Raw genomic sequence first — 576,716 nt, 5'->3', positions numbered from 1 at the left:
CCAGCTATAGGTGACAGGGATGGAGGCAGCAAACCACATTGCCATGTAATGACCTATGCAACAATCCTGCATGTTCTGCACATGTACCCCAGAACCTAAAGTGCAATAAAATATATTTTAAAAAATGCTTCACATCACCAATCATCAAGAAATGCAAATCAAAGCCACAGTGAAATACTATCTCACAACACTCAAAATGGCCATTATTAGAAAGTCAAAAAATGCCACAGGCTGGCAAGGTTGATTAGAAAACAGACTGCTTATACACTGTTGGTGGGAATGTAAATTAGTTCAGCCAGTGTGTAATGCAGTTTGGAGATTACTCAAAACTTAAAACAGAGCTACCATTCAACCCAGCAATTCCTTTATTGGATATATATCCAGAAGAAAACAAATTGTTCTAACCAAAAAGACACATGCACTTACATGTTCATTGCAACCCTATTCGCAATGGCAAAGATATGGAATCAACCTACGTATCCATCAACAACAGATTAGATAAAGAAAATGTGGTACATATACACTATGGAATACCACACAGCCATAAAAAAGAACGAAGTCATCTCCTTTGCAGCAACATGGATGCAGCTAGAGACCGTTATCCTATGTGAATTAATGTAAGAACAGAAAACCAAATACCGCATGTTCTCACTTATAGGTAGGAGCCAAACGGTGGACACTCAGGGACATGAAGATGGCAACAAAGAAACTGGGAACTACCAGAAGAGGGAGGGGGACAACAGTTGAAAAACTAACTAGTGGGGACTATGTTTGGTACCTGGGTGACCCGATCGTTTACCCCCAAACCTCAGCATCACACCATATATTCAGGTAAATCATATATTAAGAGGTACCTGCACATGTACCCCTTAAATCTACTCTAAAATAAAAGTTGAAAAAAAAACTACAATATCAATATAACAAAGTGTGTATGTGTATAGATACATATACACTGTGTGTTTGTCTGTGTATGAGTTTACCCCGGATTGTATTTAAAAACAAAACAAAAAATGTTCCATAATTAAATGTTATATGACTGGAGCTGGGTGCTTGTGTTGGGATTACTTGCTTAAAAGGGTTAGCATTTAAATGGTCAGCATTGAGGTTAACAAACAGCCATTAAGATGCATCAGAGGAGTTCTCAGTTTTTTTGCAGCCACTGTTTTAGTCTGGCTGGCTACAGACTCAACAAAACGGCAGAGATGGGATTTACATAGTGAGGGCTATTTTTGTTAGTGGGAGGGATGAAACCTTTTCTTCAATATAAATAAATAAAATGGATGGTCCTGAGAGACTAGCATGTGGGAAAAACTAAATCTTCTACCCCTTCCCCGCCAACCTTGAGATTTCCATTGTCATCCTCCCCTTTCCCTGGAAGGCTTCAATGCAAATTTTTTAGTTCCCAAGCATTTGCCTTGTGTGTTGCTCACAGCATCTCAGCCCCCTCTCAAAGGACTCCTTGGATACTGAGCCAACTGTCTACAAGATTCATTATTCTGGGCTTTCTGGGGTTAACACCCAAATCCTCTCCCGTGGCAGTACATGTCAGAGGAGGAATGGAGGGGAAAAATTACATGAAAATTCCTACTGGCATTGTCTATAGAAAAAGAGGGCAATAATTAAGAGATAATGTGAAAGGAGAGAGAACATTCTCAGAGGATAATGGTCTCCTGCTGTTAAAAGGATGCCAAGGCAGAGCCAGCACCATTAATGGAAAATAAATGTCATGGCGAGGGAGGTTAAGACATTTACTTTCACATCAGAATAGCCAGTCCCTTGGTAAAGTCCTGTTATTCCAGATCATCAAAGCTGATTAAATCATTTTATCGAATAGATGTTCATCCAGAAAAGGGACACTCCTCTGTCAGTAGCAGCCTGCAGAGTTAGACGACCTGGCATAAATAAATAAATAAATAAAATGTAAAAGAATGGTCCCGTCTTTAGCTGGCTAAGAGAGGAGCAAGTGAAGCATGGTGTTTTGCCAGGTCCACACTAGGCTGTGCTCTGAGAGATTCCAATTGCTTAGTGCCAGTTGTACATTCTGTAGAAGCTTCCTAAGAGCAACACGCTTTCTTTTGTTAAGAAAAGAATTGCTCCAGAGGCAGAAACTGAAGGTTAAGGGGTCTGAGGAGGGGCGAGGGGAGGCAATCTTTACGGTAGAAATTTTTTCAGGCAAGTGAGGCATTTCAATACCCTCAAATTACACTCATCGGACTAATTCCAGTGCTATAGTTCACAGAATGAACTCCAAAGAAATTGCAGGGTTGTTTCAAATGCCTGTAAATAAAATCCTCACAGTGACATGGTTGATAGAGTGTTTCTGGCCATCCACCGAATGGCACATCAATTTATTGCTTCAAAAAATCAAATGTAAATACAGACATAATTTTTCAAATAAATGATTCAGAAGTTTTATTCAGTCATGTCAAAGATCATAGTCAATACCACTACTTCTGCACTTGTGTGACATTTCATAATTGGATTCACCATAAACAAGCTGAAAAGTCACATAAAGACACATATTTGGCAATTACCTACTATGTACAAAGATTACATATGATGTCACCAGACACATAAATATGAACAAGATAACCTCGAGATATTTATGTCTAATACCAAGGGAAAAAGATGGAAAACTATACCTAATGTTATCAAAAAACAAAGCAAGTGTGGTAATCCAATAGAAAGAAATAATATGAGAGCCCAGGAGGGACCAATAAATTACAGCTAATAAAATTTTGGACAGCTTCATCACAAGGTTTGTGGCTTCCCAGAGCACAACCAAATCAGACCCTTAACTCTCCTCTATTCAAAACCCCTAGTGGCTTCCATGTCACTCAGAGTAAAAGCCAAAATCCTTCCGTTGACATACAAGGTCCTCCACTAACCTCTCTGAGCAGATTTCCATGCTTTTTATTCATTCTAGACTGGCCTCCTTGCTGTTCTTAGACTGTGGCAGGCACACAGCTGCCTCAGGACCTTGACAAGTGCTGTTCCCTCGCCCTGAAATGCTCTTCCCCCGCTTGCTTCATCACTTTTTTTTTTAGGTCTTAACTCAAATGTCTCCCTTCTCAGCAAGGCCTTGCTCGGCCACCATTCTTGAAACCAGAATTTCTCACCTCCTCACCCTTACATTTTGCCATACTCTAAATTGCTCTATGTTTCTGCTAATGTTCTGCTCCCCCATTTAGAATGTAAGCCATATGGGGGCAGAAACTTTTATATACTTTGTTTAGCCGAAACAGTGCCTGGTCCATAGTAGATATTCTTAATTGCGTGAATGAATGGATGGATGAATGGATGAATGAGTGAGTGAGTGAATGAATAGGTATATTATTAATCCTCTCATTGTTTAGTCTCATTGTTTTTATGTTTCAAAAGAAGGGTTTTATTTTGGAAACTCTAACTCTCTGGCTGGCAATATATTGCCATGTGTCTCTAACATTTCTCTTTGGAACACTGTAGAATATCTTTAAACAATATGGTTTTTCTATACTATTCATTCAGATTGGAATAAAAATTGCCTTATATAAAAAATCATTGGATTTTTTTCCACCTGAAAAACAAAGGTATTCAATTATTGATAATTAGAATAATAACATCAACCATTTAATGAGTGCATACTCTCTGTAAGGTACATTTGTCAATCAACACTTAAATATTTATAGAATCCATAATACATGCTAGGTACTGAACATATATGGTGGACAAGAAATACAAATTATTTCATTTGCCTCTGAAGTCCCTCTGTAATCTGGCCCACCTATGTATTCAATCACCAAATATATATTGAATACCTGCTATGTCTCAGGTGTGGCGAAATGCATTCTTACTGTTCAACAATATTTTCTTATACTCCTCAAGATCAGTAAGCTTAGTTTTCTTATTTTCTTTAATTCCCACAGCTTCTTATGCTGTCCTCTCTAGCAAATTCCCTCTCCTCACTTGTTCAGACATTCTCCCCTTTCTGGAGGGGAGGCGGGTGTCTCTGCTTCATTCAGCCTGGTCTCCTTGCTGAATGAAAGTGGCTAACACCCCAGTGCTGATTTCATGGCACCCCAGAAAGCACTGTTTCACACGTAATCTTGCCACTCTTCCCCTAAACTTGACTTCACATCACAATCACCCAAAGTACTTTTTTAAAAAAAATGGTAGCTAAATTTAAATTCCAGGAAGCAACACACAAATCAATGATTTACACCCAAAGTTGCAAACAAATTCTCCAATTTGAATTAACAATGGAGTAGTCAACCTACATTTAATATGGATGTTGGTATCATGTGCTTTATATTATGATGTTATTGGGCATAACAGGATTCAACAGAGTGGCACTTTCCATCTTGAATGTTTCTTGCCCATGAATTTAGACAAAATCCTGGAACTATTAGCTAAACAATATCAAGTGTCTGTTAAAAGGTCTTCATTCCCTAATTGTAAATACAAAATCATGAATTTCATGAAACATGAATATCAATCATTGTAATTATGCCAGGCTCAATTGCCTGGTGTGCAGCCAGCTAATACACCAAGACACCATGAATTGCATCAGAGAAAGAAGTTTAAGACAGGAGGAGACCTTAAATTGGCTTCCCCAAGGAGGTTAGGGCTTTTAAGGGATTTGAGATGAGTAGTGGGCTGGGGATCACTGATTGGTCAAGAGTGAAAGGTGAAGTGATGGGATGGGAGATGAGGAAACTACAGTCTTGCGTTGTTGATTTGGTTCCTTGGTGAGAGTCTTCAGAGTGGCTGGCATCAGCCATTCTGCGGGAATTCAGGATCTGAAAACATTTTAGGTGATTCTAAAGCACAAAGGCCCAATAATTTCTATCTATCTATAGAAAAAACAGGGAAGCAAATGGTCAGTATCTAGTGCTATTTGACTTTCAGTTAATAGGTAGCTGTAGTAAAGTAGTCAAGAAGGCAACCTGGTTAATGTGTAACTGTTCTCTAAAACCTAGCATGAAATTCTCGTTAACAGTGTGGGGACAGTTTCACTGTCACTACCTATTTACCTCACGATCCCATTAATTTAGGGACTGTAAAATTCTTTCTAATTAAGGACAAGTTATATAATAAGTAGATGCTTTTAGATATAACTTTCCACATTTCCTCCAGTGAGGCAAGTTTTGGTGAAAATGATGATGGTTTGAGGAACTTATTAGAAAGTTATGTCTCTCATAAGAGTTTCTGGGTGAATGGGTTTTCTTTTTGTTAATGATGTTCTCAGACCAAGTAGGAGATAGATTATTTTTAAAGCAATCATCACATTTTTTTAAAATAAGTATTTTTCTTGGAACAGAAGAAGTTCTAAGTTCCCCGGAGTCTCATTTCATTCCCATAAACCTTTGTGTAATGGACTGATCGAGAAGGAGGGAAGAGGAAGAGTCAGAGAGGGTGGCAACCTAGGGAAGACAGAGCTTCCTGAATGCTGGGTAGGAAATCTTGGGAGTTCCAACCCGACCTACTGTACATAGTAACACTGTGAAGATTCCGAGTGTGTGAGAATGTACCTAACAGCTAAACGTTACTCAAAATGCTTTATTCTTTCATATTCTCTCTATTCTGTCTTTACCTTACTCACTGTATTAGTCTGTTCTTACACTCTTATAAAGAACTACTTGAGACTGGTAATTTATCAAGAAGAGAGGTTTAATTGACTCACAATTTCACAGGCTGTGCAGGAGGCATGGCTGAGGAAGCCCCAGGAAACTAACAATCATGGCAGAAGGGCAAAAGGGAAGTAAGCACATCTTCACATAGAGGCAGGAGAGAGAGAGAATGAAGCGAAAGTGCTACACACTTTCAAACAACCAAGTCTCGTGATAACTCTATATCACCAAAACCATAAGAGAGAAATCTGACCCCATGATCCGATTGCCTCCCACCCAGGTGCCTCCACCAACACTGGATTACACTTCAGTGTAAGATTTGGGTGGGATCACAGAGCCAACTTGTATCACTCACAATCTTTTCCTTACATTTTCCGTTTATGAACCATAATTGTCACCTAGAAAATTTTGACATATGTGATACTGTTTGTATTTAGAATAAGGCATTCTGAAACATTTTAAGTTATCTATTAATAAAAACAGACTTTGATAGAAAAATTTACTGATCGTCTCTCAGGTAACATTAAATAAAATGTATTTTCTCTTCTTTCCTCTACCGCACAGAGTCGGGGTAGAGGGCACAACCAAAATGTTCTATTACATAATTTTTGTGCCTCAGTTCCTTCATGTTCCAGGGGCAGATTGTAGACCTATGTAAATTTTTCTAAATGATGATATTCACTCCACCATCTCCAAATAACAGAATCTATTGGAAAATTAGATCTAAAATGACATTCCCAGTTGACAGTCTATCTAAGAGTGTCATCTATGCATTGATTCTTTCAGCAACAGAAAAATATCACAAAACATTTATCTTAGGGAGTCTGACACATGCTCAATTTATTCCTGATATGTAGGAAAATGGGGAGATCTGACATTAAAAGCTGAAATTTCTCATATTAAGAAAGAATATATGAAAATAATAGTGGGTTAAAGTGCGTACAAGGATGCCTGGCTGTCCTCCGCAAGTCTCTTATTGGAAATGATAGGACAATATACCCTCCTTTCATAAAAAGGGTATATTGTCCTGTCATTTCCAATGAAATGTATATACATTCCTTTAGCCCCTGCGATTGAATTTTAAATTCTTAATCCCAAAAATCTAATCACTCTTAAATATCTACATCAAAGTCTTGCCATACTACCTGACATGTCTAACATCAGCATCATTTCTTGGGGAAGGGATGGGGAGTCTTTAAAACCTGATTATTTTAACTTGTTTGAGGCATTGTTGTTCTTGGGCACTATGGTCTATCAAGCAAGAAATTTGCTGGAACTCTTGTCTAAGTAAGCCAGTATCACCGACCCTCAAAGAGAAAGCATGATTTTTCATGAATGTGTCCAAAAGTCATATAATTGTATTTGGGAGGGAGGAGAGAAAAGAGAGCAGTTAGGTTGTATGCAAAAGGCTCTTTCACAATGAGTAGGACACAGAATAGTCTGATGGAGATCAGGAGAGCAGACTCAAGTTCCTGGAAGCAGCTCTGCACAGTTCTAGCAGAAGATAGATTTTGCCTAATTCTTAACTGTGTCCAGGCGTCAATGACTCTACTTACCCAGCAAGGATCTGTTGAGCACCAACTATATGCTGGGAGCTTCTATCAGTTTTGCATTTTGTTCATGATACTTCAGTTTCTGTGAAGTCAAATGTTGACCTAACGCAGCACTGAGAAATTGTTCCATGCTGGAAATACCTATATAGATAGCAGCTGCAATTCAAGAGCTTTGAGGTTTTTGTAGGTGGTGGTTTCTTTAAGCAATAGTTTTTCTACAGCAAATCTCTCACTAAGAAGGCCACTTATGATATCAAATTACTTTCGGCAGTAAAATGGCTGGTAGTCTTCATGCCTGTTATTTTGTACTTCTGCTCTCCTATTACTGGCCACTACGTAGGACCCTACAAACGTCTCAAGCTCTCATTCCTAGAGCTCATGCTTGGTCTCTCTGGTCTCTCATAGACCACATCTAAGCTAGTGTCAAGTTCAAGTTCTTTTTTTTCTTTTATTTACTCACTTAACAAATAATTATGGAGTGCCTCGTGCCTCCATAATAATAATCACCACATGCCTGTCACTGTCTCAGGCATTGGGATATGGAAATGAGCAAAACAGACAAAACTAATTTACACTCCAATTGGAGAAAAAGACAAACCAATAAGTACAATGCATAATATATTATCTTATGGTGAAGGGCATAGGTCCTGAGGAGGTTGGGGCAAAGAGAATTAGAATTAGGGGAATGAAGGCTGACTTGGTGTTCTCAGCTTCTTGTGGTAACTGATGTGAACAAGGATATGAGACACAACAAATTAATCACAGTCTTGAGGCCAACACTGGCATAAATCTGTGCATCTCTGGGAAAGGGAAGTATTAATCCAAGCAGAGTAGCTCACAGGTTTGGATCCCCTTCTTTGTTCTTGCAAACGGTGACACAGACAAAGAAGGGGACTGAGAGAGTGGCTTTCTTATCTAGAGCTGGAGAGCTCTAGAGCTCATTCCTGCCTTCTTTGTTCATTGACAGAATCTTCACTAAATTCCCCAGTGGATTCTTATCCAGATCACTGTCACTGAGATACATTAAAATAGAAAATGTCTTCCCTAAAATCCCTGGAGAAATTACCAAAAATATATGTGCAACATTTTCACACAAAGTAAGAAAGCACAAATGTTAAAAAAATTTTTTTCAACATTTGATGGCTTGTGTCCTCCCAAGGAAATTAAATAATATCCATAACTTTTTATCCTTAATTTTTCTCTTTCACTACCAAGTGGGAAATAAAAGAAAAAATATGTCAATTATTTTTGCTTCTAGCATACTTTGATTAAACTGTGTGTTTCTAATTATAAGTTACCTCCTTGAATAAAAAAAATGTTGCTTTCAACACTACACCACAAAATTGTCCCTATGGCCTGGTAAGCAGTGGCAGCATTAGAGCTGATTGGGAACATCAACAAAGAAAAAGTGTCCTTAATAACGTGATTATTGGCCACCACATACTTCAGCTGGGTACTTTTCTACCCAGATATTTCTGTGGACCCTGGGGAGGGAGTATTTGGAAAGAGCTCAACATTGGACATTGACTAACTGATTTTCTGGCTATAAATAAGAACAAAGAATGAGCATGTGCCCTGGGGAAAGTAATGAATGTCGCTGAGCATAGAGAAGAAATTAAGTTAAATGTACATGGATAGTTATTTTTCCTAAGTGTGAATATAGTAGGTTGTATTTATACAGTTTTTTTTGTGTGTATCATGGTATAGATTCCAAGTTACATGTGGGAGCTGATGGGAGCACTGATTTTTCTGTTCACCAAGCCATTCATTCACTCTACTGAGGATCTCCATTCATCTACGGGAGAGCCACATTTTTGTAGCTTGCACAAAAACATTGTGTGGCTTATTAGAGAATAAATAAACACAAACACACACGTATCTCACAACAATTTCTACTCTGCTCTGTGGATTCAAATTTTTCCTTTCTGTTGGATGTTTCCACTTAGCCAGAAAACATTTTGTAAAGTATACAAGCACTTAAGACTTAACATACATTTATTATTAATCCCCCAAGCCATCATTTCTGCCTCTAATTTTTTTCATTCAGTCATTACCTCACTACCTATCCCCGCTTTATTTTCTATAATCTACAGTCAACCACTGCTGAAACCCTTGTAATAGACATCTGTCCTCTAGCTACCAAATCCACGCACCTTCTCAATTGTGTTTCGTTTCTATAGCCTCACACTGTGGATCACCACCTATTTCCCTAAATCACTCCTTCCTTGCACTTCTCATTTTCAGGGTCGTTGTTTTTGTTTGTTTGTTTCTTCTCTAGAATTGCTTCTTCTGTGACTTTATCTCTGGTCTATCTTCCTGCCTCTAGGCCCTCATCGTAGGTGTCCCGGAATTTTCTATTTTGCCCTCTTCTCCACCCTCTGTTTCTAGAAAAATGTATTTACTCTCACTATTTCAATTATCATCTCTAAGCAGAGAGCATCTAAGTAGCTATCCAGAGGCCTGACCCCTCTCTTGAGCTCCAGTCCCAAATATTTGTGTTCCAGACCAACAGCAAAACTAAACTGCGGCTTGTAGCTGTGTCTGTTGTGAACAACCCCCAGGCATACACATGGGCAGCTGGGTCTGTTATGAATGAACCGCAGCCATGTACATGGATAGCTGGGTGTGTTGTGAATGACCCCCAGGCATACACATGGGTTTTAGCTCAAACTGAAATATGAGCCAGAGCAGTCAGTCCTCTCCCGCTTTTTGAGGGCTCTTCAGAAAAGACAATTGTCAAGGAAAGAGGTATAAAAGGAAAGCAGAGAGAAGAAAGGGGAGAAATAGCATAGATGGCTTCAACCTCTGCTCAGCCCTCAAAGTTTAATTTCCTATGAGTACCTCAAAGTTCATCTAGAGAATTTGAACTTGGCATCCTCTAGCCTGTCCTTAAATTCATCTTCCTTCCTACCTTGTTTAAGTTAATGTCACTTCATCTTTACGTTTATCTGGGTTCAGAACATCAGCACAACTTGAATTCCTCTCTCTGGCTGCTGATTCTTTTTCATTGTATCTTGTGCAGTATATTTTTCTATTTTATATCCTTTCTCCTTTCCCGCTGCCTTTGCCTTGATTCCAGTTTTCACTGCTTCCCACCTGGACTGTTCCAAAAATGCCACTGACCACTGTCCACTCAAGCAACTAACTCCCGTATGCCATTCTCAGAGGTCTAACCTTACTTCCAACATTCCCTGGTGATATGGATTTTTTTTTTTTTTTGAGATGGGGTCTCACTCTGTCACCCAGGCTGGAGTGCAGTGGCTCAATCATAACTCACTGTAGCCTTAAACTCCTGCACTCAAGCACTCCCAAAGTAGCTGGGATGATAGTCACAAACACACTTGGCTAATTATTTTAATTTTTGTAGTGACAGAGTCTTGCTATGTTGCCAAGGCTGGGGGATATGTTTTCAGAAAACATACACACAAACCAAAAAATCTCAGGAAATATTATAAATGTTCTTCCTTCCATTGAATAGTGTACTTCTCTTGGCTAACCACAGGGGCAATTTATTAATAGTGTATGTAATTTATGGTTTAAAAATGCGGTTATAAATATTCATTTGTGAGAGAAAGACTGGGAAAATAGCAATCAGTGGGAAGAAGGCTTTGTATGTTAAGGGAGTGAAAAGTGGACCAGCTAAAGAAAGAGTCTTAATAAACCAAGACAGCATGTTATTCTGTGGCGTTAGATAGGCAAGGTTCCATGTGAGAAAAGAAAACACAAAGGGGCATGTGTGTGTGCACATGTTTGTATGTGTCTCCAACTACACAAAGGAGTTCTGTTACTTCAAAATGACCAACTTTGAGTTGGAAGAGACCAAACTCACAGCACTAAACAGGAATTCCAGAATATCCTTTCTAGTTGATAATTTTGGACTCCATAAATATACTCCACCATTTAACTTGGTTCAGTTATGATAGCTAATGACTAACTATTGAAGAATGTCCTTAAAGAAAGAGTAGAATGTGAGTTGGTTTGGAATTTCAGGGACTTCTTCCACGTTCTCTGAGAGTAGTAGTGCATGAGGTCCATGATCCCACTGGCATAGAATATAGTATCAGTGATGGTCCTCAAGTTGTGTAAAGTGACCCATTGATAGGGAGTTGCTTTCATGGGCCACTTCTCCATTCTCACAACCTCCAACTCCCCAAAAGAACTAGGAGATGCTCCCAAAGTAAACATTTTTTAAAACATACGCTTCCTGCTGGTGAGAGAGGGTCAGGACAAGGATCTTCAATTTTGTTTGTATTTGCCATGAGAAGTTTTGATTATATCAGTGAGCTAGTCCCTTATGTTCCTCTCTCAACGTCCCACCTCCTTAGTCTAACTGGTTCATAGTCCATCCCTTGTCTCCTACTCCCTGCCTACTAACAATATCACCTCCTTGAAGGCAGAGAGTGCCTTTTGTATCTGGCATGTGTGTAAAATAGGTAAGTGAATCAACAAATCAGTGAGCAAATGTACCCCTTAGCAATGGCTCCCAAAATATTAGATTAAAATATCAAAACACAGTCATGAATTGAACACAGATAATAATATTTACATAAAAATATTGCTATAAGTACTTTCATTTTGGTAAATTTCAAGAATATGTATTTCAGAATGAACTAGGAAAACAGCTGCACTGTATTCATTTTTGGTATTGAATTCAACTGTATTCATTTTCTCTACACCTGACCCTACACTTTAGCTCCCCTCTCCCCAATTTCCTTTTTGCTTGTTAGGCTCAACTTTTGGACATCTTCCAATTCTTCTGCCATGCCATCATCTCTCTGGTCTTTGTGACTTCACATATGAGGTTTACTGAGCCCCCAGACTTATCTTCCTACACAGTTCTCAACTCAAAGGAGATATTCTCGGATAGACCACTTTAACACCTTTCTTGGCTAGCTCCGTCTGCATACACTGAGTGTGTGTAACCATCACAACATTAATGATGTCATATTTTTATGCATGTCTTCCTGACTAGACCATCAGCTCCTTGGAGGTTTCATCAGCTCCTTGGAGGTTCAAGTCTGTCTTGTTCACTTGGTTAGTATTCATTGCTTTCAGTACAGTGCCAAGCAAACTGCAGGTGTTCCATAAATATTGTCAAATGAATGAAAGTCTAGTCACATCTCAAAGTTAAACAAGCATCATTATCATTTTAGTATGGGGAGATTTCTCTTTGGGGAGATTTCATTCATTCATTCAGTGAAAAATATATATTGAGCCCTTACTTTCTCAAGCTCTACTAGAAATATTCAAGCTCTTAATTCTATAAACGGATCTATTATTTTCTCCCTCAAGTATTTCCAGCCCAGAATTCATTTTATCACCCAAGAGATGTACTTAATAAATCAAGACTGAAATACCACCTCCAAGACTCCTGATGTCCTTCCTGTATAAATATGCTATTTTCATATTCTACATTGTCTAAAGCTATTTAACTTCCTAATCACACACAGTATCTTATGTAGTAGCTACATTCCCAAAAATGTTACTTAAAAATCAAATTATATATTTCAAGTGAATAGCACTGTCATTTTGAGTATTATGTACCCTTAGTTTTTATTAAACCTCAACTAACAGTAGTTTTTCACATTTTACATAGCTCCAGAATTTTTATTTTGATTAATTAATAATACATAAATTAGGCTTAAAAGTATTGGAGGAGTATCTATTTAAATAAACATGTAAATGATTCCTTTTATTTTGGTGAATGACACATTATTTAACCTTTGTGTAGTAATTCTTTGCCCAATGGCCCACATATGTCTGAGATATAATGTGCCCTTTCTTTAAAGGGGTTCAATTAATGTTTCATTTTTGCAATGATGAAATTTAAATTCAGTTTTCCCTTTTTAAAGTTTTTTTTTTCACTCTTACATTGCCAATATTGGAATTGCCACTAACAGATTTTTTCAGGAGTGAGGATGAAATGATGTGTGCGAGAAAAAAAAAATGTGATAGGGAAGTTTGACAAAGTGTTTTAACTAGGCAGAGGCTGAAATTAGAAGCCGGCTATTTGAGACATAGCTAAGAAGACATAACATTAAATATGCAGTGATAAGCTGAAACCCTGTTCAAGTAATAGAGCAGCACATGTAAAGGTATAGGTGGTATGGTTAACTATTTTTACCATAAAAAATAAATATTGAAGCACTGGAAGCTTTCCTAATTCAAACATGACTGAAGTAATATGTTTATGACCAGAAAAGGCAGGTGAATGGAGATTTGCCTAGGCCAGCCCAAATTCTACCTATGTAATGGCAGTAGAGAGACTCATAAAAAAGCAAGATGGACCATTAGAGAAACACTTGCATTTTTATAGCTATTTTTATATTTAATGATCAAAGGCATTTTATTACCCATGTTAGGAGGAATTCATTCATTCACCTTAAAACTCTACCATCTCCTTGGAGAAATAAACAAACAAAAAGTCACGACACGTCTTTGTAGCCATAACCAAGTAAAGAATTTAACCAAGTAATCTCTTTCAATGATAAATGATGAAAAAAAAAGGTGAATTTTATCTGAGGGAGAAATAATCAGTTCATCTCAAAGTTTGGATAAAAGCAGAAGTCATTTTATAGACCATTAGGAAGAAGCTCAGGTAAAGAGACAGAGCCCATTAAAAGGCAATCTCTTGTCTCCTACTGGATACTGATTTATTATAGGCACAAAGCGGGAAGTGCTGCTTGGGTTCCATCCGTTACTTACTGCATCTCCCCAGGAGATTCAGCATCTGCCATCCAGGTGCTGATTTGGTCTCCACTCATTTTATTTATAAGATCCAATGAGATTGTCTCCAAACTGATATGACTGCAGGGTCCCTAAACCCCTTGGCACACAACACTTGGATGCACCTTTTTCAGCAAATATGATCGGCTTAACATCTGGTGGTTTCTCTCATTCTATATTCATGCTCTGGAGGCCAGAATGAGCCAAGGTGATATGATTCTCTTAATGCTTATGTAATTTTGCTTGAATTTAGAGGAGGGCTACAAACCAGAGCCCATTACTTTGCTTATAGGATGATATAATTAAGTGCAAATTGGAAAAGTTCATTGGCTTACATATTGGTTGGCCCTCAAACAACCAGTATGACTGATAACTGTGACTAAGAAAAATAATTTTGGTAATACTTCATCTCACCACCTGGCTGAATCATAACATTTAGAAAGCCTGAAACTAGCGGCCTGGTTGATGATTTGTACCAATGTGCTGTGGTGCTGTGCGTCTACCACTGAGATGCTTGGAGACCTCTAGTTTCAGATCAGAGCTAATGGCCTCAAGCCTAAGAGTAAGCTGATTAAGCAGAAGAAAAACTCTAGTTACTCTCAGGAAGGTGGCGATATGAAGAGCAAGTAACTACATATGAATGGTGTGAGCATTTCTGTTGTTTTTTTTTTTAGGACAGTTCAAAGTAACAAATGACAGTTAAGCATCATTTCTGTTTGGGCTGTATCACTCTGTTGGTCACAGCATGCCCTCAAAAAGGTAGAGATCTCGGTTCACTATCTGAGCAAGACATGAATCCGTTTCATGGCCAGGGCAAGATGTTAAATAGTAATTGTGAGCCCAACTCTCTAACACACACTGGATGCTTTTTGAATGATCTTGTAGATGGAATGACTTTCCCCTTAGGCTTCATATACAAGGAAACAGTCCTGTGTTATGGACTGAATGTTTGTGTCCCTCCCAAAATTCTTATGTTGAAATTCAATCCACAGAATGATAGTATTTGGAGGTGAGGCCTTTGGGAGCTAATTAGGTCATGAGTTTGAGGTCCTCATGAATGAGATTAGTGGTCTTATAAGAGGTCAAAGAGCTCACTCTCTCTCTCCACCATGGCAGGATGTGACACAAATCAGCAGTCTGAATCTCAAAAGAGAGCCCTCACCGGAACTTAACCATGCTCGCACCTTGATGTCAGACTTCCAGCCTTCAGAGCTGTAAGAAATAAATTTCTGTTTGTTTTAATAAGCCACCTAGTCTGTAGCACCTTGTTGCAGCAGCCTGAGCTAAGACATCCAGCATGTAGTTTCCCATTTGCTTTTTGAGTCACATAGGCCTATAAATAGGAGAAATAAGGGCTGTTGCTAGCTCCTGTGGATGTGCATGCAGACTGGTTTATTGTGCTTTACTTTATTGTGTCCCACAGATGTATTTTTTTAGAAACTGGGGATTTGTAGCAACACAGCATTGGGCATGTCTATCAAAGCATTTTTCCAATAGCATGTACTTGCTTCATGTGTCAGTGGCTTTGTCGTTAGTAATTATTTCTGTGATGGTGATCCATAGTCAGTGATCTTTGATGCTACTCTTGTAATTGTTTTGGGATATCATGAACCACACCCACATAAGATGGGAAACTTAATGGATAATTGTTGTGTATATTCTGACAATTCCACCAATTGGCTAATCTCCCATCTCTCTCCCTCTCTTTGGGCCACCATATTCTCTGAGATACACCAATATTGAAATTAGGCCAATTAATAACCTTACAATGGCCTCTACATGTTCAAATGACAGGTAAAGTCATACATATCTCACTTTAAATTAAAAACTAGAAATGATTAAGTTTAGTGAGGAAGGTATGTTGGAAGCCAAGACAGGCTGAAAATTAGGCTTCTTGTGTCGAACAGAAAGCCATGTTGTAAATGCAAAGAAAAAGTTTTTGCAAAGAATTAACTGTGCTACCCTAATGAATACATGACTATAAGAAAGCAAAACAGCTTGTTGCTAGCATGGGGAAATTTTTTGTGGTCTGGATAGAAGATCACACCAGCCTCAACATTCCCTTAAGGCAAAGCCTAATCCAGAGCAAAGCCCTAATTATCTTCAATTTTATAAAGTCTGACAGAGGTGAGAAAGCTGCAGAGGAAAAGTTTGAAGCTAGCAGAAGTTGCTGCCTGAGGTTTAAGGAAAGAAGCTGTCTTCATAACAAAAGTTCAAGGTGAAACAGCAAATGTTGATGTTGATGTAGAAGCTGCACTAAGTTATCCAAGAAGATCTAGCTAGGATAATTGATGAAGGTGGCTATACTAAACAACAGATTTTCAGTGGAGACAAAACAGCCTTGTCCAAGAAGAACATGCCATCTAGGATTTTCACAGCTATAGAAGACAGGTCAATTCCTGGCTTGAAACTTCAAAGGACAGGCTGCTCTCCTGTTAGTGGATAATGTAGCTGGTGACTTAGTTGAAGTCAATGCTCATTTACCATTCCAAAAACCCTAGAGCACTTAAGAATTATACTGAATCTCTCTGCCTACACTTTGGAAATGGAACAACAAAGCCTGTTTACAGCACATCTGTTTACAGCATGGTTTACTGAATGTGTTAAACCCACTGCTGAGACCTACTGCTCAGAAAAAGAAATTCTTTTAAAATATCATTGTCATTGACAATGTACCTGGTTATCCCAGATCTCTGATAGAGATGCACAGGGAGACTGATGTTGTTTCCATGCCTGGTAACACATCCATTCTAAAGCCCATGAATCAAGGACTAATTTTGAATTTTAAGTCTTATTATTTAAGAAATGTAAGGCCAGGAGCAATGGCTGATGCCTGTAATTTTAGTACTTTGGGAGGCTGAAGTTGATGGATTGCTTGAGCCCAGGAGTTCAAGACCAGCCTGGGCAAAAAGGTGAAACCCCATCTCTACAAAAAAATATATATGAAAAATTAGCTAGGCATGGTTGTGTGTACCTATAGTCCCAGCTACCCGGGAAGCCGAGGTGGGAGGATCACCTGAACCCAGGAGTTGGATGCTACAATGAGCCATGATCTTGCCATGACACTCCAGGCTGGGCCACAGAGCAAGACCTTATCTCACACAAAAAAAGGAAAAAGAAAAGAAATTCATTTTTTAAAGCTACAGCTGCTGTGATTTCTATCAGAGGACTCATTAACTATGGCATATATAGAAAATCTTCTAGAAAGGCTTTGCTATTCTAGATGTCATTAAAAACACTCATGATTCATAGAAGGAGGTCAAAATATCAATATTAATAGTAGTTTGGCAAAAGTTGATTTTAATCCCCATGGATGACTTTGAGGGGTTCAAGACTTCAGTGGAGGAAGGAACTGTAGATGTGGTGGAACGAACAAGAGAACTAGAATTATAAGTGATGCCTGAAGATGTGACTGGCTTGCCACAATCTCATAATGAAACTTCAACATATAAGGAGTTGCTTTTTATGGATGAGCAAAGAAATTGGTTTCTTGGGATGGAATCTACTCCTTTTGAAGATGCTGTGAACATTGTAGCAATGACATCAAAGGATTTTGAATATTCCACAAACTGAGTTAATAAAGCAGCGACAGGGTTTGAAAGGATTGACTGCACTTTTGAAAGAAGTTCTACTGTGGGTAAAATGCTATTAAACAGCATCGCATGCTACAGAGAAATCTTTTCTGTCAGGAAGAGTCAATTGATGTGTCAAAATTCACTGTTGTCTTAAGAAATTGCCACAGTCACCCTAACTTTCATCAACCACCACCCAGATCAGTCAGCAGCCATTAACATTGAGGCAAGACCCTCCACCAGCAAAACAATTATGACTTTTGAAGGTTCAGATGATCATTAGCAATTTTTAGCTATAAGGCTTTTTTTAAATTAAAGTACATGCATTTTTTTTACACCTAATGTTATTACATACTTAATACATCACAGTATAGTGTAAATATAACTTTTATATGCACTGGGAAACCAAAAGATTTGTGTGATTTGCTTTATTGTCATATAAACTTTATTGTGGTGGTCTGGATCTGAACCCACAATATCTCCGAGGTATGCTTGGATTAACAACCTGTGTCTCGGCTCTGGAATAAAGCAGTATAAAAACCTGCTAGAATCAGAAACCTTCGTAAGATGCAAAATATGTAAAGAGATTCTTTGTTCAAACTCAATACAAATCAGATTTCAGGGATCTAGATGTAGTATACAACGTTATATAATCACATTCAGATCCCTAGTATATATGGTTATTGTCAGAATGCCTCCTGTTTTTTAACAATAAACCTGTGGGAGTAACTCACCAGGTAAACGAACAGGCTCAGAAAACCTCATCTCCCTCAATGAGAAGGGTGAAAGATACAGAGCTGAGATGCCCACCCGAAACTGTCTGCCTCCAAAAATTTATCATTTTGTTAAAAGCTGAAGTATTTTTTCTCTTTTAAAGACAAGTTGTAAAAGAAGACTGACTTAATAGTAAAACATTAATGGTAACATTAATTACCATTCCCATCACAGTGCTCCCACTTAGTTTCCATCTCACCTCTGCAATAAAGGTGCTTACATTTTTAAAGAATCAACATCCCCCCAAAAAATTGAGACCCAAAAAAAAGGAAATGATCTGACTGAGTCCATGAACAAGCCACAAACAATTCTGTCAATCTGATTTCATCACTAAATCTCTCCTTATCTTGATATTCTAATTAGTAAAAGTGAGATAAATTATCTCCTATCCTCTTATTTCAATGTCGGAGAATAAGCCAAGAAAGAAACTCAGCATCCTCCACTCTCTGTCTAAATGTTTTATTGACAAAGCCACATTATATCCACATGCCCAAATACAAGCAAGATGGTAATAACAACAACCCTCAAGAATGGCAGGAAGGGCGCGGAAAAAAGCAGCTCATTCTCTCCTTTCTTAAGAAAAGGGAACAATGACATCAATTCATTTGGAGGTAGAACTTTGAAAGTCCAAGAACTGTGGCATGGACTGTTTAACTCTGCTTCCCACTTGGACTTTTCTGTCACTGGCAATTTTTCCAGAAATTGCACCATAAAACATAAAACAGGGATGGAAGGGTGGGGTGCGAGAACCGTGGGAGACCCACACAACCCCCCAAATTCAATTCCACTCTTTATTTCTGGTTCATGGAAAGAAATTGGCTCGGCTTGCTGGCTGCTTTGGGATTTGCTGAGCCTCTGCTGGGACTGAGGAATCTATTCCTAATTGACCCTCCCGGACAAATTTGAAAACTTCTACTTTGTTCTCCCTGTCTTAGAAGAACTGAGTACATATTGTGCCCGTTGAAAAGTAATTCTAGCAAGCTTTCATCAGTGGGTATAACTAAACTGTGGGAGTAACAATCTGGAATTTAAGAAATGCAGTGCCAACACTCACAATGAGTGGACACTATGTGATTTTTTTAAACTCCCAATTTATTCTTCTGTAAAACGAGAATATTAATATTGGTATCTTAAAATTATGAGAGTTTACTGAAACTACATATGTACGTGTATGTATAAAATCTCCAACATGAAGTGAGTGCCCCTCCGCTTCCTGGCATAGTCCAATCTAGTGGCATATCCAGAGCCTCTATACTCTAGGATGCTGATATTCAAGGTGTCCTCACTTGAATAGATCCCATGACAGGTGGATCCAGAGATGACCACAGACTCTTATTTTGTAAAGCTTTCTTCTCTGTGTCTTACATTCCTGGTCAAGGAACTCATCATTTTTTTTCTTCCCTTCTAATCCCTGCTATCGAATCCATTCTTACACATTTTCTTAACCAATGCTTCAATCATGGAATCAGGAAATTTCAAAACAGAAATAAATTTAGCAATGTAATTGAGGTTATCCCTCCTCTGGGCACATTTGATTCCCAATGTGAATCTGAAGAATGGCATCCTTGCAAGCATAATTTTGGTACTAGTCACTGGAATCGTGAAAAGCTTGTTGTTTTATGTTTGAGGGGCATGGCAGTAAGAAAAGTAGGGGGCTTCTGAGGGGCCTTGAAATCTCTCTTATCACTCACATCATTTCCTTCAAGTTACTATTCATTGGTTTTAGGTTATAACTAAGAAACTCTTTCAACTAAAATCTATCAACCCTCTTAACAATCACAGATGTAGACAGGTCCTGATGCATCCTGTCTCCCCTCACTCTCCACAACTCTACTCAAACAGCTCTCACTAGGGCCACCAGAGACATGGAGGTGTTACTAAGAACTCACTTTCTATTTTCATCTCACCTGACTTCTCAGTATTTCCACTACTTTGAACATTCCCCTTTTCCTGGAACTCTCTCTTCTCTGAGTTTCCCTGATCCACACTCCAGCTTCCTCATGCCTCTCTGGAGACTCTTTCTTCACCCAGCCATTAAATATTGTAATTCTTCAAAACTTTGTCATAGGTCTTCCTTCTTTTTTTATTCTTTTGTGAGTAATATCAGCCACATGGGCTTCTGTGACCACTTATATATAAATTATGCCTAGAGCTCAGATCTCTCCTCTGATCTCCAATTGCACATTTTCAACAGACTGCCTCCTGTCCCTGCTTGGATGTCTTAAAGACCACAACCCCAAAATGTTTATTTGAACTCTCCACCTTCTTCAAGAAGTCTTGAGGTTTAACTGTCACAGCAGCTCCCAGCCTCCACCAAAACAGCATTTTTGATCCTTTGATCCCATCACCTTTACCCTCCATATCTTTACTGTAGCCAAGCCCTATAGATTTTTCTTCCAAATATCACTTGGATCTGTCCAGTGTTTCTACCTTTGATGCCACTTTGGACTGTAGCAGTCGGTAGTCTTTCAACCAGTCTCATTGTATCCATTCTTGTCTAGCTCCAATTCATTCTCCATAATACAGCCAAAGCAATGTGCTAAAAGGCTGAAAGAATTTTTCCATTCCCCACTTAAAATACTTCAGTGGTACCTGGTGCTCCGGGATTAAAGACCACAGTCCTTAGCAAGACCTTCAGGGACAAGAGTTCTCTGCTCCTGTCGATCACTCTGGTTTCATCTTCACCTGCTCCAGCAGATACCTTTCTGTTCCTAACAACACCAAGCTCAATCCCACCATAGAAATTATGCTTATGTTCTCCCCGTCTGCCTAGAAAACACTTATCATCTCCCCAAACCCCCTCAAACCCCTGGCTTCTTCCCAAATCCCCAAAGCCCTTTTAGGGCTACCATAACAAATGGCCATAAACATGGTGGTTTCATAACAGACACTTTTAATCTCAAGTTCTGGAGGCCGGAAATCTGAATTCAGGGTGATGGCTGGGCCATGTCCTCTCTGATGGCTCCAGGGGAGAATGTGTCCTTTGCCTCGTCCAGCTCTGGATGGCTTCTTGGCATTTCTTGACTTGTAGCTGTATAACTCATCTCTGCCTTCATCTCTACACGGTTTCTCTCCTCTTGTGTCTGTGTTCATCTTTTCTGTGACATTTCCTATTCTTATAAGGTCAATCACTGGACTTAAGGCTCACCCTGTTAATCTAGAGTGATCTCCACAAAATCTCTAGCTTGGGTATATCTGCGAAGACTCTTTTCTGCATAAAGTTAGAACTTAGACTTATCTTCTTGGGGGCCACATTTGAACCCCTTTACATGTACCCAAACCCTATTTATTCTTCAGATTTCAACCCAATAGGTGTTTACTCAGAGTAGCCATTCCTTCCCTGAATAAGCTCATGCTTCTGAGGAAGTACATACTTCTTTGTCGTCTGCTGGCCACACCCTACAGCAGCAAAGCAGAGCTTCTTCCTCCATAATTTCACATTGGTACTCAGTGTCATGTACACACACAGAAAAAAAAAACACACACCAATTCAGTGAAACACGTGTACAGGCAGTTAAGCCCAATCCCAACAGAATTTTGGGAAATTTGATTCCCATCCACCCCCTAACCCATACAACTCTAAGTCTGGCATGATAGCCTCACTGGGAGTCTGGGGTGCACGTAGGTAAACATCGCTGGTGCCATGGAGTGAGTAGGTATGATTGTATTGCAGCAAAGGCTGATGACCATCTGGACTGTTAAAAACTTAACTTGAATCCAAGGAAGTCTAAAAAGTGGTTCTTTTTTATAATAATAGTCTAACTTAAAATGTGTTTTTACTTGAGTAAGTTGTACCCTTTTCTAATATACACAAAGAAACAGTGACTTAGTTCATTTCTGCTGCTATAATAAAATACAACAGAGTGGGCAATTTATAAAGAAGAGGAATTTATTCTCACAGTTCTGGAGGTTGGGAAGTCCAAAATCAAGGTCCCACTATCTGCTGTGGTCTTTCCTATTGTGTTCTCACATAGTGGAAGGAGGAAAGACAAGAGAGAGCAAACTTACTCCTATAGGCCCTTTTCAAAGTGGTATTAATTCATTAACGAGGGCAGAACCCTCATGACCTAAACACTTCCCAAAATGTCCCACCTCTCAGCACTGTTACATTGGGTATTCAGTTTTCAACACACAAACTTTAGGGTCACATTCAGACCACGGCAGATAGTGGGAGCTATCTGCTATCAGTGGCACCACCCAAATATGGCCACTTCTGTCCATCACCATTGCTACAACACAGATGCAAGATGCACTGAGCCCTTGCCTAAAATATTGCATCAGCCACCTAACTGTCTCTCTGCATGTCCTCTATGCTTGCCTCCTTACAATCAGTTTTTCTATATATGACTTTCAGAATTATCTTTTCTATAACAAATCAGGTCACTTAAAACCCCTGTCATTCCCTTGCTTGAAACACTTCAATGCCTTTCCACCAGACTTAGTATTATCCAAGCTCCTCACTATGACCTACTAGCTTTTATATTATCAGGGACCCCCATCTCTTATCAGTTCCCCCATCACTCACCCTGATCCCCACCATTGCAGTGATACTTCTATCTGTTCCTTGAAGATATCAAGCTAGCTCTCAGCTTAGGGTCTTTCCACGGACTGTTGCCTTTGTCTGGAATTTGCTTCCCTGGGACCTTGTATGCCTGGCTTCTTTATTATGTAGGTCTTAGCTAAAGATTCTTCCTATCTTATCTAAAATAAACCTCCTCAAATCTCTATCACATCAGTTTATTTTATTCCCTTTGTATCTATGATTATTCTCTGAATTAATCTTGTCTAATTATTGTTTATTTTCTATACCGTTTCAGGAAAACATAATCTTCATGAGACAGAGTTGGCTCACAATAAATATTTAATGAATAAATGAATGTTTGGCTCCACCAACTCTGCTGTATACACAACTTGCAGACTTAGACAAACAGTGTGTCAGTGTTCATGACTGAGCTGTGAGGATGTTCATCTCCCTCTTCTTTGAAAGATTTTTTCTTTCTGTTTCTCCCTCTTTACTCAGCAGTAACAGGCTCCTCCTGACAATTCAAGTTGTTTGGCATCTTGGGCTCTTGTCTTTACTCCATTCTCCAACTTGGAGTCATTTAATTTTCATTGCTCTACACTACATTTGCAAGGTGCAGAACAATAAGATAAGCTCTCCCTTCTCCTGTGGCAAAGGCATAAAGGAATTTATAGTATCAGAACCTCTCTACCGGAAAAAGTCTTTTCATAGTCTACTTTGAGCCAGAGTTACTCACCTCCAAGTACTTTAATTTGCAAGCAATGTACTAATTTAATGTCATGCCTATTTTCCAGTGCAGAAAAACTGTCTACTGATCTCTGTATACCCCAACGTACCACAGAAATTAGCACATAGTAGGTGTTCTGCGGTATTTACTGAGAAAACAAAATAAATTTATGTCTCAAAAAGTTATTAAACTAGGCAGAGACTAAAAAGAAAATCAAATGCCTTCCCATAGGGGGAATAATAACTCTTTTAGATGGAATGAGATTTACTGTGTCAAAATATATAAAAACCAGTTAGACAGAAAAAGCCCTCCACAAGATCAAAATCATCTCCCAAAAGATGTAATGAATGTTTCCATATTTGAGTCACTTCAAACTATACTGAGCACTCTAAAATATGTGATTATAAAGCCCTGTAAAAATAAAAATCTATGTTCCAAGGCAAAGACACTGAGCTCCTGATTTGAATCCAAGATGGACCAACATTCACAGCATGTTAATCTCCTTAAGCTGCAGTTGCCACATGTGAGAGCACTTACCTGTATCCAGAGGCTGTCAGGAAGCTAATGGGCTCCTGTCTGCCATGCACGTGAAACCTTTACATGAAAGGTGTTAGAAAAGGCCAGGAAGTTCATCTTGGCATTGGTTTTGACTGGAAAATTCCTTCAATTATTATAAGAAGACATCCCATAAATGACTCATCAGGTTTTGACCCTTTATAAATTTTAAAATCAAATTATCTTTTAGCCTTAAAATTATAGATAAAGGTTACAGAAAATTCTGCAGTACTATATAAGGCCAACAGCTCTGGCCAGTCTTAGACACATACATGTGTTGCCTCTAATGGCTGTGCAATGGGTATTACCTGTTTGTTTTCTGCAATAGTTTGCAGGGACAGGGACCAAGGTTTACCTTATGGCATAGTAGTCACCAGCCAGCAGTCAGTCTAATATTCCAAAGCAGATGAACTTGATTAGCTCTGTCATTTATATTCTCCAATTGAGACTGTTTGTGTAAAAGTTTCATTAATTATAAAAAGAGGTAAGGTAAAGGAAAAAGCCAGAATCACATCAAAAGGACTTGGGTGTTGTGACTCTTTCCCTGCCACACCCCTGTCATATAATTTTGGCCGAGTTATAACATCCTCCAGTTTTCTCATCTCTTAAAAGAAAGAATGTATTTGAGCTACCCATTTAACAGAATTATCAAGAAGGTTAAATAATGTAATGCATTTGAAAGCATTAGAAAAATATAAAGTAAAATATTTAAATAGAACATTATAGGTATCATTAATACTGCTAACATTTAGATCGCATTACTGAAAAATTTTTAGTCTTAGTATATTAGCCAGAACATGTCTATCTGTTTTCTTTTGTTTTTTTTTTTTCCTTATATTTTCGAATAGAGACAGGGTCTCACTATGTTGCCCAGGCCGGTCCCAAACTGCTGAGCTTAAGCAATTCTTCCGCCTTGGCCTCACAAAGTGCTGGGATTACAGGCATGAGCCCCTGCACCTGGCCATATTTTATCCAATTTCTCTCCTCCTTAAAGAAGGGGACATTTTAACTGCAATCACACTCATTATATTTTACTTTTTGTGTTTTTCAATAATTTAGCTCTTATTTTTATTCCTAAATTTGATATTATTGTTTTACTCAGTCAATGTTGGGTTTAGGTTAAACTAAAGTTTACTAAATCATTTAGTCAGGATTCCATTTTACATCTCAGATCATCCCTCTGAAACCATATGTCTTCTGCCCCATATATTTTATGTAGAGGCATGGTTCTCCAACAGGACCAGCACTGGACGCCCTGGAGAGCTTGACATAGCATAGCTTGCTGGGCCTCCCACAGCGTCTGGTGCAGGGTGGGCCTGAAGATGTGCATTTCCTTCATCTTCCTGACAGGTGCTGCTGCTGCTGGGGCCCATACTTTGAGAATTGCTAGAAGACTCTTGCCTTGGTTGTCCATTTATTCTTTTGCTGTACACCCCCTCTTTAGTTTAATTAGATCCCATTTGTCAATTTTTGCTTTCCTTGCAATTGCTTTTGGCATATTTATCGTGAAATTTTTGCCCATTCCTATGTCCAGAATGGTATTGCCTAGGTTGTCTTCCTGGGTTTTTATAGTTTTCAGTTTTACATTCAGGTCTTTAATCCATCTTTGTGTTGGTGACAAACTGTCAGTCTTTGCTTGTCTGAAAAATTACTTCATTTGCCTTTCTTCCTGAAGGATAGTTTAGATAGACACACAAATCTAGGTTGATTGTTTCTTAAGCTTCTCAACAGTACAAATGCATGTGGAATAATATTTTCTTCTAAGACAGACAAAGAAGGAAAGAAAACAAACCCAAATTTTATTATATTATTGTATTAATAGTATTCCACATTTATTTGTACTGTTGAGAAGTATAGTATCAATTAATTGTTCTTTTTTCTGGCTTAACTTTTTTCTCCTCTTTGGTCAATTTTATTCTTTTTCTTGAAAATGCAATTGTCTGAGATGAAAATCTCTCTCTCTTTGTCGCCCCTGCCCCCAACTTCTTTTCTTTCATTTTTCCTTCTTTGAGTGTTTCATTTTTCCCTCCTTCTCCCAGCATTATTGGGAGAGGAAAGAGAAGAGGAAGAAGAGAGAGACAGGGGAAAGAAGAAGAAGGAGGGAAGAAGATAAGAAAAATGAGTGGGGAAAAGGTGGAAAAGAGAGAAAGAAGAAGGGAAGGAGAAGAGGATATTCATTCAGCATCAATTTTTTTACCTTCTAATTTTACTTCTAATTTCCTTAATTGCAGCTTCATGTCTTTCATAAGGTCTAAAAAATTCTTTGCCATTACCTTTTCAAATATAGCCTCAACCCTATTCTTTCTGTTCTTACTCTCTCTCGTTCAAAGACATATTTTCTATCTTTCTTTCTGTGGGCACAATTTTGAAATCTACCTTCTAGTTGCTTTCTCCTCAAAGTGTGAGTCTCGCCTGACAGCTTATTAGAAATGACAACTTTTGGGCCTCACCCCAACCCTACAGAATCAGAATCTGCATTTTAACCCACTCACTAGGTGATTGCTATCAGCTGTATAGATTGCAAAAATTTTCTCTCATTCTATTGATTGTCTGTTTACCTGTTGATAGTTTCTTTTGCTGTGCAGAAGCTTTATAGTTTAATGAGATCCCATTTGTCAATTTTTGCTTTTGATGTGATGGCTTTTGATGTCTTCATCATGACATTTTTTGCTCATTTCTATGTCCGGAATTAACAGTATTGCCTAAGTTGTCTTCCATGGTTTTTATAGTTTTGGGTTTCACATTTAGGTCTTAAATCCATCTCAAGTTGATTTTTGTATATGGTGTAAGGAAGGGATCCAGTTTCAATCTTCGGCATATGGCTAGCCAGTTGTCCCAGCACCATTTATTGAATGAAGAGTCCTTTTACCATTATTTGCTTTTGTCACCTTTTTGAAGATCAGATAGTTGTAGATGTGTGACCTTATTTCTTGGCTCTCTAGTTGGTTCCATTGGTCTATGTGCCTGTTTTTATACAAGTACCATGCTGTTCCGGTTACATGTTACTATATCCGGTAGCCCTGGATATAGTTTGAGATTGGGTAGCAAGATGCCTCCAGCTTTGCTCTTTTTGCTTAGGATTCCCTCGGCCATTCAGGCTCATTTCTTGGTTTCACATGAATTTTAAAATAGTTTTTTCTAAGTTTTTGTGAAGAATGTCATTGGCAGTTTGATAGGAATTGCATTGAATCTATAAATTACTTTGGGCAGTATGGTCATTTTAATGATGTTGATTCTTCCTATCTATGAACATGAAATGTTTTTCCATTTGTTTGTGTCATCTCTGATTTCTTTGAGCATTGTTTTGTAGTTCTTATTGCAGAGACCTTTCACTCCCATGGTTAGCTGTATTCCCAAGTATTTTATTCTTTTTGTGGCAATTATGAATGGGATTGCATTGTAGATTTGGCTCTCAGCTTGACTATTGTTAGTGTATAGGAATGCTACTGCTTTTTTTTTTACATTGATTTTGTATCCTGAGACTTTGCTGAAGTTGTTTATCAGCTTAAGTAACTTTTGGGCCGAGACTATAGTGTTTTCTAGATATAGAATTATGTTGTCTGCAAAGAGACAGTTTGACTCCCTCATTTCCTATTTAGATGTCCTTTATTTGTTTCTCTCACCTAATTGCTCTGGCCAGGACTTCCGATAATATGTTGAATAGGAGTGGTAAGAGAGAGCATTCTTGTCTGGTTTTCAAGGGGAATACTTCTAGCTTTTTCCCATTCGGTATGCATCAATTATTTTGAAGCAGGCAGGATTTTCCAAATTTTACATCTAGCCAAATACTCTCCAGGCCCCCTGCAAGGTATAGATTTTACATCTATTGTTAGACCACATACTCTTTGACCTGTTGGCATTTGTTCATGTCTGCTTGGAACTGTCTCCCTCTATTTAATTACCTCCGCTTCTTTTACCTGGTTTATAAATGCTTTCAAGCACAAATAAGAAAGGACCAAAACAATAGTGGTTTTATGAACAAATATATTTTGTAAGTTCACCTGACAGGCTCCTTTAATCTGGAGCTAAAGCATCAAGCAGGCCAGTGATGTCAGGAAATGTGGCCCTCTCTGGCCACTGGCCACTGGGAGAGTGCCTGTCGCAAGACCTCATAGCAGTGTCCCAAGAAAGAAGGACCAACAGAGGCAAACACTTCTCCTCTTTTATATTGGTCCCCCCTCCAACCCCAGCAGATTTCTCTTTCTATTTATCAATCTGAGCCATTTTACTGTCATATCCCTGGCCTTGGGGAAATGATGAAGTGACCTGGGGAGTGTGGGTCCGTCACTGTGACTGATTTACACTAAATATGCAAAGCTTTACATCAAGGTACCTCCAGCTACAACTTAAGCAAAAAGAATCATGTAGATAGGTGTGTTGTCAAGCACAGAATGGTGTCTTTCTCACCCAGGCAGCTCATCTAGGTCTTAGCTAAAATACTGTTATTCTCAAATACGCCAGGCCTCCTGTAACACTCTCTATTCATAGCACTAATTAGGCTCCCTTGTGACTTGCTTCTGGGACCTTATTCTCAACCTATTATAATATTTTCCATGCTTCACATTATTTGTGTGATATCTACCTTTCTTGCTATAATGTTAAGTCTATGAGGGCAAAGATCATGACTGTTTTTGTTCAGTACTTCATCCATATAATAAATGCTAACATATATTTACAGAAAAAAAGGAGTAACAGCAATAAAACCAAACTATAATATGTCTTGACCTATACTTTTCTTCCCAAGCTCTCCTCTGAGAATCAGATCTGCATGTACAATAGTCTACTAGTTATCTCCATTTAGATATTTTAATATAGTCCTAAAATAAACCTCTTACAGTGGATTACCACTCTGTGATGAGGTTAGCATCTAACGTAAGCACAAAAGCCACAATCAAGTATAGTCACAAGTACCCTTAGGAATACCTAAAGCACAGTGATATTCAGAGACACGTTGCTTGAGCAGGAACAGCATGGCACCTAGATCCTACTGTGATACTTTGCATGTAGCAAGTATCATCAATAATCATTGTTTATTGAATATATGAAGTTATTGGTTTGGATGTGGTCAGGTCAACAGAGCAAACCAAGAAAAATTATTGTATTGTCCAGAGGAAGCACTCTAAATTCCTCATGCCTTCTAATTATGCCGGTCTAGGAAAAGCTGTCATCAGATCTAAAATATCAGTTTAAATCCTAATTATGTCTTTACTAAACCCAACAACACAACATGGCCATCTCTTGTTTTTTATTTGGACATAAGCAATACATTCCCCATTAAACAATTAGAAATGCAAACCACTATAGTGAAACTGCTTCCAGGCAAACAAATACCCAGAGACAACCCATCAATTTTGGAGACTTGTATTTAACTGTGAATGTTGCCTTCTATTGCTGGAAACCATGTAAGGATTATCCAAAGTGGTCACTTAAGAAGAGGGTACTTCCTCTTAGGGACACTCTGTGATTCCTAACTTTTCAAGGTTGTCTTGAAAGGATTTGACCCAGATATCTGGTATTTTACTGGTTATGTTATTAGAGGGGTAAGGGATACTGGCAATACATTTTTGACCTGGCCTCGGAAGTAGAAACATCAGGAAGAATACATGATATTTATTCAAAAGAACTAATGTAACCTCGTTTTCTTTCTACCATAGATGTATGGGTATTTTATTTAATCAATTTTTGTACCAGCACTCTCCCAGGCATTAGGCCTATGGAGATAAAAAAGAAGACATGAATACAAGGGGCTATTATTTTCTAGTGGGGAAGAAAGAAAATAACCTTATTTTATAACAGAGTACAAGAGTTATGCGCAGAGTAAACACACATTAGAATGCGGTAGCAAAAAAGGAGAGGCAAATATGGCATAACATTTGTCTTAAGACGTTTCTTCAACAACAACAAAAATCTATTTTGGATCATAGCTAAGAGATAAATGGGGACCATTTTCAGGCCTGCTATGTAACAATGCTGAGGTTGCATATTGCACTAGGGAGGCCATTATCCTCATGGACATGTCCTAACAGAGGAAGTATGGAGGCTGAGTTGCACCTATATTCAGATGTGCCCTGAGTCACTTATTTCCTGTGCCTTTGCTTGAGAAGCCTAATCCTTCCCATCAGTCAGACTCAAAACCTAATATGGTTTTTCATATAGAGTAAGCCTGCCCCACTTCCTCAGCCCCTCCCTGCAGTGTCTTCCTCCTGCTCTTGACCTTATAGAGCATTTGGATGTGTGTAAGCAGGCAAGCCTATAGGCGTGTGTGTGCCAGCTAATGTCATTGTCTGCTAAGGCAAAGGAAAATTCCCCCAGGGCACAGGTATTCAGGTTATGCTAACTTTTTTATCTTTGAGACAGAGTCTCACTCTGTCACCCAGGCTGGAGTGCAGTGATGCCATCTCAGCTCACTTGCAGCCTCCACCTCCCAGGCTCAAGTGAGTCTCCTGCCTCAGATTCCCAAGTAGCTGGAATTATAGGCACATGCCACCATGCCCAACTAATTTTTTTTTTTTTTTTTTTTGTATTTTTAGTAGAGATGGGGTTTTGCCATGTTGGATAGGCTGGTCTCGAACTCCTGACCTCAAGTGACCCGCCCACCTTGGCCGCCCAGAGTGCTAGGATTACAGGCCTGAGCCACTGCACCTAGCCTTTTTTTTTTTTTTTTCCAATCTTGTGGCTCAGACAATTTATTATTCTCAGAAAGGTGTTAGCATCATACACTTTCACTTTCACACACAAAACTAAAACCAAAGACACACAAATATTTGTTCTTGTTCTTTGCATATGCTCATTGAAAGCAGACAATGACATGATGGCAACGAATTCCAACACCTAAGCAGCAATGCTTTTTTGCTGTACACATGTAAAACTCTTTTGATCTGCAGCTGCAGCTGCAGCTGCTATTTGCAGAGCCTGGCACTGTACTAAGAAATTCCTGGTCAGCCCAGAACGTTCACTCTTGGGAAGCCATGTCCTTGCTGACTGCAGCCGACCAGGCTGTCTCAGCAGCTTCTGTGGCTTCCTGGCTGCCCACAATTGTGTTTGAAGCTGGGCTGCCCTCGGCCTTGCCAGGATTCATCTTTCCTTCCTGCTTGCTGCTGCTTTGCTGCAATTCACCATAAAGCTCTTTCTTGCTTTTTATCCCACTAAGGGTGAGTTAAACTAGCACAGGTAAAAATGTGAGTTTTGTTTTACAAGCACCTTTCTGGAATACACAATCTTTCTGTCTCTCAAGTGACCTCCTGGACTCTGAAAATCTAAGAACAACAACAACAACAAAAATAAAAATAAAAAAAGGAAACAACAGAGTTCAATTTTATTAACCCCCTAAAAATCACGTAATAAAAAGATCTGAAACAGATGACCTTTGTCACCTGAAGCAAGAATAATTTTAATGGCTCAGGGGAACTCACTCATCCTGGATCCTGGCTGGATCCACAGAGTGAGAAATCCCAAAGCCATATGTATTACACAGCATTGGGAAATGAAAAAGGAATCAATTATATACAACCTGGATTTGGAAGACCTTAAACCACCTTGCTTCTCTGATTTCAGGATAGCTATGGCTGCATGATCCCTCCTGCAAGAACAAAACCATTTGAAAAAATATCCTTTTAAGGTTCAATTGATTTGCCCATAAATAAATCCTGGAGGAAACAGCCTGCTCTTTGCCAGGAGGGCCAGCGTGCACGATGTGCATGTTCTTTCACACAGCGATATTTGATAGGACCCAGCGTTGGCTGGAAAATGTAATTTGCTCAGTGAAGCATGCCCATCCCTGGCCCCTGATTACTCACTGCTCTCTTTACAAATGCCCCAGCCCCTTGCCACTCGGCACTCATCAAGGTTTCTCTTACACCGATAGCAAATATTTATCAGATCAGTGATTATTCTTATTATAAAGAAAATGCACAAGCCAAACAGCCAGGTTGGTTCAATTATCAAAATTATGTCTTCCCCCTAGGTAATTTCTAATTGAGTAATTATAAGGATTACAAGGCTCATTGAGACTTTACTGGATACCAGTGATGCGTTAGTCTTTTCTTCAGTGAACCTTTTCTCTTGATATTTCTGCTATGAGAAAAGGTTAATCTATATCAGCAAGGTTTCAACTGAAAGGACATTTGTGCTCATCAGCGTTATCACTTCTGGTGAGCCTGGTTTTCATCAAGAGCTTTAAAATGAATAGCCTCTGGGTTTTCTGTAAACATCCAAAAGGCAACAGCATGAAAAGTCTTGTGGCGTAGCCTCTGAGTGGGCCGGAGATAGAAGCAGGTTTCCATTTCTGCCATCTACCACTGTTCTTTCAATTACTGTTCCTACCTCAGGTTCAAGTTCTCAGGTCTGTGCTCTGTAGGCAAAGGGAATGGCTATTCTTTTCTCCATGGGAGTGCAGTGCAGTTTGGCTCCTTCAAATAGATAACAAGAGCAAATGATTATAATTTCTCTAGATTCAGATTTAATCTTGGCTATGCATTTAAGTGCATGATGAACACAATTCTTTATTGCTCAACCAAGGAAAAACAGTATCTCGATAAAGCCCTTAAAAAATGCAAATAATAAATGATCTATGAGGGCATCTGTTTGTGAAAAGAAGAGAGATAAAAAAGATACACACTGGGACATAAATTGCCTCCTTATAATCCTCAGAAAATTAAGTGCATCAGAGTAGCCAATCTTCATTACTGTCTTCTTCTAGGGAATATAGTTGTCCTTCAATATCCCCTGGGGATTTGTTCCAGGAACCCCTGGGGTACCAAATCCACGGACGCTCAAGTCTCTGACACAAATTGACATCATATTTTCATATAACTCACACACATCCTCCTGTATACTTAACATCATCTCTAGATTATTCATAATACCTAATTAAAACATAAATACTATGTTAAAAGTTGCTATACTATATATTGTTTAGGGAATAATGATAAGAATAAAGTCTGTACGTGCTCTACACAAATGCAACCATCCATTTTTCCCCCAAATGTTTTCCATCTATGTTTTGTTGAATCCATGGAACCTGTGAATGAGGAGGGCCAACTGCACTAATAAAAACAAGTTTGGATGGTGCCTGAGTAGCAAATGAAGGGATTATTTGGGAGGCAGTGTGATGTGGAAAGGACCTGATCTAAATTCCTGGATATAAACTCAACGACCTCAGGGTCTCCTTAGCCATTCTCTCTACTTCCATAGTCGTTTCTTCAACTATTTTTTAAGAAAGATGGTGCCTTCATTTGCTTGGGTCACTATAACAAAAAACCATAAATTGGGCGACTTAAACAGCCCAAATGTATTTTCTTACTTTCTGAAAGGTAGAAGTTAAGTCAAGGTGTTAGCGGGCTGGTTCCTCTTGAGGGCTGTGAGGAAAGGATCTGTTCCAGGCCTCTCTCCTTGGCTAGCAAAAGGCCATCTTTTTCCTGAGTCTCTTCATATCATCTTCCCTCTATGGATGTCTGTCTCTCTGTCCAAATATCCCCTTTTTATAAGACATTGGTCCTTTCGGATTAAGGCCTGCCTTAGAGACCTCAGTTTAATAATTACATCTGCAATGACCCTATTTTCAAATAAGGTATTTAGGTTGGTGCAAAAGTAGTTGTGGTTTTTGCCATTTCTTTCAGTGACAAAAACCACAAATTACTTTTGCACCAACCTAAAACTCGGGGGTGGGACTTCAACAGATGAATGTGACACAGTTCAATGCATAACATGTGGATTGGTTAAGTTCCCAGTCAGCTCCAAAACTGTATGAGTTTTTCTCTTAATAATTCAGAAAACCCAACTCACAACTTTTTTTTCAAGCCAAAAATAAGGGGTGGGTTTGTCTAAATTCTGTTAATGACTTGCAATCATGAAATTATCCAGCTAATGCCTCACTCTTTGCTGTTCTCTTTAAGACAGATAAAGTACTGGCAGATTCCTTCTCTAGCCTGAGTTGGCACTGCCCCATTTGGCTGTTGCAAGAGCAGTTGTTACATGTGACCACAGCCCTGACCTTTCTCTGTCACCCAAGGTCAGACCCTGCCACTGCAGCTCTGAAAGACCAGAGACTTCATTTTATTTTATTTATTTTTTATTAGCCCTAAATCACTTTCCTAGGTGTTTTTACTGTGCGTGCACTTTTTTTCTTGAAATGCAGGAACTGAGGCAGGCTTGGAAAGCACACAGTGGATGGTCTAACACCATATGGTGCTGACATTAAGCTTTATATTGTGCGACTAATGGCTTAACTCGGGGGCTCGAGTGCTGTTTAACCTTTTTAATATTCATGCGTTGCACTAGTGTGTGCGAAGTGTTATATATCTAATATATAGATGTAAGCACTAAATGTTCTCAGTTGTTGATATGGTCAGACAGGGTGGGGTGGGAAGTGCTTTGCTCTCTAGGCAGAGGCCCCGGTGAGGGAGAGCTGTTACAATTATCTTAGAACTGACCTTTGCTTCATCCCACTTCAAACCAAAAGTGTGTCTGCCCTAAAGCAGTGAAGTGTCTTTTTTTTAAGAGAGATTTTTGGTATTATTAAAAGGATTTATTTTTAAATGAAATTTGGTAGTGTCTGTAAGTCCCTCAACAAGAAAAATAAGGCTTCCTTATGTAGGCTGAGCCAAAGACTCAACATCTTCAACATATGTTTATTTTGTTCGGAGTCTATGGCAAGAAAGATTTAAGCAAGGAAATGAGGTACATAACCAGTGTTTGAAATCTTCACTTTTCTTTAACTTTGGGAAATAGTTTTTACTTGGTCAGATAGCAAAGTTACAATGACCCAGCAAGAATTGGATATTCATTTTATTTTTGGATGAAAAATGAAGTACCGAGACATTTCATTATGGCCATGGGTCCTACACTCATCTTAACCTGAACTCTCTGACTGGTTTCTCTGCATGCACAAAGCCCAGATGCCCTCCTCAGCACACACCTGATGGTTGGACTCTGCTCCTTACCAGAGAAAATTCAGGTTGTCCTCCGTGACTCCTGGTCTGGGGATGGCTATTACCGAGTCATACCCTTAAAGTGTCTGAGAAAGAAACAATTTGTGGTCATGAAAAATTAGGGGCCTACTTTTAAATCTGTAGGTGTTGCTATTTTGGAGTAGAGCTAACAGACTGGTAAGTAAATCCTGCAGTGGTGAGGACAGTCAAAGTCTAGAAGAGGGGATAATGGGCTTGCATTCCCTTCCTAAACAAGGAAGTATAATCATGAGAACATTGCATGTCAGACCTTCTTTGAAAGAGGATATGTAGAGTTACATTTAATATGCTTAGCATAAATGCATATGAATGCTGAAGACAGGTAGGTTAAATGTGAAAATAAAATAAATGACATATTAATATATAACGCAGTAAATTCTGAATGTGGGTAAATTTATTTTTTAATTGGCCTACCTAAAGTGCCAGGAAAATAATTTAAACTAAACTAAAAATAGAAAGATAATGGCAGGAAAAAAAATCCTACCTGATTGTCACATTTGTTTATGAAATAATTAAAAAATAATGTTTTTCATAATTTAATACATATGTATAGAAGCATTGAATTTTTATTTCAAAAGGCCTTAGTGATCCTACTCTGTTATTTTCTAGGTAACTAAGAGTTCATTAATTTACATTTTTGACTTAAGTATTATGTGAATATGCAAAAGCATTTAGCAAAATGAATTGTGAACTTTTTTGAACATGTAATAAATCTTTAAATGAGAATGAATTTAAATAAGTGAATCTTAGTTTTACCTTCAAGTCAAGCACCTTGTTATTTAAATAAGTTTCTTGTTTAAAAGAAATTAAAGAGTAAACAGGCAACCTACAAAATGAGAGAAAATATTTGCAAACTATGACTCCATCAAAAGGCTAATATCCAGAATCTACAAGAAACTTAACAAGAAAAAAAAAATCCCATTAAGAAGTGAGCATAGTACATGAAGAGACACTTCTCAGAAGATATACAAAGCAGTCAAACAATATGAAAAAGTGCTCAACATCACTAATCATCAGAGAGATGTTAATTGAAACCACAATGAGACACCAACTCATACCAATCAGAGTGGCTATTATTAAAAAGTCAAAAAATTACAGATGTTGGTGAGAATGTAAAGGGAATGTTTATTTACCATTGGTGGGAAGGTAAATTTATTCAACCCCTATGGAAAGCAGTAGGAAGATTTCTCAAAAAACTAAAAATAGAACTACCATTTGACTCAATAATGTCACTGCTGGGTATCTAACCAAAGGAAAAGAAATTGTGTATCAAAAAGACACACACGGTTGTATGATTATCATATCACTATTCATTATTCCATAGCAAAGCCATGAAATCCACCTGTGTCCATTAATGGTAGGTTGAATTTTTTTAAATGTGGTACATAAATACCATGGAATATACACCATCATAAAAAAGAATGAAATCATGACCTTTACAGTAACATGGATGAAGCTGGAGGCCATTATCCTAGATGAATTAATGCAGGAACATAAAATTCAATACCATATATTCTCACTTATAAGAGGGAGCTAAACAATGGGTACATATGGACGTAAAGATGGAAGCAATAGACATTGGGGGCTTCAAAAGTGGGAGGATGGGTGAAGGGAAGGGTTGAAAAACTACCCGTTGGGTACTATGTTCACTATTCGAGTGATGGGTTCACTAGAAGCTGAAACCCCAGCGTTACCCAATATACCCATGTAACAAACCTGCATATGTGCCCCCTGCGTCTATAATTTTTTAAAAAACAAAGAAATAGAAAACTGTAGAATGATTACCTTGGCACAGAAGGCAGAGATAGTGATTTTTAAATAATATTAGAGATTAACTTGGTATGATTTTGAATTTTGTATAAATAGATATTATATATCCTTTTTGTCGAAATTTTTCATTCAGTATTATATTTATATAATTCATTTACATTGTTGTATATAGCATTACATTAATTGTGACTTTATGTAGTTTTTTGTTTTTGTTTTTTTTTTTTTTTTTTTTTTTTTTTGAGACGGAGTTTCGCTCGTTACCCAGGCTGGAGTGCAATGGCGCGATCTCGGCTCACCGCAACCTCCGCCTCCTGGGTTCAGGCAATTCTCCTGCCTCAGCCTCCTGAGTAGCTGGGATTACAGGCACGCGCCACCATGCCCAGCTAATTTTTTGTATTAGTAGAGACGGGGTTTCACCATGTTGACCAGGATGGTCTCGATCTCTTGACCTCGTGATCCACCCGCCTCGGCCTCCCAAAGTGCTGGGATTACAGGCTTGAGCCACCGCGCCCGGCTGTAGTTTTTTAATTGTACGTTAAGTTCTAGGCTACATGTGCAGATCATGCAGGATTGTTGCATAGGTACACACATGGCAATGTGGTTTCCTGCCTCCATCCCCACATCAACTACATCTGGCATTTCTCCCCATGTTATCCTTCCCCGACCTCTCCATATCCCCTCGTCCCTCCCTTGGCCCCCCTCAACAGACCCCAGTGTGTGACGCTCCCCTCCCTGTGTCCCTGTGTTCTCATTGTTCAACACCCGCCTATGAATGAGAACATATGGTGGTTGATTTTCTGCTCTTGTGTCTGTTTGCTGAGAATGATGGTTTCCAGATTCATCCATGTCCCTACAAAGGACTCGAACTCATCATTTTTATGGCTGCATAGTATTCCACTGTGTATATGTGCCACATTTTCCTTGTCCAGTCTATCATTGATGGGCATTTGGGTTGGTTCCAGGTCTTTGCTATTGTAAATAGTGCTGCAATGAACATACATGTGCATTGTGTCTTTATAATAGAATGATTTATAATCCTTTGGGTATATACCCAGGAATGGGATTACTGGAGTCAAATGGAATTTCTATTTCTAGGTCCTTGAGGAATCGCCACACTGTCTTCCACAATGGTTGAACTAATTTACATTCCCACCGACAGTGTAAAAGTGTTCCTATTTCTCCACATCCTCTCCAGCATCTGTTGTCTCCAGATTTTTTAATGATCGCCATTCTAACTGGTGTGAGGTGGTATCTCAATGTGGTTTTGATTTGCATTTCTCTAATAATCAGTGATGATGAGCATTTCTTATGTTTGTTGGCCTCATATATGTCTTCTTTAGAAAGGTGTCCGTTCATATCCTTTGCCCACTTTTGGATGGGTTTGTTTGTTTGTTTCTTGTAAATCTGTTTTAGTTATTTGTAGATTCTGGTTATCAGCCCTTTGTCAGATGGGTAGATTGTAAAAATTGTTTCCCATTCTGTTGGTTGCTGGTTCACTCTAATGATTGTTTCTTTTGCTGTACAGAAGCTCTGGAGTTTAATTAGGTCCCATTTATCTATTTTGGCTTTTGTTGCCAATGCTTTTGGTGTTTTAGTCATGAAGTCCTTTCCTATGCCTATGTCCTGAATGGTTTTGCCTAGGTTTTCTTCTAGGGTTTTTATAGTGTTAGGTCTTATGTTTAAGTCTTTAATCCATCTGGAGTTAATTTTAGTGTAAGGTACCAGGAATGGGGTCCAGTTTCTTCTCTCTGCACATTGCTAGCCAGTTTTCCCAACACCATTTATTGAACAGGGGATCCTTTACCCATTGCTTGTTTTTGTCAGGTTTGTCAAAGAGCAGCTGATTGTAGATGTGTGGTCTTGCCTCCAAGGCCTCTGTTCTGTTCTCTTGGTCTATATCTCTGTTTTGGTACCAGCACCATGCTGTTTTGATTACCATAGCCTTGTAGTATAGTTTGGAATCAGGTAGTGTGATGCCTCCAGCTTTGTTCTTTTTGCTTAGGATAGTCTTGGCTATGCAGGCTCTCTTTTGGTTCCATATGAAGTTTAAGGTGGTTTTTCCAGTTCTGTGAGGAAGGTCATTGGTAGCTTGATGGAGATAGTGTTGAATCTATAAATTACTTTGGGCACTATGGCCATTTTCACAATATTGAGTCTTCCTAACCATGAACATGGAATGTTTCTCCATCTGGTTGTGTCCTCTCTTATTTCCTTGAGCAGTGGTTTGTAGTTCTCCTTGAAGAGGTCCTTTACTTCCTTTGTTAGTTGTATTCCTAGGTATTTTATTCTCTTTGTAGCAATTGTGAATGGGAATTTGCTCATGAATTGGCTCTCTGTTAGTCTGTTATTGGTGTATAGAAATGCTTGTGATTTCTGCACATTGATTTTGTATCCTGAGACTTTGTTGAAGTTGGTTATCAGTTTAAGGAGATTTTGGGCTGAGATGATAGGGTCTTCTAAATAAACAATCATGTCATATGCAAATAGAGACAATTTGACCTCCTCCTTTCCTAATTGAATGCTCTTTTATTTTTTCTTGCCTAATTGCACTGGCTAGAACTTCCAATACTATATTGAATAGGAGTAGTGACAGAGGGCATCCTTGTCTAGTGCTGGATTTCAAAGGGAATGCATCCAGTTTTTGCCCATTCAGTATGATATTGGCTGTGGGTTTGTTGTAAATAGCTTTTATTATTTTGAGATATGTTCCTTTGATACCTAGTTTACTGAAGTTTTTTAGCATAAAGTGCTGTTGGATTTTGTCAAAGGCCCTCTCTGCATCAATTGAGCTAATCATGTGGTTTTTGTCTTTGGTTCTGTTTATATGGTGGATTGCGTTCATAGACTTGCATATGTTGAACCAGCCTTGCATCCCCAGGATGAAGCCTACTTGATCGTGATGGATAAGCTTTTTGATGTGCTATTGCAATCAGTTTGCCAGTATTTTATTGAAGATTTTTGTATCTATGTTCATCATGGATATTGGCCTGAGGTTTTCTTTCTTCGTTGAGTCTCTGCTGGGTTTTGTTATCAGGATGATGTTGGTCTCATAAAATGATTTGGGAAGGATTCCTCTTTTTGTATTGTTTGGACTAGTTTCAGGAGAAATGTTTCCAGCTCTTCTTTGTACATCTGGTAGAATTCAGCTGTGAACCCATCTGGACTTGGACTTTTTTTGAGTGGTAGGCTATTAATTGGTGCCTCAACTTCAGCCCTTGTTATTGGTCTTTTCAACGTTTCAGCTTCTTCCTGGTTTAGGCTTGGGAGGGTGCAAGTGTCCAGGAATTTATCTATTTCTTTCAGGTTTACAGGTTTACATGCATAGAGTTGTTTGTAGTAATCTCTGATGGTAGTATGTATTTCTGTGGAATCGGTGATGATATCCCCTTTTTCACTTTTTATTGAATCTATTTGATTCTTCTCCCTTTTCTTTTTTATTAATCTGCCTAGAGGTCTATTTTGTTGACCTTTTCAAAAAACCAGCTCCTGGATTTATTGATTTTTTTCAAGGTTTTTTTGTGTCTCTGTCTCCTTCAGTTCTGCTCTGATCTTAGTTATTTCTTGTCTTCTGCTAGCTTTTGAATTTTTTTTTTGATCTTACTCCTCTAGCTCTTTCAATTTTGATGATAGGGTGTCAATTTTAGATCTTTCCTCACTTCTCTGATGGGCATTTATTGCTATAAATTTCCCTCTAGACACTGCTTTAAATGTGTTCCAGAGATTCTGGTACGTTGTGTCTTTGTTCTCATTGGTTTCAAAGAACATCTTTATTTCTGCCTTCATTTCATTGTTTATCCAGTCAACATTCAGGAGCAAGTTGTTCAGTTTCCATGAAATTGTGTTGGTCTGTGTGCGTTTCTTAATTCTGAGTTCTAATTTTATTGCCCTGTGGTCTGAGAGACTATTTGTTATGATATCCATTCTTTTGCATTTGCTGAGGAGTGATTTACTTCCAATTATGTGGTCAGTTTTATAGTAGGTGCAATGCAGTGCTGAGAAGAATGTATATTCTGTGTATTTGGGGTGGAGATTTCTGTAGATGTCTATTAGGTCCGCTTGGTCCAGATCTGAGTTCAAGTCCTGGATATCCTTGTTAATTTTCTGTCTCATCGATCTGTCTAATATTGACAGTGGAGTGTTAAAGTCTCCCACTATTATTACATGGGAGTCTAAGTCTCTTTGTAGGTCGTTAAGAACTTGCTGTATGTATCTGAGTAGTCCTGCATTGGGCGCATAAGTATTTAGGATGGTTAGCTCCTCTGGATGCATTGATCCTTTTACCATTATGTAATGCCCTTCTTTGTCTCTTTTGATCTTTGTTGGTTTAAAGTCCATTTTATCAGAGACTAGGATTGCAACTCCTGCTTTTTTTTTGCTCTCCATTTGCTTGATAAATCTTCCTCCATCCCTGTATTTTTAGCCTATGTGTGTCCTTGTACATGAGATGGGTTTCCTGAATACAACACACCAATGAGTCTTGACTTTTTATCCAATTTGCCAGTCTATGTCTTTTGATTGGGGCATTTAGCCTATTTACATTTAAGGTTAATATTGTTATATGTGAATTTGATCCTGCCATTTTGATGCTAGCTGGATGTTTTGCCTGTTAGTTGATGCATTTTCTTCATTGTGTGAGTGGTCTTTAACATTTGGTACGTTTTTGGAGTGGTTGGTACTGGTTGTTCCTTTCCTTGTTTAGTGCTTCTTTCAGGAGCTCTTGTAAGGCAGGCCTGATGGTGATGAAATCTCTCAGCAATTGCTTGTCTGTAAAGAATTTTATTTCTCCTTCGCTTATGAAGCTTAGCTGGCTGGATATGAAATTCTAGGTTGAAAGTTCTTTTCTTTAAGGATGTTGAATATTGGCCCTCACTCTCTTCTGGCTTGTAGGGTTTCTGCAGAGAGATCCACTGTGAGTCTGATGGGTTTCCCTTTGTGGGTAACCCAATCTTTCTCTCTGGCTGACCTTAGCATTTTTTCCTTCATTTCAACCCTGGTGAATCTGATGATTATGTGCCTTGGGGTTGCTCTTCTTGAGGAAAATCTTTGTGATGTTCTCTGTATTTCCTGGAGTTGAATGTTGGCCTGCCTTGCTAGGTTGGGAAAGTTCTCCTGGACAATATCTTGAAGAGTGTTTTCCAGCTAGGATTCATTCTCTCTGTCACATTCAGGTATACCTATCAAATGCAGATTAGGTCTTTTCACATAATCCCATATTTCTTGGAGGTTATGTTCATTTCTTTGTACTCCTTTTTCTCTAATCTTGCCTTCTCATTTTATTTCATTGAGTTGATCTTCAATCTCTGATATCATTTCTTCTGCTTGGTCAATTCAGCTATTGAAATTTGTGTATGCTTTGTGAAGTTCTTCTGTTGTGTTTTTCAGCTCCATCAAGTTGTTTATATTCTTCTTTAAGCTAGTTGGCATCTCATCTAACCTTTTTTCTAGGTTCTTAGTTTCTTTGCATTGAGTTAGCCCATGTTCTTTTAGCTCTGAGAAGTTTGTTATTACCCATCTTCTGAAGCCTGCTTCTGTGAATTCATCAAACTCATTCTCCATCCATCTTTGATCCCTAGCTGATGATGAGTTGTGATCCCTTGGAGGAGAAGAGGTGTTCTGGTTTTTGGTATTTTCATCCTTTTTGCACTGGTTTCTTCCCATCTTAATGGCTTTATCTACCTGTGGATTTTGTAGTTGGTGACTTTCAGATGGTGTCTCTGAGTGGACGTCCTTTTTGTTGACATTGAAGCTATTTCTTCCTGTTTCTTAGTTTTCCTTCTAACAGTCAGGCCCCTCTGCTGCAGGGCTGCTGGAGGTCCACTCCAGACCCTGCTTGCCTGGGGATCACCTGCAGGGGCTGCAGAACAGTAAGGGTTGCTGCCAATTTCTTTTTCTGTTATCTTCGTCCTAGAAGAGTACCCACCAGATGTCAGCCTAAGCTCTCCTTTATGAGATGTCTCTTTGGGTATATGGGGGTCAGGGAGCTGCTTGAGGAGACAATCTGTCCCTTATAGAAGCTCAAGTGCTGTGCTGGGAGCTCCCTTGTTCCATGCAGAGCTACTAGGCAGGTACCTTTAAGTCTGCTGCAGTGGAACTCATAACTGCCTCTTTTCCCAGGTGCTCTGACCTAGGAAGGTCGGCTTTATTATAAGTTCCTGACATGATACTGCCTTTTTTCAGAGATGCCCTGCCCCACATGGAGTAGTCTAGTCACAGTCTACCTATAAGGCGTTGTTAAGCTGCCACAGGCTCTGCCCAGCTGCTGTGTGAACTGCCTCGGTATTGGTGGACTGCCTCAGTAATGGCAGACACCCTTCCCCCCACTGAGCTGGACCTCCTGAGTCCAGCTGCACTTGCTGTGAAACTCTCAATCCAGAGCATTTCAGATTGCTTGTTTTGTGTTGGTGGTACCCGCCGAGCCAGATTGCCTGGCTCCTTGTCTCAGTCCCCTCCCTTTCAGTTGAATGGGCGGCTCTGTGTCCCCGGCATTCCAGGCGCCAGTTGAAATGGCCACCCAGATTTGTGTGAGTTTCTTTGCGCCAACCCACGGCACCAGCTGTGCTGAAAACTCATGGTGCTTTTTGGCCCAGGAATCTCCTGGTCTATAGGCAGTGAAAACTTGTTTAGAAATGTGGTGAGCACTCACCCTCTGCATTGTTCTTGCTGAGAACTGCACTCCAGAGATGTTCCTATTTGGCCATCTTCTATAAATCTAATTTTTGTATTTTTCAGTAGAGATGGGGTTTCACCATGTTGGCCAGGATGGTCTTGATTTCTTGACCTCATGATCCGCCCGTCTCAGCCTCCCAAAGTGCTGGGATTACAGGTATCTTTATGTAGTATTCTATAGCAGAATTTATCATTTATCTTTCTATTCTTCAATTGACAGATTGTTTTCTATTTATGACTATTAAAAACAATTCCAAAAAATAAAACATGTATTATTGTGCATGTATTTTTCACCTATGTATATATTTCTATTGTGTATATACCTGGGATTGGAAGTGCTGATTTGTGAAGAATACATGCATTCAATTTTGGTGAGAAATGCTAGTTTTCCATCATTAATGTATAAGAGTTCCACTGGCTCTAGGTCTTCACCAGACTTAAAGAATGCAGCTAAAGTCATATTTAAAGGCAAATTTGTAGTCTCTCATGTAATAGTTAGAAAAAAATGGCTGAATATTAAGTAAGCATCCATTTTATGGAGTAATAAAATTAAATGCTTATGCTTAAAAATTAAACTCTCCATGTTAAAAATGGAATGAAAGAAATAATAAGAGGGGAAAGTTGCAAAAGAGAAAAACAAAATGCAGCATAGAGAATCAGAATAGCAAAAAAATTGCAAAATCAATCAAGAAAAAAGAGAAGCCTCCAACATCAGAAATGAAAAGGGAGTCCTCACTACAGAACCTATTTTACATTCATTAAAAACATAATAGGAGTGGGAGCTAAGCTATGAGGATGCAAAGGCATAAGAATGATAAAATGGACTTTGGGGATTCAGGGAAAGGGTGGGAGGGAGGGAGGGATAAAAGAGTATGCATTGGGGACAGTGTACACTGCTCAGGTGATGAGTGCACAAAAATCTCAGAAATCATCACTAAAGAACTATTCATGTAACCAAATACAACCTCTTCCCCAAAACCCTATTGAAATAAGTAAATAAAACTAAAAAGACCTAAGAGACATGACAACCACATTTTATACATGATTAGCGATTAAGCCCAGGATCATGGAAAATTATTATAAAGAACATTGTTGAAACAGTTGATAAAATTTGAATTTGAACTGCATTTTGAATAATAGCATGTAAGTATATCAATGCTTAGTTTCCCAAATTTGATCATCAAACAGTGGTTGTGTAATTGAGTGTCTTTGTTCTTAGGAAATACATCTTGAAGCACCTCAGAGTAAATGATTATGATAGATGCAACTTTCACCCAAATGAATTTATATATATATATACACACACACACACACACACACACACACACACATGCTTATGTGTATGTTTTTTTCTGAATCATTTACATGTATATATAAATATATATGCATGCATATATATAAAATAAACATGTGTATATATGTATGCATAAAATAAATATTTTAAATGAAATAAGTAAAAATAATAGATATGTATACATATAAAGTATATACAGGTAGCATATTGAATATATACATATGAATCTGAGTAAGGGGCCTATGGGATTCTCTGTATTATTCTTAGAGCCTTCCTATATGAAATTATTTTATAGTAAAACATTTCTGGAAAGTTAAGAAAAGATAATAAGGATATTGTGAATAACTATGCCAATACATTACAAATTATCAAAATATTAGCAATTATTTTTGTTGTTATTTAAGAATAAGGAAAAACACATGACCTATCTCTTCCCCTGGGTCAGTTTTAAATGAAGTCATGCCTTCTGTAGCCCCACAGTGTCGTTCCTTTTTGGCTATGTGACATGTCAAGAAGGGTGAGAAGGTTCTGTTAGGACAATAGACTTCATACAACATGGTCTGCTGCAGTTTTGTTCTTGAATTCAGTTCGGTCTGTGACTATTGTAATTGCAGTTTCATTAAATGAATGGTTTTCTGTGGCTCTATAGTAAAATGGTGAGACAGTATATTGTAGTGAAAAAGACAGGGTTGCTCATGGTAGTCAAATCTATATTCAAATGCAAGTCCTCCGTATCCCAGTCGTATGATGTCTTGGATGAGTTATTAACAATCTGAACCTCAGATGTCTCATGAGTGAAATGAGTATAATACAACCAACTTCACATAATTGTGCAGAGGTATAAAAACAGTTCTGATATTTATATGTACTCTGTTTCACTAACATCTATTTTTCTATTAAAACTAACCTAGAAAAGACTTGAAACAAAAAAGGAAAATTTATAAAACTGTCATTTGGAAACGTTTTTTTTCTTGAAGGTTATACAGAGTGGGACTTTTCTTATTTCTTTTACAGACAGCAAACTGCCATTCTTTCAATATATGTAGATGATAAGAAAGGTCTTCCTTACCTACTTTTATTTTTTTATTTTTTTAGCAACACTAAGGTGATGTCTTTACTCTTTTCTAGAGTAGGTTTTGTAAGAGAATATAATGTGTCTCTGTGTTTGATGGGCTTTTGTTTTGTTTTGTTTTGCTTTGTCTTCAGTTACTAGCACAGTGCCTGGGTGAAAGGCCCTCAAACCCTCTGGGGAGAAAACAGAATTAAATGAAACATGTTCAAGGATGTTAGATGTTATGGAAATTATTCATAAGAATTTGTATCACTCTAGAAATTATGTATTATACTTTAGAACTGCAGAGCCTTCAAAAACTAACTTTATTAGCAAATATTATATTTTCTAAAAATATATTGTAATAAAGACAAGTCCCTAAAATAGAGATTCCCATGCATTATTCATATAGAAGATAGGAGGCCGTAATTCTATGGTTTTTAAGATTTCTTCTTGATCTAAAAATCCTTACCTTGACCAATTAATTTTAGATTTATAAGCTGATGTCTTAAAATATAGGTCTTTTTTAAAATTATATTTCATTGTGATTTGCTTAGGTATCTCTAAAGGCATTGGGCAAATACCGGATCACATGTCTCTGTATCCAGAATTTCCCATTAATTGGGGTGTGGGCACTCTGGCAATCAAGTAGCGGCATTAAAAATTTTGTCAATGTTCTACTCTCCTTTTGTTTGGTGTTTGAAGGGACTTATTTCTATAAGTAAATATGCTACATTTGTTTTAGTCAAGGAGCATAGAGGGATGGTCAATTGAGAATGAAAAAAATTGTAAATATTAGCCCAGACCATATAAATTCATAGGTCAGATATTTTGTGCTATTCTTTTAACCCTTGAAAACTACTACATCTATCTATGAAGTTGTTTTTTACCACATTCATGATGTATATTTAGTTCCTGAAGTCTGTGATCTTCAGTAGGAACTGTTAGAATGCTCAAAGGAGGATTCTAATGGGGGATGGGGGAGCCTTGAACTAAAATATGCAAATACAATCTGTGATCTTGCAATAATCAGCAAATCATTTTTAATGCAGTAAAGACCTCTAAATTTCATAGAGGCTTTTAAATTAACATATAATTACAATGAAAAACTACATATGTTAACTTGTTCATTATTGATGGGATATATGAAAATCATAGTCACAAAATAATGTATATGTGTACCGTCACTAGAAAAATTAGCAGTTTGGTATTTCTAAAGAAATACAGTGACTTCCAATCTCTATAGCATGAAAGAAAAATTTAGTATTAGTTTTCAGATGATCACTTCATTATTTTTCTCTTTCAAGAAAAATCTCTAAGAATTACAGTATTATTTTTAATATACATGGTGAATAGCCACAACTTTTCTTTTAGATAGTCATACTTCTGTTTCATGATGCTCTTAACATAATGTTGGCAGCAGAAAAGTCTTCCAGGTGCACCTGCAGAGACCAGATGGCTTTCTGCTCCTCTGCTTGGGAGTGGGTCTCAGTTCCCAGTATGTTATCACCCTTTCCTAGGAGCAAAGCACCAGGTGTTTCCCAGGCTTCGTTTGCATTCCTTACACACTTCATGCTCTTTTGCTTCCAAACTTGCACAAAACTATTCCTTTCTCCTTTTGTGTTGCTAATGTTCACTTATTCTTTGGATTAATTTTGTGATCCTGAAAAAAGTTAGTGGGCAAGGGTGAATTTAAGGGTGTGATATTGCTGACAGGACAGCACTAGCTGGAAGAGGAGTGGAGAAATTTCCACCAGTTCACACCATAGCTGATAGAGTTATGGGAGAAGTTTTAAAGTGAAAACGTATCAAAGAAAAAAAATGTTTACTATTCCTGTTATTATTCTTCTCAGTGCTCTTTCTATAAGTTCATACAAACTTTCAAAGATATAATATAACCTTAAACAAATTCAGTCAACATCCTCCTGACCATCACTGAAATTAAATAGTATGGGAATGGGTAATGACCAACTCTTAACCAAAACAACCAACATAATGAGGAGTGCTATTCTTTGGAGGAAACTTTCCCTCTCGTAGTACCACCGTTTCAGTAATAATTTCATGTAAGGATGCTATCCTTGGTAGGTAAGCTGAAATAAAATAGGCAATATGCATGACTTAAAACCCAACTTGGCTTAGCTTCTTGGGAAGCTTCACTATGGCCTTTTTTATTGACTCTGGCAACTCCTCAGATTTCAAAGTATCATTAAAAACTCTAAGAAAAAAACTATGCATGTCAGACATAACTGTCAAAATGAAGCTGAAAGCCCATCTGGTTCCAGTGTCTTATTGAATTTGTCACATTTTATAGGTAGTTGAGTTTCTTTCCTAATAATCAATCTCTCCAAGGGATGACAAGAATTTTCATTGTATAAGCAACCTGCTACAGTTGGTTACCTCGACATGACATTCTCTCTCCCAGAATTTCATTGCTTACATAAATTTCTAAGTTTTTATTTGGAAGATCCAAGTTTTAACTCTCCAGTGGCCCTCAAATGGATCCATCCTATGTTTACCATCACCCAATTCCAAGCAGCATCACGTTTCACCCTGAGCCTTAACTTCATCCTCCTAACTCATCGCCTCACATAAACTGCTGCCCAGTTCAATCTGTTCTCACACTGGAGCCACAGTGATACTTTCAGAACACAATTTGGATCACGCTTTTATCACCATAACTTCTACTTTCTACCATTCCCCACTTTTTTCCTCTTAAAACACCTCTAAGTCCTCCTGCTAATGTGGCCTCCGAGTTATTGCCTAGTCTCACTTCCACCTCTCTCTCCACCTTCATCTCATCCTGTCCTCACTGTTCTTTGCTCATACTGACCTTTCATTTTCTCTAGTGATCATTAGGTATCCTCCCTACCTGGCAACCCACCCAATATCATGGATTTTGCTGCTGCTGCTACTCATCCTTTGCCAGAATGTTCGCCCTCTTACAACCCCTCATTGAGGTAACTCTACTTATCCTTCCAATCTCAGCTCAAGGAATCCTTTCCTATCCCTCCAGAATATGTCAGATCTACTATTCCACTTTTGATCAATATCCTCTACCTTTCCTTGTGCTTATCACCAGTTTATATATTTGTGTACTTATTTGATTAATGTCTTCTTCCCCTCTGGCTTCTAAGCCCCAATAGCAAGAGACCACATTCTATCTTCTCATCATTATATCCTCAGCACTCAGCAGAGTTCTGCTCATAAACTGGGCACTCAAGACATACATGAATGAATTAATTAATTAATGCCAAGAAAAGATTATATTTTTTCTATTCCTTTACCTTTCTGGTTTTTAATCCCTAAAAGTAAAATATTCTTATTCACCTGACAGATTTTAAACTTTGCCACACTTGTAATTAAAATGATGAATATTGGCATTGTTTGCAAAAATAAAATGCTTGACCACATGGTAGGCATGAAAAACAACTTTTATGAGTAACAGAAATTTCTCTATGTATCTGGCTAGCAAGCCATTTGCCCACATTTGTGGGAAGGGGTAAAATATAAACATATTAATTCCCTTTATCTCATGAGAGACAAGGTCTAAAAAACCAGAAAATGCCCCTTTTCTTTTTACTTTACAAGCATTCTTTGAAGCCAATTTTGTCCCAGACACTGCATGGCTAAGACACACAGATGAAATAAGCACCATCCCTGCTCTCAAGAAGTTCCCTCTGTTACACAGCTCTACAACACCTCTACAAAACTGAAGCAACCTTCCAAAATTTGAAGTTTCATACCAAAGTTTCAAACATGAGGCTCTTTATCTGCCAGTATATTCTATCATAAATATATTCAGGTTTTATATATAGACAGAAAATCTTTGTTTCCATGATGGGAAGTTTTATTGTTTTATTTTTATTTTTTCATTAACTTTTTTTTTTTTTTTGGACTTTAGGTTCAGGGGTACTTCAGATCATGCAGGATTGTTGCATAGGCACATGCATGGTAATGTAATTTGCTGCCTCCATCCCCCTGTCACCTACATCTGGCCTTTCTCCCCATGTTATCCTTCCCTGACCTTCCCACCCAACCCCCTCTGTCCCTCCCTTCGCCCACCTGCAACAGACCCCCATGTGTGATGCTCCCATGATGGGAAGTTTTAAATGTATCTTTAATAGTTGCTCAATCAACATGAGTTGAATGGACTGATTGATTAGGACTTATGGTGACTTTAATGTAAAATTTTACCATCAATTCCCTTTATCTTCCTCAGCTCATACAAAGATTCTTTTAAAAGTAATAGCATGCAACTGTAGTGGATATCATTTAACTACATGTGAGTTCACTTATGGTTATGAGAAACATATAGCACAGATCAGAATATCTTAGTTGAGCATTCCCCCTCCCCTCATGGCATACATAACCTTCAGCAAATTCAAGGTTTTTTTATATTCCTTTTAAATATTGCAAGATTTATTTTTCAGGAAAGAGATTGGCACCTTCAGATTGAAAGTGATCATATCAGGAGTCCAAGCCTATAAATCAGGCATAGAATAGATCAAGGAACTCAGAAGTCCAAGAATGAGTAACTCTACTAAGAGATAGATGTTTTTTCAGCTATAAAATACAATAGTAATTATTGCACTTTCTTCAAGTGTCTTTGTTAATATTTGAAAAATGTTTTAAGCTGATATTAAAAAGGTGTTTTAGGGCCTGGCATGTGGCTCATGCCTGTAATCCCAGCACTTTGGAGACCAAGTCGGGTGGATCACTTGAGGTCAGGAGTTTGAGACCAGCCTGGCCAACATGGTGAAACCCTGTCTCTACTAAAAATATAAAAATTAGCCAGTTGTGGTGGTGCACACCTGTAGTCCCAGCTACCTGGGAGGCAGAGGCAGAGGCTTGACCTGGGAGGCAGAGGTTTCAGTGAGCTGAGATCGTGCCACTGCACTCCAGCTTGGGCGACAGAGTGAGACTCCATCTCAAAAAAAAAAAAAACCTGTTTTGGAATAAAAAAACGTGATGGATGTTGTCAGTGTGGGAGTGGGAGAATGTGGTTTATTCTCAACAAACATTCAATCACAGCTTTTCAAGAAAGTAGAAATTCAAAGGGATTTTATTTTCAAAGCTTGTTTAAAAAGTGAAAAGAGGCTTGCATGATTATGTCTTTAATATAGCATTCCTGAGCTATTTATCAAGGCACATAATTGAAGAAATATGATAACAGCTGGTACTGGCTAGGAATTACTGTAGTTAATTAAAAAGTAGATGTAGATACTGGCAGCTTTGGTTTCACAAGATACCTGTTCTACCCACTGAGGGGAATTTAAATTTCACTTAGTACGATCAGTACATCAATACACCAAAGCATGTTGTAAGCAGATACTCCCCAAGAAGGCAGAAGACCATCTACAGCTGATAGGAAAATGGACAAAAAACAGTCATTATTTTTATTCAAATTAGCTTTTAAAATTATTTAAGTTGTATTAGTTTTATCAAAAATATGTGTTTATTTTTACACTTAGAGAATTAGGAAAAGCCTAGGAAATAAATTATATTTACCTACAGAGCTACAACAGTACAAGAAACCACTGTTAAAACACTATTGCATTTCCTCTTATTTTTATTTTTATATATGCATATATACATTTTAATTCTTGAAAAATTGTGATTATGTTATATATTCAGTTTTTGGGTAATGGTTAAGGTTAGGTTTGGGTTTATATACCAATTCAAAGTCAAGGTCATAGCTACAAAATCTTTATCTTATTTCCTGAGCTATTTTTACAAAACGTACTTTTAAAAGCTATATAACATTTAATTATATAGTTATGTTTTGTTAACCCACTTTTTCATTGTAAATACTTAGGTGGTTTTTAAGATTTTTTTTTTCCTTTCATACATTGTTAAGTCTCTCTGATTATTAAAAGAAATCTCCAGAAGTAATCTTTATGGGTTAAAACACTTATATATCATTAAAGCATTTTTACATTATTTCAAAGTTGTTTTCTGGACCATTAGCACTCCCATCAATAGTACATAAAAGTGTCTATTTCATTAAAAATTAACATAATTTAATGTTAAAATTTTTATCTTTCTATCCAATTCTTGAAAAAATATAAAATTTTATTATTTTAATGTGTATTTCTAATACTAATGAGATTGCACAGTTTTGTACATGTACCTTCATTTGGCAAATCATTTTTATATACGATTGGCTTATTTTTCAATAGGGGGATGTTAGTTTTTTTTATATTAATCTATAAACACAAGATTTGAAACATACTAAGTGATAATTTTTGAAACACCTCAATTTTTATTCCTAGTTTAATTTTATTCAGAGTGCTTTTTGACATTACTTCATGGAATAAGGGCATATTCTGCAATTGCTTCATTAGATTACCTTGTCTTTGTGTGAACATCACAGACTGTGCTTATCTACATGTAAATGGTCTAGCCTACTACACACCTAGGCTATAGGGTATAGCCTATTACTCCTATGCTGCAAACATGTCATAGTATGTGACTGTACTGAATGGTGTAGGCAATTTTAGAAAAATAGTATGTGTTTTTGTAACTAAACATATCTAAACATAGAAAAGGCAGAGTAAATATATGGTATTATAACCTTCGAGAGCCACCAATTGTGTATGTGGTTTATTGTTGACTAAAATGTTGTTATTCAGCAAATGACTGTAGCAACTGAAAGCTTGCTATGGACTGCACATGCTTCTGAGCCCTGGTAATCTAGAAATGAACAAAAAGTCAAAACTCTGGACTTTGTAAAAATTGAACAAAAGAGTAAAAAATCCTAACCTTCAAAAAGCTTTTATTTTAGTTCAGAGGAAAGACAACAATTTTTAAAAATTGGTATTATATTAAGTGATAAATGTTATAGATAAAAGTGATAACATGGAAGAAAAATAAAAGATGCTAGGGATGGGGGTTGTGATTTTCAGCAGGATTATCAGGGAGGATGACATTCGAGCAAACACTTGAAGGGGTCGGAGGCAAGCCAGGCAGAAGAAATAGTGAGTGCAAAAGGCTGCAGGTTAGATGCCACCCAGGCTTAAGGAATAGGAAAAATGCTAGCATGGCTGAAATCAATTGAGGTTGGGATTCCATTAAAGAGTTATGGGCCCCAGAACACAAAGGGCCTGGTGTACATTGTTTGGCATGCACTTTGAGTGAGAATGAACCATTGGAGAATTTTACATAGATAAATGCTATGATCTGACTTAAAAGCTCATTCTGGGTGCTGGACTGGGGACAGGTGGAAGCTATTGCAATAATCTAAACAAATGCTTAAACAGAGTGATTTTAATATAGAATAATCACCACCCCTACATACATTGAGAAACAACTGACAGGAGTTACTCAAAGCAAGGTTTGGAAGGCGAAAATGAAGCAATGACAACTCTGGATTTTTTTATGTTAATTTTAAGTTCAAGGATAATGTGCTGGTTTGTAATATGGGCACACTCGTGTGGTCGGGGGTTGCTGTACAGGTTATTTCATCACCCTGGTGTTAAGTCTAGTACCCATTAGTTATTTTTCCTGACCTCTTCCTCCTTCCACCCTCCATCCTCCAATAGACCCCAGTGTGTGTTGTTCACCTCTCTGTGTCCATGTGTTCTCATCATTTGGCTCCCACTTATAAATGAGAACATGTAGTATTTGATTTTCTGTTCCTGCATTAGTTTGATAAGGATAAAGGTCTCCAGATCCATCCATGTTTCTGCAGAGGACATGATCTTATTCTGGGTTTTTTTTTTTTTTTTTTTTTTTGACTGCATAGTATTCTATGGTATATATGTGCCACATTTTCTTTTTCCAGTCTATCATTGGTGGGCATTTAGGTTGATTCTATGTCTTTGCTATTGTGAATAGTGCTGCAATGAACATAAAACTCTAGAGCTTTTACCTGCCACTAGAAGGATGGAGTTGTCGTTAACATAGATGGGAATGACTTTAGGAGGAACAGATTCAGGGTGAGAACTATGAGGAGCTCAGTTTCAGATGTGTCGAATTTGTGTCTTATTAGACATCCATGAAGATGACCGGTAGTCATTTGGGGAAAAGTGACTTTAGGAGAGAAGTAAGAGCTAGAGATTCTCATGTGGGAATCATCAGCAAATACGTAACATATAAAGCCATGAAATTCGATGATATTACTAATGGAGTGGTCATAGATATAAAAAGAAAAGATAAACAAAGGCTGAGCTCTGGGGAACTTCAAGCAGCAGAAGAATGAGAAGTAGCCATTTGGGAGGAGGAAAGAGAAGACTCCTGAAATACAAGGAAAGAAATATTTCAAGAGATGAGAGAATAATCACTAGGGTCAAATACTGGTAAGAGATTGGATAAGAGGGAGACTGACATTTAGGTGTGACATGATTATAACAACATGGATGTCTTCAGTGACTCTGACAAGAGGAGTTTGGAATGAGAGCCTCTTAGAACAAATCTGAAGGAAAATAAGGGAAAACAATTTGGAGGCAACAGCTAAAAACACTTGGGAAGAGTTTTGTTGAAAAGGAAAATAATGGTTATTAGAGGAGAAGTGAGTTAAGAGAAGGATTTATTTTAGATAGGAGTAATATAGCTTATTTTTCTGTTGATGAGGAAGATCTAGAGAGATTGAAAATAGAAAAATATTTAATGGAGCAATGTGCTGAGTTGGAGAGAGACCCTAGAGTCTATTGTAAAAAAGGGATTTGGCTTTAGAAAGGGGCATGAAGAGTTTACGTACAGTATCATAAATGGAGACAGAAGATGTGAAAATAAATGCTGACAGATAAGGAGAACATGGTAGATACTTGAAAGTCTTCTGATTGCTTCTGTTTTCTCAGCAAAATAAAAGGCAATTTCATCAGCTGAGAGTGACACATGCTTTACTTTTAAAAGGGGCAAATCTGTTGGGCTGGTTTTTTGTCATTTCTTCCATAGCTTTTCAGCTTAGGACTCCTCTTCCATGTTCAGGTCAGTTTTTAAAATCCCTCTATTTTCCCTAAGGTTTTGAATGTTTTATTATGTTTTTAATTTTTAGGGAATAATAATCAAATAATCAAGTCTAAGCAAGACACTAAGCCCAGAATCTATAAATGAGCAATTGATAAATGTTACTATTTAATAATTATTATGCATGGCAAGAATAAACCATAAACAAGGTAAAAGAACAACCTAAAACTGGGTCAGCTGGACTGTACTTGTGACTCGCTCTGGCTAACAGAATGTGACAGCATGCCAGTTGTCATCCTAGGTCTCAAGAGTCTTTGTTTCCATGCTGTCTCTTGGTACACTATAACTACCATGTGAACAAGCCCAGGTTAGGTTCCTGGAGAATGAAAGACCACATGGAGGAGAGATCAGTTGCCTTAGCTGTGTTTCCAGACATGTGAGAGCACATATCCTCTACACAGCCACATTTGAATAAAACCATAGCGTCAGCCCAGCAAAGGCCAGAAAACTCACACAGCTGAGTCCAGTCTAAGTCATCAGCTTGCAGGCTTGTGAGCTAAATAGTGGTTGTTACTATTTTAAGCCAACTAAAGTTTAGTCGGGTTGTTCTGCAAACATAGCTAACTCATACATTTGTTATGAGTATTTCTAAATATTGGAGAGAGAATAGAACAAGCCGACACAGGATCCTCAACAGTCTCCAGAAAGAGTTAATTCTATAATGAAAAATAGTCAACTTAAAGCTGATGTTAATTATAAGGCTAAGTGTGAGCTTAAGACACCACTCCCCAAATTGTCCTCCATCAATAACAGTCCTACCAGATTCTCATGACAAGGGGGGAGATTTGCTATGATAAAATAATTTTTAAAAAGGGTGCATACTGCATTATACTATTGGAGTTTTTATAATATATATTAATATGCAAAGCCTCTAACAAGTGGTTAGTTCATGGCCTGAAACCTAGTAATCATTCAATAAATGCTCAAGTACTTATCATCTTTACCATCATCATCATCATCATTCCTTATTCACTGGCGACAAATTAAATCTCAATTCAGAAACTTGAAACTTTATAGTGAATTGATTATTCTCTCAGATTCTTGCAGTCAGTTAACTTTAATTTTTAGTATAGATTTAAAATTGTATAAAGTTATAAAACATTTCATTTCATAATTTTGGAAATTTAAAGAATAAAATGAACTTGTACTGCTATGGTGGTAGTAATTATACAGCACAAATTTCTCAAAAGTAGGCTGTAAGTAGATGCAATTTCTATTAATAGCCTATGGAACTAGAGTTTTGTGAAACTCTGGAATTCTCTACTCGGAGGTGATGATGGCTAAATGGAAAATGTCACAGGTGAAATACTCTGCTCTTTTAAAGACTGCACAAGGAAAAGGCAGATAAAAGTTAATTATCTCACTTCCCACCAAAGACATGAAGAACCATGAAACAAAGTTTTAAAGTAACTCTGAAAGTCCCCTTAAAAATCCAGCTGTGACAGATATTAGTGGCCATGCATTGTAGCAAAGAATTTTTGTTGAAGAAGAAAGGAAGAGCGCTTTCTCAGAGTTTAATTTAATCTATGAAAGCACTCACCTTTTTTGAAACACATGATTATAAACACAGGTTTCATCTCATGTCTTGTCATTTAAGCATTTCCCATTCTTTAAATTCTTCCTTTTTGGCAATTGATTCTAATTGATTATTCTGTATTTATGTGTTTTTTTTCCTGCCTTTACTTAGTAATCAACTGTTATAAATTCATTAATGTTTTACCTTATAGCCACTCATAAATTTAATCTAAGCACTAACACACTTGGTAGTCCTTATCGGTCAACAGAAACAAGAAATGCCCTAGATTTGAAGTTTACAGTAGTCTTCCTTTCTCCATACTTTCTCTCCTCTTGGTTTCAGTAACCCATGGGCAACCATAGTTTTAAAATATTAAATGCAAAATTCCAGAGATAAACAATTCATAAGTTTTAAATTGTAGGTCGTTCTAAGGAACAGGATAGAATCTTAAGTCATCCATCCTGTCCTTCCCGGGACATGAATCATTCCTTCACCCAGCATCTACATGCTGAGTGTCCACCTGTTACTCACATAGCAGCCGTCATGGTTAGCAGATTCACTGTTGTGGTGTGGCAGTGCTTGTGTTCAAGTCGCTTCAACCATGGACACTGTTTTCTCCTAACATCCAACCATGGAAAACGTCATGGCTACATGATCCAACATCACCTGAAGCAGATGCTCTTCCTGAGATATCATCAGAAGGTCCATAGTAGCATAACGCTGTGTCGCGATGCCTGTGTCATGTTATGCTGTGTCATTCACCTCTGTACACAGGTATTTTATCATCTTACAAGAAGAAGAGTGCATGTTGTAAAATATTTTGAGAGAGTCCACATTCAATTCACATACTTATATTACAGTATATTGTTATAATTATTTCATGTTATTTTTGGTTTTTGTGGTTAATCTCTTACTGTGCCTAGTTTATAAACTTTAGCATAGGTATGTATGTATAGGAAAAAGCATAGTATACATAGGGTTTGGTACTATCCATGGTTTTAGGCATCCACTGGGGGTCTTAAGAACTTGAAACACAGGAGGTGTAACATATCCAGGGATAATAACAATTCAGCCTATGGTGTTTAGATATACGATCCAATTAACACTAGTCATAGGGATTATGGAATAAATTTATTCCACAGGTTACCCTAAACCCTTATTCTTGCAAACTTTTTTTATCAGCTTCTGTATTTATTTTCTAAGGCTACTATAACAAAATTCCACAAACTGGGTGGCTTACACAACAGAAATGTATTTTCTCACAAATATGGAGGCTGTAAGTCAGCAATGAAGCTGGGTGGTTTCTTCTGAGGCCTCTCTCCTTGGTTGGCTTATAGATGTTTTGACATGGTCTTCTCCATGTTTTGACGTGGTCTTCCCTCTGTCTATTTCTCCATGTTTTGACATGGTCTTCCCTCTGTCTATTTCTGTGTTCAAATTTCCTCCTCTTTTAAGAGCATCAGTCAGATTGGATTAGGGCCCACTCTAATGACCCCATTTTAACTTTACCTCCTCAAAGACCTTATCTTTGTTTGTTTATCTATTTATTTTAGAGACAAGATCTTGCTCTGTCACCCAGGCTAGAGTGCGGTGGTGTGATCACTTACTGCGGCCTCAAACTCCTGGGCTAAGAGACCCTCCTGCCTCAGACTCCTGAGTAGCTGGGACTACCATGCCTCACTAATTTAAAACAAAAAATGTGTAGAGAGAGGATCTGTCCGTGTTGCCTGGTCTCATACTCCTGACCTCAAGTGATCCTCTCACCTTGGCTTCCCAAAGTGCTGGAATTACAGGCATGAGCCACTGTACCTGGCCTGCCTAATCTTCAAATGCAATCACATTCCGAGGTATTGGGGGTTAGGACTTCAACATATAAATTTTGAGGGAACACAATTTAGCCCATAACAGCTTCCTTTCTATTTTTCTCCTTAGCCATATTATATCACCTCTTTGTTCTCTATTAAATAAGCATAATGAAACCCTTTGAAACAATGCTAGCAGCACAGTAAACTTAATGAATATTAGCTGACACTATCTTAGAGCATGTATTATAGTCTGGGTCTGTGGAATGAAAAGGATTATCAAGGGTGGATAATAAACTGGAAAAAATGAAGCAAAGGCTGCTAAACACACGACTAGTCTATCAGCAGTTAAGAGAACAGGTTCTAGAATCCGATTCAAATGCAGTCCTTTTGTTGCAGGGCAGGCAAACCCCCAAATTGGGACATAGTCTAGCTGGTTCTTGGCTTCACTCAGTAAAGAATTCAAGGGTGAGCCATTGGTGTTCAGCAGCAACTTTGATAGAAGCGGCAGCGTACAGCAGCGGCGGTACCGCTCCTTGTGAAGCGGGGACACCCCACAGGCAGTGTGCCCAGAGCTGCGGCTCAGAGGCAGGTCTGCAGTCGTATTTATTTCTATTTTTAAGTGCATGCAAATGATGAGGCAGGTTATTCAGGATTTCCTAGAAAAGAGGTGTACTTCTGGGCCACTGTCATAGAAAAGGGCAGGAACCTCTGGGTGTTGCCATGGCAATAGAAAACTGACCTGGCCCTGGTGAGCATGTCTTATGGGAAAGGTGCTTTGGCCTCCTCCTGGTTCAGCTAGTCTTCAATCTGGTCCAGAGTCAAGTCCCTGCCTCCTACCTCACTGTCACTTATAAACCACATAAGTTCAGTAACTGCTTTATCATCTCACATTTTAAGTTTCATATCCCTCATAAGACCATACTCCTCATAAAGTAGCTGTAAGGATCAAGAGAGGGAATGCAGAGACAGCACCATGGAGGCACTTGGCACGCTGTGGTACTGGACAACCAGCAGCCACTCTCAGTAGTAATCGTTTTCAAGATCATAAATAATCCATTGCATTTGCACGTAATTCCCTAATGCTTTGTTTTTCATCCACAGAAGTGAATATTTATTAAACCAAACATGGTTTTAGTTAATTAAAAATGATTAGCCAAAGAAATGCATCCTTTTGGTTAGAAAAAGAAAATAATGACTCTCTAAATGTACCGTGAACCCTAAGAGTGAGCCCTGACTCAGACTATGGAGTTTGGGTGAGAATGATGTGTCAAGGTAGGATCAGAGACTGCAACAAATGCACTACTCTAGTGTGGGATGTTGATAGTCAGGGAAGTCTGTGGATATATAGGGGGAGGAGATATATGAGATAACTCTGTACCTTCTATTCAATTTTGCTGTGAAACTAAAATGGCTCTAAAAAATAAAGCTTACCACCAAAAGTATTTTGGAATCACTTTTATACATTTTATAATGTAAAGGGACAAAGGAAAAAATATTTCTGAAGTGCCATAAAGAAATCTACTACTAAGTTTATCTTCATCAAAATGGAGAGAATAACTTCTAAGTATATATTTTGGATGTTTTATTTGCCTCTAGATTTCTAAACACGACAATGTCATTTGCTTTTACGTAACTTTCGTTGAATTGAAATGATATTTATGATGAAATAAAACTCACTCTAGAGGCAATACAATAGTTCTCAGAAAAGTGAAATTATTCCTTTTCTTTGTGTTATAGATGCCTTTAACAAGCTTCGATCTGCAGTTTACTCATCTTTTTGATAGCAGAGACTTTGGGGAATGAATGAAAATAATTGTATATCCAGTGGAAGAAAAATTGGGTAGGAGGCACTGGACAAGCATGCTTTATTTATTCAGTTAAATCGATGGTTCCCTTTACCAAAAATTCTCCAGAAAAAAAAAAAAAGAAGGAATTAGGATGGCGGTTCATCAAATTTTTTATGAACTTCTCTTGACAATACTTGCCATTAAGTAGAGATTTGTTAGAAATATATATATGTATATATAGTCTGAGCATCATGGGTCACACCTGTGATCCCAGCACTTTGGGAGGTTGAAGTGGCTGTCACATGAGCTCAGGGGTTCAAGACCAGCCTGGGCAACATGGTGAAACTCTGTCTCTACAAAAAAATTAAAAAAAATTAGCCAGGCATCGTGGCATACACATGTAGTCTCAGCTATTTGCTTGAGCCCGGGAGAGGTGGAAGTGGCAGTGAGCTAGGCCACCGCACTCCAACCTGGGTGACAGAGCCAGATCCTGGCTCATAAAAAAAAGAAAGAAGGAAATATATTTTGTGACATATTCAGTGTTCTACAAACAAAGTAAGAAGCATGAAATGAACTTAATACCTCCAAAGTTTTGTGTTTAACTTTATATCTCTATCAGAATCTTTGTTATTTCCATTATCAGAAATATCAGTCTTTGTAAGGGGGAAAGAAAGAATTCCATGCATCTTTTCTGAAGGTAAAAAGACATAATAACAGTCCCTTAAATTCATGCTCTAATTGTACCTGTTTTAATGAGCCTTCCTGGATACAGCAGTGTCAGCATGCCATTTTATAAAGGATAAAATTATACTTTCTACTTGCTGAATTATTAATGATATTTAATCTCTCCAGCATTCACCTTTGATTTAAGCGTCATAATCAGAAATACATTTGCTAATTCACAGTAACAGGAATGGAAGAATTATCCAACCACATTCTTCAATATGTATACCCAACCATTGCACCACTCTAAGGACCTGCTTCAAACCAAGCATGTTATTCAGATGAGTGTGGAGAGGAGTAGCCTTGAAGTTTAACTTCAGAGTGGTAAAGAAGAAATGTTGTTTTCAGATACCACAGAAGTGGGGCAAAACCCTTTCAAGTGCAAACAAACCCATTTTAAGCATATATTTATCACCCTAGAGTTCACCAGAAAGGATAATCAGGATTTTACACCAGGTATCAATGTATATACAGTTAAAATGAATATCAGAATGTTTTCTCAAGACGGCCAAAGGTAGTCCTTCCATTTCTGGTACTGGAGTTAGTTTAACTAAAGGAGTAAAAGGATAGAGTGAGCACATTTTTAGGAAGATAACCTGAGACATCTCTGAGCAATAGAATTGTATCTTTAAAGGTAATTTCTATAAAAATCTTAGTGGTTGTGTGACTTTATATAACCTCTCTAATCCTGCAAGATTACATATGCAAAATCGTTCTTCTCTTTAAAAGAAAAGGATCAGACTAATTTAAGCCAGAAAAGGGGGATTTATTGTAATCTACAGGGACTCAGAAGGTCAAAAGAAAAGAGAGCAATCAGACCTTGAGAAAGCCAAGTGTGAGGGTAGCTTTGGAGGGCTCAACAAGCAGGAAGCACAGACCACCCTTTAGCTTCCTGGTTGAGACTGTTTCGCTTTAGTTCCTCATTCCCTTGGGGACCACTGCTCAAAATTCATATTATTGGAAGATAATTCATCAGCGCTAGCTTGGGACAGGACTATATCCCTGTGGTAAGCTTGGAGAGTTGGGGTTGAGGGGTGGGGACAAGAATGGAAAGGGGTAGAGGGAAGGCGGATCCTTGTATTCAGGTGAGAATACAAGTGAGAGTCACACCAGATCCCAGGGATGGAGGTGGGGTGGGGCATCAAATGAGAGACGAATGCTTGCATCAGCAGAAGGAAGGGGATACCTGTGTGTATATCTGGGGACCCTGCCATCCCCTAACATACTCACAAAAAAGGAAAAATTTCAAATAAGCTACTTTGCAGAGTGACAAGAACATAGTTAATCCTCAATAAACATTCATCATAATGATGGAATTGGGTAGGCCTAGAATAAATAAACTCAAGAACACTGCCATTTACTTACTATAAAGCCAGTTACCCCACTGCGTCTGGTAGGGGCAGTATTACCATAGGGCAAATCTCCAAGAACTTAGGAGTGCAGAGGGCTCTGAGAGAACACAATAAACACTCTAGAGCTTACAATGAGTATACGCATTCATTGAACAGGAACATATTCCCTCTTCATTTACACACAGTGATTTTCACAGATTATAGACCATATTAATTTCAGCCTTTTTTTTTAGAAAAAGAAACTGTTTTGATTTTTTTTTTGTATAATCTGTCATGTATTTACTTAGAATTATTTAGAACAAATAAAGGTTCTTTTGTATACACACACCACACACAAAAAGAACACATTTGATTTGGAAACTATATCTTATGTGTGCCCTCAAACAATTGTTTCAAATATTTTCACCTAAATTATTTTTCAGTTTTCCTATACTTTTTGGAAAAGAATCATCTTCTTCTACCTTAGGAAATACAAGGTGAGAACTTCTCTCAGAGCAGGTTCAAAGTTAAGCAGAAATGTCCTACATGTCACATTCACCTTCAGCGTACAAGCTCCACCAAGTGCTCTTAGAGTTTTTCCACCTTCAGAGGGAAGCTGCCTTAACGATTCCACCCCCACAGCCAGGAGCCACTGATCTCCTCATTCAGCTTCTATCAAAACTTCTCTCCGGTGCTGTCTCTGTACTTTTTGCGTTTTAACAGAAATAAGAGTATAATGGAGAAAACGCAGCTCTGACTTCGGAATTCCAACAGTTCCGAAGGGATAGGATTTGACAGGTGAAGAGTCTTACTGGTGGTCTAGTAGGTTGTCACCACTTGAAAGAATTTCTAGGGAACAAGCACATTGCCACAAATAAGAGCCTGCTCTAATTACAAGTCATTCTTCTTGCCGGCAAAATCAGTGTGAAATTAAGATTTTCCCAAGTAATTCTGTTTTGAGTTGCTCATCTACCAGCTCCTCCAGTCTGCTTTCAGAGCCCAATCACTGCATGACAGCACTGAATTACCTCGTGCAACCGGCATTCTGCTACCAGGCTCCTCTGGGTCATGCCCTCTGTGTTTGTTCCCTTGTATTTTGGTGATTGTGTTTGTTTCTTTCTCTCCATTCCTCCGTCCCTCCCTCCTTCCCTTCCTTCCTTCTTTCCTTGCCTCCTTCCCTCCCTCCCTCCCTCCCTTCCTTCATTCCTTTCTTTCTTCCCTTCCTACTCCTCCCTTCCATCTTTTTTTGTTTTTCTACCCTCCTTTATTCTTGCTTTCTTTGTCATTTTAACTAGGCACAGAAAAATTCTATACAAAATCTGGATTTAAGGAAGATGTCGTAGAGTGTAATAAAATTATTTAAAGAGGGAAGATTTACAGTGTCTGGGGCTCAGTCAGTCACTATCTGTGGGATGAGAAAAAAAAAATCTCTTAAGATTTCTGAGCCTCAGTTTTCTCATAACTAAATGAAGAGGGTCGTTTAAAACAATAATTCACCAATGTCCTCCCACCCCAGCCAGTTCTGTGCCAGGCAGTAATATCAGAATTTCCTGTTTAGCGTTGGTGGTAGCTGGTCTTTTAAAATTACAAGCCCCCTATTTTCCTGCCAAGATGCTATAACGTGTCTCCCTGCACTCTACTCTAAAGAGTCCCTTCACTAGTCTCACTGGATGTTACCGATGGAGTGAAGTGTTCCTTTCTTCAGGGGGTCTGGGCAAAATCAAGGTTTGGAACCACTGGTCTAGATGATCTCCAAAGTCCTTTCCAGCTCTGACATGGGTTCCCAGTAGGTTTGAGTTGGTCACATTCCTTAAGAATTAGTCAAAGACTCCTCTCATTCTAAGAGAAGATTATATGTCAAGAACATACACTTGGACTATTGCAGCTTTTAGAGGAGGAAATAAATTACAAATAGCACAGGACTAGGATAACTCATACAAAATTGCTTTCTTTATATGGCCCTCTTCTCTTCTCTTTCTTGTCTCCCATATGTAACTACTATAGTAGGACCTCTCTGCTTTTAGATAGCAGAGTAGGACCAGTGAATACTTCAGAGAAATGAAGGCATGGGCTAGTCTATTCACAGACCCTTGTACGGAATAGCACAGCTCAGTAGCATAGGAAGACAACCAGGGATTCAGTGGTGAAGCTCAGGTAGTATAAAGATCATGCATCTAAGACCAGGCATGGTGGCTCTCGCTTGTAACCACAGCACTTTGGGAGGCTGAGGTGGGTGGATCACCTGAGGTCAGGAGTTCAAGACCAGCTTAGCCAACATGATGAAACCCTGTCTCTACTAAAAATACAAAAATTAGCTAGGCTATTTTATCCCAGCTACTCAGGATAGCATAGCCAGACTATATTATCTCATCTACTCTGGAAACTGAGGCGGGAGAATCCTTGAACCAGGGGGCAGAGGTTGCAGAGGGCTAAAAGCACGCTACTTCAGCCTGGGTGAAAGAGCGAAACTCCATCTCTAAATGAATGAATGAATGAATGAATGTAAAGATCATGCATCTATGTCATGTGCATTTTCTGTATTCCCTGATGATCTAAGAAGAGGGTCAACAGCCAAACTAGTGCCTGGGTCAAGATTTGAGCATCCCAGATTACTCAAGGGATTCAACTTAAAAATAGATTAGCTGGTCCTGATTTTTAACTGCTTGAATCATGACTAGTTCAAAGTAAGAGTTTTCAAATCATGAAAGAGGCAGCTTAATCATTTAAAGTTTCTGAAAATATTTAGGTATTAGAATTCTTTATTAAAAAGCCTGTAGTGGATAAAAGAATTTAGGGTGGTTTTATCCCTGGATGATGTATAAACATACCACCAAACATTCCATTAAAGAGGAAACTATTAATAATAGCAAACTATTCATTTTTATTACTTATGCTAATTGTTATTCACAAGTAGTTCTAGGATTATAGGGAATGCTTATTCTTGCAATTAAGGTTGTATCTGCAGCAACAATTGGTTTTGAGAAAAAAACATGTCTGAGTATGGCAAATACCTACTTATTTTGAAAACAACTGCTTAGGAAGTATTTGGTCACATTAAATATATTTTTTCCTCCAAAATAATTAGCATTAATAAACACTTAAGTTGAAGATCCATTTACTGAACACCCACAATAAACAAAGAAGGGTAAGATAGTGTTCTTGATTTCTTTTTTGGACAAATTATTATTAGTATACAGAAATGTAACTGATTTTTTTCATGTGATTTTGTATCCTATAAATGATTGAATTCATTTATTAGTTCTAAGAGGTTTTTGATAGAGTCTTTGGGGTTTTCTACAATAGGATTATATTGTCTGCAAATAGGAGGAATTTTACTTCTTCATTTCTTGTATGAGTGCTGTTTATTTCTTTTCCTTGTCTTACTGCTTTTGATAGTACTTCCAGTACTATGTTGAATAGAAGCAGTGACAGTAGGCAGCGTTTCCTTGTAGCAGATTTTAGAGGAAAAGCTTTTGGTTTTCCCCCATTGATATTATCTGTAGACTTTTCATAAATGACCTTTATTATGTAGACAAAATTTCATTCTCCACTTAAATTGGTGAGTTTTTTTCATCAAGAAAGAATGTTGAACTTTGTCAAATGCTTTTTCTGCATCAATTGAGATGACCATGTGGTTTTTATTTTACATTTTGTTAATGTAATGTATCACACTGGTTTGCATATGTTAAATCAACTTTGCATCCCAGAGATAAATTCAACTTGGTCATGATTTATAATCTTTTTGATGTGTTATTGAATTCAGTTTGCAAGTATTCCACTGAATAATTTTGCATCTATGTTCATCAGAAACATTGGCCTATAACAGGTTTCTTTTCTTGTGGTATCTTTGTCTGGCTTTGGGACCAGGGTGATACTGACCTCATAAACTGGGTTTGAAAGTATTTCTTCTGATTCTGTTCTTTGGAAGGGTTTAAGAGGGATTGCTTTGATTCTTGTTTGAATGTTTGGTAGAATTTAGCCATGAAACTCTCTGGTACTGGGCTTTTTTGTTGTTGTTGTTGTTTTTGGAGATTTTTAATTGCTACTTCCCAGAAAACTACAGAATATTGGTGAAAGAAATTGAAGAGGATACCGATAAAAAGTATATCCCATATTCATGGAGTGGGAGAATTAATATTGTTAGAATTTTTATACTACCTAAAGTGATATTCAGATTCAACATTATCTCTACAAAAATTCTAATGGCATGCTTCACAAAAATAGAAAAAAAATTCTAAAATTTGTATTGAACCACAAAAGACCCCAAATAGAGAAATATTTAGAAAGAAAAACACAATTGGAGGCACAACGGTTTTTGATTTCAAAATATACTACACACTTGTAGTAACCAAAATATTATGGTATTGATATAATAACAGACACATAGACTCATGGAACAGAATAGAGAACCCAAAAATAAACTCAAGCATATACAATCAAATAATTTTCAACAAGTCCATCAAGAAGACACAGCTGGGAAAGAATAGTCTGTTCAATAATGATGTATGGAAAACCAGATAACCACATGCAAAGCATAACATTGGAATCTTATCTTACACCATACACAAAAACCACCTCAAAATGGATTAAAGACCTAAATGCAAGACCTGAAACCATTAAAATCCTAGAAAAAAACATGGGAGCTCTATAACATTGTTCTGGGCAATAATTTTTTGGCTATCACACCAAAAACTCAAGCAACAAAAGCAAAAAATAAACAAGTAGGACTACAAACTGACAAAGTTTCTGTGTAGCAAAGGAAACAATCAAAAAAATGAAAAGTCAGCCGAGACACAGTTGCAAATCCTACATCTGATAAGGGGTTGGTATACAAAATGTATAAGGAATGTATACAGCTCAATAGCAAAAAATAAAAATAAAAAATAATTTAAAAAATATTCTAAAAATTAAAGATGGGCAAAAGATATGAATAGACATTTCTCCACCGAAGACATAAAAATGGCCAATATGTATCTGAAAAGGTACTCAACATCACTAATCATCATGGAAATGCAAATCAAAACCATTATAAGATACCACCTAACACTTATCAATGTGACTATTATAAAAAATGGGGAGATAACAAGTGTTGGTGACAGTCTGGAGAAAAGAGAGCCTTTATGTTTTGTTGATGGGAATGTAAATTGGTTTAACTGTTATGGAAATCAGTATAGAGGTTCTTCTAAAAATTGAAAATAGAACTACCTTAAGATCTAGCCAGTTCTCTACTGGATATATAGCTAAAGAAGATGAAATTAGCATCTTGTAGAGATATCTGCATTGTCATGTTCACCATAGCTTTATTGACAATAGCCAAGACAGAGAAACATCCTAGGTGTACATCAACAGATGAATAGATTAAAAAACATGAGGGATGTGTGTGTCTGTATATGTATGTACATGTATGAATGTTACTCAGCCTGAAAATGAGATTCTGACATTTGTGACAATATGGACAAATCTGTATTGCATTATGCTAAGTAAAATAGGCCAGGCACAGAAAGAAAAATATTGCATGATCTCACTTCTATGTGAAATCTAAAAACCAAAACTGTCAAATATAGAGAAACAGAGAATAGACAGTGGTTACCAGGAGTGGAGGGATGCAGAGAAAATAAGGAGATGTAAGTCGAAAGAGACAATGTTAGAATTATATAGGGTGAATAAGTCTAGAGATGTAATGCACATGAAGACTATAGTTATAATATTGTATTGTATACTGAAAATTTGCTCAGAGTAGATTTTAGGACTTCTAAGTACACACATACACACACACACATATACACACACAGTAAGGTACTATGGTAACCATTACACTGTGTAAGTACAGCATTATGTTACACATCTTATTCATGTACAGTTACAAAAAAACACTGGTAAAGAGAACTACCTGCTAAATAGAAAATCTAGAATTATTACATTTTTGACTTATTCCTTTTTTCCTGTATGATTTAAAAGACAAGTGCTTAAAATAATAATTATAAATCACAATTTGCACAAAAAGTAAAAACTAAAATACACACAGGCGATGTAATTATCTGGCTCTCTTCAATAGTCTTCTTGAAAGGTGGTTTTTAACTACCACTTAATAGACATGAAATATTTGAAACTTTGCTTATTGGTCAAAACTTCACAATATTTCCTTCCAAATTCTAACCTTGGTATTTTACTGCAGTGATTATCAGTGTTTTAAGGGAACCTCAGAATTACAAAGAATCTCTAGGTCTTCCTTTTTGAAACAGAATTGATAATTGATAACAGCAAGCCAAGGGTCTATCTCATGTTGTCATTGTTTGTTTGTTTGTGTTGTCTTTGTGTGTGAGGTTTTATCTAGTATCTGACAGTATGACAGGTACTTGGGCACAGAGACTTGCATCTTGCCTCTGAGTAGCTCACAAGCTATTCAACCCTAAAGTCCAAGTTGTGATTCTGTGACAAAAATATATTTTTTAAGTCTGCCTTCTTTCCCATTTGGAAAAATTCCAAGCAGAACTACTGGACTTTACAATGATTATACTGTGCTCTTGAGTAAATTACTTGTGGCCTCTGTATTGAAGACATCATGATTAAATTAAACCCAGAACATTCACTATTCATCTACTTTTCAGTACAGGGAAAGATTCATTAGATCATATCTATATCATGCTTTAAACAATTCAGTAGCCAAGAAACATATTATTACAATTTCATTAATCATTCATCACTGTTCACATTGCAATGTCCACATAAACTTGACATTCAAATATAACTTGATGTCAACACCATTTTGGCTTCATTCTGGTACAGACATCAAGTCACATACATTGTCATGTACATTTATTCTGAAGCAAATTCTGTTGGATACTCTGAAGCAAAGTAACCTCTGCTGATCACAGCAGTATAACTTAAAATATACAGAATGTTACTACAGTTTTTCTCTCTCGAGTTCATTTCTGAGCCAAAACAAAGCAAGATAAATTATATAAACAAATGTATTTTCCTGAAGAAATTATTAGGGAATGAAAAATAGAGTTTAGTTCACTGTGGCCTCAGCAACCTTAACAGGATCATCACTATTGCTGTCCCGTAAATTAGATTTTCCCTGAGATCTGCTACTGCTATTCAGGGCTTAGCCTTGGTCTATTCCACGTCCCAGAACTGCAGACAAAAGAACAAGTAATTGGGTCAGCTCAGGTCGACACATGATTCGGCTCTAAATTTGTTAAGGGTTCGCCCTACAGATAATATTAAATAGTGGATCATAGATTGATCCTAAATTTGGCTTCTTTAAGGTGCTCTTTTCCTTTGATTGGGAGGGAATATCACATCTAAGGAGAGGTTTCTGGGAGATGGGGAATTGGGTCAAATAAAAGTCACCTAGGGAGTTTTTAAAGTACATCAATACTCAGTTTTTGGAGTCAGTCCCCCAGTCCAATTCTTTAACTTTCTCTACGATAGGTGTGTATAATTGGAAAAATGATCTGATATTGTTGGTATATAGTACCTTCTAATATCACAGATTACAGAGATGGTGCTGGGTTTTATATTGCCAAACTTGGAGCTAAAATAATAGGAGCTTTCTCACTCGGCCAAAACAAACAAATAAGAAAGAAAAAAGGTTTTGCTCCCAACTATAAAAGAGAAAATCAGAGGGATGTGGGATACCAAGAGTCCAGGCTTGTGTATGTCCTAGCAATCAGGGTTGCTGTCCATAGCAGAATTCATACTCCAGAGGTTAGTCTGGAAATAAACATAATTTCAAGGGTGGACGGTATCATTCACTTCTCCTATATGTAGTTGTTTTTTAGTATCTGTGGGAGATTGTTTCCAGGAACACCCAAGGATGCCAAAATCCATGGGTACTCAAGTTCTTGATATGAAATGGTGTGAAATATTTGCATCTAACCTACACACATCCTCCCATATACTTTAAATCATCTCTAGATTACTTACAATACCTAATACAATGTAAATGCTATGTAAATAGTTGTTATACTGTATTGTTTAGGGAATAATGCCAAAAAAAAAGTCTGTACATGTTCAGTCCAGACACAACATTTTTCTGGATATTTTCAATTCAAGTTAATTCAATCCATTGATGTGGAATCCGCAGATGCCAAGGGCCGACTGTGTCAGTCATCACTATTCTCTCAAACTACATGCAGGAAAAACTAGCATAGTAAATGTCACCCACAAACTTTTTTCTCTATGGTATTGTGTCACTGGAGTCTTTTCTGTTGGAAAACAGGAACGTGTGAGCGAGTATGGATATACTCTAGTATTCTTAAAAGATTGTTTACTAAAATAGAGAAAGACCTAGGAAATGATTAGACCTGAAATGCTTATCTAAAACTGAAATGCAGCCGTCCAGTTACCAGAATCTGGCGTTTGGTTTTATTTATTTAACTTTATGAATACATGATGATGGTTCTTTCATTGATTTTTTTTAAATTACAATTGCATATTTAGGACACAGTTTAGTGATGGAAAGTAGAAAAAACACAAGGAGAACATTGAACACTGAAGACAAGAAAGACAAGAGAAAGAAGGTGCTGTTGGAAGGTTCTGTCAATGCCCTCCAGCCAAAGGACATTGACGCTTCTGTAATTAAACACGTTAAGTTTATGGCTTGTTACAATAAAGGATCATAGGGTATCATGGACACTATGGGAGTGAGGAGCAGTGGGATATGGTCAAGGACGGCTCAGAAAAATGGTATTAGAAGGGATTAGGGTTCAGATCGCGTGGCAGCTCATGCCTGTAATCCCAGCACTTTGGGAAGCCAAGGTGAGCAGATCACCAGATCAAGAGATTGAGACCATACTGGCCAACATGGTGAAATCTTGTCTCTTCTAAAAATACAAAAATGAACTGAGCATGGTGGTGAGTGCCTATAGTCTCAGCTACTTGGGAGGCTGAGGCAGGAGAATCGCTTGAACCTGGGAGACTGAGGTTGCAGTGAGCAGAGATAATGCCACTGTACTCCAGCCTGGCAACAAAGCGAGACTCCATCTCAAAAAAAAAAGAAAGAGAAGTAGAGGGAGAGAGAGAGAGAGAGAGAGAGAGAGAAAGGAAAGGGTAAGGAAAGATAAGATTCATGTATGGGGCAGATATAACAAGGACTCAGATCTTTGCTCCAGATTGGAAACTATTAGAAAGTGGGATTAATATGCTTGGGCAACTTAATGTCTTCCCCAGAAAGAGGGAAGACTAGAGTGAGGTTAAGTTATAATTTGTAAGGAAGGAATGAATACTCATGCATATGAACCAGGATAGAATGGTGTTAGCTCATTTCTGATGGTTGGTTAATATTCATGCTTTTGTCTGCTGTCAGATATGGTTATGGGGCAGTCTTATTTTTGTCTTGATTCATCATGGTCACAGAGTGGCTCTGTCTGATCATGGTGCTCTGTGAAATTGTTGATACTCACCAGGGGAAGGTCTAGCTGTGTGTGAGTGCCAAGCTAGCTTCTAGATGCCAGGAACTGCTCTTCTTTTAAGACAAAGCCACAGATGATTATTGCACCTCAACAGCAATAGTTGATAAGAGTAAATCTATAATACAGAGAGCACCTGTTATATAGTAAGCACTGTTAATCACTTTATGGGTATTAGTTAATCTTCCAAACAACTTTATATAGTATTACTCTACTTGTCCCCATTTGTCACATAAGAAACTGAGTCATGGAGAACTTGAGATCCTTGTCCAGAATCATAGTGCCCCTAAGTTGTAGAGCTGACCTGTCTGACTTCAAAACCCAGGTTCTCAAAAGTGTCACTCTCCCCGAAACAAACAAGTGAATACATACTTCTGTTCTCATATTTTGAACAGATAATTTGTCGTGGTTAATGTGGTTAATTATTATTATTCAAGGGCACCTTAGTCTCCTTCCTGATGCTTTTCTGAGTTCTTATCTATTTATCTCCATATCTAAAGCGTTTTACAACTTGTCCCATCTTCATTGTGTGATGCAAAATGGGAAACCAATTTGAACAATTCTGCTATGTAAAAAGTGGCCTAAAAAGTAGGGTGGCCAAATTTAGTGAGCACACATACACACAAATACAGGATGCCTAGCTCAATTTGAATTTCAGATAGATAATTAATACCATATTTGGGATAGATATGCTCCAAATACTGCAAGGAATATACTTATATTTAAAAATTATTTATTACCTGAAATTTTAATAAGTATCCTGTATTTTACCTGGCAAACCTACTCTAAAAGTTTCACAGTGAAACTTTGCAAGTTTTCAACTATGAAATTAATTTCTTTTTGCTACCTTCCTAGCCATTAGAAGGAAGAGATCAGTTACCTACTTTTTGAAAACTGAATATTCTACCATATTTATTTCTGTATCTCACACAGTTAGCATAGGTAGTCCGTAGATATTCTGGAACTAAAGGAATGGCTACATTTAGTCTTCATACACATATACATCAGCATACCTATTTGATAGCTAAAGAGGGACACATGAGTATAATAAATAACAAAAAAAATACCCAACTAGCGTTATGTATTTTTTTTTTTACCATTAAGGATATGCTGTCCGTCATTCACTCAATGGTCTTTTATGGAGGCTCTACTATGTCCTATGCTTATTAAATACAGGAGATACAGGGAGAATCTCACAATTTAATGAAAGCTAAAGTAAAGAGAAAAATGATGAGATATTCGGGTGAATATTTTCCAATCCTCTTATCTTTATTTATCTTAAATATTCTTAGAATGTTTATTCTTTGGTTTTGTGAAATAAATATACTTTAGCAATTTGTTGTAGAAAACCTGTGATTAATTTTCTCCTTGGCCTCTGCTAAACTCATCAGATGTCTGGACTATTGATTGATGCCTGTCTTGAGAGTTTAGTACGAATTTAGCAAGCCAGCTTTTCCTAATTATTACTGCACCTCACACAGACTTGAGTCACAGTTTTGGTTTATAAAGCTTTTGACTTCTCTCTATCACCAGAGACCATTTACTATAACAAATAATACTTTAAGGTTTGGTCATCACAAAATAGACTAACAACCTGAACACTGAGAAAGTAGATGACTTGAAATCATTGATCAACACAGAGAATAGATGTGTTCTGTAAGGAATGGTTTCATTAGCAACTTTATGCATAAAACAAAAGCTAGAATCTACTGTTAAAAAGCAACAAAAGAGAAAAATAATCCTACATATAACACACTAATTATTTTCCCAGAAAGCACTAACTGCATGTAGTAAAGTTTGTAACTAAGATTTATTTTCCTAGTTTATGGCACATATGTGCAATATCATTCTATGAATACTGAATACTGTTTGATTGTCTGGAACATCTTTGATTAATTAAAAAAGAAAAACTTCTAGCAATTGCTTTTTATGGAATTTAAGGAATACCTAAAAGATTATCCTGAGCAACAAAAGCACATGAGGTAATGATCTGAAATTTGAGGGAATTTGCAGCCCATGGTGAGAAACTGATGGAACTCTCTAGCACCATATACTCTTTCTAGTATGTGGCAAAAGAACAACAGATACTGACTTAATAATATAATTATAGAACCCACAGATATTCTGCAGTGTCTGACAAAAAGGAATGCAACAGAATGAAAAAGTTAAGAGTCGATATGCTCAAAATATCTGCAGGCTGGTTTCAAGATCTGCTATACCATTTGGTGATTGGGCAGTCTGCTCATAGTGACTTCACTGGGAAAGGAAAGACCTATCCAAGGACACACAACAGTTTTGCTGTCCTCCAAACTTGCACAGTCAGTTTTATATCTTCATTTTGTAATCTCGTTTGCTCATCTTACTAGCCTGGAATTGTCGTATGGGCACTCCCAGTGACGTTTACAAATATAGTTACCCGCTAGGGGGGTACTGCTATCTCTCTTGAAAGGCTCATAATGACTGTATGTCTTTGAGTTTGTGCCCTTTGGTACATAAACTAAACCAGGATTTTAAAATATGGTCAGCTTAAAAAGTCAACGCTTGTCCATATGGTCAAATCACATAGGGGAACTAGAAATACTAGTGTCGCCATTTGTTATGGCTGTTTTACCAACAGGTTTGTGAAATAACTTGGCCAAATATTTTCTTGTCTACTCATCATCTTCATATGGCAGAACTTTTGAGCTTTCCCCGGGCTCAAACACTACTAGAATTCAAAGTATATGAGCAATCTATTAATACTCAATGTGTCCTGTAATAATTTTGTCAACATTTTTCCATTATTTATCACGCCTTCCCCTCACAATAATTTTAAAGCAAGTTGTATAAACAATTCCAGTTTGCAATATCATAAATTAAGGTACAGAAAATAGAAGTGAAGACTATAATTTACATGCCAGGCACCATGCTTTGCATTTAAATATATTCAATAATTTAATATTCCTAACAGTCAAGAAAGTCAAGAATTATTATTGTGCCCACTTTAAAGGTGAAGAAACTCAGTCCCAGAAAGACTATGCAACTTGCCCCACTAAGCACAGTTAGAAGTTCTACTTTGAAATTATTAAAAATTAAGCCCCAAATAAAATTGCTCTATGCAATTCTCTTTGAAATTGTGATATTTTATTTTGTGTTTTGTTGTTCATTTTGTTTGGTATCTACTTCATGTACATTATTTACCTAGCTTACATTTTTTAAGTACATTTCACCAAAATTGTCTGCCCTCAAACACCCCATGGAAGCAAATCTAAGGATTATATCATGAATCAATTTGTTTTAAAAATGCAAGAGAAGTATACTTTCTGGAGAAACTACAAGATTTTGGCTTCACATCTGTAGGTCCAGGGGCATGTCTAGGATGTTTAATCTTAGGTTTTAAGGTCTGCACTATTGGTAAGATTCACACATTAGCTCTAAAGGGGGAGATAAAATGAATGAATCAAGTTGCTCACAGCCTGAGGACAGTCTTTTTATCCACACATCAATGCTACCGAATCCCTTAAGGAAGTTTAGAGTTCTTCCTTTTCTTCTTGTCGGAACTTCTCTTAAGTGTAACTCCCTGATTGAACCCCATACTCTGTCCATGCCGTTTCTTTTTTCTACTCTGTTAAAAAAAAGAAGAAGAAAATCTTCCATTCACAATCTTCTGTGAATATAACGGTAAATTGGGTTTATCAGAGCAGGCCATTAGAAGTGTGGCAAGCGGGCCATGTATCGGCCATTTGGAGAATGGCTCACTGCCCCTTAAGGAAGAATTTACCAATATCATAAGAATCTCTTTGCCCTTTGGCTCTTTTGTCTGAATGGAATGAATCTATTTCAATGCAATCATTTCAGTTCATCTTTCCTGCATAACTTGCTTTGTTGCATGGATGGAAACCATACCAGGTCAACCCCAAATGTTTCATGTAATGCCAAACTGCCAGAAATGATTTGTTCAGCCAGGGTTACACGGAGGAGGACAGTAAACCTGGAATGAATTTCCTCATTCCTAAACCAGTGTTCTCTTCTCTCTCACTGCTCTGTTTTTCCCCCTTAATAAAATTGTTCTAGCTAATTACTGGATTAGAACATAAATCCACATGAAAACTTTTCCAGTGGCAACAAGGTTAAAGCAATGATGCATTTGTGTGCTGATTACCAGTGGAGGACAAAAGTCTTTTTGAAAATCATGTCCTTTTCAAGCAATAAGCCCTTAACAATAGATACCCACCCTTGGAGAGTAAAAGGCTTCAGGGCTGTACAAATGACAATAATCAGATGAGAAACTGTTGAAAGCATAAGACAAACCCAATGAGAAACCTTCAGAGGGGAGTAGATAAGCATTGCATCAAAGGGAAAATGTCAGTGAAGCTATTTCACTCTGGAAGCTATGTTTTTTTCTCCTGAGAGGAAAAAGCACTGATTAGAAGCAAAAATGTGTGTGCATTTTGAACAGAGAGCTGCATCCCATCGAAGGCCTAGCTTCCTGGTAGCTTCTTGCCTTCTTTACGTCCAACCCTGTGCTGTGATGGTTTGCCAGTATCTTTTATTAAAAGTTGAGCCAAAAAATATTTGTCAGTCTGGTAGAAAAGTAAACTTTAAATGCACATGCAAATTGAAAATGAGAGAAAATGCATGCTTGAAACATACTCAGATTCAAAGTTGGGCTATTGAACGCAACAGATACAATGCTGATTTATTCACACTGCCTCATCCAGATGAAAGAAGTTACCAAATAGAAAATGCATAGTGATGTCAAGGATTTCTACTCAGTAACCCACCTATCTCAGAACCTCACAAGGACTTGGCCTGTTTTAAATTTACTTCTTGAGAGTCTTGATTGCTTGGGAAAAATGTGAATGATTCCTTGATGTAGATAAATGCTTTCTACCTGACACCAGCACTTACTTTTAATGCGTCTCAGAGTCACTGACTCATTTTTTAAAAAGCTTTATCGAGGTAGAATTTATATAACATAAATGCACTCGTTTTAATTAGACGATTCACTGATATCTAGTAAATTAATACAGTTGTACAACCGTCACCACCATATTTTCTCTTTTTCTTTGGCTTTCTGCAGTTTGAATGTCATATGTCCAAGTGTATTATTATTTCTATATATTTCTGTTATTAAATTTACAAGTGTTTTTGAGAATTTTTGCATCTATGTTCATGAAGAATATTTTCTTTCTTTGTATGATCTTTGTCTGGTTTGGTACCAGCGTGATGTTAACCTTGTAAAATGCACTGAGAAGTGTTTCCTCCCCTAGCATTTTCTGGAAGAGATTTCTTTACCTTTTTTTTTTTTTTTTTTTTGTATAATTTGCCTGTGAAATCATCTAGGGCATAAGCCTTCTTTTTCAGAAAGTTTTCAACTGTGGCTTCAATTATCTTAAGAGTCAAAGGACTACTCAATTTATTTAGGTTGTCTTTCATCTTCAGGGAGTTTTGGTAGCTTATGGTTTTCAAGAAATGAATCTATTTCATCTAAATTGTTAAATTTATGTACGTAGATTTGTTTATAGTACATTTTTATTGTCCTTTTAATGTTGTGGGATATACGGTGATATGCCTTCTTTAATACTGATATTGGTAATTTATATTCTCTCTCTCTCTTTTAATTTATTACAAGTTTGTCACTTTTTCCCATAAAGAAAAGATTGTATACAGATTTTTAATTCATTTTGTTCCATGTTACTTGTAAGCATTATGTTTCATTTTTGTACCACTAATACATGTAACTTATACCACCCATAAGTTAGTTTCACGACAGTAAAGGATGCAGTTAATGTTATAAAAGAAAGCATTGCACCTAAGGTTAAGAACCACTGATGGAAATAATGGTGCACTGTGTAACGCAGCCACCTAGAGAATCACATCGACTACCACAACTACTGGCCTTTCCTGAGAGCAAGCAGCTGACATAGGCTTGGGCCAAGGTCCATAACAAAGGCCCACAAGGGTGATGGGTAACTCAGCATGCTCTGCCATTTATTGATCTTTTCAAAGAACCAACTTTTGGTTTCATCGATGTGCCCTATTGTTTTTCTGTGTTCAATTTCATTGACATCTATTCATTATTTATTCTGATAGATAACTATTTCTTCCTTTTTCTGCTTGACATGGATTTATTTTGCTCTTCCTTTTCTACTTTCTTAAGTTATAAACCTAAATTATATATTTTAGTTCTTTTTTTCTCTAATCTAAACATGTAATGCTATACATTTCTTTCTAAACACAGCTTTAGCTGTATTCCACAAATTTGCATATGTTGTATTTGTATTTTCATTCAGTTCAAGATAGTTTCAAATTCTCTTTGAGACTTTCACTTGACCTGTGGATTATTTAGCTGTTTATTATTTATTTTATACATTTTAGAGCTTTTCCTCTTATTCTTCTGTTATTTATTATTTATTTTATTTTATTATGATCAGAGAACATGCTTTGCATGATTTGAATTCTTCTAAAAATGTAAAGATTTAATTTATGACCCAGCCTATGTTTTACCTTGGTGAATATTCTAGATAAAATTGAAAAGTTTATTTTTCTGTTATTAAGTGGAGTGTTCTATTATTTTTTTTACCTGCTTTCAATATATTTTTTTGTGTGTTTAGCTTTCAGAAATTTGATTATGGTGCATCTGGGAATAATTATTTGAGTTTTATTCTTTTGGGGGCTAATTCAGCTTCTTCAATTTGTAGGCATAAGCCTTTCACCAGATTTAAGAACTTTTTGGCAAATGGTTCTTCAAATATTTTCCATTAGCACCTTGTTCATCCTCCTCTTTTTCTACAACTCTGACACACGTGTTAGACTTTTTGTTGGTCCCTGAAACTCTTATTTTTTTCTGTTTTCCAATTAGATAATTTCTGTTCATTTACCTTTAAGTTCACCATCTTTCTGCTGTCACCTCCATTTAAGTCCATTCAGTGAGTTTTTCTTTTTAGTTATTGTGTTTTTAATTCCTAAAATGTTTATTTGGTTCTTCCTTATATCTTCTATTTCATTGCTAAGACTTTCTCTTTTTTGTTTCAAAGATTTGTCAGATAATTCCAAAATCTGTGTCATCTCATCATGGGAACCACTTGTCTTTTCCCATACAAGTTGCAATTTCAAAATTCTTGGTATGCCAAGTACTTTCAGATTGTAGTCCTGGACAGTCTGAATATTATGTTCTGAGACTATCGGTCTCATTTAAATCCTATGGAGATGTTGACATTTTGTTCTAAGAGGCAGTACCTGATTTGGTTCAACAGGCAAGTTTCTACCTGCCTTCTGTGGGCTGTGGTTCCAGTATCAGTTCGGTTTTCAAAATCTTTGCAGTGCTATCTAGATTCATGCCACCCAAGAGTCGCTCTGTGTTCTGGTTGGACTTTTATCTCAGAATCATTCTCAAAGTCATTGGATGCCAATTAATATCAAAAACATGCATTTGTATATTGGAGTAAGTTCAAAACTTTATAAATGGAGTTGTTTTCTCTAACTTCTTCACTTCTACTATATATCTAGTACTCTCTGATTTCCTGAAGCTTTTCTGTTTAGTTCTCTGACCAGAAATCTGACATTTTCACTATTTCACTATAGCAATGGAAGACAGAAAGAAAAAAGCAATAGAGTTTGGCCTCATCATCTTAAAACTGCAGCTTTACTGTCAGAGAGAAGTTTCTCCTCTTTCAGAGTTTGGGCTTTTGTAGTCTCCTCTTGCTGGTTTATTTTTGCTTGGGCTACTACTGTAGAATGGTTGGAATCTGAACTGTGAAAGACTGTAGGAAAAGGAAAGGAAAAACTAGTGGGATTTCTGCCACTTTCTCTGCTTTAGGAACTCCATTGTCTGTTCTTCAAATTAGAACTAGAAAGTTTGCCAGGCTCTCCCTCTGTAGCACAGTGCTCACCTTCAAGTTTTCACTCTAAAAGCAAAGATTTTCATTAATAGCAATAAAGAAGGTTGCCTCAAAGGGTATAATGTTCAATGCTAAATAACTATAAACTTGTATGTGTCAAATAACATAACCTTGAAATATATATATATATATATATATGGTAAAATTCACAAAACTATAAGGAGAAATAGACAAATCAATAATCACAGAATATAGTCAGCATACTTCCCCTCCAGCAATAAATTTAAAAGGCTAAATATTAATAAGGACATAGAAGATTCAAAAACCACAATTTAAAAACTTGATCTGGCCAGGTGCAGTGGCTCCCGCCTATAATCCCAGCACTTTGGGAGGCCAAGGCGGGTGGATCACTTGAGGTCTGGAGTTCGAGACCAGCCTGGCAAAACCCCTTCTCTACAAAAAACAAAAACTAACCGGGCATGGTGGCAGGTGCCTGTAATCCCACCTACTAGGGAGGCTGAGGCAGGAGAATTTATTGAACCTGGGAAGTGGAGGTTGCAGTGAGCCGAGATTGCACCACAGCACTCCAGCCTGGGAACAGAGCAAGACTCTGTCTCAAAAAAATAAAAAATAAATAAAAACTTAACCTAATGTTCTTGCATACAATGCTGAACCCAAAAAAAAGAGCAGGTGTCCCTTTTAAAGAATATATAAAATATTTAGCAACATACGCTAATATCCATTAATCCCAAATCTCTACCAAAGAATTGGTAGGCTGACCACAGTTTAGCAAATAATTATAGTGTCTACTGCATAACTACAGGCTCTGGCATCAATGAACAAAATAATACATGATAAAATTACTTTAGAAACTATAATAAAAATAATAGCAACAAAAATCTATGTGGTTAAACATGTTGGCAATATTAACTGAACTCACTCCTTTGGAAGAGAAATTGGTATTATCTAGTAAAGCTGAAGATATTTATATCCTATAGTCCCACAATTCTTCTTGTAAGTATATTCTCTAGAGAAAATCCTGCATTTGTGCAATTAAAGGCATACTCCAAATTGCTCAAAATATTAAAGGTTATGATAATAAAAAAACTTGAAAGATTCTAAATGCCAATCAACAATAGAACAGGTAAATTATGATATATTCTATAATGAAATAGTACACAAAAGAGGTATATAAGTGAATTATACCTGCATAAAGCAAAACAAAAAATCAACAGTAAAAATCAATATGATATTAAAGTTCATACGGAAAAACAAATATGCAAGTGTTGGAAAAACACTAAGAAAGAAAAACTAAGAGGAAGATTAGCTCTACGGGACATTGTAACATAGTATAAAGACTCTAATTAAATCAAGGAGGTGCTGGAGTATGACTAGACAAATAGGCCAGTGGAATAAAATGTAAAGCCCTGATGCAGGCTCACATACATATAAAATATATATACTCAATGTATGATAAAGGAGGCATCTCAAATCGCTGAGACAAAGATTGACTTTATAATAAATGATGCTGAGACAACCATTTAGCCACTTGGAATAAGGTGAAGGTAGATCTATATTTCACACCATCCACAAAAATAAACTCAATGGTTTAGGGATATACATATAAAATAAATCATTTAAATACTAGTAGGAAACATGGGTAATCTCTAATTTCAGTGTAGATAAAAGCTTTTTAATTATGATTCCAAATCTAGAGGCAATTAAAAATGATACATTTGGCCACAAAAAATTATAATTTTGTATGATACAAAATACCAGAAATAAGTCAACAAACAAAGGGTGATTGGGAGAAAATATTTGCAACATATACTACAAAGAGAAGGCTAAATCCTGAATACAGCGATGTGCCACATAATGACACGTCAGTCAACAATGGTGGTCTCATAAGATTATAGAAGCTAAAAATTTCCTGTTTCCCAGTGACACAATAGCCATCATAATCTTGTAACACAAAGCATTACTTTTTGTTTATGGTGATTCTAGTGTAAACAGTATGTGTGCATTGCTTTTTTGTTTATGGTGATGCTGATGTTTGTGCATTACTGTTTTGTTTGTGGCGGTGCTACTGAAAGCAAACATACTCCACTGTTAGCTGTATAAAAGTATAGCACATACGATTATGTGCAGTATATACTAGAAAATTATAAATAATTATGTTACTGGTTTATGTATTTACTATAGTTTACTATCATTATATGAGAAGGCATTGTTCTCATAGGAGACTACAGCTCCATGTGTGTTCTTGCCCCTGAAGACCTTCCAGTGGGACAGGATGTGGATATGAAAAACATTGATATTAATGATCCTGACCCTGGGTAGGCCTAGACTAATATGTGTTTGTGTCTTAGTTTTTAACCAAAAGGTTTAAAAAGTTTTTAAAAAGGCAATAGGGAAAAACTTATAGAAAAAAGATATAAAAGAAATATTTTTGTACAGCTGTATGAGGAGCTTGTGTTTTAAGCTAAATGTTATTGAAAAACAGTCAAAAATTAAGTTTATAAATTTTTAAAGTTACAGTAAACTAAGGTTAATTTATTATTTAAAAAAGGAAAGTATTTTATATAAATTTAGTGTAGCCTAAATGTACAGTGTTCATAAATATACAGTAGTCTACAGTAATGTCCTAGGCCTTCACATTCACTCACCACTAACTCACTGACTCAACCAGAGCAACTTCCAGTCCTGCAAACTTTATTCATAAGTGCACTATACAGGTGTACCTTTTTAAAAATCTTTTACACCATATTTTTAAGGTACCTTTTCTATGTTTAGGTTTGTTTAAATAAACTCATATTTACCATTGAGTTACAATTGCCTACAGTATTCATAACAGTAACATGCTATACAGGTTTGCAGCCTAGGAACAATAGGCTATACCAATTACCCTCGGTTTGTAGTAGGCTATACGTATCATCTGGGTTTGTTAAGTATACTCTATGATATTCACATAATGACAAAATCTCCTAAGGATGCATTACTTAGAATGTATTTCTGTTGTTAAATGATGTGTGAGTGTAATTTAAGAACTCTTACAAATTGAGGGACAAAGGATCAAAATCCTGGTAGAAAATTCTGAAAAAGACATAAATATAACAATTCACATACAAAATGATATTAAAAAGCCCTGAAACATATGGAAAAATGTTCAAATTTGGTCATAATGATATGCAAATTAGGCAACACTGAGCTACCATATTTCACTTAACAATTTGGCAAAAATTAAAAGTATGGCAACACATTCTGTTGACTAGCTGTGGGTAAACAAGCACTCTCATATATTGCTGATGGAAATGCAAACTGCTACAGTCCTTCTGGTGGGGAATTTGGCAACCTACATATACACTTACCTTTCAACCAGCAATCACTTTCTAGGAATCTACCTTGAAGATACACCTCTAACACTAAAAAAATTTGTACGCACAAGGTTATTTATTACAGTGTTGTTTATAATTTCAACATACTAGAAACAATCTAAATGTACATGATTAAGTGTATGGTTGAATAAACTACAGCACATCCACTCAATGGAGTAATGTGCAATGGTAAAAGATGAAAATGATCGCTGAGTATTGCTATGAAGTGATTTCTAGATTATATTGCTAAGTGAAAACAGCAAAGTACAAAACAAACATGTCTATGCTATTTTTCAAGTGTAAAAATAGAAAATGTAAGAAAAGATATACAAATTCACTCATGTGTGTAAAAGAAAAGTACCTACAGGGAATGAATGAGAAAGATGTTGAAAGAAGTGGAAATGAAACTAAACTAACATGAGAAGGATCTAACACTTCTCTAAGTCCCCTTTTTGTGTAGCTCTGACTCTAAGATCCAAAGTCATGTTTCAAATGCCCCAATAACAAATAGATAATTAAAATCATACAGCCTTTGGGAACTCCAACGGGAATACAAACAGTAACCAATGCACCAAACTGTACTATAAATGAATAACTTTACCTTACTGAAGAGAGTAGAGAAGAAGACAATTAAGTAATTTATAATAAACTGTATTTTGCCTGAATACTTTCAGGCTAATGAAAAATGGAACTGTACTCAAATACTCTGTTTTTGTTGATAGATTTGCTTCTCACACAGGTATGGACTGGCACTTCATAAATACTTTATACTAGGATTAAACAAACAGGTAAACATAAATAGCAAGAGTCAGGTTTTTTATTTTTAGAGGAATTAGCTACTAATAAGGAGATTGGGGAAGACTAGAATGAACCCTGTAGTGTTGGACTGGAATCAGAAGTATCAGTATGAGCTCATGGGTGTGTGTGTGTGTGTGTGTGTGTGTGTGTGTGTGTGTGTGTGTGTTTATTGGGTCTATCTCCTAGAAGTAATAGCAATCCAAATCAATGAGCACACCTAGTATCTGAATTTTAGTTTCCAAAATCCAAATACTGTTCTTCAGTAAAAGGAACCAAAGCTTTGTGAATAAATGGTTGATTCCAGGACAGAGCAAGAAACACACAAGAAAACAACCTGGACCATCCTGCTGTGCCAGAAGGTGGGAAGTTGCTGAAAGGGATTTGGGAGCTTATTAAAAGAACACAGAAGCCATCCTTAAGAAACTCTTAATAACCCAAACTGAAACAATTTGAGGAAAATAACAAACACTGCATTGGAATATATAGAAAAAAATAAATATTTGGAGTGCATACTGATATAAATAATTAAATATATATGTAGAAGGAGAAGGAAGGATTTACAGAAGAATTCTAATTAGTAAATGTTGAAGAACAAAGGGAATAGAAAAAGTATCATTTGTCAAACACCACATAGAATAGTTGTTATTGCATACAAGATTAACCAATGGATGCAAAAATTAGTGGGTAAAAGTTTGAGGAGAACAAGATATTCTCATAGTCTCAAAATGCCTTCACAGAGAGATTTACTAATTACAAAGGAAAAACAGTAGCTTTATATTAATCCTGGAGAACCTGACAGATACCACCTTAACCAAGTAAGTAGACATATTGGCATCATATACCCTGTGATATAGTGAACAGAATTACTTCTGTGGCATTCTTACCAAAGTAATCCCAATCCAATGATAAGTAAATACTTAAAAATCAAAATGAAGAGATATCCTACAAAACAACTGACAAGTACTCTTCAAAGGGGTCATCAAAGTCATGCAACGCAAGGAAAGACTAAGAAGCCGTCACAGGCTATATGGTACTATAGAGCATATGAAGCTAAATTCAGTGTAAACATTTATAATAAATTCATGCCTCTGAATTGGAATCAGGAACAGAAATAAAAAGCGTACCACTTAAAAAAATGATGAAATTCAGAAAGTTCTGTTGTTCAGTTTAGTAGAATTTCTCCAATGCTAGTTTCCTGGTTTGGTAACTGAACTATACAAGTTGGTAACTTTAGGGGAAACTAGGTAAAGATCCTATTATACACAGGGGATCTTTGTATTATTTTTGTAACACCACTGTATGTATAAAATTATTTCTAAATAAAAAGCTTTAAAAAATAATATATGTAGTGTCACAACGTTTTCAGTAACACTATTAGATATCATTAAGGAAAAATAAGCATAAAATATTGGTTAGTGGTGACATTTGAGAGGGACAGCATGGGAACTGGATTGGGGAGGGGCACTCAGGAGGCTTCAAAGGTAATTTTAATATCGCTGTTTATAGAATGGCTGTGAATACATGAATGTTTATTATATCAACATGATTATTTTATATCTTCCACATATTTGATAATTTTTGAATCAATGCAATAGATTTAATAAATACAAATATGTGAGATTCTGACATAAATAGTTTACATTAGAAATAGGCTCATTTGAAGCCATTTGAAATTGCATTGCATTACATCAGAATACTCCTAAAAAGACCTTTTAATGTTACAATTTAAAATGTTAGGTTTACTTACTCCTCCCTTTGAGTATTCCTAATGTGAGCTGGCTTGCATTTGAGCATAGTAAAACTTTGGCAATAATACAGTTTAATTCTGAGTGTGGTATCAGTGGAGAAAGGGGAGCAGTTGGTTTTTTTTTTTTTTTTTTTTTTTTTGCCTGTGGATACAATCCTAAGAAGAACAAATGGAAAACAGTGCTTATTGGCACATACTGAGGAAAAAAAAAAAAAAAAAAAAACCTGCAGTGAGTCTCAAGATACCCAATTAAGATAAAATTAAATCATGCAAATATTGATCCAGTTAAATTTGCCATGGGTAAGTCTTATTATCAGTCAAAATTTTTATATAAAATAGCAAAGAACTATAGAAAAGCCAAAATTTTATATATATATATATATAAAAAATGGGAACAGTAATAATAAGAAAAACATTTATTTCACTTTTATTATTTATATTGGTAATTGACTCATAGTTTTGCTTCTGACTATGCTTAAAATTTCAGACTCCTTCCCAGATGATTAGCACTCATAGATAATGCTGTACTCTCAAAAAGCTAAAATATTGTTTAAATAAGATGCGCATAATTGTAGTCAATGTGCATATAACTAAATGCACAAACTGGACCACAGTATATCCATGAGCAACACAATGGCTCACGGCTCTGGATGTCCCTGGAAAATGACTACACATGAGTTCATGGATCAAAGTAATTGATGATAGTTTTATCACTGTTTGAAGTTATTCCTTGAGGAATTTCATACCAATTGATGTAGGCGAACATGTTTAATTCCACAAGTATGTTTGAATGAATGCAAGTCTGAGTTTTCTTTGTAAGTTTTTTTTCTTCAGTAATATAGTTTCCCAAAGCAAAGTCACCATTAAAAAGTTTGCATTAAAGCAAACTCACGAAAAACTCTTCCACAAGAAAAGTACAATTAGCCATGAATTTGTTTTATGTTGTTTTCATTATTTAGGACATTATTCCAAGAGAGTTGATTTCTTTTAAGTCTACCAAATCATACAAGCTTGTGTGAGTTGTGTGAGTACAGACTGCATCAAAGCAGTCCTCTTTGGAGGTCACACTTCCCATTGATGCTGACCTTTGATCAAATGCTTTTGGAGTTCCTCTTTTGGAATTGTACTCAGAGATTACAACACATTCATGAAAATCCTCGGAGAAGAACCTTAGTTCTTTGACAGTGGGTTTCATTTTCAAAAAGAAAGTTACACAGCACATAGTGATTAAAATGGGTCCTGAATCTGGTTAATGGAATTCTGAGCTAAACATGAATGATTATGAATGATTGCTACTGCTCCACAGGACATTTAAAAAGGACTTCCCACCAATGGGACCTTTGTTAAAATGGGCATGTAAACATCCAAAGAACCCATCTCGAAGGACAACATTCACTTGTCTGCATAAGTTTTGGCATTGATATTTTAACAAACAACATTTTATAATTCCTGGCAGTGCAACATTGAAGGCTGCTCAAGGTTTGCTGTCTCGAATGTGTCTCTGAAAGTCATTCTGTTTCTGCTAGGCAAGGCTCTTTTCTGAGTCTTCCTAGCCACAGGGCGAGGCCGAGCCTCATGGTAGGCCTGTGTCTTTGAGCAACCACCTTTCTTCTAGCCTGCATGGAATACCTCCTATGAAAGCTTCCCCTTTCTTCACACAGCCAGCAGCCTCGAGGCAGCTGGAAATCAAGACTGCTTCCAGCAGGTGAAGAAGCCTTGTGGCCGGGAAAGCCACAAGGTCATCCCCCTGAAGGTACTCATTTGTTGAAATTTCACTAAAATGAAATGGCAGACAAGTTCACTAAAGGAAGACGTACAGCTGAGAGTCAACAGGAGCAGGACCAATGCTACTTTCACCCAAAGAAACAATGATATGCACACACTCCTCAGTTTCAGTAAAGAATCGGTTGGCAGAAACTTTTCCTCTCCTGCCCTGAAGGCGAGTTTTCTCCGTAACTTGCTGCTGGGGTCCCCCTCCAGGTGTCCTCTCCCATCCAGCCCTGGCTGGCCATTCCTGGGACTAGACCGTGCTTAGGGCAATCGAGAGATCTGATCCCAGGTGACTTTTCTGATTGTCAGTTTCCTTTCTTTTTCACTCTCTGATTCTAAAGATAAAGACAGAGCCAGTTTCTCCCCTTTAGTTTTTCAAATTCTTTCCTCATTACTCTTCAGGCAGCACAGTGAGGAGATTAAGTGCAGGACGTGGAATTCCAGCCTGTCTCCTTAATAGCCTTAGGATCTACCTCACAGAAGTATTATGAGGGAGAAATGAGTTAGTGCATGTAAAGCCTGTAGCGTGGTGCTTGGCCCAGAATAGGCCCTCAGCTAATGTTAGTTGTTATTATGATGCTTAATACTTCAGTTTCTCTGTGCTCAGCAAACACCACCTCCCTGTGCTGGCACTGCGTAATCCCCTTGCCACACATATTCAAGGTCCTACCCCTGTCTGCTTATGCAGAGGCCTGTCAGGAGGAGGAAAGGGGGATGGCTGTCATCTTCCAAGACTTTTATCTGGAACAGGCTTTATCTCTTTCTCTGTGGGGATTTTTCCCCGAGGCTCTTTTGTCCCCCTTTTCAGAGCTTATTTTGCCTCCCTTTTGTGTTACATTTGCTTCTATAGGGGGGTAGAGTTGCCCTATTTACAAGAGTAGCTATCACCATGGTAACTTGGTATTTTGATACAGGCATGAAACAATTCTGAGGGAAAAATAGGTCCCTTATTTTTCAGCTTTGGCATGTAGATGTATGGGAATCAAAATACTTGCCCAACATTATATAGCAGGTTCAAATGTCAAAGCAAAGAAGCAAGTTATTGTTGATATTTTAAGTAAGTATTGAGCAACCACAGCGTGGTATCAATTGGGCAGAACATTCTCACAATTAATTCCTGCCGCTTAGGCACTAATGCCTGAAGGCAACATGGCATATACTTTGGTGAACTCATTCTCTGAATGAAAAAATAAATGGTACACGTGGTTGGACAATGAAATATTGTGTTCACTCACATCGCAAAACGTGTTGTCAAAGATGACAGGTTGGGGTTTCTGGAATATTTTGATTGTTTTTTGAGAAGAAACAGGAAAAAACATTTTAAAATCAGCCTGTTGTTCAATGATCAGGGGAATGTGGTTACTGTATATGTCACTTACTTGCACACTGAGCATAGAGTAAGGGAAGGCTGGTCTTGGGTGTTGAATGTCTACTGTGGGTCAGGCTCCCTGCTGTGAGCTGCTAACATAGATGCAGATGAATGAAATGTAGCTCCTACCTTTGGGACTTTGCATTTGGTGAGGAAACAAATAATTATAATACAATGGGATGTATCTTGATAAAGATGGCTACAGAAATGATATGAGGGACAAGGAGGAAAAAAGGCCTCTTAGAGATGAACTTTGAACTGTTTTAAGGGTGACCAGATGGTGAAATTAGAGAGTGTGGACTCTACCCCAGACTAACATAGAGTATCTTTCCAGAGCATGAACTTCTTTTATTCCCTCTGCCAAACAAGGGCAAGAGTAGTCTCTACTTTGGCATGTTTTGACAACCTAGGGATTCCTGAGACTGGACTTGGAACTATTTTCAGTTCACTAAATGTGCCGTATTTTTTCTCACCTCTGCTCATCTTGTTCCACCTACCTGAAATCTTCCTGTCATACCGTGCCTCCTCCCCATCCATCCTGATGGTACATATCCTCTTACCCACTTTTGTGTCTTTGGCTGTGATGTTTCTTCCTAGGGTAACCTTTGCAGATCCTCAGAGAGGGCTTCATTACTCCTGTTTCGTTCTACAGTATCCTCTATTTACCTCTATACCAGTGCTTGTAAACATGTTTTTCATTGCCCGTTTTCTGGTTTGGACTCATTCAATTCATTGACTCCCTTCGCTAGGAAACAATGCATATCATTCCCTTTCGTACTCCCAGAGCCTAACTTCGTGCTTATTAAATAGATGTGTAAATGGAGACACTTACTATTGTACTGCCCAGCAAGGGGAATAACTACCTTGTCCCGTAATGTCGTTCTCTTGGATTTGTTACAGCCAGTCTTCTGCAAGGTATGGATGGCTAAACAAGATAGATGAAAATCCGTGTTTATTTCGAGGGTAACATTTTATAATTTCAAACTTGTAGAAAATTTGTAAGTTTATTACAAGCAAAACCATAAATGTTTACATAAATTTTAAAAATGGTTTTTATTTTACTCCATTTGCTTTACTGTTCTGTTTTCCCATTTCTCTGTACATATGTAAACTTTTTGTAATCATTTGAGAGTAAGTTAGCGACATCATGCATTTTTACTTCTACATATTTCAGTGTGAATTTCCCAACAAAAAGATATTCTTTTACTTTAGATCACAGTAAAATGATCAAAATCTGGAAATTTAATATTGATACAATATGAATAGCTAATAGTTTATACTTAGATTTCATCAATTGTGCCAATAATGTTCTTTATAACTATTTTAACCAGTCCGGAATCCAATCTAGGATCACACGTTGCACAGAGTTATCGTGTCTTTCTTAGTGTCCTTTAATGTGGTGCTATTTCTTAGCCTTTTTTTGTCCTTCTTGATCTTGATAGTTTAAAGAATACAGAAAAGTTGTTTTGTAAAATATCCTTCCACATTTGGCTTAGTCTAATTTTTTTTCAAATTAAATACATGTTATGCTTTGTTGTGCCAGAAATACTACAGAAATGAGATTGATAAATATTTTCTGATGCAGCATGTCAGGAAGCATATGACTTCAATTTGTCCCAATATTGGTGATGTTAATTTTGACCACTTGGTTAAGGTGGTGTCTGCAAGCTTTCTCCACTGTAAAGTTTCTATTTTTTTCTTTGTAGTTAACAAGTGATTATACACACATATGTATGTAATTATATAGTTAGATAGCAAAGTAGAAAGACAGACAGACAGACAGATAGCCAGCCGTGAACACAGAAGTAGATGTAGACATGGACATGGACATAGAAATGAAAGTAGAATTTCTGGATTTTATGTTGAAATGAATGTTTAGGTTTATAGAAATTGCCACAATGTTTTCCAAAGTAGCTGCATCATTTTGTATTCCCACAAGCAATGTATTAGACTTAGAGTTACTCCACATCCTCACCAACATTTTCAATATTTTGTCTTATTTTAAAAGAAATGCAATAGTATCTCATTCTTGTTTTCATTCTCATTTGCCTGAAGACTAACAAAATTAAATACAAAAATTCCTTTATGACTTTTAGTTTTTTCACCATTTTGCTGTCCTCTTCCGTGAAGTGTCTATTCAAGATTTTTTCGCATTTTGATGTTTTTGGTCATTTAACTATTGAGTTCTGAGAGTTGTCTACTCTGTGTACAAATTATTTGTTTATATATTTTGAAAATATTTTCTTCTGGGCTAGTATGCTTATTCACTTTCTTTACAATCTTCTGATGAGTAGAAAATTTTAATTTTGATATAGTGTGTTTATGATTTTTTTCCTTTTGTGGTTATTGCTTTCTGTATCTAAAAAGTCTTTGCCTGCCTACTGTAAAGCTATTCTCTTATGTTACTTTCTAGAATATGTGTAGTTTTATATTTTGCTTTTAAGTCTATGAGTAATATAGTGTTTACATTATACTATAGCCTATTAAGTGTGTAGTGGCATTATGTCTAAATATCAATGTACATATTTTAATTTAAAAATAATTGCAAAAAGTTCTAATGATCATCTAAGCCTTCAGCAAGTCATACTTTTTTTTGTAGGTATAGGGTCTTTTATTTAACTTAAAATGGAAACCTCCATTTTTAAAGAATATTTCCTCTGGATATAGAATTCTGGATTGCCAGATTTCAGTTTGCTGCAGTTTGAACATGTTCCATTGTTTCTGAAGAAAAGTTGACCTTAATTTATATCTTTGTATACAACGTGTCATTTTAATCTATCTTTTTCCAAAATGTTTCTCTTTATTGTTGGTTTTCAAAAGTTTTATTACAATGTGTCTAGGTTCAATTTTATGTTCTTAAACTTCTTAGGGTTCACTGAGCTTCTTGGATCTGCAAGTTACATTTTTCACCAAACTTGGAAAATATTCTGCCCCTTTCTGTCTCTCCTCTCTTTCTGGGACTTCAGTGGCATATATGTTAAACCACTTGATGTCCCATATGACATGAAGAATCTTCTTACTTAAAATTATTTTTCTCTCTGTTCTTCAGATTATATACTCCCTATTGATTTATATTTAAGCTTATTGACTCTTCTACCATCTTTAATATGCCATTAAGCCAATCAGGACATTTTTTACTGAGGATACTGTATCTTTAATTCTAAAATTTCTACCTAGTTCTTTTTCATACATTCCATCTGTTAATGTATTAGTCCACATTTTTCTTAAAATCATTAACATATTTATAATAGCTGATTTAAAGTCCTTGTTCAATAATTATAATGTCTCAAATATGTGAGAGTTGAGTACTATTAATTGCTTTTCTTTTGGCTATGTGACACATTTTTTCCATTTTGGGGAGCATGTCCAGTAATTTATACTGAACATTGTGGATGATACGTAGTAGAGATTCTGGATTTTATTATAATCTTCTAAATGTATTTATTTTTGTTCTTTCAAGCAGTTAATTATATTCTAAATTCTCTTCTTCCTGTGATGAACAATAGCTCAATAGCTGAAACAAAACTTTCTCTCTTCCAGTTCTTACTTCTAGTTAGTCTTTTAGGAACTTCCTGTGTATGCTTCGTTCAGTAAAGTTTATTAATAGATTTTTGTGATATGTTCCTCTGATCTGGGACTTTTCAGTATCCTACCACTCTGGCAGTCCTGATTCCTAACCTCTGACTTCTTGAGTAAGATCAAGTCTTTCTGCTTATGCTTAGGTGGCTCCATGACATAAGACCTGGATGCGTCCTCAAGCAAAATGCTATCTAAACAAAATCTCACTCAGTGCTCTTCTATTTCAAAGACCAATCCTTCTCCAGTTTTTGCTTGCTTTTGATTTCTCTTCAGTGCTTTTTAATAGTTGCCTATAGTTTAGCATCATTATATAAAGGCAAGTTAGTCCTATATTAACTACTTTGCAATTACCAAAAGTGAAATCTGCCAAAATGAACCTTATGTCTGCACTCAGGTTCTCTGCTTAAAATAAGACAAAGATCCATTAATCAATTTACACCAGATATTAGAGTAATGTCTAGATTTCTTCTTTGTTTTTCCAATATATCTTTGGGTAATTTTATCTGTAGCCATGACCTCTGCTGACCCCTATTATCTCCTATATTAATGTCTTTCTAGATCTTTACCTTTAGACTTTATCATTCTTCTGTGATCCGTCTTGATTTCCAATTATCTTTCCATTCATATCCATAAAGCATCATTTTCTCTGTAAAACTTTGTCCATCCATGACCATTAGAAACTGATACCTCAACTCTAGGGTACTGAAGCAATTTATTTTTGCTTCAATCTCATCACTTGTCAATATCTAATTTTGATTTTAGGTACTTTCATGCACTTGTTTCCCAAAATATACTGTAAACTCCTTGGTGCCATGTGCCATGCCTTATTTATCTTCCTATCATTAGTGCCTGGCTCAGTTATTTTATTCAAAAATGTTTGTTGAAACCAGATTTCAAAAGGAGCAAATATTTGCATCATTTTTGGCATTATAAAAGGATGTTATTGTCCCCCAAAAGCCCTTTGTTTCCTACAAAGCTAAAATGCTTAGGTTTTCAGTAGGCCTCTACAGGAGGTTTTGAGGAATATGAGAGAAGTGACACACTGTGACCCACTACTTGTAAGGACACTTTTAAAGACAAATATTTAATTTTGAATTTGATTAGATATTGGTATTTACTTAACTGCTAGGAAAAAGGAAGTAAGTCTTTAAAACCAGAAGTAATTCAATAAGTTCAAATTCTGAGTCATATATACTCTTGGAAGTGTTGTATAATATGTTATCACTTTCTGATATAAATATAAGGGTCTCATCATGTGGAAAGCGATCATTTTCCAAGCTCTCTTCTTCCCATGAAGTAGTATGATAATAAAAATAGCATATGCTCTATTTATTAAATTCTTACTGTACATTTGAGTCACTGTTCAAAGTGCTTCACATATATTAACTCATTTAATAAACAGTGTTACAGAAATGTATGCTAATTAATATTTTTGTTTCCTCAGTTGAAGAAATTGTGATTTAGGCAATAGTAAGCTGAAAACATTATATAGTCTTAGCTTTTTAATCAAGAACGAACTCTATGGGTATAGCACGTAACCCCTCTCCACATACTTATTTCTGATACCTTTATTTTAACGACTCATTGCTCCTTCAATACCTTGTGTTTACCTTTCATGCATATCATGCATCATCATTTACTAGTGACAAGTTAGCTAAAAATCCAATATTTCTTTATGCTTACAAATACTCCCCAATTTTGGCAAATATTCTTTTCTCCATCACTGCAGTGAGCTTCTGTTTTGTCCTGTTAACTCTTGTACTTGCCTGTCACTAATATTCCTTTTTAATTGAAAAAAATCATCCTTTTCAATTATAAGAACCCGATAAGCAATTTATATCATCAAAACAACAATCCTCAACTTGTTTTTAGTTGGCTGTTCTTCATGTGAATTATGTGTAATGGTATACTGATGTGAGCTGATATCTAATAGGGATTGATTTGACACTACCAATGTCATTTCTTCTAGGTCCTTCAGTCCTTAGGTCCTAGGACCTGAGTGGAGATGACAGGCCCTTTGTTTTTTTGGTTTATCATGTCACCAGGTACTTAATATTTGAGGTTTACATTTTATTAAAAAATACAGTAAAAATTTTTGCAGCTTATAAGGTATTCTTTGCCTGGTTATAGGAAAGTAGTATTATTGCTGAGCTCATGAAGAGCAATCAGATAACAATAATTCACCAGCATTTCAAAATTAGGCATCATCATTTTTCTCACATTAAAAACTAGTATAGTTAGTCTTAAGTATCTCACCATTTTGTCATGGGGAGATTTAGTACACATTTAAATCAGTGTTTTAGTTAAATATAAATTAGTATTTTTATTTTAAACTGCAAAGAGCTGGCACTCACTCAGAAATATGGAAATGGCAACCAATAAAAGGAAAATGGTTTTCTTCTCTAAGCTGCCTATATGAGAAGATATTATTAACAATAATGGGAGTGAGTTGTTCACATTGAGAGGGCACTATGCCCACAAGTACTCTTGAAGCTACATGGCAAATTGGTGTTTCTAAAGTTCTGATTTAGGTAGTGCCTTATTCACTGTGCAACAATATCAGTCTCTGAAGTACATCCCATAACTATACCAGCAATAATCATTTCTTTTTGTTTATAAAAATAACAGTGAGTGAACAGCTGAAATGTAATTTCCTGAAGCAAAGATCTTAAAACTTGATAGTATCTTTGTAATTCTTCATCTATCATTTTCAAATCCCGGTTCATAAGGTCAATATTTTTGTTTGTTAATGATTTCTGAACAGTATCGGCCCAGAAAGTAATGGCATAATTAAAGACTAAAAATCACAGGTATATCTAATGAATATGTGAAAATATCAAAATATAATGGCAATTCAATTAGTCACAATAATTGAAAGAATAGCATGTCCTATTTCATTGTGTTTTCTTGTTACATGAAACTTGATCCATTTGTGTTACATGTATGAACCAGTTAACTTACCATGTCTCATTGAGTTACTTACTGTGTCACGAGTAGACGTTAACCAACCACAAGCCTTCAATCTAGAAATCACAATATTCATTATATGGTCAATATTTTTTGAAAAAGTATGACAAAAACAGAAATTTAAAGATTCTACCCTATACCATAGGTATAAAAGAATTGTGGCCCAGAAAAATGGTTTTCATTATTTCAAATATAAATTTTAACTCAAAATTGGATGCAAAAAAAGTTTTGGAAAACAACTAGATAATTTGGAATTTATGTAATCTTATTTAAAGAGGTGGTGATAAAAATGCAAATATGAACTTGGCTCTAGCTCTCTTTAGCTAACAGAATAAATCTTAGTTGAATCATTTATCCCCCTTTATACATATTCATATTCTTGCTGTAGCCTGAAAACTCAGAGGTAAAACGTAAGGCCTTTAGAGGTATCTAGGACACAATTGGCAAACAGATTAAAAGTCGTAATAGTTGGCAATGTGCCTTCTTCACGTCTCTTTCTCATTGCCTATGCTTATCTCCATATGGTGCCTTCGTCTCAAGCTAGGCACTATCTCGTCTTCCCCAAGTGAAGCAGAATCAAATTTATATTTCATTTTAATCTGCTTATTCTAAGAAATTAATGCCAGCCACCTGCCCCACATGCAGACTGACATGCCTTCGTTTGGGTGAACTGTTAACGTAATATCTGACTTTACCCTCATCAAATGACATGTTTACTTTTTGGCTTTCTTCTATAGGAGAGACTATGTTTACTAGAAAATTTTCTACCATTTCTTTATGACAGTTGATTGATATTATGTACATAAATCAAACATTTAAGTTTACTTTTCCTTTTGCAAGAAATTCCTATGCCAGACTCTTTGGGGATTATGAACCAATTAACCTTTCTTGATTTCTCTTGAATAGTTCTTGATTTCCATTTATATTTCTTGGAACTCTTTTGGTCATAGGTTAAAAAAAAATCACCTGAATAGTTTTAAGCAAATAGTCCAGTTTAGTGCAAGGACTTAGGGATCTCTTTTGTAAGCTATATGCAGCAATGGGGTTGGCACAGAGGAATGTCTGAGAAAGAGGCACTGGACTGCCTGCCTTGAAAAACTTAGCTGTTCCCTGTCATTTCTGTGTCTGTGCAGGTGCTGAGTCTCCAGTTACAGACCAGCTCTTTTTGTTCAGTTCATATGATGGATAATGGTTATTGAATAACTCCATGTTTGTGTTGACTTCATTAAGAGATGAGCATGACAGAGTTGAAGGCTTGTTTGCAACTACATGTTTTCAGAGTCAAGCTAGGAGCAGCCCCATATACTTTGGCCCGAAAACTGAATCATGTCAGACAAACATAGCTGTTGCTGTTGTAAAACATGTAAATGGTGGGGGGCACTTTGAAAGCAATACAAGATGCCTTGATTTTAACTTTCAAATTAATCATATGAAGTTTTGACTTACTGAAGAGATAAATTATTGATCAGTTCTAGTCATCAGTTTTTAGTATTTATCAATGATCAACTAAATATCATTCAAATAAATCTAGAGCTTTATTTAAGAGAAAGTTAGATTTGGCTTTGGCTTGTAATCATGCCTAATGAATCCAACTACTTATGATCCAGATATATGAATAATATTTGCCCACTTGGAATCATATTTTTTAGCAAACCAGATAATATATTTATGTATTTTTTATTTTAGAGATAAATAACACTATGCCATAATATTGCTGAAAATGCAAGCACATAGGTTCATGTGTGGTTGTAACTCTAGAATATTAATTGTTGACCCTGGCACTCTTCTCTGATGTAATGTGATTCATGCTCGTTAGGTCCAAAGGCAGGCATGATAGATGCATTGCTGAGATCATGGTGCCCACGAAGCCAAGGTCATAGGTGTAAGCTCTGTGTGGGCCAGGTTTTCCGTAGAAAGAAAATGAAAAGCCAGCATCTCAAGTCTTATCTCTTTTGCATTAACACATACCATTAAACAGGAGGTATACTGATGGTGATATTAAAGAAACCAAACCAAAATGCATGTCCTCCTTACTGTACCTAAGATCAGCTTCATATATAAAGGGAATTTCTTTATTTTATCAAAAGAATATCTTGGTTCAAGAGCATATTCAGTAAAATCATATACTCCGGCCTTTACAGAAATAGGTCCTCTTTACTTTCAGCTATTCATCTATAAAATGTATGGGTATGTTGTAAAATAATTGTTTAGTCATCAACATGACCAATATAAATCATAATGTGTATTATTCCTGAACCCCTATAGCATTTCCTGAGTATTATGATTTTGCTACAATAACGAGCTGTTTGAATGTGTTTACTTCTAGTTCTTAGGTTGGAAAAAAAGAAAGAAAAGAAAGGAGAAAGAGAAATACTGATTATATTAGAAAAAAAGCAGTCTTGAGGCCCAGCATAGTGGCTTTCACTTTGAGAGATTAAACATCTAATTCTAACCTGTTTTGGATACCCAAAGTCACTAAGCTATGAAACTGACTGATGAATCAATGATTGTTTCAGGAAAAGCAAGCTACAAGTATTTGGAATTTAAACAAAATGGCATGATGCCTCAATGCATACTCTCTAAGAAATTTGAAATTATACTTAAGACTTTTCGAACCCAGTAAGAATTTATCAGAACTTGTTGACTTTGAGGCCATGGTATATTAGCAAATGGTGATAATTTTAGGTAACTTTGATTGAAGAGCTTGATTTACTTGCAATCCATGTGAACAGTTTCACTGAAATAACGTAAATTAAGGAAAGAAAATATGTTATCAGCCAATAAATACGATTTTTCTCACACAACTGTGAAAGAGTGAGATGACCGGCCTGCTTATACCCTTTTCATTCTAACAAATACACATAGGATAAAATACACCAAATACTGTTACGATTCCTCTATTAAGGTCATTTTCTTTTACTTACATCAGGTGTGCTGAAGCACACACACACACACACACACACACACACGGACATTCTAAGGTCTGTTTCTTTTCCTGGTTCTGTCGGCTTCCACTTTAGGTCCAGTTTATGCTGCTGTCTGCATTGAAGTCTGTCAAACTAGCCAGTAGTTCATGTCAGTTAAGTCCATATTGCCTTCTGACATGATTCTGAGAGCAATCTCAGTGCCATTTTTACTTTGATGTACAGATTTCTTTTCAAACCAACGAAGGTTCAATTACTGCAAGGAATAGATTTCTTTTTCTATCAGAATCAGAGTGGTTTATTGTCTCTTTGATACTGCAGGATTTTCTTTCAGAGACCTTTTTCTATTTTAGCAGGATGTCCCTTTCTTGCCCTAAAGATCAGCTATTTTCAAAATCAGCAAATCCCTTAAAGGGCCATACACTAATTTTAATAATACATTTATTAGATAAAACATAATCACTGTAAGCATTGAAACATCCTATTAATATTAACATACAATGAAATAGTCATGCAGCTGTGTTTTCTTTGGTACTTGACCCCAGGACTTTACAGAAACAGTAATTAATTAAATTAACTAATCAATTAACTAATTTGGTAGAGTCGAGTCTGCACTGGAAGCAAATGGAAGATTTTGTTTGCGCCCTGCGGACTCCATAGAACTACCACTGTGACTACTCAGGAAAGTCAATCTGATGGTATCTCTCTTTTATGTCAAATTCCTACTCAGCTTTTTATAACCCAAGACATAAGGATCTAAATTCTTTAGCATACTGCGCAGGGCTGAGCACGATCAGAACCTGCCCCAGCTTCCAGCAAAGCTCATTCCTTGCAGCTCTACCCTCCAGTACTTTACTTGACCGTTCCCAGAACATGCCTTGAGATCACACTTTGATGTTTTTGTATTATGCTCTTCCCCTTGGGAACATTTCTTTTATCCTCCTTGGGTTTGGGAAACTTAGCCTTTGACACTCATAGCAAGTATTGCCATGTGTATTAGTCCATTGTCGCACTGCTATCAAGATGCACCTGAGACTGGGTAATTTATAAAGAAAAGAGGTTTAATTGGCTCCCAAGTCTGCATGCCATACAGACTACTGCTTCTGGGGAGGCCTCAGGAAACTTCTAGTTATAGAGGAAGGCAAAGGGGAGGCAGACACATGTTCACATGGATGGCAGGAGAGAGAGAGTGAAGGGGTAGGTGCTACATACTTTCACACAACCAGATCTTATGAGAACTCTATCACAAGACAGCTTAGGGGGATGGTACTAAGCCACTGGAAATCACCCTCATGATATAATCATCTCCAATCAGGCCTACTTACTCCAACACTGGCAATTACAGTTTGACATGAGATTTGGGTGGGGACATAGAGCCAAACCATATCACCGTGACAAGGAGGCAGGTCAGAAGGAGTCAGATATTCCTTTCAATAGCTCCAGTAGAATTTGGTCCGTTTCCACTATAGTACTGCCTTGTGTAGTGTCTGGCCACATTACTTATCTCTACGCTAGACCAGAAAGTCTTTGAAGGCAGACCACAAGTCTTAATGACCTTTATAGACTTATGCTTAGCATGGTGCTTGGCACACAACAGAGATTCAGCCAGTGTCTGTTGTTCAATCGCTGTCTTTCTGGACTAAAGTACAATGTGAAATGTATTTTCTTTATGCATTATAGTTTTTTATGCAACAAAATTTGTCTCTTAAGAATAAAAAAGCAAGTTTTTTTCATTTCACATTTAAAGGATTAAACTTAACAAAGCCCTTTTAAGAAGGCTTCACTGAAACTTGTACTCATTGATTTATGTGAATTGCTATATTATTCTGTTACACTATAAACACAACGGTAATATGGACAGAAAATAGATCATCAAGGGAAGTCCAGATGTATTTGGTTTTATGTTTTTAATTTCACTTCTTCTTGACCTTGGAAGACAGAGTTGAAGGGATAGACTCAATTCTTAGACTCACACGTGATGAACAACTGCTGTGATAACCATCAGTCAAGGTTAGAAGATCAAAATTAATATTTATGTACATTTACATTCTACAAAGGTCTTTTATATACCTTTTCCTTTTTGCCTCTCATAATAGCCTTTTAAATTAAATACACAAACAGGCATTGTTATATGCCCATGGTACAGATAAGGATGCGGATGCCATGGTGCATATTCATGAGTAACTTGCAATTCTGGGACACAAATGCAGGGCTCCTGGCTGAAAACCTTTCTCTTTCACTACACTCTACAGCATTCCTTATTCTATGAATCTGGCTACCTACAAATTCCTTTTAATAAGTAAAACAATGTTTCTCACTCATCCTTTCATAGCTTATGTCTTTTTCTTTCTTATACTTTCTCCCCCGCCCACCCCCGCTTTTTTCTTCCAAGACAGAATCTCACTCTGTCACCCAGCCTGGAGTACAGTGTGGTTCTGTCACAGCTCACAGCAGTCTCCACGTCCCAGGCTCAAGCCATTGTCCCACCTCAGCATCCCGAGTATCTCAGACTTCAGGCATGCGTCACCATGTTATGCTAATTATTTTATTCTACTTTTAGTAGAGATGAGGTCCCACTATGTTGTCCAGACTGGTCTCAAACTCCTGGGCTCAAGCGATCCTCCTGCCTTGGCTCCCAAAGTGCCGGGACTGGGATTTCAGGCTGAGCCATTGTGCCACCCCTCCTCCTTTTGGAATTGTTGAGTTATTTCTGCCTGGCCTCAAAAAAACTTAAGGTAGAAGACTGGCATTTTATTACCAAAGTAAAACATTCTCAAATTTTAGAGACATTCTACTTCCAAAGGAAACTTTAGTAATGCCAACCGAATGTGCTGGTAAAAAAAAAAATGTGTAAGCAAAATATTTATATTCATGCACGTTCAAAATATGAGTAAACCTTATGTTAGGATAGCCAATATCCTGAATTTTCAATGTATTTCTCTTTTCTGGGAACATGCATTGAAATTGTGGGGTCAACTTCCAAATACATTAAAAGGTTGAAATTTTACCAAAATATGCAAACTTTACAATTGAAGTTTGAATTTTGCTATATTAGAGGTAAAAATCCATCTTTATGAATATTTTATTATAATTAAATTAAAAATCCATCTTTATGAACTTTAATTATAATTAAACAATTTATTATAATTGTTGCTGTCCTCACAATAGTGAGTTCCTGTGATACACGATAGTGAGTTTTTGTGAGTTCTGGTTGTTTAAAAGAGTAAAATAAAGACATTTAAAAGAAAATGTAGTAGTTAAAAATCTGGATCTGAGAATTAGACATGACTAAGTTTTTTTCCAAACTCTGTAATTTACTGCATGATTTTAGGCAACTTATACATACACTTTTTGAATCTTAATTTACTCACCAGTAAGACAGGTTAATGTTTGGATCAAATTAGGTAATTTCTGTAAAGCATGTAAATTAAGGAAAAGATGTGCAAAATTAAAGATTGTTATTATTTATGATATTAGGCTAATTTATCCCTTTGTTATTTTTAATACACCATTTTAGGGTCTCAGGTACCATTGCTATGTACCTCTGGATAATAACCTACATACTCAATTTTCTAATCTAACTTTCTTTTCTAAATTCTCTTCACTATTTATCTCCAAGACCTGTGAGATGCACAACACATGGTAGGATTATAAGTGAGCCAAGGATGTAGGAACTACATTTCAAGCTTTCTTTGACATAAGTTGAACTAATAGTCTATTATTTTAGGTTATCAAGAAAATCAATAATTTATTTTTCGCTCCAGAAAGATCTTATGCAGATCCAGATAGTCAGAAAATCATCTGCTCTGAATGGTAAGGCAAATTTTTATTTAATTTGAAAACACCACAATTTTTTTTTACCTTCTTTAAAAATAGAGGCATATGGGCTGGGCCCGGTGGCTCATGCCTGTAATTCCAGCACTTTGGGAAGCTGAGATGGGTGGATCATGAGGTCAGGAGTTGAAGACCAGCCTGACCAATATAGTGAAATCCCATCTCTACTAAAAATACAAAAAATTAGCTAGGCGTGGTGGCACATGTCTGTAGACCCAGCTACTCAGGAGGCTGAGGCAGGAGGATCACTTGAACCTGGGAGGTGGAGGTTGCAGTGAGCTGAGATCACACCAGTGCACTCCAGCCTGGATGACAGAGCAAGGCTCCATCTCAAAAAAAAAAAAAAAAAAAAAAAAAAAAGGACATATGATATGGTTTGAATAAGTGTCCTCACACAAATATCATATCAAAATGTAATTTCTAATGGTGGAGGTGGGGTCGGTGGGATGTGATTGGATCTGGGAGTGGCTTCTCATGGTTTTTACATCATCCCCCCTTGCTGCTGTCCTCACCATAGTGAGTTCTTGTGAGATCTCATTGTTAAAAGTGTGTGGCATCCCCCCGCCCCCCATCATCTCTCTCTTCCTTGTGCTCCAGCCATGTGAAGTGCGGGCTCCCCCTTTGCCTTCCACCATGATTGTAAGTTTTCTGAGTCCTCAGAGGCCAAACAGACGCCAGCATGCTCCCTGTAGAACTGTGAGCCAGTTAAACCTCTTTTCTTTATAAATTACCCAGTCTCAGGTATTTACTAATAGCAATGTGAGAATGGCCTTATACGGCATACATTTTGAAAACCAACCACATAGTATTTGTAAATTGGATATATAATTTGAATATATAATCAGTATTTGTAGACCATGTTTGTCCTCATACACTTGTATCATTGTGAATTATAGTAGATAATTCTCATCTCTGGTGATAGAAAGTTATGAGAAGAACAAAATGAATCAACCTTTGGATTATCTTTTTCAATCAAAAGCCTTTTTGAGAGCACTGGATTAAAGAAAGTTTTAAAAGATGCTATTTGTGACTATTAAGTAGGAATTATAAATAATTACATATTATAACCCTTTCACTCTTGTAAGCTATACTTTATTAAGTTCTAGATATTTCCCTTATCTTGAGAAACTAAAACCTCTAGGGTTTTTTTTTTAATCACTTCCTATCAGGTACCGAACAGCACAGTGTTATAGCATACCTTAACTTCTGTATGTATAATCTAGTAAAACTTCAGACAAGGCACACCAATTAATTGGTATAGAAACATGCAGGTATATGCAAATTGTGTCTGCTAAATTAGGATATTCAAAAGAAAGCAAAAATATTTTTAGCAAGGAATTCAAATGTTCAATGGGTGTACTATTTTAAATCTGTATAGAAAGAATGCTATTAAATTACAAAAATATATCCCTAGAGGTTTACACAAAGTACCTATTTATTTGTCAGAAGAATGTTTGTGGGCCTTCTGGATCAGATGAACTTTCTTTCTTCCTTTGTGTTTTTGGGAATGCGTTCTGCATTTCCCACATCCTTTATTTCTTAGGCTACTTCTTCCCAACTTGGCTGTACATGATGGCCTCGTGAGTTTTCCTACATTTTCTTCCTTGCAGCTACCAAATCAAGCGCACATGCTCTTCTACAGAGGAACTAATCACTGTGGATAAACCCTGGGAGTCATAAAAATAACTGCAATTTCAGATAGCTCCTGGGGTCTTGGTGTCCTTAAGAGCTACATTACTTCTATTTCAATCTTTCATTCCACACTGCACTAATATTCCTGCTGAATCTCTACCTGATTTCTACAAAGCACGAGAAACACACAAAATGAGAAACAGCAAAACAAAATCCCAAAAACCTCCCACGACCTTTATAGTAGAAATGGAGGGGGTGGTTCCTATTCAGCACTGCAGGCACATTGAAAGTAAGTGTAAAATGGCCCTGATGTCAACCTTTCCCGTGCTGTTTAGTTAGGCATCACTGCTTTCATTCCCCTCCACACTCTTCCTGTGCATTGCAGATGTGGCCCTCAAACTCACCTCTTTTTGCATTGCCTCAATCCCAAGAAGTCATCTTCCTAAACAAAGACTTCCTTCCTGAAAGAGGAGCTCTTATGCTATGTGGTTTAATTTTGTTTTTACTGCAACATAAAATGGCTAAGTTACTAAAGTTAAAAACAAATTAATAAGCATGCACTATGGTGTGCCTCTCAGGACCTGGAGAACTGAAAACTGTGCTTTCCTGTTTCTCAGAGTGCTGCTGGCAGGTGGCCTTCAGTTGTCAGCCCTCTTGCCTCCCAAGATTAAAACCTTCCTAGGGCTGCACACATACAATGGCATATCTATACTGGGCTATCTAGGCGTGCCCCAACCCCACCCTTGGGCTTCAATTTGGGACCACCCTGAGGGACCAGTATAGCTTTCTGGTTGCCTCGGCTATCAATCAGGAGCCTTTGTTGACACTTCATGGCAGCCTGACTTTTCCCTCTACCTAATCCAGCTTCTTTCCCTTTCTTTCCACAAACATAAATTCTTAAATTGCTCCCTGATAAACTTTCTGCATGCTAATCTCCATCTCAGTATGCTTCCTTTGGAATCCATCCTGGGACAGGTTCTTAATTAGTGTTCCTCCATATGGTTACCAACTGTCTAAATCAGATGAGACCCCAACAACGCTTTTAGGCAAATCCAGACTCGCTCTTCTCTCGGGAGATTCTGCATGGCAGGCTCAGTTGCTCAGACAGTGTCCTTGGGTATATTGGTGTGGGAGCCAGGCAGCATTTTTAAAAGATCCCTAGAAATTCTGATATGTAGTAACTTTAAGGACCACTGGCCAATAAATTCAACCATCTTCCATCAAGTCCTTTCCACCTTCCTGGATGACTCTAACTGTAACAAACCCCTGCCAACTCTTTAGAGCTTTTACTTGTGCTTTATTTGGACAATAGTGTTTAATGGTCATCTGAGGAGCCATGTTTTTTCCACCCTGAGACTAATGAGTGACTTCATTCTCCTTAGCTCACATTACAGCTCCTCCATTCCTTAGGGTCACTATATGATTTATTCACCTATCGCATCTTTCCTAGAGGACTAGTCACATTAGAAATAAGGTTTGACAATAGAAGAATCAAATGCAAAAACAGTAAAAGATAGTATCCTTCAAAGGACAAAATATCAGTTTGTCACACCATTAAGAAGTCATAGTTATAGTAAATTATTATAACTATGAGGAAAACAAAATCAACAAGCAAGCATATCATGGAACAAAAAACACGAATAGCTCCATCTCTGACCTGCTTCTCTGGGTCGTGACATCAGTATGTTCTGAGACAGCTAAGTATTAGCTTTTAGTTCATAGGAGAGATACATAGTTGAGGTTTCAATTGAAGTAGCACTTTTTTTTTTTAATAATACACATGACATCCATTTTTCCAAGTTATTGATTTAATATTTTAAACCTAACATTTATACAGCCCTTTCCACTTTATAAAATACCTTCACATCAGTGGTCTCATTTCATATTCTTCAATTGTGCTAAATGATTTCATAAACTTGGTGATACTGGTATCAAGTTCTTGTAAAGAATGTGTTTCTGATTAACAAAAGCAATTTGATATATTCGCTTCTGTGCCCTGTACATCCAGTTATTAAAGTTTAATGTTGCATGATGACCTAATTTCTGAAAGATTCCTATACATGCAGTCAAAGGGTTTAAGAGGAATGATACCATTAAGAAGGGAAATATTAGAAAGTAGATATAGAATTAGGTGAGTCAGGCTAAAATGAATGATTCTGCTAACATTAGCTGAGTTATTAAATCTTCACTTTTTATGCCAAAGTCCACAAGAAAAATCTTCAGAGTAATAAAGTTTGATCTCTTTAGGATCTATCACTTCCAGGCAATTTAATCGATTTTCAGAATTTCTGTGGTTCCAAGTTTCCTGGATGTACTAGGATATTCTTCCAGAGCTGGCAGTTAAGCAAACAAAGTTAACAGGTGTTGAAACATTATGGAAATTGGGACCAGAAATCAAGCACAACTCTACTTCCATAAACTTGACTATAAGGCCCAAATATATTATATAAAACATATTTAATGCTGCTTTTAATAATGATAAGTTTGAAACCCGGAATGCAGATAACTTAGACAGATTTTTAATTTTATGAGGTAGAATAAAGTCTCTTACCAACATAAGTGTGTATACTGTAAGGGCAAAAAGAATACGTATGATAGAATTACAAAGTTTTTATGGAAGTTCTATCTGAAGCCCTTTCAAATAATGTTTGAAAAAATATGAGAATAACCTGAAACTTAAAAAGCTTTTGAGAGGGAAACATTTTCTTTCTTTGTAAGTTATTGAAGGATATAGTGTAACAGTATAGGTAGTAGGTAGGTAGATAAACAGGAACATGTCTTCCTAACAATAGATAACAGTAGCTAACTTGTAATGATATGTTTTCAATGCTCCAGGTGTCCCCTATTCCACAGACAAGGACACAGAGAGACAGAACAAATTACCTGAGGTTATGCAGCCATTAAAGGGCAGAGGTGGAATTTGAACCCAGGGAGAATCATACTAGTCTGTGTGCCTCTGGCCATGTTTAATTTCTTCTCAAGGCACTTGAGGATGTTGCAGTGTTCCAGAAGGCCAAGAGTTAGTATATTAGGGAAACAAATGTTTTTTATCCAAGCTATGTTGCATAAAGAAGCAGAGGAAAAGATTCATTATTTCTTAGTGGAGAAGAAAATGAGTTTATCCCAGCAGACTAAATGTCCCCCAGAGCCTGGACATGTTACTTTGATTTCCAAAATTGTTCAGCTTACAACTGGAAAATGAAATATGTGGGCCAGATATGGTCAGTAGGTCTTGTTTTGTGTGTGAATGAGATTGTCCATAGTGGCTGTGTGAGTGCGCCTGGCAGCTTTCTAGACCCCGGAGAGAATGATGAGTAAGAATGCTAGGAATGCGTCAGTCTTGGCATAAGCAGTAAAGGAACTTAGTGAGTATAAGAAACAACTGCATTTTTACAAAGTTTCCTCTCACCCGGGGGTCTCCCATTCATCTCTTCCCCGCACCCCCCTCCGACACACCCACACTTCTATGCTTAGTGTTTCACAGGGTATTATGGTTCCTTGTAAATTATGTGATTCATTTTTTAAAGTTTAGATAGAAATAAATTAAATATTTAATTTAGCTATATAAATATTTGACTGTCTTAACACCCCTAAATGGCAATCCTATATGGTTCAACTAATACACACATGGTACTATGCAGAAGAGCTGCTCTTTCCTTTGTTCACTCGGCCTTCTGTTTTTTCACTCAGTGTCTTCTAGAGATAAGTGTGAGCTCTGGAGCTAGACAGTTGGGCTTAATAAATCATGGCTCTGCCACTTACTAGCTCAGTGTCAGTGCACAAGCCACCTAACTTCTCCTAATAGAGCTTCTCCACCTCAACAAATCAGGAAAAATAAAAGTGACCTTATAAACCTTAACATGTATTTCATGGACTCTGACACTGTGATGCTAGTGCTTTCCTGATGTTATCAAAAAGCATCAATGTAACGTTTTCACACAACTACAGCACCTTGCGGGGTACACGCTATTAACTGTATGAAGCTTCTTGATCTTAGAATTGTTAAATGTGGGAAGTAATGATGAGTCTATGAGAAGTGATGAAGTAATTACTATAATGATTAATTGAATTAATATGCCAAGTCCCTAGCACGGTATCTATGCACATGGAAAGAAGTCAGTGTTAATAAAATCCATCCATATTGTTGGATGTGTATCTGTCCATGGGTTTCCGTTAAGACTGGCAATAATTTTGGTTCAACACAGCCTCTAAGCCCATGTTTTCTTCAACTGCAAAAGAGGTCCACTTTAATTTACAGTAGTCACACAAGGCCTGAAGAGATGGGGCTTGGATTCAGTTTTATTTACTCCAAAGGTTGCAGAGACACTAGTGCAGTGGTATGAAACTAGGTGTCCCAGGTGAAAACACTCTGGGCCAAAGGAAAACGTTTCCTTCAGTCTGTGGTGGCTGATAGTTTTATAGATACATAAAGATTAAGATGGAGATAAAACAGGAAGAAAATGAAACAAAAAAGACGTTATTCAGTCTCAACCAGTCTCCGAATACAGAAGCCATTTAAAATGAAAATAAACAAAAAAATTCTTATTCAATAATGTTTTGTTGCTGACCATGGATGTTAATAAATGTCCTTACTATACCTAATAAAAAACTGTTAGAAAAAAGCAGCAAACTCTTAAATTGTACTATGCTAACTGCCTTTCTTACAAAGTAGAAACTAGAAAAACAAGCTGTCACTGATAAATTTATATTAACCTACAAGATAAAGGTTAACATTCTTAAACTTGCAGTTTTTTATTCAAAGTTCCTTAGTTGCAGAGAAAGATCAAGTAAATTACTGTAGAAGCTGACATCCATTCCATAATTAAGTTTCATAAATTCTTGAATATATACTTTAAAAAATTACTCGAGATCAACATGTCCAAACTTTAAAACCCAATTAAATGAATCTAATATTATCAAATCTATGTTGGCTTACAGTAACAGAATACCTCAAAGGATGTCTGTCTTCCATCATGTTTCTGATTCATAAAGATGTTCCTAATGAATAGGCTTTACCTCTTCCCCTCCTTCTGCCTTCCCATCCAATAGTGGGCACTTAAAATATCAGGCCAGGTGTGGTGGCTTAAGTGGCATGTAACCCCGGTGCTTTGAGAGGCTGAGGCAGAGGATCACTTGAGGCTAGGAGTTCAAGACCAGTGTTGGCAACATAGTGAGATGACCTTTCTAAAAAAAAAAAAAAGCCAGGCATGGTGGCACACACTAGTCCCAGCTACTCAGGAGGCTGAGGCAGGAGGATGTCTTGAGCCCAGGAAGTTTGAGGCTGCAGTGAGCTATGATCATGCCATTGCACTCTAACTTGGGTGCCAGAGCAAGACTCTGTCTAAAAAAAAAAAAAAAATTATAATTCTCATGTAGACTTATTTTTTGCTAAAACAAATTATAAAAAATATATTCTCAGATTTTAACTTGTACCTATCATCAGCACATCCATTTGTTGTACTAGAAATTAAAGGCATTGGAATTACTTTAAATGCACAAATAATCTCTCTCGAATTTGTTTTAGCTGCTGTAGCATCATCTCTTTTTTCTACCCATTCTATGCTTAACTAAGCTGGCTAACAAGCAGAAAAAATGGTGATCTGTGAGTTTTTACTAAAAACCTTACAGAAGCACTGATGACCAATGAAAAAAGCAGTACCTGTAAGACTCAATTTGCTGCATTAAGAAAAAGAGAGAGAAGTGCTCTTCTTTCTCCCTTCTAAGTCCTTCCTTGATGGGGGCCAGTCAACTAATACTTTCCAGGAAAGAAGATATTTTTGCTATTTGCTTGTTGTTGCTGAGGACATGGTGATAATATTTGTATGATCTTAAAGTCATCTTGTATGAGTCAAAAGTGACAGTTCAGGATGGTATGAAGTCTTAAGTCTTCCAGTTTTCCTTATGAGTTTAGTCTTCCAATTTTTTCTTTGAATATGAAAATGATACTTTCTCCCCCCCAATGAAGAAAAACTTTTAAATCAAAACTATAAAGCTATAATGAGGTAAACATGAGAGGGGAAATAAGCCTTACTTGTTTAATACCCTGATCATATTAAAAAGAAGAGACATTAATTAACATGCTGGTGACCTGGAGATACCCGGGAGAGTGATGGGAACAACCAGTGAGAGGCTAGTTCACTGAGGTTACATTTCAAAATGCAGGATGATTATTGGTTTAAAAGGTGATAAAATGCAAAAATCAAATCATCATCTGGACTGATGTTTTGACCAATCTATTGTTACAGTGTCTGTTTGAAAACGGCATTGAAATTGTCTGAGACAGAGTCTCGCTCTGTCACCAGGTGCCAGGCTGGAGTGCAGTGGCAAGATCTTGGCTTACTGCAATCTCTGCCTCCTGGGTTCAAGCAATTCTCCTGCCTCAGCTTCCCAAGTAGCTGGGATTATAGGCACATGCCACCATGCCCAACTAATTTTTATTATTTTTTAGTAGAGACAGGGTTTCACCATGTTGGCCAGGATGGTCTTGATCTCTTGACCTCGTGATCTGCCCGCCTTGGCCTCCCAAAGTGCTGGGATTACAGGCGTGAGCCACCGCACCTGGCCGAAATAAAGTTTTAAGACATATATGTTGTTTACAATGTAAAAGAAAAAAATTATTCAAAAGTTATTAACAATGAAGAGATGAACATGCTACATCAGACTAAAATCAACATATATTTGGCTAAAACAAACAAAAAATCAGGAAAGCAGCTATGTCTATATTAATATTAAATAATGTGGAATTTAGAATGCAAGTACTGAAAATTACCAAGCAAGAACTGGTAAAAATTACAATCCAAGTTTTAAGCACATATTAACATGGTCTGGAAATACATCCAAAAAACTTATGGGAAATGTTAATAAATCCCTTTCAAGAACTGACAAACCAAATGTAAGTAAAACACTAGCATTTGAAAAACAAATTAATAGGCTTGGAGAAATGGGTACCCAATAGCCAAATGAATATTCTGTATCAATAAATAAAAAGCTAGTTCTTTTAACAGAATAATAACATTTGACTACCCTGATGAAGAAAAAAGTAAAAGAAAAAAGGGAGTAAGAAGAGAAAACACAACCTAAGGTATGAAACAGATTTTATGAAGATAATACTGTATGCAGTTTTCTATCAATATATTTTTTAAAAGCTAGATGAAAGAGACTTTTCAGGAAAATGTAAATTGTGAAAACTGTTCAAAAATAAGTGCAACATCTGAATTATACTAGTTCCTACCCAAGGAAACCTATCCCCGCAATGGTAAAATCATAGGAGAATGGGAGCATTTTTAATGGAGAGTTCATTGTTACGTAGATAACCCAGAGCACAGAAAAAAATGGCAATCTTCCTAATTACTTATTTTAGGCTAGTATAAGTCTGAGACTAAAATTGAGCAAAAATATTGAAAAAACAAAGTATATGCACATATAACATAAAATTCTTAGGTAAAATAGCAAATCAAATATGTCAACCCATTAAAAGAATAACATTATAACCAAGTAGGGTTTATTCCAGGAAAGTTCAATTAAATATTTAAAAATCTAATAGTATTAATGATATAATTCATTCTATTCTAATGGGTTAATACACAATCATCTAGGTAGATGAAGAAAATGTATCCTATAAAATTCAACATGTACACACAAAATCTCAAAGTAAGCAAAGTGTAAACTTGTATCTATACTAAATGCTATGCATAATCGTAAAATATACAAAGCCTTCCTATTATAGTCAGGAATAATAAAATAATGCTTGTAATAATCACTGCTACTAATGGTACAGAAAAAAACACTATTCATCTTGGAAAAAAAAGCTGTCAATAATTGCAATTATGATTATTTGTCAGGAAAATCCAAGAGAAGTGCCAAAAAGCTATTAAAAATAATACAACAGTAAAATAAGAATGACAAAACAAATAAAAGTTGGTAAATTTCCAACAGAGCAGTATAAATATCACTAGAAAAAATGCTATGAAAAGTAGAGCCCACTCATAATAGCAATGAAAAATATTAGAGTACAATAAAATGAGATGTTTAGTGAAATTCCATGAAAGTATATATGACGTAAAAAGTGAGAACTATATTATAGTATTGGATAGAATAGTAGATGAAACTGTTAGCTTTTCACAATTCAATAAAATTTCAAATGAAATTTGTTAACGGAAACTTCACAGAATATTTCTACAATTTATGCACGAGGGAAAATGTGGAAAAAGAACATAAGAAATTTTGAGTGGCTTGTTCAGAACTGCTATTTTAGTGTAACAATTGAATATTGTGCAGGAATTTAAAGATCAATGGAACAGAATAAAAGATCCAGAAACAAATACATGCTTCGTTCACAACTGTGTATATGGTAAAGAAAGCATTCTACATGGTTGGTTTTAGATTAAAGTTTTTAACAAGTAGTGTTTGGAAAATAGACCTTTAATCTAGAAATGTTTCAGAAAGTTAGATTTCTGCATCATACAGAATCATTTCTCAGTAAATTAAAGAGATAAATGCAAAGCAATGGGAAGAGAACAATATAGAATAATAATCTTATAGTTTAAAGGTGCTAAGACCTTCTCAAAAATCTACATAGAATAAACCACATAAAAATGAAACTTTCTATAAATTTCTGTAAGAAAATTTACTAGATTCGCAAAAGATCATGAAAAAATGCATATAAGGAGCTCTTACTAATTAATTAGAAAAAGGCAAATAACAGGGTAACTAAAATACATAAACACAAATGGCTAAAAAGCATAAGAAAAAAATCTCCAATCCCCTCATTAGTAATCAGAAAAGTCTAATTATTAACATGAGGTATCTTTTGTTGCCTATCATAATGGCAAAACTTTTGAATGTGTGTTATGTCCAGGACTGGTGAGGTAAGTGTAAATATATTTTTGTACACAGGCTGGTGGGAGTGTAAATGGGCATAGTTTTTACTTAAGAGAAATTTGGCAATGTCTTACTAAAATTTAAACTGCACATACTTTTCTCATGGAAAATAACCTATTTCACAGGGGTTCTAACATTCTGTATGCATGTTTTTTTATTAGTAATATTGCAGAAGAGATCCAAATCACCAGGAATGGCCTAGAAAAACATGTTACTAGATGGGATCCATAAACCGTGTTCATAAATGTGTATTTTCAAGGTTTTATTATGTCACATGGTTACAGTCACTTTACAGAATACTTGGAACTAGTATTGTGGTCTGACTCAAAGGCTAACTTTCAAAGGAAAAAGAAGGCGGCCCTGGCTAGATTGTCTTACATTTTGTGGTTACTATTTTGAGCTGCATAAAATCCTTTTGCCAGAAGAGGAAGTTGCTGGCTTTTAGAAAGCCTTGTCTTCTTTCAGCTAAAAGGCACTTTTAAGCATCCTCAAACATGTATAATTTCAGCTATATTTAATTAACTTATCTTCACATTCTTTAATTCAGCTATTCCATCTCCAAGCCTCTACTAGTATTAGAGAAATACTCCCATGCAAAGAGACATGCACAAGGATGTTTATTGTGGCATTGTTTTTAATAGCGAAAAATTTGGAAACAACAAATTAATTATGAAATGGTTCAATAAAACTATTATGTTCATATTATGGAATACTATGTAGCAGTTAAAAAGAATGAGGTGGGTGTACATATATACTAATATGGAAAAATTTCCAGGATACACTCTTTATGAAAAAAGGCAAGTTACAGAATACGTAGTGTACAATCTCATTTTCATAAAAACAAAACAAAAGAAAATCATTATGGACGTGTGTGTAAAAATGCTTTTTGGAAGAACTAAGAAACGAGATCAACAAGCTAAACAGAAGTTCCTTCTGTAGGATTGCAGGGGGCTTCCATTTTTTATTAGTTTCCTAGTTTTTTGTTTTTTAAATAGACTGTTTTAACAAAGAAAATACAGCTGTGTATTGTGCCTACAAAAATTAACATTTACATTTATTGACTGTGTATATATAAAACCTTTATCATTAATACTTAAAGTTTATATATATGCACACTAGATATGGCCTGTGAATTGTGCATCAACCATAAGAAAACAATTTAAACAGTGTTTATCTAAATGGTGTAAACATTAAGTGTTATGATGTCTGAATCTGAAAATATAGTTCAGTTTTGTTTGGATGTACAACAGCATGGAGGCACAGTCTAATCAATTTTAGAAAAGACTATTCCAATTAGCAAATTTAGTAAGTTTCATTATGGAATTCCCAGAGGCAAGCTCTGGCATTTAATGATTAGAAAAGTAGCAAGAAAGTATTGCCTACAGAGTGAATCAATAGAAAAGTAAATTTCACTAATATAAAATAAATAAATAATCTTTATGTTAAGCAAAAAATATAGAGTTAATTAGAGGAGGTATGTGTTTCCAAAGTGTACAGTATAAGACAAGACTAGATGGTGTGATGATGATTATGAAACAAATAGAAAAATACAAGTGAGAATTCCTTTGTCTCTTAAAATTCAGAATGAATCATAATAAGATACATAAACAAACAGTTTTACAAAATTTAGCAAGATGATCGTTTTCCTTTTGTTGTCTTCTCCAACCATTTCTATATCAAACTGAAGCAAATGATGAAGTCACTGAATAAAAGCCAGTCAAGCCTAAGTGTGTTTCACTAAGTACATAAAACAATGGCTTCAATGAATTGCACAAGAATTCCAGGTGTCCACTGCAGTTTCCAGGTTCAGTCCTATAACCCACTTTACTGAAGTTTCCTTTATGGTGGTAGCTGTAATGGGAAAGGCCTGTTAGTCAACATAACAGTTAGCTTGAGCAGAAACAAATTAAAACATGAGTTATATTAAGAATTAACACTGAAGTTCAATGAAGGTAAAGGATGTGATTTTTCTATCACCACCAGTAGGGTCTATTCCTGAATCAATCACTTGATGTTTTTCTTCTATGATGATGGGAAAGTCCGAAATGATTCTCTCTGCTGCACACCATACATGGTTGCCATGCTACGCATTTCAATGGTGAATAGTGCAAGAACAAATACATACTTTTTGTACTATTGTTCTCCAGTACTTGGAATTTTTGCAACATTCAAAAGCAGCTCAAGTAGAAAAGAAAAAGTTCAAACCAGTCACCAGATCCAAAATTAGCATTTTATTCAGAACGCTGGGGTCAGAGGTGTATCATTTATATTCTGGTACGCAATACAGAGGCAAAGCTGTTGTCAGAAGTCTCTCCAGTTTAAAAGCTTTTTTTTTTTCTCATTTTTTAAAAAAACACACAGTAGTGCCACCAGTGTCAGGCCACCCCTTTCTTTTCTTTCCTTTTTTTTTTTTTTTTTTGGTACAAATTATGTAAAACATTTGTGCTAAGAACTTTTCTCCCTCCCCAAACAAACAAAAAAGAAAATAAAAAATAAAAAAAATTAAAAAATTAAAAATCGAGTATTCTAACTACAGCTCAACAATTGAATCAAATGTCACTTTGTTTTGTAAATACTTTATCCATAACGAAAGATATAAACATGCAAAAAACCTGAATCCATAGTCCAAATAATACATACACATGTTCTGAAGTTTCTGCACTTCTCCATAGACTATGCCAATAAAACATTATGTACACATACCATTTTTACAGTGAAGTGGAAAAATACAGAAATAAAAAAGTGTACATGGATTAAGACCAAAATGTGTCTAACAAACATTCTAGTTTATGAAAAAATTCAATTTTGCTACAAATTGGTGATATGAAAACTCCCTTTATTTGCAACCAGCTGAGTAAGTTTTAAGATTTTAGTGAAAAAAAAAAAAAAAAAAAAAAAAAAAAACTAAAGTCTAATACTAGAAGTAATGTACATTTTCCAATCTCATGGTCTCATCCCCCAAGATAATAAAATCGCTCCATGAGTTTTTTTTTGTTTAATTTTATATTTTAATAAAAGCAAATGCAATGTAACAAAAGCGTGTTGAAGCATATCATGGTTTAACTTACTGCTCCCACCACAAAATATTTTGTCTTTTACTTATCATTTCAGAAATCAGTACCATTAAAGCCTTAAACATAAAACTAATTCCAATCTGAAAAAGGTACAAAAAGGCACATAAAATCCCAGTGCTTCTGTACTGTAAAATTCAAGTGTAACTGAGCTCAGTGTTTCTCCAAACAGTATGGATCACTGATATTCCCTCTGAGCCCAAATTGGTTTGCAGCCTATGCCAAAGCCTCCAGCAAGCACTGTGCTAGTAGACTACAAAGTTAAAGCCTAGCTTCTGTATGCTTTTTGGGAATATCAGTTGAAATTGTTTGTACTTGTCCAAAAACCAAGTTCACCCTGAAGTTCAGTCATCACCTCCACCATACATGTCAGCAAGTTTCTTGAACCGTGGCCCCCAGTCGTTCAGGTAATCATAGTCCTGCTCACCACCACTACTTGAGGAATTAAGGGAGCTCAAGGACCCAGCAGTGGAGCCACTGCCTTCATAGTCAAACACTAACAGGGAGTCATATGGTGGAGCTGTGGGGTCATTGTCAGCAGCTTTAAGGCCCTGCAATTTGGAAACAAAAAGAATGAAAGAAGTAAGAGAGGGTTACAATTTACAAAACCACAAACAGATCCTAATGAATTCATGTGATCAAACAAACACTTGTTTGTAAATTACCATTTATAGACCACATTTTCAACACATGGAAACTGGGGATATAACCATTTGAAAGTTAGACAAAAATTAACTTATATCTTTCCTGTGCAGTCAAGCTCAGGGAGGCCAAGACTTATGAAGGGAGGGGGTTAACTGGATAATAAGTTGGACAGGTGGCAGAAATGAATGGCCTGCTTGAGGAAGAGAAGGAAGGATCTTAAATAACATAATATATAGAGCTGGATTGGTAGATTAAATAAAAAAAACCCACCTCACTGAAATGCAAGAGACATACAAATGAGTACCACATGATCTGTGTCCCTCCACAGGCTTACAATCTAGCATAACAGGCCTTACTATTGTGTGAAGCAAATGATAAATAAGTGACAAAACTATGAAGTCAAAGCAAAAACCATTAGGTTGTGGTGGAAAAAATTCAAATCAGCATCAAGAGCTAGGAGTTCAAAGAGAAAGTAGCATTGTATTTGACCTAATTTTGGAAGGACATCAAAGGAAGACTGAAGACAGGCCAGATGTGATTACTACATAAAGGGAGGTACTCATGAAATAATTTATGTGATTAACATAAAATATGGAATTAATTAATTGTAAACTGGTATTTTTTAAAATAGGGTTAACTTCTAACTTCCAAAAACCCTAGACATGTCCAAATCCACTATCTGCACATGGTATATATACTGAAACGAGGACGACTCCTGTCAATCTAAAATAACATACGTATCTGGTTCTTTTTTTTTTTTTTTTTGGAGACAAAGTCTCACTCCATCACCAGGCGCCAGGCTGGAGTGCAGTGGCTCAACCTCGGCTCACTGCAACCTCCGCCTCCCGGGTTCAAGCAATTCTCCTGCCTCAGCCTCCCGAGTAGCTGGGACTACAGGAGCGTGCCACCACACCCAGGTAATTTTTTTGTATTTTTAGTACAGACGGGGTTCCACCATGTTGGCCAGGATGGTCTCAATCTCTTGACCTCGTGATCCGCCTGCCTCAGCCTCCCAAAGTGCTGGGATTACAGGCGTGAGCCACCGCACCCGGCCCGTATCTGGTTCTTAAAAAGAATTTAAAAAAAGAAACAAGAAAATAACTACTATCTATGTTTGTTCCTCTTGTAAGCAGATGCTTTTTAATATCCAATTCGAGTATCTACAGCTAGTTTATAACTATGCTCTGCAAAACTTCTAAGGATAGTATTAGGTCCTTTGGTATATTTTCTATTTTTCCTCCCCTAATTCCATTCTAGTACTGCTAGGTATACTAACATTAGTCTCCAAACAATCATTCGCTTTTTCCACACTCCACTTGTCAAATGCTAGTTGGCTTATGTGGCCTCACCTATCCAAGATGTGTCACAGTCAGTCCCACTTGAGAGATCAAGCCTGCCAATACACATGCATTTTATGAGCGCATACATGGGTTTTTATGTGCACGTGTTCATCTAGCCTTTTAAGGTTACAGAGGAGAAACAGGAAAAAAGAGCAAAAAAAAAAAAAAAATTAAGGTCAGAATCAGCATGGTATAGCGGTTAAGAGATCAGACTGAGATGACACCTTAGCTCTCTCCGGTACCAGCTGTGGGACCTCCATATATCCTCATCTACAACTGTAATATTAATAAGATGATTATAAAGACACCCGAGGGTTCACCCACAGTGTCTGGCACATGTAGAGCTCAATGAATATTAGTATTTTTTTAAAAATTTAAGTTTAGAGAAAAATGTCCTGCTTTGAGATTGGAAAAAATAAGAAAACAGTGAAGATATATTTTAAGAAACAATATGGCAGCTGCTTGACTCTGATCAAAAATCAGAGAGAAAAGTACACACGACCAGTTTTCTCATTTCCAAGTACCTGTTTACCAACAATCTTAACCATGAAATTTAGCACCGCTTTACTACTGTTCCTCATATCACTTAATACTATTTACACTCCAGAAAAGCCTGTGTAAAATAAAGCAGGTTTCAGCAAAATACTTTGATATATACAACATAAATGATTCTAGATAGGATTTTCTTTATCTTATTTTTAGATTAAGCTACGAGGCAATTCTGCTAAGACTGAGAACCACAACCTACAATTTCTCAAAACTCGTAACTCCCTTCTGTGGTAGATTGTGTTACTGCCCTCAGTGATTCACTGCCCCTTTTCAGAAGGCAGAACACACACCCAGTCTCCCACAATGCCTCTCTGGGGTCAGGGTTTACTTTCCCAACCACACTGTCAGGCTTAGCTATGTGACTGGCTTTGGCTAATGCAATGTGAGTAGCTGTGGAAAGCAGCCACTTTAAGAACTCTATCTAATGTGTTTCCACCCTTCCACCAATCCTTCTCCTTTCCCTCTCTGCCAGGAGAATGGCCTGCTCCGGATGGGATGTTTATCTGCCTGGATCCTGAAACGAAGAAGACATGGATCAGGAACTGAGTCACTGAGAGACTATAGCTGACTTATAACTTAAGCAAGAAGTAAGCCTTCATTATTATAAGCAGCAATATTTTGGAGTGGCCAGTGACTGGAGCCCAACAAAAGTCAAAGAATGTACGTTCATTCATTTTGTTTGTGTTTATTCATTCAATTTGAGACATATTTGTTAATTATCTATTAATATTACTGCAACGTGTTCTGCTTGCTGGCAGAGACACAGCTACTAATGAGCTAGATCCAATGGCTGCCCTCTTGTTAGCCTGCACTCCTCTTCCCTACAAAAGCTAGCAACTAAATTTAAGCAATAGGGGATTCCCTTAGTTTGGTATTGTCTAACTTGGGGCCATACAAGAAGTAGACCCAAGAAGGATCTGAAGAAAAATCATGAAAAATCAGGGAAATTCCTGATAAGGAGACTGGGTCCCTGAAAACAAATGTTAAATTTTCATTGTGACAACTGTTTATAATTCAGACAAGAGACAATGGCTACAATCACTTTGTTCAGGTCATCTGCTTTATCACAATTTAATTTTTAAGTAAAAATACAGAGCCCTGGCCCAATCCTTATGATGTCAACACCAAACTGGAAACATGGAGAGGTTAAGACTCAAGTTAGCTCTTAATTGTCAATGGCAAGGCCTCAAGTGTGTCTGGATTTGGAGGAGAAAAAAGGGGTGAACTGTGTTTACTACGTCCAGGGAATAAACACAAGAAGCGGTCTGGTCTTCCCTGGTGTGTTCATGGACCCCAGGACTCTTCATCAAATAGCTAAGCCACCTAATTTGATTCCTTAAAGTAAACATAATGCTGGTAATAATCAACTTCCATATCCACTATTAAGAGTCTAAAAATTATTCTTTTTTTATCTTTTAGCTCCTGCATTGGCTTTCTGATCAACCTGGTAGTTTATTAATCTCTGTTTTATTTCTTTTTTTTTTTTTTTTACAAAAAAAGAGGTTAAGGCCATAAAATCCATTAGAGAGAGAGCACTGTGCTATGCTGGAGCACGGCACATTGCCTTATGTTTTAATAATTACAAAAGGGCAAAATCACTGAACTTTTCAAGAGTTCTTAGGCAAGCCATCTTTCTATGCAGAAGGGTAAGTACTTTAAATCCCTTCCACTTGTATAGCACTGATTTTTATCTGAGAATAAAATATGACTCTTCTGAATGAGGTATTATATAAACTCTTGGTAATATTTTGGTAATTCTAAAAAGATCACACTGAAGTCCAAAGAAACTGACAGCAACAGGCACGAAATCTGAGTGAATGTACAGAAGAAATCCAGTGGGCAACAGAACCTTCTGGTTCTCCCTTATGGGATTCCTTTATTCTTGGATGTGGAAATTATTCCACAGGATGTACTGTTACCAAATTTACAAACTAACTGCCTGTATTTCTCTAGGTTTGACTAAATTTAGCAAAGTATCCTCTTGTTCCACCTTTCATGGAGAGGTAGATCTTAAATTCTGGATAAAGCTAAACTATTTTCTGAAGACTGAGGCTTCTGTGCAGAGTCGAGTCAGAGAGCCTGGCTCTGGCTGAATTCTTGCGGAGCTTGTATTTATAGACTTCTGATCCCAGGCTTTATGGGCGGAGACATGCTTTTATGAGGATAAAAACCCACATTCTCCAGTGAGGAACACATGAGGGATGTAAGAAAAAAGAGGTCTTACTGTTTCGTTTACATTCTGTCTTCTACAGTCCTAGTGCCACTGCTTTAGTGCAAGTCATCATTATATCCTGCCTGGACCAGAGAAAAAGCCTGCCTAACTGGCCTTCCTGTCTCCAGTACTATTCCAGCTTCTTTCCTACAAACTGTTGGTTTCTCTCTCAAACGTTATTTGATGTCACTCCCCCAAGTAAGACCCTCTGACTGCTCTCTATGATTCCTTCCAAATGAAGGAGTACCCCCAGCAATGGGTGAAATGATTTTTAACTGGTGCATGAACAATTTAAAACATTTAAGAAAATTAACTTAAAAATTGATGAATAGTTGTTTAAGAAAATAATAGAAGAAGTATACAGAGAGGGAAAAACTGGAAGGTGTTAAATGAAATGCCTGCTGCTGGGTAACCTACAGCATACAGTAAAACTTTCTAGAAAGCATTCAGTGAACCAAGACTGTTTACCCACCTTTTCTGTTTCAGTTATCCTCAGCTCCAGCAAGCACAATTGAATTATGTACCCCCAAAGGAAACCCCCCAAAATCCCAAAACATCATGTTCTTGTGTGCGTCTATGTTGATTATTCATTTTGTTTGAAATGATCTCTCATATTTTTTGATCTGATTAATATCCATCCATCCATCTAGAAGCTCATTAAAAATGTCACTTCTGCTGCACAGATTTTTTTTCCCCCAACCATGACTGGGAGTCATTCCTGTGGTCTCTCTGGTCCCTTCTACTTTTTTTTTTTTCTTTTTAGAGACAGGGTCTCACTCTGTACCCCAGACTGTAATGCAGTGGCACAATCACGGCTCACTGCAGCCTTGACCCTTCCTGGTGTCAGGTGATCCTCACATCTCAGCCTCCTGAGTAGCTAGGACTACAGACACATGTCACCGTACCCAGCTAATTTTTGTATTTTTTGTAGAGAGGGTTTTTTGTCACGTTGCTCAAGCTGGCCTCAAACTCCTGGGCTCAAGCGATCTACCTGTCTCAGCTTCCCAAAGTGTTGGGATTACAGTCATGAGCTACTGTGCCCAGCCTCCTCTACTTTTATCATCTTTTTTGGATGACACTAGATTGTGACAACTCTTTCTACAGAGGCTGTTTTGTGTTCACATCTTGCTGTCCAACACATTGCCTGACATGCAACAGGTATTCTATGAGGTAACTATGCATTGTTCTCCTGGGTGTAGCGTTTCCCACTCAGTATCCTCTCCATAGTTATATCCACTCCTTTCAGAAAAAGCCAGAATCTAGATTTAAGATATATGTGGACATAAAAGTACACCATGTTTACATTACAGTAGAACTGTATATATCAGGGCCAACATTACTACCCTTCTTTCTGGGTAAAGCAATTTTTGGTGCAGAAGAAGTAGATTTTAATTGTTTTCTTACAATTAGAGAACAGAAAGTCTTTTACTCCTAAAAGGTAATTTACCTGTAATAGTTACTAATATGACACCAATAATAATTAAGAGATTTTTACTATGTGACAAGCACTATATCAAGCACATTACAAAGATAATCTCATTTAGTTCTCACCATAATCTTAAAAGGAGGTTCTATTACTATTCCCATTTACAAATTAAAAAACTGAAGATCCAAGAGGTTAAAGCCAAAGATCTTGACCTTGTAGAAGGTAACAGAGCTGTTAGGTGAGATGGCTAGATTTGAACTTACACAAATGCCCAACTTCTATAAGACCAGAATGAGATATTTTAACATGAGAAATTAAATTTAATTAATAGGAGAAAAAGACAAGCATTTTAAATGTTAGTAATCTCAAGCAAGTTGCAAGAAGCTACCGTAAGTTTTAAACAATATTAATAAAAATATGGTCTACTTTTGAGTAGAGAAATATACTTCATATACTATTTAATACATACTATTTAAAACATATACTATTTTATACTTCATATGCTTTTTAATACATATACATATATACACACATAAAGATTGTGTATATATAGTCATGCATGCATGTGTGTTTGTGTGTACACACAATGATATGGCTTGACTGTGTCCTCACCCAAATCTCATCTTGAATTGTAGTTCCCATAGTCCCCACATGTTGTGAGAGAGACCCAGTGGGAGGTAACTGAATCATGGGGCAGTTGCCCCCATGCTGCTGCTCTTTGGGATTTGATGATTTTATAAGGGGCTTTTCCCCTTTTGCTCAGCGCTTTTCTCTCCTGCTGCCATGTGAATGAAGGACGTGTTTGCTTTCCCTTCTAGCAAGATTGTAAGTTTCCTGAGGCCTTCCAAGCCCTGTGGAACTGTGAGTTGATTAAATGTCTTTCCTTTATAAATTACCCAGTCTTGGCAGTTCTGAGAACTGACAAATAGAGCAGGAGAACGGACAAGTATATATAAAGAAGTATATTTCCTTTTACAAAGATATATACAGGATTAGTATTAGTAAAATTATTGGAGGTATGTTAATATCTAACTGTTGAGCTGAGATTAAATAATTTGAACTTTTCACTCTCTGAAGGTCATGTTTAAAAACTCAAAAAAAAAAAAAATGAAATTCTGCAGTTGAAATAAAAAATACATGTGACTTATTTTACTCTGCCTACCAGACTGGAAATAAGTTATCATTTTTGAGATTCAAGGCAACATTCACTCCTTATTTAAATAAACAAACTAGAAAATGTTCTCATGAGCTTTCTTATTCCTTACATCTATAAAAGCACTCCAATTATAATCACCACTATATTATTCTTCCTTTGGAACATTTGGTGCTCTGCTAAATCAAATAAGACCTGCAGATAAATAAATCTGTGTGCCTTTTAAATATTTTTATAAAATGTGCTTGAGTTCTTTCTAGGTGCTTTAAACTGTTTTAAAACTTTACCAGTATTCATTGTTTGTCCAGTAAATGAAGACAATGAACAAGTCTTAAGAGGTATCTTGGATGAAAGAGTCTAGATGGTATTTTGGAAAGTTATTACTGGCTTAGGACTTCTGACAGTTTTTTTCTCCCTGAAAAGTCCTACAGAACTGACTATCATATCCTTAAAACTATTGTTTTATTGTATACCTTACCTCCTCAGACTTTCTGTCTCCAACTGCAGGGATGTTTCTAGGTCAAGATATTTGGTTCCTCCTCTCCTCCACATTTTTCTATCTTGTAATCACATTCAAATTCATGGATTTAGGCCAGGTATGGTTGCTTACACCTGTAATCCCAGCACTTTGGGAGGTTGAGGACGAAGGATGGCTTGAGCCCAGAAAGTTGAGGCTGTAGTTAATTAGAACTGTGCCACTGCACTCCAGCCTGGGCAATAGAGAGAGACCCTGTCTACATACACACACACACACACACACACACACACACACACACACAATCACTCACTCTCCCTCTCTATCTCTCTCTCTCATGGATTTAGTTGCCATTTTCGGAATGACTTCCAAATTGGATACTTTCATTTCATTCATTCACTAATTCACCAGATCATTGTGTCCAAACTGCCCCTCCAGGGATAAGCCCCACTCCCCTGGACCACAAAAGTGCTCGAAGAGGAGGAGGCAGGATGGAACCATGGGATCTGAGGGAGGTGAGTTCTAGGTACCATGGGATGCCAGTGGGTGGTGCCTAACCCATACTCTGTATGCCTGACCCTTTCTGGTTTGGTAAATACTTAATGAAGTTCCCCCAACATCTAGAAAACGGGAAAAGGAAATTCTAGATAGGAAGAACATCAGGTAGATAGGCACGAGCACAACATCGTAAGCTGAGATTGCGAATGACAAGTAGAATTCTCTGTGGGTAGCTTGCAAGATGCTGGATGGGGAAGGGCTTGAAATGGAGTTGGAAAGCCAAGTAAGAACCAGACACAATGGACCTCCTATGCCTGGCATATAAGGCTTCAGATACTGGCACGTTTGCATTGTACAGATATTGTGCTAGCAGCAAAGCAGGAGACATACACAAAGAGAATCGATGCCTAATTTATGCTTTTATCTATATTACTTGCACAGCTATGTTAAACACATAGATGTTCAATAGTGATTTGCTGAATGGATGATCTTACACTGAGGTCAAGATGGTTTCATAATGAGCCATTTTTCACATATGCAGACAATCTTCAAATTATGAATAGATTGCATTCTGGAAGTCAATTTGTAGTCAGTTGTTTGGAACAAAGTTTTTCATATAAGTAATCACACCTGTTTGTTAATGGTCTCCAGCCATAACACACTGTGTACCTGAGCACTGTTTTGGAGAAAGAAAATTCCAAATACAAATTCTACTATGACTCCTGCTGTGGCCAAGAAGGGTTGGGTAAGTGAAACTTTCTGACTAAATGCTCTTTTTTATCTACTGAAGAAAATATAGTCACTGTTAAAAAAAGAAAAAAAAAAAACAATGACCACAAACACACACACACACACACACACACACACACACACACAGACACACAGAGAGAGAGAGGAAGCCCACACTCAAACATAAACTCAGAGTAACCACTATCCTTGGTTTTTTGTGTACTCTGACAAGTACAATGAAAGGTTCCAGACTCGGTATCCACTGAATCTCAATCAGATGTAAATTGGGTAGTGCCCACAGCACCATGCCCTACACATTGGCCATAGTGCGTACTCGAATGCCTGACAATGACAAAAATCTAAGAGCTAGGTAACATACTAGATGCTTAGGTCATAAAAACATGAACAAGAATTAGTGCTTTTCCTGGAGAGAACTCCCATGCTGAGTGGGAGAAAGAAATACTGACAGTTATACCCCAGCTGGTGAGGGCTATGACCCAAGGGTCAGGTTGTTAACCCTTCCCAGAGGTATCAAGGAAAGCTTCACAGAGAAATGTTTTGGCTGAATCCTGAAGGTAAAGTGGGAGTCCAGCAGATGGCCAAGTAGGTAAGGGCTTTGCTGAAGTTACAGTGCATTCAAAAGTGTAATGCTTTTGAGGAACTGCAAATAGTTCAGTGGGGCTGGAGCACAGAAAGGGAACGTGGGGAGGTGAGGGGTAGAAGAGGGCAGGAATCAGATGAGGAATAGCCTTATAAATAATGCTTACTGTTTGATCTTTAGCACTGAGAAAAGAAGAGTATCAGGGATGAAACTAAATCCCACAGAATACTGATACTTCAGGGATAGGCAGAAATATTTAGTAAGGATTTGCTTAATTACACTTAAGCCATAATTCTGCTTCAAAAAGTATCGTTCCAGCTGGGCACAGTGGCTCATGCCTGTAATCCCAGCAGTTTGGAGTCTGAGGCAGGAGGATCATTTGAGCCCAAGATTCAAGACAAGCCTGGGAAACAGGATGGTAATGACCTGTCTCTACAAAAATAAAATTAAAAAAAAAATTTAAAGTCTAGTTCCTATACCTAGAGTCAGAAGATTCACAATATCTTGAATTGACAACCATAGGAATAACTCAACAATTTCTTATGATGACAAACACTAAATTAGAAATAAAATCATTAGGCACTCTTACATTTTCTAAAAGATCTAGGCATATATGTATAAATTTCTGCAAATTCTCCTACCCGAGTCTATACATAACTAAGAGCTGGCAAAGTCAGGACATATTTCTGTGGATAAAGGGAGTTACTGGCATTCTGTTTTTTTGCTTTCCATATGTTTCTAAATCATGTCAACTACAAATTAACCTTATTACCTATTTAGCAGAAATGAATACATACGTTCAGAAGGTAGCATATATTTTAGGAATAGACAGTAACGGATATAGAGACAGGCAACTATTCCAATTTTGTTTTAAAACTTTTTCTACAAGCAATAAGTACATCTAGAAACCTAATATTGATTATGTTTAATATTATATGAATTTTGAAGAAGCCCAGAATACAAGAGTCTTATCAGCCTATGACTGAAGGCCATATACAACAGATGCATTCCACTTTGTAATGCATTGAAATCTATTCTGATCTTGGAGACACTAATGATATGACCAGAAAAGAGAAGTTCTGCCATATATTCACAATCAACATCAATATGTATTGTTCTCTTATGCAGACAATAAAAATTCAATAGGAGAATTACAGTAAAACTATAGACACGCTCAGAAGCAGCAGCATAAATAAATGAACTTCAAAACTTAAATATTAAATGTAGCAAAACTCCTGGTCAGTAATGAAATAAAAGGATGTCATAATAATTTTGACAGTGAAAATCATATCTGTTATATGCAACAGAGAAGTAGCTTCCTTTTACAGAAGCTCTTAAAACTCCTCAACTAGACAAGTATTTAAATCACTTACATAATATTTAATTTAGCTCTTCCAACTAATCTCTTTTGATGGAGTCATTGGGCAGGCACTGAATTCTCATGATTTTTGAGATTCAAAGGGTACAGTGTGAGGAAAATTAAAGTGAACTACTGTTATATTTATTAATGCTAATATATGAAATTAGAATGCACTACAATATTGTTAGTCTATTTATTATTTGTAATCTGAGGGAAACAAATCCTTCTTGGAGATAGTGTGACTAATTATGATAATATATGATGTATGTCATTTTATAAATGCAGAATCTTAATTGATCAATCTCTTTTTGGTGGATCAAAGCAATTACATTTGTTCGTTGTTAATGAAGTCACATTTGCTTTCACACAAAGACAAGAAACACAAGTATGTTTTAGTGAACTGTATAGCTGTATTCCAAGCAATCTGTGGCCTACAGAGATCTAACCATTAGCATGAAGTAAAAACTCTTATAGAGAAAATAAGTCTCTCTCTGTACCTCATTAATGAAGTCCCCAATGTCTCCAGGGTGTGGGGCTGCAGAGCGGACCGGATACTGGGGCTCGGCATGGATGGGTCTTTCATCCATTCGTCGGATTCCCACAGGCTTGATGGCATCAGGCTCCACGGTGTCAGGCTGCTGCAGCTGGCTCAAGTCGTAGTCCTGCAAAAAGACGAAAATCAAAAACCAATGGGAGATGGGCACAAAGATAGAAAATTACAACCTCACTTTTTAAGTACATACTCAGAACACACAGAAATGAGGAAAATTTAACATAATGGAAAAGTTGCCACTATGAGTTTTTTCATGTTATGATTAAATATTTCTTTCACACAGCTCTTTCTTCTGTGCTTTTCATTTCTACAGTCTGTGCTCCATCTGCTTTACAATGTTCCTCATCAGTTTCCAATGAAAAACAGCAGTGTGATGCGGTCTCACTATAAAACAACTAAAAAACCGACTAGACAATATAGTTGTACCATAGAAGCAAAGGTGCTAACTTAATGTTTTTAATATATTTTTTTAAATGAGGGTGGTTATTTTTCCTTTTCCCTAAAGGATGGCATTAGTTCATCAAGGTTTCAAGCCACCCTTCTTCCTTCCCTCTCTCCCTTCTAAAGTCTAGAGCAGAGGTCAGAAAAACCACGATCTCTGGGCCCAGTGTGACCTATGGCCTATTTTTCTCTAAGACTAGCTTTTACATTTTTAAACAGTTACTTAAAATAAAAGTGACAAAGAAAAATATGCTACAGGGAATATATGTGGCCCACAAAACCTAAATTCTTTACTGTGTGGCTCTACTGAGGAAAAGTTTACTGACCTCTGGTTTAGTGGTGTGAGGCCAGAGAGAGGGTGAATTTTCTTCCCTTGCTGCCCTGTGGGAATGTCCTGGACAAATAGTCTGTCCACTTTCAGAGAGGCAGAGTACAACCTGTGAAGAAGGATGCTCTGGCCATAGGTTGAGCCCTCAGAACTATTTTTAGCCCAGGCATCAGACAGCTGGACAGGAATGTATAAAGAAACCGATTACAATGTGGAAACGCATCCACATTTTAGGTTTGGGCGAATAGTTGGTAGTTTTCAAACCTCTGAATTCTGGTGATATAAAATGTCATGTCTTCAGCTTACCCAACATTCTCCCAATTCAAAATTGACATTGCAGAAAGCATAGATTTACTTATACTTTTCTTAGTTTAGGCTTCATCTCTCTGCCTAAAACTAGCTTAAAACCTTTTGCAATTCTCTCTACAGTGATTTTGATTTATTCAACAGTTGAGCATTTACCATGTTTTGGCAATGTTCTAGGTGTCTTAGATATCTTCACTCATTTGATCCTCTTAGTACACGTGATATTACGTTTTATCCCCATTTAAGAGACGAGAAAACTGAGTTTCAAATAACCCAAGAAAGTTGCCCATGGTCCCAGATCTATTAAGAACCAGATTCTGACTCCAAGTGTATTAGATTCTACAATCATCTATGAGTAAATCAAGATTGAATTACAAGGTTGGATTTAGAGGTAAGGAACTAGATAAATGAGTATGGAGGGACAGGAATGTGAGGAATGCTTAAAATAATATAGGAGACAAAGGGAAGGAAAAGGTCACTAACATTCACACCCATTGTGTGCTAGGTACTATACCAGGCCCTTGATAAGTGTTTTCTCTGTCTAACAAACCCACAAAGCATGTTTTATTATCATCTTTTTAGATGAAGAAACAGGTTGAGTAACTTGCCCAGGGTCACACAGCTAGTCCATCTAACCTCATAGCATGTGATTTAAAATTTATCTCTATGCTCAATGAGACACTATGATCCTGGCAACACTCCCCCTGAGTATTTCCTTATTGAGGACTTCAGCTAGCAGGTGAAGGCACTCAGATACCCTGATGGAAAAATTCCTCCTCTTAGGTGTGTGCAATGTGATGCAGAAAGCCAGGTAGGTACAGAGATTTCGAACCCACCATAGTGGGATGTACATTTGGTATATCACAAACTATAAAATGCTCAGGGAGAAACCGGCTTCCGCTTTGAACCATCTATGGGCTGGCGAGAAAGCGCCGTTTTGGGAGAGTCCACAGCAGGAGCAAAGGCATCAGAATACTGCTTTCTCTTGTCAGGTTGGAGTATTTCAAATCATCCATGCAAAACTTGAGAGAAAACACCTTGATCTTGCACAAATGTGCTTGATTTTCAATTTTATAGAATCTGAGTTATTTACAGAATATCTCAGAAAAGGTCCTTAATGATGCAACAGATGTGAAAGCCCTTGAAATGTTAAAATGCTACACACGATAAAAAGAGGGATTTAGTTAAAGAAATTTGAATGCTTTCACACTAAAAAGCATGTTTTTTTTCCAGGCCGTGTTTAATTGCATAACTACCAAGCAGAGTAGAGTGGGGTGAACTGTAAATAAGCGTGCATTCTTATTCAGTTACCAAAGCTGTCCCTAAAATGGCGGAAAATAGATGACAAGTACATTGATGACAGCTAATAAATGATTTTACCCTAAGGGTGAAAAATGTTTTATTAGAAGTCTAAATTACACACACAAAAAGGTAATAGAATATTACGTTTAAGCACTTTCTTTTACCTGGCGACATATTCTTTGATAGTCCTGGATATAACAGCTTAGGGTGACAAATATAAGAATATAGAGGAGTTTCTTTCATGTAACTAGAGATAAAAGAGGTATGTGGGCTTTGCTCATGCTATACCCTATCTGAGAAGAGCCACTCTACTCTGACTTCTATAACTCCCACTGAATCCAGAGGTTGCAAATAAAATTGCATTTTGATTGGCTAGCAGAGTTTTAAACATATTCAAATAGGTCACCAACATTTAGACATATCTCACCTGAAAATAATGAGATCTGGCAAAACAGATCTTACATTTTGACAACAATTTGCTACAGGTGATAGTAGCTGTCCCCTCTGGACAAAGAAAGCATATCCTCCTAATCTGCTTCATTCATTGTATATATAACATACTTACATAACAGCAAATAATTTACAGTTCTTTATCTTTCTTTTGATAGCTTTTTCCTACTATCTTAAGAACCAGAGAGCAGGAAGAGTCTTAAAACTTCTCTGGTCTTATCAGACCTTTGGACCATTAATGTGTCAGGCTCATAGAGAGTGCTCACTAAAAAAAAGTGTTGAATATAATCTCAGTGTGATGATACTTATCCAGATATCAAAGGAGAAGCTAATTCAAGAAATGTGACTTGGATCACATTACACACTATAGTAATAATTTATGATGAGGAGGGAGAGAAAGAACACCTGGTCTCATCGCTGAGAATCACTGCCATGGTGAATCACCCCATAATGATGGAAACCTGTTAAATTCTTCCATCGTGATAGTGTCCAAAAACAGACAGAAAATCCCTGGTTTACAGGAAGCTAGACACTGTGTTAAACTATATGGCTTAGAGTGTCTCTGTGATGGCTTCCCCTCATCTACTGCAAATATGGGATATAAAAATCTAATAATGGCAGGCAGCATGTTAAAGTGTTCTTTGGTCACAGGGATGGGCTCTTCTGTTGATGTCCATCTGTGTTGTATGGCAAAAGTCCTGACCTAGGGTCTAATTTTAGGCCTTTTGATTAAAGCCCTCCATAATTATACATCTTTACAATCCCATAATGACTTACATAAACACACAAATGACATGTAGGATGAAAATTATAAAGAAAATTACAAAGACTAAAAATCTCAACATCATTGGGTTCATGGCCTTACCTCTGAAGATTATAAACATTCCAAAAAGACATCTTTATTTGGCTTCTAAAACTCTAGAGAAACAGTGGGTCTGAAAATTCTCTTATGATTGCCAACCTTTACAATGTTAACTTCTCAAAGAAATTTAACTTTCAAATGAAGGCCAAGGCAAATCTCTTTTTTACCTCCTTTTAATGCTTGGAATGTGTGTTAATTGGCAACCATCGTTAAAAATAGGCATGGAATTTGGGCTTTGAGAATATTTGCAAGTAACTTAATTTTTTTTTTGCTCTATGATTTAAATGTCTTAAAGTGATAGAGTTCTAGGGGAGTTAGTAAGATGTTAGCAGCTAAAGCTCTGGTTCTGCTCTTTTTTTTTTTTTTTTTTTTGGTTGATTTCCACTGACTTGCAATGATTTATAATTAGTTTGGAAAATGATACGAGTTTAACTCAGGGCATTTGGTTATGCTAGAATAAAGTAAAATGCTGCATCAGTATAAATTGAAATTCTGGAATCTCAGGCAAATATTTCCAAAAACTACATTGCATGTAGAATCTATAGAATTATACAGTCAGCCCATTTCAAGGAGTAATGCAAACATTCATTTACCATTCCACCAGTATTTATGGAATGCCTACTGGGTGCCAGATGTCGTTTTCAGGTCTGAGAGCAAGAGAGCAAGCAAGCAACCTTTATCTGGTGCTCATCAGCTGTCAGGAATTACATTAGGTAATTTCTCCTGTGGTATTGCATATAATACAAACAAAAATCCTTCTAAGTGGGTGTTATCGTTCCCACTCTATTGATTACAGTAGCTCAGGGAGGTTAATGATTTGACCAAGGTCACAGACTCACTTAAGCATGCCAAAGGATAACACAGAGAGACCACCAGGGCAAGCAAAATAAATAATCAAAAAGCTGCATCTTTTTGCCAATTGCCAGTGAAGAAATGCACCAGAGTTTACTGAGGCAGAAAACATCTGGGGTTTGAAGTGCTGGGAGGGGGAGTTCAAGATGGTTCTGCTAATCAGGCACTGGGCGCCAGCATTCTGCACACAACAGAATGAGTTCTTCAGTCTGTGCACAGTTGGTTAAAATAAGACTAACTGTTGTTTAGGCAGGAAGGGGTCCTCACAGGTCAAATAAGAGTTTGTCACATGGAGGAAAGGAGTGGACACTCAAAATTCACTGGCCTTTATCAGCCTCCACTGGTTAGAATCAGTGATGAAACACAACAGTTTTGCTATCTCTTAGGCAAGGGCTGGTACAAGTGGGAAATTTTCCTTTTATAGTTGCAAAGGCAAGTGACTTTAAAATCCCCATGTAGATAAGGTAAACATTAAAAATGTTTCAAGACTGAGTGACTGAGAGAAATTGAAATACCCACATGGAAGTAAATGAACAAAATTCTGAAGGAAAAAAAAAAGTATCTGGAAAAAAGCTGACTGTGGCACAGGCAAGAAACTTCAGACACAAAAAGAAATGGAAGGTGAGAAAGAAGATTATTATCTCACCCTCTATAAGCTCCTGGCATTAAAATAATTGAATAAAATAGTATAAGGTGTCAACATATTACCATACAACTGCTGACAAGTAAGTCAAATATACCCGAGCAAGCTTTATGCAAATTACATTACAACCTGATTTTCTTCCCCAGTGAAATATCGTTATGACCGTAACTATCTTCACAGGTCAAATGATGTGGAAAAATAAGTAGATTCTATGGATTATTAAAGCCCCCACCCCCACCCCAAATAAAAGATTTGCTAAAAAGCTTTTTCTGGATTGAACCACAAGCCTTATAGAAATAAAATAACTTGGGGACTTTCAGCATACAGATGAAGGATCTCTGTTCTCTCTCTTCATATACATTTTCATCTTATTAGTAGCCAGTCTTCTACTTCCCACAAGGGAGGGGACTGAGCACCCACTAAAAGGGAACAGTCATTGTTTCCGCCCCTGTGGCTTACTGTTAATGCTGAGCTGTCACAGATTCCTTTAAAATCCTACCTGTTTTCAGAATTGTGAATGAGCTACTGGTTCACTCTTTGATGCAAAATTATGCTTCTATTTTAGAAACTGACTGTTGAAATCCTATCACAACTTATGGCCTGTTGTAAAATTATAGCTTATTCTTTTAGGAAAATGTGGCATATACACACTTCAGTTAAGATTTGATTCCACAAATTCTTTTGTAAGAAGAGTCTCTCTTGGGAAATAGACTTGGTTATTAAAATCATAGAGCCTTTAGTCTAATGCCTTTTAAAAGGACATATTTACAAATAATGAAAGCTTGGCCAGGCGTGGTGGGTCACACCTGTAATCCCAGGTCTTCGGGAGGCTGAGGCAGGTGGATCACTTGAGGTCAGGAGTTGGAGATCAGTCTGGCCAACATGGTGAAACCCTGTCTCTACTAAAAATACAAAAATTAGCCAGGAGTGGTAGTGGGTGCCTATAGTCCCAGCTACTCAGGAGGCTGAGGCAGAAGAATCACTAGAACCTGGGAGGCAGAGGTTGCAGTGAGCCAAGATCGTGCCACTGCACTTCAGCCTGGGTGACAAGAGCAAAACTCTGTCTCAAAAAAATAACAATAAAAATAATGAAACCTTAATATAATATCTAAACTGTTACAAAAAATAAGGAAAGTGAAGGTGTAAGAAGCCGTGAAGGAAGTACTGATGGAAGAAGAGAGGATGTAGATACTTGGAGACTTCAAGGGAGCAGAGGAACAGGGCTTCGAAAACATGGAGCACTTGAAATATGAAATAATTTCCCATTGTTTCGATGCAATCCAGTTACAGCCCTATAAAGATGAGCACATTTCTTAACCCTTCCAAGACACTGTCTGTCTTGGGAAACAAAAGTATAGCCATCTAAATGCATGTTGGGTTCCATGTTTCACCTTGAGCTCCAATTTCTTCTTTCAAAAAAAAAAAAAAATTGACCACTTGGATAGAGATCAAAGCTATTCTATCTCAGCATGCCCTATTAATTCATCTCAGAGGAAACATAAAAATAGGTAATAAAGAAATGACAACATTTGGTTGAGAACATGGTGGCAGAGCATCAAGATCCTTCCCTAGTTTATGACACATCATTTTGAAATGTCCTGAAGAATATTCTTTGTGTTAGGATAAATGTACACATAAAGTAAATACTGCAAAGGGAGTCAAGTATTTGATTTTTTAAAATCCTTGATTCAAATCCTAGTTTCATCATATTTTAACTGTGTGACCTTCAGCAGATTACATAAACTTCCCATACTAACCTTAATAGTATTAACTTTTAGACAGAAAAGCCAATGAGAATTCCATTGATTGAATACATCTATAGCAAGGTTCAACAATCTTTTTCTGTAAGGTCTAGATAGTAAATATTAATGTGTTAGGCTTTGGGGGCCAGATAGTCCATGTCACAGTATTTCAACTCTGCTGCTGCTACAGAATAAAAGTAGTCATAGATAATATATAAAAAATGGGCATCACGGCCCTGTTCCAATAAAACTTTATTTATACAATAGGTAGCTGGTGGATTTGGTAGCTGCACTGGCCTATAGCATTTTTGCAATGTTAGCTTTTTTTTTTTTTTTTTGCATAGTACTAATACATATTTGGCATTCAAATCTTTATCACTGTTATTACTAGAATATCAATAGCTTTCCAATTCCTTAAAACTAAATGTAGTAAATTTGTAATTAGCCAGGAAGAATAAATATTAAAATGACTTATATAAAATAGTGTGTGATTTGCATGAAGTGACAGGAATGGCAAAAAGAAAGTCATATGCAAATCATGTGCACAGTGAAAGTATTTAGTAACTGGGAGGGCATGGGCACTGATCAGTTCAGAACACATGCCTTTTACAGCCTACTAATGTGTACCCTGGCCACAAGTGTTTTGAGAATAGCATGGATAAAGGGAATGACAATGTGCTAACCCAATCCCTAGTGGAACTTTCCTTTTGTGAAATCAGAATTCTTTTAATAACTAATATATAACAGTGTTTACAGGTGGGTAAAAATGAATAACTTGGGAACATCATTAACAGAGCATGCTTTAGCCAACAATAAAAGTGTTGAAAGTGGCCTCCACAGTTATGTCCAGATTCAGCCATCTGTTAAGTTTGCTTATACGGCAGAATCAATTTTTAAAATAATTATTTCAAGCAATCAAATATACCACAGTTAGATTAAAAAGCTTCATTCTCGACATAAAGTCAGATGGTTGGGCTTGATTGCCCACATTAGGTCTGGTTCCTGAGACTGCAGAAGTCCACAGAGATCCCCTGGCTCAAGAAGAGATTTCTTGACTCAGAAAAGTAGCTGGTTTGTTCTCCAGTGACTTTCTTGTACCTGTGTGCCCCATCCTTCTGTCTAGACATCCTGCCTGGACTTTAGATTTAGTTCCAGACTGTATACTCAGATTTTTTAAAAAAATACTTGGCTGCTTAGATTGCTTCTCCAGATTTTAACTTTGTTAATGTCCAAATGTGCCCAATTCTGCAAGCTTAATCAATTGATTGGGTCTTACCCTTATGTCTTCTAAAGTCAGATTACCAGTGGTCATCTAATAAGCTGTGGCTATCTGCCTAGCCGTACTGGACCAAACGAGTAACAGCTCCTGCCTGCCATAAACCAGTGAGACTAAATAAAATATTATACAACCTCTATCACAGTTCATGAGAGGTTGAACTACTGAGTCACACAGGCCCAGGTTTGAAAACCGGAATAATAGCAGTGTCCGCTTCATGGAATCATCAGGAACGCCATAAAGGACTTGCAAACTAAGAGAGTAGCACAGTGCCTGACACAGAACAAGTATACAACAATGCTAGCATTTTTGAATGCTATCATCATTTCCTGAAGACATCAGAGATCTCTAACGATAATAGTGAAGTTATCAGAAGTGTACTGGTTCAATTATGCCACATATAGAGTTGCAAACTAAGTTAGAAATTCAGGAAGAGGGCCCAGAGTGGTTTAACTAACATTCTGAGTGTTGCTGAAATAAAAAATGAGTATGACAAGTCTTTGCCTTAAAGAGCTTAAGGTCAGGACCAACACTGGACATAAAAGCTCAAATTAGAGGCAGACAGGGAATGCTGTGGGAGCATAGAGCAGAGACATTCAATTCAGCCTGGTACTCCAAGACAAGATGTCTTAAGATGAATCTTGATGGCTAAACAAAATTAGATGAAGAAATGGACTATGCTAAAAAATGAGAAAGAGTGTAGTATAGGTGTGTAAGTACAGGCAGTTCAAAATGCAAAGTGGAGGGGTAAAGAGAGAAGAAACTAAATTGTCAATGCTTGAATTTCCCGTTCCTAAAGACCAAACCCTGGGTCACAGGAACTGTGGGTTCTTACCTCATCTCAGGCACTTGGACACAATGGAATGTGCTTTCTATGTCATCAAGACTCTAGGGATCTCATCTACATCAATACTGAAACTAATTTCCACAAATCCCATAAAAAAATGAATTTCATTGAAAAAAGTCAATGGACATTCATATGACAATTATATCTATATCTTCTGGGTTCTGAAAACCTAAGTGCTCCTATTATAATTCCCTTTATCCTGAAATTATATGTGATTCCTTACATGGTACCCATGCTGGATCCTGATCCAGAAGACTTTAGTATCACAGAAAGTAGCAGAAGCTTTCTTCAGATAAAGGAGAGCTTCCTTTCCTTGTTTTTGTTGAGTCTTAAATTACGTTTTTCATGCCTATATGGTGTTGCATTTCATGAGTTGTACCTATTGCATCTCCTTTGTGTCAAAGGATCAATTTCCCTGTGACATAGCTGGACGTCAATGCAACCCATTGTGGGTGGGGTAAAAAGTGTTCTCACAGAGTCTCCAAAAAGATTCTCTAAATTCAAGTACCTAACCAGGGTGTGTCAAGACTTCCAGCTGATCACTGAAACCATTTTATTCTTCTTTTTAGGCACACTGCTAAAGGTTACTTCCCAGGGAATTAGGAGTAGAACAGATGTGTGCCACTTCTAGGCCTGGCCCATAGAAATCTCCTCAAAATCATCCTCCATGCCCTGTTGTCATGCAGCAATTGCACGGATTTATGGGTAGGATGATCCTGAAAGTTACACGTGAAAGATGGGACAGCCTCCGGCACTTTAGGTCCCTGAATGACTGTATGGAGAGGAGCAGACCTTTTTCCATCCCAAATGCCCACAACCTGAAACCCTGTTACTGTTATGAAAGCAAGAAATACATTTTCAACTAGACTTAAGTCACTGAAATTTTAGAGTGTGTTACAGCAGTTAGCCTATTTTAGCTAATACATCTGGCTAAATGTATTTGTGTGGTTACTTCTCTCTCTTTCTGTCTCTCTTATTTAAGCAATATAGAACTATCTTGGAAAATCACCTCCTCTTTGTATGAATCTGTTTTTTGTTAATTCAAGACTTATTTATTATTGTATAATTCAATCAGGGTCTGCAAAGTAAGTATGAAGAACGGGCTCATAACACATATGAATAAAGCTGGTCTGGTACAAAGAAAAGAAAACTGGAACATGACTGTCCTGCTTAAAGAGGGGAAATCTCGGTTTGGTTCCCAGAATGCAGGTCATGTTTCCAGATCTTTTCACTTTTTGAAAGGAATAGGAAACAAGGATTTTATGTGAATATTTTTGATTTTTAATTCTGCAAGCTAAAGAAAACATAGCCACAGACCATGTATGAACAGATTCTAAGCTTATAAAATGCTACTTTACAGTGACACAAGAATCCATCTTTCAGACATGTCCCCCAAAACATAGGGTTGGTATTAGGTACTGCTATGATCTGAAAGTCTTTGTCCCCCACTAAGTTCACATGTTGAAACCGAATGCCCAATACAATAGTATTAAGGGGTAGGGTCTTTAGGAAGTGATTAGGTCATGAGGGTGGAGCCTTCCTGAGTGGGATTAGTATGTTTGCTCCTTTCATTGTATGAGGACACAGCAAGAAAGGCACTTTATATGAAGCACAGAGTAAGCTCTCACCAGACACTGAATCTGCTGGTGACTTGATCTTGGACATTCCACATCCAGAACTGTAAGAAATAATTTTCTCTTGTTTATAAGCTACACGGTTTATAGAATTTTGTTATAGCAGCCTGAACAGACTGAGCTACTTCCTTTGAGAGTTCAAAAACATCTCAGCATCTCAGATAAAAAACAAAAACAAAAATAAAAACAAATAAAACAAAACAAACAAAACACCCCAATGAACCAGGCGCTGGTCAGTCTCTAAAACTTAAACACATTTTGGAATTCTGACAAGAGTCCTCTCAGTCCTGGAATGTGAAACCTATATAGTGTTCTCTGAGCCTAAGAGGTGCTGGGCATTGTCTGGAGAGACTGAGAAGAAAATGGAGCCAACTGCCATGCTCCAGTCAGCAACAGACTTGAGTATTAGAAGAAAGACCTGAGACATGGTGGATCACAAGGTCCAAGAACCCCAAGAGCGATCAAGAGAAGACTGATGTGGAATCTTTAAGCAGTCACCCAGCATTACTGTCACAACCTCCTTTGCCCAGCATCAGCTTCAGTCTCTCATGAGTTAACTCTGCCTGAGAGACAAGTCCTTATCCCTTTGATGTAGGGTATTTTCTTGACCTCTTTGTGGGACTCATGACAGTGGTGCCCCATTTACTCAGCCGCTGTGCTCAATCCCTTGTGGGAGGGAGTGCATAGGTGAGTGAGTGCGGGAACTGGCAGGCCACTTTGGCACTGGCAGGAGCAAACTCCACGTGGGCCCTGTGGTGGCATCTAGGTGGGGGTGCCTGTCACCCCAAGGCCCCAGAGGGCATGCCACAATGCTCTCTTAGCTCTGTTGTCCCCAGACCCCAGTGTGTTATCAGCTCAGTGGGCCATTTGCCTCATCACATGGCGGCTGCCCCCTGCCAGTGTAGGCAAAGGCCTACAGTGTGACAGCCTTTTTCGGTACCCACATTTGGTAGGTCTCAAATTCTTGTCTAGTACCCAAGAAGAATGAGGTCATGCAGATAAATTGAAGGATGGTGAATGAGAAGAATTTTACTGAGTGATGAAAACAGCTCTCAGCAGAGAGGGGAGCTGGAAAGGTGATGGGAAGAGCAAGTCACTCTCCCCTGAAGTCAAGTCTGCCCCTCTCCTTTGCAGTCAAATGCCTCTCTCTGACATCCAGCTGCTTCTCTCTTCTACAGGCTGAGTCTGGGGTCTTTATAGGTATAGAATCGGGGCAGGGCAGGCCACAGGTAGTTTTGAAAAAGGCAACATTTGATTGGTAAAAAGACATTATTCAGAAAGAACCAATCATGAGAGTAGGCAAACAGGGATCGAAGTTCTCACTTTGGGCCACGGGTTCCAGGCTTTTCAGCTTGAAGATGGGGCTTTGCCAGGGACCTGCCCCTGTCTGCCTAGAAATTCTCTGCCTCCTGCTTCTATCACCTTGAGGCTGGCATTGCTCCTTGAGCCAGAACTCATGGTCTGAAGGGTTCCAGTTTCTATCAATTGTCATTTGTGACCCCAACCAAGATGGACAGCAGCACCTCTTCTCATAGATTATGAATTCCCACAGCAGCCCAAGGCCTTGGGAATGGTTAATGTTTCAAGTCAAATTCTGAAAGCAGAGGAAGTTGCCAGATGTTCCAGGTCTGCTTCAAGGATGAAAGAGCCTTCTGACAAATTCGCACGGCATTCCAAAAGGCAGTATTACAGTTGCCTGGTAGAGCATGAGCTTTGCCAAGGATGGTGAAAGATACGGTAGACACCATTTTCTTTGCACTGAGGCAGACAAAGATTTAATCCTCACTTTGCTACTTTCTAACAATATATGCCTGTTTTACTGTAGGACTGTGGAGGACAAATGAACTAATGTATATTTCAATAATGAAATAATGTACTTAGTACAGTGGCTAACACATAAGGTACACCAAACAACAGCTTTTGCTATTATTATAAAGAACGAAACTGCATTGTGTCAGGTGATGTAGGCAGAGGTTTAATGTGAGCACCAGTGACTGAGCACCATTTATATATACTCGATAAGTGTTTGTAATTAAGTCTAAGCTTTAAAAAGCAGAAAGCTAACAGTTTCTGTTTCCTATCCTGGGGCTAAAAGAGGATGGTCCCAGGGAAATTGAGCTATCGGCTGTATTGTACATTCATTCTGATTTTATTAGTGATGATGATACGGAAGGAACTCGATACAAAGATCATTGAAAGCGATACTGTATCTGCAACCAACCCCATTGGCCAAAAGGGCACTGAAGGACATTTACTAATGAGGGTAATTAAACATGCCTTACTAACCACTATAGCAGTGAAGCAGATAAAAAACTTCACCCTCTGAAAAGAGACTAGATATGATACTAAAAGTGTCTGTTCAACTGCTGTCAACCCTTTGTGTGCATTAGAAGTGTACTCTCATTAGAACACATCTAATGCTTGTTTCAAATATGGGCCCAACCTAGCCTCCTGATAATCTAAGCCACAGCAGAAGATCCACAAACTCTAGTAAATCTCTGTTATACACAAGATAAGAAAATAAGATACTGGGGTAGTTTTTTTTTTCTCCCCCTGCCCCCTGCCCTTAGGCCCCTCTTAGTTATTTTGTTAAATAAATTAGTAATCTGGACCTTGACATAGAACTTAGACAGATAGAGACTCTAATCAAAGACAGGGAAGATAAGCACTACCCTTGAAAAACACTATTTTGCTTTGTTTTCTTTGTAATCAGTTAGCTGCTGGTATGGATACTTTGTCTTGGCAGGAAGAATAGGAATCTTAGCTGAGTCAGTTTCAGGCTAATTTTCTGCAGACCACTGTACAGACCTGCCTTGCTGTAAACACACTCATTACCTGGCATCCAGCAAATACCTAAACTGATCTCTGAGATCTACACAACTTTTAAAGCTCGATAAACAACATGTGGTTCAGTTTACAATGGAATACTATTCAGAAACAGCAAAAATGATTCTTTAAGACTTTCCAGCTGAGACATGAAGCCGACCACACCAGCACCTGGTCATCACCAGCCACTCACACCTGAAGGTAACACAAAGGCTCCAAAATATGGGTAATGAAGATCAACTAAAACTTATTCAGAACGCAGCATGGCACCAGTCCCGTTTCCGAGGCCTATTATTGTAAAGAGATAATATCTTCAAAATAAGTAATAAAAACTATGAATTAGATTCCATTGCCAAAAATTCTTACTTTGCACTACAAAGAAACAGAATTTCTAACAGGGAGCTACATGTAAATTATGGAAAATAGAACACAGTTTATTTCATACTGTTGAACTTCTCAGGAACTGACTGTGATTTTAAGATTTAAAGCAATAACATCTATTTAGAAAGTGGAGTACTTGGAGTAAATACATTTTAAAAATAAGATAAATAAATGGTTTCTTTTTCTTAAGGAAAAAGTAAAACAGAATCCACCAAAAATCTAAAAGAAAAACAAAAACAACCAGAATACCTTGCAGAATATACTCAGAAAACTTACCCTATCAGATAGCACGACACTAGAAAGCTACAGTAATTAAAACAACATGAGATTGACTCAAGAACAGACAAAACAGGTAGTACTGCATAGAACTGCAGGAAGCTAACCCACAAAGCTGTACATATATATCACCTGCTTTATGGTAATGTAGCACTGCAATGCAGTGGTAATGTCATCTTTTTACTAAAGGGTGCTGGATATTCATAAAGAACACGAAGAAGTCCTGACCCATGTTTTAACCAAAGGAAAAATCAATTACAGATAAATTATGGTCTTAATATGATGGGCAAAAAAATACAGCTTCAAGAAGATAATATACATAGTTGGGGGGATTCATTACCTTGGGGTAGACATTTTATGTTATCATTATTATTATTTTTCTGAGTCAGGGTCTCTGTGGCTCAGGCTCTGGAGTACAGTGGCAAAATCACAGCTCACTGCAGCCTCAACCTTCCAGACTCAAGCAATCCTCCTACCTCAGCCTCACAAGTAGCTGGGCCTAAAGGTATCAGCTACCATGCCTGGCTAATTAAAATAAAATATTTTTATTTTTTTTCTAGAGATGTGGTCTTACTTTGTTGCCCAGGCTGGTCTTGAACTCCTAGGCTTAAATGATCCTCCCCCTTTAACCTCCCAAAATGCTAAGGATTAAAGGTGTGAATCACCATGCCCTACATAAAGTCTTTAGATAGAAACAAGAGCATTAATCACAATGGAAAAAAACTGATAAACTGAATAACATAAAAAATAAAAAAAAAAAAACTTCTATTCACCTAAAGACACCATTAAGAGAATAAAAAAGCAACAGAATGAGAGAAGATAGTTACAATATATTTATCTGACAAGGAACACATATTTATAATATATAAGGACCTCCTACAAGTCAGTACGAAAAAGACAGACAACCCAATAGAAAAGTAGACAAACAAGCTGAACAGAAACTTCATGAAATAAAATATTATAAGGGTAAATATGTAGGCAGGAATATCCCAATTAAATTATGAGACATACAGCATCAATGTGGCCAAAATTTTAAAAGAATGAAAAAAATCCAAGTGCTAAGTGAGGATGAGATGTGGAGGAAATGAACTTTCATGCGCCACAGTGTGGAGGGGAGATGTCAATTGTACCATCACTTTGGAAAATGTACAGGACTGTAGTCGAGCTGCCCATATGCAAACTCCACGGCTCAGAAATTCAACTCCTGTGCACATACCAGCCAAAATGCACCAGAACATATGCACGCAAATGTTCCTAACAGTTTTATTCATTATAACCCAATTGGAAAACCTCAAGTGCCCAAGTGTAGTAGGATGGATACATAAAATGCAGTTAATTCTTACCACAGAATACTATCCAGCAATGACAAAAAATGAACTACTTCTACAGACAAATCTCACAGGTATAATGTTGAGTGATAGAAGCCAGAGGCACAGAGTGCCCACTGTATGATATCCATTTACATAAAAGTAAAAAACAGGGGGTGCTAATCTACAGTGACAGGAATAAAAAAGAGTGATTACTTTTGACAGAGAGCAAACCACCTGTTTGTGGGTCCAAGGGAAGGTTCCAGGCTGCTGGATGTTCTTTGTTGGTATAAGTGGTAGTTAAACTCTTAACCCTATAAAAAGCATCTGCTTCTGGTTGGGATAAATAAAGTCATGAGACCATTATTCACACTCTAATGCCAAGAACAAACTAAGTTCCCAATCAAAGCATTTCAAAACCGTAAGATAGCAGAGAACAAAATAAAGCCTAACTGAATAAAAATATAGAATCAGACAAGCCCTTTCTAGGAAAAGACCCATAGCTGCTTTCATCCCTGAAGGAAGAGCGAGAAGAAGGAAGAACTCTGCCTTTAAAAAACACCAACTCTGAAGGCATCTTAAGTCACCGTGAGTGAACAGGCTTGATGAGTTCACATCCTGAGGGAGTCTGCACCCACCACTGACTCTTTCTCATGGGCCTTTACCTAGTGTATGAGGGGGTAAACCCAAGGTTGGGTGCAGCACTGAAGAGCTGTCATGCTAAGGAAGAAGTTCCAGAGTGGACTGGGATGTTAAAGCAGAGACAAGACACTGTTTAGGAATCTGCTGCAGGATGGAGGTAAGTGAAGGTAGAGGCCTTGGAAATGAGGATAAGTGAATGAATTTCATTTGCTGGTTTAGAGATAGAGGAGACAGAGCCTTGCTGTGGCACTCCTACAGCAGCACTCCTACATCATGTTATTTTATTCTGTTATGAGGTTAAAAATTAGATGCATAAAAAAACCCATTATATAATTTTGTCACAATTGCCTAGAAAGAGAACTGCACACAGAAATCATCATAGAGAATCAGAGATGGGTGGAGGCTCTGGATCTAGACTCTTATGCCATCAAAGAACCCAGGGGCTACAAAGACACCACAGGAAGATTGGGACCAAATTAAAAAATTAGCCCCAGAGTATAATACAGAGAAAATTCCAGAAAAATCTTTAGACTCCTGGGGAAATAGATATGAAGCAACACATTCATGTCCAAGAGTTTGGCTAGGGGCAAAAAAACAAAACAAAAAAAATCCAACAAACTTCAGAGATTAGGTAAAGAGGAAGTTGAAGATTTAGGATGATTATTTTAACAAATCTTACTATAGGTGAGTTTTACCACTTAATCTTAAGCATCAATTTAAGTGGATAATGTCAATAAATAAAATAAACCTTTCCTAATATAACTATAACAATAAAGTTGTAGTAAACAATTTATTGAAGGGACTGGTGGGGAAAGGAGACAAAGATTCAAATCAAGTGCTATCAAATACTCAACGGTCCAGTCTCTGTATGAGGATTTTCTTGGTTCATGCCTCTGAGCCTCCAATTTTATGCAGCGTGCAGTTGTTACTGATGGTCTTACAGTTATTACTATTTTATTGAAGCTATACTGAGTTGGGTTTTAGGTTTATGCCTTTGAAAAGTATGCACAATTACACAAAAAAGAAAATACTGGAAGTAGATGATTTATGAGAGAATGTGATCAATATATGTTTGTTGATCTTGAAAATAGCCTAGGAAAGTGAAAGAATAGATTAATTAAAGGATTAAGCCAAACATGAATTTTAATATTCAAAGACATTTATAAGCAAAACACCCTAAGGTATATTTATAGAACAACTTTGATTAGTCAGTATTCAAAACAGCTTTACATATGAGTCAAGTTTTCAACATACATTAAATTTATATCTCTTCTATGTGAGAGAGCTGGGGTATTGTAGACCAAGCATGGAACCTGGAATCAGAATATGAGGCCTTGAGTCCTGGCTTTGTGGGTTACAAATTCTGAAAGCAAATCATGCAACTTTCTTCAAATGGAAAATGGAAAACTCTTAAGGGGCTGCCACAAAGATTAAACAATAATGAATGTAAATGTGCTTTGTAAAATGAAAAGTGATGTATCATTTTCTCAAAGGAGTGAAGCAGTGGAAAAGCATGTTCATGAAAATTTGCTTTTATTCAAATAACAGCCTTATCAATAATGTCTGCATATATACTTAAGAAAGTACATTTTAACTTACTGATACTGATGCAAAAAGCAAAGAATCCTGGGTTCTCCTTCAGACTATTATCCCCCACATCTGCATTAGCCAGTAGAAATTAGATGACTATCAAATGTACCTAAAAATTACCTGTCACAGTGATTTCTCAAGGATTACATTAATATACCCATATAATTTCAAGACAAACTGTATCAGAATAGTGACTTTAGGCTGTGAATTCAGAGACCTGCATACAAACTCTGCATCTATCACTTCCTAGGTGCATGATTTTGTAGAATCTAACCATGCTTAAGCTTGGTTTTATTCCACAAAAGTAGAGATGGTCACAGTACTAATATCACAATTTTCAAAGATTTAAGAGAGAGCGGCACCTAATGTACTTAACAGAATGCCTGCCACGTTACAGAGCTTATACATGTTTGCTATGATAACACTGAAAATGTTGCTTCAGAGCAGATAGAGATCTTTGTTTCTCATTTATGGTCATTCTCATCCTTGAAGAGATATGCAGAACCATATGTACATGTTAATATAAGCTCACATTATTTAATGGCCAGAAGGGGATTCTGACATCTACTGAACAATCACTTGGAGCCAGAAACCATGACAGACACTATAAATATAAAGATGAACTAGATGTTGACTCTAACTTCAAATATTTCACAAGAATGTAAGACTCTTAAGGGTAGATATTTGTTAACTCTGCCCATGGAGGTATCTTCAGGATTAAAATAGTGCCTGAAATATTGAATTTCTTTGGTAAATACTTGTGGAATAAATAGTCTTAGTGGTTTTTCTACCATACATATAAATATCTAGATCCCAAAGTAGAAGACACTTTTAATATATTTTGGATCTCTAAAGAAGAGAAACTATAAAGAAAAATAGATTTATCATTACACAGATATAACTAGAATTGGGTTTAAATCCTTTGAAATAATGGTAATTTTTTTTTTTTTTTACAAAATAAACACACGACATTTAGTACTTTGAAAAAAATTTGAGAAATAGTCAACACACACAGGAAACAATTCACCAAATGACTGGTAACAGGAGGGAAACCTGATACCATTTTCTTACTGAAGTATTAACACTACTCACTATTAAATTTATATGACCATAAAATTTTCTTTTAAAGATTTAAAGCACTGCTCACCTGGTCTTCTTCTCCTCCACCTTCTTCATCGTATTTTAAAATATTATCTCTTACATCATCTTCTGGATCAATTAAGAGCTGTTTGGCCTGGCGTTCTTTATCCCGGCGTTTCATCCATACTACAAACATCAGCACAAGGACTAGGGAGGAAAATAGTAAAAATACATAATATTGTCATTTTTAAAGCGTGGCCTATCTAGCCACAGTATTCAGTGATAATAATTTATACTTATATGGGCTAAAGGCTTGAAATGCATCTTTCACTCTACTATCAATTTCTGGCCTCACATTAAGAGAGACAAGACAAAGCAGGCCGAAGCACTGGGTTTAGAGTGCGAAGGCCTGGGCTCCCATCCCTAGTCCTGCAAACTCAATTGAGAAGTAGATCATCCTTGTTCTCAGTTTCACCATCCACATACAGGGACAGTAACTTTTTCTATTTTCCTTTTGGCTTGCTAGAGGATAGTTGCCCTTAATACTGGTTTGTGCATTCTAGAGACACAAACAGCAACAAGTTGTTACTTGCTGTGTTATTTAGGTTGGTCAGTCATTATTACACTCCCAAATTCACAGAAAACACCACTTCTTCAGGAAGACAAAGCTTGCCCAGATGACCTGGTAGTAAATTGGAACTAAGTCAGGAACTGGATCTTGAGGTTTTGATTCCCAGAGGCTGGTGCATGTTTCAGCTAAGAAGGCGAGGGGATTCGTTTGAACACTGAAATAACATTCGACTTTCATGTTTTACACTTAGTGCCAGGTCTAGAACCATACATTTTCCAGGGAGTTGCTGTTAAAATCAGCACCAATTCAGTTTCCTTCAAAATGCCAGTTATGTCTTCATTGCCATAATCCATCATACCTAAGTCTTTCTGGATAAGACTGGCATCTATACCACATTTCAGCTGAAATGGAAACATATCCCTAAGTGCACATCTAGGAACAAATTCTGTCTAAAATCTGGGAGTATCAGTTTACATCCTGAAGCGAAAGATTTAATGACTCCTATTGGAGTACATTTTTATTATTGGCCATAAAAGTAAATATCCTCCTTTTAGAGCCAGATAACATGATCTCATTTGCTATTGTTCCATGGCTAAATCTAGCAAGTGGATTATTAGTATAGCATGCAGGTTGCAAATTATAGCCAAAGTAGTCTTCATACAGGAAGTAAAAAATGCTCAGACTTCTATAGTAATTGCTTAGAATAAAGTGATAGAATTCTAAATTACCACAACACTTGTAAATGGAGAAAACATAAAAGAAATGGCCAACATTTTCAAGAAAGTGATTGGTGCATAGCATGATCACACAATAAACTAAGTCCTGCTGCTATTTCACAATAAAACACAGGGCCCAGGCAATTTATTCTTTTAACCTGCATGCTTAGAAGTGGTTCCTAAAGTACTTTCCAGTGGTTAATTTCTTGCATTCCATTGAACCAAAGATTGCAAAGTACCTTAAAAAGAAGCAATTCCTTAATCTACACTTACTCTAAAGACAATTTATTGAGCTGTGTAATCATTTCTATTATCAAACGTGCTGTATATGAAGTGCAATCTCTCACTCTTTTACACAGCTCTTCAGAAACAAATACCTTAATCCTCGCATGACTGGAGCACTGCTGACTGTGCTTTATATGAAGGAAGGTAAAGGAAAGCAATATACTTATTTTCCTAAATCATCAACTATGTGCCATAATTTCATACTCAAATCATAAGAATAGTGCTCAAACTTGGGATTGTGTAACGTTTTTCTATGAAAAGAGTTTACCACAGTTTCCTAAGCAATCAGCATCAGAAAGAGTAAGAGGGCACGGAAGAGGCATGCTGAGGAGGCTTGTTGCAAACCTCAAGTGCTTGAAACAATGCTCGGGGATTTTTTCATTCTAAAGTGGACTTGGCCAACCATATATGATTGGCAAGGAAATGCTGAGAGGTCAAAGGGTTGCAAGACTACTTTGCCAGGCAATAGCAACAAGTGACTTTGCCAAGCATTCTAGAAGCCAAGAGAACTGAAATCTAAAAGACAATAAAAGTACTCACTAAGCAGGATGATGATGCAAAGCAGGATGGCAATGATGGCACCGGTGCCAAGCCCTGCACCCACAATCCTGTCCACATCTGTGCAGTCCCCGTTGGAGTCACACTGGCAAACCTTCACGCGCAAGATCGAAATATTTGATTTGGGAGGATTACCCGAATCTGTGATTATGATGGGAACTTCATAGATACCAGCTTCAAGAAACTTTATCTTTAAATTAAGCTGAGCAAAATCACCTATAGGAAAAAGGAAAAAGATAGTTTGACAGGCAATACTTAAAGCTATAAAAAACACACAGCATTGTTCAGAATGCACTTACTACCTAATAGTACACACAAAGTGGATTACAACTATGATGCACTACAAATACTTTTTTGGCTTTAAAGGCCTTTAATATCTTACTTAAACTTTAAGTAGCTTTTAAAATATGTATAATGAGAAGATTACAGAGCACATAAAAATTAACTTTTCATGCCAGGCTTCAAAATCTCTCGACTGCACATATATTCAAATAATTAACCTGTTCTTACCATTAAGCCGAGTGATGGTCCAATTTCTCTTAATATTCACTGGAGATAAAGGAAGATCAAAAGCAAATGGTCCAGCATTTGGATCAATGTCATAATCAAGTGCTGTAATGTTAATTGAATTGGGGTCTGGAGTTTCGCAAGTCTCTGCCTCTTGAGGTAACACTTGAGGGGCATTGTCATTAATATCAAGTAAATAAATCTGCAGCGTTCCTGTTCCACTCATAGGAGGAATTCCTTAAGAGAGAGAAAAATCACAAACTGATGCTGAACAGTTCTCTCCAATGAACCTCAATTATGGTGAAATTCTGGCCCTTATGACTGTGTAACCTTGGAAAAATATAGTTGCTAAGGCATCTGGGCAGACCATTTCCAAAACAAAGCCACTTCTTGCTTCCCTCCTAGAATGACCCTGAGCTGTCACTGCTGCTCTGCAGAGGCTGAGCAAGGTGATGAAGAATGCCCCCTGCTATGGAATCCCACACCTTCCCTGCCCCTTCTGTTCATTACTCAGGGCTTGCACAGACCATGCTGCTCCAGGCACTGTGAGGAATGTTGGAGATGCAAACACAGGGCTCATAATCCTGTGAACCCTACTCTTTTTATGGAGAACCAAGACATGTGCATGAAAGAACATAATAATGCTTTTTAACACTCCAACACAGCTATGACTTATTGAACCAGTCTACAGACAAGTGATACAGAACCACAGATCTCAACTCAGGAACATCACACAGAAGAGAAATGGTATTTACTAACCAACTACTTGCTTGAGATCATATTAGGCAGCTCTATGTACATTCTTTCATTGTAATCCTATGACACAGGTTTAAACAGATGAACCTAAAGTCTGTAAATTGCTCATGGCCACACACTCTTTTATTGGTGGAGTTGTTACTAAACATGGGTCGGCCTGACCTCAAACCCATTCTCGTTCCACTATAATAAAATGCTATCTCCACCACTTCATATGATAATTTAGTCTGGTGATTTGCTTCTGCTATATTGTAAATATTCACACACGCATATATATATATATACACACACACACACACACACATATATACACATATACATATATATACACATTATATCTAATATTTATGAATATTTTATAAAGAATGCTGTACAATGAAGACCAGAGATTTAAGTGACCTGTCAAAGGTCATATAACTAGGAAGGTACACATACATACACAACCCTGGGGAGGGAATAAGGAGAAATCTCTACCAACTTCTATGAGGAATATGATGGTTCTAAGAGCAGGGAGAGTTGAACTGGAGGGGTATAGTGGCTGTTATAATATATACCACTATGACCACTATGGTATTCAACAGTTTAAGGGACTTTTAAATTTATTATCACATTTAATATTTATTATACTTTTATAACAACTATATAGAATACGTAAGTAGCGAAACAATTTATCAATAATGAAACTAAGGCGTACGGCGTATAAGAGCTTGCCTAATCATTAAGGAACATAGTTGGGGCTCCAGATCTAGCCTTGTCACTTAAAGTAAAGTGCACTTTCAAAGCATCACAGCTACATACATTTAACAGGTCACTTCTCTCTCTTATCAAAAGCCCTTTCAATTAGAAAACAATCCTCCTTGGTGAATAAAGAAATCTGGTTGTAACCCACAACCAACATACATACATATAATTTTATGGCTCTTTAGATCTCAACATAATGGTTCAAGATATATTACTTTCAGTTCTAATGCAGAAGAAAACTACTGTTTATTTAAGGCAAAAAAAAGCATAAAACAGGTACTAATGCTATGCTTTGATGTACAATGGCAAAAGCTATTCCTACAAAGTTCCAACACTAAACATTTAAACAGGAGGTCCCATATTGGAAAGGAGAAGAAATATTTATTTGGCCGTCACTACACAAATTTTCTACAGCTAGTAATCTCATTAAATTTTAGTATAAGTATTTAGAAAAGTTCACTGATATTATTCTTATCGAAAGTATTGATATATAGTATTTTTATAATGTAAAATATTTTGCATTTGAAAATTGCAAACATCAAATTCAACCACCAAATTGAAGCCTGCTATTTTTTTATTAAATACCAACATTCATATTCATAAACATGAAAATAAGTTAAGATATTTAAAATAATATGCGGTTCAGTTTTGAAACTATTAATACACAATAGGAATACTTATTTGAGTGGTTAGTTTGTGTCAGCCACTGTTTCAAATGTTTCACATATATATAAAAGTTATTATATCTCAGTTAAAACACTGTGAATTAGGCACTGATACCTATCTCTATTTAGCAACAAAAAAGGAAACAGATATATTTAAAATCTCATGCCAATCCCACAGATTCAAAGTGGGAAAGCTGGAGTATGCACCTGGGGGTCCTGTAGAATTCCAGAGCTTGAAGTCTGAAACACACATCATACTGAGAGCTAACAAAGCAATATAAACCCCTCGCCAAGTCTGTATAAGTCCCCTTTATATGTCATATCTGAAAAACGCCCTTATCTATTAGTCTTAACCAATTAGAAACCAGCCAGAAACTCAGAAAGGAAAAAAAGAAGATGCCACGTATATGTTCCAAAACCCACACCCTGAAGCTCACTACTCACTTATCTCAATTTATGCACAAAATTAAGTTTCCTAGCCCATGGCAAACAGAAGCAGAGAATTATAAAAAGGAAGACTGATAGAGATGGATATATGAATGGCAGCAAACAGACTGCCTAGAAGACATATAAAAACATCCACTCAAAAAACCTAGTATCTAGGGCTACCTGGATGGACTCAAGGCATCAACATGTTGCAGGACAATAAACAAAGGTATGTCTACATGAATGGTGGATGGATGTCGAGAACAATCAATGCAATGACAGTGAAGGATGTTCCAGAACACCTGTCAGAAATCATAAACAAAAGCTGGACCTCGGAGTTATGAAAGTCAGTTTTCCAGGCAATTAATTGAGTTTTGCAGAAAACTTTAATTCCTGAGCATGCATGATGAGGATTTACTGTTTTTAATCAACATACAAGAAAAAACAGTGTACATACCATTGTCAGAAGCAAGGAAAGTAGCATTATATATATTGTTTTTCACATTTGGTGATTCTCGGTCCAAAATAGCAATTGTAGTTATTTGTCCATTCACAGGATCTATTTTTAGCCAGTTGGCAGGATCAGATAATTTAGTGTATCTATAAAATAAAAGTGAAGTTAAATTTTTTTGAAATGAAACTTTTAAAAAGCATTATTTTATAGGTTTAGTTGCAAATCCAATTGGCTCATTAACTTGCATTTCTGTAGATGATGGCTGGAAATTTCCTCTTTCACATGAAAAAGCACTTTTGTGACAATGGTTTTGGGAGGCACATAAGGTTGTGTTTGGTCAGGTATGTGGGGAACATTCTGCAGGTGTCTAAGGGACAAGACTAGGAGCACAGTCTCCCTAATGTGGGCTAAGGCAGATTGGACAGGTCTCATTTTAGGTTCTTGTCCACTTCAATGGATACCAATGGTACAGATAAAATAGCCTGAATATAGCTTCTGGATAAGCAGTAGTCCCAATGTATAGGAGTTAAGAGAAACTATAATAGCAATTGAATATTGTATCACAGAACACTAATAAAATGTTTTAACACCTTTTCATGACCAACATGAAGTCACACTGGAGAGAGCAGCATAATCCCATTCCTACTTGCATCTTCTACACTGGGCCAAGCCTCAGATCTATACCTTTGCAAAGAAAGCCCTACAGTCTTGAGTCTAAATTGGCAGATTTATCAGCTTAAATTCCCTTTTAAAATTTGGGGTGGGGATTAACTTTGAGAGATTAGATAACTAATTGGATTGGAAAAGGTATGCTATGTTTGAAGAGGTAAAAGTTGTACATCTACACATCTATGAACTGGCTATTAATAGCTATCTTGATTTCAATGAATAAAGAAATGCAGAACATTTCACATTTAACAAACTATAACATACGAAGTATCTTTTAGCAGCGGTTCTGTAAGAAGTTTCATAAAATGTAAGTTAATTTTTAAAATGATCATCACCAGCTTTGGAGAACAGTCGCATGGGATATGTTCTGCCAACCATCCACTCCCTCATCAGGAAGGATAAATTAGATTTTGCTGAGTCTGGAAATCTTTACAGATTGGTTTTATAAGTCCAATAACTAATGTACAGGTAAGGGATGAAAATAATTAGCTCTTAGATCCTCGTTTTGGCATGAGCTTTCTTTCCTTCATGATGCACGGAGGAGAGATAAATGTTACACACCTCTGAAAGTTCCCCCATTTACTCCCTGTGGAACCTTTTTGTGATGTCTGGCATAAAGGCACAGGCTAAATAATTTTTAAGTATTTTCTAAAGTAAAAATGGCAGATACAAAGAAGCAAGAACAGCTTTTCCTTCAAATAATAAATCCATTTTAATATATAGATATCTATTTATATCTAATATAGTCATTGACTTACTGAGAAGAAAATTCAGATAATTGTAAATTATCTTTTAATAAGTAGTTTTGATTCCAATGAAAATTTCTTACTCAAATAATCAATTAGATAAATTTTATGCACAGCATAGAACATAAGTAAGCTATAAAAACACTACAAACAGCATTTCATACCTAATATTTTGCTGCATATATCGATCTGGGTCCTGAGCAGTGAATGTTGTCAACATGGTACCAGCATGAAGCCCCTCTTCTTGGCGAATGATCTTAGGATTTGGAGCAAAATAAGGGTTTTCATTTACATCAATAACTGTAACAGACACAGTTGCAGTTGACTGAGGTGGGTGCTGAATTCCCTTGGCTAATGGCACTTGATTTTCTGCAGCTACAGTAAGGACAAACATCCTGTTTGTTTCAAAGTCGATTGGCTGAAAAATAAAAGGGAAGCCAATTTTTGCAGGAAATAAGAACGTTTGCATGCTGTAGTTTATTCCTCTACCAACTCCGTTTCCAAAAAATAAATTTTTTCATTCACTACATGATAAGGTTCCTCTCAAGTTTCTGGAAAACATGCACTATCATGGTCACTTATCAAAATATTTATCCCAATTTAACCTAATTAGGAATCTTGAGGACTTAAAAGATTTATGCTGACAAAACAATGCACATGATTACTGCACAGATTTATTTATTTAGGTACATCTAAAAAAACTTGATTATTCTTAAGAATAGCATTGTTGACCTAAAATACTAAATAACTTAAAGTCAAGTGAGAACATGATAGTCTAACTGTATACTCTCAAACATTAGTACAAAGATCACTACTCATACTGGAAAGCTTTCACCAGTCCGTGATGAATTGAAGAAAACAAACCAAAAATCAGAAAAGGTAATTATTAAATAAAGCTAAACTTATTTAATTTAAAAGTTTCTTTCATAAGGATGAAGTACACATTTTGCAGTACAAACATGTATACATAATAACAAACATACCTTTTTAAAATAATACTGTTGGTAGGTAGAAGAGATTTTTCTTTTCCTCTTAGCAAACTAAAACTCTGCCATCTTACAGAATATATCTGGATATTTTACTGGTCTGTAAAACCCCCAAATTTAAGAACAACACTCTAGACAAATGCAATGTGCAAATAACACTTTATGTAAATATTAACTTCCAAAGTTCATGGAATCCTGCTGTCACTAGAAATGTTACCAGGAGTCAAGCAACTAGACTGGACATTTGCTCTTAATTTCCCTTGATCACCTGCTAACGGAGGTGCAAATAAGCATTACTGTGCAGTAATAACAGGAAAAACAAGAGCATTAAGATCTCTTAGGCTCATAATTGGTAGCCTAAGAATGATCAAGAGGTGAAGCTCATAAGAAAGCCTCATTAGCAGCAGAAACTGCACTAGTTTCCTACCCTAGACCACATTTTAAAATCGTCAAACACATCATTTTTCCTCTCTAAAATCCCCAATTCAACATTTCTTTCTCTAGTATTTTAAGCAAGACAGGAAAAAAAGTCAGAAAGACTGTAATATTTAGAGTGATTTTACTAGCCACATGAAACACTCCCCTGATGTCACATTTATTTATGCTAAGGGGTATATGCACAGTTCAAAGTCCTTTAATGTGTATGAAGCTCATTTATCTCTCACAACACTATGACTAACGTACTGTTATCAGCCCCTTTCTGCATGAGAAACCTGGAATTTATAGCAGTTAAATAGCTGGCCCTGATCACTCAGATATCAGGAGCAGAGCTAGCTAGGACTCTTAACACAGATAGCAGACTCGGGTTGGTGCTTTTGATCACTGTATTCTTTCTGAGAGTTTCCACTCCTATTCCATTCTACTCACGCATCTGCATAATTCTTGGCAACTGGCACTTTAGCACATCTTTCTATGTAAGGTCAACAGTTGGGTTCAGGTACAAATCAGAAGTGTTTAGATGGGAGGCAAAGAAGTAAATCTTTTTACTGGGTGGCTAAAAGGAAGGGATATTCACTTTAAAGGGCTTTTCCATTATAGCTACGCACATATTATACCTGAAGAACACCCCCTTTCCTTATAGCATTCAATTGTTTTGTTTGGTTCTTTTTTCACAGTAATATCAGAAGAACCAATTTCTTAACGTCTCGGAAACAGCATTTAAAAACAGTCATGTAAATGCAAGACCTTTCTAAAAATGCAGGCTTTCCTCTTGCCTACTCATTCCATTTTACTCCTGTGGTTTTTCTGGTTTGTTCACTATCTGTGAATATTCTAATAGCTATAGACATGAAGATAGCAGGTGTGTGTCATCGTTCTTAATAGCTATCAATGGTGATCAAAACTTCAGAATGTGATGTATCACTAACATATCAAGTACACTGACAGTTAATGTTGTTCAGGCCAGTCCTATCCTCAGATTGGTAAAAAACTGTCCAAATTGATTAAAAAACAATCATATCCAGTAATGATGTGAGAGTACAGATGTTGGCCTCAGCCTCAGCATAAATTAAACAGTAAGACATAGCCTCCCAAATATATATCAAATCCACATCTGGATATGGCTGAAAGAAAAAGGTCCTAAGTTTCCATAGCAAAACAGTGAGGTGGGGGACATATACAGGTCCTTGCTAAGCCCCAGTCGGAGAGATCAGTGGCCTGAGGAACACTTACTTTGACCACGGTGACTAATCCGTCGTTGCTGTTTGGGTCGGTCTGGATGGCAAACCGTCCTGTAGGATCTCCACCACTGATTCTGTACACTGCATTCCAGGCTGGTGTATGGGGTTGATCCTTATCGGTCACAGTTAGATTGGCTACTATGATGTCTACCCTGTTCTCAGGGACTTCACCATAAAACTGCAAGAAAGACAAGCCTCAGTCAGAGAAGCAGCATGGACCACTGAAGGACAACTTGTCTTGATGACCACACTGCCCGATTTTACTGCCCCATTAAATCTTTATTGTCTACACTAAATGAGGAGATTGATAATCCAGGTAATCAAAGCATTTATGTTTGACTTTAAAAATACTGTAACATTTTTTAGTAGTCCACTTTTTTTCCAAATTACCTTACAGTTACATTAATATTAAAATCAGCATCCATTTGTGAGTCTCTGGGTGATTACGGTGGGGTGGGGGAAAGAACTTGTCTGTGCAAAATGATTTTACCCCAGATATGGATAATTATATGCTATGCTGACAAAGTAGCATAAATCAGTCATGCAGTTAATGCACCTGAAAATATTTACAAGCATTTTGTTATAACGGCACAGTCTTTTTAGGACATGTTTTCCAGGCAGCTTATTTTAACAACTTTGAAACAGTGGACTTGGAGACTATGAAGAAACAAATTTACTTGGATGCCTTATGTAAGGCCCTAATGACAGAAATGTCCAAGTTAGCAGCCATGCTACTATTAGATGAAGCAAGTTCCACCCGTATTTAACACATTTATTATTCATGACAAAACTTCTCAGAAACAAACTACAGACCCAAAGCTGTATGAGTGACAGGCTGTACTCACTGTCATGGCAGTAAACTCTGGAGGATTGTCATTGACATCTGTCACTGTGATGACGGCCGTGGCTGTGTTTGAAAGGCCATATGTGGGATTGCCTTCCATGTCTGTGGCTTGAATGATTAACGTATACTGTTGCACTTTCTAAAAAGACATAAAGATAACAACTTAAATGAAACTAATTCCTCAAGAAGACATAACAGTTGTTCTGTAAATGGCTCTTTATAATTCAAGGAAAGCATAGCATCATTCATTCTGATTAACATGACTTGAAATATCCCAAGTGGAGTTTACTTTAACTTATAAAGCACAGGTCTGGTCCTTGTCTAGAGAGATTTAACTGTGTATATTCACCTCTCTGGCAGAAAGGAATGCACTGCAGATGTGTGAAATTCACAGCTAAGCTGAAACCTCCATCTGGTTCCAACTTTTGCCTTTCTTCACTTCATGAGATTGTGATCAAGCATTCCTTTGGTTCGTATTTACTTTCTTGTATGTTAATTTCTACCCAGTTTAGGATACTAAAGACAATGAAGAATCTCAAGAGAGGGAGAAGAACATACATATAATTCACAAAGTATAGAAGCTTTCCTTTCATATATTCTTACATATATTCTATTGTAACAGGGTAGATGCAACATTTCCCCTTAAATTCCATTAATACGTATGATGCAAAACTATATAGAAGAGATATACAGTATTTTTTTTTTTTTTGAGACAGAGTCTTGCTCTGTAGCCAGGTGCCAGGCTGGAGTACAGTGGCGCAATCTTGGCTCACTGCAACCTCTGCTTCCCGGGTTCAAGCAATTCTTCTGCCTCAGTCTCCTGAGTAGCTGGGACTACAGGCATGCACCACCATGCCCACCTAATTTTTGTATTTTAGTAAAGATGGGGTTTCACGATGTTGGCCAGGATGGTCTCGATCTCTTGACCTCATGATCCGCCCGCCATGGCCTCCCAAAGTGTTGGGATTACAGGCGTGAGCCACCACGCCTGGCCTGATATACAGTATTCTTAAACAAAATAAAAACTTGAAGGGTTTATGTTTATTTCCATGGTCTTGAAACATGGCATATATTTAACAATTGCATATTCAATGAATTAGGATTTAGGTATAACACTCATTGTGTCTACTGCTTTGACCTATAATGGATATAAATATTGATACATTTACACATACATGATTATTATTAGACAGGCATCTACTACTTTCAAATTCCAGGTTGACTGTTTTAAAAGAGAGTTAAATTAAGCTGTAATATAGCTAAGAGAAAATGCTGAGATTGAGAAGTCAGGCATTTGCTGACAAAGTTTTATATTAGGAAAACCTAACCACAAACAATATCTAAAATCATTTGGACTCTCTGTGGAAATTGGCATAGATAGATCAAAAATAGTGATCATTTTCATAAATGTTAAAACATTCTTGAACAACAAAATTCACTACATACAAAAATAAACTGTCACTGCAAAGTGCAGCTTTCCCTGATTCTAAATATAGCTAACATTATGAATGGCCATTCTTAGGGGATTTCTGGAGCTTAGATAGAACAGACACAAATTGTAGCTTTTGATTTAGTTGTCAGAGGGAGGGGCAAAGAAAAGAAAGGAGCAGGAGGGAAAGCCAAACCACCCACATTAGATTCTAAGTCTCTGTCTGTCCACCCAGATGCCAATCTCGAGCAGTTATTTATTTCAGTTATTTTTTGTCTTCCTAAAAGAGAAAATGTCACACTTTTTTGAATGAAAAAACGCACATATACACAAAGAAATAGTGTTGGTTGAGTCATTTAATTTTTCCTAACCCACACTACCTCACTATAATGTTAACACAGGCTATAATACTTCTTCAGTTGGTTTCCTCCCCAATTAAAAATGTCACTTCAGCTTAATACTTTCATGGTTGGTGAGAGAATTTCGCAGGGCATTCAGTTCAGCCTCCCAGCTGAAAACCATGAAAATAAAAACTTTTATGACTTTTGAAATGTCAGTTTTGTTAGCTGCTATTTGCAGAAACAGATGAACATTCCCAAAAAGAGAGAAAGAAAGGAAGCTTATTTTTTAAGAAGTTAACTCACATGGATATTACATGAAGGTACAGTTCTTCCCTAGTATCTATTCTACAAAAATCTTTACAATTATGTAAGCATAATATATCCAACTGTCCACTGATCTGCAATATTGGAATTAGTAGCTAGTACTTGAAATTTCTTATTGCTGCAAACCAGTCTGGAAATTTTAAGTTACAAAAGGACATTTCTTATTTCTAAAGTACAGTATCTCTTCAAATAAAAAAAAAAATCCACTTGGTAAATAATGTCTTCTCCATTTTAAAATGCCTGATTGGTAAAATGTTCTTATATTTAGTAAGGAAGCCTTGACAACCTATGCTTTAGACAAATTAACTGCCGATTTTGGTCACTGGGCATCTGCGTCTGAATGACTGACATTTAGATTCCATAAGAATTGGACTTTCCACCCTCAAAGCTGATCAAGGGGATTCTGCTTGAAAACTTCTCCTCCCTTCCTGCTCTGTATCGAATAAAATCCAAAGTCATCTGCTTGCTGTCAATCCTTACCTCTCTGAAACTCACCTATTTTACGAAAGTGATCCCTCCCATTCGCTTACCCGACACCTGGAGCTGTTTTGCATTTATCTCCAAATGCCCTGTCATGATCCTATGTCATTGCATTTGGCATTGCCCTCTAACTAGACCAGTGGATGTTACCCAGAGTGAGCATTTTTGGTTGTCACAACTAAGGAGTGCTAACGGCATCTAATGTGTACAGGCCAAGGATGCTGCTAAACATCCTATGATGCACAAGACAGGCCTCATAACAAAGAATTATCCAAGTAAAAATGTCATAGTGTCAGCTGGGTGAGGTGGCTCACGCCTGTAATCCCAGCACTTTGGGAGGCCGAGGCGGGTGGATCACCTGAGGTCAGGAGTTCGCGATCAGCCTGGCTAACATGGTGAAATCCCATTTCTACTAAAAATACAAAAAAATTATCTGGGAGTGGTGGCACATGCCTGTAATCCCAGCTACTCGGGAGGCTAAGGCAGGAGAATCATTTGAACCCAGAAGGCGGAGATTGGCAGTGAATCGAGATCATGCCGTTGCACTCCAGCTTGGGCAACAAGAGCAAAACTCCATCTCAAAAAAAAAAAAAAAAAAAAAAGTTCTAGTGTTCTGGTTGAGAAACCTTGCCTAGAATACCATTCCCTTCATTCTGAGCCTGGCAAACTTGTAGCTTAAAAGTCACTTTGGAGATGACTTCTGAAAGTGCTTGAGGAAGGGCTGCTTGTGTCCTCAGGACAGCGCCCTCACAACACACCCCATCACCGTTTATAGTTTATAGGGCTGTTATCATTCGTATGTCTGTATTTGCCTGCCTCACTGTGCATGTGTGTGCATGCAGACAGACAGACAGACACAAACACACACATACACACACACACACACACACACACGTGTTCCAAAGGCCCTTGCTTTGTTGATGCTCCTATCACTGGCATATGGCACAGTGCCTGACTCAGAATAAGAGTTCTACAAGTGCTTCTGATTTGGTGGATGGATGGGTGAATGCATAAGAAACCTTGGGCCTTGAATGATCTTATCTCAGGTAAAGAAAAAAACCATCTTCTTATTCACATGGATAGCTATAATTTATTTATTTATTTATTATGCTATTTATGGGAGCATAAACTAGCTCACCTTTTCCCAAAACCACAGTGATTCATATACAATATTCCCAATTCTACCATTTCCTCATATCGTGAGTCATTTCCTACTTATCTTGACATTCATTTCCCTTTTTAAAGCTTAATTTATTGAAAAAGTCCCATAAATAGAAAGCTGGCATCACTTATCATAAATATGACAGTAAAAGACACAATGAAATTCTAAGATTCTGGCAGTCTCTACTTGATGAAGTGGCATCTGAAAGGCTGTGTTCACTTGCTGTCCTAGAGGCTTCTCTGCATTTACCAATTAAAATCTTATGCACACCCAGCACCCTTTTGGAACACTGAACAAGAGTGATATTAGTGAATGAGGAGGTGAGAACATTCAGTCATTCATACAGCAGACATTTGATGAATGTCTTCTAAATGCCAGGCAATGGAGTATTTACTTGGATAAAACAGTGACCAACATGAGATATGGCCTTGCTTTCATTAAGTGATGGAGGCAGACAGTAACAGATCACAAGACCATATAGAGCCACAAAATGCATAAGTGCAATTCTAGAAAGGGTACGAAGAAGTAATATGAAGAACCTTCAATAGTGCATACTGTTAGGTTGGTGCAAAAGTAATTGTGTTTTTTGTCATTAAAAGTAATGACAAAAACCATAATTACTTTTGCATCAACCTAATAGTTTTCAAACTTGGAGGGTGGAACAAATCCATAAGGCATTTTTTTTTGTTTGTTTGTTTTTTGGTAAAAAAAGAAGAACTTGATGACTAAACAGATTGTGGGTTGAGGGACAACCAGGCATGGTAAAGGCAATTAAACTATAACCTTGGGAGACTTGGGATAAGGTCCTGGTCACGTGAAATAGGAAACTCATCATAAATCACAGATTTCAGGAGATGACAGGTTTGTCTCTAGATAAATTGGGTTGGGGACAGACAGCTGAATAATAATGTCACTGAAACGTAGGAGGAAGTGTAAATTTGTGACTCCGTTCAAATTCTTAACTGCTAAGCCCCAGTCCCCTTATTTGTGAAATGGGACTAAAAGCACAATCTACCTTATAAATGTGTAGTCTAACTTTTTTTTTATATACTTACTATATGCTGGCACTGCTCCAAGGGCCTTGATTTAAAAAAAAAAAAAGAAACTACTTTTACTGAGTTTGACACTATGTCCCTGGTACAGTGCTATGCCTCATTTAGTCCTCACAATAATCTGACGAAACAGATGGAGTTTTGAATCCCCATTTTACAGATGAGGAAACAGGCTTAGGAAGGTAAGGAAATCTGCTATGGACACCCAGCCATAAGAGGCAGGGACTAGTCAGGCGCGGTGACTCACGTCTCTAATCCCAGCACTTTGGGAGGCTGAGGCGGACGGATCACCTGAGGTCGGGAGTTCAAGACCAACCTGACCAACATGGAGAAACCTCATCTCAACTAAAAATACAAAAGTAGCTGGGAGTGCTGACACATGCCTGTAATCCCAGCTGCTCCGGAGGCTGAGGCAGGATAATTGCTTGAACCTGGGAGGCAGAGGTTGTGGTGAGCTGAGATGGCACCATTGCACTTCAGCCTGGGCAACAAGAATGAAACTCTGTCTCAAAAAAAAAAAAAAAAGTCAGACACTAGACCTGAACTCAGGTCTCTCTAAGTCAAGAATCTGTACCATTAATCAATCCATTATGTGAATGCCCTCTAAGGCTGTCAGAGTATTGCGCATGTGTAGCATGTGCACAGGTCAAGTGGGGGAAGGGACTTCAAGTGGATGAGGAAGGAGTGGAGGTATATTTTATGTTTGCTTTTGAGACAGAGTCTCACTCTGTCACACAGGCTGGACTGTAGTGGTGCAATTACGGCTCACTGCAGCCTTGACCATCCAGACTCAGGTGATAGGTGGTCCCCCCACCTCAGCCTCATGAGTAGCAGGGATTACAGGCATACACCACCACACTTGGCTAATATTTTATATTTTTAGTAGAGACGGGGTTTCACCATGTTGTCCAGGCTGTTCTCAAACTCCTGGGCTCAAGTGATCCATCTGCCTTGAGTACAGGCTTCCCCTTGGAGAAGACTGGTGTAGAACTCAGGGAAAGTAGAGTAACTAACATTTCTTTAAGGTTCATGTTCAGGGTAGAGATAAGGAACATCTGCCCCAATGGATGCTGAGAATGGGAATCTAGAAATACTTTCTATGTAATATAGTCTATATAGAGGTATGCAGAGACTACTGTGGGTGCTCAGAGAAGGGATTGAGAACTGGCTCTCAGAGGGTAAGGATTAGCCTGTTATGTAGGAAAAGAATATTTAGGCAGAGGAAACAGGAACAGAAGAATAGGGAACTTCCCATTTTCATAAGGACTGTGTGTGCTTCAATTAGTGGTTGGCCATCATTTGTATGTGAAAGGCAAGGAATTCTGGGGGTTAGATTAAAGATGGTTTGGGGGCCAAGGTCACAAAGGATCTGGAATGCCCTATTTAAAAGCTCTGACTTCATCCTATAGGGCTTGGAGAGCTATGTTACTACAGTGGAGACCCAGTATGTTTGCAGATTATGAAGAAACCTGTAGAGAAAGGAAGACTCAAAACACAACCGAAGACAAGAGAATACCTCTTTAGGATGGAACTAGGAGTTGAAGGCACAAACAGAAGGATTATTAGGCTTGGAAAACAGGAAGTATTTCTTTCATCTTATAGAGTACAGGTGATAGATAGTGCTCAACCAGGAGATGCTGCTGCTGCCATTTATGATGGCAATGGGGAAAACCACAGCTCAGATTTATTGGGCACTGTGCTGAAGGCTTTTTGAAATGCTTTTTAGTTTTTTAATATTTATATAGTTTTTTGAGACAGGGTGATACGGTTTGGCTCTGTGTCTCCACCCAAATCTCACCTTGAATTGTAATCCTCATAATCCCCACGTGTCAAGGTTGGAACCAGGTGGAGGTGACTGAATCATGGGGGCAGTTTCTCCCATGCTGTTCTCATGATAATGAGTGAGTCTCACGAGATCTGATGGTTTTATAAGTATCTGGCATTTCCCCTGCTTGCACTTTCCATTTCTCTCCTTCCACCCTGTGAAGAAGTGCCTTCTGCCATGATTGTGGGCTTCCTGAGGCCTCTCCAGCCATGCAGAACTGTGAGTCAATTAAATCTCTTTTCTTTATAAATTATCCAGTCTCGGGTATTTCTTCATAGCAGTGTGAGAACGAACTAATACACAAGGTCTCACTCTGCAACTCAGGCTGCAGTGCAGTGGTGTAATCATGGCTCACCGCAGCCTTGACCTCCCAGGCTCATGTGATTCTCCCACTCAGCCTCCCAAGTGGCTGGGACTACAGGTACACACCACCATGCCCAGCTAATTTTTGTGTTTTTTTGTAGAGATAGGGTTTCGCTATGTTGTCCAGGCAGGTCTTGAACTACTGGGCTCAAGTCGTCTACCCACCTCGACCTCCCAAAGTGCTGTGATTATAGGCATGAGCCACTACGCCTGGCCTGAATGCTTTGTGTCATGTTAGACAATCCTTAAAACTATCCTAAGAGGTTGGTAATATTATTATCCCCATTTACAGAAGCAGAAGCTGAGGTTTCAGATTAATACACTGTATTTTTCAGGTTAATACACTGAAAGTCAAATATCCCATAATAAGCAGAGCCAGAGTTTAAACCTGGGGGGAGCAGGGGTGAGTCATCAGCAGTCCTGCACAAAAAGGGTGGAAACGGGCATGAAGTGAAAAGGCCAGGGATACTACCAGCAAGTAATGTCACAAGGTGACAGACAGGAATAAACCCTGAAGACTGGATAATGTGGCAAATACACCTTTAGGTCTGGAGAAGCTGAAGAATTAAAACTGAATTTTTAAAACCTGAAGATTAAAGAAAAATAAAAAGCTGAATCTCAGTAAACATTTCAATGCTTAGGAGTTCAATCATTTAAAGGTGTCATACATCCTGAGAGAACCAGAACAAACACTACTTTTGACAGAAAGGAAACTGTGAATCCTAATAGAAATAAAAGAATTTCAAGCCTGCACGAGGCCTGAAAAAGTGAAAGTAATTTATCCCCGGCCTCAGAAAGAATTATCATAAACCATCCAAGATAGATACATTTTTTCTATGTTAAATGACTTTCAGAAAAGGAAGGTTTTCCATAATTTTCCCTAGTAACTCACTGTTGTGTTTAATAATTTCACTGTCAAGAAGCTATTTCTCATACTGTATCTAACCCATAATTCTACAGTTTCAAATCCATTTCCACATTAGTTTCATCAAGGGGTAGTGAATAGCTTCTCTATCCACTGGAAGATAAACTTAACAACGATCATGGCCTCACTTTAGGCTTTCATCCTTTAAACGAAATACAGTCTCTTTGATTTTTAAACATGGTTGGTCTGTTTTAGTAAAAAGTATCTTTAATTTTCCATGCCTCTTTCTTGCCATAAAACAGCCAATCTGAATGAGACAGGAATATTACCATATGAAAACAGGATGAAGTCTCATTTTTGTATCTCACAATGACAATGTGAATGAAAGAGAAATATTAGGATTGTGAAATGAGCTAAATCTACTTGGTATATGAGCAACCTGGCACTCAAGAAAGAACACTGAAAATCACCCCATATTCTCAAACAGATTATGGCATTCATGCTGAGTTTATCAGCATACAAAAATAGTATTTCATATCGTAATGAAGAGGTAAAAATATATACATGTTCCAAAAATTACTGAACTAAAAGTACTACTTAAAAAACAAAACTGATTTCAACAATCTCTGATGCAAATCATTTCTAGAAAAAGAACTGTTAATGCCTACAAGTTAATAGGTACAATGTCACAGGCATACACTAACTCCTAAGTAAGGCTCTCAGTTCAGAATAAAGTAATCTTTATTGGTTTGTATTACTTTATTGTAGTGCTTCTAGCACTATTTTGTGTATATAATTAATTGCAATAGTAATGTTTTCTTCTATTAAATTCAATTGAATGCTTCTACAGTAAATAAAGTGTTAAAAAACATGCACTTCTAAAATCCCTGTCAATGATATTTTGTTGCAGTGAGTATAATGTCTCTTTTTGACATACATAATCTTAGGTCTCATTACAGTAAAAGCTGGCTCAGCCAGAAATTTATAAAGTACAGATCTCTCTCTGAGCCGGCACTTTGATATTTCACTCAAACAATGATTACACATGGTCAAAATAATGATCTCAAGAATCTGTAAGAAAATGGTCAGGACAGAATCAAGAAATGATAAAAAAAGTTTCACTAGGACTGGGGTTTTCAGGAAAGAATATGAGAAGTGATTGAATCAGAACCTAAAGAACTGGAAGATCCAAGATCAAGAAAAAGGTGCAAGGCAGGCCTGGCAGAGGGATCACATGTACGAAAACAGAGGTATGTAGGAGCACAGTGGGTCAAGGTCTGTAACATTGAGATGACCTACCTGGAATTAACAGAAGTACCCACTCCCTCTCAGATTGTGATACTACATAGCATTTCAATGCCTTCAACACTGCATACATTTTCAACAAAATGTTATGTCAGAAATGTGTTTCTCTGTATTTCTAACTGTAAATACTTGTCAGTAGAATTAATGCAGTTACTACTGCTCCAACCTTTTAAGTAAATTAATCGTAGAGTTAAGCGGTTAGTTCTAATAAAGGAGATGATCTACTATATACTCTATCAGCCTATTCACAAAGGCTACAAAAAACCAAACCACATACATGTTATTTGTAGCCCCTTAATAACACCAGCATTAACAATTATCCTAAGTTTGTGTACAAATTATTTGGCTATGATTTTTAATTCCTCACAAAACCTTGGACTATAAAGGAAAACAGAGGAAATGTTAAAAATTTAAAAAATTGGCCGGGCGCGGTGGCTCAAGCCTGTAATCCCAGCACTTTGGGAGGCCGAGGCGGGTGGATCACGAGGTCAAGAGATCGAGACCATTCTGGTCAACATGGTGAAACCCCGTCTCTACTAATACAAAAAAATAGCTGGGCATGGTGGCGCGTGCCTGTAATCCCAGCTACTCAGGAGGCTGAGGCAGGAGAATTGCCTGAACCCAGGAGGCGGAGGTTGCAGTGAGCCGAGATCGCGCCATTGCACTCCAGCCTGGGTAACGAGCGAAACTCCGTCTCAAAAAAAAAAAAAAAAAAAAAATTTTAAAAATTAAATACCAGAGAATATTGCTTAGTCAGTTCACATTGAACACTACCTAGGCTAGCATTGATTTATCCAGTATATATATATCATTTAACCAATCTGAAGCTCTGCAGAAAAAATATACAACAATTACTCAATGAAAATGATCAGCATTTGAATAACGCTGTGAGTATATTGTGATCTGGAGATAAAGCATATGTGATATTGTGCACCTTTAAGATTAAAACCAAATGCAAATCGAGTTTTTGGTTGGCTTACTTCTCGATCAAGTCCAGCTGCCACCGTGATAATGTCACCGGTCTCATTGTTGATTGTAAACATGTTGGGTGAAGGGGTGCTTGGAGCCTGAGACAGGATTCTGTACCTCAACATCCCATTGAGGGCATTGGGATCATCAGCATCAATTGCCGTTACAGTCATCACGTATGTTCCTAGAGACAGTACATGGAAAATGAAAGGTTACCCTTCATTCCAGGGTCCCCAAAAGAGAAGGTATATTTATTTTTTGATATGTCTTATTTTCACTTTTTAAAAACAAATATTTAAAGTCATTAGGCTTGATTAAAAATGCTACTCATAAGACCAGTACTTATTTCAAAAAAGATAAAACCTGATCTGGATCCTGGAATGAAAAATTATACAACATACATATTTATAAAAACTCAATTTTTCCATAACTTAGAAGATAAATTCACTTTATGATTCCAAAAAGGTTCATTTTGACCTTAATTTATATAAAATGCAAATAATGGGTAATACAGATACCATTAGAAACATAATTTATTGCCGCTGATTCTTCCTTCTGTCATCTTTTCTTCCGTTATGCAATAACGTCTAAAATAACATGCTGAGTATGATTCTCCTCAGTGCCTGAGTTACTTTCCGAATGTAGGCTGTGTGCAGAACGTGGCACACTCCATTTCCTCAGGTCATAAAGAACCATTTCATGCATTGCTGTTTTGGTACATTGCATAGAGATTTGGCATTGTGGTTCATTATTTCCTCAGTGATTAAAAGAACATTGTAACCAACTTAGAGGCTTCAATTTATTAGATATTTTGGGAAAGAAATCTTCAACGCCTCTGTATCAAATTCATTCAAACTAGCTAGACACACTAATTTAGAAGTAGAGTGAGAAGTAGTTACTGTGTAGAATGGTTTGTTCTGTGGGATCCTTTTAAGAACTGAATTATGAGATGTTTATCTCCAGTCCATCTTCCTTTTGAATATTCAAGTTCAGTTCTACCTTACAGCCTGTTTACATTGGCTATACTCTCTCCACGGTAGACCTTGGGTTCTGAATTAACCATACTTTGGTAATATTCAAATCTTGTTTCAGAACTTGTCCCTTTAAACAATTTATCTGTTTTGATTATGTGTCATTCCTATACTCTTATTTTTTCAAAACCTTCATTGTGTACTTGCGTTTTATATTTCTCTCCCCTACTAGTATTCAAGCTCCAACAGGGCAGGAACTAGCTTGTCACCACTGTATCCACAGTGTCAGAACAGGGCCTATCACATAGCACATGCTTCATAAACATTTGCTGAATGAATGAATAAATCATTAGAATAAAAAGGTATGTTTCAGAAGTGTGAGCCAAAATATAGATCACAACACAGTTTACCTCAAGATTCATCACAAATCTTGCCTAGAAGGCTGTTTTCAAACTTACAGAACTACAGGAAATATACTCACAATATGTCTACTTCTAGCAATAGCTGAGTGTCTTTTATTTATGGGTGGCTCATATGGAAATTCATGGTAAAATGTGTCATAAATATAGCTTTAGTGGCTCATTTTAAACAATTTTTGTGAAACTATTCTTGTAATGTTTGAAATAATAGAGAAAAAAAGAAAATAATATTTAAAAATTTCCACATTCCCAAAAGCCCAATGTTTGTTTTCTTTGGAATATTTGTATAAGACTTGTGTTTTAGTAAGGAAATGCTGAATTTGCTTCAGTTTTACTGTATTTTAAAATACTGAAGAAAGCTACTCTGACGATATGACTTAGAAGGAGTCACAGATGGCTGAACTTCCTGCACAGCCCCTGGCCTCCCTCCAGCTGCCCCCACCCTACCCCTACGTCTTTTCTGAAGAGGCAGATATATGCACTTGGACCAAGAAAATGTATGCATCTGAGGCATCATTGGTTATATCTATACACTGACTTATGCATAAAGGAGTTGCATAAACTGTGTAGATGACCAAAGTATTATGCAGCACAATTTTAAATGCTGAGGCTTTTAAAAATACAAAACAAAAATACAATAGCTAATTAAATCTCTCTGCACACCATGTCATCTCAGGAAGCTTGGTCAAACACTTACTTTTACCATCCCTAGACCAACTGATTATCTTGTCCACTGGTTTTCTAGGCCTAAACAGGCCGTTCTGGCCTGGCTATTCTACAGTGACTGAAGTGTGTCATGTTTTTAATACAAGAATCTAAAATCTTAGCCAAATACCACTTCACAATGTTGAGTGGCTTTCCAAAAGAGCTATTTCTAGGCCAGGGCCATTTTCCACTGTGCTGGTTGAAGGGACAGGGTTGCAGGGGACGTGCTGGCCACCCTGAAAGTAACTGTCCTGTGGAGCTCTTAGAGGGCAGCAATCACAGTTGTCACCAAGCCCCTTCCAGGCTTTAGGTCTGACTTCGCCACCTAGTCCCAGGAACGTCAACTATCTTTAAGGCTTTCCCAATGTGTTTAATTGCTGCTGTGTCTCATACAGTCCCAACTGTACTTTATAAACACAGCCTCACGTATTCTGGGACTCACTTTCAAGCTGCACTGTGTGGATCAACTAAAGCAGAATGAAAGGATCCTATGTATTCCACAGGACAGAATCAAATACTGTAGTGCATATTTTTTCAAAGGTGGGAAAAATCATCATGGGCAATAAGGGGGATTTTTTGTTTTGTTTTTCTCTTTTCAGTTTTTCCCTAAGTTACCTTCCTTCTTTCCCAAAAGCATTATGAATAAAAAAAGATCCAAAAAGGCTCATATGATTTCTCCATTTCTTGCTCATATAACAGGGCTGGTTATACTATACTTTCCTCAAGTCATCTTCAAATTATTATCTTTACACTTACCAGGCTTTGATCCCTCAGGAACTGTCCCATTCCAAACCTGGTGTAAGAACTCAGGTCTGTTGTCATTCATGTCAATAACATTGATGACAATGTCAATGGGGTTCTCCACTTGATTTCCATTAATATCTACCGCATGTGCCCTCAACTGCAAAAGTAATTAGAAAACAAAACTATTTAACAGATTTATTTCTGTAAGAGGATATATACACAATTAAAAGGCTACTAAAATGCAAGAATAAACTCACAGCTGAAAAACAAAAGCTGTTCTTCCTATCAAAATTGAATTTATGCCAAGTCTATATAATTAGGATAGATACAGTAGCAAAGAGCCATCATTTTCTATATGCTAGGCATTGTTCTCAGAGCACAATGGATTTTTTTTTTTTTTTTTTTTTTTTGAGACAGAGTCTTGCTCTGTCACTGAGGCTGGAGTGCAATGGCGTGATCTTGGCTCACTGCAACTTCTGCCTCTTGGGTTCAAGAGATTTTCATGCCTCAACCTCCTGAGTAGCTGGGATTACAGGTACCCACCACCACGTCTTGCTAATTTTTTTGTATTTTTAGTAAAGACAGGGTTTCTGTCTCTACTAAACAGAGTAGAGAGTTACTAACAGAGTAACGAAATTTTAGACAATTTCACTTCCTTCTTTCTTTGTTGTGGGCACTATTTGTTTTTCTATCAGGGCATTTATCAATTATAAAAACAACAAAATTATTAAAATAAATTAAAAGACTACAGATGCAATTCTTAAAACTCAATATCAAGGCTTTCAGACAGACATAAGACAAAATGGTAAACTCTGCAGACATTCAGAGGAAGTGTTAATACATAGATTTATCAACTGGTGGGAATCTTACATGAAACCGGGCTATCTGCTCGCGATCCAGGGGCTTTGTCACTGACAGCTGACCTGAGATGGGGTTGATAATGAAGATACCAGTTGGAGGCTGGTCAGCTCCTGGCCCAGTTACGCTGTACCGCAGTGAAAGGTTTTTATCTCTATCAGACCTGATCTGAGGATCAAGAAAACAATCACATTAAGTGACAGATTAAATGAGCTCATTACCAGAGATGGGGCACATCACACTTCATGTCCTTTTTCAGCTACAAACTTACACCATCTCTTCCCAGAAAATCACTGAAACTCTCCTAGTGCCTGTTCTTCCTCTGCTTCTTAGTGATGGACTTCAAAAGAGATGTCATCTATCACCAGAAAGACTGGAGGCAACATTAACATCTAAAAGAAGACTCACTAGGAGCAGGGCAAAAATTCCAAATCTACAAGTGTCAGTTTAATTTAAACAATTAAACTCTGTCCTGGGAGTTTCTAGGTTAGATGATTTAACATAGTTAACGGGTGTCCAATTTCATTAAAATAAACATTGTTTGCATTCTTGCATCAGTAACAACAAAAATGAATTGTCTCTCCACAGTGTGAAATATCCTCAAATGGAACTCTAATACAGTTATGGTTGAGCCTGAATGTCAGATTTCTGTACTTGCATTGTACTAACACTGTTCACTGCAACCAAAGCTTTCCACATCATTTTAAAGTGACATCTGACATTTTCATTAATAATAAAGTACAAAAGAAAGCATTTTAAAATATATTTTTATATTTTTATGCTTGCAAACATTATACCATTTATAGGCTCACTGCCTTCTCCAAGTACAACCCTCAGGAAAATTAAGTCAATGTATGTGCAGTCAGAGGAGACAGAACAGGCTATGAAAGGGGATGAAGGGAGGGAGGCACAGAGAAATAATAAGAGATCCTTATGTATTAGGTACTTCCACTTAATTCTTCAATAAAATCTAGTTGTTTTTCTTTTAGGTTAAAGCAAAATTCTCTTTTCTCTCAAACTTCTTTAAAGCAGAAAAAGAAAGAGTATCTTCATTTCAGTTACATTCATTGTTAAACTTAATTATAATGTACACTTGGACGGAATACACAACATAAATAAGTGGCTTATTTTTTTTAAAACTTTCAGTATGTGTTAGAACGCTAAAATAATCATATACAGAAACATTTTTATTTTAATAAATGGCAATACAACAACCTTGTCTTACTATCCTTTTGTAATAAATAATGGGTTGTTAAGTTTACTAAAGTGCAAAAATACCTACATTTTTCTTTTTGTAGCTGATGATATGTATCTAGAGTAAATAAAAAAACTTAGATTTGAAAGCCTATGATTTTACATTGCCCTGGGAATTCTGTTAATGGTATCAGAGGTCATTCTTTTCTTTAAAAAACTCTCAAATGCATTTGGTGCTGGCATTTTTAACAATGATGGCCCTTTATTTTTTGTGTGGCCCAAAAACTGTCTGTAGAGGGCAAAGATCATCACAGAGAGCCCAGCTTTCAGACAGGGAAGCTTAGGGGTGTGTGTGTTGTGAGGGTAAAAATTGTATGGATGGGAATGTGTCTTGGCTTTAGGGTTTGTGTAGTCACAAACTGAACAAGCTTTCTAATCCACAGTGTACAGGACCTACAAGAGAGCTCTGCTTATAAATAATCTGAGAGGTAACAAAGAAAATGAGAAGAGGCTTTCTCAACATTACAGAAATTCTATCTATACAGAATAACACTTTTAGTATATACATGTCATAAACTCTACTTCATTAAAAACAAAATAGAAATATTTCTAATATACGCTTGCCTCATGCTATGAAACAGTTAAAATTGTGCCACCTTACCCTGACAAGCTCTTGAGGAAAAGGTCCCCTGGAGTTTTCTGGCAAGTTGATTGGAGGGATGACCCAGTCTCTCTTCTGTCTTTGTAGGTGGCCACTGTGCTTACCCAGTTGTCTTGGGAATACTATTTCTTCAACTTCTGGTGACTCCTTTACATTAAAATATAACAAGACATTCCTGAGTACTAGGAAAAACATTTTCTGAAAGTACATCAATATTATTGAATACCTGAAAGCATGAGAATCAGTTTATTATGAACAAAAAACAAGTCTGGAGGCCCTTTTCCCTGGCCCCCTATTAAAATAACAGAAAACACCATAAAATTTTTGGGTTATACTCTATCTGAAAAATTGAATTCTAAACAATTTATTATATGGCACAGCTGTGTAAACTATTTGCAGTTTCTATAAACCTTCTTAGATAGTAGTTAATATTGAGCAAAATGTAATAGTACCCTTTTATGTATTTCTCATTAGTTTAAACCACAGTTCAGGTAATGCACTACTGTACATTAAATTTAGATCTTGATGTGCTAAAATATAATTTGAATTCCAAGAGAAGTTTAATACATATTGCTAAGGAATGTCTCAAATATTTATGACCCTATTAAATCCCACAGAATTAATGCTGTAATTATTCTAAACCTATGTCAGCCATGATGGATGCTGTAGATGACCCACTTTGCACATTAGGTATTAATCTCTGCTGGATGTCAACATTTTCTTCTGTTTCTCCCTCTATCTGCAGACATTTTAGCCATTAGCCCTTGCTGCTTCAGTGCAAATATCCAAGCTAGTTTGCTGGAACATAGCAAATCAACAACAAAAGCATCTTTTCACTCCATTAGTTACTGGTTTTTCACTTTATATTACCCAAATGACATGACTTCCTTGAACAGTTAATAGATTAACAAATTAACTTTCACATAATAAAACCACAACACTGAAATAAGAGAAAAATGATATATTTTCCTCTGATACATTATTCATGTTTGATTGTGAGTATATTACATTTACAATTAAATACCAGAAATGACTATGTGTGTTTCTATCTCTCACAGTATAATAAGTATAAACTAAAGTAGTAGGCATAGTTCCATAGTTCATGGACTTAAGAATATATGGGTGTGTCCCATCATATTTGTTTTGAATTAACTAAAAAAACTAAAATATTCAGAAAAATAATATTATCATAACTTTACTGAAGTTACTGCATTTTATTTAAAACTCCTAACAGGGACTTATACAAATTAAGTGCTCGATAAATATTTGTTGAATTGAATGGCACTCTGTTGGAAATTTGTCTTGTTTATTTTATCTTGGCTTATAGTAGCTTCCACCAGAGGATTATATCATTCCTGAAAAGTCAAGGTAATATAAATAATTCAAACCCCCCCAATTTGATTATTAAGGGAAAAGACAAAAACCCAATATTCATTGCCAGGAATGATTTTCTGTTACTACTTTAAATCTGTAGTACTCATCTAATAAATCTGACTGATGATATCTTGTAAAGAATTGTTTATTTTCTATTTTATTTAACAGCTTGTAAAGCTTCTAAGAAATTTAAAACAAACTGCTTCTAATTTAAGTTATAAATCTTAAAGTATAAATAAAACTTTAATATACAATTTCTAGTTGCTTAATATATATTTAGTCTAAGTATCTTAAAAGATGAAAAACACAACAAAATACTATTAAAATGACTGAAGTTGATAATATACAATTTCTAGTTGCTTAATATATATTTAGTCTAAGTATCTTAAAAGATGAAAAACACAACAAAATACTATTAAAATGACTGAAGTTGATAAAAATTCAAATAGTGGCCATCCATTAATGTGATCTGAAGCAAAGTATGTATTTAGTTCAAACTGTATAAATCTGATTTTTAACCCATCTTAAAGCCATATTTGGATACTATACCTTCACTGACTCCTCAGTTAAGGTTGGCTTGAGGCTCAATTTTACTGCCACTTGCCACTTTTCTTGGGTCTCTTTGTCCTGGGCATATATTAGGAACTTGGCATGCTCAGAAGAGAGTGGAAAGCTTCTCACAGCATATACCATGCCATCTTCATCCACCTTAAAATCTGCTGGCTCACTGCTCTCATATTGCACTTTTCTTTTTCCATTGCAGTTGCTAAACTTCACTGTAAAAGATCAGAAGTATGTCAGTTATTATAATTATACTACAGAGGCAAAAACAACTAATACTTAAACCCATATCCTGCTTGATTAAAAGGATAAAATACAGTAGTGTGAATCACAGAAGTTTTACTTTTACTTTATTATATTAAAGGCATTTTCATACTATGAAATGCCAGATGGTAGTTCTGAGCTCTGCCCTAGCATTTCCTTCTTCCAAAGCTTTCTCCTTCTTTCCATACTTCCCTTGACACTAGGTCCTCAGGTGCACCTGCTTTTCACCCTGACATCTTTCACTAATACTGCCTCCCGCCCTATTACAAACTTCTACTCACTCTTCAGTCCCAGGTCTAAAGTCACTCAAAGTACAATGAACAAACCCCTTGTTCTCAGTTTTCATGTAGCAGTCTGAGCTCTGCTACCTCAGTTTCTTAGTCATGTCTGACACTGCCTGGAAGAGGCAGTTCAGGGCAAATGTTCTTAGTTATCTTGCATACCCTGAACACTTTCTGGCACATAGTCTTAATAAATAATTTCTGAACAAATGATTACACAAAGAAAACAATGCATTTATTAATGTTGAATGCCTACTATGCTCTAGAATTATAAGACCTTATGGTAATTAATAGGTGAATAACTTGCAAATTTCTATTCCTTCTAGTGCTTATGGTACCTGTATTAAGCAGTAACATATTTACAAATTTTAAAACAAATGAAAATAAAAGTGTATCCCAAAAGAAATTTTAAATTAAAAAAATATGAAAAGAGTATAAGAATTCAATAAGGTTCAATGTCTTATCTCTATCATAATGCAAGGACTTCACACTTGAAAAAAACAAAGAAACAACTAGTGCTTTCTTAAATGCTATGGCAGCTGATGTCTCCACAGGTAATAAAACAAAAATTAAACCATGAACTTGTGTAGAACTAGACATATTCATGATATAATAAAATAATAAAAATATTCTCTAAGGAAAATTATTTCCTTTAAAGTCCTTAATTGTTTTTTCTGAAGAAAAATTCAATGGGAATAGCAAGTAAAGGGATCAAATAAAAAGCGATGTTTTTATTTCTGTAAACATCTGATGTTATGTTCTGGCTATAATTACATGGGATACTCTTTGGAATGTAATTAAAAGGGACATATTACAAAATATAATCAAATACACCTTGTGCATTTCTTGAGGATCTAAGTAACTTAAAAATCTAAGTAACTTAAAGTGTTTATGAACCCCCATTGCACATAAGAGCTGCTGACAGTTCTTTTGCTGTCATTAGTATAAATTCACTGAGACGTGTACACAGACACAGCCAAATAACAGGCATGCTTATTTCCCTTAGTAACCATAAAATTCTTGATAGAAGTCATAAAATACTTTAACTACTGAATATATTATTTTCCATATAATGCCATCTATATCGTCTTTCATATTTCAATCATTTCAAAGTGAAAATAAAAGTTATATCTCAAGCTAAATAATGTTAAGTCAAAATGTTTGTCTGTCTTCGGAATAGAAGTATCCCAACAGATATTTAATTACTCCATCTTCCATGTCTCATGATTTAAAAGTGAAAAATGGGAATCTTTTCTACAAAACAATGCCATCTACTGTTCATCTTTCATTAAAGACAAAAAATGAAAAGTGAAATTGCTGTTTGGAATCCTGATGAGAAATCAAAAAGAGACTTTTGCCATCTTTTTGTATAAAAAGTACCTTTCTATATCACAGGAGGAATTCATGGTACTTAAAAACATAATCTGGCCAGGCACAGTGGCTCACCCCTGTAATCCCAGTACTTTGGGAGGCTGAGGCAGGTGGATCTGAGGTCAGAAGTTCGAGACCAGCTTGATCAACATGAAGAAACCCTGTCTCTACTAAAAATACAAAAAAATTAGCCAGGCATGGCGGCATATGCCTGTAATCCCAGCTATTTGTGGGGCTGAGGCAAGAGAATCTCTTGAAACTGGAGGGCAGAGGTTGTGGTGAGCCAAGATCGCATCATTGTACTCCAGCCTGGGCAACAAGAACAAAACTCCGTCTTAAAAAAAAAAAAAATTAAAAGGAAAACATAATCTGGATCAGAAAAACTACATACTCTTCCACACACTTTTTTGTTAACTATGATCACTCTAGTATTAATTGTCATCCATAAACACCTGGACTGTTACATATGCCTCCTGGGTAGTCTTCCCAGTTCCTGGTCATGGCACACCCACTGCTAGACTAGACACCTGCTATGATTTTCTCCTCCCTGCTTAAAATCTGTAACATTATATATACATTAGACCTTTAACTTAGAATACAATGCTCTCTTAGTTCTTGGTCACCTGGTCTCTTCAATTTTACTTACACCACTTTCTAAAACATATACTTCCTGGTGAGAGAGGTTCCAGTCATCCCCTACCTTATGCTGCCCACTCCCACAGGCTCATCATCTAATCTGGGATACTCTCCCATTTTCCATATCAAAGCCCTAGAGCCAGGCCATCACTGTTGGGGAAGAGTCCACCATGATGCTTTTCACAAGATTTCAGCCTATGCCCTCATTTGGAACTGCTGTAAATTTTTTATTTTTTGTACTTCCTGTCCAATGAAACATATTGATACTTTATTTTTATAATAACAGTTACAATAATGGTTATTAATAATTTCATATGAGTACATCTTCTCTCACTAAGCAGAGTATAAACTCACTTGGGCTAATGAGAGTTAAGTTTTTGTTCTTTTGTTTCTTATGACACTTGACAGCAGCAGGGACAGTATAAGTGCTCATTAAATATCCATTAATATCTTACAACTGTTTCAAAAACTAGGAAACAGACTGGATACTTAAAAGTACACACAGCCTACTACAGTAACATCTTAGCAACAAAAACAAATAAACAAACAAAACCCAGGGACTTCAAAAATTCAACTTTTTATCAGATTGTTGGTAACAGAAGAAAATGAATTAATACTTGCAGAATGCCAGGCACTGAAAAAGACACCTATGACTATGTCACATAGAAACTTTAAAAATGACTCCAGAGGTGGGAAACACTGTTTCTGTCCTACAGATGAGGACAAAAACTTCAAGTCATCTATGCCCATGGCTGTTTGATTCCTAGCTGTTTACTTCCATACAAAAGTGCAAAAGAATCTAAACTCGTAAGTCACTGAAATCTAAAGCTTTAATGTAAAAACAATAAAATTAATGAAATGAGAGAAAGATCTGAAAACGCATCTGAATACAGTAATGCTAAATTTAGATCTCTGAGAGTTCCATAGTAAACAGAATATTAAAAAGAAATTCTTTTTCTGTGTCTATTGAGATGATTATGTGATTTGCTTTTAATTCTGTTTATATAGTATATCACACTTATTGACTTGCAGGTGTTAAACCATCCCTGCATCTCTGGTATGAAACACACTTGATGATGGTGGATTATCTTTCTGATATGCTGTTGTATTCTGTTAGCTAGTATTTTATCGAGGATTTTTAGATCTATGTTCATCAGGGATATGATTGGTTGTTTTCTTTTTTCTTTCTTTTTTTTTTTTTTTGTTATATCCCTTCCTGGTTAGGATGATACTGGCTTCACAGAATGATTTAGTGAGAATTCCCTCTTTCCCTATCTTGTGGAATACTGTCAATAGAATTGGTACCAATTATTTGAATGTCTGATAAAATTCAACTGTGAATCCATCTCGTCCTTGACTTTTTTTTTCTTGGAAATTTTAAAATTACCACTTCAACCTAGCTTTTTGTTACTGATCTGTTCAGAGTTTCTACTTCTTGGTTTAATCTAGGAGGGTTGTACATTTCCAGAAATTTATCCATCTCCTGTATATTTTCTAGTTTATGCGTGTAAAAGTGTTCACAGTAGCCCTGGATGATCTTTTGTAGTGGTATTGGGTGTAATATCTCCTGTTTTGTTTCTACTTGAGCTTATTTGGATATTCTCTCTTCTTTTCTTGGTTAATCTCACTAATGGTCTATCAATTTTATTTATCTTTAAAAGAACTAGCTTTTTGTTTCATTTATCTTTCATATGTTTTCTTTTGTTTCAATTTCATATAGAGCTGTACTGTGATCTTGGTTATTTCTTTTCTTCTGCTGGGTTTGTGTTGGTTTGTCCTTGTTTCTCTAGTTCCTTAACGTGTGACTTTAAAAATCCAGCATCCCTTTATAATTAAATCCCTCAGCAAAATTGGCATAGAAGAAGGGACATACTTTAAGGTAATTAAAGCCATCTATGAAAACCCACAGCTAACACTATACTGAATGAAGAAAAGTTGAAAGCATTTCTGCTGAAAGCTGGAACAGGACAAGGATGTTCACTTTTACTACTTCTATTCGACACAGTACTGGAAGTCCTAGCCAGAGCAATAAGACAAAAGAAAGACATAAAGACCATCCAAATTGGTAAAGAGGAAGTCAAACTATCTCTGTTTGCTGATGACATGATTGTATACCTAGAAAACCCTAAAGACTCATCCCAAAAGCCCCTAGAACTGGTAAATTCAGCAATGTTTCAGGATACAAAATTAATGGAAAGAAAGAAAGAAAAAGAAAGAAAGAGAGAGAAAGAAAGAAAGAAGAAACAAAGAAAGAAAGAAAGAAAGAAAGAAAGAGAAAGAAAAGAAAGGAGGGAGAGAGAGAGGGAGAGAGAAAGAAGGGGGAGGGAGGGAGGGGGGGAGAGAGAGAGAGAGAGAGAGAGAGAGAGAGAGAGAGAGAGAGAGAGAGAGATTCTTAAACCAGAGTATTCCCTAAAGGTCCTACAGAGAGCACTAGCCAGAGATCCCTCAGGTGGGATAAGGGTGTGACAGGCAGAAGAAAGGATTCTTAGTCACTGGCGCTTATTCTATTAATGTTGTATTGTTACCTATTTGGATTCAGGTGTCATAGTGTTTCTGGGAGGGAAAGAAAGAGGCCTTTGCAAAAAATGCATTTGCAAAAAGTGACTTACTGCACATCGTGTGAATGAGAAGACGTTGACCTAAGAGAGTATGACACTAGAGAAAACACTTTGGAGGAAATTGTATAAAGGTCAGTCATTTAAAGTCAATTAGTTTTTCTATCACCTCTGCCCCTAACCTAGGACCAATATGAATTTGTTTAATATATCTGTTACTACAATTTTCTGGGTTTTAAAAATAGGCGCCAATTCTCATTTGCTCAAATATTAAAATACACAAAATCTTTTGGCATTATTCAGGCTCTATGGAATGTGTTGTATTACATCATTCCCTTTGCACATTTAACCAGTTGGGTCAATATCTTAGATAAATTGAAGTCAACTGAAAAAGTTCTCCTTCATGAAATATTAGTCCTGATTTGATCCTGTGGTTGTGAAGCAATCCATGTATGGCACCTGACTCATTACATGTTTCAATGTGAAACATGTTTTATTATTTGCAAGTCACATAAGTTAAAAAGCTTTCAAATTTCAATGGATAACATGTGAATTCTATGTATCATCCACTGGTCAAGGTTTATTGCCTGTTATCTGGTTCACCTATGACTTAGATGCAGCTAGGACTATCTTCTTGATTTTGACAAGATTCACCTCTGCCCTAGGAACAAACACTAAAACTTACTCAGGTTGTTTATTTTACAGAAACTTATAAGTTAATAGTAAAAAAGTGGAAAACTGTTAAGTTACAGAATCTTAGATATACCAGTAATATATATGTAATTTATAAATTATATGTTTTTAGTCCACAGCCTTTCAAAAAGACTTTCAGGCTTAAAAATATAGTACACAGAAACGACATGGAAAGGAGAAGATACACAAGGGGAATACTTCAATTTTAAAAATTAGATTCAAAAATTAAACTTTGATGATGAAAATAAGGCAAATATCATGGACTTTTGACTGTTGTAAGGAGAAATACATAGTCCACTGGAGTCTGCTTCTGTTATTAAAACACTTGCCTTATGAATGGCAGGTTCAGAACCCTGAGTAACATAATGAACAAGATTTTCAACTTTTATTTTTCAAAATATGAAGTTTTATCATTTTTAATATATGTGCTTTCAAGAAGAGATGATGAAAAATTTATCTTAAAATACATGCTTAGCAGTGAAACTATTCTGTATGACACTCTGAAGGTAGATACATAACACTAAGTTTTTGGCAAAATCCATAGAGCTGTGTAACACAAAGAATGAGCCCTACTGCCAACTAGAAACTTTAGTTAATAATAATGCATCATTTGTATTAACAAATATAACAAATTGTTAACAAATATACTACACTTTTTTAGTCAACTGTAACAAATATACTACATTAATGCAGGATGTTACCAATAGTGGAACACAGGACTGGGAGAGATACATGAAACTCTGTATTTCTGCTAACATAAAACTGGTCTAAGAAGTAAAGTTTATTAAATTAAAAAAGTGTAAGATTTGGCCGGGCATGGTGGCTCATGCCTGTAATCCCAGCACTTCAGGAGGCCAAGGCAGGTGGATCACGAGGATCATGAGGTCAAGAGATCAAGACCATCATGGCCAACATGGTGAAACCCTGTCTCTACTTAAAAAACACAAAAATTAGCTGGGTGTGGTGGTGCACTCCTGTTGTCCCAGCTACTCAGGAGGCTGAGACAGGAGACTTGCTTGAACCTGGGAGGCAGAGGTTGCAGGGAGCTGAGATCGTGACACTGCACTCCAGCCTGGCAATGGAGTGAGACTCAGTCTCAAAAAAAAGGAAAAAAAAGTGTAACATTTCTTACAGATGATGGTCAAACATGCTACTTAACAGATATATCTTAAAGGAATGGATAGTTGTCTAGTTGTCAATATCTCCAATCTCTCACAAACATGACTTCCATTGAATTGCCTCAAGCTGGTATTAGTCAGAGTTGGATAATACAATCAGATCAATAATTTTATGTAACTATCCTAAGTATAAAGATACTGAGTTGGTATTTAATGAAAGTTATGCTATTTTAATAGATACATGTAAATAGTCAAAATTTTATTTCAAAAATAATTTTGAAATTTGGCTTGAAATCTTTTTCTCAAAGAACAATGCTCCTTTCATCAACATTAAATTTGCTTATGTTCAGATGATCTCAAGTAGAAACTCCAGAATATTATAACATGGGAAACACAAAAACACATTTCCTTAGACAACTGAAAGAGCAGGCTTGATTCTGGATTAATTAAGTCTACACACAATTAAATGAGCATGGCAAAAGAATCACACTATTAAACAACAAATTTATTATTATAGATACTGCAAAGTTTATATATATAAGATGTAGTTGCTGTGTTCTAGCCCACATAAAACTGTGTGAACACGATTTACATAAAATTAATTATCAGGAAATAATTATTTTAAAGAATTTTTTTACCCTAAAGGCAATACCAGAAAATGATGTTAACCATAAAACCATAATATCCTTATAAAATATTAACAGGAAACCACAGATCTTATATATTAAATGTATTAACAGTTAATAGCACTACATAAACCAAATGAATGAAAATGTGCAAATACTCACATATGGTTTATAATTTTTGCTCAAGTAAAACATTATATCATATTTAGAAACACTTATATGAGAACACTAAAATATTTTCATGTCTAAATATACCTTTGACTATTTTTTTTCCACATTAATTGCTGTTTTCAAAGGCATTGGTAAAAGAGAAATAGTTTCACATTGTCAATCATAGAGCAGTATTTATTGAACGAATGAGATTTCGATTAATAAAGGCACTAGGAGGGAGGAAGGTAGGGAGAAACTGTCTCAACAGTGTATTTCACAGTGGTTTTACTTATAGATTCCAATGGAGAATGGTTACTTCATAACAAATTTGCTCATAAATCTGAAAAAATTCTGCTTAGGTATCATTTTGCCAAAATAGTTCTTTTCTAAATTTTATACAGGAAAGATTTTTTTCCTAGAATAATTTAGGTGCCATTTCAGGGCTTACCAATCCTTTTCACACATGTACAATGGGATAATTTGAGAGATAGCTTGAGAATGTCTATGCAGCCCTTGGTGAAAAAACGTTATTCCATTTTTCTTATGGCATATAATTATGATAAGAAAACAAATACAGTATTTAGGGAATACATAAACTTTTCAACATTTGTAAAATTTCCAACTAAAATATTTTTTGAATCTTTAATGATAAATTTGACCTTGTGTTCATAAAATATCTTTGTATGTTTTCTGATTGAAACATCAAATTCTTAATTACCATCAATGAAAACTTTATTCACAAGAGTTAGTGGGAGCAAAGGACAATATAATATTTACCACTTTTTCTCCAAATAATAGAAAGTTATTTCTTGCCATGAGTCATGAGTAATAAATTTATTAAATTTCATGTCCTTTCTTTACTTTACAAGGACAACTGTAATGTAGAAAGTCCTTGTGGAAATGTAAATGTTTATCAAAATTGTTCCTATTAAATACTTCAAAATAATGAGTTTCAAACATTCACAGGGATTGTGCTAATAGTTCTAATACCATTTTTCAGGTTTTCAGTACAACACCAATAACACATTACAAGTGAATTATTTTTATCTTTTTTGAAAGTTTAATTTTTGCTTCATATCTATAAACTCTGGGTGTATAATATTATTATATGGTCTTTGCAATTTTCAATTAAGTTCATTCAGGTGCTCTAAAATGTCTAGTAAGCAAACTATTTTTTTTCAAGTGAATAACTCTCCTTCAACAAATCTAAAGAGAGTAACATTCAAACACACAATACATTTTTTAAATTAACTCTTGAAAAAAGGTATCCTTTTGGACAGCTTGTGTACACATTGGCAAATATCAGGAAATGTGATAATCTAATCCCTTATCTTTGAATAAAGCTGCAGCCATTTATTTAGATTCCTATTTTCATATGACTTTATGAGAAATTAAGATTTATGAGCAAACTTTTATGTCCAAGAGCTGCTGTGTGAGTAAAACTCACCTCAGATTAAAATCTTGATGTTTACACCTTCATATCATTCACAGCCTTTATAGCTTCACACCACTAGGGTCAGAGCATCAGCCTCATATATGAATATGAATTATTTTATTTTGAGACAGAGTCTAACTTTGATCCCAGGCTGGAATGCAGTGGGGTGATCTCGGCTCACTGCAACCTTAGCCTGCCAGGCTCAAGTGATTCTCTTGCCTCAGCCTCCCCAGTAGCTGGGAATACAAGCATGCACTACCACATCCAGCTAATTTTTGTTATTTTTTAGTAAAAACGAGTTTTATCATGTTGGCTAGGGTGGTCTCAAACTCCTGGATTCAAGTGATCCACCTGCCTCGGCCTCCCAAAATGATTGGATTACAGGCCAACTGCACCTGGCCAATATAAATATTTTAAAACAGGAAATATGAATATTTATTTGCCTCCTTGCATACATAATCTACAGAAGTTTGTTTTGATTTTTTTCAGAATAATGATCTTCAAGTATTCTAAAAAGTCTATTAATTAGCAAATATGTTAATATCTTAACGTCATCAATATACAGTAACTTTTTAAATTTAATAATCTGTTTGATTAATGTTGTCACTATGATGTGTGACATGCCATCACTGCCTGTCCTGATAGTGTTATGCAAACAGGGCTCCTTTTCTATTTCTTCTGCTTCATTAATTTCCAGTCTACTGCTGAGAGTGAACATACAGGCTGGTAAAATAAGAAATTCCCATAAGTGGGATGCATTTTGGCTTAAAGTATTATATGTGAAATCTTGTAAAAGATGGCTTTTAAAGCTTTATCATATAGTGCTGTATTTAATCTCATAAAGAAACATTCTTACTTTTTGTGTAAGAGAATTCAAAACCACTTATGTCTAAGATGGCTGTTTTGGGGTAGAATGCCCACAAAAATGTATCACGCAAGTAGCCTCACTTGATCAGGTCTGCATGAAATAAAATGTTCACTCCATGTGTGCGAATAATTATAATGGCACATGTATGCCAATTTAAGAGAATTATCATTATATTGCCCAATTAGCCTAATAATTTGGGAGGTGGATTCTAGTGATGCTGAGAGGTTTTCAGCATTTATTCTCAAATTATCCTTTGTGCTGAGAAAATTAACATATGTAGAAATGAAATCTAAAGACAAAACAGATTGCAGGCATGTACAAATCTAGAAAATATATTTGTTAATAATATAAAGTATACATAAAAATAACAAAGTATAATATGTATTTAAAATGTATAGTTAAGACTATCTGCATTTTAAATGCTTTAAACTAAAGCATATAAAAAACTTCAAAATTAAACATACAATGATCTAAATTAGAATTTAATTTAATAATTAAAAGTTAAAAATATACACAATATAATCACTTTCTGCATTCCTAGGTAACCAAAATATATTTTGAAAACAATCAGTTTCGGGAACTTACTGTCCTCTTTAGTAATTTAGTATCAAGAGAAATCAACTAATTTAACTGAAAGGAGTTTCTTTCTAAAAATGCATATGTTAAATATAATATAAACACTTTAATTCTATAACACAGGAGGTTAATTATTGATTTCCATCAATAATAAGACTTTCGACTAGTTGTTAACCTTGAAATCCAATCAGAAGGAAAAAAGAAAAGAAAGCAAAGAAAGAGTAAAAAGAAAGAGGGAAGACAGAATAAGCAATTAAGAAAATTAACAAAATTAATAATTTTCTGATACCACACAATAACAATACATGATAAAATTTATATACTATTTTAGAATAGTGAAAAATATCAGCAAAACATATGCAAATTAAAATGGAAGATAAAATCAATACTTGCATAAAATCTTCAGAGGATAAACACATTGGTATTAAAATTGTGATGAGATTAACTGAAGAATTTTGGTGGGAAATTTGGGAAATTGTGTGGTGCTTGCTCCATGAGTAAGTTCTTGGTCAGGGAGATGATCTGGGAAAGTGTTATGTGGGAAACCTCTCTTGCAATGGGTCTACACAAGTCTTATTCAGAAAAATAATAGAAAATAATAGGCCGGGCACGGTGGCTCATGCTTGTAATCCTAGCACTCTGAGAGGCGGAGGCAGGCAGACTGCCTCAACTCAGGAGTTCAAGACCAGCCTGGGCAACACAGTGAAATCCCATCTCTACTAAAATACAAAAAATCAGCCGTGTGTGGCAGCGTGCGCCTGTAGTCCCAGCTATTTGGGAGGCTGAGGCAGGGGATTGCTTGAATCCGGTAGGCAGAGGTTACAGTGAGCCGAGATCGCTCCACTGCAGCACTCCAGTCTGGGCAACAGAGCGAGACCCTGTCTCAAAAAAAAAAAAAAAAAAAAAAGGAAATAATAAGTGTTTGCAATTGCAGGAATTTTGCAGAGCAAGCCATTATTCAAATTTTATTTTTATTTTTACTAATTTTTAATTGACAATAATTATATACACTTATAGGGTATGGTGTGATGTTTTGATGCATGTACATGTACTACAGTGATCAAATCAGGGTAATTACCATAGCCATCACTTTAAATATCAGTTATACAGGAAGAATAAGTTTGTGGTTCTATTACAGCATAGGGTAACTATAGCAAATAACAATGTAGTGTATATTCAGTAGTGCATATGAGATTTTGACTATTATCCCTTCAAATATTATTTTAACTGTTGTGAATTAATTTTTATCTGTTTTATTGTAAAAAAGTCTTCATATTTTTTAACATTATAAAAAGCCCAAGGGCACATGAATTCTAATTTGATGGGATCATTTCTATGTTGCCTAATTAGTATCTTAATCATTCATGGGGGCATGGATTCTAGTGGCTATGAAGTCACTAGACATCACTGACCAATAAGTGCTGTGGGTCAATCAACAGCTTTATCAAAAGCTAGAAACCAGAATTTATCTGTGAAACTTTAAATCGTAGAGAAGAGGCCAAATTCTGGTTGGTCTGGTCTAGTCTTCAGCCATGCTTTGTTTGAGCCATGTAGTATTTCAACAAAATAATTTCATTTTCTTTTAATTCTTCTACTTCCCCCTGGGAGGTCAGGTGATAAAACTAAGGCACTGATTTGCTCCTAAAATGAGACCACTGAAGTTGTAGCCAAAATATTTTCCCAATATTGTCCTTTTACTTTCCATTACCAAACTCTCCTTCTAGTCTAGCAAAAGCGTAAAGGTTATTTGGACCAAAACATAATGGTGGCTTGAATAGGCTGAGAAATCTTGGTTCATGTCTTTTGAACATGATAGTAGAGGTGAAGAGTAGGTATAATTATAGTCAGCCTTCCAGGGATCATACCAGAATGACAGAGGTAGCAAGGTAGGCAGGCCAAGTCCTTGTTAGAACATCCATAACCTGACATCAGCACTACTGTCCTAGAGATCATCTTCTTGATACCTGGGAATTATTCTCTCTCGGCACAAAGAGCTACCTGCTGATAGCCTGGAGGGCAAATGCTGCCCAACAGAAATTCAATGTGAGCCATGTATGTTATTTTACTAATCCTAGCAGCCACTGTAAAACTAAAAAACAGTTACAGTGAGTATCTGTAGCATACCTGTATCCCATTCATGGCATTCTAGCTGAGAAACATGGATCTTCTTGCCATGCTGCTGAAATATTAAGCCTAATGTAAGTATTAGTGATGCTCAGAAGGTCTTCAGTTTTTCTCCCCTTCCTAGATATTCAGAAAGATGACACTTCTCATCTTCCTTGACATTAAGCATGACCATATGGTCAACACAATCAGCAGGTGGAAGGGATACATTCCATTTTATAGCAGAAGCATTTAAAAGGTGATGCCCTCTTCCCCTGCAGTGGTAATTATGAAAGAACGGGTCAGCTGGAGGTAGTATAAGATCAAGCCCACAGGATGAGTGAACCACCCCCATGGAGAGTTGACCTGAGAGTCATCCACACCTACAGTGGACTTAGCATGAATGGGAAATCAGTTTTTGTGTCAAACACAGAAAACTAGTGGTAACTGTTAGTGTAGCACATCCTAGACCATCATGTCTAACAAGACCTCAACTTCAGTGACCTATAACAAGACAGTAAAATTAGGATGAAAAGTCTATAAAAATAAATCAGAATCAAACTTATTGCAGGTTAGGTTCATAAAACTTTTTCTGTTACTAAAAGTATTGATATTTCCCTACCAAAAAAGTTTTTATTATAATGTTTCCCAAAATATGAAGTATATTGGAAGCTGCTATTTCATTTCCTTTCCAGGAAAAGTCATGTCATATTTAACTAACATATACAAGTTGCCACAAATAAAAGAAAGAAATAATGTGCTATGATATTCTTCTTTAATACAAAACTGAAAAAAAAAAATCAAAACAGCAGTGGGGATGATATAGAAAAATGATTATGACCTCAAAAATACATATTTCGCTTTTGAGCAGTCTTGTAATGCTATGCATACAATTTCATATATTAAACTACAGGGAAAGCAGCAAGATTATTGCATTCTCCCTTGTATACATTCTAATAATTCAAAAGTTTTTAAGCTGTTCTTCATTTCATTGATATTCTTCCTCTAGGCATCTCTATGCCATGAAATTCAATGAAAACACTTTCTTTAGACAGAAGCCAGCTAAAAATATATAAAATTATCAGTGCTTAGGCAGAATTATTCTCTCTTTTGTGTTTTTTGTTTTTTTGCAGATTGTACCCATTAACAAATTACATTGAAATATCACTACCTCTAATTAAATTTGTCTTTCAGAGTACAGGTGGCATAGAAGCTCCCTTTCCCCGACTGTATCATTAATAGTCTCTGAAATTTGATGCAATTTAGTTAGCTCCACATTTCTGGCTACTGATGTCAACAAAGAAAGAAATCTAATTCCTAATTTTTGTAACAGGTTTTTGTTTACTTTGAAAGAAAAAGAGTTTCAACATAAATTTTACTGAAAACAAAAATTTTGCTAAGTGGCATTTTCGAAGATACCACCCTAAAAGCAAAAAAAAAAAAAAAAAAAAAAAAAAAGCTAAACTAAATTAATCCTATTTCGCAATTAATTTCCACAATGTGGGCTCAAAATGTGCTACAAAAACCATTAACAACTAATGTGTTCCCTGAGAAACTAACTTACTAAGATACAGGTAGACCAAGGAATAAAAGGATGTTACTATTTTGTGAAACTTACAAAACAAACAAAAGGGTAAGATTTCATCCTAAACATTTAACACAATATAAGAAGTGCTTATTCTTTAGAAGAAAAAGGTCATGATCATACATGAAGAAATTAAATACATGTATATATAAAACCGTTCTTGAAAATTTAGCATAATAATATATAACTGATAGTCTAAAAGATGAATTCCCAATATTTACTGCAAATCCACCAAAAAGATACATCAGATCACTAGCTGCTGGACAGAACTTTCTAAGTTGAAAAGTTGGACTACTGACAGAAAGTAAACTATAAAAATTTAATGAAAGCAATACCCAAACCCCATTAGTTCTAAAAGTTACCTATATTTTCTGAACATTAGCAACCTGGTATGTATTAAGTATTTAATATATACAGAATTCCATGAAAATTTCAGTAATATTACTATTCTTTCAGAAAGGCAATGAAGATATTCATAGTAATGACAGGAAATCTTTAAGCTGCCAACAGAATTTAAGTACTAAAAGCCATCAATAAATTCTAATATACATTCACTGATGTCTTACTATTTATAAAATATTATCTTGTAACCAGGAAAAAAAATCATGGCTTCCCAATGTATCTTTTTATGATTGTCTCAGTTCACTACTTTCTAACTTTTCAAAGAATTATTGCATAAACCCTAGAAGCTGCTCTAGTAGGGAAGGTATTCTTCTGACAATCTAAAGGGACAGTATTTCTCAGACCCAGTTCAACTCACTATGGTCTAACACACAGAGCCACAAAGAAAACAAATGCAAGTAGTCTATGGCACATAATAAAAAGTGGATTCCATTTTGACTGTATTAACATAACAATAATACAAGGCAATTTAAAGGTTACTTAATTTTATATACATGTATAAATGCTTGAGTTTGGGTAAGACTCTTAAAATGCCAGTTATATATTTAGAAATTACATTTTACACGTACTGAATTTTTATTAGTGTCCACAACTGCAGTCATGTCAAAATGCCATCACTTTTTTAATCCTCTTGAAAAATGTTCCCTCTCTTTGTTATAGCCTGAAATGAACATCTACCTCTGTGAACACACCAACTCAGCAATCTGAATAGTTGCTGCTTCAACGGACAATAATAACCCCTATTCTCATTAATGGGCTGACATTTCCTCTTGGAGAAATGATTACACTTCTATTTCACCATTCTCATTAATTATAACAAAGTGAATAGGATTAATTGCCATATACTGTAACAGGATGGCTATCTCAGGTATGCTCCAGCTCCACATCATGTGTTTTATCTGGAAAACATCTTAGGTGCACAACTGCTCTAGGATTCTGCCTAGGAGAATTAATCCCAGGCATACCCCTCCCGAATGCCACTAAGCACTCTTAGTACAGCTGTCAGGTGTACTTGTAAAGGTTCAAGGTATTTTTAAATTTTTCAGAGGTAAAGAATTTCCACATTTAATTCTCCCTGTGTAAATATATAAACATGTATTAAAGGATTTCCATTACATTAACTAAGATGATGTCCAGGCAAGTATCCTGTGCACGTATTATTTGCTCCCCATTTACATTTCTCAATCTGTAAGTATTAGCTACAACAAACTGAGTTAGGCCAAAATAATATCCTTATCCTGTCCTGATAAATAGATGCAATAAGCAGACTAGTCTGAATTATATCCTTTTGCCTAAAAGCCCTGGCAACATTAATGTTTCAGGATAATATATTAAAAATCCAATTTTTTTGAAAACTAACTTACAGTAGACATTTGACTTCCATAAGCATAAAAGTGAAGAAAAACAAAAGATGTGAATAATTGGGACAATGACAGAAAAAAAGACACACCTAAACAGAAATGATGAAAAATCTATTAAGTGTAAATTTTTTGTCTAAAAGCTGACTTTTTTTTTTTTTTAAATGTAGGGATATAAAACCAAGGACATATAGAATTGAGGTATGAAGACTTCTGGCGAGCATGGCATGGCACAACAGATCCACATTTCTGAAGTATCACCTGTTCAAATATAACGCAATAATAATCAGATAAAAAAGGAAAAACAAACAATAACAACAACAAAAACTGGCCAGGATCCAAAACAAGACAGTGGACCACAAATGAACCAGTATAAATTGCTGTCTGTATAGGAGACAAGTGGAGGACAAGTGGAAGTCCAGCCTTTGCAGGGCAAAGGAACATGAAGGTGACAGGAAGCTGGTACAGCAGCTAGGATGCCACTTGACTCTAAGGAATGGGGCTGAGGCTGGGTTTGTGCAAGGGGAGAATGAAAGAGAGATGAAAACAATAATCTCATGCACAGTGGGCCTGAAATTCCCAAATCATTATACGTTTAAAAAAATCTAGTGCTTAGGAAAGACAATAAAAATCAATAATCAGAACCTAACACACTGCAAAGGAAATTAATTCCATGGGGCACTTTTCTGGTTTCCCCCATCCTACTGACCACTCCCTCTCCATCTCCTTCAGTGCCTTAGGGCTTAGCTCAGGACCTTCTCTGATCCACACTGTCAACCTACGTAATTTCAACCAATCTTAAGGTTTTAAAAACCACCTGTACCAAGATGAATCTTGAATATTTAGGTCTAAACTTTGACCATTCCACTGAGATCTAGACTCCTACCTCTAACTGCCTGCTTGACATCTCCACTTGGAAATCTAACAAGTAACTCAACTATACAGATGTGAAAGCCAACTCCGGGTTTACCCTCCCTCTGTACAACCAGCTCCATTTAGTTTCTACCCTCCACCCAAATGCTCAGACTACAAGTCTAGAAGTTGGGCTCAATTCTTATCTTATCCTAAGTGTAATCTATTTGCAAGTTCTAACAGCTCTACTTCCAAAATATATTATCAATAGGACCAATTCTCATCACCTCCACAGCTAACATCTTATTGTCAGTCATTATCCAGTATAAGTCATAGATAGAAGACTCTAACTGATCTCCTACTTCCACTCTATACAACATCTACAGTGACCTTTGAAAAACAAAAAACTGGGTCATGCTCAAAAGGTTCTTATTACATACAGAACAAAAATCCTTAACAAAGCCCCTGGCCCCATAATCTCATCCTCTTTCCTCTTCTCCTAGCTCACTGGGTCTCTACAGTTACACACATTTTCTTATGATTCTTCCAACAAGCCAAACTGGGTCCTGCTTCAGGTCCTTGTTTGTATATTTGACATACTGCACAATAGATGAGAAGGGAGAGGAAAGAATAGAAGAAGAGAGGAACCAAGAGGACTTGGAAAATGAGTCAGGAGATAAAATCCAAGTTTTAAAAAAAAGACATTAGGCTCATTTTTGTCTTTTATTGATTTTATGGCTAAAGCTACTTTTCTTCCTTTTCCTTTAAGTGACACTGGTATTCAATGGGCGATCAGAGCAGACTTGTACAGTCAAATCAGAAAATGAATAAAAGGAACACGAGACCTTGTTTTTATTTTTTAGCTAGTTTGGTAGAAATGAGTGATGTGAGTCACAAACTGCAGAGCGGAGGGGTGTAATATAGCACGCTCTTGAATAAGATCTAATCCATGGAGAAGATCTACTCAAATGCAGATAAAAGTGTTTTGATGTTGCAGTGTAGTTATTGGTCTACTCACCATAACATGTATCTATGGCCGAGATGCCCCAGATCACCCTGAGTCTGAGCTCTGACTGTGTACCACATTCCCTCTCAAATAGCACTGGAATTTGAAAACTTGCACAAAGAATGAACAAATTCCAACTAGCTTCTCAGTAATAATATACAAGGCCAACAGCAATAGTCTGGTGTTGAGTCAGTGTTCATATATGCACTACGTCTTCTCAAAACTGGGGACTAGGCACAAAGAAATTTGTGGGCTCAGCATCTCAACCATTGATTATAACCCTGCTTCAACAAGAATGTTTGTAGAATGACTCATACCATAAGGAAACAAAGACAAAGGTAAATATTGCACCCACTTCCCCATATCCAACAGCGCTCGGAACAATATTACATTAACTTATCTGTTTTGTACATATGTGTGAATTCATCCATCTAAGTATAAAAGTGTAGCATACAGTCCTATACTCTGAACTGAATAAGTAATCAAATATTACCCTCATTAGTACTGTTTCTAAGACATGAGTTCAGAATGCTTGGTGATAAAATATCTCATTTGGATATCATCTGCAATGATTCAAATACTTTTAAGTATTTTTTAAAAATTTACTTGCTGTTCAGACATTGGTTTCCCACCTTTACAAGTAGTAAAACAAAAGGTCACAGAGTGTAAGTTTCCTGGTCACATTGCAAAGGGTGGGTGGCACAGATGCCCGAAGCTCTTTGGGGCATCCTGGGAAGCACCCATTCCATTTCAACACCAAGGGAAATTTCCATTTCTTGTTGAACTGTCCCACACTCAATGAAAATGAACTACATGATTCCTAATCTACCATTTAAGGTGAATATAGAGATGGATATAGCAAGGTCCCTGATCTCTAAGAGTTTAAATTTAGGGGGAAAAAGCTTAACAATAAAGAACAAAATGGGCAAAATTAAAATGCTTGATAATTACATTTCAAGGGAGAAAGGGAAATCACTGAAGATGCAATGGAAATGGCAGGTGGCTTCTGATCTGAGCACCAAAGAATAAGCATAATCCAAGTAGGGTATAGGTAAAAGGTGGTAGCTTCAGCATAAACGGGCATGGAAGCCAGGCAGTCATGGTACATTCACAGAGGTATCAATATGTAGAGAAGGGGTGGTATCTGGATCAGCACAGCAGTTCTTCCCTTAATGCCTTTGTTAATGATGAGTATTTGGGAAGTATTTTTTCAAAAAAAGTCTCTAGGTAGACTGAAACCCATTAGTCTGAAAGGAGAAATGTCAATAGAGGCACAAGCTAAAGATTTAATTACTGATACATCATATGAATTGGTTCACTGAATTTAGGGGCCGTGTGTGTGTGTGTGTGTGTGTGTGTGTGTTTTTAACAGACATATCTCACAGCAGGATGAAGTGTTAAAATTTAAATTCCATTGTAGCTTTTGTGCAAAGGCTTAGAATTTCCCCACTTTCTGATGCCATGGGTTTGACATATTAATATGAGGAAGGCCAGTAGTGGCACTTTTGAAACACAGGCATAATTCAAAAATACACAATATAATATACATGATGTGATTATAAAGAGATGGGATTGATTTCACAAGTCACACAGAAAAATCAGATTCATTATATAAAAGTCATGCCTTATATAAATTATAGTCCAGTCGACAGGGGCACTAAATATTTAGTTTAATTTGAAGTACAGTATAGAAGTAACCTCACTATCTAACGAGATGAATTATTAATAAATGCTAAAAGATACTTAAAAAAAAACTTCCTTGTATTAAAAAGGCCAATTGTAATCTTACGTGTTTTACAAGAAATCTTCAATAAGCCACTATCATTTTATACTCAATTGAACCATATCCTCCACTAGTCTGATATAGTATACTTTTCTGTAAATTGGAAGAAATGACACTGATAATGATTTTTTATCACTTCTTTCTGGTTTGATGCAAAAAATTAAAAAGAGTAATGAACTAAAAGCCAGTAAACTCAGTTCTGGTTGTGGTTGTGCTGACACTGAATAATCTCTCAACAGCTTTGGATCTTCATTTCTTCAGTAATATGAGGGACTCTCACTAGATGACTACTCTGCTAATATATTGTACAGCACTAAAAACACGCATACACTATAGTCTAAAATTTGATATCTTAACAAGTCCCCAAGTGAATATCACCAGTGAAAGTTGTGTTCAAGTTCTGTTTGTTTGTGTTCATGTTGAGCAGTCATTATGAAAAACAAAATTTTTTTTCTAGGACAAAAAGCAAAGGAGAAAACCTATAGGGATAAAATTGTTTTAAATATTTTTTTTTTCTGGTTTTTAAAAATCTATATATCCCAAAGCAAAGTTAAAATCCAAATACAACATTCCAGGTAACTATAAATAAAAGAGCAGCAATTGCTGCAGATAAAAATCATAGTAATTATTCAGTTGTCATTCTTCCTTCTAATACATCAAAAAATTACATAAGCCTTAATGAATTTTAATTTATACTCTAGGTGCTTTTCTTTTGCTTAAGTTGGTATGTCATCACACAAAGCAAAAACAAAACAAAACAAAAACAAACCTCAAGCTTTTGAAACACAACTCCCTAGAAACAGACCAGTCACCTTTTTTTGCATGAAACAGATTTCAGTCATTTCAACACTAAGGTGTCACAATGAGTATAAATCCTTGAAGATCAAACAATATTAACCATACTCAAGTTCCAAATGCTATCTCTTACCCTCTCTAAAAGTAATGGATGTCAAGTGGTAAAGGTTAGAACACAATTTTTTAAAAGAGATTTTTGGAACTATCTAATTAAGGAATTCAAAACAGGTATAATTCCGGAAAATAAAATTAAGCTTTCAAGACAACTAAGGATACAATCAATTATTTCTCTTGAGTTTATCATTTTTGTAGGATAAATGCTCCTCAGGGAAGATTAACTGAAGACCTACAAAGTTCCTTAGGAGATACTTGGCAAGAAAACCAGAAAAGGTTCTTTTTTAGTTTTACATGGCATACTTTCTTTTGAAAGTTTCTAATAAAATAAACTCATTCTCTATTCAGTTTTCTTACCATAATGGCCACACACAGACATTCCACTTCAAGTTTTGGTTTCTAATGAGTAACATTCTTTCTCTCAGGTTCAAAGTTATTTGCTTTAATAGCCTATTTTACATGCACACACTACCTTTTAATAATTCTTTTCACGGACTACAGTTTAGAATTTAAAACAAGCAACTTTGCTGAATATCTTGTTTTTCTAGGTGTTTTCAAACCCCTTGATGTTTGGCAATTTTTTTACAAACTTAATGAGATTAACCTTCATTTTTCAGACTTTCAAAGTTCTCTATGTTAACATAGACTTCACATTTAAGGATGACTCATATTAATCTTGTTAAACTTTATTTTTAAGAAAATTTACTAAGCTCCAAGCAGATACAAAAAAGGAGACATATGTAACACAAATCACATTTATTAGACAACTAAATACAGGTTAATTCCATGTTTAATAAATGAGAGACTTACGAAAATAAAAACCTCTGCACTAACATTTAAAGAGATATTAATAATGTTTTCCATTGTATAAAGTTCCTTCTCATATCTGCATGAGAGTCTTTTTTCTTTTTACATTCCATGCCTGAATGTGTATGTCTCATTACAAGGTAGGCAGGATGAGCGAGCTGAAAATATAAAAGTGAAGGGGGCAAGTATTTCACCACGGAAGACACAGTAGTATCTAAGAATTTCTCCAGCAAATTATGTGAATTAAGATGAAGATCTACTTAGTGGAGATTAGGAAATTAGGTTAAGAAATTTAGAAGCTGAAGTTGACATTTAATAACATAATTAAATAGAGTATCAATGAAAGCATAAACTTTACCATAAAAAATATTTGGCTTGTAAAATGTTAACCTGCCTGCAGTTTACAGAAGAATGTCTGCTCTAATAAAAGGTATAAATACAGTTTGTGGTTAAGTATTATCAGCTAGATTTGAAAATGTATCCCTTGTTTTGAAATACAAATGTACAACTCTCTAAGCCTACAATTCTAGAGAAGACAAGAGTGAAATGCAGCTTTTGTAACATTCTTTTTTTAAATCATCACCATCCCACCCCCATAAAATACATTTGCAGTTTTCTGTGATTATGTTTTAGTTTGATTTTAGAATAACAGAAATTCACATTAGATTAAATTCCTTGTTGAAAATATAAAATGTACTTTGTACATAAGTCTTCTCATTTTATGCTTTGTTTTCCAAGTTAACTAAATCACCATGAGATGGAATGAATAAGGCGACTTTTGTTACCCGAAAGGAAAATACACAATTCTGCTTGGTTCTTTAATTTCTCAGTGAAGATACACACATAACGGCTTAATAAGAAACATGCCATCGAGTCTCCATTTCCCATAATTCCTTCTGCTTAGTGAACAAAGTCATAATAGGTATGTCAGAATGAAAGCAGGGATAAAGTTCTTTTGAGCTGACGGAAATGCCGATGCAGCTTTTTATAACTGAAATACTGACCGTCAGCAAAACAGAGATTGGGTGGCTCAAACAGAGCCCACATTACATCTGATTCACTGATCCCTTTCAAATTCTTGCCCCCAACCTTGGGCACAACACAAAACCTTCCTGAGCTCTGCTGGTCCTTTTGTCTGTTTGCAAAACAAAATACAACATAAGAATAAACTTTAGGAGGGTAAAACAGCACTTCTGTTTAGAAAAATCTCTCCTTTTTGGTTGTCTTAGATGCATGTTCTATCTAGTTTTCAGCTAGTAACAATCCATCACTTGTCATTTAGCAATCTGTTAAGTAAAAACATCTATAGCTGTCCCAGCTTTCTCTAAAGAAGGAACTTGGGTGAAAAGTCAATAATATATATACTTTGCATACCCAGTAGCACTCAAAGTGCTTACAAGATAATTAAGAATTGTAAGGAGTAGGTTTCATATCCTAAATTGGGTATGAATCCAAGATTAAATGTCAAAAAGAGTGTATCTGGGAGTACTTGTTAAAATATAAAATCTCATAAATAAAGAAATGCATTTTTATGTAAAATGAAAGATGCTCTAAGTGCAAACCGTGCCTATAAATAATTTTGCTAATGGGTAGATACAAGATTCTCAAAGAGTGATTCTTCTCCTAGATTTTTACACACCATAAACTTTCTGAGGATTCAAATAGGCTGCCAGCATGAAGGTAGAGCTACTTTTAACAATGGATTGTCAGATGTCTTGTTTTTAAACATCCCCCCTTTAAAAATCAACTTTCTAGTTCACGCCATATGCTAAGGTGTTTGGTACAGTGTAAGAATATTGTGGCAAGCAGTGAGAAAACTTACAGAAATACTTCGAGACAATGCTGAACCTTAAGATTTTGAGAGGTGGGACTGGAAAGAAGCAAGTTCCAGTAAGTAGCAGAAATAACCCAGAGCAGAAGAAAGGAGGTAATGACACCCCCAAGGAGAAGCAAAGCTAACCACTGCTTAAAATATGGAATTCATACAAGAAAAAAAAATCTATAAATAGGGTATGGGCAAACTTACAAAAACTTGGGAGACAAGTGTCAAACATTTTTGAGAGGTGGAAGCAATGTTTTGGGACAAACGACTCAATTTAAATATGCAAGCTGAAATAATAAATGAAAACCTAAAGGCCAGCAAAGCTCTCAAGGGGTTATTGTTTGAACATGAACTAGAGATCTAGCCAGAGTAATGGGAATGGGAATCTCAAAAGAAGAAACATATAAAAAGAGATGTTGAAGAAAGAATCCACAGGAATTGATAGCTAATATGATGTGGGTACAGAAAATAGCTATTAAAGGGAAGTAAGGAGTCAAAAAAGATGCCCATGTTTCTATGTTTTGAATCTTGTTGACTTGGAAAAAGATGAATAGAAATAGGTTAAATTTCAAGAAGGAAACAGTTTTATGAAAGACTGTTTTTCAGAACTCCTGATTTAATTTAGCATTAAAAATATATAAGAGGGCTGGGCTCAGTGGCTCACACCTATAGTCCCAGCAATTTGGGAGGCCAAAGCAGGCAAATTATTTGAGCCCAGGAGTTTGAGACCAGCTTGGGCAACAGGGCAAAACTCCGTATCTACAAAAAAATACAAAAATTAGCCAGGTGTGGTGACACATGCCTGTAGTCCCAGCTACTCAAGAGGCTGAAGTGGTAGGATTGCTTTAGTCCAAGAGGTGGAGGCCACAGTGAGCTGTGATTATGCCACTGCATTCTAGCCTAGGTGACAGAGTGAGACACTATCTCAAAAAAAACTGTGTGTGTGTGAGAGAGAGAGAGAGAGAGAGAGAGAGAGAGAGAGAGAGAGAAAGAGAGAGAGAGAGAGAGAGAGAGAGAGAGAGAGAGAGAAATGTGCCTGTTCTGAGTGCTAGGTATAAAAGACTCAAATTACTCCACAGGCCTCACTCTGCAGGAGCTTTCCCAGTCCAATTATAGAAATTGATGAATTCATTTTTTGTGTAGTTGAAGTCCCAGGAATCAAGTGAAATCTCTCAGGGAGAAAGTCATGTCTAATCTAACATTTTCCTGCTTAGATTACCTTGTTTAGTTGTCTTATTGACAGAAAACATCTAATAGTCATCTTATACACAGAAATCTCTTCAAAGAGGTATTTTTAAAAGTGTACTGATGTCAGCCTTATTTTTTTCTTTCTCCTTACCGAACTTTACTCATGGAACTTTGATAATTTGTGTGTTTCCTCTGCACCACATTCTAATTTGCTACCACCTTTTTTCAAATGTAAAACTCACAAAACTAAAATTTTTAAGACCACAACTGCTGGTGCAAATTACTGTCATCACAACAAAGTTTGAGTACCTACTGAATGCAAAATACTTTAGAGCTTCTGGAACTCCTATGAAGACTTGGCAATTTCTTGTCAGTTTAAAATCTTTGAATGTATTTATGATAACTGAGGGATCCACATTTCATCTCTGGGTTTGTACACAGGACAGTGGCCTTCATGTGTCTTCCTTCAGACTCTTAGTTCCTTGTTTAATGTCCCGCCACCAGATTGGATCTAGTGTCACGCAAAGTCCCTTCATTTCTCTCCTTTCCACAGATACTGGGAGCTGTGTTCTAGCAAGTCCATAACCTACACTGCCTAGCCCCTTGCGTGAATCCACATTTCTGACATCTCGGGATTGCACAGCATAGGGAAGGGCAAGGACACATGATTCACAGGGCGTCCAGTATGTGAGGTTAGGGCAGGGCACTACACAGGTACTCTCTGCTCGGCTGCATTCCTTCTGTGCTAGTTCCAGTCTTTTCTTAGATTTGAGACTGGTATTGATATTTCACTGATTTCACATACAAGATCATATCTGATCCTTAGAACTCCAGGCTGAGTAGGCAGCTACTCACATTTCCATTTTATAAATGAATTAATTATGGCTCAAGGAGATTAAGCAACTTGCCCCTAGGTTCCACAACTGTCAAACAGAACAAACTGCCATTATTAGGGATTAAATGAACTATAAATAATGATAGGTTTCTAGCTCACATTTAGTTTATGGGTTGTTATAATTACCTATTTTCTGCTCTACCAGTACCAAGTCAGGATTTCATAGTCTGTATTGTGTTTTTTGTCAAGTCAAGTTCTTCTTACCACTAATTTGTAAGGATAATTTTCCTCCAATTTTAAAAGTTATAGGGTTAGTCATTTCCACACAATTTGGAGTTCTGTGTGGGTATGAAACAGATCTTGATATTTTACAGTGATTAGTATAAACACAAAGAAAGCAAAGGTGAGTCAACATTTATGGCTCAAGAAAAAGAGAGTATTAGACAACCAACAAACAGTTGAGTTCTTTTTAGCTGCATGCTGATGACAACGCATGCTTTAATATTGGTAACAACTGACTGGCAATGCCGAAACCAGAAGCAAATCTCATTTTGACTAACTGAACACAAATAAAATTTGCAAATAGTTCGTATTATGATCCTATCTTAAAATGGTGCTACTGATGAATGAATAACTACTTGTTTAGTTAGAGGCAATGATGATAACTGAAAGCTGATTAAGCATTTGTGTGCAGGGGTTCAGAGTGAATCCAAACAAGTGTGTGGCAGGCTGGGGTCCTAATCACCCACTTTACAGCTAAGACACTGCTCTTAATAAAGAGAGCCACCCCAGATTTCTTGTATGATCAAGATAGTAATAGTACTCCTAACTTATAGCTATGAAGCACTTTAAACGATGCAAAACTGCCTTCATATAAGCAGAAGGCCAATTATAATTCCTGATATGGCAGTACTCCAAAAACTGTATGCCAGTGGAACGAGTTCCATCACATAAGCAAAGTAATTAACTCACTTCCAAGTAGCTAAAACTCCATGAACAGACAATGTTCATTTTCTTAGGTCAGCGTCCTGATAAAAACTGTGTTCCAACAATCTGCACTCAACACAAAAACCTTTAGGTTTACCTCCTGTTAACAGAAATGCCCAGAGGAAAATTATCCATAGGCAGCAAAAATGGCAACTGCTTGAAAAATATCAGATGCAGAGAACAGAGTGAACAATATAAAGAAGATGCTGAAAAAGCACAGTCCAGCCAAGCTTCAATGTCTACGAACCCTTATATAGTAAATATTGGCCTACTAAGTGCAACAACAGTATTACACACAGAATACCAAATGCGTGACTCCCATCCCAGCTTTCTGGAGACTCCCAGTGTAGTGAGAGCACAAGTACCAGGTATTCCAGTTCATTATTCTCACATGAAAAGATCTTTGATCTATTGATTGGGTGTTTATGCCAGACACACTCCACAGATCATCTCATTTAATCCCAAAAACAACTCTAAAAGGTAGATGTTACTTTAAAAATGAAAAAATTCCCGGGTCAGAAGGAGATAAAGTACCAAACCCAGGATCACACGGTGGAACTAATAATGTTTGAAAATCACTGTGTGATTCCAAATCCTGGTATGCTTCTTCAAAAATGTCACACTGCCTTTCAGTTACTGGGGAGGGGTCCACAATGAGTACAAATTGAGAGTAAAAACATGAACCATGAATTTGTCTCTTTATGAATAAAAATATTTTTTCCTTAGGAACAGCACTAGATTATAAATTTAGAAAATAGTGAAATCTTTATCATTTGACACATGCTTGAAACAATCACTTTTAATTGGCATGTTTACAAAACTGGTTTTCTGAAGTGAAAAACATTGTACTTTGAAATAAGATATACATAGGCACCAGGGCTACATAAATGTTTTTGATTTTGATGAAAACAAACACAAAACAAACAGAATTCAATTATTTTCTTATCGGAATCACACACAGCATTTTATATAAAATAAAAAGAACCGATTTCTACTGAATACTTTCTACTTTAATCAAAGCCCGAAATCACTCTCAAGCCTCACCAGGCAATGTGCAAAGATGGACAGTCAGCAGGCAACTGTGTTTTCAACGGATAAGTGTCCATGACAACAGGAAAAAATGCCACAGCAGTGCATGCAACACTGTTAGCAGACTCAAAGAGATTAGGATAGAATTAACCTAGTGATCAATCTACCTCTTTCCTTCCTTCTTCCCCACGAATCATTCTTAACGGAATTAAGAAACAGTGCAAGCAGCATGGGCCTGCCTCAACATCGTTTTTATACCTGTTCCTGAATTGGTACAAGACTTATGTTCTACCTAAGCGCTGCCACTATTCAACATTCCTACAGTATATTTTCTTGTAACTTGTGAACAACTTTATAGTTTGCAGTAACATAAATATGTAAAAGTATGCCATTCCAATAAATATTTCCAATTACCTAAGAATTTTACCGATTTCATTTAAATATTTATTTATGAAAGAAACAAATCAATGCCCAGTCCCTTAAATGGCTGTCCTTAATTTTTACTATGCCCATTGTCAATACCACTGAGAAACAGTCATATTAAGAGGGCAATCACCACCATAAAAACAGCAAATATAAAAGCTGCAACTGGTATATCTGAAATGCCAAACTGCTAATAAGCACTTTTAATTTCCATTATGTATTTTTCTATTTTACTAGTACATTCTAGTCTTAATTTTTTTAAACAATATAAATATAGGAAACAAAATTGTTAGTATTATTATATGCTTAGAACCATTTATTTTGTTTATTCATAGACAAGTTCTTGACTTTAAAACATACCCGATAAGATAGCATTGGAATTACGGAAATAATGTTTTATTACTGTGCTTTGGGAGCATTCCAGTGATTTTTGGTAATTCCATTATCAAGTTGACTCAGATGACATTTAAGGTGATCTGTTTGATACTTAAATTCACTCTTTACAGAATTGTATTACAGTTGGTATATGTAAGTGATGGTCTTCATATTATACTCCCAAAGTATTTACAAATCTTGAAGTTTGATAAATATTCTGTCCTAATTTTCACGTTGAAAACAAGAAGACAAGTTGTCTCACTTTAACATGTCTTATAAAATTCTTCATTCATTCAACAAGCACTTACTGAGTACCTATTATGTCTCAGACACTGTTAGGGGCCCCAGGGATACTGCAGTAAACAAAAAAGAAATCATAAAAATACACACACAAAATATTTATGAAAAATTAAAGCAGGATTTGCATTGATAAGTTACTACTCAAAATTAAGGATTTAAAAGTAGAATGTTAGCATTCTTTCTGTTTAAAGTCTAGCAATTTAGGATCTCGTCTTTTCCAGCAAAGAAAAATAATAATAAAAGTAAGTAACTGCTTCTAGCTGGAAACTAGGCCTCATACAGGAATGAAAGGAATAACAGAGCTCCTTCCTACAAAGGAGGAATAATGTTGATATTTGAAAACTGCAGATACAGATAATAATAAACACTATTTGCAAATTTTATTTGTGTTCAAACAGTCAAGAAGAGATTTGCTTCTGTTTCTGGCACTGCTAGTCAGTTGTTGCCAATATTAAAACACGAATTATCATCAGCATATAGTTAAAAAGAAACCAACTATTTGTTGGTTGTGGTACATATACACCATGAAATACTACTCTGTCATAAAACAGAACAAAATAATCGGCCTTTGCAGCAACTTGGATGGAGGTGAAGGCCATTATTCTAAGTGAGGCAACTCAGGAACAGAAAACAAATATCATATTCTCACTTATAAGTGGGAGCTAATCTATGAGGATGCAAAGGTGTAAGACTAATATTAATATAATGGACCTTGAGAACTCAGGGGGAAGGCTGGGAGCGGGGTGAGGGATAAAAGGCTACACGTTGGTTACAGTGTACCTTGCTTGGGTGACAGGTGCACCAAAATCTCAGAAACCACCACTAAAGAACTTATCCATATAACCAAAAACCACTTGTACGCTAAAAACGATTGAAATAAATAAATAAACATATAAACAGGTTTGATTTGAAGTAGTTGATGGAGACTTATGAGCTTTAAGGACACTTAAACTAGTCCCCTGGTGGCTGATGGCACTGAGTTTTCTTTCATTACATTTCATTTCATTCCCAACTTTATGGTTTTTCCTCTTGAAATAAATACCCCACGAGCACTATTCTTATTATCATTATCTTTGAAAAGTCTCATTCTGAGTTAATAAGTAAAGATAGAAGAAAATTATTTTCTAAGGTCAAGAGTTGGACAAAAGATCTAAAGGAGCTGAAGATGTTGAATGATCACAGCAGACTGCTTTAGCCATGAGTGGTCATCCTCAGGCTGGGCCACTCATCTTGGTCTCTGATCTTGCTCGGACTCTTAGACCTTTTTTTTTTTGAGAGAGTCCTGCTCTGGCTCTGTCACCCAGCTATAGTGCAGTGGCGCAATCTTGGCTCACTGCCACCTCTGGCTCTCAGGTTCAAGCATTTCTCCTACCTCACCCTCCTGAGTAGCTGGGATTATAGGCACCCGACACCATGCCTGGCTAATTTTTATATTTTTTGTAGAGACGGGGTTTCACCACATTGGCCAGGCTTGTCTTGAACTCCCGACCTCAAATGACGTGCCTGCTTCAGCCTCCCAGAGTGTTAGGATTACAGGCACGCACCACCACACCTGGCTAGACTCTTGGACTTTTGAACAGAGATAAATAAAGACAAAGACCAGTTGGTAGCTGTGCTAATTTGCTGGCTGTACTCGGGAGGTGGAATTCCACAAACTGTTCACATTTTGCCTGTTAACCCTTTACATGGTTTCTCTAAGGTTTTCCTGGTATATTCTTCCAATAAACAATTCCTTTTGCTTAAACTGGGTTCTGTTACTTCCATGCAAAAGAATATCATAAGCTCTCCCACTGATCCTTTCATCTTTTCTGGTCATCTTGCTAAAAACTTTCAATGTTTTCTACTGTCAATAAGATAAAATTAAGTCTACAAATATTCCAATATTTTCTGTTTTGACACTTCTATAGGCTTTCAAATTCTGGCCTATCTACTCAGTGTCATGCAAAGTGCATACATAGCCTTGCTTCCCATTCTAAAACACTACCAAAAATAATAATGGAAAAGACAGTGAACATTATTTAAACAATATGTTTGGGTTCAATGATGGACCTGCTAATTATTAGATGTAGAAGCTTGCACACATTTTCAAACTTCTCTAAGCCTTATTTATTTGTCAAAAAAAAATGAAGATATCTTGTTCCTAGAATTATACTGAAGATTTTAAAAAGATAATATATAACATTGTGTGTGTGTTATGTGTGTGTGTGTGTGTGTGTGTGTGTGTGAACAGGTCCTGGTACATAGAATGTTTTCTATAAATGAGAGCCATTATTATATCATTTTGACTTAAATCCATTATCTCTATCTCTAACCCAGAACTTTTTTGCAATTCAGAGCAAGAGATCTCAGTACCTACATGATGTTTTCATGTAGATAGATCTCAAATTCCAAATTCAAAAAGAAAAATTAACATCCACATTCCTCTGAGCCTGAATTCTCCTACACTGCTCACCATCTACCAGTAACTCTGCAACAAGTATGATAATCTCATAGTTCCTCCTCCTCCTCATCCAACTGGTCTTCAAGCTCTACAGACTTTACCCTAAGGGTAAAAGTTCTATCTTCTCCACTTCTCCCAGGCAAGCAGATTATCTAAACCTCTTTCAGGTCTCTAGTAAGAGCTTCCTAACTAAGATACTTTGTCCAATTTACCCTCCCAACAGCTGATAAATAAGTCTTTGTAAAACCCAAAGCTTATCAGGTTTAAATCTATTAATAGCTCTCCATTGATTAGAAAAGAAAAGACCTACTCCTTTGACTGTTACACATGTCCTCCAACAATGTGGCCACAGACTAAAAGTCAATTCCCTCATCTTGGTCTTGTTAATGAACTTCATTTCGATTGTATTCAATTGCTTACAGTTTCTGGAACTCATCCAACTGTTTCAGGCTTCTGCAGCCTTGCTTACGCTAGTCCATCTGAGTGGAACACTCTTACTTAAGCACCCTGGCCAGTGGCTAGTCATCTTTCAAGGGTCATTTCCTTTATGACACCCCAGCAGACAAAGCCCTTCCCATTGTGTGTGCTCCAACTGTACTCTTTAAATGATTCCATCATAGCACTCAAACTTGAATTTCACATGCTTGTTTACATATTTTCCTAAGCAGAAGGGCAGAGCTATGCTTTATTCCTTTAGAAGCTCTGGTGCTTAGCTCAGAGCCTGGCACAAAACAGGCCCTTGAGATTTGCCTGCTAAATGAAGAAAGGTAGAAAGCAGAAAAAGACAACTGTGAGAACTGAATAATTAAAAGTAAAGTTCAGATTATGTTCTGGAGTCTAAAGACATTCAGCTCAGTGACTTTCACTGGGCTGACAATGATACTGAATACAACCATTCATCTTTATGATTTCTACTTACTAACACTCCATCAGAGTTGTGCAGGATGCCTTATTTAAGGTAGTCAAGTATGTGATGAAGCTGATGCAGTGTTCCAAAAGGGAATGAGTCAAGCATTCCTTTCTATAAGATGGCTATTGCCCCTTAAATGACAACTGGAGAAACAGAAAGGCTTCACAGTAGAAATAATTTAAATATGGTGCATTACAGAGCAGCATCAGAAAAAAAAAAAAGCTATTGTTATCTAGTACTTTGTGATCATCTCCTATATTATTAGAAAATGTAGGCACTTCAAAACATTTGCACATAAGTTTCTTAGAAGGTAACTGAACTTTTAGAAAAAAATCTGGAGGATAAAAATACATTGGAAGAATATTTTAATGAGCTCATTAAAGCAGAGAATTATTTGTTTAAAAATGTTGATAGTTATGCTATAATAAAAACTTAAGAATTGCAAAGATGTGGTCAGAAACCCAAAAAGTAACAATTTTTGGCATAAAGTGATGCTTTGGGTGGGAAAGAATATAAACATAACTCATAAAGAAAAATCATATATTACTGAATCAAATTAAGTTATAAGACTCAGTGTTGAGAAAATGCTCAGCATTTTCTGCAAATTTATAGAATGCATCCTATGTAACAAGACTTCTATGAAATTCTGTCACAGACCTGAATAAAATCTATGTAAGTTGTCAAGATTCAGCGTAGTCAATTAAATAAATAAATGGACTCAATGGTCATTTTATAGACTTTTAGATGCGCTACTTATTTTAACTTTTATAAATAGTTTTTTAAAAAATGTGGGGGACTTTCTAATGAACTTCACTCACAGCATAAAACATAATTTTGCTTTTCAGATTTCACCTACGTTCAATTAGAGTGAATGGATAAAAGTGACAGGAGCCATGACTGATTAACGGGAAGTAAATTTCTCCCTTTAAAGCAGCCTTAAGGTAGGTATGCAATATTGCCTTTGTGAAATCTAGCGGAGAGTTGGAAAAGAAAGATTCTATGAATTTCAAGAATCATACATTACTAGGATGTGCTGAAAACCAAATGGATGTTAATTTGATATGATTCCTAGAGGGATTCCTTTACACTTCAGATCTTCTATAGCTTTGTGATCTGCCAGGCTCCAGGCAGTTCGCAAACAAATTACCGTCACTTCCATAGGAAGTAGATTTTTAGCTGTAGAGAAGCAAAACTAAGTTACAAAAAAGCATCAAGAGATTTAAATACCTAGAAGCTGGCTAGAAGCCAAGAAGAAATGAGATACTGATTAAAGTTAGATATCTACCATAGAAAGTCTTGGCCCTCAATACTCATAGCTAAGCAAGAAGAAATATCAAAATACTATTCATTTTACATCTGAAGATATTTTAAGGGCAGAGGTTATGATTGGCCTGTCAAGCACTCAGCCAACAGACTGCCGTACTTATGATTTTATCCTTTTCAAACAAAAGAAACAACCTGCCCTATAAAGCTGTGCTAGATTTCAGTTCAGTAGGTATCAGGACAGGAAAAAGCAGTGTGTTCATCTGATCTTCCAAGTTCTGATCTCGTAAGATTTGGGACTGACATAAAGAAATTGCTTCCATATAAAGAATGAGACCTTGGTAAGTTTTAATTGTGATATGTTTTTGCCTTTATTTCATGTTTAATGCTAGGTATTAAAAGGGATGGGAGCTACAGTAAACTTTTCCATTATAGTTTTGCTTCACCTATCTGCTTTTCATTTGAAATTACAGGCAGAGATCTTACTAGCAGAGATCTGCTGCCATGTAATAAATACGATGTCTCAGGCACTAGAGCAGTCACCTTCTATTCATCTGGTTCTTAAAACAATTCCTGTAATGTAAAATAGTATCCTTTTTTCCTGCTGAGGAAATTAAGACTCACAAAGGTTAAGCAATTTATCAGATCCCACAGCTAATGGGCTGCAGTTCTAGGTTTCAAGGTAAGTTCTAGGTTTATTGGTAAGTTTGAATTATAGTATGTTTTTGTCTCTATGTAGTGTTTAATGCTAAATATTAAAAGGGAGGGGAGCTACAGTAAACTTTTCCATAGTAGTTTTGCTTCACCCATCTGCTTTCCATTTGAAATTATAGGCAGAGATCTTACTATATTAAATGTGCATACAGAAACAACTCTGCAAAAATGTACCTCACAAGGGTGATAAATAGTGATTCTGGCTGCTGTAAAGAATAACTGCATTTGATATGTATTTGATATGGGTCAAATGCTCCCAAAGCATACAAAGTGGGTACCTAGAGACTGGCATTAAAGTTTTGGCATTTCTTCAACACTACAATACTATTCAAAATGCTATTTCCCAGCTTTCAAGAAGGTGTTTCTTTTCAATAAATCTGAAGCACCATAACCATGACACAAATTTGCATGTAAGCAAAGAATGCTGAACCTCTAACTAAATGCAGCAGTGCCTTTACTTCAGAACAGGCAAACACTGCCAGCAAAAACAACAAATGAAATTTCTGTTGAAACAGAAACAGCAGAGCATGAAATAGCAGCCTGCCATCAGACATTGGGAGTTTGATTTTCATCAATGGCAGCTGAAACAGCCCTCTCCACCCACTTCTGCATTAAAAAAAAAAAAGAAAACTGCATGCCATAATACCATCTGCATGCAAGCAGGAGGACAAACCTTGTGGGTCTATTTGCTGCACTCCAGCAAGAACCTAGAGCAGCCACAAACTCCTCCTTAGGTTCTATTGCATTCCCTGAACCTAACTGATACTCCTACTTATTGTACATCTGGAGGAATACACAGTGATTTTATTTTTTAAAGATTCTGCCAGCGTCACAATATCTATTGGAAAACTTTTCAAGCAGAGGTCTTCTGATTGATTTGCTTGGGGTCATATGGCGGTAAAAGAAAAAGTTTGAAAAAATAAGCACTTACAACTGGCGAATGACAAATCCAACCAGCAAAGGTGAATGCATTTCAAAAGCTTCCTCTGTGATGACTACACAAAAACGTGCCATGGGCATGTACTATGTGTACCAAAATAACAGCCAATGGTTGCTACACGACTATTTCCAACTCATTCGTTACAATGCTGAACAAGCTCCCGAAACACTACCTTCTGCGAGAGAGAAAACTTTCACACAGAGATGAAATGAACAGGACAAATATACACTGTGGTACTACTGAAGGGAAATTTATCCTGAATAAAGCAGATTGATAACACAGGTGGAAAAGATCCTCAGCTAGACTAGATTATTAATACCAGAGAAGCACCAATGTGCTTTAAAATTCTTAAATGTATTTGTTCATCACGGATGGCATACTGATCATAAGGAAACAAAGTAACTGGATTAACTCATCACTAAATACTATCTATGGCAAGGCCACAAGTACAGGAGTCAAAAAGCAACAAGCACCACAACAACAGTCTCAGACACATCCTGCAGACCTAGTCACTGCTGTTAGAAATGCTTGACGTAATTTAACCTGTATGCAACTAATAATTATGATGATGACAGTTATCATAATAATTTAAATAGTTTAGATTACTGCATAGCAAACAGTGACTACCCTCTTCCCACCACTATGGGCAGAATATACTTTTCCATTTCACTGATGTTTAGTGCGGTGAGGTGTCTTGCTTTGGCCACTGAGATGCTGCTGGATGTAACATCAGTAAATGCTTGAAATGTGCCTGTCTTCCTGGAGTATGCTACCACCGTGCAAAAGAACATGTTCGGCCTAACCACCAAGTTAAAGATGAAGGCATGTGAAGCAGATCTAGACCAAATCTGCAGCTTGGATATAGGCCTATCCTGGATCAGCTGAGCCCCACGCAGCCCACAAATACAGGAGCAAGAAGAGTGATTGTTGTTTTAAGCCACAGAGTTTTGAGGTGCTTGTTATGCAGCATCATTGTGGCAAAAGCTAACTGAGAACAGTATCAACAATACATCATCATAAATAGAGCCCATTTTTAATTAAATGGAATAGAGTAAAATTAAAATACAAACATTTCAGTATTGCTGACAGCATATAGTTATAAGCCTTAGTATTATACAATTGGACCTTCTTAGTTGTACCCCCTCTGACTGTTTTACACCCACATAAGTAGCTGCTGCCATTTAATAAATACTATGTCTCAGGCACTAGAGCAGTCACCTTCTATTCTTTTGATTCTTAAAACAATTCCTGTAATGTAAATACTATTCACCTTTCCTGATGAGGAAATTAAGACTCACAGAGGTTAAGCAATTTATCAGATCCCACAGCTAATGGGCTGCAGTTCTAGGTTTCAAGAAGGTGCTTCCTTAATACTTAACATGTTTCAGAGTAAGATTTTTTCTATTTAAAAATGTTTAAAGGGGAAACCAGCAGACTGCATAGAGGAGATATAATGTCATTTTCACTTTTGTTGCTCTTTAGGGACTCATCTAGCACTGAAATAGCTCTCCCATTCCCACCCCCAGATGGTCCACTTGACAAGGAGAGGCCTCTGGGGATGCCTGAAAGCTCTCTTCTTGCACAGGAGAAGTACATACTAGAAAATTCCTAAGATAGTCATAAGTTTTAGCTCAAAATGATTATTTCTTAAAAAAAGTGTATTTCTTTTAATCTATGATCATTAAGATAATTCAGTCTTGATAAGGACTATACAAAGAAAAATCAGACTTTTATTTTTTTTAAAGTGTATTTCCTTAACCAGGTATATTCCTAACTAATCCATATTACCAACTGAAAAGAAAATATTTAATTCTCTCAAACAATTCCTCCTTCTCAATTCTAATCCATATGCATATTATAAAAAAATTGGTAACTATGAACATTTTTCTTGAGGTAGCTTTTAGAAGATACTGATGAAGAGATTAAGTCCTTCCAGGTATTATATTGTTATTAATATTTCTGTTACTCACACACACTTTTATCAGGTATATTTTCTAGTATCGCAGGGTAGCTGGGATTTCTCTATTTTATAGCAGTGAAAACTAAAGTATAGCTAATGTGATACTAGGCAAAAATCATTCAAAACCTGAAGATACAGTAATATCACTATATTACGTATATATACACAGTAATATCAATATATCCTAACATAATGATTAGGAATAACAATGACCTTGGGAAAATACCAAATGCATTTCAAACTAACTGCTGCATAATCAATAGGAGGATGTTATCTCTACTGTCAGTAATACTAGATTTGCAACTAAAAATGTCTGCTTGTCCTGAGAAATGCAGTGTATGAAGTAAGAGAAAATTATTTTCATGTAAGATGACAGACTCCATGTCAGAATCATTCTTATTTCGATCAGGAGTGCTGGACTTTTAAAAATTAGGATATTAAATGTCAAATTTTTTATTAAAGATAACATAATTGAATATTTTCTGCAAATGAACCTTACTCAAAATATGTCTCCTACAGAACTGTCTTGCCTTGTATACAAAAGTGTTTATGAGTAAGTTTTATAACACACATCCTATGAGGACTGTTAAGAATGCCTCTAAGTCTATAGGGAAACTACATTAATCAAACTCCTGAATGTGGTGAAGTTTACTGTTATAACTTTTTCTATGAAATCACTATGTAATAATAATTATGTCATAGCACTAATTTTTACTGGGAATGATTGCAAAATACACAAAAAGAGAGATAAATACAAAAAACTCATACCAGTCATCCAGATTGAAGAGTTATCAGAATTTTGCCACACGTTTTATATATCCACTTTATTGCAGTTGCCTAAGTCCTTTAAAGCAGATCACAGATCCCATTTATATACATCTCTACAAATGTGAACACTTTCACAAAAGAACCATGATGTCATTACAGCCCAAACATAACTAATGATAACTGTCATAATGAGATATCCAATATATAACACTAAAGCAACATTTTTTACCACCATATTTTACAAGGAAAATTCTTTGTATTTCCCAGTTCTAGAATACTTTACCCCCCAAAAAAAATAAGAAATGAAAAATAATTAGAAGAGTCATAATTTCAATTTTCAACTTATTCCACATGGGAAGTAATTTGTGTAAGGGGAATATAACTGAAAGAAGACATGGTATCAATATCTGTATCAAACTTAAACTGATGAAGAAGAAATCACAACTTGAATTTTAGTTTATATTTAAGCCGCAACAACAGCAAATGAAAAACTACCTGGTAACTTCTTGGTGTCCTTCGTCATTGAAAATATAGAAATGAACTCTGAAATGAAAAGCTAATATATTTTACGGTTCACCTCTCTTAAGGTCTTACATGTGTTTGGAAAGGTAGAGAAATTTCAAAGATGGCAGAGAAGTATTTGAAAATCATTAAATAGTGCTTTAACTTCAGTGTTACACAGGTACATGCTCAAAAGTATCAATATTGGGGAAAATTAAAAGAAAACCAGCACTGGAACAAAATATAAACTACCAAAGGACTGGAAGTAAAAATGTAAGTCATGACAAAGCGGCCAGACATTCTCAGGTGCTTCTACCTACTCAACGCCACAGAACAGCTCATTGAAACTAGATGCTTTGTTTTATGAAGTTTAAAAATTAATCTATCCCCTTCAAATCATTAGAAAATTATATTCCATGGGTTATGGGCTGAATATGTCCCCTTAAAATTCATACATTAAAATCCTAACTCCTCAGGACCTTAGAATATGACTGTATTTGGAGCTAAGTCATTTAAAGAGGTAATTAATGTAGAATGAGGTCGTATGGGTGGGTCCTAATCCCATATGCCTGGTGTCCATATAAAAAGAGGAATTTTGCAGAGAGACATGCATGTGCACAGAGGAAGGACGATGTGAGAACACAGCTAGAAGGCAATCAGGGGGAAAAGAAGCCTTTGAAGAAACTAAACCTGCTGACATCTTGATCTCAGACTTCCAGCCTTTAGAACCTTAAGAAATAAATTTCTGTTGTTTAAGCCACGCAGCCTGCGGCACTGTGTTATGTCAGCCCAAGCAAGCCATTCCACCATGTAATTATAGAATTTGAAAACCTTCAAACTCTGCAAATTATTCCCTCACTTCTTACATAACCAGGCAAGTTAGTAAAACCTTAACTTTTTAATGCTAAGTATTAGACATTTTTAAAGATATATTTTAAAGATAATAAAACCTATTATGCTTAAGAAGGTAACTATAGTTCATTAAGATTATCAAACATTCCCTGTCTCATGTTAAATAAAATTTGTAGGGCCCAACAGACCAAACTAAGATGGGGTCATTCACGTTAAATGAAACTAATGAACTTAGGAATATACTCATGTAACAAACAGCTGAGTTTTGCTTAGTTACAGCCGCTGAGCTTTAGTTAGTCGCTGGAGGCAGCCAACGGATTCAAATAACCAATTAAGTTCTATACCTCACTTCTGTCTTCTATAAATATTGTTTGAACAGGCTGCAGCCCCAGAGTTCGTTCTGGTTCTGAGGGCTGCCCGACTCAAGAATCATAAATATAAACCAATTAACATATTTATACTAAATTTGCTTTTTAAGACTATTGGTCTTTGTCTTTTACCAGAAGGACATTGATGGTGAATACAAACACCCCTTGAGGAATGCAGGAGATGAACCACTGAACCTTTTTTGAAGTCCCCTATCTTTCCTATGGAGTCTCGAGAATTTTAAGATCATCTCAGGTTGGACTCTGCTCTTTTTGCATTGAGTCCCTAATCTTTTAGGTTTCTGAATCCAGGGTTAGTTTGTGCTGTTGGAGGCTGCATAACCTGGGGCTGGGTAACAAGGGTGTGTCTGTGGTGTGAGAAGGCACATAACCTTTGGAAGTCTTGACAAAAACAGGACTGGATCCTGCAGGGAAGAGTCAGGTGTCTGGGTCAGATTAAAAGTTGACTGGCTTCCGTAGATAGGAAAGGTTACTAGAATACAAGGAGTCCTGGATCCTCTGGATCCAAGCAGTCTAGAACTCCTCCATCTGGAACTCCAGCCAACTTCAAGCATAAGAACTATGGACTCAGAAGCTTTTTTTTTTTTTTTTAAGATAAATGGGTAAACCTTACCAAAAATAGTTACACTGCCCAGAGTGATGAAGCTCTAACCTAGACAAAATTGTTCACTTGTAAGGTTCATTAGAAAGGAAAAGATCAGAACTCCGCAGGAAGAATGACATGTATTTTTTTGTTCGGTATATAGAGGATAAAAGATTAAACAAATCAAAAATTGCCTCCTTACTAAAGGCAAACAGGTGCATGTCTTTACAGCTACAACACTTGCAGAAATCAACAAGAACAGCCTTGCGCACATTTTAAACCCAAACCCTGATGTTCCAAACTAAAAAACTCTATGCCTAAGATGTCTGCCTTTATTGTAAACAGCTAGGCCTTTAGAAAGGAAATTGTCTACTTTTACACCAGCCACCTGATGAATGTATTCTCTATGACCTGGACTGTTTCTCTACTAAAGGAAGCCCCAAAAGACTATACTGCCAGGATAATAATCATCAAATTAGCCCTCTGTTTTTTCCTATTTGATCCTGTAACATGGGAAACTTTCAGCTGACTGAAATCCCTCCTCTCAAACCCTTGTTGCCACCTCTTTCTTGTCATAATCTTTGCTCTACTTCCAAATTCTTTCTTGGTGAAAAAATGCATTTTGGGTATAAGGACTATTTTCAGCTGGTTATTTCAAGACCCTTCTGTAAGAAAAATTTACATCTATAAAGAAAAACTCAATTTGTAAGTATGTCTCCCTCTCTATACTGGGAAGACAGAAAGAGCTAAATCACTAGAAACTTTTACAATGGAGAAGCCAAACACTTAAATTTATATAACATGTCTCATCTAGGACCATTTGATTTACTGGACTCACAGATCCACTTGGCTGAGGAGGCCTCATAATCATGGTGAAAGGCAAAAGACATGTCTTACATGGTGGCAGACAAGAATGAGAGCCAAGTGAAAGGGGTTTCCCCTTATAAAACCATCAGATCTCATGAGACTTATTCACTACCATGAGAACAGTGTGGGAGAAACTGCCTCCATGGTTCGTTCATCTCCCACGGAGTCCCTCCCACAACATGGGGGAATTATGGGAGCTACAATTCAAGATGAGATTTGGGTGGGGACACAGCCAATCCATATCACTAGGCTTATTATGCCGGTGTCTCAGAAAATAATGGTATTTGGGCTTGAAATTTGACTACAATGAGCAACCTAGCTAACAATTAATTGCTTAGGGTAATGAAAACAGGTAATTGAAAGAGTGATAGTGTGAAGGGTGAAGAAAAGTTATTTGGAGACTGGCAAATGAAAAATCTTTTTTTTTTCCAAGATGGAAAAATGCCAGTGACTTCTGATGGACACAATTTATAATATATATATATATATATCTCACCATGTCCCTACAAAGGACACAAACTCATCATTTTTATAGCTGCATAGTATTCCATGGTATATATGTGCCACATTTTCCCTATCCAGTCTATCATCGATTGGCATTTGGGTTGGTTCCAGATCTTTGCTATTGTAAACTGTGCTGCAATGAACATTCGTGTGCATGTGTCTTTATAGTAGAACGATTTATAATTCTTTGCATATATACTCAGTAATAGGATTGCTAGGTCAAATGAAATTTCTATTTCTAGGTCCTTGAGGAATCACTACACTGTCTTCCACAATGGTTGAACTAATTTACAATCCCACCAACAGCATAAAAGTGTTCCTCTTTCTCCACATCCTCTCCAGCATCTGTTTTCTCCAGATTTTTTAATGATGACCATTCTAACTTGCGTGAGATGGTATCTCAATGTGGTTTTGATTTGCATTTCTCTAATGACAAGTAATGATGAGCATTTTTTCATGTTTGTTGGCCTCATATATGTCTTCTTTTGAAAAGTGTCTGTTCATATCCTTTGCCCACTTTTGAATGGGTTTGTTTTTTTCTTGTAAATCTGTTTTAATAAAAGTTCCAGGGTATGATTCTGTCTGTATGGTTGTGTATACCTATATGTGTCTTTATGTTATATACATGTGATATTTTTCTAAAATTTATAAACAGCTTTATTTAATTGGCTTTTAAAGTAATTTTAAAATGTAAAGCTGTGTTAATTTACATTTATGAAATGTCTGAGTAATTTTAAGTATGTTTAAACACTGAAACTAACTGCTGAACATACGTTTAAAGTATATATATTTCGGTTATCTTGCTTTTGTATGGTACAAAGAAGCTAAATATATTATATTGGGGTCTATGAGTAAGTGAAAAAATATTGTTCTATGAGGAAGCGCCACATGTTGTTAGAAACTCTGAAATGTATATTCACAAAGTATTAATATGTGACAAAGTTCAAAACTGCTTTACTTTACTTCCTGGGTTTTTAGTAGAAATTAGGATTACTAGAGTTAAATATTCTAATGACTATATGGTAACCGAAACTGGAAAGGGTAGAGCAAATGACTCCATATTTGGGAAAAGTAACACGTTTTTGGTAAATGAAGCTATTAGGTGTAAAAGAATTCTTTTTAAGGGAAAAAGAATAATTTTTGTCCTAAAATAATAGGACTGGTTGTTTCAAAATGAGAAAGAAGTATAAGGCCAATGACTAAAAGGATATTAGAAGGTTGTGGAGGATTTGTAGAACATGAATTTTGTGAAGGAGATTTTAGGTATGATGAAGCTGGCTAAGATTAGAATGGAATTATTTGTAAGGCTTTCTAAAAATTAAACTTTACTATCAAAACTACACTGATGCAAAACTATAACTTGGTCCTTTCTGTTAAAACAAATAGGTTTCCTTGGAGTATTTATTTGCTCTTAACAGGAAATTGTAAAAGGCTTTTCTTTATCTTTTAGGTAATTGGTCTAGGAAACAAAGATTCTATGTTTTATCAACATGAATTCTTGTGCTTCATTTTGTCTTTATTAGATCTTTGATTAGGTAAGAAAACTGGGTCCTCTCTATTAAAAATAAGACTTTTCCTACAATTATGTAACTATCTTTATTTGTCTTTTAAGTCTTTAATGATCACTCTAACTAAATAAATGACTATTATTTCACAGTGACCCATAATCCTATTTTTATCAAGTGTTTTAAACCTTTGATACTTTTAACAAACTTCCCAAAAGGAAATTCTAAATTAAGACTTTTTACCTTAGAATTAACTCTGCAATTTTCTATTGAGTCCCTGACAGCCTCAAAAAATGTGTCTCTCCTCTTGTAAAAGAGGTATACTAAGCTAATTAGAGTTATTTGACATATTAAGTTATATGGGAAGCAATGTCAAATACTAAGTGATGCTAAACCTTGAGTTCTATTTGCATGGATATGTTATTGGTATGTATTCCAGAAGCTGTATAAAATTCTTAGAAATCTGATGTTAGCCATAATTTTGGATATTGTGTTAAATTATTGCATGTCACAGAAATAACCAAATTTCCTTGTCAAATGCAACATTATTTTAAGGAACTCTCATCAGATCTTTAACCATGACCATTTGAAGTCTTGCCATTCACAGATTATTTACTCTCAGTACATTCCTGAGCAAGTATAAATGTTTCCTTTTCAAGGAGGTTCATGAAAAGGACTCTGACAAGTACAAGTTTCTCATAATTTTAAGAACATATCGTTGAACTGGGTAAGAATTCTCAGAACTCCAATGAAGAAACTGATTTGTTTTATAAAACTAACTGAATATCAAGCAGAACAAAAATTAATTAAATACCAAGGAAATGCTTTGGCAAATTTTTATGCTAAGTCAGCTAGTACTGAAATTACTAAGAAATGAAATTTGAGGCTGGGCAAGGTGGCCCACGCCTGTAATCCCAACACTTTGGGAGGCCGAGGCAGGCAGATCACTTGAGGTCAGGAGTTCCAGACCAGCCTGGCCAACATGGTGAAACGCTGTCTCTACAAAAGACATACAAAATCAGCTGGGTGTGGTGGCACGCACCTGTAATCCCAGCTACTTAAGCGGCTGAGGCAGGAGAATCACTTGAACCGGGGAGGCAGCAGTTGCAGTGAGCCAAGATGCCACCTCCCTCCAGCCTGGGTGACAGGGAGAGACTCAGTCTCAAAAAAGAAATTTGAATAAACTCTGTATTACCTATGATAACTTATTTATTAATAGTAAGCAATCCAATGCACCTGAATTGGACAATCAAAATTAGTATTTAAGAAGATATAAATCCAGTATTAAGTGTGAACTCATGAAGAACCTGGACAGCTGCCTGGTCTTTCTTGAGTTCTTAAAGCTTCCATTATTAAAAGTTCTACATTCATCACTTGTAATGGAGTAGACAATATAATTCAAATCATGGAAAAAAATATTGGTTTGGTGACTGTTCTAGAATTGCTAAGGTAGTTTGTGATCTGTGTTTAGTTTTTCAAATCCATAATCCTGGGAAGATAATCAAAACTTTAGGTTACATAATTCTGCTATCTGATGGATCATTTACACAGGTATTTCATTCAATTATCATCTTCAATGGGATGTAAATATGTCCTTGTAACAGTGTTTTCTGGTTGGATTGAAGCAGTCCATGCAGGAACACAAATAAAATAACAGTAAAACCTCATATATCACCCATTCTTAGAAACTTTGATACCAAGGAGTATTTTTATATCTAAAACAAGACCTTCATAATTCATTGATGACAATCTGACCTTTGGTGGTCTGGAACCCAAAGATTGGGTCTTCTGGACAAGACATCAGAGAGAGAAACTGCTCTTGGACCCCACTGGAAGGGACCATACAGAGTTCTTCTCCCCCGTATTGCAGTAAAGCTTCAAGACCTTGAACCTTGGTTATATATCTCAACAACTTAAAATGACCCCTCCAGGCTCATGCAACTGTATACCTGTTGAAGATTTTAAGGTAAAGCTGATTAGGGAAAAGTTTCCCTAGGAACAGATGACATTTTAGCCTGGACAGTGTTTGCTAAGAAATCAGAACAAGACTCTTCATCAAAATGTGACTTTTATCCTTCTTAATTTTTCCTTGTTTATGCTTACTTTTTTCACTTGGAAGTTGGAGCTTCATAACCAGCATGAAATGTCAGATCTGCTATCATCTCAGAGATCCCTTAGTCTACTTAATGTTAATATTAGCAACATCCCTAATCCAACCGTTTATTTAAATTTTCTTAGCGTTCCATTTTATTGATTTGGACTTCTAGACCGACTTGTTTTCACTTCCTGCTTTGATTTGACCCAGTCATGGAATGCTAGATTGCTTATTGGCTAAGTAGAAATCTGTGCAGTTGCTAATATTTTTTGTTGCACATTATACCTTAAGTACTGTAGACACTAGGTTATAAAATAATTTGAAAAAAAACAGGCTATTTAGTTAAAACAGGTGAACTCCTCATGTAGATATCTCTTTAATTTTAGTTGGTTTGGTTTATGGGGGCCCTTGCTGAGGCACTTACTCCAAAGTCTTGGTATTACCCGCCTAAGAGTCATAATCGTAGTCTCCCTGGCTATGCTGTACTTTCTTAAAAGTTTTAAATGTCTGCCTGTAGCCAACCATCAAATACCAAATGGTCTCTTTGATTGGAATGACAAAAAAACCCAAGGAAATGCATGATCATGATGACACTATAACCTATAGATAACATGTTAAAACTGGTAATCTAAAATGACAGGAACTGAGAGTGGCACTGAGGCCCTAATTGAGGTCATACTCTCACCTAGATGACAGCCTGACCCAGAAGAGGAAACTATCACTGATTTGGACCAGCCTCCTGTACTTAGTCCAACAGACCAAACCAATATGCATGGTCTGCTGGACTAAGTCATTCATGCTAAATAAACTAATTAACTTAGGAGTATATTCATGTAATAAGTAGTGGAGTTTCAGATAGCTACAGCCCCTGAGCTTTAGTTAATCATGGCCAGTCAACTAATTCAAATAGGATTATAACCAATTAAACTCTATAACTCACATTCATTTTCTATCTACAAATATTGTCTAACCAAGTTGCAGCCCCAGAATTCTCTGAACCTGTTCTGCTGCTGAGGGCTGCCCAAGTAAGTCTACAATTGTGAATAAGTCAGTTAAGATCTTTGAATAAAACTTCTTGTAATTTTATATTTTGACACACACACACACACATATGCACATATGCATGCGTATGTTTCTATGTTTCACATATGTGTAAATGTATGTATATTATATACTTGAACACACACATACACATTTGTTTGAAACAGATTCCAGTGAGATTGGTTGATAGGTCTCTCCTTTAATTTATGTATTCTTCATCCTCTTTTTCCTTTCAAATTTTTTTGTTGAAGAAACTGGCTCATTTGTCCTACAATATTTTTCCCTGGGATCTAGACTTTGCCAACTGTAATTCTGTAATTTCATGTAACATTCTCCTCTGCACTCTTTATTACTTATAAGCTGGCACATCTAGAAGTTTGATCAGACACAGGTTCTTTTTAACAAACAAGTTCCTATCAGGAATGCATAACAATACATAACAGTATTCCTTTTAGTCACTGGTGATCATCACTTAGATCCACTATTTCAATAAAAGATATAAAATGATAATGAAAAAATTTCTATAATTCCTTCTTTACGACTACTTCTTCTTCTTATTATTATTATTATTAATTATTGAGATGGAGCCTCACTCTATTGCCTAATCTAGAGTGCAGTGGCCTGATCTCAGCTCACTATAACCTCTGCCTCACAGGTTCAAGTAATTCTCCTGCCTCAGCCTCCTGAGTAGCTGGGGCTACAGGTGCAGGTGTGTGCCACCACATTCAGCTAATTTTTTGTATTTTTAGTACAGACAGGGTTTCACCATGTTGGTCAGGCTGGTCTCGAACTCCTGACCTCAAATAATCTGACCAACTTGGCCTCCCCCAAAGTCCTGGGATTACAGGTATGAGCCACCATACCCAGCCCCTTCTTTATTAACTGCAGTACTTCTTTACAGAGGAACCTGCCTATCTAATATAGTTACCCTAAAATATAGTCATTATAGAAAAAGCAAGACAAGCACTTGATTCTTTTCCTTTAATAATTTTCAAAACCATGAACAAAATGGGATAGGTTTTGTTCCTTATCTTCAATTATTAACCTTGTTAGTAACTAAGTTGGCTTAGTTTGTCGAGAACATTTGGTAAGACTAGTTTCCACTACTAGTCACCTTGTAATCTTGCAAGATAACATGATACTCCAGGTTATCTAATACACTTCAGGCCTTGGACATGGAACATGCCATTTCTTCAAAGAACCCTGGCTCCTTCTGGCGAACCTCAGTATGGACCCCCCAGGGTATTCACTGCTATTGGATACTCATTGTATTTAGGCATTTTCAAAGGATAAATCTAAAAAATGGGCATTTTAAAAAAAATAAATCATTTTGCTACTTCTTAGGCAAATTCACTTGTTTTACTTAATCATACCAATCTTACACTTCTGCATTTTGTTCCAATCAAAAACATTTATTCACTACTTTATCTCATAGTGCACGCGCGCGCGCATACACACACACACACACACACACACACACACATCCCAGTTTCCAATATTATCACTACCACCAAATATGACTGTGAGACAGGTTAAAATTTCTTTTGCCTTTTTTTGAACTTCAAAGTACATCCCACTAAGACTGTACCACATAGTTAAATTTCTGTGACATAACAGCATTTAAAATGGTTCTTCTCCGTGAGGCCATGTATACCAGCAACACGATACATATTAGGACTTACTTCATTTTTACTAGTTTACATTATCTTGGTTTTGTTTTAAACTTAATGCAAAATATGTACACATTTCCAAAGTCAAGTCCACAAAACACCCTCCTTTCCACAGACAATAAGCACTGTTTATTAAGTGTACTTCCCTCTTCTGTGGTGATTTCACTTAAAAGTTTATCCTAGGCTGTGCACAGTGTCTCATGCCCGAAATCCCAGCACTTGGGGAGGCCGAGGCAGATAAATCACTTGAGGTCACGAGTTTGAGACCAGCCTGGCCAACATGGTGAAACCTCATCTCTACTAAAGAAATACAAAAATCAGCCAAGCGTGGTGGCACGTGCCTGTAATCTCAGCTACTCAGGAGGTTGAGGCAGAAGAATCGCTTGAACATGGGAGGCAGTGGTTGTAGTGAGCCGAGATTGTGTCATTGCACTCCAGTCTGGGAGACAGAGCAAGACTTCGTCTCAAAAATAAAAATTAAAAACAAACAGACACTTTATCCTAGCATATTAGTCTGTTCTCACACTGCAAATAAAGACATACCCAAAATTGGGTAATGTATAAAGAAAAGAGGTCTAATTGACTCACAGTTCAACATGGCTGGGGAGGACTCACAATCATGGCAGAATGGGAAGGAATGTCTTACATGGTGGCAGGCAAGACAGCATGTGCAAGGGAACACCCCTTTATAAAATCATCAGATCCTGTGAGACTTATTCACTATCATGAGAGTATCAAGGGAAAAAACCCGTCTCCATGATTAAAGTACCTCCCACCTGGTCCCTCCCACAACACAGGGGGATTATGGGAACTAAAATTCAAAATGAGATTTGGGTAAGGACACAGCCAAACCGTATCATCTAGAGATCTCTCCACAGCAGTTTGTACACAGCCCTCATTCCTTTTAATAGCCATACGGTACTTCCTTAGATGGATGTACCACATATCCATAATCTATTCAAGCAATTCCTGGTTCATAATCATTTGGTTTGTTTCAATCTTTAAATTTAACAAACAAATGTAATGAGTAGCCTTATTTTTTACAATAAGTTTGTGAGGTATTTAATATTTTTCTAGCCACTCATCTATTTCTTTTTAAAAATTGAGAAGTAGCTGACATTATTTAAAAAAAAAAAAGAATATAATGCAATAGGAAAGACTACTGGTAAATATTTATTCATGTGTCCAATAAATGAAAGGATCTGTCAATTTTTCAACAGAAAATATGTAACTTCTTCAACTAATTAAGTACATTTATAATCCAATATATTCAGCTGGAGTCAATAACAGAGTTTTGCCTATCTTCATTATTTTTTTTGCATACTATAGATGAAAACTGTTATTTCCAAGTGTTTTTAAAATAATAAAACTATTTTTATAACAGCCCTTATACTGTAAGTAATCCATGCTGTGCAACTGAGTTCATAATGCAAATATTCACCGCATTAACATAAAATCAGGCAGCTACATATATTAAAACTATCCAAATTTTAATGACACAACATTAAGAATATTGGAATGAACGATCACAAATTGAAAAATACACTTTCCAGGCCAGGCACAGGGGCTTATGCCTGTAATCCCAGCACCTTAGAAGGCCAAGGTGAGTGGATCGCTTGATGTCAGGAGTTCAAGGCCAGTCTGCCAACATGGTGAAACCTCCATCTCTACCAAAAATACAAAAATTATCCAGGAGTGGTGGCACATGCCTGTAGTCTCAGCTACTCAGGAGGCTGAGGCAGGAGAAATGCTTGAACACAGGAGGCAGAGGTTACAGACAGTCGATTTCATTCCGGTGCACTCCAGCCTGGGTGACAGAGCATAACTCTATCTCAGAAATACACATTTCATAAAAGCCTAATATGCTCCCAAACTGTTAAAACTATATTATAATAGCATTTTTAAAAAGCATACTTTAAAAGTAGACACTTAAATATTAGATATAAGTAGTAGTGTTATGTCCTCATAAGTCTTTGTTATGGTGATTTTTTAAATAATAAAAGTACCTTTGTAAAATCCTATTTGTTTCATTAAAAACTATTTGGGGAAACAAACACCCTAAAATTATTACGGGACAACAGAAATGCTTATACTGCTTTTCTTCTATCTTGGAGCGTAACTATTTTACTGAACATTTCATTACTACTGGGACATATTCACCAATTACTGTTTAAAAACAAAACAAAGTGGGTAGAGGAGTCAACAACCAACAACCCAGGAAGTACATTAACTAAAGGCAGAAGAATAATGCAGTTTCAGGGAATGAGAAGACAAGGTTCCCTTTAGGAATTGTTCTGTGAGGACTATGGCAGCTTTCTCAGCTAGAGCAAAGAAAAACAGGGAATTCTAGCAGGTTATTTATAGTGGCACACACCCACAACTTTGTCCCATCTCTCTCAGCCACTGTGTAGAGTACTAAAGCATCATTAACACATCCTAATAAAAACTTTTCACAGGGGCTCCTTTCTCATCTACATGCAAAACTAAATGTCAGCAGGAGTCCTATAGCTTCAGGAAGTCATAAACTGAAGCTTGAACCCAGTAATGATCTGCAGCAGGGTGTCTGCAGAGACAAATTTACTTGGTTAGGACAGATCTGACAGCATAACTGTGTATGTAAAACTTCACATCATTTAAACTACACATCCTGGGATTTGTAGACAAAAGTATCCTCTTTCACGCTCCAGAAAGTATTAACAGGCTTTTCTACATTTTCTTCTTTAAGGTGCTTCATAGTATTATTGGCTACTGTCTATATTCTATAATCTTCAAAAATCACCAGCAGCATAGTATATTGCAAATAACCAGCCCCAATTTATTCTATCTTTAAGATGGACTTACGCACAGGAAAAGGTAATAGAATATTTATTGCCTGCCTACAAGGCGTTAACACCTAAAACAAGTTAAAATATTTGCTGTCCTTCATTTATTTCTCCAGACATGTATGGATGAGAAACATCTGGAAATCTCTTAAAACTCTGAATTCCTCAAGGGGACAGAAGGAGATTTCTCTCTTTTCTGTCTCAAAAAAAATTCTCAACTCTGAACATGGTATGTGTATGGAGGCAATTCCTGGAAATTGGGGAAATTTTCTCATCTGTTTTTAAAAATTTTACTAATATTTTATTAAGAGACAGGGTCTCACTCCGTCATCCAGGCTAGATGCCCAGGCAGTCACTCAGCCTGAAACTCATGGGCTCAAGCAATCCTCTTGCCTCAGCCTCCCAAGCAGCTAGGACTTCAGAGGTGTACCACCACACCTGGCATCCCCTTTTCCTTTACTGGCTTCCTATACTTCATTTTCCCATGAGTCATCAGCCAAAGCCTATAGGGTCATACCAGTCAGTAGGGAGAAAGGAAATACAAGAGTGGCAAAATAATAAAAAGTAAAAAAATAAAATAGGTATAGAGACTAAAACAGAATGATGAGGATGAATGGAACTGGCTACCCACCCCCAGTTCTGAGGTGGTTTAAAGAAATCCAAACAAACAAACCAACCAACCAATGTTTTTAAAAACCTGGAGCCCTATTTAACAAAAGCATGAACTATAAAGCGAACAGTCACTTAAAATGAGAAAATAAATCATCAACGTTACTAGAGCCTTGAGAGATTCAGGTTCCCTTCTTCAGAGATCTCTTGAGGCAATTTACCAGAAATGTTTTCAAATTACAACCTTTCCGCTTTTCTCCTCCTGGGACACTTTAAAATAATTTCCAGCAAACCCCATTACTCAGGGCCTAAAAGTGAGGGGTCCTGAACCTTGACCTTCCCTAGCTTCATGATAAACCTGCCTCACTCAGCTTGTCCTCTCCAAGGACCATAAATTTTCCCTTTCCTTCCCAGAAGCTGCTCACCATTATAAGATTTCTCATGTCCAAGGAAGTCAAAAATGAAGCTGTAGTACAAGTCAAGTACCATGCTCAGTGGCTAGTAAAAAAACTCTAGATTCACAGTAACTATCCCAGCTTGTAGCTCACCGCAACACTCTTCAGTCTTTCTTATAAAGGGCAACTCTTGGGAACTGAGCCAAAAACTTACTCACCAAGGATTTTTATCTCCTGTTGACATTTCATTGTTAAGAAATGTGACAAGATCTAAGCCAAGATCTAAGCTAGGGTCCCAAGTCTATCAGGCATCACAGCTGATAACATATACAGCATAACACCCATCTATCAGGATACATGTGGTAGGGTGATGAATGAGTATTCAAAAACAGAATTTTAATTACCAAAGATGTATTAACAAAAAAGGCACTTGGGTCATTACATGTTAAGAAGAATCCTTTCTACAGCAACTGTAACAAAAAGATTTTTCTAAAGGCCTAATTTTACAACTATATATGCTTCCATCTCCTAATATGGAAGAGGGATTACTGTTCTACATTCCCAGACACTAGCTCAAGTGCCAGGAATGCTACACTGATAATCCAGTCATTGTCAACCTTCAAGGAAATCCATGGTAACTAGCGGTAGAATTGGTTTCTTGTTTGCCCAGAGTGCTGACTTTATAAGAAATATTACATCACCCTTTTTTTCTCGTCATTGTCATTGTTATCATCATCATCATCCTGTCTAATTCTCCAATATCAAATTCCACAGGAGAACATAACTAATGATATCTGAGAAGTATAAAAAAATCTCAGTAGTCCCTTAGGTATGAGGTGATTAATGACTCAGAAAAGCAGGACAATCGCTACCCTTTATTTCTTATAGGCAATGCCAAACTTAAATGCTAGGGGCTCTGAGAAAACCACAACATTAAATTGCACTCTCCCTAGGCTCTGATAACTATCCACCCAGACAAGTACCAAATCTGACAAAGAAAGCATCCTGGGGCTTTCCAGTCAAGGTGGAGCCAGGGGGATGACAGGGCTCTTGCTGCATTCTGCCATTCTCTCTATTTGTGCATCAAATATTCAAGAGCTGGCCATGTTCTAGGACTGGCGTGTCCATTTGTGTCACAATGCTCTCTGATAATAGCCATTTCAAAAGGTGTTGGTAAGTTCAAAACATTTACCTGAAACTATAATGGGCTGAACTAAATGATGTATTTTAATTGCACACAGGAAGAAGAAAAAACTAGCCAAAGCAGACATTTACTAAATATAAAATAATTGTACCTTCAAAATTAATTACATATCAATTTCAACATGCAGCTATTTCATAAAGAGAAACACTGATTTTACATCATTAAAGTAAAACTTGGGTATCTAATCAGAGTATTTTTAGATTTTAAGGTTGCTACCTTTAGCACAAGAGTTCGAACAAAGGCTCTTATGTTTAATGCATCAAGAATTTTCAGAATAATTCTTGATAGGAAAGCATGGAATTGTATTGACAACCTCCTTCTCCAAATAGACCCCTTTTCACTTTTCAAAGGCAAAACTCTCCTTTTCTTCCTGCCTATCAAGCAGACAAGCATGTAATTAAAACCATTTTACTAATTCTCTTTTTAGTTTAGGTGCCACTGAAAAGCTGGTACTACTCTACTGTTTGAATAATGATTTCTATTATAGTCAAGCTGAATCTGAATTGTACAAAGTGTAAGTTTTACCAGTGGATTAGATGGAAAAAAATTTAATCTGTGAATAACAACAACAAAAAAAAGTTTATTGTTACCACTTGAGATCCACAATATGAGCATATTTAGTATCCACTAGACTCAACTCCTGCATCATTTATGTATATACTCCTCCAATGTGAAAGAATTGGCAAAACTCACAAAAAATAAAAACTAAAAGTAAATTTTAAGTAATACTCAAAATAAAAGCCCTAAAATAAGAACATATAGAAATTTAGTTTTCTATTTGGGTCTTTCTCCTCACAAACAAACCTACAGAAACAAAACTTCATAAACTACAGAGGAAAACAAACTCTACGTATGTACTAACAAATAGATTGTGGGATTTATATACTTCCCGGTAATTAGCAACTTATAAAAAACCTTCACTAAATCTGAAAGTAAGTATCTGCATGCTCATATAGATTATAAAATATATACTTTTGTGTTTTTGGTTTTACTTTTTGTTTATTTTCTCTTTTTTTTTTTTTGAGACGGAGTTTCGCTCTTGCTGCCCAGGCTAGAGTGCAATGGCAAGATCTCAGCTCACCACAACCTCCACCTCCCAAGTTCAAGCAATTCTCCTGCCTCAGCCTACCAAGTAGCTGGGATTACAGGCATGTGCCACTATGCCCAGCTAATTTTTGTATTTTTTTAGTAGAGAGGAGGTTTCTCCATGTTGGTCAGAATGGTCACGAACTCCTGATCTCAGGTGATTTGCCCGCCTCAGCCTTCCAAAGTGCTGGGATTACAGGCGTGAGCCATGGCACCCCGGCCTACTTTTTATTTTCTAGTGTAACTGACTATTTAACAGCTTTATTCAGATAATTCACATATACAATTCCCTCATTTAAAGTATATAATTCAATGGCTTTTAGTATATTCACAGCTGTACATCTATTACCACAACCAGTTTTAGAATACGTTCTTTACCCAAAAAGAAACCCTGCACCTCACAGCCATTACCTCCTATTCCACTCACCCCTTTCCCCAATCCCAATCCCCTACCACACAACCTTAGGCAGCTAATAATCTACTTTCTGTCTCTATAAGATTTACCTCATCTAAACATTTCATGCAAATGGAATCATACAATATGCAGTCCTTTCTGATTAGCTTTTTTCACTTAGCAAAATGTTTTCAAGTTTCACCCATGTAGTGCGTGTATCAGTATTTCATTCCTGTTTAGGGCTGAATAATATTTGATTAGATGGATATACCACATTTTATGTATCCATTCATTAGTTGATGGGCATTTGAGTTGTTTCCAATTGATTAATTTTTTAAAACAGTATCTCTTATTTTGTTTTACTTTGTTGACTAAAAATATTCATCCAAGCAAGGCATATAAAGCAACCTCTCCTCAAAGTAAAATAATTTACTTCTGTTCAAGATCATGGTCAAAAGTACTGAATGTCCCTTAGGCTCAAGTTTTAATATTCTTAAGTAAGGTCTATCATTTTATGTGGGCCTCAAATTTTCTCATTTCTATAAGGCTAAATTGCCTAGTTAAAATGAGACAAGACTATTTCTGAGTGTAAAGTTTTAACTATTTAGAAATTGATGCTTATAATGAATGCAATGTAAAGAATTATCAAAATAAAGCTGAATAAAACTCCAAATGTAGTATAGTGACACCAGTGTAAAACCACACCACAGTAAGGAGAACAGAATAATAAACATTCTGATTTTCACCTCCTCTCTCCCTCCAATCTCTGCCAAGGCTCTCACTGGCACATCCTTTCAGAAACAGACGGCAAGGGAGGATCCCACTGCTGAGTCCATACAAATCAGCCTTCTGGGGCAGGGAGTAAATGTGAAGGAGCAAAGAGAAAGATCCCAATCCCCAACCATTTCAAATAGCTTTTCAGACTTGGAAAGTGAAGAGTAAAAGAAGAAATAAAAATAACAGAGCTGCTAGCTGTAAGTTCTCAACATTATTAGCATGAACAATGGCTATCTATAAATACAAAGGTGACAAACAGTCTAAACCTAAGAACTTGTCAGGATGCACTGCTAAAGCTCAAAGGCTAAATTAACAAACACACACACAAAAATTACTCATTGTCACTATCAACACCACTTTGAATATTCTGAGATGGAATACACGAATAAATGTTCCTAATTAGTACAAAACTTATCAAAAATTAAAAATAAACTGAATTTACTCGCACAGTTTATAATGCAGATATTCTGTACTGAAAGTGGAAGGTGTAAACAGTATCACCAAAATAGCTTCACTGAGCCTCGTTCGAGACTATCGACACTTGATGTTCACACATGAAAATAATAACATTAGCGACCATCATGCAGTGCTATCAGATTTAAGAGTACACTTGGTTTTAAGAAGGTTGACAAAAAATTCCTTCTTACTGAAGATCTATAGAGTCAAGAACTAACTCAACCACAGGGAACTAGATCTATCATGCTATTTCATGAACTGGTAAGTAATTAGATACAACCCAATATGGACTGTGAGTTTGAAAAGGTGTTAAATCTTCAATCTATTTAATAACATAAAAACCTTAGATTACATAGAGAAAGAACAAGTCATTCTCTACCACATAATAAACCATCTTTATTCTTTCTCTTTTGTTATTTTTGGAAAACAGAAAAACACAATGTTGTCACATATTCCATAGGGTGCATATTCCTGGAGTTCTCCCTTAATTCCAGACTAAACATTAAATTAAAGGTATATCCGTTTACTATATGAAGTGGAATCATCATGAAAATTAATTCATCTTAACCACTTTTAAAACTATAATAAACTTGACACAGTAGAGATGCACATTATTTCACAACTTGTGTACAAAGTTTTACACATATCTTTAAATGTCAGCATTTTAAATTTTGGAAATGTGATCACATTGTAATGCCAACTTTTCCTTGGTTTGTTTACGTAGAATTTGACATACTTCTTCAAAATTTGTTTGAGACAAAAATCTGAAAAGGTATATATGATTATTCTGTAAGTGGAAAAAATAATCAATTTTATTCTGAACTTGCTGTATCACTCTGACTCAATGGATGACAAATTTCTATCTTCCCAAGGAACTACCCTCTTCATTTTGAAGTCTTTCTATAATAGTAACCCCATTTTTTTCTTTCATTCCAACTTTCAAGAACCCAGAACCAACAGACTTGGTGACAACCAACTCACCTTAACACTGCTTTCCAGGTTACCTTAGCCTTTTTCAGGTGGATTACCTTAAACATTCCTCCCTCAGATCTTAAAAATAAAGGACAACATTTATTATCTCATTTATATATTATCAGGATGCAGTCCCTGGGCTCTCTCAGACTTGTTTGATACCTATGTTATGAGCACACACTGAGAGAATTAGCTGCTCCCAGAATACAAGACACATTAAGGCATCTACCATATTTTATGTGGGAGACAGAGTCACCACCATAATGACCCTGAGCTGCATTCAGTGCTGACATTGCAACTTCTCTGGAGGCATCTTGGAAACTGGTTGTCTAACCTTCTACCCCATCAGAAACTCTCATCAAGGTACCATTTTCCTAGGAATGCTATAAAAATGTAATACAGGCAGGGCACAGTGGCTCACACCTGTAATCCCAGCACTTTGGGAGGCCAAGGTGAGCAGGTCACGAGGTCAGGAGATCAAGACCATTCTGTCAAACATGGTGAAACTCTTTCTCTACTAAAAATACAAAAATTAACCAGGTGTGGCCACATGCACCTGTAGTCCCAGCTACCTGAGAGGCTGAGGGAGAACTGCTTGAACCTGGGAGGCGGAGGCTGCAGTGAGCCTGGCAACAGAGCAAGACTCAATCTCAAAAAAAACCCAAAATGCAATATAAGTAGGTCCTGCCACACGCCCTCACCAAAATAATGTGATAACGTGAAAGTCCACTTTAGGGCCTCCAGTGTACTGACATCCACAAGAAGCCTTGTAGGCAAAGGCAAATCATCAATAGATTAGTAAACATGGCAACCAACCAGACAGTTAATCCGATCTTCATAGAATCATAGATAGGGTGAAGATTGGAATGTGATTTGGGAACATGGCTTAGAAAAGAGATGGAATTCTGCAGGAAACTCATGCTAAACTTATAGATATACTACCCTGTCTATATAAGGTTTGCCAAGCGTAAAAGTTGCATAGAAAGTATAGTATTTTCAACTAGTGTTATTCCATCTTACACCACTTTTATAATTTGTAAAGTGCTTTCATACTTATTATCGCATCTGAACCATATTACAACCCTATGAGATGGGTATAATTATCCCTGTTTTAGCTATAAGACTTGGAAAAATACTTGCTAAAGAGCAGAGGTGGGATTTGCACTGGGGTGTCACTGATTCCAAGTCAGATGCTCTAATTCCATGGCACCAGGTTGTCTCCTATACCATGAGACTATAATCAACCAACACAAAAAGGGGACAGGGACAGGTTGTTGAGCAAACTGCCCAGCTAGTGCATCTGAGAAGAGAATATAGCTAGCCTATTTTCCATTCCAGGGCTGGACACCAGACGACAAAGCCTTCTGTAATACCTACTGTGAGCTGGGCACTGTGAGGCAGTGCAGTACGCCCACTCCCAGCCCTCACAGAATTCATGGTGTGACTGGAGACAACAAAGTATAAACAAGTAGTTAAACGTCTCAAGATAAATGTAGGAGAGACAAACAGGTAGTGAGGCCGTAGGTCAGGAAATGGTAAACAGCACGCCATGTCACACCACGAATCACAGGCAATCCATCAGTGGTAGGATTCGGATTAAATTACAACTCGATTTTACTTATTTATTATTTTACTTATTTATTATTCAGGAGACATTCTGTCTTTCAATTATTTTTTCTCCTCCACATTAGCCCACCCATTTTAAAGCCCCAAGCATTGATATGATTTTGTGCCAATAATTTGGAGATAATGATTTGTGTCTTGGTTCTGCCTGTAACATCTCCCTCTGATAATTTAGGGAGAAAATGATGTGTATCTCCCCTCTTTTCAGACAGTGGCCTTGGGGATTTTATTATTGTGGGGGCAGGGTCTGAGCTTTTCTGACAGATTTAAGAAACAGAAAGACAGGCATCCAGAACTGAACAAATCTGTCAAACTCATTTTCTTTCAGCGTTTTCTGCCAATTTTTGCTCCCTCCCTTTCTCTCTCTTTTTCCAATTCTTTTGAGTAAGAGGAAGAGCTGGGAAAATATGTACATGCTGGTTCCTAAAGGGACAGACTAAAAAGTTGCTGAGCAGAAAAGCAGGTGTGTACTAGTCAGAAGGTCACTCTGCTCTTTGGAGATGAAGCAGGAAGTCAAGCAGGAGAAGTGTGAGTGAATGCAGGGAGTAGAGAAGGCTGGTGGGAGGGACACTTTGTCAGTATAACTGTCACACCATCATCAGAGCACTGAGGACAGGAGGCCGACCTCTACCTTCCCAGGACTGCCCAAGTCTGACCTTCACTCCCTTCCTCCATTTCTTATCTCCCCATTAGCCAGAAAGCAGGGAAAGAATTAAACCTACTTTATTGCTAAATAATTAACAAACCACTGGCATTTGGACAAGTTGGCATGCATTTTCTTAATCAGCAACCCAGTAATTTTGTTTCTAAGCTACTTAAGATAAATACTGTCACTTAAGTATTCTAGATGAGCCTATGTCCACTATCCATTTCCTTGCAGTCGCTTGAGTAATGCTTTCTCCCCCTTCATGCTTCCTTCTAGCCCCAGTTTGGTTTCTTTTCACATTTAGGGATTACACTATTAACCCTAAAAGTGGCAATAATATGCCTAGGATAGTTCCATTAGAAAAAATGACTAGGTTTATGAGACTTTTAATGATACAATTACTCTAAGATCCTAGGACTCAAGTTACAATAGAGATAATGACATTGCTCTTGATAAGGCCACCAGTGAGCTTAAGCCTAATTGCTAAAGTCAATTATTCTATAGAATTCTTGTCAAAACACAACAACATCTGACAGAGCCCCGCCTTGAAACTCCCTCTCCTCATGCACCCAGTTCCAAGCTATCAGGTTCTCATTTTCTCCTTATCCTTTCCCATTTTTGTGCTGCTTCCTTATCAGTCTTTTTCTTCTACCTCTCTCTTGAGTATGGGTGTGTTCCTAGGTGGCCTGGCTGAATTTTCTTTATATGCTATAAAGAGCCCTTTGCCTGTCCAGGCTAATCACCTACCTCTCCCCAACATTAGCCTTATGTGGCCGTCACACCACATGCCTTTCAGCTTCTAAGCAGTGCTGTGTTTGTCTTGCACTGGAGTGCCTGTATTCATGTGGCTCTGTCTTTCCTCCTCAGTGCTTCCCATCCCCCTCTACAGAGGCCTACTCAAGCCAGAAGACTCCACCTGGCACAGTTCTTCTCTGTCCTTTTCCTTACCACCATCTGTGATCATGTACTTGTTAACTATCTCTCCCACTAGTTCCATCAGGTCATGGATTCTGTTAAACACTTGTTAAACACTGTTTTCCTCTACAATGCAGCAAGTAACCAATTAAAGAGTTTTGAATAATAAACTAGATTAGAACGTATGTCCAAATAATAGAGACTAAAAACAAACCAACCAACAATTTTCCATACAACTTTTACACAAAGCACAGGAAGGCTTTTTAAGCTTTATGATGTACTTACTATTCTAATGCATTATTCTTCAAACAAAAGTAATCAACAAAATAATCTTAAATAGTTGTTTATACCCAAGGCAATAATTTCTGCTGTATGCAAAGCAGTACTTGAACATAAGAGTGACAACATATATTCAAAATAAAAATCCATCAGTGTTCAAAAGCATATAAACCCTAGGAGTCATGGGTTACACACACGCCTTTATGTGTATGTGTAGCTCTATATACACACATATGTACTCGCACATACACACTCAGCTACAGTTCTTATTACTGTCTTGGCTGTCAGTATATCAATTGTCAATAATGTCACATAAATTACACAGACGGTGGCACAATGTTTTTTTCAAAATATAATCATTTTATAGATACACGTAATACAGAGGACACTGCCAGAATACCAACGAGAATCATCATCCCTGTAATTTGGATTACATTTCCTTCAGCTCTCTAGTATAAACAAATCTTCTTCCAAACAGCCCTATTAGCAAATGAAATATTTACTACATTGATAAATTTGCCAAAAAATTTACTGACCCAACATGCTTTCAATGTAGAGAAGTTTATCTCACAAGGTATTTATTTCGTATCTATTGTTGATGTTCACATATAATGAGGGCCTTTAAAAAGTTTAACAGGCTCATGTCCTAATGACATTTTTTGAGTTTTTATTTTTAAAAAATCAATATAAAGATAGGATCTCTTAGTTGATTTTTTTTCTTGAAAATTGTAAATCAAGCCCTGAAGATACAGAAAATAAAGACACTATTTTAAATGTTGCTTTTAAAACTGTCTCTTACAATGAGTATTTACATTTTTGTATCTCTTAAGGTTGGGGAGAGTGTTACTAAAAGGGTGACTTTGAGCCCTCTTAGCTTACTAAAGGCAGATGATAGAATCTACTCTGCTGAGATTCTTGTAAAGACGATAATGTATGAGAAGCATTTGGACTGGTACCTGGTACATAGGTATGCTAAACATATTTATTGAACTGACAAAGTAATCAGGCTTCTACTAGAGGTGTTACAGGCTCTGGAGTGAAAGCATCTGGGTTCAAAATCAGTTTGATTTTCTAATAGCCATGTGACTTTGGCAGGCATTTACTTAGTATGTCCAAGGTCCATTAACCTTATCTGCAAAAAAGGGTTAACCAGACAATGCTGCTTCTGGGGTTGCTGCAAGACTCCATGAGATAATGCACACAAAGAACCATTCATTATCTTGTTATTTACATTGTATTAATTTCATTAGCATGTCGGAGGTGGTGGGAAGCAGGAAGATCTGCCCCCAAAATTCTGAGAGAACAAATTCTCTGCAAGAATTTTTAAATTTATTTTTGGTTTTTATTCATAGAATAATTTTTGAAGTTAACAAGAATACTTAATAACCACTTGTATTTACATGAACAAGGAGGTACAAAGTAATCATGTAAAGGTGAACTTAATATGTGGATGATACTCACTTCTCAAGCAAAGAGCAAATGAGGCCATTCCACGCTGCATGAAGGTCTCAGCTAGTTTGAGTAAGGAAAGCAGTGAGGAAACTCAGCTGTCATGACACATGCATATGTAAGAATGCTGAAACCCCCAGCATAACTATGCAATGTTATTTTCAATAAAACATTACTATCCATGACATTACATTAACTCTCTAATTCCAGTTTTAATGGGTCTTTAGTTTTTGTTTTGTTTTGTATTTTCTGTAGAGATGGATTTTACCATGTTGGCCAGGCTGGTTTTGAACTCCTGACTTCAAGTGATCTGCCTGCCTCAGCCTCCCAAAGTGCTAGGAATACAGGCATGAGCCATCATGCCCAGCTGGGTTTCTAGGTTTTTGTGTGTGTTTAAAATTATTTTGGTTTTAAAACTATACGAGACATATATTACAATAAAGGTTTAATGAGTTTTATATTTTACCTGATTATCATAATGTAATTTAAGTCCTAACTAAAAGAGGCCCTTTTCATTTATCAAGCTTGAGAAACATTGTTTTCAGGAAATGTGTGGAGTAATTTATCAGATCTCTCACAAAATTATAACCAAATAAAATAACTCTGCAAATTTGTGATAGATGGAAAAGCAAAAGAGTGTGAAAATTAATGCTACAATGCATAGGAAGTACTCTATAGTAGCTGTCACTTGCCCTTGATAAAAATTTGCCTTTATCATTAGCGTAATTATCTTAATCATTCGTCGTCTTCAACTATGGAAGCACCTATTCATCTTCTACTTTAGTACGCAGGGAAAGAAAACTGGGTACTAAACAGTTTTCATCAAATAACCAAATGGGTAATAAATGTTAATTTTGCCTTTCCCATTTTAAATAGTTACTGTTTCTGGAACACTGGCCACACTGCTTGCTGTTTTAAGTCTACTAAAACTGGTAAAAGCCAACTAGTGAGTAATGGCATACTATTCTGCTTGTTTACAATCAGAAGTTTATAATCAGAAGTTTATAGGCAGAAATCATAATCTTTGGAGCTAACAGTCAAAGAATGAATTACATCAAAGATTTACAGAATCTCCTAAATGAGCAACATGAACATTTACAAAGGAAGATGTTATCAGATCAGAAATTAAAATAAGACTGAAAGAAATCCTTTAATAAGAAAAATTATCAGTACAAGAACATCTAAACATTCCTGCATATATTAGATCAAGGCATCAGTCAGTGTGTTCTGAAATCCCAGAAATGTCATAATTTTTAACTCTAGAAGTCCTCCAAAATAGAAGACTAAGCACAAAAAATAAAAACAAATTACAAGATATTTATCCTATTCCCAGAGAAAAGGAACAGTGAGGGCTTGGGCATGATGGCTTACTCCTGTAATCTCAACATTTTGGGAGGCCAAGGCAGGAGGATTACTTGAGATAAGGAGTTCGAGACCAGCCTGGCCAACATGGCGAAACCTGTCTCTACCAAAAATACAAAAATTAGCCGGGTGTGGCGGCATGTGCCTACAGTCCCAGCAACTCGGGAGGCTGAGGCACAATCTCAGCTCACTGCAACCTCTGTGAATCACCTGAACCGGGGAGGTATAGGTTGCAGTGAGCTGAGATTGTGCCACTGCACTCCAGCCTGGGCAACAGAGTGAGACCCTGTCTCAACAAAAAAAAATTAAGAAAGAAAAAGAAAAGGAAAAGTGGAAAAGTGATCATCAACATTTATTCTTCTTCCATTAAAATGGAAGCTCTGCAAAATTCTAGATACCAAATCAAATCTGTGGCTATTGCAAGGACCTGTTTTTACCATAGCTTTATCAACATCAAAGTTGGACATAAACTTTGTATCAGAAGATATCCCTCCCACAGAACATATTCTATTTGTAAAATGTCCTTCATACAGGACAGATTACATTCCTTTGCCATTTCTGCTTGAGATGAAAACAAACATCAAAGTTAAAATTTTAGAATATGCTTCTCAAGATACATTCTGTGTCTCAGAACTCTCTAGGTTAACTGAAAGGATTCTCCAGCACTGAGAGAACCCTGATCAGCTGTTGACCTCTTGGAACTGGACAAACACTATACTGATTTAATATATATAAGCAAAGTAGTGATGTACACATATAAATGAAAATGGAGGGCCGGGCGCGGTGGCTCACGCCTGTAATCCCAGCCCTTTGGGAGGCCGAGGCGGGTGGATCACGAGGTCAAGAGATCGAGACTATCCTGGTCAACATGGTGAAACCCCGTCTCTACCAAAAATACAAAAAATTAGCTGGGCATGGTGGCGTGTGCCTGAAATCCCAGCTACTCAGGAGGCTGAGGCAGGAGAATTGCCTGAACCCAGGAGGCGGAGGTTGCGGTGAGCCGAGATCGCGCCATTGCACTCCAGCCTGGGTAACAAGAGCGAAACTCCGTCTCAAAAAAAAAAGAAAGAAAGAAAGAAAGAAAGAAAATGGAGATTCATTAACCACAATGTCTTGAAAAAAATAATAGGATATGTGAACTTCAGCAATGGGAAAGGTAGAGTGTTGGGGAGGAACTAAAGATGGATTAAGGCAGCAGAGGCCATAGTTGGTGACTTATTGGGATACTGAGGCAATGGAGGGCAATGATGCTATTTCTGACTTCGGGACAAAGTACCAACTCCTTAGAGTGGCAGTGTTGGCCCTTTCTGACCTTGTCTCCCTGCCTGCCTCGCGTCCCTCACATTTGATATTTCAGCTATACAACATTCTCCCTTCCAATACAGTGCTCCTCCAAGCACCTATGCATTTGCACACTGAATTTTTTGGGGCCTGAAATTCCCTTCTTTAGCTGAAAAACTTCTACTTACCTTTTAAGACCCTAACAAAACATGTCCACACAGTAAGAGTTTTCTATACTCTTCCCCCAGCAGTTTAACCCCAATCATTTATGTAGACAAAGTGTGTTGCTCACTCTTCTACTGTGAGCATGCTTATTTCACATTTGATTGAACAATCACATTTGTGATAACTTAGAAAGGGACTTTTCCTCTGAACATTAATAATCTTATTCCTCCACACACTAATCAGAGTAGAGCCTACCTTGAACCGTCATTATTTGCTTATCTTGTTTGGTTCCTTAAGTCTTCAGGAATGTTTCTTATTAAACTCTGTACCTAGCAACTTAGTAAATCCTCAACAAATATTTGCTCAATAAAATAGTAAAATCGTCTAACATTTAGCTATCTAAATTGTCTACAATTCCAACCTATGCTTAGCATCATTTCTCAAGATAAAGCTGTGGCAAAAAGTAATTCCCCTCATCACAATCCATGAATGTGATTAAGTGTTTTTTTCTCATCCTCCCTTCAGATTTCAAAAGCTTTTGCTCTCTAAACATTTTTTCTGTTTTTAAAATTTCTCTATTAATTCTTAGAATGCAATACATGCAGAAGGTAATACTTTACAGTAGAGCACAGTGTAAAGTTTATATAACTTTCAATCCTGTGTGGGTCTGTGTCCTGTCCATAAACAATCAGAATACATATTCAGCTGTATTGGGGTCTCTCCAATTACTGGTTATTCTATAGCTAAGTGCAAATTTTTAAGAGGTCACAGTTTTGTTTCATAAACCCACTGAATATTTTTTCCTTTGCAGGATAAATTTATTTTAAAATAAAACTAAGGCAAAGCAAAAATGGATGTTACAGTTAATGGTTTAAAGAGTAAAGATTCTCAATTCCAGTTGTGCTATCAAATCAGAGGCAAGATGACAAGCCCCTGAGAAGGGGAGAGCCCTGCTAAGCAGAACACTTGTCCTGAAACCATGGATCTGCATTGTCACAGTAATGGCTTTTGATGGAAACTGTGTTCTGGCTGTAGTGGGTCACTGCTTTTAAAGGTATATTCCAGCCCCCCTCAGAAAACATGTGCCATGTGATCATAGAGACTTAATTGATTTTTTTTTTAGAACTGGCCCATTATTTTATGAACAATTTTTTTAAAGCTGAAAAATATAATTTTAGTAAGGGAAAACATGAGGCCAGAAAAATGTCTTCTTACATTTAACACATGAATTGAAAGTTTCCAGAATAGCATTACTGGAGTACGATCCAGAGATCCTGAGGAGCTTTCAGTGACTAATGAGGGGTTCCTCAGGAAGAGGACACAGGGCTGATATTCAAAAGAGAAACAGGAATGTGCCGGTAATTAATTTACCTGAAGGTGGAGGAAAGACAAGACCCTGAGAGCAAAGCAAAAACTAAAATGACACTGGCTTTACAACCAAAGAGAGAATAAGCAATAAAGAGGATGGTCACTGCCTGAAATCCAACACAAGCCTGAGGCCTCACAGCAATGATCTGAAAACCACGAACAACACTAGAATTTAGAAATCTGTTTTCACTTCCTATTTAATAAGGCAACTTGAAAGAACCTCTATTCCCATTCAAAAAGAAATTAAAATTCCACAGAAATTATGTTAAAATGCAAGTTTACATTTTCAAGGGGTTTCTGCTCTAAAGCTGCCTTGCTTTCTAAATTTTGAGGTTGTAAGATGACACCACCCAAATTTAATAACTAGGTCTTTCAAAAATTAACAAAGCATAAGACAACAGAAGAAAAAGAAATACTTAAAAAAACCCTGAAACCTTTGATTATCAAAAAATGCTGAAATAAATTACCATAAATCTTAATAGAGTTTAAATTTGTTTCTATAGTGCTTACAGCTTATTTGTTAAATCATGCTCATGCTAAAATTTAAACAAATGACCAACCTCATTTAAGTATTATACAGTAAACTGGGAAAGATGCAATACTCCTTCACTCAATCAGTTAATATTACTGAGCACCGTGATCCTCAGTAATATTCCACCTTCAGATACAATCTTGTGAATGGCTTGTAATACAAAGAAAAATATTTAACGAAACTGAAAAAGGCCCATGCCTCTGCTTACACGAGATTTTGTGTAATGTACAGATTTTCTGTAAACTTAGTGCACCTATTAACTACTAGAAAGCACAGTCGTGCCTAAGTCAGCACCTTTCCTTCCATCTTGCAAGTCTTCTCTGCCCAGAAGCAAGCAGCCCACTGAGCAGCCAGCTATGGGATCAAGAGAAATGACTAAACTCTTAGCCTTGGCTTCCTCATCTCAGAAGAGGCTGCTGTGACACTCAACCATAAGCATGACTTGCTGTACACCACAGCAATTAGTTACACACAGTCTCATCATTCAATATCCAGCCCAAGATGCTATTCATTCATCTAGGTTGGGATAAGCTCTCCTTTTCTAGATTCCTTTAACTCTTAACAGTTTAGCATATTAAGTACTGCCTTTTGAAACTGTTTACTTATGTTAGTGATTCTCCCTAGCTGTACTTCATACCATTTAGGGCAGATCCCATTATATACACTGAAGCATTTCCTAAAGTACCAGTCAAAATAAATGTCCATTAATTCATTTATCCTGGAAAGCCTGAGAAAATCCATTTTTAAAAAAGTGAATAACTGATAGCTAGATAGCAGGAGCAACTTTCAGAAAATGTTTAAAATTATAAGTAACTCCTCCACAAACAGGCTACTTTAAAAGTCTTTTACAAGCTAGTAGTAATATTTTATCTGAAAATATTTAGCAAGTCATGATGTTATAAATCTATTTCTTAGACATCCAACAAAAGTAAATTTTTCCCATATATAAATCAAATACTTAATTGTATTATTTCACTTATGTGTAACATTGCTTAATGGAGAAAATGCCATCTGGCTTCAGGACTGTCCATAAGACTTCCCTGAACAATGATGATACTGCATTTATAAAACTGACCCTTTCTTATGCTGCAGCATTATCATAAGTTGACAATGGTTTAATGGTTGGCTCAGAGGCTACTGAACTTCATATGTAAGTTAGCATTAAGATAATAAAATATATGTGAATAATGCTTGTCAAACGTTACACATTTTAGAATGGGGTATTTCATCTGATCAAACTATATAACATAAGCCAGCAAGGAAGGAAGGAGTGTAGCATTTTCCTCCTTGTCATCTTTTGAATACCATCCTTTTTCAGTGTCAGCTCTTCAAGTCACATAATCAAGTCCAAGCTTAAGTTCATAGCCTTGTAAAATCTTGCTATAAACTACTGAGAATCCTTTTGTGAAAAAATAACTGATCTAATATTTTCTTGTTATAAGAATCACTGTCAATTTAGGATTTGTAAAAAGTGTTTAAATTGACAATGGCCTGTACTCCCACCATTTTGGGAAGCAGAGGCAGCAGTACCGTTTGAGTCCAGGAGTTAAGAGACCATCCTGGGAAATATAGGGAAACTCTTGTTTCTAAAAAGAAGAAGAAAAAAAAACTAAACAATTAGCTGAGTGTAACAGCTTACACTTATATTCCCAGTTACTCTGGAGGCTGAGTTGGGAGGATCACTTGAGCCCCAGAGACCGAGGCTGCTGTGAACTATGATCATGCAACTGCACTTCAGCCTGGCTGACAGAGCAAGACTCTAAATAAACAAACATATAATAGGCAACATAATACTTACAGGCATGGTTACATTTCTTCACTAGAGACATCATAACAAAGGTTAGCCAGCCTAACAAAAGTAGATCAAATTCTTGAGTATTTCTGACACATCAGAGATTTTAATAGGCACCCCATCCAAAAATTAATTTACATTTTTTCCTACAAATTGCTCAAAGATTCAGAAAGCAATTCTTATGCTCTCATTAATCCTATTTTATATTAGACCATAAAATGGTGCATTATACATGTTGTTTTATGACCACACAGCTGTTCCTTAAACAGTTGCTGCCTTAATTGAACTTGAGCTTTGGTTTCTTGAATATAATGAAAACATACTTTCAAAAAATGCATTATTTAGAAGACATGGAAAAAGAACAGGAAAATGTTGTCAATACCCACAGACAAGAGTTAATATCATCTCTTAAGAAAAGTATTTCAGCACTGGTGGAAGGCTGGATTGCACCAACTAGAAGGTTCTTTACCACCCTCATCTGTGACCACAGGGTTAGGGTTTGTTGTTCTTCACAGTGAACTAAAGTAGCAGAGTTTAAAAATACCTTTTGATCATCCTAAAAGCAAGTAACAGTTGATGCCAACTGAGCACAAAAGAATGCTGATACTCAATTTCTTGCCTAGGGACTTCCTAGGGAAGAGGCCTGGTAAAACACGCTTGTTGCTGTTGATCTGGTTGCAGAGCTGTTCTTTCAATTAGCTACTGCAGACACTGATAGTCTAATTAAGGAACTAAAGATAATACCCCTCAAGAAACTCATTTTCAGCATCAGACCAAGACTGTAGTAGTGCCTTGTCTGAATTTTGTATTTTATTGTCCCAGTCCACCCTATGCTGAAGATACTAATGAATAGAGAAATAGCCAAAAATCACTTGGTAAACAGAACTAAGAAGAAAATGAAAGGCTTTGATCCAATAGAAACATGGATAGCTACAGACTGATCACAGCACTGTTGCACCAGGAAAAACCTGGACCACATTGGACTGAGTAGAAAACATCAAGAAAAAAATTGTTTTAAAAATCTTTCAAGTACAATTTAAAGAATTATTAAAATTTGAAAAAGACCTTAAAGATCATTTTATGAATAAAGGAAACTAAGATCTCAGAGGTATGTGACTTTTCTAAGGCCACAAAGCTAGTTACTTGCTAAGTACTAGCATCCAGATTTTTCTTATGTATATTCAGGCCAAGATTTAGTATACAAGTTCCCCATATCTTACTTAAGATCAGTGTGAATATACTTTCTCGATCATAAAAGGTATGATGGATTTTAAGGTTAATTTAAAACATAAATGTGCATACTATAGTTGATTGAATTCATGTTTGTCTGCTAAGGCAAATAGAAATAGGACTAGTTAGCACTAGGCCAGGGCTAACAATCACTGTCCTACATCCAGTATTTTGAAAAAACATTATGGTGGCTTGTGAGCAACTCCTCACAGTCACATTTTCACATGAGGGTGGGAGGGTAAGTATTTTAGTTTAGTGAGTTCTATCTCTCTCTTGCTGAGCTCAGTGGAGAACAATTTTGCCAAGTTTAGAGAGCTGTGTCTAACTTGGTTCACATATAATCTGAAGTCTGTCCTGGGCAGCCAATAAGCAAATCAGCCATGTAGAGTTTTGTCTGACAAATTCAAATGAACAAACCCCAATAATACAATACTCGGTGATAGGAGCTGGCATACACGAATCTGATTTATTTAATTCTCCATATACCTATTAATGCCTCTGCGCTTTTAGAAATAATCACTCAGGCAGTGCCTACCACTTTTATTTTGCCTGAGAACTTGCAAGCAATGCTGAGGATAAAATCCAATGGGCAGAGTCTGCAAAAATGTCACTGAGCTCTAACACAACGGGGAAGGGATTTCCTTATTTCATGTTATTCTTTCTTTGCTGTTTTGTTTTTATGAGAAGATACAATACAAAATAGTACAAAATAATAATAATAGTTAAAAGTCACCAACATTTCAGGAGTTGCTTTTCTGTCTTCTTCCGTGGTCAAGCTTCTGAAAAATGGCCAGAGAATCTCCCTCTTTACTTGGTTTCTCCAAGTCGCATAGCAAAAGAAAGCCAGTTTTAAGACTGTTTCAAAGAAAAGGAATAGTACTTGGAAGTAACATGCAGAGCAAAATGAAAAAAAGGAAACACACACACACACCCATAAAATATCAAAGTCCCCGCCTGCTCTTACTAGTTTATGGGGCAGCTAAATACCTGCTCTTACTAGCTTATGGGGCAGCTAAATCTCTTTGACCAGTTCCTTCAACTTCATCCACTCAATGAAACCCCAAAATTGGGATAAATACAGCAAAGCACCATCTCTCATTCAGATGCAGGAAGCTGAAAGCTTCTGGAGGAAAAACTGTCCTGTGCTTCTCTCCTCCAATCCATGACTAGAGTCCTAATCTGGTAATCAGCAACAATGTATTTTTTCAGCTGTCCTTGGTACAGCTCTTTCTCAGTTCCCTCAGACACTATTCTAGATCGCCACAAGGCTCTGGACAAACTCACATGTGATTTATCTCCTGCTCTCCTGAAAAGATGAAGGTCAATAGCCCTGGTCAAAGCTGAATCCTCCACTCTACTCTTCTATCTAAAATACGGTATATGTATAGACAGCCACACCCATCCCTAACTCCATGACTACAGAGGGAGGAACTCCTCCTGTTGGAGACTTACTTCCCAATCGAGTTCTTGACCCTGACTTCCTCTAGAGACATAGATTATCATCCTCAGTCCTTTCTTTTTATTTTTTTTTTCAATTTTTCTCTTTAAACTTCCCTTGTACACAGCCATGAACTTAATAAATGGTTATGCCTCCCCCCGCCACAACCTTATCTTAGTGTTTGTTCTCAGTTCTACTTAGCACTCTCTCTTTCTCTTACACAAACATACATTCTATCTCCCCCAACTCAAACATAGTGAAAAAAGACACTTCCCTACCTAGCAAGCACAGCACTGCAAGCACTGCTTTCTACCTGTTCCACCCTGTTCCTCTGCACATGCATGACTTTCCACCTCAGTACCCTAAATTTCATCTTGCCTCTCAAATCTTAAGTCCAAGGCATCATCCCCATATCATGGCTCTTGTCATTCACCTTGTATGATTGCAACCATTAACACATAGGATCAACAAACAACTCCCCACTTGTGACTGCTACATCTGGACCTTCCAGCCAACACTTAACCTCCATCTTCAGAAAATCATGTTTAAATACCTACTTGGTACTGACTGACATTGTCATGTCCATAAGCATCTCAACGGCACACTTCTGGTGAAAATCTTCAACTTTCTTCTCAATCTGGTCCCATACTCTATATTTCTGTTCACAGTCCTACAGTCATAGTAATCCTTGAATCCCTAGTGCATAACACTGTGTTTGGGACTTAATAAGTACTTAATGTGCTGAATGAATCAAATGATTAATTACCTGCAATATTATAATTTCCTATGAAATTAGTATTTAGGTCATGTGAACTAATCATATGATAGTCAATGCCATAGAACCCAGGTTATTGGGCAGCTAAATAACCGTTTCTTTCTCTTTGACCAGTTCCTTCAACCTCATCCACCTCATACGGTGGAAGTACAGTGGTAACTTACACTGTACCTATCTTCTCTAAAAGAAAATAAAAATATTATCCATCTGGCATCATGCTCACCACTGTATTATAAACTTGTTTTAAAAAGGAATAACATTTAGTGACCAGAATACAAGACCTTTGAGACCATGTTAATTTTTGCCTAACACAGGGAGAGGAACTTCAACCTTCTAGCAGGCAGCAACAATACAGCTAAATTCACTCTGGAACCTGGTTTGCAATTGAGAAATTGACACAATTAAGAAAATGTGTTTATACTGTTATCAAGAAGGGATTAACGGGGTTATTATACTATTTTCTTATCCTAATGAAGTAGCTTTTCAGTTTTATAACTACCAGATAGTCCTTTTCAGCATTAGAACTCTATAGTTCTTCAGTTATTGTTATGTTTAAATATTTCCTCTATTGCTGTATAATTCCTTAAACCTTTTGGTCAAACTTTGCTAATTTTCTTTATTTATTAAGCCTTCATTGTTTTTAAGTAAAAGGTCCATTTATTTATCATTCAATCACACTAGAGGCCTATGGTCTCCCACTGAGAAAGGCTGTGTACCTAACAAAAATCTTCAGAGTGTACCCAGGAAAATACTTCTTCTGTGTGGGTCAGCATCACATCCTGTCAAAAATCAGAACCTTGTGAGCTCTCTAGGGACACTGACCATGGTTCTAAATAGTATATGAATCTGGACAATTACATACGTATGTTTTTGCTTTTTGCTCACACACAAGACACACTAGGGGCTTGCCTCTAGTTGAATGGCTTCTTGTTTTCACTCAGTTTCCAGCCTATGCGCTCATCTCATTAGAATTTCTGTATCCTCTGGTCTTGCAGAGTTCCCTTTACCTTCTTTTGTATCAGACAAAAGATGGTAATTTACGTCTAATTAACGGAACTGAGTCATAATGAGTTCTTTTCTCTTAGACAGCATTTGAATGTCCAAAATAACCAGAGAGATTGGGCTTTTTAGTCTTGCTCCAGTTTAAGGTTTTATAACACAATGCTCTCATTCAGGCCTCCTACTTTGCATACAGTCAGAGGGCTGGAGGTTATCCACATTGTGAAATTCTTTGGCTAGTTATGCCCAGAGTGACTGAATGGCAGGCAGGCCAAATTTAATATTTTCTGCTACACAGCTCTGTTGGACAGTCAAGCTTACGATTGCATCCTTTTTATGTCTTTTACTTATACTTTGAAATGCTACCTTCTACCAGTTGATGAATTTGATAGCATTCTTTATGAGATCAATTTCCTTGAGAAAGATACAAAAGGCAGGATGAAAGATAAGTTTTATGCAAAGCACACAAAGGGCTGTGCATCTGTGTAAAGAGAAGCATGATAAAGCATAAAGCGGTTCTCCCCATGCCATGATGAGGGACAAAGATGTAAACACAACAACTCTGCCTACAGAAAGCAAAAGCACATGTTCTAACAGGAGCAGTAACCAGGTTAAAGTACTCGAAGCATCTTCTTCCTCTTATGCCAGAACACTTTAAAATGCCCTCTATACATGACGGCATGCCAACACAAACAAACCGCAGGGGCTGAACTCTACTGGCATCCTGCCGTCCTGAAATGACACCAGTTAGATACACTGGGTTTTTACTCCCGGGACGGTCTTCAACCAAGCTTTTTGTTACACTGAGTTAAGATGAAAATAAAAATCCTTCTTCCTATACTTCAAAATCCAAATTTGTATTCCTTTAGAATATTGTTATATTAAAAACACTGTGGCAATATCATTTGTCATCATGTTCTACTGACATACATATTCACCTCTGCTCCAAACTTCATAGGCTCAGAAACTCAAAAGAGAAAAAAAAGAATAAAAAGAAAAAAAGAAAACAAAATAAAAATCAGGCTGACCAAACTTTCACAATGGGAGTCCAGGGACAGGGAAATTATAGTTGTATTATAAAGGACAGGCAAACCACGCTACAGATTCAGATTCTCAATTTTTTACTGTCTCCCTCCTCATTTTTTTCCTCCCCTCAAAGAGGGAGTGAATGTGAAATTTACGCAGACAAGCTCCTCAACAGATATACTTCAAATGGAAAAGATGACCCTTCAGGAACTAGGCTGCTTGGTGAAAATATTAAACCAGACAGTAAGTCAGAGAAAATTAAATACTACCTTGATTAATTAGGCTTAATGGGTGAGAAGCAACTAATTTGCAACATTACACTGACAAAAATAGGTTAAAGAAAAAGGAGGCTGTTTCACATCATATTAAAGTGTAATTTTTTTTTTCTACTTATCTTGGGGAAGGAATATATTGATACTCAAAAAGTCAATTTCATTTTTGAAGATACAAACAAAAATCACTGCAGGCACAGTCTTTGCCCCTTGAGACTCAAAATCTAATGTGAGAAATAAAATATACATAAGCCCAGAATATGCAAATGACTTTTAATGTTAGCTTATCAATCTGACACTTGAACCATAATTTTTTTTCCATTTAAATTAAATCGAAAATCATTTGGATATCTCTAAGTTAGCTCAGATACCCTTTCTAAACTAGAGCAGAGTGAATTAACAGCACAAGGAACCTTGCAATTCTGCCTTCCAACCTCAAGCGCTTGAAAGCTTTCAGACCCTGAAGGTGATGGGGAGGAAATGTCCTGGGGTGTAAGTGGGTTCCAGAGGCATCTGGTGAGCTAGGCACCTCCCAAAGGAGATGGATAGAGGAAGAGGGTTTCTAGCAGTGACAGCACCTGCAGGGGTTTGAAAGGGTTCCTAAGGGGGCGAGCATGTTCCATGACAGCCACCTTCCCAGCAAGTCAAGTGTTTCTAAACTGGGGGCCTTCTATGCATAGCAAAAGATAGCCACCATGCAAAGAAGCCAAAGTGTGAAATGAGTGGAAGCAGATATTGCATATCAGAAGAGAAAATACAAATTCTATGCTGGGTGTCAGAAAAAGACTACAGTGCCAATTCAAGGGGAAACCAAAGCTGACTTGAAAAAGAAATAACATCTAGATTAGTACACTTCAGTATAATTTACAAAATAGCCGTTCTTAAAGAGCTTTGGAAACAAAAGCCTACACACTGTGACTTAGTTTCATTCATTTTCTCTTTTTCATAACTGAATAGAAGTAGAACAGAAAAGAGAGGAGGAACAGAGCTCATCAGGAGTACATCTCCTTTACATGTCATTCAACCCTAGCACACTGGAAAAGACTGCTTATCATAAAGAACGAATATATAGAAACCTCATGAAAACCTAACTGCCAAACCCAGATCTTTCTTGACTCTCTACCAGATGAGGACACCATCAAATAAGAACTTTCTAGAAAAAATAGATTTTAAGACCTCAAAAAAGTGATAAAACACAATGGAATTCCTTCTAGATAGTAACGACAACAGAAATATCTAACAATAATATTCAGCAACAACTTATAATAACCAATCACGTACATTTCTTCACATTATAAAGCCTTCACATGTTAATCATTACAGTCAGTAGCATTTCCTAGAAGGAAATTTTTAAATGGTTATTATGCCTTATTATATACAAGGGTTGTCTAGTTTCCATAATCTTTTTTTCTTTAACCAAAAACTTACATATAAATTGATGATCTGTAAATAGAGCTACACTTTAAAAGTCCTTAAATTATTTAAGTAATTTAAAGCAATTTCAATTGCAATTTCGTTCAAGTCCAATAATCTTTTCTAAAGCAAATGGTTATATCTAATTTATGAATTTCCTAATTGGTCCAATCTGTAACTGGTTTTCTTAAAGCAAGATTTTAAAAAGTAAGTTTAGCCAAAATCATAATTAGTACTCTTAACCAGGTCTTATTCCAAGACATGCATTCAGCAACAAATATTTAATGGGCACCTACTACGTGTAGGTACATGAACGGTGCCAGGAATACAGAGGTAAACAGGACAGAGCCTGATTCCTGTCCTGATAGAGCTCTCCACACTACAGATCCATGTTTGGCTGAATCTTCCATATCCACTGTGAATTACGCTCCTTTAAACTGTTTTATTACATCCTTAGTAAATATTTGAGGTTTCAGTGATGAGAAACTGAAGTGCAATCAGCATACTTCAAAAACTTATTGGATGCCATAGATGTCAAAGACCTTGGAGATCAATTAGTCTAGCGGCCCCTTTTCTTTTTGAATACAAGTACCAATTTTTAATTTATAAACAAAACAGAACTATACACAAACACAGAAGTGTGTGGGCCCTCCACATATTAGTAATTGTTCTTTTTTCCATCTGCTGACTAAGACAATGCCTAAAAACTACTTTACATTCAGTATGCATTTAAATACATGTGTATTCAGTACTCTCAATAACATCTAAATTAATTTGTCTCACAGTGACAAATGTGTGGTACTGGCTGACGTATGGATTTGTGTATTGTGCAATGATTCCAAGGTCCCTCAAAAGCAAGAAAGGTGAAAATCTCACCCATCTCCTTCATGTCTTCATCGTAGCACAAATGAAGGCCAGAAATGACTGCACCATCTTCCAAGGTCATACCACTGGCTAGCGAGAACACTGAGGGCTATAGCTTCTTCCCCACAGGTAGCGTCCACAAGCATCTGCTCAGATGCTACCCATAACCTTCCTTCCACAGAGGACAATTCTTCTTTAGTACAAAATTCAAAAGTCATCTCCGCGTACATTTATTAGAGTAGCTTGTACTGTATTCCAGCAAACTGATGGCAATGCTATAAATGCTCTCCCATTCCAACCTTATGGTAGATAAGAACTTAATGAAAGCTAAAATATAACTTGAGGGCAAAAGACAAATTTTCTTTTATTGTACTGCAGAATTTCGTACCTATCATAGCCTAAAAATACCCAGAAGCCAGTATAATATTTCTAATACAACATGTATCTTACTGGTTTGGGAAAGAAAAAAAATAATCCTTTTATTCCTTTTCACTCTGCCTACAACTAGAACATTGAGATAATAGAGATTAAGCCTTAAATTTCTATATCCAATAGTGGTTGAATCACAAGAGGACTGAAAAAGCATTTGTCTCTACAAGCTAAAACCTAATATGTTAGTCCTCCGGGCAGTTTACATTGATTTTGCATTTAATTGCATAGGCTGATTTTACCATATTTTCCAGGACAAAGCTGTAAAAATGAAAGGATCTAGCTGTACTCTGCTATGAAGCCAAAAGAAGAAAGTAAACTGAAGAGTACTGGTTTCTGTAATACCTATGTGACTGCAGAAAGTTTTGTTTCGTTTTGTTTTTCCTACTAGAAATTGACACTGGGGATCATAAACCAAATTGAGAGCAGAGGTGATAAAATTGTACTTTCTTCTCAATCCCTCATTTCCCCCTCGTTCTTAAATTACTTTCAGAAATGAAAAGAAAATGAAAACACCTCGACACTTAAATACCTTTCACCTACTCTGTAACTAGTTGGATTTAATTCCTTTTAGTTCAGTTAGCTAATAGACTTTGCCCTTCAGTCTGTCTGCTAAATATTTCACAATTCCCTCTGAGTGTTTTTGTAAAGTAGTAGAAAAGAAAAACCTTATTCATTTCTCTTACCATCAAATAAGGTAAAGACAATATTTTGATGGGAATGAAGCAGTTAATCCTAAATGATTAACTCAAATTATTTTTTAGAGTTTAAGTTTCCTGAAGCTTCACACAAAGTGATACTTTAAAGACAACTTACTTATCTGCTATTTGAAGCAGCTGGAAAATCAATCAAAATACCAATGATTTTGGGATGCTCTCATAGGGGTTATCTGAAAAAGGCATTAATACATCGCTCTTGGCCTTTTGGCTAAGATCAAGTGAAAATGGCATTAATATAAATTTTGTTTCCAGTGAAAATGGTAACCTTATATTTTCCTTTGATTAACTAAGCTATTTTAATCACTTTTTAAACAACCCCACCCCCACCCCGCCCCCATTAGTTTGCTAGGACTGCTTTAAGGACTGCCTGGCTTAAACAATAGAAAAGTATATTCTCACAATTCTAGAAGCTACAAGTCTGAGATCAAGATGTTAACAGTGTTAACAGAGTTAGTTTCTTAGGAGGCCTTTCTGCTTGGCTTGTGGACGGCCTTCACCCTGACTCTTAATGTGGTCTTCCCTCTGGGTATGCCTGTGTCCTAAGACCACCAATGATGCTGGACTGGGGCCCACCTGGTGAAGATCATCTCCCCAAATACAATCACATACTGGGGTTTAGGATTTCAACATATGAATTTTAAGCGAACACAATTCAGCCTGTAACACATCTGCTAACCGGAAATTAACTCTTCATTTCCAAGTGGCTCTATAATGTCTACTTCTCTCAGTCTAACATGTAATGACAGTCTTGCTTCCTAAAGGCCAAGAAAGAAAGTCTTTCAAAAGGCAGAGAAATTACTGACCATGATGCCAAACCAACAACAGCTGCTGATACTGGTCTCATATTAGCCTTTATTAAAGAAATGATTACTTTCATGTATAGATATAAAATGCTTATTCATAAAATGAAACAAATAAGTCAGAGGAAGAGTAACACACATAAATTTTGTTTGTCACCCTCAGAAGACTACTGTAATAAATTGCTTAATCCAATTACCAAAATTCCTTCTGCCACCCTGTTTCAAGGGATAGGAATGAAATACTGATTAGAAGAGAAAAACAAAAACCAAAAGGATGAAAACAATCTAAAATTGTAAAAACCCCACAAAATCTCAGCAGTTGAAAATATTAACATATACTATTAGTTTAAATAATATTACTTTATAAGACAAAATCTTTGAAAAAACCACAGCAAGAAAAAGTCCCTAATTCAGAGGTGGCATCAAATCACATTTCTACTCTTTATTTCTAATTTTATTTACCTTTCTTGGAATAAATGAGATTATAAAAGAACAACAGAAATGTAGAAGTCTTCATATCTGTTCCTCTATTTTAACAGAGAAGGATGAGTTCCATTAAGAAATTACTTTCTTAACAACCAAATGGAATCCGCCAATATTCCAGCCTATGGCACCCCCTACATTTACATTTTGTGCTCTTTCAAAGGCAAACAATGATTTTGAATATTTTTCATATTATTAAGCAAATCACAAATGTAGGTAACACTGAGCTGTCACTTCTGTCCCTCTGACGGACTTGTTAAAAAGGATGGTGACAATAGAGCAGTTGGCCATTTCAGAAGTCATCATGATCTAGTAGGTACTGCATAAAAGTTTGAAATGATGCCACTCCTCAAATTTTTGCTCAAAGAACACCTTCTAAAATACAACTGATGACTATGTGAACCTTTTCTCCAAGAAAAAACACATACATCTATACAGATAGATAGACATACAGACAAGTGCATATACACACACAAAATCTGGCATTTCAGGGAGTTGAAAATATCCCTCAAAAAGTATTATAATATTTAAAGATCTGAATCATACGATTAAAAAAAAAAAAAAGAAAACAAAGCCCAAGTTAGAAGATACTGGGTAAAATCTCTTCTTCCTGATCTCTCATCTCAACTAAAAGACTGTTTGCATGTAATAGAGGAATAAAATGGGAGTACTAACTTATTTTTAAAATTCTGTGAATCAATAATACAGATTTTCAAAGGTTTCTTTCTACTCTTTATACCATTCAACTCCCATAGGATATACATGTTAGCTGTGTCTGGTATGATTAAGATACAAATGTCTTTATCTTTTAAAGTCTAAGCAAAGTTAAACAATTAAAAGAAAACAAAACAAAATACTTTAAGTTGTTCTCAAAACCAATAAAAAATTTAGCTATAAAGGTTCAGATAAAACATTGTGAAAATCACCATCACTACAAGCCATTTAAATGATTAATACATTTTCCTTGACATATCTATTTCATTCTTTTATATATTATATATTATACTGAAAAACTAAAACTCGAAACCTAGTAGTAATTTGTACATGCCTTTGTCACAAAAAGAATCGTAACTAAACCTCAAAAGTAAATTCCACTTTTACTTTTTAAAAAGTGAAGAGCATACACATATAGTATCACAGTTCTCAGCTCCTGAGGTATGTTTGGAGGTCTACATGGAATGAAGGGAAACGGGGAATGCCTGGGCAGAGGTGGTCCTCAAAGTCAACTGGACACATTCCATAGCCCACATACCAGTGAATCTAAATTATTCTTGGAGCTGACTAAAAACTTAGACTCAAATCAGCAAATATGTGTATAAAGATCCTCATCACATTTGTAAGAAAATATATCCTTCTACAATTTTGAAATAATCTCTTTTTAAAAGAAACCCCAGCTAGCCTAGTGCATACTGTAACTGTTTTGGAGTTCCTCAACTGTAAAAAGGAGGAGTTAAAAGACGACTGCGGCCAGGTGCAGTGGCTCACACCTGTAATCTCAAAACTTTGGGACGCTGAGGTGGATAGATCACTTGAAGCCAGGAGTTTGCGACCAGCCTGGCCATCACGGCAAAAGTCTCTCTACAAAAAAATACAAAAATTAGCCAGGCATGGTGGTGCATGTCTGTTATTCTAGCTACACCAGAGGCTGAGGCACGAGAATCACTTGAACTTGGGAGGCAGAGTTTGTAGTGAGCCGAGATCACACCACTGCACTACAGCCTGGGTGACAGGGTTAGACTCCAACTTAAAAAACCAACAACAAAAAGGAGATGACTGCTATAGCTCCTACCCACTCTAAATACTACCTTTCTGAGGCTTAATATTTTTTATTAATGAAAGGAAGGATTCAGTGAGTCAGGCCAATTTAACTAAAAACCTATAAATTGGGAGAAATAAATGTTAAAGAATTTATAACATGTTACAACATATGTTTTCCAATAATTTCTGTTCATTGCTGCTTTAATAAGGTTCTTGATTCATATTTTTTTTTAGTGCCTTAAGGCCCTTCTAAGCTCTAAAATCAGTTTTCGCACTCTGTCAGTTAACTAGGGACCCAAGTTTTTCCTCCCTGTATATGGTCAGACTTCAGGTACTAGGGCTTTTTCATCTGTATATGCTCCATGTCCAGTAAAGCTTAGGAGAGTATTCAGACATCTAATAAATGCTTGCTAGATGAACGAACAAACTAAGGAGTGACTGCACTGCTGTGAGTTAGGCATGTTAAATTTAAAAGAAAAAATAAAGGGTAGGCTGCACTGGCTCATGTCTATTATCCCAGAACTTTGGGAGGCCAAGGTGTGAGGACTGCTTCAGGTCAGGAGTTCAAGACCAGCCTAGACAACATAGTGAGATCCCACAAGTATCTAACTATAGGGTTCCACTCCTCAGGACACATCCAGAAAAGAGGACACAGGCAGGTAAAAAAGAATTAATTACAGGACAGGTGCAGTGGCTCACGCCTGTAATCTCAGCACTTTAGGAGGCCAAGGCAGGCAGATCACCTGAGGTCAGGAGTTCAAGACCAGCCTGGGCAACATAGTGAAACCCCATCTCTACTAAAAATGCAAAAATTAGTCGGGTGTGGTGGCACATGCTGGTGGGTCTAAGCTGTTCAGGAGGCTGAGGCAGGAGAATCACGTGAACCCAGGAGGTAGAAGTTGCAGTGAGCTGAGATCATGTTGCTGTACTCTAGCCTAAGCAACAGGGTGAGACTCCATCTCAAAACAAAACAAAACAAAACAAAAAAAAAAGAAAGAAAAAGAATTAATTACAATATACTATGACTAAGTTCCACAATGGAAAATACATACAAGGTACAATAGCAACAGAGAAAGAGCCTGAAAAAACTGGAGTGAGACATAACAAAGGTTACTACACAAATAATGGTACATCCCAATGTCAGAAAACAAATGATTTGGGAATTATGCAGTTTATACTAGTTCTGTTTCCTTTACAGGTCATTGGCAGGGTGATGCAGACATGTTTTTATCCCTTACCATGTCTGGATCCAAGTGGGAACCCAACAGTATGAGGTACTATTTCCTCAATACCACTAGGTATGTAAAGGTACATATTATATATTTAAAATTTTACATACATAAAAACATACGTAACTTGGAATGATTCCTGAAAGAATGGAGTAATGTTTAGTGTGGCAAATGAGAGGCTCTACCAGGCAAGTATTTGGGCAAAAATTATGAACAACAATTTTATACAAGTCAAAATTCCAATAGTAAATAATATTAGAAAAAGATTGGTCTATGCTAGTAATCAAAGATGTATAAATTAAAGCAACCTTGAGATGCCACTTTATGGTTGCCAAGGAAGCAAACTTTTTTTTTTTTTTTTTAACATAACACGATGAGGTAACTATGGTAAGGGATACTATTAATTCGTAACATACTTTTGGAACGCAATATGAAAATACACAATAACAAAAAAAAGTAGTTTCATGTGATTCCACTTTTAAGAACAGATTCTCCAAAAAAACACCACAAGAAATAAAAAAAGATAGAAGTATTAGTTGTTCATTTGGCATTATCTGTAAAAATCCAAAATTATCAAATCAGGGAAGAATGTTAACAAACTAAAGTGTATCAACACAATCTAATATCATGTACTCAGTAGTTTATGATCACGAAGGCACTGCAGAAACAAAACAAAAATTTGTTATAAGGATATGTGAAAAATGTGAAATACCACATGCACTTTGTAAATAAGACTTAAATAGCATAAATCAACATTTGCTCTTCTGTAGCAGCAATGCTTAAAATAATGACAAGCTAAGCACGCTCCCTACTTGAGAAAGATCAAAATTAAAAATCTGCCAGTGTAGTGAAAGTATGCAAATTTTTAGCAGTAGGCAATTTCTCCCATGATAATTTTAAGCCATCTTTCAATGTCTAGCACACATGCCACCTCATTCAGCCACCCAATTCTCACAGCCGCAAGTCATATTTTCTCCTACCTCTGTATTTCCAGTACGCTCTGCTTAGAGTTCCCCTGAGGCATTAATCAGGGTCTCCCTTGCAGCTGAGGGTGTACTTGCTCTGACTTTGAGGATGAAAGGAAGTAGTACCCTTTCTTCACTTCTGCATCTGTGTCTTTAAGAATCAATGTTTATTTGTGTTTCTTAAATTTAGAAACCTGTGTTTCAAAGCTAGAAAAAAATAAACCAAAGAGGGATTGAAAATGGAGATGGACAGTCTGAGTCCTTCTACACACCTATGGTTAGAATATTCCAAAGAAAATAAAGCTAAGGAGTTTTGTTCTTTTTAAAAAATGGAACTCACAGCTGGGCGTGGTGGCTCATGCCTGTAATCCTAGCACTTTGGGAGGCTGAGGCTGGTAGATCACTTGAAGTCAGGAGTTCGAGACCAGCCTGGACAATATAGTGAAACTCTGTCTCTACTAAAAATATAAAAATTAGCAGGGCGTGGTGGGAGGCACATCTGTAATTCCAGGTACTCAGTAGGCTAAGGCACGAGAATCAATTGACCCTGGGAAGCAGAGGTTGCAGTGAGCCAAAATTGTGCCACTGCACTCCATCCTGGGTGATAGAGTAAGAATCTGTCTCAAAAAAAAGGAACTCACAAATAGTCAAACCCATCTCCAACCTTATTGATAAAAAGAGAAGGCTGGCCTAAAAAAACCCTAACAGTTCTTGCAAGTGTATTCATATCTATTCTGCAGTTTTGTCCATGTCTAAAGTACAGCTGACCCTCAGTATTCATGGATTCTGCATCCACAGATTAAACCAACTGCTAATAAAAAATATTTGAAAAAATGAAAAATAACAATATGACAAAAAGTACAGTATTTACATAGCATTTACACAGTATTAAGTATTATAAGTAATCTAGAAATAATTTAAAGTATACAGGAGGATGCACATAGCTTATATGCAAATACTATGCCATTTTATATCAGAGATTTGAGCATCTGCAGATTTTGGTATCCACAGGCGTTCCTAGAACCAATCCTCTGAGAATACCGAGGGACATCTGTACTCTGCACCGCCATTTAAATGCATTATAAAAAATGTACTACAAATGGCTATTTAAATAAGAGCTAAAAGTTTTATAATTTTTTCATGTTCCTAAAAAGATTTTCAAATTTTGATTAAAATGCAGTTTTTTTGTTAATTTCCTTTTGTTCAGAAAAGAAAACAGTGTATTTTAAAGATTATAGAGGACTCTTGCAAATAGCAAAAGTTTCAATTTGTATATCCTGTGTCCCAAAATTTCATTGCAGAAAATTCATCCTAAGGAAATAATAATAGTTCTGATAAAGATTAAGTGCCAAGGATGACATTCCAGAATTTTATATAATAGCAAAATGTTGGGGAAGGGGAAGTTGTAAATGCTCTATAAAAGACTGTTTAGTAAATATACTAAAAACACATCTGTATGCTGTATTGCTACACAGATATGACAATTATATTGAAGAGCATCTAATGATAAAGGAAAATACTTAAAATATACCATTAAGAAAAAATGCATTAAAGGGGAATTCAATTTTTGAAAAAATAAAGTAATTGAATTATTTGCAGCAGTTATGATCTGTAAAGTTGCCAAAAACACTGAATTTGTAAACACTGAACCACAGCTCCTAGAAGAAATACAAAGTTAGGTTACTGTAAGCCTCTGGTCAAAAAGGTTTGTCAACTGACCAATACCTTGTTTTGTGTGCATTTCTGTTTAAAGACACCTTATTTAATATATGCTGTTGATTCATTAATGCTGACCACATGGTCAGTAGCACTATAACTCATGCCTGAACAAAACTTATTGACTACACATATTTTCTCCATAAGACCCATCCCAGCCTTCCTGTGCTCAGGAACACTAGACAGCACTTCAGTCCTACACATGGGAGGCCATTTTAAACAGTGAAACCACCAACAATAAGCACACAAATGAGGAAACAGGACGTTAAATAGATTGCAAAAAGAACATTTGTTTAGAGTCTTAGGACTGAAATAGTAAAACAGAGAATTTATTTGTTCATTCTCAGGTGGGAAAGTGAATGCTGACTGACTCAAATTTTTTTGCTACTCTTTGCATGTCTGCAAATGACAAAGATCAGTGCTATGCCTGTTAATTGGGGGTTACAAATAAATCTCAGGGAATAGATGAATTTTCAGACATGGACCTCACAAATAAGGAATAGTGGCTGTATATACACACAAGCACAGGGAAAAAACTGGATGGATTTAAGTAATCTAGAAACAGGAGTCTCTCCAGGGAGTAACTAAGTAAGTGTGTTACAGGTAATATATATTTTCTTTTTGCTCATCTGTTGATTCAAGGTAAATTTATCATGGTTCAATTACTTATAAAAAATGACATATCTGATTACCTAACTATTCTAATTACCGCAAACATTTACTAACTTTTGAATTATAGGAAGAAAACTGTCACTAACAAAATCCTTTACAATTTTTGGTGCTTCCATTATATTTTAAGAACTATCTTACACTGTTAAATAGTTTGTGATACTGAGAGTTATTTGCCATTAACCATTCCCCTTAACCACTGGCAGTATTTTCTTTTTTTTTTTTTGAGATGGAGTCTAGCTCTGTCACCAGGCTGGAGTGCAGTAGCACCATCTTGGCTCACTGCAACCTCCGCCTCCCAGGTTCAAGCGATTCTTCTGCCTCAGCCTCCCGAGTACCTGGGGGTACAGGCGCGTGCCACCATGCCCAGCTAATTTTTGTGTTTTTAGTAGATACGGGGTTTCACCATGTTGGTCAGGATGGTCTCGATCTCCTGACCTTGTGATCTGCCCGCCTTGGCCTCTCAAAGTACTGGGATTACAGCCATGAGCCACTGCGCCCGGCCTAGCAGTATTTAATTTTAAGGGGTTGAAAAAAAGAATGCAGGTCAAGAAGATTTTAAATTTCTATGATGATAATACTACAAGAAGGGGAAATGGACTCAAGTTATTTACAGCTGATAATTCATTTCCAAAACATTGATGTCATATCTCACATTTTATGTTTGTAGTCACACTAACATGGTTGTTACCAATTGCAAGATTTCACTGAACACTTTCACGTCAATTAAAATACAAAATGTTGTTACCACTACACAGTAAAAATAATGACAATTGGCAAGAAACCACTAGAAAGAAGTTTAGTAAGGGCAAAACCAACCAAAACCAAAAGGAGTTAGGGAGAAGAGCAGAAAACCATTACATCTTTATTTAATAAAGATAAAATTAAATATTAAATATGCCTTGATAAGAAAATAAGGCCATGGAAGTGTAAGAAAAATTGAGAGTGTGATATTAGAGAAAGCAAATAGCCAGAGAAAGTATGTGTAATTTTAGAAGAAAAATATTTGATCTCTTTTGAATATCTTGAGTATTTTCAAAGGTAGGTAACACCTTCAGAGTGGCCTAAATATTAAATACAATGATCAAATATTGCTGTATTTCAAACAAACAGCTGTGAAGTTATAAATATTTAACCAGCAAAAGCAGGAGTATTTCCTGATCTACAACACAAAAACTTTAGTTTGTTTAATTTCTATGATGAACATCCATCCATCCATCCATCCATCTATCCATCCAATATTTACTGAGTTCTGATGTTTGTAAAGTACTGTTTGGGGCACTGGATAAACACCACATGTAATGGGTAATTTTATGCGTCAATGTGGCTGGCCATAAGGTGCCCGGGTATTTGACCAAGCTTTATTCTGGCTGTTTTCTATGAGGGTGTTTAGGGATGAAATTAACATTTAAATCAGTAGACTGAATAAAACGGATTGCTTTCTTTAATGTGGGTGAGCTTCATCCAATCAGCTGAAGACCAGTTAAACCAATCAGTTGAACAAAAGCAGAAGGCCCATCAGTCCATCCAATCAGTTGAATATAAGCAGACCCTACTCTGAGTAAGAGATTCCACCTCCCGGACTGCCTTTGAACCGGCACATCAGCTTTTTTCTGCCATTGGACTAAACTAAAACAACGGCTCTTTCCAAGTATCAAGCCAGCCACCCTTCAGATTGGACTACACAATTAGCTCTCTTGGGTCTCTGGCTTGCTGACTCAACCTGCAGGTATTGGTTCTTGTCAGATTCCATAACCATATCAGCTAATTCTTCATAAAAAATCTCCTATGGCTCTGTTTCTCTGGAGAACGTTGGCTAGTACACCACGCTGGACTACCAGGATAGATGAGCTTTTCACAGTAGTCCTGAGTTTCTCCAAGCCTGGTGTATGGCACAACTTACTTGTCTTCAGTCTAGCTTGGCTGATTTTTCAGCCATGAAAATCCAGTGTTATTCACATACACATTGCATTCCCAAAGTTGTAAGAAATTTCTAACGAAACCTAAAAACTTTCCGTTGGAACTTAAAAAAAAAGAGAATTATTAGAATCTTCACAGTTACTATCGTAAATGTGAAAAGACAACTCACTACAGGCCACATCACTGCAATGAGTACACCACCCAGAGCACTAGCTGAAACTTTACACCTTGCTATCCCACTGAACAAGGTCTGGATGTAAGTGAGTGGGACTAATACCATAAAAAAGGGTGAGCCAGAATTCACTCAGAAATATGCTTTTAAAATGTGAAATTCTGCAAAACTTTTAAACAATTTTCAGTATTATATAACTTGCAAACCTTCACATTTGTTTTCAACATACACTTTCTAGAACACCCAGTAGAGAGTTGACCATCTGGTATACATGATGATTTAAAACATAAAACATAAAATTTTACCTTTAACACAGATACTACTGCTAATGACTAGAATTAATGTTAATGGATTAAATCACTTTCTAGTTGAATTGGCTCTAGAATACCTTAGTAGTTTGCTTCCCAGTTAGTATTTTATGTATCCAAACTTTTGTTCAAGAGTATTTCAGAACTTCCTATGCCCTCAAATTTTAACGCATACACAAAAACTCTACCTCCCAAGCAGTTTCAGTCATATGACCCCGCACCTATTTATATGACTCTCCTTACTAAACACAACTTAATTTTCTTCTGCCATAATGAAGTTAGTGGTGAATTTTCCTGCCTTTCAAAGTCATCTGCACCTGTATTCATTTCTTTAACAGTACTTTATTAACTTATATTTCTCCAAAAGCCACCTGGGGACTTGACTGTAACTACACCTGTGATTTATAAACAAATACACCGTAACACATTTGAGAACTTAATCTCGCCAAGCTTATTTAATACCTATGTGCAATTTAATTTGAGCAAAATGCTATGTTTGCTGAAATAGCTGTTCTTGTGGATCAGAGTTTTAAAAAAAGAGAAAGGATTGATTGAAGTACAAGAATAAACTTTTCTGCAATCCAGGAAACTAAATTGCATAGTTTGAGGCACACAATAGATTAAAAAGAATCTACTCTAAGTATGAAAGAGTTTCTAATTCCCTTGATTGCTTAAGAATTCAAATATAAGAAAAAAAACCACTTCACCCTACAAAGACACCCTACTTTGGTCACAGTGAATATCCCATCAAAGGCAAAATTACGCACATGTGCACCTGTTTCAGTTTTTCTCTGCCCTCTCCATTTCTACCTATATCTCTTCCTATTTCTCAAATTGCTCAAAAGAAAAAAATTATGAATGTGCTGGTTGAGAAGTTAAAGCACGTTCCTATTTCTCATAGCCATCCATAAAGAAATGCCCGTCATTATCTATTCACCTTAATCATGTAGTAGAAAACTTGTCGCCTATGAAATTTGCCTGTGTCCTACTTTTCCAGTTAGAAGACAGAGCAAAAATAAGTGGCTCCTCCTTCTCTGTGGGAGAAAGTATTATGTTCTCCATAACCCAAAAATCATGAGTTAATTTTAGTAGAAAAATACCTTTTTTTCATTTTATTAAATGGAGAAATGAAATCCCAAGTGTTTGGAATTGACTGACTACCAACTGCCTAAAGAATTATTAATAAGAAATGAAAATTTCAAGCACAGTCAGGGTATTCTGATCCATCTCTGCAGAATCATTTCTTAAAATGTTTTGGTGTTTTTTAACCAGAAACACAGAGGGCAATACCACAGATCCATATCCTTACTTACTGGTTCATCCAGCCCTGCAAGCAAAGCTGTGGACCATGTGCAAGAAAAGAGGTCTATTTCCACACTATCCAACAGTGAACGACAGTAGTTGGTGCCTTGGGAAAGAGCAATTGCAGAGCAGATTATTTTATAATGAATATGCAAATTATTCCCTTGCCTTTTTAAGTCAAGAGTTTAGGCCCTTAATGTAAATTAAATATAGAAAATCCTAAAACTTATCTTGTGGCTTGGAGCAAATTATTGCTATTGAGAGGCCTTATTTACTTGACTTATTTGTGGGAGGAGAGGTGACAAGGGGTGGGTAGCAGTGGTTCAAAGTACTTATCTGAGAAACTGAAATGAAAATTGGAAAAAAAATACAAAGTATAAAAATAGGCTATCGTGTATAGTGAGCAATGCTAAATATCTAGGAATCTCTAACACTGCAATTAAAACTGGTTTTCAGATAATGAAAAAAAAGTTAGGGGGTAATCTGAAGTCAGGTGAAGTACTTCTTACATACAACAGTGCTGATTTAAATCATCAAAACCTATTATGTGGATACTCTGTGTTCACTAGTTACTTAATACTAAGTAATACTCATAGTAGGCAGATACTTAGTAAACTGTCAGTGAAGAAACAAAGTAATGTAAATAAAACACTTAAGCCCAACTTATACACATACTATACACACACACACACACACACACACACACACACACACACACACACTCTTTAAGTATATATATACTTTAAAGTTTTGGGATACATGTGCAGAACGTGCAGGTTTGTTATATAGGTATACACGTACCAAGATGGTTTGCTGCACCCATTAACCTGTCATCTACATTAGATATTTTTCCTAATGCTATCCCTCCCCTCCCCCAACCCCCGAAAAGCCCTGGTGTGTGATGTTCCCCTCCCTGTGTCCATGTGCTTTTACTGTTCAACTCCCACTTATGAGTAAGAAAATGTGGTGTTTGGTTTTCTGTTCCTGTGTTAGTTTGCTGAGAATGATGGTTTCCAGCTTCATCCATGTCCCTGCAAAGGACATGAACTCATCCTTTTTTATGGTGCATAGTATTCCATGGTTATTTACATATAACATATTTATATACATATACCAAAAAAAACCAGAAATTTTAAATGCTGTTAATTTTTTTTGGTTATATAACAGAAAAATGGGCAAAACAATATGAATACCATTGGCCTAGGAGAAGTTGAAGCACCACTTTTTCTGACAAAGTCTACCAGCTGTGGCCAGTGGCACTGAGCTCTTGCAGTAATTCCTGATGCCAGCTGACTATAACTTTTTTCTGTCTGCGTATCCAAGAAAACAATCAGCACTAATTTCAGCTGATTGCATTATTGATTTTTGTTACTAAAACAGACTTATGATTAAGAAATACTATCTTATCAAAAGTTTCCTTAAGTTCTCTACCATATATTATGATTATAAAAATATTTACTCTATATATATATTTTTTTTTTCATTAAAATAACCCTAAAGCCTTTTTTTCTGAAGAAACTGACTAAATCAAAATGATTTAAAATGCACAGGTATTTGTTCTTTATCATAAAATTTGATAACATGAAATTTGAGATTATAACTTGGTATCTTGAAACCAAGGAAAATAAACAAGTGATATTTAATTTTTCTCTTTCTTCAAATCTTTTTCAAAAACCATGAAGCAATCCAAGAATTCAAATGAATTGTTTTACACAGAATCCTTATTCCTGTACATTATCTTATGGAGGTATTGTTATTAGGGAGTAATAGTCCTAAAAAATGGGTGAGAAGTATAAATAAAATTATCCTTATCCAAGATAATCATCTTCATTCCCATGATTAATTCATAAACAGAATTAAATGTGATTCAAAAGGCAAAAAAGCATTTGATTACCTAAACATACATATAGATGCAAATATCTATTTATCTATCTATCTATCTATCTATCTATCTATCTATCTATCTATCTATCTGTAATACACATCTATCTTCTATCTAGATAGATATATGTTGCATCTACATATATGTTTAGGTAATCAAATGCTTTTTTGTCTACTAAATCGCATTTAATTCAGTTTGTGAATTAATCATGAGAATGAAGATGATTATCTTGGATGATGATAATTTTACAGATAGATAGAGTTCACCATAATGGAATGCATGTAAAATATATGTAAAAGTTCACTCCTGTCTAGCTTCATACCATGATTTTTTTTAAAGAAATGTCATGTTTACTGAAAATTTTCAATGGTAAAATACTTGATCTGGAGCCAGATTTCCTGGGTCATAACCTTTCTTATACTATTCTAGCTGTGTGTCCTTGGACAAGTCACTTAATCTTTCTGGAACTCATTTCCTTCAACTGTAAATTGAGAAGGCTGTGGTTGGAAAGCTCTAAAGTTCCATCCTGTTCTAATAACCTATGAATCTGTGAGAGAGAAAGTTCATAAATATTCCATAATCTTCCTTTTACCAAAATGTTACTTCCAAATATAGATAACCTTCTATGGCACAAAGCAAATGTTGTGACAAGGTACCTTTCAATTAATGCAAATTTTAAAGTTACTATTTAAAACAATTCAAAAATAGAGCAAACTCTATCAAGATGTTGTGATTTCAGATATTTCAGAACACAACATAGAGACCACATGCCAATCAAAATAAATCTAAATGAAGCAAATTATTAACTATGAATTTTATAGAGTTATGGAATACTTCCAAATTCCTACTATCATTTTCAAAATAAGCCTTTCATGAGAAAAAATATACAGTCTCAATTAAACAGAACATATCAATTATACATATATTTTTAAATTATTATTATTTTTACTTCAAACCTAGAAGGAAAGTTCAAACTGACAACAAATTATGTCAGTCATTCAGTAAACTTTTTTCATACTCCTCTAACTTCTAGGTCATGGAACTTAAATTCAAAAATAAAAATGCAAATTCAGAAAAGTACCTACCCAGGTCAATGTACAGTTCTTAATTTAAAATACAATTATATTCATTAAATAGAATCTTAATATCCAAAGTATCCTAGTTCATCTTATAAGGATGTTTGAAAATAAAGCTTGACATTAAAATGGGTTTCTGGTTAACTTCTACATGACTTAATTTACCAGAGTAAAACCACTCTACTATGCAGACTAGTTCATTGAGGATTTATTGAGAAAGCAGTAACCAGAAGTTATAATAGAAGGGACATGAGTAGAATTCCCTCTCTTTAATATCCTCAAGATGTTACTTCACTCACAGTGCTCATTCACAAGTTCTCTGCTAGACAGTTAATGTGAGATTCTTGAAAATTTTAATATCCTGCCAGCAGTCAGTCACCATTAGCAAATTTGGGATAAGAAAGTGTTATCTCTGGCTGGGCATGGTGGCTCATGTCTGTAATCCTAGCACTTTGGGAGGCTGAGGCGGGTGGATCATCCTGAAGTCAGGAGTTCCAGACAAGCCTGGCCAACATGGTGAAACCCCATCTCTACTAAAAATACAAAAATTAGCCGGGTGTGGTGGAGCTACCTGTAGCCCTAGCTACTCAGGAGACTGAGGCAGGAGAATCACGTGAACCTGGGAGGTGCTGCTTGCAGTGAGCCAAAATGGCGCCACTGCACTCCAGCCTGGGTGAGAGAGTAGGATTCCATCTCAAGAAAAAAAAATTGTTATATCTATGTTACAGACATCAACTTACCAGAGTTTTTCTTTGTTTGTTTCTTCGCAGATGGATGGTTTGACTTTATGATCAAGAAGACAAAATAAGGCCGGGTGTGGTGGCTCATACCTGTAATCCAAGCACTTTGGAGGCCAAGGCGGGCAGATCACCTGAGGTCGGAAGTTCAAGACCAGCCTAACCAACATGGTGAAACCCCGTTTAAAAAAAAAAAAAAGAAGACAAAATACCCACTATAGTTAATTTTTTCTAGATATGATTGAAAAAAAGATATGATTTTCTAGATGTCACATATAACTACTGAACAATGAGGAAGACTACAATATGAGCTACTTTTCTGTTTGTGAGTTTCAGTACTTCTGTCCCATTTAATAGACCTTGTTTCTGGCTTAACTATACTTTAAAACCTTTTTACTATATGACAATAAATATGTATGAGAATTTAAAATAAATCAAATTCAAGTATTTAAAATAATATATAATTTAAAATTTCAGTTTAGCATCTCTAATTGTATTATTTATATCAGAGACATCATGAGATAATTATTTTACAATTTAATTACACAAATGTTTAGTCAAAATTATTATGGACATAAGCAAGAAATGTTAAAATTATATACAAAGAGGCAACCTAATCCGGCACTGATTAGACACATACAAATACAACTGGGCATTCATTACCAATGCCATGAATATTTTGTGAGATGATGAACAACTTGCAAACAGTAAAGCTGAAAAACTCCACAAGTTTGACAATTAAAATCAGACAAAACTAAAATATACTACTATAGTCCATTTAGTAACTGTGATAATGCTTTAGAAAATTCTGGCACCATTTCAGACTATAAAATCAAAGTTAATACTAATATTGTGTTTAAAATGTTGAAAAAATTAGTTGGTGTGACTAGAGTATGGAGTGAACGATGGTATGTATATTAAATAGAAACTGTTGAGTCTGCGATATATTTTAATACAGAAGACTGTATAACTAAGGACACTTAAAATGATGCAAAACTAAATAATAAAAAGACCAATGTAGAAACTATGAGAGCCCAATAAATGACTTAATAGGAGTATAATATGTACACCACAATACTGGTAAATACTGGTACACACCTTACATTTACAAGTAGGACTTATTCTCTTAATATTTAAGAGTTACAAATAAGCATATTAAAGCTCTTCTCAACTGTATAAAGAAGCAATCAATAAAACACAGAGCATAACAGGGAAGAGTGGAGCAGGTCAAAAAAGGCAGATGTCAAAAAAAAAGTATGTTTTCCTTTGGGGACAAAAAAGTGAAAGGTTTTTATGCATTTTAATTAGCCATCTTGCAAAAAATAAAAATAAAAAAGAAGCAGGTGAAGTCTACTAATTATCACCTTCTAGCCCAATTAACACTTTGTAGTCTAGCAGGAAAAAAAAAGGAAAAAAGAAAAACACCCTCCCATTGTAGGCCATTAAAAAACATTCAAAGCTTCCTCCAGTATCCTTCCAACAGCTACTGAGAAGATTTATCTTCAAAGAACTTTCTTGTTTACAATACAAATCTTCCCCTCTGTTACAAATTAAACCCAATTATCTGGCTAACAGTTTCCATAATAAAACCTGGTAGACAGAGGAAACAGTAACCTTCCCATTTTTTTCCCTCACTATTTGATAGCCTGCAGGTTTCAAGAAGGGAAAACTACTCTTACTTATCCCATGAACAGATAGGTGTTGAGAGGGCATGGAAACCCCTGGAAAGATAAATGGCCTCATTTTCGTCGGATCAGGCTTTGGAGACAACTTCCAAAGATCTGAAAAAGTGTGGAAAACTCTCAGTTGCTTATTGGATCTATAAATGTTTAACCTACTATGAGAGATATTCTACAGAAAAGCATCATTAACTCTTTCTGGTCATTGGAATCTACAGTCATTGGTATGTCTAGTCATTGCTGAAGGACAAACTACAAATACTCAAGGAAATAGATCCATTGTTGAGATAGCAAATAGATGAAATGCAATCACATACACTTGAGTCCTGGCCAAGTCTAACTCACCCTGACAGACTGGGGCTCAGCTTTTAATCAAGCAGCTGCTCAAAGACACATTTGTGTCCCTGTAGCAGCACCCAACCAATGAGGAATTTCATAAAATCAAGTTTATTCTAAGTCTCCAAAATGCATTTGCTCATGCTCAATACAATATATGCAAATTTCAGTTACAAAATTACAAATTCAAGTTTATTCTGAGATACCATTTTGCATTAGACAGAGGTTTTACAGGTTTTAACTGGCCATTTTCTAATGACGTGCACTCTACTTTGCAAAAACATTAGATGTACTAAAAAAAAAAAAAGACAGAAACAACTTTCCCCAAATTTTCCTAATTTACATAGAAGCAAAGGTGTCTAAAAACATAAAAAACTTATCCTCTCTCCCCTCCTAGTCTGCAGAATTCCAATTACCTGGCAAACCATGAAAGGCAGAATCATAAAACTCAAATTTAGTCATACCTTAACAGGCTGTGTTCCTGTTGAACATTAAATACTTTGACAACATAACAGCGCCTTCTCCAGTACTAAAAGCAGCATGATTAATCTTATTAAGCCAGCATTTGAACCATGGCCACCATGCCATGGGAGAATAATTAAGCTGCTAATGACCTAAATACTGTGTCTACAAACTCCTATTACTGGAGCAAATAAGAAATAGAGAGAATATTCACGCTTAAAATGGTCAATTAAATTAAGAATATTTTCCATAGGAACAAGATATCTACACTGCAAAATAAATATATTTTGGTAGACTGGCCTGTGACCACAAGTAACCTTTTTCTGTTTACAACCAATATTTAGTACTGTTATGTCAGAAAATGTTTTACTAATTTGCAAAGAAGTGGCAAAACATGGAAAGCCATCCAATTTCAAGTTGAGGAATTCCTATAACTCTAACTGTTGGGAGTAAACAGTAACATTTTCCCTCTCCTTACACAGTTTATGAGAGATTTAAAGAGGAAGATTTGTTAAACATAACGAAAACTTACAGTTGAATTCTTTGGCCACATCACTTTTATATTATTATAGTAATACATAGAAACAAGACAACATGAGGAGCTGGATAGGAAAAAAAAAAACCACACAAGTAAACTTTGAACTGTTATTCTCAATAACTGAAGAACTATTTATTATTGCAAATTTCAGTATCATTCAAGACAAAACCAAGTCTTAGCTTCAAGGTGAATTCACAAATAACTGGTGTCAAAAATCTCTTGACACCTTTCTCTAATACTTAAGTATACGAAATTCATTGTTAAAAATTCCATATCCGGGTAATCTGAAGATCAAGAAGAAAGCTTTTCTTACTGTGTATCAAATTATGGATTCTTATTACAACAAAAAGCATAGTGTCTGCCTTTATAAAGTGTTATTGATTCCTCTTTCATATGCCAAAATAGCATTTTCAAAAATGCTGGTTAACAAAAGCTATTCTCTTCTTTTTTTGAATAGACTGCTCAAAAATGTACATACCATACTTTTGGAGAAACTCACTTCTGACAGAAGGAATTGTCATGGCAAGAGCATACAAATACAAGGCCATATGGTGTCCTTTCCTGAGATTAGAGGCAATAACCTGACACACTTAGGAGTTTAGTCCCTTTCCGAATTAAGAACTTGGTGTTGCCCATGTAAACCCAAGATGAGAACACACCCAGGCTGTACTAATTACACACAGGGACCTCTGCTGTTATCTCTGCTGTTTAGCATTGTCCCATGGTTAATTCTCCTTTGCTTTAGTTGAAGTCAAAGACTAGCATAACAAAACAGTGTTTCCCTACATGGGACCCTCTGTCAGCCACATGCTTTTACTGCATAAATTATTTCTTGAGAATAAACCTGAGCCCTTTGTGAGATGCTGAGTTAAGGCCAGGAGTAAGAGACTGCTGCGGCCACTTCAGCCAGGAAGTCAGTCAGAATCAAACTTAGAAAAAAAGGGAACAATGCAGACAGAACCAAGAAAAGAAGTCAGTTGACTGCAGCCAAATTCTCACAGCAACAGTCAATTCTCATTGCAGAAGTCTTTGCTTTTGTCCCCCATGCCTCAAATAATGAATCTGTTTTGTAAGCTACTGGGCTGATCCACCTAAGCAATAGCAAGAATCATGAGATGTGGGATCATGAACATACATGCTCTTGGGAAACTAAAAGTAGACTGAGGATTTCTTTTTGCCATTAAAAGAAAGAAATTAATGATAGTGAAATCAATGCACACCGTAATTGCTAAAGTGTATGTTACTTACTGCAACAAGAATTCAAATGAAAAAGACACCTATGGCTATAGAGGCTGCAGTGGAGGCCAACGAGAGGTAGTCACTGTTCTCTAAATTGTGGGATCTCTTCTCCAAGCCACACTCTCTCTGGAGTCCACTTCTAGACCAAGCAGGACTCAGAGTGAATCAAGCTAAATGAGGCATGAGAAAGGAAAGAGGCTGAAAAAGAAAGAACATGCCCATCCAGCCATCCGTCTGTGCAGTCATGGAAGGTGGGCCTTCTCGCTTAGTGTTACAAGAAGAGAGTTCTTATCATCTCTCCTATCAACTCCCAAGCCCAACCTGCAGTGGCGCCCCTGGCCAACTTACAGGCATTGGAAAGAGGCAAATCAAATGCTGCCAGGGAAGAAAACAACAGAGCAGGACTTCTATTATCAAACCTCAAAGCCTCAGCAGCTTAGCCTCAGCCTCCTCCTCCCTCCTGGAGCCCGCTTGCTGACCTAGACAGAGATATCTCAGGGTATGCGTGTGGCACATGCACCTGTGACCCCCAACCCCAAGCCCCCAAGTAGTGACATTTCAACTGGATTTTAAATGTTAGCATAACCTTGAAACAGAAGTGGCTTTTTAAAAGACTGAAAACATGTATCTGAGGTAAGCATACTGTCCACATCAAAGAAAAAAAAAAACAGGAAAGAACTCTGTGCTATAATTTGTGGGAGCAAAAAGATAATCTTAGAAATTATCTATCCAAGACCTAGCATTTTATAAACAAATGAATCAGAGAGGCAAGTGTTGGCTCTCTGAAATTAAAAACAGTGAGTTCCCAGATGTCTTGATCAACCTGAAACTTTTTTTTTTTTTTTTTTTGAGACAGAGTTTCGCTCTTGTTACCCAGGCTGGAGTGCAAATGGCGCGATCTCGGCTCACCGCAACCTCCGCCTCCTGGGTTCAGGCAATTCTCCTGCCTCAGCCTCCCGAGTAGCTGGGATTACAGGCACGCGCCACCATGCCCAGCTAATTTTTTGTATTTTTGGTAGAGACGGGATTTCACCATGTTGACCAGGATGGTCTCGATCTCTTGACCTCGTGATCCACCCGCCTCAGCCTCCCAAAGTGCCGGGATTACAGGCATGAGCCACCGCGCCCGGCCTCAACCTGAAACTTTTTGAGTGAAAAGTCCAACCCTGGGAGAAAGGACACAAAGTCTAAATGTCAAAGTCCCAAACTTTGGGTTAACCCATGCTAATCAATTAGCATAGAGACTGAAAATATCATTTACCTGTTTAAACTCAGTATACAAATATGGAATAGGGAAAGATTAAGAGCTTGAAACACATCATCTTTCAAGTTTCTTTTTTCCCAGATGTAAAGTTCTATGATTCTGTTCTGAACTGAATAAGAGTAAATAACAAGAAAAAAATGTAAACAGTTTTAACTGTAGTTAAAATGATTACTTTCGAAATTTTAAACTAAGAAAGTTTTACAAGAACACCCTCATTTTTTATAGATTTTCTTCCCTGGCCTCTGCCACACATATTCTTCTATCTACACAACTAGAAGGACAGTCTGACCTTAGCATTTAAGGGTAACAATGAGCCCGACAGACAATTAGCTGTTAACAGTTAGATATATTTAGCATCCAAGAAATGTACTATCAGTACACTGAAAGTATTTGGAAAGTTTAGTCATCAGTGGATAGAGCATGAATCACATCCATGTCAGCAGCAGACCACTTATCTAATCACCCCACTATACATGCAAGACTTTGTGTCTCCAGAGCTGGTTTGTTTCATATTTTAGCTCCACAGTCACAGACAAATTCACTGAACCAAAATGAAGCCTTCTGACTTTCTGCTTTTCACTGTCCTAAAATGGGTTAGTGATGTCTTGCCCACAGAATTCCACACCGTGATCTGAATGAGCGGAAAAAGATTCTGTGAGGTTCTCAGCAGAGATGATACCAAATGGCGAGTCAAGAGGCTGACTCAAATTCCTTTGAAGGAGGCACCGAGGTGATGGAGTCAGCAAAAGGCTGTGAAGTGTATGTAAAATTTCACTTAAAACTTAAAACAAGCTTAAAAGAAGTTAACAGGAATTTTTTTTAAAAAAGAAACTTTTTTAAAACTACATAATAGTGTTCATGATCATCTTTTTAATAAGCTAATAACCTTTACTACCATGAAGTAAAGTATACAGGCTCTTATAAATACCTTCTAATTGGTCATTCCAACCTTATTTTAGAAGAAAAGACAGAGAAACAACAACTTCCTGAGGATCCCTGCTCACATTCAAAGTAGCAGATTTACCTACTTCAAAGTGGACATCAAAGCCACACTCTAAGGCCCCTTATTTCCACAGGCTGGCAAGCAAACAAGGCACACGACTTTGCAAGAGTGTATCTTAATTCTCTTACTAAAGAAAAGTCAACAGCACAGAGACAACACAGAAAAAGAAATCAAAGAGGCCAAATCTGTGGACTGAAAAAAATAAGAAAAAATAAATCAACTTTGATAACACTTAACAATGCCAGGGGAGTAGGTAAATGTACTGGGAAGTATTTGTGGACTATGATGACAGTAAATCTCCTTTCAATACAACTGATATTTATCAGACCTTGAATAAAACCCTGAATCTGGGTGCTATAATGCGAAGCAACTATATAGGAACTAGGGCAGTGGAAGTATGAGGTGAGCTGCATGTATACTTTGAAAGTTTCCAGCAGCCAGAGTAAAAAGGTAAAAAGAAACTGGTGAATGGATTTTAATAGCATATTTTATTTAACCCAATATATCCAAAATATTATCACTTCAATATATAATCAATATTTTTAAAGGACACATTTTATGTTGGGATTTTTTTTTTTATATTTGGTCTTTAAAATCCAGAGCAACTACATTAAAAATGATCAATAGTTACGTATGGCTACTGGCTACCATACTGAACAGAACATTTAAATACCTACATAGTTAATTGTCTGGAATGCAGAAGTGTACCTGAGATGAGCCAGGAAAAGGTAAAAAAAATAAAAGATGATGAAAAAAAGAAATATGTTTTACCAAAGATGTAGCACAAATATTCTTCACTGCCCGAGGAGGGAAGGTGAGGTAGATGCAGCATAACTGAAATAAGAATGATTTGGATTTAGCTAACTTCATAGCTGACGGGACCAAAACATTTCTACTACTGTGGGCATTTGTACAATCCTCTTCCTTGGAATACTGTATAAAATACACATAGTTTAAAAAAATAACAGAATTAGCTCTGAAAAAAAAAGATAGGGAATATTCAATACTGCTATAAATTCCTTCAAGCTTTAAAAGATGATTCTTAATGTATATAAAGTTATACTCCATAAAAGGCTGAGTAATTTATAAAAGACTGAGTAATTTATATAAACTCCAAAGAGGCATAATGAAAATATGCATTTCCTTTTAAAAATTCCAAAGGAAAAATGTCAGTATCTGGAGAAAGAAAAAGGAAAAAGACTATCTAAAACAAGAGCAGTCATTTGGAAAGAAATCAGATTTCATAGTACATAGTAATGACATCCTCCAACAAGTAAGATGTTAGGTGGGAGAGGATACTAGACGCTGGGGAGGGAGGGATAGAGAGAGATTTGTTAAAGGATACAAAATTACAGCTAGATAGGAGGAATAAATTCTAGTGTTCTATAGCACTGTAGGACAACTTTAACAATATTCCAGTTTCAAATAGCTAGGAGGAGGATGCTGAACATCCCCAATAAAATAAATGACAAATGTTTGATATAATGAATAGAGTAATTATTTTGATCTGATCAATATACATTATATGTATACAGATATCACTATGTATCCTATGAATATATACAACCATTATTTGTCAAAGAAAAAAATAAAATTAAAACTAAAGATGTTAGATGGGGCAAGAGAACTAGATCTTAGAGTACTTCTAACTGATTCCAAGCCTCTATGCACACACTACACTGTATTTTTTTCCATTGGTCCTCATATAAACAGTACAGAAACATATATCCAATAGGAAAAAAAAGTGATCGAATATTTTGTATTTGGATTACTTAAACTTATATTTGAATTTTTTCCTAAATTGGCCTGACAATTGATGAGTAATAAAATGGACTTTAGTTTCATTTGAATTATGCTCTTCTCCTTTGAATTCCTTTGCCATGGAGCTGTCAAAGATGGTTTTTAATAATGACTCACATATCAGGCTAGTAGTTGAAAGTTGATGATGTCTGAACCTGGTGTCAGTAAAATACTTAAGTTACTAAGTCATGAGAGATTTTAGTTATAGGGCTTCTAAATTCTCATGCCCAGAATCTGTTATTAATATGCCATGACCTTAGGCACATGGCAACCTTTGACTCAGCCTGTCCATCTTCCTAAAAAAAAAAAAAACAATGTATTCTTCTCCATCTAAATTGTAGGCTGCCTACAGAATGGAAAAAAAAAATTGAAAAGAAAAAAATGTCTTACAATGAATAGCATTTAAGTTTAAATTCTGTCTGTCAAAAATTGTTAGGTTCCTTGTTGTTCTCAACCGTTTTCTTGCCCAGTCCAGCTAAGTGTAATGGGGTTCCTAAGTCATGCTTCAGTGATCTCCAAGCGGGAGGAGAATGTTTCTTGCCTACAGAAATTCACTGGACTGAGAACCCTGGAGTGCCAGGAGTCTTCAACCTTTCCTTAAAGCCTGGTAAACAAAGTGATATCCTGGAAAGACCCAGGGTTACTCAGAGTGCTAGCTCCTGGGGTAGGTGTTGAGGCTAAAGCTTTTTACGGAAGAGATTCCTGACAAAGATTCTTCTACCCACAGGCAATTGCCCATAGCAATCACTTCTACAAAAAATGCCATGTGGGAAGCGGGGGGCATCATGAGTCATACTGTTTTAGTTACTCCCCTGTTCTCCAGACCCTCCAAACTGGAAGATGCAGGAATATCCCCAGTGTGAATCACTGTGCTATCCTGAGGCTGACCACTGCAACATTCACCAGTGAGTTGGCAGAAGTGAAACCAGTCAACCCGAAGGATTCTCAAACTTGGGCCAGGGCATCTGTCTCCTGGCTGGTGACTAAGCTTCCACTGGTTCTTGGTATCTTTCTCAGGGAAATTCCTGGTACAGGGCCCCCAGCTACACAATCCTGAGTACAGATAGGAAGACGCCTGCAGCCCTCATCAGAACCACACTGGAATCACCACAACCAATTTATTGTGGGCCAGCTTTCCAATTTGCCAAGATTATTCCAAAGTCGGGGAACTGATATTAAAATGACTACTTCCATTTATACAAACATGTCTATGTGAATTTTACAACACTTTTTTTTAAGTGACAGAACAAGTGGGATATATGAACTCTACTTCACCTCGTACTATCTGTTTTGGATTTTTCAACATGTATCAAGAAAACAAGCAAATTCAGTAAATCTCATGAAGTTTTTATATTGCATTTTTATCAGGTCAGCCAAAGTTTGCCACATTAGCCTTTTTGGGAAAGCATTCATTCAAATATTTTTGATGTTAAATAGTGATAATAATCGTCTGTTTGTTTAATGCAGTGGTTCTCAACCAGGGGTGATTCTGGCTTCTGGTAAAATGTGGCAATCTTTGGACATACTTTGGTTATGACAACTGTGAATTCTAATGCATAGAGGTCAGGAATGCAGCTAAACAACTTATAATCCACAGAACAGCCCTATACATCAAAGAATTATCTGGTTCAAAATGCCAACAGTGCCAAGGTTGAAAAACTCTGGCTTAATGTCTTCGGTAGGTGTATTTTTTTGAAATTTTACTTTTTAATCCATATGGCCTAGCATATAAAAAAAGACAACTTGTTAGGGAGAGACCACTAGGTAAGATAGTTTAATAATCAAAGAATTTCTGGGCTTTGAAACCTAAGCATTTATAATAATGAAAATAATAATGTGATTTTTTGAATTGTGTTTTAAATTTTACTAAGTGCTTTAGCACATTTTCTCATCAGACTCTATGTATTATTTTGAATATCCTTTTATAAACTATGTTGAGTCAAGCCACATGAATTTTAGCTTAGAACAAAGCAAAGTTTCTTCAGGAAATCATTATTTCAATAGGAAGTCAGTTATCACTGTAAGATTTTCAGTGGAGAGTGAATGACCATGTATGTGCCTATTTTAGAAACAACTCCCAAAAGGCCAGACTAAGCCAGATGATACCAAAGGTCATTGGCATTCAAGGTTTTTATATAAAACCAGTTAATGATTGTCATTTCCCTGTTTGCTTTGATCTTGAGCACAAAATCAGTGTAATACAATGAATGCTCAAAGTCTGAGTGCCTCAAAGTACGAACTCCTGACTTAGAGAACTGAACCAAGCTTACTAAAGATAGCCTTAGCTACCTGAAAGAATTAACACTGACATACTCTAAAGGAACAGCTGCTTGTTTTATGTAATAAATACCTGTCTCAGAAATGAAGGGAGAAGAATCAGTATTTCATCTTTTAACAAACTAGATTACTCGAATTTTGTAGGCGGGGTAGGGTTCATGAAGCAGCCTTATTTCCTACAAATGTGCCCGCAGTCTGATTTTTATATTCTTCCTCCTTCACAAATTACAATGTATTTGAGATAAATCTTATAATTTTTGAAGTTTGAGAAGTGGTTTGCTTATCTTACTCATTTTTATGCTGATATTTAATATTATCTTTCAATTAAAATTGACTGCTGCCACAAAAAGGGGACACATGGCGCACAAAAAGGAATCCACTCACCTACTTGTAAAAAACACAAACTGTTCTAAATAAGATTAACTGAGACTGGATATACCAATCTCAAATTAAGTAAACTAAATCCATATGGCCAGACATGTGATTCACGGGGAATAGGGCTAGAGGTAAAACATATGACTTGGATAAATGTTCACAACAACCAGGACACAGATATCTCCTCCACGCTGGCCACTTGGCTCACACTATGGAATAACATAGGGTTAGGGCTGCCCACACCAAGCACTTCACTTGTGAGCTAGTTCAGAGATTTTAAGTGTTCCTAGAATACAGTAGAAAGAGGTTACATGCTGTAACCCAGGGATGAGAGCCTAACATCACTAGGTCACAAAACAGATTCATGAAGAGTTTAAACTATCAAGAAAAGTTTATAGCCTCAAAGGAAGATAAATTATAGAGATGTGTGCACAAATCTTGCTTTATCGAAGGTGGCTTTTAAAAAATGCTCACTTTTTGTTTTATTTTGTATTGGTTTTAAGATGAAAGTGACCAGTAAAATGGTAATCACAGATCTAAGAGTAATTTCAGTAACCACGTAGTGCAAAGCCTACATTTTACAGATGAGAAAATGGCACCCAGAGGTCCTACACACCAGGTAAGGTTGTAATGAAATTAGTAGCTGAGCCACACCCCAAACCCGAGTTGCCTGACTCCTAGACTATTACTCCTCTTTCTAGTATGTTAGGCCACCTGTCATCTAAATGGCATGCATAACCCTGGGAAAAATATTAAGAATTTTCATGCATCAGAACTTAAGGGCTTCATCTGACTTAATTTATTAAAAATAAAAACAAAGAATAGAGTGTTCTGTGTCCTTATTTAAATATTATCTACCCTCCCATCAAGTTTAGGGCAACACATACACTTTCCTTTTCCTATTGTTCTACTGAATTTTTTTTTTAATATCCCCAATGATGTAATATTACCTATACAATAAAACTGAATCCTTCAAAAGTTGTCCCTATGGTAATTAATAGTCATGTACATTTATGTTAAAGATCAGAGAGTAGTTTGAGATGGAAAGAAGAGTAAGAAATGATGAGATACCATCTCACGCCAGTTAGAATGGCGATCACTAAAAAATCTGGAGACAACAGATGCTGGAGAGGACGTGGAGAAACAGGAACACTTTTACACTGTTGGTGGGAGTGTAAATTAGTTCGACCATTGTGGAAGACAGTGTGGCGATTCCTCAAGGACCTAGAAATAGAAATTCCATTTGACCCAGCAATCCCATTACTGGGTATATATCCAAAGGATTATAAATTGTGCTACTATAAGGACACATGCACACGAATGTTCATTGAAGCACAGTTTACAATAGCAAAGACCTGGAACCAACCCAAATGCCCATCGATGATAGACTGGACAGGGAAAATGTGGCACATATACACCATGGAATATTATGCAGCCATCAAAAACGATGAGTTCGCGTCCTTTGTAGGGACATGGATGAACCTGGAAACCACCATTCTCAGCAAACTGACACAAGAACACAAAATCAAACACTGCATGTTCTCACTCATAGGCGGGTGTTGAACAATGAGAACACATGGACACAGGGAGGGGAGCACTATACACTGGGGTCTGTTGGGGGGAATAGGGGAGGGACAGCGGGGGGTGGGGAGTTGGGGAGAGATAGCATGGGGAGAAATGCCACATATAGGTGAAGGGGAGGAAGGCAGCAAATCACACTGCCACGTATGCACCTATGCAACAATCTTGCATGTTCTTCACATGTACCCCAAAACCTAAAACGCAATAAAAAAAAAAAGAAGAAGAAAAAAAAAAAGAAATGAGAGGATAGAAATGCAATAGGAAAAAAGGAATTAAGAACAAATGCAGATTTTGGCACAAATGCACTGCTTCATATTTACAGCCAAAGGGCTCCATCTGCCATTATGTACGGCTTTTAGTCACATCAATATTGATCCTCACTATTCTAATATAATTAGATAATCAAAGAAAATAATCAACCTACTTTTAAAGTACGCTGTTAAAAAGAACAAATTCCTGGGATCCCAAGATGGCTGAATAAGAGGCAGCTCCGGAAAGCAGCTCCCAGCGAGAGAGACACAGAAGCCGAGTGGTTTCCACCATTCCTAACGAGGTACCAGGTTCATTTTGTGGGTCTGGTCGGACAGTGGGTATAAACCAAATAGGGCAAGCTGCGGCGAGATGGGGCACTGCCTCAACTTGCCCTATTTGGTTTATACCCACTGTCTACCCACCCAGGAGGAGCACGCAACCAACCAGAGGACCGGGGGATCTCCCCCTCTGGGACTTGGGTTTGGATACAGCACTCTACCCAAACCCTCTACAGCCCAGAGAACAGGAGATCTTTGCCAGCCTGAAAAGCCTTAGTGAGCTGCCTGAAGAGGGTAAAACAGCAACTTCTGTCAGCACAGATCTAGGCGGAAGCACTGGCTGACCCCGAGAAAGCCAAAAAGCCAGTGGGACAGAGCTACCCGCCCCCAAGTAAGAAGGGGCATGGAACGCAGGGAAAAAGCCCAAAGGGCAGGACACGTCTCCCAACTGCCGCACAAAGTCCAGCAGGCCAAAAAACTCTCACTCCAGAGTTAGGCACCGAGAAAGTCAGTTAGAGAGAGACTAGGAACGCTTCAGATCCGCGGGCAGAAGAGAAGCCGCCATTACAGAAACAGGCCTAATTTTTCTGAGTAAAGACAAGACACAGCAGCTCTACTGAATCTGTGGCAGCCCAGCAGCACCTCCACAGGCAGACAAAGGAAGGCTGCCTCCCCAAGCAACTACCTGAGGTCAAAACTATATAAACCCAAGAGATGGGGAGAAACCAGCGCAAGAATGAAACCATTAAAAACCAGAACATCTCTCCCCCACCATGAGTTCACAACTCCTAGCCACCAAGGGAATAAAGCAGGACGGAGAACAAATTTGACGAATTGACAGCAGCAGGCTTCAGAAGGTGGATAACAACAAACTTCTCTGAGTTAAAGGAACATGTTCTATATCAATGCAAAGAAACTAAAAACCTTGAAAAAAGGTTAGATGAAATGCAAACTAGAATAACCAGCTTAGAGAAGAACATAAACGACTTGACAGAGCTGGAAAAACACAGCACAAGAATTTCACGAAGCATACACAAGTTTCAATAGCCGAATACATCAAGCAGAAGAAAGGATATCAGAGACTGAAGATCAAATCAGTGAAATGAAACGAGAAGGTAAGAAAAGAGAACAAAGAGTGAAAAGAAATGAACAAAGCCTTCAAGAAACATGGGATTACGTGAAAAGACCTAATCTATGCCTGATTGGTGTACCGGAAGATGACAGGGAGAATGAATCCAAGCTGGAAAACACTCTTCAGGATATTATCCAGGAGAACTTCCCCAACCTAGCAAGGCAGGCCAACATTCAAATACAGGGAATACAGAGAATACCACAACGATACTCCTCTAGAAGAGCAACCCCAAGGCACATAATCGTCAGGTTCACCAGGGTTGAAATGAAGGAAAAAATACGAAGCACAGCTAGAAAGAAAGGTCGGGTCACCCACAAAGGGAAGCACATCAAACTCACAGTGGATCTCTCAGCAGAAACGCTACAAGCCAGAAGAGAGTGGGGGCCAATATTCCACATCCTTAAAGAAAAGAACTTTCAACCTAGAATTTCATATCCAGCCAAACTAAGCTTCATAAGTGAAGGAGAAATGAAATCCTTTATGAACAAGCAATTGCTGAGGGATTTTGTCACTACCAGACCTGCCCTGCAAGAGCTCCTGAAGGAAGCATTAAATACAGAAAGGAAAAAACAGTACCAGCCACTGCAAAAAAAGAACCAAATGGTAAAGACCAATGATGCAACAAAGAAATTATGCCAACCAAAGGGCAAAACCACCAAACAGTAATAAAATGGCAGGATCAAATTCACACATAACAATATTAACATTAAATGTAAATGGACTAAATGCCCCAATCAAAAGACACAGCCTGGCAAATTGGATAAAAAGCCAAGAACCATCGGTGTGCTGTATTCAGGAGACCCATCTCATGTGCAAAGACACACAGACTCAAAATAAAGGGATGGAAGATTTACCAAGCAAATGGAGAGCAAAAAAAAAAACGCAGGAGTGGCAATAATAGCCTCTGATAAAATGGACTTTAAATGAACAAAGATCAAAAGAGACAAAGAAGGGCATTACATAATGATAAAAGGATCAATGCAACAAGAAGAGCTAATGATCCTAAATATATATGCACCCAATATAGGAGCACCTAGATACATAAGGCAAGTCTTTAATGACCTACAAAGGGACTTAGATTCCCACACAGTCATAGTGGGAAAATTTAACACTCCACTGTCAATGTTAGACAGATCAACGAGACATAAAATCAACAAGGAAATCCAGGACTTAAATGCAGATCTGGACCAAGCAAACCTAATAGACATTTACAGAACTCTTAACCCCAAATCCACAGAATATACATTTCTCTCAGCACCACATCGCACTTACTCTAAAATTGACCACATAATTGGAAGTAAATCACTCCTCAACAAATACAAAAAAATGGAAATCATAACAAACCATCTCTCAGACCACAGTGCAATCAAATTAGAACTCAGGATTAAGAAACTAACTCAAAACCGCACAACTTAATGGAAAATGAACAAGTGGCTCCTAAATGTAGACTGGATAAATAATGAAATGAAGGCAGAAATAAAGATGTTCTTCAAAACCAACGAGAATGAAGACACAACATACCAGAATCTCTGGGACACATTCAGAGCAGTGTCTAGAAGGAAATTCATAGCAATAAATGCCCACATGAGGAGCAAGGAAAGGTCTAAAATCAACACCCTATCATCAAAATTGAAACAGCGGAGCAAGATCAAAAAAACTCAAATGCTAGCAAAAGACAAGAAATAACTAAGATCAGAGCAGAACTGAAAGAGAGAGAGACACAAAAAACCCTTCAAAAAATCAACAAATCCAGGAGCTGGTTTTTTGAAAAGATCAACAAAATAGATAGACCACTAGCCAGACTAATAAAAAAGAGAGAAGAATCAAATAGATGCAATTAAAAATGATAAGGGGGACATCACCACCGATTCCACAGAAATACAAACTACCATCAGAAATTACTACAAACAACTGTATGCACACAAACCAGTAAATCTGGAAGAAATGGATAAATTCCTGGACACTTGCACTCTCCCAAGACTAAACCAGGAAGAAGTTGAATCCCTGAATAGACCAATAACAAGAGCTGATGTTGAGGCAGCAATTAATAGCTTACCAACTAAAAAAAGCCCAGGTCCAGACAGGTTTACAGCCGAATTCTACCAGACTTACAAAGACTGATATCATTCCTTCTGAAACTATTCCAAATAATACAAAAAGAGGGAATCTTCCCCAACATATTTTATGAGACCAACATCATCCTAATACCAAAATCAGGCAGAGACGCAACTAAAAAAGAAAACTTCAGGCCAATATCCATGATGAACATCGACGTAAAAATCTTCAATATAATACTGGCAAACAATCCAACAGCAAATCACAAAGCTTATTCATCATGATCAAGTAGGCTTCATCCTGGGGATGCAAGGCTGGTTCAACTTACACAAGTCTATAAATGTAATCCATCACATAAACAGAACCAAAGACAAAAACTACATGATTATCTCAACAGATGCAGAAAAGGCCTTTGACAAACTTCAACAGCCCTTTATGCTAAAAACCCTCAATAAACTAGGCATAGATGGTACGTATCACAAAAAAATAAAAGCTATTTACGACAAACCCACAGCCAATATCATACTGAATAGGCAAAAACTGGAAGCATTCCCTTTGAAATCTGGCACAAGACAAGGATGCCCTCTCTCACCACTCCTATTCAACATAGTATTGGAAGTTCTAGCCAGGGCAATCAGGCAAGAGAAAGAAATAAAGCATACTCAAATAGGAAGAGAGGAAGTCAAATTGTCTCTATGGGCAGATGACATGATTGTATATTCAGAAGACCCCATCGTCTCAGCCCAAAATCTCCTGAAACTGATAAGCAACTTCAGCAAAGTCTCAGGACACAAAATCAATGTGCAGAAATCACAAGCATTTCTATACACCAATAACAGACAAACAGAGAGTCAAATCAAAAGTGAATTCCCATTCACAATTGCTACAAAGAGAATAAAATACTTAGGAATACAACTAACGAAGGATGTAAAGGACCTCTTCAAGGAGAACTACAAACCACTGCTCAATGAAATAATTGAGGACACAAACAGATGGAAAAACATCCCATGCTCATGGTTGGGAAGAATCAAAATCGTGAAAATGGCCATACTGCCCAAAGTAATTTATAGATTCAATGCTATCTCCATCAAGCTACCAATGTTCTTCTTCACAGAACTGGAAAAAAACACTTCAAACTTCATATGGAACCAAAAGAGAGCCCACATAGCCAAAGCAATCCTAAGCAAAAAGAACAAAGCTGGAGGCATCATGCAGCCTGACTTCAAACTATACTACAAGGCCACAGTTATCAAAACAGCATGGTACTGGTACCAAAACAGACACACAGACCAATGAAACAGAACACCACACATCTACAATCATCTGATCTTTGACAAACCTGACAAAAACAAGGAATGGGGAAAGGATTCCCTGTTTAATAAATAGTGCTGGGAAAACTGGCTAGCCATGTGCAGAAAGCAAAAACTGGACCCCTTCCTGAGACCTTACACTAAAATTAATTCCAGATGGATTAAAGATCTAAACACAAAACCTAACACCATAAAAATCCTAGAAGAAAACCTAGGCAATATCATTCAGGACACAGGCACAGGCAAGGACTTCATGGCCAAAACACCAAAAACAATGGCAACAACAGCCAAAATAGACAAATGGGATCTAATTAAACTCCAGAGCTTCTATACAGCAAAGGAAACAATCATTAGAGTGAACCAGCAACCAACAGAATGGGAAAAAAATTTTGCAATCTACCCATCTGACAAACGGCTAATATCCAGAATCTACAAAAAACTAAAACAGACTTACAAGAAAAAAACAAACAAACCCATTCAAAAGTGGGCGAAGGATATGAACAGAGACTTTACAAAGAAGACATATTTGAGGCCAACAAACATATGAAAAAATGCTCATCATCACTGGTCATTAGAGAAATGCAAATCAAAACCACATTGAGATTACCACCAGTTAGACTGGCAATCATTAAAAAATCTGGAGACAACAGATGTTGGAGAGGATGTGGAGAAATAGGAACACTTTTACACTGTTGGTGGGAGTGCAAATTAGTTCAACCATTGTGGAAGACAGTGTGGCGATTCCTCAAGGACCTAGAAATAGAAATACCATTTGACCCAGCAATTCCATTAGTGGGTATATACCCAAAGAATTATAAATCGTTCTATTATAAAGACACATGGCAGACGTATGTTCACTGCAGCACTGTTTACAACAGCAAAGACCTGGAATCAACCCAAATGTCCATCATCAACAGACTGGATAAAGAAAATGTGGCACATATACACCATGGAATACTATGCAGCCATAAAAATCGATGAGTTCCTGTCCTTCGTAGGGATATGGATAAATCTGGAAACCATCATTCTCAGCAAACTGACACAAGAACAGAAAACCAAATACCGTATATTATCACTCATAGGTCGGTGTTGAACAATTAGAACACGTGGACACAGGGAGGGGAGCATCACACACTGCGGTTAATGCAGGGGGGGCTAGGGGAGGGACAGTGGGTGTAGGGAGGGTGGGGAGGGATAATGAGGGGAGAAATACCAGATATAGGTGATGGGGGGATGAAGGCAGCAAACCACCTTGCCATGTATGTACCTATGCAACAATCCTGCATGATCGGCACATGTACCCCAGAACCTAAATTACAATAAAAAAATAAATAACTATAAAATAAAATGGAAGAGAAAAAAAATTCCACAGTTCTCATTAAAAAGAACGACACAAAGCAACATAAAACTGGGTGAGCCAAGTGTTCTTTGTTGTTTGTTATTGTTGTTTTATAATGCATTTCAAATTTAATTAGTAGTCTGCTTTTAAATTTCGTTGTTGTGTGTGTGTATGTGTGTGTGTGCATGCGCGCGTGCTCACGCACTGGCTTCAGGTTATGAGCAGTATGGGAATGATAGCAAAATTTACTGTTTTGGATTTTAAGAATAAAAACCAAATAGTGCACCTAAGACTTAGACCATATACCTTAATAGTTATTAATATATTCCACTAATTTTGTATTAAAACCAGCCTTTTATTAAGATTGTTCATTACAAAAAAATCCTAAAATTACAGTCTAATTAAATGGGAAAATATGAACTCTGAATTGCTTATGAAAGGGAACAATATATATAGTTACTATCTAAAAGTATACTTTATGTTAAAAAAATAACTTTCCAAATCCTGAAAAATCTCTAATTAAATAGACATAAATAGTTATTTTCCTTGCTCCCCAACATGTCCTATATACCACAGAAAAGGCAGCTATATAATCCATCAGAAAGTTCAAAACCAAAAAAACAACTCAGGGAACATAAAGAACTTGAATCTTCAAAAAATACTCCCCACAGCAGCAAACAAGTCCAAAGTGGGTTATGTTCAGGGAATATGTGCAAAGCAGACCTGTATGAACGAGAAGGAAGAATCCTTTGGGAAACTTTTCCTGTGACTTGGACCAGGTACAGCCACTGCTGTCAGACCTGCTTTTCATAGATAGTCATGTACACATAACCGTAAATGCCTTAACGCTAGGGCCTATGTTTCATTCAGGTACATCCCATGCACAGCCTGGCACAGGACCATCATATGGGGGGCTTATTAAAGAGTCAAAATGAATGCATGAATAGAATAATGTCCAAGAAACAATCAAACACAGACTACCCCAACCTGCTATGAAACAAACAGATCTCCATCAGTAACTAAGTGTCATCTATACACAATCAGATCCTTAAAGATTAAAATTCTAGAATTTGAGATCAGGTTTTATGAATTTAGAAGATGTTTTATGCATAATTTATAAAGCATTCAATAATGCCTTAACATTGAGCAATATTGAGTGGACATTCTACAACTGATCAATAATAATGCAAATATAGAAAATATATGTGTGCTATTTATATACATTGACTCTATTGTGCCCTAGGACTGAAACTGTAACCCAATATTCATTCTTGTCTTCTTCCACAGTAATAGATGTTTTAGCTGGGCATACTGCCACTCACAATAAAAAGTGCATTTCTCTGTCTCCTATGAGGTTGCTACACATTTTAAGAAACCTCTGACCAATGGGACACACGGGTAAGTGATATGTGTACCTTCCAGGTCATCCCTTTAAAAAGAAGAGGGCATTCTCTGCCTGCCTGCTGCTTGGGCAGTGAACTTGACTACTGGCCATCTCTGACTGTGGACATGAGGAGCAATACTCTAGGAGGACAAAAATGACAACGAAGGAGACTGGATCCTTGGATGACTTCATGGAACAAAGTCATCATATCTCTCCTGGAATGCCAGCATCCAAAGGGTTACATGTGAGTGAAATAAATATCTTTCTTAAGTTACTGTTTTTTCTACTTCCTGTTTCACACAGCCAAAATTGTATTTTACCTAATTCATAATGAACCAAGTGAACAAAAACTGAGAGACTGGATAAAGAAAATGTGGCACATACACACCATGGAATACCATGCAGTCATAAAAAAGGGTACTTTGCAGGGACATGGATGAAGCTGGAAACCATCATTCTCAGCAAACTGACACAAGAACAGAAAACCAAACACCACATGTTCTCACTCATAAGTGGGTGTTGAACAATAACACATGGACACAGGGAAGGAAACATCACACACCAGGGCCTGTTGGTGGGTGGGGGCTAGGGGAGGGATAGCATTAGGAGAAAGACCTAATGTAGACGACAGGGTGATGGATGCAGTAAAACATCATGGCACGTGTATACCTATGTAACAAACCTGCAGTTCATGTACCCCAGAACTTAAAGTATAGTAATGATAAAGAACACCTGAACTCAAAAAAAAACTACTATTTTTAAATTATCCCTATGTACTCCGACTAAATTCTATCATACCCACATACACACATCATCATTGAAACTATATACACAGGCACACTCATATGGGTCATCAATGTGTGTCATATATGTATTTTGTATGTACGCATATAGGCCCCATTTTCAGATGGCATATCACGTCATCAAGCTGATAGGTCCATGATATTTCCTAAACTTCCTCTCCTCAAGTCATTCAACTAGATATGATCAGTTAAGAACTTGACCAAAGAAATCATAGACTATTCAGTAATAGAAGACAGGATAAATATTTTGATACAAAAAATATATACATCACTTAGTTTTCTCTAAAATCTTTGCTATTACATAGTCATAGATATAAGACAAATATATGTCTATATATGACCAAAATTGGTATTTCATGTAATGGTACATGGCTAAACAGGCTGTATTTAGAAGGTAAGTCATACCTATAATAAAGAAGATAGATGAGCAGTAACATAAAACACACAGATATAAAAAGGAAGCACGATTCATGTCCAAGTCAGACAGAAAACCTATGGAACTTCATCTATCCCATCTATCCTATTCTAAATTGTAAAGCTAAGAATGAAAGAAAAGCATGAAAGAAATACTCAGACACAGCACACATGGGTCACCCTTAGACACAGGTATCACCCATACTGTTAAGTTGTTTGTTGCTTTTATTTCCTTTGAAAATGACCTTAAACTCTTAGGCAAGCATGTTGGCCATACTCAAGAGAAAGCCCCTTTGGCCACAGGTGTGCGATTTTACTTAGGGACTCTAACTCTACTCACAGGCACTGTGATACCTTGTATTTGATAGGTTCCTTCCAAGTCAAGGATAAATACAGAAATCCATGGAAACTACAGTGAAACACTAATGTTATTCTGTGCTGTTTCATTTAAGTATCCAGTGCTTAGCATATGTTTTACCCAGTAACCAACTTTCAATCAACTAAAAATGACCACAAGAAATCCTTAGCCTTCTGGTTACCCAGGGGTTTAGGGTAAATAGAAAACACCTAAATAAACTAAATCGTCCAACAGATCATTACAAATGACATGAGAAAACATGTGATTGTTTTCTTAAAGGAACACATATTTTCATTATAACCACTCTACTAAAAATATTCTCAAAGGGCCTCAAAGATTGCCCATTCACTGAATGCAACCTTTTCATTATGTCTCATTTTTCTTGGCCTCCCTGCAGTATTCTAACTCCTTGGTCATTCCTTAATTCTTGGAATTTTCTTTATCTTTAGCTTATGTGGTCCTGTCTCCCCTAACCTCTTCATTTGGGTCCCACAATTCAGGCCTCAGCTTTCTCTACTCTTCTCTATATTCTGCACCAACTCTCATACATTAGATTCCCTAATTTCTTTCACAAAGCTAGGCCCAATCACCAGCTCTGGATGTCCACCCAGTAGCTACCTTTCCGGCAATTCAAATTCTTTATCACTTTTCATCAACTGAACACTAATTTATTCAGTACTGATTATGTGCCAGGGATTAGGATTATCAAAACAAAACAAAACAAAGACACTGTAGTCCCATAAAATAAAACTACACTCACATTAGTGCCATAGATGAAAAAAGTCTGAACCGGTAGCACAGAAGCACCTGTCTCAGTAGTTGTGCACAAAACTGTGATACTTCACTAGGGTTTTGTAAAAATCCCAAGCAGTAAAGTGAACAGGGCAGAATGGGAGGGTGGAGGTGAGACGGGTAAGAGTGATACAGACAAAGCTATACAGCCGAAAAAGTTTGGGAATTCCAATTATTTCCCTCAGTAGAGAAAGGACTAAAGGTGACAGAAAATGAGGGTGGTGTTCCCTTCTCCCTCTTTTCACCTGGTGTTGGTGCCTTTGGATTTTAGTTGGTGGTCCTAGCATTCTTCTGATTACTTATATTCAAAACCTTGAAAGTTTTAGGCTCCTTTCTCTTCCTGAAACCATATGCCCCCAAAATGCCAAGCAAAACATCTCAATTGGTTTTATCTAATTTATACCTATGTTTTAAGGCTTAGTTCAGATGCCATGTTTCCAGGAAACCTTTTCCAATCTCCACCACAGCAAAAAGTAATTACTCTTTCAATGATCTACTAACATTATCTGTATTTGTATCAAACAACCCCCCTTTTTAAAGAAAAGCTTATGGAAAGCAAGACTATTTATATTCAGTGTTGCACACAGCAGGTACTGCCTTTTTTCTCCTAGGAGTTTTCTTCTGGTTTTCTTAATTTATTATTACATACTGGTTTTTGTAATGTTCAGTACTTCAAAAATTCTCATTTTACGCTATTAGCGAAGTCAACATGAATTAAGTTAGCTAAGTTGGGTTTCTCATTTTACTAATTATTGAACTCCATGGTAAGGGGGGGCGCTATGTAATCTGAAAAATTCCTTCCAAGTCTAGAATTCTATGAGTCTTTGATCATACAAAGTATGGTTAACTAAAAAAAAAGTTAGTACTAAGATATAAAACACTAAGAAATAAACTGTTTAAATCAAGACCTTATAAGGCGATTCCACCAAACTTTCTTAAACACAACTCTTCTAGCAGACTAGAGGTGCTTCACTCTTAATGCCTAAGAATATAAAGGTTTATTGCCTATGACTATAAACATTTTCTTAAAACACTTAGTAACTAAAAGAAATTCTCCAGTGGGCCTCATGTGAATTATTTAAGTCTTGTATTAAAAATGAGTAATTTCTAATTAATAGGACACCTTTATCAAGATAGATTTTTCCAGTAAAAAGCAATCTTAAGACTAGATCATGATGAAAGTTTGCAAAAGATGTATTAAGATATGGTAGTCAACAAGGTGACAAATTGTGTTTTGACACTTTTTATATAAGAAATCAATTTTCAGGCCGCAGTTCTGCTTATCTAGATACAAGTGTTAGAAAGCTGATATCCCAAATACTCTAAAATACTACTCCAAATATATAAATATTTTTAAAGATAAAAACTGCTTCAAAGTCTCACTTTTAAAAGCAAATCCTGAACTAAGCATAACAATTCAGAAAGTACAATATATTCCAAAGTGCTTTATTCATGCTGCATACAAATGTATCTGTAGTAAAATAAGAGTTGACAGATCACCTCTCAGGTGCTATGATTATCCATATACTTTTGATAAGCATGCTGCTAACCTGCAGGCTTATTTTCATAAAATGAAGGATTTTATTCAAAACCATTTAATAGCAATCATCTTATGTGATTAAGTCACAGATATTAACTGAAGCAGTATTTCGCTAATACTCAATTTTTCTTTCTTGAATCAAATGATTTCTGTTCACTCATTCTTCATTACTAGAGAGAGGACAGGTTTTTGGATGAACCCAGGAGCAAGCTCTTTTCAGGCTTGTTTGGAGAGGGTTCAAACGCATGGCTCCATCCTGGGTAATAAGAAAAAACCTCAAACATAATTTGGCTTGTACTTTAGAAAGAAAAACAGACACCTTCCTACCCTGGCAGTAATGCTTGGAAGGGTATTGAAGCACAGACTTCATTACACTGTATCGATCTCACTAAATAAAGGGTTCTGAATTTATTGATCAGTTTAGACTAAACCCCTAACTGTTTGCAAGACCATGCATGATGTGAAGCCCTGGTTCACTGAAGAAGGAAGAACAGAAAGCACTTTTGTTCTCAGGCAGCCACAGAGCAGCAATTTACACTAAGTAGAAGATTAACATGATTAAAATAATAGACAGCTTTCAGTTACAGAATGGCGGGAGGTGGGAGAGATAAAACTTATGTGGAATTCAAAGATTTCTCAATTTTAAGAATGATGTAATAACAAGTGAAAGGTAAAATGACCTTTAAAAGAAGAGTATTTTATTTGCATGTTTCTAAGCAGAAAAGCAATTTTGTCTCTAATACAGTTGTTTCCTTCAAATCCCGAAAATGTGCCTGTAGTGATTTCTTTTAAGTCTACACAGCAGTTTCTTCCCCACCCTCGTCACTTTCACTGACTGCTAAATGATGCATACAGGGAGGGGTAAATCCAAGATTAATTTTAAGGTTCATTTTGTACATCTGCTCATTTTCATTTTCATTTGGAAGGACATTATTTTCTCTAGTCAAACTCAATTCTCATTCAAAATAAGCCTGAATGTGCTGCGAATTGATCTTATTACAATAAAATATTGCTGCCAAAATTTACAGCAGGCTTTTATCTCAGAAAAAGGAAAACCACACCCCTTTTTTCTGAAAAGCATGTGTTCTGTTAGCATCCATCTCTACAAATTCAAAGTGTTCTTAATTTTAAAACAAACAAGAAGAAAGCCTAGTTGTTTTTTCTAAATATTAGCCACTGGAACGTCTCTCAAATAGCTTTCTACCTAGTCTTTCACATTCAAGGACTTAAGTATTCTGACCTACTACTCCGATATCTTGGTATTTAAAAAAGAGGAAGACAATGATTTTTGTATTCAACCACTGTATTAATTTTTCTGATATTTCTTAACTCTTTTCAACTTCAAACAAATAAAGTAATTGGTTCCAGTCAAGAGAGAGAAAACTCTAGCCCAGGAACTGAATTCAAGCTTCAGTGCAATTCAAATTCGGGTTTGGCCACTAAATAGCTGTACAGTGCGGCATCTCTAGCAAATCGCTATGCCCCTCAGTTTCAGGATATGGAGTACATGCTGCCTATTCACTGGGTTGGTTCTGAAATTTTATGATAATTATTTGAAAACAGCATTAGACACAAATTTACGTTCCAGTATATGAAGCATTAGAAAACTTTTAAGTTCCTTCCTCTACAGGTCAAGAAGACAGAAACTCACTACAGAGGTCCTTGACTTCTGGTGGGATTCCATTCCAATGAAACTCATTGTAAGGTCAAGAACTGTAAATTGAACGACTGTAGGCCAGGACTGCCTGTACATTATTACACAGTCATTAATTCGCTTAACCAATATTTACAGAGTACCTAGGATGAATAAAAACATTGCTTCATGTTGCTGCTTTATACAGCAACAACTAACGCAAAAACTAATATCTGCCGGCAGTGATTCCAAAGGCAGATAGGAGATGAAATGGAGTTAAAAAAAAATATTTTTTTTTTCAAAAAAGGAGGTCTAAATGAAGTGGAAATGTATTAGGGAGGAAAACAAATGGGGAACTTAACCCAAAAATGTATTTTATAAGAATGGACTTATCTACCCTAACATATTCATGTTTTACATGTAAATATTAAGTGTAAATTCACTAGATTTAAGAAAATACTTTATTTGAAAAAATTGGGGTTAAAAACCCCTAAATCATCATAATGAGCTTTTACTTAGCATTTACTATGTACTGAGGTTGTTAAAACCACTTTATAATTTTAACTCATGTACACATTCTAACAGGCATGTCAGATAAGTCACCATTAGTATTCTCAGTTTTCAATAAGGAAACTGAAGGGGATAATCTCAGGTTTCAATTACAATCCAGTAATCATGACTCCTGATTATAAAATACATAATATTTAAGTTTACATGTAAGAAATATTTTAGGGTGTAGAAAATACAAAAGGTGGTTTCATCATTTTCCTTAATTCTGAACTAAAAATCGTATGAAAATTGAGAAATATGAAAACTTACCTTAAGTATAGTATTTTTTCAGGAAAAGAGTCTATGGACAATTGCATTATCTAACACTTTGAACTGCTGGACAAGGATTCACATTTAAAGAAAAATGTGTTATTTAATAAAAATGAGATTGTTAAAAGTTCATAATTTTTATTCTTAACAAATGTTCTTATTTTGAAGATTACTATCATTACAAGAAAAATGAACTATAGATATGCATGATTATTTGCTATATACTACCAAATAGATATACAGAATAAGACTTCAGCAGAGCAATGAAGGGATGGTTAATATGGCTACATCTCAAAACTTCCAAAAATCAAAGCGAACTATTTATTTGAAACATAGTACACAGCATACCCTAGCTTAAGAAAAATGGCATATGGCCTCTGAAAAAATACGTAATCTTCTATTTACTCATTGGGTGCTTGTGCAAACTCCCTAGCTTTTCTCAATCTGTTTATTGAATCTCTTTAAAATATACATAAAATCCACTCCAACTGGTTGCTATGATAATTAAGCTAAGTAATACATCTAAAAACCTGGAGACATTATCTGGAATTCATGCAAATTGCATATAGTTACACAAGTATATTAAACAAGGTCAGGAGGCTTCTAATCTCCCATCTACAAATGGTTAACTTTGAAAAAAAATACTAATTTGGGATAAATCTCTCCAATTTTCTATTAAATAAGAAGAATGAGTGCCTGCTATCCATTATTTGTTTCAACATTCATCGAGAGTGCTGTGCTTGACACAGAAGACAGAGATGTGACTGAGACACAGGCCCTCCCAGTAGAACTAGCAGTCTGGTGGGGAAAAGCAACTTCCTAAAATTGAAAGGTGGACAGAGGCGCAAGTAGTCAGAGAAACAGATGGGAAAATGAAAAGATATGAAAATGTAATCACATGGTACAGCCGGGACACATCAATAAGGAAGGGTTCCATGTGACGGGGCCTAGAACATCCAGAGGAGTGATGAGGCAGAGATGCTGGAGAGGTGCTCCAGAGCCAGACCCAAAGGTCCCACTCGGCCCAGGCAGCTGGACATCCTCCTCAAGGCACTGCGGACTCATGCACGACTTCTTAAGCAGGAGAAAGACTTGCTATCTGCTTTGTATAAGGAAACCCAAATAGAAGATAGCTTGGAGAAAAATTGTATTAACTTTTTTTAAAAAATGATGAGTACTGTTATTTATAAAATCACTTTCTTTCATAGAAAAAGAAAAACTAATTGTCAAATCATCCTATCCACCAACCTGATTTAGGGGAACTAATACTAAAATCTACTGGGCTTTTCTCCTAGTTCCCACAGGAGTAGTTATGGATTTAGTGGATGGATTCAACTTCTGAGTGGCTTGGAATTTATAAGCTTCCCCATAATAACAGCAAATTAAAATTCTGGTACCATAGTGACAGGTTACTCTAGCCCTATCTGAAATTGGGATATAGCCATCAGCGTGAGGCCCTATGGCAAAGGGAAAATATTTTCCTTATTGTAGAGCAATGGTCAAGCCAATTTACCTATGCAAAAATACATTTAAGATTTTATTTAATGCTGTAATCCCAGCTACTCGGGAGGCTGAGGCAGGAGAAATGCCTGAACCCAGGAGGCGGAGGTTGCGGTGAGCCGAGATCATGCCATTGCACTCCAGCCTGGGTAACAAGAGCGAAACTCCATCTCAAAAAAAAAAAAAAAAAAAGATTTTATTTAATGTTGCTAAAATAATGTTCACTTCACTTTTCAACAAGGAAAATAATCTATTAACTGAGCACCAAGGCTGATTACAATATAGCAATTTAAGCCATGACCAAAAAATCTGCAAATACTTATAAATACAACTACAGCAGAAAAAAAACGGGGTTTATTACAGCTGGAGGTAGAAGTGCCCTAAGGTCACAAGTCTTTCAAGGCTATTTCAAGAATAATTCAGTTAGAAAACTCTTTCATAAAGGGACCCAAATGTGTGACATTTCTGCATTTCATATATACACATAAACTTGGCTGATTGTATGGTTAACATGTTGTGAATCTCTATATGCACAGGCATCAAAGTACATGGATAACACTGGCCAAGAATGACAGTGGTCAAATACTTTGCAAAGCTAACCTATCAAATATTAACGAAAAATCCTAAAAGAATTCTCAGTGGCAAATAGTTTAGATAACAAATAAAAAGATAAAGGGATGATCAATGGCAGGTTGGCCGTCATCCTGGACACCTCCCACATTCCCAGGACATTTGACTAATGGAAGTGGTTAAAATATGGTCAGTATACCACTAACAACAAAATGGAGTCTATGGCAACTCATGATTACACTTTTAAAAAGTGCATCATAAAACTCTGTCAGTTTTTCAAATGTGTAGTGAAAGTGAAATAGGTCACACCAGAATACATAATTACGTTCTGAAAAACTTTTTGAATTTGGCTAAGTCTCATAATCTCATTGCTTATGGAAAATCATGGATTCTACATCAAGAAGTCTAGGTATACAATATAATATTGTCTGTGCACCTAAAATGTCAGATGTATGTGTATTTTTTTTGAATAATGTGGCTAGTGTTCAAAACCTAGTTGACTGCTGACAGGACACAGTGACTCACACCTTAATCCCAGCACTTTGGGAAGCCTCAGCAGGCAGATACCAGAAGTTCAAGACAACCTGGGCAACATGGTGAAACTCTTGTCTCTACAAAAAAACAAATAACAAACAAACAAGAAAACAATTAGCCGGGTGTGCCTGTAGTCCCAGCTTCTTGGGAGGCTGAGATAGTAGAGTCAAGTGAGCTCAGAAGGTCAAGGCTGCCGAGCGCTGTGATCACACCACTGCACCCCAGCCTGGGAAACAGGACAAGACCTTATCACAAAAAAAATAAAAAAAAAAAAAGTTTGACTGTTCAACTGTAATACCTAAAGTTTTGTTTTAATATGCTTCAGTGGCATTCATGAATTAAGGAGCTAAGTGAATGCCGAGTATAACATTAACCTCATGATTATTGAGGCTACCTTCCACAGGATACAAAAACACAAACAGGACTTGGTCACACATGCAACAGGCACCATATTTCTTTTTTTCCGGTAGATATGCCAATGGTACAAACCAAAGGCCTATTTGAATTGCTTTTTTGCTTACATTTGAAAGTCAATTTGTAAGCTGTTTTCAGATGCAACCAACAACAGGCCACACCCATAAGATCTAATTACATCAAACCTTCATATAGTTTGCAGATGTATCCCAGTCCACTCAAAAGAATTAGGCATTATATGTCAAGTAATTTTACCCCTGATATATGCAAACAGGCCTTAGAATTGCTTTGTGTGATCTTCTGGCTAACAGCTACTCCACTGAAAATTATAATCTGTCTTTCAAAGTATCTTTGAATCAAAAGGTGATGCACTGCTAATGCTAAATTATTTTTCTCTGAAAAAATGTCCTTCCATCAGGCTGGCATTTTAAAATCACAGCTGTAAAATTTTAAACTCACAAACAAAGCATAACCACCTGCATATAAAAACCTATCATTAATTTTAAGCCTACACACTTTAATTGTGGTAACTGTCAGAAAACATTTGAAAGGAGTTTGCCTTGATATATCAGGTAAACATGAACTAAAGACAAAATGTCAAAACTTTATTTTCCTTAATGAAAGTCCAGCTTACGATTTCTAAAATGGATGAATATCAGTTAGACTCTAGGCCTAGCTACAATTTGGAAAATACAAATAAATAACTTAAAAACACTGGGCCTGTGTGGTGGCTCACACTGGTAATCCAAGGACTCTGGAAGGCCAAGGTGGGAGGATTGCTTGAGGCCAGGAGTTTGAGACCAGTCTGGGCAACCTAGTGAGCTGCTGTCTCTACAAACAATTAAAAAATTAGTTGGGTGTGGGGGTTGCATGTCTGTAGTCTCAGCTACTCAGGAAGCTGAGGCAGGAGGACCTCTTGAGCTCAGGAAGCTGCAGCTGCAGTGAACTGGGATCATACATTTATCTCCAAAAATTAATTAATTAATTAAATTTAAAAAAAACTAAGTGACTCTACTGTCATGTCCCAGCAAACATAATTTATGTATCTTTTATTATTTATTTTTAGGACATCTAGAACTACGTAAGTGTTATTAGGCCACCAAAGCAGAATTGTTGCAATAATGTGACATTAAGCATAGTATCCCTGCTCTGCTACTTCCTTAGCAGAATAATGAACCTGTCTTGTCTTCCATTTCCATTTGTAAAATAGATACACAATCACTGTGCCTATACCTCACAGACGATTGTAGGGGATATAGAAACCTAATTCATATAAAACACTTTCATATCTAGGACACAGTTTTCAATAAATATTGTCAGAAGCATCGTGATCATTTTGTAGTTGTCTCAGGACTAACAGAAGGACCGTGAGCGTGAGCAAGTCCTGACCAGTCATCAGAGGTCCACACTGCTGCAGGAAAGACAGAAAGTTCTGAGAGACTCAAGGGCTAAGTACTCCCTCCACCCAAAAAGGCAAGGAAAAGGCAATGCTTTTTAAAGTGCAGACAGCAACGCATTATTGGTATAACTTAGAAAGGAATGGGACGGAAAATGGAGAGTATATCACAATCAAAAGTAAATCTCACATCTTGTGAAATACACATGTAAGTGCAGTATCGTGATGTAAAATGTATTTCCGACGTAACATTTTTGACAACTACTGCTCTGAAAGTCATGGGTATATATCTACTCCAAATCAGAGGCACCTGTGAAACTATTGCACCATGCCTAGCTGGGATATAGCAGCCAGAATTCCTTGGCACAAGTCCTGAGAAAATGGAGCGCATCCAGATGTGCGCATGGCTGCTGAGCAGGCCTCTTCCAGGAGCCCTGCGGGAGAGGATTTGGGCTCTGTCCCCAGAGACTGAAGTTGAAAATTGTGTTACCTCCTTAGGGGCATAGAGGGCTGTAATGCTGCCAAGAGTTTCCGAAGTGGAATTAGACTGTGAGAGCAATAACCCCTCTTTCAAAATGGTCTAGAATAGTAAAAGGATTAAATTTCTATAGGAGGGTGAGACTTAAGTTTTGACAATCTCAAGTTTTGATGAGGTACCTTTGAAAAAGCAAGAGTTAATTAAAAATTTAGAATCAGACACATGCATGAACCACACACACTCATCCATTCAATGGAATCTTTATTTTTATTAATAAAAACAGCTCCTTACACCATTTCTTCAGCTAACCAGACGTAACCAATAAACAGTTCCAAAAATCCGAGAGAACAAATGTCATGTAGGACCAATAAATATCACATAATTTATTGGTAAAATAACTTACACCGAAAAGGGCAAAAAAGATATTCTAAGTTCTTTGGTATTTGAAAGTAATGATTCCCTTACAAGTTTCATCTGTTCTAGTCACAAATCTAGAATTGTATCATCTTTTTTTTTCAAAAATACTAAAATATACATCTGCTAGGAACTAAAAAAAAATTGTCATATAGTAAATATTCTGTCAGTTTTTAATAATCTTAACACTCTGAATAACTGTTGTACCCCAACTTTGTAAGAAAAAGAGGCCACAGGAGTAAAGAGGTAGCAAGGTCTCTGTGAAAGCTCACCATGAGTTTTTACTGACACCACCTTCCCGCACAGGGGGGGCAAGTTACAGGAACATTTGATAGAATCTTCACACAGAACATCAATCACTGCAGTGGTGATTTTATATTAAGATTTGACCTAGAAACCCTTGTTTTTCTTCCTGTACTCTCCATCTTATAATATATTTTTATGAAAAAAACAAAATATTACAGAAGACATTTAGAAAAAACTTAGTCCATTTTGAGAGACGGAGAAAATTAAGGATAAAGGAGAGAAGATATTGTTCAAAAAGCATTCGTGAGGTTATGTGTGTGTGTGTGTGTGTGTGTGTGTGTGTGTGGCCTGAAATAGTGTGATCCTACAGCTCAGTTAAAATTTCACCTTACTAGCTGGGCGTGGTGGCTCACGCCTGTAATCTTAGCACTTTGGGAGGCCAAGGCTGGCGGATCATGAGGTCAAGAGATCGAGACCATCCTGGCCAACATGGTAAAACCCCATCTCTACTAAAAATACAATAATTAGCTGGGCATGGTAGTGGATGCCTGTAGTCCCAGCTACTTGGGAAGCTGAGGCACGAGAATCACTTGAACCTGGGAGGCGCAGGTTGCAGTGAGAGATCGTGCCACTGTACTACAGCCTGGGCAACAGCATGAGACACACACACACACACACAGACACACACTATTTTCCACTAATTCTCAAACTAGCATCCCATTTCCATCTTTCTAAATTACTTAACCACCTCATTAAAAATATTTCCATACTATTCTCTGCAATAGATACTACTCTCCTTAACCCTATTTCTTATTTCTCAATAAATTTCTGAACTTGTGTTCACATACATTTAATCTATCAATGAGTATCAAAAGGCCAGGATTCATCAGGCATTGTGCTAGGAATTGGAAATACTGGGCAAATAATTGACACTGTCCCTGCCTTACAGAGGTGACCTCATCTCAGGCTCAGCAGAACAGCACAGCACTAGGGACCCCTTGATCAAAAAGAAACACCTTTTATTTCTCTCTAATGTGATACTTCCTCTTTCTGGCCTTAACCATGAACACCAGACTCTCATTCCCCGAAAAGTCATTAAGTCTGTGCTCACATCCCCACTGAGACCTTTAGTGAGACTCACTATCAGTTAGGATGCAACTCACTGCATGGAACAGAAACTCATCTCATGCTGCCTTACACAATCAATGGTGCTTATCAGCTAACATGACTGAAGGCCCAGGGATAGGAAAAGCTTCTAGATTATATTAATTCAACAGCTCAATAATTTCATTAAGGGCCAGTTTCTTTCCTTCGCTCTACTCTGCCTGGAAGTGGATGATTGACAAGGGTTCTTGTGATTACTGGCTTCCCTGTCTCCAGTCAAGAAGAGAGAGAATCACCCAAGAAAAGGGAAGGAGATGAGGAGAGAAGAGTGAGAGGGGGCAGTATTTCCCTAAACTTGATCTCACTAATCCAAAGGGTTCTGCTGCGGTCAGAGGAACAGGACTCTGATGCCTCATCCCTAGAACCAGAGGTGGATTTAGCTTCTTCTAAAGCTATGGATGGCATGGGAGCAGCAGAGAGCATATACCCAAAACATTAATTGGAAAAATGAATCTCAGGGGAGGCCACCATAGTGTCCTCTATGTAAATGATTTCACACAAAATGTTGTTCACTGACTGCTTATGGTTTTTAAAGTCAACTTCATTTTTACTGTCCTCTCCCAAGTCCGTAACCGCTTATTTCTCCTTCATAGGTCTAGATGACTCGCACCCTATCAACCAATTCTAATTCTCCCTCTAGCACTCAAGCATCCTCAAGACTTGGTCTCACCAAATCATTCACCAAATCTGTGGGGGGAGTCTTCTTCATCTAAAATCTTCCTCCCATGTCAATCTGATCTCACACACATTCTCCTTATCTAACTCTCTTCCTTGTACATCCAAATTGCCCTTCTTGAAATCAGCAATACCTGTCTGATCTAGTTCCTCACTCACTTCAACTTTTCAGGCAAATCTTATGGAGACAGCATGGTGTCAGAAAAAGAATAGGAGAGGAAACCCCACAGACCATTTGCTAATTATATGCTTGCAGTAAATCACTTTAAAACTGTTTACATCTGAATTTCCTTACGATTAACACAGGATTACCACTTTTGCAGGGCTAAAAGCTAAAAACAAAAATGTATAATAAGAACTTGGCACATGTAAGTTGCTTGATAAATAAAATCTATTATCATTACAGAGCTACGCAATCTCGTTTGTTTCCATGCAATTTTTGTTGCTTTCCAGTGCTCTCATATGCTAGATCTTCACTTAACAACAAGTATTCTGGGCAAACAAGGGGATTTATATCTGTATTTGTGCTCAACTGCTGGCCACTATACACCGCAAAACGGAGATGCTACTTCATAAGGGCTACATTTGTCTTCTATCATCATCCATAGGAAAGATTTTCTGGGCCAGGTGCAGTGGTTCATGCCTGTAATCCCAACGCTTTGGGAGGCTGAAGTAGGAGGATGGCTTGAGCCCAGCAGTTTGAGGCAACATAGCAAGAGTTCATCTCTAAAATAAAAATTTAAAAATTAGCCAGGCATGGTGGGTCATGCCTGTAGTCCCAGCTACTCAGGAGGCTAAAGTAAAAGAATCCCTTCAGCTTGAAGCTGCCCTGAGCAATAATGGTGTTACTAGACTTCCGATTAAGGTTAAAAAAAAAAATGAATTGATATTTCTTAATGGCTTAAAGTATACTTGGTAGATGGTTGATGATACCAACTACCTGTTCCCTTCCCTCAGCCTTTCCCCCACAAAGAAAGAACTAAAAATTGCTCAGAACCCATCAAGGTTAAAAAAGGTTGAGCAGCAGGACAAGGTGGCTCGCACCTGTAATCCCAGCACTTTGGGAGGCCAAGGTAGGAGGACTGCTCAGCTCAGGAATTCAAGACTAATCTGGGCAACATGGCATAAACCTATCTCTACAAAAAATTAAAAAATTAGCTGGGCATCATGATGGGAGGAGAATCGAATGAGCCCAAGAGGTTCAGGTTGCAGTAACCCTGATCGCACCACTGCACTGCAGCCTAGGGGACAGAGCAAAATCCCTGTCTCAAAAAAAAAAAAAAAAAAAAATAGTTGAGCAGCAGGACCAAAACTTGAAAAGAATCCTATATGCATTTACTGACATCTCAAAGAAACCAACCAAAGTTGTGTGATCATTCTTGAAAAGAGGATGGGAAAATGAACGTGTACCTTGACTAGCAACATGGACTTTAAAAACCCAGATAAGCAAGGGAATACTGGCATGTAGGGCATGAGAAAGTGGAAGGTGCCCAAAATGCTCAATCAGAAGCAGCCATTCTGAGAAGCAATGACATCATGGGCTGGAGGGAAAGGGCCCTCCAGAGAGGACAGAAGTGAGAACACAATAATCCAGACCGCATTCAGCTACGTATTCATCTCATGATTCTAAGTGAATCACTTCAGCTTCATGGTCTCAGCATTATGTGAAAATGGAAACATCCCCTGTTCTACCTGACTCATAGGGTGTGGGGCAGCTAAATAAAACTTATGAAATTTCTCAAGAAGTATAAAATGCTATGCAAATGTAATACGTTCACAAATAATCAATCTAAATGGCAAAGGTAAAGTGTCTCTTACAAATATTAATGTATCATTGCCGAAATGTCCACGTGTGACCAGACAATCTATCAGTAGAAAGCCAAATGAAGAATGCATCTGTTCATTTCCTATTTTTTAATTATTGCTTGGGAAATAATAAATTATATTTCTTGTTTGAGATGGGTTAAACCCTTAGGACATTTACATATAAAACTACTAAAACTTGGACACTGGAGTATCAATATGAGTGAGAATTCATGCTGTCTACTAATTTGTTAATCATTAGTGGACTGAGAATACCATACCTTAGGTTTATCAGTTTGAGTAGTGTGAGATTATCCCATAAGGGACCATTTTCCTACAATACAAATCCAATGAGATGCTTTAATAAATTTGTCTTCTGCATCAATAGAATATAGATGACAAGTCAACAAAGATGCCATACCAGACCTAAGTGACTGAACTGAAGGAATAATCGCATATATGCATAATGTGAAAATCTGAAAGATTTAATCTCACAAAGAAATTAGAAGCACAAATTGTGTTGAGATTTTTCTCTGGTCATTTCATAAAGGTGGTCCACTATTTTTTTAGCCTTGAAAACCATGCAGAAATTCTACAGAGACATTTAAATTTTAATTTAAATGATTGTCGCAAATTATGCATATTTTCCCCACTACCACAACTAGTAATTGTTAGCTGGGCACTGACATTTTCCAAGGTAATACATAGTGACTTCCTTACACAAAACATAAAACAAGCATCTGTTGAATGAATGTCCAGAATATAAAGACTTCCCAGAACCTGATAATGTCCTTATCAACATTTTTCTCAAATGCATAATACATGCCAAATCTGAGAATAATTTAAAGTTAACTTCTGAAATGAGAGATAAAGTAACAAGGAACTGGCCCTGACTTACAGGGTTTCAAAATATAATCCAACAAGTTGCTAACTAAAGTCAAGAATATCAGGAAGGCTAGCTGACATCAGAATAAAATCAAAGGCAGTATTATCAGGTGTTTCTTTTTTGCCAAAAATGTCCCTGGTCAGATCATAACATGAGCAGTTTAATGAAATGGCCAGGAAGGAGGAACTTTCAGGTCTAGGAATGAACTAAGAAGTACAGTTTATGGGCCACGTTCTTTGCTGTAATCTTTTTTTCCTTTTACCATCAAGTAAGTGAATATCCTTTGTCGCAATTTGTCATTAAACACGTTTATCAGAGTTTACTCATCTCCTCATTTGAGGATCTGGTGAAATAAATATTCAAATATTTAAAAACAAACAAAAATAGTACATACTAATAATGTATACAGACATGCTCTGATCAAATGTTAACACGAATAAATATTTCTTCAATATCTGTTTTAGATGCTGGTAATGTCTATCCAAGGACAGAAAGTAGACTTCTATATAAAAGACAAGAAAAAAGATTTAATTTATAACCTCCAAAGCAAAAATTCAACTAGATTAATATGGCTGACTAAAAACAGAGTGAACATAACTGAACATAATCTGTATTTGTTATGGAAATACACACTAAGGCCAAATATCTAAGTATAGTATTAAATAATCTTTACCAGAATCACTTGGAATTCACTTTCAAAAACACATTTCTTAGGACCCAGAGCTCAAATTCTGGATTGGGGCCAAGGAATCTGCATTTTACCAAGCTCCCAGAATAACCCGTAAGCATGCTAACATTTGAAAACCAACGCTATTGGGTTAAAAAAAGAAAAGAGTTGAAACAAGAGGACTCTGAGTTATTTCCTATACTTTTAATACAGAACACTACAAACGTTGAACTGGAAAAATAAAGACATATAAACAGCCAGCAAAGAATCATGTAACAGTCCATTTAAAAGTTAGTACAATTAAAATATGATAAGTGCATACATCGAAGGGATATTTCCTTACACTAATGAAAATCTTCAATCGAGGTGAAATAATGCATTGTTACAAAGAATGACTGGCTCTCAGGGAGGCGCAGCCGGGACTGACTGACCCAGGTGTAAAGACACACATCTTCAAAAGTGGCTGGCGCTCTTAGTTTCATTCTTCATACAACACGGAGTATGAATATTAGCATCAAAGATGATTCCATTTGGAAAGAAGCCTAAAGGACATTTTTTAATAAATGACAGGAAAGCATTCAAAAAAGGACCTTAATCCACATAGAATAGGGAAAAATAATAGATCAAGCTGCTGGTGACTTTCTCCTTGTAAGTGAGGAAATCCCAACCAGACTGATCTATAGAAGATTTACCAATGAACAATTAAAGAAGCAAACTTTAGACTCTTGCAGAGACACAGTTCAAAACACAAAGGTATTAAAGGCCAAAAGAAAAAAAACTGTGCTCATATGTCCAAACACCATAAGGGGTATATCTCTGTTCTATGCTCTGTAAGTTTAGGAGACAACCCTCTATTGACATAAAAGTCCTCAAGATGAATGGACACTCTTTAACAACTATAGATCTTCTTTAGTAAGATAAGTACATTTTTACAAATACATAACCTTAAATTTTTATTAAAAAGAATGAGATGCATTTTTCAGGGAAGGTTTAAAACAGTCATAACTAGAATTATCTAAATCCCCTTACTTCTATCTTCATGTATCTGCAGTAGGCCTTTTCTCCATTGCCTGACATTAAGAATTCTATTTTAAGAAAATCATAGGCCAAGAATTAAAATATAGTTTTAACATGTGTCTTAAAGTTGCTGGGCTGAAATTCATGGACTACGTTTTATGCATTTAATGAATTAAAGAATGAAGCCAGGTGTGGTGGCTCACGCCTGTAATCCCAGCACTTTGGGAGGCTGAGGCGGGCAGATCGCCTTAAGTCAGGAGTTTGAGACCAGCCTGACCAACATGGAGAAACCCTGTCTTTACGAAAAATACAAAAAATTAGCCAGGTGCGGTGGCTCACGCCTGTAATCCCAGCACTTTGGGAGGCCGAGGCGGGTGGATCACGAGGTCAAGAGACCGAGACCATCCTGGTCAACATGGTGAAACCCTGTCTCTACTAAAAATACAAAAATTAGCTGGGCACGGTGGCGCGTGCCTGTAATCCCAGCTACTCGGGAGGCTGAGGCAGGAGAATTGCCTGAACCCAGGAGGCAGAGGTTGCGGTGAGCCGAGATCGCGCCATTGCACTCCAGCCTGGGTAACAAGAGCGAAACTCCGTCTCAAAAAAAAAAAAAAAAAAAATGTGTGTGTGTGTGCACATGTGTGTGTGAAGGTTTTACTCCATCAATTTGACAGTGGATGTGTGTGTGCGCATGTGTGTGTGGTTTTACTCCATCAATTTGACAGCTTGTGTCATCTGAAACTTGTAGATTTTATTGTATACCCTTCTTCAAATGAGGATTTAAAGTAAGTACTGGCATTAATTCCTAGGGCTATTATGTATTTGGGCTGTCAGTGGGGTCTCCTGACCTTAAAAAATAAAATCTAGGACCTTAAAAAAAAAAAAAACAACCAAAAGGTCTAACATTTATGTTCAAAAATCAATTTTACAAGTGTAAGATGGTAAGCAGTTTGAAAAAAAAACAACTCAGGTTTTAGTTAACCACAGACTTAACGGGAGCCAACAGAATGATGTAGCCATAAATAATGCCAGATCCACTGTGGGCTGCACTAGAAGCCCTGCATCCACATCAAAGGCAAGAAGAATGCCTCTATAGCATGCATCAAGACCCACAGGTACTGAGTTTCGTTGTGGAGAGAACCTCAGTTTCCTCTATTTGAAAGTGAAGAGTAAACAAGCACGCTCAAACATCACTGAAGAAATTGTTTGATGTTTAGCCTGGAGCAGAGGAGATATAAGGAGCGAAGGGGGATTGTGTTCAGGTATTTGAAGGATCTCTAGAATGTAAGTTCCTGCTACAGGGATTTTGCTTGTCTGTTGACCACTATTGCCCAGTTCCTTGAGAAAGGCCTAGCACATGTCACTGTTCAATATTACTTGTCGAATGAACAAATAATGAAATGAATGACCTCCGAGCATAAAAGGATATGCTCGCTCTGTGTGATGCCAAAGGCACCAGTGGGTAAAAATTTTAAAAACATATGCTTCAGTTAAACTTTTTAAGAAATCACTTTTTAACAGCTAGAGCTCTCCAAAGATGGGGCAGACTTGGTAAGAGAGTGATCTCCTCCTCATTTGGGGGAAGGGAGTGGCAGTAGTATTCTTGCAGAAACTGGAAAACCATCTGTCAAGGGTGCTACAGCAATGAAAATGCTGTTTACATCATTGAACACCACAAGGCTTTCATTTTTATCCTCTCTGCCATTTCTGTAGAGAAAACCTTCTGCTGACATAATAGCAGCAAGATAAAATGAAGAGTTTTTTACCATTTTAGGAGTGACTCAACGAAATGTGTTAGAGTGGTTCTAAAAATGCAGGTACATAAAAACATCTGCGGGATGTGTTAAAAAACATAGATTTCTAAATCCTCCTTGATCTTCTTTCTCTAGCCTAGTTGATGATACTGCCTTAGCAACTATCTCCTCTCTTTTGCACCATCACTTTTTCCCTCCCCACTGGATTCTTTGACCTCACTGTACAAACATTAATTCCCATCTTTAAGAAAAATGTCCTCAGTTGACCCTACTTCTCTCACAAACTGACATCCAATTTCTTCTTCTTCTTTTAATGAAAAACTCAATCTGTATCCAGACTGAGTTTCCTGACTCTACCTAACTGTTGAATACACTCAAATCAAGCTTCTGATCCTTGTCCCCAAGAGTTTTTATCTAAGACATCAGTTGTCTCCATGTTACTAAATCCAATGGTGAATTCTCAGTCCTCATCTGAGGGGACCCTTCCACAGCATTTAGCACAGATGATCACTCCTTTCCTTTGAAACACTCCCTCACTTACCTTCCATGACATCACACCCTACTGATTGCTCTCCCACCTCACTATTACTCTTTCTCAGTCTCTATTTCTCCCCTTAACTCTAACTTCCTAACACTAGAGTTCTCAAATGCTTGATATTTAAACTGTTTCTTTTCTTTCTTAGGCTTCTCCTTCTCACACTCAGCTCCACAGTGATTTTATTAAAGTCATGGCTTTACTTGCTGTTTGTACGCTGAGTACTCCTCCCAACTCTGCAGCCAAGCCCTTTCCACAGAACCTCAGATTCATATCCATATGTCTCCTTGTCATCTCTGATCTTCATTTCAACAAATTCAAACCAGGCTCCTGATCTTCCCTATCACAGTCAGTCACATCTTTCCCAGTGCCCAAACACCACATGAAGTCATCCCTGAATCCCCCCTCTCTCCCACATACACATTCAATCCATCATATCCAGTCAACTCTATCTTCAAACATATTGAGAGAATGAAATTAGGCCTCTACCTGACACTATATACAACAATTTAAAAAATAGATCAATTACCTAAATATGAGTGTTTTAAAACCATAAAACTCTTAGAAGAAAATATAGGAGTAAACCTTCGTAACCTTGGATTTTGCAATGGATTTTTTTTCTTTTGAGACAGAGTCTCACTCTGTCACCCATGCTGTAGCGCAGTGGTGTGACCTCGGCTCACTGCAACCTCCGTCTCCGAGGTTGAAGCAATTCTCCTACCTCAGCTCCTGAGTAGCTGGGATTATAGGTGCCTGCCACCATGCCCAGCTAATTTTTGCATTTTTTGTAGACACGGGGTGGGTTTCACCTCATTGGCCAGGATGGTCTTGAACTCCAGACCTCAGGTGATCTGCCCACCTTGGCCTCCCAAAGTGCTGGGATTACAGATACAACATCAAAAGCAAGGGTAACCAGACAAAAAACAGGTAAGTTGAACTTCATCAAAATTAAAAATTTTTGTGCATCAAAGGAAATTACCAGGAAAGTGAAGAGACAACTAATTACTATGGTCTTAATGGTTGTGTCTCCCTAAATTTCACATGTTGAAATCTTCACCAACAATGTGATAGTATTAGGAGGTGGAACTTTTGGGAGGTAATCAGGTCATGATGTCTCTGTACTTATGAATGAAATTAGTGCCCTTACAGAAGAGGACCCAGAGAGCTTCCCTCCCTCTTCTACCACGTGAGGTTACAATGTGATCATGGCCATCTATAGCGAAGCAGGCCCTCACTGAACACTGAACTTGCAAGCACTCTGATCTTGGATTTCTCAGCCTGTAGAACTGTGAGAAATAAGTTTCTATTGTTTATAAGCCACCCAAGCTAAGGATTTTATTGTAGTAGCCCAAAAAGGCTAAAACCACCACCTGTGAAATGGGAGAAATTATTGTAAATCATACATCTGACAAAGATCTAGTTTCCAGAATATACAAAAAATTCTTATGACTCAAAAACATGAAGACAAACAACTCAATTGAAAAAGTATGCAAATAATTTGAATAGACATTTCTCCAAACAAGATATGGAAAACTATATATATATATATATATATATATATATATATATATATATAAAGGTATGAAACGTCACCATTCATTAGAGAAATGCAAATCAAACAACAAAGAGGTGCCATTTCACACCTACTAGGATACAATCAAAATAAATATAAAATATAACAAATATTGATGAGTATGTGGAGAAATTGGAATCCTTGTACACTGCTAGTGGGAATGCAAAATGGTTCATATGCTTTAGAAAACAATTTGATAGTTTATCAAAATGTTAAACACAGAATTAATACATAATCCCTCAATTCTACTCCCAGGTATATACTCCAAAGAAGAGAAAACAGGAACTGAGAAAAATATGCATATACATATACACATACACACACACACACGCACACGCACACACAGGAATACATTCAGCAGTAAAAAGGAACAGGGTACTAATACAAGCTAGGATATGAATGAACTCCAAAATATTATGCTAAATGAAAAAGCCAGACACAAAATGTTTACAGGGCCACAGGAAGGGAAATCAGAAGGAAAATGCTTAACGACTACAGTGTTTTCTCTTTTTTATTTTGAAGTGATGGAAGCATTTTAGAACTAGATAGAGGTGTGGTTGCACAACACTGTGAATGTACTAAGTGCCACTATACTGTTCACTTTAAAATGGCCATTTTACGTTATGTGAATTTCACTTCAATAAATTATTACATTTTTTAAAATTCAGAATCGAATCCCTTCTTCTAATTCCACTGCTACCACCTTGATCCACACCAGTACCTTCTCTCATCAGATTATTACTAGCCTCCTACCTGGTCTCCCCTTCCTCTCTTGCATTTTGGTCTTTCTTCAACACAACAGCCAACATGATCCTGTTTTGAAAGTCAGATCATGTCTTAACCTCTCTCTCCTGAAAGCCTTCCAGTAGATCATTAGCTCCTCCTAGTCAAAGCCCCACACAAAGTGGCCCTTGACTTATCTGACCTCAGGCATGCTTCTGCCTCAGGACTCCTGCATTTGCTGTTAGCTCCCTTTGTCATGCTTCTTCCCTTAATGTGTAAGGCCCTTGAACCATCACCAACAACCTGGAACTATCACCAACCACTGTCTCCTATGCAATGACATTTGCCCCGACCATCCTATTTAAATGCAAAGACACACAGTCTCCCTATTTCCCTTCTCCCTTTATTTTTCTCCATAGCATTTATCACCATCTAACATACAGTATATTTTACTTATTATTGAGTTTCTTTTCTACTCCCCACTAGACGTTTAGTAGAGAAAGCCTAAAAGGATAGAGTAACGGCCTCTCTGATCTTAAAAGGGCAGGTTTTAAACCATTTCGGTGTCTGCTTGCTAATATGTTTGTATGCATGCATGATAGACGTGGAGCTGTGACTTGCTTTCTTTAACACATATCTCCTCGTTCCAAGTTTGTGAGGGAGGAGATCTCAGCTACTCCAAATTACTGAAGGCTATGAAGAACTGCAAAAGAACTTCAAAAAAAAGTGACCACCCAAACTGGCTTATCTTAGTTTGCTGCACTGCATTAAGAAAACTACATCTAAAATACATCAAAAGGGATACAAAAAATTCCAAGTATTAAATAAACTTAAATGATTACAGTTTTAAAAATAAGGATTGAAATAGAAAAAAAAAGAAAATAAGGATGGAAAGTTCTTGGTTCTTTTATTGATATCATATATTTAATTATTTTTTAAAAATAAATGAAAACTACCACAAGGTTTAAAAAACTGTCCACCACCCCTGAGAATGTACATGACGGCATTTCATTTTTTCCTCCTTAAAGTTTATCATCAATATCCAAGAGAACAATCTCTGTCTTAGTACCATTTTCCACAATCAACTGGAAATCATAAAGTGCAAGGGCCCTGGCTGGCTTTATTAACAAGATGTTTATAAACCTATCTTTCAAATTTTTTAAAACATTTACACATTTTATAACAAAAAGATGTATCAAAATAAAAATATACATAAAACCAAAAGCCACGGCATTCGTAACAGATAATTCAAGTCTCTTTCCCGATTCAGTGATACTGCATACAAAAGTACCCATATTATTAAAAAATAGAAGAGTTGTACAGCTGTATAGTCCTACTAAGCTAATAAAAAGTACTTCAGTTCTGTTATCTTAAGATACCATACTGCAGCTTCCTCTGACCATGTTAATGTAGACAAGCCTCAATCAGTAAGCACACTAATCTAAATCAAATTCCATCTAGTTGAAAATAATCATCATGCGCTGCCCAGAGATGGTGAGCATGAATGGATTACTGAAAATATGCATGGTAATTGCAGGTTGCTATTTATGTTGACCAGATTCAGAGGAGTTTACTTAGAGAAATATCTAAGCATGCAGACCACCAATGCAAAACACACAGGAATTTCACTCTTGACATCCACACTAAAAACAGCCAAGGATCCTCTCTGCAATGCCACAGTGTGGTTGTTATTTCATAGTGTTAGATACACTGTTAGTGACAAAATGAAAATGTATGATTGCAGTTATTTTATTTTCAAGAAATATGCTATCAAGAGAGATTTTTTTTCCTAGTCAGTGGAGTGTAAGTTAAACATTAAGGACTACATATTATCTTCCAAAGTCCTAGGTTCTTCCACTGGTAAACAGGTGTGCACAAAATACTAACAGTGACAATAATTGAAAGATGCTTTTTAATTATAAGGAGTATTGCTTAACATACTCCCCAATTCCCAAACATATCTAGTTAACACACAAGTCACGATGGTAAGTGGGGAATAAAGACCGGCTCTAAAATAAAGTGGCCACAAGACACCTGGATATTTAGGCTGGATCCCTTTGTCAGTGTTATACCGTAAGAGTTTTTTATCATCACCGTTATCAGAACTAAATTGGAAATCAGGAAACCTGGACTCTAATTCCAGGTCTGCTGCTAACAATCTAAAGAGCTATATAATCACATATACACCATGAAATACTATGCAATCATAAAAAAGAATGAGTTCATGTCCTTTGCAGGGACATGGATGAAGCTGGAAGCCATCATTCTCAGCAAAGTAACACAGGAACGGAAAACCAAATACTGCATGTTCTCACTCATAAATGGGAATGGAAAAATGAGAACACAGGGACACAGGGAGGAGAACAACACTCACTGGGGTCTGTCGGGGGGTGGGTGGCAAGGGGAGGAAAGTATTAAGACAAATACCTAATGAATATGGGGCTTAAAACGTACAGGACAGGTTGATAGGTGCAGCAAACCACCATGGAACACGTATACCTACATAACAAACCTGCACATTCCGCACATGTTTCCCAGAACTTAAAGTAAAATTTTTTTAAAAAAGAGCTATATAATCATGGGAAAAGCCTAAATCTCTATGAGCTCTAATTTGCTTATTTTTAAAATGAAGACGTTGGCCATAAATGCTTTTAAAGCAGAATAGAAAAATGAAAAGTAAAAATGACTACCTAAACATACCAAAATTGATCCTAATTTATAAAGGCAAACATATACACCAAAGGATAAAAAAGGAATGATTTTCACCAAAGGGGAAAGAGCAAAATGAGAATACATTATGAAAGTAAACAGTGATGAGATGCTGAAAAGAACTAACATACAAGCCTTGTAATAAAGAATGCTACTACATGCAAAGAAAAAAGATACTGTCAAAGTCTACATTCCCTTTGACCTAGTAATTATACTTTGGAACACAAATCCCCAAAGAAAATATCCCTGAAGAAAAATCAAAGATCTCTAAAAAGAATCTCCATAGCAGCACTATTTATAAGAGAAGAAAATTAGAAACAACCTGTATGTTCAAAAATAGAGGCACAGTTAAGAAGAATCTGGTTTTGCTAACTAAATGGGACAAAGGCCTACATAGCCATTTTTTAAAAAACAGAACTATCTTCAAAGAGTGGATATATTCATGTGATACTACATGAAATATAAAGGTTGATCACAACTCTCTATGATTTCACAAAAAACATACAGTTAAAAACTAGAAGATAAATGGAAGGGGTACAATTAGTTCTTTGAATTTGTTATTTTGGTAGAATTCATTACACTTGCAAAATACAAAAGGGGAATGGGGAGGAGAGAATGCTCTTTAAACTACAGTCCAGTTTGTACATTTCATGCTTATATAATTTTCTAATATGACTAATACCAACTTATGTCTCTACCTTACATTCAATGTTCTTCAAGCACTTCCGCAAAGATTATGTTAATTGTTTGAAAAATAATCAGCATTCATGGTACCAATACATCAACATATTAAACTTTTATACAATGTCTAGTGTGTCAGATGTATCCTATGAAAGTATATTGTACATATTGGTAAGCCATTGCCATCCTGTCCCCAGATGCCATCAACGGGAAATTAAAGGGAGCATCCAGAGTTAGGAGTTATGATTCCAATAGGGTCTTGGACTCTAAAGTCAACCAAAATATGGTAGAACATGCTATGAGGTGAATGCCTTGGAAAACTGTCACATACCTCTTATGTACAATTTTACTGCTTTCCCTAAACACTACAGGCAACAAAGTGATGGCAAAAGTAATCACTCTGGTTGGCCTGGCAATATATCCCTTTCAGCTGTGGCACATATATAGTACACAGATTTACTGCAGTACACAGAATTCATAGATATAATTATGGTGTGGTATTTGGCTTCAGTGTATAGCTACAGCATATCCTTCTACTAAAAACTCCAAAAATATATAAAAGGTAAATACCTAGAATTATCCTACATAGCAATTCTCCAAAAGAAACATTAACTGGTGATAACACACTGTGTTGAATAGAAATGCTGATGTTCCACAAAAGCCTGTGTAAGTTTTCTTCCTTCCAAAAAGTTGTTTTTTTTTCCTACTAATCAATATTTTAAACAGTATGTTTCAAGCTTTAAGATGCTGGTATTGTTTAACATATTCTGAGAATGATAAAGAAAAAAGTAATGGTATCATGTGAAAAACTGTTAAAAAAAAAAAAAAAAAAAAAAAAAAGGCTAAAACCTAAAATTGGGAACAAGTAGATATACCAAAACTGTAAAAATCCACCAAAGACCACTACACACGCTTTTCTCAGTGATGGCTAGAGCACAAAGTAAAAAATATTTTCAATCTTTTTCACATTTACAGCTTTAGCAAAAATCCTGTTTCTAGTTATCCTAAAAAGACACTGGCAGAAAGCTATGTCCAATTTCTACTGTCACCAGCATTATCTAATAATGTGAAAACAGGCTATCATTTTCAAAACTATTCAACATGCCAAAGTAATTAATCTTAAATCAATGGCTGCTAGTGGCACACCATGTGTTTATTTGTAAACAACAAATTATAAGCTTTTAGAAAATGAAATTACCCATTTAAAAATGAATCTCAAAAATATACTGCAGAAATGCAACAAATTCTACTTTTTGTATCTATATGAATTACTCTACAGAATCACATCAATATATTTTATACACATTTACAGGTCATACAAGCTCTAGGGTGACAAATAATAACTTATAGATTTAAAGAAAATGGCACACACACAGAAGAACTCCAAAAGTCATATTAAGTTAAAGAAAGGCTGTACACTGATTTAAATTAAACCTCCATTACCCACCAGATGAGACAGCAATTCCGTACTGAGACAGACTAATTCAAACATTCACCCATTAAAATACCATGTAATGAGTCAGGGACAAGAGCATGACTTAAAAAATTTAAAAATCAACTTCAGAAAGATAGCATAGGTGTGAGCAAATCCTAATTTAAATAGAAATTAAAATAAAATGTAACCTGTACCCAAGAACTTTAGCAGCTAAGAGTCCATTTACATTTCAAAGTCCTCTGTCTATGGTATTCTTAAGTACTGTACCACTAAGGTTTGTCAGTACTGTGGAAACACTTCAATTAAGGCTGTGTGGAAGAGCTCTGTGTAAATTAATTAGTTGAGGTTACACAGATTTTCTAAAAGCATCTCTCTAAAACAGCCTCAGAGATATGCAAGATTTGTGGGGAATTAAAATTTAAATACAACTTACTAATCAATTTTTCTTGCTTTCACATTTCAATGACATTTTGAGTAATAATAAATAAGTCCATGAAAATACTACTAACCAAAATTTTATTTGCTTTCAATTAGAGCTAAAGGAAAGGACTTTCAATTTTCCTTTTGATACTTAGGTTTTATTTCAGATTTTATCTAGACTTATTGGCAAGAGTTTCCATATGATAACTATAATGAACTTGATCCATATTTAAATGGGAAATGAGTCTATATTTGAAATTCACATATGCTACAACTAAATTAGCTTTCTAGTAATTGCTATAAACAATGTCATAACAAAAATGAATTTCATACTCCTGCACTGAGACTTTACTTGTTAAATTCATTCAATATAACTCAGCCATATATTACAGCTTCGCATGTTTTAGCAAATATAATAATTTCCTTTCTTTAATTCGAAATACTAAGTACATTTTTCCTGTAAATTTTGAAACCATTAGAACTAGATGTTTCACAATTATTCTTCAAAATATTATCCTTTAAGTAAAATTTATACACAAAAATGGTAAACATCAGTTACATAACGGTTTCTCCTGTAAATTAAAAAAGAAATCTGAAGATTTCAAGAGATCAGGAGCCTTCTAATTATGTCTGTAAGAGATTCATGAGCTCCTCTGTAATCCTAAAATAAAGTCCCTACAGTCTCATCATAGTGATTGTGAAAAATTCATACTTGTTATACAATAGAGATGATTTAGACTTTTTTAATGGCTAATTTGTTTCATAAGCATGGACACTACATGTACAAATATATCTTTTGAGATAGTACCATTGAGAAGAGGCTGTCCTTCATGCACATCCTTCGATAAGACTGCACTGTAAACATCTTCAGGAAATCCAGTCTTGCATAATGCGATTTCACCAGAAGCCTCTACAGACGCCTGCAACACAAGAAAAAAAAAAATGTGTGCAATGATTGCTACCTCCTTCAGCTGAGAAACATTCCACTTGGCATAGAGTCTCATTTTTTCGACTATCTTGTACAAACAACCCCTTTGTTTCCCAATGCTTACAATTAGAATGTAGAGGGCAAAGGGTTAATCATTTTGATAACTAGAGTAGAAGAAACAAATCCCACTTGTCTAGCCCAGTAAAAGCTAAATAATACACATTCTAGGTTCTTCTAAAGACTGAACATTTCCATTAAAATGCTCATTGTGACTGAAGAACTATCAAGTGGGCATGTGGTTTGGGGGACAGCCAAAAAGTCTTTGGGCTCCAGAAATCACCATCACTAACTTAACTTTTCATGAAAAATGTATATGTTCAAGTATACACATTTTTATATTGTTAGCTAATTCTCTATAAAGATGGTTTTAAGATGCTAGGTTCATTAAAAAATAAAAATAAAACTATAATACACTTAACAACAGCTGGACAGATAGTATTTTATACCAAGTAAAACCAATCAAAACTATGTATTTCTATAATTTGAAGGACAGTGATACATTAAAAATATAAAGATTAATACAACTATGTTTTTATACTTAAAATTAGAAAGTAAGCAAGTATCTCTTGTTATTTTCTCTATCATCATACGCACAGTTAATTGCTCAGTGTGCTTAAAACTCAGTCATACCTGGTGCTGTCTAGCTAACCCTCCAAGTTAGTTTCCTTAATTCTTTCAGCCCTACTGACACAATTGGAGGACAATTAGCCCTCAGCAGAGCTCCTGTAGCATCTGCATTAATTATAGGAGACTCTACTAGTACTGATGGGGATTTAAATATAGAGGAAGGACGAGTAGAATGAGGCTGTCCAATGAAAGGATTTCAGTGGCCACAGGGACAGCATTAGGGACAGTCCACCCTAGTGAGAACCAGAATTTGAGAGGAAGAAGGGTAAGCTCCACAAACAGAGAGACCTCAGAACAACTGTCTGTATGAAGCAATGCAGTCCAGCTTCATAATTAAAGGACTACCTGAATTATGCATGTGAAATTTTGCAAATTCTAATGTTGCAAAAATCCAGACTAATCTAATAAAATGTTCTTTTCAAATCCAAGAAAAGAAAGAGTAAATTTACACAATATTAAATATCACACAGTCTTTTTTCTCAAAAAATTATTAGGAGCAACAGTGAGCTAGTTCAGGCACATCAAATGAGTGAGCAGTTTTAAGTATGTTTTGTGCACGGAAGGACTGTATCAAGTGAAGAATGAAGAACCAATCCCCTAAACAGGTGAGTGGAAGCTGGTACAGTCACCTTGACATACATTTTGGCCACCTCTAGTAAAGATGAATGTGGATATATCTTACACTGTAGGTAATATTCCTAGGTAACTATTGCCCCACATGAGTGCTCCAGTTGACATGTGCAGGAATGTCCACTGAAGCATGATTGTAATGGCACAGATTTTGTAAATGCCCATCAAAAGGAGAATGGACTAATATATCATCACAAAGCCAAAAAGAAGAAATAAATGTTAAAATAGAAGAACTGGAACTACATTTATCCACAAGGCTACATCTCAGAGACAAACTAAAAGTTAGTTTCTTTAAGTTCTATGTATGATTAAGACATAAATTTAATTATAAATCATCCTAAAGATGATTATTATATTTAGTAAGTTCAGAAATCCATTTGTGTAATATCCCAAATTCAGAATGAAGGCAAGGCACACTGCAGTATAAAATCTTGCAAAATAAAAAAAAATAGAAAGCATGACTGATGATTCCACTTACATAAAATTTAAACACAAAAAGATAACAATGTTTTGAACACACACTTATGTAAGAAAAAGAAGAAAACAGGGTAGTGATAAACGTCAAATTTAGGATAGTGGTTACCCCAGGGAAAGAAAAACTAGGAAAGGCATCAGGAAAGACTGTACAAGTGGCTTCAGTTTTATCTGTAATAATTCATTTCCTTCAAAAAGATTCTGAAGGAAACCAGGTAAAATGTAAAGATGCACAGACACATAGGTACAAATTACAGTATTCACTCCACATCCTATCTGCTCTACATTTTTCATAAAGAAAAGGAGAAAATATCAGAAGCCAACTGAGAAGTAAGAAGTGAGGCTTCCAACACCCATCAAGTTTGGGACACCGGGATACAGTCTGATATTTGACACCTGTAAACATCCAGATACTGTCCATGTCTTGCACAGCGTAAGCACTGAGTGAAGGAAAGATTTTGCTTTTAGCTAACCAAAACAAACACAGGGAACCCACTAGTCTGCCATTTAAATGGACTAATGTGTTGTAAACCTGTGTCCCACCAACATGTTAGGGGTCTGCCCTTCACCCTTCTAGCCCAGGCTCCTAAGAGCAGTGAGGCATGGCAGGTGCTAGCCCAGGAGAGGTCAGGGCAGAGCCCAGCAAGGCAGTGACCAGAAGCCAGCAATGGAAGGCACAGAGCAGACGGGGGTCACATTTCAAATGTGGGCATTCAGGGTAGTACAGTATGCGGGTTTGTGGGTAAGCAGAAATCAAGGAAGTCTCAAAACTAGAGGAAAACTGTAAGCTTTTCTTCAACTCCATGACTGTGTCTTGTTTCCCAGTGGATCTGCCCTAGGTAGGAGAATCAGTAGTACCAAGCTCCTGGTCGAAACCCACAGAAATAGAACTTCAGAGCCACATCGAAGCTCTCAAGAAGACAGTGAATGTTCACCTCTGTGTTTTGTTCTCTGCCATATTTCAGAAAAGGGACCTTCTGCCCTCAATGTGCTACCCCTTACTAAACCTCTCCATGTTCATTTTCCTCATGTATAAAAGGGTACCGACCAGCACAGGTTGGCGATGAGAATTATTGAAACAATGCTTTTAAAGTACATCTCAAACAAATACTACTAACATTAAATATCCATGAAAGTCATCTCATATTTTGAATAATTTCATATTCATCTTAAATAGTTTAAACTTTTCTAAATTCTTCTTCCCCAAGACAAAACAGATCTACAAAATAATATAATCCTGGATCCATAATACTAATCCATAATGTATTTTCTTAAAAACAATTTCTGTAAAATTATTAAAATATGTATATTCTCCCTATTAATTTCCTGAAAACTTTCAGTACAAAAGTAACAAAACTAACAAGTTCAAAAAACAAACGGGAAGCACTCAAATGAATACAACTGGACACAGGGGAGGCTTACTTTGTGCCAAGTATTGTGCTGATATATCAATTTCTCATTCAATTCTCCCTGCAACCCTACAAGGTCATAACTGGTACCATGTCTGAGATTGCAGGAGACCACAGAGATGATGAACAGAATCCCCCAAAAGGGGCTGACTGCACAGTGGTGGTAATCCTTGTTGGGCACTGGAGGTTTCTCTGGTCTAACCCATAGCTAATGCCTGAATGTTCTACAAGAGTAGCTCTCATTTGGGGATAATTCTGCCACCCAGGGGATATCTGTCAATGTACAGACATACTTGTGGCTGTCACAACTGTCAGGGGGTGCTACTGGCTACTAGTGGGTACAGGACACGGAAGTTGCTAACCATTATATAATACACAGCACAGCATCCCTAACAAAGGCAAGCCAAGCCCAAAACATCAAAAGAGCCAAGGTTAAGAAAGCCTGTTCTACAGTAACACATGAAAAAGAGATATCACCTACCCATTAACACTCCCATCAGTGTGAAGATCCCCATTTCCTCAAGTAGCCTAATCACTCTCCAAACACCCTCCTTCCCAGAAAGCCAAAACCCAGCCCCTGAGGCTTACCCCCACATAAAGTGATCACTCTGCTAGGCCCAGGATGAAATTCTGGAACTTCAAAGAGGACAAAGAGGAATCCTACCCTCAACAAGTTATCTGTGGGTATGAGGAAGAGGTTGTGAATAATATGCATTTCCCTAATATTTGAATGGTGCACGGGTTGGCAAGCTTTTTCTGTAAAGGATAAACCATTTCAGGCTTTGTAGTCCACAGGATCTCTGTTGAAACTACTCAATCTGATGCTGTTGTGCAAAAGCAGCCTAGACAATCGGTACATGAATGAACGTGGCTGTGTTCATTTTAATAAAACTTCATATAATCTGAAATTTGAATTTCATTCTATTTTCAAGTCTTGAAAGATATTATTCTTCTTTTTCTTGCTTAAAAGCATTTGAAAATGTAAAAAAATATTTTTGGCCAGACCAAAAAAAAAAACAAATGGCAGCATTAGTGTAGTTTGCAGATCCCTGGAATAGTGTGATAAGTTTCATATCACATTGTTACCTCACTTAATTCTCACAGTAGCCACTTAAAAGGCAGTAAAACTATCTGCATTTTGCAAATAAGCAAATGGATTCTCACACAGAGGTACAGTGAAATACCCAAGACCTCACAGCCAAGAAAGAGGCAGGATTCTAATTCTGTAGTCTTTCCAAGTGCAACAAATAATTACAATACAATCTTTCAAGAAACATGTACTGAGTGTTCATTTGCCACTGGAAACAGAAAACAAGATACAGCCCCTGCCCTTAAGGAGCTCAAGACTTAATGTGGGAGATTAAGATATGCAGAGGAAATGAGCAAAAACCCAGGGCAGGGAATCTGGGGGCTTCCCAAGCAGAAAGCTGAGTAGCAAAGCTCTAGAGGGTAGCAGGAAAGCCATCCCAGGCAGTCATTGCTTGACCTAAAACAATGCAGCAAGAAACAGCACAGTGCCCGGGGAATTACAATGAGTTCAGTGTCGCTGGAGTCCAAGAAGCAAGGCAGGATGTCAAAAGTTGAGGCCGTTGAGTTAGACAGGGTTAGATCATAAACGGTTGTGGGTTTGGGGTTATCCTGTTGGCTGGGGGAGCCAGAGACAAATTTTAAGCCCAGACCGAATGCATATGACAGAGAAGTCTCTTAACAGCTTTGTGGGAAATGTGTGTGTGAAAGGGGATGCCAAGTGACAACTGGGAGACAAGCTAGGACACAGACCTGAATCAGGGCAGGGGCTGCAAGGAATGAAGAAGGGGCAGATTTTGTCAATACCCAGATAGTTAAAATCAACAGAGCCTCCAGAAACAGGGACTCACTGGGGGAAGGAGGGAGGAAATGAAGTCTTCCCTCATGTTTCCAGCTGAGTGGCTGTGAACATGGGTGCCACAAGTAGGAAAAATAATCGCAAAATTATAACATCAGGAACAAAGTGCTAAAGAAGCAGAAAGAATGGGATGATAAATCTGTCGGTGGAAGTCAAAGACGACTCCATAGCTGAAGTGACATTTAGGCTCTGACTTTAAAGATGATAAAAATTTGCCAGGGGAAAGAGGGGAAAGTGGAAAAGGGCATTCCAGCCAAAAGGTACAGCAGCACAAAGCCCCTGCTGATTTATGTTGAGCGTGTAGTCCACCAAAACCACCCTGATCTTTTTTTTCCAGGCAACTGTTAAGCTACGGCTTCCTCCTCTATTATCTTTGCTGCTGATTTTGGGTCCCTAGGGGCAGCAATTTATATTTAACCCTCCAAAATTTGGTCTCAATAAATTAATCATTCCAGCTAGTTTTATTCATTCCTTTCAGCTTTATGTATAAAGAAAGTCTAATGAGATACTCCAAGGTCTTCATACAGACGCTACTTGGACGCTAAAGACAGGACATGTCACACGTCCAGACATGGTTTGGGGAAATCTGCCCGGGGCACCCCCTGCCCCAGGCCCTAAGCCCTGAGCTCTTAAGAAGAGCAGAGTGATTGCAGTATGAACTTCCAATAGGCCATACTGCCTGGCTTTAAATCCCAGCCCCACTGCTACTATCTGTGAGACCTCTGAGAAGGAACAGTTCCCCATCTGTATGATAAGAGTACTAAAGATAGCACCAACTCATAGGGCAGATGGCAGGATTAAATGAGTTAATATGTGTAAAGCACTTAGGACAGTGTCTGGCACATGATTATTCGATGTCTTAGCCATTTGTCATCACAGTATTAATACTATTGGGACAACATGAATCCAACTCATGGTACATCTGCCATACAGGCCGGTAGTTCTCAAACTTACTCAACACAGCAAGCAATCTGGGATATTTGTTTAAAATACATTCTTGGGTCCTAGCCCAAGACTCATTAAAACAGACCCTCAAGAGGTGTGATGGATAAATCTGTATATTTACAAGTGCTTGTGCTGCCTGTGGTAGCCACATATCCAGCCCTTACCTTTACCTCTGGAAACCCTTCTGAACGTTCTCAAAACAGCACAGCTACCTTTTGACCCCAGTCTTCAAATCCAATAGCTTAGCAACAACAAAAAAGAATAAAAAATGATTTTCCTGTTCTTAATCCCATGCTCTCTTCTCTTTATTCTGAAGACTACACCTTCTTGATTTTGAATTTTTGTTTTGCTTTGAACAGAACATTACCCCATCTGCAGTCCTTTAGGAATTCTCCTCTTCTGCACAATTCCTCCAGGATGACAAGCAGTCAGCAAGTCCTCTAGGCCCACCAGCGCAAAATTCATGCTGGTCAGAGGATCTGAACTCATTTAGTGCCGCTCTGTGCTCTCGCACAATCAGCTCACCTATCTTGAGTTTCAATTTCCTCTTACAAGTATTTGCTCTACTCTTCCCAGGCTGAAGATCGACCTCCTTGTCTAGAGAGGACAGAAGTGTAATAGGAGTTGAGGAGTTCTGCTTGCCTGTGAGTATCAGTCTTTCTGTTCCAGTTCTGCACTTGCAGGGACATTGCTTTTTTTGTTCTTGTTCAAATTTTTCCACAGTCTCAATACTGTGAGCATTAAAGCCCTGAGTCCACTACTCTTTTTGGTTCCTGTTCTCATTATTCTTTTTCATAGCCATCCTTGGTCACTGGATCTGCTTTCCAATTTCCTCCAAGTCACTCCTAAATCCAAGCTCTTAAATATTCCATGTGGAATCACCATGGACAGACTTCAGTCACCACACCTCTTCACCTTCTTCCTCATTACGATCATTTACGATTATTGGCTAAAAATTTTACCTCTGAAAGCAGCCTAAACCTAAGAAAATCGTAACTTTTCTTTCTGGCTCCAATGAATGCCTAACTAAAACCTAGTTATCATAAATTCTTAAATGTAATCCATTGGATTTCAGTTTAAAGTACTGATCTCTTACTTTTTCTCTAATCAGAGATTCCATGGTCACAATCTTGTAAGAACTAGATTATTGTTTGGGAGATTACCAAATGCAGTCAACAAAGCTGAAACCTTTTGCACTATGTTTGCTCCCCTGATACCTCGTGGAAATAAAGGCAATAATGGGTTGTGACTGGTTAAGACTGGGTTAAGACTGAGAACTCTGTGGCAAACCTGCTCAGGTTTAAATCTAGCCTCAACCCTCTACTACCTGTGTAACTTTGGCAAGCCGTGTAACCTAATCTGTGCTTCAGCTTCCTCCTCTGTAATAATAATAATAACAACAACAATAATAATAATAATAATAATAATAGCTAAAGCACAGGTCTTTAGGATTGTTGTGAAGAATACAAAGAGCTTAAAAACAATACCTGATTTACCACAAGACAGGGGTTAGCTATTATGATGCTGGTATTGTTTTGGTTGTGGAGACTTTTATTTCTTTGCTCTGTCGGTACCTGAGAAATATTTTAAAATAATTTTGTGAAAAAGGAATACCATAAAGAAACCAAGCCTGCAAAAAAAAAAAAAAAAAAATGAAAATTCACTCACAAACAAGGACAAAAGATACACAAGTGGAATTCCCTTCATGCTATGTGATTTGTGGGTCAGGGGATGAAGCCTCAGTACAGGGAGGGTGACAAGTATGGTAATACTTTTATTATGCGGCTACGTCTGCCAAATGACATAAGCAAACCTAAACAGTTAATGAAGACACTGTTAAGGTGGTTAGCTGAGTACATGGTGATAGAGTAATGAAACTGTTCAAGACCAATTTGGCATTACTAACTTTTTAATTTTTTAATCCAATTTCTCACCATACAATTATGTTTGCCAGATTGTCGACATCTCACAGGATTCCATCCATGATGTTGGAGGCTATGTTAAGATTATTCAAGAGCTACTGCCTCTCGTTAAAGATTTTTCTCTGTGTCAGTAATGCCATTGATGGCACTTTGAATTTCACATCCCTGCAAAAATGCTTAAAACATGCAGAAGTTTAACCCTGGACAGCTGCAATATTTTTGTTTTGTCAAGTACCCTTCTGGAAGAAGATTATCTTGTCCTGCATGCGTTTTTTTTTTTAAACTCTTTCTTGCCTTCATGATGTGCTCTAGACCAGCTTAGGTTCAATGAATACTGCACTGAGGCCACACATTTGCCCCATCAGACTATCTAGTAATTTCCTATCTTTATTTTAATTATCTTATTAGGATGCGTACTTGAGTATCTCTAGTATCAGTACTTTTAGTTTTCTGATTGTCATTTCTTTTAATCAAGTAAGGACAAAGAGAATAGTCAAAAATAGCACTGATGCTGGCATAAGAACCTGCAAACTGCTGAAATAGAACTCTTAGGTAAAAGACAGCACCACAATACAACAATTTGAGGGAGAAAAATCTGGGTCAAAATCTTGGTCTGCATACAAAATGTGGTTTAGAATGTCACCTTCCTAGAAGCAGAACCTATCAAGGCTTGGGTCAATATGCCTTGACCCAAGGCATATTGATTGGGTCAAACTGGATCGAAAAATAAAAAAAAAAATTAGTCATGCCAAATTGGTCTTGAACAGTTTCATACATCGAGACATCCAATGCAGACCTCTGTGAAATCCCAAATCTTCTCTGCCCAAGTGAGAGGAGGCTTCCTAGGCTTCCAGGCTTCCTGGCTTCCTTGAGTAGAGTCTCAAAAGACAGACAGGAGCTTATCATGAAGTGGATGCTTAATGTAACAGGTAGTAACAATGTACCTATAGATTGATTGGCAGGTAAAAGGCTAACACTATCATTAGTAATCCAGGCAGTTGTGCAATTAAACTGTCAGGAAAAGTTCCAGAAGTGCCTATGGCAATTCCAGGAAAGATGGCCGATCATGGCTCAGACTGATTCTGTCCCATCAACTCATTACATTCAGCAGAGGCTGCAACATGCTTATATATAATACTCAAAATGGTATCAAATAGTATAGCACTTGGCATTAGACTCTGTTTATAATGAATTTGGAAATTCATTCAACTAAATACACTCAATATCAGCGACTGCAGATATTTACTGAGTGCTTAATATGTGCCAAAAAGTGTGCTACAATGCTTTCCATGCACTGTATCTTAAACAGACCTCACAACAACCCTGTGAGGTAGCTGCTATTAGTACTGCCATTTTGCAGGCAAGGAAACAAACTTAAAGGAAACTGGCCTAAGTCATTTAGTTAGTCAAATTAGGGACACTATTCAAACCAGCATCAAATGGCCTTGGGGATTACCCTTAACCCAACCTCTACAACACCCATTAGGAAGCATCCACATACATTGACACATAGTACCTAACTGGCTAAGGGTTGGAAATTATCCTATATGAATTTAGACGAAGTGAACAATCTGCCATAAATGTTTTCCTAAAATATGATTCTCACATATGATATGTGATGTATGTTAATAAGACAATTTCAATGTTTCTGTTCACTATGGGAAAAATTAGAAAAAAAAAAAAAAAGACAATCAGGTCAAACTTTTTTAAACATTTTGTTTTGTTTTTAAGTCCTCCAAATCAAACCCTCATACTCCCCCAGCCCAAACTCTTCCAAAAGTATACATGGAAAATTATCAGTCAATAGCTATCATGGCTAGTATGTTAATTTTCAGAGCTGACACTTATGAAGGAATAATTATAGTCTACGAAGAACTCTTCATACACTTTATTTGCTCTGGAGTCCCCTGTATTCATGTACAATTAGGCCCATTTCATAAGCATGGTTTCACTTTTTAAAAATGGTTACAGATGTTTATAGTCCCCATAACTCTGATTTAATTTGAGTAGCTGGCCAGAGTAATGATTTATCTAATTCTGAGCCCCTGATAAGATAAACACAACCCAATTATAAAGTTATTCTTGTGAGAAAACAATATTCAAGGCACAGCTTCCAGAAATACATTGCAGTGAAAGGAGGCATAACACCAGAGTTCAAAGCCTTTCCTGAACTTATTCCGGAAGCAGCATCCCATCCAGTGGTGCCCTAATAGATCAAGCAATACAGAAGTACATCTCCCAGCCCTGCAGGCTGAGGGGTTACAGAGCTAATATGGTCAGTTCCAGTTTCAACTCAAGGGCAAAGGACAAGCATTGTCCACCCATGGATATCTCGGGTGACTGAAGTTTGGCATCTGTATAGTTTCACAGTGTAACCCATAGAGGAAATGCTTCTTCCCTTCCTGATGCTTCTTTCCATGTGGAAGGCACTCTGCTAACTCACACACTCCCAGTGCTTTCCACTGGGAAAGCAGTCAGTCATACCTTGAATGGCAATTCTTAAAATATGGTCCGAGGAGTGGACTCCTAGGAGTTCCCATGATCCCCTCAGGGGATCTACAAAATCAAAGCCTCTTCCATAACATTACAACATTATTTGCCCTTTTCACTCTCATTATCTCAAAAGTGTAAAGTGAAGTTTTCCAGAAACTATGTTACGTGTGCTACCTTAACAGAAAATTCAGAAGCAGATATGAAAAAACAGCTATCTTCTTAATAAGCCAGGCATTAAAGAGACTGCAAAAATGTAAAGGCACAATGCTAGTCTTCCCACTAATCTTGTTTTTCTCTTTGGGATAATACAGTAATTTTCCATAAAAATTGTTATGTTACACATACAATTGGTTTAATATTTTAAATAAATAAATCTACTTTTTTTTTCAGTTTCTCTATGGTAAACACTGGTAGATAATATCTAAATAGAAAAGCTCATTGAATAACTCAATTTTTAAGTATGTAAAAGAGTCCTGAGACAAAAAATGTGTAAAGTGTTATGCTGAAGAGAGAAGGATGGACCAATCTTACCTGAAGGCTGCATTTGAAAGAAAAATCTGGGCAGCCGGTGCCCAACCCTGTCCCCTACTCCTCCCATCTGGGAATCACAGGTCCACAGAAAAGAAGTGTGGTGATCTCATTTTCCATGCTGGGAGTTCACAGATTCCCTGCAGCAATCTGGCAGTAGAAGGAAGTGGGCATGTCTATGGAATTCTGGGATTTGGGGATTTAGTTTTAGCAAGGGGAACATGACCACAGATAAAGGCCATGCCTGCCAGCCTAGTGCTTGTCACGGTGATATTTTCCTTTCCTATCTTCTGATTCTTCTGGCACACATTCTACTTGGTGCAGAATTCAAGACAGGGAGGACAGGTCCTATTTATTGGGCCCTTTGAAAGACGTCAGCACTTGGTGAACTATCTGGGGACTCTTAAGAAATAAAGAAAGGAGTCCAATATAGGGGAAGAAAGTATTCATGGAGGAATTTGGGCTTCTGGCAGTGGTAAAAGCGCTCAGGCTGGAGTGCAGTGGCACAATCTCAGCTCACTGCAACCTCTGCCTCCCAGGCTCAAACGATTCTCCTGCCCTAGCCTCCCCAGTAGATGGGACTATAGGTGCCTGCCACCACACCTGGCTAATCTTTGTATTTTTAGTAGAGATGAGGTTTCACCATGTTGGCCAGGCTGGTCTTGAACTCCTGACCTCAGGTGATCCACCTGCCTCAGCCTCCCAAAGTGCTGGGATTACAGGCATGAGCCAGCATGCCCGGCCCCCTGCACGGTTTTTAATTTGGTGGTTTACAGCCTTGATTTATAGGGTGGCTGGTTTTTATAGCTGGAGAGGTGGCTTTTAACATCAAAAGGCTTAAATTCCTAAACTCCAGAGTATTTTGACCGTGATGCTTGACCACAATTTAGGGTGGCTTATCTCCAGGAAAATGATAGCTGTTTAAAGAGGTAGGGCCTGGAGAAAAAAAAACAGTAGGACCTCAGGAAAGACTACAGGTCAAAGATCCTAGAATAGAAAAGAAGCAGGATGCACAGTGACCTTAGCCCAATGGTGAACAATTTGGGTAAGGGCTGCCACAATTTGGCCTCGGCAATGGTCCAAGCTAGCTCAGGACTCTGCAAGTGCTCACGGGCCCCCAGCTTGAACAAGCAGAGGGGCATAAAAAGAGGATTATTTCAACATCTACTGCCTAAAGACTAGTCAGTGAACCAGTGTTTGTTACCTTTTATTAACACTGTGTTCAAGAGCACTAGCAAGGGTCTCACTTGGGCAAGGCGGGGACATCTTGGATTCTGACAGCTTGACCACTAGCTCAAGGGTCAGTCCCCACCAAGTGGTCTGGATGGTCTTCCCAAGTGAACAAGAAATCTTCCCTTGAGGCAGCCTTCTTTGGCCAAAGCAACTCCATAGCAAATGGCAGAGAAAGAGACAGCAGGGCCCGAGACTGAAAACACCTGCTCCACCAGTTAACCACCATACCGAACCCACCCTGCTGATAACACTGGGCTGTCAGACCCAAGAGACACAAAGGGAAAGTCTCAAAGGGAAAGGAGGTTTGGGTTTTGGCTGCAAACCAAAACCCAACTGGGGAGAAGCTCTTAGTAGGAGGTTGTTTAGCATTTCCTATTTACCATTTGTGGTAACTCATACATACCAGGTTTTCCCTCAGAAAGCTGGCATCTGAGATACTGCCACCTAGCACAAGGTTCAGAATCATCTGATGGTCCTCGTCTTAGTTGAGGTGCCTTTTATCTCACCTAACATATTCAGTATCTTTATGTTTCCATTTTCCCCTTTCAAGTTTGTTTATTTCAAAGATTGCAGACAACAGACAAGAGGCTTAGACTGACCAGCATCCTGGAAAGGTTAAAATGATGAATGTTTTCTCTGCCCATTATCAATCCATACTTCACATACCATGAGCTCTCTACTGTGCTCTTTGGAACACTGAGAAACAGTTTCACCTGGATGACTCTTCCAGGAGCAGAGACTGGTTTGCTTTCTAAATCTGAAAACTGTTAAAATTATTGCCAGGATCATCTTGCATGCCCACACTAGGTTCTGGTTTTGGGACTCTTTAAAGAGTAAAGCTGGCCTGGTGCAGTGGCTCATGCTTGTAATCCTAGCATTTTGGGAGGCCAAGGTGGGCGGATCACCTAAGGTCAGGACTTCGAGACCAGCCTGGCCAACACAGTGAAACCCCATCTCTATCAAAAAATACAAAAATTAGCTGGGCGTACTGATGCACACCTTTAGTCCCAGATACTTGGGAGGCTGAGGCAGGAAAACAGCTTGAGCAGGGAGGAGGCTGCAGTGAGCCGAGATTGTGTCACTGCATTCTAGCCTGGGCGACAGAGTGAGACTGTCTCAAAAAAAAAAAAAAAAAAAAACAGCACAGGTATAGATCTTCCAAGACTTCAAGAAGACTGTCTTGACAGATACCCATCTCACCCTTTGAAGGGAGTTGCCACATTTTGGGATAAGCACACACTTGATGACCAAGACCATGGGCTTAACAGTCAATCCATAATTTGGGGACCATGGGAGTATAACCCTTATCCTCTACTTCCATGTACTGGGAGCTGCATCAGAAATGATATTATTGACCTCTGGCCAATTTGGATAAAGCAAGTGGGCATCTAGAGCCCAGGCATCACCTTTTTTTTTCTGTGAGAGCCACGCCACCTATGTCATGCAAATATTGTTAAGCTATAGGTTTTAGTGGGGCAGGATCCCCAGATGGGAGCACTGTTGAAGATGGGAGGCCAAGGGTAACTAAACCTGACATGTGAAACATTTAAGCCACATTCTCCAACCTTGTCTTTATCAGTAATAAATGTTGTAATTTTAGTTCTCTATCAACTGATTCTTTTGTCTTATTTGTCCAGAATTGAGACAGATAAAGAGCACTATTGCTTAGGTCCCTCCAAAGACAACAAAATTATCTACAAAGTCTCAATCTTATTCAACACTCAACGGCCAAGGCTAAATGATCAAAAAGAAGTTGGTCCAAATAACATTGTTAAACTGCCAGCAGGACCTCAGGCCCACTAGGACTCTGTGATGAGAGTCTCTGTGCTGAGAGTCTGAGGCACACAACCAAGACCCCTCACGTACTTAGGGGAGCACAAGTGCTCAGAACAGAAAGCCACATGTGCCCCTAGCCTGTTGGGTGAGTACAGAACTGGGCCAAGGTGGGGTGAGGTCAAGAGAAACAGAGTGATTCACAGAAAGAACAATCAACAGTTCATCAGATACTTGTGTCTCCAAGTCACCACCAAGAAGCTGCATGGCCAGCGGCAGAAACCGCCTGCTTCTTTGATAGCCTATCCTGCATCTGGTTTAATCTGCTAGATTTTCCCATTCTTTTTTTTTTTTTTGAGAGACGGAGTTTCGCTCTTGTTACCCAGGCTGGAGTGCAATGGCGCGATCTCGGCTCACCGCAACCTCCGCCTCCTGGGTTCAGGCAATTCTCCTGCCTCAGCCTCCTGAGTAGCTGGGACTACAGGCACGCACTACCATGCCCAGCTAATTTTTTGTATTTTTAGTAGAGATGGGGTTTCACCATGTTCACCAGGATGGTCTCGATCTCTTGACCTCGTGATCCACCCGCCTCGGCCTCCCAAAGTGCTGGGATTACAGGCGTGAGCCACCGCACCCGGCCCAATTTTCCCATTCTTAAGCCCAAAGTTTGCTCCATGAAACTGAGATCCTTTAAATCCTCATTCTAAAGTCCAAATCCTCCTTCAGGCGACAATCTTTTAAAGTCTAGAATAGACTAATCTTGCTCCCACTGGGTCCATTCTTTTGCAGACTTTCAGGGAACTAGCTGAGTTGTTATCAGGAAAGTAAAGCACTGTTAAAACCCTGGTCTGCCACCTCACAGCTGAGTGCCTTCAGGTGACTGGTTTAAGTCAATCTCTGTTCAGACATCTGTAAAATGGATAATGATAACAACGTCATCTATTGGCGAGGACTGATGTGAGGATTATATGAAAATGCAAGTCAAGTGCTTGGCCTGGCTCATAGTAAGCACTCAGTAAATACTAATCCCCTGTGAAGGCTATCAAGAATGTTCTCAGTGCTTCAAAACACACCTTTACAACCCATAACTGAAACTATTAGGTGGAAAAATGAGCAACACACAGCAAGGCCAAGCTACAGACAAGTTACGAACTTCATCCAACAGGCTAGTGTTCTTAGAGACACTTCAAGGCAAACGAAAAGGCCAAAACACCTAGAAAAATCCTCTCGAACTCATCAGAAACCAGGAAAATTCTAATTTTAGACAAAATGAGATACTATTATGCAGTCCACCAGATTTTTTATAATGTTGTAGTTTGACTACTACAAGTATCCTAAAATTAGGGAAACAAATGCACATAGCACTGGCAGACCAGTATGGAAAACACAATCTTGCATTAGCTAGTAATGATGAAAACATGCATACCTTGAAATCTAGCAATTCTACTCCTTGGTACATATCCAAGAGCAGACCAGCGTCCCATCACCTGAGAGTTTGCCAGACAGGCAAATTCTCAGGCTCTACTGGAGGCTTACTGAATGAGACGACCAGGGTTAGGGCCAGGAATCCATCTTTTAACAAGCTTTCTGGTGATTCTCATAAAGTTTGGGGAACACAGCTCTAGAGTATCCCTGGCATTTATACCCAGGTGGCGTGCATAAGAATGTTGACAGCAGCAAAAATCTGAAACCACACACCCAAGTCCATCAACAATAAACCAAATAAGTAAATTGTACCATATTCATAGCATGCAATGCTCTACAGCAGTGGAAATGAACAAATTACAGCTACACAACTCAGCTCAATCTTACAAACATAATGCTGAGTAGAAAAAGCAAATCGCAGAAAAATACATTATATATACACATGCATGATACATGTATACTCTATGCATGATGTATATACATATATAAAAACATGTCTCCTCTCTATGTATTTAAAGAGTATCTACATAGACGATAAAACTACAAAGAAAAGCAATGAATACATATTAGAAGAATCCAGATAGTAGTTATCTCTGGGAGGACAGAGGGGAATGGAAGCAGTACTATGGGGATGTCCAAGGTAGCAGGAATATTCTATTTTCTTAACCAGGTTGGTAGTTGCACTGATGTACTTCATATGCTTTAATTTTCCTTTAAATTGTACACATATGCTTTATAGACTCCTCTATCATATCACACTTCACAATAAAAAGTCATTTTTTGAAAGTGATCTTCATATGCATATAAAATAGAAATGGATGTCAATTTGCTTTTGTTTTTTTCTGCCTGGATTCAAATACATATCAAACCTAGAAACACAGGCCCTGACATCAGGCTGCTTGCATTTAAACTCCAGCTCCATCATTTAACAAAACAGCCTTGCACAGCTCAGATAACCTTGCCTTGCTTTGGTGTCCTAATATGTGAACTGGGTATATTTTCGGGGGAATCTAATGAGTTAATATATGCAAAGTGCTTTCAGTCAAGCCTGGTACATAGCAATTACTAAAAAAATGAAAAGCTATTATTAGGATAGAAAGATACTAAATTAAAGGCAGAATTTCCTGCATCCAATCATCAGTAAACCATCAGCATCTATGAGAACAATGAATCTACCTTCCCTGTTTTCCCAGATGCTATGCTAACATCAACCAGTATGGTAACATTACACTCAACCCTCTCCTCTACAGGGTTGTCGTCATCATGTCAAAAGCATTCAGAGGCTGAATAACTTTGGTTCTAGCCTAGTCTCAAAACATACACACACACACACACACACACACACACACACACACACTCCCATGTGTATGCACACATGGGTCCTTACTAGCATATGAAAGAATTAAATTACAGAAGCAAGAAACAGATCTAGAAAGAGACACCAGAAAAGCTCCTGTCTGATATACCTGTTGTTTCCAATCAAACTACTGGCAGAATAACACTCTACATACACTAATTCCTTTCCCTAATTATAAAGGTAGTGGAAGTGTATCAGCCTAGATAACATCCGTCAAAATTTAAGGAGGGTTGTTAAAATATCTGCCCTTCAATAGTGGTTTTCAAGTGTGGTCGATGGAACACTGGTGGTAGGTAGTCACTGCAGAGCTATAATTTAACTGGTTGTCATACTGAACATAGAACAAAGTCTTGCATGAAGTGCTCAAACTTATTCAAATAATTATGTTATCTGTTAATTGTGTTTGTATAAAACAATGGTAATGACTAGGTCCCAAAAATCTTGCTCACTATATAAAAGCACTTCCATTATTATTATTATAGACATGGTCTTGCTCTGTTGCCCAGGCTGGAGTGCAGTGATATGATCATAGCTCACTGCAACCTTGAACTACCAAGCTCAAGTGATCCTCCTGCCTCAGCCTCTGGAGTAGCTGGGACTACAGGTGTCCGCTACCATACCCAGCAACCACATCCAGCTAATTCTTTTATTTTTTGTAGAGAGGGAGGTCTCACTATGTTGCCCAGGTTGTTCTCAATCTCCTGGAGTCAAGCTATCCTCCGGCCTTAGCCACCCAAAGTGCTGGAATTACAACTTTGAGCTGCTACACTCAGCCTGAAAGCATGTTTCTAAGTGATTTACATATGCACGTGTATACACACACACACACACACACACACACACACACACTCTAACCCATTTACTCTCCATAACAACCTTATGATAGATATTATTTATTATTACCATTTTACAGGTGGGCATACTGAGAGAGAACTATCAAATGTGTTGTCCAAGTCCACACAAAAAACAAGTGTCAGAGCCAGGGAACCAATGCAAATCTGGCTCCAGAGTCCCCAATCAGTGTGTTCCCACTGTGTCACATCGCTTCTCCAGGCTCTCAAGTCATTGTAACGTAAGAGGGAAGAAAGAAAATGATTTAAAAATCTATAGCAATGTTGTATTTGATAAAAGAAGCATTCCAGTTCAGAAAAACAGAAACTTTAACAAATGCTAGATGTATTATTTGTATATCACCACATATACAAATCTAGGGGGAAAAAAAAGCAAGACCTCCTTCCACACAACACATAGAAAACTAAATTTCAGATAAGTAAAACATCCATATGTGAAAACATAAACAGATAAGTAATATCTGACATAGCATGAGGTTTGAGAAAGCTGTCTCTGAAGGTAGACAGGCCTCAATTTACATGATTGCTTACCCACTGAAGAAAAGTATCCTGGACACACTCATATATATATGTGTGTGTGTATTTTTAACTATGAAGAATTAAGACTTAGGAAAATAAGGAATCACAACCTTGACAGTATCTGTTATTATATATACAAATACTAAAAAAAGTAACCTGTTTTTCAAAATGCTTTTATTTTCCATCCTAAAATGTTACAAGCCATCTGCAAAATACCCCACTGTTATCCACGTTTGAGTACACCACTATCTCCCTTTAAAACACAGCTTCATCAAGAAGACCTCAAATAAAGAGAAGGATCATAAACCAAATCATGAATTGAACTCAGTTTCATTTGCGAGGTACTTAATTCTAAATCAATTTGTAAATTAAATCAATGGTAATAATATTCTCCCCAAATTTCTTATCTGTCAAACAGAAAAGATAGAACTGTGAATAAGATGTAAAGCCTCAAACACTAACATTATATGTACCTAAGTATTTTACGGTAGAAAAACAATGTGTAGAGGCAAAAGCAAGTGGAATACAAATTACATATCAATAAGCTAAGGCCACGCCAAGAGCACAATCTTTAAAATAAGGTAAAATTAAGACCACACATGTAAGAAGATAAATAAATTAGAGAAGCTTTGAAGCCAACAAATCCTTGGTGGGCAATTACCTATGAAATCTGACTCCTTAGTCTTCACCATTATGCATGGAATCCTCTACCAACAATCTAGAGCTACTAAACCATTACAAACAGAAAAGGCCTCCAGAAAGAAAGACCCTGGGACAAATGTGGGCAATCTGCATCCCTCATAGCAGATTCTCAGATCTTTAAAAAAGATATACGAACATAAAAAAAGGTAAATGGTACCGAGATACACAATGAATGCCCAGAAAGCCAGCAGTGTGTGGGCTTAGAAACCCCTCAATGTAACCTTTTCAAAATTAAAAACAAAAAAACAAACTGGGTAAAGCCTTGTTGAAAAGTGGGTCACTAGTAAGGTCAGAGAGGTATTAAGAAGCATCAGTGAAAAGATTAAAGTCTGTTAACACCTAAATCTTCTGATTAAAAACTTCAGGTCAGAAAAATATTTAGTTTTTTGTCTCTGGGACTCCTTGTAATAAAAGGAAGGACAAGAGAGACTATAACTTAACGGAATTCCAAATGTTTTTGGCATTTGGCTGAAATGATATTGACAAACTACCAGAAATATGGCAAAAGATATTGTAAGAAAACTCACAAATTAGTGGCTTGATACCATAAATGTGCAAGTGGCCTTTAGCTGAAAAAAAAAAAAAAAAAAAATTAATCTTTCCTTTTTAAAACAATTTTCAACTTCCTTATCGCCAATATATTTCTATAGTGTCCATAAATCTTTCCTAATTTTATGAAAATTACAAATACATATAACATAAATATAGGGAAGATTCTGCATACTGAGTGGAAGATGCAGGACACAAAAGAGAAAATGCTTTCATAAAGTACAAATAAGTAAAAATAATCATGCTGTTGGAAGTCAAATAAATAGTTACCAATGAGGAATGGTTAAAATTGAAGGAGGTGCTGGTAAAACTCTGTCTTGCTTCAGTGCTGATTAACTGGTATGTTCCATTTAGAACATTTAGCAGGTTGTCCACTTTTACGTACAGTTTCCTGTATGCATCTGACACTTCCATAAAGTAAATGTGTGTGTGTGTATTATATATGTATAATCTGAATTTTGAGTTCCCTAAAATATCGTATGAGGAAGCAGGATATTAGTACCCAATTGTGGAGGTGTTGACACCAAACAGACTTTACCAAGAGTAGGTGCCAAAGGAGCTAAAAAAGGCCAATATTTTCACTGTTAAAACAGACTTTATTTACTCAACTCGAAAGCCACAAAGAATGAACTTCAGACTTTGAATGTCTGTGTTAACCAATTAAGACAACAAAAGGAAAAATAATAAAAGTGGTCACAGTTTCCAGTTTATTAAAGATTTACATTGAGCAGAGGAGGGATTATATCCCCTTTAAATTTAGTAAAATTAACGTTGTTTTAGTCCTTTATTTCAGGTTCGACTTAATAGCTTCCCAACCAACAAACAGGCATTTTGTGCAAGATTACAGTCAAGCCAAGTGTATCCACCCACCAACAACAGGTCAAGTTACAAGTAAAATAGTTCTAGGTTTTACCCAGCAACAAACAAATCAGTAACCGTACTCAGTTACTCCACAGAATATTCACTGGAACTTGTCTGTAATGGTTCATTTCAAGATGTGGACATGTATATTAAAATATGCCAAATAACTTTACCTGTGTGAGAAAAGTAATGTCAAGTGTTCAAACATGGAAAATGTTTGAACATCAAACATTAAAACTTTCAAAACTTGGTGGTGGAATCTCTTGCATTTAATTTCACCCTGAAGAATATGGAAAAAAGAGTTTCAAAAAAATGTGTAGTCTGTGGACTGAGAGTTTATAGGCTTTCCGAAAGTATTTTAAGTTCCAAGATTCATATAAAACAAAATAACTTTTGAGTACTTATCAGCACATTATTTGTTGATCGAGACAATTTAAAGAACTTTTAAAAACTGATCACAAATGCCTCTAAAATGCTTTCTTTCTCCTAAAGATAATATAAAAAATGAATGAAATTTTAACCAAGCATTATGTTTTGGCTTCAGATGCCAAAAGAAAGCAAAATATTTAAGGCCAAGATTAAACAGAGAGAGTAATTCAAAAGTTAATTATTTAAAGAAAAAAAAAAATCAACCCGGTAGAGAGAAACTGAAACTTTTCTTTATTGTGGTATTCATTCTCTGGGTATTACACAAAAAAGGCTGCAGTCTGATAAAGGGAGAAACCCAGATGCTTTGTAGTCAAGTCCAACTTGACTATGATAAATATGGTTTTGTTCTGGATTCTCATCATATTCAAAATGTTTGAGTTCCAGTTTTATCATCTTTAAAATGAGAACAAAACCACCTATCTCATAGAGGTATAGAAACAATTAACTGAAACAACATAATAGTTTCTTTCCCTGAAGTTAAAAATACTTCATTTCTGAGGTTTAATACTACCAGACGTTGGCTTGAAAAACTCTTTAAAGAGGCAGCAAATACCTAGTTTCAAGGGTTTTCTCTGCTGTATCTGCTCTACTGAGTTCTATGAATGACCTACTGACAACTGGGAAATAAATAAAATAAACTGGGAAATGTATTGAAACTGCAGATGTGGGAAAAAAATTAAAAGGGCAATCCGTAAAAACCTTAATGAAAGCAGTAGCATAGATTTAGCACAACAGAAGAAAGTTAAGAAAACTCAAAGTGTATTTTAATAATGAGAGGAAAAAAGAGTCATTTTACATTTTTAGTGCCAGTGATTTCTGGAATAATTAAAAACTCCAAACTATGTACCTTTTAATTTACTTTTTAAAAAGCATTATTTAATCCACCCAAACATTAAATAACATATCAGAATGGGAGGAAAATCTGGGCATACATGTCTTAAATTAAAATGGCCAAGTAATGTTTTTAATTACACAAAAATCAACATTAAAATTAAAATTACAATACATGGGAGTATATTAAGTACACTATCTAATTTTTAAATTACAGGTAGGTATATTTTATGAAAGAAAATCTAAGAAAGATCATGGATCAAACACCTCTCCAAGTTACTCTATTATAATTGCCATATCATATTTAGAACAGCAACTCTTTCTAAATAGCTAAAGCTGCTTTAAAGCATTATACAACTAATTCTCCCAATGCTACTTTGAAAAACCCAAGTTAAACTGCTTACTTAATCAAGGCATTGGATACACTACAACTCTGATTCCTATACTAAATGTTCCTCTGCATCTCCAGTTCTAGATACTAGTAAGGTCCACTTTCAATTACACTTCCAGTATTCTAACAGATGAAAAGTTAAACATTCAGTCAGTCAGGAGAATGTAAGAAATATCACCACGGTTTACTCAACTAGTATAATCTCTCAGGCACAGAGAACTCAACACAAAGTGGTCATTCCATGATATCAGCATGGAAACTTATCCATTATTTAGCTATCTATTAATTCAGCCAATCTTCCTCTGATCTATTTATAGCTCAGGCTGCTATAGGTTGTTCTAAACATAACTTGGATTTTCCTAGCGTTATCTTCATCTGTTTGATTACATATTCTTCAGTTATAGTTTATACTGTGTACTCTGTCGAATTAATCCTCATTCAAAATACCGTTTATTTTGGTTGTCCTTACTTATCTGTAGCTGCTTTTTTTTCTTTTTTTTTTTTTGAGACAGAGTCTTGCTGTCGCCCAAGCTGGAGGTGCAGCAGCGCTGCAATCTCGGCTCACTGCAACCTCTGCCTCCTGGGTTCAATCTATTCTCCAGTCTCAGCCTCCCGAGTAGCTGGGACTACAGGCTCATGCCACCACACACGGCTAATTTTTTGTATTTTCAGTAGAGACAGGGTTTCCCCATATTAGGATGGTCTCGATCTCCTGACCTTGTGATTCGCCTGCCACGGCCTCCCAAAGTACTGGGATTACAGGTGTGAGCCACCGCGCCTGGCCCTCTGTAGCTTTTTTAGGTGCATGACTATTCCCAAAACATGAGGTGGCTTAACAATCACTTTCCTGAACCTGAACTAGTAGAAAATGTTTTATTCCCCACAGCAGGGGTTATTAAATCTGCTTCACATTATACCATAATGTATTAAATCATTTCTTACTCCTGGACTTCTGGAGATCAAATAATCCAATCTTTTGTAATCATAAGCAATGCATCAATTAATATCTTCATATATGCATCTATATAATGTGTTTATCATAAATACATACCTGTGCAAAAAAAGCTAGAGGAGAACTTGACAAAGGGCTATATTTTTAATGCTAATCCACTTATATTTTTAATGTTGACCCCATCACTCAATTCAGTGACTCTCCTGAAGGCTATCTTCTCTCAAAGAAACATGAGCACATAAAACTAATAAATGTTTTATTCTCAGTGATATTACACTTACCTTCCTTTAAGCCTAAACCGCTCCCCAAAAATGTTTACTTTTACTGGCAAAGACAGCATGGCCAATGAAGAAAATAAAGTTTAGGCATATAAAAATACAGATAACTTTAAACCTATCACTTATGATAAACTACAGTTAATAGATCTTCAAAACTCACATTCTATCACTCCAAGTATCTGAAAATTCTTACACTTTAGGCTGAAAAAAGCCTTTCCACAACCTTTGAAAAGGAGCTGTATTTGAGATATTTTTTAAGTAGCCCCAAGAATCATGCAACTGGACACTCTTAAAGATCAACTAATCCAACCAGCCCAACATTTTACTGTTGAGGAAAATGAAGTCACGAGAGTTTAAGAGAGTAGGCTACATCTGGACGACATTAGAATCCCATGCTTCCTGCTCTTGATACTAGCTCTTGCCCTTGACACTACACAAGGACATCTCACTTGCACAGATCAGTTATTATACTGCTGGGTGCCTAAACCACCTTTCATGACGTAAGCAATCAATCAACTATTGACTGACACTTCATGTTAGACTGTACGCAGTATTGCAGGAGACTCATACATATATAACAGACCCAAACATACGTGTGTGTGCGTGTGTGTCTGTGTGTGTATATGTATGCACTCCAAGGGTGCTGTAAGTATAGTTGGAAGCACAGACAAGGAAGTGCACTGAGTACCAAGGAGTAACAAAAAATAAAAATCTAAGCAGGATTTAACCTAAATTTTCCTTAAAGAGACTCTATTATAACATAAATCATAATCTTTAAAACTACATCTTTCAAAAAGTTCCATTTAGCTTGTGAATTGTTCTGCCTACTTCAGACCCATCACTTCATACATGCAGAAGATATAGCTCTTACTAAAACATTAATCTGTATATACCTTTTCCTTGGCATGGATAGGGCTGTTTAATTAAAACTTACATGTATTTAGTTAAATACAAAGACTTGCATCTGCTCAAATTAACCGATTTTTTTACTGAAAAGTTAAAAATAAAATTTTAGTAGGAAAAAAACAAATGTGAGACATAGTGATTTGTTACCAGTTACGTTTCAACTTAAAACTCTTAACCCAACTTGAAAATACTTAGCTTCCAGAAGGTATACTGATGTCAGAAGTGACAAACTTATTCAGAAGACAAAGTCCAAATTTAAAAATCTATCATGTTTTTAAATGGCTGACAAAATCCACCACCAAATCTAAGCAGTGCTTAAACTTGATTACTCTTTGTATTTGAGCCAAAGGAACAAATCTGAATGTTAACCTGGGAAAAAATGGTAGTGTAGATACAAATAATACAATTCTTAAATAACAGCTCTGATTTTTATTTAAAAATCACTCTTCTAACTTCATAATATCCCCTTGAAAAAAAGATGGGGATTTTAATCTCTTAGGATGTTTAAAAAAATAGGATTTAAAGCAAGATTAACTGTTGCTTTAAGTCTTGACATTTCCCTATTAATAACCCTAAAGCTTAATGAGGCACAACCGAGTTAAGTATTGAAATTTTTTTAACGAGAAAGAAAATTAAGGACAGTTTGGTGCCATATACTATCATAAAAATAATCTGCTAATCTGCTCCAGAAAGACTTTAGTCTCTACATGTAAAAAGCAGTATCTAAAAAGGATATCCTCATAAAATCTCAGTGCGAACTTTTAGAAGGTTAGGGCAGACTTTGATGAAGGTATAAAAGTCAGAAAGTACCTAAGGCTTAATAGTCTTTTAAAAACATGTGAGGATATACAAAATATCGTTTTTCAAATTACATCTAGCATGTTTGTAACTTACCACCTATTAGTAATGACTGCATGCCTCAAGTTAAGAAAAGCACAGAAATATACATAACTGTGTCTAGTAAGTAAAAGAAACTGTGAACACCAACTAAGTTAATTCTTCTTTTCACAAGAACTTATGTTTCAAAGGCACATGAAAATGAAATAAACACTGAGAATAAACACATGCTTTACACTTAAGATGATTGCTGAATCCTTGTCACATTCTAGAAAAAAAGTTGCTTCTTTTTATGTATGTTTCATATGTTGAATACTCACCTCTTTAAAATCTTTATCTAACAGGTGAAAAACACATAAGGTTTATGCATCTTTTTTTCCAAGGTTTTCACGCAGGGTTGAAACCATGACCTATGTGTTAAGTCTAAGAGCTCTGAATTTCTACGAACATTAAAATACTGTCCTAGATGCCCCATAACCCATACAAATGTATTTAAATTAGAACAATGGGGTTATGCAATTAAGATGTGGACTAGAAAAACACAGGTTTGTAACATATTAATTAACTAGGTCAATGCTAAAAGCAACATTGTATTTTTTTTTCTTAACAATAAACCTATTGTAAGGATTTGAAAGTCACTTGTATTATTTAAAAGAAAAGCTGTTCATAACTTTGTGATATAATATTTTATCCCTTTATCAGGTAAGCTGAATGGGCAAGTTCGGATTTTTAAATGCAAAAATGCTAATATCTTAAAATGAGAAAGACAAAAGAAAATCTTGATGTTGAACATAATATGCAAAATTGACTAGAATTATGTAAATCTAAGTAACAGAATAACTAACCTAGTAAAGAATTTCTCTAAGTAAAATAAGGAACACAGACACTTCAGGTAACAATTAATGGCACAGAGTCCTTTGAATATTCAATTATATTTAGTTCATATAAAAAAAGGATGCTCTGTATCTGCACTAATAGCCTACACATTCTCTTTTCTAAAACTATGGGCTGCTTAGTCTTGGGGGGGAAAAAAAGCCCTAAACTGAATAGCAGCTGACTGCAGACCGGCCACTTTCACCTTGCAGATAGAGCTTTGTTGTTCTGGCGTGTAAAGCAGACCATTAGCACAAAGTCATTTCTAATCTCAGTTGTACAATCCACATGGTGCACTTAACCCTAAAACTCACGTTGCATAAACTGCTCTGCTTCCACTCCTAACGACCTTTCAAATCATTCAATGTTACTGCTTGACTTGTACTCACGAATTAGAGGACTGCCAAATAACTTGACGACAAAGTTAAAATTTCTCCTTTCCTGAAGGTTTAAAAAAGTCAACAACATTGGTATAGAAGAAACGGAGAAAGAACATACAATGGAAAAGAAAAGCACGTTATTTAATGCTTATAAACGATATTTTTAGAAACGCTTAAGAAAAAAATGACAGAAAATTCACACCTGACTTCAAGGCAGATGAGTAAAACAGAAAATGAGAGTGCTCCACTTGTAACACACATAGATTTCCCACAGTACTCATGACCAACAAATGTCTCTTCGTGTCCTAACTTCACTGCACAGTATTCAATTAAAATTCACTTTTAGATGAAAAAGTTTGTGAAAACCATCTGCTGCTGGATTCACACTCTGAGGATTTACTGTCTGTAAATAAGACGATCCAATGCTGTCCAAAAATTAATGCTTTTAAAGACTTTAAAAAAAAATGTGTATCTACGTCGTTTAAAAAAAAAAAAAAGCCTAATGTACACAGGAGTCTTAAGTTTGTCTTCCCTTTCTCTTAACTTCAAACACCTTAGAAGCAGGACTTTTTTTATTCTTCTTCCTGCAGCCTAACCTCTTTAATAAACCCCATTTTTAAAGAAGAAACAATAAGTGACAGGAGGTGAAAGAATGAGGAGTGTGCGTTAGGAGAATAAAGGGCGGTTTTATAACAGGAGGTACTTTTGTTAGCAAGTGACTGGCAGGTCTCCTCCCCCAAGTTAGAAGGAATTCCATCCAAAACTGCAAAGGCCAAAAATGTCTAGTCTAATAGTTCTGAAATCCCCGAGTCAGGAGAGAGCCGAGTGGGGGATGGCGAGTGGGGGAAGGGGAGAAAACCGGTAGGAGATTAAAGAACAAAAGGAGAAATATAAGAAAGGGGAAAGGAACGCCGGGACCCTGGCGGCCTGGGAGGCAGGCGTGGGGGAGAGCCAGAAAGTGAGAGAGCACGACCCCGGGAGGAGAGCGTGGAGCCAGGCAGGGCCAGGCGTGCCGCACCATGGCGCACCATGGACAGGGCTCCGAGAGCGAGCGGGGCGGCCCACACCCGTCTAGGGGGTTGCGGGAGAAAGCTGGAGAGACTGTGGGCGCTAGTCCCGTCCCACCCCCGCCGCATCCCCTCGACTCGACTCGACCCGCCCCGCCGGCCCGAGCGCGCCAGACCCAGACCCGCGAAGACTGCGGAGCGGGGCGATCCACACACCTACCCCCACCCCCGGAGCAGAATATTGTGAGGGCAAGAGAAGAAAAGGAGGCACTTCCGAGCTGCGTCCGCACTTTACGAGGCTGCCAGCTGGCAGTAGAGCAACCCTCCCCGTGACCCGAGGGCGATTTGTAGGGGGCCCCCTCCGCGGATTTTCCTGCCCAGAGGCGAGGGCGGGCACGCCCCTTTCCCGCAGCCTCCGAGGGACCCCAGGGCAGGAGGAGACCGACTTGGGACCAGGGCACAGCACCCGCCCAGCTAGAAGGTCCCGGCCGAGGCTGCGCGAAGTGGCCTCCGGGCCCCGGCTGGCTAGTCGAGAGGGGCCTGGGGGCACCCTGGGGCTGGAGGCGGTGGAAAGTTGGGCTGCGCCAGGCTGGGAACCCGCAGCGCGCAGCGGCGAGGGAACCTGCGCCGGGACTGGAGCAGGTGCTTCCTGCCGAGGAGGAGCCTCTTAGTAGAGATTAAATGAAAAGGCTCGCTGGCGCTCTCCCGAGGGTGTGAAAAGTACGGAACGCTCCAGGCGAAGGCGCCCCCGGGGCGCAGACAGGGCGAAGGCTGCCGGACAGAGAGAGAGGAGCACCGCGTAACGGAACTTCTCGCCCGGGGGGATACTGGGCGTTAGAGGCCAGACTGGGTCTGGAGGCAGACGCGGGTCGACAGAGACTCCTCGGGGCAAGGCGGCCAGGTTTTCTTTCCAGGTAGGACGGACACAGAATATTGTGAGGGCAAGAGAAGAAAAAGAGGCAACTCTGGACTGGGATAAAGACAATAGGAGAGTGGAGCCCTAAGGCACCGGGAAGCGCACGGGTGCCAGGGTGGGGTAAGGTGGAGGCAAGTCTCGTAACTAAGACACCAAAGTGAGAATTCCTACTGTAAACTCGCGACCCATCCCTGCAGGAAAAAAAAAAATGGAGCAAAGTACCATGCGAGGGGCGAGAGGCACAAAAAACTGCAAAACCTCGGAGTTACCCTGCCTCACCCTTCTGCTGTCTGGGGACACCCCCCGCAAGCTTGCTCGGCCCCAGAGGAGGAGAGGGGGCCCACAAACGGCCTCCTAGAGCCCCGCCAGGAGAGGCGCGAGAGACCTGCTGGCCCCGGCAGCCCTGCCCCTGCCCCGGCGCCCGGCCCGAGCCTGATGCCTGCGCAGCTCCCGGCCCCGCGGCGCGGCACCTCCCTTCCCGGGTGCGCAGCCCGGCCCCGCAGCGGCGCGGGGAACAAAGGGACCTGGCGCCGCCCGCCCCACCCCGCCCGTGGCCCGGCCCGCGGGGACCGCCGCTTACCTGAAGCAAGGCCGCCAGCAGCGGCAGCAGGGTCCGCGGCGCTCCCGCTATCCGGCACATGGAGGCGGAGAGGGGCCGAGCGAGGAGCCGGAGGCGGCGGCGGCGGCGGCGGAGACAGCGGCAGCACCAACAGCGGCGCGGAGAAACGGCTCCAGGCAGTTTCCACCCCCTTCCCTTCCCCTCCCCTCCCCTCCCCACCCCCTTCTCCGCTGCTCTCCGCTCCCCGCCAATGGAGAGCGAGCTGATGACAAATAGCGGGCCGCGGAGTCCGCGGGACTCGCACCAGGAGTAATAAAACAGACCCAGAGATCAAGGAGCTGGGGAGGGGGCGGGGGAGCGAGGCAGGCAAGCGTGTGAGTGTGAGCGTCTGTGAGTGTGTGTGGAGGCGGCCGCTGTGGCAGCGCAGGCGGCTCGGCTACGGCCCGGAGCGCAGCGGAAGCCTGGAGGGATGCAGCGGCGGAGACCTTGGCCGGTGGAGGATGCGGAGGTGGAAGTGGAGCGGATGGCGCTCCCCAGGAGCTCCGCCACGCGAGGTTTCGGGCTCGCTGTTTTGCTTCCTCCGGGTCCCCGCTCCAGGGCCGCTCAGCGCGATGAAGACGCCGGGGACAGCGCCGCGGGGAGGGCGCTCCGGGCCGTAAGCGCTGCACCCACAAAGAGCAGCAGTCCCGCCGCCCCGCGCCTCCGCTGCGTGGGGGCCGAGGGCCGCTTCTCAGCTCCTCTTTCCGGTCCCCCGGCGAGTTGGAGACTGTTCTCCGGCCTCGGCCGCAAGCGGGTGAGGCAAGGGGCCGGCACGGTCGCTCCCGCCGCGGCTCCGTCCCGCGCAGCTGCCGCCGCAGCCGCCCCTACTGCCCGCGCACCGGCACCCGCCCGCCGGTCCTCGCCCTGCGCCGCTCACTCGCGCGCGCCGCCCTCCGTCGCCGACCGCGCACCCCGCTCAGCCTCCGCTGCACGACCTGGGCGAGCCGCCGCCGCTCTCCCCGCGCTCGCCGCACGCGCTGCCTGGCTGCGCCGCCCGCTCCCCTCTCCTATCCCTCCTGCCGCCGCCGCCGCCGCCGCCGCCGCCGCCCTCGCCCCCGCCCCCGCCCCCGCCTCCGCCTCCCTCCGCCGCCGAGCTTCCCCGCCCGCGTCGCGGCCAATCGGAGGCCACCAAGCTGTGGCTGTAGCCGGCCGGATCCGCGGCAGCCGCCCGCCCCCGCCCCGCCGAAGCGCCCCGTATTTTGCTGCAGCCCGCGGGGGGTCGCCGGAGGGTAGCCTGGGGTGCGCCGAGCACCGCCCCGGCAGGTGGAGGGGCTGCGGGAAATAAAATAACTTGCGCAGAAACTTGATTGGTAGCAGGTTCATCTTTGGTCTGCGGTGGGGAATCTGATGGAGATGAGGAATGGTGGGGAGGGGGATGCTTCCTTGGGAGCCTAACGCACGTTTCTCTATTTTGTCATTCTTTGATGATGGGTAATCTTTCCCGGCCGGGGCAGACTCAGCAAACTAACGACACAGGCCAAGCTCATCCTAGCTATTGTCTGAGGCGCTCGCGGGGAGCCACCTGCGGGCGGGGGAGGGCGGAGGCTGCTGCTCCTCTCTGGAGCTCGCATCTCCAGCTCCCACCCTTGCAGATGTGCTGGAACAGCCCAAGTTTTTGTGATGTTGTTTTGTTTTGTCCCCTCTGGGAGTTTGAGTGTGCATGTTTGTTATTTTAGTTGAAATCTCCAAGTTTTCTATTGCTACCCGTTAGTGGTATGGTTCACATTTGGGGCCAACAGTTTCAGGGTAGTTTTACTGTCTCCTACCACCCCCAACAACAATTTAAAAAAGAGAAACTAAAAGCCGGAACTCCTGAAAATAGGATTATCTAAAAGATAAAATGACTGATAAAGAATTCTCACTATGTAAAGGATTTCAATTGGCTTCCTTTAAGGCATGAACTTGGAGGGCAACACAGTGAGAGACTTCACAAGTTTGAGTCACAAGCTTTTGTGGAATGGAACGGGGGATGGGGAGCAGTTTTTGATTTCTTGTTTTTTCTAACTATGGTGAGGTAATAAATTTTCGAGAACCCTTTTTTTTTTTTTAAGGTTTACAGGTAAATAGAAATACCCATTTTATCTAAGCTTTTCAACACTTGAAGGTCGCTGAACTTCATTGCAGTTAATGAATATTTTCTGCCTTTATTGCTTGCTTTTCTGCTTTGGATGACAAATATTAACGTTATTTGAGTTTCAAGATACCGATCATTTAAGAATTTGATGATGAACCTTTAAAAATCAGCTACTAATTTCTTGACATAACTGATGCAGCTTTTAATAATGTACTATTGCTGGCTAGGCTTTTAAAAATTTAATATTCATAGGGAGACGTTCACTTTTAATTAAAACATAATATTGTAAGTTTTCTTATGAAACAAATTTTTTCCTGGATTTTCTTTCTTCTCAAAAGAGTAAGAAAGTTTATGTTAATTAAATTTAAAAGATGAAATGAAAGACTTAGCTAATATAGTAATCAGAAGTGCTTGTTCTTTTCCTTTCTCTTCTTTTTTTAATAGATATTATTTTCACACTAGTGCTAATCAGCCTCAAAGTTATCTTTGCAATAGAATATTTATAAATTATGCATCCCGGGAGTCATGCATAAGAATAATAAAAATTCAGTCGAGATATGGGGATATGTTTGTTATATTCCAAAGTCAGATTTATAGATCTCATCTCCATGGCTAAGATTTAAGCTTCAATCCTGGACATGGGGTTTTGATTGCATCCTCATCACTCCTAGCAGTAGCCATTAATGTTTATTGCCATTCTGATTAATTTAAAGATAGAACAAATTTCAGCATGAATAACTCTATTGCTTGTTAGTAGTATTTACTTGAAGGTTTAAACATCATGTCTCTTATAAATTAAACGCTTATGATTTCAAAATCTCCTTTGGAATGGCTGTCAGTCAAGGAATTCTCTGATTCCAACAGTTTTTGATCCTTTAGGTAAGCACTGGCAGCATTTTTTAAAAGTCCAATTTGCATGCCTCTCACTCTTCAGTAGTTGTAAATTGTTTTAGAATCTTCCTCATTTTAAGTTGACCACCTGATCAGCCAAATCTTGCTAATAATTATAGGCTTTTGATTACAGGAAGGAATAGTCTAGTCTAAAATCATGCCGTTGGAGACTTTGTGCATCCATTTGATGTTAATGAAAGTAGATCTAGTGTTGACTATGATATCCAAACACAGCTTTACCTCTATAATACCATATCTAAGATTAGCTAATGGGACCATTCATTTTTCTGGGCAAGTGATAACCAAACTCTCAGATTTTTAGCCCCTGCTCAAAGCATTACTTGTCTGAAGACTGGTTTTCCATCAGCCTATAGAACTCCAGGAATACAGGGGATTGTCAATGACCCAGAAAAACAACCCCAGGTGGTATTAAGGGTTGGATAAATGGAGACAAGAAAAAAATATATAATATAAAAATGACTGAATTCACACACCAAAAATCAATCTAATCCTTCATTTCTGACCTGTGGAGTGATGCCTATTTACAAGAGGTCTGCAAAGCATTATGGAAAGACTGATTAAATGATGTGCCCTGAACACTTGGCCAGTTTTTATATGTACGTAGAGGTCACGATGATTCATTTCTAAGCATTCATTTTTTTTTTTTTTTTTTTTTTTTTGAGACGGAGTTTCGCTCTTGATACCCAGGCTGGAGCGCAATGGCGCGATCTCGGCTCACCGCAATCTCCGCCTCCTGGGTTCAGGCAATTCTCCTGCCTCAGCCTCCTGAGTAGCTGGGATTACAGGCACGCGCCACCGTGCCCAGCTAATTTTTTTTTTTTGTATTAGTAGAGACGGGGTTTCACCATGTTGACCAAGATGGTCTCGATCTCTTGACCTCGTGATCCACCCGCCTCGGCCTCCCAAAGTGCTGGGATTACATAAGCATTCATTTTTATATGTATGTAGAGGTCATGATGATTTGTTTCTAAGCATTTATTTCAAAAATTGTAATAAATTTTGTTCTGGTGTATTTTGTCAGACAGGATATGCTACATGTACAAATTCACCATGTGCATGTTTGTGTACAAAGGTTCTTGCCTTGGACATAAATGCTGAACAGCAGTAGTCTAATCTGGAGCCTCCTCTCCCCCACCTCCCCTTCCCCACCGGCTATAGACACACACTCAAACACAGGCTCCACACTTGTCTTTGTCTCTGATACCTAGCACAGTGTCCTTCCCAAATGTTGAATGAAGACTCCCTTCTCCACTCTTCCTCCATTTTAAGTCCCTGAGACTTAAAAAGGTACACAAGGCCGTCAGCTGGCAAGTAGGGAACACAGAATGGGACCCAGGTTCTCTTACTCCCACTCTTACTTTCGCCCTTTATCTTATTCTGGGAAGTTCCTTTAACATTGGAAAATTCAACTATATAGGATGAGAGAAAGATTTTCCTTTTTAAAGAAGAAAGTATAATGATGCTAGGGATTTGTCTACTATTTTCTTCAAGTTTTTTGTTCTTCAAAGTATGTGTGAAATTGAGGACATAACTCTACTTTTCTTTCTGCTGCTCTCAGTTTTCATATGCTTTTCTTAGTGTGATCATCTTGTCTTATTTATTGTGATTTTGACATTAAAAATCCATATCTTTGATACAACCTGGCTGCTAAACACAAGCCAGTCGTTCATCTGATGCTCAGAGAAGTAGTGATCTGATCCAATATTAGAAGAAAAACCTGGCTATTAAAAAAAAACTCTTGTTTAAAGATATTATTTACCTATTGTTTTTCAGTATTTGAAAATCAAAATCAACATCATCATGGAAAATAGAACCAAAGAAGTAACTTGAAGTACATATGGTCACATAAGTGAGATATAAATTTGCCAGATAAGCAACTCAACAGAGGCGAGTAATTCATAAACAGGCCCTGAATTACAAGGAACCCCACCAAAACACACACAAACACACACACACACACACAAAATCCCTTTCTGGTTCTGGAAGGTAGAAGGGTAGAGTATAATAAACAGATATGGCTATAAATTCAAGTAGACCTAGCTCTATGACCTTGACTAAATTTCTTAACATTTCTAAGTCTCTTTTATCTTATCTTGAAAATGCAGATAATGACAGCATTTCTTTAAAAAGTCAGATAGGAACACAATAGAACACAATAGGGCCTTAGCATTTTATCTATAGTGTATTAAGTATGCTGATTTCCACAGAGGATTCAGAGCACAGTTACTTAAGAATCTCAGTGAACTGCCAGATGCGGTGGCTCATGTCTGTAATCCCAGCACTTTGGGAGGCCTAGGCAGGCAGATCCCGAGGTCAAGAGATCCAAACCATCCTAGCCAACATGGTGAAAACCTGTCTCTACTAAAATTACAAAAATTAGCCAGGCATGGTGGCACATGCCTGTATTCCCAGCTACTTGGGAGGCAAAGAACTGCTTGAACCTGGGAGGCAGAGACTGCAGTGAGCCAAGATCATGCCACTGCATTCCAGCCTGGAAGACAGAGCGAGACTGTCTCAAAAAAAAAAGAAGAGGCCGGGCGCGGTGGCTCAAGCCTGTAATCCCAGCACTTTGGGAGGCCGAGGCGGGTGGATCACGAGGTCGAGAGATCGAAGACCATCCTGGTCAACATTGTGAAACCCCGTCTCTACTAATACAAAAAAATTAGCTGGGCATGGTGGTGCGTGCCTGTAATCCCAGCTACTCAGGAGGCTGAGGCAGGAGAATTGCCTGAACCCAGGAGGCGGAGGTTGCGGTGAGCCGAGATCGCGCCATTGCACTCCAGCCTGGGTAACAAGAGCGAGACTCCGTCTCAAAAAAAAAAACAAAAAAAAAACAAAAAAAAAAAAGAAGAATAAAAAGAATCTCAGTGAACACTCTTTCACCTCTCCCAGTTGCTGTCTGCAATTTAAAAAAATGCTTTTAGGCCAGTCGTGGTGGCTCATGTCTGTAATCCCAGCACTTTGGGAGGCTGAGGTGGGCGGCTCTCTTGAGGTCAGGAGTTCGAGACCAGCCTGGCTAACATGGTGAAACCTCATTTTAATCAAAATTTTATTTGGGAGTTTCAAATTTTGCAAAACAACACAAAACCGCTAATATAAAAAGTAATGGCTGAGTAAATAATCTTCAGACTGGTAAAAGAAATAAAAATTTGGTGGCTTTGTAATGTGCAGAAAAACAAGTCTGGACATATGAAAGTATTCACAGGAAACAATATAATCAGTATTAATTTATTGATTTGGTATAGGAGAATGAATTCATATTTGAATTATCTCACAAATTGATAATACCAAGACCAGGGCTAAACTGCATTTTGCTTAGGACCTTTCTTTTGCTAACCTGGCTTTTATTGTTTCTTAAACTGCTTTCTGCCTATATACTTCCAGTGTCTGGTTTGCATAGTTGAGTTCATGAGTCTTTTTTAAACATCAGCTATATTTGAGGAAATATGATTTTCATGATATCCAAGAAATCTACCTCTGCACCAGAAGCCTGGATATTTACAGGGTGATACCAGCACTTTAGATCACTTAAAAGACAGAAAGCCTATTTTGCAAGATAAACAAATCTTGAGAAAATAAAACAAATCATGCTGGAGACTTTGGTAACTCTTAGTGGTGCCAAACTTTTGCCCTCATGTCCTTTTAAAAGCAAAGATCTGTCTTCAGTAAAGTTCTGAAATACAACTGTCTGTGTTTAGAGGATAATAAAACATATTTACTATCTGAACTTATATTTGATTGCATCCTTTAGTCCAATGAAAATTGAGGCAGTGGATAAAGTATTGGCTTGGGTTCAGGAGACCAGTTTTCTCTTCCCAGGTCTATGGCTGGCTGAATAATCTTAGGTGTGACACTTAATTTCTTTAAATGTTTTCTAATCTATAGAGCAGAAATAATGCCACTTTTCTCTTAAGAATGCTGAGAGAACTAAGAAAATGATGTCAGTAAAATCTACTTCTTCATAGAGAAGTTCTGCATAAATACGTCTTATTCTTTAAGGCTGTGGATTCAACTGTAAGAGGAATGATTAGTGTCTAACGTTATGTCACATTTTAATGATGTGGCATAATCAACAAGCCACCAAGTGCTTATTAAATTTTTCTCCCCACTTACTCATAAATTTTTAAAATAACAGTTATCTTTTCCATTACAAAGGCACCATTCACAGATATTTGAGAAAATTATATTGTTAAATGCACCATAATTATTCATAGATTATGCTTACCCGTCCTTATATTCCAGTACCAGCTGTGCAGATATGGTCTGAGTTTTCCTTTTACACAGGGAATGTAAAATACCAACAATATTCCCATTTATTACAGAATTTACAATGTATGTCACTCTGACCCATTTTTTACATAGTTGCTAAAAAGAACTGCGTGATTATCACAGATAAGCATGATCTTTCTGGGAGGTCTATTATTTTGACTCATCCTTGAGAAAGGTTTTTCAAAGACACGTCTGCAAGAATGAGGATAGTCTCATTTCCAAAATATCTACTAGAGCTAATAATAAAAGTGCATTTTTATTCCAAGACTAATTTATCCACACCATGTGAAATTTCAAAGTCTTGGAGTTCAAGACACAGGCTGTCTCAAATTGAGGGAAGAGGGCTTTGAGGAGCCTGCTGGTCAGTGCTATGAGGGAAAGGAGTCAAGAGATAGGGATAAAGGTCACAAGTGGACATCAGGAAGGACTAAGTCACTTGAGGTTTGTGCTCTGTCTTCAGCAGAAGGGGCTCATACTGTGGATACAGTGTGGACTACGGTCAAGCAATAGGATATGGGGAAAGTCACAGTCATAACAATTGCTCAATAAATATTTGCGCAGATTTAGGAGTGAGTCATATAGGAAAATAGGACATGGAATTTGGACAGGAGAGTGGGGACAAGCTTTTCAGTATCCAGAACTGATAGGAAGCACCACACAAAGGGAGCACCTGATATGTAGCAGTTCATCCAGGCTAGTTCATTCTTTCCTATCCTCAGATTTGCACAATTCTTGATAAGGGAAAGTTTCTCATGAGATCTTACTGGGGATGTGTGGGGCTATCCTGAGTTCTAAAACTACTACTTCAACAAATGTGAAATACCTATTTATACTTCTTCTCAAGTTGTTTTTGTAACGATGGAAATGAGGTAAAACGGTTTTTTTTGCTTTACAGTCTTTTTTAGTCAAAAGTAAGCACGATTTGACTGAAAATAAATGGGATAGTATACACTTTAACTGAAGAAGATATAAGTTGGCTTTCTTAATTTTATTGCCTCATTTTCTGGAACTCCTTGTTTTTTGGATATAGAACTTTCCAGAGTATTGATTTTTATTTTTTTACATCTCTCTCATTTTATCTTCTCCCTTCCTCCCTCTTTTCCTTCTTCCTTCTCTCCCTTTCTCCGTTTTTCCCTTTTTCTCTAAAATTAAAAAAAAATTGGAGAGATTTCTTTACCTTTATTTTCTTACCTTTCTGTTGAGAATTTGATAATATTTTTGATTTCCAAGAGGTTTCAGCGGTTCTCTGATTTATTTTTTATAGATCTTTGCTCTCATTTCATAAATGTAAGAGCTTCTCCTAAGCCTGTATTGTTCAAAGTTTTCTTCTGCTTCTGCTTTACATGAGTTTCTTCTCTCCTTTTTGTTTTGTTTTTTTGCAGTTTGTTTTTGTTTCATGTTTGAAGCTTTCTTGAGGAGGAGATTATGTTTAGTATGCAGAATTTCATTTAATCTTACCAATTTTTAATAAGGCCCCCTACCCTGCCTCATTTTTGCTTGAAGCAAGAGGTCACAGATTGTCCCTAAGGCTTCTTCCCAGGAACCTTCTCCTCCAAACTTCTAACCACTGCCTTCTCCCATTCTGAGGAAACAGGGATTATTATTCCCTCACTTATACCAGATGCCTCATTCCCATCTGCACCCTGGGACCAGTTCCTGCTGTGTAAAGGTGTTTAAAGAACCTCTCCAGGTGAGACAGGCTCAAGTCACACTGTGCTCCACTGGTGGCTTGACTTAATCTGTGTCAAGATGTCACCTGTGATTTATTCCTTGATAAAAGGAAAACAGGAGCCCTAAGTGATTTTCTGGATGACTGCTGACATTTTTCTCTTGTCTGAGTTGGTCATCTACTTCTTCCCAAGGATGAGATAAACATCAGTCTCATCAGAAACTTTCAGCTTAGGACTCCCCTTGTGACACGGTCCTTTCTAAAGTTAATCATGGGCCTCCTGTGCTTCATGTCCTCCTGTGAGAAATAGTGTCCGCTCCACAAATTACTTCACCCCAAATTATTTGTTTTGGCCCCCATAGTTTTTAGCTTTAAAAAAATTCTAAATGCTTTATCCTCAGCATAACATAATAATAGTTATATGAAATCAGATTTCCAAGGTTTTATATTATGCGGAGGCAATCTGTGGAGGTACCTTCACCCTAATGCATTCACTCCATTCTTACTAGCTGAATCTATCCAAAGCGAAGTAGTCATTTACATAATATGAAAAAAATTTATGTGTTCAATAAACAATATGAAATATAAATTTATAATATTGGTAGTCCAACCCTACTATTTGTAGTTGATGAGATAGAAAGACTTCAGTAACTAAAGTATTTAGTAGAATTATCTTCAATTTTGTTGTTGTTATTGTCATAATGTATTTACTAACATAACCTAGAAATAACATCTTTCATTTGGGAGGAGTACTTTATAAATATATGTTGATCAATAAGTGCTTTTTTTATACTTTATCCCAAATATTATGACATGTTCCTCTTAGGAAAGGTCATTGCTACTTTTCCCACTAATACTCTTCCTGTCAAGAATCATAATTTAATATTCAATTCCTCTTCATTTGCATTTAATATAAATCTTCTGTTATTCATTGAAGTCTTATGAGGTTGAATGTTATCTTGCTATTCATCGATGTGCCATCACTTCACCTTAAAGGTGTTTATAAAGATTTTATTCACATGATGCTCTCAAGCTTAGAGTTCAACTACTAGGATTCATTCAACAGATATTAGGGTCCATTTAACAGATGCGTAGAAATCAGTCACCATTTCACCCAAAGTTACATCCAAATACTTAGTTTTGTGAAATGCATCTCTACTGCTTGGAATATCCAGTTTTGCCTTACAGTAAAATTGGGTAGGCTGACCACCTACTAGTAACACATTTGTAAACATGCCAGAGGAAGAAACCTGCTTTTACTTATATAGCAAATACCTTCTCTTAAAAAGAGGTAACTTTTTAAAGGTTGTGTCCAAATTGGAGAACTTACCTAAGAATAACAAAAAAGTACAAGACCAATGCTGCCTATCTTTTTCTTTTACCCTTAGCCATACTGAGGACAAGCTGGCTTCAGTGCAGCTATGGCACAGACTACAGAGCACATGAGAAAAGAAACGATGGGGCCACCAACAGTCTAAACGGGGAGTGCTATAGTGAGCAGGAGCATGGACACATGAAGGTTCCAATGAGATTCTTAAACTCTGTGTGTCCAGCAGAAGCTATCAGTGAAGAGATGTTAAGTTCATACAGCTTCTCCTTGAAGAAAAGCAACATCCTAGGATCTGAATAAATAAAAATCCTTCAATTGATTCAGAAGATGCTGACTAAAATCTTAAAGATGTTTCCCGGTGGAACATGTTTTTGTTTATTTTTAAGAATCACACAATCAATCCAGTTCCTTGCATGTTGCAGACCTCTAAGAGATCCCTTTGCACCTGCTAAGTCCTGTAGTTTGGAATGACTGACAGTATCTCCTATAATCAATAGAGCATAATTGGATGATTACCAAAGGCAAAATAATATATTTCCAGTTTTTTAGTTTTTAAAAACTAATGTTTTAAAAATCCAAATTTAATTGTCTTCACCATCTAGGTAATAAAATATATATGTGCCTTCCCCCACATATTTAAATAACCAATATCATAATTAATATTTTTTCCAGAAATAAAATTCTTAAATCTTTATGCAAAGTTTTGAACATACAAATATTTTGTATCCCTAGCTACTATTTTCTTAACTTCTGTTTTCATTTAGAAATATTTTCATTTGACCACAATCTCCTTCACTAAACACTTTGCATCTTTGTCCTTCTTTGATTTGAAATCCACAGCTAATATAATTTCTTAGTTCTCTGTGCTTGATACAGTTTTTAAAAGGTCTATTTATTTTGAATCAGCTTACAATGCCTTAGAAACAAGCAAGAAAAGAAAAAGTAGGGAGGGAGTAGTAAGGAGGAAGAAGAAAAAATTATTCAGTTATGAACTGTTGACTTTTTCTATGCTTTGTTTAAATGTCTAATCTTAAAGGGGAATGGTGGAATCCTGCTCTTTGAACCAACCATTAGGAGGTGCTCATAGTTTGGAACAAACTCTTCAAACCTTTAAGACTTGTCTCGTTTTTCTGTTCTGCAGAACTTATCTTTAATTTTAGAAATTTTCCTTCACTCGAACATACCACTTGTAAAAATTGTCTGGCTGACAGCTCTGGGAACCAAAGTCATCCAATTAGTCCAAAAAACAAATGTTTTGTGGCATCTATCACCACAGAACACCAACAGGCCCTCAGACAAACACATCAGGTTAAAATAAAAACATGTATTTGAGAAGGAAAACCTTGGCTATTTTGCCTTCAGAGAGAAGTGGTTGATATTAATTGGTGTAAGGCAGTGGTCTTCCGGAAGTATTTCCAAAGGCTATATCTAATTTTGTAAAGTAAAAGGGCATATTTATATTCTGAATATGCCTACAGGGTAAAGTGTACTTTCATAAAGAAGTCTCATAGCTGTTTGTTATAGACACATTCACACTGTTAATTTTTCATTTTTGTTCTACCATTATTGCTTTTCATTTACTATAACAGACCCAGACTGGCAACTTGACAAGCCTTTGGCCCAGTGTGGACACGCTTGGAGCAAAGAAGACTGAAGGGCAAGTATGCGCCATTCTTTGGTAGGTTTGCACTGGCCCTAAAGCACTGTTTGGAAGAGAGTAAACAATGTTAGCCTACTTATTTGTAATAGAAGTTATTGTTAAGGAGTTATAGGTGTTTCTACAAATAGTACAAGTATGAAATACTATGTATGAATTACTTAACTGACTTAATGATGGCTTCCATAATCTTGTGCCATTTATCAAGTTCAGTGCAAAAATCAAATATTGACATTAAATTTTAATTTAAAAATTTCCATATTAAAGGAAATCAATGCACAAAATTTCAAAATTATATGCCTGAGAAAACAAAAGCTAGCTTTATTTTATTTTATTTATTTTTATGTATTTTTTTTTTGTTTGTTTGAGACAGAGTCTCACTCTGTTGCCCAGGCTGGAGTGCATTGGCACGATCTCAGCTCATTGCAACCTCCACCTCCCAGGTTCAAGTGATTCTCATGCCTCAGCCTTCCGAGTAGCTGGTACTACAGGTGCCCACCACCACGCCCAACTAATGTTTTTGTATTTTTAGTAGAGACAGGGTTTCACCATGGTGGTCAGGCTGGTGGGGAGCTCCTGACCTCAAATGATCCGCCCCCTCCTGCCTCGGCCTCCCAAAGTGCTGGGATTACAGGTGTGAGCCACAGTGCCCAGCCTAACTTTAGAACAATTATTATTACTTGGGATCAACTCCTAGCAAATGGGAAAGCTTATCTTATTTCATATCTTTGGCACCCAACTCATAGTGTCTTCGGTCCAAGCATTTCCCAGGCCTAAGAGAGGTATTAGGCCTGCACTGCATAATGTTGATGATGACACCTACTGGCAGCACAGGATTTTGCACCCTAGTTCCATAAGACACTGAAGCCCCTTGTTATCTATTTAAAATGAAGATATTTGAAATCTGTATTTTTTTTTGCCTTTGTCTTTATTTTTTAATTGTACTTTAAGTTCTGGGGTACATGTGCAGATCTTGCAGGATTGTTGCATAGGTACACACATGCCATGGTGGTTTGCTGTCTCAATCCCCCCCATCACCTACATAAGGTATTTCTCCCAGTGTTATCCATCCCCAATCTCCCTGCCCCCCGCTGTTCCTCCACTAGCCCCTTAACCCCCAACAGAACCCGGTGTGTGATGCTCTCCTCCCTGTGCCCATGTGTTCTCATTGTTCAACACCCGCCTATGAGTAAGAACATGCAGTGTTTGGTTTTCTCTTCTTGTGTCAGTTTGCTGAGAATGATGGTTTCCCAACTCATCCATGTCCCTACCAAGGACATGAACTCATCGTTTTTTATGGCTGCATAGTATTCCATGGTGTATATGTGCCACATTTTCTTTGTCCAGTCTATCATTGATGGGCATTTGGGTTGGTTCCAGGTCTTTGCTTTTGTAAACGGTGCCACAGTGACATATGTGTGCACGTGTCTTTATAATAGAATGATTTATAATCCTTTGGGTATATACCCAGTAATGGGATTGCTGGGTCAAATGGAATTTCTATTTCTAGGTCCTTGAGGAATCGCCACACTGTCTTCCACAATGGTTGAACAAATTTACCCTCTCACCAACACTGTAAAAGTGTTCCTATTTCTCCACATCCTCTCCAGCATCTGTTGTCTCCAGATTTTGTAATGATTGCCATTCTAACTGGCGTGAGATGGTATCTCAATGTAGTTTTGATTTGCAAATGTTAACCAATTTGTTATCTAATTCCTCTTTTAATCCAAGTTGGTCTTATTTTCTTTTTCTAACATTTAGTATGTTTTCATTCTTTAAAACATGTAGAAAAATATTTATACTTATGAATTCACTTTTATGCACCAATTTTGCTTTGATGTTTTTATTAATTTATTTTTCTTCCTGAGTCTAATAGTTACTTTAAAAGGTTTGTTTTCATTCTCAAGTAGTATAATCTTGTTTCTAGTAACAGAAAAATTTGTATTTTACATTCAATTGTTGTCAGTTAATATTTTACATTCAATCCTTGTCAGTTAACATGGTGTATGATTTCAGTTTCTTTGGATTACCGACTTTGTTTTGAGTCTGATACCAATTTTCATTCATGCTTCTTGCATATTTTACATGAAGGAAATTACTGGTGATGTCAAGTACTATGGCAAATTGAAATTTTACCCTACTTAACAAGCTAGCTTTCATGGTTGTATGGAAGATAAACAATTAGTGGGTCAGAGACAACGTATTTTATTACTCACAGTAATAGCAGTAGCTGGAGTATCATCATTTTTGTGTCAGTTCCCCATGCTCCAATTCACACAGGATGGGTGAGGAGGGCCAGATGATACCAACACACAAAATGGAAGCATTACAAGAGAGGAATTCTAAGCTTAGGGCATCTGATTCTTTTGTAAAAGGCAGTAGGCATGCCTGCCTTTTTTTCCTGGAAGGAGATATCTTCATTGTGCTGGGCTGCAAGCATGTCCGACCTTTGCTTTGGAGGGAGACAATCTTCATCTTCCTGGACTGTAAGCAACCCAGATCTTTGCTCCAGAGGGAGAAACTATCTCTTTACTCCCAGGTAATTATCTATACAAACGTCCTAGAAAAGACTTTCTGGAACAAAGGCATCTATTGCCTGTGTTTGCAAGATGTGCAGAAATGCCAGACACCCATGGATAATTTTCTGAGATATGAGTAGAGGTTAAATTTTTATGTGTATTAGTTCTACCTTGATCAAATTCTTTAAAATTGTTTTTGTCAACTCAATATAGACATAAAGACAGAGACGTTTGCCATGTGTAACTATCTCTCTATCTCTGCCTCTATCTATCTAGCTATCTGTCTATCTAGATATAGAGAATATTATGTTTAACAGTGTGGATAGATGATAGATAAATGATAAGATTATATGTTTAAAATGTTATTCCCTATGTTCTTAATAATTTTATGTATTTTAAACTATTCAACTTTAGAAATATAATATTATTTATTTTACTGTTTGTAATTTTGTCAATATATAATAACTCTTTTTAGTCTCATTTGTGTAAGTTGTCACATCTCTTTATTGTTATTTAAATCTCTTTCTTAAAAGTAATACATTATCAGATTATTTTCATTCAATCTGATACATTTCACCTTTTTAATAGAAGAGCATGAATTATATTCATTAATTATTTGGGCCTGACATATCATTTTTGTTGTTGGGCGTTTGTTTTTGTTTTTGTTTTTCTTTGAGCAAGGTTTCTTTTGTTGCCCAGGCAGAAGTGCAGTGGCAGGATCACTGCTCACTGCAGCCTTGACCTCCAAGGCTCAAGTGATCCTCCTACCTCAGCCTCCAAGTAGCTGGGACTACAGGTGGGCACCACCATGCCTGGCTAATTTTTGTATAGGGTTTTGCTATGGTGCCGAAGCTGGGCTTGAACTCCTGTGTTCAATCTGTTCACCCACCTCAACCTCTCAAACTGCTGGGATTACAGGCATGAGCCATTCTTCCCAGCCTGTTGTCTGTTTTTCTTTTTGTGTCCTCACCATTTGGCCTGTCTTCTGTAGCCTGTTTTGTTTACTTTGTCTTCTCATTACTTTAGAACACAGATATCCAGTGTTTAATTCTGTTCATGGTTATCTCATAATTATTAAGATATTTTCATAACTATTTGTTTATTCAAATAGCAACAAGAAGATTCTTGTTTATTAATTGTACTTCCTTTACCGTATCTTTCTCAGTCTTTAGTAATTAATCTGGTTACACAAACTTTGTCATTGATATATCTATACCTATTTCTCTTTTCAAGAAATTGGAGTTTTTAAGTGGTTGCATTTGTATTACCCTAATAATGCCAATTATTTTGAGTTTTCAGCATTGGTTTTATTCTCTGTAGTCATATTTTACAGTGGCTGTAGGAATGCTACTGTCACAGGTTGAAGGCCAAGGAAGTTGTTCCTAAATTCTCTAGTTTCTTTGTGCTTTAGAGCTAAGGTAGAAGTGAATCAGAATTCCACTGAATCTGGGCAGCCACCCCAAGTGAGGAAATTAACCCCTCCATACACAGTAGGCATAATGATGAGGAAAAAGGCTGGGTGTAGTGGCTCACGCTTGTAATCCCAGTACTTTGGGTGATCAAGGCTGGTGGATCACTTGAGGTCAGGGGTTCGAGACCAGCACGGCCAACATGGCGAAACCCCATCTCTACTAAAAATACAAAAATTAGCAAGGTGTTGTGGTGCTTGCCTGTAATCTCAGCTACTTGGAAGACTGAGGCAGGAGAATCGCTTGAACCTGGGAGGTGGATGTTGCAGTGAGCTGAGATTTCACCACTGCACTCCAGCCTGGGCGACAGAATGAGACTCTATCTCAAAAAAAAAAAAAAAAGAATGGCTAAAAGTTCCTTTCTGCAGATGTGAATTCATGACATGCTTCCAAGAATCCTAAGAATAATCTTTTCTTTTCCCCTTATCCAAAGCTTCTATTGGGAGCGGTGCATGTTTCTATTCCCTGTTCCCTTCTTTTTTCCTCTCTTACTTCCTTGAATCTCCAGAACTGTCTTAAGCACCACAGGCCTCTAACTTTACAGTCTAACGTGTAGTTTTGAAAGTAAGCCAAAATGCATGAGGATACTTATCTATGTCTTCACAGGCTGCCAGAACAAAATACCATTGACTGGGTGGCTTAAACAACAGAAATTTCTTTTCTCACAGTTCTGGAGGCTTAAAGTCTGAGAATGGGGTGCCAGCATGGTGGAGTTCCGGTGAGGGCCCTCCTCCTGGCTTGCAGATGGTGACTTTTCTTCTCTGTGCTTCCATGGCATTTTCATGATATATGGGTGTACATCTCTGTCTCTTCTCATAAGGTTACAATTCTACTGGATTAGGACTCCACCCTTACAACCTAATTTAAACATACTTAGCCCCTAAAAACACTATCTCCAAATACGGTCACATTGGAAATAGGGCTTCAACATGGGAATTTTGGAGGCATACATAGCAGTGCTATAACCCTTGAGGACTTCATTTATGCTATGACCTAGGCCAAAAAGCACATCCCACTTTTCCTTAAATAGACAACTTATCTTCATCTGTCAAGATTAGTTCAAGGGTCATCCCTGCCAAGAAGCCTTGATTGAATCCTTAGATGAAGCTACAAGCTCTGGAGCTACATGGTCCCTTCCTGCCTGTGAAGAGCTTTCCCTCATCTGTTAATGTTTGACTATCTCAGTTTACCCTATGTTTTTCAAGAGCAGAGCTGGTTTCTTACTTACTTTGAGATTCTTAGTGCCTTGGGCAGTAACTGGCTCAGAATAAGCCTGTGATCAATGTTGGATAAACTGAAAGCGCAGAAACAAGATTGTCCATGTTGAATGAGGCACCTGGAAATCTTAGGCAGACTAGAGGAGGAAAGGTTGTTGAAGAGGGAGGGAGTGTTAACTGGCGAGGACAGAGACCTGAGTCTTTGGTGATGGAGATCTGGATCTTACTGCATGACCACTAGGGCTTTTCAGGCCACTGACAGAGGACTCCCAAGTTTGTACCAGTTGATTTCAGCCCAAGCCTCTTTCAGAAATGCACATTTTGTGAATTAGTAAAAATTTGCCACAAAGGGAACTCATTTGCCATCTGACATCTGGGAAATTCTGCTATGTAGCTAACTTGCGCAGAAGACATATACTTCATAATGTGGTAGAAATCAATATAACAAAATTATCAGGGATCCTTAGAGAATAACATTAATCTCCCCATGCGATCTTTTATCATAAAATCTCTTAGCAGTAAAGACAAGGCCTCATGGTGGTAAGCATGTCTTTTAAAGATTAAATGAGGATCAGTGACCCTTGAGTTTGGTTAGAAAATAATAATATATTTTAAAGTGTAGTATGATAAAAAAGATTTGATGTGCCCTTTGAGAACATAACGATGGAAAAATTGCCACCAACCTAATTATTTCCACCATTGTTTTGCCTGCTTTTCACATACATCAGAGGAAAGGGGAAAGTTTTGAGGGTCAGATCTCTAAGCCAGACTCTTTTCTCTCTTCCAGGGACATACTGAACCCAAACTACATGCTCTTTTCTGATCGACAACCTTTAATTAACAGATTTTCACAAGATGCTAAACATTTGGGGTGAAATGAAACTTTCTTGTATTCAGTTAACAGAACTGCTCTTTTAGTTGGTTTGCAAAGATTTATTTTTGAAATCTGTACTGCCTGCTTTTTTTGAACTTCTTGCTAATTTCCCCATTAGAAGCTCATGGTATTGTTCTTTTTAACACCACCTTCTCTGCCTTGTCTGGAGTGCATTCCTGCTTTCCTGGCTCCTTCTATGGCCTCTCTGGGAAGCTCTCCTCACCTGTCCCAGGTTTCCACCAATTCTGTGGTCACCAGGTCTCTTCCCCAGTATTGGGAGTCTAGCAGTGGAGTTGTGGTATGTCAGGACGCACAGCACCAGCGCCCTCCTCATACTCTTACTTTGTGATCATCTCCCTTACCTAATCCAGTCCAGCTCCATTTCTGAGCAACGTAAAGCTAAAAACAGCCAAGCTTTTTCTCACTGGCAGTGTCTGAAGAAGGCTTTATCTTACCAAGACCTGCTAGGTTTTGTTTTGTTTTGTTTTCCTTGAGGGCTTCAGGCTCAACTTGGTGGCTCATACCTGTAATTCCAGCACTTTGGGAGGCTCAAGCAGAAGGATCAGTTGAGCCCAAGAATTCAAGGCCAACCTGGGCAACATAGCAAGAAAAAAAAAGAAGACTTGAAGACATAGGTAGTTTTCATATAAATTATCACAATCTTTTTAGAATACAGACAGTCCTTGGTTTAGGATAGTTTGACTCAGATTTTTTTTGACTTTACAATGATGCAAAAGTAATATGCATTTAGTAGAAACTATACTTTCAATATCCATACAATCATCCTGTTTTTTCACTTTCAGTGCAATATTTAATGAATTACATAATGTATTCAATATTATTTTATAATAAATTAGCTTTGTGTTAGATAATTTTGCCCAACTGCTCACTAATGTAAATGTTCACTTTTAAGGTAGGCTAGGATAAGCTATGAGGTTCAATAGGTTAGATGTATTAAGTGCATTTTTGGCTTACAATATTTTCTACTCACAGTGGGTTTATGAGATGTAACCCCATCATAAGTAAAGGAGCATCTGTATAATTTTGTAATTTTATGTTTCCCTTTACTTCTATAAATATCTCAATTTGCTTTTTCAAGACAATTAACTAAAGAAAATAACTGTTTAAGAAAGGGAAAGATGTATTTGTCTACCTTATAAAGACATTTTTATTAAATCAATCTATTAGTCTAGGAATTGTTAAATAATCCTGTTTGTAGTGTAATTTATGATTAACAAGATTAAATGAGTTTTTCTAGGACTGGTGAATCTACTGAATGTGGTGATTGCTGCTTTTTAAAATTAAGTAAATTATTTTGCTGTATTTTTTTTCTTAAAGCCGAAATACTAAATAAATATAAAGGCCTTTGGGTCAGAAGCTGCTCTGATTCAGACAGCAATTTAAGCTACACAATGAAATGGTTTTGTTGACATAGAAGAGTTACAATTTTGCTTTTGGTTTTGTAAATAAAAAGCCACCAATTTCTCCAAAAGTTCTTGTCACAATATTAGTTACATGTTGCTATTTTCTTAAAACCCATCAGAGAAATAATTTTAATTGTTTTTTTTTAATAGTGGATTAACAAAAAGATTCAGGCCCAGCCAAGCGTTCTTTTCTATATTGCTATAGTAATGACAAAAGTCTAGAGTATTTAGAAATATTTGAAACTATGAATGGATGCCCTGGAAAAATTACCTTCATTGACAACTGAGTTAATTATAGTAGTTCTGTTATTCAAAGCTCTATTATTTGGCTGTAAAAATCATTGTAGGTTAAAAATGGACTCACATTAGCTTCCCTGTAGGTATAGTATTTTACATACTTTAAAAAAGACTTGATTCTTTTCCAAACCCAATGATATATATACTAAAAAAAAAAGTACATTCAAAATAGTTATTCTGTGACATGAAATCTGAGTTGTTTATATTTTAGATACTATAATATTTTTATTTGAAATTTTAAAAAACAACTCTGTAGAATTAGCTTGCCCATAATAGAAATATATTAGCTAAGCATAGTTGAATGTACATTTCATAAATTTTATTTTGAAAAGAATTCTGGCTAATCTGTGTCTTTCGTTTTCTATGCAGCTCTCTGGGAGGCCAGAATGTGACTATCATGGAGCCCTTCGATTTTAACAGAGATCCTTTCTCTATAACTAATTCAACGCATGGCTATATGGGTAATTTTGAACAAGTGGATCTTTCTCCAACCTGAAAGGCTGCCAGGACAAAGAGGGAGTGAGAAAAAGAGGGTTTCAAAAGGAGTCATAGAGAACCACAAAATAATCACGAAGCACTTCTGTATTGCCACAATCTCCTTACAGAAGTGCATTGAGAGGTGGTGATATGGAACAGAGAGGACACATCATTGCAATAAAATACTCTATAATACCTGGGACAAGAGTTGGAAATGATTTTGTCATCAAATAGAACACCAAAACTGTAGGAAGTAGGACTGTGTCTGCTGGTAAGGAATTTTTAAAGAATTATTATAGCTCCCCTCATTATTTTTGAAATATTCACATTGCAGTGTAATATGAAATATTAGAAATATGATTAGAAATATAAAGTAGAAACTGCCATTTCAACTTTTATATATCACATTTAATGGAAAAAACCTTTCAGTCAAATATTACATTATACAAGTGCATAAATTATGATTAGTTACTGAGAATTTAGATATGACTATTTTATTGAATCCAATGTGTCAGAATAACTTATTAAAGAGGGCTCAATCTATCAGACCTGTGAAATCCTCACAAATGGAATACATTCTGAGTTATAGCATAGTAGTAATACTGCAGTAAGTGGAAGGAAGTTTTGATTTTGCAAATGGCAATGGAAATCCTTTCATAGTACCCATGAAATGAAAACAATCTCAATAAATTAAAACAGTTTAAAATATGTTTTAAAATATGTAATGTATCTGTTAAATTTCAGTTAAAAAGAAAACCAAACAAGTAATAACTGGGAATATGGCAAGGAGCGATTCCTGGCAGTAAAATGGAAACCTTGTTTATGACAGGGCCAGGTGAGACACAGGGTAACTTGTTTCTGAGTCCAGACATGTGATCCTACATTGCTTAAATATTCCTTATCAGAGAGAAAATTGATACTAGATCCTGGAGCCTGGCTGAGCCCACAAATGGGGATCCAGTGTGGGTACATTGCCAGGAGATGGAATTCTATAACAAAAGCTCTACAATTTTAATATGTGTCGCTTTATGATGTCAGTTACGCTGTGTCATGGGAGTAAGTGATATGTTAGAAATAAGGTTTAATACAAGAGGCAGGACCAGGTCAGGGATGGTTTGGAATTCATTCATTCATTTTCAAGCTTTGTACATGTAGATGAAAATATGGATTTTAGAGTAAAAAATTATCTACACATTAAGAGACACCTATTGAAAGAACCCAAAGAGGAAAATCATGTTAGAGGGGTATTTTATGAGAATTTTTTAGTTGCAGAATGATTTTGGTGATTAGAATTAGGGAGTACACTCATGAAACTTATGGTGTTTCCCATTTAGGTGTGGCATGATAATAACTTGAAATTTTAACTAATGTGTTTGCTTTTCTACACATCCGTCTTCATCTTTCTCTATTCAGTCAGAGGTTTTCAGGAAAATTAGGATGACTAAGACAGGATTGCAAAGAACCAGTCAATGATAAATTTTTGAGATGTAAAACAGATTTTGAAACTTGTTAAGAGTCAATATTCTTAAAAGTTAATGGGGTTTGAATGACAAGCATGGTCATTCTTAGAGAGAAAAAAAGATTTATACAAAAATGCAGGGGTCTTTTCAAAAGTGGTAGGTTTAGAAGTCTATGTGTAGGCTGGTTGCAGTGGCTCACGCCTGTAATCCCAGAACTTTGGGAGGCCGAGGCAGGCAGATCACTTGAGTTCAGGAGTTTGAGACCAGCCTGATGAACATTGTGAAACTCCGTCTCCACTAAAAATACAAAAATTAGCTGGGCATGGTGGCAGGCACCTATAATCCCAGTTACTTGGGAGGCTGAGGCAGGAGAATCACTTGAACCTGGGAGGCAGAGGCGGCAGTGAGCCGAAGTTGAAGTTGTGTCACTGCACTCCAGCCTGGACGACAGAGCAAGAACTGCATCTCAAAAACAACAATAAAAACAAAAAAAAAGTCTATGTGTCATAAGTAATGGCTCAGGGGCCTGAAAACTGGACCTACCACCCTGCCCAGTCCTAAGATCAATTTCTGGTAAGTAAAGATGATTGAAACTCCATGTAGTTGGGGAGTTGTAAGAGAAAATATATATTACCCAGGTTCTAGTCAATAGTAGAAAGAATCCAAGCCTTTAGGGAAACTCTATGTTGGTCATGGAACATAGGCAGTAAAGTAGAAGGGCCTAGAAAAGAGCATCCAGAATATCCTAAACTCTGAGCAGGCACAAGAGAGTGGGAAACCAGGCACTGTGGTCAGGCTGAGAGAGCAGATGACCACAGAGATGGCTGGTGAGCAGGAGAGGACATTCTAGCCATGGATAGGATGAGTTGGGAGCCACAAAACCAAAGCTCAGCGATGCCAGTACATTTCCTCAGAAACCAAGGTGGGTGGAGGCTGATACCTTCAGACCAGTGCTTCTCAAAGGCATCAAAATCACTTGGAAGCCTTGTTAAAGCACAGATTACTGGGCCCTCAGCCAGAGTTTCTGATTCAATGGGTCTGGAGTGGAGCCTGAGGATTTGCATTTTTAACAATTTCTTGGGCAGTTCTGACATTGCTGGCCAGGGACCTCACTTTGAAAAGCACTGTTCTAGACCAAATAGTCTAAGATGTTACCCATAGCCTGCTTGCTACCTTTCTGCACACATACCCAAAACTTAGATGGCCCCTGGACAGAAGTGAGAGAAGAGGAGAAAACACATCCTAATAGCCTGAGAAGTCACCCAAAATAGACTGTGCTTACTCCCAAAAGTGCTCAGTAATCACCAGTTTGAGTGAGTGAATCTTGAGGGCCACAAAAATTTACCAACAGCAGAAATCAGGGCTCAAGGGCTAAATTCAGTGCAGTTGAAGAGAAAGAAATTGATCAGGTACACATCTAAGTCTTCTTTATTACTATGAAAATCAGTATCCAGTCGGTACTAAATTCAGTACAGTTTGTACTAAATATTAGAACAAACACTGAACTAAATTTTAAATACAAGTTTGAGACTCCAGGAAAGGAAACATCCCTAAAGGATGTTTTTGTCCTTTGTTACACTAAATCTTTCTCATAAAAATTTTGCACTTTTTAGTTTTTTTGTAGAGGCAGGGTCCTGCTGTGTTGCCCAGACTGATTTCAAACTTCTGGCCTCAAGAGATTCTCCCACCTCGAGCTTTCAAAGTGCTGGGATTACAGATGTGAGCTGATGCACCTGGCAGCATTGTGCTTTTTAACCTGCCTAGAAGTAAGATGTTGCTATAGCCCCAGTGCCACCGTTGTACTACTCATCCTCTGGGCCTCCTCAAAGAACAGAGAAAGCAGGAGCTATGTCTGAGTGGATAGCCCTTCTGAGAACTATGAGGAGGCAGAACATCTGTGTGCTTGGGAACACTACTCCCACATTCCCAGTTCTCCATCTGGGCCCCTGCACGAACAGACTTACTGCCCCTTTTATGACTCGCTCAGGGGCCTCACGCACCCACAGCAAATAACAATGTTCAGTCTCCAGTGAAGTAGGATCCTCTCTCTTCAAGGGTCCAGTGTAAAAAGTAAGAGCCTGTCAGATGGCATCTTTACTTAGACAGCTGGTAAGGTTTGGCTCTTCAATTTTGCACTGGTTTGGCCCAAAATTGAATTGTGCATCTTTGCTTTTTGCATTTTCCCTGTGCTGACAAGATCTATGTCAGTAATTTATAACTCTCACGAAAGCTGAGTGCACATTTATGAGATTTAGCTGAAATGAATCTATTATGTGTTACCTAATGTCCCTACATCTTTCAGCCTCTTGAAACCAACTGTTTCTTTGATACATGAGCCTCCATACCAAGTAATTAATGGAAGACCAATGGCTTCCTCACTATTCTAGGGATTCTTCATTGTGTGCAGAGTATATCTGCCTAATACATGGTACTGTCCACACTTCTGACTCTGAACTCCAGATCACGGCCCCCACACATGTTGCTGTTTTATATGTGCACTACCATTCTCTACTCCTCACACTTCATCCAAAGCACAGACAGAACATCTTGTAGACATTTTTAAAACCATCACTAACCCATTCAGTTTATCCATTTTTACAGCACTGAAAAAAATCAGCTTACTTTACTGTTGTAATTTCTACAATGTATGGAGATTTTCTAAAATGTAGGGGGCTAATGAACTAGGGTCACAGCCAGAAGGAATAAGCCACTTGCTCCTGCCTATTGGCATCAGATGTCATCATTTCTAAGTCATGGGGATTCCCTTCATAAGAGCAGCCTTTCTTCTGAGGGCCTGGCCTTGTACCTTGGGATTAACTCCTGCTCTCACTGTCTCTATTAGGTCCTTCTGTGACATCTGTTTCCTCCAAATTCAGGGACTTTTCTAAATATTTTCTCCCTTGAACTACCAAAATAAAATGGAAAATGGATTTTCAAAAACCAGGATAATTTAGCTTACTTTGTCTCCTCTTAGTACCCAAGCACCTTATATTTCATATCTAAAAGTCCCATTTCAGTGTTTTCTCAAACAAAAGAGACACATATGTTGGATAGGATTCATCAGAGATTGAAAGAAACCTATGCAGACCATCTTCCATCTTGAGAAATGAAATCTATCACAGTCATCAATGCAGTGGATCAGCAAAATAGCCTATGAGATGGCTGAATAATCAATCCCTGTGGATTAGATTATGACAGAGGGGAAGACAGTTGACCTAGTCCTGAGGTGAGTTAAAGTGAAGATACACTGTTGTCCTCATGAGGGGAAATCAAAGATCTTCACTGTATTTTTTTCCTAATAGCATATAGAAAAAGCATTAGCCTGATCAATATCTATATAACGATCTCAGTGATATGTTAACTAGTTTCAAAAAAAAGAGACCACATCTGCATAGTGGCTACAATTAGAGTTACTTCCTAATTATGTTTGTAATAATCCATCATCTTTCTTTAAGGCCATCTATTTTCAGCCTGGTAAAATAGTTAAATGTGGGTATGACAAGAAACTTACATCTGCACACCTCCAGTCTTTTTTTGGTGGCACTAATTTGTGTCATTCCCAATTTAGTTCACTATTTGGAGGAAAGAGGCAGTTCGAGGGGCTAAGAAGCATCCCTTTCTAATATCTCATGTGTTAAAAAACTAATATGGATATTCTGGCATGGGCAGAGGATATTTTTGCCCTCTGTGTACCTTAGAAAAATGAGGAAATCATCTCATTTTATAAAATGCACAGTCACCCTGGTTGATGACTGCAGGTTCCTTTGAGGAATCCCTAGGGTTGTTTAGAATTTATTATTTTGGCAAAGATAAAGAAGTACAGGGTACTTCTTCAAAGGAAACTAGCATACTTTTCATTTCAGGGCTCTGAATCTGGAAATTAGTAAGAGGCCATAATTCTTTATTGTGCCCAAACTCTAACAATGGGAGCTATGATGTTTCAAATTATGAAAACCAAGTAGCTAATAGGCAGCACTTCCATTCAGAACAGGAGATGCTATGATCTATTAGCCATCACCAATGACTCCTGAGGCATAAGCCATTTTGATCCCTGCTTTAACCTGCTGCTCACATTGGAAATGATGCCCACTTTGTTTCTGGCTTTCACACTAAAGTGCAGTCACTTGGTTTCTGCCACTCTCCACAATCCTATTATCCTCACTGAATTTTGAAAGCCCATTTCAATGGGGGTAACTTCCTGTAGTTGACCTTGGCCACCTCAGTGTATTTTCTAGTGCTTTGGTGGAGGGAGGTCCTCTGGACCTTCCCAGGTAACATAGTGAGGGGATGTAAAGCAGGTCACAGATGACACATCAACACTAGACTTCTGTCTTTTTTCATGTACTTTCCTCTACATTACTTCCTGGAAGTTCTGACACATCAATTTTACTTAGTCTTGACCACCATGGAGTCCAGGTTTCAGTCTACTGAACACCTAATTTGGTGAGCCACAACCATATACTCAAGTATCACACATTTTGAATCCAGAATATCTGAAAAGTGCAATTACATTAATAAATATGGCTTAATACAAGCCTTTTTTTTTCTCCACGGCCTAGGACCCTTAAAATCCAGTCCTATCATTCCTTGCCAAGTTTCTGCAAATATAAATTAGCAAAACCATTCAATTCTTTCTATGTGTAAACCATCTCCTCCCAAGTCAGTCTTTGTACCCATCCTCCTGTGATTTGATTCTAGAAATGGGTCTGGCAGCAAGACAAGGTGATGGAGCAAATCTTGTGGAGAATCAGTAATACTAAGGAAAGTAAATGCTTGAAGTATGGCCCTTACAGATGCTTCAGATGGGTCAAGAAGGGTTTCTTCTACTTACAAGGAGGGTCAGTGAAATTTGGAGGTTCAGATCCATCAGGATCCACCCCAAAGTCCCCACTTTTTCTCAATAAATGCCTCAACTTTTAAATAAAATACCAAGAAAGACTATGAATTAAATGTGCTTTGTAATTCTGCAACATGCAACATCAGACTTTGAGTCTAGTTTTCAAATACATTGGTCTCATATTTGGCTATGAAAGTAAGATACATTTTGGGAAGTTCTTTTGCTTCTTATCTTGTCTTGAGCTCAAAATTTAGAACCCTGAGCTTTTTAAGTCGTCTTTGTTAGAAAGAAGTGGTGCAGTTAGAAATAGTCTACCTCAGAGTCCTCATGGTTATTTATAATAGAATGTTTTATTATAGCAGCCTCTTTATTTCCCAAATCCTTGTCTTTAATATATCTTTTATTTTAAAATAATATTAAATTATGTATTTACACTGAAAAACAAAAATTTTTAAATATCACAGATATCACATTTTTTACCAATTAATAAAAGATTAATCTTTTATCTCTAATCTTTTTTGTTGTTGAGACAGAGTCTCACTCTGTTGCCCAGGCTGGAGTGCAATGGCGTGATCTTGGCTCACTACAACCTCTGCCTTACAAGTTCAAGCAATTCTCCCCCCTCAGCCTCCCAAGTAGCTGGAATTATAAGCACCTGCTATCATGCCCAGCTAATTTTTTGTATTTTTAGTAGAGATGGGGTTTCACCATGTTGGCCAGGCTGGTCTCGAACTCCTAACCTCAAGTGATCCACCCACCTAGGCCTCCCAAAGTGCTGGGATTACAGGCAGGAACCACTGTGCCTGGCCATCTCTAATCTTAACTAAGCAGATAAGCTACGCCAGATCCTCCTTATTTTCAAAAACTGTTTCTTAGGGCCACGTTCAGTACCAAATACTTTCTCAAAAAATCCTACCTGGATAAGCACAACTATTTATCAAAAAGGAGATGATTTAATAGAAGGTATTAGGTTCTTTCTTCATGTCTATAATGCCTGGAGAAGTAAAGGTCATTCATTGAAGATCTCTGTTAACTCTTAAATTGACCACTATCTTACTAAGGAGTTGGAAATTTCTTTTTTTAACTTATTTAAATTCATAGGTGCATGTGCAGGTTTGTTAAACTTGTGTCATGGGAGTGTGCTGTACAGATTATTTCATCACCCAGGTATTAAGCCTAGTACCCACTAGTTATTTTTCCTGATCCTCTCCCTCTTCCCACCCTCCACCCTCTGATAAGCCCCAGTGTCTGTTGTTCTCCTGTCTGTGTCCATGTGTTCTCATCATTTAGTTTCCACTTATAAGTGAGAACATGTTGCCTTTGATTTTCTGTTCCTGTTTGCTAAGGATGATGGCCTTCAGTTCCATCCATGTTCCTACAATGGAACATGATCTCATTCTATTTTATGGATGCATAGTATTCTGTGGTGTATATGTACCACATTTTCTTTATCCAGTCTACCATTGACGGGCATTTAGGTTGATTCCATGTCTTTGCTATTCTGAAGAGTGCTGCAGTGAACATATGTGTGCATGTGTCTTTATGATAGAATGATATGTCCCTCTGGGTATATACCCAGTAATGGGATTGCTAGGTTGAATGGTAGTTGTGTTTTAAGGTCTTTGAGGAATTGTCACACAGTTTTCCATAATGGTTGAACTAATTTACACTCCTACCAACAGTGTATAAGTGTTACCTTTTCTCTGCAACCTCACCAGTATCTGTTATTTTTTTACTTTTTAGTAATAGCCAATAGCCATTCTAACAGGTTTGAGATGCTATCACACTGTTGTTTTGATTGGCATTCTCTAATGGTCAGTTATGTTGAGCGTTTTTTCATATGCTTATTGGCTACATGTGTGTCTTCTTTCAAAAAGTGTCTGTTCATGTCCTTTGCCCACTTTTTAGTGAGGTTGTTTATTTTTTTCCTGTAAATTTGTTTACAAATTCTTGCTGGTCTCATAGAATAAGTTATAGAGGAGTCCCTCTTCCTCAATTTTTTGGAATAGTTTCAGTAGGAACAGTACCAGTTCTTATTTGTACATCAGGTAGAATTTGGCTATGAATCCATCTGCTAATGGGTTTTTTTGTTGTTGTTGTTGGTGGTGGTGGTGGTAAACTATCACTGATTCCATTTTAGAGCTTGTTATTGGTCTGTTCAAGGATTCAATTTCTTCCTGGATCAGTCTTGGGAGGGTGTATGTGTCCAGGAATTTATCTGTTTCTTCTAGATTTTCTAGTTTGTGGGCATAGAGATGTTCATAATATTATCTGATGGTTATTGGTATTTCTGTGAAGTCAGTGGTAATATCCCCCTTATTGTTTCTAACTGTGTTTATTTGGATTTTCCCTTTTCTTCTTTATTAGTCTAGCAGTATACCTATTTTATTAATTCTTTCAAAAAGCAAACTCTTCTTTCTTTGATCTTTTGAATGGTTTTCTGTGTCTCCAGTTCAGCTCTGATTTTGGTTATTTCTTGTCTTCAGGGCAGGAAATTTCTAAAGCCACAGAAAACTACCAGTAGTGATCACAACTATCTACAGAACAAAAGTAGGTGATTGATATAGTTTGGATATTTGTCCCCTCTTAATCTTATGTTGAAATGTGGTTCTCAATGTTGGACATGGAGTCTGGTGGGAGTTGATTAGATCACGGGGCAGATCCCTCATGAATGGCTTAGTACTATTTCCTGGGTAATGAGTGAGTTCTTGATCAGTTCATATAAGATATGGTTGTCTAAAAGAGTCTAGGACCTCGCCCTTCTCTCTCTCTTGCTCCCACTCTTGCCATGTAGGGTGCCTGCTCCCCTTTGCCTTCAACTATGATTGTAACCTTCCTGAGGCCCTTACCAGAAACCAAGAATATGTTGGTGCCATGCTTGTATACACTGCAGAACTATGAACCAATTAAACCTCTTTTCTTTATAAATTACCCAGTCTCAGGTGCTTCTTTACAGCAACACAAAAACAGCCTAAGCAGAAAATTGGTACTGAGGAATGGGGACATTGCTATCAAGAAACCTGAAAATGTGGAAGTGGTTTTGGAACTAACAAGCAGAGGTTGGAGGTCTCAGAAGACAGGAAGACAAGGGAGTTGGAACTTCTTAGAGACTTGTTAAATGGTTGTGACCAAAATGCTGATAGAAATAAGAACAGTGAAGGCCAGGGTGACAAGACCTCAGATAGAAATGAGAAAGTTATTGGAAACTGGAGCAAAGGTCACCCTTGTTACTGATATAGGAGTTAAAAAGGAATTATTTGGACAGATAGTGAAGGTAAGGAAGTTCTTGGTAAGGTTTTTCTTTTAATGAAAAGCAGCCCCCAAATCATTTTCCTTTCTAACATAGAGCAGCTTGTAAAATAGAGCTGCAGCCATTGATAAGCAAGCTGGAAGCTTTCATGGGTGAATGCTGGCAGTTGTACCAATAGGAAAAGACTACCTGGGACTGGACATGTTGAAAATGACGGCTCCATGTTCCCTTCTCTTTGCCAACCATGTGTACAGTAAGGAACAGACAACATGACACTGGTCAAGTGGAAATCCCATTTCCATAATAAGATTAGGATGGGGTGACCAGCCTTCCCTGTGTGCTATGTAAACGTCACACCTGGTTCAACCAATGTATGTAAATCAGACACTGCCTCCTCGAGCCTGACTAAAACATCTGGTGCATTCCAGCATGGGCTGATTTCCATTTTGGGCACACTTCTCTCTTGTAAGAGAGAGAGAGCTATTCTTCTTTCTCTTCCTTTTGCCCATTAAAGCTCCACTCCTAAACTCTCTCCTTGTGTATGTCCTTAATCTTCTTGGTGAGTGACAACAAACCCCAGGTATATACCCCAGACAATGATCTCTCTTCATTATGCCTTAGCAAAGAACTTGGCTGCATTGTGTTTATGCTCTAGAGACCTATGGACGTTTGCACTTAAAAATGATCAGTTGGGGTATCTGGCAGAAAAAGTTTCTAAGCAGCAAAGTATTCAAGAAGTAACGTGGGTGCTTTTAACAGCTTATGATTAGATAAGCAAGATTAGATAAGCAAGCCAAAAATGACAAATTTGGAACTTGTATTTCAAAGGGAAGAAGAGTGTAAATGTTTTGAAAATTTGCAGCCTAGCCAAGTGGCAGAGAAAGAAAAAGTGTTTCAGGAGAAAAATACAAGCAGGCTGTATAGCAGCCACTTGCTAGAGATTTGCATGACTAAAAAAGTGTTAGGTACTAATATCCAAGATAATGTGAAGAAGGCCTTGAAGGAATTTCCAAGATCTTTTAGGCAGCCCTTCCCATCACAGACCCAGAGGCCTAGGAGGAAATAATGGTTTTATGGGAAGACGCAGGGTCCCACTGCCCTGTGTAGCCTCGGGACATTGCTCCCCGGATTCCAGCTGCTCCAATTACAGCTGCGGCTCAAAGAAGTCAGATACAGCTTGGACTGCCTCTCCAGAGGGTGAAAGCTGTAGGCCTCCTTGGTAGCTTCCACATGGTGTTAAGCCTGAAGGTGTGCAGAGTGTAAAAGTGATGGAGGCTTGGCATCTTCTCCCCAGATTTCAGAGGCTGTATGAAAAAGCCTGGGTGCCCAGGCAGAAGCCTGTTGCAGGAGTGTAGACCCCACAGAGAAACTCTACTAGGGCAATGCTGAGGGGACATGTGGAGTTGGAGCCCCCACACGCAGTCTCCACTGGGACACTGTTTAACAAAGAGTAGCCTGTAAAATTGAGCTGTTGACATTGGCAAGCAAGCTGAAATGATAGAACCCAAGAATGATAGCACCATTGGCAGCTTGCATCCTCAGTATAGAAAAGTTACAGACACTCATCTCTACCCTGTGAGAGGAACCATGGGCCCTGAACCCTGCAAAGCCCCAGGGGTGTGCTGCCCAAGGCCTTGGGAGCTCACCCCTTGCACCAGTGTGCCCTGGATATGGGACATGGAGTCAGTGGAGATTATTTTGGACATTTAAGATTTAATGACATCCCTACTGAGTTCAAGACTTGCGTGGGGCCTGTTGCCCCAGTTTTTTGGCTCACCTGTTGGGAGGTGGTTGGATCATGGGGGTAGATCCCTCATGAATTATTTAGCACCATCCCCTGATGACAAGTGAATTCTTGCTTAGATAGTTCATGTGGGATCTACTTGTTTAAAAGTGTTTGACACCTCCCCCTTCTCTCTTTCGCTCCTGTTCTTGCCATGTGATGTGCCTATTTGTGCTTCCTCTTCCACTGTAATTGTAAGCTTCTGGTAGTCCTTACCAGAAGCCATGTAGACGTTGGTGTTGTGCCTGTACATCCTGCAGAACCCTGAGCCAATTAAACCTCTTTTCTTTATAAATTACCCAGTCTCATGTGTTTCTGTATAGCAACACAAAAGCAGCATAACATAGTGACTTTTACTGGAGGTCAATGCAAAACTGAAATCTGCTAAAGAACACCTTTCTGCTCACCACTGACGTAAGAGCAATAATATGACTTCTGCTTTCCCTTTTCCACCTTTCAAATATCTCACAAATACCTCTCATTGGCAGAATATAATTTGGAATCCAATTAGCAAGGGATTCTGAGAAATGCAATTTCCAGCCTTTGACAATATAGAAGGTCAAAGTAAGGAAGTGATCTTGGTTTGCACAGACAACGTAGACAGCTATGTTAGGTGCAGGCAGCATAATGAACCTTTCTAACATAGATTGTGAATCTGATTTTTTAAATGACTTGGTTTAAAAAAAATGATTGTTAGGTGTTTGTGTTTTTATTTATTTTTATTTATAATTGATACATAATTAGCATACATATTTATAGGTATCAATGTAATACTTCAATACATATATACATTGTGTAATAATCAAATCAGAGTTATTAGCATATCCATTATCTTAAACATTTGTCATTTCTTTATAATGAGAGTGTTCAGAAACCTCTTTTAACTATTTCAAAATATGCAATATAATATTGCTAACACTAGGCAACCTACTGTGCAATAGAACACAAGAATTTATTCTTCCTATCTTGCTGTAGCTTTGTACCCATTGATCAATCTCTCACCATTCCTCTCATCCTCTGATAACCACTATTCTATTCTGTACTTCTATGAGAACAACAGATATTTGTGTATTTACATCTTTATTGATAAGCTACACAGTAGATGTTGATAAAAAGTTTCTGTTTCAACTAATGCCAAACAAGAGCCACCACAGCCTGCATGCATCCATTCTAAGACTGCTTTTTGCTAAAATACTTTTGTGATAAGAAAAAGAAAGCATAGAAAGAGTCATATCTTGGCTTCTTATGGTAATACAAAAAACCAGAATAGTATATTACAAACAATAACCAAAAGCAAATGTAATGTAATACAAGTAAAATTTGTGAAAAGTTTAGTTATATCCTTAAAAAATAACTATATAATAAAGAATTAAATATTTGAATATTTGAAAAGAGAATAAGCCTTTGATATCCAAAATAAAATTTTTGTTGTTGTTGTTTCTAATCAGTGAGATAAAATCTCTGTTAGCTGGATGTAACCTGAAAGTAATTCAGTCAAAATCTTTCATGACTTAATTTTTCTTTCTTCCATCACTAGGAAAAGCAAAATTGAAATATTTGTATTAGTAACAAAATTAAATTACTTAATTATATCTTTCACAATTATTAACATTCCTAGTATGTATGGGTGTTTTGCCAGTTTATAATCTTTAAAACTATGTGACCTCTAACATAGTGTTAGGAAAAGTAGGTACCAGATAAATTTTGTTGGATTAATGAATACAAATGCAGACTATCAATTTTTAAGATTTTAATGAGAAAGTGGTAAACAGGTATGTTAATACTCTTGAACACTGAACTAGAAATCAAGAAAAACACAGTTAATTTTAGCTGCCGTGGGTCATTTCATTGGGGGAATTTGGGAAAATTATTTGTGCCTTATTTATTTTCATAATAATGAACTCTTGCCCATGTTACAGAGACACCTGAGGTAATTGCTTTGATTTGAGTTATTTGGAGGAAACATGAGCTGTAGAGTTACAATGAATATTAATAAAAATGCTAGGTTTTTTTAGTAGTAAACAAACATACACTACCTTTATACATTAGTGATGTTTCACTGTTAACTATATCCAATTATACTACTATAAGGAAACATTTAGGCTACAACAAATTTCAAAGGCATGGACATTATACATGGAAGACTGTTCCTGTATTCGACAGTGTCCAGATTTTTGCATCCTGCCCATATACAAATAGTACTGTCAGCTCTAAGAATGATTTCTCTGTTCCAGAGTGGGCAGCTTTTTTACCCATCAGATAAAGAACAACCTTTCACTTCCAAGTGCCTTTTCTCTGTTACTTCTTTACATCTTTGTATTGCCAAGATGTTCACAACAGAAAAATCTTTCCTGTTTACAGGGATCTTATCATGTGAATATATATTTTAAAGTCCTCAATAATTAGTTTAACAAAATTATTAAAATAACTTTATATTGACTTCCATTATCACTTTTAAAGTTGTATTCAGAAAGGGAAGTTTTTACTTAGTGTTCCAGTTGGAAACTTGGTCATTTCCATAGGTTTTTTTGATTGCTTTTAGAAAAAAAAAAAAGAGTCTTCGAGTGCTTCTCAGTTACCCAAGTCTGAAACTATAATGTCATTATCTCACATAAAATTTACAACTCTAACATGCAACATATCTAGATTTGTTCAGATATGAAGGGACATTGTTTCACTGTAATAGCTTTATGGGACAATCTAAAGCTGAAGCCTGCTTAGTCGACTGAAGCTAGGAGGACACAAATAGGTAGCTGTTTTCCAAATTTTCTAGTAGAATGACAAACCAGGATGTTTCCTTCTGTCAAGGCACAACACATGCTGGGTCACTAATTCTTATCTCTTGGGAAATAGAAAATGTACCCACTGAGTCTAGCCAGGTTCTGCATGGACAGGTCAGCCCATTTCCCTGCTTCAGTTAGGATGCATTGATTGAAAGTGCATTGGTTTAAATAATAAAGGGAATTTATTGAGCCATGTAACTAAAACATTCAGAGATGGAAGAGAATTCAGGCATGTTCTTACTTCTCTCTGACACTTTTAGATCTTTCTCCTGCTGTGAGTTGGCTTTGTCCTTAGGTGGCTTTTATCATGAATAACAGCACTGCCAGCACCAATAAAGGCTTCGGGTTTTCTCGCTCATGTCCGCAGAAGAAAATACCTGACAGGGACCATTTTAGGACACATATTCATCTGTCCATATGGCTGCGAGAGATATAGATTGTTCTTATTGGTGAAGACTGGTTCGGGGCTCATTCCAGGTAGTAGTAATAGCAGCAAAACCTCATGGCTACTCCCCAGCAGAGAAGGGAGAGGTGGCTTTCTTGCCTGATAATTTTCAATCATGGAGGAACTTGGAAAAATAAAGTAAGAAACTGTGTCCTAAATTTCCTCAAAGTTCTTAAGAATTTTCTCACAGAAACTCAGGTTACCTCTTGTTTAAGAGATCTTCACTAACTTATCTTCATTTCCTCATGTGCCGGCAGGCACTCATACATACACATTTAGTCTACCAGAGCTTGGATTGGAATTTTTCTCTGTGGTGTTATGTTTCTTTGTTCCTTTCAAATGCACTGATTTGATCCACACATTAAATCCAAAATTCAGAGTTTAATCATGATGTTAAATTAGTTTTATTTACACGTCAAATATTTAATGATTATGACAAAAATCATAAGCAATGAAATCCTTTGGTGATTTCTGCCTGATTGTAGTTACTTTAATTTTAATTCACATACTTCTTACAAAGGCTCTGGATGTGGCTATATGGAATTGTTATTTAGATCATACTGCCTGCTAGTTTAAGTAATCTACTTTACTTGGCTTAGATTGATTTGGTTTTAATTAATTGTCTGGTTTAAATAGGAACTTGAGGTAGCCATTATGCCTAGCCCTGATCTCGCTTTATGCAAACAAAATTACTATTATGACTTTCAAACATGGCAATGTAAGCTTTTTCCTATGAGTATTAGAACCTTAAATATATATTCAAGTTTCTAGCTAGCTCTTAATTTTAATGATATATAATATTATTCTTGAATCTTGCTTTAATGCTATTAATTGAAAATAAGGCATTTCTTTAAAATTGTCAGGAATCTTTTTTTTAAATCTTGTGTTCAACAAATTTTCATAAAAGCATTTTGTTTGAGAAGGATATTTGCTTGCTTAATGTTCTTTAAATATCCCAGAATGTTATTGGTCTGATTTTTCTCAACCTATTCTTCTTAGTGGCTATAAGTCAATATGACAGCACATATTACTGAAGGAAAAAGGCAAGAAAAAAAAACTAAGTCCACTAGAGCATTTTTAAGCTACAATCACATACAATAGAGATCAGATGAGTTTAATGTAGGCAAATGTAATCAGCCACAATATAGGAAAGTTTAATTTATCATAATCTCAGGGAGAAACAAAATCTAAGTCTAAAGATCATTATAGCTGTAAGAGACGTTAAGAAAAAAATTAAAACAAGCAAAGAAAAAAATTAAACAAATTTTGTTTTTCTTTACAATAAATTATTTTGTATAGATTACAAAAAATTGATGATAAATTATTTCTTAGAAAAACAAATACATTAAAATTTGTGGCCACCAACATTCCTTTTCACCTTGAATGTGACACCAAATATTATCAATAAATCTTTGATTGATTTAATCAATTATAATATTTTACACCCCACTTTTATAATTATAATATTTTACACCCCACTTTTTCATTTGTGTTAGAATACAAACATTTAAAGAAGTCAATCTAGAAATTAGCTTCAAATTTATTCATTATTTTGTTCAATATTTATTTTTATTGATTCCATACCTTGGTAGGTTATTACTAGAGAAATATATGGTGTTATCAGTGAGAAAATAAGAGACAGTGAATTTACTCATGAGACTGAAAAGAATCTTGTGCTTTTAATATTAATATTAATAACACACCCAGTTGTGTGATTCAATAGCCTGCAAATCACTTATTCACCTGAAGGTCTGTTCAGTGAATTGTTCCCTGTGCCTGAAATTGTAGTATGTGTTTCACATATGCACCCTTATTTAGCCCTCACAAAAACACCCAGCAACTGTTACCCCCTATAGACTAGACAATTGAAGATTAAAGATTAAATGATTTTTCTCATGGTATGTGTATATATATATATATATATATATATATATATATATATGGCATGGAGCCAGGGTTAAAACTCAAGTGTGTTTAATTATAAAACCCATGAACTTTCCGTAACAATTTGCCATTTCTTTCTGGTCATATTATGCTTTACAAGTAGATTATCAATTCAGCTTTTCCAGCCTTAATTTATGCTTAGTCTTAGCATCAGGTTTTTACTCATCCAGAAGAGATTTGTACACTAAGGTTAAGATCTGAGAATTGGATTGTGTAATATTTCATTGATTATATTATACTCATTTGTTCACATTTTAACATCTTTGAAATGAAGATTGTCTTATAATGGATGATAAGAAAGTATTTGTCATAGTTTGATTATGATTAATTTTTCTTTCTTCATGACATTTAATGATGTTTTCAATGGATGGTTTTTTATATTAGATGAAATGTGGTTCTTAGCTCTTCAATGAAACTCAGTAAATTTAGGCAAAGCAGAATAATCCTGATTCATTTCCAGCTTCGCTTCAGGCTGCCTAACAAACTGGGATGGGAATAAGGTGCTCTATTTAAAGCCGGGTGGTGTTTGGGAGTTCCATCTCCCATTGCCACTGTCATTTCTTACCCCACCCCTTGGCCCAGTTCTAACAATAACATTTCTCTTTCTTCTTTAAATCTGCCTTTGGATAATTTTAAAATGATGTTAATTTTATTATGATTTCAAGTTATCTATATTCTCTTCCTCCCACCTTTTTTTTCAGTTATGTTAACCAAAATTTCAGTCTTTTTTTTTTAATTAAGGCTTTTTTCATGATTCCTTTAAACTTGAAATAAAAATAGGACATTTTTGTCTATGCTCTTTACATAAATATATATGTAGAATTTTGAGTGATTATAATATAAACTGTCTATTCTTGTTGCTTCCTTGTTATTGTCCATTTATAATAAGGATATTAGAAATATTCTGTTATCTAAATCCCCACTGTTACTGAATGGCTTAACAAGATATTAAAATTAATGCAATTTTTATTGCTTTGTAAAACACTTCCCATTTTGAAGCCTTAACAAAGCCCTACTGATCTCCTTTAGGCCTTCTAAAAGGTATTTATCGGTGCCTCCAGGAGAAACTGATCTCTCTGTCCTTAGGGTATCTTTATAGGTTATGTTGTAAGGTTTCCTCTTACGTTAAATGGGAGGTAATATACCTATCTCACTTATAAGACAAAGTTGCTAATACATGTGAAGCTTATATGTCTAGCACCTATGTGCTCATAAATATCTGCCATTTTTAGAAGCCATTTGATATTATCATAAACTGCCATTTTGATTTCTTTTTTGGGTATTTTACAAATTATAAATTCCTAGAAGACAGATTATATTGTATGTATTTTAGAAACCCTTTTCATGCCTAAAATTTTGCCTTATGTATTCTGAAAAATCTCATTTGTTTAGTTGGTGAACAAAACTTCCCATTTGTGCCCACCCTAATTGGGTCTGTAACCATTACCCAATACCTGTGGGAACCAGGGTGCATAGATCTCCCTATTTAAGTTGGGTATAGTGGAAATAACATAGGTTTTGGACCCAGACAGACCTAAATTTAAATCCCAGCTGCTTCTACTCTGACATTGGGAGTCACTTGGTATTCTCTGAGCCTCCATTTCTGCTTCTGCAAAAAGTAACGTTTACTGTATGTGGTTTTGGTGAAAATTAAATTATACAATTTATGTACAAAATCTAGAATAATGCCTGAGATATACTAGACTTTCCATAAGTATTAGCTACTGGTAATTATTAATGTTGCCATTGGAAACATTTTTATTCCTGTGGCCCATTATTTAATACTATTACATCTCAATTTTTAAATCTATAAATGGGACCAACATTGATTTATACATATGAATAAAAAGTGGATTAAATTATATATATGAAGCTCTTATTTATCTTCACAGAGTAGGTGCTCCATAAATGATTTTTTATTTTCCTTGTTCTGTCAAAAGAGATATTTCCAAAAGTTCTCCAGTTCTTGAGTGTGTTGTGCTGTTGTGGAAACTTAAGCAAAATGAAAGCTTAAGGACTTTGGGTCATTAGGTTAGAAAAGTTATGGCGACATTGGGAATAACCTTTATCCACCTCCCATCACCATTACCATGCAGTATTCTTTAATTTCCCATGAGCATCTCCAGTCTTATGTTTTCAATGGTATAGCAAGAGCTAGTCCTTCAGCTCTTACAAATAGTATTCCTGAAGAGTCCTATCCCATTACAAAGTTTCTGTATTTGCTCCCTAAGGATTTTTCAGAATTGTGGTTTCTTTGTCTAAACAAAGTGAAAATATCCTAAAACAAAAACAGAAACAGAGTGATGGGACCAGATTCTCTTTAATTCCTGAAGGAGAAGTTCTAGGAAAAGTCCCAGGTTCTGTGTTTTTATAATATTCCCCAAATAAAATGAAAAGTCTTGTGTAGTTCTGTAAACTTGCACTCAGGCAGGTTATATAGAATGGAATTTTATGGCATAATTTGTCTGTACATTGTTATTATTATCTCTTTATTAAAAGATCAGGATTCAGAGCACAATTGTCATGCCTGCCAATTTACCATGAAGCCGTGAGCAATACTGACAGTCCGATTACTTTTGTGCTTATTTATTTACTGACTGAAATCATGGCAATTTAAGAAGATGCGTAAGCACTGAGGTACCTGTAAATTGATTGGGGCTGGTAGCAGTCGACATTCACGAAGAGGTTTGTGGAAGTGTCTTTGAAGACTACATGGCAGGATTGTTGAAAACTTTTGATGTTTTACATCCCACACTTGTCCTAAGAACCACAATGTATGATGCACATGCACAGTAATAGCTCTAACTGGGACCAAAGCACCAGTAAATTTCTTTTCTGTTCTCTGCTTTAGAGAGAAAGAATCAAGGCACAATGAAATAAGCCAATATCTGGTCAGTTTAGATTCAGTGTTCAATATACTACAGCTTATTACCTCAACAATGATTCATAGTGACCCTGAAGCACTGCAGAGTCATCAATCATAGGATAAATATTAAATTAGCTTTAGTATACTGTACTTAGCAAGGCTGTGAAGTGCACTAATACATTTTGCAAAGATCTTTTTCAGCCACTTAGGTTGAAACAAAACAATTTTTTTTTCTATTTAACTTCTCAGTTATCCAGAAAATTCTATTTATGAGAAGTTAACAGAGATTCCCTTATATAAAATACCAGCTAAAATGGGTCCTGTTGAGATTTGTATTAGCTGGTGTAATACACATTGTAAAATGTAAAGAACATGACCAAGATGGGCTCACCTTGAAACATTTATTACGATGCCTTGAAGTCACAATTGCATACTTAAGAGAATGTGAATCACTTGAGGTCAGGAGTTGGAGACCAGCCTGCAACATGGTGAAACCTTGTCTCTACTAAAAATACCAAAAATTCATCTGGGCATGGTGGTGTGCACCTGTAATCCCAGATACTTAGGAGGCTGAGGCAGGAGAATAGCTTGAACCCAGGAGGCAGAGGTTGCAGTGAGCTGAGATCTCGCCATTGCACTCCAGCCTGGGCATCAAAGCAAGACTCCATCTCAAAAAAAAAAAAAAAGTGTCAATTATCCAAATCCTACATCAGTGATGCTAATGTCAGAGTAAGGGACGTCATTAGAGAAAAAGGTAAGCCCAGACTCCCATGAAACCTTGCAGAGAGACTATAATTAATCACTCCCAAGTCTTCCAACCTTGCATTTGCAGTTCCTGACTTAAGTGGAATGTGCCTACTATTTATCTTCATTACTGGCCAGCAACATTAATAAAAATCAGCTTAAGATCTGAGCATGGAATCACTTCCTATAGATTCCAATATAATTTAGAACTGTCTACATTGAAGGAAACATCCTTAGTCTGTCTTTGAGAAATGAATTGGTTTTTCTGTGATACCCAGCTACAGCAATAAACAAAGATGATGCAGACGGGAAGGTCCACAGCCACTTTTTCCATTGATTACCTCCAGACATTAATTTTCAATCTAATTGCTTTGGTTGGCACTTTCACCTCAGCGGTACTTACATATGCCTACAGATGTGTTTGATCACAACTCTTGGGTGTTGAATTATTTAATACCCAATCAGTTTTAGAAATGTCCCTCATACCCTATCCAGAATTTCTGGAAAGAAATAGATATAATGTGATGTTTAATAAAATGAAACTTTAAACCACAGACCTTTTTAATAGTTTACCGTCTTTGCAATCCTGAATTGTTTTCTTTGTTTATGAAACAATTGCTTTAGTGAGAACAGAATCACAAAACACTTCCACATTCCATTGAATTCAAAAAGTATTAGTACATATTATGCATAAAAGATGATAAAAATATATTTGTTTTATCATAAAAGTTATGGCATTGCAATTTTTTTCTATTTAGTCACATGATTAATTTTTAACTGTTATTTTATGTGTTTTAAAAACAATGCATATCATCGTTTAAAAAAGAAATGCGCAATTTCATCTAAAACTGAATATATAACACTGGTTAGCTCTTTAAGCATTGTGCAGGCATGGATCTCAGGCTGCTCTTCACGTTAAATATATCAAACTACACGACCATCTTAACTGTGCAGATGCCATCTTCTCAGCTTCTTTATTCTCCCCTCAAACTATTTAATGTTGTTTTAATGGTAACATCAATTGTTAGTTTTAATTTCAGTATTTAATTGTGACATGACACATATCCACTCAATATTTTCTTTAAAAAGGAGAGCACACAATCTTGGTTGCTGGGCCAGTTCTTATGAACCAACTTGAAATCACCTTTTTCCCCTTGCATAATAACTACTTATTTTAATTGACATGTCAATTATGATTAAATATTAACTATCTTTCTAGTTAAAATTTTGCTAGCTTTCAAACAATAATTCCAACTACAGTATACATACACACACATTTAATGTACATAATTCTAATATATATGCATATATATACACATTAAACCAGATATAACATAAATTTAGGTATGCTGAGAAAGCCACATTTTTTAAGATTGCTAAGTGACCATTATTTACACAAATATGACCAGTGCTTATACTTACAGAGGCCAATGCAATAATATTATTAAGGTAATTGCTTCAAAGAGAAATTAAATGGAAACTTATTTGTTGAATACTGTCAGATAAACAGCTGTCTTTTTTTATGTGTTGTTATTTCAGTCTGACCCAAATAATTTTTATACTTTTTATTCTACCATGCCGGAAAACAGCTTCATGTATTAACCATTTCTGCTTTGGTGATCCTTTGAGAATGGCATCATAATGTTTATTTAAGTGTAATAAATAAACTTGACATTTATAGAATAAAAGAAATTGATTTAAGTTAGGCTGGAAAATCCAGCCATGTTCCCAGCTACAACTCAAGGGATAGTTCTGTTAAAGGAAGAAAAGAAGAATAGCATTTAACAGACAACTGCTGTTGCCCCAGTCCACAGCGGTGTTGCCACCCAATCTGCATGGTGCATCCTTCTTCTCAGACAGGACACACTCATCTGAACTCCAAGCAAGAAAGACAAAAGTCCCATTAAGTTATTGTGTCCAACCCAAAGTACAGGATCTCTGGGTCATGTGCTGTCCACCATGTTCACAAGTGGCTCCTTGATGTCCAGTGACCTATAAGAAATCATCTTTTGACCTCTTGGGCTACGCCCAATAAAGAATGGTAGAATATGATCAAAATAGTCTCAGTAAGATTTTTCATTTGGTAAATGGAAGATGGGGAGAACCACCATGGTTGATATGGTGAGACTTTGTGTCCCCAACCAAATCTCATCCTGAATTGTAATCTCAATAATCCCATGTGTCAAGGGAGAGACTGGTGGGAGGTGATGAGATCATAAGGGCAGTGTCCCCCATGCTATTCTTGTAATAATAAGTGAGTTCTCATGAGATACGATGGTTTTATAAGTGTCTGACAGCTCTTCCTTCACACACTTGCTCTCTCTCACCTGCTGCCATATAAGATGTGCCTGTTGCCCTTCTGCCATGACTGTAAGTTTCCTGAGGCCTCCCCACCCATGTGGAACTGTGAGTCAATTAAACCTATTTTATTTAGAAATTACCCAGTCTTGGGCAGTTCTTTATAGCAGTGTGAGAATGGATTAATACACTGCTCTATTGCAATAGTGGAATTCTGTAGCTCAGACATTGTAAAGATTTTGTTGTGACCATGTAGAAAATTCTTTGTTCTCACTCTGGATCCACTCTCTGAGGAATTGCCTTGTTTATTATTCTCTTTGACTCCCAGGTTTGCCTTTTGGAGGATTTTTTATTTTAACTAAGATTTTCAGGTAATTTCATTGCTAAAGAAGAGAAGCCACAAGCCTGGGTGGCCAGAGCTTTAGAAGGTGATTTACTGCTAAGTCAGTCACCAGGTCTCCTAGCCTCTGCCCCTAGGGAAGCAGGCTGTGAAAGTGACTTGGGCCCAGGAAGACATGCTCTTTAGTACTGACTTGTCTCCAACATGCAGACTTTTAGTCAAGTGCTTCCAGTTAGTTTAATTTGAGAATAAAAGGTCAAAAGTGTCTTTCTATCTTGGTTTCTTGGCATATAGACTCTCATTTATTCATTGCTTGCTGTTCTTGACCATCCCTGTTTTCCTTAATTTAACCCTTGCTACTTTGAGGACATTTGAAACTAGAGGCATTGGTGAAAAGACAACTCTTAATCTGCTTTTGCCCCTGACTGGTTCACATTTGAAACCACTCAAATGGAGCCTCTTAAAAAAAGGCTTTGTGCAGCCATCTGTCTGTTTCTGTTTGAGGAGCAGATAAATTGGCTTTTCCAGTCCTGACCTGCCTCAAATTTATGCACACTCAGCAAATTGACAGAGAACTCCCACTAGCCAAAATTCTTTTGGTTTTCTGCTTGGGAAATGTGAAGCTGTTAATTTGTACTTCTCTCTTATTTAGCACTTGTTACATGAGCAGCATGCACCATACCCAGACATTTTTAAACTATGTTGCTAGGGCCATGGTCTTAGTGTATCATATCTGTTCTAAGTTATCATGGGTAATAGTTTTGCAAATTTCATTATGGCATGACCACTTGGGCCACACCATATACACTGTTGCCATATTTTAATATTTATTTAGGGAAGTGCCAAATGTCCACTATCAATTTTTGTGATAGAGAATAGACCAAGATGCCCTAAGAGAGACCAAGGATCTTAAATGGGATGGGACAAGTATTTATATTATGTACTGGTTAACACACAGAAGGGTGTAAAAGCAGGTGGGGAGCTCTGCCCTTTGAGATTACCCAGGAATCCACCCTGTATGTGGTTACAGTTTCTATGTTTGCCAGTAGAAAGGGGAAAGGAAAGAGCATTTTTTTATTTTTATTCAATTCTGAATAGAAATACGCTCTGGAAGTTGGCCAAGTTGGTTTGTACTACTAAAACGTCAACAATTGATTCTTAACTTTTCTAATTTGTACATTCTGGACTTAATGCCTTTCTTTTAATAATTAAATCTGAGCCCTAAAATAATGAGCTATATAAATACTTAAATATTTTGGGATATATTTAAATAAAATATATTTATCTAACTTTATTACTGTCTATTTTCAAATTAACTTCCAGGGAAGAATATATGGAATAAGAGAAAAAATGCCAAGTAAATACTATTCTGTAGCCATATATATATATGTATATATATATATAACTTTAATTTAAAATAATAGATTTTTTAATTTAAAAAAGGCTAGAAGTTTGCATTATTAACCTATACTCATCATAATGATCTGTAAAATGAAATACATTAAATATATCAACAAATGATGTTCAAACAATGCAAAAAATGAACTTTGATCCTTTCTTCATTATACAAATAAACTAAAAATGAATCATCCACCTAAATGTAAAAACTAAAAATATAAAATCTTTAAAAGTAAACATAGGAGAAAAATCTTTGTGACCTTGGGATAGGCAAGGATTTCCAGCTATAACAACAAAAGCACAATCCATAAAAGAAAACAAAATTGATAAATTAGGCTTCATTAAAACTAAAAATATGTGTTCTTTAAACATAGTTAAGATAAAAAGAAAAGTTACAGATTGGCAGAAAATATTTGCAAGACATGTAACTGATAAAGTTTCTATATAGAATATGTAAACAACTCCTAAAACTCAATAATAAGAAAAAGATGGGTAGAACTTTATCAGACACTTTATTTCACCAAAGAAGACAATGGGTGGCAGACAAACATATAAAGAGATGACATGAAGACATGCTCATTAGTCATTAGGGGATTGCAAGTGGAAACCACAATGAGATGACATTACACCCCTATTAGAATTGCTAAGGATTGACCATACCGAATGTTAGTGAGGATGTTAGAGCAATTGGATCTCTCATACTTTGCTGGTGGGAGTGTACAATGGTACAAACATTTTGGAAAACAGTTTGGCAGTTTCTTAAGAAGCTAGTCATACAGCTTTCATATGTTTTCACCATGCATTTGCTTTGTAGTTACCAAAGTTTTTAAAAAAGCATGTGAACATGAAGATTTGTCCATGAATGCTCATAGCAGCTTTATTTTTATTACCCTAAAATTAGAAACCAATACTTATCAACAAGTGGATGGGTTGGCAAATTGTGGCATATCCAGACAATGAAATACTATTTAGCAATTTGAAAGATGGACTATTGATGTGCAATAACATGGACACACTTTGCATTGTTTAAGCTGAACAAAAAATGCTAGAAAAAAAGCCCTTACTGTATGATTTCATTTATTTAAAATTCAAGAAAATGCAAAAAAATCTATAGTGATAGCAGATCAATGATAATGAAGAGATAAAGAGGAGGGGTGGGAAGGAGGGATTTCAAGGAATATGAGGAAATTTTGGGGTATGATTGATAGATATATTCATTTATTTGATTATAGTGATGATTACATAGGTCAAAGCTTATTAAATTGTGTACTTTCGACATGTAGTCTTATAGTATTTATTATTCCATAATAAAACTGTTAAAAATTAAACGTATTAGATTGGTGCAAAAGTAATTGCAGTTTTGGACTGTGAATTTTAAATCAGCATAACTAGGCTCAAATATATCTTTATTAATCAAAAGGAAACCATTACAATCAACACATTTTTGCCAATAAAAAATAAGTTTGTTTATTTCTGTCAGGTAAAAATCTGTGCTTCAGGATTCGACAAATACTTAGAAAAGCATTTTCTGCATCCTGCTGGTTGTGGAAGTATTTGCCCTGCAAAAAGTTGTCGAGATGCTTGAAGTGGTAGTTAGTTGGCAAGAGGTTAGGTGAATAAGGCAAATAAGGCAAAGCTTCGCAGCCCAATTCATTCAACTTTTGAAACATTGGTTGTATGGTGTGCGGTCGGGCTTTGTGAAGAATTGGGCCTCTGTTAACTAATGCCGGCTGCAGGCATTACAGTTTCGGGTGCATCTCATTGATTTGCTGAGCATACTTCTCAGATGTAATGGTTTTGCCAGGATTCAGAAAGCTATAGTGGTCAGACCAGCAGCAGACCACCAAAAAAGTGACCATGACTTTTTTTTTGATGTAAGTTTGGCTTTGGGAAGGGTTTTGGAGCTTCTTCTCAGTCTAACCACTGAGGTTGTTGTCGCCGGTTGTCATATAAAATCCACTTTTTGTGGCACGTCACAATCTGATTGAGAAATGGTTCGTTGTTGCATAAAATAAGAGAAGGTGACACTTCAAAAAGACGATTTTTTAGATTTCTGCCCAACTCATAAGGCACCCGCTTATTGAGCTTTTTCAGCTTTCCAATTTACTTCAATGGCGAACTACTGTAGAATGGTCAACATTGACTTTTTCAGTAACTTCTCATGTAGTTGTAAGAGGATCAGCTTTGATGATTGCTCTCAATTGGCTATTGTCAACTTCTGATGGCTGGCCCCTATGCTCCTCATCTTCAAAGTTCTTGTCTTCTTTGCAGAACTTCTTGAATGACCACTGCACTGTACGTTCATTAGGAGTTCCTCGGCCAAACATATTGTTGATGCTGTGAGTTGTCCCCGCTGCTTTATGACCCATTTTGAGCACCAATAATTTGCTTTTTGTCTAACATGATTTCCATAGTCCAAAATAAATATAGAATAAATAGCAAATAACAAGTGATTATCAAAAAACCATAAAGTGAGAAATGTGTATTAAAATGATGCCTAACATAACCATGTTTATTTAAGAATGCATTCCAATATCAAATGGCAAATTTCAACAATGCAAAAACCACAATTACGTTTGCATCAACCTGATATAACAGTGTCTTTATTAAGTTCTTATAATTCATAATCTAAGCAGAATGGCTGTGTATAATAATTTAAACATTAAATTTTAATTTAAATGTAATTAAATTTTAAATAGTAATTAAGAACTGTTTTCTATTTGTAACTCCTTGATATAAAGATTGATCACTGCATTTCATGTTTTGCATGCTATCAAGCTAAAACCAGACACACAAAGACTCACTTTTAAAGCATCTTTTAATATTACAAAAAGTTCCACATATCATTAAAAGCCACTTGCTAATTAAAATGAGAATATATTTAGTCAAAGCTGCCAAGGTCACACAAATCAGTTTAAAATTACAAAATAATTTTTTTTAGCTTTTACAAATATTCATATTTATATCTCCCATTAGATTTGATGTCATTATGCATTTTGCATTAAATCTTTACATTTTTACATTTCAAATGAAATCTTTATAATATAAATCTTTATAATATAAACTATGTTACAAATTAATATTTTCTAACTTTAAATATGAATTGTTTTTATTGATATTTGCACTCAGAAATGTGCATAGAAAAGTTAAAGAGCTGTTTTAACAATTTAAGATGTATTTGTTTAAATAAAAAATGTAGTACTTGCCTTTTTTCCTACCTTCTCTTTTTCCTTCCTTCTCTCTCTTCTTCCCATCTCACTTCTTTCTCTTTGCATTACTTTTTTCTTTTGGTTGCTTGTTAAAACTTATTTTGAAGGATTTACCATTTTGGGGCTCTGGGGATATAACATGCTATGAGTCCTAGTCTTTCTTTGGTTGTTCATTTTTTTGTTGGTGAGAAAAGGCAATCAGACATGCCTGAAGGTAAAAGTTTATGAAGGAGAAGGGAGGATAACGGTGGGTGGATGTTGTGGGCTGAAACTGTTGCAGATGTTTGGGAAGGGAATGGACCCGGAAACTGTAGCATTCATGGAAAGTTTTGTGGTTTTTTAAGAAAGAATGTTCTTTATCATTGTAAGCCAAATAAAGTGTTACACTTTTAGTGATCATATATAATGACTTTGTTGAGCAAAGAAAGCTATCATTTTAGTAATCTTTTGTCTTCTTAAAATCTTATTGGTTATAGAAAGTCAAAGGGCCTAAGTTGATATTTGGTTTCTCACACTATCCATTGGAAAGAAAATTTGTTTTGTGGCCCTTTTCCTAGGGCAACCACCATACCCCAGTTTCTGCAGAACTGTCCCAGTTTTATATGCATTTATCTCTTTCAGTCATTATTTAACAGACATGTGTCTTTGGAAAAGTTTTAACTTCTTTGAGCATTATTTTCCTTGTACTAGTAGGACTACTTTAATAAATAAATCAGATAGCATATGTACCATAGTGCTTGCCCATAACAATGACCAAATAAATATAGTATTATATAGTATATAGTATTATTCCTACTGCTGTCATTAATTGCTTTGAGTCAGGTTGTTATAATTTAATACAATGAGACCTCATATAGTCATAAAATATTTTTTGCAAGTTTAATTTTAGGTGCTAGAATCATATATTCCTATTAGGTCAATTGTTTAGTGTCTTTGTCAGTTAATGCTCTTTATTAATACAAATTAGATAAAATTGCTCTCAGTGATCGATTGACAAGGCTGATCTTTTAAATGTGGATAATGAGTGATAAGGAATGAGTTATCTTTCTAGATTTCTTACTTTCTAGAAGACTTCATTGAGAAGCTAAGGCTGCTATTGTCAGTGCTCTTGATACAGACAAATTGCAGACTTCTGTTGATTTAACTTTAGCTGTTTCTATCTTGAAATGTTGATTTTGTTCTTAGGACAGTCATATATTCTCTTTCAAAACAATCCAAACCCAAAATGCCACCCTGCTGTGCTCCATTAGGTACACTTAGATTTGTTGTATCATATGTTGTGCTTTTGGTTTGGAACATAAGAACCGATAACACTTGGCTTTTCTGGCTTCATCCTTGCTCCATGCTGTGACCTTGTTCCTGCATTCTGGGTCCTAACCCTAATACTCTTTGCCTTGAACCTTGACTTAATTTAAGATCTCAGTTTTTCCTTTCAAATTAAAACAAACTTTGAAGTTTATTTATCATCTTTTACATTATAATATTGACAGGTTCATTCGTATTTCATGAATAGTTTATGTCTTTTTCTGGAATATTTAAAAAATGTACCAAAATATCTTGAAGAAATCTTATGACCCCATAGTTAATGGATCAAAATATCTATTTGAATCTCCATGAGTCAATTATTTTGTAAAAATAGAAATTTAATTTTTTATAAACATCCACTTTTAAATAGGCAGTTTCAATAAAAGTGTGTCAATCCTCACTATCCTTGGAGTTCATCCATTATTTAATAAAACACTATACTTAAATATTCCATCGTGTTACAAATTAGATCTTGCAATTCTTGGCTATAGCGAACTAATTTTTTAATGATCTAAAATTACCTACCATGTAGGCCCTAACATCTGCAACTGCCTGAAAAAAACAACTAAATTAGCCATTGAATTTTCTTTTTCATTGGTTGTAGTGGCTGATTTACCATGAGGCAGTAGAAACAATCAACTGGACCTGCACCTAATAAAGCATTTCATTTAATCAATGTGATTTGATGAAATCCCATCTATATGCTTGACTTTGAGCTTGGAGATGGAAATAAAAAGACATTAGGAATAAGATGTTCCTAAATTTAGGTAACTGGCATTCCAGATAACTAGTTAAATCAATCTGCTTGGCAAAGCTATCATACTAGTCATTATTAAATAAAGAAAGAAAGCCATTATTTGAATTTGTATAAACCAAATGAAAAAATTATTTGACTAGATTTTTCATTTTCAACTGGCTGCTTGGGCAATGGAAACAAATAACCCAAAACAATTAAAAACAATACAAGAGTTTTGTTTTGATTCATTATTTTACCATGGTCTAGATCTGATCTGACTAGTAATGAAGAAAAATAATGTTTGAGCAAACCAGACAAGTAGCAGTGAAGATGAGATGGAGAAGAGTAGATGAGATTAAAATAAATTTTGGAAGAAGAGATGATGAAATTTGTTGATTGATAAGATAGAAGTGGAGGAAAACCAGATGTTAGTTAGACATCCAAATGAAGATGTTAGAGAGGTAGTTGAGGATGTAAGTATTTGTCTTAAGAGAGAGCTAAGGTCTGTAAATGGATAGGTTATCAGGTTCTTGTTGAGGCACCTTTTCTCAATAAAATTGATGTCCATGCTAAACTTTAGGTGAATTTGTTTGCTATGGTTAAGCACTACATTCAGGTTGACAGATTGGTCAAGAGTATGAACTTTGAAATCAGTTTCTCAGACTGAGTATTGCTTCTTATTTTCTGTGTGATCTTGGACACTTACATCACTCTGAGTCTCAGCATCCTCATCTGACAATACAATATTACCCTGTTTGTAAGGTTTAAGAGAACTAATACATATAAGCATTTAGCATAGTGTCTTAGTCCATTTTTCGTTGCCATAAGGGTATATCCGAGGCTGGGTAATTTATAAAAAGAGATGTTTATTTAGCTCATGGTTCTGCAAGTTATACAAGAAGCATAGTACCAGTCTCTGCTCAGTTTCTGGTGAGGGCTTTTCATGCTGCATCTAAACATGATGGAAAAGGTCAAAGGGAAGTGGGCACTGGCAAAGAGGGACCAAACCCAAGAGGCATACTGGCTTTATATCAATCCACTCTTGGGCAAACTAATCTAGTCCCCCAGAACCAATCCAGTCTTGTGACAGGAAGAACAAACTCACTACTGTTTGTTCTTGCTCTCACAAGACTGGATTGGTGGCAAGACAAAGGGCACCAAGCCATTTGTGAGGGATCTGCCTCTATGACCAAAACACCTCAATAGGACTTCCCAACACTCCCTACTAGGGATCAGATTTCAACATGAGCTTTGGTAAGACAAATAAACTATCTAAACCATAGCACCAGTATTAGGTATACAGTAACCACTCAATAATATAAGCTGTCAGCAGACAGAATGTAGGTCTTAAAAAGGATAATAAATACAAAGAAAACCATTTATAAATAATAAGCAAATTCAGTGAGGTTGTTTTACATTTAAAATGTCAGTAAAACTGTGAAATACTTTGAAATGGGCAAAAAATGATTATGGGGTGCCCTGCACCTTTTTGGGTTATCTCTACCTTGCCTTGTCTTTAAGCCATTTTGTGGCTATGTACATTGTAGAAAAATTAGCAATGCAAATGATTCTCTTCCATAGAAATGCCAACGAATTGTGCCCAGTGGAGATGCTATTTTTTTCAGCATTTCTCATTACTTTTACATGTGTATCTTTTGAATTTTTCGAAGGGTTGCAACATCTTACTGGTTCACTCATTAATTATGAGTTAAATAAGATCTTGAACACGTGTTCATTTTAATGAGTTAAGATTTGAACACATTTGTATGAGAGTTATAACTTTGCCCTTTAAAATTATTCTTTAACAAAAGTAAAGCGTGATTCTTATCTGTCACCCTTCAATTTGATGAAGAAAATTTCTAAAGAATATGAAGATAAGAAGGGAATCTACTAAAATATTTAATTAGAAAAAGGGATACAGTAAATGTTTTGATAAATATTATTAGACCTGGGTCATATTTCCAAAATGGTTCAAATTAGTTACATCTCATTATGCCTTATCAATGCTTCTTAAATGTGTCTTATGAAACACTAAGATACTAAGAAATGTTTATAGATATTCTGAGAAAAAACAAAATATCAACCTCAAATTAGCTTGGAAAAACCCTAGGTTAATCTAAGTTAAATAGATGTTTTACTCTAGAAATTCTCAGTCTTCACTAATGTAAATGCATTATAAACATGAAACACACACGCGGAATTTATATGGCTGTGGGATGTTTCCTTTTTCTGTTGTTTTATATCTATTGACATCGGCGTTTCTCAAGACACATAAACAGATTTGTTTAAAACCTGATTTAAAGAAAGACTTGTGAAATATCCAGTAACGAAGTGTTAGCCTAACAGCAGATAGTGGGGTGGGGTGGGATTGTTTCTACCCGTCATCTGGTTTCCTCAGAGCTTTTTCACTTGTCTCGAGAGTCAGCTATGCTCTCGGAGAGTCTCTGCTGGTGCAACAGCATGGGCAGTGAACTGGCCACCTGAACCTTTTCATCTACTGGGCCACCTGGGCCGAACTATGATTCTGAGCAGTGGCAAGGCACAAACATGGCCACAGACCTTTTAAAACATGCTGTTACAAGACATCCTGCTCTTAACATTTCAAACATAACATTTGTCCCTAAATCCAAATTACTCTATTAGAGCTAAGTCACAGCAGTTGTTTAATATTTAAAGCCTATATAGTTCAGGTAATTTAGAGAGCAGTGTGATGACCAAAGAAGGGAAGTGGGAGAGTAGTAGTTGATTTGGGGGTCTAGGTGCTAAAATGATTTCTCCTGGGAACCCCTAAAACATATTAAGATTAAAAAAAATCATATCTTGGAGGGAATCTTATAACTCCCCACACTGTACCACAGTTCTTCTGGAGAAAGTTTTATTTATTTATTTATTTAGATGGGATGTTGCTTTGTTTTCCCGGGCTGGAGTACAGTGGCCCAACCATGGCTCATTGCAGTCTTAAACTCCTGGGCTCAAGTGATCCACCTGCCTCAGCCTCCCCAGTAGATGGTATGACAGGACACGTCACCACACTGGCTAACTTTTCAATTTTTTCTTTTTATAGAGGCGAGGAGGCTCACTATGTTGACCAGGCTGGTTTTGAACTCTTGGCCTCAAGTGATCCTGCCTCTTTGGCCTCCCAAAGTGTTGGGATTGCAGGTGTGAGCTGCCCTGCCCAGCCTGAAAACTTTATTTAAACTACTAATTCAAAGAATTTAAGCTTCGATGACTTTTTTTTTTTTAAGGTTTCATTAGGTTACTTAAACACATACGTCATTATGAGACAATAAATAAAATAGGCATGACTTCCTCATTAATGCAATGTTCAAAATGAGATATCTGTAAGTTTAGCATTAATGGGGTGTTGTGGAACGTTTACAAGAAATGTAGGAGTTCTTTTCACTTAAAGCAACATCTCATCTGACTGAAGATTTAATAATATATGAAACAATACAAATTGGAAAACAATACAGTAGAGAACATAAACGCATGAGAAGTTGTCAACTTTATAAGAGTACATGTAAGAAAAGAACCTGTGTAGGTTGAAATAAAGAGAATGAGAATGGTGAGCTTTAAAATAGGAAAATGATGTAAGGTAGAGGGAAATTCCAGAGATATCATTCCAGGAGGACGAGTTAACAGGTATGTTTCTACAGCCAAGAGTTCATGCTGAGGATTACTAGATAATTAGGACAGGTCACTGTGAAATCAGATAAAACATTTCGAAAGGCTGGGCTCTAGCTCATACCTGTAAATCTCAGCACTTTGGGAGGTCAAGGTGGCAGGATTGCTTGAGACCAGGAGTTCAAGGCCGGTCTGGGCAACATAGTGAGATCTTCGACTCTGAAAAAGAAATAAAAATAAAAATTACCCAGGTAAGATGACACAAACCTGTAGTCCCAGCTCCTTGGAGGCTGAGGTAGGAGGACTACTTGAGCCAGGAAGGTCGAAGATTCAGTGAGCTATGATTGCCACTGTGCTCTAACCTGGGTGACAGATTGAAACCCTGTCTCAAAAAAAGTTTTTCCTTTGAAAAATTTTGATGTGATAACTTAAACAAAACACAAGATATAAACTTAGAAAAAGAGAGAAGGAGACTTTCTTTCTTATACAGGGCGACAGCCTGCAAGATGGCCATCCTGCAGCCAGGGAAGCACAGCCTCTGGTGGAAGCCCAGAGATAGGTAATTGGAAGGAGGAGGGGAGGGGTAGGAGCTTTATGCTGAAAGAGTTGGCCAAACATGCATATTCAACAGAATACAGGAGGAGATATGAATATTCATAAGGTGATTCTGACACTTGGCCCATGTTCACTTTGGGGTGGAGACTTAATTAAATTTATTACTATTAGACCCTATATATGAAAATGACATTTCAGGAGGTGAAGGCTTGAGAGTGTGCAATCTCTGTAAACTAGCCAGAACCACAGTCCACGGTCTTCTTATCAGGAGAAAGTTGCTGAAATCACTCTTGTCCAATCAAAACTGTAGTTATGGCTGGTGGAACAGGGGCTCGGGGGTCAGTTAGTACCTGGTAGACTGCAAATTGTTTCAATATTGCTTATCTTGAGGCCAGTGCTTGTGTAGCTGGTAGAGAAAAAGAAAAATCGTGTACCAGTTAGAGCATAGTTGATTCTTTAAGTGCAGAGGTGTGTGACCTAACTCTTGCCTGGCACAGCCTTAGGTCCTGTTCATAATTTGGTATCTTATTACCACCAAGAGTCTGATTTGTCAGTCTTATGATCTTGATTTTTATCACTTATGTTTGTCACTAGTTATGTCTAAACCACAAAGAGAGAGGGTATAACAAGACATGTCTAACGTCCCATTCTATCGTAGGTGAAAATTCAGTTCTGAGGGTTTTTCTGGTTGTTGTTGCGCGTGTCCCTTTGGCCAAGGAACAACCAGTTTGGTTGGTGAGGGAACTTAAGAGTTTAAGTTTACAATATTTATATATTATTCTGTTAAGTCACTAAACATTATGGATCTTCTGGTAAATTCTACCAGCTTTGAAAGCAATAATATTACTTACTTTTATATATTTTTGATGTATGTTAAACTTCCACTGATTCAGGTAAATTGAGTAAGCAATGAATCTGTACTAATTAAATTTATAGATTGTAAAACATTTATTTAAAAAAGCAGTTTTATTTCTCTTCTGTATTTATGATATCAATAATTACACAAAATACGTGTGGTCTTATTAGGCTTCATGAGAGAATCATTTTATTTTGAATAATGATTTAGAATTAGAATGTTTTCCCTAAATAATAGTTTCCTAAGGAAAAAATGCTTTAAGTGATCAGTTCTCTTTAAGTGTGCTTTTAATTATCTTGTTTACATCTTGTTTTTATGGTTAATTGGCTGAGCAAATCTTTTTCTTATTATGTGGTGTTTAAACTGGATTTCATCTTAGCTGTCCTGGCAGTGTTTGGTTTGCCCCTCTAGAAATATCTTCTACAGTCCGACATACTGATCTGTGCACGGCCCTCTATAGCCTGTGTCACAGGTCCCCTTGTTGTCTGGCTGCTGATAGGATTGAATCAATGGTAAGGTATCAACAGAAGCTCTGAAAGGTAAGAGCAGGGTGAGTTCAGGCAGGGGGCTTATTCCCTAGCTCTTTCCCTGCCACGAAGTAGCTGTGTCCTTGTATTGAAGGCTACACAATTTCTCTTGGGATGCTCTTACATTTTCTTTCTGGGTTCCAGGAACCACTTGCTCCCCTTTGTCTTCAGATCTTGGGAATCATGGCTTGCTGCTATTGCTAGTCCAGGTTCTGCAGTATTTCTTGTTGGCTGTTCTTAATGCTAACTACTCTAACTACTATAAAAACCCCTTTTGAAAATAAAGCAATTGTCCTATATGTGGGCATCATCCGTTTTCTGCTGGGACTCTGATAGATAAAATATTTTTCATTCAAATAGATTTTAAAAAACCAGTAAATGGAGACTGCAACAAAATGTTTTGCTGAGTATGTGAATGCATTTCATTTTTAATATTTGGTGAACAATTAACTCATCTGTTTACTTGGTTGTTAAGAAGCAGTTAAATGCCTATGATGTGTCAGGCATTAATAGGATAGGGATATAACAAGTTCAAATTTTCATGATATTTAATTTAATATTATATTAGTAATAATAAATATTAATATTAATGTATTAATCATGTTAATATTAATAACACATGGGTTTTACATATTCTCAGACTCTTAGATGTATTATTTAAGACAGATACCAATTAATACTTTAGACGTTTTTAATCACATATGGAACATTTACTATATGCAAAATAATGGGCTTATAGTTCCTAAAAGCATCATTTCATATTTTTTCATGTGTGAAAGAGATATATTAAACTTCTGGTTCACAGCTTTAGATTATTTTATGCTTATGATAAATCATAAAGTATGGGATTCACAACCTATGTAGTAGAACGGTGAAACTCGTGTAAGGAAACACTTAGGCATTTAGTATAGAATAGTGTATAAAAGGAGATAAAGGCAAAGATAAAAATAATAAAGAAGAACTATCAATTTATAGATTTCTCAGGGTCTTAACTTTCCATAATTCAAGCATTTGAGAGGTGTCTGGGTCCCTTGTAAGAGTAAATTTACCTCTTTCAGGGCATTATAATAGCATGTTAATTATAGCTGTTCTGAACTAAATTGCAGGAACTGTGTGGATATATATTAAACTCTTGACTTGATCGTCATAATATTTCTTCTAATTGAAAATAACAAATACACTTGAAGACTCTTGTTTGATTTTTTTATTGCAGGAATATGCAAACTAAAAATCAAGTTTTAGAAACATCTACTCCAGATAGACATTTTTATCTATGTTCTTTCTTTATTTTATTTTATTTTATTTTTTTATTTTTCCAGAATTATATTTTTAGGTTGTGATCTTTCTGGATTTCAACGTTTGGGATTATGGCACTGGAGAGTGTGTCTGTTGAGATTGTGATCAGCCTCCCAAGTATAGTATTATCTAATACATTCTTTACATATTTTATAACAGTTTTATTGACACATAGTTGACATGTCATTTTATATATGTTTTATTTTGAAAATTTTTGAGAAACAGGAGATAAAAATGGAGATTAAACCAAATATTTATTTTTAAAAAATTCCAGTAGATTTAACATCAGTGTAACTCAGTCCTATCTTCCGTGTAAACAACACGAATCATTGGCTTAATGGACATTGTCACACTGACTACAGTAGCTGAGTAGTTAGTAAGTTTAATTACCTCAGATGTTCAGTTTCCCAATTATTTTGTTTCTAAGAATTAATGCTACTTTGGGATAATACAAAATGTTACACAGAAAATCACAGATTTTGCAAATATTTATTAATTACAGTATGATTTTTGTTTCCCTTCATGTAACCTCAGAATTGGAAGACATGATACCATTGAAACTTGAGAGTTGATGATGAATACTCAGAACTTAATTACAAACATAGTCTAGATCTTAAGACTATTTATTTGCTTTAGAAGATCTTACAGAGGGAAGAGGAAAGGATATCGCAATCTCAGACTGAGCCTGTCAATTTTTCCTCAGACTGATAAAAAGTGGCTTAGCAAGTGATCGGTACATGAGCACCATCCAGTCTTAATGTCTGTTCACCGTTGAACTAAATACATACCACGGTTCTCCAAGAACTCTAACCATGAAAGGTAACAGCCTTCATTCTTTATACGTAGATTTAGTATTAAAAACATCATGGCAATAAGAGCAGCAGCAGGAAGCAAATACAATTAGCAAAGGAAGCATGAGTAAAACATTTAAACCCATACTTTTTATGCATTAGCTCAATGATTCATTTTGAATTTAGCTTTCCAATTCATCTGTCTCCAGGTGTCCTCTATTTCATATCTAGATCTAATTTTTTCATAGGATGATGTGTCATCGGAACATCTAAGAAAATAAAATTTCACCCACCCAAGTTGCAGCTTCAAGGAGCATGATATGGTGTTATTTTTACACAGAAAATTCTTTTACCTCCAAGAGCAGTTTGCAGGTTTTTAACGTATTATTACTATTTTTGGTCTTACATAAAACCTATCATTTGAGAGGTTTGCAGTGTGTTGCTACATTAATTCCCATAATGGTATTTTGAAATCACGATCACTATTGCCATTTAACGGAAAGAACACAATTCATTAATGTGTTCTTGAGAATTAATGCTCAGTAAATGACCAAATTCTGTGGGGGCAGATGATCAGTTATTTACTGCAGCACTTTGTCCTCCCAATCTATTATTCTACCACCTAGAACATGGCGATTTTTCTTAGATGGGTCAGATAACAATAAAGTTAAACAGTAATATCAAAGATACAACTTACTCTGGAACACATTAAAACAAAGAAAATTAATTTTCTCTGAACTACTAATAATATCAGGTTATTGTTTTTAGACTTTCAAAGGAATATGTAAAGCTTCTCAAACACACATTCTGAATCTCCAAAATTCAATTTATGTATAGATTGTGGAATTACAAATTTTTAAGAATTCTAATTGTTGCTTTGCATTTTATTTTATTTATTCTATCTTTTCAGCTTCCATTTTATTGAGTTTCTTTTTTTTTGTAAGGGTGATATGGTTCACATTTGTGTTTCTGCCCAAATCTCATATCAACTTGTAATCCCCAGTGTTGGAGAAGGAGCCTGGTGGGAGGTGATGAGATCATGGGGGCAGATTTTCCCCTTGCAGTTCTTGTGATAGTGAATTAATTCTCATGAGATCTGGTTGTTTAAAAGTGTGTAGCACCTCCCCTTTCACTCTCTTTCTCCTGCTCCTGCCATGTAAGACATGCCTCCCCTTCACCTTCCTCCATGATTGGAAGTTTCTTGAGGCCTCCCCAGCCATGCCTCTTGTATAGCCTGTAAAACCATGAGCCAATTAAGTCTCTTGTCTTCATAAATTACCCAGCCTCAGGTAGTTCTTTATAGCAATGCAAGAACGGACTAATATATAGGGTCTTACTCTGTCTCCAGGCTAAAGTGCAATGGTGGGACCTTGGCTTACTGCAACCTCAACTTCTCAGGCTCAAGCAATATTCTCACCTCAGCCTCCCGAGTAGAGGGGACTACAGGTGCACACCACTACACCTGGCTAATTTTTGTAGAGATATAGAGTTTTGCCAGGTTTCCCAAGCTGGTCTCAAACTCCTCGGCTCAAGCAATCCACCCTCCTTGGCCTCCCACGTGCTGGGATTACAGGCATGAGACATTGCACCCAGTCTTACTGAGATTTTTTTGAGACAATATTGTCTGTCTTTTGCTTTCCTATTCTTTTTTTAAAATTTTACTTTAAGTTTCGGGGTGCATGTGCAGAACGTTCAGGTTTGTTACATAGGTATACATGTGCCACTGTGGTTTGCTGCACCTACTGACTCGTCATCTAGCTTCCTCCTCTCCCTCTCCACCCTGCAACAGGTCCTGGTGTGTGTTGTTTCCCTCCTTGTGCCCATGTATTCTCATTATTCAGCTTCCACTTGTAAGTGAGAACATGAGGTATATGGTTTTATGTTCCTGTGTTAGTTTGCTGAGAATGATGACTTCTAGCTTCATCTATGTCCCTACAAAGGCCATGATCTTATTCCTTTTCATGGCTGTGTAGTATTACATGGTATATACGTACACATTTTCTTTATCCATTCATTCACTGATGGACATTTGGGTTGGTTCTATGTCTTCACTGTTGTAAATAGTGCTGCAATCAACATACGTGTGGATGTGTATTTTTTCTTTTTTTGAGATGGAGTTTTGCTCTTGTTGCCCAGGCTGGAGTGTGATGGTGCAATCTCAGCTCACCGCAACCTCCACCTCCCTGGTTCAAGCGATTCTCCCGCCTCAGCCTCCCAAGTAGCTAGGATTACAGGCATGTGCCATCACGCCTGGCTAATTTCGTATTTGTAGTAGTAGAATTATTTCTATTCTTTTGGGTATATACCCAGTTATAGGACTGATAGGTCAAATGGTATTTCTAGTTCTAGATCCTTGAGGAATTGCCACACTGTCCCCTTCCTTACACCTACACAAAAATTAACTCAAGATGGATTAAAGACTTAAATGTAAAACCCCAAACCATAAAAATCCTTGAAGAAAACCTAGGCAATACCATTCAGGACATAGGCATGGATAAATACTTCATGACGAAAATGCCAAAAGCAATTGCAACAAAAGCCAAAATTGACAAATGGGATCTAATTAAACTAAAGGGCTTCTGCCCAGTAAAAGAAAACATCATCAGAGTGAACAGGTAACCTACAGAATGGGAGAAAATTTTTGCAATCTACCCTTCTGACAAGGGCCTAATATTTAGAATCTATAAGGAACTTAAACACATTTACAAGAAAGAAACAACCCCATCAAAAAATGGGCAAAGGATATAAAGACATTTCTCAAAAGAAGACATTTATGTAGCCAATAAACACGGGAAAAAAAGCTCAACATCACTGATCATTAGAGAAATGAAAATCAAAACCATAATGAGATGTCATCTCACGCCAGTCCAGAATGGTGATTATTAAAAAGTCAAGAAACAATAGATGCTGGTGGGGCTGTGGAGGAATAGAAATGCTTTTATACTGTTGGAGGGAATGTAAATTAGCTTTTCTACTCCTAAGCTTTTTCTGTGTTGTGGGAGTCTTCACATCTTCACTACGTAATGAATCTTGTCAAAACTAGTATCATGATAACTAAAAAAAAAAATCTCTGTAAAATCTTCCTCTTGTTCTTGAAGTGACAAGTGACACAAGGAATGCCAGTGTGCCAGAGTGCGTTAGTGGCTTCCATTTATTTTTTATTGTTTTTCTGGCTATTTACAGATCTCGTGTCACTCAGTATCTCCTGTTAGAGGCAGCACAAATGAGGAGACTATTAGAACCTCTTATGGAAATATAATGGTCTTTCCCTTTTGACAAAATTGCAAGATAGATCTACTCTGTATCATTTATGCTCCTCCTACCTACTAATTTTTGAAAAGAAGAAAAAAGAGACTTTAGAAATTTGTCAAAAGTCATGAAGATAGAATACAGTTTTAAGCATTGTTCTTTTTTTTATGAACATGTTTTGAAAATAAATGACTGTTTTCTTCATAAGAAAAGATTATCTGTTGTACCGTTAAAATATTGCCACACATATTACTTATAATAGTGTGTTGCAGATTATGTTAGGAGCTATTATATTAGATTGTTCATTTGTTAACTATAAAGCAGCAAGAAAAGGGAAGAAAACAATTTGTACCAACCCAGCCAAGGTGACAGATCATATACTTGAACATTTCCACTTCTACTAGAGAAATTTTTTTTATATTTAAATTTTGGTGTTGCCCTTTCCCATTTTAGTCAAACAAATACTTTCACGAATGCTATAAAGAAAATTCATAATAAACGCATTTGAATCCAGATTTTCAGCCTGTAATTTTATTTTTAATCAATTGAAAGAAACCAATATTCATATCAAGCATCTATTTATCAGTTTTCATATTATAGGCATTGTGTTCTTAAAACAAATCTCTAATTTATTTGACTATGTTCTACTGTTACGTAATAGGTATTGATATTCCCATTTTGCAGATGAGACACTTGCTCAAAGTCACATGGAGGTTTAACAACTTGACCGAGATACCAAAGTAAGTAATGGAGAGTGATCGAACATCTGGCCTGACTGATTCTACAAGCTATGTTTTCTCCACTGTTCAAGCAAGCAGACATAGTATTTTTAATACTAGTTTTCATGCTTATTTCAGAACCATGTCTGTAGAAGACAATGTTTCTTTTCCAGTGCGGCCACATATTTTCTCATGTACAGCAAAGTAGTATGTCAGGTAACAAAAGAGGAGTAAATTAAAAAGTGAAATTGGATATTATAGAGATTATGAATTTTCAGTGAAAAACTATAAAGTGATTTTAATCCATCAACCATTAATAAGATAAAACCGTACCAAAGACATTAAGGACAACAATGAATTTAAACTGAAAACAATTTAATCTGAAACATTTAAATATCTGACTCAAATATTCAGTTTTTCGATATGTGTAGTGCTCTCCTTGACTTATCCTATGAAGCATGTATTTTCTATGTTGTCATAACTATGAGGGAATGGTCTAAAAATATGTGCAATGGGATGAGTAATGGGAGATGACAGAACAGGAATGGTGGGAGAGAAAATTCCTTTTTTAGATATTTTTTGCCCATGTCATTTTTCATTTTTGTAGCATTGTTTTAGTATAACATCATCTACATATCTCATTTCTTCTAAAACATGTTCTTCTAAAATATGTTTAGAAATATGAATTTACCCTGCATCTTAAGCTATTGTTTTACTAAAATGGAAAATAAAGACAAATATTTAACAGTATAACTTGACTTTGGATTTAACAAAGGCCTAGTATTGAAGAAGGCATTTCAACTACAGCAAATACTTAAAAACTGATTGAATTTTAAAAGGAGATTGCATAAGATTCAAAAGGAAAATGTGTTCTCTAAAAATATTATTATCCCATCTGGGTTTGTAAAGAGTAAGGTGATTTAATTTTAGACTGTATCTTTAGAGAATAAGTAATAAGTCATCAATTTCTTCTTTTAGAAGGCTTACTTTTTCTGTATACCACATTTGTTTCCACTTTTAAAATTTATTCTACTGGCACATCCTCCTCCTCTTCCTCTTCATCAAACATTTATTGATCATTAATTTTTTGTTGCAAGGGAATATGAAGAAGAATAAGACTCAGTCCTTAACTTGTGATTTAAAATCTGGTTTTAGGGACATAACATTTATAATCAAGGTAAATGACAATTCAAAGTAGCGTGTCCTAAGAGCTCTGCCATAGATGGCAAGTATGTGACCTGAGTCTGGCCGTTCTCTCTCCATAGTGTTCATGGTAGACATTGATATTCCATAGCTGTTTTCCTGCTGTGTCTGGACATGGGAAAAAGTGAATCTTCCCTGGCCTTGAACTCTAAGTTGACTTTACCTGTGAATCAGCATTTGTACTCAATATGAAACCTATTTAGTAGTCCTGTGCTATTGGAGTGGTGCAGTGATATAGAAATCCAATACAGAAATGTCTACTAGAGAAGTAAGATTTGAGATGTCCTTAAAAGAGTGATAAAACATAAATTAATAGAATAAGGGAATAGGGAATCTAGATTATGGAGCAAGTACAGAGATAGAACACACAGGCCCTCAGTTGCAGTGTGACATGGACTACTCAGTAAACAAGTTAGATTGGCAGCATTACAAAGGGCTGCAAAACCAAAGAGGCTAGCTAAGGAGATGGAATTTCATCTTATTCTCATATAGTCTTTTTAGTGAGAATTCTGTGCCAAAAATATAGACTTGCGAATCGCTACTACAAAATAATAATCAACAGGAATAGATTACATCATATGAGGATATGTGTAGAGTAAGGGAAGCAATTCAGCTTTTGAGGAACAGGAGAGGATGTAGTAATGGAGACCTAGGGGCAGTAACAAGGAGAATAGATAGTCACAAAGTCTAGTAAGGGCTTTTAGAAGAAGGACATGGTAAATATTGTCAAGTAGTGCTCAGAAGCTCCTGAAGATGAGGACTGTGAGGAGCTGTTTAATTTCAGAGCAAAGTGAGCAGTACAATTTTGGTGGAAAAAAGTACAGAGTAATTTTGATGGAATAATGGTGATGGAGATGGGAGTGAAGAATAGAAGGTGGGGAAAAGAGGAAGGGTAGGCAATGCTGGTGAGAGAGAGGTATAGGATGGTGGCTAGGAGACAAGGGCTTTGTTTGCTTGCTTGTTTATTATGAGAGAAGGCTTGGCATATATGCATGATGATGAAAAGGAGTCAGTGGGGAGGAGAATTGAGATATGGAGTAATGGATAATTGATAGGATGATATTCCAGAGCAGGTAGAAGGCAATGGGATCCCAGCACAAAGGCAAATACATAAATAGGCATGGGAAAGATAAAAGATATAGAGGCTTATGAACTCTTACTAACGTGTAGATTACATAAAGCTTTGTAAACCCCAAATTTAGATCTTTCCCATATATCTCTTTCTTGAGGTATAGGCCTGTATGTCCAACTGTCTCAGGAGATTTATACTTGGTTGTCATTTCAACATGGAAAACATTCAGTTCCTGGTCTCATTCTCTTGCTACAAACCAACTCCTTTTTCCTAACTTAAGGAATTGCAGTGCCATGCGTTTAGTTGCTCAAGCTATAAATCTGCATTATATTTGAATCCTCCACTTTTTACATTAAAACCACATTTAATCAATCACTGCGTTCTGCTGTTTCTATCTCCTAAATACCTTTATACTCTATTTTTCTCTTGATTCACTCTTAGTAACCTCATTCTAACATCATCTTTTTCCTTGATTACTATCACAACAATGATGACCTTTCTGCTCCCAGTTTTATCAAAATACCCTCTCGTCCAATCCATTCTCTGGTTCTAGGGTCCCTTCACAGGACAGGGGCATCCCATCAGGGAATATGGACACAAAGTGGCACATGGTAAACACATTAAACACAATGAAACTTTGAAGTTTCATTGTATTTTTAAGAAAGGTGATGTTTCCCCTCTGCTCCTAACACAGACTGAAAAGTCATTCACTATTTTACCCATGTTGACTTTTCTTTTTTAATTATTATTATTATACTTTAAGTTCTGGGGTACATGTGCAGAACATGTAGGTTTGTTACATAAGCATACACATGCCATGGTGGTTTGCTGCACCCATCATCTACGTTAGATATTTCTCCTAGTGCTATCCTTCCCCTAGCCCCCCACCCCTTGACAGGTCCTGGTGTGTGATGTTCCCCTCCCTGTGTCCACATGTTCTCATTGTTCAACTCTGACTTGTGAGTCAGAACATGTGGTGTTTGGTTTTCTGTTCTTGTGTTAGTTTGTTGAGAATGATGTCCCTGCAAAGGACATGAACTCATTATTTTTTATGGCCACATAGTATTCCATGGTGTATATGGGCCATATTTTCTTTAGCCAGTCTATCATTGATGGACATTTGGGTTGGTTCCAAGTCTTTGCTATTGTAAACAGTGCTGCAATAAACAAACATGTGCATGTCTTTATAATAGAATGATTTATAATCCTTTGGGTATATACCCAGTAATGAGATTGCTGGGTCAAATGGAATTTCTATTTCTAGATCCTTGAGGAATCACCACACTGTCTTCCACAATGGTTGAACCAAATTCCACAATGGTTGAACTAAATTCCACAATGGTTGAACTAATTTACATTCCCACCAACAATGTAAAAGCGTTCCTATTTTTTGTTTTATCTTTTAAATCTCCAGTGACCCTCTAGGGTGCCTGTTTTACACCATTCATCTGGTCAACCATCCTTTGTTCTTTACAACGCTTCATCTTGAACATCCTTGCTCTGGTAGGTCCTCTCTATATGCAATAGTCTGCTTTACGTGGCTCTTTTGGGACCTCCCACGGTATCTTAACCTTCTCTCATCATGCTTATTACTTTTGCTTTCCCAGTGAACTCGGGAAGTGTATTGGCCTCATCCATTATTATAGCCACAGTGCTGCCTAGTATATATTTATTAAGGAAATATGTATTTAATTAAATTGAATCTGTCAATAATATACAGGACAAATTAAAGGAAGGGTGGGAAAGAACCTAGACATAGGGTTATCCAGGAACCATAATTGTTTCATATCTTTCTCTATAACTTCTTATGTAAATCTAATCAGAAGTGTGCCCAGAAAGAAGTAAATTTTATTAAGTAACATCAAGTTGCTGATGTTACTATTTACCAGATTTTATTCTCTACCCCTTGTCAACCCCTGCTGCTTCCGTTTTGGGTTCTTAAATTCTGACTGCAATGATCAGATACAGGCTATCCAGTTGCAAAACAAAACAAGGAGGGGCTTTAAGATGGCTGGTTAGATGCATTTGGTACTTGCCTCTTCCACAAAGAAGAATTAAAATGGCAAGTAAATAATAATACTTTGAACAGATCGTCTAAAAGAAAACACTAGATTTCTTTTTTTTTTTTTTTTTTTTTTTTTTTGAGACGGAGTTTCACTCTTGTTACCCAGGCTGGAGTGCAATGGCGCAATCTCGGCTCACCGCAACCTCCGCCTCCTGGGTTCAAGCAATTCTCCTGACTCAGCCTCTTAAGTAGCTGGGATTACAGGCACGCACCACCATGCCCAGCTAATTTTTTGTATTTTTAGTAGAGACGGGGTTTCACCATGTTGACCAGGATGGTCTCGATCTCTTGACCTCGTGATCCACCCGCCTTGGCCTCCCAAAGTGCTGGGATTATAGGCGTGAGCCACTGCACCCGGCCAAGAGAACACTAGATTTCTATACAGAAGTGACAGGAAAACCACAAGCAAATAAAGAGAGGGAACTGAGTCAGGTTGTCTGCTGGGATTGCTTGGTAGCTTAGAGAGGCTTCCTAATGCAGGAAAACTGTATAAATAAAATACCTCCAGCAGTCTACATTCCCACCATGCACTGCTGCATTCCTAGCCATGGGAGAGCCCCTTGGTCATCACAGACCCTGAGACTAACATAGGAAGCTGCCTGGAGACTATACAATAATATTTCTCCAGAGTGGGAGCTCATGCCGAGTCCCACAAACCTCCAAGTCCTAAGGAGTTGTAGCACAGTGCCATTTTGAAAGCCCAGCCTCCAGCAGACTCATTCCTGGTCTGGGGTCTAACAGTGACTGCATCTTATATTCCTGGAACCTCATCCATATTCCCTGCCCAGAGAATATGCTACTGAGGGCAGGATAGGAGCCACTAGCAGTGAGCCCATTCCCCCTAGCAAAGGGGTGGCTTCACATTTTCTTGCATTCTGAGGACAAATTCCACCATCTGAAGCTGCTACCACTGTGGGCTTCTGTGGGGCTGAAGCTCTAGTGAAGCACATCCTTCCTCAGCCCTGCCAGCAGCCTGCCTATGGCTGCTCCCATTGAAAGCAACCTCACCTAGTTGCAGGGCCACAACACAACGGATATTGCCTCCACCTGAGCATTCCACATGTGGCTGGGAATCACTCCACCCCTGCTTACCACAGCCAGTGGCTGCATGCACCTTTTGGGGGCCTGAGGACAAATCTGCCCAGCCCAGCTCTGCCTACACCCAGTACTTGAATACCCCAGCCACAACTTTTGACACCTGTGTATTCCTCCTGGGGTCTGAAGTAGGGCCCACCCAACCTGTCCTTACTGCCACAGCTAACACTCACCTGCACACACCATGAGTGGATCTCAGGATTAACCCACTTGGCCTGTTGCAGCCACTGCCAACATCAATGTGGATGACTTGGATTCTCCAAGGGTTGTCCTATCACTTCTACTGCTATTGCCCAGTGTTACATATGTTGCCCAGAGCCTAGTTACCTGCCCATCTACCCAATCCATTGCTGCCATTCCTGGCACCCTAAGCCAGCCACCTGGATGCCCAAGAATTGGTCTGCCAGGACTTGCTGACTCAAGAGTTGATAACCATAGATACTTTATAATATAGTAAATTTCAGCACATTTATACATAATTGTTATGCAGTAGATTTATAATATAAATTTCAAATTCCCTCTCATATATCACTTGGACAGGTATGGCTAAAAGAAGAGTGTTTGAGACTGCTCCATTGCACTCCAGTCTGGGCAACAAGAGCGAAACTCCGTCTCAAAATAAATAAATTAAATTAAATTAAATATGCCCAGGGGAGCTCATTTGCCCTTTCTACCATATGAGGACATAACTGAAGGTGCTGTCTGTGAATCAGAAAGTAGGTTCTTAACAGACATTGAATCTGCTGGCATCTTCTCAAACATTTGTAATTTCATTTTCATTTTTAGAGATGGGGTGTCACTTTGTCTTGCTTTGTCACCCTGGCTGGAATGAACTGATGTATTCATAGGTCACTGCGGCCTCAAACTCCTGGGCTCAAGCAATCTTCCTGCCTCAGCCTCCTGAGTAGCTGGGACTACAAGCATGGGCCACCATTCTCTGCTATCTGCTGGGAGCTTGATCTTGGACTTCCCAGACATCAGAACTGTGATAAATAAATTTCATGGCTCAGTCTCGCCTCACCGCAGTCTCTGCCTCCCGGGTTCAAGCGATTCTTTTGCCTCAGCCTCCAGGGTGGCTGGGATTGCAGGAATGCGCCACCACACGTGGCTAATTTTTTTGTATTTTTGGTGGGGACTGGATTTCTTCATGTTGGTCAGGCTGGTCTCGAACTCCTGACCTTGGGTGATCTGCCTGCCTGGGCCTCCCAGGGTGCTGGAATTGCAGGTGTGAGCCACCGCACCCCAACCCCCTTGGCATAATTTATAAGGTCTCTAATTTGATATATGAGGATTTAACTTGGGGTTTAGGATTTCAACATGTGAATTTTGAGAGATGATGAACATTTAGACCATCATAGGGATTGTTACAGATAAAAAGAGATTAATGAGACATAATTACCCTATTCTTGACTCCTTGTGAATCTAGAAAAAGAAAAGCTATAAGGATAATTAGAGAAATTTGAATATGGGCTATATATTAGTTAATACTATTATGTCAATTACATTTCTTAAGTAGAATAATGCTATTGTGGTTATATTAGAGAATTCCCTCTTCTTGGGAGATGCAGGATGAATATTTAGGTATGGAACTTACTTTTAATTGATTGAAAAATATAAAAAGAGAAATAAAGCGTACATGGCAAAATATTAACAAGTGACTAGATGAAAGGCTTATGTGTGTTCATTGTTCAGTTTTCTCAAATTTTAGATAAGCTTCATATTTTTAAAAATAAAAACTTGAGAGAAAAACAGAACAAACAAACAAACAAACAAAAACAAAAAGAATGTTTGCTCAACACTTTTACTTCTTCGGCAAATTCTGCCTATCCTCTCTTCCATCACTTAATGTACATTTTCCACAAAGGTCTGTGGTAGGATCTCCATATTTTTGATCTAGGGCCATTTTCAGAATTTACAGAAAAATTTGAGTCTTCGCTTATGTGAGTTCACTAAGCTGACTTTAAATACTGAGTTTTAATCAATGGGGGCTTTTTAGGAGGTATCATCTCTCAATTATGCTCTTTAAAACGCCAGTCCTAATTACTTATCTTTAAATGGTTTATTTTTCTGCTGACGGGAGTTTCTAGCTCTTTGGGTTTTGCTTCTGGGCCCCTGATTGCTCAGAGGGAAAAGGGTTTTATCTCACAAATGGTTTTGTGGGAAGATTAATATTTTGAGAGGAGTCTGAGCTGAAAACAGTTTCCTCCTGGTCAGAAATAAGGACTTCTTACTGTATCCTGTTTAACTCTCTTAACTATTCCCTTTCTCTTCTCATTCTCTGCCTAGTAGGCTGTAAATATCACTGCTTAATTTCTGTACTGTGGTGTCAATTGTATGAGAACAATCCTTTCCTGATGACCTTCATTTTTTAATAACCCCACGTAGACATACAAAAACAATAATGCATAAATAGGGACAACCTATTTTTGAAAATAAATTGACTTCAGTTTGTTGGAAGAAAGAAAATAAAGTATATTAAAGATGTGACAAATGTCTCTACATAATATTTATGAAATCTCTAATAAGGGCCATAATGCAGTAAGAGACTTCCAGTCTCTTACTCCCCCTGCCAATCTTCTTGTCTTTTCCATAGCTCTGCATCTTAGGGAAACTGATGTGATTAACAGAATTAACCTTTTTTGATGACTGTGTAATCAAAGATTATGTATAAGATAGTTATATATATTAGTTGTCTCATTTTTAAGGTTTGCAAAAATTCTATCACTTTTAGTCTTCATTTACAGGTAGGAAAAGAAGAGGATCTGAGAAGTTAAATAATGCTCTTCAATAGTATATCGTATTTATTAAAGGTCTATTATCCTAGCATGGTCAGTGACACAAGAATAATTCCTGCCTTCCTAGAGAAAATAGTGTTTTTTTAATGCAATGCATAAAAAAGTTCAAATGTCAGTAAAAAATGAAAAAATAAAAAAAAAGCAAAATACTTGGAGATATATATTTAGAATAGTTGGGTGAGTACGAAGGTGAGAGAAGTTGTGGTTACAGAGTGGGATCCCTGAATTTAATGTTTCAGAGCTGGGTGGCGATTTGTGATGATCAGTTACCTCCAGGATAATGAGGGGGTGCCTAAGGCTTTGGTGTCAGAAAATAAGAGAGTGAGATTTGAATACAGATCTATCTTATTCCAAGCCTGTACTCTTTTACTACATCAGATTACATTTATATATTAAATGACATATGTGGAAGAGAGGAGTTCAACATCACAGATGACGAAATACAGGGTTTCTGGCATCCTCTTTCATACAAACTTGGCAGCAAAATGGCCAAAATTGTGAAGTATTAAATATTGATCTTGTGTCTTATTCTTTTTTTTGTATCTCCTCACTTTGTTTTCCTCCCTTGTTTTTCCTTACCAGCTCATTGTCCAAGTGCTCATAGTTCCAGGCCTGATCTGTATGAAAATAAGAAATTGAAGTTATTTACTCACTAGCCTATTCAAGTTCCCCAAATTGCATTATCTCACCATTTGGAGAGATATATTCCAATATAGCCAAGAAAATATGTTAGTGGTACAACCAGATAACATTTTTGATGTAACCCAAAGACAATAATTTCAAAATTTCTGATAAAGCAGAAAACAGACTGGGCTACAGATTGAAAAAAAAGATGAGTGTTGTTATACACAAATCTACAAATTCTAATGTTTAGAAAGACACTTTATTTGCTCCTGCTTAAACCAGAAGCTTGGGTTGACAGAGAAGTCCAGAGTTTCGGGGGTAATGCTTAAGAAATTACTTTAGGCACTGAGATAGTACCAAGATAATTCATCTTTGCATCTTCTTATTCTATACTCTGTACGTATATTTGAAGTGTTGCCTCATTTTGAATATGGACATAGGGAAGATAGAAAAGTTTAGATTCAGGATCCAGAGTTTGTTCGAATACTTGTTAAGATTTGACTTGGATTAGTAATTATGAATCTATCTTATTAATTGGTTCTGGATCCCATCTCAATAGGGACTCATGTAGTCCATTTTCTAGTGGGTAGGAAGCTATATTTATACAAATACCATCACAATTAACACCTATTCGGAAGGTCCCAGTGGAGCAGTGATGATTAAATCAGTCGAATCTACACTCAGTTTTTATATCAGTCATCAACTCATTGTTGGGAAAGATTGGTTGATTATTACTTAATAGTATTTTTAAGGTATAGAGATTTGAATTTTTATCATGGCCATTTGACACTTTCACATTATATTTTCATTAAAAGTCATACTGATGACAAAGATGTGTATTTTAATAAATCATAATTTCATGGCTGTCATTACTAGGTACATTGTATATCAATTTTCTTCCCTTTATCATGGTTTGTAACCAAGAACAAATTTACTCTGCCATGATGGAAGGGGTTTATAATCATTTCAACATTTCCAGCAAAATACTTATAGGTATTACTAAAAATATGCTTATAAGGTCAAATAACTCTGGGAAATGCTGTTTTTAGAAAGATTTCTCAACTCAAAAACTTTTCAAAGCCTATAATGTGCTAATAGAAGTTTTGAGTCTCTAAAAGGGAATCATAGGATGCTGAGTTTCCCAAACTGTTTCACTGCAGAAAATTTTTTAATTTTTTTTTTTTAAGTTCTGGGATACATGTTCAGGATGTGCAGGTTTGTTACATAGGTAAATGTGTGCCATGATGGTTTGCTGCACCTATCAAGCCATCACCTAGGTATTAAGCCCCACAAGCATTAACTATTTTTCCTACTGCTCTTCCTCCCCCAACCCCAACTCAACAAGCCCCAGTGTGCATTGTTCCCCTCTCTGTGTCCACATGTTCTCATTGTTCAGCTCCCACTTATAAGCGAAAATGTGGTATTTGGTTTTCTGTTCTTATGTTAGTTTGCTGAAGATAATGGCTTCCAGTTCCATTCATGTCCCTGCAAAGGACATGATCTCATTTATTTTTATGGCTGCATAGTATTCCATGATGTATTCGTACCACATATTCTTTATCCAGTCTATCATTGACAGGCATACGGGTTGATTCCATATCTTTGCTATTGTGAATAGTGGTGCAATGCACATATGCATTCATGTATCTTTATAATAAAATTATTTATATTCCTTTGGGTATATACCCAGTAAAGAGATTGCTGGGGTCATGAGATCGAGACCATCCTGGTCAACATGGTGAAATCCCATCTCTACTAAAAATACAAAAAATTAGCTGGGCACGGTGGCGCGTGCCTGTAATCCCAGCTACTCAGGAGGCTGAGGCAGGAGAATTGCCTGAACCCAGGAGGCGGAGGTTGCAGTGAGCCGAGATCGCGCCATTGCACTCCAGCCTGGGTAACAAGAGTGAAACTCCATCTCAAAAAAAAAAAAAAAAAAAAAGAGATTGCTGGGTCAAATATTATTACTGGTTCTATATCTTTGAGGAATTGCCATGTTGTCTTCCATAAAGGCTGAACTAATTTATATTCCCACCAGTGTAAAAGCATGCCTATTTCTCTGCAATGTCACCAGCAACTGTTGTTTCTTGGCTTTTTAATAATCACCATTCTGACTGGCATGAGATGATATCTCATTGTGGTTTTGATTTGCATTTCTCTAATGATCAGTGATGTTGAGCTTTTCCCATGTTTGTTAGCGGCATTAATGTCTTCTTTTAAGAAGTGTCTGTTCATGTTCTTTGCCCACTTTTTAATGGGGTTGTTTGTTTTCTTCTTGTAAATTTGTTTAAGTTCCTCATAGATTTTGGATGTTAGAACTTTGTAAGATGGGTAGATTGCAAAAATCTTCTCCCACTCTGTACGTTGCCTGTTTGCTCTGACGATAGTTCCTTTTGCTGTGCAGAAGCTCTTTAGTTTAATTATATCCCATTTGTCAATTTTTTAAAGAACATCTTAGCAGACAACCAAAATAATGATAAACTTTGGAGGCTGCTGGATTAACAACCACCTAATTGACTTCCAGTCACTTCAATACTTTATGCTTACCCATATCCTACCAGAGTGCTGGGATGGACTCTCCGTGCCTTCATTGCTTGGAAAATATTTTAAAAAGAACTTTATTCTCTAAGTTGTTTACTTTCTCTGAAGGTATCTGGGATTCAAGTCCTTAGTAATATTGTGAAATTGGTCATACTTGTCTTTAGTATGTATTCACCAGGCTTTAAAATGCTTTTCTTCATCTTCCTTATTAAGCATCTTACTTTCTACAGGCTTCTTCTCTCTTGACATCGCATGTTCTTCTTCTTGCTCTAGAATGTCTAGAGTCACTCTCTGATACCTTTTCTTTTCTTTTCTTTTTTTTTTTTTTTGAGACGGAGTTTCGCTCTTGTTACCCAGGCTGGAGTGCAATGGCACAATCTCGGCTCACCGCAACCTCCGCCTCCTGGGTTCAGGCAATTCTCCTGCCTCAGCCTCCTGAGTAGCTGGGATTACAGGCATGCGCCACCATGCCCAGCTAATTTTTTGTATTTTTAGTAGAGACGGGGTTTCACCATGTTGACCAGGATGGTCTCGATCTCTTGACCTCGTGATCCACCCGCCTTGGCCTCCCAACCCTTTCTTTGTATATCTTCTTATTGAGATACATCATGTGGCCATAAATGCCCTTTCCTCATCATTGCAGTATGCTTTTACAGCATTCCATTGAAGCCCACCTATCAGCTAGCACTGAGATATCAAGCTCCTGCTGATTATGAAACTGATAATTAGCTAATAGATAGGCATTGACAAAGAGAATCTAAGGGTATCTGTTTTTATATTGTAATAAAAACAACTGGACCTTTAAGTTGGGAATTCAGAGACTTTAGTAGTGGCAAATATTTTGGTCACCAAGATCTTGAGACCTCTCAATTAATAACATAAACATTTATAATCTAAAAAATGACAGAACCCTATTTGTAAAAAGTTATTTAATTGAATGAGTTGAGGCAACACTGGAATTATAATCAAAGAACTTAAAAAATGTAATTTTCATTAAGTAATTACATAGCTATGAGAATCTATTTATAAAAGAATAACCCAGAAAATAAATACCTAAAAAATACAAAATGCATAAGATATTCTGCTAAAAAATATTTTAATTCCATAAAATATTTTAAATTACTTTTTAACTATAAATAGAAAAGTTTACAGGTATTCAGATTGCATACATCATAGTCTAACAAAATTAACTTGAATATGCAAACATTTTATGCTAAAGCATCCATCAAACTATAAACCAATATCTCAAGATGACATTCTGGTTGGCCTCAGAGTTCTAATTTTACTGTCTAAGCTAGCAGTGTATCCTAAACAAAATTACCTCCTGGATGGTTTTTGACATAATAATAACATAAAATGTAATAAGAAACTCAGTAGTGCTTAAGTATTTAGTGTCTAATAATATTAGCATTTTATCACTCTAGCTTTAAATATTCATCAAGGAAAACATATAGAGAGATAGTTATAAATCCTTTAAAAATAGTACACTTAAATTTCTCACAGTGGAAATAATTTTATGTTTTGATGGATTGTTTTGCTTTGTTCTATTTTCAAAAATAAAAATTTTTTTTAAAAAGTTAATGTTACTACAAGCCTCTTTTATTTCATATATTTACTTCCTTCAAAGAAACTAATCAATTAAAGATGACTATATAAGAAAGTCTTGTGTTTATATTTTATACAAGCAAAACAATATAATAAACAATATGCAATTAAGTAATAAGTTCATATATATATAGGTTTGCTCATCTTACATTTTCTTATATTAAATGAATTTAGTAGGTCCTTTTTTTATTATCTATGATAATATCTATGATAATAAAGTGGTATATTTGAAAGGTTATGTATTTCTTTTTAGATTTTAAGCTGGGAATTCAGGGATTTTAGCAGATAGGAGTTATTTTGAGTGATACCTATGATTTCCTAAAATTGAAATACATTTCTAGTCAATATTTTAACTTTAGGTAATCATGTTACTGATATGGGAAATTTTAAAGCATCATTGGCATGATATCAAAATACTGTGCTTGATCACATAAATTTCTTTCCTTTGTATGCTGTTCACTCACACTTTCTTAAAAAAATCTGTATAGTTTTAATTATGACATCTCTTTGCAATTTACCTGTTTAAAACTGCACATACATTTCTTTTTACCTTCATCTCTTGGGCTGAGCACAGTTTCGGGTATACAATCTTGGATACATATCAGTCCATGTGGCAGCAGTTCCTGTGGAGCGAATCATGAAGACTGACATGCCATCTGAAATATTTTGATGCAAATAGATGGCATTTCAAATTATGGCAATAACATTCACACTCTAAACTCATACTTAGAGTCTAACACATCACAAATAACTAAATTGACCTTCATAGTGTGTCTAAAAAAGAGTGTTCTTTATGTTTCTTTGAAAACAGTATCAATAAGTAATTCCCTATCTTCTCTGCTTCATCTTCTATCTCTTATCTTTTCCCATTTGTTCTGTAAAATATCAGTGTATAGTTTATACCTTCCATGTATGCATTGCTTTACAGTTTATATAATATTTCATGTATATTATTTTATTTAATCCTTATTACAGAGGATTTATTATTGGAGTCTTGCTTGATGATAGAAAAAACTAATCTGATATCCAAAAGCAACAGCGGCAGAGTTACAAATAGAATTGTCATCTTTGTGTGTGGCTGGTGATTTATGGCTATGATTCCCAGATTTCCTTACAGCTCAGTGTTGTTCCCGTGACTGAAGTTCTGGCCAACAGAAAGAAAATAGATATGCCAGGTTCAATTTCTTAGTAATTGCTTTATAAAGAAAGGATGTCTTCTTTTCTGCCTCTTTCCTCTCTTTTGATGACTGGAATGTGTAATGGTGATGGGGGTCATCTTGGACCGTTGGATACGGATAGAACCCTGGGGATGTCAGAGCAGCAAGGTGGAGAGACACTTAGCTTCACCCAACTTCATGGAGCAGAACCATCACCATAGCAGCTCAGAAACAAATGTTCCCTTTTAAAAAATATCATTTTGTATCTCTCATTTATAGCAGCTAAACCCATATCAAAACTGAAATAACAAAAGCAATATTTTTAAAGAATAAATTATTTTTTATGACTTGTATGTATGGGCTTATTTTTCCACAGTGGTTATCTATCCTCTCAATTCTGGGAGCTTCCCCAGTTGGGAAGTATGCTTTGGTGTTAACTGACATATAAAGAGTATTTTTTCCATTTCCGTTAATTTAAAAAATACATATTTATATTTGTGTCTTTTTATAGGAAGTCAAAAAGCAAGGAGTATTCCTGATATGTCCCTACTATACAGTTTATCAAAAATTCACATTATGCTTAGACTTTTCCTTCACATTCATTTCTTTCCCCTTTTTGAGAATCTAACATTTAGGACAAAAGGCATGCTCAGGCTGGTCCTCATTTCGTCTTATTCTTTGGTGTTTACAATGACTACTGTACAGTTTGAAAAGTAGTAGTGAGAATTTATTGGACTTTTCTCTCCCAGCACCGAACAAGGAGTAATCAAACATGACTATTTGGGCAGGATTATTGTGATATGAGTATCCAACATCACACTGCCAACAATTTGCTAGAAGATTTAACTTGGCAAATAAAAATTGAATTTTTGTGGGATCATAGCAGTCACATATTGGACAATCTTTTTAATAATCTTAAAGCCTAGAAGTTTCTCAGTTCAATAATCTTTCTGGAAACAAAAGCAATATTTTTGCTAATTTAAATATTTTAAACAAGGTAGAAATGTATTCAGCTGCTTTCTTTCTTTCTTTGTTTTTTGCTTTGTAAGGCTAAACTCTAAGATTTATTCAAGTTTGGGATACACTTTGGAAACGGACTCAGTCTTTGGAAACAAGTTTTTATTTTAATTCATTAAGACAGCATCCTTTCTTTAGTTGTAAATGTAAGATTTTTATAAGTAAATAAAAGAGTAGATACATGTGTTTTAGATGCCTGTTTTTCTTAAATCTACAGGTATTTGTTGGTGTTAAAAAATTATATAACTGGGAGGCCGAGGCGGTTGGATCACGAGGTCAAGAGATCGAGACCATCCCAGTCAACATGGTGAAACCCTGTCTCTACTAAAAATACAAAAAATTAGCTGGGCACAGTGGCGCGTGCCTGTAATCCCAGCTACTCAGGAGGCTGAGGCAGGAGAATTGCCCGAACCCAGGAGGCGGAGGTTGCGGTGAGCCGAGATCGCGCCATTGCACTCCAGCCTGGGAAACAAGAGCGAAACTCTGTCTCAAAAAAAAAAAAAATAATAACTTTTCAGGAAAAGAAGAGCCAAGGGTCTGAAAAAGGGGTTTATATTTGACATTATATCTAAATTTAAGACATGTAATTTATTTAGTAGTTAATTATTTTAAGCCTACCTGACCTTTCAGCTGTGTTCTTATTTCAAGGAACGAATGCTCAGAGTTCATCATTTCTTACTGATTTACAATTATGTTTTCTAGATTCCATCCCTTTGGAGATAAATAAAGGCTTTCTTTTCCCAGGATATAATAATTCTCTTTCATCTGTGTCATAATATTTAGTCTTACATATTTCCCTTTGCTGATGGGTAATTCATGACATTTAGAACTGATTGAAATAATTCTAAGTCACCCACTTTGTATTTAATGAATAACGCAATCTAAAGAACTATGCAACCAGAAAATAGATATGGTTCAAAAATAAGGACCCCATTTTTGACTTTAACAAACTTTTAATCTTTTTGTTACAATTATTTAGACGATGTAATTTATGCATTTTAAGCAGTTTAGAAGACATTCTCATACTGCAACAGAAAAATGTTAATATGTAAATTCAAAGCAGGTCTCTTAGAAAGTCTTTTCAGCTTCAAAGTTCTATAGTTCCTTGTTAGTCATTTCCTTCTTATTAGATTATGTTTTCACTTCATTTACCATGGAATAAAACAGATTTGGAAGCTCTCCCTACTACTCCAAATGTGATTCATGGATCAGTGCTTAGCCACCACCTGGGAACTTGTTAGAAATGCAAAATCTCAATCCCATCACAGATTTCCAGGTGACTGGTGTTCATGTTAAAATTTGAGAAGCATTGTTCTAAAACATAAGCCATCAGAACTGGTTGTGAGTGTGCACATGTGTGTGTTCTTAAATGGAATTTTACATTTGTTGATAGACATGCTACTTTGTTTTGTTTTGCTATTATAACTAATTTCAACTTGTAGTCGACAAGATAACATGTGAATTAACCTCTACAATTTGTTTAGTGCTCCTCTTACTCTTGAATTGAAAATTATAAGAAGTACCCTAATTCTTCTTCCTTAGCTGTCAGCCACATTTGATGGGGATTTCTAATTCCCCTGAACTGTATCCTTTTAGAAAAAAAAATTGCTATTAGACACCAGTTGGAAAGATAGCATTCATATTAATATATTCTGTGGCAATGTATATCTTGTATTTGCAAGAAAAAAGTAAGTTAAAATGAGGTTAAATGTCTTGCCTTTGTTCCCTTCCACACTTTAAACAAACGGCTTCTTTCCTTCCAATCTAAGTATGAACTGCCATGGAACAGTAGAGCTACACTGAAGACAAGACTTCCTGGGCTACCATTTTTCTGGAAGTTTCTACAAAGTCTATTATTTATCATTTGGACAGACTGTGACAAATGCCATTTTAATTCAATGATATGATTAAATACTTACGATTTTGTTTCCTGTGCAGTTCCATAATTTGATATGATCTCGTGTGTGTGTGTGTGTGTGTGTGTGTGTGTGCTTATGCTTTTGGTGTCATGCCCAGATCAATGTCATCGAGGTTTCCCTCTGTTTTCTCCCAGTAATTCTATGGTTCAGGTTTTATGTTTATATCTTTATTACATTTTGAGGGTATTCTTTTTTGGTATATAATATCAGATAAAGGTCCAATTTCATTCTTTTGTATATGAATATCCATTTTTCCAAACACCTTTTATTGAATAGATTATCATTTTTTCATTGTATGTTCTTGGCATCCTTGTGGAAGGGATCTCTATTTTATAGTATTTGTCTATGTGTCTATTTTTATGTTAGTACCATACCATTTTGATTACTGTAACTTTGAAATAGATTTTGAAATCAGGGAATAATGCTTTCCATTTTGATCTTTTTGCTCAAGATTGCTTTGGCTATTTAGGATTATTTGTGGCTCAATATGAATTTTAGGATTTTTTTTTTCTATTTGTGTAGAGAATCCCTGTGGGATTTCAGTAGGGATTGCATTGACTCCGTAGATCTCTTTGGGTAGTATAAACACTTTAACAGTTTAATTCTTCTAATTGAAAAGGGATGTCATTCTATTTATCTGTGTCTTCTTTCATTTCCTGCATCAATGTCTAATAATTTTCAGTGTGAGAATCTTTTATCTCCTTGGTTAAGTGTATTCATAAGAATTTTATGCTTTTTTTGCTATTGTGAATAGAATTGCTTAATTTCCTTTTTGGATAATTTGTTGTTTGTATATAGAAATGTAACTAGCTCTCATAAGTTGATTTTGTATCCTGCAACTTTACTCAATCATTTATTAGTTCTAATAGTTTTATTGTTGTCTTTTGGGTTTTCTACATATATGATCATATGTTTTGCAAATAGAGACAATTTTACTTCTTTCTTTCCAATTTGGATAACTTCTATTTCTTTTTCTTGTCTAATGGCTCTTCCAGTACAATATTGAACAAAAGTTGCAAGACTCTTATATTGGTTCTTAAAGAGAAAGCATTGGGTTTTCCCCATTAATTATGTTGTTAGCCATGGACTTTTCATATATGACCTTTATTATGTTAAGGTAAATTTATTCTATACTGATTTTGTTGAGAGTTTCAAACACACATGGATGTTGAACCTTGAACTATGTCAAAGACTTCTACGTCGGTTGAGATGTTCATTTTTAAAATTTCAATAGTTTTTGGGGAACAAGTGCTTTTTGGTTACATGAATAAGTTCTTCAGCGTTAATTTTTGAGATTTTAGTGCACCCATCACCTGAGCAGTGTATACTGTACCCAGTGTGCAGTCTTTTATCCCTTTTTCATATTATTTTATTAATGTGGTGTATTACATTGATTAATTTGCATATGTTGAAATGTGTTTGCCTCCAAGAGATAAATCCTACTTGGTCATGGTGTATAATCTTTTACATGTGCAGTTGAATTTGGTTTGCTAGTATTTTATTGAAGATTTTTACATCTGTGTTCAAGAAGGATATTAGCTTGTAGTTGTCTTTTTTTGTAGTTTCTTTGTCTTACTTTGGTATGAGGGTAATGTTGGCTCCATAAAATGAGTTTGGAAGTGTTTCTTATTGTCTTTTGTTTTTACCCTTTTAATTTGGTATATACAATAAAAAAAAGTAAAACTTCTGTTGATGCTGAAAGTTACTAAGTCAAACCTGCTAAAATGTGAAGAAAATAGACTGAAAAGGAATGTACAGAATGAAAGAGCATATCTATCATTCATATTTGTCATAGGGGTTAATATCCAAGTATATAAGAAACTCAAACAACTCAAAAACAAAACAAAGCCCCCAGAACAACAATGAACTGATTAAAAAATAGGCGAAGGACCTGAATAGACATTTCTCAGAAGACATACAAGTGGCTAACACTTATTTAAAAAGATGTTCCATGTTACTAACCATTAGGGCAATGCTAATCAAAACCATAATGAGCTATAACTTCACACCTGTGATCATTTGTGACTATCATCAAAAAGATAAAAGATAACAAACATTATCTTGTTAAGGTTTGGAGAAAAGAGAACCCTCGTACATTGTCAGTGGGAATGTAAATTGATGTGGCCATTATGGAGAACAACATGAAGTTTCCTCAAAAAATTAAAAATATGGCCAGGCACTGTGGTTCAAGCCTGTAATCTCAGCACTCTGGGAGGTCCAGGTGGGCAGATCACTTGAGGCCAGGTGTTGTAGAACAGCCTGGGCAACACGGTGAAATGCTGTCTCTGCCAAAAATACAAAATTAGCCGGGCGTGGTGTTGTGCGCCTATGGTCCCAGCTATCCGAGGAGGCTAAACCTGGAGAATCACTTGAACCTGGGGGGCAGAGATTGCAGTCAGCTGAGATCGCTCCACTGCACTCCAGCCTGGGTGACAGAGTGAGACTCTCTGTCAAAAAATAAAATAAAATAATTAAGCAATTTAAAATAGAATTAGCATATGATCTAGCAATCCCACTTCTGGGTATACATCCAATGGAGATGATATCAGTATCTTGAAGAGATATCTATACCCCATATTTGTTGCAGCACTATTCATAATAGTCAAAGGATGAAAATAATCTGTGTCTGTTGACAGATGAATAAAGAAATTGTGATACACACACACACACACACACACACACACACACACACACCCTGATTGCAAAAGACTTTGAAAATAAGAAAGTCTTGCCACTGGTGACAACATAGATTAACTTGGAAGACATTATGCTAAGTAAAATAAACCAGGCACAGAAAGATAAATGCTGCATGATCTCACTTATACGCAGAATCTAAAGAAGTTGAAAGCTGAGAGTAGAATGCTGTTTGTCAGGGGCTAGCAGGTGGAGAAATGAGGAGATATTTGTCAAAGGATACAAAGATTTAACTCTTCAGGATGAATCAGTTCTGGAGATCTAAACTACAACATTTTTACTATAGTTAATAATATCATTTTGCATACCTGAAATTTGCTGAGAGTAGATCTTAAAGTTCTAATTACAAAAAATTGTAACTATGTGAAGTTATGCATATATTAATTATCTTGATTATGGTAATTATTTACAATGTATGCATATCTCAAACATCACATTCAATACCTTAAATGTATACAACTTTGATTTGTCAAGTATACCTCAATAAAACTGGAAAAAGATAAATCTGTGGTTATGACAAATAAAGATACAATAGTGGTAAGTCTGAAATTTACTTGTTACCTTTTTGTGGTATTATTAAATAGCTAATAAAAAAGTTTAATGAACTGAATTATTTTTATTTTTTATTTTATTTATTTATTTTTTGAGACAGAGTTTCACCCTTACTCCCAGGCTGGAGTGAAGTGGTGAAATCTTGGCTCACTGCAACCTCCACCTGCTTGGGTTCAAGCAATTCTCCTGCCTTAGCCTTTTGAGTAGCTGGGATTATAGGCACTTGCCACCACACCTGGCTAATTTTTTGTGTTTTTAGTAGAGAAGGGATTTCACCATGTTGGCCAGGCCCCTCTGGAACCCCTGACCTCAGGTGATTCACCTGCCTTGGCCTCCCAAAGTGCTAGGATTACAGGTGTGAGCCACTGCACCCGGCCAATGAACCTAATTGTTCACTTTAATGTTCGAATCCATTAAGTTGTTCATGGAATTTTGTAACAGATACCTCCAACATTTTTCAAGTGCTGTATTTTTTTGGACAGAGACAATATTATTCACAAATAACTTTTAAATATTATTTTAAAAACAAATTAATACATTTATATAGTGACACAATCAAATATTAAAGTTTGTGATGAAATGCCATTGCCTTCTACTCATTCAAATTCCAATGACTGCCATTCTTTTTTTTTTTAAGATGGAGTTTCACTCTTGTTACCCGGGCTGGAGTGCAATGGCGCGATCTTGGCTCACCACAACCTCCGCCTTCTGGATTCAAGCAATTCTCCTGCCTCAGCCTCCCGAGTAGCTGGCACTACAGGCGTGCGCCACCATGCCCAGCTAATTTTTCTGTATTTTTACTAGAGACGGGGTTTCACCATGCTGACCAGGATGATCTCCATCTCTTGACCTCGTGATCCACCAGCCTCGGCCTCCCAAAGTGCTGGGATTATAGGCGTGAGCCACATGATTGCCATTCTTTAAAAGCAAATCCTTCAACTGTACATTGTTTTTCTTTGTTTTCTCCATAACTCTACATAATATACTTATTTCTTGAATAAAGTTTTGATAATATCAATTGACTCTGTAATCTCAAAAATGAGTATTTTTCTCACACCTTCTCCTTCTCCACTCTGCTTCAAAAACCGTAATAGTTAACTTTATTATTTTTAGTCATATTTTTCAAATTTAAATAATGTATGAGTATTTCTAATTCCTGCTGGATTACCTTTTGATAGTGTCTCTTAGGTCTCCTCTTGTTAAATGAAAATATTTGGGTCTTTTTTCCTCTTCTTCTTCTTCTTCTTTTTTTTTTTTTTGAGATAGGGTCTTGCTCTGTTGCCCAGGCTGGAGTGCAGTGGTGCAATCACAGCTAACTGCAGCGTCAAACTTCTGGGCTCAAGTAATCCTCCATTGTCAGGCCCTCAAGTAGCTGGGACTACAGGCATGTGTCACCATGCCTGGCTTTTTTTGTGTGTGACAGAGTCTTGTTCTGTCACCTAGGCTGTAGTGCAATGGCGTGATATCAGCTCACTGCAACCTCTGCTTCCTGGGTTCAAGCGATTCTCCTGTCTCAGCCTCCTGAGTAGCTGGGACTACAGGTGCGTGCCATCAGGCCTGGCTAATTTTTTGTATTTTTAGTAGAGATGGAGTTTCACTGTGTTAGCCAGGATGGTCTCAATATCCTTACCTCGTGATCCACACATATTTTATTTAAAATTTTTAATTCTATGTCACCTAGGCTGGTCTTGAACTCTTGACCTCCAGCAGTCCTCCTGCCTTGGCTTGGTAAAGTGTATTGTGTGTCTAAAATCTCCCTCCATCTTCCTCACTGCCTCTCCCTCTATACTTTAATTTCTGTCAGTCAGATTTTACTTTGTCAAGGTTATCAATATTTACATTATATTATAAAGCCACAAGCTGGTCCTGAGGGACTTATCCATAGCTGACAAGAAAATTTAAATACCTATAATTAGCACACAATGACTATAAAAATAATATTGTTGCATTGTGGTGTTAGGTAGTTGCTAAGATTACATTTCCTTCTCCACATGTAGAGTGCCATTTGAAGGAGAATGTTCTCAATAATAATGTCAAATGATTTTTTTTCTTTTTCTTTTCTTTTTTTTTTTTTGATACGGAGTCTTGCTCTGTTGCCCGGGCTGGAATGCAGTGGCATGGTCTCAGCTCACTGCAACCTCCCAGGCTCAAGCAATTCTCCTGCCTCAGCCTCCTGAGTAGCTGGGATTACAGACGCCTGTCACCACACCCGGCTAATTTTTGTATTTTTATTAGAGACGAGGTTTTGCTATGTTGGCCAGGCTGGTCTGGAACTCCTGACCTCAGGTGATCTGCCCTCCTCGGCCTCCCAAAGTGCTGGGATTACAAATGTGAGCCACTGCTTCCAGCCTCTTTTCTTATATCCTACAAATTGTTTGAAATCATGCCACATTTCATTTGACTTCATAACTGTACCATTAATTGATTTTTTGGTTATAATTCTTTCTTGCATGTCTGTTTTTCTTATGAATTTCACCTTTTTCACAGGCTTAATATTTTTCGGTTCTTTATTATACACTCTGTTTTATCTAGCCTGCTCTTTTCCCTGTACAAAAATAATTCTTCCAGAGCTGTCCCTGTCTGGCCTCCTGCTTGAATCCCAGCATAGCATCTTGCAACTTTCCTGAATCTCCTGGGTGGGTCCCTTGTTATCTTTCTCACGTTTGTTTCATTCCCTCACTTGTAGTAGAGCCTCATGTAGCTCTTTAAAATATTCTACGTAAAATATATTCTTTTTGAGCATGTGAGAAAGTCTCTATTCTGCCTTTACAGACAATTGATATTTGGGCTTATTATAGAATTCTAGGTTGACAAGCATTTTCCCCTTAGAACATTGAAAGCATTATTTCATTGTTTTTTTTTTTTGACATTCAGTGTTGCTGATATGAAGTCAGATGCTAGTTAGCTGGCAAATTTGATTCCTCTTTGCAAGCTTTAGAATTGTTTTCTCTTTGATGACATGCTGTATCTAGATGTGGATCTGTTTTCTCTTTGCATTTGATGTTCGGTACTTTTTAAATTCTGAAGACTTACACCCTAGAGTTCTGAGAAAATTTCGTCGGTTATCTTTTCAAAAATATTTTCTTTTCCCCTACTTACTTTCTTATTTCTCTTTGGAATTCTTGGGTTGTAATACTGGGATTCTTGGGTTGGTCTTCTCCGTCTCTTGTAACTTCATTATCGGTGTGAAAGGTAGAGTTCTAGGATGGCCTAGAACTTAAAATTCCTTCCACCCTGGACTCTGTACACGTGCTGTATGACTCCTCCCCCTTGGGTGTGGGTGGGGCCTGTGAACAGATGGGATAATTGATGGGATAACTCCCTTGATTAGGTAACTTTACAGGGCAAAGGTAATAGAATAGTCACATTTAGTGATTATATTTACATTATATAAGACCCCTTTTTGGCAGACTGGGGAAGAGATTCTGGCTTTCAGGGCATGTATCGTCCCATTCTGAGAGCGCCATGTAGATAGTATTGGAGGCCTCTAGCAGCTGGGAGTGATCCGTGGCCAACAGCCAACAAGCAAACTGGAACCTCTGTCTTACGACCCCAAGAAACTGCATTCTGCCAACAACGCGAATGAACTTGGAGGAATATGCAAAGCCTAGATGAGAACACAGCTCAGCTGAAACCTTGATTTTAGATTTATATGACCTTCAGCAGAAAAGCCAGAGGTATAATGCCTAAACTTCTGGTCTACAGAAGCTGTGAGATAACAAACTGATGTTGTTTTAAGCCATACGTTTGTGATAATTTGTTACACAGCAATAAGAAACTAATAGACTTTGTATTTTTGCTCTTTATTCTGTGAGTTTTATTAAATGATATTTTTCTGGCTTTTTGGAGTTTATTTTCTTAGAAATCCTGTTTTTAATCTTGGAAAGCTTCTTGTTCTGTGCTTTTTTTCTTTTTCACAGAATCCTGTCTATTTTTAGGGATGTAATACTTCTATAATCACTCTGAGCATACTGGAGTTGTTTAAAGTTCTCTCGGTATCCTTAATTATCTCTCCTTTTCAAGGGTCAGTTTGCAGTTTGATATTTCTCTTTCATGTAGTTAGGTTTCCTAATATATCTGGTAATGCTTGGTTTTCAGGTCACACTTTCAAAAGGAGCAGGTTGCTAATGAGAGTTTCCTTTGCTGTGGCAGAAGTGCCTTTTCTAGCACTTCCTTATGGTCTCTTCAACTTTTCCCTTGAGCAAGAATTCTGAAGGGGAATCCCATGCAGGTCAGGTAGACCATGCTGGTGGACTGGCTCTACCTTTACGCTGAGGCTGCAGTGAGCCCACTGTAGCCTCTTGTTTGTTGGAACTTATACTGGTTGAAAGAGAAGAACTCTACTTCAGAGTGCTGATGTTCATACCAGCTTTCCTCAAACTGCACGATTTTGTTAGAGATCATTTTCAGCCTGAATTTAAGTGACAGATGCCTGTGCTATGCATCCAGCTGAGTATGAATTGGAAAGGGATGGTGATGGGGATGGCTACTTTTGTAATTGTCTCATACGCAAACTTTAATTATCGTCCCTTTCTTCTTCCCTTCCTTCCTCCTTTTCTCCCTCACTTCCTCTCTCTCTCTCTCTCTTGACTTCAGTTCATTGCACAAAATTATTGGTTTGTTTTTGCATAACTTTCTATTGCTTCATTTAATTTAATGTTTCCCCTTTGTTCTACTTTTATTTTGCTCTTTTCCATAGATACTCATTCTAATGTATTTGATAGATATACTTATATATGTACCTATTCTTGTTTCCCAGGTTTGGTGAGGTATAATTTGTAAATGAAATGGTGTATTTTTTGAGACAGCGTCTTGCTCTATCACCCAGTCTGAACTGCAGTAATGAGATCTTGGCTCACTGCCACCTCCATTTCCCAGATTCAAGTGATTCTCCTGTCTCAGCCTCTGGAGTAGCTGGGATTACAAGTGCCCCCCACCACCAACTACACCTGGCTAATTTTCGTATTATTTAGTAGAGACAGGGTTTTGCCATGTTGGCCAGTCTGGTCTTGAATTCCTGACCTCAAGTGATCTGTCTGCCTCGGTCTCCCAAATTGCAGGGATTATAGGCATGAGCCACTGCACCTGGCCAAGTTGTATATGCTTAAGGTCTACAACATGGTGTTTTGTTATATTATATATATATATATATACACATTGTGAAATGATTACCACAGTGAAGATAATTAACAAATCCATCACCTATCTAATATGGTTTGGCTGTGTCTCCACCCAAATCTCACCTTGAATTGTAATAAGCCTCAGGTGTCAAGGGTGGAGCCAGGTGGAGATACTTGAATCACAGGGGTGGTTTCCCCATGCTGTTCACCTGGGAGTGAATAAGTCTCACGAGATCTGATGGTTTTATAAACAGGAGCTCCCCTGCGGAATCTCTCTGGCCTGCCGCCATGAAAGACGTCTTTCTTATTCTCCTTTGCCTTCCAGCATGACCGTGAGGCCTACCCAGGCATGTGAAACTGTGAGTCCATTTAACCTGTTTCCTTTATAAATTACCGAGTCTTGAGTATGTCTTTGTTAGCAGTGTGAGAACAGATTAATACAACTAACATAGTGGTGAAAACCTTTTTTTTTTTTTTTTTTTTGTGGTGAAAACCTTTAAGGTCTACTCTTTTAGCAAACCTTTTAGAAGGTTTTAGAAAACCTTTTTTTTGTGTGGTGAAAACCTTTAAGGTCTACTCTCTTAGAAAACGTTAAAAATATAATAATATAGTATTAATTATAGTCACCATGCTATACATTAGAGCTTTAGAAGTTATTCATCCTGTGTAACTGAACATTCATAGCCTTTGACCAACACTTCCTCATTCCCCCAGCCTCCAGCTCCTGGTAACCACCTTTTTAATTCTCTATTTTTATAAGTTTCACTTTGGTAGTTTCCACATATAAATGAAATAGTGCAGTATTTGTCTTTCTGTGGCTGGTTTATTTCCTGTAGCATCATGTCCTCCAGGTTCATCCAGGTTGCCAGAAATGGCAGGATTTCCTTGTTTTTTAAGACTGAAGAGTATTCCATTATATAATAGAATCTTATGTAAAGGGGTGTGTATGTACATATATAGATGTATATATATGTACACACTTCATGTTCTTTATTTTTATTATGTAATGGAATACATTGTGTGTGTGTGTGTGTGTAGCTTACCCTTGAACAATGCAGGGGTTAGGAGGCACTGTCACTTTGTGCAGTTGAAAATCTACCCATAACTTTTGATTTCCCCAAGACTTAACTACTAATAGCGTGCTGTTGGCCAGAAACCTTACTAGTTTGACATAAAACCTTACTGGTTTGATGACACACACAATAGATTGACACATACTTTGTATGCTATATATATCATATGCTGTATTCTTACAAGAAACTAAGCTATAGAAAGGAAAATATTAAGAAAAGCATGAGGAAGAGGAAATATATTTACTACTCATTAAGTGGAAGTGGAACCTTATAAAGGTCTTCATCCTTGTCATCTTCACATTGAGTAGGCTGAGGAGGAAGAGGAAAGACTGCTCTTCCTGACTCAGGGTTGGCAGAGGTGGTAGAAGTGGAAAAGGGGAAAGGCAGGCAGGAGAGGAAGGCATACTCAGTTTAATTCTTACAGGAAAAAACTTGGGTATAAGAGGACCAGTGCAGTTCAAACCCATGTTGTTTATTGTCAACTAAATACATGTATGTACACACTACAATTTCTTTATCCATTTTTAATAAATGATATCTTTGTGTATATGTATTAATTTGCATTTATTATACTACAGATCTTGTATTCTTTCTTATTCATTCAATATTCTGATCTTAACGTGTTGCTATGTATATATAGTTTTCTACATACAAAACCTTCTCCTACAGAATTTAGGCTTTGTGTTATAGGCAGAGATAGTTGCCACGGAGAAGAGAGATACTGCCTGAAATTAAGACATCGTCTGACTAGAGCCAAGCAGTAGAATACCACTAAATCCTGAAAACCTGGCTTGAGCCCTGGATCTAGCCAGGCTTAGAGAGATCTGCAACTGTACTTTTCAGTTATTTGAACTAATTCATTCTCCTTTTGCTTAATACAGGTAGGGTTGTATTTCTGTCATGTACACTGTGAAGAGTCCTGGCAAAACATGTCCCAAATCTCATATAACACAAACATAAGGGAACCAAATGTACGTCTGTGTTTCATGTGATACACAACATGCTGTTGTTTTACCTTAGTTGCTAAGATGTTCATCTTGTATTGTCTACCTTTTGTGTTATTATTTATATTGTTCCTAAATGTTAACCTATTCTTAAACAATTTAAGATGGTTTTAAGATATATTGTCAAATATGTATATGCATATGTTCCACAATGCTGTTAAAGGAATAGATGTATTTCTCATTTGTAGTTATCTTTGTAGTGCATGGAAAAGATTGAGGTTCTGTATTACTGGCATTTAGCATATCGCTTTTCTTCAAAATCTGGTCACTACTCTAAACAAAATGACCATGTAATAATCTTTGAAAGTTAATATTTGATTTTATTTGTGCATATATCGCCAAGGGACATCTGTGATCTTTAGGAAATAGAAGGCAGTGTTGCTTTAGTAAATGTCATTCTTTTTGCAGGTCAGTCTTGAATTCATTTTCTCTCCATTGTGCTCTATGTGATTAGAGGTTCTGTCTTTTAGAAAGAAAGTTTGTTTTTGTTTTTGTTTTTGTTTTTTGTTTCAAGATGGCATCTTAAAGGTTTTCAGCATGCCTCCACCACTTGGAAATAGCAAGATAGTGCATAAAAATCAACTTTGTTGATTTTAATTAAAAAAGAGAAAGGGAATCTACTGGAATTGTAAAGGATACCCATGATCCCAGGCAGGATGCTGGCAAACAGCCCCCATAATGATGTCCAGTTGATAAAAGTGAATGAAGCCCCAGTATATGAAGGACACAGAGAGCCTCCCTCCGTGACTCACCTTTCCACTGACAATCTGAGTAACACAGGCTAAGGCACAGCAGTTTGTTTATCTCAAGCCCTGGAGCTCACCTGGAGAAAGGCTCGAGTTGCTGTGAGGGAAAGACATTAGGAAAAGCTGCAGACATTTTCCCAGACCAGGGACTGAGAGCATGATGCCATTTTTCATCCAGCCTGATGAAATTCATTTTGATCTGGCAGTGTGGTTGTGTGGGCATTTTGATCTCCAGCCCGAGATTGGAGCACCTCCAATGGAGTGGGACCTCCACAGCCAGAATGGTGGAAATCACCTCAGCAGCAGGCACTGAATTGTCTCCTCCATTGCAGACCTGGGGCGGAAGGAGAGTTGCTACAGGTGCAGTTTCTCCTGGGTGGCCAGACTTGCACCCAGGGCAGCTTGGCAACTTGGAATTAGTCTACATGTGCCATTGCTGGGTGCCCATCCTGCTCCCCTCAGAACATGGTGCAGCAGGGCCCTTCCTGGACATAGATCATGGGGAAGTGGGGCTCTCTCTGCTTCATGTCCAGGTAGATCTCCAGGCATTTGAAGCACCTGCTTGCCTAATTCAGCAGCCTGAGCAACCCCACACTTTCTGTGCAAAGATCTTGGTGCAAGATCTCTCTGTTCCACACCCAGGCAGATTTCTAGTAGGCATCTGGAGTATTCCCTCTCTTAAACTAAGAGTTTAGGTCACCTCCCACCCCCTCTGTGTGGATAACTTAGAGCTGAGGTGCTTTCTCAGCTCTGAACTAGGCACACCCCTGGGTGCTTGGTGGCTGCTCACTGGATTCTCCCTTGGCACTGGTGCTTGTGCCTGCCATCAGGGGCCTGCAGGGTGACCTGCCCAGTCTGGCCCGCCTGCCCTTTGTGGCACCCCACCCCACCCTACCTGGGACTGAGCAGGGAGTTCAGACCACTGTGCATTCCACAAATTAACCCATAGTCAGAAGCAACAGAGAACTTCTGCTAGTAAACAAGGATTAAGTACATACCCAGCCATGCTGGGCGCAGCCAGCTCTTACCTAGAAATACCATCTACAGGTTTTTAGGTGAAATCACACAGCCCAATATAAAACCTGCAAAAGAAATGCACAGGGCTATAGAAAGAAAGCCGAAAGACCCTCCCCAGCATTCAATAGAGTCACACCCTGAAAGAGAGGGGAAAAGGGGAAAGGGAAAGAAAAAATAATAGAGAAATATAGAAAAAAATCCAACTTGCAGGAAAATAATTACAAAATTAGAAGTGCTGGAGTCTTCAGATAAGACAAAACCAGCACAAGATTTCCCACAGGTATAGCTAGTATATTTAATATATGATTTGATTGTGCAAAAGAACTTTAGAATTTGCCTATATTCACCATGAAAGATCATTATTATTTAATGTAATTACAGTCAGTCCTTTGCCCAAACACTATTATATTGCTGTTATCTTGGATCTCAAATACAGTTTCTTTTCATATTGGCACACTAATATTTTTTAGTTTACATGCTCTGTTATGTTATATTCTGAAATAAAACGTTTCCCAGCAATCCTGCCTAAGGATTGGTCAGTGTGGTGGCTGCAGTTCTACAAACCCTGCTGCTAATTACCTCGGAACGTTTCCAGAGGGGAGCAGGAACGTGGCAGGTCACAGTGCTTACTGATCCTATGTCCCTTGATCTTCTAGGTTTTCCCACTTGTCCTCTAATCTCACTGTAGAAAGACTTGATCTTATATTGAAATTGACTGTCTATGGCAAGTGTCAAAAAAGGTAAAAATAATATCATGGCTTCCTTTGTACCTCAAACTAAGTAGCTTCATATTCCTTTGCTCATGCAATCCAATTATATTTGAGAAGCTGCAGATGAAAACCATGCGGACTTTTTCCTGTATTCTTTAGTGAATTTAGATATATAGTCATGCATTGCTTAATGGCGGGGATATGTTCGAAGGAATGTGTTAGACTATTTTGTTGTTTTATGAATATCATAGAATGTATGTACAAAAACCTAGGTGGTATAGCTTACTAAACACGTAGGCTATATATGGTATGGCCTATTGCTCCTAGGCTACAAACCTGTACAGCATGTTACTGTACAGAATTCGGTAGGCAATTGTAAGTATGTACTTAAATATATCTAAACATAGAAAAGGCACAGTAAAAATATGGTATGAAACATAAAAAAATGGCATACCTATATAGGGCACTGTGATGGTTAGTATTAAGTGTCAACTTGATTGGATTGAAGGATGCAAAGTATTGTTTCTGGGTGAGTCTGTGAGGGTGTTGCCAGAGGAGATTAACATTTGAGTCACTGGACTGGGAGAGGCGGACTCATCCTTAGGCTGGTTAGGCACCATCCAATCGGCTGCCAGCGCGGGTAGAAAAAGCAGGTAGAAGAAGGTGGAAAGAGCAGACTTGCTGAGTCTTCAAACCTCATCTTTCTCTTGTGCTGGTTGCTTCCTGCCCTCAAACATAAGATTCCAAGTTATTCTGCTTTTGAACTCTTGGACTTACACCAGTGTTTTGCCAGGGCAAAGACTGAAGGCTGCACTGTTGCCTTCCCTACTTTTGAGGTTTTGGGACTCCGACTCAACCACTACTGGTTTCCTTGTGCTTAGTTTTCAGAGAGACTATTGTGGGACTTCACCTTGTGATCATGTGAGTCAATTCTCCTTAATAAACTCTTTCATATGTACACATATCCTACTAGTTTGTCCCCCTAGAGAACCTTGAGTAATACAAACACTTAACATAAACGGAGCTTGTAGGACTGGAAGTTGTTCTGGTGAGTCAGTGATTGAGCAGTAAGTGAATGAGACGGCCTAGGGCTTTACTGTACACTACTATAGACTTTATAAACACTGTACACTTAGGCTACACTAAATTTGTTAAAAATATTTTTCTTTCTTCAATAATAAATTAACCTTAGCTTATTATAACTTCTACTTCATAAACTTTAATTTTAAAACTGTTGATATTTTTGTGATACTATTTAGATGAAAACTCTTAACACATTGCACAAAAACATTTTCTTTATCTTTCTTCTGTAAACACTTGTTTCTTTTTCTTTCTTTTTTTCTTTTTAATTTTCTGTAAGACACAAAGGCAAAAAGTAAGACACAAACACACACGTTAGCCTAGGCCTGCACAGGATCAGAGTTATCAAGATCGCTATCTTCCACCTCACCTTGTCCCAGGGGAAGGTCTTCAGGGGAATTAACATACATGAAGCTGTTGTCTATGATAACGATGTTCTGAAATATCTCCTGAAGGACCTGTCTCAGCCTGTTTTATAGTTAAAAAAAAAAAAGTAGATGGAGTATACGCTAACAATAAAAGCATAGTAAATACATAAATCAGTAAATATTTATTATCATTATCAAGTATTGTATACTGTACATGATGGTATGTGCTTTATGATTGGAAGTACAATATGTTTGTTTACATCAATATCATGTGAGTAATGCATTGCACTGTGACGTTACAATGGCTATGATGTCACAAGGCAATAGAAATGTTCCGGCTCCATTGCAATCTTAGGACACCGCTGTCATATTTGTTTGCCATCATTGAAACATTGGGCTGTGCATGACTGTAGTTTGCTGTTTCTGCCCAAGAAGAGGGAGGCATACACTATCTTTTAAATTAATGTTCCTGTTCTTCTGATTAGATATAGATTTGCGCTCATTATTATTGAGGCATTTCTCATCCTTTAGAAAAATTGCAATTCAGAAAAGATCAGCATGAGAGAGGCAACACAGAGAATGGGAGCAGGCTGAGTGACTCTTATGTCCAATCAGTACCTTCTACTTGATTCTTTGAATTCTTTTCTCGTAGTATGCAACGTGTCTTTATCGGGGTAAGATGAAGCTCTCCAGGAGGGAAATCAAAAAATGCTGCTGCAACTTGGATTCTCGTGGCAGCACTGGGTCTCTTTCACCATCATTTTGTGAGTTTATAATGTTTTACATTACTTTTACCTATTACTTTTGCCGAAAAATGTTCACCCTTTGACGTAGTTGAAATCCGACTCATATCCCAGTCCATGTTAATGTGCATCTTCCCTATAAAGATGTCTCTAACCTTAGAAGTTAATATGGGTCTCGATTTTGTCAGATTAGTATTAAATTTTCCTCAATTGTTCATGTTGTTGATTTAGCATATGAGTTACAGAAAAATAAAGTTATTCTTTACTTCTGTCAGCACCTCACAAAACACTGAATACTGCATAGGTTCTTAATATGGATTGAGTTCTTAGAATTTTAAACATTTTTGTTCTGAATGTATAATATTATAAGAGAGAAAAACATCTGTCAGTTCTCTGCATTTCAATGGAGAGAAAAATTTAGGTTCAGAGACCACCAATATTTAATGACATTTACAAATGTTGAGGCCAGTGGGTGTTTGTCTAAGTTTTAGCTCATTATGTTTGCTGAGTTTTGTAACTGATTTATAATATCAATAGACTTAAACCATCATTCTCAGCAACAGAATTCTCAGGAACAGAAAACCAAAACTGCATGTTCTCACTCACAAGTGGGAGTTGAACAATGAAAGCACATGGACACAGGGAGGGGAACATCACACATTGGGGCCAGTTGGGAGTAGGGGGTTAGGGGAGGAATAGCATTAGGAGAAATACCTAATATAGATAATGGGTTGATGGGTGCAGCAAACCACCATGACACGTATATACCTATGTAAAAAACCTGCTCGTTCTGCACATGTATCCCAGAACTTACAGTATAATAATAATAATAAAAGAAATAAAAATTATACAACCATGTTGGTACAACATAAAAATATTTTGTCCACTACTTTTAGTCAAATCACCAATTAAAGTTCTTGAGCCTTTTGTTTCTTTGTAGATAGCAAAACCATGGAACTTGGCTTATTTTATTTTCACTTGTAGTGTGCTGTTTTAGGAGATATTCAACTGTTATGTCACTTGCCTTAGTTTGTATATTAAAAGAAAATGGGCATAACCATTTCTCAGTGTGAAATAGAGTTTATTTTCCTTAGAAGTTTGAGAAGGCCTATACCATTTATCAAAGTTCAGTAACTTTTACTGTCATCTAAATACACTTAGAATGACTTTCTTATGGTTGAAAATATGCTTTAAGCCTTTTTCTTATAGTGGAGTTAGCATTATATTGCATAATCACTTGAAATCAGATTTTTTTTTTTTTGTTGAGAAAATTGAATGCTGTTGAAAGATACACTTTCCTTGATATCTGTTAACTCTATCAGGCGATGTAGTGTAATGGAAATGAGAGCAAGGTGTTGGAGTCAGGCAGATCTGGATGTGAATGGCCAACAGATTCACCACTTGGACTGTTGCTGATTCTTGAACTTTTGTTTGTGTTGGCTTCTGTTACGGTTAACATGTGGCCTCATCCTACTGACTGTCTCTTCAGGTGTTTACCCTTTTGACCATCTATTCCTTGCTAAAATCCATGATTTGAAGCAACCATTTTTGTTTGTGATATTTTTCGGGGAACTTGAATTAAGTCTGCCAAACCTTTGTCCTGTACTCTTTAGCTTTTAATCAGACTAAAAAATGTTGGTGTGGAAAGGTTAGCAATATGCTAAAACAATTAAAGTATTTATATTAAAGTAGTGAATTCTTTATATGATATAAACATTATTTCAGGCGGAAAAGAACATGACTCAGACTAAAATTTTTATGCTCTGGAAGTGCTTTATTTCCTTGCACATTTTTAAAAGTTAATTTCAGATCACAGTGGTGCTCCCAAGAATAATTTGAAATGTTTGAAGTTATATCCATAATAGCTGGCAGTCTGATATATAAGAAAAATCAGTAGGACCTCACAAATGCTATTCTTAGCCAAAATAACAGATATCACATTTATGAAACAATAAAAAAGTAGATAGTTTGGATAGCAAAATAAAGTAATAGTATTTAAGGAAACCTCTCAAGTGAGCTAATACATGCATCTCATTATGATCTCTGTCTGCTTTAGAATGTCAGAAGCAAGGACAGGCATTGAATGCATTGCAATTAATTCAGTAACAATAAATGAATGGAAAAATTGATATATTTCTTACAGTGGTCATTAGGCTTCTTTGATAAAACATACTTAGAGCAAGCAACCTGGCATGTTGTCTCTGGAGCTGTCTATATGGGCACAGGGTTTACATTAAGAATAAGGCAAATAAGGCCTTATGATACAGAAAGTTATACAGAAAGGTAAAGATTCAGAAAATTACAACTCAGATAAAATAATATTTTAGCAGCTTAATTCTTTTGGAAGAATGAAAGATAGTGATTGAAGATAGTCCTCGAGACAGTTATTTTTATTTAGTTTATCCTGGTCCTATGCACAGGCTTTGGAAGAAATTCATTTTGACATGTTTAAGAGCATGATATAAAATACTGACTGTAGCATTTACTGCTTAGACAAGTCAACAAACTATGGCACTTTTCACTTTTTCACGCTGCCTAAGTAAATTGTTGTGTAGTTGATAAAATAATAAGTTGGTATGGGGATATTTCTCTGAAGGATGAATCGCCTCATGTTGAACATCTGTGCCAGCAATGTATTTTTATTGCAGTTTTGAAAAAATGATATATTTTAGAAATAGTGTAACAAAATACAGAATACAGTTCTCAGATATATGCAGTCATGTGTCACTTAAAGACAAGACTATATTCTAAAAAATGCATTGTTAGGCAATTGTGCTATTGTGTGAACACCATGGAGTGTACCTACACATACCTAAATAGCGTAGCCAACTGACTATACAACTGGACTGTATATTATAGCCTATTGATCATAGGCTGCAAATCTATGCAGCATGTTATTGTACTGAATACTGTAGGCAATTGTAACACAATGACTGTGATACCACTAGGCAATAGGAATTTTTCACCTCCATTATAATCTTATGGAACCATTGTCATATATATGGTCTGTCATTGACTAAAATGTCATTATGTGGCACATAAATGGATTTATTTTCATATACCCCCACACATCAATGAGCATACACGTGTATGTCCTTTTAGGACAACTACTTGTCAGTTTGTTTGAGGAAAAATTTTTTAGGGTTGTTACGTTTGTTTCTCAGTGCTTGGAAAAAACAATATAGAAAGTATTTTTAAATAATAATACAAATTATTTTTCTGCAAAACTAAGCTATCAACAGCAACAACAACAAAAACCTGCCAGTGATCTCACTTATTATATTTTATTGAGCTTAATTTTGTTTTTGTTTCTTTCTCCACACTGGATGGGAAGGACCACGTTTTACTGAAAGCATCAAAAGAAAAATGAGGCATCACTTATGTGGGAACAATGATACAATTAATTGTTAAATTCTCACTAGTAACTATAAAAGCCAGAAGACTATTGGTTTCTTTTTGCCTTCTATTTATTTATAAAGCATATACTTGTTTAAAAAGATTTATTATGCATATGGATTATATATATATATAATATATGTATATATTACATACTATAAAATAGAGTATGAAACTACACATTTGTAAGATTTTCATGTATTACATGAAGTAGAACAATGTTAATTGTAAGTGGACTGTAAAGAGTTAAGGATGTAATGATATGGCCAGGCACAGTGGCTCATGTCTGTAATCCCAGCATTTGGGAGGCTGAGGTGAGTGGATCACTAGGTCAGAGGTTCAAGACCAGCCTGACCAACATGGTGAAACCCTGTCTCTACTGAAAAAAAAAATACAAAAATTAGCCAGACGTGGTGGTGGGCGCCTGTAGTCCCAGCTACTCAGAAGGCTAAGGCAGGAGAATCAACCTGGGAGGTGGAGGTTGCAGTGAGCCAAGATCATGCCACTGCACTCCAGCCTAGGTGACAGAGTGAGACTCCATCTCAAAAAAAAAAAAAAGTTAAGGATGTATATGTTTTTAGGACAATTACTTAAAAAAATACAAAAATAGTATAGCTAAAAAGTCAATAGGAAAATTAAAATGAATTTCTAGAAAGCATTCAAGTTTACAAAAAAAGGTAATAAAAAAGAAGCACAGAAACAGCAAACAGAGAAGACTAATTTAAAACAAATAATAAAATGGTAAACTCAAATCTACTCAAGTAAATAATGTTAAGTAGTAATTCATTAAACACTCTATAATCAGAGGTTGTTAGAATGAAAAAAAGGAACAAAACCCAAATATTTGCTATCTATAAGTAATATGATTAAAATATAAAGACAGTGTGGCTGGAAGTCTTCAGGTTGATCCCCATGATTTGTGCCTCTTCTGGTCATGTTGTTGTATAATTCTTTTCCCCTTCAATGTCAGCAGGATCCAGGGCTTTGTTCTAACCAATGGACTGTGGCAAAGGTAACCAGATAAATGTGTACATAGTTACTGTACAAAAGATTGTAATGTCCATCTTGCTAGGAAACTCTCCCTCCCTCCCTGACTTTGAAGGAGGCTGCTGCCATGTTAAGAGCTGCCATGGAAAGAGTGCCATTAACACAGGACACACATAGGGCAGCCTGTGGCTGATGGCAATCAAGAAATGGAGGGTCAGAGTCCTACAACCTGAAGAACCCAAATTCTGCCAACAGTCACCTGAGGTTGGATTCAGATCCTTCCCCATTGGAACCTCTAATGAGAACTCAGCCCTTGCAAACACCCTGCTTGCACACTTGCAGAAGACTCAGTGAGGTGTGTTTGGATAACATAGAAAATGTAAGATGATGCATGGGAGTTATTTTAAGAAGCTAAATTTTTTATAGTAATGTTACACAGTAAAAAATAACTAATCCAGATTTTGATATATGGAAGTGGAAGTATTAATTTGCTAGGGCTTCTGTAACAAAATATCTTAAACTAGATGACTTAAACAATAGAAATCAATCACCTCACAGTTCTTAAGGCTGGAAGTCCAAGACCAAGGTACTGGCAATGTTTGTTTCTTCTGAGGGTTGTGAGGGAGAGTTGGTTTCATGTCTTTCTCCTAGCTTCTGGTGGTTTACTGGAAATCTTTGGCCTTTCTTGGCTTATATATGTATTACCTGATCTCTGCCTTCATTTTCATATGGCATTCTTATGAGTATGTCTGTTTCTGTGGATAAATTTCTTCTTTTTATAAGAGCATAGTCATATTGGATTAGGGCCCACCATAATGACCTTATATTGGCTTAACCATCTGCAAAGACCCTATTTCTGAATAAAGACACAATTACAGGTATTAGGGGTTAGAACTCCAATGTTTTTTAGGGGAAATGATTCAAACAATAGCAGTGGTTACTACTGCAACAATACCTAAGAGTGTGGAAGTGACTTTAGAATCAGGAAGTGGGAAAACTAGAAGGATTTTGAGGACTATGATAAAGAAAAATTAAGTTGCCTTTCACTGACTTAGTAGAAATCTGGACCTTGAGGAAACTCTCATTGAGGGTGACAAAGAAGGTGAGGAACATAGTAGTACTTGTGGAAGTGAGACCCATGTTATATAGCGGTAGAAAGCTTAGTGAAATTTCTCCCTTAGTTATGCTTAAAGAAGAGCACCTAAGTAATGAACCTTATTATTTAGCTAAGGAGATATCCAAGTAAAGTGCTGAATGTGCTGTCGGTTCCTTTTGCTGTGTATAGTAAAATGTGAGAGGAGAGAGATAAATTGAAAGAACTATTAAGACAAAAGCAACCAGGACTTGATGATTTAGAAGATGTTCAGCCTCTCCAGATGACAAAAGATTCTACAATTAATTAATGACTTTTGAGCAAAGTCAGCAACAATGAGAAGAAATACTCTTTTCTTAACTGTAAGAAGTACATAAGCTTGAAATTACTGGGACCTGTCAAATGGAGAGAGTCTGTCTATAAAGAAAATAATACAAAGAAGAGCTAGGAGACAAAAAAATAGCTGATCACTGATAAAATAATTAAATATTTAAATCTAGCCATAATTGTTCTATCATTGGATTTAAAAATCAATAAATGCATTTTATTTTGTTTAAAACAGGGTAAGTTCTTTTGTCATGTAAAAATGAGGATTAGAGAACTAAAATAAAAAAACACAAATTTACAAAGAAAAATAATAAGAAAACTCTAAAGATAAATAAAAAATAGTCATTTCTCTGTGTGTTGATAAAAATAAAAGCTTATATAATCACATTTTATAATCTTCAAATTTTCTGTTCAGCTAATTATAGTTAAGAATACAATAATTATAACTGCAGCCAACATACAAATCTGGTTTTTGAGAAAGAAGAGAAGACTTATGTTAAGTAATTGGAGAATGTTCTGGAAATATTCTCAATGTTCTCAAATTTTCAGCAGTGAGAGCCTAAGGCATGGAAAAGATTGGGACTGCAACTTCTGGCAGATAGTTCTTTCCCTGCTAATATTCTAATGCTATAGTGGTAGTCCTAAAAAAACACAACTCGTTTCTCATTTTCTCTTTATGTAACTTTTGACTTTCTTAATCTTTAACATCAGAATTAATTATGTTGTAAAATACACTATTGACTCCAAACTGGGGCAAGGAGGATTAAAAGTGAACCTCAGGAGAGATGATGACTTTTCTATAATGTGACTGAAAAAGTGTGGCAATACTGAATTAGATGTACTAAACACCACTAAGTTGAGACTTGCAAGAGATAATGAATGTTTAAGTTTCCCCTACCTATTTAAATTAACTTATTTGGGATTTTCTGTTTCTTGAAGCCAAATTTAGCTTTTGAGAATTATTGTCTTCTTCTAGAAATTACTCAGGTAATAGGTGGTGATACATCCAGTGATAGAAAAATGGCACAGGCTCATCAGAAACTGACCCAAACATGAGGTAGAGAGTCTGTTACCAAGCATAGCATATAATTAAGGCATCTCACCCAGCCTTTGCATACAGGTTTTTGTTCTGGGTTTTTAGATCTATGTGTATAGGTATTTTCACTTGCTTCATGATTTCTTATGGGGAAGCATTAATGCAAAATATTTCTTTGTAATCCAGTAACAGGAGGTCTTATGGTGTTGAATATACTGTATTTTATCCTTCCCTCTGCCCTAAGATGAAAGGAATACTTTAAATCTGTTAGAGTGACCGTTTCTGAATAAATAGGTATTGGCTATGAAAATAGGCATATAGTAAAAAATGAAGTAATTGTCATATAGGATTCAATAAATATTTATAACTTACAAACATTAGGTTTATATAAAATGTTGAATTCGTTGTTCAGAAAGAAGCTTTTGGCCAGGTGCGGTGGCTCACACCTGTAATCCCAGCACTTTGGAAAGTCGAGGTGGGCAGATCACCTGAGGTTGGGAGTTAGAGACCAAACTGACCAAACATGGAGAAACCCTGTCTCTACTAAAAATACAAAAATTAGCTAGGCATGGTGGCACATGCCTGTAATCTCAGCTACTTAGGAGGCTGAGGCAGGAGAATCACTTGAACCTAGGAGGTGGAGGTTGCAGTGAGCCAAGATTGCCTCTTTGCACTCCAGCCTTGGCAACAAGAGTGAAACTCCATCTCAAAATAAATAAATAAATAAAATAAAAGAAGTTTTTAAAAGCCTACAATAACCCATTTTAGTCTAGTACTTTTACAAAACCCCGATTTTCTGCTACATTATTTCTAGGAAATATCACTGTTCAGCTTGCCATTCTGTGAAAGATTTGTAATACCTTTTGTATTTAATATCTTGTTGCTTTTTTATCCTAAAACTATGGCCTCTTTTTTAATATAATAAGGAAAATAAAAAAAATACTAGGAAAGTCACTATCCTAGGTTGGAGTCAATACCATTATTGCTATTCAAAGGCAGGAAATAATCAGATATTAGCTTGCAGCCAAGGAAACAGTTTTGTGTGTAATGGAAGGAAACAAAAGCCAAAGGCAAGTAATGCACTAGGACCTGAATGAAACATGTAGGGGAAAGAATAGGATCATTCTTACTAGTTGCTTTTTTATCTGACACATTCAAACTGCTGTACTTCTAAATTATAGCAGATAGGTATATAGATAGATTGTGGGTCATCCATCAGTAAATATATTGATAAAGTATGCCAAGGTTCCCGGTCTGATAAAGTATCATCCTACTTATGATATACTGTATGTTAAATTTTATTTTACACAGATTAGAGTATGAAAGTAACTTGGCCTTGTTACCTTGTTCATTAATTTGAGTGTTCATTTATTCAATAAATATCATTGAGTACATAATACATTTAAGATACTTTCTTATATACTGGAATCCAATGGTAAATAAAATACAAAAACGTTTTTCCCTGTTGGAGCTTAGACTATAATGCTCCCAAATATAACCAAAATACTAAATAGTTTAAATCACAATTAGAAAGTATTTAGGGGACTGTATCTCAGTCTTTGGCTCAAAATCAATTTTTCTTACAGGTACTCTAAAATTGTTAAATAGATAACAGTGCAGATTTTGGCCACTTATTTTCCAGAATTCCTGAACTGGGATACAGACTTAACTATCTGATTCTTTGTTATACTCTCTGTTAGTGTTTCTTCAATTTCGACTCTTTTCCTCCTGAACTCAACTACTTGACCATTTGAATTGTAGGCCTCATTTGTTCATTCACTAATTCAAAACCATGTATTTCAATTCTATTTTCGTAAAATGTATTTTTTAAAAATATAGTGTTCACATCAAATAAGAAGTATGGTGCTATTATTCCCACATTATAGATGAAGTAATTGAGGCAGTAGCTTGAGCAAATTCTTGTGGCTAATAAGAATAATTGTTAGAATGTAAACTCAAGCCTTTTTTAGTATAAAAGTTTGGGCCCTATTTCATACACCCCCTTATAATTGAGAGCACATATATTCTCTAGAGAGATTTCCAGATCTAGTTTTAGGATTTCCCATGTATTCCTATCTAATTGGAAATACAAACATTAAGGGATTGTAATCTATTGAAACAAAAACAAATATGACAAAAGTGTGTATAATATCTATATGATGAAACTATAAAACTCTGATGAAAGAAATCAAATAAAATGGAGAGATAGTCCATGTTCATGGATAGAAGACAATATTGTCAAGATGTCAGTTATGCCCATATTGATCTATAGATTCAGTAAAATCCCATTTCAAATCTCAGCAGTTACTTTGTGGATATTGATGAAATGATTCTAAAATTTATATGGAGAGGCAAAAGACACAGAAAAGGCAAGTCAATATTGAATAAGAAGAAAAGTGGAAGACTAACACTACCCTAATTCAAGACTGACTATAAAACTATAGTAATCAAGACAGTGTAGTTTTGGTGAAAAAAATAGACATATTGAATAGATTAATGGAAGAGAATAGAGAGCCCAGAAATAGACCCACATAAATAGAGCCAATAGATTTTTGACAAAGGAACAAAGGCAATACCTTAACAGTCTTTTCAGCATATGGCACAGAAACAACTGGTCATTTACATGCAAAAAAAGTTATCTAGATTTAGTCTTTACACCCCGCAGAAAAATTAACTAAAAAGGATTATAATCCTAATTGCAAAATTATAAAACTCCTGGAAGATAACATAGGAGAAAACCTGGATACTATTAGGTATAGTGATGGCTTTCAAAATAAAACACCAAAGGTATGCCTCATGACAAAAAAAAATTTGACAAGCTGGATATTATTAAAATTAAAACTTCTGCTCTGCAAACAACAATTTCCAGAATATGAGAAGACAACCACAGACTGAAAAAGATATATTTTCACAAGGTACACTACTAAAGGAGTCTTTTCCAACATGTAAAAGATGTTCAAAACTTGATAATGAGAAAACGTACGATCTTATTTAAAAAATAGGCAAAATATATGAACAACCACTTCACAAAAGAAGACACACACATGAAAAATTAGCACATGAGTGATGTTCAACTTCATATTGTCATTAGGGAATTGCAAATTAAAACAGTGAGATACCACCGCACATCTATTAGAATGTCCAAAATCTAAAATACTGACAAGACCAAATGTTGTCAAAGATGCGAAGCAACAGGAACTATCATTCACTGCTAGTGGGAATACAAAATGGTACAGTCAGTTTGGAAGATAGTTTGGAAATTTATCACAAAACAACACACTTTTATATGATTCAGAAATCATGCTCCTTGGTATTTAGCCATATAAATTGAAAATGTATGGCCACATAAAAACCTGAAAATGGATATTTATAGCATCTTTATTCATAATTGCCAAAACTGGAAACAGCCAAGATGTTGTTTAGGAGGTGAATAAATAAACTTTGGTACATCCAGACAATGAAATATTAATGGTGGTAAAATTAAATGAGCTATTGAATTATAAAAACAGAAGAATCTTAAGGAATATTAGTATGTAAAGGAAACCAATTTAAAAAGGCTATATACTGTGTGATTTCAACTATGTGGCATTTTGGAAAAGGCAAAACTATACAGATAGTAAAAAGACCAGTGGTTTCTAGGGCTGAGGGAACAAGGGGGATGAATTGACTGAGCACAGAGGATTTCTTGGGCAGTAAAAATATTCTGTATGATAATATTATGGTGGATACATGTCATTGTGCATTTGTCAAATCTCAGAATATAATATCAAGGGTGAACCCTAATGTAGACTATGGACTTGGAGTAATAATTATCTGTCAATGTGGGTTCATTGATTTTTAAGTGTGCCACTGAGGTATGGAATATTGATAGTAGAGAAGGCTGTGCATGTGTAGGATCGGGAGAGACATGATAACTATATACTTTCCAGTTTATTTTCTATGAACCTAAAATTTGTCTAAAAAATAAAGTTTATTAGCAAAACGAAACAAAAATAGAATGTGGTATTTCTCAAAGCACTACTATGGAATACTCTCTAAGAGATATCCTACAATAAAAAGTCGACTCAGAAAAAATGAGAAACAAAAATATTGCATATACTTGGTCTATATTTTATCTTTTTTTAAGAAAGCTATGTTACTATTTCAGCATTTGAACATATGAACTCAACTGAGATTAGAGAAAATAGATTTGGCATCTGTTTTACAAAATTATTAAACCAATGTGCACTAGACTTCAGAAATGGCAAGTATGATATAAATATTTATAGCCATATCTATTGAATAAAAAATAAACTTCAACAAACCTCAAAGACAAAACCCCTAAGAAATAAAGGAACAAAGAAGCAACAAAACAACTAGATAGCAACATTATGATAAGAACAAAACTTCATGTATCAGTATTAACCTTGAATGTAAATGGATTAAATGCACCACTTAAAAGATATAGATTGGTGGAATGGATAAAAAAATAATTTATATGCTGCATACAGGAAACTCACCTTAATTTTATAAAAGGAATTTATTTAATTTTAAAACGTTTAATTTCAGGAGTACACGTTCAGATGTTCAGATTTGTTATATAGGTAAACAGGTGTCATAGGGGTTCCTGGTGCAGATAGTTTCATCACCTAGACATTAAATCTGGTACCTATTAGTTATTTTTCCTGATCCTCTCCCTTCTCCCACCCTTCACCCTCTAAGAGGCCCCCATGTGTGTTGTTTCCCTCGATGTGTTCACGTGTTCTCATCATTTAGCTCTCACTTCTAAGTGAAAACACATGGTATTTGGTTTTCTGTTCCTTCATTAGTTTGCTAATGATAATGGCCTCCATCTCCATCCATATTCCTGCAAATAAAATGATCTCATTATTTTTTATAGCTGCATAGTATTCTGTAGTGTGTATGTACCACATTTTCTTTATCCAATCTATTATTGATGGGCATTTAGATTAATGCCATGTCTCTGCTATTGTGAATAGTGCTGCATTGAATATATGAATGCATATGTCTTTGCAATAGAACAATTTATATTCCTTTGGGAATATATCCAGTAATTGGATTGCTGAGTTGAATGATATTTCTGTCTGTAGCTCTTTGAGGAATTGCCACACTGTATTCCACAATTGTGGAATTAAATTACACTGCCTTTAAGAGTGTATAAGCATTCCATTTTCTCAGCAATCTCTCCAGCATCTGTTATTTTCTGACTTGTTAATAGCCATTCTGACTGGTGTGAGAGGGTATCTCATTGTGATTTTTATTTGTATGTCTCCAGTGATCAGTGATTAAGTTTTTTCTCATATGATTGTTGGCCGCATGTATGTCTTCTTTTGAGAAGTGTTCATGCCCCTTGCCCACTCTTCAATGTTTTGTGTGTGTGTGTGTGTGTAAATATGCTTAATTTTCTTACAGATGCTGGATATTAGACCTTTGTCAGATGCATAGTTTACTCTGTTGATAGTTTCTTTTGCTATGCAGAAACTATTAAGTTAAATTAGATCACATTTGTTAATTTTTGCTTTGTTGCAATTGCTTTTGATGTTTTTGTCATGAAACCTTTGTCCGTGCCTATGTCCTGAGTGGTATTGACTAGGTTGTCTTCCAGGATTTATATGGTTTTGGGTTTTATATTCAAGTCTTTAATCCATCTTGTATATGGTGTAAGGAAGGGGTTTAATTTCAATTTTCTACATATGGCTAGCCAGTTATCTCAGTGCCATTTATTGAATAAAGAGTCCTTTCCCCATTGCTTGTTTTTGTCAGCTTTGTCAAAGATCAAATAGCTGTAGGTGTGCAGTCTTATTTCTGGGCTGTCTATTGTGTTCCATTGGTCTATGTGTCTGTTTCTGTACCAGTACCATGCTGTTTTAGTTACTGTGGCCTTGTAGTATAGTTTGAAGTTGAGTAACATGATGCCTCCAGCTTTGTTCTTTTTGCTTAGGTTTGTCTTGGCTATTCCTGCTCCTTTTTGGTTCCATATGAATTTTAAAGGTTTTCTCTAGTTTTGTAAATGAAGTCATTGGTAGTTTAATGATAATAGCATTGAATCTATGAATTGCTTTGGGTAATATGGCCATTTTAATGATATTGATTCTTCCTATCCATGAGAATGCAATGCTTTTTTATTTGTTTGTGTCTTCTTTAATTTCTTTGAGCAGTGATTTATAGTTATCCTTGTAGAGATCTTTGCCTCCATTGTTAGCTGTATTCCTAGATGTTTATTATTTTTGTGACAATTGTGAATGGGAGTTTGTTCATGATTTGGCTCTTGGCTTGACTGTGTTGGTGTATAAAAATGCTTGTGAGTTTTGTACATTGATTTTGTATCCTGAGAATTTGCTGAAGTTGCTTATCAGCTTAAGAATCTTTTGGGCTGAAGCAATTGGGATTGCTAGATATAGAATCATGTCATTCACAAACAGGGATAGGCTGACTTCCTCTCTTCCTATCTGAATGCCCTTTATTTCTTTCTCTTCCCTGATTGCCCTGATTAGAACTTCCAATACTATGTTGAATAGGAGTGGTGAGAAAGAGAATCTTTGTTTTGTACCGGTTTTCAAGGGGAATGCTTCTAGCTTTTTCCCATTCAGTATAATATTGGCTACAGGTTTGTCACATATGACTCTTACTATTTTGGAAACTCGTCTTAATGTTAAAGACATTTATAGATTGGGGATAAAGGAATGGAAAAAGATATTCATGTAAATGAAAACCAAAAGTGAGCAGGAATTGCTATGTTTATATGGGTTAAAATAGACTTTAAGGCAAGAAGAGTGAAAGAAACAAAGGTCATTATGTAATGATAAAGCAATCAATTCAGCAAGAGTATATAACAACCATAAATATGTATGTACTCAACACTGGAGCATTCAGATTCAGAAAACAAGTATTACTAGAGAATACTCCCTAAAGAGATAGACAGCAATACACTAATAGTGGGGTACTTCAGCCAGGTGTGGTGGCTCACATCTGTAATCCCAGCACTTTGGGAGGCTGAGGTGGGCAGATCACGAGGTCAAGAGATCAAGACCATCCTGGCCAACATGGTAAAACCCTGTCTCTACTAAAAATATAAAAATCAGCTGGGCTGTGAGGATCGCTCTAGCGTTGAGACCACTCAGTGTCCCCGCCATAATGGAGCTTGAGCCCGGACACATTTCCCACCCCCTGGAGGCAGTCGAGACCAGTGAAAGAGAGATTTAATAGAAGTTTGAGTTTGCAGAAGCCTATTTCTGGTCCACTGACCTAAAGGCTGGGTGAAGGCTGTGTGGCTTTACTAGGCATTGTTTCTTGAAGTACCTGCTCTGGGCTAGTTTTATGACTTTGTTTACCCTCTATTGATGGGTCCCATGCTTGTTCCTGTGACTGCTATTTGCAAAGTTAATGGGTCTATCACCTCTCTGATGACTTGCATAGATCATTAACATTTTAACTATAGGTTTCCTCACCCTGATAATGAGACCCACCTGCGTGACTTGATTGTACCCATTGTGTGACTTGATTGTACCCATTGTGTGTTTTCCACTGCCTAAGCTTGTAGCCGGATGACTCTCTCTTCCCTTTATTAAGATAATGGCATCTGTTCTGATAATTGAGATGGGACTAAGAATGCTTATGTAAATGAGGTGGGGCAAAGAATGTTCCTGTAAAATGAGGTAGAAAAAGATATATATACTAATTCTGTGTACAATAAAGTTGCTGGTTTTAGGCATTGCTAATTGGGAACTGCCTGACCAGCCCTCCAGACTCCAACTGTCCTGTCTTTTCTTTTCTTCCGCGCACTCTCTCTTCCAGGTATTGGGACCCTCTTGCAGGCCAAGAGACCCCGGCAGACGTGCCGCTCTCACTGGCCCCCGACACTGGGCGTGGTGGTTTGCTCCTGTAATCCCAGCTACTTGGGAGGCTGAGGCAGGAGAATTGCTTGAACCTGGGAGGCAGAGGTTGCAGTGAGCTGAGATCATGCCACTGCACTCCAGCCTGGGTGACAGAGTGAGACTCCATCTCAAAATATAAAAAAAAGAAAAGAAAAAATTGTGGGAGACTTCAATACTCCACTCACAGCACTAGACAGATCATTGAAACAGAAAATCAACAAAGAAACACTGGAATTAAATTGCAATTTAGACTAAATGAACCTAACAGACATTACAAATAGTCTACCCAACAACCTGAGAATATAATTATTCTCATTAATACATGGGACATTCTCGATAATAGATCATATATTAGGCTACAAGTCTTAGTAAATAATAATAAGAAATCATAACAAGTATCTTCTCAGACCACAGTGGGATAAAACTAGAAATTAATCTCAAGAAGATTCTCAAAACTATACAAACACATGGAAATTGAACAGTATGCTCCTGAATGATCTTTTGGTCATTAACGAATTAAAACAAAAATTTAAAAATGTTTGGAAAAAAGTGAAATTGGAAACACAACATACAAAGACTCTGGGATATAGTAAAAGCAGTGCTAAGTAGGAAGTTTGTGCCATTAAATGCCTACATTAAAAAAAAAAAGAGAAAAAAAATAACAAATTAACAACCTAACACTGCACCTCATGGAACTACAAAAACAAGAACAAACCAAGCCCAAAGCTAAGGGAAGAAACTAAACAACGAAGATCAAAGGAGAACTAAAAGGAATGGATACAAAAGAAATACAAAGGATCAACAAAATGAAAATTTGGTTGTCTGAAAAAATAAATAAAAATGATAAACTGCTAGCTAGGCTAATCAGGAAGAAAGAAAATCCAAATAAACATAATCAAAAGTGAAAAAAGGAGACATTACAACTGAAACCACAGAAATAAAAAAGATTATCAGAGATTACTGTGAACAAGCATATGCTCACAAACTAGGAAACCTAGAGGGAATGGATGAATTCCTGGAAACATAACAGCCTCCCAAGATTGACCCAGGAAGAAATAGAAATTTGGAACAGACCAATAGTGAGTAGTGATATTGAATTAGTAATAAAAAATCTTCCAACAGGAAAAAAACCTTAGGACCAGATGAATTCTTAGGTAAATTCTACCGGATATATGAAGAACAGACACCAAATCCTCCTGAGTTTGCTGCGGGGCTTGGGCCTTCTTGGAGAACCTCTACTAGGATGGTGGGGAAGGGAAATGTGGTGTTGGAGCTTCCACACAGAGTCCTTACAGGGTCACTGCCTAGTGGAGTTGTAAGAGGGCCACCATCCTCCAGAACCCAGAATGGTAGATCCACTGACAGCTTACACTGTGAGCTTGGAAAAGCCACAGACACTCAAGACTGGCCCATGAAAGCAGCCAGGAGGGAGGCTGTACCCTCCAGAGCTACATGGGCAGAGTTGCCCAAGACCATGAGAACCCACCTCTTGAATCAGCGTGATCCGGATGTAAGACATGGAGTCAAAGGAGATCATTTTGGAGCTTTAAGATGTGATTGCCCTGCTGGATTTTGGACTTGCATGAGGCCTGCTTATTGCCTCTTTGTTTTGCCCAATTTCTCCCATTTGGAAGGGCTCTATTTACCCAATGGCTATACCTCCATTGTATCTAGGAAGTAACTAACTTACTTTTGATTTTACAGGCTCATAGGTGCAAGGGACTTGCCTTATCTTGGATGAGACTTTGGGCTGTGCACTTTTGAGTTAATGCTGAAATGAGTTAAGACTTTAGGGGACTGTTGGGAAGGCATGATTGGTTTGGAAATGTGAGGACATGAGATTTGGGAGGGGTCGGGTGGGAGGGGCCAGGGGCAGAGTCATATGGTTTGGCTGTGTCTGTATCCAAATCTCATCTTGAATTCCTACATGTTGTGGAAGGGGCCTGGTGGGAGGTAGTTGAATCATGGCGGCAGGTCTTTCCCGTGCTGTTCTTGTGATAGTGAAAATGTCTCATGATTTCTGATGGTTTTTTAAAAGGGGACTTTCTCTGCGCAAGCTCTCTTCTCTTGTCTGCTACCATGTGAGAGATGTCTTTCACCTTCTGCTATGATTGTGAGGCCTCCTCAGCCACATGGAACTGAAGTCAATTAAATCTCCTTCTTTTGTAAATTGCTCAGTCTCAGGTATGTCTTTAACAACAGTGTGAAAACAGACTAAAACAAGAATCCAGAAACCCACAAATCTACAGCTAACTGATCTTTGACAAAGTCAACAAAAACATACACTGGGAAAGGACACCCTTTTCAATAAATGGTGTTGGGAAAATTGGATTACCATATTCAGAAGAATGAAGCCAGATCTCTCTCTCTCACCATATTCAAAAATCAACTCAAGACTTAAATTTAAGACCTGAAACTATTAAAATACTAGAAGAAATACTCATCAGGACATTTGTCTAGGCAAATTATTCATCACTAAGACTTCAACAGCCTAAGAAACAAAACCAAAAATAGACAAATGAGACTTAACCAAAAAGTTTCTGCATAGCAAAGGCAACAGAGTGAACAGAAAAACTGCAGAATTGGTGACTGCTATCTAGAATTTAGAAGGAACTCAACACAAAATCCAAATAATCTCATTAAAATATGGGCAGAAACCACAAACAGTTAGTTTTTCAAAAGAGGACATACAAATGGCCAAAATGCATATAAAAAAAATGCTCAGCATCACATCAGAAAGTTAATCCACCACAATCAAGTAGGCTTTATCCCTGGGATGCAAGTAGGTCGTTCAACAGATGCAAATCAATAAATGTGATTCACCACATAAACAGAACTGAAGACAAAACTCACATGATCATCTTAACAGAAGCAGAAATGCTTTTGACAAATTTCAGCATCCTTTGTGTTAAAAACTCTGAACAAACTAGTATTGAAGGAACATTCCTCAAAATAATAAGAGCTATATATGACAAACCCACTGCCAACATCATACTGAATGAATAAAAGCTGGAAGCATTCTTCTTGAAAACTGGCACAACACAAGGATGCCCTCTCTCACGACTCCTATTCAACATAGTATTGGAAGTCCTGGCCAGAGCAATCAGGTAGGAGAAAGAAATAAAGGGCATCCAAACAGGAAGAGAAAAAGTCAAACTATTCCTGTTTGCAGACAACGTGATTCTATATCTAGGAAACCCAATAGTCTCGGCCCAAAAGCTATTTCAGTGGATAAACAACTTCAACAAAGGTTCAGGATACAAATTCAATATATAAAAATCACTAGATTCCTATATAACCACAGCCAAGCCAGGAGCCAAATGAGGAGTACAATCCAATTCACGATTGCCACAAAAAGAATAAAAAAATACAAGAGAGGTGAAAGTTCTCGACAATGAGAATTACAAAACACTACTCAAAGAAATCACAGATGACACAAGCAAAGGGAAAAAACATTCTATGCTCATGGATAGGAAGAATCAATATCATTAAAATAGCCATACTGCCCAAAGCAATGCACAGATTCAGTGCCATTCCTATCAAATGACCAACGACATTCTTCACAGAACTAGAGAAAACTATTGTAAAATTCACCAAAAATAGAGCCTGAAGAGCCAAGGCAATCCTAAGAAAAAAAAATAAAGCTGGAGGCATCATGTTACCCAATTTCAAACTGTATTACAGGGCTACAGTAATCAAAACAGCATGATCCTGGTACAGGAACAGACATGTAGACTAATGGAACACAATAGAGAGCCCAGAAATAAGGCTGCACACCTAGAACTATTTGACCTTTGATAAAACTTGACAAAAACAAGCCATGAGGAAAGGACTACTTGTTCAGTAAATGGTGCTGAGATATTAGGCTAACCATATGCAGCAGATTAAAATTGGCCTCCTTTCTTACATTGTATACAAAAATCAACTCAAGATGGATTAAAGACTTAAATATGCAACACAATACTATAGAAACCCTGGAAGACAACCAAGGCAGCACCATTTAGGACATAGACACAGGCAAAGATTTCATGATGAAGATGCCAAAAACATTGCATCAGAAACAAAAATTGATGAATGGGATCTAATTAAACTTGACAGCTTCTGCACAGCAAAAGAAATGATGAACATGGTTAACAGACAGTGTATAGAATGGGAGAAAATATTTGCAAACCGTGCATCTGACAAAGGTCTAAAATCCAGCATCTGTAAGTACTTAAACAAACTTACAAGTAAAACATGAACAACCCTATTAAAAAAGTGGGCAAGGGGCCTGAACAGACACTTCTCAAAAGAAGACATACATGTAGCCAATAAGTATATTTTAAAAAGCTCAATATTATTGAACATAAGAGAAATGCAAATTAAAATCATAATGACATACCATCTCACACCAGTCAGAATGGCTATTATTAAAAAGTAAAAAAATAACAGATGATGGTGAGATTTTGGAGAAAAGGGAACCCTTATACACTGTTGGTGTGAGCGTAAACTAGATCAACCATTGTGGAAAGCAGTGTGGTGATTCCTTAAAGGCCTAAAAACAGAACTATTTGACCCAGAAATCCCTTTACTGGGTATATACCCAAAGGAATATAAATTGTTCTATTATAAAGACACATGCACATGTATGTTCATCGCAGTACTATTCACAATAGCCAGAGGCATAGAATCAACCTAAATGTCCATCAGTGGCAGACTGGGTAAAGAAAATGTGGTATATCTGCACCATGGAATACTATGCAGCCATAGTAAATGATGAGATCAAGTTATTTTGCAGGAACATTGATGGAGCTGGAGGCCGTCATCCTTAGCAAACTAACACAGGAACAGAAAACCAAATACTGCATGTCCTCATTTAAAAGTGGGAGAAAAATGATGAGAACACACGCACACATAGGGGAGAACAGCACACACTGAGACCTGTCAGAATGTGGGAGGAGGGAGAGGATCAGAAAAAATATCTGTTGGGTACTAGACTTAATAACTTGATGAAGAAAAATTATCTGCACAACAAACTCCTGTGACATGAGCTTACTTATAGAACAAACCTGCACATGTACCCCTGAACCTAAAATAAAAATTAAAAATATTCTCAGTATCACTAATCTTTAGCAAAATGCACATTAAAACTACAGTGAGGTACCATCTCACACCAGTCAGAATGGCTACTATTAAAACATCAAAAAATGACAGATGTTTGTAAGAATGTGGAGAAAAGGGAATGTTTATACAATATTGCTGGGAATGTAAATTAGTACAATTTCTATGGAAAACAGCATGGAGACTGTTCAAGCATCTAAAAATAGAACTACCATTCAAATCAGCAATCCCACTACTGGGTCTTTACCCAAAGGAAATAAATCATTATATTAAAAAATACCTGCACCTGTATGCTTATTTAGCACTATTCTCAATAGTAAATATATGTAAGATATGAAATCAACCCAGGTATTCATCAATGGATAATTGGATGAAGAAAACGTGGTGTGTGTGTGTGTGTGTGTACACATATATATGTTATATCTATACTACATATAGATATGTCAGTCTTTTTTATGGCTGAATAGTATTACTGAACAGTATTGCTGAAAGTATTGGGTGTGTGTATATATATACAGCAATCACTCAGTGTATACACACACACAGTACTTTCAGCAGAATACCGAGTGAAATACACACATACACACACACACACACACACACACACACACACACACACACACACACAATAGAATACTATTCAGCCATAAAAAAGATTGAAATTCTGCCTTTTTCAGCAATATGCATAGAATTGGAAGCCATTATCTTAAGTGAAACAACACAGAGACAGAAAGTGAAGTACCATGTATTATTATTGCAAGTGGGAGCTTAAATAATATGGACACATGGACATGGCGTGTGAAATAACAGACAGTGGAGACTTGGAAATATAGGAGGATGGGAGTGGGGTGAGGGATGCAAAATGACATAATAGCTACAACATACATTATTTAGGAGATGGTTACAATAAAAGCCCAGATTTTACCACTATGTATCTATGTAACAAAACTGCACTTGTAACCGTTAAATGTAAACAAAAAATATACAGAATTTTAAAAGCTATAACAAAGTATGTTTTACAATATAAAGTTTTATTGTATTTAAAGATTAACATTGTGGTGGTTCATGCATGGCCATGAAAATATGTATCTGTTCCTTTATGTGAATTAAGTAAAAGTAATTTTGAAACTATTTTATGATCTAAACAGTGCAAATGCTTCTTTTTAAGTAAGATAAAATTTTTGTGAAAGTTGAAGAGGCAGTTAAATTGTGGCAGAAACTGTGACTTTCAATGGAAATGTGCTCAGAGAAAACCAGAGCCTTTACAACCTTTCCGAAAACCAGTAGGAAGTAAAGACACTAGTGTAGTTACATATTATTTTTGTGGTCTGAATAATATATTAGTGTGTATTATGACATATATAGTGGAGGAGAAGAGACAAGGTGTCTCCAGAGAGCTTTACTAAATGTCAAAATCTATTGTATTGACCTCATTTACTCCTCAAAGTTACCATTTATCACATGGATTGCCTTTTCACTTCATTGATAACAAAGCTTTGACTTGAGAGTTTGTATAAACTGCTTGAGGTCACACAACCAGTAAGCAATGGAATCAGAGTTTGAGTTCAGTTCCATCTGACTCCATATTCCAATTTATGAGCTTATGAAAGATTCACAAATTAAAGAATACTGACATGTAGGGGGTAGTTGCAATATGGCTATAATATTATATTTTTCACAAGTTACATAGGAAATATCTAAGGCAGCGATTATCAAATTGCTCTACTGAATCCTGTGGTTTCAATGATGAATTTTCCAACAAACAATAAAGACTACAACTTCTTGAGGAGAAAAGTTCATCTTTTCACCTATGGCATGCTGGGTGCTTTTGAACAATGGTCTTTAAAAAAAGAATGGAATCTACTACATATGATTTGAAAGCCATGGTCTAGCTTGTGGGAGAGTAATTGACATTCCCAGGTAGGAATTATTGGATTATGCGAGGTAGAAGGCTTCCTGAATAGAAGTTGTATAATTTTCAAAGTTCACTATCAGCACAGTACCAAATGAAATCCTTAAAGTAGATGAGAATTAAGAACAAAGGAAAAACCCTGCTGAGCTGCAAAGCAGCCCTAACTGTGGGCATTACTGCTTGTCCCACAAAGTTTTCCATTCAGTCATGATAACAGCAACCAGTGGTGATGTGTTTGAAAAACATTACACAAGTGACTGTGTCAAAGTGATTTGAGAACAAATACTACGTGCAGGTGAGATGTTGCAAGTCAAGAGAACTAGAGTAAAGAGAAGCATGTGATTAAACCTGGCTGAAGTACTTTGACACAGCTAATCAAAAAAGACAGTCTAATAGAGCCAGCTAAGTACTTTCCCTTTATCCATTCTCTGAGACTTGAGGGCATTTTGAATTTTCATATATGTGACAGGTGAGCTGATGCCCCTCAGAGCTTGTTAGCCTTCTAGATAATCTGTCACTTATCACATTTAAGTTTATAGATGGATTAGATGCTGATTGAATAGATTTCCAAAAGGCAGAATATATATGTGTATATATAGAAATAGATTTCTGAAGGCTATATATATACATATACATATATATTCACCTCCTACAATATGTATATTTGTTAAAACCATCATCTTTTAGAAGTAATAGAGTAAAATTTACATGGCAATTGAAAATCTGTAACCTAATATAATACTCATTTTGTGTAACTCCCTAAGAATGAAAAAAAATTGTCCAACTGATTTTTCATATCACATTTTATTTTGTGTTTTGTGACCAGTTAGTGTAATCATTATTTACATTTCCAAATTGACTTTTTGAAAAATAACATGTTGTTATAGCAAATGACATAATATGATTTAGTTTATTTCTGCTAAATTGTGAGTCTCCCAAGGTCTCAGATAATGTCTATTTCTAATTTCCCTGACACTTAGCACAGTCACTGGCACACAGCAATCACTCAATAATTTTTACTAAAATATATCAGGTGTATGTATGTATAAGCCTTTCTTAGATTAGTGTGAATGGAACTAAGGGCCAGCAGAAGGATGTCCATTAAATAGGTTGATTAGTTTGCATTTGTGGAAGATGTATGAAGAGTCACATAAAGGCTGCATAAGCTTTGGAGTTAGACAGTTTTTAGGTCAAAATTCTTGCTCTGCCATTTATTGCCTGTGAAACATTGAGCTAATTATTTCATCTCTGAGCTTCAGCTTTCTCAATCATAAAGTAGGATAAAATAAGGCCAGCCAGAGAGGGTTGCTGGAATAGTAAGTATATTATAATAATGTACATAGAACAGTACCTGTCCTTTGCCTAATTATAGTTAAAAAAATTTCAAAAGTCTGGTATAGAATATTCTTTGACTTAAATACGTTTTCATATGTATCCTACCTAATTGGTACAATTTCACCCTCTTTAACTCCACACCTTCCATAAAGTCTATTTCATATTTTGTAAAATTCTCCCTAAACACAAAAGATTATTTAATAAGTCAAAAAAGGACAATTAGTATTTTACTTATGTTTTCAGGAGAAGATGAAAAAAAAAATAATACATCAGCCTGTGCAGACACTTTAAAAACAAAGCAAAGTAACAACCTTTATCCATTTCTGCTTTCTCCAGTTTTCTTCTGCCCAGGATAGCTGCCTCATTCTCTTTTCTTTTTTTCCCTCTACCCTCTGAATTCTTCAGTTTCTTCAGCCAAGGTTATTCCAACCTTTCTTCTTCCCAACTATGTTTCAAAATCATGTCAGCTCAAAAGCTTTCAGAAAAATAAAACTTAGCAGAATAAACTAGACCATCTACGAATCCTCATAAGAATCTTCAGTCAATGGTGAAAATTTTTAAAAACGTTTCTAAAACTTAGAAAAGTTTTAAGAAAACTTAGAAAAGTTTCTAAAACGTAGAAATGTTTTTAAAAGGTGAATACGTGGATGGCAGAGACTGCTAGTTGCCTCCAAGAGCTGATTCTCCTCTTTCTTCTTGATGTCAGAACACCTTATACAATGCTGTGCAGTGGTTCTACTTTTAATAAGTGCACCAGTGAGTAATAACAGAGGCCATGGATGCTCAGCCAAAGGCAGTATTTCCTAGCTAGCGTTACAGAAATTATGGCATTGAGATTAAGTGCAGGTCAATGGGATCAAGTGGAAGTGAGCACGGAAAACCTTGATCAGAGGAAGAATAGAGGGAAGGATATCAATTATTATTAAATAAGAGAATTTGTCAGTCAGACCTTATGCGGAGAGAGGAGAAAGAACTAGAACTGTGGAATGGTTTGTTTTCCTTTGACATCAAAATGAAGAAAGTCTGTATTATAGCAGGGATGTCACTAAGCAATGTTTGGAGTATTCCCACACTTGGGAATACGTCACTCAGAGCAACAAGACCCTTATTCAATTATAACGGTTTGATAATGAGAAAAATTATGCAAATGAGACAGTAATTAGAAGCTGAGTCTCAATGGTTCTAGTTAGTTCCACCTTTGAGAGAGGTCTGGGAGGAGCCTCATACAAAGAAGGTTGTGTCTCATACAAAGGGTTGAGGCCAACAAAGGTAAGCATGTGACTTGCGTGTACAAGGTTTTAGTTCTGAGCCTACTGGTTAAAGAGGGCCTCCAGGTAATTGCAGGCCTGGCCAAATTGAGAGGCGGTAGCTGCACTAGTTTGACTTATCAGTATTGATGTTTGGAAGAAAACTTCAGGAGCCAGAAACCCAGGTCTAAGCAAAAGTAGAGGCTTCCTCCTTATGTCTTGTGAAACTTGGCCTGAGTTCAACACAATCTAGGTTGTTCTCTTTTGTGATTGTTCTCCCTGGGTTCCCACCACCTCTGGGCAGTGGGTTGATGAGGGGCAGTGGTGTGCAGAGGGAGGACCATAAGGACTTAGCAACTTGAAACATTAAGCAGGATTTTTCCTGTGTGGTCAAGTCACACACAGAACTCCAGAAATACACGTTCAAAATGCTCCTAACTTCTCTCTGCATTAGTCAAAATAATACTAAATGCCAAAACAGGTACACTCCAATATGCCAGTGTGTTGTGATCTCTATTTCCATATTCTTTTTTTTCTAATTTAGTTTTAAAGTGTCTCTCTTGAGAAAGGCCATAAGGCAAAATAGCCACTCTCTAGGAGAGAACTGATCTAGGGAGTGGGGAGTTAGGTTGAGGTGCATGTATCAGATGAGAAACAGTGGAGGAGGGAAACCAAAATGCATGAAATAGAAGAAATTTATTACTCACAGGTCCCAGAGGGGATAGGGGTGCTAACAGGTAGTCCAGAGGTGGTGAGGAGCTCAACCAGTTGGTAGGGAGAGGGAAAGAGAGAGAGAGAGGACCTTTGGGATTATGTCTCTATTAAAGTCTGTGCATGTTATCTTTTAGGCTTCTCTGTGGGAGTTGTAGATTGGTTAGTTTAAAGACAACATGCATGAAGTGTGGAATTTATTTATGACTCTGATGTTGACCAATAGGTTATTATGGTCAGATGAGGAATAGACCATAGGTGACAGGGTATGATTGGGTTTGAAGCAACTTATGGAAGGCTTGAAAATGGATACCAAGGCGGCAGTTACACTACACAAATGTATGACATGGTCGTTTATCACAGAGAAGTTGATTTTGCTTTTGGTGAAGTCCAGTTGAAGGTGATGTGGACAATGGGTAGATCTGGGAGTCTAAGTAGGGTGGTTATTGGTCTGTAATCGAATTGCCTGGATTCAATTTCCAACTCACCATAGACTAATTTTGTGACCTTGAGGAACTTAACTGTGCTTTGACTTCCTAACTTGTGAAAGTAATAATTTTATCTTATGTTTGGATAACAAATTAAATAGCAGTGGGATAATGATAGTACCTAGTACATAGAAATGTGGACATTAATGAGATAATTCATGAAAAGGACTTAATACATAACTGATATACATTAAATACTCAGTACATGTTTAACTATTACAAATTTTATTAGAGTAGATAACTGTATTTTTAACGTTTTTCTATGATGCCAATATTTTTGTACTTTAGTATGTTACTTAACTCCGATGTAGGTAGGAATTTATCTTAAACTAGAAAAGTCCAGGAATAGATTTTTAACAGCTTGTACATTATGCCTACTGATACGGCAGTCCTTAATCCTTTCTATTTCCCCAATCAGTGACACATAGTGTGAAGATTCTCTTAGGGAAAATAGAGAAGCCAACACTAATTAACAATGCAATTATTTAACACTTCACCTCCTCTTTCTAACAGGCAGGCATCCTCTTCCTCCTCTTCCTTCTCATTAGAATCTATAATTTCTTTTTCTCTTGATGTTGATCTTAACCACATTTCACCAATGTCTACATGTTCAAGGGTGAAGACAAACTTTTATTCAATTTAATTTGACCAATATTGATTAAGATCTATTATATACAAAGTATTATTTTGGAAACACATCCATATAGTCAGAACAAAAATTTCTGTCTTTGTGAGATATTTGAGTGGAAGGTGCTCAATAATAAGCAATATAATGTAAAATAGAAAGTGAATTAGGTAATATGCTAGGAGATGATATATGCAAAGGAATAAAGCAAAAGTAGAGTAAGGTAAAGAGGATGCGGAGCGAGAGATGGGAGTTGGTGTAATTTAATGTGTATTGGTCAGGCCTCTCTGAGAAGGTTGTAGTTGAGGGAAGACTTGAAGGAGATAAGTTCTATGTTCTAAATGTTTGTGTCCACTCAAAATTCATATGTTGTACCCTAACTTCCGAGATGACTCTATTAGAAGGTGAGACCTTTTGGGAGATGGTTATGTCATCAGAGAGAAGTCCTCATGAATGGGATTATTGCCCTTATAAATGTGGCCCAAGGGAGATTGTTCACCTCTTCCACTCTGAGAGTATATTGCAAGAAGGTATCACCTTTTACATGAATCAGGAAGGCCCTCAGCAGACACCAAATCTGCCAGCAGATTTATTTTGGATGCCTCAGCCTCCAGAACTGTGAAAAATAAATTTCTTTTGTTTATATGCCACCTAGTTTATGGTATTTTGCTATGGCAGCCTGAACAGAAGAGAGTTCCATTCAAACTCTTCAAAACAGAAGAGGGCTCCTAAGAGGAAGAGAGTTCTTGACAGAGGTCACAGCTCATATAAAGGCCCTGAGCTGAGCACACGCATGGCTACCCTAAAGGGTTATTGTAAGGATTAAAAGAGAACAGAGTTACGGAAATTCTGATGATAGATCTGCAGATGTGTTGCTCGGTTCCTCCCTGGTGGAAGAATTTGCTGTTTGGAGAGAGTGGTAAGCGGACACACCTACCTGTCAGCTCTTTCAGGGTCTGCTTTGGCTACAGAGAGTTACCTTATTTAACATCACATCCTTCCCAGGCAGCCCACCTGGAGCTGAGTAGTATAAAGGCCCAGCCATTTTGTCTCAGTGAGGACATGAGGATTGGTAGCACTTACTCCAGAGATTCCCGGCAGGTTGGCTGAGGCTCGCTGGGGCTTGCACTGCAGGTCATCTTTCCCTTCTGTCCAATCCTCCTTCCTCTCCTTTCTTTCATAGGTTTTGATCTTCTAGAGAACCCAACCTATGACAACACTGAAATAATGTTACAACTTATTGAAACATGAATTAATTCTAAGATTTCATGACTTTTAGGAGAAAGAATTACATGGCAGGAAGATCATTGACTTTGAGTTACAGCTCTTGTCATTAATGATGTGCCTTTTTGACACGTTTCTTAAACTTTTTAGTCTTTAATTGCCTCATTGGGAAAACTGGGCTAATAATTTCAACTTCCATAATTTGGTGTGAATTAAATTATATAATAAGTATATAAAGTTCTATGGGTGTCTTACACACAAGTATTGTGTAGAGTATAATCATTATAAATTATTCACATATTCTCATATTTAGAGGTCACTATTTTTCAAATAATACTAGACTAGGCATGTGCTATGATTAATATTTTGAACTTTTTGTAATTTATAAAATGTATGGCAGAAAAGTAGACAAATCCACAAGTGATTTCTACAAGGTGAACATATCCATATAATCATAATGCAGCCCAAAAAACAGAACATGATTATGACTCAGAATCTACCTTTAGGTTTCCTTCCAGTCACTGGCTCACCAAAGGTAACACTGGAGATTAATTCCCCCATTTTTCAATTTTATAAAAATGGAATCAAGCAATGTGTATCTTTTTGAATCTAGCTTTCTTTGCTCACATTTCGTTTGTAGGTTCACCCATGTTATTGTTTGTAGATGCAGTTTACTCATTTTCATTACTGTATAGTGTTCCACTTGGTGAATAATTTACAATTTATTTGCCCTTCTATTGCTGATCAGCGTTTTAGGCTATTGCAAGTATTGTTGTTATGAATATTCTTATACTCTTCTTTTTTGGAGCACAAATGTATATATTTCTCTTAAGTATTTTCTAGAAGTGAAATTGCTAAATTGTAAGATATACATCAGTTTAATAGATACAGCAAAACCATTTTCTAATATTGTCATACCTATTTATTCTCCAACATGTGGCTTATGGAAACTGTGGTTACTCCATATCCTTGCCAATGCTTGACAGCATCTTTTGTTTTGTTTTTAAAAATTTTAGGCTGGGCACGGTGGCTCACGCCTGTAATCCCAGCACTTTGGGAGGCTGACGCAGGCGGATCACCTGAGGTCAGGTGTTCAAGACCAGCCTGGCCAACAAGGGAAAACCCTATCTCTACTAAAAATACAAAAATTAGCTGGGTGTGGTGGTATGGGCCTATAATCCCAGCTGCTCAGGAGGCTGAGGCAGGAGAATTGCTTGAAGCTGGGAGGCGGAAGCTGCAATGTGCAGAGGTCGTGCCACTGCCCTTCAGCCCGGGCAACAGAGTGAGACTCTGTCTAAAAAAAAAAAAAAAAGAGTTTAAACTATTCTGATGGGTGTATTGGTATCATATTGTGATATGATTTGATTTTCTGAAGACTAATGAAGTTAAGCAGCTTTAATTTATGAAACCTATAATTTATTGACCATTCATATTCTCTTTTACAAAGTTTCCATCCAACTCTTTTGCCCATTTTTCTGTCAAGTTTATTGTCTTTTTCTTAATGTTTTTAGGAGTTGTTACATATTTTAGTATAAGTCCTCTATTTAATATAAGAAATATCTTCTTCCATTCTATGATTTGCCTTATTACTCCCTTATGATATTTTTTAGTTGAACACAGGATCTGAATCTTAATATGGTACAATTTAGCATCTTGTTAAAATGATTTTTGTTTTTATTGAGAAGTCTTTGCTTATGCTAATTTAATAAGCTGTTTTTCTATATATTTTATTATAAAAACTTTAACATTTTACTGTTTGCATTAAGATCTATAATTCATCTGGAGTTGATATTTATATATGATGTTAAGTAGACGTCAAGGCATTTTTTAAAACGATGTGCATCTCCGACCTATTTAATAAGAAAGCTTTCTTCTTTGACTACACTGCACTTCTTTGTCATAAATCAGTTGTGCGTGTATGTGTAGGTCTGCTTTTTACAATTTTCTATTCGTCTATCTTGTGCCAGTATCACAATGATATATTACAATTATATTTGGTATTGTAAGTCATTTGGTTTCTTCTTTTTCAAAAATCTGACTCTGCATTTCTATTTAGATTTTTAAAAAAGGTTCAAATTTGTATTTGCATTGCATGGAATCTATAGAGCATTTTGAAGTGTACTGAAATATCTACAATACTGAAGATTTCAATCATAAATAGGGTATATCCCTTTAAATATTTAGGTCTTTAATTTCATATAAAATGTTTTTTATAATATTTTTTGTAGCAGACATTTATTTTTAAAATTTATTCTTGAGTATTTGATGTTTTTTGTAACATCATAAACAGTAGCAGTTTTCCAAATGTCATTTTCTATTTGTTCATGGCTGGTTCATAGAAACACAACTAATTTTTATATATTGATTTTAATGATTTTCATGTTCACTGATCTTGTAGTAATCTATTATTCATCTAATAGTTTGCCTGTAGATTCTTCTGAATATTCTAGGTATAAAATCGTATCTTCTGCAAATAATGAAAGTTCTCTTTCTTTCCAATTCATATTCTTTTTAATAATTTTTTTCTTGTTTTATTTTACTGGCAGGCATTTTCAGTGAATTTTAAATATAAATGGTAATACTAGGAATTTTTGATTCACTCCCAACCTCGTGGAGAAAGGATTTAATATTTCACTATTAAATACAATTTTTCTATAAACTTTTAGGTAGCTACTTACCAGATTAAGGAAGGACATTTTTATTTCTATTTCACTAAGAGCTTTGAACATGGAAGTGTTGAATTCAATGAAATGCATTTTCTCCACATATTAATTCAATAATATATGTCACTGTTTTTTATTCTATTATTATGGAATATTATTAATGCTTAGTTTGCAATGTTACAAATGTTACAAACTTGTAACATTTGCAAATCAAGCAGTAGTAATATGCCATGATGATACCTCTTGTTTTTCTATTTAAATTTATTTCATCCTAATGTATTTTCTTTTAATATGTTGTACAATTTGCAGGTATTTTGCTTAGGATTTGTGTATTTACATTCATGAGATAAATGAATTGTTACAAATTTTAATGTTATATCTTCATTATCATTCAGTTCAAATAGTTTTACTGTATTTCTGCTTTGACTTGTGAATTATTTAAAAGTGAATTTTTTAATTTCTAGAAATAAGAGATTTTTCAGTTATCTTTTTAAAAATTTTTTAGCTCACTTCAACTAGTTAAGGATGTACTCTGGATGATGTAAATGCTTTGATATTTGCTGATAATTTTCTTATGTCTCAACATGTGGTCAGTTTGGTCGATGTTCTAATATTCTTGAAGAAAAATGAACTCTTTGGCTGTTGAGTGCATTACTCTACATGTGTCAGATCAATTTTGTTAAATATGTTGTTCAGATTGATTTTAGTTCTCTGATTTCTTAATTTGTTCTTTTTACCAATATTCAGAGAACTTTGTTCCAGCCTACGGATTTTCCTATTTCTCCTTTAAATTCTACAATGTTTCTTTGCATATTTTGAAGCTATGTTATTGGGTGCAGATGGATTTAAGATTCTGATATATTCTTGTTGTACTGATTTTTAATTATTTTGAAATGTCTCAGAAAACCTTTAGCAATATATTTTTTGAATAAGGTCTATTTTGTCTAACATTAGTTTATCTAAACCAGCTAAGTCAGGTTTTTGTTTTTGTTGTTATGGGCTATTGTATGATACATTATTTCCCAACATTTAAATTTAGACTTTCTGTCCTTTAATATCTAAAATATGCCTCTTGTAAAGTCGCATATAATTCATTTTTATTCCATCTGGCACTTGCTATTTACTTAAACATTAAACTTAATAACATATGAGTATTTAGCTTATATACATTTAATGCAGTAAAGATAGAGTCTACCATTTTATTATTCCTTTATTCTTTAGTGCGTCTCTTTCATGACCCTGTTCCCCTTCTTTTGTGGCTTCATTTTATTTAATCAAAACATTTAAAATACTTTTATTACCTTATTTTCTCCTATTAACTTGGTAGATATTATTTTATTTTTATTATTTTTTCTGGTTGCCCTCAAGATTTCAATATGCATTCTTGTCATATTACATATTGACATCAACTTTTTATTTTTAACTTTTTCAGATATTTCTAAAATATTTGAACTCTTTAATTCAATTTAACCACATCATATTGTTTGCCTTATTTTGTCACATAGTATCACATAAAATATTTTAAATTGTATAAGCCATTACACATAGTTTTATGTAGTCAATATCTTTGTATGTCTCTTCACATATTTGTTTTCTTCAGAGTGCTTGATCCTTTCCTGAATTTCTGTTTTATATTTGTTTTTTTTTTTGGTTGTTTGTTGGTATAGAAAAATTTTCCTTATTTTGAAGAACCCCTTTTGTGAAGGTCTGTTGGCAATGACTATTTTCATTAAAAAAAAATTTTTAAATATTTTTTAAAAGAATATTTTGGTGGGTGTAAAGTTGTAGGTTAGTAGTTTTTTCAGCACTTAGATGTCATTCCATTGTCTTTTTTGAAAATATTTTTCATGTTAAGAAGTTGATTACTCTTGAAAGTAATTGGGCAGTCTTATTACTGTCCTTTGAAGGTTTTTGTCTACTTTAAAGATTTTTTTCTTTAACTTAGATGGTGAGCAGTTTTACCAAGATGAGCCTAGGTGTGGTATTCTTCTTATTTATCCTACTTGGAGTTTGTTGAACTTTGTGATTCTGTAGCATTAGGTTTTTGCATGTTTTTAAGAATTCTTAGCTATTATTTCTACAATAATTCTATCATATTCCTTCTGTCACCTTTTTTATTGTCTATTTTCATAAATATTATAGTTTGTACTCTGCCCAGCATGTCCCATAGGCTGTCATCCATTACCATTATTTCTCCCTGTGCTTCAGTTTATTTTGTATTTGTTTTAGAGCTTATTAATTTTCACTTTTGCAGGATCCAAACCGCCATTGAACCTATCCATTGAGTTCTTATTTTTTTAGATATTTATTTTTAGTTGTGGGATGCACACTTATAATTTTCTCATAACTTCTGATTCTACCTCATACTTTTTCATCATTTTTCCATTATTGCCTTTACTCTCTTGAACTCTGAAAGTATGCTATTCAGCTTGCTCCAGTATTAGCTAACCTGAGGATCTGCTTCTACAGTATGATTTTCTCAGGGGTATTGGTGCCATGGTGTTGTCCCTTGGCATGCAAGTACTTGGAGCACTTACAAACAGGACTACATTATATCTGTGTAGCTATACAGGCTCTTAAGTGTTTTTCCTGGAAAAGCCTATAAATGGTTTCTGGTGGAACTAGTTATTGAACACCTATTCTTTAAGGCACTGCCATGGACTTAAGGAATTACAGAAGCGCAGGATATGATCCTGGCCTTGTAGAGATTACAGTCAAATTAAGAACAGAAAACAGCATATATAAAATAACTACAGAATAACTAAACATTAAATTGTGTGATAGTTACTCCAAGGGTAATAGTTCATAGAAAAGAGACATTAGCATGTACTATAGTAACAGATGCATTTATAGCAGTAACCCTGAGAGAGAGAGAGCGCAATTCTTTCATAATACCTGGCAATATAACTTGTGTAGCATTTCTCTGAGAGTAAATTGTTTCTTCTATTAGCCAGACTAAGTCTCTCATTATCACACAATAACAGTTGCTGATAACATTAGGGTCTTCAGCCTTTTTAATGTATATTTCTGATTTTTACACTTCTAATGCTGATGTTGAATTTGAATCCCTACTGGGGGCCCTAGCCTCCTCTGATTTTATCCCTTTCTATGTCCATCACCAGCTCTTTGTCTTTATGTGCCTGCTTTCTTCGAACTGAAATGTGATTGAATTAATTGGTTTAAAAATACACTGTGTGTCATGCTGCGAATATTGAGTTTAAACACAATTGCAGTAGGTAGCACTAATTAATTAATTGGGTTTTATTTTACAAGCTTGGAGTTAAGGATGCTTGAATATAATATGTAAATTTATGCAGAATGTGCAAATCAGTATTTTGATTCAAGCATCCTGGCACACAGAAAAAATAAAACACTGAATATAGAAAGTATGATATAAGCTACATTTATTTATCCTATGGGTTGAATTATCACCTAAGCAACTCCAAATGGAGGCTGCGTTGGGTGGGGCTGGTGTGTAGGAAGATGGACTGAGAAACTTAGAAACTTCAAAGTTAATTTATTTCAAAATTCATATAGCTCAAGTGACTAAAGGTAGGTGAAAAAGTGTGATCGAATGAAAGCTTTTCTGAGCTGGCTTTTAAGACCTGTTTATATCCTAATTGATAGCTCCTCTTTCATTACTCTGTCGTGGGGTTAACCTCAATTGTATCCATTCACTCGACTAGTATTTAATGAGTTGCCATAGTATGCTTTGTACTTGTGATAAGATTAGAGATAGGAAGATTAACAAAATGCAGTTCTTCTTATTGGGAATCTCATAACTTGGGGGGTATACATGTGCACATAATTAATTATGCTGCATTGTAATAATAATGCTAATAAGTCCCAGGGTTGCTGGCAGTTCTGGCTCGAAGCAGTGTTCCATCAATTCCCGGAAATACAGTCTAGTAATCAGAAGTAGGATCTTTACTTGATCAGCTACGAATGCATTCAATGAAAAGTATCAGAAAACCCAACCATAGTAGTTGGAAAAACAGGAATTTATTTTTCCCATACTATAGAAAGTACTATAAAAAAAAATACTATAAAAAAAAAAGTAGTGGTCACAGGCATGAGTCCAGCGGCTCAGTAATGTCAGTGCTGAGGTCTCTAAGATTTTTTTGGCCTTTATATTCAAGGACCAAAATGGCTGCTTAATTCTCATCCACAATTCTGTTTCAAGACACAAAGAAGGATGGAAGGAGAAAGTGGAAAGGGCCTTTTCTTTAATTGGTTGGCACTTTTATTCAAGAATGAGGCCCTTCTCTCTCAGTCAGACTTCCCATTTCCTCCATTAGCCAGATCTGGGACACATGTTTAATTTTAAACAATCGCTGGCTGAGAGCAACACCAGTGCAGTGAGTGATTATCAGGTCATGATTTATCTCCTGTGGCTGGTGTTGCTGCTCCCTCAGATCAAGGTCTCCTTCCACCTGCTATCTTAATGCTTTTTTTAAAACTAGGGATAAAGAGGGATAATAATGGCTTTTATATAAGGAAAGCACTGTGTCTGCCACAGCATTCACTTTTTAGAGAATGTTATTTATATTTTATTAGAAGTAAGTTCATAACCAACAGCAACATTTCTAAAGATCCACTTTCTCCCGTTCAACAGCCTCCTCAGACTCACACAATTGCTCCAAAGCCTTTCTGTTTACCCCTTACTCTTACATTCCCACCCAAGCCCGACTCACTCTTTGCTAAAACCCAGAAGTGCTCTCTCGGCAGTTGTCCAAATTCTCTCCCTGTTTGGAATCGTGCTCTGATTCTGATCTTCTATTCACATCTTCTTTTCTTCCACCAAATAAATGTGTCTGGTGCTTCCTTTTCAGAAGCGTCATTTGGTGTTCCCAACACAGGAGGGAATATGGAAAAATATAACAAGTTTCTAAACTCTGATGGCTTTTCTCAAGAAATTCAGCCTGTTACTTAAACTCTGCTCTATAAAGGCTAATCCAAGATCTAGTCAGAAAGTATTCTTCCTACTTAAAAAGGAAGGAGGGCAAAAGGTAAGGATATAGGAAAAGCAAGGGATATTTGTATATGAATAATTTTATTCTTGCAACATGACAAATCCTACAACTGACATTTGAATGAATAATTAGCACACAGAGTAAAATGACAAGTTGAGAGAATGGATGACGGACCCTTTTAGGGGTGTTAAATGAAATGGATGCAGGGGATATGGCAGTAGGAATGGGAAATTTCAGTCAAGACAGGATCAAAACTGCGGGATAAAAAATGGCAAAATAATTTGTGTACAACTTTTCCTCCAAATTTATTTCCCCCTCCTTCTTTTCTTTGTCTTTAATTTCAGTCACTTAATATTTGTTTTTTTTTTCTTATTCCTCTAACTTTACCTCAATCCATGAATCTTCTAAATAATAAAACATAAAGAAATTGTTAGATTTCAGAATGCTTTCTCTACTCCCTTTAACTTCTTTGATCAGTTTTTAATTAGAGCTTCTTACATCAAATATTTTTCCAGGAAAAGAAAGAATAACTGCATGATGGGAACTTGTTTCCTATCCATCACACTTTGAGATATACCCGCTCTTAATTAATGAAGTTCGTTCATTTAATTTTGGCTCTACCAAAACATGGTATCTTCTTGGCTACCAGGCTTACCACCATTCTAGTTAAGCCAGCAATTTTGTAGAAATTTTGGACTAAGTTTAGAATCTGTCTTCAATGAAGCTCTGAAGCCCTTTTTTTCCTCATACAGTGCTCCTTGTATCTCTTCGATCTGGCTATTCTTTAGCTGTATTCTTTGTAATAAATCAGAAATCTAATAATTATCATGTTTCTCTGAGTTCTATGAGTCATTCTAGCAAACTATCCAACTGAAGTAGGAGTTTTAAAAACTAATTCAATTTATATAGTTGGTTGGTCAGAAGTACTGGAGGCCTGGACTTGCAATTGGCATCTAAGTGGAGGCAGTGTTGTGGGACTGATCCTTTTAACTGTGGGATGTGATGCTAAGTGTCAGAGTTGAATTAAATTTTCAGACATTCATCTGTTGTCTGTAGAATTAGAGAATTGCTTGGTGTAGGAAAATCCCTATACATCTGGTATCAGAAATGAAGTGTTCTGGAAGTATTGAGTATTGTGAATTAGTGTATAGAGGAAAATAGTTGGTTGTCCCTGTATAAGTGTCAAAGCCCTTCCAAGCTTCCACTTAGCTGTTGGTGAAACTAAACCAAACCAAACCAGCAGAACAAAAACCATTCCTATGTATCTGTTCCCTTCCATCTGCAGCCCACTAATTATCTCCTCTTTGGCCATGTGGGTGATAGTGTCAAGGTACCATTTGTATTGTAATTATCAGGCATGTGTTAGGTTTCCCAAACTCCAGAAAACACAGACTTAAGGTGGCTTTTTAAGTGTTTCTCCTTTCTCTTGGGATGAAAGCAAAGCACCTCTACGACTTCCCTTCAGCCCTTCATCAATCCACTACAAAGAAGTGATTCTTTCCTGGAGAAGGCTGATGTCATTGACAAATTAGGAGTGCTGCATGAATAAGGTAGCAAGATCAAATTCCCTAAGCATGGTTTGCATGGAAGGCCTGGCACTATATATTGAAATATTGCAGGGCTTGTCACTTACCGTTTTGTTCTAAACCCATGGGGTGTCAGACAAATCTGAAATAGAGTGAAGTGAATCTTGACCTCCTGTATTTTTATGTCTTTGTGCTAGGCACTGTGTCTAACATTGGAGGTAAAGTTGAGGAAGTGTATGTTTTAGGTAGTTGAGTCAGACATCTAAACAGATAATAAAAATACAAGTCAGAGAAGCTGAATTGAGGGATGCTAGAAACTTCTGACTCTGACCACTGCTGCAGAAACCGGCTCTGGGGGGCTTTGGCCAGCTTTGTACAGGCACAATTTGGCACTGCTCAACTGGGGACCACACCACCTATGGGGCCCAGTTTCGCTGAAGCCACTGGTGCACAAAACCCTCAGGAACCTGCTTGACACAAGAGCATGCTCAATGAAAGGAGGGGCAGAGATTTCTGTGGGTGACCTCAGTCCCTTTTAGCTCTTTGCCTCTTTCTTGCATATCATATGAAGTCTACAGGTACACTGACATCTAATTTCAACTAAGTTGTCCTCAGGGTCTAAGTTTTTCTATAAACATCTCACCTGTTGCATCCTAGGTGTGGAGTTCACACAAGTAGTTCAAAAATGCTCAAATATTTAATAGAGCATTCTTTGAAATAAATTCTAAGTTAATTTTTTATAAATGAAGGCAATAAAAATATCTTGTTAGAGTATTTGCTATGGTGCTTTATCCTATTTGTGATTCCTTGGGAAATACTAATTGATCACAGAGTGTGTGGCTATCACTGTGCAAACCTGAAGTAAAAGAAAAGTTCATAATTTGTGTAACCTGTATAATTTAATTGGAGATAAAAGCATATACATTCCAAATGCTTAAATATCAAATTAATATAAACTAAGTCATCACGAAATTAATAGTAAACTAGAAATAGATGATTTCAGGCCTCTAGGATGGGGAATGATTTGTTATCAGAGGTGGGCACCGTAACTTTACTAATTCCTTAAAAGGAAACTCATAATGCACACAGCCTTTTCTTGGTCTGCGCACCTTAGATGAGGGAATTACTTTAGCTGACTGCAGCAAATAAAATAAACTCAAGGTTAACAATGTTGGTGTTAAGGTTTTAATTAGATTTCAATGTTTTAAATTCAGTCTCCATTTTGCCATTTCCAGTGTGTTATGAAACAGTATGTAGGAAATGATAAAGCATGTTTTCCATCACCAAGACTAGTGACCCAAAGTGTTATTCTGACAAGTACGTTTTGGTAAATGAATTTCACCACCCATGAATCCATTTACCTGCTAGAATTTCTTTCAGATAGAATTCTAAGTTTCAATTCACTAATATGCAGATGATTCTACTGTCCAACTGGGGAGTCAGCAAAGAAATGATATCTTGCAGCTGCTGAAAAAGCTTTGTTCCTGTTCACTAGAACTTATAGCAAATAAGTACTTAACTAGTTCATTTGCTGCAGATTCGTTGGAAGATTTTACTGGTTCTTTCATGCCCAGACTTTTGGAGGAAGATTTCTTTTTAGGGAAACATGTAGATGATCTCAAACAATTCAGTCAAAAGGCTATTTCACATTTGATATTTTCTGGGTTGAATTGACACTTTTTATGCTTCTTATTTTGAGCATCAAACTTGGCAGTATGAGAGATATGGAAATATAGCACTGTTCTTAAGAAACTTACTGTCAGATTGGAAATGCAAAATACTAAATATAAACAAATAAATAATAAAACAGCATGTGTTTGGGCAATACAACTGATTTTTTTAAAAGACTTGAATTAAAAAAAAAAAACTATTTTAGGTTCATAGAAAGATTCAGAGGATGGTACAGAGATTTCTCATGGAGACCCTGCCCTGAAATTTACCTTGCCTCCCAGATTGTCAGCATCCCCCACCAGAGTAGTACATGTGCTACAACTGATGAACTTATGCTGATACATTGTTATCGCCCAAAGTCCGTAGTTTATATTAGGTTTCACTCTTGGTGTTATATATGGGTTTTGACAAACGTATAATGACATGCGTCCACCACTATAGTGTCAGAACAAATAGTTTCACTGCCCTAAAAATCCTGTGCTTTGCCTATTCATCTCTCTCCCCTCCCTCATTGATCTTTTTACTGTCTCCATAGTTTTGCTGTTTTCAGAATGCCACATGTTTGGACTCATACAATATGCAGCCTTTACAGACTGTCTTCTTTTACTTACCAATATGCATTTACATTTTCTCCATTTCTTTTCATGGGTTGATTGGTCATTTATTTTAAGTGCTGAATATTATTCCATTGTCTGGAAGTGCCCTTTTATCTTTCCATTCACCCTCTGGAGGACATCTTGGTTGCTTCCATGTTTTGGCAATTATAAATAAAGGTGTGCAGGTTTTTGTGTGGACATGTTTTAAACTGTTTTGGGTTTAATGAGTACAATTGCTGGGTTGTATGGTAAGAGTATATTTAGTTTTGTAAGAAATCGTCAATTTTTTTTTTTCGAAGTAGCCGTACCACTTCACATCCCCACCAGCGCAACACCAAATGCTGGCATTAGTAAAGCAGGTGAACTAAATATTTGGAGGGGCTCGTCTTGAAAACACATTTACCTTGCTTATTGAGTCTTGAAGTCAGGTCGTGTTAGATCTCCAACTTTGTTCTTTAATATTGTGTTGAAGATTTTGTCACTCCATATACACCTTATAATTATTTTTCCAAGGCCACCACTATAACTTGCTGGAATTTTGACTGTGATTGCGTTCAATCCATTAATGAAGTTGGGAAGTCCTGGCATCTTGGCAGTATTGAGTCTTGCTAGCCATAAATATGGAATATTTTTCCATTTATTTAGTTATTCTTTGAATTCTTTCATCAGAGTTTTATAGTTTCCTCATATAAATTATGAACATATTTTTCTGGGTTTATACCTAAGTATTTCAGTTTTGGGGAGGGTACTAATGATATTATGTTTTAAATTTCAAATTCCAGGTACTCACTGCTGGCATTAAAGGAAAGTGATTGACTTTTGTATATCAACCTTGTATCCTACAACCTTGCTATAATCAATTATTAGTCTGGAAGCATTTGATTGATCCTTCTGGATTTTCTACATAAGCAATCCTGTCACCTGTAAACAAAGACAATTTTATTTTTTCCTTCCCAATTTGTATATTTTTTAGTTCCTTTACTTGTCTTAAGACTTTCAGTACAATGTTGAAAAGGAATGATGAGAAAGAAAATTTTTAATAGATTTTCATTAATTCCTCTCCCTTTAAAAAAAGTAATCCAGATATTTATAGCCATGTCGTGTGTGTAAGTTAATGAGAATTCAGAGATTAGTTGCGTCTGCAAGTGGGAAGGGGACATTTCCTGGGGGAAGGGATCTAAGAAGATTATCACATTTGAATAGGGCGATGATAGCAGATGAAGCATTCCAGGCTAAGAAAGCCACATGAGCAAAGATATGATCTGCAGTTGAGCAAAATAAGCAGATTAAATGGGAAGGGGACCAGTATGACTAAAGCAGAGACTGAGACTGCTTATTTTAGATTCCCAGGAATGAGGTCAATGTGGGAAGGCAGATTAGGAAGGGCAACCGGTCACATTCAGGTGGATTCATGGGTTTACGTGTTCATATCTTACACATTGGAGAGGCATTGGGAGCTAATTGAATGCTAAAGTGGCTTGGTGAAATGTTATTTTGGAAGATTAATACCTGTAGCTCTGCTATAAATGGGAAGAGTTAAGCCACCTAATCTGATTGGAAAGATGTAGGGTAAGGGCAGCAGTCTTCAAAATGGGGTATAACTATCCTTGGGATTCCATGGCAACATTTCAAGGGCATTGTTCTGGGGAAATTGATTTCAAAGCCCAAACTTTCATTTGTGCTTTTTCCTGAAACTTGTCTGTGGTTTGAGATGTCATGCTGATTCTCAGCTCCACCTCTTCTTTCACCATAACCTTTCTTCCACTTCCAAAGGCACAGTCATCCTCTCTCCAATCCAGAGACTCTTTCTGGTGCATTGCTATGGGGTGGAAAATCCTGCATATCAAACAAGGAAACAATTCCAAATGTTGTTGATGTTGAGAAAGTGAAAGCCTCTAATAAAGGAAGTGGCCATAAATCCTTTACGAGATATATGGTTTCTAATGCATTTCTTCCAATACAATGTAAAAAAGAACCTAATCAGATTGATGATTATTAATTTTTGATTTCAGGTAAGGTATAATTTTTTTACATAAAATATGAAGGCATTTAAAATAACTGAGTGCCATTGCTTTGGGGAAAAAGAAAGACTTTTATTCCTAATGACTTATTTGTTTAAACAATGTTGCTGAATGTTTAATTCTATTAATTAATAAAACCTTCAAATTAAATTTAAAGGAGTTTAATTAAGCAATGAGTGATTTGCAAATTGGGCAGCCCCAGAATCACAACAGCTTCACAGAGACTCCAGCACAGCCACGTGGTAGAAGATTTATAGACAACAAAAGGGAAATGATGTACAGGAATGGGAAGTGAGGTACAGAAACAGTGAGATTTGTTACAGCTCAGTGTATGTCTTATTTGAACACAGTTTGAACACTCAGCAGTCTATGAGTAGTTGAAGTGTGGCTACTGGGATTGGCCAACACTCAGCTATTGTTACAGGTGCATGCTACTAAGTTAGGTTTTCAATTTTTTCTGCCTATTAAGCTAGGTAATAATTGGTTCCCAAGGACTCAAATATAGAAGTACGGAGTCCTTCTCAGGCCATATTTAGTTTGTTTTAAACATTATATAAAAGAAAAAAAAATAGAATTGATGACTCTTACTTCAGCAGTAATTAATACAGATTCATAGATATATAAACTAATTTAAAAAGTTTTATCTATCTCACTAGATAATATAGTCTGCTAATATTTTACATTCTATGTTTTCTAATTAATTATCAAAATATCAAATGTATTGATTGGTTTTATTAATTATAAGAATAAAAATGTTAATTTAACTACAATATTAGAGTGTTATGGTCCTGAAAAATAAAAATATGTGGATAGGTTGCCAATGAAAAACTTCATGAATAAAAATATATTACGTTAGAATAAAATTCTGCAGGGAAATGGAATGGAAATATAAACTCAAGGAGAAAAAAGAGTGATAATAAAAACAGTTTGTCCATGTATTTTTTAAATGGATAATGGAGGGTATCAAACTCCTCTGATAATTTTCCACCGGACACATTTAAATGAGCTAGGTACCAGTTTTATTTAAACCAGCCAACATTTACAATATGCCAGAAATTATATGCAACTACTTCAAGATAGTTGAAAATTGTAGATGTCAACTAAAAAATGTGTGTGGCTTTTCAAATTATTTTTGGAAATCTGTGAGCAAAATAGTTGAAGGGACTTCTCTTGAAAATGCATTTGCCTATTTTTACTTTTTCTACTATTACAAATAATAAAGTTTAATAAAAATGTCCATGGTTGCTATTTTTCATAAGATTTAAGAAAGAAAGTATCAATTATTGTATTAGGTGTCCATAGGGGAAGGGGGCTGATGGAGCTGAGGTTTCCACAGCCCCTAATCCGCCTCTTGGCAGTTAGCAGAGGCATGAGGATGGCAAGACAGAGGATGGAGTCTGGGACATATGTGATCCTGATGATTCTGCTCTTATCATTTGATACTTTTTATGTCCCTTTCCATTATTTGTCTTTTCATTGCTTTATATTTTATTTTGCAAACTAAATGCTTAGATTTTCGAGAGCATGGTCTTTTTCCTACATTCTTTTTAATTTTTTTCCTAAGATGCTAATATAACTCCTGCCATCCAACTAGATACAAAATATTTCTATTTATTTAAATCCTTTCTTATTTCAATAGGAGAACTTAAACTGATGATTGATGGAGGCATTAAAGGAGGTGATAGAGCCAAAATCACACCCTGATCTTGAGCAAGTCTTTGGATAATGATGATACTTAAAAAAAGAAAAATGCTTAGGATAGAGAGCTTATTTGGATAGACAGAATTTGAGATGAGCTTGAGGACTTGGCTGTCACTGTCCTATAGATGCCTGTTAGTAAATTGAAAAAGATGTCCCCTCTGTGTTGATAACTTATGCCTTTCTCTGGAGAAAAAAGCACCCTTCCTCCAGGTATAAACAGTCCTATATCAGGGCCCAGAATTGTACAGTCCTAACCCAGCGCTTTGTGGAGTGCACAGATTGCTCAGCTATATTTGCACTGCTGTGTGAGATAGATTGTTGACTGTTGATCCCAGTTTATCTATATGCATTTGCTTTACTCAAATGCAGAAAACTTTATCCTGGCAAAAAAAAAATCCATTAAGTTGTACTACATTTATACACGAAATAGTGTGTATGAGTTCCCTGCTGAATTCATGTTACCGTTTGCACTCAACTGGATGTAAGCTTTATGTTGACAAGTTAGGGAACTTCGGAGATATGCCTGACTCCAAATACATGCAGTATGTATTTTATCACCCTGTCACAAACGCTTCTTCCCCTTTTCTTTTGCTGTGCCTAAAATTCACAATATCAGAGCAAGTCAGTTTGTATTTGACAAATGCTGGATTTTTATTTACAAAATAGCATGGCTAAAAAGCATGTATTTTACCAGGAAAAGAAGAGCAATGCCATGAATTAGTTTATTTATCTGTGAAAGAATTGTACTTTAAGGAATTTGTTCCCGAACAATAGGAAAAAGTCATTCATTCATTTATATGTTTGTTCAGCTAGCAATCTGTTACTATCTCTTATACTCTGGGCATTGTCAGTGGTATAAAAAGAAAAAAGGAAGACAAAGTTTAGTTTTGTTTTGTTTTCAATCTAGTGAGGGAGAAATATATTATATCAACAGTAATACAGTGCAAAGTTTACATGTCCCTTACACAAGTATGTACAAAGCACTGGACCATGAAGTAAAATCTAGGAAAAGCCAATTCTGCTACATGGGGAGGGCTCCACAAAGAAAACAGTGTCTGAGTTTGTTGTGGACTGAATGTTTGTGGCTCCCCAAAATTCATATATTGAACTCCTAACCCCGGTGTGGTAGCATGTGGAGATGGGGCCTTTGGGAGGTAATGAGAGTTAGATAAGGTCATGAATGTGGGACCTCATGATGAGTTAGTGGGCTCATAAGAAGAGGAATACAAGTCTCTCTGCATGTACTAGGAAAGGCTGTGTGTCACACAGCAAGGAGATGGTCGTCTGCAAGCTGGCAAGAGTCCTCATCAGAACCCAAACCTGCTGACACCTTAACCTTGGACTTCTAGCCTCTAGAACTGTGAGAAACTAAACTTCTTTTGTTTAAGCCACCCGTCTGTAGTATTTTGTTAGGGCAGCGTGAGCTGTCCAAGGTGGAGTTTAACTCTGAGGAATCCCTAGACATTTTCTTATAGGTAAGTGATGCAGATTTCCCATTTGACCCTGTGGATCTACTCTCCATCCATCTCTACCTTTTTCTCTGCCCCACAGATGGACCCATATGGGTGACACCTACAGCCATCCCTGTGCTCTCACTCCCATTTGTCGAGCCCTGGGCAGAGATGAGACAGAGGGTGCAGATTGAGGGTGTGGTATTTACTCCACAGTCTTGTCCCTGGCAGGGTTATCTTTGGCTGGGTTCCCTCTGTCAGGGCTACCTCTGCTAGCTGTGCCTCTTAATGCAGGGTCACTGCTTCCCTCCAGGTGGCAGGTCTGCACGACTCTCTGCTTCTGGCTTCCAGCTAAGCTACTGCTGCCTTTTTTGTCTCTTCAAGTCTAGGGATGGTAACCCTCCCTACCCCATTGCTAACCCTAGGGTGATGCATTATCTCTTTTGGTTTATCTACACCCTGCCTACATATTTATAAATAGTCCCTTTATTAAACCCCACTCAAAGCATCCTAATATGAGTGCACCATCTGTTGCCTGCTGGGACCCTGACTGATACAGACTGTAAATTGTGTGAGAATGTGTCTAACTCACCCAATAAATGTTAGGTATTTTTAATACCACACTGTGAAAATATTTTGAAATGTAAGCAATATTTTTTCTTCCAATATTGCCTATTATCACTTCACTGTTTCCAATTAGAGCAGCAAGGCTGTTGATTTCACTGCTTTATTGAAAGGTTTGTTATAGCCACAGCAGAAAAAAAAATAACTTTGGGATATAAAATAAATAGCCACCAAAAGACTGAAGGCTTAGGAAAAACTCTAAGTAAGAGTAAATAAAGTTGAGGAGGATTGATGGAGTCTCTGCTGGCAGATCCTTCAGAAAAAAAACATTGCACCACCTCCTCCCACAGTGAAAGTACATGTGTGGTAAGAGAGGGTGGATAGAGCCTCTGCAAAGAACTAGGAATCCACAGGTAGGCAGAATTATGCTCAGCGAGATGGCAGGATCTTGGAGAAGAAACCACTCTCTGAGTGTCTAAGCAGAAATGTCAGAGATTGTCTCATAGTCTCAGGATGATGCAGAAGTAGCAGAACAAATATTTGGGTGCCCATGAGGGGCATGTAAATAACGAGGAGATTTTTAGAGCTCTCAGATCGACATCCAAGGGCTAGATAAAACCAGTAGCATGAATGGGGGATGCAAGTATGCACTGATAAACACAAGGGCCCCTTTTCTGTGCCTGTGTAAGCGTCTCAGATCCAGCCCCAAGAAGGTACAAGGGAGGTGAATTTCTCAGTGGGTTGACAATAGGTTTTACCTACCAGAGACATGGAGCTCAAATTAAACATTAATTTGAGTTTTAATAAAATAAAAAGTTTTATTTCTTGCATGCCCCAAATTGTAAGCATTGAGCCATATCTGCTACATGTTAGTATGATTGCTATTATGAATAAAATGGACAAACCTGGACAGTTTTCTAAGTGGAAGTAATAGTATGTCCTAAGGCAGAGAGATCAGGGAACTTCTAGCGTGTGAAGTTGTAGAGGGGGTAATACGGAAGACAAGAGCAGAGCTGCAACTTGGAGAATTGTGAATAACATGAGTAATGATGATGACTGTTTGCCAAGTGATTGCTATGAGAGAGACCCTCTGCTGATGACTAGAAATTTAATATTGCAATGAATGTTTGCTATGTAGGAGACCCTTTGCTAATCACTAGAAATTCATTACTGTATTTAATACTCTTAGCAATCATTACTTTACAGGAACAAAGTTGAAATTAAAGTAGTTGGCAATGGCCTGAATCATGGAACTGGAAAGTGGGGGGAAACTGGGCTGCAAGTCCAGCAGGGTGAACTGCAAAAGCCCAAACATGCCTTCTCATAAAGCAACATGTCGTCATCCCCAGACTTGGACTTGTATTAAGTAGGCAAATGAAAACAAGATATACAAAGGTTATGACATGATAAGAGGTGTGCTTTAAAAGAGCATTCTGATGACAGCTAAGAAAAAAAATCTCAAGGGTAAAAAACTAAAGGCAGAAAGACCAATATAGATTTTCTATGAACCAGGTAAAGAGTGAGAGTGTATTAGTCTGTTTTCCTACTGCTACAAAGAACTACCTGAGACCGGGTAATTTATGAAGAAAACAGATTTAATTGACTCCCAGTTCCAAAGGCTGTATAGGAGGCATGGCTGGGGAGACCTCAGAAAACTACAATCATGGCATAAGGTGGAGGAGAAGCAGGCACATCCTCACATGGTGGCAGGAGAGAGAGAAGGGGGAAGTCCTACACACTTTCAAACACCCAGATCTCGTGAGAACTCACTCACTATCATGAGAATAGCAAGGGAGAAATCCACCCCCATTATTTAATCACCTCCTGCCAGTTTCCTCCTCCAACCTTGGGGATTACAATTCAACATGAGATTTCCTTGGGGACACAGAGCCAAATCATATCAGGGAGGTATGAAGTGTCCTGAACTAAGGGAGTAACGGAGTGAATAAACAGTATGTGGCAATACAGCATGACTGCCTAGATGAATTGCAGCTAAAGATGAAGATGAGCGTGATTCCATGTTTCTGGTATGTGTTACCACATGAGTGACAGGTTTGCACTTGTTTGTTAATAATTTTTGCTAAAAACTAGGTAACTATATTATCATTGCAGTAATAAAGGAGGAAGGAATCGCCTCTCTAGGATTCAAAGGAATAGGTGAGCTTCAAACTGGTTCTCACAAAATGAGTAGAATTGGGATATCCGGTGATGCAAGAGGAGCAAGGAAGAAGGCATGAGAAAACAACAAGGTGGGGGAGACAAATTTGTCAAGGATTTATTTCTTAGTAGGTTTAGAGTAGTTATATTCAAACATACTTGAATCACAATGTATTTACCTAAACTTATTAGTACTTCTTTAAATATAAACTATAATAAAATTTGTTGAAGGAACACCACATATTAAAAAAAGGTACTAGAAAAAGGCAAAACAGTGTCATGTGTGGTTTTGCTGGTTCATGTAACTGCAGTTAGTCAATTTCTATTTATTTCAGAATTGCAATGACCAAGTTCCAATTCATACCTAAAATCATATTAAGTAGAGTTTCTTCTTAATTAATCTATTTATCTATCTATTAATATCAGTCAATCAATCAATCATCTGTCTATCTATCTATATTGTTGATGCTCTTGGGTGTAGATCCTTGGAGGTATTGGTGAATAAATCTGAGTATTACTCTTACGAATTCTATTTGTGTGTTTAACATCAGCAACAGTACTCGACCTTCTTATGAATTCTATTTGTGTGTTTAACATCAGCAACAGTACTCAACCTTATAGTGACGACCTATTAGATGTCAAAGACTGTGCTGTTGGCTTTGCATAATATATTTCTGATCCTCCCAACATCCTTGAAAACTTGATATTCTCATTTGAACAGAGGAGACATTAAGGCTCAGAAAGATTGTTACGTGTCAGTAGGCATTGAAGTTGGACTTCAAATCCTGATTTTCCCAAACCAAAATTCTGGCCTTTTTATTTTCTGTTACATTGTATCTATATTGATAAGCTGCCACATACATTCACTATGCTGAAATTGGAGTAGATTTGTCACTAAAAATGTGAATCTGAAATTATTTTATGATTCTATAATATTTTCTGGTTTTGAAAAAGAACATTCTGTGAAAGAATAAAGCATATGTAGTTTTTTCATATTTCTCTTTCCCAAGACAGAAGGAGACTATGCATCTGGCAAGACAGGAAAAAAAAATCCAAAAAACTGAAAGGAATGGAGAACAGAGGCAATGCAGACATTGTCTCTATCTGCCCTTAACTGTTCCAGCTAACAGATTTAGCTTCAAACTCTGATTTTAAGCTTTATGCTGTGTTATGTGAAAGAAGCTGTGCTGCTTCTTATTTATGTTTCTAAAAGAGTGGAATATTTGGTTATTTTGAGAATTGACAGAAATTTCATAGCATCCATGATGAACATTCTTAAAGAAGCAAAGAGACACCAAAAATACATGCTTTTAGCAGATTTTGGGCCTTCATTTTGTCTTAACCTACAAATTCCACAATTCAACTGAACAGTTGTGAATTCTAGGCTCTATTTTTGAGTTTTGACTCTCATCTGGAAATCATTTGTTGTAAACCATACAAAGGAACCCATTTTAAGCCTAATTTAGTTTTAGTGTATAATTTCAGTACTAGCTTGCAAAAAATTGTTAAAACTTGAATAGTAGAATATTGAATTGTGCTCTCTTTTTCTAATAAAAATAGATATGGGTCAAATACTTTTTGTGATTGTAAGACTGCTGCAAATGTAATTGTATGGCAGCGACAAAAGAAAGTTAATTATTTGCAATTTTGATAAATTTTCCCCATGATCTTTTCGACATTACTTGCAATGACAGAAATTACCGGAGGCATATTATTGAGTTGGAATGTTCACTTTCTTGGATCACCCTGAGGAGGGTGCGAGGAAGTGGGCAAGAGCTGCTATCAGAGGACAGAAAGTGTGGAATGTGAGCTGAGGTCCTAACCAGGCAGCTAAAAGAGCAAAGAGGTTTTCTTCTGGATTCCTGCTCTACTCACATTTAAATAACTTAGACATATCACATATCAAATGATTATATATATATAAAATGTTTCATTGGGTGACTTTGCCTAAAATATAAAGACTTTAAAAAAATAAAATACAACAGAACAAACAAAACAAGCACCCCATACCACCCATCAAATTTATTTTGCAAAATTTCCATCACATTCCAAATGTGTGTTCTATTTAAAATTTGATGTTTCTAAAATTTTTTTACTGACACTTTACTGCAACTATTTTTTTTTTTATAAGTGAGACTCTTGTCTTTATGTAAAGAGGAGCAATAAAAAGATGAGCAGACATATGCACACACTTATTGTGACAGGGACCTGATGAGGAGGCTCATTCTGAACAGACTGTAAGTCAAAGAGGCAGCATGGAAATAGCAAGAGACCTTCAGAATTCGTGGTTTTGATGGAAGGGGCTAGCAAAGCCAAAGGAAAATTGCTAATGTGTCTTTACAAAGTTATTGGGATAGTTTAATTTAGTTGGAAAGTTTCTGATACTTGGGGACAAGTCCTTTGTATTTAAAAGTCCATCTGTTGAATTCAACAGGGAAAATTTTGCAAAGCTGGTAATCTGTGTTGTTTTGGGAAATAATGAAGTTGAAAAAAACTTCTCTCTACTATTTCAACCCCTTTGGTATTACCTTATAAAATATCCATGCAAATTTCTGTAAATTTGCCTGATATTAAATTTGTTTGATTTCTGTTAATTTGCTTGATATTAAGATTATGTTAATTTCTTTATGTAAAATGCTTCATGAGTTTGCATGCCATTCTTGCACAAAAAATGAAGCATATACCTAGTAAACATACATAGAAATTAATTCATTTCTTACATGATGATGATAAAGGATCTTCAACTGCCTAAAATACATATGTCCAATATTGTGTGGTATGAGAGAGATTAAAAGAAAGGGATTAAAAGAAAAGATTAGCAAGAGATTAAAAGAAAAGATTAGCAAGCAGTTTGGTGTCAAAAATTTGGAAATAGTGACTATTTCCTGATAGCAAATCCAATTTGTCTTTCTTGAAATGACAACTAGAGACTTGTATAGGGCAAAGAGACTGTAGCAAATTCAAAAGTTTGCCGTTGGTGCCATTGTAGCTTTTACACGCAGGGATAAAAGGAATATTGCTCTGGTGGAATTGATGTCATGAGCTGTGGGATGCACATGTTAATTATGGCTGAAGTTGAAGTGAGATCATAATAAAGAATTGATCTGAAATAGTTTTAATTTGACAAGTAAATATTGGGAGTAGAATGGTAACAAGTATATATTTGACTTTGATCTTGAATTGAGCTTTGATGGCAAATAAAGCCCCCAAAAAATTTAAAGGAGAGAGAAATGAAGGCAAAGGAAGGATCAGATGAAGACTGGGAGAATGGAGAGTAAGAGCAAAGAGCTTAAAGGATAGATTTCTGGAACACAAGGTAAATAGAAAAAAGTGGCAAAAATAACAAAAAAAGGGGTAGCTCTAGATTTTTATTCTCTTTGGTCTCGCTTTCTTCTTTCTCTTTTTCCATTTCTTGATACAGTTAATATTCTTTTCACTAACTCTGTTGTGGTGGCCTGAGAGAGGCTGGTTGCCCGCCTGAAACTATTGATGCATAATACATTATACGGAATAATATGCTTACTGTCCTTTGAGCCTTGACTTTCATTATCAGTGGAGTACTTTGATAGCATTAAACTTCTTGATAGACATTCAGGAATGTGTATACTCTGCGCATGGTTGTATATATCTCTTTTTATATTTACAAAGGTGGCTAAGCTCCCAGCTCCTAACCACAGACATAATTCTATAAAATCAATTTTTTTCTGTTTAAAAGTTTTATCAAGCTAGATTTAACTCCCATCAATTAGCCAAATGAAATATATGCAATTATATGATACAAATCAAGATTTTGAATTATATAAACTAAATCAAAATTATCTGTTTCTCTTTATTCTTTACACATAAATGAGGATATATATTTTTCAAAGAATAATAGTAGGATAATGCCTTTGTCTGCTAAATGTATAACATTTTCATACTAATGGTAGGAGCAAATCCTGTCCATGAGAAGTTGATTACCTCAAACACACTAGTCAATTAGGAAATATTCCAATGTTAGAAAAGAAACTACTAAAATGGATGCAATTATGTAGAAATGATATAAAAAGAAATCAGAGACTGTCATAAATTAGAATAATGCAAAGTTAGCAATAAGAAATCAGTAAGTTAAAGTAAATTGAAGATAAAATAATTAAAATTAACCAAAATTGGGTCATCAAAATTATATAGTTTTTTTTATTGTAAGAATCAGCTTTCTCATCATGTACATCATGAATTCATTAAAGGAGCATGCTTTAAATGGTTTGATTTATGCTGATAGCTTTGTGTTTATCTACCTACACTTTTGCATGTTACTTTTTAAAATTTCTGCATGTATTTTTATGCTGACTGGCTTGGGTATGGGCTGGACCTATAGTTAAGGAATAAAGTAAGGAAAAAATTCCTCTAATGGACAGAAACTCTGTCCTTGACTCTTGGTAAACTAGTCACATTTGTTTATCACAGCTAGATAAAGGATGAAGGTACTGAAAATCAAATTCCTAGTATGAGGTATCTGAAACCTACCTTCTAGGAAGCTAATAACCAAGGAAAAGATGATTTAAAGTAAAAAGAAAATAAAAATAATGTTAGTTATAAATCTGTTCTTTTATTCATTTCTCTTTTTTCATTTAATTGTGTATTTTCACAATTTTGATGATGTTCTTTTACTGATGGCGTTTGGCTGGTTTAAGTGAAGAGTTATAAAGTAAAAATTACAATTTGCTTCTTGATATGGTAACAAAAGAAATTTAAAATGCTTCATGGATGCTCAATTTAACATTTTCCTCTTCTGCAGCTGCACTGAAAGGTGACAACTATCAGATAGTCTAATAATGGTTACTATGTGAATAAGGGTGGAACAAATATTTATTTTACAGTCTTATGTGTTTTTGAATATATATTAAAAAAAAATCCAAGCTAATGAGATCCTTGGTCCTACTCTCTATTGAAAGAGACTCTGACATTATCTACTTATGGGTCAACCACTGAATTGAGAAATTTAGCTTTATTTTATAGAATCCTTGGTAGGAATTAAATGGCAATAATATAATTTCTTAAATACAAACCAGCATTCAGAAAAATTTATTCATTTATGAAAATAAGTTCTAGAGCTGTGATCTCTATGCATATTTTCAGACCTGTACTCAAGGATATCATCAGCATTGGAGGGTATCTGTTTAGTACAGTGGTGGCCAACCTTTTTGACACAAAGAACTGGTTTTGTGGAAGACAATTTTTACATGGACCAGACATGGTGGGGGATGGTGTCAGGATGATTTGGGTGTATTACATTTATTGTGTACTTTATTTCTATTATTATATCATAATATATAATGAAATAATTATACAACTCACCATAATGTAGAATCAGTGGGAGCCCTGAGCTTGTTTTCATGCAAGGAGATGGTCCCATCTGGGGGTGATGGCAGGCAGTGACAGATCATCAGGCATTAGATTCTCATGAGGAGCAGGCAACCTAGATCCCTCGTGTGCATAGTTCACAATAGGGTTCATGCCTCTATGAGAATAATGCCACTGCTGATCTCACAGGGGGCAGAGCTCAGGTGATAATGTGAGTGATAGGGAGAGGCCGTAAATATAGATGAAGCTTCACCTGCCCACATTCTGTTGTGCTGCCTGGAACCCTTGCTTCCCCAAACAGGGGTTGGGGACTCCTGATATAGTTTACAGGCTCCAATTTCCCTTAAATATAGTCTTGAAGTGAAATAAAACAGTGCTTTTCAAAGGATGATGTAAATCCGTATCCCTAGAAATCTTGTTGGAAAGGAGATTTGGATTCAAAGTCTAGGGTGGGGCCTGTAATTCTGCATTTCTAACAAGCTCCTCGATGATGGCTGATGCTGCAAGTCTGAGGTCCAACCTTTATATAACAAAAAATAAAGGTATTAGTTTGATTGTTTTAATGGGGGGAAAAAAAGAAAAAAAACTAAAATTCATTGATAACTGGTTTTAGAATATTCTTTTGTACTTATTTATGAGTTTATATTACATCTTGAAAGTTTAGAGCACTCTAATTGAAACATTCAAGGAACAACCACAAAGATGTCAGAAACCCTAGAACGTGCCAGTAATTATCCAATATGTTTCTCCTGATCACCGCGATTTTTGTTTGTTTGTTTTTAAGGAACAGCACAATCATTTTACATGCTGGTTCTTGAATGTGTAGAGTTGCCTTATTTTTCTCTTGGAATCTTATTTGTATGGTTTCCTTTTTATTATAAATTTTAAGTTCCTGTCTTTGGGAAGGGTTAGTTGGATTGTTTATACTTTATAAGTTTTCTTACTGTACTTAGTGTTAAAAATGATGGATGGATTCCCAAGACAACATAGAAAGATTATTTTGTTCATATGAAATTGAACTATATAAAATGATTCCAGGCTATGAGAGCAAGGAGTTTTGTAGAAGAAGAGGAGGTAGAAAGGGGTAGGAGTTGCTGCTTTCCTTCTGGGTGTAAAGCCAAACCTTGATGAAATTTTGAAATGGCAAAATATGCTTTTGGCTCTGAGCCATTTTCAAATATTCATCTATCTGTCAATTTTGTCCTTTCCCCATGAGCCCTAATGTTTCATGTATTCTAATCACCTAACCCTTTATCAAAAATAGATGATGTCCAAGACCATGCAAAATGCACAGATTGTGCAGTGCACACCTCCCAGGGCCACCATGTCCTGGAATTGAACAACATGCGTCAGATATTTGTTCCAATGAAGAGTCTTGGACCTATTGTAAACCTACTGATTTAGAATTGTAAGATGAAGCCAAAAGCTTTGCATTTCTAAAAATTGTAGAATTTGGTGTTATGTACACTAGCTGACATTTTGCACTATTTAGAGGCCTGTTCCACTGAACATAATACCTCCCCTGTAGCTTCCAAAATTAAAAATCAAATTTCCCTAACATAGCATGATGAGGTACTGGTGAAGTGACATATGTTTAATATTATCAAAAATATTTGCATTCTAAAAAAGAATTGTTGTTAACTAAAATGCAGCTCTATTTGGCAGAATTTTAGGCATTATGACGAAGGGAAGGGATTTCCAAAAGAAGTATATTTAGGAAGAAGAGAGAGATGTTGGGGGCAGGTAGAACCACATAGACAGGATATTTATAACTGAGATTTTCCCTTGGAGTAAAATCTTCAAAGATGTTTCTCAAAAGAGAAACAACTTCCTCTTTTCCTTATGAACCCACAGATTCCCTAAAGAGATAAAAGCCCCCCACCCACACACCATTGCATATAGTTATTTTTGCAGTGATAAGCAAGGCTCTTATCACTTAATAGAGATTTAGGGATGGAAGCAGCCACTTTTTGTGTGTGTGGATGATTTGTAAATCACATAAGGGGCCATTTGGTTTTATGATATTACAGACTAAGTCAGGGTTGGGGGAGGATGTAACAATTCTTTTGTTCCACAAATATCTATTTCTGAGTTCTTTGTGTAGATTAAGCCAATAAAATATTTGTTGGAATTAACAGCATAATGTGATTAATAACAGTTTACTGTGTGTTTTTTCTTTCATTTTATTTTCAAAGTCTATTGGTATACATTTAGATCTACTATGTAAAATATGCTCATGGTTAATTGAGAATGATTCATGGTTATAACCTTATAATAGGGAGAGGACAGGTCTGAAGTTGAGATGAGAAGTCACCGACTAAAGCCCGACTTTGATTCTGGCTAGGGTGCCACACAGATATTCTCCTTTTAGTCTACTCATTTCCTCCTTCCACTCTTTGTCTGTGAAATGGTGAAGTAATAACTACTGTGAAGCAGTGTTCTCTGGGAGTAATCAATGTTTTTCCAAAGATGAAAAATTGTTTGTACGTGGAATGAACAGTATTATTACTTTAATTTTAACCACATGCTGTGTAAAAATAGGGCATTAGGCAATTAAAACAACATAGAAGTGGAATATGATAAGATGCAGTAAAAATGTGCTATTTTATAGACATGGTGAGATTAGAAATTGAATGTCTGAGATAGTAAGGATCCTCACCGGTTTGAAAAATACAGCATGAGCTTTGGGTGTTTGATTTTATGAGAACAAATCTTGCCATTTCCTGAGAACGGAGCATGAGGGCCACTGAGCTTATTGATATGATCATTGATCATAGAACACTGTGGATGGAAGGAACTCCAGAGGGAGGAGGAAAGAAAAAGTGAGAATCAAATTGCCCACTTCTTTCTAAAAGACATCAAGCATCCAAGTTTCCTGAGTTCTCCAGCCGACTCACATTTGACCAGGAGGCCAAATTGGGCTGATTTTCCTGTTTCTGTTGTGACCTGTAAAGCAAGATGCAGAAATCCCAGAGGGAAAAGGCAAATGTTTCCTTAAGCCTTCCAGACCTGCCTTAACACAAAAAGAAGGTCCTTTAAGATCTAGAGTGATATATATTAGGAAACATTGTTAGAAAAATAATATTTGCTTTAAACCCTCCTTGATATAAGCCCTCACTGATTCTTGGGGATAATTGATGGGCAGGGGTTGGATTTTAGGGAGTGAATATTGACTACAGTCAATGATTTGACTTGGACTTTGTCATGCAATATTTAGGTACAATGGAGAAGACCAGATTTGATCTTTGTTCGAAAGCTGTTTATGAGTCTGAGGGCAGTGACCTGCTGTAGAAAAAAAATCTAGGTTTGGCTTCCAGATAAATGTAGCTATGTGTTCCAGCTCTTTTATTTTGGAAAGGAAAAAAGCATCTGTCCCAAAACATCAGACCTCTTTTCTGATGTGATTAGTGGTAACCAATTGTCAATGGAAAAGTCAAACTCTGTGAAATATATAAAAAAGCTTCTTCTGAGCCAATATGAGTGACCATGGCCAAGGGAACAGTCTCAAGAGGTCCTGAGAAAGTTTTCCCAAAGCGGTAACGTTACAGTTGGTTTTATACATTTTTGGGAGAAGGAATTGTAGGTAAAACCATAAATAGACTCCGTCTCAAAAAAACCAAAACAAACACATAAATAAATACATAGAAGGCATACATTGGTTTAGCTTAAAGAGGTGGAATATCTTGAAGTGGGGGGATTATAGCTCATAGGTGGATTCAAAGATTTCCTAGTTGACAACTGGTTGAAAGAGTTAAGCTTTGTCTCAAGACTTGAAGTCGGTAGTAAGAAATGTTTGAGTTAAGATAAGGGGCTTGTGGAGGCCAAGGTTCTTGTTACGTAGATGAAGTCCTATAGGTAGCAGCTTTCAGACGAATTGATGGTAAATGTCTTTCTTCAGAAATTAAAAGTGCCAGGCTCTCAGTTAGTCTCTCCTAGATATAGGTAAAGGCCTAGAAAGAAAAGGCCCGGTTGCATTAATAGAGATTCTGTATAGATGCAAATTTCCCACACAATCGATGGCTTTGCAGGGCCATTTCAATCTGCTGGACCTGTGGGAGATATTTCAAAATATGTTAAAGAAATACATTTTGAGGTAAATTTTTATTTCCGTCAGAGTCTGCTATCTGTCATGTAATACTCTATCACATGGGAAGAAGTTGGAAAGAAGGCCTCATTATAGGTTGGAAAGTAAACCACATTATACCACGTTAAGGAAAACCCATCTAAGGAGATTTTACGGTTTGCAGGACATGACTTAACCCTGCCTTCCAAAGCCTTAGATCTTGTTTATAATTTGGTATCTTATTGCCACAAAGAGTCTTTTTGCCAATCTGAAGCAGCCTTGTTGTCTGCAGTGACACCAGAGGTTTGTTGTCTCGTGGCCACAGAGATCAAGGATGTGGACGCACAAAAAATGAGGTTAAGAGTAGAAATTTAATAGGCAAAACAAAAATAACTCTCTGCTACAGAGAGGGGTCCCGGAAAAATAGGTTGCCTAAGCACGATGGAATGCTGGGGGTTTTGTAGATGAGCTAGTCTGGAGGCGGTGTCTGATGCACATAGGGCATGAAAAACCTGGTAGGACTAGGTGTGCCATCTGCATAGGGCACAAATCTCTGGCAGACCCCACCCCAATCTTTTATTATGCAGGTGGGTTCACTGCCTGAGCTTCTCTATGTTACCCAGTTCTTTCTTACTATATGATGCTAACAAAAAAGGGAAGGTGGAACCCCATGGTGGACACACCTGGGCCCCAGGTAGTCCTTCTCTATTGGTACAGCTGCTGGCATCCCCCCATGCAAGCTTCCAGCTTTTTTATCTATGTTGGCAGCTCAATCTTTCAGGCTGCTCATTGTTAGAAAAGAAGCAATCTCTAGGGCTGCATTTGTTAGAAGTGAAGTTCTGCTGAGGGCTCTTTTGCACTCATTATCTGCCTAAATAATTTCTGTCTCCTGTATCATTATGATATTTACCTAAACTCTAAAAGGCAGGGGGTATAATGAGGTGTGTCCAATTTCTCATCCTATCATGGGTGGGGATTCAGTCTTTCAGGTTTCTCTGAGGTACCCTTGGCCAAGAGAGGATCTCTTCAGTTGGTTGGAGAAACTTAGAAATTTATTGTCAGTTTACACCCTTGAAGAAGACATGTAGAATTTGAGAATAGATATGCGAGAAGACCTGGGCTTAGGCAATTATTGCCAGGTAGAGGGAATGACAGCAAGTTTTGATAGAATTTTTTTGCAGAAACACAAAAATTCTTTCTTGAGGTATTTGGTGACAACCCTAGGAGGCTGGGTCTGGCATGTAGTTTAGGACCTTTTCTATTCATAGAAACATTGAAAGAGAACATTGAAAGGCAAATATTTTCCACTATTCAGAATCATATCTCTATATTCTTTTTTAGGATTCTAGATAACTAAAAATACAACACATCAACTAATTATCCAACTTCAGATCTAATAGGATAAAACTAATGCTATTCAATTAGAGAGAGAGGGCTTCCAAAACCACTTAGACACATGTATGATGGGAATAGATGGCTATATGAATTTATTATTATTATGTAAAATAGAAAAAAAAAACTGTGGGGCATATGAAGAGCTTTGGCAAAAAAAAAAAAAAAAAAAAGAGGTAGATAAAAAAAGTGCTAAGAGGCCAAGGAAGTGAATCTGCCTTTGCAAATATTGTAATTGAGGAAATTATAATACTGAAAGAGACCATATCTAACCATCTCCATTTTGCTTCAACCTCTAAGCTGTCCTTGTTCATTCCTGGGTGATGGCCAATCTAACCTTGGGAAGGAATCTAGTTAATAGTTTAATTTTGAAACAAAAATGATAATATCCCTTTCTTGGAAACAAACAAAAAATGCTTTTTGCCTGGGGACAAGTCTGCCTTTTTAGGACTAACAAATTAGCTAAAAGATTAGAAGTTGTGTTTAGGGGCCATGCAACCTGTGGCTGCAAGAGTCTGAACCTCCCCAAATAACTGCTGGGAATAACATCACTGTTGTAAAACCTAAGATCAGTGCTTGAGATATTTTGTAGACCCTGCATTCTGATGCACCAGCTGACACCACCCAGATCAGTAACCTGGGTCAACTAGTTCTGCAATCCCACCCAGGAACAGAAAACAGCAAAAAAAAAAAAAAACACTTTGAGCCCCCTGTGATTCCAACTCCAACCTGACCAGTCAGCACTCCCCACTTCCCCTGCCCCTTCCTGCCAAATTATCCTTAAAAAAATCCCATCCCAGAGTTTCTGAGGAGACTGATTTGAGTAATAATAAAACTCTGGTCTCCTGCACAGTCAGCCCTGCGTGAATTACTCTTTCTCTATTGCAATTCCCCTGTCTTGATAAATAGGCTCTGTCGAGGCAGCGGGCAAGGTGAACTTGTTGGGCGGTTACAAAAGTGCATACTCTTGAAGGAAATCAAATATTTTACCTGCAAATGTATCTCTTTGAGGTACTTTGAAATGGCTGCTGCAGCACCAGCAGGATGAAATGGTCTTGCAAAGCTATCTTTTATGGAGGAAATTTGTCTCTTTATAGAATCTCCATTAATGAAGCCAGGCCTTCCATTTCTAGGCCTTTCTTGGATCTAGGTGAGATTAACTGTGTCTGACACCTTTAACGGTCAGAAAAGAGACATTTACCATCCATTCTTTGTGAGGAATCCTACTTTCGAGGTTTCTATATAACAAGACCTGCTTTGCTAGACAAGCTTCTTCCTTTCTCTTTCTTACAACTTATCTTGCCAGTCAAACCTGATTTATCACCATAACCTGTTTTTGGCCATGATCTGTACCTCCATTTTTTCTATAACCTTAAGATAAGATGGTGTATAAGCTTCTGTATTTAACTGGAGGTTGGGGTCTTTCTTCTGAAGACTCTCAAGTATACGTGTTAAATAAATTTCTGTGCCTTTTCCTTTATTAATCAATCTGCCTCATGTCAGTGATTTTCAGCAAACCTTCAGTGGGCCAAGGGCCTTGGCCTTCACATTCTCTTATAGCTTTATTCAGTATAAAAATTTGGGTCCAATCAAATTTTATAAAATAAGATATACCTGACATTGTAGAGAAGAGATGCCATAAGATGATAGAGATGAAAACATTCATGGACCAACAGATATAGAGTAATATAAATGTGGTAAATAAAAATGTTATAAAATGTATTAAAAACTGGGAAACATTTTTCTACTAGTCGAAGAGAAAGTAAAGAACAGACCTGAAAGTGCAGACAATCAAGAATTATATGAAAGTTCAGCTTAGGAGGATGCCTAGAATTCAGTGAAAAAGAAAAAAGAGGTAAAGACAACTAATGGAAATCAGATTAATATAAAAGACAAATAGACACCCAAATATGAAAGTTTTTTTCTAAAGAAGAGTAGGAATAATTACCTAGAAAGAAAAATGCAAACATATTAAGAGAGAAAACATACCATCATCCAGAGTAAAGAAAATGATAAAATACAATGAGAGAAAAACCATCTGGTTTTCAAACTTTTCCACAATGATAAATAAGAGAAAATAATATAGAAACATCTATTGAGGACTTCACAACATTGTGACAACATGGCAAGGCAGAGAAAATAAAAATATTGTATAGGAAATGCTCAGTGCTGTTTTCAGCCCAGGTGCAACCGTAGGGCTCCGCCTGCCAGATGTTTTCTCAGCCACCCTCCACTGAGGTGCTTCCCACCTCTTCATCATACCTGTAGCCCCTTCTTGGCCCACAAGTCTGAAAGCCCTGATGGAAGAGGTTTTAAGGAAAAAGGTTATGACTTTAACATCCTGAACCTAAATAAAGTTCCTGTTCACATGGGAAATTGTAAAGGAAAAGACTGAAAAGCCGTCATTTGTCCTAGTCTGAAAACAAACAACTATAAAACACTTCAAGGTCATGTTCAAGTTTACATTGGTATAAGAAAATAAACATTTCAAGAAAGAATTTTTAAATGGTGCTATGAACAATGCCTGATGGTAAAAGACAAAATCATTATAACCAAATTGTAAAAATCAAATGTTTTAAAAATAATTAAGGATTAAATACTGATTGTAACCAAAAAAAAAAAAAAGGAACAATGAAGAGTAGAAATGAAATAAAGAATTATGATAATTTTCCCATTCTACATAGACGAGGTCAGGATGTGCTCTGAAATTACTGGTATAACTGTGGATACAGGTTCAGTATTTTAAAAAAAACAATTAAAACAATAAAAACAGGATATTTACTTTTAAAATCACAAGTGAAAAATTAAACATAAGGTAAAAGAAATACACTAAGTATAGAAAGCATAAAACTAGAAAACCAAATATAAAAATAAATTTAATGCTTTGAAATGTTCTATTTATATGGTGTGCTCAGGCTGTGTGCAAATACTAAAACAGATGTAATTGGATAGGACAATTTTGCTATTTAACAATTTAAAATCTATTCAGAAGAAAGAATAAACTTTAAATTCATTGTATACATTAAATACATTTGAATACTTGAGTTAGAAAATAAGAAAAACTGAAAAAAAGAGACATAAATATGTGAATTGAGATGCCAGGAAGGTAAAAAAGTCAAAGAAGATAAACACAATAAAGGAATTAATAAAAATAAGAGCAGAAATTAATGAAGAAGGCTTGAACCATAAAAATGAGAGCTGGTTCTTTGAAATGACCAATAACATTGATTCAACTTTGGCAAGTCTATTTAGTTAAATATAGAATATGACAACTAAAAATGAGAAATTAGGAGATGTTTTATCAATATTAAAGAGATTAAAATGTTATATAAAAATAATGAATATGTTATTTGACAACAAATAGAAAAATCCAAATAAGATGGACATTTTTCTAGGAAACCCAATATGAGACATTAAAAATATGACCTGTAAATAATAAAAATACAAGGAGAGATAATGCAATTATTTTTTAAAATAACAAGGATAAATTATCTTTGTTAGAAAAATGCAAATCCCAAAAACTTTAAAAAAAGGACTGACAGATCTGAGTTCATAAAAATTTAAAGCTTTCATCAAAAAAAGAAGATATTACTAAATTTAAAAATAAAGAATAGGAGAAAATGATGACAGCATGTCCACAGCAAATGGGTAAACGTGTAAAATATAAAGAGCTATTTTCAATCAGAAGGAAAAGACACACAAATAGAAAAATGGTCAATGGAGATGAACAGGCACATGACTATTGAAGATATACATATGGCTGATAAACATATGAAAATGATTACTCTCACAAATGCAGACTAAAATTATAATGACATTTTTCTTCCATTAATATTCACAAAATTTGAAGTAATTAGTTACTAATATTGGCCAGGGTATGAACAAACACTGTTGATAGGATGTGAATTGATAAAGACTTTGAAAGTAGAAAGCAATTTTCAATGAAAAGATTTTTGGATTTTTTTTGTGTGTATACACACAAATATCTATAAGTATATAAATATAGGTAGCCATGTATATGTAATTATATGAGTGTGTATAAATATGTCATATATAACATGCATTTATACATGTATGTATTTTGCATATATATGACCTTGTGGAAAGTAGTCCAAAAGGATGCACTTTGTGATTTCCTTTAAAAAAGAATGAGGGTGGAAGTGGTGTTAAATGAAGCTTTCATGTATGTTATGCTTGGTGTTCTTAGATGTTTTTCTGTTTTCTTGTGATGTGTTGTATTTTTAACAGGGAGAAAATGTAATTTATTACTTATTTAAATAAAAGTGTACCAGTCTAAAAAATAATTAGTGGTGAAGATTTGTATTCTAACAGCATAGAAAATCATCTCAGGGGTACCCTTATGGATATTTTCGTTATGAGGCAGATAAGTGTGAAATAGCCTATGTTGATTAAGTCAAATTGATTGGCAAAATAACAGAAAATTTAGGACCATCTCATGATGACTTGAGAGAGTCTAAGTGCTGTGGAGCATTTTCCCAAGTCATTTAGTTTCTTTGTAAATTTAATCTAAAATTACTACCTATTATTTGATGTTATTTTCCCATCAGTGATTTTTTTTGAGTTTCCTACTATTTGCCTTTTAAAATACTCAGCAACAAATTGTTTTTGTGTATACATTTGTTGTAATGTCTAGTTATTTTTTATGATAGAGTACTATAGCCTATAAATTTCTTTTTTTTACCTCTAGATATTTATTGCCAAATAGCTTCCTGGTAAGATTATCACAATTTTCCATTTCATCAACAGTGTAAAACAGTGCCCATTTCACCCCCAATTATGAGAAAAGCAACAGCAGCAACATTAAAGCTTTAATGTGCTATATGTTGTATATATATTTTTTACTTTTAATATTTCTTTGAATTTGAACATTTTCTCTTTATTTCAAGATATTTGTTTTTATTTTAGAAAACTTTATACATTGGCCCATTGATTCTTTTGCATTTTTCTTAATTGACACTTTACATACTTGTTGCAAATGTTTCTCATAGTAAATTATATGGTTGTAATTTTGTTTATATGCTTTCTATTTTTATAATATAAATTTAGAAATTAAAAAAAATTGAACCATCTCTGAAACCTCCATATATCCACTATCCAGATTCACAGTGATCAAATTTTACCGTATTTGCTTCATCTAGCCTCTGTATTTTATTTTTCTTTGTTGAAGTTTTAAAAAGAATGGCCTGAACATAATGTCATATTATCCCTACACATTTCAGTACATCTCCCGCAAAATAGAAGGCTGATCTTACATAAACTTAATACTATTAGCTCACCTAATAAATTTAACATTATTTCTTTGGGGCACTGGTTATTCCTGGTTTGCCTATGTTTGTTCTCAGCCCATCTCCATGATGCTGTGAGTGGTGTAAGACTCTGCTATAAACTGCATTACTGAACTCCCCTTCCTTTTGGCTCCCATTTGTAGAGGAGAATAAGTTTAGGGGACAGGAGAGTGAGGTTCAGATGTTACTTCCTGGTCTCTTTTCTGCTGGGCTGCCTGACTGTGCTTCTCTAAGATGATGGCTTTTTCAGGGTAGATTTGTGGTTCAGTTATGGGTCTTCCTAGATTCTGGTATACACTCTTTCCCTGTACTCTTTAGGCCTCATGGTAATAACTGTTGATTTCAACTGTTATCTGGCTTATAACCAAATTATCTTAATTGTCGCAAAAATATATTTTTTGTTTTCTTTTGATTTTTAAAGAGTCAAAAGTTTTGTTTATTTCAAAATATAAACAAGGCAAATATTTTATATTCAGTTGTCATTTGGGTCACAAACAACTTTTAGTATAATTTAGTTCCCTTTATGTAACTTTTTTTTTTTTTTTTTTTTTTTTTTTTTTGGAGACAGAATCTCACCTGTCACCCAGGCTAGAGTGCAGTGGCATAATCTTCTTTGCTCACTGCAACCTCTGTTTCCTGGGTTCAAGCAATTCTCCTGCCACAGCCTCCCGAGTAGCTGGAATTACAGGCATGGGCCACGATACCTGGCTGATTTTTGTGTTTTTAGTAGAGACAGGGTTTTTCTATATTTGTCAGGCTGGTCTTGAACTCCTGACCTCCAGTTATCTGCCCCCCTCTCGACCTTCCAAAGTGTTGGGATTACAGGCCTGAGCCACCTACTTTTTTTCCTTCTTATTGTTTTACTGTAAACACAAGTTTAGATGTCCTGGAGAATATCCTATATTCCAGATCTTTCCATATGATTATGTCACCAACTTGGTATGTCGTTAAGTTTCTTTGTTTAAATGTATTTATGGTTTTGAAGATTGCTTTTTTGGTTGTTGTTATTTATTTATTTTTCTTTATTTTAGACAGAATCTCACTCTGCTGTCCAGGCTAGAGTGGAGTGGTGTGATCATGGCTCACTGAAACCTCTGCCTGTCCAGTTTAAGTGATTCTCCTGTCTCAACCTCCCAAGTAGCTGGGATTACAGGTGTGTGCCACCATGCCTGGCTAATTTTTGTATTTTTAGTAGAGACAGAGTTTCACCATTTTGGCCAGGCTGGTCTGGAACTCCTGACCTCAGGTGATCCACCTGCCTCAGCTTCCCAAAATGCTGGGATTACAGGCGTGAGTCACGGGGCCCAGCCTATTGAATTGTTAAATATATGAAGCATGTGCTTCCAAAATTAGCACTGTATATCAAAGCATTTTTAGTGAAATTTTGCTTCCTACTCTGTCTCTAGGGCCGTTGTCTTTTTGTATAAATAACTTTTTTTTTTTGATAACTTAGTTTTTTGATTCTTCTTCCAGTGATTTTTTTTTTCAGATAAACATTCAGTTTTCTCATCACTATTTTTAAAAAGTCTGCCTTTCTTCTACTGATGTGATAGAATGTCATTTAATAAATTTCCAGAAGTACTTGGATCTATTTTGGATTTCCTATTCTTTTCCACTGGTTCATGCACAAATATTATTATTTTTTAATTATAAAGACATCATAATTGATTTAATATATGGTAGGAAAAGTTCTTTTACCACATGATATTTTTTCAATTTTTAAAATATGTTTTTGTTGATTTGTTTTTTATATTAATTAAAAAATCATATTGTCAATCTCCTAAAAGAAAAAAAAAACTTGTTGGTATTTTTGGTGGTTTTAGGAATGTGTCCACACATTTTTTGCTAGTCCTCCCCTCAAGAGGTGGAACTTTATTCTCTTCATGAATGTGAGCTGAACTAAGTGATTCATTTCTAGTGAATAAAATATGGCAAACGCGTTGAGATGTTACTTCTAGGATGAGGTTATGAAAAGAATGCAGCCACTGGCTTGGATATGCTCTTGTTCTCTCTCCTGAATCACTCACTTGGAGGAGGCAGTGGCAATGTCATGAGGCACCCCTGCAGAGAAGGAGGGCAGCTGCTGTATTGTGAGCACACACAGTCAGGCCTATGATGAGGCCCATGTCCAGGGACCAATAGTGAAAGAAGTGGCTTCACTTTCCTTTATTCCAAGTGACCACGGGAAATTTGGATCCTCCCATACCTGCAACTCTAGGATCTGCAGGGTTTGAGGTCTTGATTCTCAAGTGCATACTGTCTAGCTAGAGGACACAGGCGAGGTTCCATTAGATTATATGTTATCACTGCTTCTTGGGCATGTTGAACTCTTGGTGCCTAGGCACACCAAATGGACAAAAATGTGATTTATGCCAGGGATAATTGCCCTAATCAACAAGAGAAGGTGGGACTTCTTTTACCGATTGATTGAGAGATGGTCTGTATATGGAACCCAGGCAGTCCATCTGAGTGCCTCCCGTTATTTCCTTGGCCTATTGTTATTGTGAATGGACATGTATGGAGAATCTGGATTGAGAAGAGATGATTATAGAGAGTTCTGACCTCTTAGAATGAAAGTTTGGCTCAAATCATCTGGAAGTTTACTAAAACATACTGAGGTGGTGGTTGAGGGTGAGAGGAAGTTTGAATGCATAGTGGAGGAGGGTGAGGATGAGTCCTAGTTGTGTTTCTGAAAACAGCTGCTGTGATGGGAGCTGCAGGCTGTCACACTCCTTTCTGCTTTCTAAGTTTCTCAACAGGAAGAAAAGCCTGTGGAGATAACAGAAAAGCTGCTCTCTCGACTGTGTTGAATCTGTGGCAAAAGGGGTGAAGTGTAACAGCCAAAAGAAAGCATCTCTCAGATGCATTTACGAGTATAATTGCCCAAAGGTTTTAGCTGCAGCACATCTTGAAATCCATCCTTGCAATGGTACCAGGCCTGTCCTTGCCATCACTTACCCCAGCCAGTGACCGAATGCAGCTGGAATACCAACGTAGACCCATTCCTTGCAGACAGGGGCTCCTGTGATGAGCAACTTGGGTTCTGGGATTTCCTGATGGGTCTTGCTGAATTTTCCTTAGAATTTCACTGTAGTCTAGACTATTATATAAACACTCAATTTGTTTTCTTTTCTCTTTCTTTCTCTTGTGGTCAGGTTTATACCGTTGTCTGATGGCTGCTCCAGCCTCTGTGGGCTGTTTTCCCATTTTCTCTCTTAGGCATTTCCTTAACTTAATAAATTACTTCCCTTTGTGGCGTTTGCTCATTGGGCGATTCAGATTAACATGCTTCTTTATATTCCAACTCTTGATTTACTCTATGAGTAACATTAAAGTTAGCTAGTAGTTGCTTTCTAATCCCCTTCCAAATCCACCCCAATTTGTTCACTGTTTCACTTTAATGTTGATGTTCATATTATAAAAGAATGGTCAGCAATTTTTTTTTAAGAAAGGACCAGATAGTAAATATTTTAGGCTTGTGAGCCAACTGCTTTATTCTGCCACCATATTGTGAAAGCAATCACGGACAATACATAAATTAATGGGCATGGCTGTGTTCCCATAAAACACTGCTTACACAAACAAGCAATAGGCTGGATTTGGCCCACTGACAACTTCGGGTCTAAAATACACTTATATTTCTATCTGGTTTTTTATCATTAAGCGTATCCATTTTACTTCCAGCTATTATCTGTCAAGAACGTCAGCAATCTTTTTTCCTATTTTTCAGTTAATTCCTCCTTCTCTTCCTTTTTTTCTTTTTCATTGCTTTTAATTACTTCTAATTATTATAGTGTGTAACATATGCATATTATTTTGTCAACTTCATTCTTATATATTTTAAAGCCGACTTCTACAAATATATTAAACCTTATCCCCATAGTTATATCACAGCTTCTCCAACCATTTTAAATTTGCTGGAAACTTACCATTTAGTATATTCTTTAGGAAATAATATGAGAACAGTATTATCTCAGTTCTTTTAAAAAATCTATAATTGTTTATCTTTCATTTTTATAACTGGAGAGTTTGACTAATTATAGAATTCCTGGCTCATACTTTATTCCCCTGATTATCTTAAAAATGTTGCTCATTGTTTTCTATAATGTAATCTTTATGTCAAAAATTGATTATCGGTCTGATTTTTTTTTCCTCATACTTAGACTTTTAGGCTAGTTTTCTCAAGTTTTTTTCCTGTATCTTTGAATTCTCATAGTTTACTCACTGTTGTGATTTATTTTGTATATGATATGCCCCCAAAATGTATGTTTAAAAAATTTTACTTCACAGTTATCTTCTTAGACTATAGTTTTAAATACGTGATTTATCTCTTTACTTTAGTTTGCCTTTTGACGACTCCAATTATTTATATATTTTATCTTCTTAGCTTGGATTTTACCTTTCTTGCACATTCTTTTGATCTCTTAATTCATTTCTGTTTAAATTTTTGTACATTTTCTTTTCATTCTACATTGGCCTTTCTACATTCTGCGATATACATTCATTCTTGTATTCCTTCTGTTTAGCTTTTATTTCTTGGGAAATGTAGAGTCCCAATAATGGGGGGAGAGTCAGGCTGACAGGTGTAGGGGAAAGCAAAAAGAGAAAGCAGTTAAGCTCTAAGTCTGCCTTTCTTCATGTCTTGGACACACAGTCCTCCTGTACAAATAACTTAACAACCTTCCTGCACCCAGCTATCACCAGCCTGGTAGAAAAATGCAAATTAGTTAGCTGCAATCTTGGCACTATTAGTACTGCATGTAGCCCTCTCCAGCACAAGCACCATCCTATAAAATCCTCAGCAAGCCTTTGTCTCTTTGCAGTCAGCTTTTCTCTTGCTGAGCTGCCCATTGCTTCCTTGCAACATATTTTCATACTTTGTCTAATAAGCCTGATTTTCTTTATCTGCAACTGTCTTGGTAAAATATTTTTTCTGCCTATGTGACAGTAGCCACAGATAGTTGTCACCCACAACAGTATTCCTTCTATTTTAGCTTTTATTTCTGAAAATTCTTCCTTAGGAACTGTTGGTTTTATATTCTCTTGATGTCTAGCCATGTAATTTCAGAGTTTTTCTTCTAAAAATTATGGTATTTTCAAAGTTGTTATTGCTTCCTCAATGTATTTCTCACTTTCATTTACTCTGTTGACAAAGTTTTAAATGTATTCTCTGTCTATTGAAATATCATTAGGTTCATTTCCATCATTTTTATTGTCAATAACTTTATACGGCTTAGATCATACTGTTTTTTTAGAGGGGGTTCCATATTTTAATGTTGTGGATTTTCTTAGGCTATTAGGAGGATTTCCCAGAGAGAGAGGAGTCCTTGGATGGAGAGTTTTCTTTCTGTTATGTGAAATATTCAAAACATGGCCTCTGTGTGGTTGCTTTTCTGCCTTTTAAAGCTAAGTCTAGATCAGAAAGATCTTTGTCTTCAACTGCATGCTTCAGCCCTGCGATACCTAGGTCTTGCATTCCAAGGGTCCTCTTGGGCTCACACTCTAAAGGCATCTTGCCATGAGATTACTTTTCAGGATTTACTTATTTTGGGTATCTCTAGCCTGCATCTGAAGCATCTCTGTCTTTTTTATGCCCAGTGTTCCTGTTCTGCTTACGTTAGTATTTGCTTCTAGTTTTGTTCTTTGAGAGTAAGGTTTTGTACTTGTAAAAATGAAGATTTTCTTTGTTTTTTCAAGGGCATGCACTGACATAGCTCTGTTTGATCTTCAGACATTCATAAACAACATTAACTCTCTGTGAAACTTGTATCCTGTAATGATATTTAGGTTATTCTTAGATCTCTTCACCCAGCTTTCATTTCAATAGGGTCATGTTGTTTTGGCTGAGATTATTTTGGAGGAAAATCTAGTTTTCAAGGTTTGTAGGATAAGTGACTATTATGTTTTAACTCCTTGTTCTAACCAGATGGTTTTTCTATGCAGGTCATGCAGCTCTTGGTCGTTAGGCTACACACGTGAAATGCTGCAAAGAGGCTCTAATTGTGGTGGCAAAGAAAATATACCTATGGTATTTTCTGCTGGGGGAACATAATTGACTGATGGCCCCAGTAGCTATTGTCTCTCTGAAGATTCGCTCATGTGTTTGTTCTGACACTATACTTCCTGGTGGGCTGCTCTCAGTCAGTGACTGAGCACAGTACTAAGGGGGCCTCTTCCAATGAGATTCAGGACTCTTCCTACAGGTGACTTTTACTGGGGGACTCTCATCAACACAGCTGAAACTTTCTTTGAACTCTGCCGGAGTTAAAAACTCCTTCTACCCAGTTATTCTCCATTAGCTTTCTCCTTCCCCAGGTGTCAGCCCTACATCATGCTCACTTCCTAATAACTCTCTTGCACATAGATGTGAATTAGCATACAAATGCTCACTAAGTTTCCTTTCTTCAAGCACCCAGATAGGTTAACATAAATGTATGATAGAGAGCACATTTGATACATAAACTAGTATTTGACTTAGATTCATAGTTATCTGATTTACAACTCACACCAAATAATCACAGAAAAAAAAAATGTAGAAAGATAACATCTGTGTCTAAATCATCCCTGAGGCAGTATGCCGTTTTGGATGAAAATATCAGTGTAAATGCAGAAAATGTCAGTCCACCTATCTGGTAAAATACTATTGCTGTGGCCGGGTGTGGTGGCTCATGCCTATAATCCCAGCACTTTGGGAGGCCGAGGTGGGCAGATCACGAGGTCAAGAGACTGAGACCATCCTGGCCAACATGGTGAAACCCTGTCTCTACTAAAAAATACAAAAATTAGCTGGACGTGGTGGCCCGTGCCTGTAGTTCCAGCTACTCGGGAGTCTGAGGCAAGGGAATTGCTTGAACCCTGGAGGCGGAGGTTGTAGTGAGCTGAGATCACGCCACTGCACTCCAGCCTGGTGACAGATCAAGACTCCGTCTCAAAAAAAAAAAAAAAAAAAATACTATTGCTGTGGTTCTGTCACAGGAAATTTCTCAGGCTGCTTGAAGGTGAAATTGAAAGGGCACAAGCTTTAGATTCAGAAAGATTTGAGTTCAAATTTGAGGATATGGGAGACTGTGTGCATGGCAGAAACCTGGAGGCCTCATGGAGTTACCAGTAAAATAACCAAATTATTCAATCAAATGTATTTTCTCAAGTCTTATCTCATGAAATCATCTGATACAGTCTGAAATATAATGGTCCCATTTAACAGATCATATGAATTATTGAGGAAATTACTTGGTTGTAAAGAGAGTAATGATATTGATGATAGCTAAGACATATACTAAAAATCATTTTATATTGATTGGGACTTTTTGGCATGTTAAATAAGAAAAAAACCTTAAAATTCATGCTAAATTTAAACAAAGAAAAAATTATTTCATGTTTTTTTCAACTTGGCATTGTTTATATAAAAAGAAAACAAACTCATATTAAAAAAACTACACAACAAATAAAATAAGCTCTTAGAATCTACTAATTTTAGAAATTCAAACATGTGAAAGCATAAAAATAAGCCCCAGAGAATATGAACTTCCTTAGAGTCTATCTCCTTTTGAACCTCTGTTTCAGATGGCCTCCATCAGTCTTCTCATTTTGAAGTGAGGGAAGCATTGGATATGACAAGGCTAATTACATGTGATGATGAAAATGATAGGCCCCCAGGGGAGGTCTGTCAACCTATGGAGCAAGCATTTTCTTAGGGTGCAGTTCTGGGTGGTGGGCCTGTGAAGTTTGAAACTGAAGTCTCTTCAGTGATTTGGGCACCACCTTGCCTCTGTACTGGGAAATGCTGCCCCACCTTCTGGAGGAAGTGATCAGTTTCATTGCCAGATAGTGTCAGGAGAAGAGTAAGCTTCTTCTCCGAGGGTGAGTATTGTTGAGGTGATTGCATTTCAGGGAATGACTGAGGCTCACGTTCAACAAAAAAAGAAAACCTTGTTTATTTTACCCCTCAAAATGGACTTTTCTGTAGTCAGGTTTCATCTGCTTAGCTTTCAGAAATGAACCATATTATTCTTTGTACAGGAAGAACCTATAAAAAGCAGGAGTCGGGTGGTATATTGATATTTAAGACAAAGGAGATGTGAAAAGCTGTTTTGCTAAGCCCAGACACTTGACAGATGAAGAGGCTACAATCTCTCTTTCCACAATCAGTAGTGAGTTATCTTTCTTTTCCCTTAGTTACTCTTCTTCTTCTTTTTAAAATTTTTTTGAGATGGAGTTTGGCTCTTGTCGCCCAGGCTGGAGTGCAGTGGCATGATCTTGGCTCACTGCAACCTCTGCCTCCTGTGTTCAAGCGATTCTCCTGGTTCAGCCTCCAGAGTAGCTGGGATGACAGACACCTACCACCATGCCCAGCTAATTTTTGTATTTTTATAGAGACAGAGTTTTACCATGTTGGCCAGGCTGGTCTCGAACTCCTGACTTGAGGTGATCCAACCATCTCGGCCTCCCAAAGTGCTGGAATTACAAGCATGAGCCACAATGCCTGGCTCTCTAGTTATTTCTTAACCTCCTTAATCAAATTGGAATCTATTGGTCATGCATTCTCTTTACTGGCCTACCTCTGTCACATGTTTTTGTTAGTTGTTCTTCTAAGTTCTATCCAGTTTTCCACTGATTTTCTATAATAGTTGTCTTCACTACCCACTTCTGTTTGATTACTGCTATTTCTACTCTGATTGTAATTTTCCCACTGATGAAATTAATCTTTTACTTCAAACAACTTGTGTCCCAGTAACAACTGATCGGTTTTTTCTTAAAAATTTTTCACCAGTTGTTTTTATTGTTTTTCTCCTACCTTATGAAGCTGACAATAGGAAATTCTGTTTATAAATGGAATCCTACTTGGGTGCATGACTTACACTACTGTAAAACTGTGCCTTTAATTTGGACATCATGCATGGGGGTAATATGTGTAGGTTATGTCCTGCAGAAAGTCTAGCTTATGCTGTGGCATAATGGTAGAGACTGAGGGCTAATTTAGGAGAAGTTAGAATAGTGAAGCAAAGCTGTGAAATTCTAGTGTTGCTGATGAAAACAGGTATTTCCTTCCCTTACTGGAATGAGGCTCTTCTGTCTTTTAATACAGTGATAGAAATGGAATTGCCTAGAGCAACCTACTTTCCTATCACATCTTCAACATTTAAGCATCCTGTGCTACTGTTTTGGGATTAAAAAAAAAAATCCCATTACTCATCAGGATAGAGTAAAGGCAGAATTCAAATAGAATAGTTTTGTTTTCTCATAAATATCTGCCTCTCCAACATTTTAAAGATATGCCTACTCATTCTTTAAAGTGCTCAGATCTGATATTCATCTTCAAAATGTAAACCTTCTTGCTATAGTTTTCTTAAAGAAAAGAATGGCACAGGAGATACTGGCTTAGATTGCTCTCCTAGGTAGCAGGAGCCAGTATGCTGTTTGAGTTTTGGCTGCAATATGGTAAACTCTGCTTGCTTTCAATTATTCAAACCCATTTATATTTTCATGCCAAGATGGGTAAGTTTATATTTCTATTTTTCCAATTCTGAAATGAGGCTTTCTGGATGAATTATAATATCCCTGGGGCACTGCATGGAGAAGTAGCACCCAAAGCCTTTTAGGAGTTCGTATACTTCAAAGCAAAGGATTGCTTCTAGTGACTTATTAGGTAACCTTTCCCTTTTGCCTCTTGACTTCCAGTAGCCTATGCTCGGTGCTCTTACCCAATGATGCAACAGTCAGTAGATTTTCTTTTAGAAAGAACAGTTTTACCTAAAACAAGCTCGCTTTCAAAGAAGTAATTTCATGGTCACAATTTGTTACCTGACAAAACATTAAAAAAAAGAAAAAAAAATTTTGGGAATTGATTAGCCAATTTAGACCCTGGCAGGCTAAATCGCCCCAATCCTGCTGTTCTGTGTGTATTCACAGCACCATCCAGTATGTGTGCTAGGCTACGATTGTTATTTATTTATTTTTACCCTGAAGCACTAGCACTGATTGCAAGGATTGAGTGACTTGGTTGATGGGGGAAACTGTGCAATAACAAAGTCTGTGTCTGGCTGGTCACATGAATAATACCAAATAGCACCAGCCAGCTCCTGCCTGCGGCTATGTCAGCTGAGGTAGCCAGAGACATTTTTTTCTCTCATTGATTTTATTTTTTAAAATTTCTATGAAACCAAGATTGGGACTCAGCAGGTTTGGAATGATGCCATCATCCTGCTGAGTCAGAAGAAAAGTATATTGACCTGATTTATTGGACAGAGTGCAATGGAAGTGACAGAACAAGTTGCCCAGGTGTTGCTCTACGAAAGCTTTTTAGAACAAGAGATTTGGGACAATGAACTACAAATGGAGCTGGTGGTCAGGGTCTAGGAAGCCCGTTTCAACTCCTTTTGATAGAACACATTCTACAGTAGGAGTCTTTTCCCTCGTTGCTGTGCAGAATAAAACTGTAGCATTCTCTGTTAATTTTTTTTGTACCGTTAACTGCTAATGCCTATTTGAAATAGTGGAATTTCCTGCTGTTGTCTTTGAATGAAATGACTTCAGGAAACAAAATTAATTGGTGTGTTCTTTGGTGGCATACATAATGATTCCACATAAAAATTAAATGACAAACCTTAGAATATGTTCTTTTAATTGCAAAATATACCAAAATTACCCTTAAAATAGTATAACATGTAAGAATTAAGAACTTACTTGATTTGCCTTTAGACGTAAAGGACTTTCTAATAAACATATATCATAATATGCTAAATAGGTGTAGGTATTAAATATATTAAATAAGGTTTCTGTGGATAGGTCATTTAAAGACGAGTGAGGAGATGGAGAAAAGTAGCTGATCCATTTTTATGCTACCTATCCACACAGAATCCCCATCAACTCTCCTGGAAAAGCTCCTGTAAAGAAAATTTGACTAGACCTTTACCTATAAGCAAACTTTCCCTGAATGTACATTGGGAACTTTGAGAAAATCATTGATATTAAATAAATATTTTGGGAGTGCTCAGAAAAGAGAACAGTGATCACTAAGAACCAGCATGTGTTTATAAAGAATGAGTCATGAGAATAACAGCTTGTTTACCTTTTTATTATGGGCAGTGAGAGAGATAAATTATATCCTAATTGGGCAGAATATTTGATCCAATGCTTCAATATGACCTTTTGAGCAAGAAGTACATATTAAGAAAAATAGTTAAATTATCTAATTAAATGTAATAATGTTGATTCGTGAATTAGAGGGGACACAGACGGGTATATTATTCAGGACTCATTCTTTCTTCCTACCCAGTTAGATATTTTTAGTGATAATTTGAATGCTTATCAAATGCTCAAATGATTGAAAACTAATATGTTATAAAGGTTAGTAATTTTAGAAAGATTGCCATAAGGAAGAACACGTCTGAAATTAATAAGATGAAATTAACAGAGATGGTGTAAAATGTACAGAAAAAAATAATTGCATAAGGACAGGACTCAGGAGGCCTGACATGACGGTCACAGCTCATCTGAAAAAGACTCACAGGTTTCATATAAATCCAGGATTAATTTAAACTGTTGTTGTTATGCACCTGTTAGAAGGACCAGTGCAATCACAGTGGTAGGTGAACAGCTAATGGGAGGTGGGTTCCACAAAGTGCTCAACACACACTTGGAATATGATGTCAAAGCCCTTTTGTCATAGGCAAAGGGGCACTAATGAAGTAGAAATTATTCTAAGGCACCCAAAATGAATGATGAGAGTTCCAGATGTCTGTCAATATTTATTTGCTCATTTAATACTAATAATGTTTCTTGAGTAACTACTCTTGACAACCTCAATGTCAAGGCTTCTTCTGTAAGCATTGTTTTATTTAGTTGTCGTCACAACCTCTTGACCTGTAGTTCTTACATTTATTATCCTTTTATAGATGAGGAAACCTAGGCTTAAATGATTCATTCAAGGTCACCAAACTACGCAGTGGCAAATCTGGAAATGTAATCTTCCTCCAATGCCCCCTTTTTCAACCACCATGCTGTGGAACAAAATGAACATTTCTTGCTCCCATGGCTGCTTTAGAGTAAAATGAGGAATTTTCCTGTGAAGATGCTATGGATTCTGGCCTCAACCTACCTTTCCAAATGATTTCTTGTTATGTCCTTCAATTTATCTGTTGTTCCAGCCAGGCTAGCTCACTATTCTGTATCATTTCAGTGCCTGTTTTCTGCTATTGGCTCAAACTGGAATAGCTTATTTCCTCTGCACTGCTGCTCAATGCCAACTTAATTGTGACTTTCTTTATGAGGCCTTCCTTATTCCTTAAAACAAATGGAACAATCTCTACTTTATGCTTCCAGGGTCCCATTATTTTTAAAAGCCTTTTTCATTTAAAAACCCTTTTACTCTTTTTCTATACTGATTACTTATGATCAGTATATACATGATTACTCATGTTTATTCTGATTTGTGTACATTTTTAATCTAAAACAGTAAGTTTTCTGACAACAAAAACTGTGCCCTTTGCCTTGTTTCACAGAGGATTCAGCTTAGGCTTAGGCCTTACTATACTGGTGGTTCAATACATAGTCTTTGGATGAAAGAGTAACATGGATAATTGTGGTCGATGACCTAAGCAGAGAATGTTCTCAGTAATATTACAAATTATTAGTTGGATAAAATACCTATTACAATGTAGGTTGATGTCTGATCAGTTGATTTGAAATCTTATAAATATATACAGGAAAGTGGAGAATGGAATTTATTTAACATTTGGTATTCTAACAGAATTGTCTTTCAGTAGATTGTAATTATAGCTTATCTTGCCTATTGTAAGTGGCTTATTCAGAAGCAGTTTGAATCAGATTAGAAAAATCTAGAATTTGGAGTATAGGTGGTTAATTCCTGGGATTGGGAGCTGTGGAGGGATTGGAGGAGCTGACAGATTTTCAAGTACAAGCATGATGAGACATGTGCACAGAAAGATAATCTAAAATTTGGCTACTAAACCAAAGGGAAAAGATGCCTCCACATATGAAAAATCAAGTTGGAAGCAGAATCCAAGATTTATTGTATCCAACCAGGCAAGGGTTTCTCATATATTCCCAGTATGATAAAGGGTAACATCCTAGGTTCTGGTGTTGTCTGGATTTAATTCTGCCACTTCCTCACCTTACTACTTTGGAAGACCAATATAAGTTCTCCAAGATTTAGTTTCTTCATCTGTAAAATGGGAATGATAATTCCTGCTAACATAACAGGGTTATCATAAGGACTAACAAAATTTATGTATGTAAATTGCATAGGAAAGCACCCTGAACATTGTTAGAGCTGCATACCTCTTAGAAATTAAATTATTTTTTCCACATATTTTTGTTAGCCAGGCATTAACAGAGGTCCTAGCTTAAAAATATACTTGCAGTGACTTTTTGGACTGTATTGTGGCTTGGTTCATTATTAGCTTTGTGAGTTCAAGAAAGTGACCCAAACTCTGGGTCTCAGATTTTTTTTTAAATCTATAAAATGGGAATATAAACTTTCATATGTAGCCCTCAGTAATGTCTCAAACATAAAAAAAGACAATGGTTGGGGAAATGTTTTGTAATCTATACAATGCTACAGAAATGTAAAAGGTTTAATCATTCAACAGATAGCTATTGAGTCCCTTATATGGATACAGACTGGCTGAAGAGAGAATGGGAAAGTGCCTGATGTTCCTAGAAGTTGCTGGGGTGGCTTCCTGGTGGCCTCCCAAGGCTGTTTAGTTGCATGATCCTGATTTGACTTTCCACCTGTTGTCTATTGTCAGCCCATATGTAGGGAATCCACTTCTCCAGTAAAGATTCACACTATCAAAGCTCCTGAGACTAATTTACAAAACCAGAATGCCAATGTATTACTTTACAGTAAGAAAAAAAAAACTGCCAAGAAATTTGAAATAAACAAGTCATCATGCTTTTTTTTATGTGTACATTTGTTTACCTATAGTCAGAGATATATAGGAAGCCAAGTTATAGTTAGAAGGCTTTTTTGGTGCCTCAAAAACTTGAGCCACAGGAAATAGAAGATTTGGGCATTGACTGAAGTAGTGAAGACGTCCTGATGCATCCATCTTCACCAACCGCAAAGGGGCTACAACCCTTGAAAACAATCCACTAAGGCTGCCTGTTCCTGAGTGTGTTCTCGAATTGATACTCACAACATTCACTTCAGTGATTTCTTATTTTTGCTGACCTGGCTGACTCATCTTTTCCTCTGAAGAATGCTTAACAAGTGCTCTAATACAAAATAAAAAGAAACTACCTGGTGTTAAGATTTTCTTTTCTTACTTGGATTTATTCCCTAGTCTAAATCTTAGATTTCCCTTAAGATTTATTTCTCTCAGGAAATAGAAGCCGGCATTATGGAGCCAAAGGCCTATTTTACTCCTTCTCCAGGGAACTATTGACTTCGAGGAGAGTTAAGTTAGGGCTGAGCAGAAGGAAGAAGGCAGAGCAGAGGTTAGTGCTTGGAGTGGAGGAGTTCTAAGAGTACCCTGCTCTGGACCCTGGTGGATAATCAGATGGCTATGCTGGGTGCTGCTGGATACCTAAAATGAGGTCACATTCTTAGGAATGGTTTCTCCAGACACACTGAGAGTTTAAATTAATCCTTGATTTACATAAAACCTGTGGGTCTTTTTAAGATGGATTATGACCATCATGGCCGGCCTCCTGAAGCTTGTCCTCATGCAATTATTATTATTTTTAACTTATTTTTTTGTTTTTTAAAATAAGTTATTGAAGTACAGGCAATATTTGGTTACATGAGTAAGTTCTTTATGTGAGAACCTGCATCAAATCAAGAACTCAACCCCTTTCATAATAGCTGCTAAAAAAAATACTTAGAAATATACCTAACAAAGGGGTCGAAAGACCTCTACAAGGAAAACTACAAACACTGCTAAAAGAAATAATAGACAACACAAACAAATGGAAACACATCCCATGTTCACGGATGGATAGAATCAATATTGTGAAAATGACCATACTGCCAAAAGCAATCTACAAATTCAACACAATCCCCATTAAAATGCCACCATCTTTCTTCACAGAGTCAGAAAAAACAATTCTAAAGATCATATGGAATCAAAAAAGAGCCCACGTAGCCAAAGCAAGACTAAGCAAAAAGAACAAATCTGGAGGCATCACACTACTCGATTTCAAACTATACTATAAAGCCATAGACACCAAAACACCATAGTACTGGTATAAAAATTTTTTTCTATATATGGAATTTTACACCATCTCTGTTAATTTAATGTTATTAATTTCAAACATGTTTTTCCTTGTGGATATCTGGCTGAAATTACTAAATTTTATGCTCTTCTGTGTCCCCTCTAATTCACTAATTAACACAAAGTTTAATCAGATAATTCAACTGGCTATATTTTATAAAGGGCCTTCAACATTCCTAAGAATGCAAATGGACCAAACATTAAGAACTCTGACCTTGAGATTTTTGGTGAAGGATTTTTGTGCCCAGCCTTAGCATGGAAAGAGAAAGCTGCTCTTCTGCCCTCTGGCAGCAGCAACACTTTCTCGGGTAGACTGGAGAGTAGGAAGTACCTGGATGTTTTGGCCAAAAGTTCATATGGAATCAAAAAGAGCCCACATAGACAAAGCAAGACTGTGCAAAAAGAATAAATCTGAAGGCATCACACTACCTGATTTCAAACTACACTATAAGGCCGTAGTCACCAAAACAGCATGGTACTGGTATAAAAAGAGAATCTTGTATAATATTAGAAAATTGGAATGGGCTCTTTCCGCACAGCAGATTACTAACAGCAAATTATAAGCCAACCAGATAGGTACATGGAGGCTCACAATTGATTGATCTAATTTTGCAAACTAAAGAGATGTATCCATTTCTATTTTATGGTTGCTTTATTTATTTATTTAAGATAGGGTCTTGCTCTGATGCCCAGGCTGCAGTCACATGATCATAGCTTACGGCAGCCTCAAACTGCTGGGCTCAACTCCCTCCCTAGCCTCCCAAGTTGTTGGCACTATAGATGTGTATCATCATGCTTGGCTAATTTTTAAAATTTTTGTAGAAATGGAGTCTTGCTCTGTTGTTCAGACTGTCTCAGACTCCTGGTTTTAAACAGTCTTTCTGGCTTGGTCTCCCAAAGTACTGGGATTATAGACATGGACCACTGTGCCTGTGTCTTTAAAACAATCCCTGATTGTTTTAAATCTCAGTCTAAGAGGGCAGCATTGATCTTATTTCCCAATTCTTAGGAGAAACTTTATTGTTATTGTTAAATACTTACGTACTAAAACCATACACACACACACACACATACACACATACACACACCCAATCCTGTTATCTGGAAAGCACTGTTGTCTGGGAAAGAAATATAAGTAAGTATAAGTCAGTAGGTCATGATGATATTATCATTAAGTGCCACTGCAAAAATTAGTGTAGGTTACATAAGAGAGGTTCCTGTTCCAGATCTGGAAAAGAAGAGGGTGGGGGCACTTCAGAAAAGAAGATATGCTAACCCCCACCACAGACAAGGAGCAGGTCATAAACATCTTCCTGAAAGCAGATGCATTTGACTTTTATTGATGAATAAATATGAGCCAAGGCTGCAAGGAAGGGGAAATGACTTACTAGGAAAAAGAAACTGCACATAAAACTTCTGATGGTTTGAGACAATGCAAAAGTTTGGAAGCATCCAATTTGGGTGAATAAAAGTATCTGCCAATTGGTATGAAAATGACATTTATTCACTGAGTGTATTATTTATTCCAGTGATTTTTCTTCATTTGTGGGGAACATCCATGTTCTCTTGCTCATGTAACCAGTGAGCACAGGTGGACAATTGTGAAATGACTGGCTTATGATTCTGTCTCTGATCAAGAACTGTGCAAAGTTAATTGACCCTATTAGAAGACTTGAATGTAAAATATTGTTCTTTCAGTAAAGTACTAAATCTCAGAGCCAATCAAACCTAATCACATTTAGCACATAATTTACTTATCTGTTAGAATACAGTAAAATAATTTTTTGAATCACTATTTATTGATCCATTGCTTTATCTTCCTTTATAGTTCTGTTAGAAGAGCGTAGCTAACCTAAATTAGACAACAGTGAAGTAATGTAGAACCTGAAAATTCACTTTGAAGCCACTAGGTTTTGTTGTGAGACATTTTCACTTCTTTATATAATGTCTTTTGTGACAATGATTATTATTTTATTTCCTTAGTACTGCTTATTTTCTCACTTATTCAAATATGATGTTTCTGATCAACCAAAGGCTTAAATAAATTTTTAATTAGTAGGCATTAAAAATTGCAAAAGTTAATGAGGATGAAATTGTCCACTTAAAAATAGTCAGGGGAAGAATATACTCTCAAAGACAAAGGTGTGGTATTTGATGAAATCTTATGGCTGTACACTTTGCTCTCAGATGATCATATATTTTTTAACTTTATATTTAAAAGCTGATAAGAGCATAAGGATGGAGATAAAAGTGTGTCATATCTGTGATATACTCAAACTATTAGGAAGTTCAGCTTCTAATAGAGCTGGGTAATGCTTTAGAAAAATTCTAAAATAAAATAAAAAGAAAAGCAAAAGATATATTTAAGATCTGTGTAGAACAAGAAGAGCAAAGGTTGAAATCGACCTGTTGTGTGAAGCTAGTGGTTTTAATGTTAATCGCTTATAAACAAAAGCTAGAGCTAGCTGCTCATCTTACATTTTGTTGTCTAGGTCAAGAAGAGTGTGGTTTTCCATTTCTGTGTGCATTATAGCTAGTTACTGTTGGCAAGGTAGGTCCTGCAATAAACATCTTACTTAAAACCTAGTCTAGTGTTCTTTATGACTTTATTCTTCTCGTACTGGTTTTCAGTTACATTAATGAAAACATACCTCAATGGCATACTGAATTTAGGGCAATTACAGATATCGAATCAGAATTCCTTGCAACTAGTACATGTATACACAGAAGTAACTGTGAGGTTTGTTTTGTTTCTTAATGTAACCAATTTCCATGAATAGTAGGCCTACTTATTTAAAGTTAAACCTATTAAAATAATGTTTCCAACAGGGCATTTTGTGTTCTCTGGTGATTCCCTTGGGGTGTTGTGTGTCTTATGGTTCTTCCCCCAGCATTTTCTATGATGTTTCTCTCAGAGTGGTCTGTGGTGATAGAAATTTGGGAAATGTATTATAGATAAAGTGCCAGATAAATGTTAGATAAATTTGGGAAAAGTTCTATAAATGTGTGTGTGTGTGTGTTTGTGTGTGTGTGTCTGTGTGTGTCTGTGTGTCTGTATCCTAGGGATTTAAATATATTAGTGAGAGCATTTTCCAAATGTATTTGTAACAAAAACTTCATGCCAAATATTTCCTTTGATTAGGGTTCAGTGGAACTCACTTTGAGAAATAAAGATAAAGGCACAAAATTTAAGAGTTTCTGACAAATTGTTAATATCTTCTTAATGCAGTACATGTGATAAAGGAGAATGTAAAATATATAAAATATTTAATTCTATGGAAATAAAAAATTTAAAAAAACCCAAATCCCAAATGTCATGTATTTTATTAAAAGTAAAAATGAAAAATAAAATGTGAAATGCTTGGTGTTATTGACTGTGAAATAACCTAGCTTCACTTTTAGCCAAAAGTAGGACAGCATTACTTATTGAGTTAAGAAAAGTATTTGAAGAAAATATGATTTCTTTTATCATATCAGGAGATGTAAATTGTGCAAAGAAACAAGTTTTCTTATTTGATTTGAATATCATATTTTATTCCTGCTAAGTCATTCTAGCGACTGGTATCTCTTACAGATAAAGTGCCAGAGTGCCTTCCTGGTCTGGAGAATTCTGAACAAAATAGTCTGTAACACTATTCCCAGTGTGATATTCTACAGAAATAGTTATAAAGAATGATACAGAGAGACATACATACAACCCACAAACAAAAAGACACATGGACACGAACATACGTTTATCTGCAAGCACACATTTTAAAATTTGCTAAGTATATTGCGTATTATACAGAATGGGGACATTAAATTTTATTTAACACCTCCTTTCTGAAAAAAAAGTTCTAATTAAGGAGCTCTTTCCAGAAACATTATGAAAAAAATTGGAATGGAATGGACTCCACTGATTTTCTTAGTTACTCTTTTGGCCTCCAGAGAGAATAGTAACTGTGTACATCCTCCTTCACAGAGTTATGCCTGAAATAGGTTCTCCTCCAGGTTTGGATATGCTATCCTTAGATAGACTGTTTCTGATTTCAGATATTACTTGCATGTTCATATATTGACACTAATGAAATATTAAGTTATCTAATGTGTTCTGATTTGATGTAGATTTCATCCCTTTTTCCTTATTGGTAGTACTCTTTTAATATCCTGAACAAATCTTCCTCTTCATGTTTTAGACATTTATTATTTGTTGGGCATTGATTATTGTTTCTGGCTTTCATGGTAGAAACACCAACATTGTGGAGTGTGTGTTTGCTGGAAGTACCTTTGATAATAAGGTCAGAAATGATTTCAACACAGTTTTGGGAAGAGTGTGTTTTTCCATGAACTTATGTTTCTTCTTCCATATTGCATTGATAATAGCAGAACTTAAGTATTTGTCAAAGATAAGACTTTAAAATTAAAAATTTCAATAGTTAAATATACTTTCAAAGCCGATATTGTGAGATAATAGCACTAAGGCAGTTCTAGCATTTTTTAAGATCAATTTCTAAAGTAATTGGTAATGCCCTTTCCAAAAGAAAAAGCAAGTACTCACTCTTTACTATGTGTGATTCATCATCTTCCAGAGCAGGCAATAGAAATGTATAGATGTTTTTTATTTATTTTTTTGAGTATCACATAACTGTAATTTACACATACAAATCCCATAGGCATGTCAGCAACAGATGGTATTTATTAAAAATCCACATGCATTCTTAGTTGGTGAAAGTGTCATTCTGCTTGAAGGCAAGAAAATGGATTAGATGACCTTTCAAGGTCATTCCACTTACAACTTTTAAGGTTAGGATCTGAAACTGTCCTACTGTTTAAAATGTGTTTATTTTAAATATGTATACAAATCAGGTATGCTTGGTTACATGTGACAGAGTAATACAAAAGTACAATATATAGATTTACTTAGAAAAGGGTGTGATTAGCGCTGGGCTTACAAATAGCTGGATCCAAAGACTGGAGTGTGGAGTGTGGTGAAGTTCCCTTTGCCTGTTTCTTTTCTTGTTTCTCTCTCTGTGTTGTTTTATTCTCTCTTCAGAAGATAGACTTCTTCCACATGACAGGGAACGTGGGTCCAGGAATTGATGTCTCAGTTATCAAAGAGAAAATAAGTGCTTACAGTGAGCTCTGTTTTGAAATGCTGGGCAATAATTTAATTGGCACAAGTTTGGTGGACAAGCAATTAATGTAGTTAGCTGACAGTTGAGGTGTTAATATTGCTGCCCCCCCCCACCCCCCTGGCCATAACCCTACTCATATCAGGATCAAGTCAGACAAAAGGAGATTACTAAGATCTGGAGATTGTGCCTTGCCAATGAATTCACTGCTACGAATTGCCAAGTTATACTTCCCAGAATTGTATAATTAAAACTGAATATTCACTTTTCCCCAAGAATCCATCTGGACAAATTTAATTTATGCTGTGCCTATCTCTGATCCCAGTGTTCCCTAGAAGTCCAAACTCCTGAAGGCACACATGCTCACCTTTATCCACCTCCATTAGGCTCCACACATCCTCTAATCTGATTTAATCCCACACATCTCCATAAGTACCATCCTTTCTCCCACTATCTCCCCACCACCAGCCCATTATGCAGTCTGGAAATCAGGTTCTGTTATCAGTAAAACTGGGTATCATCATTAACTTTTTATCTGAACATCCTTTTCTTATTTTATTTAAACCTGACCATCCCTAGAAGACATTGGATTCCTTTGCAGACTTCCAACTGTTCCTTAACCTCCCATTCCCTGCATAACAGATTGTTAGAGATGGAGGATCTTTTTTGCTTTTATTTCCAATCCAAAATCATTCAGCTGTCACACCCCAAAGCCCTTAGCTTTTTGAACAGTAAGTTAACAAATAGTACAACCCACTGACCTTCCTTGTTGCAGTATCTATCAACTGCCTGGTAGTTCTTCCTTCTTCACTGACAATTTTAACAGTTGTTTACATTTTTTTCACCACCACGGTCCTACCATTGTTTTGGTGACTTCAGCATCATATGAATGACCCATTCCATGCTCTGGCTTTTGACACCCTTGAGCTTCTTACCTCCAATGATTACTTCTTCAATGCCAGTTCAGATACCCAATCCCGATCTCAATAGATTTTCATGACTGATGGCTGCACCTGCTTCTCAGCATCCTGTTATAATCTCAGCATTTTCTAGTTTACTAAGCCTCATATCTCCTGTTCCTGGAATTATGTAGCTCTTTCAGATCTTATAATCATTGGAATATCTTTTGGGGTTTGTTTTTTATCATTGGTTCGTGTTCCTCATGTCTTTGGTATCCTCTTTTAGTTTAGATTCTATAATTCATAAAAAATATTATCCCCTTCCATAAAACTTCAACTTGAGTGTCACTCTCTCCCGCAACTGTACTCACAGGCAAAATCTCAACCTCATTAAACTCATCTTTTCGCCTACTTTGTGCTTTTTCCTGAGAAACTAAATATTGCCGAACAACAACACTCAAACATAGGTTTCACCTAAATTTATGACAATATATCTCAACCAAGCTTCAGAAGTGCCTGGAAATCCTATTTTATTTCTCTATCAATTTTCTGTTCCACCATCTAAAATAATCTTTTTTTTTCCTTTCCTCAAAACTTCCTTGCTCATCCTCAACTAATCACTCCCTTTTGTATTTTATGGGAAAAGAATTTTTAAAAAATATCTTATGTTATCTCTATTAAGTCAACCAACCAACAAGCATCGGCACTGCCATCTTCTGCATTGCAGTTGCCTGCCATCTTCCATAAATCATGTGTGAAAGGTTTCCGTTTGTACTGTATGCTGCGTTTCCACCATTCAGATCCACGCTTCAGGGCTAAGATATTTATTCTCCCAGCTTTGAGTAAAACCTAACCTCTTTCTTGCCCAAAGCAAGACTTCTCTGAAGGGCCTTCCCAGGTCCGGGACTCCCCATGGAACAGGGTGACGCTCCTGTTGTGACTGCATCACTATTGAGTTCCTCTCTCAGCCCAGTCCTCCTCCTCAGTTCTCTTCAGGTTTTGATCCCAAGTATATTCCTAAATAAACTTCCTGTAGGGAAATCTCCATCTCAGGGTTTCATAGGGAGTTTTACCTGAGAAAGTTGGCACCTGTAGTGGGCAGAGGAAATTAAATTTAGAATAAAACTTTGGAATTGAATCACCGCCAGCTAGTTACAGTGGGAGCCAAAGAGGACCCCATCGCTGGTGATAAGTAGAGGATGAGAAGCTCTAGGCACACTGTAGTGGTGATATTGTTAAAACCTTATGAATGATGAACTGACATAATGTAACCATAGAAGGAAATGCATTGGTGGGGCAGTGTCTTGGGTGCTTTAGAAATTTGGGGGAGGTGGTAATTACAAGGATTATACAATGTGAATATCACCGGTGAGAGTAATTGGCATATTCAATAAGGAAAACTGATGGTCCTTCAGATGGCCATTTTCAAAGTGAAAGTACCCTGTTAGCCAGAGGTGTAAGAAATGCATTAGCAGAAGGGGGACTGGCATCACTTGCTACTAAGAGTAGCTGTCTTCCCCTGGCCAAGGATGCTAGTAGTGGGCGGTCTTACAGAACCAGACAAATAGCATAGAGAATTATAAAACCTCAGAATAACACAAGCCAGGTGCTAGCGCATAACCATTAGATGCAAGGTATGTCCCTCAGAAACAGATTTTGAGACGTAAAATTTAGGAAGGAAGCTTGTTTCCTTGTTAATATCCTCTATTACTAAATTATAATCTGCTTGAGAACAAGGAATTGCCTATCTCTGTCACTGATACATCTTCAGTACAGAAAAAAGTGCTGGGTACCTAAAAGTTTTCCAGCAAATATTTGTCAAATGAATTAGGATATTGTAAAAAGGTAAGAATGGTTGAACATAAACAGCTACTTTGCTAGAGTCCTTTTGAGTTTGTTAGCCACTCAAATTTGTAGCTTCTACGACAAGTTTTAAAATGTCTAAAAAATGACTAGGGGCCTTTGTAAAATTAGTAGCAGATTTATAAATTATAAATCATAACCCTTAATAAAGGCATCTGTTTTAATGTTAAAGTGTGAAGGCATTTGCTTAAATTAAGATTTACGCATGCTCTATATTGAAAGGCATGGTTTCTGAACATTCAGCCAGAAGGGGAAAAATCTATTCCTGTTCTAGTCAAGCACAGCCATGTAGAGTCACATTGTGAGGTGGGATAATGGAAGGTGATGGTCTTTTCTGTTAAAGTTAAGAAAGAAAATGAAGCCTCGAGAATCAGGGAATAAAGTATTAAGATATTAGATAACTTTCCTGGTGAAAATGTTTGTAAGAGAATTTAAACCAGTATTTCCCAAACTATGTTCCTGAGAATATGAATTTTTGAGTAGCTAATGTATGTTCTATGTTCCAAAGGTTTATTTTGTATACAAGTTTAGGAAATTCTGTCATAGGTTTTGTGGTATTGGGTACAAGGTAGAAGAACACATATTAACTATTTGAACTTTGAAAAAAATTACAGTTATTTGAATTTCCAGTGAGTGGTGAAATTGCCTGTGACTTGTCATTTTGTAAAAGAGTTAGGAAAAAGAGAAGATTCTGGGAAGATGGTGAAGTAGAAAGCTCCAGGAATATGTGTGCCTACCTGGACAGCAATTTTACTGGCAGAATTTGTCTATTTTAGAAATCTGGAGTCTATTGAAAGCTTGTAACTTCCAGGGGAAAGTGAGGATGGTAAATTGTGGTTAAATTTTGATTAATTTCATCTCTTAGCACAGTAGCGCCTACCCCTGCCCCGCCCCCACCTTTCCACAAGCCATGTGGCAGGCAGCTGTGCACATCTGTGTTCTTAGAGCAACCTATACTGAGCCTGTGGGAGCCAGGGTGGGTAGAAATGGAACCTGTTCTTCAAATAGTGAGGATCTCTGCTCTGATTGCTGGTTATTGTTTCTTATCACAGAGGTGCAGACCTAGAAGTCTACAACAATAGCCATTATTGTTGTACCTCCCCTTATTGTTGTAAGCCCTGCCCCCAACCTATGGTTTAATGACTCTCAGGGGATTAAAAAAGCCAGTACCATTCTACGCTTCTTCATTTTTCTCTTTTTCATTTTTTAAAAGCCAGACATTAAAGACTAGGACATTCAAAAGCTACTGCAGGCTCATGTCTGTAATCCCTGCACTTTGGGAGACTGAGGTGGGTGGATCACCTGAGGTCAGGAGTTTGAGACCAGCCCGGCCAGCATGGTGAAACCCTGTCTCTATTAAAATATAAAAATCAGCCAGGTGAGGTGGCACATGTCTGTAATCCCAGTTATTCGGGAGGCTGAGGCAAGAGAATTGCTTGAACCTGGGAGGCAGAGGTTGCAGAGAGCCAAGATCTTGCCATTGCACTCTACCTGGGCAACAAAAAGCTACTGCACATTCAGGGGGAATTAGAAAGTGACCACACATGTCCAGGGAAAGGCACAGTTTCAGAAAAGAGCTGGAAAGACCTTAAGTTTACACCTCAGACTGGTCTTTGACACAGAGACTGCCTACAGCAATGAAAAACAAAACAAAACAATAACACAAAATATCAAACCCTGGGGAAGGGAGAGAATCTGATTTCCAAGGTTACCACCTTATTAGATTCAAATGTCCAGTTTTCAGAAAAAAAAAAAGTCACAAGGCATACAAAGGAACAGAAAAGGATCTTCCATTCAAAGAAGAAAAATAAATCAATACAAGCTGTCCCTGAAAGTGACCTGATGGTAAATCTACTGGACAGATTTTAAAACAACGACTTAAAAGATGCTCAAAAACTAAAGGAAAATGTGGAGAAAGTAAGGAATATGATGTGTAAACAGAATGGAAGTATCAGTAAAGAGACAGAAAACATAAAAAGAAACCAAAAGTAAATTCTGGAGCTGAAAGTACAGTAACTGGAATGAAAATTCACTAGAGGGATTCAAAGGCAGATCTGAGCAGGCAAAAGAATCAGTGAACTTGAAAACAGGTCATCGGAAATTACTGAGTCTGAGGATATGAAAGAAAAAGAGATGGAGGAAAAGTGAACATAGCATAGGGGTTTTTTGAAATGCCATCAAGAAGGCCAACTACAAATTCTGAGAGTCCCAGGAGAAGAAGAGAGAGAAATGGGCAGAGAGGATATTTGAAGAAATAATTGCTAAAGATATTTCCAAATTTGATAAAAGATGTGAATATGAGCATCCAATCAATTTAACAAACTCTATGTATGATGAACTTTAAGAAATCTGCATTGAAACATATTGTATCAAACTTTCGAATAACAAAAAAAATAGACAAACTTGAAAACAGTAAGAGAGAAGTGGCTTGTCACATACTAGTGTTCCTCAATAATATTACCAGGTTTCTCACCATATACTTTGGAGGCTAGAAGGCAACGGTCCACTGTATTCAAAATGCTAGCAGACAAAAAAAAAAAAAAAAAAACCCTGTGAAGCAGCAATCCTATACCTAGCAAAATGGTCCTCCAAATTTGAAGGAGAAATCAGGACATCTCCAGATAAACAAAAGCCAAGGTAGTTTGTTATCACTAGGTCTGTCCTGTAGGAAATGCTCAAGCAAGTCCTGCATGGTGACATCAGAAGACAGTAAACAATAACTTAAAGCTATATGAATAAATGAAGATCGAAATAATGATAAATACATACAGAATTGCAAAAGCTAATATTATTGTAACAATGATTTGTAACTTTATTTTTTTCTACATGATTTAAAAAACATACTTAAAAAGTTTGAAAGGTAATATTATTGTAACTTTGGTTTTAAGTCCACATTTTTCTACATAATTAAGGGACTAATGTATTTAAAGGAATTATTAATTTATGACTTGTGGCATATAACATATAAAGATGTAATTTTTGTGACATCAACAACCGAAAATTGTAGGAATAGAGCTGGTAAAGGGGAATAGTTTTTGTGTTATTGAAGTTAAGCTGGAATAAATTCATATTATAGTGTTATAACTTTAGGATGTTAGATTTAATCTTCATCGTAACCACAAAGAAAATAACTGCAGATTACATACAAAAGGCAATGAAAAAGGAATGTAAACATTTCACTATAAAAAATCAACTAAACACAAAAAGTAAAGCAGGAAATTAGGAACAAAAAGCTATAAGGCATGTCAGAATCAAATGGCATAATGCCAGAAGTATGTCACTCCCTATCAGTAAGTAGTTTAAATATAAATGGATTAAACTGTCAATGAAAAGACATTGGTTGGCAGAATGAGGAAACATAATCCAGCTATATGCTTTTGAAAAGAGACTCACATTAGATCCAGACACAGATTAAAAGTGAAAGGATGGAAAAAAAAAGTGTTCCATGCAAATAGTAACCAAAGGAGAGCAGGGGAAGCTATCCTAACATCAGAATTAAAGGGAGAAATAGCAGTTCTACAGTAACAATTGGAGACTTCAGCACCCCACTGATATGGTTTGGCTCTGTGGCTCTGCCCAAATCTGACCCTGAATTGTCATAATCCCCATGTGTCAAGGGCAGGACCAGGTGGTGTAATTGAATCATGGGGGCAGTTTTCCCCATGCTGCTCTTGTGATAGTGAGTGAATTTAAATGAGATCTGATGGTTTTATAAGGAGTTTCCTCCTTCACTTGGCACTCATTTTGTCTCCTGCCACCCACCCTATGAAGAGGTGTCTTCTGCCATGATTATAAGTTTCCTGGGGCCTCCGCAGCCATGCAGAACCGAGCCAATTAAACCTCTTCTATTTATAAATTACCCAGTCTTGGTTATTTCTTCATAGCAGCATGAGAGTGGACTAATACATCCACTCTCAATATATAGAACAATCAGACAGAAGATAAGTAAGGAATAAAGGACTTAACACAATAAACCAATTAGATTTAACAGACATCTACAGAACATTTTCCCAAATGAGCAGCATACACAATATTCTCAAATGCATATGGAACCTTTTCCAGGATTAACTACGTATTAGGCCACAGATTAAGTCTCAATAAATAAAAAATAGAGATATTATACAAAGTATCTCTTCCAACCATAACAGGATGAGATTAGAGATAACAGAAATAAAATTACAAAATACACAAAATTGTAGAAATTAAACAAAATAGTCAAAACACCAATGGGTCAGAGAAGAAATAACAAGAGAAATCAAGTCACTTAGAGATGAATAAATATGGAAACACAACATACTAAAATTTATGGAACACAGTGAAAACAGTGCTAAGGGAAATATTTGTATTGGAAGTAATTACATTGAAAGACCTAATTTAAACCACTAAGAACTGCAAAAAGAACAAACTAAACCCAAAAATAGAAGAAGGAAGAAAATAATGACAATAATGACAATGAAGCAGAGATAAATAGAGAATAGAAAAATACGGAGAAAATAAATGAAACTAAAAGTTCTTTAAATAAAACCTCACAAACCTTTAGCTTGATGGACTAAGGAAAAAGAGAGAAGACTCAAATTAATCAGAAATAAAAATTGGAACATTAACTGCTGATTTTAGCAAAGTAAAAAAATTAAGAGTTTTGATGAGGTTTGGATCTGTGTCCCCACCCAAATCTCACATCAAATTATAACTTCCAATGCTGGAGGTGGGGCCTTGTGGGAGATGATTTGATACTGTGGGCAAATTTCTCTCTTGGTACTGTTTTTACAATAGTGACTGAGTCCTCATGAGATCTGGTTGTGTAATAGTCTACAGCGCCTCCCCTGCCTCTTTCTCCTGCTCCTACCATGTAAGAAAGCTTACTCCCCTGTGCCTTCCACCATGACTGTAACTTCTTCAAGGCCTAGCCAGAAGCAGATGCCACCATGATTCTTGTACAGCCTGTAACACTGTGAGATAAGTAAACCTCTTTTCTCTATAAATTTCCCAGTAACAGTTATTTCTTTATAGCAATGTGAAAACTGACTAATATAAGTACTATGAACAATTATATATCAACAAATTCAATAAAATGCACAAATTCCTAAAAATAAAATCCTACCAAGGCTAAATCACAAGAAAGAAAAAAAAATAGCTAATCTAAAGATACCTAAAACTAGTAAGGAGATCTAGTCAAATCAAAAATCTCCCAAAAGAGAAAAGCCATGCAACTGATACCTTCACTGGCTAATTCTACCAAACATTTTAAAAAGAAGTAATACCAATCTTTAACTTTTCCAAAAAAAATGGAAGAAGAGGGAACCCTTCCAAACTCATTCCTTAAGACCAGCATTACTGTGATGCCAAAGCCAGACAAAGAGACTACAAAAGAACAAAACCAGACGAAACAAAAAAACTCCAGCATAACTACAGATCAAAATCTTTTATGAACAGTAATATAAATATCCTCAAGAAAATACTAGCAAACTGAAATCAATATCCTATTAAAAGCATTATATACCATGACCAAACTGGATTTGTGCTGGGAATGTAAGGATGGTTCAACATACAACATTCAGTCAACATAACTGTAGGCTCTCCTGCTTTCTTTCTTTTTCCTAAGAAATACAAAGTGCCTTGTCTTTGTGACTCAGCCAGGTGCATGTTTTCCTCTGCAGGCTTGCATCCAAGCTGGTACCTTGAACGTTTGTATGCATTGATGAAGCTGTTTAGGTTGTTGCTCAAAAGCATTGAATGATCAGCTGTGTTGCTGAGCATGTGGAACCTAGTTCTGTTCCTGTGTCAAATTCCTTAAACATTCATATAAACTCCTTAAACAGATTGCTTTGTTGCAGCAAAAGCAACCTAGGTAGAATATCTGTTTTTGCTATCTGATGTCAGGACTGCTGCCTCACTTTGTATGTAAGTTCCCCAAATAAATGCTTTGAACTGATCACCCTGGTGTTTAGTGCTTTTTTCTTTAGAATATCAACTGGTCCCATCTCAGGACGGTTTGAAGTGGTCCCTTTTCAGAACTTCCCTGCCAGCACTTTTGGGATGACTTCAGCTGTATGTTCAGATGGACAAAACAGTAATATGCCACATTAACAGAATGAAGGGGAACCACCCCCAGACATGATATAGAAAAAGCATTTAATAAAATTCAACATCCATTTATGATAAAAATACTTAATAAACTAAGAATGGATAGAAACTACCTCAATAATAAAAATAATAAAATCCGTATATGAAAAACTCACAGTGACCACCAAACTCTGTGTGATAACAGATTAAAGTCTTCTTCTCTAAGATTAGGAACAAGGCAAGAATGTTCATTTTTACCACTTCTATTTGTAGTACTGGAAGTTCTAGCCAGAGCAATAAGGCAGAAAAAGAAAGAAAAGCCATCAGAACTGGAAAGGAAAAATAAAATTATCTCCGTCCACAGAGATCTGATCTCTGTAATTTTAAATGTAGAAAATTCTGAAGACCCCACAAAAAAAAAGTGTTAGAACTAATAATTGAATTCATCAAAGTAGCAGGATACAAAGTCAACACAGAAAAATTAATTGCATTTTATATTCATGAACAAGGAACAATCTGAAAAAGAAATTATAAAATGAAAATAATTCCATCTGTAATAACATCAAAAAGAATGAAATATCTAGGAATTAAGTATGCAAAAGACTTGTACAATGAAAACTACAAAACCAGATGCAGTGGCTCAGGCCTATAATCCCAATACTTTGGGAGACTGAGGCAGGCGTATCATGAGGAGATCGAGACCATTCTGGCCAAAATGGTGAAATCCTGTCTCTACTGAAAAAAAAAAAAATTAGGGTGGTATGGTGGTGCGCACCTACAATCCCAGCTGCTCAGGAGTCTGAGGCAGGAGAATTGCTTGAACATGGGAGGTGGAGATTGTAGTGAGCCGAGATTGTGCCACTGCACTCCAGCCTGGTGACAGAGCAAGACTCCATCTCAAAAAAAAAAAAAAAAAACCAAAAAAACCCTACATAACGTTGTTGAATTAAGTTAATGTAAATATAATTGAATGAAAAAATATCCCATATTTATGAATTATAAGACTTAATATTGTTAAAATGTCAATAGTACCCAAAGCAACATAAAGGATTCAATGCAATTCTTATTAATCCCAATGGTTTTTTTATTCAGATATAGAAAATATCATTCTGAAATTCACATGGAATTTCAACAAATACTGAATAGCTAAAACAATCTTGAAAAAGAACAAACATGGAGGACTCAACTACCTGATTTCAAAACTTATTACATAGCTATAGTAATAAAAACAACATGGTACTGGGATAAAGACAAGTATATAGGCCAATGGAATAGAATAAAGAGCCCAAAAATAAGCCCTGACATATGTGGTCAAATGATTTTTTGAAAATGTTGCCAAGACTCTTTAAAGGAGGAAAGTGCAATCTTTTCAGCAAATAGTGATGGGAAAACTGGATAGCCAAAGAATGAAGTTGGACTCGTGCCTAACAATATACAAAAATTAACTCAAAGTGAATCAAAGATCTAAAACCATAATATTCTTAGAAATAAACATAGGGCAACATCTTCATGACATTCAGTTTGGCAGTGACTTTTTAAGAAATAATACCAAAAAGACAGGCAACGAAAGAAAACACAGACAAATTAAACTTCATGAAAAAGTTTTAAAAAATTTGCATCAAAAGACAAGATCAACAGAGTGAAAAAGAAACCCATATAATGTGAGAAAATATTTGCAAATTATATATTTGACAAAGGATATCCAGAATACATAGATCATTCCTAAAACTCAAAAACAAAGAAAACAACCAGATTCAAAAAATAAGTAAAAGACTTGAATAGATAGTTCTCCAAAGAAGATATACAAATAGTCAGTAAGTACATGAAAAGGTGCTTGAGAATACTAATCATTAGAACACAAATTGAAACTAAATGGAATACCATTCTACCCATTAGGATGGCTACTATTAAAATAATAATAGTAAATGTTGGTGAGGATTTGGAGTAATTGTAATTCTTATATATCAGTGGTTGGAATGTAAAATGGTACAGCCATTGTGGAAATAGTATGGCAATTTCTCAGAAAGTTAAAGATAGAATTACCACATGATCCAGCAACTCCACTCCTGATGTATAATTCAAAATAATTCAAAACAAGCTCTCTAAGATGTATTTGTACACCTAAGTTCATAAAGCATTATTCATAATGGGTAAAGCCTGGAAGGTACCAAATTATCTATTGAAGCAAAAATGTGGCATATACATGCAATGGAATTTTATTCAGTCTTAGAGAGGAATGGAGGACGAAGCCAAGATGATGGATTACAAGTAATTTATGTGAGCTGCTATTCTGGAGAGGAAACAAAAGGGCTAGAGAACATAGATGCTGCAGGCTGATCATCTGATAAACCACATTAGGATTCATCAGGGTAGCAAGGGAACTTGGAGAACAGAGAGGAGTGAAGCTAGGCACCAGCCTGTCTGGGCTCAGTGCAACCCAGGAGAACCTTTCCAACATGGAAAGGATGAGTGTGTGAGAACCCCCAGGGAGATTCGCACACTCCACAGGGACTCCTGCAAGACTGGGAATGGGAGAATCACTCTGGCTCTCTCACAGAACCCCATCATGCTTCTAGACTAAGGCAAAGATCCACCCAGATGTTTTATGGGGGTAAGTCCAAAGTCCAAGGTGACCTCTACAAGGCTTGGGTCCTGGAGAAGACTAGCACCAGCACCATAGTCCCAGTAGAGGCCACAGTTGTGGTGCCTGAGAGCACTAACATTGCTTCACCACTACTTGCTGACCAGGGCTCAGTGCCAGCAGTCCTGCTTCAACCCAAACATGGCTGGCCACCCCTTCTACTCTTGTCAGCAGTAGCCAAATGGGCAATGTTTGCTGGAACCTTCAGCCCAGTGGTCCCACTTGTGTGTAAACTCAGCTGGAGGATGCAGCTTTCTGTTGTCATGGGAAACACCCAGAGAGCAAAGCACAAGACCCTACCTGCCTTTGTCACTGGTAGTCAAGTGGCAATGCCTGCTAGAGCTTATAGCCCAGTAACTCCATTGTTGTGTTAGCTAGGTTGAAGGGCATAGCTTCCTGTTGTCATGGGAGACAGCTATACAGCAGAGCATGAGACTCCACCTACCCCCTCCACTGTAGGTAGGCAATGCCTGCTAGAGCTTCTAGCCCAGCAGCTTTGCTTCTGTGTGAACTCAGCCAGAGTGCACAGATTCCTGCCATCATGGGAAATACTCAGATGGCAGAGCAAGAGACATTACCCCCCAACCCTGCCATTGGTAGTGGGGTGGGCAACACTTGCTGGAGTTTCTAGCCTAGCAACCTTGCTTCTAGGGGAGCTTAGCTGGAGAATACAGCCTTCTGATATTCCAAGAAACACCCAGTTAGCAAGGTCCATGACCCTACCCACCACAGCAACTGATAGCTAGGCAGGCAACACCTGCTAGCTTCCAGTCCAATGGTCCTGTCTTTCTGAATTTGCCAAGGAGTACAGCCTTCTGTTGCCCTGGAAACACTTGGAAGGCAGGGCTGTCAATCCCCCATTCCCCACTTCCTGTTGCCAAAAGTTTCCAACCACTAGAGTTTTCGACCCAATAGTCCTGCTTCCACGAAAGCTCTGTAGGTAGATGAAACCTCTTGTTTCCCCAGGAAATACACAAATAACAGATTAGAGTTGACCTGGCAAAGACATAGCTTGTCAGCCAACTGCATCCTCAGCTTGAGGGAGTACTCTGGACCCGAATACCTAACAAAAAAAAAAATTTGGACGTGAAGACAATAATCAGGGGGAGCGCTTCCAAAACCCAGGAGCAGACAAGAATCAGTACCAGACAACCAAACCCACCTTATACTGTAATCAAAACCCCAAGGGCATTAAAGAAGAAAAAAACCAAAGCAATTAGTCCAAAGGATATCAACTTCAACTGAAAAACACACTACAAGAACTTCACAATGCAATCACAAATATTAACAGCAGAATAAACCAAGCAGAGGAAAGAATATAAGAGCTTGAAGACTGGTTTTCGGAAATAAGACAGTCAGACAAGAATCAAGAAAAAAGAATAAAAAGGAACAGACAAAATCTCCAAGACATATGGGATTAGGTAAGGAGATCAAAACTATGATTCATAGGTATCGTTTGAAGAGACGGAGGGAAAGGAAACACTTTGGAAAACATATTTCGGAATATCATTCATAAGAGCTTCCCTAACCTAGCTAGAGAGGCAAACATTCAAATTCTGGAAATTCAGAGAACTCCCACAAGATACTTCACAAAAAGATCATCCCCAAGACACATAATCATCAGATTCTCCAAGGTCAAAATGAAAGAAAAAATGTTAAAGGCAGCTAGAGAAAAAGAAAAGGTCACCTACAAAGGGAAGCCCCTTTGACTAACTGTGAGCTCACTAGCTGAAACCCTACAAGCCAGAAGATGTTGGGGGCCTATCATCAACATTCTTAAAGAAAAGAAATTCCAACAAATAATTTTATATCCAGCCAAACTAAGCCTCATAAGCAAAGGAGAAGTATAAGATTCTTTCAGACAAACAAATGCTGAGGGAATTTGTTACTACCAGATCTGCCTTTCAGGAGCTCCTGAAAGAAAGCTAAGATATGGTAATGAAAGACTGTTACCAGCCACTACAAAAACACATTTAAGTACACAGACCAGTGACACTATAAAACAATCACATAAACAAGTCTGCATAATAACCAGCAAACATCATGTTGAAAGGATAAATCCACATATATCAATGCTAACTTTGAATGTAAATGAGATAAATGCCAAAATTAAAAGGCACAATGTGGGAAGCTGGATCATGAACTAAGGCCCAATGATATGCTGTATTCAAGACACCCATCTCCTATGCAATGACACCCATAGGCTCAAATTAAAGGAATGGAAAGAAATCTAAAGAGCAAATTGAAAGTGGAAAAAAGCAGGAGTTGCAATTTCAAACAAAACAGACTTTAAAACAACAAAGATCAAAAAAGATAAAGAAGGGCATAACATAATGGTAAATGGTTCAAGTCAACAATAATACCTAACTATCCTAAATCTACATGCATCCAACATATAGGAGCACCCAGATTCATAAAGTAAGTTCTTAGAGAACTACAAAGAGACTTAGACTCCTACACAATAATAGTGGGAGACTTCAATATCCCACTGACATTATTAGACAGATCACTAGGGCAGAAAATTAGAAGAGATATAGGATGTAAACTCAACACTTGATGAAATGGACCTAATAGCTACAAAACTACTCAAAGACAACAGAATATACATCCTTTTATCACCACTTTACATGCTGTAAAATCAACCAGCAATCATACATAAGCAAATTCAAAAAAACTGAAATGATACCAACCACATTCTTGGACCACAGCACAATAAAAATAGAATTTAAGGCCAAGAAAAAATTGCTTAAAACAATAAGATTACATAAAAATTAAACTGCTCCTAAACAACCATTGCATAAATAATGATATTATACAAAAATCCAGAAATTAGTTGAAACTAATGAGAACAAAGATACAACATAACAGAGCCTCAGGGACACAGCTAATATAGTGTTAAGTGGGAAATTTAAAGCATAAATGCCCACATCAAAAGGCGAGAAAGATCTTAAATTTAACAACCTAACATCTCAACAAAAAGAACCAGAGAAGCAAGAGCAAACCAAACCAAATCTAGCAGAAGACAAGAAATAACCAAAATCAGAGCTGAACAGAAGGAAATAGAGACACAGAAATAACCACACAAAAGATTAAAGAATCCAGGAGCTGGCTTTTTGAAAAACTTAATATGATAGACTACTAGCTAGACTGATAAAGAAGAAAAGAGAGAGAGTCCAGATAAACACAATCAGAAATGACAAAGGGGATATTAATACTGACCCTATAGAAATATAAACAACCATCAGAGACTATTATCAACACTTCTATGCACACAAACCAAAAATCTAGAAGAAATGGATAAATTCCTAGACTCATACACCCTTCCAAAACTCAACCAGGAAGAAATGGAATCCCTGAACAGACCAATAATGAGCTGTGAAATTGAATCAGCCTGTGAAATTGAATGGCATACCAACCAAAAAAAGCCCAGGACCTGATGGATTCTCAGCCAAATTCTATCAAATGTACAAAGAACTAGTACCATTCCTACAGAAGCTATTACAAAAAATTGAGGAGAGACTCATCCTAAACTCATTCTTTGGAGCTAACATCATCCTGATACCAAAAACTGGCAGAGACAAAACAAACAAAGGAAAATTTTAGGCCAATATTCTTGATGAACATATATGGAAAAATCTTTAACAAAATACTAGCAAACCAAATCCAAGAGCACATCAAAAAGCTAATCCTTCATAATTAAGTAGGCTTTATCCCTGGGATGCAAGGTTGGTTCAATATATGCAAATTAATACATATGATTTGTCATATAAACAGAACTAAAGAAAAAAAATCACAGGATTATCTCAATATATGCAGGAAAGGCTTTTGATAAAATTTAATATCCCTTTGTTAAAGGGATATTAAATAATATCCCTTCTTCAGTAAGCTAGGCATTGAAAAGACATACTTCAAAGTAATAAAAGCTGTCTGTGACAAACCCACAGCCAACATCATACTGAATGGGCAAAAGCCGGAAGCATTCCTCCTGAAAACTGGAACAAGACAAGTCCCACTCTCACTACTCCTATTCAACATAATATTGGAAATGCAGTCCAGAGAAATCAGACAAGAGGAGAAACTAAAAAGCACCCAAAATAGGAAGACAGGAATTCAAACTATCACTGTTTGCAGACAACATGATTCTATTTCTATCAAACCCCACAGTCTTGGCCCAAAACCTCCTTGAGCTGATAAGCTATTTCAGCAAAGTTTCAGGATACATAATCAATGTAAAAAAAACTCACTAGCATTTCCTTTTTTCTTTTCTTTTTCTTTTTTTGAGATGGAGTTTCACTCTTGTTACCCAGGCTGGAGTGCAATGGTGCGATCTCGGCTCACCGCAACCTCCGCCTCCTGGGTTCAAGCAATTCTCCTGCCTTAGCCTCCCGAGTAGCTGGGACTACAAGCATGCACCATCATGCCCAGTTAATTTCTGTATTTTTAGTAGAGATGGGGTTTCACCATGTTGACCAGGATGGTCTCGATCTCTTAACCTCGTGATCCACCTGCCTCGGCCTCCCAAAGTGCTGGGATTATAGGCGTGAGCCACCGCACCTAGCCCCCCACTAGCATTTCTATACACCAACAGCACTCTAGCTGAGAGCCAAATCAGGAATGTAATCCCACTCCTAATCACCACAAAAAGAATAAAATACCTGAGAATACAACTAACTAGGTAGATGAAAGATCTCTATGATGATAATTATAAAACTCTGCTCCAAGAAACCACAGATGACACAAATGGAAGAACGATCCATGCTCTTGGATAGGAAGAATCAATATCGTGAAAATGGCCATACTGCTCAAAGTGATTCACGGGTTCAATGCTATTGCTATAAAATTACAGTTCTATTTTTCACAGAATTAGAAAAAAGTGTTCTAAAGTTTATATGGAACCAAAAAAGAGCCTGAATAGCTAAGGCAGGCAATTCTAAGCAAAAAGAATAAAGCTGGAAGCATCACATTACTTGGCTTCAAACTGTACTACAAAGCAATCATAACCAAAAGTGTATGGTACTGGTACAAAACCAGATATATAGACCAATGGAACAGAGTGAAGAGCTCAGAGGTAAAGACACACACCTACAACCATCTGATAATTGACAAATTGGACAAAAACAAGCAAATGGGGAAAAGACTCATTTTCTGTAAATGATGCTGGGATAACTGGCTAGCTACATGCAGAAGACTGAAACTCAACTATTTCCTTATATTGTATACAAAAATCAACTCAAGATGGATCGAAGACCTAAATGTAAAACCTAAGACTATAGAAACCCTGAAAGACACCTAGAAAATACCATTTTGGACATAGGAACTGACAAAGATTATATAATGAAAATGTCAAAAGCAATTGCAAAGAAAGCAAAAATTGACAAATGGAATCTAATTAAATTAAAAAGCTTCTGCACAGCAAAAGAAATTACCAACAGAGTAAATAGGCAACTGATAAAATAGGATAAAGTATTTACAAACTACACATTTGACAAAGGTCTAATATCCAGAATCTACAAGGAAGTTAAATGTATAAGCAAAACCAATTCCATTAAAAAGTGGGCAAAGGGCATGAGCACTTTTCAAAAGAAGACGTATGTGGCCAACAGGCACATAAAAAAAGCTTAATCCCATTGATCATTAGAGAAATGCAAATCAAAGCCACAATGAGATGCCATCTCACACCCATCAGAATGGCTACTATTAAAACGTCAAAAAATAACAGACGCTGGCAAGGTTGTGGAGAAAAGGGAATGCTTATACACTGTTGGAGTGTAAATTAGTTCAACCGTTGTGGAAAGTAGTGTGGCACTTCCTCAGAGAACTAAAAATAAAACTACTATTTGACCCAGCAATTCCACCACTAGGTATATATGCTAAGGAATATAAATTGTTCTACCATAAAGACACATGTACATGTATGTTCATTGCAGCACTATTCACAATAGCAAAGACATGGAATCAATCTAAATGTCCATCAATAGTATACTAGAAAAAGAAACTGTGATACATATACACCATGGAATACTATACAGATATTTAATATGAAAAAGATTGAGATCATGTTCTTTGCAGAAACATGAATGGAGCTGGAGTATGTTATCTTTAACAAATTAATGCAGGAACAGGAAAGGAAATATTGCATGTTCTTGTAAGTGGGAGCTAAATAATGAGAACACATGGAGAGAAAAAAGGGAACAACAGATACTGAGGCTTACTCGAAGGTAAAGGGTGAGAGGAAGGAGAGGTTCAGAAAACAAGAACAAAAAACAAACAAAAAACTATCAGGTACTATGCTTAGTACTCTGGTGATAAAATAATCTGTACATCAAACTCCTGAGTCATGAGCTTACCTATATAACGAACTTTCACAGGTACCCCTTAACCTAAAATAAAAGTTAAAATATTTTAAAAAGTAGTAAAATTCTGACATATGCTACAACATAGATAAACCTTGAGGACATTATGGTAGGTGAAAAAAGCCAGTTGCAAAAGGATGGATACTACAGATCCTGTATGATGTATAATGCCACTTACATGAGGTACTTAGTAGTAAGAGTCAGAATGACAGAATGTAGAATGGTGGTTGCCTGAATAATCTTGCTGGGGCAAGAGGAGACTGGGGCATTGATTTTTAGTGGGTATAGAGTTTCAGCTTTATAAGATGAAAAATGTTCTGTGGTTAAGGATGATGTTTGTACATTTTGATGTGTTTAACACCACTGCACTATACACTAAAAATAGTTAAGATGGTACATTTGTGTTATGTATATTTTACCATAGTTAAAAAAATCAGGAATAAAAACTTAGGAAAAAGAAAATCCAAAATTATAATGAGGGAGAACTAAGGCTAAATATAAACATGGTTAATTGAAAATAGACTTTCTAAATTTCTTTTTATCTTATTTTAAATAATTTTCAATAATTGAAGTTTTTGGTGTTTCTGATATTTTCCAGTCTATTCTAGGTACTGTAGAAAATACAGAAATTAATTATTGTTTGGTTTCTGTCCTGGAGGATCTTATACTTTAATAAGTTAATTTTTATATTGTGTGTTATTATCAGTAAAAGAATAATTGTGGGGCCAGGTGTGGTGGCTCACTCCTGTAATCCCAGCACTCTGAGAAGCTGAGGGGGGCAGATCACTTAAGCTCATGAGTTTGAGACCAGCCTGGACATGGTGAAAACCCATCTCTACCAAAAAGACAAAAAATTACCCAGGTGTGGTAGTGTGTGCCTGTGGTCGTAGCTACTTGGGTGGCTGAGGTGGGAGGATCACTTGAGCCTGAGAGGCAGAGGTTGTGCTGAGCTGTGATTATGCCACTGTACTCCAACCTGGGTGACAGACTGAAACTCTGTCTCAAAAAAAAAAAAAAAAAAAAGAATTGGTGTAACTATTGATCAAAGCACAATTTGACACTTATTAGAATAAGTGTTTAATCAAACCTACACAAAAATAGTCATTTGGGCAATTGTGGCCAGTAGTCAAGTCACTATTGTCATCTTTTGCTGTAATATATAAAACAAAAATAATCTTGCTAATAATCTCTGTGTCTTTGAAAGTGTGGCAATTCCTCAAGGATCTAGAACCAGAAATACCATTTGACCCAGCAATCCCATTACTGGTTATGTACCCAAAGGATTATAAATTATTCTACTATAAAGACACATGCACACATATGTTTATTGCAGCATTATTCACAATAGCAAAGACTTGGAACCAACCCAAATGCTCATCAATGATAGACTGGATAAAGAAAATGTGGCACATAGACACCATGGAATACTATGCAGCCATAAAATGGATGAGTTCATGTCCTTTGCAGGGACATGGATAAGCTGGAAACCATCATTCTCAGCAAACTAACGCAGGAACAGAAAACCAAATACTGCATGTTCTCACTCATAAGTGGGAGATGAACAATGAGAACACATGGACCCAGGAAGGGGACAGACTGGAGCTTGTTGTGGTACGGGGGGCTAGGGAAGGGATAGCTTTAGGAGAAATACCTAATGTAGATAATGGGTTGATGGGTACAGCAAACCACCATGGCACCTGTATACCTATGTAACAAACCTGCATGTTCTGCACATGTACCCCAGAACTTAAAGTATAATAATAATAAAAGGATCACAAATGTTACTGAAGCCCCTTTAACAAGGTAAAAAATGATTAAAAATCATCAAGTGGAAGAGTTTTCCTTTGGCAAGTTTAGTCTCTGGTGGTGTTTTAGCCCTCTCTCTCCTAGGCCTGGTACATGTACTTGGTATTGTTGCCTTTGTCCCATTCCCATTTCACTTTGCAAACTTACTCAGATCATTCATTTCCATTAAAATATGAGTTACAGGGAAGAGTTTATAGAATTGTCTATTCTCAGTGATTTTCATTTTAATAGATTAATGCTTTAAGGGAATAGTGGGATTTCTATATAAATCAATGAATGAAGGAGTTAGTTAGCGAGGGTATTAGTATTGTATCCACAACCTAAAACCACATCATGTAGGTATTCTTCCATGTGTAAGTCAATCTGAACTCCTCATGGCACGTGTTGTAAATTTACGTTGCATTGATTCTCATTTACTAAGTCATGGGATTGAGTAGATTTAGCCATGGGCCCTGTCTTATAAAACAAGGATTCACCTTAAGCCTCTCAGAGTAGAGAAGTTTATAGGATAGTACTCTAGACAACCAAGTAACTTGCAGCTAGGCAACCAAAAGCAACTGAAAATGTAGAGAAGACTGGGCAGGTGTTATCTATATAATATTTGGTATTAAGAGATTAGAACACATTATTCTGTATTTGTTAGTAAAACTTTCTCATAATATTTTGTGCCTCCCACATATACCTCTTTAAAAATTTTATTATATCAGGATATTTTCCATCAGGCCCTACTTTTGATTGCCTGGGGCTCATTTCAAGAATTTACTTAGCTGTTTGGCTTGGGCTATGTTATTAGGATCGTAACTTGGTATACTTTAAGCACTGTCAACATAAGAGTGAAGCACTGGACTTGATGGGACCGTGAGGCATCTGCTACAGCCTCTTGGTGGACAGTACAATTCAGCCCCGGGTGATGACATTCATCCAGAGACTGACAACATATCCAGTATCTTGCTAATTGAAAATCATCTGTGTCTCCCCAGTTAGGAAAAAGGAGGTCTAGGCTGATTTCAGTTTAACACACTGCTGGGGACCATTTGCCTGGAAGCAAGATGCTCTACTTTAAAGGTCACGGTCACATGAGCTATATTCTAGAGTTTTACTTGGGGGCTATTTTGTTGGCTAGCAACATTAAACCAATTCAAACCAGTTTTAGCAAAGGGGAGATAATATTCGTGTGTCAAATTTAAGGAGAAGAATGAAGCTAGATATTTGAAACAATGCGAACATTATTCTAATGTCTAATTCTTCTCTTTCATCAAAAACCCCTTTCCTCTACTTTTTAAGCCAATGGTGCTAGCATCTGATAGCTTTCTTATGTTCTGTTATACAAACTGGGTACTGAAGGAGAGATTGAGTTATTCAGTGCCAGGTGCAAAATTTCCAGTCAAATACTCATGCTGGCTCATCTAGGGTCCAGGGATTGCACACCTCTGCAATCTTCAGAAGTATATAAGCTCCCATAGGAATAATAAAAAGTAGGTGGCATATGTGGAAGTAGTGTGAAAAGAATTCCCACAGGTGTGTGTGTGTGTGAAGGAGATAAAACAATTGCTGCTGTACCTTTTCACATCATTGCATTTTTAAAAATAAAGACAAGTCAAAAAGTTATAGCTGCCCCAGCCAAGGATATGTATGTCATACAAAGAGAACAATGCCTTACATGAGAATTCATTTTTATTTTCTTCACCATGTTTGAAATGTTTCTTTGTCTTAAAAAAAAAGATGGTCTTATTTCACTAAATAAAATGAATTTAGTTATAAACAGTGTAGAGCAAATGCAGCAAACAGAGCCACCAAAGAAACACACAATTTAAGCAACAGAAAGATGCATGCTGTACCTATTCTTGTACTTACAAACAACTTGTTTCACATCTACTTGGTGATAATCAAAGTCTGCACTTCAGAGAAGACTGGGCTCCAAGGGAGAAAACTAACATTTACAAACACAGAGGAGCATCAAGCTGGAGTAGAACTTAGCCACGTGATTGAACATTTACTGTCCATCACTGGCAACACGAAGTTATAAAACTGACACTGTCTATTCATTATAGCTCATTCTATATAAGTAGGCATAACAAATATGTTTGGTTCTTAAAAGAGTGTGGCTTAAACTTTTGCTAAGACTTTATTTTGCAGTATTTGTGATGTCACAATTTAAAGAACTCATTGTAGATACTGTTCTATACTGACACCTAAAATAATTGAATCAGACTGACAATAAAGTTAAGTATTCTGGTGCCATTTGTGCAAATCTAGGAAGAATACTATCTCTCAGAAATATGGCTAAAGGAGCTTCTTTTTATTTGAGAATGCTAAAATCTAAATGAGACAAATTTCCCGTCGTGGAGGGTGACTAGAGAGAATTTGCATACAGGAGAGTGTGTTTAGATAAGTTTTAGGTGGAACGCCTCTCTTCCAGAGTAGAGGAGAGTGACCTCAGTTACACAATTACAAGTATAATCTGGGGCACGGGTAATTATGTATGTTACAAGTTTTCTCTTAATTTCTGTATTTTAGTTTTGCTGAAACTGTATAAAGTTTACTTGAGTACGTTGAGATTATGGAAAGATAGCTTGCCTGTGGTTTTATATGTATATTTCTTCAGAGTGTGGTCATTTGGTAAAATGGACATACACGTCTAAGAACACATACTGTGTAATCACAACTTTCAAGTTTAACCATTTGTGTCCATAGTTAAATGCCTAGATTATAGCTTGCTATACTTTGAACTTTTTGGTCAGAGTGCCAACCGAAGAAAAAGAGAACCAAAAGAGCATAAATGCTAGTTCTGAAAGAAAGCTAGTTGTTTTCCACGTAAATCTAGGGGACAAATGTCCAGCTCCCATTCCACATCAACAACATTCAAATAATGCAACTCCACCTACTCTCTTTGGAGGGTCTGTCTAAAGTACCCTCTCCGAGTTCACTTAACTGTTCATCGAGACAAAGCCATCTGTCATTCGAATGAACACAAAATCAAATGGGAATTCTTACATAACAAAATCAACCACAAAGACTAAACCCAAGGAGGAACAAATTAGAGGCTTTGTTTCTGTCTCCTTTTCAATTTACACAATTAGGGTAGGCATAGATTAACAAAATTAAACATATTAATTTTTAATTTGAATTCCATTTTATCTTTTTTTTAATCCTTTCACCTTTGTGTCAACTTCTCCCACAATGCCAGTCTATGGTTTTATTATCAGAACAAAGGCTTTTCGAGTTAAAGCTTTTTAAAATATATTTTGACCTCCATGACTCTAGATAAAATCTACTTTAAAAGAATAGTGGCTAAAAATGTGCCAACTCTCAATTACTTTCATTCTGGAGTTGTAAAATTTTTCTGTCCTCAGCTATCCACTTCCCAATGTTAGAGGCAGACTTTTCCTTGCAGGCGCCTGAATCCAACTGTGGTTCTATTCTGACATCTCCTAGCTATGTATTTTCTCTTTCTTCATCCATTTTTTAGGATAAATGCTTTGGAGGGTTTTTCTGTCCTGTCCTTCATCTCCTTTCCTTGCCTCTCGTCCTCTAAATACTCCCGAAATTACAGGAAGCATCCTCTTTCACCTTACCACCTGGTCCTTCCAGTGGTATTATTTGAAAATCTGCATGACCTGTCAGGTCAACAGAACTCAGAGGGTGTTATTCTCAGATATATTTTACTATCCTTTTGCAGCAAAGGAACATAGAGATCTTTCAATACACATTTGCAGTCTAAGATTTTATGGTGAATTTTCCCCACAGGGGCACACACTTTCAATGAGAAAATCCCGTTTTGTCCCCATGAAAATTTCATTAAACATTTTACATATTTAACTGATAATGACATCTGTGTAAAGGATGACTTCAAGTTAAAATAATTTAGACCAGTGAGTATGATTGCCTTCAAGATATGAGGATTCTACCTAGTGTCAGGGGAAACAAAGCAATGCAAAATCATACTCCATAGTTACTTTATGAATTGAAGTGTTAAATGCCTAGATTATAGCTTGCTATACTTTGAACTTTTTGGTCAGAGTGCCAGCCTAAGAAAAAGAGAACCAACTCTGTTTTAAAATGAAAACTCTTTTCATTTTGAGTTACTCTCATTCATTTCATTTTGTTTATCTTTTTCTTAGGTTGGCACTCTGGCTGAACTCTGCATTAGAAACAGTGATCTCTATGGAGATATAGATTATAGTTCTTGTGAAAATATGTTTGCTGTTGACATCCTTTTGGCTTAAATTGGTAGCACACTTAATGGAAGTTTAGTGTTATAGAAGTTGCTTAAAATGATCTTGACAACAGAAAAATGGTGCCATACATATTATAACAATGAGATGCTTTTTCAAATATTAATATATTTCACCCCTTGTCTATGGGGGTAGAAGGATGTGGAATTTTAGAATGCTAGTTGTTAAGCCTCACACAATGGCTAGATCACTCTGCAGATTTAAGTTGGATGTACTGGCATGAGTTTGTGGAATGTCTCATCAAATCTAAGGATAGTTTTGGGGAAGTGGAACATCCATGAAAGAAAAAAATTAGTTCTAGAAGCCTTGAGAGCATTTTGTTTCTTCAAAATAAAGATGGTTTTTTTGTTTAAATTTAATCTTAGACCTTCCAAATATTTCTCTCCCTACCTGAAATGAGTGAAAATTTTCCTTCTGGGGAGAGATTTTTGCAAATGTTCTATTTTAAGAATATTTCTGAGAAAGAACTATCTCATGATTAGCTAAGTGTGTAGACTACTTTCAAGAATGTTCTAACATTAATTAACTCACAATAAATACACAAAGCCTTTTTTTGCATGATTGTCCCTCAATTATCATTAGAATCCTCAAGTTTTATTGGGGTATTTGAGAGCTACGCAATGATGAAATTTTCTTTCTGCAAAGACTTAAAAACCATATCTTTCATCATGATAAATTACATTCCTTTAATCTTTGTCTCTGGTTTGTCTAAAATAAAATAGACATTTAGGAGGCAGTGATTTTTGTGTTTAAATGGAGGTAGCATGATTACTTGATCAGCTGTAGAGAAAATTCAAGTATTGGATAGAATAGATAGTCTCTGGTTATCATGAAAACGTGATATCCTGTTGTTATATAATTGAGGCCACAAGGCTGTCAATATCAAACACATTCATTGCTTCCTAACATCTGCAACCTGAAACCAAAGTCAAAATTTTAAGTCACAAAGATATCACTGATGGCATGTGGGAAATTTTCAAAGCTGTGCCAGGGGATTTAAGGAGCATAGCTTCCATTAATCTTGCTGAAAGTCTCATGTCTAAATCCCTATGCATTACTTTTAAGATTTGCTCAAAAATGTCTCAGCATACAAAGTATGAACAAGTTATTCATTATGGCTTTTACTTTACAGCATTCTGAAACTGTTTCTAAGTAATTTAGCACTAACTTTCCTCTTCTATAAAAGATCATAAAATACTTTTTACTTAAATGAAAGATTTGTTTTTGATAACATGAACTTTTATGAAGAGTGAAAACTAGTTTTTACACTGAGCTTGACTGAAAAGGAAAATAATAATAAAGTTAAGATAGACTATAATAGGCCATTGATTTTTTTTTACCAAAAAAAATATAAGCTTAGGGTTTTCTTTTTTTACAGTTTAGAGCCAGTTATGTATATATGTATGTATCAAATATATATTTGTTAAGTACATATAAATTGTATATTTGTGGATTATGTATAAGTTAATACACATCTTTGCTGGCTAACAATTACCAGGCATTGTTCTGGGTGCTGGAAATACCAAGATTAATAAGACAGAGAGTAATTCATGGTTGAGTTGGGGCAATAACAAGATAAAATATAGTAGACAAATGTCTACTATATTTTGTAGAGGATGCCTGGGAAAGGATAAGGCTTGAGGCACACATAGAGTCATCTGTAGTTTTGGATGACAGAGCTAGTTGGTTAGTGTAGGAAATAAAACTAAAAAAATTATAAAATCAGATTATTTAGAGGGCTTTTTAATACAATAATTTATACTTACTTTTGTAGGGACAATGTGATCAAATCAAAAGTTGAAAGAGATAATTTATGTGGTCTCCTGAATGGAGGATTGGCAGGAGCTTAATGAAGAGGCTATTTCATAAAGCAAGTAAGAGCTGATACAAATCTTAAGATAGGAGTTGGCAATGATAACACAGACAAAGAAATGTACTGAAGAAACTGATTGTGGGTTAGGGAGAAAGAGGAGTCAATAGTAACAGAGGTTTCTGGCATACTGGGTTGAGATAACAGAAATTAGAGCTCTCTGAGGTTCTTGAGTAACTGCTGAGTGAATTTTGGGGCTGCAGGTTCAGATTTTGAGACATTAGCTCAAAAACTATGGGGTTGACAAGCTCATGTAAAGAAAAAAAGTACAGAGAGCAAATGAAAAGGAGATTGATTGGAGAATCTTGGTGGTTGTGGTTGAGGTTAGAGAAGCCATGAAGAAAGAAGATGGAGACAAATGGTTAGAGAGGGAGGAAGACGGCCAGGACAGAGTTTCATCATTAAGGCTATGGAGAAATATCATCAGGGGCCTGAGCGGGCAAAATGGTTCAGGAGGATGAAGTCATTAATTTGGGTGACTATGAAGTCGTTTGTATTCTATAGACAACATTTTTAAGAGAGTAGTGGGGACATGAAACGCAGGGGATTTAGGAGTGATTATGGATGGAAATGATGAATGATATAAAGACATGGAGGTAGTTAGTACAGATTTATTTTGACAGATTTTTGGAAACAGAATGAAAGGGATAACTGAAGCACTATCTTAGAGAGGTACAAATTGAGAGAAAGTTGCAAGGTCTCTAATAACGTTTATGGGATACATCAGGGAATCCAGTGGAGAGAGAAAAGCCTTTGGGCAAGGAAGAACTTTGATATTTCAGTTGGTCGAAGCTTTAAGAAGTTGTTGAATATTCTCTGTCATGATAGAAAGTCATGCACAGGATGATTTGGGTAGTGATAACTACTCAGAGAGCTATCTGTATCAGTCAGAATAGCCTAAGTTTTTACTTCAGAAAAAAATGCCTATTCCCCAATCAATGTTTTAATGAGATCTACTTCTTGTACCACATCACGTTTGTTATGGGAAGGCAGGGGTGTTTGTAACAGTCATTCCGGGACTGAGTGACAGAGATGCCCTTCTATAATCACCACTGTGGAAGAAAGGAGACCTCTGGAATCTCACATCGGTTCTTATAACTTTCTCGCATGAGTGACATATATCACTTCTGTTCACATTTCATTGACCACACTAAGCACTAGGCAGCCACCTGACTCCAAGTGGTCATAGAACATAAAAGGGAAACTCTATTAGGTGTTTTGAAGGTGAACCAGATATTTTGTGATCATGTGTAACAAGTATAACATTACCTTACAAGTTTAAAAGGAATAGAGTTCAGAGGATGGGTGAGGGAACAAATGGCTTGAATTAGTTACATTATCCAATGCTAGTATGCTTCTTGAAATGCATATAATACTGAAATCATCTCATAGGAACACCTGTGAAAGGGAGTTTATAATTGTTTTTGAGCATTTTGAATAAATTGAGACCGTTAGCCTTCTCTGATGTATTAATTATGATTAGTTTCATCTTCATGTGATGGGAGAAAAGAATATAACAGAAAAAAATAATATGACAATGGCTGAAATAAGATACAATTTAATTTTCTCTTGTAATAGTCTGAATATGAGGTTCACAGCCTTTGTTATAATCAAAAACCAAGTTTCTTCTATCTAATTTCTCCATAATCTTCAATGTTTGACTTGCATTTTGTGGTCCAAGATGCTGTTCCAGCTCTAGTCATATCATCTGTAGACCAGGCAGCAGGACACTTTCGGAAAGTTTTGCCATCACTTCTGGATATGTTACATTGGCCAGAACTTAGGTACACACAGTGAAGGCTGATCTATCTGGTATTTATTCTGAGCGCCAATATGCTCAACTAACATTGGGAGGTTCCATATCTGAGTGAGAAGTCATCACATGACTACCCATTTTAAATACTTCTGCATCTCTGTTGTAGAAGGTCCTTGATTTGGGGTCAGGATTTCATTTTCATTTTCAGCAATTCTTAGCATGGAGAGAAATCAGAGAGTCCATGCTCCACATCAGAAATGTAATGACTCACTCAGAATATATACATTTTTGGAATTAGAATAGCCTCTTATTTAGAGAGAAGCAGCATTTTGGGAGAAAATGAACGTCAGTATTGGTTTTGGTGCTAGGATAAAATGTTTTTCCTCTTGCATTTTGTGGCCACTGGCTACCTCACCTAATTCACAGGTCATGGTGGGATGTGATAGTGGGTTTGAAAAGCTATGGACAATATTTTCAATGTACTATGATTTTAACTAACAGGGTCTATACAGAACTAGGCTCCACGTGGAGCTCTTTCTATAGAGCTCAAAGGAAATAGATTTGGAGAGCAATGAAAATTCTTCATTTTTACTTTACTCCCATTATGGGAGCTATAAGATGGAACAGAGTTTGCCACCAAAGGAGAGAAGAGATAAAGTGCTGTGGAACTTCAAAAGCAGGAGAGGTTGGCAGCTGCATTTAACCTAGCGTTAGACCTGGCACAGATTTCAGGAAACAGTAAAGATCTTTTACTTTATGCTTTTGTTTTTCAAGTGCTCCTTGTTTGAGCCTTTCAGCTCCATACACCAGATGTTGAATTCAATATTATTATTGTGTTGGTAGTAGTAATTCAGATCTGAATTGTAGGAGAATGTATTATTCAAATTATAGATGAGATAACCCTCACCAAACATGCATGAATTAAACATCCACTAGTCCAGGGTTTGATGAAGCTCTGAGTGAGAGAAAGTTAAAAGATGGTTAGGAAGCTGTGGTGGCTGAGACTACTAAGGATTCAGGGTGCCCCTTCTGTTGTTTTGTACTTCAGGAGAGGATAATGATGGCAAAACAGAAAGAAACATCTAAAGCTGAAGTTTTTCTATCTAACTAAGAATTAGGTCATAGTCTGATTAAGATGGTAAGATAGTACAAGATGTGAGTAAATCAATGCTAACTATGGGGGAGAAAAACAAAAACATGGCCAGGTGCAGTGGCTCATGCCTGTAATCCCAACACTGGAAGGCCGAAGTGGGCAGATCACCTGAGGTCAGGAGTTTGAGACCAGCCTGGTCAACATGGTGAAACCCCGTCTCTACTAAAAATACAAAGAAAAAAAAAAAGAAAAAAATTATCAGGGCATGGTGGTGGGTACCTGTAATCCCACCTACTCAGGAGGCTGAAGCAGGAGAATCGTCTGAACCCAAGAGGGGAAGGTTGCAGTGAGTGGAGATCATGCAGCTGCACTCCAGCCTGGGTGACAGAGCAAGACTCCATCTCAAAAAAAAAAAAAAAAGAAAAGAAACGAAAAGCAAAAACGCTGTCCTTATTTTTAAATTAATATTTCAGTTCACTTCCTTCTATCATATTTTAATATCATCTACTATTACCAGTCCCTCTTGTCTATTCAATAAAATTTATTTTGTGCTACTGTTTGTTCAGATTTTCACTGTCACAGATTATATAATAAAACTCAATACTTTTTTTTGTATTCTTGACCAACTCAATTCCCTTTATAAATTTTATGGGCTTCTATCAACAAGTTTATATGCATGTTAGATAGTCCTTTTTTCTGACAAAAAAAAAAAACAATAAATTTAAAGAGCCTGCAACTTGACTCTGAATGTGATGCACTACCATTTATTTTTAAGCCATTAAAAAATTATGTGATATTCCCTATATTACAAAGAAACTGCTGCAAATAAGATTTTATAGAATGCCAGACCACCTTTTAAAGTTTAAGGACATATCACTTTGGCGTATTTATTTATCCATGGCTTATGTTGGTTTTATTTTAAGGAGATATGTATTAATAAAAGATTACTACTGTTTATGCCAAATCATATCTTTTTCCTTTGTATAGAAGAGAATCAAAGCAACCTTTTATTTTAGATACCTGTGAGTAGAGAAATAACAGATCAGTCATTTTACACTATCAGTTTTTAAGTAATCTCTTGACAAGAACTTTTTGTACCAAAATTGATAGTACATTGTGGATAGTAGATTGTAATCTCCAGTGAAGGAAGGAAGAATAAAAAGTCAATCAATACTCAGAGGATACTACATTGTAGGATAATATCAACTACCCTATTCTACACACACATTTTCAGCACTCGATTTTAGGAATAAGATTGATTTAGGTGTATCTACCTGTTAGCAACAGGATGGCACAGCAAACTCCCCAACTGACTGGAAGGAAATATTAACAAGTGGACAGAGAGTAGATGAAGCATTTTGTTCATCTATGAGAATGAAATATGACATATCCCTGATAAAATTGTGCTTTCCTATGTGTTTCTGTCTGAGTTTAAATGTTGTGATTGGCATTTTTCACAAATCTCAAAAAAGAATAGAGAGTAAAATGTCAAAAGGGTCATAAACTGTGTGATACAGTTTTTTTGGTATGAACATTTCCACAAATTTTGTTTGAGCAGGAGAAATTACTAGTTCTTAGTAAGAATGAACTAAATCTCATCTCGCCTTTGCTCTTTATTTTGAATTAATTGGTTTAGGCTTACCAGAATCACAGTGCAGATCATAAAGAATGGAAGGGCTTGGCATGTTCCATGTTTTCTCCACTGCATTAATCGAACTGTAAATGAGATTTTGGTCAATAAAATAAAACATGCTGCCCAGAGTACACACAGAGAAGCACTAGAGAGATTCAAATGCTTAGTAACATGAGGAATGCAAACCTAACTCAATGCTTCTTCCATAAATCAATTCAAATCAAGTACACTATGTACTCCTTGTTGATCCATTCCCATATGCCATTTAAACAATTCTCAGGCATGCCAAAAAATAACATGAGAATACATAAATTTCAAGACCTTGATGTGCTTACTGAGGTGATGCTCTCCAACCCTGTCCTCAGCAACTTCCATTGTGATATCTATGTAGATTATCTTTCCAATACCCTGGGCTTTGTATATTTTGGCCTGCTTTCCTGCTATGATCTTGTCCGACGACCTCTTTCAGCCTCTCCCACTCATGAGCACACGCTAGAGCTTGCCATTTACAGTAACCTTGGGTCCTCCATAATTTCAATTTTAAGTATCCCACACTCACACAACCATCTCTTCTTTTTCTAGTTCACTTCCACTAATGCTTGTATTTAACAACCTTTCTTCTGTCGTTGGAAACTGAAATACATTGATTCCCACTTACCTTCACTCTCTTCATGTCCTCATTTCTCTCTTACCAGTTTAAATTTTGTGATCAGTTGTGATCACTTTCTTGCACGCATATTTGGTTCTTTTGGCCTTCTCTCATTTCCTTATAATGCTGATCAGCAAAGCTTTACATCAATCCTGGTTAAATCCCACTCTCTGCTTACTCTGTGCTTACCTGCCACTGCTCATTGTGTCTGTAGAAAAAGACATACCTTGGCTGACTAATCCCACTTAAAATTATTGATCGCTAACAGAGGTGAACTTGTGGAATCAGAAACACACATACATTCTTCACCCAGTCCCTCTTCCTTCTTTCTTTTTCCTAAGTGACAACTGGACACTTTTTCATCTCCTCAAATTCCAAACACATTTTCCCTGGCCTTTTCCACTGATAGCATTTCTTATATCGCTAAGAAAATAGTGTCCTATCAACATTTTACCCATTGCTATTGCTAAATCTGGTGGTCATTTTTCAGATGATCTCCTTAATTGCTTTCTTCTTGAAACAGATTCTTCACTTTGCTTCCAAGACACCACACTCCTCTCATTTTCCTTTGCCCCACTGACCACTCCTTAGTTTCCCTGATGGGTAACTCTTCACTTCCCAGTCTCTTACCATTGGAATGACCAAGGCTCAGCACATGGACCTCTTTTCTTTCCTGCATTCATTCATTCCTTTGTGGATGTGAATGTCACCAATCTTATGCCTATAAACGTTAATTTATACTGAACTTGTGAGCCCTATATTTACTGTTATAGCCTGATGTTTTCCAGAACTTCAGGCTTTATAGGCATCATATCTGCTCACTTGCTTGGATTTTTCCTTTGAATATAGGATAGGAATGCCAGTGGTAACTTCTTCAAAACCAAACACTTGATCTTCCTACTCCCCTCCCCTCAACCAAGCAAGCATGTTCTTGCCCATTTGATTCCTATTTTAGTTAATGGCAATGCCATCTTTCTAGTTTTCCATGCCAATAATGTTTTAGTCATCTTGGAGTCTTCTTTGGATGACACATCCCAGATCCAATCTGTCTGCAAATACTTGCAGTTCTACCTTCAAAATATATCCAGAAAATAACCACTTACCCCTATTGCCACTGCCTCCCTCTTGGCCCACTCTGCTCTCATATCTCACCTATATTATTGTAGTAACATTCTAATTACAACTTTGCCATCCTCCAACCCCACTCTATATTCACCAAGCAGCCAGAAAATACCTTTGAAGTCATAGTCATATTGTGTTGTTCCCTTTGTCAAACCCTGGAATGCCTTCCTAATTTATTGAAGTTAAAAGCCAAAGATGTTATAATGCCTGAAAAAGGCTGAATCCAACATGCTTCCCATTTGCTCCCTGACTCATCTCCCACCTCTCTTCCTCTCACCCAGTCTACTCCAGCCACACCAGCTGCCTTGCTATTCTTGTAACAAGCAGTTATGTGCCTGCCTTGTGGTCTTCACAGCCCCTTGCTGTTCATTCTGCCTAGAAAGGGTTGATTCTTTCACCTCTTGTAGATCTTTCCTCAAAGATCATCTCTCAATGACACTCACCCTGAGAAAATTGGAGGCTTCGTCCAACGCTTGACTTCCTATCCTTCTCTATTTTTCTCCCAAACACTTACTACTTCTAATACATGTGCACACATACACACACAAAATAAATTTATTTATATATTCATATATTCTTAGTGCCCCCATTACAATGCAAGTTCCAAGAGAAATGAGATTTTCTTTTTTGTATGTTCAGTTGTTTTCACTACTCTATCCTGAGGACCTACAGTAAAACCTGGTATATAGCAGATCCTTAAAACTCTATTGTTGATTGAATTAATCAGTTAAAAATTTCATGTTAACATATGTTTGCCTGTGATCTAGAAAAAAAGTGAGAGTTTATGTATTGTAGCCCTTCTAGAATAAAGGAAATTTGACAGTATTTATCTAGGTCTATGGAACCTAAATATCAAGACCAGCATCAAAATTTTGGGGCCACCTTGTTGTTGAAGGCAAGGAATAACTTCTTGGGTGCCCATATCTTTATAAAAAGACTTCTATGCTCTATTAATACCACTTTCTTTGTTGCTTTTGATTCTTGCTTTGCAACATTTTATAGAGCAATGTTTTGGGACAGAAACCTGCTAAGAAATAGCATCTCTTTAATTGAATTTCTTTGCCTTCACTAAGGAAGAGTTGAATGTCCAGGTTCAGGCTATTGGCAGCTGTGGGCTTAGGATTCAGGACCCTTTACTGTTTGTTTCTAGGTTCTCTGATTATACCTACTCCCTCTATCAAATTTAAGGAAAAGTTAGACACAGTCAGTGGGAGATTCTAAAAACAGATACAGAAAATCCATTCTTAGCGACATGATTAGCTGATAATGGTATGTCCCTGTCTGGGTGTGGGAGAATAACATCATTCTGACACACCAAGTCACAGATCAGCAGTAACAAACTAAGGCTCTTTTTAATACCCAAACTAAATGAAACTTAATGAAAAATGGTGACTATATTTTAAAAAATCATCTGTCTTGCTGTGACACTTTTCTTATAATTTGTTCTTCTCTTGTTCACAGACTCTTCCTCATTAGCCTAGTTATTCTCCAGTCTTCATTTCTGGAAGACTCCCATTTGTGTGCATATTAACTCAGCATCAGCCTCTGTTCTCTAGAGCAATTGGGTCCTTTCTACTTTTTATCTGGAAGGTCCTGGTTCCTAGGGCACTATTTACTGGAGGGCTTCAAGTATCTCAGACTCACTTTCAGAGGTATAAAAAATATTCTCTTGGATATTTATTTTGTTTCAAATGCTATTATTCTTTATATTGCTGTACACTTATGGAAAAAGGATTCCTATCCTGTACCGCCTCTACTGAACCATACACATTTTCTCCTTCTTCTTTCTCTGTTACAGGTGATTTAGGACAATCATCTTTGTAATAACCAAAATTGCTACCAAGTAGACTTTCAGGAGGACAAAACCTGTGTGAGTTGTAGCAACAATCTACTGTCTCAGGGATGTGATACTTTGGAGACTTCCACTTTGCATAACTTCATGTATTTTATGCAGGATAAAAGAAAGTCATAATTTCAGAAATACCAATTTTAAAACCTCCATTGGGAGAATTCCCTGGGTTTATTTACTTCCATACCCCATCACCCTTCCGCATCCTAATGCTCAGGACTTTTTTCTATCCTGGGTCTTATCCACAATGTTCTGACCACCCAGGGGAACTTCCTGCTAGGGATTTTCTGGCCCCTCTGGCTAATAGTGATACTTTATCTGTCTGTTTTCTTCACTTTTTCCATTTAGACCTCCATGAATTTTAAAATTCTCTCCCTTATAAAGACCTTTTCACCTTCTAAGGTGAAAATTAGCTGATTTGTCATCAAATAACTCCTTTGTGTTAAAAGAAAAAACACAGAATATAGACTCATTCACCTAGGATCCCGAAGGCCTGCTTGAGAAACAAGTACATTTTACCAGAGAGATGTTTTAGCCACAATGCCCCACTTTTGTTGTCAAAACTAAAAGTGTAACTAATCATGCAAATAATAATTTCTAACATGTAATAATAATTTTAACATTTAGCATTTTCTAACTGACAAGCTCTGTGTGAAATGCTTTATATTCATTTTCTTTTTTAATCTTCACAATTGCTCTAGAGGGGTAACCACCATTGTAAACCCCATTTTACTAACAAAAACTGAGATTAAGGTGATTAAGTAACTTGCCCAAGGTCACACAGCAAGTTCGACATGACTTTTAATCCTCACAATTACCCAGCTGGCTGGTGCAGATAATTTAAATAATTTTTTATGTGTCATGAAACCAATAAGTAGCAGATTTAGCATTCAAAGTCAGTTTTCTGACTGAAGAGTCTTTAGATTCTTCTAGATATCAACATCATTATTATATCCTACTAGCCTTGTAGACAGTTGTAAGGCTCTTTGAAATCTATTGAAAAGATGAGAAAGCTGTATCAGTTATCTCATGCCACAATAATGCCATGTCACACTCAACTACAAACTTCAGGGAAACGTACAATAAATGTTTATTTGCCTCATGAGTCTGAGATGTTTAGATGGTCTGGCCTGGGTTGGCGTACTTCTCTGGAGTCAGCTGTGGCTCATCTAGGCAGTTATGCTTGTTCTGGCTGGACTAGCTCATGAGTCTCAAGGTTGGCTGGCTGTTGGCAGATATAGTCTCAGCTGGAATGACTGTAGTGACTTGGCTCTGTCCCACATGTCTCTCTCATTATGCAGCAGGCTGGCTGAGGGATGTTCTCATGGAAATCTTAGAGGAGCAGAAAAACCCAGTCATGCAAGTACTTTTCAGCACTTGGCTTATGTTGCATTTGCTGAAATCCTATTGGCCAAATCAAATCACATAGCTAAACTCAGAGTTAGAGTACCAGGCTCCTACAACGTTTATGGGGAAGGTCATGGGTACATAGGGAAGAATTGAGTCTTTTTTTTTTTTTTTTTTTAATGAAAACTACTACAAGGGTCTAATGAATTTTTAGCAGAATCAGAAAAGGAACCCAGTGGCTTTTAGAGTTCACTCCTTAAGCCATCTACATTCTAAAAAATTAATGTAACATTGTATTTCCTATGTCTTCATTGCTTTAATACATTGCCTTATAGATCCAGGCTGCAGGAGCCAACATTTGCTAAAAATGGAACATGATTTTTGGTGACATATTTGTGCTCTTAATTATAACCATAAAACATGCTTCAAATTTGAATAGAATAGTGCCAAAGCAATGCTGCCTGAATTTATAATTCTCTTTCAAATAGTATGTTGGCCCAACTCATCCAGTGCCTAGTGATTTTGTGGTTTAGAAGTTTGTTTTCTGGAATTTGATGCAGCTGTTCTCTCTGAGTGAAGATCCATGGGGAAAGGTGGATAAACACATAAAGCTTCTGAAAGCTATCCCAGATCTCTCAAAGTCAGCCCTCAGCTTAATGTCTAGGTCAGAAGTTTAACGAAGTTAGTCTTAGTAATTGTTCATGTGTTTTCAAAGAGGCTCATTATCAACACTCACAACCTGATTTCGGTCCAATAGAGCTTTATGAGGCTAAATTCTAAACAGCATCAAAATACCTAAGAATAAAAAGCTCAGGCTGAAGAACTGATGCTTACAACTGATTACACAGAAGGTATTTGTAAGACCAATTAACAGTGTTTTATTACGTTGATTCACCAAAACACAAAGGCATTCAAAACCACTCAATCTTTCTCCTTAATTCACAAACACCTAACAGTAAACCAAGTACATACAGGTTAAGTGCTCTGAAGTTACATGGGAGACCTAGATCTGCTGTGCAAATCACAAAAATCGTTAGTTCTAAAACACTTTCATTTCCCTACAATAATCCTATAAATTGTATTCCTATTTGTCACACCTATTTTTTGCATTTTTCTTTTGACTTACCTCTTATTTCCTCTACATTGCTACTAAAAGTTCCTCAGGATTCTCTCCTGGGTTCTTTTGGTTATCACTAAAAAAACTTCCCCTTAAAAATTCTCTATCACTCTTCTGAGTTTAAATACTGTCTATAGTTTATAGTTTGTCAACTCCTAAATTTGTATCAGTGACCCAGTGACATAGCAAGAGTGGGACAAAAGAGGAACCGGTCCCCAATGTAGGTGACAAAGAGATGCTAACCTGTAGATAATATAAAATAACAACAAAATAGACTAGAAGTCAGTCTTCTTATTATCACCATTTGCTGAAAATTTTTAGCAAACTCAGTGATAAAACACTCCTCCCTGGGTGGGGAGGGCAATCTTGTTGGATCAAGTTCTAAGCAATTCCTATGGCGATTGTTGAGTCTCAACAACACATATGTAAGCTTTAAATTAGTACCTTTTAATTTCATACCACTTGTATAGGAGTCTCCAGAGACACAGAAGCAATAGGGGATAGATATATAAAGAGATTTGTTGCAGGAATTGGCTCATCTTCTCAAATATCCTCAAATGAATCTGTGAGTTCAAAGCAATATAATTCCAAGTCTTAACAGAATTTTGTTTGCTTTCTACTAAAGTGATTCGTGTTTTTTTTTTTTTTGAGACGGAGTTTCGCTCTTGTTACCCTGGCTGGAGTGCAGTGGCGCGATCTCGGCTCACCGCAACCTCCACCTCCTGGGTTCAGGCAATTCTCCTGCGTCAGCCTCCTGAGTAGCTGGGATTACAGGCACACGCCACCATGGCCAGATAATTTTTTGTATTTTTAGTAAAGACAAGGTTTCACCAAGTTGACCAGGATGGTCTCGATCTCTTGACCTCGTGATCCACCCGCCTCGGCCTCCCAAAGTGCTGGGATTACAGGCGTGAGCCACCACACCCGGCCCTAAAGTGATTCTTAAGCTAAGAAAATAACCATTACATATTTGAAAAAATACAATTATGAAAGATATGTTTTATCAAATATCAACTTATACTATAAAGCTACTGTAACTTAAAAAACTGGGTTTGTTGGCATTGAAATAGTAAAATTGATCAGTGAAACATACTAAAGACTCTAGGAAGAAACGTAAATCATATACGGAAATTTATTGTATGGTTAATTGAGCACTTCAAATCAGGAGTTAAAGTAAGGTATATGTGACGCCACTAGGGTCTTAGCTTACATCATCTTCTCCTGACCTCTGATTGCAGCCCTGCTCTGGTACACAGTTCTGCACAGGTTTTGACCTCCTTGCTTTTAGCTCCTCATCACAAGTGTGCTTTGAGTCATCTCTTGCTTCCTGCCCTGGGGCTTCTCTGATACTCCCCCGAGTCCACTTGACCCTGATACATATCATGGGAACTAATGGTTAATACCCCTTTCTTTTGTCTCAGAGGAATGATTCTGAGCCTCTTGTCATAAGGCATCACAAAATGTCCCTCGCTGGGTAACTAGGAACCTGAAGTGGTGGCATGCTAGATAATGCTTGAATTGGCTTTTGTTTGATGCCTGTCACTCACTTCTGTCACTTGAGAACACATTCTTAAGAAAATATTTGACCTCTTTCTCAGGCTTGCTTTTGCGAAGAACCCATGTGAAGTCAGGTAGAATATGCAATACATGACGCTGAGAAATTGGCTATGGATTGTGAAAAGAGCAAATGTATCTCTACACATAAATTCTGCAAAAGTTAAAAAGTTAACTGTAACAATGAAACCAAAGAAAATATGAAAATATTTGAAAACATTACCAAAGTGGAGGCTCCGTCTTCCACGTCCACTTTTGTCTGTGTATTTTTCAGGCTCTCTTTGCCTGAAAATGTCAATATTATTGCATTTGCCTATTGTCCAAGATATTCATCAAAATATCTTGTTTGCTAAAGGCTCATTCTCATTTCCAGTGTTACACATTAATTCTCTTCTACACATCCTTCTTGTATTACATTTGGATTTTGGGTAGATAGTGGAAATAAATGCTTGTATTTAATCTGCTATCTGGATCTATACTATTTTCAATTTTACATTAGTTATATCTATAATTAACTGCAGAGAGCAGTATTAAAAAGTCTAATTTAGAGTCTCTGACAAGTAGAATTTTATCAAACTATGAAGATTTCTATTCAGTAATTAAGCTATTCTCAATTGTCCTCCTGAGACAAAAATGTCACCTTATGTTGCACTGTCTTTCTCCCAGCATTTTAGAGTGGGAAAGTACTAAGAAATCATTTAGTACCTAGGTGTCCAAGGTACTGTTTGTTGACCAAATTAGCCTATGCATCCTTGTTGTGGCTCCTCTGGGAATCTTTCCGTTTAAGGAGATTACACAAATTGGCATTCATGTACTAGTAGGCTAGCGGTTTCTATCTACCCATATTGACCATTTAAAATTACCTATTGGCAGGTTGAATTAAAGAGTAAGTGGTAATTATTATGTGGTTTAATTTAATGTAATGAAATGTTACAAAAAAATTTATTGAAAAACAAATTCAGTATGCAAAAATCTCCATATGCATTTGACTGATGTTTAATTGTGTGTAATACGTCCATGCTAAGCATACATTTCCAGGGTCATCATTACATCAGTTGATATGGTCTACATTCACATAGATGTTTAAGTGGCTCGCCTTTAAACATTTTGTATTTCTAATTATCAAAACCCTTCATTTAGTCTATATCAACATTATGACTATGAGAGTGAAAGGTTTTCCTTAGATTTCACTTGAAGACCTGTTCTAAAGGCCTCATTTTCTAATTCAGAAAAAAAGAAGTCAGAAAACTCTGTGTATTGGCTTCATTTACTCAGACAAAGAATTTTTAGCATGAAGTGTGTGCTGTTAAATAGAAAAACGCGTGGAACAATTGAGGCTTACATTATTTTTTTAAAAGCTTTTTATTTTGAAATAATTATAGCAAAAGAAGTTGCAAGGCTAGTATGGAGGAGTTCCCCGTACCGTTTACCTCGTTTCCTCTGGTGGTTGCATTTTATGTAACTACAGGACAATATCAAAAGTGGGAAATTGACATTTTTGTGTGTGGGTAGTTCTATGTCTTTTATCACAAGTGCAGATTTGTGACCACTGCAATCAAGATAGAGAACTGTTCCATCACTACAAATATCTCCATCCTATTCCCTTTTACATTCACTCCTTCCTTACATTACCCCTTTCTCTTAATCATCCCTAAGTCCTGCAACCCCTAATCTGTCCTCTCTGTTTACAATTTTATCATTTTGGGAATGTTATTACAGTATGGGACCCTTGGAGATTGGCTATATTTCCCCCATGTAGCCTAATGCACTTGAAAACCATCCAAGTGGTTGCATGTATCAATAATTCTTTTTATTTTTGTTATTGTTTAGTATGGATCATTCTTTTTATCCCATGGTATAGACAGACCACAGTTTAACCACTCACCCATTGCACGACACTTTACTTCCATCTTTTGGCGATTGCAAATAAAGTTGCTATGAACAATCATGTACAGGTTTTATATGGATATAAGTTTTTATTTCTCTGGGATAAATGCCCAAAATGAGATTGTGGTGTTATGTGGTAAGTGTATGTTTAGTTTTAAAAAGAAACTTCCTAACTCTTCCATTTTACATTCCTGTAAACAATGTATGAAAGATTTAGCTTGTCAGGATCCTTGCCAGAATTCTGTATTGTCATGATTTTTATTTTAGCTTTTCTGATAGGCGTGTCATTATATCTCATTGTGGTTTCATTTGCATTTCTCTGATGATTAGTGATGTTGAATATTTTTTCCTGCACTTATTTGCCATCCATAGACCCTTTTTCAGGACATCTCTCTTTATATCTTCTGTTCATTTTCTTTTTCCTTTTTTTTTTTTGAGACAGAGTTTCACTTTTGTTACCCAGGCTGGAGTGCAATGGCACGATCTCGGCTCACCACAAACTCCGCCTCCTGAGTTCAAGCAATTCTCCTACCTCAGCCTCCCGAGTAGCTGGGACTACAGGTGCGCGCCACCATGCCCAGCTAATTTTATTTTTAGTAGAGACGGAGTTTCACCATGTTGACCAGGATGGTCTCAATCTCTTGACCTCAGGATCCACCTGCCTCGGCCTCCCAAAGTGCTGGGATTATAGGTGTGAGCCACTGTGCCTGGCCTGTTCATTTTCTAATTGCATTGTTTGTGGTTTTTACAGTTGAGTTTTATAATCATTTAATATTCTAGATATGAGTCCTTTGTGAAATATGGGGTTTGTAAATGTTTTCTCACAGTCTATGGCTTGTTATTTAATTCTTTTAGCAGAATATTTTGCAGAGCAGAATATTTTAATTTTGATAATGTCCAGTTTACCAGTGCCGCTTTTTTATGGATCATGTTTTTGGTGTAAAGTTCAAAAACACTTTCTAGATCCTGAAGATTTTCTCTTATACTTTTTTTCTAAAAGTTTTATAGTTTTATGTTTAATATTTTGATCTATGATCCATCAGGGTTACTTTCGTATAAAGCATGCGGTTTAGGTTGAGGTTTATATTTTTGGCTATGAATGTCCAATTGCACCACTTTCATCTGTGGAAAAGAATATCCTTCCATAGAAATGTTTTGCAGTTTTGTCAAAAATTAGTACTAATAACATGCTGTTTTAGTTAGTGTAGCCTTATAGTAGAATTTGAAGTTGAGTAGCGTGAGGCCTTCAGCTTTATTCTTTTTGCTTAGGATTGCTTTGGCTATTCAGGCTCTTGTATGATTCCATATGAAATTTAGAATAGTGTTTCTCTAATTCTGTGAAGAATGATGTTGGTAGTTTGATAGGAATAGCACTGAATCTACACATTGCTTTGTGCAGGATGGCCATTTTAACAATAACAGTTCTTCTTATTTATGAGCATCGAATGTTATTCTGTTATTTGTGTCATTGTAAATTATTTTAGCTTTGTTTTGTAGTTCTCTTTGTACAGATCTTTCACATCCTTGGTTAGTTGTATTCCTAGGAATTTTATTTTCATTGTAGCTATTGTAAATGTATTCTTGATTTGACTCTATGCCTGGGCATTATTGATGTATAGAAATGCTAAAGTGATTTGTGTACATTAATTTTGTATCGTGAAACCTCACTAAAATAGTTTATCAGTTCTAGCAGCTTTTTGCTGAATCTTTAGAATTTCCTAAGTATAGAATCATATTGTCAGCAAAGAGAGATAGTTTGACTTCTTCTTTTCCTATCTGGATACCTTTTATTTCTTTCTCTTGCTTGATTGCTTTGGCAAGCACTTCCAGCAATATGTTGAATAGGAATGGTGAGAGTGGGCATCCTTGTCTTTTTCCAGTTCTCAAGGAAAATTCTTCCAGCTTTTGCCCATTCAGTATGATGTTGGCTGTGGGTTTGTCATAGATGGCTCTTATTATTTTAAGATATCTTCATTTGATGCCTTACTAGTCTGTTGAGGGTTTTTTTATCATAAAGAGATGTTGAATTTTCTCAAAAGCTTTTTCTGCATCTATTGAGATGATCATATGGCTTTTGCTTTTAATTTTTTTGGTGTGGTGAATCATAATTATTGATTTGCCTATGTTTAACTAAACTTATATCCCAGGATTGAAGCCTACTTTTGGATGGGCTGCTGGGCTCAGTTTGCTTGTTGGGAACTAGAGCAAAGGTGACTCTTGTTATGCTTTAGCAAAGAGACTAGTGGCATTTTGCCCCTGCCCTAGAGATTTATGGAACTCTGAACGTGAGAGAGATGATTTAGGGTATCTGGTAGAAGAAATTTCTAGGCAGCAAAGCATTCAAAAGGTGATTTGGGTGCTGTTAAAAGCATTCTGTTTTACAAGGGAAATGGTACAGAAGTTCAGAAAATTAGCAGCCCAATGATACAGTAGTAAAGAAAAAACAATTTTCTGAGGAGAAATTCCAGCTGGCTTTAGAAAACTGCATAAGTAGCAAGGAACCTACTGTTAATCCCCAAGACCATGAGGAAAATGTCTCCAGGGAATGACAGAGACCTTCATGGCAGCCCCTCCTATCACAGGCCCAGAAGGAAAAAGTAATTTTGTGGGCCAGGCTCAGGGTCTCTGTGCTGTGTGCAGCCTAGGGACTTTGTGCCCTGTGACCCAGCTGTTCCAGTTATGGTTGAAAGGGGCCAACATAAAGCTTGGACTGTGGCTTCAGAGGGTGGAATCCCCAAGCCTTAACAGCTTCCATATGGTGTTGAGCATGTGGGTACAGAGAAGTCAGGAACTGAGGTTTGCAGACCTCCACCTAAATTTAAGAAGATGTATGAAAATGCCTGGATTCCCAGACAAAAGTTTGTGGCAGGGGTGGAGCCCTCATGGAGAAACTCTGCTAGGGCAGTGTGGAAGGGAAATGTGGGGTTGGAGCCCCCACACACAGTCCCTACTGGGTCACTGCTTAGTGAACTGTGAGAAGAGGGCCACTGTCCTTCAGACTCCAGAATGGCAGATCTACAAACAGCTTGCACTGTGCACCTGGAAAAGCCACAAACAATGCCATCCTGTGAAAGCAGCCAGGAGGGAGGCTGTACCCAGCAAAGCCACAGAGGCAGAGCTGCACAAGACCATGGGAACACCCCTCTCCACCTCTTGCATCAGCATGACCTGAATGTAAGACCTGGAATCAAAGGAGATCATTTTTGAGCTTTAAAATTTGACTGCCTCTCTGAATTTTGGACTTGCATGGGACCTGTAACCCCTTTGTTTTGGCCAATTTTTCCCATTTGGAATGGCTGTATTTATGCAATACTTGTACCCCCATTGTATCTAGGAAGTAACTAGCTTGCTTTTGATTTTACAGGAGGAAGGGACTTGCCTTGTCTCTGATGAGACTTTGGACTGTGGACTTTTGGGTTAATGCTAAAAAGAACTAAGACTTTGGAGGACTATTGGGAAGGCATGATTGATTTTGAAATGTGAAGACATATGATTTGGAGGCACCAGAAGCGGAATGATATGGTTTGGGTGTCCCCACCCAAATCTCAACTTGAATTATGTCTCCAAGAATTCCCATGTGTTGTGGGAGGGACCTGGTGGGAGGTAATTGAATCATGGAGGCCAGTTTTTCCTGTGCTATTTTTGTGATAGGGAATAAGTCTCATGAGATCTGATAGGTTTATCAGCGGTTTCTGCTTTTGCCTCTTCCTAATTTTTCTCTTTCTGCCACCAGATAAGAAGTGCCTTTTGCCTCCTGCCATGATTTTGAGGCTTCCCCAGCCATGTGAAAGAGTAACATCAGTTCAGCCTCTTTTTCTTCCCAGTTTCAGGTCGTGTCTTTATCAGCAGCATGAACATGGACTAACTAATACATGGTACAATTTGTCTGTGAATCCATCTGGTCTAGTGCTTTGTTTTGGTTTTAGGTTTTTTATTAGTGAATCAACTTCAGACCTCAATATCAGCCTATTTAGGGTTTCAGTCTCTTCCTTATTCAATCTTGGGAGACTGTTTCAAAGAATTCATCCATGTCCTCTATGTTTTCTAGTATTTTGCATAGAGTTGTTTATAGTAATCTCTAAAAATCTTTTCAATTTCTGTGAAGTCAGTTGAAATGTCATCTTTCTCATTTCTGATTGTACTTATTTAGATCTTCTCATTTTCTTTCTTTGTTAATCTAGCTATTAGTCTATGATTCTTGTTTGTTTGTTTGTTTGAGCAACCAATTCTTAATTTCATTGATCTTCTGCATGTATTTTGCATCTCAGTTTCATTCAGTTCCTATCTAGTTTTAGTTATTTTTTTTTCTTCTGCTAGCTTTGGAATTGATTTGTCCTTTTTTCTAGACTTCTTTTTTCCTTTAAGTGCAATGTTAGATTAGTAATTTTTCTAACTTCTTGATGAAGGCTTTCTGGGCTATACACTTAATGCTGCTTTAGCTGCATATCAGTAATTTTGGTAAGTTGTTTCCCATTTTTATTAATTTCAAATTATTTTTAATTTCTGTCTTAATTTTGATGTTCATCCAGGAATTATTCTGGAGCAAGTTGTTTAATTTCTATGTTTTTATGAAGTTCTGAGAAATCTCCTTGACATTGATTTCTATTTTTATTGCAGTTTAGTTGAAGAGAACACTTGGTATGATTTCGGTTTGTTTGAACTTACTGAGACCTGCTTTATGAACAACCATGTGGTTGATCCTAGAATATGTTCTGTGTGCAGATAAGAAGAATGTATAGTCTGTGGTTGTTGAGTAGAGTGTTCAGTAGATGTCTATTAAGTCCAATTGGTAAGTATCAAGTTTAAGTCCAGAGTTTGTTTTTTAGTTTTTTGTCTTGCTGATCTGTCTTAACACTGTCAGTGGTATGTTGAACTCTCCCAATATTATTGTGTGGTTGTGTAAGTCTTTTTCTAGGCCAAAAATAACTTGTTTTATGAATAAGACTGTTCCAATGTTAGGTGGATATATATTTAGGATAGTTAAGTCTTCTTGCTGAATCATACCCTTTATCACTATGCCCTTCATTGTCCTTAATTTTTATTGGTTTAAAGTCTAATTTAGCTTATATATGAACAGTAACTCTTGCTTTTTGTTTTTTGTTTGCATGATAGATATTTCTTCATCCTTTTACTTTGAGCCCATGGGTCTTATTACATATTAAATGAGTTGCCAGGGTATTAGGCTCTTTATGTATAGGTAAATTCTTTTGCTTGATTTCACAGGTGTATATATTAACAAGATAATATTTGGTCTTATAGTTTTGACTGCAATCTGGTTAACATGCTTCAGTAATAGCTGGTAGCTGGGCTAATATTCAGCTTCCCGACTCTTGTGTACATTCAAAACTTTGCATCTGTGCTCTGTGGTACCTCTCCAGCTGAGGAAGAGAGATATTATCTCATTATTGCCACATAATGATGGAAGTTCAGGTTTCCTACTTGGTCTTCATATAGACCTAAAGAGAGAAGGAAGGTCTGCTAGTTACTTCTAGGTAGGTATGGTTTTTTAGGGTCTTCACTAACTCTCTGCTGATATCACCCTTGTTAGAAGGAGCATGGATACCTTGCTTATTTTTCTCTCCATGTGGCTTTCTATGATATTGCTGAAAGGTGGCTTCATTACTGCTGGATAGTGATTAAAGTTTTTCCACCAGGCCTTCTCTGACTCCACCCCTGCATGAACAGAGAGGATTGAAAGTCTATACTCTCTATTTTGCCTTCATGACAGCATGGTGTCAGCATTTCATTGCCACCCAACAGGGATGAAAGCCCCAGCTTGTACTCTGCCTTCTCTGATATCACCCTAGAAGAGGGATTATAGAGCTTCATTATAACCTGATATGAAATGGGAGTCTAGGTTCTTCATGTGGTCTTTGCTGGAGGGGTGGTGTGTGACTACAGTTTTTTTCTGTAGTATTTAGCTGATTATAACAGTTATACTGTTAAAAAAGTTTTCTATTATATAAGCTAAGGTTCCTCTTTTCTGGTCCTCTATTCATAGAGAGAGTCAGCTTTCCTTGCATTCTTTTTGAGGGGTAGGGGTGGGGCTATGCCTGTTGGTATTTCTAGGACTCTCTTTGTCTAACACTTAGTTTCTGATATACAAGGTAAAGAAAAAACTGAGCCAACACACTGATGTGTAGTTCCTGAAGTCCCCAGATCCTTAGTGGGTCTGCCTTCCTCTTTCTACTTTTCAGTCTTTTCATATTTGTTTATATGTAAATGACCAAGGATTTTGACCGTACTTAGAAAGAAACATACATCTACATGATTTATTAACAATCCAGAAAATAAAAACGGTAATAATCGTCCCTTTCACTTAAAATATTTTAGATATTTTTTGTGTGCTAATAATGTTGTCCATATAACTACTTAGAGAAGGAAAAACAAGTGAGCAGAAACCAAATGGAAATAACCAACAATTTTTTTGTTTAAAATTATTAACAGGTTCTTATAAGCATTGACTATGGACTAAGGCAACAGGAATTCCCAACTCCTTTTTAACTGGTTAGAAATATAGATGCTCACTTTAGAGGCCTCTTCTATAGCTAGGAGTACTACATAACATAGTTTTGGCTAACATGACATAAATAGAGTATAGAGATCATCTTTTGGGAAGGCTTTGGCTTTCCTTGAAAATTGAGGCCAAATACAGCTAGTTATAACTATTTTCCTGTGCCTTTTTTCTCCCTAGTAACATGAGATGGTCATAGCTACCATCTTGCAACCTTGAAGGAAAGGTCAAGAGATCATAGAGATTTCATACCCTGTATCAGCAAATAATAAACTTTTTTTTGTAAAGACACAAATAATTTATGTTTTGTGTACTATGCCATTTCTGCCAGAAATAATAAATTTTGTTATATTTTTATGAAAGCATCCATACACAATACTTAAATAAATAGATGTGTCTATGTTCCAGTAAAACTTTATTTCCTAAAATGGATAATATTGGCTAAATGGGATATAGTTTACCAAACTCTGCTTTATATTATTTAGCAGCTGAACAAGTGTCAGCAACTGCTTATGTGTAGACTTCTTGTTATAAGAGAAAAATAAAGCTGTTTTTATTTAAGCCATTGTAGCTGAGGTTTCTTACTTGTAACTGAATACATTGTTGATCCACAGCCAGTATGCAATATCTCAAATTTCCCACTGAGTTCTTGTGAAGATCCAAATTATTGAAATTCACAGCATAGAAAATTAAAAGTAACCCTTTCAAAGATTGCATTATACAAATGATGGCCCACTCATTCATTTTCCATTTCATAAAATAGCATTACCCGGTAACTTCTAGGAAGAAGCTGAAAAGATATTTTGTCCTTATCTTCCCACCTTTATCTGTCTCAAGTAATCTAAGTAATTTATAAAACTCAACAACTGTACCTTTATAGCATGAATATACTTAATGTGATGGTCAGAATACTTTTTCTGTCTCTGCCTTTTTCCATATAGAAACACATGACGTAAGTATAGTTTATGACAGACAAAAACACACAGACACACAAGTTCTGCATCCAGTGGAAAATTATAACTTCCAGGAAGCAGTGGGACAGCCAGTGAGTGATGCTGGGGGTATGCGGGGAAGTCATCTTGTTTGCCTCTTCCATTCTAGTGATAGAGTACAGTCCTGACTTGTGTTGAACACTAAACAAAGACATTAACATTACCAAAATACTTTGATATAGGTCTTTACATTAATCATGTTAGAACACACACACACACACACACACACACACAGGTCTCTGACTTTATATTTTTATATTTTCATCAACTTCTATTTTAAATTCTAGGGTACATGTGAAGGATGTGGAGGTTTGCTACATAAGTAAACGTGCGCCATGGTGTTTTGCTGCACCAGCTAAGTATTAAGCCCAGCATCCCTTAGCTAGTCTTCCTGATGCTCTCCCTCCCGTCTTGCCCCTCCTGTGACAGGCCCTAGTGTGTGTCATTCCCCCCAATGTGTCCATGTGTTCTCATTGTTCAGCTCCCATTTATAAGTGAGAACATGTGGTTTTTGGTTTTCTATTCTGTGTTTGCTGAGGATAGCAGCTTTCAGCTCCATTCATGTCTCTGCAAAGGACATGATCTCATTCTTTTTTATGGTTGTATAGTATTCCATGGCATGTATGTACCACATTTTCTTTATCCAGTCTATCATTGATGGGCATTTGGGTTGATTCCATGTCTTTGCTATTGTGAATACTGATGCAATGAACATACATATGCAAATATCTTTATCATGGAATGATTCATATTCCTTTGGGTATATACCCAGTAATGGGATTGGTCAATCAAATTTTATTTCTGATTCTAGATATTTGAAGCATCATTACACTGTCTTCCACAATGCTGAACATTGTGGAATGTTCATACCCACCAACAGTGTAAAAGTGTTTCTTTTTCTTCACAACCTTGCCAGCATCTCGTTTTTTGACTTTTTAATAATCACGATTTTGACTGGCATGAGATGATATCTCATTGTGGTTTTGAGTTGCAATTCTCTAATGATCAGTGATGTTGAGCTTTTCTCATGTTTGTTGGCTACATGAATACCTTCTTTTGAGAAGTGTCCACTCATGTTCTTTGCCCACTTTTTTATGGGATTGCTTTTTTCTTGTAAATTTGTTTAAGCTCCTTGTAGACTCTGGATATTAGACTTTCACTGGATTGATAGGTTGCAAAATTTTCCTCCCATTCTGTAGGTTTTCTGTTCCCTATGATGATAGTTTCTTTTATTATGCAGAAGCTCTTCAGTTTAATTAGATTCCATTTGTCAATTTTTTTTTGTATGAAATCTTTGCCCATGCCTATGTCCTAAATGGAATTGCCTAGATTTTCTTCTAGGTTTTTTTTTTTTTTTTTTTTTTTGTAGTTTTGGTTTTATGCTTAAATTTTTAATCTATCTTGAGTTAATTTTTGTATACAGTATAAGGAAATGGTCCAGTTTCAGTTTTCTGAATATGGGTAGCCAGTTGTCCCAGCACCATCTATTAAATAGGGAATCATTCCCCTATAGCTTGTTTTTGTTGGGTTTGTTGACGATCAGATGGTTGTAGATGTGTGGTCTTATTTATGAATTCTCTATTCTGTAGAACACATATTTCCAAGCATCTAATAGTATTCATTGTTGGTGAGGGCACAGTGAAATTATGATGTTACTTTTAGAAATATAAACTATCACAAGTTTTTTTTTTAAACAACATGGTTATATGTATCAAACCGTTAAAGACGTTTCTATGCTGTAATCCATTTGCTCTGCCTTTTGGAAATGTTATTGTGTAAATAATTATAATGCAAACAAAGTTTTCTATAGGAAGCATTCACTGTAACAAGAACACTATTGAATAATTAGAAACAATCTAGACATTCAACAATGAAAAAGTGACTAAATCAAGTATGAGATAATGAAACAATTCAGAAACATTTCAGTAGTAAAAGGATTGCTTAAAGTATGATGCTAAATGGAAAAAGCATAACATAGGCCGGGGTAGGAGACTATTCTGATTTTGCATTAAAGATGTTTTGTGCCTTTGCTCTTTTTAAAAATTATTTAATGTCTATACTATATTCATATTTCCTTGGTTTTTACCTAATGCCCTTTAAGTGTTCCAGGATCCATTCTGGACATCACATCACATTTAAATGCCACTTCCACTTAGGCTCCCTGTGCCTGTGACTGTTTCTCAGACTTACCTTGTTTTTGATGACTTTGACATATTTGACGTGTACCAGTCGGATAATTTTTTAAAGAATGTTCCTCAATCGGGGTTTGTCTAACATTTTTCTCATTATTAAACTGGAGTTACTTTGGGTTCTTGGGAGGAAGACCACAGAGGTGAAGTGCCATTCTCATCACTTTGTATCAAGGCCACACACTATCAGCAGGACTTATCACTGTTGATGTTGACCTTGGTCATTTGGCTGAGGTGTTTTTGTCAGGTTTCTCTATCTTAAAGTTTCTCTTTTACTCCTTTTGCACATGTCCTCCTTGGAAGGAAGTCATTATACACAGCCCACACTTAAGGACCAATGCTCCCTATCCTTGAGAGAGGAGCTACATAAATGATTTGGAATTTTTCTACAGGGGAGATTAATCTCTTCTCCCCCATTTATTTATTTATTCAATCATTTATTCATATGAAAATGGAATCATGAATATTTATTTAATTTATTTTATTCTTTCAGCTATAACCAATAGTACTTTATTAATTTTGCTCAAATCATTCCAGCTTTGGCCATTGAGAGTTCTTTCAGTCAGCTTCTATGTCACTTTATATTTTCTTTTTCAAATTTTATTTTAAATTCAGAGGGCAAATGTACAGGTTTGACATCTTACTATGTTGCTTGATGCTGAGGTTTAGGGTACCCCAGGTTCTGTGTCCTCACCAATAATGAATATTATTAGATGCTTGGAAATATGTATTCTACAGAATAGAGAATTCATAAATAAGACCACACATCTACAACCATCTGATCGTCAACAAACCCAACAAAAACAAGCAATAGGGGAATGATTCCCTATTTAATAGATGGTGCTGGGACAACTGGCTACCCATATTCAGAAAACTGAAACTGGACCATTTCCTTATACTGTATACAAAAATTAACTCAAGATAGATTGAAAACTTAAACATAAAACCTAAAACTACAAAAAGAAAAAACCTAGAAGAAAATCTAGGCAATTCCATTTAGGACATAGGCATGGGCAAAGATTTCATACAAAAAAAAATTGACAAATGGAATCTAATTAAACTGAAGAACTTCTGCATAATAAAAGAAACTATCATCATAGGGAACAGAAAACCTACAGAATGGGAGGAAAATTTTGCAACCTATCAATCCAGTGAAAGTCTAATATCCAGAGTCTACAAGGAGCTTAAACAAATTTACAAGAAAAAACAATCCCATAAAAAGGTGGGCAAAGTACATGAGTGGACCCTTCACAAAAGAAGGTATTCATGTAGCCAACAAACATGAGAAAAGCTCAGCATCACTGATCATTAGAGAATTGCAACTCAAAACCACAATGAGATATCATCTCATGCTAGTCAAAATGTGATTATTAAAAAGTCAAGAAACAAGAGATGCTGGCAAGGTTGTGAAGAAAAAGAAACACTTTTACACTGTCGGTGGGTATGTACATTAGTTCAGCATTGTGGAAGACAGTGTAATGATGCCTCAAAAATCTAGAACTACTACTAATTTTTGTACATTGATTTAGTATCCCTGAAACTTCGCTGGAGACATTTATCAATTTCAAGAGCATTTTTGTGGCATCATTAGGGATTTCTAAGTATAGAATCTTATTAACTGGGAAGAGAGCTAGTGTGACTTCTTTTCCTGTTTAGATGTCCTTCATTTTTTTTTTCTCCTGCCTGACTACTCTAGCTAGCGTTTCCAGTGCTATGGTGAATAGGAGTGATGACAGTGAACATCCTTACCTTGTTTCCATTCTCAAGGTGAATGCTTATAGTTTTTGCCTATTCAGTATGATGTTGGCTGTGTGCTTGCTATAGATGGCTCTTATTATTTTGATGTATGTTCCTTTGATGTCTACCTAGTCTGTTGAAAATTTTTATCAAGCACGGATATTGGATTTTAATGAAAGTGTTCTCTGTGCCTATTGAGATAATCAAATGACTTTTTGTTTTTAATTCTGTTTGTGTGGTGAGTCACATTTATTGATTTTTATATGATGAACCAACCTTGCATCCCAGGAATAAAGCCTACTTGATTATGGTGAGTTAACTTTTTATGTGCTGTTGAATTCTGTTTGCTAGCATTTTGTTGAGGGTTTCTGCATCTATATTCATCAGGGATATGAGCCTGTAATTTTCTTTTTTGTTGTGTCTTTGCCAAGTTTTCACGTCAAGGTCATGCTTGCTTCATATACTAACTTAGGTAAGAGTTCCTCCTCCTTGATGTTTTTGAAATAATTTCAGAAGAAACTATTCAGAAGAAACTATTTCATGGTACCAGCTCTTCTTTGTTTATCTGGTAGAATTTGGCTATGAATCCAACTTGTCCAGGGCTTTTTTTGCTTGGTGGTTATTAAAATTACTGATTTAATTTAAGAACTTGATGGTCTGTTCAGTGTTTCAATTTCTTCCTGATTAAATTTTGGGAAATTGTGTGTTTTCAGGAATTTTTCCATTTCCTCTCAGTTTTCTAGTTTTTGCAAGTAGAAATCTTGATAATAATCTCTGAGAAACTTTTGTATTTCTGTGGGATTGGTTGTAATATCACCTTTATTGTTGCCAATTGTACTTATTTGGATCTGTTTTTTCTTTGTTCCAGCTAGCAGTCTATCTTTTTCATCCTTTCGAACAAGCACCTTTTGGTTTCATTGATACTTCATAGGAAATTTTCAGTCTTAATTTTTAAATTTCTGCTCTAATTTTACTTATTTATTTTCTTCTTCTAGCTTTGGAGTTAGTTTGTTCATATTTTTCTAGTTACTCTATATATATAATGTTAGATCATTAATTTGATATCTTTCTAACTTGTTGCGGTAATCATTTAGTTCTATAAACTTTCTGCTTAACACTGCTTTTGCTTTATTCCAGAGACTTTGGTATGTGTGTCTGTTTTTATTTATTTGAAGCATTTTTTTATTTCTGCCTTGATTTTATTGTTCACCCCAAAGTCATTCAGGAGCAAGTTGTTTGATTAATTGTTTAATTCATATGTGATTTTGAGAGATCTTCTTGGTATTAATTTCCGTTTTAGTTCCATTGTGGTCCAAGAGTATTGGTACAATTTTATTTTTTTTTTAATTGTACTTTAGGTTCTGGGGTACATGTGCAGATCATGCAGCGTTATTGCATAGGTACATACATGGCAAGGTGGTTTGCTGCCTCCATCACCCCATCATCTACATTTGGCATTTCTCCTCACATTTTCCTTCCCGCCCTGCTGACCCCCTGCTGTTCCTTCCTGCCCTGCCAACCCCCTGCTGTCCCTTCCCTAGCCCCCTCAACAGACCCCCATGTGTGATGCTCCACTCCCTGTATCCACGTTATTATTCAGTACCCACATATAAGTGAGAACATGCTGTGTTTGGTTTTCTGTTCTTGTGTCAGTTTGCTAAGAATAATGGTTTCCATATTCATCCATGTCCCTACAAAGGACACAACCTCATTGTTTTTCATGGCTGCATAATATTCCATGGTGTATATGTGCCACATTTTCATTGTCTAGTCTATCATTGATGGGCATTTGGGTTGGTTCCAGGTCTTTGCTATTGTAAGCAGTGCCACGATGAACATACATGTGCATGTTCTTTATAATAGAATGATTTATAATCCTTTGGGTATATACCCAGTAATGGGATTGCTGGATCAAATGGAATTTCTATTTTTAGATCCTTGAGGAATCGCCACACTGTCTTCCACAATGATTGAACTAATCTACACTCTCACCAACAGAGTAAAAGTGTTCCTATTTCTCCACATCCTCTCCAGCATCTGTTGTCCCCAGATTTTTTAATGATCGCCATTCTAACTGGCATGAGATGACATCTCAATGTGGTTTTGATTTGCATTCCTCTAATGACCAGCAATGATGAGCATTTTTTCATATGTTTGTTGGCCTCATATATGTCTTCTTTTGAAAAGTATTTGTTCATATCCTTTGTCCACTTTTGAATGGGTTTGTTTGTAATTTTAAAAAAAATTTATTCAGAGTTCCTTTATGTCTGAGCATGTTGTTGATCTTGGAGTATATTTTGTGCACAGATGAGATAAATGCATATTCTGTGCTTCATTGGTAGAGTATTCGGTCATGTCTATTAGGTCCAAATGATTAAGTGTCAAGTCCAGAATTTCTTTATTAGTTTTCTGCCTTGGTGATTTGTTTAATTCTGTGAGTGGGGTATTGCAATACCCCACTGCTATTGTGTGGTTGTGTAAGTCTGTTTGTAGGTACTGTAGTCTTGTTTTATGAATCTGGTTGCTCCAACTTTGGGTGTGTATATGTTTAGAATAAAGTCTTTTTGTTGAATTCAACCTTTTATTATTACATAATGCCCTTCTGTGTCTTTTTTTTTTTTACTGTTGTTAGTTTAAAGTCTGTTTTCTTTTCTCTAATATAAGAATAGCAATCCTTACTTTTTTATTTGTTTCCATTTGCATGGTAGATCTTTCTCCAGCCCTTTATATTGAGCCCATGGATTTTGAAGTGAGATGGGTTTCTTTAATACAGCAGATGGATGGTTCTTGTTTTTTACTTTATCCTGCCACTTTGTGCCTTTTACATGGAGCATTTAGACCATTTACCCTCAAGGTTGACATTGACATGTGAGGTTTTGATCCTATCATGAAGTTGTTATCCATTTGCTTTGTAGTTTCTATGGTGTTTTTGCTTTATAGGGTTTTTTGTTTATGTACTTAACGTGTGTTTTTGTGGTAGCAGGTATCATTCTTTTGTTTCCATGTTTAGAACTTCCTTTTGAAGCTCTTGTAAGGCTGGTCTAGTAGTAACAAATTCCCGCAATGCTTGCTTGTTTGGAAAATATTTTATTTTCTCTTCCTTTGTGAAGGTTAGTTTGGCGGGATATGAAATTCTTGTTTGGAATTACTTTTCTTTAAGAAGGCTGAAAATAGGTCATCAATTTCTTCTGGCTTGTAAGGTTTTTGTTGTGAAGTTTGCTGTTGACCTAATGGGGTTCCCTTTGTATGTGATCTTCTCATTTTCTCTAGTGGCCTTAAGATTTCTTAGCATTGACCTTGGACAGTCTGGTGACTACATTGCTTGGTGATGTTTATTTTGTATAATCTCTTGCAGGTGTTCTGGGATTTCTTATTTCTGGATGTCTACCTGTCTAGCATGACAAGAAAAGTTTTCTCAAATTATTTTCTCAAATATATATTCCAGATTGTTTTCTTTTTCTTCTCTCTCATGAATGGCAATAATCCATGAGTTTGGTTGCTTTACATAATCTCATATTTCCTTAAGTCTTTGCTTATTCTTTTTTCAATTTTTTAAGAAAAATGTCAGAATGGGTTAATTCAAAAGACTAGTTTTCTAGCTCTTAAATTCTTTCCTCTGCTTGGTGTAATCTATTGATAAAGTTCTAAATAATATTTTGAAATTTCTTAAGTGAGTTTTTCAATTGCTGAAGTTTAGATTTATTTCTTTTGAAGATGTTTATTTCTTCTTTCATTTTCTGTATTGCTACAGAAGTTTCTTTGTGTTGATTTTCAACTTTGTCTTGTATCTCAATAAGCTTCCTTGTAATCCATGCTTTGAATTTCTCATCTGTCATTTCTGAGTTTCCATTGTGGTTAGGGATCATTGCCGAAGAGCTGGTGCAATCCTTTAGTTGTGTCACTAGATTTGGATTTTTCATCATTTTAGAATTCTTGTGCTGGCTTCTTATCTTTTGGAGATGCTGCCACTCTAATTTTTGTAATTATTTTTGTGTGGGTAGGATATTTTATTTTTCTTTATTTTCCTATAATGTTAATATTTATTTATTTTTTATTATATTTATATCAATTTCTCTTTTCCCCCTACTTAGGGGATGTGACTGTAGAGAATGCTGGGTAGGGTCTTTTGTCTTTGCATCTACTACCCTATTACTTATTTTAGCAGGTTCTATATTAAACTGTGCAGTTTATCCTACCAGCTCATGGATAGCACTTACAGGTAAGAACTGTCTGAGGCCAGCATAGCTGGATAAATACTTGATCCTCATTTAATGGCAGAAGTTCTCTGTTGCTTCTGACAATTTAATGATTTGTGGAATTTACAGTTGTCTGCACTCCCAGCTCAGTCCTGGGGAGGTGGGAATGGTGGGCCAAAACTAAGCAGGTCCACATGCAGGTCGCCTGATACTAAGCACAAGAACCAGTGCCAGTGGAGAATCCAGTGGGTGGTCACTAGACACACAAAGGTGTGCCTAGGTGTGGAGCTAGGAAACCTCCTCAGCTCCAAGTTCTCTGCATGGGCATAGGGGTGTTGTCTAAGATCATAATCCATGAGAGTGCAGGCACCCCTGTACTAAGATCTCTGCGTAGGAGGGGTGGAGTGAACTCAGACTGCTGTACCAGGGAAGCAAGTGCCCCAAATTCTTGGAAATCTGCCTTGGCATGGAACAGAGAGGGTCTTGTTTCACTACAGTCTATGTTCAGGAAAAGTGAAATGACTTAGGCTGCTGAACCAGATGAGTAGTTTCTCTGAATTCCTGGTAAACTTTTTGGGTGTGAAGCAGAGTGTGTTCTTGAATCAGAATCTCTGAGCAGGAAGGGTGAGGTGGGTCAGACTGCTGATTCAGGTGAATGATGCTCTAAATACCTGGAGATCTGCCTGGGCATGGAGCAGGGAGGGCCCCCTGCACAAGGATCCCTATACAGGAGGAGTGGGACAACTTGGGCTTCTGGATCAAGCTAGCAGTTTCTGTGAATACTTGGACATCTTCCTGTGCATGTAGTAGAGAGGGTCTTCCTGCACCAGGATCTCTGCACAGGAAGAGCAGGGTGGTTGGATGAGGCGAATGGGTACTCTGAATGCCAGGAAATCTGGTCTGCATGGAGCAGAAAGGACCCTGCTGCACCAATCTATGTCCAAGCACTGTGGGGCAGTTCAGGCTGTTGAACCAGGTGAACTGGCACTCCAAATGCCTGGAGATTTGCTTGAATGTAGAACTAAGACAGTCCTCCTGCACTAAGATCTATGTCTAACAGGGTGGGACAGCTCAGGCTGCTGGTCTAGGCAATCAGGAATTCCAAATACCTGAATTTCTGCCTGGACATGGAGCAGAGAGGGCCTTGCTGCATCATGATATTAGGGGAGTATGTTGGGGCACCCAGAAATGGCACATGCAGATAAAATCCTGGCTGTTTGCCAAGTATGTTGGGGCACCCAGAAATGGCACATGCAGATAAAATCCTGGCTGTTTGCCAACCAGCGAGACTTGGCTATAAGTCTCACTGCCTAGAAAAAGCTGCACCTGTAGCAGCTCTCCTCCTTCTCCAGGTCTGTGATAGGGAAAAAGACAATTCCAGTGCCTACTGCTGAGGGGACTTTCCATAGTTCTTTCTGTGGAGGCCCCTACCTTGCCATAGAGCAGGCACTCCAGTCTCTGGCCTGGGACTGAAACACCTATGTGGCCACACTGCTGGGTCACCAAAGGATGGCTGACTTTGTATGTACCCAGATTAACAAATGGTGTCCTGCTCTCAGCCCTGGGTTTAGGACAATGTCTGCAGCATTTCCCAGTGTCTTTCCCTCACAGCATCTTCAAGCCCTTCCCCAAGTTAATTACAGGCCTTGGGAGAAGCAAAGTGCTCTCTCTCAGCTTGAGTTGCTCAGGTCCACAGTGGAAAAGTGGGTAACACAGGG

General features: G+C 36.8%; 1 protein-coding gene and 1 long non-coding RNA gene across 2 annotated transcripts; one reads left to right on the top strand and one right to left on the bottom strand.

Annotated features, from left to right (window-relative positions):
* Positions 1-114,239: 114,239 nt before the first annotated feature.
* On the bottom strand, positions 114,240-343,233 carry CDH2 (cadherin 2). The gene is made up of 16 exons (XM_012447269.3): positions 343,084-343,233; positions 314,341-314,452; positions 173,619-173,845; positions 171,696-171,842; positions 169,853-170,008; positions 168,995-169,139; positions 166,155-166,327; positions 156,030-156,167; positions 155,177-155,362; positions 152,684-152,937; positions 151,108-151,250; positions 148,066-148,299; positions 147,538-147,771; positions 145,493-145,632; positions 126,585-126,749; positions 114,240-115,650 (listed from the first exon to the last, which is right to left on the bottom strand). Exons 1-16 carry the CDS (start codon positions 343,141-343,143, stop codon positions 115,444-115,446), a joined length of 2,721 nt encoding a protein of 906 aa, XP_012302692.1. The 5' UTR covers positions 343,144-343,233; the 3' UTR covers positions 114,240-115,443.
* On the top strand, positions 342,247-364,043 carry LOC105713505 (uncharacterized). The gene is made up of 3 exons (XR_010343631.1): positions 342,247-342,501; positions 354,945-355,033; positions 363,182-364,043. It is a non-coding gene; the product is annotated as an uncharacterized LOC105713505 (long non-coding RNA).
* The last annotated feature ends 212,673 nt before the right edge of the window (positions 364,044-576,716 follow it).

Source organism: Aotus nancymaae, unplaced genomic scaffold (assembly GCF_030222135.1).
Source record: "Aotus nancymaae isolate 86718 unplaced genomic scaffold, 86718_ANA_hifiasm-v0.15.2.pri h1tg000020l, whole genome shotgun sequence".
Taxonomy (NCBI): domain Eukaryota; kingdom Metazoa; phylum Chordata; class Mammalia; order Primates; family Aotidae; genus Aotus; species Aotus nancymaae.
The sequence above is the reverse complement of the archived record's forward strand: the minus strand, read 5'-3'. Positions and strand labels throughout refer to the sequence as shown.

Excerpts from the sequence above, each read along its gene's own strand:
- CDH2 (XM_012447269.3), bottom strand. The coding sequence starts at position 343,143 with ATGTGCCGGATAGCGGGAGCGCCGCGGACCCTGCTGCCGCTGCTGGCG. Across the intron at positions 173,846-314,340 it reads AGGACAGCCTCTTCTCAATG|TGAAGTTTAGCAACTGCAAT; the intron begins GTACTATCTCAA and ends GATCTTTTACAG. Across the intron at positions 126,750-145,492 it reads GTGGAGGAGAAGAAGACCAG|GACTACGACTTGAGCCAGCT; the intron begins GTGAGCAGTGCT and ends GTCTTTTTGCAG.